The sequence below is a fragment of the Stomoxys calcitrans genome, chromosome 1 (genome assembly GCF_963082655.1).
Source record: "Stomoxys calcitrans chromosome 1, idStoCalc2.1, whole genome shotgun sequence".
Lineage (NCBI taxonomy): Eukaryota > Metazoa > Arthropoda > Insecta > Diptera > Muscidae > Stomoxys > Stomoxys calcitrans.
The window spans coordinates 116,595,970-117,172,685 of NC_081552.1; the positions used below are offsets into that span (position 1 = coordinate 116,595,970).

General features: G+C 39.0%; 6 protein-coding genes and 2 long non-coding RNA genes across 11 annotated transcripts; 3 read left to right on the forward strand and 5 right to left on the reverse strand.

Moving 5' to 3' along the window:
• Positions 1 to 9,121: 9,121 nt before the first annotated feature.
• LOC106091523 (cAMP-dependent protein kinase catalytic subunit 3) lies at positions 9,122 to 341,840 on the reverse strand. Its single transcript, XM_059361107.1, has 8 exons — positions 341,548 to 341,840; positions 277,691 to 278,206; positions 152,148 to 152,316; positions 138,715 to 138,824; positions 138,378 to 138,623; positions 138,048 to 138,229; positions 66,147 to 66,224; positions 9,122 to 9,401 (listed from the first exon to the last, which is right to left on the reverse strand). The coding sequence occupies exons 2-8, from the start codon at positions 278,148 to 278,150 to the stop codon at positions 9,276 to 9,278; spliced, it is 1,371 nt and encodes a 456-aa protein (XP_059217090.1). The 5' UTR covers positions 278,151 to 278,206; positions 341,548 to 341,840; the 3' UTR covers positions 9,122 to 9,275.
• On the forward strand, positions 65,842 to 66,503 carry LOC131994333 (uncharacterized). The gene is made up of 2 exons (XR_009396637.1): positions 65,842 to 66,067; positions 66,153 to 66,503. It is a non-coding gene; the product is annotated as an uncharacterized LOC131994333 (long non-coding RNA).
• A 20,374-nt stretch (positions 341,841 to 362,214) lies between the features above and the next one.
• Positions 362,215 to 362,646, reverse strand: LOC106094206 (uncharacterized). Its single transcript, XR_001222512.2, has 2 exons — positions 362,537 to 362,646; positions 362,215 to 362,289 (listed from the first exon to the last, which is right to left on the reverse strand). It is a non-coding gene; the product is annotated as an uncharacterized LOC106094206 (long non-coding RNA).
• LOC106094205 (group XIIB secretory phospholipase A2-like protein) lies at positions 362,603 to 382,056 on the forward strand. The gene is made up of 2 exons (XM_013261405.2): positions 362,603 to 362,963; positions 380,744 to 382,056. The coding sequence occupies exons 1-2, from the start codon at positions 362,606 to 362,608 to the stop codon at positions 381,190 to 381,192; spliced, it is 807 nt and encodes a 268-aa protein (XP_013116859.1). The 5' UTR covers positions 362,603 to 362,605; the 3' UTR covers positions 381,193 to 382,056.
• A 22,448-nt stretch (positions 382,057 to 404,504) lies between these two features.
• Positions 404,505 to 414,766, forward strand: LOC131996813 (keratin-3, type I cytoskeletal 51 kDa-like). Its single transcript, XM_059366804.1, has 3 exons — positions 404,505 to 404,594; positions 413,261 to 413,579; positions 414,687 to 414,766. Exons 1-3 carry the CDS (start codon positions 404,505 to 404,507, stop codon positions 414,764 to 414,766), a joined length of 489 nt encoding a protein of 162 aa, XP_059222787.1.
• Positions 414,767 to 423,722: 8,956 nt separating this feature from the next.
• LOC131994331 (loricrin-like) lies at positions 423,723 to 424,726 on the reverse strand. 2 transcript variants are annotated; one of them, XM_059361111.1, is made up of 2 exons: positions 424,328 to 424,726; positions 423,723 to 424,243 (listed from the first exon to the last, which is right to left on the reverse strand). In XM_059361111.1, exons 1-2 carry the CDS (start codon positions 424,683 to 424,685, stop codon positions 424,164 to 424,166), a joined length of 438 nt encoding a protein of 145 aa, XP_059217094.1. In that variant the 5' UTR covers positions 424,686 to 424,726; the 3' UTR covers positions 423,723 to 424,163. The 2 variants fall into 2 exon arrangements, with proteins under 2 accessions (XP_059217094.1, XP_059217095.1); XM_059361112.1 differs by having other exon boundaries at positions 423,723 to 424,269.
• Positions 424,727 to 425,273: 547 nt separating this feature from the next.
• LOC131994330 (loricrin-like) lies at positions 425,274 to 426,277 on the reverse strand. Of its 2 annotated transcripts, none has more exons than XM_059361109.1 (2): positions 425,879 to 426,277; positions 425,274 to 425,794 (listed from the first exon to the last, which is right to left on the reverse strand). In XM_059361109.1, exons 1-2 carry the CDS (start codon positions 426,234 to 426,236, stop codon positions 425,715 to 425,717), a joined length of 438 nt encoding a protein of 145 aa, XP_059217092.1. In that variant the 5' UTR covers positions 426,237 to 426,277; the 3' UTR covers positions 425,274 to 425,714. The 2 variants fall into 2 exon arrangements, with proteins under 2 accessions (XP_059217092.1, XP_059217093.1); XM_059361110.1 differs by having other exon boundaries at positions 425,274 to 425,820.
• A 547-nt stretch (positions 426,278 to 426,824) lies between these two features.
• On the reverse strand, positions 426,825 to 427,828 carry LOC106095093 (loricrin). 2 transcript variants are annotated; one of them, XM_013262340.2, is made up of 2 exons: positions 427,430 to 427,828; positions 426,825 to 427,345 (listed from the first exon to the last, which is right to left on the reverse strand). In XM_013262340.2, exons 1-2 carry the CDS (start codon positions 427,785 to 427,787, stop codon positions 427,266 to 427,268), a joined length of 438 nt encoding a protein of 145 aa, XP_013117794.1. In that variant the 5' UTR covers positions 427,788 to 427,828; the 3' UTR covers positions 426,825 to 427,265. The 2 variants fall into 2 exon arrangements, with proteins under 2 accessions (XP_013117794.1, XP_013117795.1); XM_013262341.2 differs by having other exon boundaries at positions 426,825 to 427,371.
• Between the last annotated feature and the right edge of the window lie 148,888 nt (positions 427,829 to 576,716).

Here is a 576,716-nt window from a genome sequence, read left to right on the forward strand (position 1 = left end):
GCCCTTCACAATCTAGTCGCCTACACTCATAGAAAAACTTTACTGAAAATAGCAAACACTGTCTGCTGAATATTAATAGTTAGTTTTGCTGCTATTGTAGCAGTAGTTCTGCTTTACAGCAGTAGTTCTGCAATTTCAGAGCAGCAGGCTTACTGCTGAAAAGTCAGTTGTTTGCTGAAAATAACTGCTGCTTAATTATGAAGGGGATGTTGAAGGAAAACATAAAATACAATGTAAATGTGTGTCTGAGGGGATGTTTCTAATCACCACTAAATGCATACTGTATACTATGTATGTATACTATACAAAAGGCCATGTCAGTCATGTACACACTAGTAGAGCATTAGCAAAAACATGCGAGCGAGCTTAGCTCCATTTCGAAATGTATACCAGTGGATGGATATTAATAATTATTTGTGGATAATATTCCACAAATTTAATTCATATCTTCCAACAACATTTCTAAAAAAAGATCTAATAAATGCCTAAAGTAACCGAAACATATAAAAGGCAAACATAAAATTTCAGCCAATTCGTATAAGAATTGTGCCCATTGGGGCTCACGAAGTAAAATAGAGAGAACGATTTATATGGGATCTGTATCGGGCTACAGACCGATGCAGACCATAATAAACACGTTTGTTGAAGGTCACGAGAGGATCCATCGTACAAAATTTCAGGCATATCGGATAATAATTGCGACCTCGAGGGGTCAAGAAGTCAATATCCCAGATCGGTTTATATGGCAGCTATATCAGGTTATGAACCGATTTGAACCTTATTTGACACAGTTGTTGAAAGTAAAAATAAAATACGTCATGCAAAATTTCAGCCAAATCGGATAGGAATTGCGCCCTCTAGAAGCTCAAGAAGTCAAATCCCCAGATCTGTTTATATGACAGCTATATCAGGTTATGGACCGATGTAAACAATACTTGGCACAGTTGTTGGATATCATAACGAAATACTTCGTGCAAAAATTCATTTGAATCGGATAAGAATTGTGCCCTCTAGAGGCTCAAGAAGTCAAGACCCAAGATCGGTTTATATGGCAGCTATATCAGGTTATGGACCGATTTAAACCATACTTAGCACAGTTGTTGGGTATCATAGCAAAACACGTCGTGCGAAATTTCATTCCAATCGGAAAAGAATTGCGCCCTCTAGAGGCTCAAGAAGTCAAGACCCAAGATCGGTTTATATGGCAGCTATATCAGGTTATGTACCGATTTGAACCATACTTGGCACAGTTGTTAGATATAATAACAAAACACGTCGTGCAAAATTTCATTTCAATCGGATAAGAATTGCGCACTCTAGAGGCTCAAGAAGTCAAGACCCAAGATCGGTTTATATGGCAGCTATATCAGGTTATGGACCGATTTGAACCATACTTGGCACAGTTGTTGGATATCATAACAAAACATGTCGTGCAAAATTTCATTCTGATCGGATAAGAATTGCGCACGCTAGAGGCTCAAGAAGTCAAGACCCAAGATCGGTTTATATGGCAGCTATATCAGGTTATGGACCGATTTGAATCATACTTGGCACAGTTGTTGGATATTATAACAAAACACGTCGTGCAAAATTTCATTCCAATCCGATAAGAATTGCGCAATCTAGAGGCTCAAGAAGTCAAGACCCAAGATCGGTTTACATGGCAGCTATATCAAAACATGGACCGATATGGCCCATTTACAATACCAACCGACCTACACTAATAAGAAGTATTTGTGCAAAATTTCAAGCGGCTAGCTTTACTCCTTCGGAAGTTAGCGTGCTTTCGACAGACAGACGGACGGACGGACGGACGGACGGACGGACGGACAGACAGACTCACGGACATGGCTAGATCGACATAAAATTTCACGACGATCAAGAATATATATACTTTATGGGGTCTCAGACGAATATTTCGAGTAGTTACAAACAGAATGACGAAATTAGTATACCCCCCTTCTTATGGTGGAGGGTATAAAAACAAGTAAGAGCGTGCTAAGTTCTCTTTTTAGGCTAACAAGGAATATTGAATAAGAACTGTTGTGCTATTGGAGCTATATCAAGTTATAGTCCGATTCGGACCATAAATGCTCAACATCGTAGAAGTCATTGTGTAATATTTCCGTCCATTCGGATAAGAATTGCGCCTTGTAGGGGCTCAAGAAGTAAAATCGGGAGATAGGTTTTTATTGGAGCTGTATCAAGCTCGATCGATGAACGATTCAGACCATATTAGACACGTATTTTGAAAGTCATGAGAGAAGCCGTCTGCCAAATCGGATGAGAATTGCGCCCTATAGAGGCTCAAGAAATCAAGATCCAAGATAGGTTTATATGAAGGCTAAACCAGATTATGAACCGATTTGAATCATACTTAGCACAGTTGTTGAAGAATTGCGCCTTCTAGAGGCTCAAGAAGTCAAAACCCAAGATCGGTTAATATGGCAGCTATATCAAAACATGGGCCGATTTGAACCATACTTAGCGCAGTTGTTGGAAGTGATAACAGAACACCACTTGCAACATTTAAGTCAAAACGAACGAGAACATTTCCTTCGAAAGTTAGCGTGCTTTCGACAAACAGACAGACAGACAGGGGGACTGACGGACATGGCTAGATCGACTTAAAATGACAAGACGATCAAGAATATATATACTTTATGGAGTCTCAGACGCATATTTCGAGGTGTTACAAACAGAATGACGAAATTAGTATACCCCCATCCTATGGCGGAGGGTATAAAAATAGAATGCGCAAATTGCTATACAAGAAATTGAACTTCAAATCCAACATTTTGGAAAGGGCAAGAGAACTATTGGCAAATGTTGGGGAGTTTGAACCGCGTGGCATACATTGGGTACATACTGCTGTGTTTAGACCTATAATATGGTGTTGTGGTTTGGTGGACTGCGCTTCAAAAGTTCACCTATTGTTCAGTAGTCAGCCGGATCCAAAGGATGGCTTATTTGCGTATTACGGCAGCACTGAGGACCACACCACCTGATGGACTGCATTTAATGCTACACCTAATGCCTCTGGTCATGTTGGCTAGACAAATTGCTTCAACCACTGCCGTGAGGTTAAGGGAGCTTTCTCTTGGTCATGCGGCGCCTACGGACACTGTGTTATCCTTTATACAATGTTTGACGTTTCAGGCAGTGTTGATTACACATTGCCTGGGCCGCTTTTTGATAAAAAGTGCTGTACCACTATCCTGTTAGAAATAATTGGAACTACAATATAAGTTATATAGACCTTTATACGGATGGTTCCAAACTAGCAGACCAAGTGGGCTTTGGGGTATACTCTGAAGAACTTGGTCCAGTCATATAGAGAAGATTACCCGACCACTGCAGTGTGTATCAAGCAGAGATCCTTGCAATTAAAGAAGTGGTGGAATGGCTACACCCAGAGGAATTTGTGTGCTGATATCAGCAAACACTGTCTGCTTATATTAAATTTAACTTTTGACAACAATTTAAATAACAATTGAGGCAATTGCTGATAATAATAAAAAATTGCCAACCTTTAGCCATAAATTTTTGTTTAAAAGCATTTATGTATATAATAGAATTTGTCAGAGAGCTGCAACGAGTATGATTGTGTAGCCTTGATCATCTGTTTTCAAAAACGAGTAAAAGCAAAAATGTGCACATGTGAAATTAGTTTATCAAATCGCTCGAAACGAAAATGGTGTGATTTGAAAACGAATTGATGAAAGCCCTAGGTTCCAATCGAACACCTCACATGCTTGTTTTGGTTAGGAGCCTTTGAATGATGAAGCTTGATGTGATTTGTTTAAAGCAGAAAAGAACAAGTCTGATTGGGATCAAGTTACATAATTACCCTTAGCTTCAAATAGTAAGAATAGATTTAGAAAACAAAAAAACCTTTTTTCATTTGGTTTTATGCCTTAATTCTGACATAAGGAATTTAATTCCATTAACCAAAATGATAAAATGCTCCATACAAAACTCCGACGTTTGTGTTGGCCAGAAAGTGTCTAGTTTCTACTGTCAACATTTTCAGTAACACTTTCAGAACATTCGTCCATTTTAAACAAAAAAAAAAATAGAATAATTAACAGTTGTTATTTTAAGTGCACGTGCACCGAGTTTAATGAATGTACGTTCACCAATCGATTGAAACGAACAAACTCGAGTGAAAACAAAAAGTTTGTTCATGTTCATTCTATTGCAGATAGCTTGTTACTGCATTATACCAGCGAGTACGAACATGCATGTTTGATCACCGAGTAAGTGATGCGAATGTTGGGTTCGAGCAAATACGAAAGCAATCACTCTCCGTTCATCCAACCAAACGAAAGCATCAACACAAATCGGTTCACTGAACAAGTGTGGTTGCAAATTTTGATACTCGTTGCAGTTCTCTGGTAGTTATTTTGTCTGCAGTTATTGAAATTCGATCAAAAATTTGCAAATTGTTGAAAATTGGAAACAATTATAAGTTATATGCTAGAATTAAAAGATAAGAAGAAAATTTTTATACATTATTAACCTTTTTTTAACTTCTTAAAATTTGAAAACCGCAAACATATTGCTGTTTAACAAAATACTACTGCTGTCCCATTTTTAACACACTTTCTCTTCCACAAATATCTTCTAAGACAGCCATTAAATCCCTGGAGAAACCGTTCTGGGTGCTGGGCCACAGAGATATCCCTAGGAATTGTAAGGCGGACGAGCTTGCGAGACTGTGGGTATGCCTCTAGCGACATGTAAGTTAAGTTTTCGGGACTAGACTTGAAGAGGCCCACCACTTTACTGTCGCTGGCTAGAACAGATGTCTCAGTCATTGTGTATATTATGTCACTGTCTGATCGGGAACCATGCTGACAGACTGAAGGTTGCAGGTAACGACTTTTACAGAAGCTGCGAGGTGAAAGAGAATACAGTCAGAAGGAGTTCCACATTAGGTTCTAATTTCTTTGAGAATAACTTAGCATTAGCAAGTTGTTGGGCTTTTTAAAGCGATCTGGACGGTTCAACGATAGGAACTAGGAAGCATCTTCCTTCTCCTGTTCCTGTGGTATCACAATGGGAGGTATGAAATTATGCCACAATGAAATAAGGCCCCAAATGGGAAATGAAATAAAGACCTAAAAAATGCGGCTCTGTTGCATAATGAAAAAAGACCCTAAGATTAAGAAGTAAAAACGTGCTTAGTTCGGCATGGACATATCAAATATACATTCCATCGCATTTGTCAAAGGATAATGGATAGGAATTGCTATGCTATTGGAGCTATACCAAGTTATGAACTGATTGGGGCCATACTTGGCTGTTAGAGACCAAAGTGGATGTCATTATGCTAAATTTCAGATAACTCGGATAATAATTGCGCCCTCTAGCTGCTCAAGAAGTCAAGATCCGAGATCGGTATATATGGGAGCTTTATCATGTAATGAACTGATTTGAACCATACATGGAAGTTTAAACAAAACACTTCACGCAACCTTTCAGCCAGATCGTATAATAATTTCGACCTCTAGCGGCTCAAGAAGTCAACATCCGAGATATGGGTCCTAAGTATCGTTGTCTTTGTTTCACGTATAAAAGTTTGGGCATTTATTTAATTTTTCGTATAGGGCTTTATTGCATTGGGACCTTATTTCATCTCGCCATCACTATGGCTTCACTACCTCGGGTATATATTTAAACTACCTATCATCATAATCCGTTGAAAAATTCATTATTTATGCACCCATACCAGCTATATCGAAATATGGTCCGATTTGGACCAAATTCGCTCGGACATAGAGTGGTTAAATAAATACAAGACACTGTTCAACTTTGGTTCAATATTGGTCTGTTTGGCAACTATATACAAATATAGACAGATCTGAACCTTATAGGCCACGGATTTCGAAAAGTAACTGTGTCAAATTTAATTGAAATCAGACAATATATACGCCTTTTACGGCCAAGACCTTAAATCGAGAGATAAATTTCAGCGAAATCAGAAAAATGCGCCTTTCATGGGCCCAAAACCTTAAATCGGCCGATCTGGGCTAAGTTAAAAAAAATGTAGAAGGTCTTTACACAACCCACTGTCCAAAATTTCAGCGAAATCGGTCAATAAAAACACTTTTTATGGGCCCAAGGCCTCAAATCGAGAGATATATCTATCTGGCAGTTATTCCAATTATGGGCTTAATTGAAGATGGTTACCGAGCAGCCTAGAATAGCTCACTGTCTCCAATTTCAGCAAAATCGGATAAAAAATGGCTTTTATGGGCCTAAGACCTTAAATCCGCAGATTGGTCTATATGGGGGCTATATCAAGATATGGTCCGATATGGCCCATCTTCGAACTTAACCTGCCTATAGGCAAAGAAAGTATCTGTTTTAACTCAATATCTCTATTTTTTAAGACAAACAGACAGACAATTGGAGGAACACGGTAGATCGTCTTATATTTTTACAACGATCAAGAATATATGAACATTATAGGGTCGGAAATGGATATTCCGATGTGTTGTAAACGGAATGACAAAATTAATTTACCCCCATCCTTCCGTGGTGGGTATAAAAATCCGATCGAATATTGTCCGGCTGCAAACCGTAGGTTGTTCAAAATATAAAAAAAAAACTTATACCTTATTTTTAAAATTTGAAAATATGTGTTTTGCTTTGTAATAGCATTTGACTGGTTTCCTAGATCGCCATTTCGATTGGCACCACACAAACTCATCGGTAGGTAGGATCTGCCAAAAGGTTTGTCTTCTATGCTGAAACTATGATCTTAAGGGTATTTTCCTTTTGTAGCGCAACAAGAAAGAAAACAACTCAAAATTGATAGAAAAAATATTCAGATTTAATTAATTTTTTAATTGAAAACTAGAAAATTTTCAATCACGGGTGTTAGGTTAGGTTTAAGTGGCAGTCTGCCATCAGACTCACTTAGACGTTTTCGTCCATTATGATACCACAGGAACAGAAGAAGGAAGATGCCTTCTAGTTCCTACCGTTGAACCATCCAGATCGCTTTAAAAAACCAAGTAACTTGCGAATGTTCACATCCGCTAAATCAGACAGGTTCTCAAAAAAATGAGAACCTAAAGTGGAATTCTTTCTTACTGCTAGTTCCTACCGTTGAACCATCCAGATCGCTTTAAAAAACCAAGTAACTTGCGAATGTTCACATCCGCTAAATCAGACAGGTTCTCAAAAAAATGAGAACCTAAAGTGGAATTCTTTCTTACTGCTAGTGCAAGACACACACACAGAAGGTGTTCTATAGTCTCTTCTTCCTCGATGTCTCTACAGTTTCTGCAAAAGTCGTTGCTGGCAACCTTCAGTCTGTCAGCATGTTTTTCGATTAGACGGTGACCTGTCATGACGAACACAATGATAGAGACGTCTGTTCTAGCCAATGACATAAAAGCAGTAGACCTCTTCAAGTCTAGAAGAAGCCACATAGTTTCGGAATGCTCATATGTGACCATGCTCACATGTGACCATCTATCATTCATTGCCCTTCGAGCCTGGTTATGAGAACTTAGCTTATAAGTCGCTAGAGGCATACCCATAGATTTCAGTGTTCCTGGAGTGTGTAAGATAGTTCCTAGTCTCGCAAGCTCATGCGCTTTACAATTCCCTGGGATATCTCTGTGGCCCTGCACCCAGAACAGGTGAATTTTGAACTGTTCCGCCATCTCGTTCAGAGATCTGCGACAGTCTAGGGTGGTTTTTGTGTTCAGAAATACGTTCTCCAGGGATTTAATGACTGCCTGGCTGTCTGAGAAGATATTTATGCCAATCGTCGTAATGACATTATATCATAGCCATTCCACCACATCCTTAATTGCAAAGATCTCTGCTTGATACACACTGCAGTGGTCGGGTAACCTCTTCGATATGACCAGTTCTAGATCTTTAGAGTACACCACAAAGCCCACCTGGTCGTTTAGTTTGGAACCATCCGTATAGAAGTCTATATAACTTCTGTTACCAGGGATATCGTAGTTCCAATCGGTTCTATCAGTAATAGTGGTCCAGTAATTCTTATCAAAGATTTGCTTAGGTAGGGTGTAATCCACACTGCCTGGAACATCGGATATTGTATTAAGTATAACACATTGTCCGTGGCCGCCACATGACCAATGAAAAGCTCCCTTAACCTCACGGCAGTGGTCGCTGCAATTTGCCACAATGTCCAGAGGCATAAGATGTAGTATTAAATTCAGTGCATCAGTGCGTCTGTGATGCACAAACAAGCCATACTTTGGATCCGGTTAAGTATTGAGCAGTAGGTGGACTTTTGAAGCGACGTCTGCAAAACCCCCAACTTTTTCCAATGGCTCTCTTGCAGGTGTATTGGGCTGGAGTTGACTTTCTTGGCCCATGCAAAATGTTGGATTTGAAGTATCTCTGCCCTAGGATATGTTTCTATCAACCTCTCAAGGGTCTTTAGCATAAAGGATGACAGACTAATAGGACGGAAATCTTTCGCCTTTGACCTTCGTGTCCCTCCATCCCACAGGTTTATATAACATTCTGATACAAGCAGAGTATATCTCCCTAAGCCAGGGAACCATTCTATCAGACACAGCTTGTAATTCAACTGGTGATGCATCATCAGGGCCTGGCAACATAAAGGAGTCGAAACTTCTTATCGCCAAAGGATTTTCGGCTCAGACCCAATTTCCCCAATGGAATCTGACGAATGCACATCAGTGACAACCTTTTCTGGCGCCACGTTGTCCGTTGGAGAATTTCACGGTTCTTATTGAAAATTGTCTCAGATTCAATTGAAAAGTTAATTGAATCAATTAAATTTTTGATTGTGAATGGCAAACATTTCGATCACGGCTGTAATGCAAAATTTATATTCATTAAAAAAAAGATTAAATCAATTAAATATTTACTTTTTAACGGTTTTACTTTCATTAAAAATTTTAATTAAATTTTTTTTGCGATATTTTTTCTGTGTACGTATATACAAACGATTTAAAGATTAATTTTTGCACTCCCATTTGTAGTCGTATGTCGCCAAAAAAAAAGAGGTATGGAAGAATAGATTGGTTAATTTAATATAAAGTGTAACTAATACTTACTTTTTATATGGTGATCAAGTGGAAGGAAAACTCATATGTTCATACAAATCAAAATTTCTGGAGTCTTATATTTTGTTTGTTATAGGCATCAAATTGTTTTTCATATACATATGTACGTTCAATCTTATACAACTAAATTAATAAATAATAATAAATTAATGGGAACTCTATTAAGCCTATGTCATTTAAAAATTAGAAATCTTTAAATAACTGAAAATCACTTTGGTCTACTGCCTGTGCTGGTTTCCAATCACTTTCTGGATAATCATCAAAATTGCTTGTATCCCCATCATACTGAACTTCAGGTATGATTGGCGCCTGCAAGAATAAAAGAATGCAAACGTAATGAAACAAACAAACATTTCAAACAGCAATAATAATAATTTTATGATGAATAATCGGAAAGAATAACAAAATTAGCATTATTCTTATACAACAAAAAGCCTTAAAGTTAACAAATAAATAGCTAAAAATAGCTAAAAATTTGGGAAAATATTATTAAAAAGAAACAAATAAGAGCGTACTAAGTTCGGCCGGGCCGAATCTTATATACCCTCCACCATGGATCGCATTTGTCGAGTTCTATGCGCGGTATCTTATTTTAGGCAAACAAGAAATATTGAATAAGAACTGTTATGCTATTGGAGCTATATAAAGTTATAGGCCGATTCGGACTATAAATGAATGCCGAACATTGTAGAAGTCATTGTGTAATATTTCATTTAATTCGGATAAGAATTTCGCCTTGTAGGGGCTCAAGAAGCAAAATCGTGAGATAGGTTTATATGGGAGCTGTATCAAGCTCGATCGATGATCGATTCAGACCATATTAGACACATATGTTGAAAGTCATGGGAGAAGCCGTTGTACAAAATTTCTGTCAAATCCAATAAGAATTGCGCCCTCTAGAGACTCAAGAAGTCAAAACCCAAGATCGTTTATATGGCAGCTAAAGGGTGATTTTTTTGAGGTTAGGATTTTCATGCATTAGTATTTGACAGATCACGTGGGATTTCAGACATGGTGTCAAAGAGAAAGATGCTCAGTATGCTTTGACATTTCAACATGAATAGACTTACTAACGAGCAACGCTTGAATTTTATTACCAAAATCAGTGTTCGGTTCGAAATGTGTTCATTCACCGTAACGTTGAATGACGAAATTAGTATACCCCCATCCTATGGTGGAGGTTATAAAAATAAGAGCGTGCTAAGTTCGGCCGGGCCGAATCTTATATATGGCTGGATCAACTTAAACGAGTATTTCAAAGTGTGCCAAACGGAAATTAGTATACCCCCATCATATAATGGAGTATATATAAAAAGTGAAATCCTAACAACCGAAAATTAGTATTCCCCTGTTTGCTCAACACACAAAAATGTGTACAGAATTAAATAAAAGCTTATATTTTATTTGCTTGCTTATGCTCAATTCACGCTATATAAGATTTGAACAAATTGACCATTGGCAATAGTTACTTAAGGTTGAGAGACGAAATGAAGTGGGAGTAACGCTGAATGGTATTTCGAATGATTCTGGGTTAGTGCTGAAGAAATAAAAAGTTAAAACGAAACCCATCATCAATTCTGGAAAAAGTTTACACATTATAACTTAGTATATTTTTGGGGTCATGGTTAACTTTTCTAGGTCCAAAGAAGTCATATGGGAATCAATGTTTATGTCATACTAGCTGAAACGGGCCCGCTCCGCTACGCCTTCTTTTATAAAGGGTGATTGTCATGAGCAATAGGAAAGTTTTTAAAAGAGTACGGTCCATATAATTTAATGTTTGAAGATTATTTCATGCAAATGTTGACCGTGACTGCGCCTCAAATGGTCCATCCGCTTAGTCCAATTTTGGCATATTCTTTCCAACTTTTCGGCCGATTGACCGGTCCCGAACGTCGAAAGTTGGATATCATCTCACAGTAGCGCTCATCATTCACAGTTACGTTACGATTCGCATCATCTTTGAAAAGGTACGGTCCAGTGATACCACCAGCCCATAAACCGCACCAAACTGTGACTTTTTATGGATACATTGGTAGCCCTTGCAATGCTTCTGGTTGATGTTCACTCCAAAATCGACAATTCTGCTTATTTATGTACCCATTGGGCCAAAAATGCACTTCGTCGTTCTATCGAAGAAGCGCGCGATGAACTTTCTTAACAGAGCATGCATTTTGATAATAAAATTCAATTCATATGCAAGCGTTGCTTGTTTGTAAGAAGATTAACGGTTAAATTATAGACAAAACTGAAGACGTTTGACGTAACGTGCGTGAGCTCTTTAAACTAGTGTTGCAAAAAAGATAAAAGCTGAAAATATACCCGTTATTATATAGAAGAAAATTATACTTTAAGTGTTAATTTTCGACAATTAAAGAGCTTTAGGTGCAATACCATTCTACGAAAATAGTATATGTATATCGCTAGACTGACAGTATAACAATATAATTGCCTTTATCTGAATCCAATATGATCTTTATTGGTCCATGAATTCGCTCGGAGGGTCATTTAAGTTTGGATGTTAGATGTACTCCATTATTAAGCTTTGTTTCATCCCGAAACGTGGTCTCGAAAGTGGGAATCAATTTCGTGCTCTAGTCCCGAATACCTTTCATTTTAGCCCAGTATTGTCACTGTCGGTATATATGCATGTACGATTAAGGGGTGTTTTGGGGGGTGGAATGATACTTAGCCCTGAAAAAAATATCAGCATCATGCTGTACTCACGAATGCCATTTATTTAAAACCCATATTGCCTTTGGGGAGTTTATGACACTTGACCCCAAAATTGGATATCATTTTTGTTTTTTAATCTCAAATTCCTTTCATTTGAGTCACATATTGCCATGGTCAGTAAATTTGTTCTCTTTGTTTTGAAGGAGGGGCGGTGCTAAATACTTGGTCCCACATTTGGATATCAAATTCGTATTCTTCTCCCAAATTCTTTTTGTTTGTAAATAATTCCTGCGCAGAAAATATGTAGACCTAAAATTAAAATTAAAAAAAAAACTTTTCGAACAAGGTGTTAATTGCTTTAATTGTGTTTGACATTGAAATCCGGTTTTTTTTGTATCATGTGGTAAGTGATTGGCAAGGAAGGCATACGTTGAACATATTTTTAATTGTACGAATTAAATTGTTATTTAAAAATACAGATTGTGAGGTATCTATTTCTGCGTTCTGGTGTGTCCTCTTTCATACATATGTAATGCGTAGAAGTGCGAATGAGCACATTATATGTCTAGTATCTATCAATGGCGTGGGTAGACAAAAAATATCAAGAAAATATTTAAGTGTAGGTTTTATTTATCTCTCAATAAAATATCATAAATTATTAAGTAAAATCAATATTTTTTTTAAAGTGTTATACTGAAATAGTCTACAGCAGAAAAAATTAGGATGTGAACAAACGAATTTGAGGACACGGAAAAAGGTAGACGAGATATTTATAAATATTATTTTATTTTATTATGCTATTATCCCTTAGAGACTATATCGGCTTGAAAAACGACGCTGATGACGGATGATAACAATTGCAGCATTCCTTTATGCGCACCTAGATTGGTATTGTGCGCAAAATGCTAAGATTGGTATTTACTACGATTCACTTTAATACCCATATGAATTATTTTGTTCGTTATACTTTTTACAGACGGTATCCATGACTATGAAGAGAACTCATACAGGGAAGATAATTTTTCCTCGTTTTTAGAAAATATGAATTAAGAAGTAAATATTTTAACGCATTACATTACATGTTTTAACAGCAATTTAATCCGCTAACATAGAAAGTTTTTTATTAATGCAAAAAATATCAATTATTTTTTTATGTTAAATTGGTTGAAATGTTTAATGTTCACATAAATTGGTTGATTGAGTTAATTGTCATAAATCCAAATTACAAAATTGTTAATTCGTTTATAGGTCCGATTTCAGCGAATTTTTTAATTGAATGTTAAAATTGATTGAACTTTCTTTTTCTGTTGTTGTTGTTTATTGTGTTCTATCTTTCGCCTGCTTGATTATGTTGAGTGTCAAGGCCCAGGAACTCTGTGTCTAAGACGGGGTACATCCACAGGGATCTGGGTCTGAGTCGAGTGAGTCTGGCCGGACAGTTAAACAGGTGACGTGTATCATGCGGTCCCTGGTCACAATCGGGACATACATCTTGCGCGTCGGCAGCTGGGGGAGGTCAATTTCTTCGGGTGCAATGGGAGGCGGTCGTTCTCCAAGGACTACATTCACCCGGTAGCCATTTACCGCATCTGCTACCGTGTCTGCATGAATGTTGTCTAGACCTGCTTGATATGCCGCTTGATCTAGAGGTTCTCTCTTGTAGCGCTGAACCACGCTCTAGATCACGTAGATCTACCTTAAGGCTGGATGGTCTCTGCGATAACAGCCCAAAAGGTATTGCTTAGACAGCATGTAGTTATGTCTTCGCACTGGTAGGATATTTGTCTCCTGATGGAGGTGGTCCACATGAGAACTGAGGAGACAGGCCGTCGCAGTTCGGAGGGCGGCATTCTGACAAATCCGAATATTATTCCACTGCGTGTCACAAAGTTGACTTGACCACACTGGCGCTGCATAAGTTACCACAGACCGGTCAATTGCTTTGCACGTGGTCAACAAGGTTTTTTTGTCTGCACCCCAAGTACTGCCATCAAGTGACTTGAGGACCTTGTTTCTACTTTTGACTTTATCGCAAATTGCTGTGGTATGTGGGGAGAATGAGTAAATGAGTAAGAGCTGTCAAATGTGGTTTTTGGGACACTTGATGGCCGGAATCATTTCTCTATCGACCATCACAGTCAGCTCAGTTTTCACCTCACGCGTAATTGTAGCGAGCAATGTGGCTGAAGATACGTGTACGTGTTCTTTTTCGGTGTGTTTGTGGGGTGTTTTGGGTAGGGGTGGTCATCCGGAAACTTGGTCCCGAAAGTGGATATCAATTTCGTGCTCTACTCCCTAAACTTTTCATTTGAGCCCTTCATTGCCATGGTCAGTAAATATGGCTCATTAAGGGGTGTTTTAAGGGTGGGGTGGTCCCCTAAACAAAAACTATGAACATCGAGCTCCACTCTCTTTGGGCCCTACCTAAATTGTCATGGTGGGCAAATAGTCCTATTTAGGGATTGTTAGGGTAGACAGTTGGTCCCGAATGTTGATGTCAGATTCGTGCTCTACCCTCAAATATCTTACGAATACCTTTCTTTGCAAAAATCAGCAAATATGTCCGGTTTGGGGTGGGCTTAAAAACTGTCGACATCGAGCTTCACTCTCCTAGGGCCTCAAATTGTGATGGAGAGCAAGTACGTCCTATTATGGATTGTTATGGGATGGGACAGTTGATCCCATATGTTGATATCACATTCGTGCTGTCCTTTTTATTTGAGGTCCGTATTACAATGGTCAGCAAAAAAAAAAAAAAAATAAATAAATATATATATATATATATATATATATATATATATATATATATATATATATATATATATATATATATATATATGTAGACTAGTTGAGCCCGACCCGCTCTGCTGCCCCCGATAATGTTATGTTGGCGAAAAGTACTCTTAATTTGGACATTTCAGCCTAATTTCAGTTGAAAATGTATTCCAATTTTTCTGTGGATATTTTTCTTCTCCTGTATACCTGTTATTGAAACCCTAATAAGTAAAAGTCCTGTTCAAGGGTGTGGTGGATCCCCAGAGACTTGGTCTCTAAAATGGAAGTCAATTTCATTCTCTATTCCGAAAGACCTTTCATTTAAGATCCATACTGCCATGGTCGGTAAATATGTCCGACTTGTGGGATTTTTTGGGGGTGGGGTGACCCACGAAACACTTAGTCTCACAATTGAATATCAGATTCGCTTTCTGCTCGCAAATATCTTAAATTTGATACCTATATTTTAGTGATTGGTCTATAAATCCGTTTGGCGGGTGTTGGGGGTGGGCGCCAGTCTATATATTTGGTGCGGTGGGGATAGTTTTTACTATTAAACCATATAAAACTTTTGAACAAAAAAGTGTTGCCCAGCAGCACGTCCTTTGGTCTTATCTATCAATGAGCTAAAAATGGTTGCAACCTTAATGTTAAGGTTTGCAACTCCTCCTATCACGCTGAACATCATAATTTTTGCGGTATGGCGGCCTACATGTTTTTGTGTCCCCACATATTAATTAAATCACACAGTGTCCTGTTAGGTCATTATGATTGATCGACTATTTTGGGGGAGGTGACCCTTATACCTCTAATTTAACCCCATATTATCATGATTGGTTTATACAGCCGTTTGGTGGAGGGTGTATTTATGAGGGTTGTGCGCCACACTTCATCTGACACTTGAGCACCTATTTGAATGACGCACTCTACTCAAAAATATCTAACATTTGTTTTAATTGGCCCCCCATTGTTTTAATTGGCCAAATAATCTATTGGAGGCGATTTTGGGGGTAAGGCGTCACCTAGATTCTTAGACACAAAGTTTAATGTCATATTCGTTATCAACTCACAAATACCTTTCATTTAGTCTTATATAGCGATGATCGAGTAAAATTCTCATTTGGGAGTTGATAGACTAAGACATAATTTTTTATGTCATATTCGTAATTTTCTCCTGAATACCTTTCATTTCAGTCCAATATTGATATATACATCCAATATGTTTGTTTGGGGAACTTTTGGGGTTGGAGTGGTCCCTAGGTTCCTTGGACCCAACTTTTAATAGCATATTCGTATCTACTCTCCTATACCTTTCATTTGATACCCATACTGTGCCCATCGGTCAACCTTGGGGTAAAGAGGGAGGGGTCCGCCTCCTTACAATATCAAAAAATTATATAGCCTATTCCTTTTTCCTGACCATTTTCGTAATCTACTCCCGAATACCTTTTATTCGAGTCCCATATGGTCATTATCGTCCAATATGCCTATTTGAGGGGGTTTTGAGGTCGGGGAAGCCCCCAATGTACTTGGAGCCAAATTTTAATATCAAATTTGTATTCTTCCCCCGAATACCTTTCATTTGAGTCCCATATTTAGAAACCCACAACCAAACAAACAAACAAACACAAATTCATTTTTATACCCACCACCGATGGATGGGGGTATATTCATTTTGTCATTCCGTTTGCAACACATCGAAATATCCATTTCCGACCCTATAAAGTATATATATTCTTGACCAGCGTAAAAAACTAAGACGATCTAGACATGTCCGTCCGTCTGTCTGTTGAAATCACGCTACAGTCTTCAAAAATAGAGATATTGAGCTGAAACTTTGCACAGATTCTTTTTTTTGTCCATAAGCAGGTTAAGTTCGAAGATGGGCTATATCCGACTATATCTTGATATAGCCCCCATATAGACCGATCCGCCGATATTGGGTCTTAGGCCAATAAAAGCCACATTTATTATCCGATTTTGCTGAAATTTGGGACAGTGAGTTGTCTTAGGCCCTTCGACATCCTCCGCCAATTTGGCTCAGATCGGTCCACATTTGGATATAGCTGCCATATAGACCGATCTTCCGATTTAGGGTCTTAGGCCCATAAAAGCCACTTTTATTATCGCATTTTGCTGAAATTTGGGACAACGTCCTTCGTCAATTTGGCTCAGATCGGTCCAGATTTGGATATAGCTGCCATATAGACCGATCCTCCGATTTAGGGTCATAGGCCCATAAAAGCCACATTTATTATCCGATTTTGCTGAAATTTGGGACAGTGAGTTGTGTTAGGCCCTTCGACATCCTCCGTCAATATGGCTCAGATCGGTTCAGATTTGGATATAGCTGCCATATAGACCGATCTCTCGGTTTTAGGTTTTTGGGCCATAAAAAGGCGCATTTATTGTCCAATGATGCCGAAATTTGGGACAAAGAGCTAAGTTAAGCCCCTCCACATATTTATGCAATTTGGTCTAGATCGATCAAGATTTGCATATAGCTGCCATATGGACCGATCTCTCGATTTAAAGTCTTGGCCCCATAAAAGGCGCTTTTTTAATCCGATTGCACTGAAATTTGACACACTGACTTATGTTAGGCTTATCGACATCCGTGTCGTATATAGTTCAGATCGGTTTATTTTTAGATATAGCTACTAAAAAGACCAATATTTTGTTATATACAATTGAACAATGACTTTTACTTATTAGTATTTGGTCCAAATCGGAACATATATTGATATAGCTGCTGTGGGGCATAAGGTATGAGTTTTGCACCGGATTTTGACGAAAGGTGGTTTACATATATATCCGAGGTGGTGGGTATCCAAAGTTCGGCCCGGCCGAACTTAACGCCTTTTTACTTGTTATATATATATACTAGCTGAGCCAGGCCCGCTCTGCTGCCCCCGATAATGCTATGTTAGAGAGGACTACTGTAAATTTGAAAATGTCTGCCTAATGTCAGTTGAAAAGAAACATTTTTTTTCTACTCTCAAGAACCTTCAATTTGTTTCCCATATTGTAGTGATTTATTTATAAATCCTTTCGGCTTTGGGGGTAGGCGGCAATCCTGGGCACCCCACCTCAGATTTTGATACCAAATATTTGTGGTAGGTTATTGTAAGTGTGCAAACTAAATTTCGCTTAAATTACCAAACCCATCTCCGAGATCTGGTGTTTTTTGAAAATTAGGGTAGGGGGAGGGTCGCCCCCCCCCCCCTTTTCATATCAAAAAAATAAGAATTATATTTTCACCACGGGTCCATAAAACCATCTGTGAAAATTTCAAGAAATTCGGTACAGCGGTTTTTGAGCCTATATGGAACACACAAACAAACAAATCGACAAACAATCAAAAATTATTTTTTATATATATGGGTAGCTCGGCCCGCATTGCTGTGCCTTCATTTTCACCACGCGGAAAATATGTTTCTTATTTTTAAATTTTGACAACATTTTAACTAACAACATTTTTCTGCAAATTTTTTTATCTATGGAAATTTTTTATATTTATATTTATCTATCAGTAGACGGGCCGTAGGCTCGAAATTAGGGCCTGAATCCGAGGATAGTCCACTGGCACTACAGGAGCGAGATTAGACCAATACTTACTTACGCCTCAGTAGTTTGGTGGACTGCTATCGAGAAAATCTGCCACATTAGGACCATACAACAGGTTCAGAGAACATATTGTCTTGGCATAGGCGGAGCGATGAGGACTACGCCCACTTGGGCACTGAAGACTATTCTAGATATCCGACTCATTGACATACAGATTAAGTGTGAGGCAGCCACTGTGGCTCTGAGACTTAAGGCGATGGAAGAATGGATTGAGGATGGGAGCGGCTCATACCATCGCGGTATAATCGACAAACAATCAAAAATTATTTTTTAAAATATATATGGGTAGCTCGGCCTGCATTGCTGTGCCTTCATTTTTACCACGCGGAAAATGTTTCTTATTTTTAAATTTTGACAACATTTTAACTAACAACATTTTTCTGCAAATTTTTTTATCTACAGAAATTTTTTATATTTATATTTATCTATCCGTAGACGGGCTGTAGGCTCGAAATGGGGCCTGAATCCGAGGATAGTCCACTGGCTCTACAGGAGCGAGATTAGACCAATACTTACTTACGCTTCAGTAGTTTGGTGGACTGCTATCGAGAAAATCTACAACATAAGGACCATACAGCTGGTTCAGAGAACATTTTGTCTTGGCATAGGCGGAGCGATGAGGACCACGCCCATCAGGGCACTGAAGACTATTCTAGATATCCGACTTATTGACATACAGATTAAGTGTGAGGCAGCCACTGCGGCTATGAGACTTAAGGCGATGGGAGAATGGATTGAGGATGGGAGCGGCTCATACCATCGCGGTATAATCGAGGCGACTATAGGAAACCTTGATTGGAAGAGGTTTCCGATCGGATACCTGAGATGTACCTTGAAGTCTAGTGCGAGGCACTGCTGCCATCGGCACAGTCTTGGATTGACGGAACCCTAGTATTGCCAACTGGAAGGTCATGTTACACGGATGGATCAAAGCTAGAGGACAGAGTGGGCTTGGGTGTTCTACATTGAGAAACCAGGGAGTGAGACCTATTTTAGACTGTCTGACCATAATAAAGTCCTGCAGGCGGAGATCCTGGCGATCACGGAATGCTTAAAGTGGTGTGGTGCTAACGCGAGAACGTCGAGTGTGAACATCTTTACCGACAGTAAAATTGCCATGAGGGCAATAACAACCAGGACGGTAAGGTCACGAACAGTCTTGCAGTGTAAGAAGGAGATTAACGCTTCTCTGAGGATGGCAAAATCCGCATCGTTTGGGTGCCGGGCCATAACGAAGAAAGGGGAAATGAAAGGGCAGACGATTTGGCGGTGAAGACCAGAGGACTGCCGTCAATAAACTTGGTTAACCAGAAGCCTTTCGGGTCGACGCAGCCCGAGTTAAGGGAGTGGGAGACGAATGCGCATGCAACATTGTGTAACAGCGAAACGGTTTGTAGGACGGCGAAAATCCTATGGGGGGATCCAGATCGTGAGGAAGACGAGGCTATTACTGAAAGGAAGCGAGAAGGAGGTCGGTATAGCTGTTGGTATCATAACGGGACATCGGTCGGTGTGGCAAGTGATAGCATGTGTAGGGTATGCGGGGAAGATGATGAAACATTGAAGCATTTCCTTCGTCATTGCCCAGCTTTCGCGTCTAACAGATACCGGTACTTAAGTGGAGGCACAATACCAGACATGATCCAACTAAGGGGAGTGGTATTGAAAACAATTAAGTATTTTGTAAGTAGTACGGAATTCCTAACTTAAAATTTTCTTTTTTAGAGGTTACTTTATAGTTTTTAGAGCGCACAACAAGCAGATTACTGGTTTAGATGTATGTACTTAGTGGCATGGGGGGATTAATATCTGCACCCTCTTTTTAACCTAACCTATTTTTTTCTATGGCAAAGATTTTCAATTAAATTACCTGAAGCGGTGGGAAATTAAAAAAAAAACAATATCTCAAACAACCGCAACAAAGTTCCTACATTTTATTTTTCTTTATTCAAAGAACCGATGCGTTGTTGTAATATCATCTAGCATGATAATTAAGTTTGACCACGTTGCCCTCTTTCTCTGTTCAAGTTGGCTTCTCCAATTGGATCAACAAAATCCAATCGAAGAAAGCCAGTGAATGGCGCTAATTTAAATGTTAGTGCTACTCGCTTGGAATGGATCATCATGTGGTGGTTGTCTATGAATAGTCATTCATAAGCAACCACCATACCATATGACTACCTATTATATATCCATCATATTATCTTTTTTAAATCAAATAAAATTGCCATATTAAACGATTTTCTGTGGCAAAGAACTAGTTTGCCAGTGTGGTGGCGATAGTTTTTACCATTTAACCATGTAAAACTTTTGAACAAAAAAAGTGTTGCCCAGCAACACGTCGTTTGATCTTGTCTATAGATGAGCTAAAAATGCAACTCCTGCTATCACGATAACGTCTTAATTTCGGGGCTATGGCGGCCTACATTTTTTTGTGTCCCCACACATTAATTAAATCGCGCAATGTCCTGTTAGGTCATTATAATTTATCGACTGTATTGGGGTGAGGTGGTCCGCTAGATATATGAGCAGAATAAAGAGCAAGATTCTCAGTTCACAACCTTATACCTTTAATTTAACCCCATATTGTCATGATTGTGCGGGTTGTGCGCCACAGCCCATCTGCCACTTGAGCACAAATTTGAATGACCCTCTCTACTCAAAAAAAAAAAAAAATATCACTTGATTCCCCATTGTTTTAATTGGTAAAATAATCTTTTGGAGGCGATTTTAGAAGGTAAAGTACCACCTAGATTCTTAGGCACAAAATTTAATGTCATATTTGTAATCTGCTTTCAAATGCCTTTCTCTTGAGTTGCGTCAAGCTATGATAGAATAATATTCCAATTTGGGTGATGGGGCGTCCATCAATTACTTGATCCTCATTTTCTATGTCATATTCGTAGTCTACTCACGAATACCTTTCATTTGAGTCCAATATGTCTGTTTGGAGCAGTTTTTTAGGGTAGGCCGGCCCTTTTGATATTTGAACCCAAGTTTTTATACCACATTCGTATTCTACTCTCCAATATCTTTCATTTGATACCCATATTGTCCCAATCGGTCCACTTTTAATTTTGGGTGGCGTTTTGGGGGTAACGGGGGAGGGTCCGCGCCCTTCTAACATCAACAAATTACATAGCGTATACATCCTTTCTGACCATATTCGTAATCTATTGTCATTATCGTCTAATAACCCTTTTTTTGGGGGGGGGTCTTTGGGATTAGTAAATTCGGATAAGAATTGGCCCTTGTTGGGCACAAGAAGCAAAATCAGGAGATCGGTTTATATGGGAGCTGTACCAAGCTTTAGATCGATTCAGATCTTATTGGACACGTATGTTGAAGGTCATGGGAAAAGCAGTTGTAAAAAAGTTCTGCCAATCGGATGAGAATTGCGCCCCTTATCCCTCCAAATTGGATGAGAATTGCGCCATACGTAGCACATATTCGTAATCTATTGTCATTATCGTCTAATAACCCTTTTTTTGGGGGGGGTCTTTGGGGTTAGTACATTCGGATAAGAATTCGCCCTTGTTGGGCACAAGAAGCAAAATCGGGAAATCGGTTTATATGGGAGCTGTACCGAGCTATAGATCGATTCAGATCTTATTGGACACGTATGTTGAATGTCATGGGAAAAGCAGTTGTAAAAAAGTTCTGCCAATCGGATGAGAATTGCGCCCCTTATCCCTCCAAATTGGATGAGAATTGCGCCATACTTAGCACAGTTTTTGGAAGTCATAACAAAACACATAATGCAAAATTTCACCCAAATCGGATGAGTATTGCGCCCTCAAGCGGCTTAAGAAGTCAAGATCCAAGATTATTAACCGATTTGAACCATACTTAGCACAGTTGTCGAAAACTATGACAAACCATGTGCAAAATTACACCCAAATCGGATAAGAATTGCGCCCTCAAAAAGCTGAAGAAGTCAAGACCCAAGATCGGTTTGTATGGCAGGTATATCAGGTTATGTACCGAATAAATTTTTTTTATTAATGCAAAAATATCAATTATATCCTTTTACAAAATTGGTAAAAATGTTATTTGAGAGAAGGAACAACCTTCAAATATATTGGTTTACTGAGTTAATAACTATTTTAGTTGGATTTTTGAGCATGTCATAGATCCAAATTACAAAATTGTTAATCAATAATACAAATTCGTTTATAATAATATTTACATGAATTAAAGCTATATAAATTGGATTGTATAACTTATTTTTTGTACATTGCAATGATGCACTAAATTTATATTGCTACTTATCTCTAAGTCAGTACTTAAGTCCTGGTTTGATCAACATAACTACTGCAGATGCACCGCAAGGAAGGCCGCAATGTTTATGACACATCATAAACCGAATAAATTTCATATCAATCTCTAAATTCCCTACGAGATTCTAAAAATCACCAAATATCGAAATACAATATCGATAAACACTTAAAACAATAACTACTGTCAATACATCAAAAACTCTTTCACCTCAAAATACAAACAATGTCTTAAGTGCACGATTAAAAAGAATCTCCTTGTTCGACTCGAGTTGTCTAACTGGTAAGAAGCTACTTGTCTAATAAGAAATCCAAGTTAACTCCAACAATACCAAAATACTTCTTTTGTTTATTTTCATATTCTACTAGCCGAATCGGGACCGCTCCACTGCGGCTTCTCTAATATTTTAAGGGTGGGGACACTTCTCCCTGAATGCGGAAAACGAATTCGTGCCATTGTAGCCTATGACGCTGAACGCGTTCGAATCCTGACGAGAACATCGGACAAAGCGGTGTTAATGTTGGCAAAATTTGCAAGTTATAATGCCATGTATGGACGCAAATTTTAATGTCATATTCGAAATCTATTCCCAAATACCTTCATTTCAGTCTCATATAGCCATGGTCGGCTAATATGCCCATTTGGGGGTGGGCTACCTCCCATTACTTGGACCTAATGTTTTATGCCATATATGTAATCTACTGCCTAATACTTTTCATTGGAGTCCCATGTTGACATGAACTTCGAATATATCTGTTTTATATCTGTTTAGAAGAGTTTTGAGGTGGGGGGGTCCTCTTGGGTACTTGGACCCAAATTTTAATACCATATTCGTTTTCTGGTCTCCAATACCTTTTATTTGTGCTGTGCCCATCTGGCCACTTTCGGATATGGGAGGGTCCGCCTCCATCCATTATCTAAAAATTATATAGCCTATGTTTCCTACCAGACAAATGTACACAATCTATGAAAATTTTAAGAAAATCGGTTCAGCCAAATATCATAGTTATAATGGCGTTTTTGAGGGGTGACCTAACCCCCAATATTTCGATCTGATTTTGGGTTGTGTTTTTGGCATAGGGGGAGGGTCCGTCCCCCTTCCGATACCGAAAAACTAAACAGCCTATGTTTCCTTGAAGACTAACATACACAATTTGCGAAAATGTCGAGAAAATCGGTTCTGCTGTTTTTCAGCATATACGGAACAAACAAACCGAGTCCCATATATCCATGATTGGCTAATGTGCCTATTTTAGGCGTTTTTTTCATTTGATAGCCATTTTGTCTTAATCGGTCCACTTTTGATTTCGGGTGGTGTTTTTGGGGTAACATGAGGGTCCGCCCTTCCGTTATCAATAAATTATAAAGCCTATTCCTACTTTCTGACTATATTCGTAATCTACTCCCGAATACTTTTCATTTGAGTTCATGATCGTGAAATAAACCTATATTAAGGGTTTTGGGGCTGGGGCGCCCAACCAGGTACTTGAACCCAACTTTTATTATGAAATTCGTACTCTTCTCTTGTATACCTTTCAATTGAATCCCATATTGTCCCGATCGGTCCACTTTTATTTTTGGGTAGTACTTTTGTGGTAAGGGGGAGGATCCGTCCCCCTCCCCTCCCTCCAAACAAACAAACATACAAACAAAACAAACAAACACAAATTGAATCCAAAGAGGGTGAGAAATTGAAGAGATGGTTTCTGCTTTGTCTTCCTCATACCGTAAAACAACTTGCGTTAAAGACACGACATTTTCCATGTATTCCAATTGGATTCAAATGGAGGGTTGCATCATTTTCGGGTTTTTTTGTTGTGATTCGGACATTTGTTCGAACATTTTTTCGTATTTGCTTTGTTTCTTTGCAACCGAAAGTTGGAATAAAAGGAAAAACGAAATATCGTAAGCAATTCAAACATGTTGTGTCTTTAAACTATGTCACTCGTCATCTCGAATTGGGCTTTAATGCCAACTCTTCTTCTTTCTTACGCTCTTTGATTGAATCTATCTATATATCTATAACAAGTAAAAGCGTCCTCCACCATGGATCGCATTTGTCGAGCTCTTTCCACGGAATCTCGTTTTAGGATAGGAATCTCGACAAAGGATAAAAGAATATTAAATATTGGAGAGCATAGTAGAAGTCATTTTGCAAAATATCAGCCTAATCTAGTGAGAATTGCGTACTTAAGAAGCTGAAGAAGAAAATAGGGAGATCGGTTTATGGGGGAGCTGTATTAGGCTATAAAACGATTCAAGCCATATTCGACACGTATGTTAAAGGTCATGGGAGTAGCCATTGTACAAAAGTTCAGCCAAATGAGATAATACTAACGACCTCTAGAGGCTCAAGAAGTCAATATCCCAGATCGGTTTATATGGCAGCTATATCAGGTTATGGACCGATTTGAACTATACTTGGCACAGTTGTTGAAGTCATAACAAAACACCTTATGCCAAATTTCAGCTAAATCGCATAATAATTGCGCCCTCCGACCCCAGATCGGTTTATATGGCAGCTATGTCAGGTTATTTACCGATTTAAACCATTCTCTATACAGTTGTTGGAAATCGTAACAAAACACGTCGTGCAAAATTTCAGCCAAATCGGACAGGAATTACTTCCTGTAGAGGCTCAAGAAATCAAGACCCCAAATCGGTTTATATGGCAGCTATATCAGGTTATGGACCGATTTGAACCATTCTAAATACAGTTGTTGGAAGTCATAACAAAACACGTCGTGCAAAATTTCAGCCAAATCGGATAGGAATTGCGCACTGCAGACGCTCAAGAAGTCAAGACCCCCAAATGGCTGATGAATATTGCTACAATGATGAATATTGCTACATTTTTTTTTCGGTGTATGGAATACATTTTTCTTTTATTCATGTTAAATTAAATTATTAAATTAATTATTAAATTATTATTAATTAAATTAATTAATTAATTAATTAAATTAATTATTAAATTATTATTATTAAATAGAAAAAAAGTTATTACATTTTTTTTTGGTAGCGGCTTTCATCAGCCACCCTGTAGGTTTATATGATAGCTATGTCAGGTTATAGACCGATTTCGCCCATACTCAGCACAGTTATTGGAAGTCATAATAAAACATCTCATGCAAAATGTCAGTCTAATCGGATAAGCGGCTCCAGCGGCTCAAGAAGTCAAGATCCCAGATCGGTTTATATGCAAGCTATATCAAAACGTGGACCGATATGGCCCGTTTACAATCCCAACCGACCTACACTAATAAGAAGTATGTGTGCAAAATTTCTGGCGGCTAGCTTTACTCCTTCGAAAGATAAAGTGCTTTCGACAGACAGACGGACGGACATGGCTAGTTCAACTTAAAATGTCACGACGATCAAGAATATATATATACTTTATGGGGTCTTAGACGAATATTTCGAGGAGTTACAAACAAAATGACGAAATTAGTATATCCCCATCCTATGGTGGAGGGTATAAAAATTAAATTTGTGTTTGTTTGTATGTTTGTTTGTTTGTCTGTTCCGTATAGACTCAAAAACGGCTGAACCGACTTTCATGAAATTTTCACAAATGGTAGAGTTTGGGCCCCCGGTGAAAAATGGATACAAAATTTTTTTTATATCCAAAGGGGGAGCGGACGCTCCCACATATCCCAATTTTCAAAAACGTCGGATCTCGGAAATGCGTGCACGGATTTAAGCGAAATCTTGTGTGCCACCGTATGATACCCTATAAACACGAAGTTTGTAAAAAACTTTTGTACCGATTGGGACAATATGGGTATCAAATGAAAGGTATTTAAGAGTAGAGTACGAATTAGGTATACAAATTTCACTCTTCTTTTTCGGGGGGTCCACCACCCCCAAAAAAGCTCCAAGAAGACACTTTCACCGCTTTGGGCTATATGGGTATCAAATGAAAGAATTTTAAGAGTAGAGTACGAACTTGACACTAAAATGTTACCCTAAGTGTGGGGGGCTCCCACTCCCAAAATCACTACCCAACAGGACACTTTAACCGCTTTGAGCAATATGGGTATCAAATGAAAGATATTTAAAAGTAGAATACAAATCTAACACAAACATTTATTTTTTGGTGTCTGAGGGCCCACCCCACCCCCAAAAACCTCACAGCAGGATAAATTTACCGATTGGAACAATATGGATATCAAATGAAAGATATTTAAAGGTAATGTCCAATGTTTATATAAAAATGTATTAATTGGTGTCTGAGGCTCCTCCCTACCCCCCAAAACAGCTCAACAGGACGTATTTACCGATTGGGACAATATGGGTATCAAACGAAAGATATTTGAAAGCTGAGTACATATCTGTCATAAGAATTTGATCCAAGGTGTCTATGGGGCCTCCCCAACCCCAAAATCCCTCAAAACGGCCATAAATGTCCAACGTCACAAAATGCGTATCGAATAAAAGTTTTTTGCGAATTGACTACGAATTTGGTATGCTCAATTAGGACAGAGTCTAAATACACTTCAATAGGCCTTGAAGTTCGATCGGGATAGTATGTCAATTAAAAGAAAGGTCTATGACAACATATTTCGAAACCAGTGTTGGTATAAGCATTGAAGTATCTGGATCACGTCCTACCGTTCCGCAGGACAGTAGATCGCGGCAATATAAGACTTAAATAAATTGTCGTTTGGTTCTTAGCGTCCGGGAGAGCGACCCTCTTCTCCCAAAAATGCAACACCAAACTGTCATGTAGGACCTCGACCTGATGTAGGTAGTATAGATATTGCGAAGATCAGAAGAGGTGAAATATTTCTTGCACCAGGTAGTATAGATATTGAGAAGATCAGAAGAGGTGAAATATTTCTTGCACCGCTTAAGAAAGCCCAAACACTTGAATGGTTCTTTCGACACTTCGAATACGTGTTTTGACCAACGGACATCACATTGTATCTTCATGCCCAGAACATCAAGAGCATCTGACTGCTCAATATCTATCGAAAGAGAAGGGAAAAGGACAGAGCCTTGTGGCACACCTGCGATCAATGTATACTCATCTGATGAGTATACATTGATCGACCATCTACAACAACTCGTATAGTGCGATCTCTGAGAAAGCTCGATATAAATCGAACGAAGTTATTACCGATTGCCTGTTATGGCGATAAATAATAGGTATTTGATAGTAGAAAACGAATTTGACATTCAATTTTGAGGCCAAATATTTGGGGGTCGTGTCACCCATAAACTCTCCCTAAACCAATGGAAATTGAGGTTCAAATTAAAGACATTTGAGAGTAGGGCACGATGTTGATATTTTTTCAGAGCTAAGTACGTGGGTGGCCGCCCCACTCTGCATACCCCTCAAACTAGACATATTGGTGGATTATGGCAAAAAGGGGCTCATATCTGTATCTGTTTCATGGCCAAGTGTTTCAGGGAGGCCTCACCTCATAAACTCCTTCTAAACCACACATATATACCGAATATAGCAATATGTAGCTCCACCGTGGCTTTAAGGAGGCAAAGAGTTTGGCTACTCCAATCCACCACCAAATCCAAGAGAATGAAGTAGATCTAACATCCAAACTTTAATGGGTGCCAGATCTCGGAGATGGATGGGGCGATTTAAGCGAAATTTAGTTTATTTATAATAACTGAAGGATACCATAAAGAAATTGGTATCCTTATTTAGGGTGGGATATCTAGGGCGCCGCCCCACCTCCAAAGCCACCAAACAAATGAAATATAAATCAATAACGGCAATATGGGACTCAAATGAAAGGTATTTGAGACCAAAGCACGAAACTGATATATAGGGATCCGCCTCACCCCCAAAAACACTCCATACCGGACATATTTACCGACCATAGCAATATAAGGCTCCAATGGGAGAAGAGCAACAATATAATATCTACATTGGCGCGAAAAAATCTGAAAGGAAAACAGGACTTATTTCCTGACGTGACCGTATAGGCTCAGATGAAATAAGAGAGTAAGTATAGAGTTTTATATATAAGATGATTTTGTTTTGGATTGACATTCTAATTCACGCGTTTCTCTGTAGTTGAAAGTTACTTATTGACTCCAGAAAATCGATCTCTCATCGGCTCATGGGAGATTCCTTGGTGAAGGTTGACACCGCTTCTAGAATATAAAGGGTGATTTTTTAAGAGCTATAGGAAAGTTTTTCAAAAATAAACACATAAAATTCAGAAAAATGAATGAAACCTTTTTCTGAATCGATAGTACGATCCATGTAATTAAAGTTGAACATTGTTTCATGCAAATGCTGACCATCCGCTTCGTCCAATTTTGGCATACTCTTCTCAACATTTCAGCCGTTATATCACGAAATAGACAATTCTGCTTATTTATGTACCCATTTAGCCAAAAATGACCAACAAATAAACAGGCCATTAAATGGAAGATGCGCGCGATGAACTTTCTTAACAGTGCACACATAGCATGATTAGCTATCGAGTGAATGTGGTCCTTGGAAAACGGCCGCCCCCCATTGCACCTGAAGAAAGTGACCTCCCCCGGCAAACCAGACCGTCCTGGTTCAAATACGATCCGTTAGATGTAGCCGCCTCAACTCCTACAGAGCAAGGATTGATACCGACGTGCAGGATGTATGTCCCGATTGTCAGCAGGAACCACAAGACACATGTCACCTGTTTAACTGACCAGTCAGACCCAGATCCCTCTGGACGCACCCATCTTAGTCGCAGACTTCCTGGATAGTCAACAGAATCAAGCAGACGAAAGATAGAACACAACACACTGCTACAACAACATGTCTGGAGGACATTTTGCTACAGAAAAGGCAACTAACAGATATACTTGAAAAAAGATTTTTTGTGCTGTTTAGTTAGTTGAGAGTAGAAAACTAATTTTATCATTGCTACTTTTAATTCGGTAGTGAAAGGGTTAAACTGCTCAAGAAGTGAAATTGGAATAAAGGTCTTTATGGGAGCTACATCGGGCGACGAAATTTTTATACCCTCCACCTCCCTATGGTGGAGGGTATAAAAAGTGGATATGGTCAGATCCAATTATATGTGGCATCAGATATAATTGGATCCGACAAATAGTTCTATATAGTTGGATCTAATTGCATCCTATTGGGTTGCCCAAAAAGTAATTGTCGGTAATATAGTAGTAATATAGTCGGCGTTGACAAATTTTTTCAACGGCTCGTGACCCTGTAATTGCATTCATTCTTCTGTCAGTTATCAGCTGTTACTTTTAGTTTGCTTTAGAAAAAAAGTGTGCGAAATTTTGTTTACATTTGTTTGTTTGGCGTCAATTTCAATATGGGTACCACATGTATTGAAAGAAATTCATTTAACAAACCGAATCAACGCTTGTGATATGCACCTTAAACGCAATGAATTCGATCCGTTTTTAAAACGAATCATAACTGGAGATGAAAAATGGATTGTTTACAACAACGTTAGTCGAAAACGATCATGGTCCAAGCATGGTGAACCAGCTCAAACCACTTCAAAGGCTGATATCCACCAAAAGAAGGTTATGCTGTCTGTTTGGTGGGATTGGAAGGGTGTGGTATATTTTGAGCTGCTTCCAAGGAACCAAACGATTAATTCGGATGTTTACTGTCAACAATTGGACAAATTGAATACAGCCATCAAGGAGAAGCAACCAGAATTGGTCAATCATAAAGGTGTCATATTCCACCAGGACAACGCTAGACCGCACACATCTTTGGTCACTCGCCAAAAACTGAGTGAGCTTGGCTGGGAACTTTTGATGCATCCACCATATAGCCCTGACCTTGCACCATCAGACTACCATTTATTTCGATCTTTGCAGAACTCCTTAAATTGTAAAACTTTCGGCAATGATGAGGCTATAAAATCGCACTTGGTTCAGTTTTTTGCAGATAAAGGCCAGAAGCTCTATGAGCGAGGAATACTAAATTTGCCAGGAAGATGGCAAAAGATTATCGAACAAAATGGCAGTTATATATTTGATTAAAGTTCATTCTTAGTTTTATTAAAAATGCATTTACTTTCTTTTAAAAAAATCCTCAATCACTTTTTAGGCAACCCAATATTAGATCTAATTGGATACTATTGCTTCTCGGATTTGTGCTTATAATGGGCGCGGCTAAAGGTAAACAAATACAATTGGTTTATTTTTAGAATAAACAGCATCGTCTTTTGCTCCTTATTTTTGCCTTCTCTTGCAATGTAGTTATAAATTTGAGTTTGAGTTGCACTCACACCCAACATATCGTTCATGTTTAGAGTATTGAGCCTATAAAAGGAGTATTTTTATCAGATTTCGATGAAATTTGAAATAGTGAGTTTTGGTAGACTTTGACACCTTTTTTGTTGAATGTGGTCCAAATCGGACCTGATTTGGATATAGTTGTCATATAGAACGATTTCCCGAAATGGAGTATTGAGTCCATAAAAGGAGCATTCTTCATCCGAATTCGATGAAATGTGAAACAGAGAGTTTTTGTTGACCCTACATTCCTATGTCGAATATGGTCTAGGTCGGACCATGTTTGGATATAGCTGCCATTTAGACCGATCTCCCAAAGTAGAGTATTGAGTCTATTAAAGGAGCATTTTTCATTCGATTTCGATAAATGTAAAACATATAGTTTTTGTAGACCTCTATACTCCTTTGTCGGAAGTGGTCCAGGTTAGACCCTATTTGAATAGTGTTACCATAGACCTATCTCTATTCTCTATGGGTAAATGCCTTTTGGGTATTACCCATAGCCCAGAGTGGCGATTGTAAATTTTAATTATTGGAAATTTCTCTACCATTCTCATTTGCCTTGTTCTCTTTAGACGTTTTCTATTATATAGTTAGCCTTATTGATGACATGCGTCATTGAAAAAAAATATCATTTGATCATGTAATAAAAAATTTATTAAAACTGTTAACAAATACCTGTGCTTGCTGTTCTGCAAAATTGTAATATTTTTGATATGGTAGTAGGAAGACCACAAATAGGAAATATTTAATTCCATTTTCATGTCGTAATTATTGGGTTGCCCAAAAAGTAATTGCGGATTTTTTAAAAGAAAGTAAATGCATTTTTAATAAAACTTAGAATGAACTTTAATCAAATATATTTTTTTTACACTTTTTTTCTAAAGCAAGCTAAAAGTAACAGCTGATAACTGACAGAAGAAAGAATGCAATTACAGAGTCACAAGCTGTGAAAAAATTTGTCAACACCGACTATATGAAAAATCCGCAATTACTTTTTGGGCAACCCAATAATTTTCCACCGGATGGCAAAATCGCGACAGACCATACGAACAAAATGCATAGTTCGTTCTATGCACTAACTTTTCATCGCAGAAGATGTATCCACAAGCAATCAACATATTTTTATACCCACTACCGATGGGGGTATATTCATTTTGATATTCCGTTTGCAACACATCGAAATATCCATTTCCGACCCTATAAAGTATATATATTCTTGATCAGCGTAAAAATCTAAGACGATCTCGCCATGTCCGCCCATCTGTTCGTCTGTCTATTTAAATCACGCTGCAGTTTTTGAAAATTGAGATATTGAGCAGAAACTTTCAACAGATTCTTTTTTTGTTCGAAGATGGGCTATATCCGACTATATCTTGATATAGCCCCCATATAGACCGATCCGCCGATTAAGGGTCTTAGGCCCATAAAAGCCACATTTATTATCCGATTTTGCTAAAATTTTGAGTTGTGTTAGGCCCTTCGACAATTGGCCTTCTTCAATTTGGACCCGATCGGTCTAGATTTGGATATAGCTGCCATAAAGACCGATCCACTGATTTAGGGTCTTATGCCCATAAAAGCCACATTTATTATCCGATTTTGCTAAAATTTGGGACAGTGAGTTGTATTATGACCTTCGAAATTTTTCTTCAATTTTGCCCAGATCGGTTCAGATTTGGATATAGCTGCCATATAGACCGATCTCTCGATTTAAGGTCTTGCGCCCATAAAAGGCGCATTTATCGTCCGTTTTTGCCCAAATTTGGGCAATGAGTTGCGTTAGGACCTTCAACATTCTTCCACAATTTGGCCCAGATCGGTCTAGATTTGGATATAACTGCCATCTGGACCGATCTCTCGATTTAAGGTCTTGCGCCCATAAAAGGCGCATTTATCGTCCGTTTTTGCCCAAATTTGGGACAGTGAGTTGTGTTAGGCTCTTCAACATTTTTCTGAAACTTGACCCAAATCGGTCTGGATTTCGATATAGCTCCCATATTTACCGATCTCTTGATTTAAAGTCTTGGTCCCATAAAAGGCGCATTTATAATAAAATTTCACTGAAATTTGACACAGTGGCTTATGTTATTATTTTGTGATATAGCTACTAAAAAGACCAATATTTTGTTATACACAATTGAACAATGACTTGTACTTATTATATTTGGTCCAATTCGGAACATATTTCGATATAGCTGCTGTAGAGCATTAGGTATGCCTTTTCCACCGAATTTAGACGAAAGGTGTTTTACATATACTCCGAGGTGGTGGGTATCCAAAGTTCGGCCCGGCCGAACTTAAGGCCTTTTTACTTGTTTTTATTTTCTTTTTATATAAAAATGTATGGTTGACTGCAGCATTTCTCCTTTGTTTATTTCTGTGTCATCTTATTCCATTCAATAATTTGAAAATACATAAAATGTTTATATTTCTCCAATATTTGCGATCATTCATCCACTCAGAGTGTGTGTCCAGTCTCCCACATTTTTTCAACATTTAGCTTCGCAACAATGGCGGTTTGACTGGATTTTCGTTTTTCTATATTGAGAAAAAGCATGCGTGGGTGGATGGATTCACGTATGCGATAAAAAAAATCGAAATAAAACATATAATGAGGAAAACACGTTTCAACCTATTGAGATACAAGAATATCTATAAACAGGGAAAAGAGCGCAAATATTTTTAAATTAGAAAATATTAATATGAAAATATGAAATAAAAACTGTCTTATAAACAAAATTTAATAATTTCTTGGAATCAATTTAAAAATGTTCAAGAATGAAGATTTGTCAAATGAAATGTTGGGTTGAGGCCACCATAGCGAAGAGGTTAGCATGTCCACCTATGTCGCTGAACGCCAGGGTTCGAATCCTTGAAAGACCATCAGCAAAAAATTTTTCAGCGGTGGTTTTCCCCTCCTTATGCTGGCTACATTTGTGAGGTCATATGCCATGTTAAAACTTCTCTCGCACTGAGGCTCGCCGTTCGGACTCGGCTATAAAAAGGAGGCCCCTTATCATTGAGCTTAAAACTTGAATCGGACTGAACTCATTGATATGTGCGAAGTTTGCCCCTGTTCCTTAGTGGAAAGTTCATTGGCAAAATTTCTTGTATTTGTATTGTATGTTGGGTTGAATTGCAGCTCATAGAAATTTACTGCAGAAAATACATAAAAATGTACACCCTGAGAGATATGCATTTATGCCCAAATTCTGTAAACATTCGTAAAATTGTGCGCATGTTACATTTTCTCGACAAAGGAGGCTAGGAGGCTAGTTCGCCAACACGTAAAATGATTGAAAATAAGTATGAAATGTTATAAAATTTAGAACCGTTTCAGCTAAAGGGCGGAAAATTTCGTTTGAGGTGCAATGAGGACCTTAATCTGAAAGAAAGTCCTTCTCAGTGTATTGCCAAAAGCTTATCATTTTAACTTCACCTTTAAAGTACTTTTCTACTTCCAGCGAATTAGGGCAATATATACGCCCTCATTTAGATCGGCCGAGACTCCAAGTCTGAGTCTCGACTCAAAAGTCAAATAAGGGGATTAGTTTGAATAGGGGCACATCCAAATACGAAATGTGTTGCTATACCCAAAATTTGGTAAGTACATGACATTACTTTTGGCATGAAAAATAATAGATAACACATTACCCTTTGATTTACTTGCTGCTAAAATATAACGAGTTAACAACAGGAATACCACCCGTGTCACCGGTAGTACAAATGTCACTACATACAACATTCGATGAAGTTCAAGAATGAGCACTTATTTGTTATAATAGAAAGAAATTATTATTATAACCTTGGTATTGATAAATATGACATTAAGAAACTGCGGGCAAAATTATATAATACCCATGAATGCTGTCCGTGACAAGGTTAAACTCAATGATAAGGACCGCCACTTTATTGGCGAGTCCGAATAGATTGCTGCATAGCGACACCACTTAGTAGCACCAATCCCATGGCAGCCGGTTGTACGTACCGGATTGACCCGATGGAGTTCTCCATCGGCAAGGGCTGCCGCCTCAGTATACAACACACTGCTACAACAACAACAACAAATTAGTAGCACTAGAAAGGAAATATTGAGGTGTTATTAATATTGGGTTGCCCAAAAAGTAATTGCGGATTGCTGAGAAAAAATTTGTCAACGCCGACTATATGAAAAATCCGCAATTACATTTTGGGCAACCCAATATAAAAAATATTTTTAACTTTTTCTACCTCCCCACAATTCCGTTGATTTTTTCGCATGCTGTATGACCTTTGTATTGTAAATCTTCTGATATACGCCCTGTACCACAAAACTAATAAAATCACTCCCATGTAATAGAATATTGTGTCCATAAATAGAATGTGTCAAACATAAACACAAGATCATGGCCATCTACGATGAAATAAAATTAAAGTTTGCTTTTGTGTTGTTAGCTAATTATCATTTTCAAACAATAGTAATGTGGATGAATTCGTAGAGCGTCTGCTTTGAAAACGGAAGGTTCTTAGTTCAACTCTCGGCTGCAATGAAGGTAAAGTTTTAATTTAATTTATAATCTGGATTATTCATATAAAATTTGTCTTCAAAGAAACTGAGCATTGAGAACGTGATGGTGGGGAAAGCAGCGTTCAACTTAGATAATAATATACATATGTAGCATTCTTTTTGGAAAACTTTTATGCTTAGGCATAAGTTCTTATTTTTGAACTATTAGCATGCTTGGGGCGAAGGACTTTCCTCCTAGAACATCGCCATGTAAAAGTAACTAGAAACAATGCCTCATAATAAGTACTTTTTAGTTTTTGAATGAGCTTACCTTTCTGGTTATTGGGTAATGAGAGTTTTAGCTGGGCATTTTCTGCTATAGATAAATTTCCTTTTGAATGATTAATTTCGTCATTCTGATTGTAACACCTTGAAATATTCGTCTAAGACCGCATAAAGTATATATATTCTTAATAGTCATGACATTTTAAGCCGATCTAGCCATATCAGTTCGTCCATCCGTCCGTCCATCTTTACGTCTTCGAAAGTAACGCACGCCCTTACTCGTCACTATAACAATTTACCGTTATTTACACCAATTCGGCCAATAAGATTTTATGAGCCACTTAAATTACCATTTGTCTACTGACTTCCAAGCTTCCTGATAAGATCATTGTTCCTACCATAACCATATTGAAGCCCATTCCATTTGAATCTGTTTCTGCGGATTCGTGTGCGTCATGCGGGTTCATTGTTATCTTATTCGACATCACTATACAGAGATGCTTGGTCAGAATTGTCATTGTGGGTTCCGGGATTATTTAATAGACTTATGCCTTTTTCTGTGGGTGAACTCGAGTTTATTTGGATTGATGTTTTTACCGTTTTCAGTATATTATAATTTTTATGCTACATATTTTATTTGTATGGTTTATAAATAAATAAATAAACAATGTTTTAAACGAAAAGTCCTTTAGTACTGAGCTTTTCATGCCTGATCTATTCTCGTTTTTATACCCTCCACCACGCAGTGTGATAGAATCGTAATAAATCTCCCATTTGAACACGGATAGAGATAACTCTTTACAATTTTAGACGCTGACTCTTGGCACGTCGGCATTTCCAAAAATAGTTCGGCCTCCCAAATCTTCATTTGTTCATGCTCCAAAATCCCTCCAAGAAGCCATTCTATATTCCGCTTTGATTTAGTTTTGGCAAAACAAGTAAAAAAGACACCAACTTTCAAACGAATAAAGCTAGCCTCTCGAATTTTTGCACAATTCCTGGGATTATATAACTTCCAATTTCTTTTGTTTAAATTGGACTATATCCAGATTTGATTTCTTGAACCACCAGAGCGCGATATTCTTATGAGATATATTTGAACAGATAGGTCTTTATCCTGTTAACCTACTTTATGCCATCTAAACCAATTTGATTCCTTGTACTCCTCGAGGCCGCAGTTCATGTCTAATTTGGCCGATGACTTCTGATATAACCTGCAATAACCTATGTCAAATATGATCCGAGTCGTTCCATATTAATTAATCCTAATTTTCTTATATATAAAATTTAATTTGTGTTTGTTTGTCGGTTTGTTTATTTGTTCCGCATAGACTCAAAAACGGCTGAACCGATTACCTTGAAATGTTCACAGATTGTGTAGATTGGTCTGGAAGGAAACATAGGCTATATAATATTTTGATATCGGGAGAGGGCCCCCCTTACCACAAAAGTACTACCTAAAAATAAAAGTGGACCGATCGGGACAATATGGGATTCAACTGAAAGGTATTCAAGAGAAGAGTACGAATTTCATAATAAAAGTTGGGCCCAAGTACCTGGGGGCCGCCCCAGCCCCAAACCCTTTAAAGAGGTTTATTTGACGATCATGACAATATGGGACTGTAATGAAAGGTATTCGGGAGTAGATTACGAATATGGTCAGGAAGTAGGAATAGGCTTTATAATTTATTGATAACGGAAGGGGCGGACCCTCCACCGTTAACCCAAAAACACCACCCAAAATCAAAAGTGGACCGATTAAGACAATATGGGTTTCAAATGAAAAGTATGCAGAAGTAGATAACGAATCTGGCATACAAATTCATGTCGAAGTATAGGGGGTCCCCCACCTCCACAAAAACGCCCAAAATGGGCACATTGGCCAATCACGGATATATGGGACTCGGTTTGTTTGTTCCGTATAGACTTGAAAACGGCAGAACCAATTATCTTAAAATTTTCGAATATTGTGTAGGTTGCTCTGGAAGGCAACATAGGCTATATAGACATAGACAGACATATTGGACGTTTATTTCAATATGAGGCTCAACTGAAAGGTATTCGGGAGTAGATTTCGAATCTGGCATACAAAATCAGATCAATGTATAGGGGTCATGCCACCCCTAAAAACCCCATTAGACCCATTATGACTATATGATACTTGGCTGAACCGATTTTCTTAAAATTTTCATAAATTGTGTACGTTTGTCTGGAAGGAAACATAGGCCATACAATATTTATACCCACCACCGAAGGATTTGGGTATATTCCATTTTATCATTCCATTTGCAACACATCGAAATATCTATTTCCGATCCCATAAAGTATATATATTCTTGATCAGCGTAAAAATCTAAGACGATCTAGACATGTCCGTCCGTCTGTCTGTTGAAATCACGCTATAGTCTTTAAAAATAGAGATATTGAGCTGAAACTTTGCACAGATTCTTTTTTTTTTTTTTTTTTTTGTCCATAAGCAGGTTAAGTTCGAAGATAAGCCATATCGGACTATATCTTGATATAGCCCCCATATAGGCCGATCCTCAGATTTAGGGTCTTAGGCCCATAAAAGCCACATTTATTATCCGATTATGCTGAAATTTGGGACAGTGAGTTGTGTTAGGCCCTTCGACATCCTTCGTCAATTTGGCACAGATTGGTCCAGAGTTGGATATAGCTGCCATATAGACCGATCCTCGGATTTAGAGTCTTAGGCCCATAAAAGCCACATTTATAATCCGATTTTGCTGAAATTTGGGACAGTGAGTTGTCTTAGGCATTTCGACATCCTTCGTTAATTTGATCGGATCAGATGTGGGTATAGCTATCATATAGACCGATCCCTCGATTTGAGGTTTTGGGCCCATAAAAAGCGCATTTATTGTCCGATGTCGCCGAAATTAGGGACAGTGAGTTATGTTAAGCCCCTTGATATAATTCTGCAATATGGCACAGATCGGTCTAGATTTAGATATAGCTGTCATATAGGCCGATCTCTCGGTTTTAGTTTTTGGGGCCATAAAAGGAGCATTTACTGTCTGATGTCGCCGAAATTTGGCACAGATCGGTCTAGATTTAGATATAGCTGTCATATAGGCCGATCTCTCGGTTTTAGTTTTTGGGGCCATAAAAGGAGCATTTACTGTCTGATGTCGCCGAAATTTGGGACAGTGAGTTGTGTTAGGACCTTCGAAGTCCTTCTTCAATTTGGCTCAGATCGGTTCAGATTTGGATATAGCTGCCATATAGACCGATCTCTCGATTTAAGGTTTTTATTGTCCGATGTTGCCGAAATTTGAGACAGAGAGTTAAGTTAAGCCCCTCCACATATTTCTGCAATTTGGTCTAGATCGATCAAGCTTTGCATATAGCTGCAATATAGACCGATATCTCGATTTAAAGCCTTGGCCCCAAAAAAGGCGCATTTATAATCCGATTTCACCAAAATTTGACACAGTGACTTATGTTAGGCTTTTCGACATTCTTGTCGTATATGATTCAGATCGGTTTATTTTTAGATATAGCTACTAAAAAGACCAATATTTTGTTATACACAATTAGACAATGACTTGTACTTATTTGTATTTGGTCCAAATCAGTACATATTTCGTTATAACTGCTATGGGTTATAAGGTATACAATTTTCACCGGATTTTGATGAAAGGAGGTTTACATATACACCCGAGGTGGTGGGTATCCAAAGTTCTCCCCGGCCAAATTTAACGCCTTTTTACTTGTTAGATATAGGGTGGAGGCGGACCCTCCCCCTTACCCCAAAAACGCCACCCATATCCGAAAAGGGTAGATGGGCACAATAAGGGTATCAAATGGAAGGTATTGGAGACCAGAAAACGAATATGGTATTAAAATTTTGGTCCAAGTATCACCAACCCCAAAACTCCTCCAAACAGATATATTCGAAGTTCATGTCAATATGGGACTCAAATGAAAAGTATTAGGCAGTAGATTACAAATATGGCATAAAACATTAGGTCCAAGTAATGGGAGTTCGCCCACTCCGAAATACCCCCAAATGGGCATATTAGAAGTCACCGTAGCGCAGAGGTTAGCATGTCCGCCTATGACGCTGAACTCCTGGGTTCGAATCCTGGCGAGACAATCAGAAAAAGTTTTCAGCGGTGGTTTTCCCCTCCTAATACTAGGGAGTAGATTGCGATTATGACATTAAAATTTGCGTTCAAGTCTAGGTGGCACTTTTCCTCCTAAAGATACGCCAAATGGGTGACCATTAACCCATTATGACAATATGGGACTCAAATGAAAGGTATTTGAAAGTAGCAAATGAATTTGATATCCAATTTTGGGGGCAAGTGTTTTGGGGTACGCCCAAAAGCATCCCCTAAACTGAACTTCATTTCCGTTGAGAATAAAGAACGAATTTGATATATTTTTTCAGCGCAAAGTGCCGGTGGCCTCCCCAGCCCCAAAACACCCTCTAAACTGCAATATGGGGCTCAATTTTAAGGGATTTGGAAGTGCAGCACGAATTTTATATCCATATTTAAGTCGAAATGTCTGAGGTGCCATCCCTCCCCTAATGAGAACATTACCCTAAGGAAGAACATTATCACCAGGAACCGAAAAGAGGCAAATTCTCACACATCAATGAGTGATTTCCGATTCAAGATTAAACTCAATGATAAGGGACCTTTTTTATAGCCGAGTCCGAACGGCGTCCCGCAGTGCGACACCTCTTTGGGGAAAATTTTTTAAATGACATGTGGGGATAAACACCGCTTTGTCCGATGTTCTCGCCAGGATTCGAACGCGTTCAGCATCATAGGCTAGAATGGCACAACTTCGATATCCGCATTCAGGGCGAAGTTTCCCCACCCAAAAAAGATATTAGAGAATTAAATAAGGCGCAGCGGAGTTGGCCCGGTTCAGCTAGTATTCCGATATAAACCGATCTCCCGATTTGACTTCTTGTGCCTAAAGAAGAACCAATTTTAATTCGATTTGATCTATATTTTAAACGATAATTTTACCATAACTCCGAAATAAATCTCTCAATTTTATTTATTAGCTGTTAACTTCTGCTATGATTTTAAACATGCATACAAAGTATGACCAAAACCTTATATAGCTTCTACTCAACGATTAAAATACTTGAAAATTGTGATCCATGGTGGAGGGTTAATAACATATAGATAGCTATATCTGATACGATTCCTGCTGATAGCAAACAAAACCTTACCAGCTGTTATTTAACTGAACTCAACTTGTATTATAGCGGCGCCTAAATATTTATCCTATCCTATCTCCTACCTTCAACATACGTGCCAAGTATGGTTTCCCGATTTTACTTCTTGAGCCCCTATAGGGCGCATTTTTTATCCGCGTGGAGCGGAGTGCAAGCGAAATTTTATGAACCCGGAGCGGTTTCCAATCCAAGACCCGCCCGGTCCCAAAAAATAAAGGTCTTTAAAATACATTTTGAGTTTCGTTAAATCGTTATCGAAAACATATTAAAGGACAGATTTGTACCAATTTTAAAAAGTTTCGTCTTGAAGTCAAAAAAAAGTGAAAACAAACTAAGTGCGGTAGGGCAGAATATTGTATGCCAAACTCCCATGATCGCATTTGTCAAGTTCTTTTTGTAAGTAGAAACTAAGAAGGATCAAGTAACAAACTCCATGGATTTTTATATCCACCGCCATTAGAAAGGAGGTATATTCATTTAGTCATTCCGTTTGCAACACATCGAAACACCTGTTTCCGACCCAGTGTGTCTGTCCGTTTGTGTGTTCGTCTGCTGTAATCACACTACAGCCTTCAAAATTTGAGATATTGAGCTAAAGATTAGCACAGATTCGTATTTTGTCTATACGCAGGTTAAGTTCTTAAACGAGCAAAATCGGATCATATTTCGATATAGCTCCCATATAGACCGAAATCCCGGTTTAGGGTCTTAAGCTCATAGAAACCGCATTAATTATTCGATTTCGTTGATATTATACACAGCGAGTTGCACTAAGGTCCACGATATCCGAACCGAAAATGGTCTACCGTATATCACCTGAGTTGTGGAAATTTCGTCCCATTGACATCCGCAACCAGTTAGGTCCAGATCGAACTATATTAAGATATAACTGCCATATGGACCGATCTGCCAAATAAGAGTCTTAAGCCCGTAAGAATCTAATTTGTTACCCGATTTCCCTAAAATTTGGAACGGTGAGTTACACTAGGCCCCTCGTTGTAAGTCCTGAACATAGTCCAGATCGGACCACATTTAGATATAGCTATATTATAGGCCAATCTGCCGAACTAAGCCCAACTTGTAACCCGATTTCGCTGCAATTTTATACAGTGAGTTGCACTGGGTCTCTTATTGTCCGAACTGAACGTGCAGATCAGACCAAATTTGGATATGGCTGCTATATAGACCAGTCTACCGGTTTAGGATCTTGAGTGTATAAAAATCCGTATTTCCTATTTCGCTGCAATTTAGAGCAGTGAGTTGGACTATATTTCACGTTGTCCGAACCAAGTTTGGACCAGCTCGGTCCATACCACCTGATATACGAACTGCGTATGGGTTATATCTGACCATGTTTAGATATAGCTGCCATATGGACCGAACTGCATATCAGGGATATAAAGCCATAAAATCATTATATATAATCTGATTTCCGTGAAGTGTTAAACTGTGGCATAAACACTTCTCGGTATCTGAACCGAATATGATCCAAATCGGCCCATACTTGGACATTGATATAGATATAGTAGATTTTTAATAAAATAGGATGATAAATATATCCAAATTTCGGCACGGCTGAACCCAATGCGTTTTTAGTTGTTTTTTTTTTTAATTTGGTTAGAAATTGCTTCCGGTTTATGCCTAAGAAGTAAAGTCGGATGATATTTTTGTATAGGAGCAATAGGCACGAATTCTGACCATACTTAACATGGATGTTGGAGGTTAAAGCAGCAATCACCGTGCACTATTTCGGTCAAATTAAATAATAATTGCTCCCTCTATACGGTTAGGAATTAAAATCGGGAGGCCGTATTAAACAGGAGTTGGAGGTTTTAAATTATGCAAAATTTAACCCAAATTGGATAAGAACACGCGTTCGTGAAGTTACTTATTTGAAGGCGAGTATATATTTGAGATTTCCCATTTTACTCTCCCATTTTAGCTGCAAATATATAAACAAATTCTCCTGATCTAGGCGCTTTTTGGATGATTGTGGTGTGTTGGTTATGAGATTTCTTCATCCGGAACATCTTACCACAAGAAGAAAAACGTTTTGGAATATGAGTGAGTTGTAAGGTCGATCAAATTAAATTGATTTTTTCAACAAGCTTCTTCAAAAGAATAATTTTTGACTGACATAAGCGACAGATACGGCTTGTTTGTGTGTTTTGTTAAATCACTTTTTACAAATTTAGCAACACCAGCTAGTCGTTTTTGTCAAATAGTGATTGTGGGTTGCCTACTACCTTTACATAGCTTGGTCGGATAAAAACGTAGTATGACGATATCAGCTGTTGGTAATGCCGCGCGTATATGGCGTGTTTACACGAAGCGTAGTACTGCATTATCGACACAAACTACCTACTAATTGTCGTTAACTATGAACATGAGCGAGGACATAACCCTAAGAAATAGTATTGAATCGCTGAAAGTAAGCAAGCTCTAGCAATCGGAAAAGGCAAAAGCCGATCTGTCAGCGAGGAGCCAAAAATATGAATGATTATGCTTTCAACTACAAAAAAATGTCGAAATCCTGAAAGGGCAAATTAATCAAAACGAATGTTCTGAATCATTTCAAACAGACGAAGTAGAACTAGAAAATGATGTTGGCCGCTCTGAGAATCACGAACAAAATAACGCCGAAAGCATTGTAACAACCCCAAATCCAACAAGTGCAAAAGAATAAACGACAAACAAATCAAATGCAAATAAGAGCAAGCTACAGTAAATGAATATTGGCTTAGAAAAAGCAATCCAGTCGGACAACAATTTCCAATATACAAACTGATTAATTCTAATTTACCTAAACTTTCTAAACCACCAGCAAATTTTGTGGATGAGGTTGGAAATATTCAAGTCCCAATGCGCACCAAATAAATAAGAAAAAAGTCTCTTCGTAATGATCAGATTAAAATATCATCAAAGACCAATGAAATATATAAAATATTGGGTTGTCCAAAAAGTAATTGCGGATTTTTTAAAAGAAAGTAAATGCATTTTTAATAAAACTTAGAATGAACTTTAATCAAATATACTTTTTTTTACACTTTTTTTCTAAAGCAAGCTAAAAGTTACAGCTGATAACTGGCAGAAGAATGAATGCAATTACAGAGCCACAAGCTGTGAAAAAATTTGTCAACGCCGACTATATGAAAAATCCGCAATTACTTTTTGGGTAACCCAATAGAATTCCTAAACACAAGACAAGTAGACATAATCCTAATTTGTGATACACACCTTACGCAAAAATCTAATTTTTAAATTCCACAATATGATTTTTATCACTTAAATCATCCTGAAGGCAAAGCAAGAGGAGGATGGGGGATCCTAACACGAAAAACGATAAAACATCTCCAAGGAACACATTTTACTTTTTACTGTCCCCTAAACACAACTTCAAAAAGATTTATACATTAGTTTCTTCTGATCACTTGGAAACAAATTCTTAGCTTGTGCTGACTGTAGTGCTAAACATCCATTATGGGACTCCCGACTTACATCTCCAAAGGGAAAACACCTATTTACGCCATCAAAGAATTAAACTTGAACGTTACATGTTCTGGAACCCCAACATATTGGCCCACTGATGTAAACAAAACCTCAGATCTAATTGATTTTTGTGTCTCAAAGGGTATCCCAGAAGGATCACAAAATTGCACAGCAATCTGCGAACTCTCTTCCGACCATTCCCTAGTTCTCCTTAATGTGTATTCCAAATATATAATACAGGACCAAAAACGTACATCACACAATAAGAAAATCAATTGGCACTATTTTCGGTATCTTTTAAGTACGAATCTAAGTGAGAACATTCCTCTTAAAACAGACGAATTAGTAGACCCAGTGGAACATCTAGTCCGCAATATACAACTAGCGTCATGGAATGCAACACCACAGAAAAGTTTCTCCATAAGTCAAACTACCCCAACAAATTTCTTTAAAAAAATTGCCATCACCCGAAAACCGAAGAAAACGTGGCAAGAAACACAATCTCCTGATCTCCAATCTCAAACAGCTTCTTCAGAATATACAAAATGAAATTTTTGAAAAAAATATTCAGGGCCTTGGCCGAAATAAGTCTACAGATTATTCTGTATGTGAAAACAAAATCTGTCAACAAATACCCAAAAATAAATCAGCCGATAAGAAAACCCGATAGTTCTTGGACAAAGATTAACTTAGAAAAAGCAACCACTTATTTGATGTATTTACCCCAAATACAAATGATGCTGTGCCAGAAAATATTCAGAAATTCTTAGATGAAACCCACTAACTTGATCTACCTATTACAAAATTTTCGAAAGCTGAAGTTATCAGCACACTTAAAGCAAATAAAGCACCTGGCACCAGTGACCTGTCATGACGGACACAATGACTGAGATGTCTGGTCTAGCCTCTGACAGCAAAGCAGTAGACCTCGTCAAGCCTAAATTAGGCCACATAAGCCGTTCTTTGGATCCGGTTGACTATTAAACAGTAGAAGGAGGAAGCACATTAAGGTTCTTACAACTGCTGTATAAACCCAGTGCATGACGCGCAATCTAAAGCCTTAACCTTTGCCAATGGCTATCTTGCAGGTGTATAGGACAAGAGTCGCCATTCTTGGCCATTTTAAAATGTTGGATTTGAAGTTCAATTTCTTGTCCAGCAAAACACCCAGTTATTTTGCGCTTTTATAAATGTAACATGCTATCCTCCAAAGGAGACAGGTGCCACTGTAGGTAACCGCAATAGCCACGTCATCAGCATATGCGACCACTTTTACACCTTTTTCTTCCAGAGAAAATAATATATTGTTAATGGCTATATTCCAAGTAGAGGAGACAATACACCTCCTTGCTCCTCTGCTGGCCCATATTTTTAGATCAACAGATCCCAACAGATATTATCTATTATCTGTTGTGACGTCTTCGCAGTGAAACGGAAACATTTTATGTGAACAACACGTTTGACCAACTAGTTTCTATACACTATCCAGAATATTCTGTTCACATAGGACATGGTCAAAGTAACACCACCGTGTAATGTCCTTTCATGTGCGTCTAAAATGATAAGCACTGATAATGAATTCGACTTTGCTAAAACTAGGGGATGCTTCACATTATATGGAAAATTGAGTTCTGGAGACGTCCATCCACTCGTATTATTCCAGTTCCACCAAAAAACTGCGTAGGCTTCAAAATAGGACTCTGTGCGATCACCCTTTGTGCAGATAGCCTTGGCAGCACCTCAGGGAAATCATTTTCCTTGGTTAGTCTTTCAAAGACCATTAAAGCCTCGTTAACATCCACAATTGATAGGGAACTAGTAATCCTCTCATCGGGATTCTTCGAATTGTGACAAAACCGAAAGCACAATGAAGTGACACGCAGCAAAGTATGCAATTTGGAGAATTTCGAAAGCAATTCAGGGTATGCTTTCTCAGTGACAACATCTGTTGCAATCTTTGCGACTCTCTCCTTCTCCTGTGCACAAATTCGATAGAGATTCAGGTCAAGAGGATTGTGGTCCGTAAAGAAAACGAGGCCCAAACCATCAAGTCCGGTCCGGATGTCGAAAAGCCGAACATAAGTCGCTGTGTCAAATTTCAGTGAAATCGGATTATAAATGCGCCTTTTTTTAATGTGGCCAAGACTTTAAATCGAGATATTGGTCTACATGGCAGCTATATCCAAATCTGAAACGATTTGGGCCAAGTTGCATAAACATGTCGAAAAGCCAAACACAAAGCACTGTCCCAAATTTCGGCGAAATCGGACAATAAATGCCTCTTTTATGGGCGCTAAACCTTAAATCGAGAGATCGGTCTATATGGCAGCTATATTCAAATCTGGACTGATGTGGGCAAAATTTAAGAAGGACGTCGAAGAGCCTAACCAAACTCACTGTGCCAAATTTCAGCGACATCGGACAATAAATGCGTCTTTTATGGCCCCAAAACCTAAAACCTAGATGTCGGTCTATATGGCAGCTATATCCAAATCTGGACCGATCTGTGCGATATTGCAGAAGTATGTCAAGGGGCTTAACTTACTCACTGTTCCAAATTTCGGCGACATCGGACAATAAATGAGCATTTTATGGGCCCAAAACCATAAATCAAGAAATCAGTTTAAATGCAGCTATATCTAAATCTGCAGCGATCTGGACCAAATTGAAGAAATATGTCAAAGGGCCTAACACAACTTATTTTCCCAAATTTCAGGAAAATCGGATAATGAATGTGGCTTTTATGGGCCTTACACCATAAATCGGAGGATCGATCTATATGGCAGCTATATCCAAATCTGGACCGATCTGAGCCAAATTAACGAAGAATGTCGACGGGCCTTACACAATCCACTGTCCCGAATTTCATCAAAATCGGATAATAAATGTGGCTTTTGTGGGCCTAAGACCATTAACCGGAGGATCGGTCTATATGGCAGCTATATCCAAATCTGGACCGATCTGAGCCAAATTGACGAAGGATATCGAAGGGCCTAACACAACTCACTGCCCCAAATGTCAACAAAATCGGATAATAAATGTGGCTTTTATGGGCCTAAGACCCTAAATCGGCGGATCGGTCTATATGGGGGCTATATCAAGATATAGTCCGATATAGCCCATCTTCGAACTTAACCTGCTTATGGGCAAAAAAAGAATCTGTGCAAAATTTCAGCTCAATATCTCTATTTTTAAAGACTGTAGCGTGATTTCAACAGACAGACGAACAGACGGACGGACATGTCTAGATCGTCTTAGATTTTTACGCTGATCAAGAATATATATACTTTATAGGGTCGGAAATGGATATTTCGATGTGTTGCAAACGGAATGACAAAATGAATATACCCCCATCCTTCGGTGGTGGGTATAAAAAAGCTCTTATTTAAGTGTGTACAAATCAAGCTGTACAGCAAATTTCGACATACTCTCGCTACCATTTCCAATACCAACGACTCTGCAATACAACCTTAGCTTCTCAAGACCTATAAATTGAAATGTGGAATGCGAAATCAAACTAAGCTGAGATCCAGGGTCTAGTTGCGCCGTCAACGAAAATTTACCACGATGTGTCACAACCCTAAGTCTTATCGTGTAAAGTAGAACAGGGTAAAATGTCAGCACTATGCACTATGCAAAATCACTTGGACAGGTGCATTACTCGTACCACCAGAAGGTCTAGCCCTATGTACAGGTCCGTCCGAATGCAGCACCGTTTGATGTAGCTGCTTGCATGTGATACAACGGAAAGGAGATATATAATTGTTGTGGTCATGTCCGACCCCAAAACAATTTTGGCAAGCGTTCCTCTTCGAGAGAAAATTAACCCTATCGCTCAAGGGCAACGCTAAAAATTAAAAACACTTTGCGAGACTGTGAGTTTTCTCGCAGAATGCGCAAACAATAGTTTTTGATTTGGAATCTTGTTCGAAGCTTTCCGCACCTGTGCATTAGATTTCGAATTATTATTTTTATACCCTCCACCATAAGATGGGGGGAATACTAATTTCGTCATTCTGTTTGTAACTACTCGAAATATTCGTCTGAGACCCCATAAAGTATATATATTTTTAATCGTCGCGAGATTTTATGTCTCGATATAGCTGCCATACAAACCGATCTTGGGTCTTGGCTTCTTGAGCCTCTAGAGTGCGCAATTCTTATCCGATTGGAATGAAATTTTGCACGACGTATTTCGTTATGATATCCAACAACTGTGCAAGTATGGTTCAAATCGGTCCATAACCTGATATAGCTTCCATATAAATCGATCTTGGGTCTTGACTTCTTGAGCCTCTAGAGTGCGCAATTCTTATCCGATTGGGATGAAATTTATCACGACGTGTTTCGATATTATAACCAACAACTGTGGCCAGTATGGTTCAAATCGGTCCATAACCTGATATAGCTGCCATATAAACCGATCTTGGGTCTTGACTTCTTGACTTCTTGAGCCTCTAGAGTGCGCAATTCTTATCCGATTGGAATGAAATTGTGCACGACGTGTTTTGCTATGACTTCCACCATCTGTGCTAAATTAGGTTAAAATCGGTCAATAACTTATATAGCTGCCATATAAACCGATCTGGGATCTTTACTTCTTAGGCCTCTGGAGTCCGCAATTCTTATCCGATTAGAATGAAATTGCACGACGTGTTTTGCTATGATATCCAACAACTGTGCCAAGTAGCGTTCAAATCGATTCATAACCTGATATAGCTGCCATATAAACAGATCTGGGGACTTGGCTTCTTGAGCTTCTAGAGGGCGCAATTCCTATCCGATTTGGTTGAAAATTTTCATGAAGTATTTTATTCTTACTTTCAACAACTGTGTCAAAGAAGGTTCAAATCGGTTCATAACCTTATATAGCTGCCTTATAAACCGATCTGGGATCATGACTTCTTGAGCCTCTAGAGGTCGCAATTATTATCCGATTTGCCTGAAATTTTGTACTACGGATCCTCTCATGACCATCAACATACGTGTTTATTATGCTCTGAATCGGTCGATAGCCCGATACAGCTCCCATATAAATCGATCCCTCTATTTTACTTCTCGAGCCCCAAAGGGCGCAATTCTTATTCGAATTGGCTGACATTTTACACAGATCTCCAACATATAATTTAATTGTGGTGCTAACCGCACCACATTTTGATATCGCTCTAACAACAGAGCAAATCTTTTTTTATATCCTTTTTTTGCCTAAGAAGAGATGCCGGGATAAGAACTCGACAAATGCGATCCATGGTGGAGGGTATATAAGATTCGGCCCGGCCGAACTTAGCACGCTTTTACTTGTTACTCTTAATAGGGTATTGTTAAGTAGATGGGAACTCATCGGTCATAGACTCCAGTGTTCGGAACGTTCTTTCCAAGAAAGAGAAGAGTTCAGAAATGAGGGGTGACTCCGTAGATAACTTCAAAGACGGCTCCCAATCCCCGCGGGATTGAAGATCCAGTTTCTGTACGAGCAAAGGGACGAGAACAGGATCCCACGTGCTGGCATCTATATTAAAATTCTGTAAAGAGGATAAACACTGTTAGAAATCAACTTTCCCACGAGCATACGCCTATTATGATACCTTGATTCTAGTATTTTCCACGCCAAGTCATAATTTGCCTCCCACCAAGGGTACTACGCAAATAAAAGAATTTCTGTATCTTATAATGGGATTCGTTTTGGTGAACAAGGCAAAAATATATGTCCCGGAAGAGGATCCATTCCATATATACCCCTGTGAATTTAGGCAGCGTGATCTTGGGAAGTTTCATTCAGAGCTACCGTGATGTAGCACAAATGTACTACACATATGCGACTGCACAACATTGTGATCCGCATTAGAGTCGCCGATGTATGGAACGTCATTAGAATCCAGAGATGTGTCGTGAATAAGCCTTACTACTGTGTCATGCTGTGCCTCGAACCGATTACAAATGCCATCAACTCTTTGGCCCAATGCATTCCCATAACCATGAGTTTTCTCGACAGGATTTTTGGCATCGAAACGACTTTCATATATAACTAATAAATAAATGCAACAAGTCACGTTGCTCCTTTATAAAAGTGGAGAGTACACCCATGGTTAATTTGCACGCTATTCCATTTATGTCCAAAGAACTTAATAAGCACTTTGCAAATAATTTTCGTTCAACAAAACACAATTAACTTATTCGTCCCGTTGAGGAAAATGCAAACGAAGCTTTTAAAAATTATGAAAAGTCTAATTAATTCGTTTAGCAAAAAATGGAATAAAACCCCGACTCGAGGTTCCCGGGTTTCGGCACCAATAAAATGTAGAGAAAAATCAAGAGAAACTCCCCTTCGTCTTTCAAAAGAAAAAAAGCACAAAAAATAATTTCTCATCAAAAAACAATGGAGTTGCAAATTTTATTCGGCTGTAAAAAAGGTTACAATGGATTAGCTTGAAAACTTAGGTGTTGCCTTCGCACAAAATTCAGGCTTAGGCACTTAAAACGATTTACTTTTAAGTATATATTATTTACAAAATACCTAAAATAGGTTAAAGTGTTATATTTATAAGTTCATAGCAAAATTTCTATATACCGATTATATGAATAACTAGCTTTGCTAGAAGCAACGAACGCCCACGCAATGTATATTCATCTAGCAAAATATGTGGTGGAAGGGAGAGACTATCTGTTTGGAATTTATTTGCATTCTATTCTGCTTACTGGCAATTCTTAACTCCCAAACCGCTTGGGATGCTGTGCTGTATATTATAGTCAAAGCATCCGATCGTAAACGATAAGGAGAGAGGGTGCGACGCACAAGCTGCCAAGGATTCAGGTAAGATTTAATCGGTAAAGGGGGAATCGTTATCACCGATGCAGATTAGCACGCAGAAAAGATCGACTGCGTATAGTGATGAGTATTTGAATAAATACACATAAATAATTAATAATTGCAATCAAATATAGATATTTCAAATTACTGATTATTTAACTAAAACATGATTATGGCTATAGTGATATTGATAATTATGGGAATAATAATGAATCATCTAATTATGATGATGATAAGTAAGTGATAATAGCTATGGTGATGTTAATGAGGTTGTGTTAGTTATGATGATGATAATGATGTTGTGTTCATGATGGAAATGATGATGTTAATTGTATGGCAAAAATTATAATAATGAAGTGACGATGTATGTGCTGGTAAATGGGATGAAACGTTGAAGGTAATATTGGGTTGGGAAAAATATGATTTTTGACAACACCCATTGTTTCTGCATAAGAACCAAATCCCATTGCCATCAGGAGGATCTTTAGTGCCGACAAAGCGGCCTTACAATGGTGGAAATTTATCTGCAGAAACCGCACCATAGTTAGGATTCAGAATTTCCACCACTGTTGCGGTAGCCTCGTCTTTCGAGTTCGACCGAAGTTCATCCTCACAAGATTCACATCCAGGAGCAGGTGAGAAAACAGTGGAACCACCATCGCCTGGCCAGATCTCACCAATCTTTTTTAGGGCGCAACGATGGTTAGGTTAGGTTAAGTGGCAGTCTGTCATTAGACTCACTTAGACGATTTCGTCCATTGTGATATCACAGGAACAGAAAAAGGAAGATGCCTTCTAGTTCTTACCGTTGAACCATCCAGATCGCTTTAACCATCCAGATCGCGAATGTTCACATCCGCTAAATCCGACAGGTTCTCAAAGAAATGACAACCTAATGTGGAACTCCTTTTGACTGTTAGCGCGGGACACATACACAGCAGGTGTTCTATAGTCTCTTCTTCTTTGATATCCTCACAGCTTCTGCAAAAGTCGTTGCTGGAAACCTTCAGCCTGTCAGCATGTTTTCCAATTAGATAGTGATCTGTCATGACCGACACAATGACTGAGACGTCTGTTCAAGCCAATGAAAGCAAAGCAGTAGAACTCTTCAAGTCTAAATTAGGCCACATAGTTTTGGAATGCTCACAGCCCCTTCTTTGTGATCATCTATCATTCGCTGTCCTTTGGGACTGGTCCTGAAAACTTAGATTACATGTCGCTAGAGGCATACGCACAGATTCCAGTATCCCTGGAATGTGTAGGATAGTTACTAGTCTCGTAAGCTCGTCCGCTTTACAATTCCCTGAGATATCTCTGTGGCCCGGCGCCCAGAACAGTTGAATTTTTAACTGTTCAGCCATCTCGTTGAGAGATCTGAGGCGATTTTTGTGTTCAGAAAAACGTTATTCAGGAATTTAATGGCTGCATGGCTGTCTGAGAAGATATTAATGCCAATCATCGTAATGTCATTATATCTTTGCCACACCCAATACTTCCTTAATTGCAAAGATCTCCGCTTGGTACATACTGCAGTGGTCGTTTAACCTTTTCGATTTTACCAGTTCTAGATCTTTAGAGTACACCACAAAGCCCACCTGGTTTTTTTAGTTTGAAACCATCCGTGTAGAAGTCTATGTAACTTCCGTTACCAGTGCTATCGTAGTTCTAATCGGTTGTATCATAGTGTTACAGTACTTTTTATCAACAAGTAAAAATGCGTTAAGTTCGGCCGGGCCGATCTTTGGATGCCCACCACATCGGGTATATATGTTAACCACATTTCACCAAAATCCGGTGAATATTGCATACGTTATGTCCCATTGCAGTTATATGGAAATATGTTCCGATTTGGACCAAATACTAATAAGTACAAGTTATTGTTCAATCGTGTACACCAAAATATTGGTCTTTTTAGTAGCTATATCTAAAAATAAACAGATCTGAACCATATACGACGCGGATGTCGAAATGCCTAATATAAATCACTATGTCAATTTCACTGAAATCGGATTATAAATGCGCCTTTTATGGGGCCAAGACTTTAAATCGAGATATCGATCTACATGGTAACTATATCCAAATCTGGACCGATTTTCTTCAATTTGCAGAAAAATGTCGAAGAGCCTAACACAACGCACTGTCCCAAATTTCGGCGAAATCGCACAATAAATGCGCCTTTTATGGGCCCAAAACCTTAAATCGAGAGATCGGTCTATATGGCAGCTATATCCAAAGCTGGACCGATCTGAGCCAAATTGAAGAAGGATGTTGAAGGGCCTAACATAACTCACTGTACCAAATTTTAGCAAAATCAGGTAATAAATGTGGCTTTTATGGGCCTAAGACCCTAAATCGGAGGATCGGTCTATATGGGGGCTATATTAAGATATAGTCCGATATAGCCCATCTTCGAACTTAACCTGCTTATGGACAAAAAAAGAATCTGTGCAAAATTTCAGGTCAATATTTTTATTTTAAAAGACTGTAGCGCGATTTCAACAGACTGACGGACGGACATGTCTAGATCGTCTTAGATTTTTACGCTGATCAAGAATATGTATACTTTATAGTGTCGGAAATGGATATTTCGATGTGTTGCAAACGGAATGACAAAATTAATATACCCCCATCCTTCAGTGGTGGGTATAAAAAGCGGCTCAGGTAGGGTGTAATCCACTCTGCCTGGAACATCGGATATTGTATCAAGGATAACACTGTGCCCGTAGTCGCAACATGACCAATGGGAAAGGTCTCTTAACCTCACGGCAGTGGTCGCTGCAATTTGTCTAGCCACAATGTCTAGAGGCATAAGATGTAGCATTAAATTCAGTGCATCAGATGGTGTCGTCCTCAGTGCGGCTGTAATGCACAAACACGCCATCCTTTGGATCTGGTTAAGTATTGAGCAGTTGAGTTGAGCAGTAAACCCCCAACTTTTGTCAATGGCTCTCTTGAAGGTGTATAGGGCAAGAGTTGCCTTTCTTGCCCTTTCCAAAATGTTGGATTTGAGGTTCAATTTCCTGTCCAGCAAAACACCCAGGTATTTTGCGCTTTCTGTAAATGGAACATTCTCTCCACCTAAGGAGACAGGTTCCACTGTATGCAACTTGTATCTCCTGCTAAAAGAACTACCTCTGTCTTGCACGGATTTATACCTACACCACTCGGTAGCCCTATTTTGCTGTTGCACGTAGAGCTTCCTGAGTTATATCTCTTAGAGTGCTGGGAAACTTCCCCTAACCGCAATAACCAAGTCATCAGCATACGCGACAACCTTTACGTCTTTTTCTCCCAGAGACAATAATATATTGGTAATGGCTATATTCCAAAGTAGAGGGGACAGTACACCTCCTAGAGTTGTTCCTCTGCTGACCCATCTTTTAAGATCCACAGATCTCAAGCCTGCCATAATGCATCTTTTAGTAAGTAAGTAAATAAACTTCCTTGCGGTAGAGTTTATGCCTAGAAACACCAACTCCTTCATGAATGTCGTCGGTTTTACATTATTGGAAGCACCTTCAATGTCAAGAAATGCTTCCATTGTAAAGGGTGATTTTTTTGAGGTTAGGATTTGCATGCATTAGTATTTGACAGATCACGTGGGATTTCAGACATGGTGTCAAAGAGAAAGATGCTCAGTATGCTTTGACATTTCATCATGAATAGACTTACTAACGAGCAACGCTTGCAAATCATTGAATTTTATTACCAAAATCAGTGTTCGGTTCGAAATGTGTTCATTCACCGTTCAGCGATAAGGCTCATTTCTGGTTGAATGGCTACGTAAATAAGCAAAATTGCCGCATTTGGAGTGAAGAGCAACCAGAAGCCGTTCAAGAACTGCCCATGCATCCCGAAAAATGCACTGTTTGGTGTGGTTTGTACGCTGGTGGAATCATTGGACCGTATTTTTTCAAAGATGCTGTTGGACGCAACGTTACGGTGAATGAACACATTTCGAACCGAACACTGATTTTGGTAATAAAATTCAATGATTTGCAAGCGTTGCTCGTTAGTAAGTCTATTCATGATGAAATGTCAAAGCATACTGAGGATCTTTCTCTTTGACACCATGTCTGAAATCCCACGTGATCTGTCAAATACTAATGCATGAAAATCCTAACCTCAAAAAAATCACCCTTTATATTCCTTGATAGCGAGAGAACCCTCTATGTAGTCGACTAGGTCGTGTAGGGCTGTTTCAGTGGATTCGCCTTAACTAAATACATGCTGCTGCCGCGACAGGCGATCTCCAGGGATCTTTGCCTTAAGATATGTTTCTATCAACGTCTCAAGAGTCTTCAGCATAAAGGATAATAGACTAATAGGACGAAAATCTTTCGCCTTCGTGTGGTAGGGTGTTCCTGCCTTCGGAATGAAAATGACCTTCGTGTCCCTCCATCCCAAAGAAGTATATGACATTCTGATACAAGCAGATTATATCTCCCTATGCCAGGGAACCAGTGTATCAGACACATTTTGTAATTCATCCGGTGATACATCATCAGAGTCTGGGGACTTAAAGGAGTCGAAACTTTTTATCGCCGAAAGGATTTTCGGCTCAGACACAATTTGTCTTATACCATCCGCAATGCATACCAGTGACAACCTTTTCTGGCGCTACGTTGTCCGTTGGAGAATTTCCAGGGAATTGTGTATTAATGAGTAGTTCAGTGTTTCCTCACTAGACATCCTCTGACTTCTGAATATATCCCACCGTAATAGGTCTCGAGGACAAAATCTTCCTTAGTCTAAAGGCCTCAGATGTATCCTCCACGGAGCTGCATAATTCTACCCAGGATTTTTTCTGAGCCTTTCTCAGCTCGCCCTTATATTGTCTTAGTTCAGCCTTATAGATGTCCCAATCGTGTGGTGCTTTTGAAGCTTTAGCTCTGGGGTCCACCATGGCCGTCGCTATTTACCCCTTGGCTTGGCACTAGGACATGCTGACACAAGCGAGTCATTCAGGGCCTTCGTGATCCGCTTAACCACTACGTGTATATCCTCCGTAGTTTCCAGAATTTGCGCCGAAATTTATCCCAATCCGTCTTCTGTTTAGCCGTGGGACCATTACTTCAGCATTTTCTCCAAGGCTAAAACTAATATAACGATGATCAGAGAAGCTGTGGTCATCCAACACCTCCAAGTCGCATATTCTTCCACTTATATCTTCCGATACAAAGGTCATATCTAGTACCTCCTACCTGTTCCTGATAATAAAGGTCAGTTAATTACCTTTATTACAAATCGCCAGATTGCAACTTATAATATATTCAATAAGCAGCTCACCCCTTTCGTTGACGTCCGAACTTCCCCATATCTGGTGATGTGCATAAGCATCAGCTTCAACCAGCAACTTAAGGTCTGAAGACGGCATCTCTGAATCGTGTGCCATATATAGGGAAGCCAGCCAGTAATGAGACTTGTTTATTTAAAGGCTGGCAACCCCACCGCTTCTATACACCTTTAGTTTCAACATGTTAAATCCGTAGGATGCAACCCCTTCCGAATTGTTGATGTTTGCGAGACAGCCGGAGTTAAGTACGAATACTGCATGTCTCCGGTCACCATCAGCCTCATCCAATCTACCAATCTTCCAGTCGGTGGTTGACAGATTGGGATTACTTTCCCTTAGCCTTCCAAGTATCGACTCAGGACCTGAAGGAATCTTTGGTACCCAAGCATGTCCAATTGGTCGGGAAGGAATATCTTCCTTCTTGACTAAATCTAGTGCTGCACCTGGCCAGATCTCACTAATATTTTTTAGCGCACAACGATACATTTCAATTGAGCGTTGATCGCCGAAGGCAATTAGTCTGTATCGGCCATGATACCAACCTGCATCGTCATAAATTGGTGTATTGGTTTGCTGGGGAAGGCCCAAGGCCCATGGCCTAAATTATAGGCATGCAGACTGGTACCAGGTGTCTTCGTCAAAAGCCTCTGCTGACCTGTCTTCAGGCGGCTAGTGGATCCTGGAGCAGCCGTTTCACCAGTCGAGGATTCAGTATAAATGTTATTTGAATTGAATTGAATAATAAATAAACAAAGAAACGTCATTTCGAAAAAATATTGAGTCATTTTTAAATTAAGCCATCTATGTATATGCTCTTTGATTAGTCGACAAAACCGAAATGAAACAAGTAAAAAGGCGTTAAGTTCGGCCGGGCCGAACTTTGGATACCCACCACCTCAGGTATATATGTAAACAACCTTTCATTCCGAATCTCGACCGATCTGGACCAAATTTACGAAGAAAGTCGAAGGGCTTTACACAACTCACTGTCCCAAATTTCATCAAAATCTGATACTAAATGTGGCTCTTTTGGGCCTAAGACCCTAAATCGGAAGATCGGTCTATATGGCAGCTATATCCAAATCTGGACCGATCTGGGCCAAATTGACGAAGGATGTCGGAGGGCCTAACACAACTCACTGTCCCAAATTTCAGCTAAATCGGATAATAAATGTGGCTTTTATGGGCCTAAGATCCTAAATCGGAGGATCGGTCTATATGGCAGCTATATCCAAATCTGGACCGATCTGGGCCAAATTGACAAAGAATGTCGGAGGGCCTAACACAACTCACTGTCCCAAATTTCAGCAAAATCGGATAATAAATGTGGCTTTTATGGGCCTAAGACCCTAAATCGGCGGATCGGTCTATATGGGGGCTATATCAAGATATAGTCCGATTTAGCCCATCTTCGAACTTAACCTGCTTATAGCCAAAAGAAGAATCTGTGCAAGGTTTCAGCTCAATATCTCTATTTTTGAAGACTGTAGCGTGATTTCAACAGACAGACGGGCGGACATGTCTAGATCGTCTTAGATTTTTACGCTGATCAAGAATATATATACTTTATAGGGTCGGAAATGGATATTTCGATGTGTTGCAGATGGAATGACAAAATGAATTTACCCCCATCCTTCGGTGGTGGGTATAAAAACGTTACAACATAGAAATTGAAAGAGTTAAAACGTACATTTATTAGGTACACAATTGAATGAAAAGTGAAAAGGATTCTCCAAAAAAACAAAATTTTAGCCGAAATTCAGTTTGATTATAAAGAAAACAAGTAAAAAGGCGTTAAGTTTGGCCGGGCCGAACTTTGGATACCCACCACCTCGGGTATATATGTAAACCAACTTTCATCAAAATTCGGTGAAAATTTCATACCTTATACTCATATACCTCATACCGATCTGAACTATATACGACATGGATGTCGAAAAGCCGAACATAAGTCACTGTGTCAAATTTCAGTGAAATCGGATTATAAATGCGCATTTTATGGGGCCAAGACTTTAAATCGAGATATCGGTCTACATGGCAGCTATATCCAAATCTGGACCGATTTGGGCCAAGTTGCATAAACATGTCGAAGAGTCTAACACAAAGCACTGTCCCAAATTTCGGCGAAATCGGACAATAAATGCCTTTTTTATGGGCCCTAAACCTTAAATCCAGAGTTCGGTCTATATGGCAGCTTTATTCAAATCTGGACCGATCTGGGCAAAATTGAAGAAGGACGTCGAAGAGCATAACCAAACTCACAGTCTCAAATTTCAGCGACATTGGACAATAAATGCGTCTTTTATGGCCCCAAAACCTTAAACCTAGATATCGGTTTATATGGCAGCTATATCAAAATCTGTACCGATCTGTGCGATATTGCAGAAGTATGTCAAGGGGCTTAACACAACTCACTGTCCCAAATTTCGGCGACATCGGACAATAAATGAGCATTTTATGGGCCTAAAACCATAAATCAAGAAATCGGTCTACATGGCAGCTATATCCAAATCTGAACCGATCTGAACCAAATTGAAGAAATATGTCAAAGCGCCTAACACAACTCACTGTCCCAAATTTCAGCAAAATCGGATAATGAATGTGGGTTTTATGGGCCTTACACCATAAATCGGAGGATCGATCTATATGGCAGCTATATCCAAATCTGGACCGATCTGAGCCAAATTAACGAAGGATGTCGATAGGCTTTACACAATTCACTGTCCCGAATTTCAGCGAAATCGGATAATAAATGTGGCTTTTATGGGCCTTAGACCCTAAATCGGAGGATCGGTCTATATGGCAGCTATATCCAAGTCTGGACCGATCTGAGCCAAATTGACGAAAAATGTCGAAGGGCCTAACACAACTCACTGTCTTAAATTTCAACAAAATCGGATAATAAATGTGGCTTTTGTGGGCCTAAGACCCTAAACCGGAGGATCGGTCTATATGGCAGCTATATCCAAATCTGAACCGATCTGGGCCAATTTAACGAAGGATGTCGATGGGCCTTACACAATTCACTGTCCCGAATTTCAGCGAAATCGGATAATAAATGTGGCTTTTATGGGCCTTAGACCCTAAATCGGAGGATCGGTCTATATGGCAGCTATATCCAAGTCTGGACTGATCTGAGCCAAATTGACGAAAAATGTCGAAGGGCCTAACACAACTCACTGTCTTAATTTTCAACAAAATCGGATAATAAATGTGGCTTTTATGGGCCTAAGACCCTAAATCGGCGGATCGGTCTATATGGGGGCTATATCAAGATATAGTCCGATATAGCCCATCTTCGAACTTAACCTGCTTATGGACAAAAAAAGAATCTGTGCAAAATTTCAGCTCAATATCTCTATTTTTATTGACTGTAGCGTGATTTCAACAGACAGACGGACGGACATGTCTAGATCGTCTTAGATTTTTACGCTGATAAAGAATATATATACTTTATAGGGTCGGAAATGGATATTTCGATGTGTTGCAAACGGAATGACAAAATGAATACACCCCCATCCTTCGGTGGTGGGTATTAAAACAAAACAAATTATTACAAACTAACGAATTGAAGGGCGGATCATTATTTTTTAGGCATTTTTGGTTTAAACCTGCTTTATGTACCGATGCAGCATCCAAAGCAGCGGTCATAACTGCTGATCCATTACTTGAGATGGAAAACTACTGGCCGTTCGTAGACATTAATTTTTGTACATGCACCCGGTTAAGCATACACGATCATTTTGGGATTGTACAACCAGCTCAGTCAGGAAATTTTTCTCGTAAGAAAACACAATGTTCCAAAATTCGCCACATTAGTGAAACTTGCATTTTTTTATCAACTCAGAACTCATGTATGGGCTAGAGCTTCAAAATCATCCCTGGAGCTACTGGACCGTGTACAGAGGACAGTGGGGTATCCAACTCAATGGCCTCCCTTCATCATCGTCGCGATGTGGAGTTAGTTTGGCTCTGTTCTATCGGTACTTTCATGGTGTGTGTTCGTCTGATATGCAATGTACTACACTTATAGGGGACATCCAATGCAATGTACCACACTTATAGGGGACATCCCCTGCGTCTTGGCTGACAGAAAAAAAAGTCAAGGCAAAAGGTAGTCATATTGAGCAAAAGTAAATGGATTAAGGAATTTAGATTATTTTAACACTTTTTTGTCTCTTGAATTAATAAAAATATTTGCACACAAAAAAGATATGGTCTTTTGAATGGGTAACACTTCATTTTATCCACCCTCTATTCTTGCACACTGTGGTTTGACTAGTGACTCTCCTCCTCAGTTGCGAAAAATGTGTAGAACTCATTGCAATTCATATTAATGTTTAATCTAATTATTAAATAAACCTATAGCAGATTTCTTTGGTAAATACATTACTTAAAATACTGAACACTTTTTCGTAAAGGCCATAGAAAATATAAAAACATAAAGCTTGATCTACACCTTTCTAAATAGTTGTTGGGTGTATGGAGCACCTTTGACAAAGGTGTTCATGAAGTTACATGGCGTATCAGAAATTGCGATGCACTATTCCAGTCAAAGTGCTTTAAAAACACTTACCGAACTATTTATAAGTTTTTTGCTGTGCTATTTTCAAATCGAACGCATTGAATTTAATTGATTTCGAACTGGAATATCATAAAAAAGATCAGTTTGAATAATTTTTGCAATTCGCTTTACCGCATTTTGAAGAAATACGACCATATTTTGTCGCTTAGCTGACCTTTAGGTAATGTTTCATAAACAGACTCAAAGACTCCTGTAGTCGCCATAAAACATGTCAGATTTTTGGAACTTCTGGTGGAAACGAGTACTATTTTGTCATATTTTTTTATTATAAGCAGAGTGCACTTGGGCAGACGAATCTGAACGACTGAACTTAACTACAAAACATATATTTGAGTGCAACAAGAAAAATGCGCAGCATTATGTGTATTTGATATGAGAGTTTTAAATTATAACTCTGAAACTTGGACTTTGAATTCGAATATTCCGAATTGGTTGTAGTGATCGTTTTCCTAACAGATAATTTCTGAGGAGAATAGGCCAGGAATGTCATCTTGTTACCGTCATCAAACAAAGAAAAAGTGCATATTTAGGATATCTAATATGAAATGATAAATACAAACGTATCCACCCAGTGAACCAAATTTCGGATGTCAGACATTTCTGTACAAATTCTGATCTCTTCCGACAAGTCCTTACCGAAATCGTTTCGAATTCTGTTTAAATTTCTGAGGGTTTTTTTCCGATAGTTCTAAAAGAGTACTGAACGATTTCTGAACGTCTTGTCGTAGGAGTTTTTTGAATTTTTCGTCCGACAGTGCTTGTCTGTGGGAAGTTTTTTTTCGATAGTTCTGAAAGAAATATGAACGATATCTTATCGTCTTGTCGTACATCTTGTTTTTTAATTTTTTCTTTTTCCGACACATCGGAAAGTCTTCTGAACGATTTCTGGACTCTTTGTCTGTAGGAAATTTTGTTCCGATAGTTCTGAAAGATTCTAAACGATGTCTGAACGTCCTGTCGTATTGTTTTTTTTTAAGTTTTCTTCCGACAGTTCGGTAGGAATTCCGAATGATGTCTGAACTCTGTGTCGGATGTTTTTGTCTTTTTGTGCTTGCTTTTTTACCTATTTCTTTGTTTGAACAGTTAGGAATTTTTGTTCCGACAGTTCTGATGGAACGAACTTTGAACTCTGTGTCGAATTTTTATTGTTCTATTTTTTTATTATTCCAGAACTCGGTCAGAAATCGATACGACGAGTTGGAAACAACATTCGAAGTCTAAAGGAATTCTAATGTACTTTCGGTCAGAAATCGATAAGACAAGTCGGAAAGCACATCCGTATTCATTGAGACTCAACATCAAAATTCGGTCAGAAGTCTTAACGACAACTCTAAATTTCCCTTCGAATTTCTCATAATTTTGGTTTGGGAAAACATCAGATTTCCTTCCGACATTTCGTTCCGAAGTCGTGTCAACAACTCCATACATTTTTCATTAAGAACTTGGACAGACTTCTGATCTAAATTCGGATGAATTTGACGAATTTTTGTCCATAATTCTGACCGAATTCTAAACGGGCAGAAACTTCTAAAGATGAACAAGTAAAAGCGTGCTAAGTTCGGCCGGGCCGAATCTTATATACCCTCCACCATGGATCGCATTTGTCGAGTTCTTTTCCCGGCATCTCTTCTTAGGCAAAAAAGGATATAAGAAAAGAGTTGCTCTGCTATTAAAACGATATCAATATATGGTCCGGTTCGGACCACAATTAAATTATATATTGGAGACCTGTGTAAAATTTCAGCCAATTCGTATAAGAATTGCGCCCATTGGGGCTCACGAAGTAAAATAGAGAGAACGATTTATATGGGATCTGTATCGGGCTATAGACCGATTCAGACCATAATAAACACGTTTGTTGATGGTCATGAGAGGATCCGTCGTACAAAATTTCAGGCATATCGGATAATAATTGCGACTTCTAGGGGTCAAGAAGTCAAGATCCCAGATCGGTTTATATGGCAGCTATATCAGGTTATGAACCGATTTGAACCTTATTTGACACAGTTGTTGAAAGTAAAAATAAAATACGTCATGCAAAATTTCAGCCAAATCGGATAGGAATTGCGCCCTGTAGAAGCTCAAGAAGTCAAATCCCCAGATCTGTTTATATGACAGCTATATCAGGTTATTGACCGATTTCAACTATATTTGGCACAGTTGTTGGATATCATAACGAAATACTTGGTGCCAAAAATTCATTCCAATCGGATAAGAATTGCGCACTCTAGAGGCTCAAGAAGTCAAGACCCAAGATCGGTTTATATGGCAGCTATATCAGGTTATGGACCGATTTAAACCATACTTGGCACAATTGTTGGGTATCATAACAAAACACGTCGTGCGAAATTCCATTTCAATCGGATAAGAATTGCGCACTCTAGAGGCTCAAGAAGTCAAGACCCAAGATCGCTTTATATGGCAGCTATATCAGGTTATGAACCGATTTGAACCATACTTGGCACAGTTGTTGGATATAATAACAAAACACGTCGTGCAAAATTTCATTTCAATCGGATAAGAATTGTGCCCTCTAGAGGGTCAAGAAGTCAAGACCCAAGATCGGTTTATATGGTAGCTATATCAGGTTATGGACCGATTTGAACCATACTTGGCACTGTTGTTGGATATAATAAGAAAACACGTCGTGCAAAATTTCATTCCAATCGGATAAGAATTGCGCACTCTAGAGGCTCAAGAAGTCAAGACCCAAGATCGGTTTATATGGCAGCTATATCAGGTTATGGACCGATTTGAACCATACTTGACACAGTTGTTGGATATCATAACAAAACACGTTGTGCAAAATTTCATTCTAATCGGATAAGAATTGCGCACGCTAGAGGCTCAAGAAGTCAAGACCCAAGATCGGTTTATATGGCAGCTATATCAGGTTATGGACCGATTTGAACCATACTTTGCACAGTTGTTGGATATCATAGCAAAACACGTCATGCAAAATTTCATTCCAATCGGATAAGAATTGCGCACTCTACAGGCTCAAGAAGTCAAGACCCAAGATCGGTTTATATGGCAGCTATATCAAAACATGGACCGATATGGCCCATTTACAATACCAACCGACCTACACTAATAAGAAGTATTTGTGCAAAATTTCAAGCGGCTAGCTTTACTCCTTCGGAAGTTAGCGTGCTTTCGACAGACAGACGGACGGACGGACGGACGGACGGACGGACAGACGGACGGACATGGCTAGATCGACATAAAATGTCACGACGATCAAGAATATATATACTTTATGGGGTCTCAGACGAATATTTCGAGTAGTTACAAACAGAATGACGAAATTAGTATACCCCCCATCTTATGGTGGAGGGTATAAAAAGGAAGACTACAAAGAGGGAGAAAGGAAACAATATGGCTAAATAACATACAAGACTGGACCAAATATTGCGATGAAGCAAACATCCCAGCTAACAGAATTTTTCGATTTCGGTCCGACAATCAGACGAATAATTCGATATCGGATCCAATGTCTTACCGACATCGTAACTAAAAACGAGAGAAGTAGTTGTCATGTTGTCGGAACGGCTGAGGTTAATCTGATATATTAATCGCCATATCAAACCGATATTTGATCGATGCCGGAGCGAAATTCCAGGGAAATTCGGATGGGAAATTTTACGTCGTATCGAATTGAGACCAAATTCGTAGACGATTTCGGACCGATTTCTTGACAACTGATCAACCGAAACAAAAATTCCATGGCAACATATAACGGCAGCACACGCAATTCCAAAAAAAACAAGTAAAAGCGTGCTAAGTTCGGCCGGGCCGAATCTTATATACCCTCCACCCTGGATCGCATTTGTCGAGTTCTTTTCCCGGCATCTCTTCTTAGGCAAAAAAGGATATAAGAAAAGATTTGCTCTACTATTAGAGCGATCTGAAGATATGGTCCGGTTTGGACCACAATTAAATTATGTGTTGGAGACCTGTGTAAAATGTCAGCCAATTCGAATAAGAATTGCGCCCTTTGGGGGCTCAATATATGGGAGCTGCAACGGGCTATAGACCGATTCAGACCATAATAAATACGTATGTTGATGAGGCAAATCGGATAATAATTGCGACCTCTAGAGGCTCAAGAAGATCCCAGATCCAGACCCCAGATCGGTTTATATGACAGCTATATCAGGTTATGAACCAATTTGAACCATACTTAGCACAGTTGTTAGATATCATGGCAAAACACGTCGTGCAAAAATTCATTCAAATCGGATAAGAATAGCGACCTCTAGAGGCTCAAGAAGTCAAGACCCAAGATCAGTTTATATGACAGCTATATAAGGTTATGGACCGATTTGAACCATACTTGACACAGTTTTTGGATATCATAACAAAACACGTTGTGCAAAATTTCATTCCAATCGGATAAGAATTGTGCACTCTAGAGGCTAAAGAAGTCAAGACCCAAGATCGGTTTGTATGGCAGCTATATCAGGTTATAGACCGATTTGAACCATACCTGACACAGTTGTTGGATATCATAACAAAACACGTCGTGCAAAATTTAATTCCAATCGGATAAGAATTGCGCACTCTAGAGGCTCAAGAAGTCAAGATCCCAGATCGGTTTATATGGCAGCTATATCAAAACATGGACCGATATGGCCCATTTACAATACCAACCGACCTACACTAATAAGAAGTATTTGTGCAAAATTTCAAGCGGCTAGCTTTACTCCTTCGGAAGTTAGCGTGCTTTCGACAGACAGACGGACGGACGGACAGACATGGCTAGATCGACATAAAATTTCACGACGATCAAGAATATATATACTTTATGGGGTCTCAGACGAATATTTCGAGTAGTTACAATCAGAATGACGAAATTAGTATACCCCCCATCTTATGGTGGAGGGTATAAAAAAACAAAAAAAGTACACACAATTCCACACACGTGGCAATGAAATGTTGCTATGCACAAATAAAAATGAACCAAACAAAACAGAATTATTTAAAATCAAAGTAGTACAATGGCATTGAACTTGAATTATCAATCAAAACCATATAATTCAATAATTTTTTTTACGTAATTTTGTGTTTTGAAAACCTGCTAAAATTGAAGTCATCCTACTTATCTGCAAAGAAACATTTTCGAACCAATTTTCGTTATGATCAAAAATGTTTAGAAAGTTTCCTTTTTAATTTCTTTCGCTATCGGTGGGTGTGTACCAAGATATTTTGGTAAATATGAGAAATATTTTAAATAAAGCAGAAAACTAATTTAAATTTTGTATTATTTTTTGTTTGTTGTATTTCATACCTTTAGCTTTTTGTTGTAGACGTCATCCCAGTTCAATTCCTTAAACCATCGATGCCTCTTAACGTCATCAGCCCCATTCTAAAAAAGATAAAATGAAAAAACAAAGATGATAATAATCTATATATGAACACACGGAATGCGAATACTAACAATATAAATAAATTTAGAACGCAAATGAAAAGAAAACATAATTCTATATTCAATGGCCGCAACAATAATTAATTTTCAGCTTGACATTCAGAAGTATATTGCAATGGTCAAACCTAATACAAGCAGATTAATTGGTCTGAGTTTTTTTTAATTCTTAGTAATTGTCAATTGTTAACATCATATAAATGAGCAATATTCTACACTTCATATTGATAGAAACTTGATTTATAATAGATTCAGTATGGTATAAACATACTGAATCTTTCGCCCATTGGTATTTGTTACCCATGTTACCATCCAACTTGCATTCACTTATTAAGTAAAAGGTGATTTATCAGAGCTATAGGAGAGTTTCTCACAAAAAAAAAAAAACTCATAAAATTCAGGAAAATGCATGAAATCTTTATTTGAATCGATAGTACGGTCCATATAATTTAATGTTTGAAGATTATTTCATGCGAACGTTGACCGTGACTGCACCTCAAATGGTCCATCCGCTTAGTCCAATTTTGGTATATTCTTTTCAACATTTCGGCCGGTATCTTACAAAAAATGCTTCAATGTAGTCTTCCAATGGGTCAATTAAGCGGGCTTGTCTGTATGGACATGAGCTTTAACATAGCTCACAAAAAATAGTCCAAGGGCGTTAAATCGCACTATCTAGACGGTCGATTGATCGGTCCCGAATGTGAAATAAAATGTTCACCGAACTCGCCTCTCAATAAGTCCATTGTTACGCGTGAAGTGTGGCATGTGGCACCGTCTTGTTGAAACCACATGTCATGCAAGTCAAGCTATTGCATTTTGGGCAAAAACAAGTTAAATATCATCTCATGGTAGCGCTGACCATTCACAGTTACGTTACGATTTGCACCATCTTTGTAGAAGTACGGTCCAATGATGCCACCAGTCCATAAACCGCACCAAACTGTGACTTTTTTGGATGCATTGGTAGATCTGGCTGATTTTCACTCCAAAATCGACAATTCTGCTTACATACGTACCGATTGGTCACACGCATTTTCATAATAAAATTCAATAATTTGGAAGCGTTGTTCGTTTCATGGTTAAATTATAGACCAAACTGAAGATGCTTGATAGTGAAACATTATTATTCCACGGCTCAAGTTTGAAGATTTCTGCAAGTGCTTATATACATATATAAATCACTTTCTGGTTAGATAAAGTTCCCTCTTTCTCACGTCAACACCTGCACAACGCCAACCGTTGGTATACCGGACTATATAATGATATAGCTGCTATATAGATCGATCATGCGGCTTATGATCTTGAGCTCATAAATGGTTAATTTTTTAATTTGCTGAAATTTGGTATAGTGAAAGAGTATGGTCAAGATCGGACAATATTTGGATACAGCTGCCATATAGACCGGTAACAAGATTTAAGCTCCAGGTCCCATAAAGGGCACACTTATGACAGTGTTTCGTTGAAGTTTGCGCCGAATAAGGTCAAGAGCGAACCAGATTTGGATATTGTTATCATATAGACCGTTTTGATGTGTTTAGTTTTTCCTGAGATTTCTCTCTAATGAAACTAAATGGTGCTCAATAACATATTGTAAGTATATAACATTTTCCCCCCACAAAATAGAACCTACCACCTCAGGTATATTTATCAACCACATTTCAACAAAATGCGGTGAAAATGCTATAGCAAAGTATGGTCCGATCTAGACCAAACACAGTACGAATGTCGAGGGTTAAAAGCAAGTTACACTTCCAAAATTCAACGAAATAGGGTAAAAATGAGCCATTTATAGGTGTTCACTAATAATGAACTGCTTGAGTAATTTTTTCATACTAATTTTATTTTAAAACATTTTCTATAAGTACAGCAAATGAAAATCTTTAAACTAGTCTAGAACGAGATACCAACGCGGTGTTATCTCGTTCCTCCTTATCTTCTAATTTTATGACTAACCTAAATGCACTTACGCACACTTATGGTTGCCACACGCACAAGCATTTAGGGTTATATCATGGGAGGGCCACTGAGGAGGTTGTCGCGATGGGCTACCACAAATGGGTTGAGGACCAACCCAGGGAAGACGGAGCTGGTGCTCTTCACGCTTAGATATAAGATACCGAGTACCTATACGAAGTACCTAGGCATAATCGTCGACTCGAAACTGTCCTGGAAGAGGAACACCGAGGAAAGAAGCCGTAAGCCATTGTGCGCTTTTTACTCCTGCAGGAGGATGTTTGGTAGGAAGTGGAGGTGACTCCCAAGATGATTTATTGGATGTAAACGGCCATGAGACCAGTACTGGCTTATGGAGTACTGGAATGGTGGAATGCCGTAGGGAAGAGGACGCGTCCGAGGGAGTTCGAGAAGGTCCAGAGACTGGCCTGCATCGGGATCACAGGGACAATGAGATCCGCACCGCAGGCAGGTTTGAAGGCGATGCTGAATATGCAGCCCATTGAGGCCTATATTTGGAACTGCGCCGCCAGGGTCGCGCTTAAGCTGAGGGAGCTTGGCATGCTGAGGGAGGATGGTTGCGGCCACAGTTCGATTCTGGGTGTTATGGATACGGGTGTAGACTGACTACCTGGCACCAGTGCCGACTGGAGTAAGCGATTCGATTTCCTGAGAGGGACAAATGGAGGGCGAATGGTTTACTTAAGGAGGATGAGACCTCGATCTACATAGATGGCTTCGAGATGGAGTCAGGGACTGGATTGGGGGTCTACTCTGATGCACTCAATATCAGTATGTCTCTGAGACTGGCGGACGGGTGCACGGTCTTCCAGGCAGAAGTCTGTGCCATTGCAGTGTCCGCAAGGGAAATTCTGGTAAGGGCCTTACCGCCCTCGAAACTCAGAATTTATGTTGAAAGTATGACGGCGTTCAAGGCCTTAGGGTCGAGGATGGTGAGGTCGAGATGCGTGGCCGATTGTTTGGAATCCCTGGATATGCTCCGGCCGTACGATGTGACGCTGACATGTATTTCTGAGCATGAGGGGATTCCAGGGAATGAGAGGGCGGACAAGAGCGCCAGGAGGGATTTGTCTGCGCCGGGCGGACCAGTCATCGGTCTTGACTTCGTGTCATTTGTCGAGCTACTGAACAGAGTAGGTAGGACACGGTGGACGGTTGCCGGACTGCGAAGGCGCTATGGCCAGTCATCGACCAGAGGAGGACGAGGGAGTTGCTGGCGTTCGATAAGAGATTGATGAGTACCTTGACAGGGGTCATAACCGGACTCTGTGCCATAGGCCGCATGGCGATACCGCACAATGACTTCTGTAGGAGTTGCCTCGATGAGGATTCAACCTAACCTAACCTTTTTTTGGTTTGATTTGATAAAGCTATTTCAGTATGAAGATTATTTAGGGGCTTCAGTTCGGGATAGTAAAATCGGGGTTTCTGGTTCCATAAAATCTTTAATTATACTCATTGTCAATTTTTTATTGCTTTATTATTAATACTTCTTTACCAACCACATTTATTTATAATGTAAATATGTCCAAGCGTATAATTTTATTTTATGAAAATTTTTAAATACAGTTACTTTAGAGATCAAATTTCATAAATATTTTCTAATAACGAAAATTAAAAAAAAAAACACTTTTATCTTTAGAAGAAGTTTCGTTGCACTTTGATCTTTTACTTAATTTTTGAAGAAATAAAGGGTTTTATGGAGATTTTGTGTTAAGAAATTTCGATGACATTTTGCATTTGTAAAAAATTTTGTCTTAAAAATTTTATTGAAATTTTGTGATAAAAATTTTATTGAAATTTTGTGCTAAAAATTTTATTGAAATTTTATGATAAAAATTTTATTGAAATTTTGTAATAAAAAAATAATAGAATTGTCTTAAAACAAAATTCCTTGAAACACTGATTTGAAAACATTCCTTGAAATTTATAAATATACTACCAGAGCCCCCTTTCTATGCCAAAGGTAGGCACTTAAACTACCTTAAACAGTTATTGTTAAGGCACGTTAAAAAACACTACCGCGAACGAAAGAAACGAAATTGTTTTATACTCTGCCCTCTCTCTGTTCATGTTGGTATCTGCAAATTAGCGCCATCTACTGGCTGTTTTCAATTAGATCAACCAAATTTAATTGAAAACAGCCAGTGGATGATGCTAATCTAAACGTTAGTGCTACTCGCTTGGAGTGGGTTAGCGCCTATAACATGGGTCATCATATGGTAGTTGTCAATAAATGACTTTAATACTACCTATTAAAAAGTCATAATTTTTTCTTTTTTTAAATCAAATAAAATTGCCATATTGAACGACTTTCGGTGGCAAAGAACTGATTTGCCAGTCTAAATATTTAATGCGGTGGCGATAATTCTTACTATTAAACCATGTAAATCTTTTGAACAAAAAAGAGTCGCCCAGCAGCACGTCGTTTGGTTTTGTCTATCGATGAGCTGGTTGCAACATTAACATTAAGGTTTGCAACTACTCCTATCACGCTGAAAGTAATAATTTTTGGGGTATGGCGGCCTACATATATTTGTGTCCTCACTCAATAACTAAATTATACAGTGTCCTGTTAGATCGTTATGATTGATCGACTGTTTTGGCGTGAGGTGGTCCGCTAGATATATGAGTAGTATAAAGATATCAGATTCACAGTCCAAAACTTGATACCTTTAATTTAGCAACATATTGTAATGATTGGTATGTACAGCCGTCTGGTGGAGGCCGTCTATATGAGGGTTGTGCGCAGCACCCCATCTACCACTTGAGCACAAATTTGAATGTCGCATTCTACTCAAAAAATCTATCACTTCATCCCCCTTTGTTTTAATGGGTCAAATAACCTAGTGGAGGGATTTTAGGAAGCACCACCTAGATTCTTGGACACAAAGTTTAATGTCATATTTGCAATCTGCTCCCAAATGCCTTTCTTTTGTGTTTCATCAAGTTATGATCGAGTGATATTCCCATTTCACGGCTTTATTGGGGATGGGCGACCATCAATTACTTTGACCCCATTTTTGATGTCATATTCGTAGTCTACTAGTGAATACCTTTGATTTGAGTCCCATATTGATATGTACGCCAAATATGTCTGTTTGGAGCAGTTTTTGGGGTTGGGCGGTTTAATACCATATTCGTAATCTACTCTCCGATACCTTTCATTTGATATCCATATTGTCCCGATTGGTCAATTTTTGGTTTTGGGTGGTGTTTTTGGCGTAACGGGGGAGCGTCCGCCGCCTTCCAATATCAACAAATTATATTGCCTATACCTCCTTCTTGACCATATTCGTAATCTTCTCCCGAATATCTTTCATTTGAGCCCCATATTGTCATTATCGTCCAATAAACCTATTTTGGGGTAGGGCACTTGGACCCAAGTAAAAAAGTCGTTCTCTACTCCTGAATAGCTTTCATTTGAGTGTCATATTATCACGATCGGCGAACTTTTATTTTTGGATCGTACTTTTGGCAATAAGGGGAAGGTCCGCCCCCTTCCGATATGAAAGGATTATATAAGTTATTGTTGCTTCCAGACCACTCCCCAAAATCTGTGAATTTTTCAAGAAAATCGGTTCAGCCGTTTTTGAGTCTTAAGGAACAAACAAACTTACATACCCACAAATAAACAAACAAATCGGTCAATAACCTAATATAGCTGCCATATAAACCGATCTGGGATCTTGACTTCTTGAGCCTCAAGAGGTCGCAATTATTATCCGATTTGCCTGAAATTTTGTACGACGAATCCTCACATGACCATCAACATACGCGTTTATTAGGTCTGAATCGGTCTATAGACTGATACAGCTCCCATATAAATCAATCTCTCTATTTTACTTCTTGAGCCCCCAAAGGGCGCAATTTTTATTCGAACTGGCTGACATTTTACACAGGAACCGGACCATATCTTGATATAGCTCTAATAGAAGAGCAAATCTTTTCTTTTATCATTTTTTTTGCCGAAGAAGGATGCAGGGAAAAGAACTCGACAAATGCGATCCATGGTGGAGGATATATAAGATTCGGCCCGGCCGAACTTAGCACGGTTTTACTTGTTATATATATACCAGATGAACTCAGCCCGCTTCACTGCAACTTCATTTACACCAAGCGAAACGTAAGTTTTTCGCTTAATTTTACAGATTTTATACTCACCACCATAGGATGTGGGTATACTAACCTAGTCATTCCGTTTGCAATACCTCGAAATATTGATCTATGACCCCATAAAGTATATATATTCTTGATCGTCTCGACATTCTGAGTCGATCTAGCCATATCCATCCGTCCGTCTGTCGAAATCACGATAGCGGTCGAACACGTTAAGCTAGCCACTTGAAATTTCACACAGATACCTAATATTGATGTAGGTCGTTGGGGATTGCAAATGGGCCATATCGGTTCAGATTTGGATACAGCTCCCATATAAACCGTTCTCCTGATTGGACCTGAGCCCTTGGAAGCCGTATTTATTGTCCGATTTGGCTGAAATTTTGCATGTGTTGTTCTGTTATGAGTTCCAACAACTGAGCCATATAAACCGATCTCCCGATTTGACTTCTTTTCATCCGATTTTGTTGAAGCTTTGCACATAGTGTTCTGTTATGACTTCCAACAACTGTGCCAAGTACGGTCTATAAACTGATATAGCTCCCATATAACCCGATCTCCTCTTTTGAATTCTTGAGCCCTGGAAGCTGCAGTTTTTGTCCCATTTTGTGAAATTTTGCACATAGGGTTCTGTTATAACTTACTACGTGTAAAGTATGGTCCAAATTGGTCAAGAACCTGATATTGCTCCCATATAAACCGGTCTCTCGATCATTGATATAAGATTCGCTGGCCACAACCTCATATAATAATTTTAATTCCATATTATCGTGATAGGTCTATACAGCCATTTTGGTGGCGGCGTCTATAGAATGCTTGTGCGGCACACCTCTTCTGCTACTTGAGCACAAATTAGCACTCCACTCACACTCGCTTGGTCCCCCATTGTCTTAGTATTACTATCTTGCTATTAAACCCTGTAAAACTTGTGCAAAAAAATGCTGCCTAGCAGCACGTCATTTGGTCTTGTCTATCGATGAGCTAAAAATGGTTGCAATCTTAACGTTAAGATTTGCAACTCCTCCTATCACGCTGAACGTCATAATTTTTGGGATATTCCTACATTTATTTGTGCCCCACACATTAATTAAATCACACAGTGTCCTGTAATGTCACAATGATTGATCGACTGTTTTGGGGTGAGGTGGTCCACTAGATATATGAGCTGAATAAAGATATCAGATCCGCAGTTCACAACTTGATACCTTTAATTTAACCACATATTGTCATGATTGGTGTATACAGCCGTCTGGTGGAGGCCGTCTATATGAGGGTTGGGCGCCACAAACCATCTGCCACTTGAGAAAAAAAAAATTGAATGTGGCACGCTACTCAAAAATATCTATCATTTGATCCCCATTGTTTTCATGGGTCAAATAACCTATTGGAGGAGGTTTTAGGAGGTAAAGCACCACCTACATTCTTGGCCACAAAGTTTAATGTCATACTCGTAATCTGCTCCCAAATGTTTTTCTTTTGAGTCTCATCAAGCTAAGATCGAGTAATATTTCCATTTGGCGGGCTTATCGGGGATGAGCGACCATCAATTACTTGGACCTCATTTTCTATATCATATTCGTAGTCTACTCCCGAATACCTTTTATATTGATATGTACGTCCAATATGTCTGTTTGGAGTAGTTTTTTAGGATTGGGCGATCCCTTAATAACAGATTCCTAATCTACTCTTCAATGCCTTTCATTTGATACCCATATTGTCCCGATTGGTCAACTTTTGGTTTTGGGTGGTGTTTTTGACGTAGTGGGGGAGGTTCCACCCCTTCCAATATCAACAAATTATATAGTCTATACCTCCTTCTTGACCATATTCATAACCGTCTCCCGAATAGCTTTCATTTGAGTCCCATTTTGTTAATATCGTCCAATAAACCTATTTTAGGGGTTTGGGGTGGGCGACCCCCCCAGTGATTTGGATCCAAAAGTTCTCTACTCCTGATTACCTTTTATTTGAGTCCCATATTGTCGCGATCAGCCAACTTTTTTTTTTGGATCGTACTTTTGGGAGTAAAGAGAAGGTTCCGCCCCCTTCCGATATGAAAAGATTATATAAGCTATTGTTGCTTCCAGATCTCTCGCCAAAATCTGAGAATATTTCTAGAAAACCGGTTCAGCCGTTTTTTTAATTTTATAAGGAACAAACAAACTTACGTACCCACAAATAAACAAACAAACAATTTAAAAACAACCAAACAAACGCAAATATATTTTACATTTATACAAGATGAACCCAGCCCGCTTTGCTGCCCCTTCATTGACACCAAGTGAAAAGTGTGTATCTCGTTCTTAGTCTATGAAAATTTTACATTTTTATTCTACATATTTTAGTACCATCCACCATAGGATGGGGGTATACTAATTTCGTCATTTCGTCTGCAACACCTTGAAATATTTGTCTTAGACCCCATAAATAAAGCATATATATTCTTGATAGTCATGATATTTTAAGTCGATCTAGCCATGTCCGTCCGCCTGCCGAACTTTCGAAGGAGTAAAGCTAGTTTCTTAAAGTTTTTCACAAATATTTCTTATTAGCGTAGATCGGTTGGGATTGTTAATGGGCCATATCGGTCCATGTTTTGATATAGCTGCCATATAAACCGATCTCCCGAATATGCTTCTTGAGCCCCTACAAGGCACAATTCTTATCCAAATGGACTGAAATATTACCCAATGACTTCTACGGACTATAATAATAATCAGACTATAACTTGATATATCTCCAATAGCATAACAATTGTTATCCATTATTCTTTGTTTGCTTAAAAAAAGATATCGCAGAAAGAACTCGATAGTATATACGATTCGGACCGGCAGAATTTAGCACGCTCTCACTTCTTTCTTCTACATTTTTTATTCTATAAGTTTTTCTTTACACATTTAATTTTTTATCTATGACAAAGACAGACTCTTAAATTATTCTAAACAATTATTGTTAAGGGTCGTCTCAGGGTAGGAACGTTAAAATATAATACCACCATCAACCTCAACTAAATTCCTATATATATTTTTCTTTATTCAGAAAATCATAGCTAGTCACCAACTTTGGTCACTCTGCCCTCTCCGTGTTCCTATTGGCGTTTCTATTCAGACCCAATCCTAAACAGCCAGTAGAGGGCGCTAAAGTAAATGTTAATGTTACTCGCCTGGAGTGGCTTAACGCCTATAACATTGATCATGATGTGGTAGTTGTCCTTAAATGACTATGTGACTACATATTAAATACGAGGGTTGCTTTTATGTTTCGGGTTTGGACAACCCTTGTGTTACAATCTGGCAACTGGCAGCTCTATCGTCAAGCGTGAAATTTTTGAGGTTATGCGTATTTCTGCAGTTTCAAATTGTGAACATTTTCGTGCGATTATTTTTTACAACCTTCGACGTGGATTAATTCAAAGACAGTGCATCGATGAACTTAGTTTAAATTTAAATCGCTCAAAAAGGCTCGTGTCGATTGGTCGAAAGAAATGATCTAAAAATACGAAACATCCCAATTTTTGAGCACTATAAACATCGATTTGATGAGTCATCCAACGTATAGTCCTGACTTGACACCGAATCACTTCTTTTTATTCTCGTACGTAAAAAATAAAATGAGAGGTCAACGTTCTTCGACACCTGAAGAAGCGGTTGATGCGTTCAGAACGCATGATTTGGAGATACCTCAGAGTGGCAAAAGTGCTTCAACAATTGGTTCAAACGCATGCAATAGTGTATAGATCTTAATGGGAAATATTTTGAAAAACAATAAAGGGATTTTCTATGATTAAAATTCGTTTTTTGTTTTCTCTAATCCCGAAATATAAAAGGCAACATTCGTATTCATCATGTTTTCTTTTTTTAATCAAATCAAATATCTATATAAAACGATTTTCTGGTCTTAACAACTAATTTACCAGTCTATGTATTTGGTAGCCACCTTTGCGGAGATGTGTTACGACCACCGCGTTCAAAATCTTGCGAAGACATTGGAATAAATTTTGTGATGGTGATCCCCACACACCAATTGTGTGGGGATTACCATGTAATACTATTGAACAATTTTGAATTGTTGCCAGCGGCACGTCGTCTGGACTTGTCTAGGAAAGATAGGTCCCTTATCGATGAACTTAATTTTTAATCCCATATTGTCGTGATGGCGGCATTGTGCGCCACAACTCTTCTGCCACTTGATCAAAAATTAGAATATCGCACACCACCCAAAAATATCTATCGCTTGGTCCCCCGCCGCCTTAATAGGTCAATTAACCTTTTTGAAATTTAATTGATACTTGGATACTCGGACACAAATTGTAATGTCATACCCGTAACCTACTCCCAAATGTCTATCATTTGATTCACACATAGCCATGATAGGCTAGTATTCGCATTTGAGGTACTTTTTGAAGATGGTACGACCCATAGGTTAGGTGTAAGTAGCAGTCTGCCATCAGACTCACTTAGACATTTTCGTCCATTGTGAGACCACAGGAACAGAAGAAGGAAGATGCCTTCTAGTTCCTATCGTTGAACCATCCAGATTGCTTTAAAAATCCCAATAACTTGCGAATGTTCATGTTTTCCGATTTGACCGTGACCTGTCATGACGGGCACAATGACTGAGACGTCTGTTCTAGCCAATGACAGCAAAGCGGTAGACCTCTTCAAGTCTAGATAAGGCCACATAGTTTTGGAATCCTCACAGCCCCCTCTTTGTGACCATCTATCATTCGTTGTCCTTCGGGCCTGGTCCTGAAAACTTAGCTTACATGTCGCTAGAGGCATATCCACAGATTCCAGTATCCCTGGAATGTGTGGGTAGTTCTTAGTCTCGCAAGCTCATCCGCTTTACGATTCCCTGAGATATCTCTGTGGTCCGGCACCCAGAACAGGTGAATTTTGAACTGTTCAGCCATCTCGTTGAGAGATCTGTGATCGTTGATACGTTCTCCAGCGATTTAATGTCTGCCTGGCTGTCTGAGGAGATATTTTTGCCAGTCGTCGTAATGACATTATATCTTATAGTCCGGTTTTTGTGTTCAAAAATACGTTCTCCAGGGATTTAATGTCTGCCTGGCTGTCTGAGGAGATATTTTTGCCAGTCGTCGTAATGACATTATATCTTAGCCATTCGACCCATATTTACTTGGACCTCATTTTTTTATGCCATATTCCTATTCTTCTCCCGAATACCTTTCATTTGAGTCCCATACTGTCCCGAAGGGGTAGGGTCGATATCAAAAAATTATATAGCTTTTGCTCCTCCCGGACCGCTCACACAACCTGTGACCCCAAAACCCCTTCAAATAGGCATATTGGACGATAATGACAATATGCCTATTTGAACTGACTGAAAGCTATTGGGGAGTAGATTACGAATATGGTCTAGAAGAAGCCATTATCTATATAATTTTTTGACATCGGAAGGGGCCGAACCCTCCCCCGTTACGCCAAAAACACCACCCAAAACCAAAAGTTGACCGATCTGAACAGTATTGGTATCAAAGGAAAGGTATTGGAAATTAGAAAACGAATATGGTATTAAAACTTGGGTCCAAATATTCAGGGAGCCACCCCATCCCTAAAACTCCCCCCAAACAGTACATTTCAATATGGGACTCAAATGAAAGGTATTTGGTAGTAGATTACGAGTATGACAATAAATTTGTGTCCATGTATTCAGGTAGCGTTTTAGCTCCTAAAAGCGCTTCAAATAGGTTAATTGGCCTATTAAGACGATGATGCTTTATTCTAATTTATGCTCAAGTGACAGAGTTGTGCCGCACAACCTTTCTATAGACGCCCCCACCAAATGAATGTATAAACTTATCTTATATATATCTTATCTTATATCTTTATTCTGGCAATATGTCTAGGAAATCAATTCACCCCAAAACAGTCGATCAATCATAATGACCCAACAGGATAGCGTGTGATTTAATTGATTTAGGTACAATGGACAATGTAGGCCGCCTTGCTCCAAAAATTAGGACGATTCGTTCGGTGTCGTAGGCGAAGATGCAACACTTAGCGCAACGATGGCCGCCACAGTAACAACAGGAATATATCTCACATATTAGATTTTCCGGTTCAAATTTTAGTTTATCGATAACGGAACTAAGTTTTCCAGACGATGTATGAGTGCACCGATTTAAGAGAAATGTTGTGTACTTTCTTATAGCATCCAAAAACAAAAAAATTTGGTATCCGAATTTCGGGTGGGGCACTTAGGGGGATCGACCCACTCCCATAACCCACCAAATATATATATATATATATATGTATAGACCAATCACGACAATATGGGACTCAAATGAAAGGTATTTAAAATAAGAAAACGTATCTGATATCCAATATGGAACCAAGTGTTTGGGGGGGGGGGGGGGGCATCCCAACCCACAGAACACTCCTAAATCGGACATACATATATACCGACCATAGCAATAAGATGCTCAAATGAATGTCATTTGGAAATAGGGCACAAAATTGATTTCCACTTTCGAGATCGTAGCAATATGGGGCTCAAATGAAAGGTCTATGAGAGCAGAGCACGAATCTGATATCAATATTCAGAATAAGTGTCTATGGGCCCATCGTACCCCCAAAGCACCCTCCAAATTGATTTTATAGTAGGACAGGAATTTGATATATATTTTCAGGACCAAGTCAATGAGTGTGTGGGGCATCCCCCAAACCGGACGTGTTTGCCGACTATAGAATTATAAGGGCTCAAATAAAAGATATTTGGGAGTAGAGCACGAATCTGGTATCAACCAACTGTCTACGGGACGTCCCAATTTGGGGCCCAAAGATCGTGGAGCTCGATGTTGACAGTTTTTATGGGATATTTGCTGACTCTTGCAATAAGGGGCTCAAATGAAAGGTATTTGGGAGTAGAACACGAATCTGACATCACCATTGGGGACCAATTGTCTATGGGGCGTCCCATCCCCATTAAAAATCCCTAAATAGGACAATTTGCTCACCATGACTATTTGGGGCTCAAAGAGAGTGGAGCTCGATGTTGATAGTGTTTTAGGGCTGGGGGACAACTCCACCCTGCAAACAACCATCAATCAGCCATATTTACCGACCATGGCAATGTGGGGCTCAAATGATAGATATTGGGGAGTAGAGCACAAAATTGATATTCACTTTCGGGACGAAGTTTCTAGGGGTCCACTCGTTCCCTAAAACACCCCACAAACAGGAATTATTTACTGACGATGGCAATATGGGGCTCAAGTAAATAGTACATGAGAGAAGAATACGTAAAGTGTTTGGGGGACGCCTCATCCCACAAACTCCCCTTAAACCAACGGCAATATGGGGTTTTTAAATAAAAGGTATTCGAGAGTAGAGCACGATGGTGATATTTTTTTCAGGGATTAGTATCTTGTGACCACACCACCCCTAAATTGGACAACATATACACCGACCATGGCAATATGGGGTTCAAAATCATATGGGATACAGATAATATGGGATACAGATAAAACCATTTATATTGTTATACTGTTAGTCAAGCGATATACATTTACTATTTTCATGGAATGGTATTTCACTTAAAGCACTTAAATTGTCAAAAATTAATACTTAAAGGATAATTTTTTCCCATATAATATAAAAGCAGGCGAGCTCTAACGTTGGCCAAACCCTTGTCTTGATTCCACGATATATGGCTTGATTCCAACTCTCCTTTTGTACAGCGGATTCATGTGATTTTCGGGCGTCCCCTCCCTCGCTATCCTTGCGGGTTCCAGTCTAGAACATTTCTCCCACATCATCGCGCGGTCGAAGAAGAAGTAAAGGGTGATTTTTTTGAGGTTAGGATTTTCATGCATTAGTATTTGACAGATCACGTGGGATTTCAGACATGGTGTCAAAGAGAAAGATGCTCAGTATGCTTTGACATTTCATCATGAATAGACTTACTAACGAGCAACGCTTGCAAATCATTGAATTTTATTACCAAAATCAGTGTTCGGTTCGAAATGTGTTCATTCACCGTAACGTTGCGTCCAACAGCATCTTTGAAAAAATACGGTCCAATGATTCCACCAGCGTACAAACCACACCAAACAGTGCATTTTTCGGGATGCATGGGCAGTTCTTGAACGGCTTCTGGTTGCTCTTCACTCCAAATGCGGCAATTTTGCTTATTTACGTAGCCATTCAACCAGAAATGAGCCTCATCGCTGAACGGTGAATGAACACATTTCGAACCGAACACTGATTTTGGTAATAAAATTCAATGATTTGCAAGCGTTGCTCGTTAGAAAGTCTATTCATGATGAAATGTCAAAGCATACTGAGCATCTTTCTCTTTGACACCATGTCTGAAATCCCACGTGATCTGTCAAATACTAATGCATGAAAATCCTAACCTCAAAAAAATCACCCTTTATAACCCAACCAAGTCAATTTTCTCCTCCGAATTCTACATCGACAGGGGAAATGTTTGTTTTATTTGGAATTCCTCATTGGTTTGGCTAGAAAATTCGAAGTATGGATTTTGAGGCAGTTGCTAGTGTCAAGCTCCAAGTTGTACAGCCAGATTTGATGTTCCTATCCTTATCAATTAGGTTTTTGCTATGTTTATATTCAGACCTATTTTTTTCTATTAAATGTATAGATAACAAATATGCATACAGACTACTATTTACATACATAAATCTTATAAATGTAATGTAAAATTTAAGAAGTATACATGGCGACTGTTTACTATTTTTAGAACTATTTGGAGCCATTTTATCCACATCGCTTCTTATCTCCGAACCAGTTTTTTGGGGCCATATCTGTACGGTGCTTATGTCAGACCATTAGTGTACTCTGCGTTTAAAATTTCACCGAATTTACTTGCTGGTAAAAACTTAACTTCTAGGGGCCGTAGAAGACAAATCGGAATATGGAATCATATCAGCTAATAGAACGGGTTAGAAAATACTAATCATGGATGTTGGAAGTCACAACAGTACACTCCATGCAAAATTTCACTCAAATCGGATAACAATTGCTGCTTCCAGGGACACAAGATGCCTTTACATGGGAACTATATCAGGTTAATGGCCGATTTGAACAATACTTGGCACCGTTATTAGAAGTCCTAAAAGAACTTTCCGTACAAAATGTCAGCCAAATGGGGCAACAACGGCGGCTTCCTTAGATGCTGAAGAAGTCAAATCGGGGGACTGGTTTATATGTGGCTATATCCAAATCTAAACCGATAAAGCCAAATCTGAATAGATAAGGCAATCACCAACGACCTACATCAACAAGAAGTCCCTGTGCAAAATTTTAAGTGTATATTCGTTCGACCGCTATTGTAATTTCCACCATCCTTTAAATTTTGTATTTTCAAATTAGGTTACGTTAGGTAAGGGTGAAAAGAGGGTGCAGATATTAATCCGCCCCATGCCACTATGGACATACACCTTAGCCAGTTATCGGCTTGTTGTGCGCTCTAAAAACTATAAAGTAACATCTAAAAAGAAAATTTCAAGTTAGGAATTCCGTGCTACTTACAAAATCCTTAACTGTTTTAAATACAACTCCCCTAAGCTGGTTCATGTCTTGTATTATGTCTCCGCCTAAGTGCCGGTATCTGTTAGACGCGAAAGCCGGCCAATGACAAAGGAAATGTTCCAACGTCTCATCATTTTTCCCGCATGCCCTACATATGATATCACTTGCCGCACCGATTTTACATAAGTCAGCTCGAAGTCCTATGTGTCCCGTTATGATTCCAATAGCTATACTGACCTGCTTATTATTGCCTTTAAGTAATAGCCTCGTCTTCTCATGACCTGGATTCCCCCATAGGATTTCCTTCCAAGTTTCCCATCGTCGCCTCGATTATACCGCGATGGTATGAGCTGCTGCCATCCTCAATGCATTCTCCCTTCGCCTTAAGTCTCATAGCCGCAGTGGCGGCCTCACACTTAATCTGTATGTCAATGGGTCGGATATGTAGAATAGTCTCCAATGCCCTAGTTGGCGTGGTCCTCATCGCTCCGCCTATGCCAAGACAACATGTTCTTTGAACCTGTTTTATGGTCCTTATGTTGCACTTTTCTCCATAGCAGTCCACCAAACTACTGCGGCGTAAGTAAGTATTGGTCTTATCTCGCTCCTGTAGAGCTAGTGGACTATCCTTGGATTCAGGCCCCATTTCGAGCCTACGGCCCGTATACATAGTGCCCAACATCTGTGAGCCTTCTTAGTACGGTCCTGAATGTGACACATCCAATTCAGTTTCCTGTCCAAGATCACACTTAAGTATTTGACCTTGTCAGATATCTAAATTGTCTTATTGAGAAAACGTGGTGCGTTAAATTGGCCCACCTTCGTTTTCCACGTGAACAGGCATATTTCAGTCTTCTCTGGGTTAACATTGAGACCTCTGGGTCTAGCCCAGTCATATGCCGTATGCAAGACCCTTTCGGCCCTTCTGCATAGCTCGTTCGGATCCATACCTCTTAGAAGTAATATAACATCGACTGTAGCAGACGGGTTCAAATCCCTCCTCAGTCAGCATCCGTAAAAGGTTATTTATGGTGGTCACCCATAGGAGTGGCGATAAAATGCCCCCCTGTAGCGTGCCCTGTGCCACTTTCTCCCTTATATTTATGCCATTGGACACACAATTTATCCACCTGTTGCTTAGCATATGGTTTATCCAGTCTCTAAGTACCGGGTCCACCCGGTACTGGTCTAAGGATTGGATCAGTGTGTCGGTCCACACATTGTTAAAATCCCCCTCGATGTCAATGCAAACCGCCAGGTTGTACGTTTTGGCTTCGAAGGATTTTTCTATTTTATGCACAACCTCGTGCAGGGCAGTCTCCACCGACATTCCCTTGACATAGGCATGCTGTTTGTATTTGAGCATTTCGGTGGATGTCCTATTATTTATCATGGTGTCCACAATACGTTCCATGGTTTTGAGTAGAAAGGACATAAGGCTTATGGGTCTGTAAGCTTTTGGTGTCGCATAACTTGCCTTGCCGGGCTTGGGTACAAACACCACCCTTGCCTCCTGCCAGGCTTTCGGAGTCTATGCAAGTCTTAGGCACGCTATGAAAATTTTGGCCAGATGAGTCTGCCTGTTTCTGTAGTAACGCCGGAAATATTCCATCAGGTCCGGGTGACTTAAATGGTAAAGGAATCCTCAAGGATTCCTTTACCATAAAGTCCGAAATTATAAACCTTCGATCAACGTCATTATTCAAGGATTCTGCTGTTTCCGTAAGGCCCGTCGTATCCTGTGGAAAATGGGTTTTCATCAATAGCCTCAACATGTCAAGTTTGTTTCAGTTTGGACATCGGTTTTTGAGAGAAACGTTTTTTATCTTGGCGGTGGTAATAACTCTATCGACCTGTTCACAGAGAAGGTTCCAGGAGGCACGTTTTACCTCTCTGCTAATCTTATTGTATTCCTTGAGCCGTGTGTAATACACATCCCAATAAACTTCCGCTTTTTTACGATTTTTTACGACGTGCTCTATTAAAAAGTCTGCGAACCTCTTTCCCAATATTGCGAATCTCCCGGTCATCCAGGGTTTTTCTTGGGCTGATTTCCTTTCCCGAAAAGGACGAAGGATCCCACCAGTGCAATCGTAATCCTGTTGACATTTTCGTCAATGTCTTCTATGCTTGGACAATCTGAATTATCTTGCCCAAGTCTTCTTCTGAATAGCCTTCCGAATTTTGTCCAGTTGGTCTTCAACTTATTCCGGAAGCTTATCGGATTCGGCGCTGGCCGTGCTATGCTAAACCTAATGTAGCGATGGTCAGAGAAAGAGTGTTCCATGGAGACCCTCCATTCCTGAACCTCATCGATTAGATTTTCCGAACATATCGTCACATCTAATACCTCCTCCCTAATTCTATTAACAAAGGTAGCGGTGTTACCAATATTAAATGTTATTAGGTCGTTAGCATTCAAGAACTTTGCCAGGGCTTGGCCCCGCTTATTAGTGTTGGTGCTACCCCACGAAATGTGGTGAGAGTTCGCATCGCACCCTATTAGCACCTCGTTTCCTGTCTGCTTTGCTTTCCTCACCAGCCGTTGCAGCTCCGACGTTGGTGGCGGTGTCGGAGAGTCGAAAGGCAGATAAAGTGATGCCAGGTATGCTCCACCGTCTCCCTGTCTCACCACTGTTGCATCCGACGTTGACAACTCTGGGCAAAATATATAATTAAAATTTTTATGATAAATAACGCAGGTCCTCGGACGAGTACCAGTGTTTGCATAGAATAATTGGTAGTTGATATGGTTCAGTCCAGAAAATTTGTCCCGGGTCATCCATGGCTCCTGAATTAAGGCGATGTGAATCTGGCCCTTGCTGATTTTCTCCATCAGAGCATGTGTAGTAGCATCGCTCCGGTGGAGGTTATTCTGGATTACCTCAATCATTGGTCCTCCAGTAAATGACCATCTTGGGAGTAGGTGATGATCTCATCGTCTACTCCCTGTTCTTTAGACTGCATTGACTTTCCTGTCACTGCACTGCCTCATGGCATCATCCGACTCTGTGTAAAGTCGGTAATGGTTCCATCGTCGGGTCCGTGTTCGTTAAGCTGTATTGGGTTTCCATTCCCTGTACTACATGATATTTCAATACTAGGATCTTTGCCTATCGTAGCCTTCCAAATCCAAAGTAAATGGGCTTCTTGGGAGTAGGTGATGGTACCATCATCGCCTCCCTGTTCGCTGCCTAATGTTTCAATATTAGGATCTTTACCTATCCCAGTATTCCGAATCATGAAGTAGGTGATGGGTCCGTCATCGGCTTCCTGTTTGTTAGGCTGTGTTGGGTCTCTCGCCACTGCACTGCCTGATATTTTAGTATTAGGATCTTTGCTTATCCTAGTCTTTCTAATATTGATAGATGACGTGATTGTCTCGTCGTCAGCCCCCTGTTCGTTGGGCGGTGTTAAGTCACCTGCCACTGGAGAGTTCTTTTCTCCTTCTCCTCCCTGTGGAAAACCTCCCACTTCTCTGCGACCAAACCTACGTTTTGCTTGCCCAAGTATCCCAACATGCGTTCCGTCGCAAATTTACAGCCCCATCCCTTGATGAACACCGTCACCTTTGTGAGCTGGGGGATATCCATCTTTCTCACCATGTCGAGCTTTGCGCCCTCCCAGGGAGCATGAATACCTCTGAAGAGCTGTTTGACGGTATCAATACATTCCGCCGACGCAAAACGCAGCGTAAAGATGTCCCCTCTATACTCGCAGCTCATCAATTGTATGGGTGGACCCTCTACAGAGTTCCACACATATTCGAAAATCCAACCGTTAACCAGATCCTCCACTTGGGACCGATGATCTGGTGGAATCCTACCGGATGCACAGCCGATATTGATGAGTGCATAAGTCAGCTATTCTCAGTTGTGCTTCCTCGCCACTCTGGCGTAAGAGGGCGGCTCCTTACCATTCTCAGCGACCATCTTCCCCTTCCGTGATAGCTGTGGACTCCTATTTGAAGGTACAGTCCTCCATGAAGCCTGGGGCCCGTTCGCGCTTCCTTCGTTCCTGTTCTGACTTTGTCTACCTCCACAGGACACTGTCTGGAGTCTCCATTGCGGGATGGCTAGCTTGGTTTTGCCAGAGTACTTGAAAGCGGGGAGCTCTTTTTCTTCTTCAGCATTTTAGCAGTGTTATGCTCTTCGGGAGATCTTATTCTTTTTGCAGCTGCCGTAGAAGTGCTTGGAATATCAGATCTATTTCATCTAGCATCCTGCACTTTCGTCCGATTGCGCTGCCGGTACATACTCCTCTGTCTCCTTCGTCGTGCACCGGATAGCTTTCTCGGTCTGCTTGTGTATATAATTTGTTTGCAATTGACAACTTGAGTACATAGAAAGCACACTTTTTATTTGATTTACTCAAAACTTTTCATGTATAGTTCCTTTATATATTCTCATGTCAAATATGGTCCGAATCAATTCACATCTTAAAAAAAAGCTCCCATGCCCCGATGTACTTTCCTGAGCTGAATAGGAAGCAATTCCTTGCCGTACACGGAAAAAATGTCCGTCCTAATTTTTAAGATAGTAGCCAAAGATAAGCAAATTTAAAGATGTCCAATTTTCCAACTATTTAACGAAACTTTTTTGTGAAAGATATTTTCCTTTATATTAAGGATTTCTAATTTTCATGGTAGGTTTATACATTCTTAGTTTTGTGTCTTTTTACTAAAGACAAAAATCTAAAATGAAAATCAAAATATCGTTGGAAGTTACGGATCTGACTTTGGGACAAGACAGTGTACCTTACAAAGAAAATATAGACTTAAATTTGACCTATTAAATATGGTGTTGACTTAAAAAAAAAAATTTCAAACAATGTGTTAATTGCTTTAATAATTTTTGACAGAATTTCCATTTTTTTTTGTTCTGTCAGTCAACACGCAGGGGATGTCCCATATGAATGCAGTGTATTGCGTTGGCGAAAGGAAATTAGGAATTGGAGGGGGGGAAAGGATGTAGTGCTTATTGACATTTGTCTTAAATCTTAGGATGTCAAAGTTGGTGGGAAAAACATTAGCCGGAAGTCGATTCCACATACGAACGGTTCGGGCGAAATAAGAATTCTCTCTATAAAGCATTGGCGGTCCGCTGGCCAATCAATTACAAACGGGTGTGAGTTCCTGGAATGTCTAGTATCCCTGACATACATCAGGAATAAGAAGACGAATATCAGAAGAACACGCACCATGAAAGTACCGATAGAACAGCGCCAAACAACCCACATTGCGACGATGATGAAGGGAGGCAATAGAGTGGGATACCCCACTGTCCCCAATCAACGCCATCGCTCTCCTCTGTACATGGCCCAGTAGCTCAAGGGATAATTTTGGTGCTCCAGCCCATACATGTGAGTTGTACTCCATTTTCGGCCTTATGAAAGTGTTGTTAGATGTTAAGAGGATCAGAGGGAGTGAAGTAATTCTTACACCGTTTAAGGATGCCTAAACACTTGAATACTTCTTTCGACACTTCAAATATTTTTTTGAGGTTAGGATTTTCATGCATTAGTATTTGACAGATCACGTGGGATTTCAGACATGGTGTCAAAGAGAAAGATGCTCAGTATGCTTTGACATTTCATCATGAATAGACTTACTAACGAGCAACGCTTGCAAATCATTGAATTTTATTACCAAAATCAGTGTTCGGTTCGAAATGTGTTCATTCACCGTTCAGCGATGAGGCTCATTTCTGGTTGAATGGCTACGTAAATAAGCAAAATTGCCGCATTTGGAGTGAAGAGCAACCAGAAGCCGTTCAAGAACTGCCCATGCATCCCGAAAAATGCACTGTTTGGTGTGGTTTGTACGCTGGTGGAATCATTGGACCGTATTTTTTCAAAGATGCTGTTGGACGCAACGTTACGTTACGTCGTTTGTGTAAAAACAAGCAGCACTGAATCTTCCGTGCATTGAAATATACTCAATTCAATTGACCCAATCAGAACTGGCCAGCAAATCATGGCAGAGTGTATCGTCCATAACACGCCTCTTGTCCTCAATCTCTCGAAGACTTGGCCTATGGTTGAATGAGTACGAATGACAGAGATTACTGTCATCCGCAATTGAGTAGATCGGATTCGATGTCTAACCCAACAGATGTTTGATGAAAATAATAAAAAGAGAAGGAGAAAGAACAAAGCCCTGGGGTACACCTGCGGTCAATTTATGCTCATTGGATGAGAACCCATCTATAACGACTAGAATAGTGCGATCTCTGAGAAAGCTCGAAATCGAACGAAGCCATTACCGACACCAAATGCGACAAGCTTAGATAGTAGTGCACCGTGCCAGACCCTATCAAATGTCTTGGAGATATCCAGAGCCACAACCCTACTCTCACCAAACTGTTGGATTGAGCGACTCCAACGTTCCGACAGAAGTGCCGTGAGGTCGGCCGTAGAGCGATTTCTGCGGAACCCATACTGTTGATCGCTAAAAAGGCCATTAGACTCTAAAAACCTCACAAAATGGTGATTAACCATGTTCTCCGTGACCTTAGAGAGAGCGGAGCATGTCCCAATTGGCCGATAATTCGCAGGGTTGTTTGCCTCACCCTTCTTGGGTATTGGCTGAACGTTCGCAACCTTCTAACGCGCCGGGAAGACTCCCGCACGGTGGGCAAGGTAGAAAAGGTTGCGTAATGGCCAGGCGAGCGTCGAAGAACACTTGCATAAGGCGAGTGTTGATATGTCATCCGGTTCCGGGGATTAGAAAACTCGACATGTGTTTGGAAAACAAGTCATACGTTGAATGAATGTTTAATTATGCGAATTAAATTGTTATTTAGTAGTTTAAATTGTGCAATTATCAAGGTAATATAGTGTTCGCTTTCATACATATGTAATGCGAAAAGAAGTGCCAATTAGTCAAATATGTGTCTCGCTTCTATCATATTGACCCGATGGAATCCTTCATCGGCAAGGGCTTTCGCCTCGGTGTACACACACTGCTACAACAACAGACACAAAGTAGAGTGGCTGTACAAAAAACAAGGAAGTGTAGTTTTTTATCTCTCCATAAAATATAAATTATTTAATTGATATTTTAAAGTAAAAAGAAAATATTGTAAAAAACGTTACGCAGAAATAGTGAAAAGCGGAAAAAATTAGGTTGCAAACAAATGGAATGGATAAATTCCAAACGCAACAAATTGGAGGAAATTGTAGAATGTAAACGTGGTATATATAACATATAAATATTATTAATTTAATCTTATTTTAATAGTATTTTAGAAATAGGAAAATGGTGATGAACGTTTGGGTGGATGAACGGAGAGTGATTGCTCTCGCATTTGTACCTACCGAACATTCAGTTCGAATCACTTAATAGGTAATCAAATATGAATGTTCGTACTCGCTCGTTTCATTCGGAAACAAGGGATAATCGAACAATCTTGAATTGAATGAATTTTTTGGAGCATTTTGGCCGAAATTATAAGATCTGACGGTCCAGGTATTGCATATGCCACCATTGGCATGTGGACGGACAATTATGTTAAGCGAAATTTTTTAGGCGTGACATTCCATCACCAAAAATACCATAAGATAATTGATTTGGTGTAAGGCATGAACTCAATAGAATTCGAGTTGTCCAGCAGCGTAAACATTATAAAGGAGCTTATATACATTGTTAATGAATTTGGTGTTCCAAATATCGGGGAAGTAAAATCTAGTTAATTTGATGACATTAAATGTCTAATGTCATTAATTTATTGAAGCGAAGGGCAATTTATGTAGGTTGATTCCAATCAGACCTGTTCATTTGCACTTTAAACAAACCAAATCAAATGCAACAAATAGAAAAATCGTATCAAACACGAGCCGTAAAATTGAGCGTCCCGTTCAGCAGAATCATTCACAGGCTTCTAACCAAAACAAGTCTGTGAGTTGTTTGATTGAAACCTAGTGCTTCAATCAATTCGTTTTCGTTGCATTTTGAGCGAGATGAATAGACTGGTTTGACTTGTGCATATGATTGATTTTACTCATTTTTCAAAGCAGATGATCAAGCTTACACAATCATACTCGTTGCAGCTCTCTGATACATATTTCATATTTTATACGCAATTTAATCCAATGTAATAAAAAGTTTTTTATTCATGTGAAATATATAAATTATTTATTTTTATTAAAACAGTAAAATAGTTGCTTAAAGGAAAGGACAACTTTCAAGTAATTGGCTTATGGATTTAATAAACTTTCAATTGTTAGTCAATAATACAAATTCCTTTATAGGACCGATTTCAGCAAATTTTTAAATTGAATGTACAAATTTCTTAATCGAACATAGATTTTATTTTTTTCTGTGAATTTAAGAAGCAAAATAGCCTTAGAAATAGGTGCGTAAATATAGGTTTAGTTTTGTTAGGTTAAGATGCTAAGTTAAAAAAAAAGAATTTTTGAAAAATTATTTATTGGACAATCATTTGTGAAGTTAAATAAGTATCAATCAGCGATCGATATTTGAAACGGATCGTAGAGTCCGTTAGTAAATAGGAAACTAAATTCAAAGATAGCATATTTATGTTAAAGTTTTGGTTATTTGGGTGGTTTTCACAGTTAAAATCCAATGAATAAAAAAGTCTTATATTTTCGGTTTACTTTTTTGTTTTTTGAAATATCCATTCGTAAAATTCTAAGATGATACAACGATGTCCGTGTGTCTGTCCGTCCGTACCCAATTTCGCTGAAATTTGGAACAATGAGTTGTTCTAAGCCCCCTCACATCAGACCCAAATATAAGTCAGGTCGAAATATATTTAAAAACAGCTGCCATGTAGACTGATCTGCCGATAAAGGGTCTGAAGCCCATAAAAGTTTTACTTATTACCCGATTTAGCTGAAATTTTAATAAGAGAATTGTTTTAAGCCTCCCGACATCCGACCCAAATATGAATCAGATCAGACTGTAAGACATAGCTGTCATAAAGACTGACCTTCCAATTTTGGGTCTTAATCAAATAAAAAACGGAATTATTGCCAGATTTCGCTGAAACGGTTACTTGTATATGAGTTCTCGGGACCTGAATAAAATATGATCGAGACCAGCTTTTATTTAGATATAGTAGTGGAGTTTTAATAAAATATGAAGATTATTATATCCTAAGTGGTGGGTATCCAATTTACACGTTTTTACTTTTTTTGTGTATGTTATCAAATTATTGTTCTTCTTTCTTTTTTTAATTTTTCTTATCGTCGTCCATATCGTATACTGAGGTTAGCATGTCCGCCTATGACACTGAACGCCTGATTTCGAATCCTGGCTATACCATCAAAAAATATTCATTGAGCTTAAACTGGTATCGGACTGCACTTATTGATATGTAAGAAGTTTGTCCCTGTTCCTTAATGGAGAACTTCCAGAGAACTTCACAAACTTGGCCCATGGTAGGGATCGGACAAATTACAAAATTACAAGTTCGGTAAATCTACATGTATTCTTAAAAACAACTGAGAATGTGTTAAGTTCGGCCGGGTCGAATCTAAGGAACCCAACAAAATGAATTTTGCTAATATTTACACAAACTTGATTTTATCATACCTACCAAATTTCTGGCAAACCAAGTAAAAATTAAAGCTTCCAGGAACGGAACACGGATAATCAATATACCGGCTATGTGAGATTTATATCAGGTTATAGACCGATTTGAACCGTACTAGGAACTGTTGTTGAAAGTCGTGGCAGGACACTACATGCAAAATGTAGGCCAAATCGGACAAAAATCGCGGCTTCCAAGGGCTCAAGATGTAAAATCGGGATATCATTTTAGATGGAAGCTAATCATCATGGTTATTGACAGATTTGGGCCGTACATAGCACAGTATTCGGAAGTCGTAACAGAAGACTACGTCCAAATTTTAGCCAAATATGACAACAATTAACGCTTTTAGAGGCTCCAGATGTCAAATCGGTAGATAGGTTTATATGGGAATTTTAAAAGGCGGACGGACAGGGCTAGATCGGCTCAGAAAATCGGGACGATCAAGAATATATATATTTATATATATATATACTTTATAGGATCAAAGGTCAATATTTCGAGGTATTCGTAACGGAATGACTAGATTAGTATATCCCCATCCTATGGTAGTGGGTATAAACAAATAAAAGCGCGATAAGTTCGGCCGGGCCGAATCTTGGGAACCCACCACCATGGATTCCGCTAAAATGTTAACAAAATAAATTAAGTTGTGGGCCATAATTTTATTCTATATTCCAAACTTCTGTCAAACCACCAAAAATTAAAGCTTCTAGGAACCGAATAAGGATGATCGAGAGACCGGTTTACATCGGCGCTATATCAGGTTAAAGGCAGATTTTGGCCGTATTTAGCACAGTTGTTGGAAGTCGTAACATAACACTACATGCAAAATTTAAGCCTACTCGGACAAAAAATGCGGCTTTTAAGAACTTAAGAAGTCAATTCGGGAGATCGATTTATATAGGAACTATATCAGGTTATAGACCGACTTGAACCGTAGTTGGCATAGTTGTAAGAAATCATAACAAAACATTACACGCAAAATGTCATCCAAATCGGTCAAATATTGCGGCTTATAAGGGCTCAAGAAGTCTAATCGGGCGATGGGTTTATATGGGAACTTTATCAGGTTATAAAGCGATTTGGACCGTTCTTGGCACAGTTATTGGAAGACATAATAAGAACACTATCAAGAACACTGCATGTACAATTTCAGGCAAATCGAACACAATTGGGCTCAAGAAGAAAATTCGGTTTAGTTCAGTATAAAAGGAATCAATATCAGGTTATGGACCGATTTGAACAGTATTTGGCAAATCGGTTGGAAGTCTTAACATAGTATTATGTTCAAAATGCAAAATTTCAGCTAAATCCGATAAAAGTTGCGGCTTCCAGGGGCTCAAGAAGACAAATCGGCAGATCGGTTTATATGGGAGCTATATCAGTTTATAGACCGATTCGGATGGTACTTTGCACAGTATTTGGAAGTCATAACGGAACACCACATGTAAAATTTCAGTCAAATCGGACAAAAATTGCGGATTCCAGGGGCTATATATATCTATATCTAAATCTGAACCGAAATGACACATTTGCAATCCCCAATGATCTACATCGATATTAAGAATCTGTGCAAAATTTCAAGCGGACGGACGATCATTGCTAGATCGCCTCAGAACGTCGAAACGATCAAGAATATATATACTTTATGACGTATTAGGCAAATATTTCGAGGTATTACAAACGGAATGACAATATTGGTATACCCCCATTCTATGGCGGTGGGTATAAAAATAAGTATAAATGATTTCTTGAGTACGCAACTCGTATCCGATTTGGCTAAAAATTTGCATGAAGTATTTTGTTATGACTTCCTACAACTAAGTTTAGTATGGTCTACATCGGCTAATAATTAAATATAGCTCCCATGTAAACCCATCTCCCGATTGTACTTCTTGAGACTCTAGAGGGCGCAATTTTTTTTTAACCTATTGCTTTTATTTATTTTAAAAATTGTGTAGAATGAGTTCTCCATGACCTTCAACATACGTGTCAAATGTGGTATGAATCAGTTTATAACCTGATAAAGTTCCCATATAAACCGATCTCCCGATTTTGCTTCTTGATGCCCCCATAGGGCGCATTTATTATCCAATTTGGCTTAAATTTTGTATATTGACTTTGACTAACATCCAAACCATGTAGGGTTCAAATCAGTTCTAACCTAATATAGTTCTAATAACAAAGCAATTTTTATCCAATATCCTATGTTTGCCTTTAAAGAGATACCGGGCAAAGAACCTGACAAATGCGATCCATTGTGGAGGGTATATAAGAGTTGACCCAGTCGCACTCACTTATATAAAATACTAGCTGACCCGGGCCGGCTTCGCTGCGCCTTCTTTTACTTTATATGGAATAAAAATTTCCTTGGGATATTATTTATTTCCGACAATTAAAGAGCTTTTAGTGAAATACCATGCTACGAAAATAGTATATCGCTTGAATAACAGTTTAAGATAAAAGTGCTTTTATCTGAATCCCATATGATCTTTATTGGTCAACGAATTTAAGTTTGGATGTAAGGTGTACTCCATTCTTAAAATACTTTATTTCAGCCCGTTATTCTCATGATATCAGATCCAGACACTTGGCCCTGAAAAAATATCAGCATCGTGCTCTTCTCTCAAATACCATTTATTAAAACCCCATATTGCCTTTGGTTTAAGAGGAGTTTACAGGATGAGGCGTCCCTCAAACACATGGACCCAAAATTGGTTACCAAATTCGTTTTCTAATCTCAAATACGTTTTATTTGAGCCACATATTGGCATGGTCGTAAAATTTTTACCCTTTGGGAGGGGATGTTTTGGGGAAGGGGTGATGCCCTAAATGGATATCAAATTCGTTTTCTACTCGCAAATACCTTTATTTGAGCCTCATATTGCGATGGTCACTCAAAAATTGCTGTTTGTGGGGTATTTTCGAAAAGGGGTAGACCCCCAGAAAGTTGGTCCCGAAAGTGGGTATCAATTCTTGCTTTACCCCCCAATACCTTTCATTTAAGCTCTTCAATGACATGGCCGGTAAATATGCCCGATTTAGAGGTGTTTAGAGGATTAGGTGGTTCCCCGAACACTAAGCCTGGAAAATATATCAGCAACGTGCTCTATTCTCATATATCTCTATATCATTTATTTGAATCCCATATTGCCATTGGCATCAAAATTGGATATCAAATTCGTTTTCAAATCTCATTTAAACTCCTTATTGCCAAAATCAGCAAATATGTCCGGTTTGGGGTATTGGCCCTAAAAACTATAAATATTTAGTTCCACTCTCTTTAAGACCCAAATTGTCTTAGTGAGCAAATATGTCCAATTTGGGGGTTGTTATGGTGGTGGGACGTCCCCTAGACAGTTGGTCCCTAATGTTGATATCAGATACGTGGTCTACTCCCAAATACCTTTAATTTGAGCCCCATATTTCCATAGTCGGCAAAAATGACGGCTTGCGGTGTTTGTGGCCTTGAAAATGTATATCGGATTCGTGCTCTAACTTAAAACCCCTCTTATTTGAGCCTCATATTGCAATAGTCCTATTTGGGTGGTAAAGGTGCCATACAGACCGATATCCCGATAACGGGTCTGAAGCGAATAAATGCGAACTTCGCTGAAATTTGAAACAGTAAGTAGTTTTAGGCCACCCGCTATCTGACCCAAATATGTTAAAGATCGGACTGTATTTAGATATAGCTGTCATATAGATCGATTCGCCGATTAAGGGTCTGAAGCTCATAAAATCTTACCCGATTTTGTTGAAATTTGAAATACAAAATTCAACAGTGACTTATATTTATTAGCCCACTCAATATTCGTATCGAATTTGAGTGCATAACTTATCCAATTTTCGCCGGATTGTGACGAAAGGGGGTTTTCATATATACCAGAGGTGGTGAGTATCCAAAGTTCGGCCCGGTCGAACTTAATGCCTTTTTTAGTTGTTGGTATTACGAAAAGCATGTATATATGACCTTTTGTGAGTTGAAGATATAAATCTTGAAAAAATATATTTTGCATACTTTTCTTTTCCTTTATTTCTTGCATTGAAATGTCTTTTATAGTTTTACACCGGTAATCACAGCACTTAATGCAGCTTTAAAGTAGGTTTATTTGAGAGTTTTATAAAGGAAATATGTCAAATAAACATACTTTAAAGCTCCCTTAAGTTTTGTGAAAACTGGTGTTAGAATTTTTGCCAATTATTTTTGATTTATTTCATTTATCACATATCAACACAACCACAGATTCCTCAGCACATCGCAACCTTCTAAACAAGGGTCAACATCATTTGTGATTTTCACTCACTTCAACATATTCTTTAAGCTATATACTCTATGTATGGATTAGCATAAAAACATGAAATGTTAAATACTATAAGTTGAGTTTTTTTAAATTATTGGAGAAGTCTTACCTCGCTTATTACTTAGGAAGTTCTATATCGATACCGATGGTGGGTGATTGGAAAGGGGTCCCCCAGGGGTCTATTACAGGCCCACTCCTTTAATTAATTCCGGACCAATTAGGTCACACATATGAAGACGCACTTTGTCAGATTTTTTATTCAAATGTCAGATTTTTTATTCAGGAGATACGGCCGTTCAAAGTTTACCTTATTTCGATTTTCAAAAAAAAAACATTTTTTAGATATTTTTGTCCAATTTTAAGTGTTATATCTCGAACACTAGTTAAGGGATTGCCATTTTTTATTATGTATATGGAAGAATATACTTAATAAGAGTAAAATTATCAAAAAAAAAAAAATAATAATAACTTGTTTGCGCTACTTCAGTTAATCACTATTTAAAAAGTACCCATTTGTTACTATTTTTCAACTTTTATGGAAATAACCCTCGCCATATTTTCAAAATACGTTCTTCGAATGCCCCTTCACATAATTCAATACAGTTTGGCTGCCCGCAGTTGCCCTAATTTTTTTAAGGGGCAAAAATGTAAAAGAGGCATGTTTTAATTCTTCGTATGGCGTACATTACGGGAAAACTACTACTATGTTATTGTTATTTAAGTTATATAACTTATAATTTTATACCCTCCACCATAGGATGGGGGGTATAATAATTTCGTCATTCTGTTTGTAACTACTCGAAATATTCGTCTGAGACCCCATAGAGTATATATATTCTTGATCGTCGTGACATTTTATGTCGATCTAGCCATGTCCGTCCGTCTGTCTGTCCGTCCGTCCGTCCGTCTGTCTGTCGAAAGCACGCTAACTTCCGAAGGAGTAAAGCTAGCCGCTTGAAATTTTGCACAAATACTTCTTATTAGTGTAGGTCGGTTGGTATTGTAAATGGGCCATATCGGTCCATGTTTTGATATAGCTGCCATATAAACCGATCTTGGGTCTTGATTTCTTGAGCCTCTAGAGTACGGAATTCTTATCCGATTTGATTGAAATTTTGCACGACGTGTTTTGTTATGATATCCAACAACTGTGCCAAGTATGGTTCAAATCGGTCCATAACCTAATATAGCTGCCATATAAACCGATCTGGGATCTTGACTTCTTGAGCCTCTAGAGGTCACAATTATTATCTGATTTGCCTGAAATTTTGTACGACGGTTTCTCTCATGACCATTAACATACGTCTCATGACCCATATAAATCGTGTGTGCCAAGTATGGTTCAAATCCGTCTATAACCTGATATAGCTGTCATATAAACCGATCTTGGGTCTTGACTTCTTGATCCTCTAGAGGGCGCAATTCTCATCCGATTTGATTGAAATTTTGCAAGTAGTGTTTTGGTATCACTTACAAGAACTGTGTCAAGTATGGTTCAAATCGGTTCATAACCTGATATAGCTGCCATATAAACCGATCTTGGGTCTTGATTTCTTGAGCCTCTAGAGTGCGCAATTCTTATCCGATTGGAATGAAATTTTGGCACGACGTGTTTTGTTATGATATTCAACAACTGTGCCGAATATGTTTCAAATCGGTCCATAACCTGATATAGCTGCCATATAAACCGATCTTGGGTCTTGAATTCTTGAGCCTCTGGAGGGCGCAATTCTTATCCGATTTAATTGAAATTTTGCACGACGTGTTTTGTTCTGATATCCAACAACTGTGCCAAGTATGGTTCAAGTCGGTCCATAGCCTAATATAGCTGCCATATAAACCGATCTTGGGTCTTGACTTCTTGAGCGTCTAGAGTGCGCAATTCTTTTCCGATTAGAATGAAATTTCGCACGACGTGTGTTGTTATGATATCCAACAACTGTGATAAGTATGGTTTAAATCGGTCCATAACCTGATTTAGCTGTCATATAAACCGATCTGGGATCTTGACTTCTTGAGCCTGTAGAGGTCACAATTATTATCTGATTTGCCTGAAATTTTGTACGACGGTTTCTCTCATGACCATTACATACGTCTCCTGACCCATATAAATTGATCTCTCTATTTTACTTTATGAGCCCCCAAAGGGCGCAATTCTTATTCGAATTGGCTGACATTTTACACGGGTCTCCAACATATAATTTATTTGTGGTCCAAACCGGACCATATCTTGATATCGCTCGAATAGCAGAGCAATCTTTTCTTATATCCTTTTTTGCCTAAGAAGAGATGCCGGGAAAATAACTCTACAAATGCGATCTATGGTGGAGGGTATATAAGATTCGGCCCGGCCGAACTTAGCACGCTTTTACTTGTTCATTCTGTAATGCTTTGGAAATTTCAGGTAAATGCCTCTATATATTCAACGGTTAGATCATATTCAGGTCATTGGTCCATGTCACTATGGACATACACCTAATCAGGTAGGTACCTAAAGTCACAATTAAACGAAGAATGTAGAGGTCATCCATAAAATAGGGTTTGATTAGTAGGTATACCTAGTTGATATTTTACTTCCGTTACAATTTATGGAATGAAGCTACGTCTTAAATCTGCTATTTACTTGTAAACCTATGCCGGCATTTCATCTTAATATCCTCCTACAGACTTAAGATGGACAAGAAGCTAACTAAAAAGTTATTAGGTGCGCACTTATTAAAAAGTACTTCATTTGCAGATCAATACCAAAAGGTATCTGTTACTGAATATTACACTGTCGGACAACTTAAAGTGCGGTTGTGTGCCCTTCTTCATCAATCTCAATATTTTTTATGTACGTCTATTATTTACTGTTTTTATTGTCCCGTTATTACAATATTAGAGTGCCTCAATTATATCCATAAACATTGGAAATGTTTAAACTCGTTCGTTCAGGTTTCTGATGTAAAAGTATTGTAGTGTATAAAAGTCTTTGCGACAAGATCGCAAAAATTGGATGAAATTGAAAGCTTTGAGTTCCAAGTATAAAATATCCGAATCTGGGTAAGAAAAATTATTGTTTTGTATAAAATAAGGAAGTCAAATAAAACTTTGAAAAAAAATATGTGGCAGAAAACGTATTACGACGAAAATAAATTCTTTTACGACAGCCAGAGATATAAAAGAGAAGCTAGAATTAAATTTTTTGACTCGAACTGTCCAAAGAAGACTTAATGAAAGGGGTTTAAAAGTGCCTTCGCTTATAAAAATCTCTCCTACGAGCAGCCAATAGAAAAAACGATTGGCTTTTGCAAAAAAGTATATATTGGGTTGCCCAAAAAGTAATTGCGGATTTTTTAAAAGAAAGTAAATGCATTTTTAATAAAACTTAGAATGAACTTTAATCAAATATACTTTTTTTACACTTTTTTTCTAAAGCAAGCTAAAAGTTACAGCTGATAACTGACAGAAGAAAGAATGTTATTACAGAGTCACAAGCTGTGAAACAATTTATCAACGCCGACTATATGAAAAATACGCAATTACTTTTTGGGCAACCCAATAAATATGCCTGAATCATTTTGGAATAAAGTTATTTGAAGAGACGAGTCAAAAATGAACTAAAAAATTGCAAAAATCGGAAAAGAGAGTGGTGTGAACCAATAAAAAGGTTAAAATTGAAAAACCTTATACTTACGGAAGCCTCATGGTGTGGGGATGTTTTTCCTCTTCACGAGTTGGTGGGCTCGTAAAAATTGACTCTAAAATGACTGCAGAGCACTATGTAAATATTTTGGAAGAAAATCCTTACAGCAATGCGGGGAAATGGGCTTGGGGGAGTTCATCTTTCAACAAGACAACGACACCAAGCACACGAGTAAGGTCGGTAAAAAATATGTTGAGGAAAATAACGTTGAAAAATTAGAATGGCCTGTTCAAAGTCCTGATCAAAACCCTATAATATCTTTGGGCTATCCTAGATAACAAAATCCCTACGGAACCCGGGTCAAATCTTCAAACATTTTGGGGAAAAAATTCAAAGTGAATGGAGGGCAATTCCAACAAATACTTTCGAGAACCTTGCTTTAAGTATGCTGAAAAGATTGGGAGAAACCATAAAAAACAAAGGTGGATCAACTTCGTACTAAATTTTAAAGATTCAGCATTTCTATAATATTTATTAGAGAAGTGTTACTTTATTTTGTCACTTGAAATTCCTTATGTGCCATATAGTTTCTATTATATTAAAAAATATCAAGTAAGAATTCAATGTTAAGTTCATTATACCCTACACCACCGAAGCCTATTGAAATCGGAAAGAATCGGTTCAGATTTAGATATAGCTCACGTATATATGTCCGTCAGATTTTGGGTAAATTGCAATAATGTTGTCATTTTTCAACCGTAGTTATTACAGTTTGAACATATTTTTGCTCGCCGAGGTCCATCAAAAATGGTTCAGAATTGGATATAGCTCCCACATTCTACTTATAGGGTAGGTGTAGAGTATTATACAGTCGGCACCGGCCGATTTTGGCCCTTCCTTACTGGTTTTTAGATAAAATATTAACCGAAATAAAAATAAGACTTTAATTTATAAACATTTGAAAACAACAAATATTGGGTTGCCCAAAAGGTAATTGCGAATTTTTTAAAAGAAAGTAAATGCATTTTTAATGAAACTTAGAATGAACTTTAATCAAATATATAACTGTCATTTTGTTCGATAACCTTTTGCCATCTTCCTGGCAAATTTAGTATTCCACGCTCATAGAACTTCTGGCCTTTATCTTCAAAAAACTGAACCAAGTGCGATTTTATAGCCTTATCATTGCCGAAAGTTTTACCATTTAAGGAGTTCTGCAAAGATCGAAATAAATGGTAGTCTGATGGTGCAAGGTCAGGGCTATATGGTGGATGCATTAAAAGTTCCCAGCCAAGCTCACTCAGTTTTTGGCGAGTGATCAAAGATGTGTGCGGTCTAGCGTTGTCCTGGTGGAATATGACACCTTTGCGATTGACCAATTCTGGTCGCTTCTCCTTGATGGCTGTATTCAATTTGTCCAATTGTTGACAGTTAACATCCGAATTAATCGTTTGGTTCCTTGGAAGCAGCTCAAAATATACCACACCCTTCCAATCCCACCAAACAGACAGCATAACCTTCTTTTGGTGGATATCAGCCTTTGAAGTGGTTTGAGCTGGTTCACCATGCTTGGACCATGATCGTTTTCGACAAACGTTGTTGTAAACAATCCATTTTTTATCTCCAGTTATGATTCGTTTTAAAAACGGATCGAATTCATTGCGTTTACGGTGCATATCACAAGCGTTGATTCGGTTTGTTAAATGAATTTCTTCCAATACATGTGGTACCCAAATATCAAGCTTTTTCACCAGTCCAAGACTTTTTATGTGATAATGAACGGTTGATTTGGTATATTTAACTTCTCTCCTATCTCACGCTCAGTTACATGACGATCCAATTCGATTAATGCTTTGATTTGGTCATCATCAACTTCATTTGGCCGACCTGAACGTGGCTCATCTTTAAGTGAATAATCTCCAGAACGGAATTTGCGAAACCAATTTTGACACTGTCTTCCTTTTAAGGCTTTATTACCATACACATCTCGTAACTTTTTAGCAACCTGCTCCGCGTTTTTTCTTTTACGGAAATAATAAAGTAAAATATGACGAAAATGCTCCTTTGTGGGCTCCATATTAAAATTGACGCCAAACAAACAAATGTAAACAAAATTTCGCGCACTTTTTTTCTAAAGCAAGCTAAAAGTAACAGCTGATAACTGACAGAAGAAAGAATGCAATTACAGAGTCACAAGCCGTTGAAAAAATTTGTCAACGCCGACTATATGAAAAATCCGCAATTACTTTTTGAGAAACCAATATATGTTTTAACCAAAAAAAATTAAAAAATATTTAAAACCGCACTTTATTTTGTCCGAAAGTGTATATAGTGCCAAATAAACATAATCTAAATAAACAAAATCTGCTGCCGATGCAAGCTCAAAGCGTTTAAAAGCGCCTCCAAACACATCCATTAAAAAGTATAGTATGGAATAAGCCTTGGATATTGAACAACAAACAAATAGGCAAGATTAAGGCTCCAGTAAACATTGGAAAAGGGTAAAATATTGAATGCTGCTACGAGTTCCAGCTGAGCATGGTTGACGGAAAAGTCTTAAACGGACTGACAGGACATTTTCAGGTCCAATTTGGAAAAAAATGTCAGAAGAACTTCGGTAACTTTGAACTATTCTAATTACAAGAAGAAGATACGGTGCATGAAGTTCTTGTTAAAGTTGGCGTATACCCTACCACAAAAAGAAGAAAACTTCGATGAAAATGCATCAACTAAGGATAAGGAAAATATCAGAAAGAAGCAAATACAGCATGATTTTTTAAACAACTTGAACTAAAAGTAGACTATCTCAAGTACGGATACAGAAACTCAAACGATGGATGGTGAATTTGCATGAAAAACTGCAACACTTTTAGCGGAAAATTATCCACAGAAGAAATTGACCCCAACAGTCCATCAAATATTGGCGCATGGCAAAGATGTAATTGGCTATCAGTCGTTGCCAATTGGGGAGTTTTCTAAAGAAGCACAGGAGTCTCTTAACAAATTCTATAAAATATATAGATTACAGAATACGTTTAAAGCATCACGAGTGAGGCAAAAAGAGGGCCTATACATCATTTTTACCGTATTTTCCACTTATTTCTTCAAAGCAGCATTATAGCTTTAAAATGATTAGTCTTTTAGACATAGATTCATATACGAATTCCGATGAAAATTTAGCAGAAATTTAAAAGAAAATTTTCTATTTTTTTTGTTTAATAATTTTAACACATTAAAGCTTAAAAAAAGGGGGAAAAACATGAAATTTTCAAAAATATTTTTTTAATCCACTTATTTGCCATTTTCCCACAAATTCTGACTTTGATGAGCGATAGCTAAGCACCCTTTTCATACATTCATTTCATTGCCTGAATAGTTATCTTTCATATGCCGTTTAAATCATTCAATTATCTTAATTGGTTCAAAAGATATCGTTGGACAAACCTATTCGAAACTTTGTGCCTTATGGCTAACACACCTACATACTCCACTGGCAAAGACTTACTTGGTGCCAGGTTTATTGTACGGTTGCGAACTGTTTGCTAATTGCGATTCGTTGAGTCGCCGTAAATTGAACGTAGTTTTTAAGAGCATAACACGTTATGTATATGGTTTAAGGAGGAGACTGAATATTGCACAGTTCTCCAGATCCCTTTATGGTTACAGTTTCGACTCTCTTCCTAAAATAAGAGCCTTACAGTTTTTTCACAAGACTATTATCAAAGGCAATCCGAAATATCTCTTTGACATACTTATGTTCACGAGATGCAATAGGGGAAGAAGAATTCTACATTTTAGGAGGAACGCTCTACCATTTGATTTGCAACGCAACAACAATGTATTTTAATTTAATAAACGACTTGAAGAATATTTTTGTTAAATGACCACGTTTTTTTTTTGTTAAATAATCATAGTATCTATGTTTTAAAATATGTATTTTCGTACTTCTTTCATTTCTTTATTATACCCTCCACCATAAGATGGGGGGTATACTAATTTCGTCATTCTGATTGTAACTACTCGAAATATTCGTCTGAGACCCCATAAAGTATATATATTCTTGATCGTCGTGAAATTTTATGTCGATCTAGCCATGTCCGTCCGTCCGTCCGTCCGTCTGTCTGTCGAAAGCACGCTAACTTCCGAAGGAGTAAAGCTAGCCGCTTGAAATTTTGCACAAATACTTCTTATTAGTGTAGGTCGGTTGGTATTGTAAATGGGCCATATCGGTCCATGTTTTGATATAGCTGCCATATAAACCGATCTTGGGTCTTGACTTCTTGAGCCTCTAGAGTGCGCAATTCTTATCCGATTTGATTGAAATTTTGCACGACGTGTTTTGTTATGATATCCAACAACTGTGTCAAGTATGGTTCAAATCGGTCTATAACCTGATATAGCTGCCATACAAACCGATCTGGGGTCTTGACTTCTTGAGCCTCTAGAGTGCACAATTCTTATCCGATTGGAATGAAATTTTGCACGACGTGTTTTGTTATGATATCCAACAACTGTGCCAAGTATGGTTTAAATCGGTTCATAACCTGATAAAGCTGCCATATAAACCGATCTGGGGTCTTGACTTCTTGAGCCTCTAGAGTGCGCAATTCTTATCCGATTGGAATTAAATTTTGCACGACGTGTTTTGTTATGATATCCAACAACTGTGTCAGGTATGGTTCAAATCGGTCTATAACCTGATATAGCTGCCATACAAACCGATCTTGGGTCTTGACTTCTTGAGCCTCTAGAGTGCACAATTCTTATCTGATTGGAATGAAATTTTGCACAACGTGTTTTGTTATGATATCCAAAAACTGTGTCAAGTATGGTTCAAATCGGTCCATAACCTTATATAGCTGTCATATAAACTGATCTTGGGTCTTGACTTCTTGAGCCTCTAGAGGTCGCTATTCTTATCCGATTTGAATGAATTTTTGCACGACGTGTTTTGCCATGATATCTAACAACTGTGCTAAGTATGGTTCAAATTGGTTCATAACCTGATATAGCTGTCATATAAACCGATCTGGGGTCTGGATCTGGGATCTTCTTGAGCCTCTAGAGGTCGCAATTATTATCCGATTTGCCTCATCAACATACGTATTTATTATGGTCTGAATCGGTCTATAGCCCGTTGCAGCTCCCATATATTGAGCCCCCAAAGGGCGCAATTCTTATTCGAATTGGCTGACATTTTACACAGGTCTCCAACACATAATTTAATTGTGGTCCAAACCGGACCATATCTTCAGATCGCTCTAATAGTAGAGCAAATCTTTTCTTATATCCTTTTTTGCCTAAGAAGAGATGCCGGGAAAAGAACTCGACAAATGCGATCCAGGGTGGAGGGTATATAAGATTCGGCCCGGCCGAACTTAGCACGCTTTTACTTGTTTTTTTTTCTTTTGATTATTAATCCTTTTTGGAATTTTGTAACTTGTTAAAATGTTTTTATTCTAAATAATTTATATTTTTGTTTAATAATTTATTATAAAGTGTTTATCCAAAATGATTTATTACAATATTCCATTTTTTTAGTTTTTCACCATTCTTCTTTTTTTAATTAACTATTCATCTTAATATGAGTAATCCTACATTTGTGTGTTAATGTAGGATTATTATGGTCTCGTTATACAGAAGAAATAAACAAATAAAATAAAATAAAAAAATATTTGTTTATGCGTCCGCTTCTAACAATTTGTCATATGACTGCCAACGAACGAATACAATCTGATGTGCCACGTTTTCTGGTATTTTGCGTTCGACTTGCCAGTGCCAAGACTACTGATAATTCATATTTTATGAAACGTAATTCAACTACTCGTATATAAATAAATACTCATGTACATTCTTTATTTAAGTACGTATATAGTATGTAATTGTTAATATACTGAAGTGAAAAGCCTATATAAGTACAACCTATGTGAACGGGAAATGCCTTGGGACTTCTCACAACCAAACAAACAATTTGATGTTTACTTGACATCGCATGTTCCGATCGTGTTATTTGAAGTAAAACAAAAGTTTTAGTTTTAATTGTCAAAATGTCATTGCAAATTAATAATGTGTCTCAATTGCCAGTGATTAAATAAATTTTTGGCCATCGATATCAATTTAAAATTATACTTTGAAATGCCTAATTGGGAATTATAGGTGGCCAATACAGAAATATTTATTTTTGAAATTTTTATTTTCAGTAATGACCTACTTTTTAAATAACCATATTATTTTTACATATTTAAGCATACTTTCTTAAAAGAGCAAAGCCAATTTGTAAATTACAACTTGCAGTTGGGAAAAGTCTAAATAAAACTTTTTAGCGCACCACCGTTGCGCAGAGGTTAGCAAGTCCATGTATGACGCTGAACGCCTGGATTCGAATCCTGGCGAGAACATCAGAACAACTTTTCAGCGGTGGTTATCCCCTCCTAATGCTGGCGACATTTGTGAAGTATTTTACCATGTAAAAACTTCTCCCCAATGAGGTGTCTTACTGCGGCGCGCCGTTCAGACTCGGCTATAAAACAGAGGCCACTTTATATTGAGCTTAAAACTTGAATTGGGCAGCACTCATTGATATGTGAGGAATTTGCCCCTGTTCCTTAATGGAATGTTCACTGGCCAATTTGTATTACAAGTCTGGGTTATATTTGTTGTGTTTTGGCGCAACTTATTTTTGTTGTAGCCACATGTCTACACATGTGGAGGTGGCGATGCTCGTCTAGCACCTATAACTGAGCAAGCTCTTTTCGGTCCAAAGGACCCCTCGGGAACAGGGTGGCCATTGGTTATTTAAAGGCGCCAATAACTAACCTTGTCATATCATATCATCATAGGAGCTCAGTATTTATGCAAGAGCCGGCACCGCTCGCAGCTGATTGTCCGCAACTGCAATTGCAGCTACTCCCTATGGAGCATTCCACTATCCGCAACCTGTGGACTCGCCCGGCAGCTCGCAGCTTAACTTCTCGTGATAACAATGAACACCACACAGGTCGGGGCTCAAAGATCAAACCTGTGTAGCGCTCATAGTTATCCCGTGCCGGGAATAAAATGTTTGTATACAGAAAAAAAAACTAAAAAATATTTTTTAATTAAAACTGCTTCAAACACTCAATCAATAACATCTGTCACAGTTTTTGAAAAAGGTGCTGGTAAAAATGCTCAATTACAAAAATTAATTTTTTAATTGATGCACGACTGAAACCATTTACGTAGTCAATTAATTTTCTATTGTTCAAAATTAATTAAATTCTGGTGGTAGGTATAATATACGAAGGGAAAAACGACCACACACAGAGAATTAAGTTTGCAAATATTAGCAAACACTGCCTGCTGATTTTAAATTCCAATTTTTCCACTGTTAAAGACAACCCTTCTCATAAATTTGAACAATAATTGAAGCTTTATTATTTTATGGACACCTTCTTGTTTAATGGCATAAATATGATTTTTGTAAATATTTTGTCCGCTGTTGTTTCAAATCGTTAAAATATTATCAAATTGTAGAAAGTAAGAACAAAATATACACAATATACCTCTTATACGAAAACACAAGATCCAATATAGCAATTTTTGAAGTATCAAGGCTAGTTTCAATTTGTGTTTGTTTGTGTGTTCCTTATAGACTCAAAAACTCAAAATTGGATATCAAATTCGTTTGCTAATCTCAAATACCTTTCATTTAAACCCTTTATTGCAAAAGTCATCATATATGTCCGGTTTAGGGTATGGGCCCTAAGAACTATCAATATCGGATCCACTCCCTTAAAGACCCAAAATAGTCATGGTAAGCAAATACGTCCTATTTGGACGTTGTTATGGGGGTGGGACTATCCTGGGCATTTGGTCCCGAATGTTGATATCAGATTCGTGATCTACTCCCAAATACCTTTCATTTGAGCCCAATATTTCCAAAGTCGGCAAACATGACCGGTTTCGGGGGTGTTTTGGGGGATGGGGCGGCCGTTCAGTGACTTGGTCCTGAAAATATATATCAGATTCGTGTTCTACTCTAAAATACTTCTTATTACAGCCCCATATTTGGAATGGTAAGCAAATACGTCCTATATGGGTGGCGTTATGAGGGTTGGGTGGCCCCATACACACTTTTCCCGAATATTGGTATCAGATTCATGCTTTACTTCCAAAGACCTTTCATTTGAGCCCGATATTGCTATTGTAGTAAATTTGTCCTCTTTGCGGGTTGGTTTTGGAAGGGGCGGCCCCCTATACACTTGGTCCCACATTTGGATATCAGATTCGTATTCTACGCTTAAATACCTTTTATATTATCATATCAGATTCGTATTCTACGCTTAAATACCTTTTATTTGAGCCCCATATTGCCATGATCAGTAAATAAGTCCTATTTGAGGGGTGTGTTGCGGAAGGGGTCCACTCCCAGAAACTTGGTCCCACATTTGGATACCAAATACGTATTATAATATATAAATAAATAAATACTCGCAAATACCTCTCATTTGAGCCCCATATTGCAAAGGTCGGTAAAGATGTCCGATTTATAGGTGTTTTGGGGGTTGGGGTGGTCCCCTTAACACTTAGTCCGAAAATTGAATATCAGATACGTTTTCTACTCTTAAATACCTTTCGTTGGAGTCCCATATTGTCATGATTGGTCTATATATATATATTTGGTACGTTTTGGGGGTAGGGCTGCCCCCCTAGGTACGCCATCCGAAATTTGGATACCAAATTTTAATTTTTAGGTAAATTTAAGAGGGCACACAAAATTTTGCTTTAATCGCACCACCCATCACCGAGATCTGGGGTTTTGGAAAATTAGGGTAAGGGGAGGGTCTGCCGCCCCTTCAGATATCAAAAAATTTAGTACCCTATTTTCGCCACGGGATCATAATGCACCATCTGTGAAAATTTCAAGAGAATCGGTTCAGCCGTTTTTGAGTCTATAAGGAACACACAAACAAACACAAATTGAAACTAGCCTTAATACTTCAAAAATTGCTATATTGGATCTTATGTTTTCGTATAAGAGGTATATTGTGTATATTTTGTTCTTACTTTCTACAATTTGATAATATTTTAACGATTTGAAACAACAGCGGACAAAATATTTACAAAAATCATATTTATGCCATTAAACAAGAAGGTGTCCATAAAATAATAAAGCTTCAATTATTGTTCAAATTTATGAGAAGGGTTGTCTTTAACAGTGGAAAAATTGGAATTTAAAATCAGCAGGCAGTGTTTGCTAATATTTGCAAACTTAATTCTCTGTGTGTGGTCGTTTTTCCCTTCGTATATTATACCTACCACCATAATTTAATTAATTTTGAACAATAGAAAATTAATTGACTACGTAAATAGTTTCAGTCGTGCATCAATTAAAAAATTGGTTGAATATTCATTTTTGTAATTGAGCATTTTTACCAGGACCTTTTTCAAAAACTGTTGTCAAATAGGACTTATTTACTGATCATGGCAATATGGGGCTCAAATAAAAGGTATTTAAGCGTAGAATACGAATCTGATATGATAATATAAAAGGTATTTAAGCGTAGAATACGAATCTGATATCCAAATGTGGGACCAAGTGTATAGGGGGCCGCCCCTTCCAAAACCAACCCGCAAAGAGGACAAATTTACTACAATAGCAATATGGGGCTCAAATGAAAGGTCTTTGGAAGTAAAGCATGAATCTGATACCAATATTCGGGAAAAGTGTGTATGGGGCCACCCAACCCTCATAACGCCACCCATATAGGACGTATTTGCTTACCATTCCAAATATGGGGCTGTAATAAGAAGTATTTTAGAGTAGAACACGAATCTGATATATATTTTCAGGACCAAGTCACTGAACGGCCGCCCCATCCCCCAAAACACCCCCGAAACCGGTCATGTTTGCCGACTTTGGAAATATTGGGCTCAAATGAAAGGTATTTGGGAGTAGATCACGAATCTGATATCAACATTCGGGACCAAATGCCCAGGATAGTCCCACCCCCATAACAACGCCCAAATAGGACGTATTTGCTTACCATGACTATTTTGGGTCTTTAAGGGAGTGGATCCGATATTGATAGTTCTTAGGGCCCATACCCTAAACCGGACATATATGATGACTTTTGCAATAAAGGGTTTAAATGAAAGGTATTTAAGATTAGCAAACGAATTTGATATCCAATTTTGAGGCCAATGGCAATATGGGGTTTAAATAAATGATATTTGAGAGTAGACCACGATGCTGATGTATTTTCTGGTCTATGAGTTTGAGAGACAACCCCACTCCCCAAAACACCCTAAATCGGCCATATTTACCAACCACGTCAATGTGGGGCTCAAATGAAAGGTATTGGGAGACTACCTCTTCCCTAAAACACCCCACAAACAACAATTGTTTACGAACCATCGCAATATGGGGCTCAAATAAAGGTATTTGGGAGTAGAATAGTGTATCTGGTATCCAAATGTGGGACCATGGGGCACCGCCCCTGCGCAAAACATCCCCCGAAAACACCCCTAAATCGGTCATTATGACAGTATCGAGCTGAAATAAAGACTTTTAATAATGAAGTATATCTAACACCCAAACGTTAATGACTCTTAACCCTGCGAGCAAATTCATTGACTAGTAAAGATCATATGGGATTCAGATAAAGGCATTTATATTGTTATCCTTTTGCGATATACATATATTATTTTCATAGCATGGTATTTCACTAAAAGCTCTTTAATTGTCGAAAATAAATATTCAAACTATAATTTTGTTCCAAATAAAGTAAAATAAGGCGCAGCGGAGCGGGCCCGGTTCAGCTAGTCATAAATAAAAATTATGTCTGTCCCATTTTAGAAGACTTTCTGTTGATAAAGCAAACACTTTTGCTGTTTTACTAACAAATTTCTATGAGTGCATATTACTCAATATAAGACCATGGAAGCATCATGACCAGTGCTGCGGAGTCTGACACTCGACTCACTTTTATACTCCACAACATAACACATCTGCAGTAATACAGTACATGGGTGGTGGGTGTCGGACTATATTTTGCCTATAGTGTTAAAATACCGTTTAAAAGGTATTCCAGTTTTCCTTTTCTGCGCAGAATTACTTTTCAGCGAAGATCGCCCCCCTGATTTGCATGAGATTGGCAACGAAATAATGACTACTAATATATGACTCCCTTTTGATATTTTGCTTTGTTTGGAATATTTGGCTGAAATAGAGCATATCCTGAATTGCAGCCCAATTAAGGTTCTTCTTCGTTTGAACAGATAGAAAGAGATCGTGATTGCTCTACACATTTTGTGAGAACATTTAAACCTTTGTATATAATATTCACTCGTAAAGTCAACAAGTAAAAGCGTGCTAAGTTCGGCCGGGCCGAATCTTATATACCCTCCACCATGGATCACATTTGTCGAGTTCTTCTCCCGGCATCTCTTCTTAGGCAAAAAAGGATATAAGAAAAGATTTCCTCTGCTATTAGAGCGATATCAAGATATGGTCCGGCTTGGACCACAATTAAATTATATGTTGGAGACCTGTGTAAAATGTAAGCTTATTCGAATAAGAATTGCGCCCTTTGGGGGCTCAAGAAGAAAAATAGAGAGATCGGTTTATATGGCAGCTATATCAGGTTATGAACCGATTTGAACCTTATTTGACACAGTTGTTGAAAGAAAATTTCAGCCAAATCGGATAGGAATTGCGCCCTCTAGAAGCTCAAGAAGTAAAGACCCCAGATCTGTTTATATGACAGCTATATCAGGTTATGAACCGATTTGAACCATACTTGGCAGAGTTGTTGGATATCATAATAAAATACTTCGTGCAAAAATTCATTCAAATCGGGTAAGAATTGCGCCCTCTAGAGGCTCAAGAAGTCAAGACCCAAGATCGGTTTATATGGCAGCTATATCAAAAGATGGACCGATTTGAACCATACTCGGCACAAATGTTGAATATCATAACAAAACACGTCGTGCAAAATTTCATTCCAAACGAATAAGAATTGCGCACTCTAGAGGCTCAAGAAGTCAAGACCCAAGATCGGTTTATATGGCAGCTATATCAGGTTATGGACCGATTTAAACCATACTAGGCACAGTTGTTGAATGTCATAACAAAACACGTCGTGCCAAATTTCATTCCAATCGGATAAGAATTGCGCACTCTAGAGGCTCAAGAAATCAAGACCCAAGATCGGTTTATATGGCAGTTATATCAAAACATGGACCGACATAGCCCATTTACAATACCAAGTATTTGTGCAAAATTTCAAGCGGCTAGCTTTACTCCGTCGGAAGTTAACGTGCTTTCGACAGACAGACGGACGGACAGACGGACGGACATGGCTAGATCGACATAAAATGTCGCGACGATCAAGAATATATATACTTTATGGGGTCTCAGACGAATATTTCGAGTAGTTACAAACAGAATTACGAAATTAGTATACCCCCCATCCTATGGTGGAGGGTATATAAAAAGACGAAACTATCTTTGCCAGAAATACGTTTGCACATTCCTGCAAATATTGGGTTGCCCAAAAAGTAATTGCGGATTTTTCATATAGTCGGCGTTGACGAATTTTTTCAACGGCTTGTGACTCTGTAATTGCATTCTTTCTTCTGTATGTTATCAGCTGTTAATTTTAGCTTGCTTTAGAAAAAAAGTGTAAAAAAGTATATTTGATTAAAGTTCATTTTAAGTTTTATTAAAAATGCATTTACTTTATTTTAAAAAATCCGCAGTTACTTTTTGGGCAACCCAATATATGCAGACCTAACTTATATTTAGCAAAAACAAACAGCATACTGTAAATACTCGAGTGAATGAGATTAAGAGAGATCATATAAATGACCATTTATTTAACATTATAATATTTTGTTGGTATGATTTCCTATAATGTTTAACTTTATTATACACTAGACCACTACTGTGGTACAGTATAACTTAGTGAATTAGTTTGCAACACCTTAAAGAAAGAGAGAGAGACCAATTGATAAGTATACCGATCGACTCAGAATCACTTTCTGATTCGATTTAGCTGATATAGCTACCATATAAACCGATCTGAGATCTTGACTTCTTAAGCCTCTAAAGGCCGCAATTCTTATCCGATTTTGCTGAAATTTTATACAACTGCTTTTCCCATGACCTTCAACATACATGTCCAATATGGTCATAATCGATCTATAGCCTGATACAGCTCCCATATAAACCATTCTACCGATTATACTTATTGAACCCTTACAAGGCGCAATTCTTATCCGAATGGACTGAAATATTGCCCAATGACTTCTACTATGGCCTTCAACATTCAATGCACTTATTGTCCGAATCGGCATAACAATTCTTATCCATTATTATTTGTAAGCCAAAAAGAGATACTGAACAAAGAACTCGTCAAATGCGATCCATGGTGGAAGATATATAAGATTCGGCCCTGCCGAACTTAGCACGCTCTTACTTGTTTTTCTCCATTTTAAGGACCGTTAGGTTGCCATAACAAAGATAAATGCTGCAAGATCCATTTCGACCACTCGGCCCTCTCTCTGTTCGTGTTGGCGTCTCCATTCAGTTGATCCCAAGGCAAACAGCCAATAGATGGTGCTAATTTAAATGGTAGTACTACTCGCTTGGAGTCGCCTTACGCCTATAACATTGATCATCATGTAGTATTTATCTATAAATGACTATATGACTACCTATTAAATAGTCTTCATACTTTAGCCTTTTTAAAACCAAATCTAATTGCGATTTTAAACGGTTTTCTGTGCTAAAGGACTAACTTGCCGGTCTATGTATTGGGTGGAGTGGCGACAGTTTTTAGTAAATAAACTATGAAAAAATTTTGAACGAAAAAGTGTTGTCCAGCAGCACGTCGCACAGTGGGAAGGAAAAAAGTGGAAATAAGTAGTAATAATAGGTTTTTTTCTTGCTGTAAAGTACTTAAAAAGCCCTACAAAAAACAGGCCTAAATGTGCGGGATATCTTTTATAGTGTCCAAGAAATTTGACTTGGTTTGAAGTTTTCGCAGAGGCTGTAGTCGAAATATGTCATAAAACATGAAGTATTTTATATAAATTCTTCATATAAACTGAATAACACCTCAGCTATTACCATGTTAAATTTTATGACGATATCTCTATCCGTTTCAAAATGGCAGACTTACTTCCATTTATTTTTTTCCTATTCCACTGTGCGACGCTTGTACTTGTCTTAGAAAAGGAGACGCTTATCGATAAGCTAAAAATGACGGCCACCTTGACGTAAAGGTTTGCATCTTCTCCTATCAATCTGAACGAATCGTCATCATTTTAGGGGTATGGCGGCCCACATCTATTTATGTCCCCTGTTAGATCATTATGATTGATCGACTGTTTTGGGATTAGGTGGTCCGCTATGTGGAGAATTAAGATATCAGGTTCGCAGTCCACAACCTTATACCTTTAATTTAGACCCATATTGTCATGATTGGTGTATACAGACGTGGTGGAGGGCGTCTATAGGAGGTATGTGCGCCACACCTCATCTGCTATTTGAGCACAAATTTGAATGACGTACTCCAGTCAAAAATAGCTATGATCCCATTATTCTAATGGGTCAAATAACCTATTGGAGGCGATTTTAGGAAGTAAAACACCATCTAGATACTTGGACACAAAGTTTGATGTCATATTCATAATCCGCTCCCAAATATCTTTCATTTTAGTCTTATTTACTTGGACTTAATTTTTTATGTCATATTCGTAGTCTACTCCCGAATACTTTTTGTTTAAGTCCCATATTGACATGTACGTCTAATATGTCAGTTGGGGGGGAGTTTTGAGGATGGGGTGGTCCCCTGGTTATGAGGACCTAATTTTAAGTACCATATTCGAATTCTTCTCATCAATACCTTTCATTTGATACCCATATTGTCCCGATCGGTCAACTTTTGGTTTTGGGTGGTGTTTTTGGGGTACCGGGGGTCGGTCCGCCCCCTTTCGATATCAACAAATTATATAGCCTATTGCTGTTTCCAGATCATATTCATAATCTATTCCGAATAGCTTTCAGTTGAGTCCCGTATTGTCATTATCGTACAATATGCCTATTTGAAAGGGTTTTGGGGTCGGGGCGGCCCACAGTTACTTGGACCCAATTTTTAGTAAGAAACTTGTTCTCTACTCCTGAATACCTTTCATTTGAGTCCCATTTGACTAATTTGGGGGAGGGTCCGCCCACCTTCTGATATGAAAAAATTTTATATCCTAGTCGGTTCAGCCATTTTTGAGTCTAAAAGGTACAAACAAACTACCTACCCACAAAAAAAGCAAACACAAATTCATTTTTATATTTATAGATGTTTCACTAGAATTTTAAATTGCATACAATGTTCCGTCTGGCGAGTAGCACGGTCGATGAACAAAAAAGCAAGCTTTTTACACTGAAAATGGTGAGATTAATTGGAACATTTATTTTTGGATTTTACAATAAACAAACCATTTATTATAGAAATGATTTCTTAAATCAATAACTGAATTATTTTTAAAAATCTTTCATAAATACAAGAGCTCCCATATATGTGTGAAGTGTGTAAGTGTATCTGTTCTAGAGAGAAGAATATGTGTTTCTTTTTATACCCACCACCATAGGATGGAGGTATACTTATCTAGTCATTCCGTTTGTAACACCACGTAATATTGATCTGCGACCCCATAAAGTATATATATTCTAGATCATCTCGACATTCTGAGTCGATCTAGTCATGTCCGTCCGTCTGTTGAAATCACGATAGCGGTCGAACGCGTAAAGCTAGCTGTTTGAAACTTTGCACAGATACTTCTTACTGATATTGGTCGTTGGTGATTGCAAATGGGCCATATCAGTTCAGATTTCGATATAGCCCCCATAAAAATAGATCCCTGGATTTGACTTCTTGAGCTCCTAGAAGCCTCAATTTTCATCAGATTTCGCTAAAATTGGAAAAAAGACTTGAGTTACGACTTCCGAAGTCCATTTATGATCCGAATCGGTCTATAAACAGATATAACCCCGATATAAACCGATCCCCAGATTTGACTTCTTGAGCCATTAGAAGCCTAAGTGTTCAACCGATTTGACTGAAATTTGGAACAAAGACTTGAGTTATGACTTCCAATATCCGTGCCAAGTATGATCCGAATTGGTCTATAAACAAAGATAGCCCCATCTAAACCGATCCTCGGGTTTGATTTCTTCAGCCCCTAGAAGCCTAAATTTTCCCCTGATTTGGCTGAAATTTAGCCAAAGAACCCATCTTATGACTTACAAAATCAGTGCTAAGTTGTGTCCGAATCGGTCAATATGGTATCTCGATGAACTTTTTGAGACCAAAATAATTTAAATACAAACTCAGTTAATAAGGGTACGCTTTTAGCGAAATACATGGTGGTGGGTACACAAATAGTGCTATTTAGCGATTGTTATGTGGGTGGGACGTGCCGTAGACAGTTGGTCCCGAATATTAATATCAGATTCGTGCTCTACTTGAAAAAATCTTTTATTTGAGCCTCATATTTCTATAGTCGGCAAACACGTCCGGTTTGGGGATGTTTAGTGACTTGGCCCTGAAATTATATATTAAATTCCTGTTCTATTCTAGAACACGTTTTTTTTTAGCCCCATATTGAAATGGTCAGCAAATACGTCCTATTTAGTGGGTGCTATGGGGGTAGGAAGGGCCCAAAGACACTTTTTCCGAATATTGATATCAGATTCGTGCTCTGCTCTCATAGACCTCTCATTTAAGCCCCATATTGCAGCACTCCCGACTGTGAGAATCAATTTCGTGTTCTGCTCCCAAATACCTTTCATTTGCCATGGTCGGTAAGTAAATTCGATTTAGGGATGCTTTGGGGATTGGGGTGGCCCCCCCAAACACATGGTTCCACAATTGGATATCAGATACTTTTTTTACTCTTAAAGGCCTTTCATTTGAGTCCCATATTGTCGTGATTAGTCTATATAGCGCCCCACCCGAAAATTGGCATACCAAATTTCTGTTTTTTGGATACTACACACAAAACACAACACAAATTGATTTTTTTATATATCAGAAGATAGCTGACCCCGGCCCGCTCCGCTGCACCTTTTTTACATCATATGAAGTATAACTTTATTTTAATTACACTTCTTTGCATTCACTAAGTTACATATATACTTTGCGGCCATGTTTTTGTGGAACTTTTAGCCTATTGTGTAAGCTTGTCCCAGAGCAGGAGGGTTTAAAAAAATTAAACCGAAAACAGTCAAAGTATTGTTCCTAAATTTTATTTATTCTTTTTTTCAGGTTGTCTTTGCTATTCAAATAGTAAATATCCCACAACAGATGTCGCTTAATTTGATGTTGGTGATGCTCGCTGTTGATTCCCATCACATTGTCATCATTTCGTCAATTTTTGAATTCAATCGAATTTCCACTTTTGTCGGCCTATATAATGTCATCGTTGCACATGGGTATCTTCAGCAATGACACTGAAGGCCTGGGCTCGAATTTTGGCATAAACATCAGAAAAAATATTCAGCTCTGGATATTCCTTCAATAGTTGCGACAACTATGAATAATTATCCATTTAAGACTTCAGTTACAAAGACTTCAGTTACAGTCCCAACTTATTTTGGATGGAAATCGAAACATTGATCTGAGACCCAATCAAATATATCTATTCTTGATCGTCTTGGCAAAGTTAGTTTGTAGCCGTTTAGTGGAGCGTAATTGTTTTTATTTCGCTCCTCAAAGAAAAAAATATTATATCCCTACCGAAAAAAATTTTAACGCCTTTTGAGTAGGCTAGAAAACTCTGGATGACCGGGGAAATACGCAATATTGGGAAAGAGGTCCGCAGAATTTTTAGCAGAGCACGTCGTCAAAAAAGGGGAAGTTTATTGGGATGTGTATTACACATGGCTCAAGGAATACAATCAGATTACCAGAGCTGCAAAACGTGCCTTCTGGAAACTTTTCTACGAACAGCTCGATAGCGTTAATGACGCCGCCAAGATAAAAAAGTTTCTCTCAAAAACCCATGTCCAAACAGAAACTTTAGTAGACGACATGGAAGTGAGAGCAGAGACAATGGAGGGCATGTTGAGGCTTTTGATGAAACCACATTTTCCAAAGGATACGACGGGACTCACGGAGACACCGGAATCTTGGAATAATAACGTTGATCAAAGGTTTATAATTTCGGAATTTATGGTGAAGGAATCTTTGGGGAGTTCAAACCATATAAGTCACCCGGACCTGATGGAATATTTCCGGCGTTACTACAGAAAGAGGCAGACTATATGGCGCCCCATCTGGCCAACATTTTCACAGCGTGCCTAGGACTTGCTAATACACCGAAAGCCTGGCAGGAGGCAAAGGTGGTGTTTGTACCAAAGCCCGGCATGGCAAGTTATGTAACACCAAAGTCCTACAGACCTATAAGCCTTACGTCCTTTCTATTCAAAACCATGGAACGTATTGTGGACACCATGATAAAGAATAGGACATCCAGCGAACTGCTTGAATACAAACAGCATTCCTATGTCAAGGGAAGGACGGTGGAGACTGCCCTGCACGCGGTTGTGCATAAAATAAAAGAATCCTTCGATGCCAAAACGTACACACTGGCGGTATGCATTGACATCGAGGGGGCTTTTAACAATGTGCGGACCGACACATTGATCCAATACTTAGACCAGTACCGGGTCCATCCTTAGAGACTGGATAAACTATATGCTAAGGAACAGGTGGATAAATTGTGTGTCCCATTGCAAAAATTTAAGGGAGAAAGTGGGCAAGGCACGCCTCAGGGTGGCATTTTATCGGCACTCCTATGGGTGGCCACCATAAATGACCTATTACGCATGCTGACTGAGGAGAGATTTGATCCAGTTGATGTTAATATACTTCTACGGGGTAAGGTCCAACTATGCAGAAGGGATCTTGCATATGGCACATGACTGGGCTAGACTCAGAGGTCTCAATGTTAACCCAGAGAAGACTGAAATATGCCTGTTGAAGTGAAAGACGAAGGTGGGCCAATTTAACGCATCCCGTTTCCTCAATAAGACGATATCGATATCTGACAAGGTCAAATACAATACTTAGGTGTGATCTTGGACAAAAAACTGAATTGGAAATGTCACATTCAGGAGCGTACTGAGAAGGCTCACAGATGTTGGGCACTTTGTAGGCTCGAAATGGGGCCTGAATCCGAGGATAGTCCACTGGCTCTACTGGAGCGTGATTAGACCAATACTTACATACGCCTCAGTGGCTTGGTGGACTGCTATGGAGAAAAAGTGCAACATAAGGACTATACAACAGGGTTAGAGAACATGTTGTCTTGACATAGGCGGAGCCCACACCCACTAGGGCACTGAGACTATTCTAGATATCCGACCTATTGACATACAGATTAAATGTGAGGCATCCACTGCGGCTATGAGACTTAAGGCGATGGGAGAATGGATTGAGAATGGGAGCAGGTCATACCATCGCGGTATAATCGAGGCGACTATAGGAAAAAATTGCCATATGGGCAATAACAACCAGAACGGTAAGGTCACGAACAGTCTTGCAGTGGAAGAAGGAGATTGACGCCTTCTCTGAGGCAAAATCCGCATCGTTTGGGTGTCGGGCCATAACGTACTAAGGGGAAATGAAAGGGTAGACGATTTGGCGGTGAAGGCCAGAGGACTGCCGTCAATAAACTTGGTTAACCCGAAGCCTTCCGGATCGACGCAATCAGATACAAGGGAGTGGGCAACGAATGCGCATGCATCATTGTGGAACAGCGAAACGATCGGTAGGATAGCAAAAATTCTATGGGGGGATCCAGATCGTGAGAAGACGAGGCTATTACTGAAAGGAAGTAAGAAGGAGGTCAGTATAGCTATTGGTATCATAACGGGACACAAAGGACTTTGAGCTGACTTATGTAAAATCGGTGCGGCAATTGGTAGCATGTGTAGGGCATGCGGGGAAGATGATGAGACGTTGGAACATTTCCTTTGCCATTGCCCAGCTTTCGCGTCTAACAGATACCGGTACTTAGGTAGAGACCCAATACCAGACATGAACCAACTTAGGAGAGTGGCATTGAAAACAATTAAGGATTTAAGCACGGAACTTAAGTTAAGGATTTATGCACGGAAGGATTTAAGAACGGATCTTAACTTAAAATTTTCTTTTTACAGGTTACTTTATAGTTATTAGAGCGCATGTTCATAGTGGCATGGGGCGGATTAATACCTGCACCCTCTTTTCAACCTAACCTAGCCTAACGTGAGCGTCTTGGCATTCTTATTAGTTTTTGCAATGTCCGTCTGTTGAAAGCACGCTCACATTCGAAGAATTAAATCTAGGTGCTTGAAATTTTACATAAATAGATCTTATTAGTGCAGGTCGATTGGGATTGAAAATGGGCCCAATCGGTCCTGGTTTTGGTATGGCTACCAATAAACCTATATCGGATCTTGAATTCTTGAGCCTCTAGAGGGTGCAATTCTAATCCGAGTAAGGTGAAATTTTGCACTAAGTGTTTTATTTTTACTTCTAAAAGTTCTGTCTATTATGGTCCAAATCTCTAGCGTTAGGATTTCATATCCGATTTGGCTAAAATTTTGCACCAAGTGTTTTATTTCGTCAAGTTTGGTTGAAATCGATTAATAACCTGATATAGCATCCATACATATCGGATCTAGAGGGCGCAATTCTTAATTGATTTGGAAAATTAGTTTTTCACCAAACGTTTGATTTTCAACAATTCTGCCAGGTGTGGTCCAAATTGGTTCAAAACTTAGAATAGCTCCCATTTGAACCATTTGAGCACAAATTTGAATAACGCACTCCACTCAAAAATAGCTATGACTTGATACCCCATTATTTTAATGGGTCATATAACCTATTGGAGGTGATTTTAAGAGATAAAACACCATCTAAGATACTTAGACACAAAGTTTAATGTCATATTCGTAATCTGCTCCTATATAACTTTCATTTGAGTCTCATATAGCTATGATCGAGTATTATTCCCATCTGGGGGATTTTTTGGGGGTGGGGCGACTGCCAATTACTTGGACCTCATTTTTTATGTCATATTCGTAATATACACCTGAATACCTTTCATTTGAGTCCCATATTGATATGTACGTCAAATATGTCTGATAGGGTGAGTTTTGAGGATGGTGTGGCCCCCTGGTTATTTGGACCCAATTTTTAATGCCTACTATTGGATTTGAGTGGTGTTTTTTGCGTAACGATATCAACAAATTACATAGCCTATTGTTCTTTCCGAATAGCTTTCAGTTGAGTCTCATATTTTCATTATCGTCCAAAATGTGTTTGTTTTGGGGTCGGGCAGCCACCTAGGTACTTGACTCCAACTTTAGATATCAAATTTCTATTCTACTCTACCGAAAACCTTTTATTTGGGTTTCAAATTGTCCTGATCGGTCCACTTTCATTTTTGGGTGGTTCTTTGGTGTAAGGGGGGTTAATAATTATATACCTTTTTGCTCCTTCCGGACCACTCCCACAATCTTTGGAAATTTCAAAGAAATCGGTTTAGCAGTTTTTGGTTCTATACAAATTTACATACCCACAAACAAACAAACACAAATTCATTTATATATATCGATAGCTGCGCCCGGTCCTCTTCGTTGCGCCTTCATTTACACCTCGAGAAAAATATGTTTCTTATTCTTACTCTAAAGTTTGACAACATTTAGACCAATAATATTTTTTTCCAAAATTCTTTTTGCTATTGAAATTTATTGTATTTATATCTATTTTTATCTATGGCAAAGATTGGCACGTGAGCAACTTAAAACACTTACTGTTAAGGCCCGTCTTAGGGTGGGGAAGTTAAAGAGGCCCGTCGTAGGGTGGGAAAGTTAAAAAGTAATACCTCAAGTAAATTCCTAAATTTTTAATTTTTTCTTTATTCAAAGTACTAATAGGTTGTCATAACAAAGATAAATTGTCAGATCAATTTTGAGCACTCTGCTCACTCTCTTTTCATGTTGGCTTCTACAAATCAAATTGAAAACAGGCCGATTGGAGTGGCCTAACGCCTATAACATTGATCGACATGTGGTAATTGTCTCTAAATGATTATTGAAAATTTAAAGAAACGTACAAACAAACACACACGTATATATATATATATATATATATATATATATATATATATATATATATATATATATATATATATATATATATATATATAAATATATATATATATATATATATATATATATATATGTATATATATATATATATATATATATATATATATATATATATATATATATATATATATATATATATATATATATATATTTATATATATATATATATATATATATATATATATATATATATATATATATATATATATATATATGTATATATAAATAGACTAGCTATGCCCGGCCCGCTCTCCTGCGCCCGATAATGATATGTTAGAGAGGAATACTTTCAATTTGGAAATTTCTGCCAAGTTTCAGTTAAAAATAAATTTCAAATTTCCTGTGGATTTCTACACTTAAATACCTCTTATTTAAAGCCCACATTGCAATTGTCAGTAAAAGTCCTTCTTGGGGTGTGGTTGACCTCCAAAGACTCGGTCCCAAAAGTGAAACTAAATTTCGTGATCTACTCCCAAGCTTTACCTTCCATTTAAGATCCATATTGCAATGGTCGGTAAATATGTCCGATTTGAGGGGTTTTTGGGGGTGGGGTGACCCACGAAACACTTTGTCCAACAATTGTATATCAGACTCGTTTTCTACTCTCAAATAGCTTTCATTTAATTCCCATTTTGTAGTTATTGGTTTAAAAATCCGTATTGGCGGATTTTGGGGATTGGGTGGAAAATCGGTTCAGCAGTTTTTGAGCCTATATGGAACACACAAACAAAGTAATCGACCAACAACCACATCGCTGCGCCTTCATTTTCACTACGCAAAAAATATTATTCTTACTCTAAACTTTTGACAACAATAAGATTTTTTTCTAATTTAACTAATAAGATTTTTTTCCAAAATTCTTTTTCTATAGAAATTTTTTGTATATATATCTATTTTTTTCTATGGCAAAGATTGCCACTTAAACTGCTTTAAACACCATCTTGGATGGGAAAGTTAAAAAATAATACTGCAAACAATTACAACGAAATTCCTATATTTTATGTTTCTTTATTCAAAGGACCGATAGGTTTTCATAACAAATGTAAATGCTGTATAATTAATCTTGACCACTCTGCCCTCTCTCTGTTCATGTTGGCTTCGCCAAATTAGCGCCATCTACTGGCTGAAATTTTAAAGTTAAACAATTCAAGAAATCTAATGTTGGTTTCGGAAATATTACATTTTTATGGTTTCGTTGGTTAAGTTAAGGGGTTCGATCGATGATGTGCAAGATCCTGGTAATACCCATCCCAACATTGTATTTAAGGCTACAGGAAGTCCGGAGTTGCTAGGTACTAGACCAGGTTGACTGACTTTTGAGTAAAGACCTGCGCCAAAAACCATTGCGGTGGGACCGCTTTTATGGAAGTGGGGGTCTGCCAATGCCATATTCGTAATCGTGGATATGATAGATGCTGACAGAGACTTCTTCGGAGTATCCATCGATATACGATTGTTGACCGTCATTATTGCTTCCAGTGATGTGTGTGGAATTTGTCGCGAACGGATTTTGACTGAGTATATCAATTCCTCACCAAGGGAAGTCTTAGTTAAATTGAGGTCTTCAACTAGTCGGTTAAAAATCTTGCTTATTGATGCACACTAATCTATTATTACCCTTGCGTGACGGCGTTTATTTCTGTTCAAGATTTCTACAGCAGCAGTCGGAAAAAGCGTTGTCGATGTTTGCATCCTAGTGATGAGAAGCAGAGTCCGGATGAATGATTATGGGCAAGGCAGTTTGGGCAGTAGTTGTTGGAAATTACTACTTGAAGACAGCTCTCTTTAGGAATTTTTGACAATAGCACAAACCATGGGATCCTTTGCATATCTTGCAAGAATATTTGAATTTGGTGTGGCGGGATTTAATAACTCTGATTTTTTCTGAAGGTATTCTAGAAGTATAAGGAGGTATTATATGAATTTAACAAGGAGGAAGAAGTACGATTTTTATAGTTGGGCGCGTGATTACTCCCTTAGCAGTCAAAATATCTGCAACTCTAACTAACTTGTCTTTTATTGGATATTCCTTCAATATTCTTCTCAATCTCCATTCGTTAGGAGGTAAACAGGCATCACGGATGACAACCATAGAGCTAACGTCAATATTCTTCTGAGGAGTTTGCCAATTCACACGTTTACACATCTCCTTAGAGATATTCATGTTTCCATCTGATGCTGAACTGTTGACTTAGAGCTTTCACTCTCCGCCATCGGTTAGTATTATTAGGTTGGTTTCGGTTTCAGACAACTCATATACTGTAGGCAGGCGACCACCTGTCAGCAAGTGCTCAGAAGTTAGGGCCAACATATCATTAGGATTTTCGGACAGAAGCGCCAACAAAGTTTCTGCCGTTATTGGAAAAAAATGCTTTAAGGCATCCCCTACGGGAAATGAAACGGTGAAATGCCGCTAAAAACGCCGGAGTAGAAAGAGTAGTGGTCACCTCCAAATGAATTGCTCGAGTCGCCAAGCAAAGGAAAATGCATACATATCCTTCTGTGTGTTCGTGATTAATCTACGTACGTAGTACGTTCAGGAGGGAGTGTGCACATTAATCATTTTTCTAATTTATGTTTCGAAATGAGGCAAATTTTGCAGTTATGGATAGTGGATTTCCTCAAGTTCTTTGCTCTGGGGACCCAATATTGGAGTCATAGCATACTAATCATAAGATTGTTTCCCCCAAGTAAGCAGCCTGGAGAAATTGTAAGGCAAAATAATCGGATACTGCTTACAGTATGTCAGACTTTCGGACTCAGCAATCCTACTACAGATCCTCATGAGTCCTTTAGCGTTAAAGAAATGATTAAGTTTCGAAAGTTAACTTGATCGATCGGTCGTAATTAACTCCTTCCTAGTGAGACTTCGATATTCATTTGGATACATCTGTCTCTATGCCAATATAATTAGACAATTCTTCGTATTCTCCATATCGTCTATTTGCAAATGAACAGAATTTGACAATCTATTTGCGATTTGAACTCTGGCAAGGAATCTATAGACGTATGACAATACTCGCACAGCTCTTCCGAAGTCGGAGAAACGAGAAAGCAAAACCTCATATTTGGAGAAGTAGGAGAAATTAGACAAAATCCTTCTTTCTGGAAAATAGTGTCATCAATAGAAATTAGAACAGAAATGGGCCATAAACTTGATGGATATCGCAGTCATGCTGGGCCTGACCACCACAACTCTTTCTGTGCTATTTCGTCAGGGTATGCATCTCACGAAGATATGTCAGCTGGATTTGATTTGGATTCAACATGAAACCAATTATCCACGCTTACAATTTCGGAAATCCTGGTGACATGATTGGACACGAAGGTCTTCCAAGAAAATGCTGGTTTTCTCAACCAAGCCAAGACAATTATGGAATCTGTCCAACTGATCATTCTAATGTTCGGAACGGGGAAGACTTCCATCAAGCTTTCTGAGCCTGGGGATTGAAATGGTCTTCAGAAAAGATACTCTAGATTTCGCCGTAAGCATATGGATATTAACATCTCCATTAGGCAGTGGAGATCGAAGATATATAGCCGCTGCATACGCCTTCTCAGATGCGTCGCAAAAGCCCTGCAACTGCACATCACATTTGGTTTTATACTAAACCCAACGAGGAATATGAATATTCTCAATCACACCTAAGAAAATCAGTCAGTTTGTTAATAAATCGACTTATGTCGGATTAACCCAGTCAATTTTGGTAGACCAAGTGTCTCGCATGAGAAGCTTTGCAAGTACAATCTACGGACATAACCAACCAGCGGGATCAAAAAGCTTGGATATCTCGGATAGAATGTGCTTTTTGGTAGTAATATCGGATGACTTGATAGCCTGTGCATGGAAATAAAAGAAATCATCCTTGGCGCTCCATCTCATCCCCAAGGTTTTAGCAATGCTGCTATTGTCGAACTGAAGGAAATCCTCGTTGAGCAAATATTCTTTAAGAATCGACTGAAGAAATTTCGCGGAATTGGACGTCCATTTCCGAAACGAAAATCCTGCGTATTCCAAAGCAGACGTCAATTGTCCTTGCACCTAAATTGCGGATGTAACATCGTGACATCCAGCCAGAACATCATCCACGTACATAGATGACATAAGGACATGATAGGCTAAGGGAAATTTGTCCCTTACATCAGACGCCAACTGTTGTAAGGTACGGAGCGCAGTTCAAACCAAAAGTAACAGTCTGTAATTCGTACTCGCGCAACTCCGTTTATGAATCTTCTCGATGAATGATTCTTTAGAATGGAGTGTGTTTCGAAGTAATGCATTCTGGTGATGCGTTTTTTCAATATCGCAATTGAAAACTATCTGTAGAAAAGCCACTAAAGGAGGAGACTGGTCAAATCGAGCTTCAAAGACGGGCCACAATAAAAGACGTCATTTATGCTGATTCCATTGGCAGTCGAATTTTACGGAGTTTGGTAGCATCGCTTTCAGGACGGATAATTGCATGGTAAGGCAGATAGTAGCCGTCACATTTTCTGATCGAGCTTCAAAGACGGGCCACAATAAAAGACGTCATTTATGCTGATTCCATTGGCAGTCGAATTTTACGGAGTTTGGTAGCATCGCTTTCAGGACGGATAATTGCATGGTAAGGCAGATAGTAGCCGTCACATTTTCTGAAAAATTATGCGGAACCTCATTCATATGACCTAGAAGCAAATACTCTCTGACAACTTTGCCATATTGGATCTTCATACCAGGAGATCGAAGAATACGATTCTCATTTTGAAAATAATGAGCCATTGCATTCTTCCTGGAATGACCCAAAAGTAATGTCTTCTGAAATTCCTCCTTGAACGGTAAGGCCACAATTTATCGTCCAGTAGGATCTCTGGTAGTTGTTTTTGTGAATAACATCTCACAAAATATGTCGGCTTCAGACATAAACTTCGTTTTAGGAAGGTCTTCCACCTCAAAAAAATTTCGCTATCTGCTCATCCAATGCAATTCCGTTGAAATAAGAAACGGATGTTAGAAAGGAGGCTATGTTCTCGGAGTGAATTGGGCCTGTCAAAATCCAACCGAACACCATCTCCTGTGCCTTAAGAGACCGGCAAACCAGCATCACCTGTGGGATCAAATCTGCATCGATCAAAATATCGATGTAAGATGTTTGGTAGAATTCGGGATCCGCCAAGCGAATATTTGGAATATGGGAAAACATAACGTCGTTAGCAGTAAATATGGGTAATGAAGAAGTGAGCTGAGGAAGTACAATCACCCATGTGTTTATATATACCTCCGAATTTATTGGCGAACTGATGCACAGATCGCAAATCGTCTGAGATCGTCCAAAAATGGATCCATTTAATCCCGAAATCTGTGCGGCTATTCGGCTGTCACCGAGCTGGAAAAGTAACCAAATAAAGGCAACTCATGTATTTACGTTTCCTGCTCTCCACTTCGCGGAGACAAAATCTCCTCAATATCAGAAAAATATACCCACACCAATCGAACAAAGTCTCCATTAGAAGACTTAAAAAAATTATTAACAAGGGTCAAAAAGGTTAAATATTTCTCCTCCACTCGTTCTATTTGATCAGTAACATCCACACCTTACAGTCTTCTTCGCGGATTTAGACTCCAGTAGGTTAAAATGAACATGCCAGAAATGTTTTATCAGACAAAGGATTGCGATTTCCTCAACATCATAACATACACAAATTCATCCGGAAAAAATGATCAATACACCAAAGTACCATAATATGATGTTGATGTAGAAATTCAAGAGCCTGAAACTAAAAACTTCGAGGCTAATCAATCTTTCCAACCAATTCGCAAAACACACTTTTACCGTTAAGAACTTTGAAACAATCTTGAAATGTGAATCCGCTATAAACTCCGGATTTGGTATAAAGTTCAGTGCAGGCAAAAATTGCAAGTGAAAACACACCGTTTACAGAGACCTTTTATATTGTCCTGAATTCCACGTTATCACCTAACGATTCGATAGGTTCGGAAAATTCGCATTCGAAAACTTAGGAAATGCCGGATTCATTCATTCATTCACATGTCAATCAAATCCTTAAAGATGTTTCGAGAATTCTGAATATTGCCGAGGTCTTCAAATGCCGTATTAACAGAATTCACCAAATATGAACTGCATTGGGATTGTTGTAAAAAAATAATCTTCCCGTATCTCTATGTCATTGAATGGGAAACTTTGCACAAATGACCGGTTCGGTTAAACTTTTCCCAAGTTTCTGTTCAACGAATCAGATTTTTTTCGTTCTCCTACACTATGTAGTAAACGGAATTCTGCCTTTTTTTTTTGTCGTAGCAACTTCGTTCTCAGAATTATCAATTAGTTTAAAACTTATCCAAATTCCGTGAGAGTTTTCTCGGGTGACAATACTTACATTAAACTTTGCTTCACTTTCTAATATTTACATCAAATTATACCCATCAATCAGCGTTTTATCCGCAATGCCTTGATTTAATAACTACAGTTCGACCACGTTGCTATTTTGGCGAATGAGTGTGTAGTAGGTGAAATAAGTGACCAATGGTAAACCCCGATGACATAAAGATGTTATAAATTCTTATTTTCCCTCTTGTTGTCTATGCAGAATTGAGAGGAGTCGACGAGAATAGTAAACATGTGTGCTCCACGCAAACCAAGTATTGGGAACTGGCATACGCTCTCTCTGGAGGAGAAGTTGTCGCTTGCTTGCTTAGAGTGCTGTGGTGTATACCATTTTTATACCCTCCACCATTAGATGGGGGGTATACTAATTTCGTCATTCTGATTGTAACTACTCGAAATATTCGTCTGAGACCCCATAAAGTATATATATTCTTGATCGTCGTGAAATTTTATGTCGATATAGCCATGTCCGTCCGTCTGTCCGTCCGTCCGTCCGTCTGTCTGTCGAAAGCACGCTAACTTCCGAAGGAGTAAAGCTAGCCGCTTGAAATTTTGCACATATACTTCTTATTAGTGTAGGTCGGTTGGTATTGTAAATGGGCCATATCGGTCCATGTTTTGATATAGCTGCCATATAAACCGATCTTGGGTCTTGACTTGTTGAGCCTCTAGAGTGCGCAATTCTTATCCGATTGGAATTAAATTTTGCACGACGTGTTTTGTTATGATATCCAACAACTGTGTCAAGTATGGTTCAAATCGGTCTATAACCTGATATAGCTGCCATACAAACCGATCTGGGGTCTTGACTTCTTGAGCCTCTAGAGTGCACAATTCTTATCCGATTGGAATGAAATTTTGCACGACGTGTTTTGCTATGATATCCAACAACTGTGCCAAGTATGGTTTAAATCGGTTCATAACCTGATATAGCTGCCATATAAACCGATCTGGGGTCTTGACTTCTTGAGCCTCTAGAGTGCGCAATTCTTATCCGATTGGAATTAAATTTTGCACGACGTGTTTTGTTATGATATCCAACAACTGTGTCAGGTATGGTTCAAATCGGTCTATAACCTGATATAGCTGCCATACAAACCGATCTTGGGTCTTGACTTCTTGAGCCTCTAGAGTGCACAATTCTTATCCGATTGGAATGAAATTTTGCACAACGTGTTTTGTTATGATATCCAAAAACTGTGTCAAGTATGGTTCAAATCGGTCCATAACCTTATATAGCTGTCATATAAACTGATCTTGGGTCTTGACTTCTTGAGCCTCTAGAGGTCGCTATTCTTATCCGATTTGAATGAATTTTTGCACGACGTGTTTTGCCATGATATCTAACAACTGTGCTAAGTATGGTTCAAATTGGTTCATAACCTGATATAGCTGTCATATAAACCGATCTGGGGTCTGGATCTGGGATCTTCTTGAGCCTCTAGAGGTCGCAATTATTATCCGATTTGCCTCATCAACATACGTATTTATTATGGTCTGAATCGGTCTATAGCCCGTTGCAGCTCCCATATATTGAGCCCCCAAAGGGCGCAATTCTTATTCGAATTGGCTGACATTTTACACAGGTCTCCAACACATAATTTAATTGTGGTCCAAACCGGATCATATCTTCAGATCGCTCTAATAGTAGAGCAAATCTTTTCTTATATCCTTTTTTGCCTAAGAAGAGATGCCGGGAAAAGAACTCGACAAATGCGATCCAGGGTGGAGGGTATATAAGATTCGGCCCGGCCGAACTTAGCACGCTTTTACTTGTTTAGACTCTTAATGTCATTTTGAGGGGAAATTCCATATAAGAGAACTATGTATCTGTAACTCTCTGACCTCTGTTACTCATGACGGTATCGCCTGATGTTGGGTCGTTTTCGCACAGAGAGTACAAAAGGTGTAAGTAAGGAATATGACACCAAATAAGAAGGGGATACTTACAATGAGAAATAAAGAAACGGAATCAGCAGTGCTGTGAGACAAAGATCGTCTATGTATTGGGTAGCCCAAAAAGTAATTGCGGATTTTTCATATAGTCGGCGTTGACAAATTTTTTCACAGCTTGTGACTCTGTAATTGGATTCTTTCTTCTGTCAGTTATCAGCTGTTACTTTTAGCTTGCTTTAGAAAAAAAGTGTAAAAAAGTATATTTGATTAAAGTTCATTTCAGTTCTTTTAAAAAATCCGCAATTACTTTTTGGGCAACCCAATAATATATGTGTAAGATCATACGTACATAAGCCACATATTTATATATGCTTTTCAACAAATAGTTATTTCTCGAGGAGAATTGGGAAATAAAAGAAGAAATAAAAGAGTGGGTACCCACAACTCTGTCTTTTCAAACAACAAAAAACCTTATTAGGTTTTGGCAGTCAATTAATTATTGCACATCCACAAGAGGGAAATAGAAAATGTTTCCTGCGTACTTTTATTTTATAAAATTTTGTTCTTTAGAACTTTCGTCTTCTTTATTTTTTAAGCAAAAATTTCGTGTGATTTTGCCATGCGCATTTGTGAAAATATTAACAGCATCTTCCTTCAACGAATTAAGTTTGGATTTCTTTCGGACAGCAAGACGTACCTTTTTCTGCTTTCGGAAATGGCTCAAAAGGGAATTTGCTGATGATTTCGATGACGTTCAACTTTTGGATATCTAAATCCGGTTCGATAGGACCATGTAATTATCCGTAGGATACTTTGTACAAATGCTGGCTGAAGAAGTTGGTTTCCCAAAGAAATTAACATCAGTTGTTCAAATCACATATTCTCCCAAATTCAAGTGTCGGAATATAAACGAAATTGTATGCAGAAAAGGAGGCGAATTACGCCTTAAATGACCAGATGATCACAAGGTTAATCTAAAAGCAAATATATGAACGAAAATTCAACTTTATTGGTTGGTAGCTGCAACACAAGTGTCAGGCCTCCTGGAATACTTCTTCACAGTAGCCATAAAACTAAACTTATCGAAACTTGAGATATGATTATCTCACACTAAAGTGACCTCTGAAGTTGAGGTTTAAAGCAGGGTTAGGAAATGTTTTGATATCAACAGTCATGATTGGTGTATAAAGCTGTTTGATGGAGGGCGCCCATATGAGGATTGTGCGCCATACTTCGTCGGCCACTTGAGCAAAACTTTAATGACGCACTCTACTCAAAAAAATTTATCACTTGATTCCCCACTGTTTTAATGGATCAAATAATCTATTGGAGGCGATTTTAGGAGGTAAAGCACTACCTAGATTCTTGGACACGAAGTTTAAAGTCATTCTCATAATCTGCTCTCAAATGCTTTTCATTTGAGTTTGGGGGGCTTATCGGGAATGGGGCGACCATCAATTACTTGAACCTCAATTTTTTATGTCATATTCGTAGTCTACTCCCGTAAACCTTTCATTTGAGTCCTATATTGATATGCACGCCCAATATGTCTGTTTGTACCAGGTTTTGAGGTTGGGTGACTCCTTGGATACTTGATCCTAAGTTATTATACCATATTCATATTCTACTCTCCAATATCTTTCATTTGATACCCATATTTTTCTTATCGGTTTTTTTGAGTTTGGTGGCGTATTTGGGGTAATTGGGCAGGCTCCGCCCCCTTCCAATATCAACAAATTATATAGCCCATACCTCCTTCCTGACCACATTCGTAATGTACTCCCGAGAACCTTTTATTCGAGCCCCATATTGTCATTATCGTCCAATAAACCTACTTAGAGGGTTTTTTGGTCGGGGCGGCCTCCGAGTTACTTGCACCCAATCTTTTATATGAAATTCGAACTCTACTCTTGTACACCTTTCATTTAAATTCCATATTGTCCCGATCTGTCCACTTTTATTTTTGTGTGATACTTTTGGTGCAAGGGGGAGGGTCCGGTGCGATTTCAAAAAATTATATAACCTATTGCTCCTTCCGGATCATTCCCCACAATCTGTGAAAATTTCAAAGAAATCGGTTTAGCATTGTTCTTTTTTTTAAAGCATATTATTACGTTTGACCTCACGTCGAGCGTTACTTTTACAGCGGGGATTCCTCTAAAGGGGCTGTTGGGCGCCAATAATGATTTGTATTTTCCTTTCTCAAACTAACTAAAGATTCCTTCTTAGATACTAACGGTTTTATTTAAAAACAAGTAAAAGCGTGCTAAGTTCGGCCGGGCCGAATCTTATATACCCTCCACCATGGATCGCATTTGTCGAGTTCTTTTCCCGGCATCTCCTCTTAGGCAAAAAAGGATATAAAAAAAGAGTTTCTCTGCTATTAAAACGATATAATGATATGGTCCGGTTCGGACCACAATTAAATTATATGTTGGAGACCTGTGTAAAATTTCAGCCAATTCGTATAAGAATTGCGCCCATTGGGGCTCACGAAGTAAAATAGAGAGAACGATTTATATGGGATCTGTATCGGGCTATAGACCGATTCAGACCATAATAAACACGTTTGTTGATGGTCATGAGAGGATCCGTCGTACAAAATTTCAGGCATATCGGATAATAATTGCGACCTCTAATGGTCAAGAAGTCAAGATCCCAGATCGGTTTATATAGCAGCTATATCAGGTTATGAACCGATTTGAACCTTATTTGACACAGTTGTTGAAAGTAAAAATAAAATACGTCATGCAAAATTTCAGCCAAATCGGATAGGAATTGCGCCCTCTAGAAGCTCAAGAAGTCAAATCCCCAGATCTGTTTATATGACAGCTATATCAGGTTATGGACCGATTTCAACCATACTTGGCATAGTTGTTGGATATCATAACGAAATACTTCGTGCAAAAATTCATTCAAATCGGATAAGAATTGTGCCCTCTAGAGGCTCAAGAAGTCAAGACCCAAGATCGGTTTATATGACAGCTATATCAGGTTATGGACCGATTTGAACCATACTTGGCACAGTTGTTGGATATAATAACAAAACACGTTGAGCAAAATTTCATTCCAATCGGATAAGAATTGCACACTCTAGAGGCTCAAGAAGTCAAGACCCAAGATCGGTTTATCTATATCAGGTTATGAACCGATTTGAACCTTACTTGGCACAGTTGTTGGATATAATAACAAAACACGTCGTGCAAAATTTCATTTCAATCGGATAAGAAGTGCGCACTCTAGAGGCTCAAGAAGTCAAGATCCAAGATCGGTTTATATGGCAGCTATATCGGGCTATGAACCGATTTGAAACTTATTTGACACAGTTGTTGAAAGTAAGAATAAAATACGTCATGCAAAATTTCAGCCAAATCGGATAGGAATTGCGCCCTCTAGAAGCTCAAGAAGTCAAGTCCCCTGATCTGTTTATATGATAGCTATATCAGGTTATGAACTGATTTGAACCTTACTTGACACAGTTGTTGGATATCATAACAAAACACGTTGAGCAAAATTTCATTCCAATCGGATAAGAATTGCACACTCTAGAGGCTCAAGAAGTCAAGACCCAAGATCGGTTTATATGACAGCTATATCAGGTTATGGACCGATTTGAACCATACTCAGAACAGTTGTTGGATATAATAACAAAAGATGTCGTACAAAATTTCATTCCAATCAGATAAGAATTGGGCACTCTAGAGGCTCAAGAAATCAAGACCCAAGATCGGTTTATATGGCAGCTATATCAGATTATGAGCCGATTTCAACCTTACATGGCACAGTTTTTGGATATCATAACACGTTGTGCAAAATTTCATTCCAATCGGATAAGAACTGCGCACTCTAGAGGCTCAAGAAGTCAAGACCCAAGATCGGTTTATATGACAGCTATATCAGGTTATGAACCGATTTGAACCCTAGTTGCCACAACTGTTGGATATAATAACAAAACACGTCGTACAAAATTTCATTCCAATCGGATAAAAATTGCGCACTCTAGAGGCTCAAGAAGTCAAGACCCAAGATCGGTTTATATGACAGCTATATCAGGTTATAGGTCGATTTGAACCATACATACAAGAGGGAAATAGAAAATGTTTCCTGCGTACTTTTATTTTATAAAATTTTGTTCTTTAGAACTTTCGTCTTCTTTATTTTTTAAGCAAAAATTTCGTGTGATTTTGCCATGCGCATTTGTGAAAATATTAACAGCATCTTCCTTCAACGAATTAAGTTTGGATTTCTTTCGGACAGCAAGACGTACCTTTTTCTGCTTTCGGAAATGGCTCAAAAGGGAATTTGCTGATGATTTCGATGACGTTCAACTTTTGGATATCTAAATCCGGTTCGATAGGACCATGTAATTATCCGTAGGATACTTTGTACAAATGCTGGCTGAAGAAGTTGGTTTCCCAAAGAAATTAACATCAGTTGTTCAAATCACATATTCTCCCAAATTCAAGTGTCGGAATATAAACGAAATTGTATGCAGAAAAGGAGGCGAATTACGCCTTAAATGACCAGATGATCACAAGGTTAATCTAAAAGCAAATATATGAACGAAAATTCAACTTTATTGGTTGGTAGCTGCAACACAAGTGTCAGGCCTCCTGGAATACTTCTTCACAGTAGCCATAAAACTAAACTTATCGAAACTTGAGATATGATTATCTCACACTAAAGTGACCTCTGAAGTTGAGGTTTAAAGCAGGGTTAGGAAATGTTTTGATATCAACAGTCATGATTGGTGTATAAAGCTGTTTGATGGAGGGCGCCCATATGAGGATTGTGCGCCATACTTCGTCGGCCACTTGAGCAAAACTTTAATGACGCACTCTACTCAAAAAAATTTATCACTTGATTCCCCACTGTTTTAATGGATCAAATAATCTATTGGAGGCGATTTTAGGAGGTAAAGCACTACCTAGATTCTTGGACACGAAGTTTAAAGTCATTCTCATAATCTGCTCTCAAATGCTTTTCATTTGAGTTTGGGGGGCTTATCGGGAATGGGGCGACCATCAATTACTTGAACCTCAATTTTTTATGTCATATTCGTAGTCTACTCCCGTAAACCTTTCATTTGAGTCCTATATTGATATGCACGCCCAATATGTCTGTTTGTACCAGGTTTTGAGGTTGGGTGACTCCTTGGATACTTGATCCTAAGTTATTATACCATATTCATATTCTACTCTCCAATATCTTTCATTTGATACCCATATTTTTCTTATCGGTTTTTTTGAGTTTGGTGGCGTATTTGGGGTAATTGGGCAGGCTCCGCCCCCCTTCCAATATCAACAAATTATATAGCCCATACCTCCTTCCTGACCACATTCGTAATGTACTCCCGAGAACCTTTTATTCGAGCCCCATATTGTCATTATCGTCCAATAAACCTACTTAAAGGGTTTTTTGGTCGGGGCGGCCTCCGAGTTACTTGCACCCAATCTTTTATATGAAATTCGAACTCTACTCTTGTACACCTTTCATTTAAATTCCATATTGTCCCGATCTGTCCACTTTTATTTTTGTGTGATACTTTTGGTGCAAGGGGGAGGGTCCGGTGCGATTTCAAAAAATTATATAACCTATTGCTCCTTCCGGATCATTCCCCACAATCTGTGAAAATTTCAAAGAAATCGGTTTAGCATTGTTCTTTTTTTAAAGCATATTATTACGTTTGACCTCACGTCGAGCGTTACTTTTACAGCGGGGATTCCTCTAAAGGGGCTGTTGGGCGCCAATAATGATTTGTATTTTCCTTTCTCAAACTAACTAAAGATTCCTTCTTAGATACTAACGGTTTTATTTAAAAACAAGTAAAAGCGTGCTAAGTTCGGCCGGGCCGAATCTTATATACCCTCCACCATGGATCGCATTTGTCGAGTTCTTTTCCCGGCATCTCTTCTTAGGCAAAAAAGGATATAAAAAAAGAGTTTCTCTGCTATTAAAACGATATAATGATATGGTCCGGTTCGGACCACAATTAAATTATATGTTGGAGACCTGTGTAAAATTTCAGCCAATTCGTATAAGAATTGCGCCCATTGGGGCTCACGAAGTAAAATAGAGAGAACGATTTATATGGGATCTGTATCGGGCTATAGACCGATTCAGACCATAATAAACACGTTTGTTGATGGTCATGAGAGGATCCGTCGTACAAAATTTCAGGCATATCGGATAATAATTGCGACCTCTAATGGTCAAGAAGTCAAGATCCCAGATCGGTTTATATAGCAGCTATATCAGGTTATGAACCGATTTGAACCTTATTTGACACAGTTGTTGAAAGTAAAAATAAAATACGTCATGCAAAATTTCAGCCAAATCGGATAGGAATTGCGCCCTCTAGAAGCTCAAGAAGTCAAATCCCCAGATCTGTTTATATGACAGCTATATCAGGTTATGGACCGATTTCAACCATACTTGGCATAGTTGTTGGATATCATAACGAAATACTTCGTGCAAAAATTCATTCAAATCGGATAAGAATTGTGCCCTCTAGAGGCTCAAGAAGTCAAGACCCAAGATCGGTTTATATGACAGCTATATCAGGTTATGGACCGATTTGAACCATACTTGGCACAGTTGTTGGATATAATAACAAAACACGTTGAGCAAAATTTCATTCCAATCGGATAAGAATTGCACACTCTAGAGGCTCAAGAAGTCAAGACCCAAGATCGGTTTATCTATATCAGGTTATGAACCGATTTGAACCTTACTTGGCACAGTTGTTGGATATAATAACAAAACACGTCGTGCAAAATTTCATTTCAATCGGATAAGAAGTGCGCACTCTAGAGGCTCAAGAAGTCAAGATCCAAGATCGGTTTATATGGCAGCTATATCGGGCTATGAACCGATTTGAAACTTATTTGACACAGTTGTTGAAAGTAAGAATAAAATACGTCATGCAAAATTTCAGCCAAATCGGATAGGAATTGCGCCCTCTAGAAGCTCAAGAAGTCAAGTCCCCTGATCTGTTTATATGATAGCTATATCAGGTTATGAACTGATTTGAACCTTACTTGACACAGTTGTTGGATATCATAACAAAACACGTTGAGCAAAATTTCATTCCAATCGGATAAGAATTGCACACTCTAGAGGCTCAAGAAGTCAAGACCCAAGATCGGTTTATATGACAGCTATATCAGGTTATGGACCGATTTGAACCATACTCAGAACAGTTGTTGGATATAATAACAAAAGATGTCGTACAAAATTTCATTCCAATCAGATAAGAATTGGGCACTCTAGAGGCTCAAGAAATCAAGACCCAAGATCGGTTTATATGGCAGCTATATCAGATTATGAGCCGATTTCAACCTTACATGGCACAGTTTTTGGATATCATAACACGTTGTGCAAAATTTCATTCCAATCGGATAAGAACTGCGCACTCTAGAGGCTCAAGAAGTCAAGACCCAAGATCGGTTTATATGACAGCTATATCAGGTTATGAACCGATTTGAACCCTAGTTGCCACAACTGTTGGATATAATAACAAAACACGTCGTACAAAATTTCATTCCAATCGGATAAAAATTGCGCACTCTAGAGGCTCAAGAAGTCAAGACCCAAGATCGGTTTATATGACAGCTATATCAGGTTATAGGTCGATTTGAACCATACTTGGCACAATTGTTGGATATCACAACAAAACACGTCGAGCAAAATTTCATTTCAATCGGATGGGAATTGCGTACTCTAGAGGCTCAAGAACTCAAGATCCAAGATCGGTTTATATGGCAGCTATATCAAAACATGGACCGATATGCCCCATTTACGATACCAACCGAACTATACTAATAAGAAGTATTTGTGCAAAATTTCAAGCGGCTACTTACTCCTTCGGAAGTTAGCGTGCTTTCGACAGACAGACGGACGGACATGGCTAGATCGACATAAAATGTCGCGACGATCAAGAATATATATACTTTATGGGGTCTCAGACGAATATTTCGAGTAGTTGCAAACAGAATGACGAAATTAGTATACCACCCATCCTATGGTGGAGGGTAAAAAAACATAAACAGATAAATAAATAAATGTAATAGCAAATTAACGGAAAATGTTTCATATGTAAACCAGAAACATTAGAATTCACGCCGTATTGTAAGCTCTGACTACATGATTGAAAAATAAATGTTTGTTTCCGTACTGACCTTCATGTTGCCCAAGCGCTTTGTACGATCATTTGTTAACAATTTCTTAACTAAGTCTTTTGCTGAGGGATCTATGTGACGAGGCCACTCTATTTTGCCACTCAGAATCTTTTCATAGATACCAAATGGATTTTCATCGTAGAATGGCGGGTAGCCGACGAGCATCTCATAAATCAGAATGCCTAAAAACACAATTATCAAAATAAACAAACGAAAAAGACGAAAAGAAAGGAAAAATGCATTAAAAATGGATTCATTTAAACTTTTTTATATATAAATAGAATAAATTCTTATTGAACACAAATTATCAGAAAGCATAGCACCACCTACCCAAAGCCCACCAATCCACAGCTTTGTTGTGTCCCTTGGACTGTATAATTTCAGGTGCCAAATATTCCGGTGTACCACACAGTGTCCAGGTACGATCTCTTAGCTTTTTGGCAAAACCAAAGTCTGTGATCTTCAGATGCCCATCACGATTAATGAGTAAATTTTCTGGCTTCAGATCTCTGTACACTATTTGCAATGAATGTAAATATTCTAAGGCCAACACTATTTCAGCTGCATAGAAGGTTGCTAAATATTTAGAAGAAACGAAAATAAAATGCATTTGTTTTGGTGTAATTTGAATGGCTCACACCCTATTTGGTGAGAATTGACGACTTACATGTGGGCCTATTAAATCTACCGGCATTTCTTAAATATGTGAAGAGTTCTCCACCACAAACGTACTCAAAAATCATATACAAACAGCAATAATCTTTGGTGGACCATTCTCTGAAAAATTAAGAAAAATAGTATGGGAGATTATTTTAAAAGTAAATCGGTATTTTTTTTTTTTTTGTTAAAATACAGACATACAAGTGCCTTTTGAAATATGCAAATGTCTATTTATCCATAATTTCAGCCTGAAGCCTGAAACTTCCATATACTCAAGTTATAGAATGAGCTTCCCAGTTCTATAATCAGCCATATTGCAGAATCGACTAATAAGGCATCATTCAAACGAGCACGCTCCGCTGCGTAAGGGTTAGGTTAGTGAGATACTATATTCGACTAAGATGGCAAATTTATATCGAAATATTAATCCGACAATGTCATAATCGATGTGTTCACAAATATTGAGGATATTGGACGAGGATCTCTGAAATTTTTTTTACTATATCATTTAGTCTACAAAATCTCTAATTGTTTTCGAAGCCACACCCTTAAGTTAGTTCATATCTAGTATTGTGTCACCTCTTAAGTGCCGATGTCTGTCTGACATAGGAAATGCTCCAACGTCTCACCATCTAACCCCCACACGCCCTTCACATGCTATCATTTGCCACACCGATTTTGCATAAGTGAGCTCGTAGTCCTATGTGTCATGGTATGAAAACGAAAGCTATACTGACCTCCTTCTTACTTCCATTCAGTAATAACTTCGTCTTCTGGATTTCCCTATAGGATTTTTGTCGTCCTATCGACCACTTCGCTTTTCCACAGTGTCTAATACGCCTTTGCAGCCCACGCCCTTAACTTTTACGGCGTCGACCCGAAAAGCTTCGGGCTAACGAAGTTTATTGATGGCAGTCCTCTGGCCTTCACTGCCAATTCGTCTGCTTTTTCATTTCCCCTTATTCCGCTATGGCCCGGCACCGTCTTGGTTGTTATTCCCCTGCTAGCCAATTTACTGTCCACAAAGATGTTCACACTCGACGTTCCCGCGTTAACACCACACCACCTCACACATTCCGTGATCGCTCGGATCTCTGCCAGCAGAACAGTATTATGGTCAGGCAATCTAAAACAGATCTCAATCACTGGGTTCTTAATGTGGAACCTCAGGCCCACTCTGTCCTCTAGCTTTGATCCATCCATGTTACATGATTTTCTAGATGAAAAATGTTCTCACTAGGTGCCACTTGTATCTTGTCAATGTTTTGTTTACCGGCCACTTCTTCGAGCCTTGGGAAAAATTGTCCTAAGTCGAATTTCCCATTGATAAATAAATCATTGATTAGTATATATGTTATTGAAACATAGGCCTTTTAACATCGTCCAGAAGTATTTTTATACCCTCCACCATAAGATGGGGGGTATACTAATTTCGTCATTCTGTTTGTAACTACTCGAAATATTCGTCTGAGACCCCATAAAGTATACATATTCTTGATCGTCGCGACATTTTATGTCGATCTAGCCATGTCCGTCCGTCCGTCCGTCCGTCCGTCCGTCTGTCTGTCGAAAGCACGCTAACTTCCGAAGGAGTAAAGCTAGCCATTTGAAATTTTGCACAAATACTTATTATTAGTGTAGGTCGGTTGGTATTGTAAATGGGCCATATCGCTCCATGTTTTGATATAGCTGCCATATAAACCGATCTTGGGTCTTGACTTATTGAGCCTCTAGAGTGCGCATTTCTTATCCCATTGGGATGAAATTTTGCACGACGTGTTTTCTTATGATATCCAACAACTGTGCCAAGTATGGTTTAAATCCGTTCATAACCTGATATAGCTGCCATATAAACCGATCTTGGGTCTTGACTTCTTGAGCCTCTAGCGTGCGCAATTCTTATCTGATTGGAATGGAATTTCGCACGACGTGTTTTGTTATGATACCCAACAAGTGTGCCAAGTATGGTTAGAATCCGCCCATAACCTGATATAGCTGCCATATAAACCGATCTTGGGTCTTGACTTCTTGAGCCTCTAGAGGGCACAATTCTTATCCGATTTGAATGAAATTTTGCATGACGTATTTTATTTTTACTTTCAATAACTGTATCAAATAAGGTTCAAATCGGTTCATAACCTGATATAGCTGCCATATAAACCGATCTGGGATCTTGACTTCTTGACCCCTAGAGGTCGCAATTATTATCCGATATGCCTGAAATTTTGTACGACGGATCCTCTCATGACCATCAACAAACGTGTTTATTATGGTCTGAATCGGACAATAGCCCGATACAGATCCTATATAAATCGTTCTCTCTATTTTACTTCGTGAGCCCCAATGGGCGCAATTCTTATACGAATTGGCTGAAATTTTACACAGGTCTCCAACATATAATTTAATTGTGGTCCGAACCGGACCATATCTTGATATCGTTTTAATAGCAGAGCAACTCTTTTCTTATATCCTTTTTGCCTAAGAAGAGATGCCGGAAAAAGGACACGACAAATGCGATCCATGGTGGAGGGTATATAGGATTCGGCCCGGCCGAACTTAGCACGCTTTTACTTGTTCAATTTATAATGTTTTCCGACGTCAGTATGGTTTAATGGTACATATATACAGGGCTTACTATCATTCGTTTGATGATGCTTATTCAAGACTTTCTGTACTGCTTTATTTACTCCTTTTTTATACCCTCCACCATAAGATGGGGGGTATACTAATTTCGTCATTCTGATTGTAACTACTCGAAATATTCGTCTGAGACCCCATAAAGTATATATATTCTTGATCGTCGTGAAATTTTATGTCGATCTAGCCATGTCCGTCCGTCTGTCCGTCCGTCCGTCCGTCTGTCCGTCCGTCCGTCCGACTGTCCGTCTGTCCGTCCGTCCGCCCGTCTGTCCGTCCGTCCGTCCGTCCGTCCGACTGTCCGTCCGTCTGTCTGTCCGTCCGTCCGTCTGTCCGTCCGTCCGTCTGTCTGTCGAAAGCACGCTAACTTCCGAAGGAGTAAAGCTAGTCGCTTGAAATTTTGCACAAATACTTCTTATTAGCGTAGGTCGGTTGGTATTGTAAATGGGCCATATCGGTCCATGTTTTGATATAGCTGCCATATAAACCGATCTTGAGTCTTGATTTCTTGAGCCTCTAGAGTGCGCAATTCTTATCCGATTGGGATGAAATTTTGCACGAAGTGTTTTGTTATGATATCCAACAACTGTGCCAAGTATGGTTCAAATCGGTCCATAACCAGATATAGCTGCCATATAAACCGATCTTGGGTCTTGACTTCTTGAGCCTCTAGAAGGCGCAATTCTTATCCGATTGGAATGAAATATTGCACAACGTGTTTCGTTATTATATCCAACAACTGTGCCAACTATGGTTCAAATTGGTTTATAACCTGATATAGCTGTCATATAAACCGATCTTTGGTCTTGACTTCTTGAGCCTCTAGAGTGCGCAATTCTTATCCGATTGGAATGAAATTTCGCAAGACGTGTTTTGTTACGATTTCCAACAACTGTGCCAAGTTTGGTTCAAATCGGTCCATAACCTGATATAGCTGCCATATAAACCGATCTTGGATTTTGACTTCTTGAGCTTCTAGAGGGCCCAATTCCTATCCGATTTGAATGAATTTTGGCACGTAGTATTTTGTTATGATATCCAACAACTGTGGCAAATATGGTTCAAATCGGTTCATAACCTGATATAGCTGTCATATAAACAGATCTGGGGAGTTGACTTCTTGAGCTTCTTAAGGGCGCAGTTCCTATTCGATTTGGCTGAAATTTCGCAAGACGTTTTTTATTGTTCCTTTCAACAACTATGTCAAATAAAGTACAAGTCGGTTCATAACCTGATATAGGTGCCATATAAACCGATCTGGGATCTTGACTTCTTGAGCCTCTAGAGGTCGCAATTATTATCCGATTTGCCTGAAATTGTGTACGACGGATTCTTTCATTACCATCAACATACGTGTTTATTATGGTCTGAATCGGTCCATAGCCCGATGCAGCTCCCATATAAATCGATCTCTCTATTTTACTTTTTGAGCTCACAAAGGGCGCAATTCTTATTCGTATTGGCTGACATTTTACACAGGTCTCCAACATATAATTTAATTGTGGTCCAAACCGGACCATATCTTGATATCGCTCTAATAGCAGTGCAAATCTTTTCTTATATCCTGTTTTGCCTAAGAAGAGATGCCGGGAAAAGAACTCGACAAATGCGATCCATGGTGGAGGGTATATAAGATTCGGCCCGGCCGAACTTAGCACGGTTTTACTTGTTATTCATAGATCTTGTAACTATCCTGAGAACACAATTTGTGTATATGTTCATGTCTTTAAAATTTTCAATTGTAATGCATGATAACACGTCAGCTATATAATTGTTCTTGCCCCTAAGATATTCTACAGTGAAGTCATACTCTTAACTTAACATACTTAAACTCATACTAGTTTCGAACTTGGTTTTTTCATAAGATAATGGTCTATGCTCACTTCGAACAATGAAATGTGTTCCGTAAACATATGGCCTTTAGCGAGTAATAGCCCAATGTATGGCTGTTAATTCTTGTTCGATGGTAGACTTGATGCTTCTTCCCTTTTTAAAGGTTTTTGAGGCATATGCTACATGTAGATGTTTTCCTTCTTACTCTTGTGTCAGCACAGCGCCACATGCATGTTCTCCCGAAATCAGGGATTGCAATAGTATGGGGCTCATCAGAGCCCTTTTAAGATATCTAAATACTTTGTCACAGTCTTCTGGCCATTCAAATGAAACACCTTTCTTCGATAATCTCGAAAGATGTCTTGAATATTCAGAAAAATTTGGTATGAACCTACGGTAATTGTTACAAAAAGCGATAAATCTTTTTGCGCTATCAGCATTCTTCGATGTAGGATAATTCTCTATTGATCTAAAATATCGTCTATTCTTGGAAGTGGGAATTTGTCACCTACCATTTTCCTATTTATTTGTCTATAGTCGATAACCAGTCTCCATCTCTTCTCGTTGGAATTTGGAAGGGATTTCTTTAGTACCAATAGTAATGGACAATTGTACTCTGAAGGTGAGGGTTTTACGAGTTTTCTGACCTGTTTTCTTATCTCTTCTTTGTGTATCCGGTATTCGGTAGTTTTTAATGTACACCGGCTCATTATCCTTAAGCCTTAATTTTTCCTCATAGAAATTGTTAGTTGTTATTGTTTCTGATTCTAACCTGAAAATATCAATGTACTCAGAACAAAGTGTTGTTAATGTTTCACTAAATTGTTTTGGAAAAATGTTATGCAATTATTTAATAATTTCTAATTTACTTTGACTTTTGTTTGTTTTATTTTCAATTATCTCAATCATTGACATCCTCTGTTAAAATTTCTTTATGTATGAGTGTTACTGTGTGGTTATTTGTGTTCAAGAATCGAATATATGCTCTGACAGATCGCACAAGAGTGTTCGCTATGAACACGCCTGGTTGTGGTTCATGATTTGGTATTAAAACCTCTTTATATTTAGTTGTGTAACTGGTCGTATGACTTCAGACCTTGCTGGTATAACCAACACTTCATTATATGTATTCGACATGGGTATTTCAATTTGCTTGTGAATATTGTGTGGGCGTATGATAGGGTAATCTTAATCTTCTTTGAAATCCAATAAATAATTGTATTTTTCATGAAATCCATACCAATGATTCCATCTCATGGTTTGGGAAATCAGTATTAACAACATGACAAATTTGTGGTATTTCATAGTTTTTGAATCTTAAGTGAAAATCTATTATTCCAAGTGTTTCAATTTTACCATGTCCTATTCCCCTGAGATTTGAAATATGCTTTCTGTCTATGTCATGATATGGTGCGTGGTTAGTTTTTGTAAGTGAAACCTCTGCTCCAGTGTCTACTAGCAGAGTTATTCATGTGTCTGTCTGTTTTATGTGCAAATATACAAATAATCTAAAATTAAGGCGGATAGTATACACTTTCGGGTTTTCCGAACTTGTATTGTCAAGATTCATTAGATTGACGTTTCTTTTTCTGTTATAGTTATTGCCATTATTGGGTCTGTTCCAACCTCGATCTCTGTTTTTCTGTCTGAAATTGTTATTGCTATTGTTGTACTGTGGTTATTGCTGCGGAAGTTTCTGAAATAAAGTACAGAGTTCTGTTGTCCCGTCGCCTCTGTACATCTGCTGTTGAATTTACTGACCACTTCGTTCATGGAGTTGAACTGACCTGCTTCCATGATAAGTTTAATCCTATCATTGGTGCAGTTCTTCGTGATTGCCTTGACAGCCACCCGAGTTGAATACTTGGATGCCATATCACTCGACACTCCTTCTGATATGTATGCTCCTTCAAACGACTTCATCAGGGCTTCGATTTCACCACAATAAGGTTCCAAGTGTTCCCTTTTAATTTTGTCTTTATTACAGATACCGCTATTGGCTCATGTGAATCTTTGATGGTATACACCAGTAATAATGCGTCAATGAAACAACGCAAGTTTTCTGGTTTCCCATCAAAGACGGGTAACAGTCTTGAAACGGTTTTCAAGAATTCAACTTTCGTCTGGCCCATTTTATAATCAGTTTCACCTTCTTCCGAATGCTTTTCGATAGGTTCAAGTATTCCAATCTCTCCCGTCTGGAATAAAATATCTATATCTATTTCCAGAGGGCTATCAATAGCATGGGGAACCTCCTGATCAATATGGTGCTTCGACAAAATCTTCGCCAATAGTAATGGACAATTGTACTCTGAAGGTGAGGGTTTTACGAGTTTTCTGACCTGTTTTCTTATCTCTTCTTTGTGTATCCGGTATTCGGTAGTTTTTAATGTACACCGGCTCATTATCCTTAAGCCTTAATTTTTCCTCATAGAAATTGTTAGTTGTTATTGTTTCTGATTCTAACCTGAAAATATCAATGTACTCAGAACAAAGTGTTGTTAATGTTTCACTAAATTGTTTTGGAAAAATGTTATGCAATTATTTAATAATTTCTAATTTACTTTGACTTTTGTTTGTTTTATTTTCAATTATCTCAATCATTGACATCCTCTGTTAAAATTTCTTTATGTATGAGTGTTACTGTGTGGTTATTTGTGTTCAAGAATCGAATATATGCTCTGACAGATCGCACAAGAGTGTTAGCTATGAACACGCCTGGTTGTGGTTCATGATTTGGTATTAAAACCTCTTTATATTTAATTGTGTAACTGGTCGTATGACTTCAGACCTTGCTGGTATAACCAACACTTCATTATATGTATTCGACATGGGTATTTCAATTTGCTTGTGAATATTGTGTGGGCGTATGATAGGGTAATCTTAATCTTCTTTGAAATCCAATAAATAATTGTATTTTTCATGAAATCCATACCAATGATTCCATCTCATGGTTTGGGAAATCGGTATTAACAACATGACAAATTTGTGGTATTTCATAGTTTTTGAATCTTAAGTGAAAATCTATTATTCCAAGTGTTTCAATTTTACCATGTCCTATTCCCCTGAGATTTGAAATATGCTTTCTGTCTATGTCATGATATGGTGCGTGGTTAGTTTTTGTAAGTGAAACCTCTGCTCCAGTGTCTACTAGCAGAGTTATTCATGTGTCTGTCTGTTTTATGTGCAAATATACAAATAATCTAAAATTAAGGCGGATAGTATACACTTTCGGGTTTTCCGAACTTGTATTGTCAAGATTCATTAGATTGACGTTTCTTTTTCTGTTATAGTTATTGCCATTATTGGGTCTGTTCCAACCTCGATCTCTGTTTTTCTGTCTGAAATTGTTATTGCTATTGTTGTACTGTGGTTATTGCTGCGGAAGTTTCTGAAATAAAGTACAGAGTTCTGTTGTCCCGTCGCCTCTGTACATCTGCTGTTGAATTTACTGACCACTTCGTTCATAGAGTTGAACTGACCTGCTTCCATGATAAGTTTAATCCTATCATTGGTGCAGTTCTTCGTGATTGCCTTGACAGCCACCCGAGTTGAATACTTGGATCCCATATCACTCGACACTCCTTCTGATATGTATGCTCCTTCAAACGACTTCATCAGGGCTTCGATTTCACCACAATAAGGTTCCAAGTGTTCCCTTTTAATTTTGTCTTTATTACAGATACCGCTATTGGCTCATGTGAATCTTTGATGGTATACACCAGTAATAATGCGTCAATGAAACAACGCAAGTTTTCTGGTTTCCCATCAAAGACGGGTAACAGTCTTGAAACGGTTTTCAAGAATTCAACTTTCGTCTGGCCCATTTTATAATCAGTTTCACCTTCTTCCGAATGCTTTTCGATAGGTTCAAGTATTCCAATCTCTCCCGTCTGGAATAAAACATCTATATCTATTTCCAGAGGGCTATCAATAGCATGGGGAACCTCCTGATCAATATGGTGCTTCGACAAAATCTTCGCCAATTGATCCCTTATAGTCCAGAATAATTCTAGGCAATATTTTCTGTGTTCCTCGACTAGCTTCCCTTTGTATTCGTATATTAACTTTCTAATATTCACGAACGAGCTCGCTAATATCCCTAGATGCTTCTTTGTCGTTTCTGGCCTATATCTGAATTTTTATACCCTCCACCATAGGATGAGGGTATACTTATTTCGTCATTCTGTTTGTAATACCTCGAAATATGTATTCTTGATAGTCATGTCATTTTAAGTCGATCTAGCCATGTCCGTCCGTCTGTCTGTCGAAAGCACGCTTACTTTCGAAGGAGTAAAGCCAGCAGCTTGAAATTTTGCATAAATACTTTTTATTAGTGTAGGTCGGTTGGGATTCTAAATAGGCCAAATCGGGATTGTAAATAGGCCAAAATGTTGTAATATAGCTGCGATATAAACCGATCTTGGGTTATGACTTCTTGAGCGTCTAGAAGGGCACATTTCTCGTCCGATTTGACTGAAATTTTGCAGGTAGTGTTTTGGTATCACTTCCAACAACTGTGTTAAGTATAATGCATCTTATATATAAAAACCAATTTGTGTTTGTTTGTTTGTTTGTATGTTTGTGTGTTCCTTATAGTCTCAGAAACGGCTGAACCGATTTTCTTGAAATTTTCACAGATGATGCATAATGATCCCGTGGTGAAAATAGGGTACTACATTTTTTGATATCTGAAGGGGGGCGGACCCTCCCCCTTACCCTAATTTTCAGAAACGCCAGATTTCGGAGATGGGTGGTGCGATTTAAGCGAAATTTTGTGTGCTCTCATATAGTACCCTAAAAATAAAAATTTGATGTCCAAATTTCGGATGTGGTACCTAGGGGGGCCGCCCCACCCTAAAACCTACCAAACATATATTTAGACCAATCACGACAATATGGGACTCAAATGAAAGGTATTTAGAATAAGAAAACGTATATGATATCCATATGTCGGACCAAGTGTTAGGGGGACCACCCCAACCCCCAAAACACCCCTAAATCGGACATATTTACCGACCATGGCAATATGGGCCTCAAATGAAAGGTATTTTCGAGTAGAATACGAATCTGATATCCAAATGTGGGACCACGTTTCTGGGGGTCCACTGCTTCCCCAAAACACCCCCAAACAGGACTTATTTACTGACCATGGGAATATGGGGCTTAAATAAAAGATATTTGAGTGTAGAATAGAATCTAATATCCAAATATGAGACCAAGTGTTTGGGGGGCCGCCTCTCCCCATAAATCTCCCCCAAAGGGGACACATTTACGACCATAGCCACATGGCGCTCAAATGAAAGGAATTTGGGAGTAAAGCACAAATCTGATATCAATATTCGGGAAAAGTTTCTATGGGGCCATCCCACCCCCACAACACTACCCAACCCCCAAAACACCCCTAAATCGGACATATACCAATCATGGCAATATGGGACTCAAATGAAAGGTATTTGCGAGTAGAATACGAATCTCATATCCAAATGTGGGACCACGTTTCTGGGGGGTGGGCCCCTTCCCCAAAACACCCCCCAAACAGGACTTATTTACTGACCATGGGAATATGGAGCTTAATTAAAAGGTTTTTGAGTGTAGAATTAGAATCTGATATCTAAATATGGGACCAAGTGTTTGGTGGGCCGCCTCTCCCCAAAAACATCCCCCAAAGGGGACAAATTTACGACCATAGCCATATGGGGCTCAAATGAAAGGTCTTTGGGAGTAAAGCACGAATCTGATATCAATATTTGGGAAAAGTGTCTATGGGGCAACCCCACCCCCACAACACCACCCAAATAGTAAGTATTTGCTGACTTTTTGAGGCCAATGGCAATATGAGGTTCAAATAAATGATATATAGATATATGAGAATAGAGAACGTTGCTGATATATTTTCCGGGCTTAGTGTTTGGGCGACCACCCCAATCCCCAAAACACCCCTAAATCGGGCATATTTACCGACCATGACAATGTGGAGCTTAAATGAAAGGTTTTGGGGTGTAGAGCAAGAATTGATACCCATTTTCGCGACCAATTTTCTGGGGGTCTACCCTTTCCCAAAATACCCCACAAACAGCAACTTTTGAGTGACCATGCCAATATGGGGCTCAAATAAAGGTATTTGGGAATAGAATACGAATTTTATATCCAAATGTAGGACCATGTATTTAGAGCATCAGCCCTTTCCCAAAACACCCCCAAAGGGAAAAAATTTTTCGGCCATGCCAATATGTGGCTCATATGAAACGTATTAGAAAACGAATTTGATAACCTCTTTTGGGGCCATGTGTTTGGGGGACGCCTCATCCTGTAAACTCCTCTTAAGCCAATGGCAAAATGGGGTTTAAATAAATGGTATTTGAGAGAAGAGCACGATGCTGAAATTTTTCCGGGCCATGTATCTGGGAGTACACCTTACATCCAAAATTAAATTCGTAGACCAATAAAGATCATATGGGATTCAGATAAACTGTTAGTCAAGCGATATACTATTATCGTAGCATGGTATTTCACTTAAAAAATCTTTAATTATTCAAAATAAATATTCCAAGGAAACTTTTGTTTCATATAAAATTAAAGAAGGCGCAGCGGAGCGGGCCGGGGTCAGCTAGTATGTCATATAAACCGATCTGGATCTTGACTGCTTGAGCCAATTGAGGGCGCAATACTCATCAGATTTGGCTGAAATTTTGAATGAGGTATCGGTACATAACCTGATACAGCTGCCATATAAACCGATCTGGGATCTCGACTTCTTGAGTCTCCAGAGGGCGCACTTCTCATCCGATTTAGCAGAAATTTTGTACAACGGCTTCTCTCATGACCTTCAACATACGTGTCTAATATGGTCTGAATCGATCAATAGCTTGATTCAGCTCCCATATAACCCTATCTCCCGATTTTGTTTCTTGAGCCCTTACAAGGCGCAATTTTTATCCGAGTGAACTGAAATATTACACAATGACTTCTACAATGTTCAGCATTCATTTATGGTCCGAATCGGATTATAACTTGATATAGCTCCAATAGCATAACTGTTCTTATTCAATATTCTTTGTTTGCCTAAAAAGAGATACCGCGCATAGAACTCGACAAATGCGATCAATGGTGGAGGGTATATAAGATTCGGCCCGGCCGAATTTAGCACGCTCTTACTTGTTTTTAACTGCTTTATTTATATATTGTATCATTAATTTTGTTGAAATATTGAAGTATTTTTACCAAATAAAAACTTGTTGAACTCATTGTACTTATCAATTTTCCAACCCATGTTTCATAAATATAAGACATTGTCTTTTGTATGGGTTTTACCATAATAAAATAACATTTTTGAACGCCAAAAAAACCTCGAATCTTTTTGATGAAGGTTACGATCGTGGACTTCTTCGACTAAGAGTCGTGGACAATGCCCCCGTAATCTTCTGGATGAGTGTTCCGCGAATCTTCCACACGATTTGCTAATGAGTACGTCAGAAGAGCCTTGGTAGATGCTAGAATTGCCTGGACGATTAACATATAAACCAAGTTAGAATTCCTTTTGGTATTGTGAAAGTTGTCCACTCAAAATAAAACATCGAATAACATAATTTAATACACTGATAGAAAAATGACGGCACTTTGCCAATTTTTTTCGCGTCATTGGAAACTTTGTTAATACCATTTGGTATCAATTCAATACTAGACAAACGAAGCTATTAAGAATTGACGGCGTTTCATAACATAATTCAATACACTGATAGAAAAATGAGGGTACTTTGCCAATGCCGTCCGGTATTATTTTGTTCGCGTCATTGGAAAATTTGTTTATGCCATTTGGTATCAATTCAATACCAGACAAACAAAGCTACTAAGAATTGTTGGCGTCACATTTGTATTCTTGTCATCGCGTCAGAATTATTGTTGAGCTTTGGCTTAATATATTGACGCCAATATAAAATATTTGTTAAACATATACGTGCATAAAAACCTGTTCAAATACTTGAAAGCGGTGAAAATGGAAAAGTAAAAATTCTAAGAACTTTCAACATCAAAAACATAATAGCCTCTTGTGTGGAAAACGATGCTGTGTTGGTGTATGCATATAAAAGCCAATTCTGGAAATCAATGGATATGGAATCAATTGCTGAATACAAAGAATTGTGGTTAGTCACGGTTTAACATTACTTTTTGTAATTATTAACATAAATAATAATATTATTTTCAATAGTTTTTTTTTTTGGTTCATTAGGGGGTGGAATAATCAATAACGGTTCGGTACTGAAACCAATAACGGTCTGGTGCTAAAACCAACAACAGATTAGTATAAAAACCTATATCAGTTCGGTAATAATACTTGTACCAAACGGTACTAATCATTTTAGGTTTCATTCATACCATCCGGTATTGTTTTTATACCATGTGGTGTTGCTTTACCATCAATACCGCATGGTACTGAAATGAGCACGTTTGGTATCAACTTTTCTCTGGGTGTATAAGCCCCAACCGCACCAGGCATGAAAATAAAAACAATCGCGAAAAGTTAACTCAGACAATTTACAAACAATTTTTCCGATAATAATCGTCGCGAAGAGTTAATAAAACTTCCGCACACGCAATGGATTGCCCAATGATATCGTAGAAGAGTGTTTCGCGACTCATACGGAAGAACAATTGCGTAAAAATCTTTTGTTCATCGCGGGGACGAAAGCTCCTTCAAAATTTTGAAAAATGTTTTTATGGCGTACATATCACACACACACCCATACCCATTGAGTGACAACAGTTGCATTCTTTTTGAGATTTAATAAAAAATATTAATTTTTGTATAGTAAAACATGCCAAAGCCATAGGATATACCACTCGAATGACGGAAAGCCATAAATCCAGATTTAATGAGCTGTATAAATATATTTTTAGGATGTCTATATATTGTGTTAGCAATTATTACCTTAAAACCAACCATTTCAATTTGCAAATTGGAATACTTACAAACTTATAACAAAAGGGTGTCTGATTTCACGCAATATGTTGCGTTCATTCTTCACATGCTCTATTTGTTTCAAACGAATAACATCGGACATGGCCAACAGTTTCATAGCACAGTATTTTCCGGATATTCGATCACGACAGAGGCACACACGACCAAATGTTCCAGTGCCTAGAAATAGAAAAAACCGAAAAAAATTAGCGAAACGTTTGCGGTGACAAATATACGCATGTACATATAAATAAATGTAGCGATGTGTGTTTTTTGTGTTTAATGAAATGTGGTGAGATTAGTGGTCAAAACATGCAAATTGCCACTCAATTGATTCACTTTCATCACCACACTGTACATCATTTAGAAGTAATATTTAAGGAAATCACAAGCCATGGGAAGTTTTCAAAGGAAATCATCAGACATCGGTTAATAGGTAATGGCTATCGGCAAAGCTAAACATACAGCAATGCCGCCAGACCTTTACCTTTGATTAAAAATTGTTGAGGTTGCTCATCAGCTTTCACTTCAGTTTGTAAATAATTTTCACACCACGATTTGATTTTTAAACAAGTAAAAGCGTGCTAAGTTCGGCCGGGCCGAATCTTATATACCCTCCACCCTGGATCGCATTTGTCGAGTTCTTTTCCCGGCATCTCTTCTTAGGCAAAAAAGGATATAAGAAAAGATTTGCTCTACTATTAGAGCGATCTGAAGATATGGTCCGGTTTGGACCACAATTAAATTATGTGTTGGAGACCTGTGTAAAATGTCAGCCAATTCGAATAAGAATTGCGCCCTTTGGGGGCTCAATATATGGGAGCTGCAACGGGCTATAGACCGATTCAGACCATAATAAATACGTATGTTGATGAGGCAAATCGGATAATAATTGCGACCTCTAGAGGCTCAAGAAGATCCCAGATCCAGACCCCAGATCGGTTTATATGACAGCTATATCAGGTTATGAACCAATTTGAACCATACTTAGCACAGTTGTTAGATATCATGGCAAAACACGTCGTGCAAAAATTCATTCAAATCGGATAAGAATAGCGACCTCTAGAGGCTCAAGAAGTCAAGACCCAAGATCAGTTTATATGACAGCTATATAAGGTTATGGACCGATTTGAACCATACTTGACACAGTTTTTGGATATCATAACAAAACACGTTGTGCAAAATTTCATTCCAATCGGATAAGAATTGTGCACTCTAGAGGCTCAAGAAGTCAAGACCCAAGATCGGTTTGTATGGCAGCTATATCAGGTTATAGACCGATTTGAACCATACCTGACACAGTTGTTGGATATCACAACAAAACACGTCGTGCAAAATTTAATTCCAATCGGATAAGAATTGCGCACTCTAGAGGCTCAAGAAGTCAAGACCCCAGATCGGTTTATATGGCAGCTATATCAGGTTATGAACCGATTTAAACCATACTTGGCACTGTTGTTGGATATCATAACAAAACACGTCGTGCAAAATTTCATTCCAATCGGATAAGAATTGTGCACTCTAGAGGCTCAAGAAGTCAAGACCCCAGATCGGTTTGTATGGCAGCTATATCAGGTTATAGACCGATTTGAACCATACTTGACACAGTTGTTGGATATCATAACAAAACACGTCGTGCAAAATTTAATTCCAATCGGATAAGAATTGCGCACTCTAGAGGCTCAAGAAGTCAAGACCCAAGATCGGTTTATATGGCAGCTATATCAAAACATGGACCGATATGGCCCATTTACAATACCAACCGACCTACACTAATAAGAAGTATTTGTACAAAATTTCAAGCGGCTAGCTTTACTCCTTCGGAAGTTAGCGTGCTTTCGACAGACAGACGGACGGACGGACAGACGGACGGACATGGCTAGATCGACATAAAATTTCACGACGATCAAGAATATATATACTTTATGGGGTCTCAGACGAATATTTCGAGTAGTTACAATCAGAATGACGAAATTAGTATACCCCCCATCTTATGGTGGAGGGTATAAAAAATAATTAAACAAATCGATTTTCCTACTTAAAACTACGTGCATATATTCAATTGATCGCTATTAAAATGCTCCTTTTTTGGTATGTTGGCTGTTGGGCCGATAGCTCGAAATCGGCCTGAATCCGAGGATAGTCCACTGGCTCTACTGGAGCGTGATTAGACCAATACTTACTTACGCCTCAGTAGTTTGGTGGACTGCTATGGGGAAAAAGTGCAACATAAGGACCATACAACAGGTTCAGAGAAAATGTTGTCTTGGCATAGGCGGAGCGATGAGGACCACGCCCACTAGGGCATTGGAGACTATTCTAGATATCCGACCCATTGACATACCGATTAAGTGTGAGGCAGCCACTGCGGCTATGAGACTTAAGGCGATGGAAGAATGGATTCAGAATGGGAGCAGCTCATGCCACCGCGGTATAATCGAGGCGACGATAGGAAACCTGGAAGGAAGGGAAGAGGTTTCCGATCGGATACCTGAGATGAACCTTGAAGTCGAGTGCGAGGCATTGCTGTCATCGGCACAGTCTTGGAAGATCATGTTACTTCTGCCATCTGGAAGATAATCGTACACGGATGGATCAAAGTTAGAGGACAGAGTGGGCCCTGGGGGTATACATTGAGATTGACTGACATCTGTTTCAGACAGCCTGACCATAATACGATCGTGCAAGCGGAGATCCGGGCGATCATGAAATGCGTGAAGTGGTGTGGTGCTAACGCTAAGACGTCGAGTGTGCACATCTTTACGGAGGAGGTCAGTATAGCTATTGATACCATAACGGGACACATAGAACTACGAGATCACTTATGTAAAATTGGTGCGGCAAGTGATAGCATGTGTACGGCATGCGGGGAAGATGATGAGACGTTGGAGCATTTCCTTTGTCATTGCCCGGTTTTCGCGTCTAACACATACCGGCACTTAAGTTGCGGCGGATTAATATCTGCACCCTCTTTTCAACCTAACCTAACCTTGTGTGTTTTTATTGGCTTGCCCAAAAAGTAGTTGCGGATTTTTAATAAAACTTAGAATGAACTTTAATCAAATATACTTTTTTTACACTTTTTTTCTAAAGCAAGCTAAAAGTAACAGCTGATAACTGACAGAAGAAAGAATGCAATTACAGAGTCACAAGCTGTGAAAAAATTTGGCAACGCCGACTATATGAAAAATCCGCAATTACTTTTTGGCCAATCCAATATGTTCGACTTGATATTTTCACTTTCAATCATGTTCCCCTTTCAATGCCGTTACGGGTAAATTTTGTATTATTTCCTCTGAGTCTCATACATGGGCACAATGTAAAATTTTTTAACTTTCTGGCCACTGAAGCCTCATTGGCGTTTGGCTATTGCACAGCAAATGCTCTTAACCTTGAACAGGCAACAATATGTTGGCTTATGTGCATATCAAGTGTGTCGTTGCTCTTTATGTATGAAGTTTATGGATCCAAATCGATGAATATAAATGTAAGTAATACTCGAAATAATTATAAACCAATCGAAAAACTACATCTGGCTGCCTTTCGAAACATTTTCAAAAATTTGTTTGGGATATTGGATTTTGCAACTAGCTTGTATAATTTAAAAGGATAGGTTAAACGTTTCGAAGGACTATATATAGTGACACACTTTTAAATCAGACTTGGGCAATTTTAGAACATTGTGATACTACAGTATTGTCAGACCAAATCCTCTCTATTGGCCCGTATCTTTAATAAGGAATGAAGTGCAGGGTATACTTCACCATTCAGGACATACCTTTATCCATCTACATAGTTCGATCTTAACAAAATCTTGCCGCAGAACTTTTCATTGGACGTCTCAATTTGTGAACAAAATTTCATCAACAATTTTGTTGTTATTAGATCAACGCAACTCAACACTCAAAGCTTAAAACTCATTCTGACAGTAATAAGTTTGACTCTGGGATGTAAAATTAATTTAAAGATCTCAATAATGTTTGAAGATATTTTGTGTTATTCCTCGTTTTATCAAAAAACAAGAAAGGGATGGCAGAAGTCAGGCGGAGCCAAAAAGCCCTACACCCACCCTTCAAGTATAAGCTGGGCGATATCATTAAATGAACGATATATGTAAATCTGAAGCCATTTTAGCATACGTTTCGGATTGGTAACAAACAATTCGTACTACATTTTTGAGCACAATAGTGGTGACCATGCCTTTATAAGTGAAAATCGGGCAATTTTCATATATATCTATATCTCTATCTGAACCGATTTTATGAAATTAACCTATTGTTTTAAGAGTCGTAAAAGAATTATATGTGCGAAAAAGCCATTATAAATTTTCAAGATGATTGGATGGAAACGGCGATCTGTACTTTTATTACAATTTCATATGGACAGACAAACGGACATTGCATAGATTGCGATTCTAAGTCAATCGATATACTTATCTACAGCTCTTCTTTCTCCTCCTGCCGGACGTTACAAATAAATGCCATAAATTATAATACCCTATATAACAGTTGTGGTGTAAGGTATAAAAGATGTAAAATAGAAAATATTTCATTTTCCTAAAAAATTCAAATTTAAAAAAAAATTCTCAAAAATGCGGTAAGTATATCAAAATATTTTATATTTTATCTTGCTTTTCTATTTTGCAAGCATGTAACATAAAATTTTTTAAAATTTCACACAATTTGCTAATTTTTTATCGAAGTTAAGTAACAGCAAACAAAATAACTACTACTATTATCTTTATGATATAACACAAAAAAATTTCGCCTAAAATTGGCAAACTTTTGTTTATTAACATACAGCAAATGCATATTTTTGTTAAAAAGTTCAACAATTTTCAATGGATTTAATTAAAAGTTTAAAATTTTTAATTTAATATCAGTTGGCAGTGTTTGCTGTTATCAGCAGACAAATTTTTCTGGGTGTACGAATGGCTGGATAAGGTAGCTTCTTTACAGAAAAATTCCACAAATTGAAATCATCTCTTCCAACAAAATTTCTAAAACAATCTTTAAAGTAATCAGGCAAACCAAACAAAAACAAGTAAAAGCGTGCTAAGTTCGGCCGGGCCGAATCTTATATACTCTCCACCATGGATCGCATTTGTCGAGTTCTTTTCCCGGCATCTCTTCTTAGGCAAAAAAAAAGGATATAAGAAAATATTTGCTCTGCTATTAGAGTGATATCAAGATATGGTCCGGTTTGGACCACAATTAAATTATATGTTGAAGACCTGTGTAAAATGTCAGCCAATTCGAATAAGGATAGCACCTATGGCTAAAGACCGATTCAGACCATATTAAACACGTATGTTGATGGTCATGAGAGAATCCGTCATACAAAATTTCAGGCAAATCGGATAATAATTGCGACCTCTAGAGGCTCAAGAAGTCAAGACCCCAGATCTGTTTATATGGCAGCTATATCAGGTTATGAACCGATTTGAACCTTATTTGAAACAGTTGTTGAAAGTAAGAATAAAATACGTCTTGCAAAATTGCAGCCAAATCGGATAGGAATTGCGCCCTCTAGAAGCTCAAGAAGTCAAGACCCAAGATCGGATTATATGACAGCTATATCAGGTTATGGATCGATTTGAAACATACTTGACACAGTTGTTTCATATCACAACAAAACACGTAGTGCAAAATTTCATTCCAATCGGATAAGAATTGCGCACTCTAGAGGCTCAAGAAGTCAAGACCCACGATCGGTTTATATGGCAGCTCTATAAGGTTATGTACCGATTTGAACCATACTTGGCACAGTTGTTGGATATCATAACAAAACACATCGTGCAAAATTTTATCCCAATCGGGTAAGAAGTGCGCACTCTAGAGGCTCAAAAATCAAGACCCAAGATCGGTTTATATGGCAGCTATATCAGGTTATGGGCCGATATGGCCCATTTACAATACCAACCGACCTACACTAATAAGAAGTATTTGTGCAAAATTTCAAGCGGCTATCTTTACTCCTTCGGAAGTTAGCGTGCTTTCGACAGACAGAGTTATGCGACCCAAAGGCCTACAGACCCATAAGCCCTATGTCCTTTCTACTCAAAACCATGGAACGTATTGTGGACAACATGATAAAGAGTATGATATCCAGCGAACTGCTCAAATACAAACAGCATGACTATGTCAAGGGAAGGCCCTGCCAAAACGTACACACTGGCGGTATGCATTGACATCGAGGGGGCTTTTAACAATGTGCAGAGCGACACACTGATCCAATCCTTAGACCAGTATCGGGTGGACCCGTTCCTTAGAGACTGCATTAACCATATGCTAAGGAACAGGTGGATAAATTGTATGTCCAATGGCATAAATATAAGGGAGAAAGTGGCACAGGGCACGCTACAGGGGGAATTTTATCGCCACTCCCATGGGTGACCACTATAAATGACTTATTACGGATGCTGACTGAGGAGGGATTATATTACTTTACTTAAGAGGTAAGGATCCGAAAGAGGTATGCAGAAGGGCCGAAAGGGTTTCGCATACGGCATATGACTGAGATCCAGAGGAAATATCCCTGTTCACGAGGAAGACGAAGGTGGCCCAATTAAGCGCACCACGTTTTCTCAATAAGACGATTTCGATATCTGGCAAGGTCAAATACTTAGGTGTGATTTTGGACAGGAAACTGAATTGAAAGTGCCACATTCAGGAACGTACTGAGAAGGCTCACAGAGGTTGGGCACTATGTAGACGGGCCGTAGGCTCAAAATGGGGCCTGAATCTGAGGATAGTCCACTGGCTTTACAGAAGCGTGATTAGACTAATACTTACTTACGCCTCAGTAGTTTGGTGGACTGCTATGGGGAGAAGGTGCAACATAAGGACCATACAACAAGTTCAGAGAACATGTTGTCTTGGCATAGGCGGAGCGATGAGGACCACGCCCACTAGGGCACTGGAGACTATTCTAGATATCCGACCCATTGACATACAGATTAAGTGTGAGACAGCCACTACGGCTATGAGACTTAAGGCGATGGGAGAATGGATTGAGGATGGGATCAGCTCATACCATCGCCGTATAATCGAGGCGACGATAGGAAACCTGGAAGTAAGTGGAGAGGTTTGCGATCGGATACCTGAGATGAACCTTGAGTAGAGTGCGACGCACTGCTGCCATCGGCACAGTCTTGGATTGAAGGAACTCTAGTATTGCCATCTAGAAGATCATGTTAACTCGAGGACATCGAGTCTGAACATCTTTACCGACAGTAAAATTGCCATAAGGGCCATAAGGGCAACCAGGACGGTAAGGTCACGAACAGTCTTGCAGTGTAAGAAGGAGATAAACGTCTTCTCTGAGGATGGCAAAATCTGCATCTTTGGGTGTCGGGCCATAACGGAGTAAGGGGAAATGAAAGGGCAAACCATTTGGCGGTGAAGCCCAGAGAACTGCCGTCAATAAACTTGGTTAACCCGAAGCCTTTCGGGTCGACGCAGTCCGAGTTAAGGGAGTGGGCGACGAATGCGCATGCAACATTGTGGAACAACGAAGCGGTAGGTAGGATGGCGAAAATCCTATGGGGGGATCCAGATCGTGAGAAGACGATGCTATTACTGAAAGGATGCAAGAAGGAGGTCAGTTTAGCTATAGGTATCATAACGGGACACATAGGACTACGAGCTCACTTATGTAAAATCTGTGCGGCAAGTGATAGTATGTGTAGGGCATGCGGGGAAGATGATGAGACGTTGGAGCATTTCCTTTGTCATTGCCCGGCTTTCGCGTCCAACAGATACCGGTACTTAGGTGGAGACACAATACCAGACATGAACCAACTTAGTAGCACGGAATTCCTAACTTAAAATTTTCTTTTTAGAGGTTATTTTATAGTTTTTAGAACGCACAACAAGCCGATTACTGGCTTAGGGGTATGTCCATAGTGGCATGGGGCGGATTAATATCTGCACCCTCTTTTCAACCTAACCTAATCTAACCTAATATCTGCTTTCCCATTTTCAGCAGACGAATACTGCTGTTTTACCAAAAATTTTGCAGTTTTGAACAACAAATTTGGTTGAGTGTAGCAGCTTTCTGAAGAGATTTCATGGAAATATACTTCAAGGCAATTTCGAAACATTTAAATGATTTGCGTAAACAAAACCAAAAAATCAAAATATTCAAAAGTGTGATGATGGCGTTCATAGATGGAGGCTCTAACGGTTGTTAGCAAATTTTCAGATTGTTTACTGTGGTTGTGGGAAAATTGACGCTTGTTAACATTTACAATGTACATGCGTAAAAGTCGGTGATTATCATAATTCTATAACAACAAATTGCATATGGCTCTATGTATTGTTTTACAAAACAAGTCCCAGCCCGTTTTAGCTACAGATGTTCAATACTAAAGATGTGTTTTCCGACTCTTTCTAAATGCGCAAAGTGCAAAGATTAGAAATAAACGAAGACAATTGAGAAAAGAGGACATTTTGAGAGTACTGTGAATGTGCAATGAAAGCGATTTAGCAATTTTTCAATCGATTGTGGTAATTTTTTTTACTTTGAAACATAAAATTATTTTTACAAAACACGTTTTAACTTTGTTGTTAGCTCTTTTTTTATACCCTACACCAGCAGGGTATTATAGATTTGTGCATTAGTTTGCAACGCTAAGAATGCGACGAGGTGGACCCATTGATAAGTATACCGATTGGCTTACAATCACTTCCTGATTCGATTCAGCTTTGTCCGTCTGTCCGACTGTCCGTCTGTCCATGTATTCTTGTAATCAAGGTATAGGTCGCATTTGTTGTCCGATTTTCACAAATTTTTGCATCTTTTTTTTGGTCCAAGGACGAACGCTATTAATTTTGAAAAAAAAGGTCCAGATTTAGATATAGCTCCCATTTATATCCTTCATACGATTTGCCCTTTTAAGCTGTAGAAACCACAATTTTGGTCCGATCTTTACCAAATTTAGTATGATATGTTTCGTGTGATGTCTTAATACGTGTGCAAAATTTGATCTTAATCGGTTCTGATTTAAATATAGCTCCCATATATAACTTTCATCAAATTTGACCTATAAAGGCTGTAGACGGCACAATTTTGGTCCGATCTTTACCAAATTTGTCACGAAGTGCTTTTTGTGACATCCCAATATGTGTGAAAAATTCTATCAGAATCGCATCAGATTTATATCCAATTCCAATTTTTGCCCATGAACGTTCCGCTAAGGAACAGGGGCAAACTTCTCACATATCAATGAGTGCAGTCCGATTCAAGTTTAAGCTCAATGATAAGGGGCCTGCCTTTTATAGGCGAGTCCGAACGGCGTGCCGCAGTATGACACCTCTTTGGAGAAAAGTTTTACATGGCATAGTACCTCACAAATGTTGCCTGCATTAGGAAGGGAAAACCACCGCTGAAAATTTTTTCTGATGGTCTCGCCAGGATTCGAACCCAGGCGTTCAGCGTCATAGGCGGACATGCTAAGCTCTGCGCTACGATGGCCTCCTATATATATATTTCATCTGATATGGTCTTTTGAGGCTGTAGAAGGCACAATTTTCGTCCGATCTTTACCAAATTGGTCAAATTTCATCAGAATCGGATCGGATTTATATATATCTCCCATGTATATCTTTCATCCGATATGCCCTTTTAAAGCTGTAGTAGTCACAATTTTGTTCCCATACTTTCAAAATTTTGCAGGAGATGTTTTATTTGATGTCGAACTACATGCGAAAAATGTCATCAAAATCGAATCAGATTTAGATCAGATTGTGGCTGTAGAAGCCACAATTTTCGTACTATTGTAAGAAAATCGTAGAATGTTCTAATCGATATTTCAATAGGTATCCAAATTAATGTCTGACTAAATTTGGATATGAGTGCTATAGATTAAAAATATTATGTAGACTCGGTGGTGTAGGGTATTATATAGTCGGCTCCGCCCGACTTTTGCCTTTCCTCACTGGTTTTAATTTAATTGTTTTTTTTTTTAAATATTCATGTTCACTCATTTCCTTTTTTTATACCCTCCACCATAAGATGGGGGGTATACTAATATCGTCATTCTGTTTGTAACTACTCGAAATATTCGTCTGAGACCCCATAAAGTATATATATTCTTGATCGTCGCGACATTTTATGTCGAACTAGCCATGTCCGTCCGTCTGTCCGTCCGTCCGCCCGTCCGTCCGTCTGTCTGTCGAAAGCACGCTAAGTTCCGAAGGAGTAAAGCTAGCCGCTTGAAATTTTGCACAAATACTTCTTATTAGTGTAGGTCGGCTGGTATTGTAAATGGGCCATATCGGTCCATGTTTTGATATAGCTGCCATATAAACCGATCTTGGGTCTTGACTTCTTGAGCCTGTAGAGTGCGCAATTCTTATCCGATTGGAATGAAATTTTGCACGACGTGTTTTGTTATGATATCCAACCACTGTGCCAAGTACGGTTTGAATCGGTCCATAACCTGATGTAGCTGCCATATAAACCGATCTGGGGTCTTGACTTCTTGAGCCTCTAGAGTGCGCAATTCTTATCCGATTGGAATGAAATTTTGCACAATATGTTTTGTTATGGTATCCAACAACCGTGCCAAGTATAGTTCAAATCGGTCCATAACCTGATATAGCTGCCATATAACCCGATCTTGGGTCTTGACTTCCTGAGCCTCTAGAGTGTGCAATTCTTGTCCGATTGGAACGAAATTTTGCACGACGTGTTTTGTCATTATATCCAACGACTGTGCTAAGTATGGTTCAAATCGGTCCATAACCTGATCTAGCTGCCATATAAACCGATCTTGGGTCTTGACTTCTTGAGCCTCTAGAGTGTGCAATTCTTGTCCGATTGGAATGAAATTTTGCACGACGTGTTTTGTTATAATATCCAACAACTGTGCTAAGTATGGTTTAAATCGGTCTATAAGCTGATATAGCTGTCATATAAACCGATCTTGGGTCTTGACTTCCTGAGCCTCTAGAGTGTGCAATTCTTGTCCGATTGGAACGAAATTTTGCACGACGTGTTTTGTCATTATATCCAACGACTGTGCTAAGTATGGTTCAAATCGGTCCATAACCTGATCTAGCTGCCATATAAACCGATCTTGGGTCTTGACTTCTTGAGCCTCTAGAGTGTGCAATTCTTGTCCGATTGGAATGAAATTTTGCACGACGTGTTTTGTTATAATATCCAACAACTGTGCTAAGTATGGTTTAAATCGGTCTATAAGCTGATATAGCTGTCATATAAACCGATTTTGGGTCTTGACTTCTTAAGCCTCTAGAGGGCGCAATTCTTATCCGATTTGAATGAATTTTGGCACGACGTGTTTTGTTATGATATCCAATAACTGTGCCAAGTATGGTTCAAATCGGTTCATAACCTAATATAGCTGTCATATAAACCGATCTGGGATCTTGACTTCTTGAGCCTCTAGAGGTCGCAATTATTATCCGATTTGACTGAAATTTTGTACGACGGATTCATTAATGACCATCAACATACGTATTTATGATGGTCTGAATCTGTCTATAGCCCGATACAGCTCCCATATAAATCGATCTCTCTATTTTACTTCTTGAGCCCCCAAAGGGCGCAATTCTTATTCGAATTGGCTGACATTTTACACAGGTCTCCAACATATAATTTAGTTGTGGTCCAAACCGGACCATATCTTGATATCGCTCTAATAGCAGAGCAAATCTTTTCTTATATCCTGTTTCGCCTAAGAAGAGATGCCGGGAAAAGAACTCGACAAATGCGATCCATGGTGGAGGGTATATAAGATTAGCACGCTTTTACTTGATTTTTCTTGAGTTGACTCTTACGGAAAAGAGAAAAGAAAACATTTCTAATCGTTACACCCAGATACTATTATTTTGGAAGAGGAAATGTTCATTTTAAGTACCCAGTAGTCTTTGGTTTAAGTGGCCAAATTGGTATTTCGGTACACATTTTAAGAAATAATACAAAACAATTATATACATATATAAATCCATGTGTTGGAAAATATATCTGTAGACACACCTGTTTATCGAAAAACATATAAAAGCGTGCTGAGTTTGGCCGGGGTGAATCTTATAAACCCTCCACCATGGATCGCATTTGTCAAGTTTTTTTTTCCTGATATCTCTTTATAGGATAACAAACGATAAAGGATAAGAATTGCTATGCTATTGGAGCAATACCAAGTTAAGAACCAATTTGGGGCCATACTTGGTTTAGCTGTTGGAGACCAAAGTAAAAGTCAGTGCGCAAAATTTCACCGAAATCGGATAAGAATTGCGCCCTGTAGTGGATAAAGAAATAAATTCGGGAGATCTGTTTATATGGAAGCAACATAACAGACAGGAGATACTAGATGTCCCCTTTGTATCGGAAGATATAAGCCGAAGGATATACGACTAGGAAGTGTTGAATGACCACAGCTTCTCTGATTATCATAATATTAGTTTCAGCCCTGGCGAAAATACTGCCGAATTGGTCCCTCGGCTAAACAGAAGAAAGGCGGATTGGAATACATTTTGGCTCACATTCTGCACGACTATCCCTTCTAGACAAGAAAAGGAAGTGTGAAAGCGGAGGACATAGACATAATGGTCAAGCGGATCTTGAAGGATCTGAATGACTCGCTTATGTTCGCATGTCCTAGTGCCAAGCCAATGGTCAAAGAGCGGCCAGCATGTTGGCCCCAGAACTGGTTGGTCTAAGGAAGGGCTACAGAAAACTCTTCAACGGGCGAAAGCCACAAGCGCACAACACGATTGGGACGTTTGAGAAAATATAAGGGCGAGCTGAGAAAGGCTCAGAACAAATCCTGGATGGAATTCGAAAGTTCCGTGGAGGATCTGAGGCCTCTAGGCTAAGGAAGATCCAATCATCGAGATCTATTACGTTGGGATACATTCAAAAGTCAGCGCATGGACAATGTCTAGTGAGGAAACTCTAGTACTATTCGTTAATACACATTTCCGGGAAATTCTCCAACGGACAACGTGGCGCCAGAAGAGATTGTCACTGGTATGCATTCGTCGGAGGTTAATGGGGGAAATGTGTCAGAGTGGGAAATTCTTAGGGCGATAAAATGATTCCTTTTAAGTCGCCAGGCCCTGATGATGTATCACCGGTTGAATTACCAGCTGTGTCCGACAGACTGGCTCCTTGGCTTAGAGAGATATACTCTGCTCCTATCAGCATGTCGTAGATACCAGTGGTATTGAGGAACACAAAGGTTATTTTCATTCAAAAAGCAGGAAAATAGTACCATACGATAGCGAAAGATTTTCGCTCTAGTAGTCCGTCATCCTAAAAACTCTTGAGAGGTTGATAGAAAAAGATCTTAGGGCAAAGGCCACTGGGGATCGCCTGTCTAGGCAACAAAATGCCTATAGTAAGAGCAAGTCCACTGAAACAGCCCTTCACGACCTAGTCGGCTACATAGAGGGTGCTCTCGCTGTCAAGGAATATGCAATGGTAGCACTTTTTGATATTGAAGGTGCTTTCAATAATGTAAACCGGCGTCATTCATGAATGAACTGTAGTTTCTAGACATCAACTCTACCGTAAGAAAGTTTATCAATAATTTACTTACTAAAAAGATGGGACAGTAGAGGAACATATCTCTACTATGGAATATAGACATTATCAATGTATTATTGTCTTTGACAGAAACAGGTGAACGTGGTCGCGTATGCTGATGACGTGGCAATTGCGGTTTGGGGAAAGTTTTTCAGCACACTAAGAGGTATACTTCAGGAATCTCTACATGCAACAGCTAAGAGGCTGCCGAAAGTGGTGTAGGCCTAAATCCTTGCAAGACAGAAGTAGTTATTTTTAGCAGGAGATACAAGTTACGTACAGTGATACCTGTCTCCTTGGGAGGTGAGAATGTTCTATTTAGGCGCAAAATACGTAGGTGTTTTGTTGGACGGGAAATTAGATTTTAAATAAGACGATTTCGATATCTGGCAAGGTCAAATACTTAGGTGTGATTTTGGACAGGAAACTGAATTGAAAGTGCCACATTCAGGAACGTACTGAGAAGGCCCACAGATGTTGGGCACTATGTAGATGGGCCATGGGTTCGAATGGGGCCTGAATCCGAGGATAGTATACTGGCTCTACAGGAGCGAGATTAGACTTACGCCTATGTAGTTTGGTGGACTGCTATGGGGAAAAAGTGCAACACAAGGACCATACAACAGGTTCAGAGAACATGTTGTCTTGGCATTCATAGGCGGAGCGATGAGGACCACGCCCACTAGGGTACTGGAGACTTTTCTAGATATCCGACCCATTGACATACAGATTGAGTGTGAGGCAGCTACTGCGACTATGAGACTTAAGGCGATGGGAGAATGGATTGAAGATGGAGCAGCTCATACCATCGCAGTATAATCGAGGCGACGATAGGAAACCTGGAAGGAAGGGAAGAGGTTTCCGACCGGATACCAGAGATGAACCTTGAAGTCAAGTGCGATGCACTGCTGCACAGTCATGGATTGACGGAGCCCATCTGGAAGATCATGTTTCACGGATGGATCAAAGCTAGAGGACAAAGTGGGCGTGGGGATTTACTTTAAGAACCCAGGGACTGAGATCTGTTTAGACTGCCTGACCATAATATGGTCCTGCAGGCGGAGATCCGGGCTATCACGGAATGCGTGAAGTGGTGTGGTACTAACGTGAGGACGTCGAGTGTGAACATCTTTACCGACAGTAAAATTGCCATAAGGGCTATAACAACCAGGACGGTAAGTTCACGAACAGTCTTGCAGTTTAAGAAGGAGATTAACGCCTTCTCTGAGGATGGCAAAATCCGCATCGTTTGGGTGTCGGGCCAAAACGAAGTAAGGGGAAATGAAAGGGTAGACGATTTGGCGGTGAAGGGCAGAGCACTGCCGTCAATAAACTTGGTTAACCCAAAGCCTTTTGGGTCGACGCAGTCCGAGTTAAGAGAGTGGGCGACGAATGCGCATGCAACATTGTGGAACAACGAAATGGTCGGTAGAACGGCGAAAATCCTATGGGGGGATCTAGATCGTGAGAAGACGAGGCTTTTACTGAAAGGATGCAAGAAGGAGGTCAGTATAGCTATTGGTATCATAACGGGAGACATAGAACTATGAGCTCACTTACGTAAATCGGTGCGGCAAGTAATAGCATGTGTAGGGCATGCGGGGAGATGATCAGACGTTGGAGCATTTAGTTTGCCATTGCCCGGCTTTCGCGTCTAGCAGACACCGGCACTTAGGCGGGGACATTATACCAGTCATGAACCATCATAGGGGCGTGACATGGAAGACAATTAAGGATTTTGTAAGTAGCGCGGAATTTCTAATATAGATTTTTTTCGATGTTACTTTTTATACCCACCACCGACGGATGGGGGTATATTCATTTTGTCATTCCGTTTGCAACACATCGAAATATCCATTTCCGGCCCTATAAAGTATATATATTCTTGACCAGCGTAAAAATCTAGGACGATCTAGACATGTCCGTCCGTCTGTCTGTTGAAATCACGCTACAGTCTTCAAAAATAGAGATATTGAGCTGAAACTTTGCACAGATTCTTTTTTTGTCCATAAGCAGGTTAAGTTTGAAGATGGGCTATATCCGACTATATCTTGATATAGCCCCCATATAGACCGATCCTCCGATTTAGGGTCTTAGGCCAATAAAAGCCACTTTTATTATCGCATTTTGCTGAAATTTTGGGACAGTGAGTTGTGTTAGGCCCTTCAACGTCCTTCGTCAATTTGGCCCAGATTGGTCCAGATTTTGATATAGCTGCCATATAGACCGATCCTCCGATTTAGGGTCATAGGCCCATAAAAGCCACATTTATTATCCGATTTCGCTGAAATTTGGGACAGTACGTTGTCTTAGGCCCTTCGACATATGGCTCAGATCGGTTCAGATTTGGATATAGCTGCCATATAGACCGATCCTCCAATTTAGGGTCTTAGGCCCATAAAAGCCACATTTATTATCCGATTTTGCTGAAATTTGGGACAGTGAGTTGTGTTAGGCCCTTCAACGTCCTTCGTCAATTTGGCCCAGATCGGTTCAGATTTTGATATAGCTGCCATATAGACCGATCCTCCGATTTAGGGTCATAGGCCCATAAAAGCCACATTTATTATCCGATTTCGCTGAAATTTGGGACAGTACGTTGTCTTAGGCCCTTCGATGGCTCAGATCGGTTCAGATTTGGATATAGCTGCCATATAGACCGATTTCTCGGTTTTAGGTTTTGGGGCCATAAAAGGCGCATTTATTGTCCGATGATTGGGACAAAGAGCTAAGTTACGCCCCTCCACATATTTCTGCAATTTGGTCTAGATCGATCAATATGGACCATATGGACCGATCTCTCGATTTAAAGTCTTGGCCCCATAAAAAGAATAATATCTGCACCCTCTTTTCAACTTAACCTAATCTATTTATTTGTTTTATTTTTATTTTTGTACCCACCCCTGAAGGATTCATTTTATCATTCCGTTTGCAACGCATCGAAATATCCATTTCCGACTCTATAAATTATATATATTCTTGATCGTCGTAAAAATCTAAGACAGTCTATAGCCCTCATATAGATCGATCTACCGATTTAAGGTCTTAGGCCCATAAAAGCCACATTTGTTATCCGATTTTGCTGATACTTGGGACAGTGAGTTGTGTGGGATCTTTGATATCATTATTTAATTTGGCCCAGATCGGTCCAGATTTGGATATAGCTGTTATATATGTAGGCCGATCTCTTGATTAAAGGTCTTGGTTTAATTAAAGGCGCATTCACTGTCCCATTTCGCCGAAATTCGGGACAGTGAGTTGTGTTAGAGGCCCACTCTGTCCTCAAGCTTTCATTTTTGCGTGTAACATGATCTTGTAGATGGCAATACTAGGGTTACGTCAATCCAAGGCTGTGGCTCGCACTCGACCTCAAGGATCAGCTCAGGTATTCGATCGGAAAACTATTCCCTTCCTTCCAGGCTTCCTATGGTCGCCTCGATTATACAACGATGGCACGAGCTGCTCCTATCCTCAATCTATTCTCCCATCGCCTTAAGCGTCATAGCCGCAGTGGCTGCCCCACACTTAATCTGTATGTCAATGGCAGACTTGACAACTCTGTAGAAAATGTATAATTTTTATGACAAATAGGTCCTCGGCGGAGTACCAGTGTTAGCATAGAATAATTGGTAGTTGATATGGTTTAGTCCAGAAACTTTGGACGACCCATGTCCCCTAAATTGAAGCAATATGAATCTTGCCCATGCTGATCTTCTCCAATAGAGCGTGTGTAGCAGTCTTGCTCCGGTGGAGGTTTATATGGATTACCTCAATCATTGGTCCTCCTGTAGATGGGCATCTTGGGAGTTGGCGATGATTTTATCGTTTGCTCCATATTCATTAGACTGTATTGACTTTCCTGTCACTGCACTGCCTGATGTCATCGTATTAGGTTCTTTGCCTATCCCAGTCTTCCGAATCTTTATAAAGTTGGTAATGGTTCCATCGTGGGGTCACTGTTCGTTGGGCTGCATTGAGTTTCCATCCCCTGTACTGCCTGATGTCTTAATACTAGGATCTCTGCCTATCTTAGTCTTCTAAATCTTAAGTAAATGGGCTTCTTGGGAGTAGGTGATGGTAACAACGTCGGTTCCCAGTTCGTTAGGCTGCATTAAGACTCCTGTCGCTGCGCTGGCTAACGTTTCAATATTAGGAACTTTTATACTAGTCTTCCGAATCTTAAAGTCGGTGATGGGTCCGTCGTCGGGTCCCTGTTTGTTAGGCTGTGTTGGGTCTCTTGCACTTTGCTTATCCTAGTCTTTCCAATATAGAGAGCGGAGGTGATTGTCTCGTCGTCAGTCCCCTGTTCGTAGGGCGGTATTAAGCCACATGCCACTGCGTGGCTTGATGTCTTAAAATGAGGATTCCTGCCTAACCTGGTCTTCCCAATCTTGAAAAAAACAGATTTGCCCCCGTAGTGCGCCATGCCCCTAGTCTTAGCCAAACTCGTCACGTATTCTTGATCAATGCTAACTACAAGGAGAGTCCCTTCCTCCTTCTCCTCCCCGTGGAAGACCTCAATCTATTCTGCGATCAAACCTTGGTTTTGCTTGCCCAAGAATCCCAACATGCGTTTCGTCGCAAATTTACTGCCCCATCCCTTGATGAACACCGTCGCGTTTTTTATCTGGGAGATGTCCATTTTTCTCACAAAGTCGAGCTTTGCGCCCTCCCAGGGAGCGTGGATACCGCTGACGAGCTGTTTGGCGGTATCAATACATTCCGCCGATACAAAACGCAGCGTAAAAATATCCCCTCTAAACTCCCAGCTCATCATTTGTATGTGTGGACCCTCTACAGAGTTCAACTCATATTCGAAAATCCGATCGTTAACCGGATCCTCCACTTGGGACCGATGATCTGGTGGAATCCTACCGGATGCCCTGTTAATATTGATGACTGCATAAGTCAGCTATTCTCAGTTGTGCTTCCTCGCCACTCTGGCGTAAGAGGGCGACTCCTTACGATGCTCAGCGACCATCTTCCCCTTCCGTGCTACGGTCTGACGCCACCACCGCAGCAGTTGGGTTTTTATAGTCCATTTCAGTCCTACTCCAAAAAAGGCTTTAAAATTTTTCGTAATAGGTAGTACCTATTCGGAGATACGGATATTTCTTCTTTGAGGAGCGAAATAAAAACACGTCCACTCCACTCAACGGCTACTACAAGATTCCAAACAAATAAATGGAATAATATATAATTATACGTCGAATTTGAAGGTAACTCTGCGAATGGAACAATTAGTAAAACAAAACATTTGTATTTAATACATTTAAACAACATTTGTATTTTAAATCATCTATAACAATACGATTGGTATAGTTGACCTCCCTATGAATTTGCGTTAATACTTTGATCCCAAAATACAAAGCCTTGCCATTTACTCATCAATCAGTTTGTGTGTTGTATGGCTGGTACTCGAATTGTTTATAAATTTTCTTTAAAACAAATACGAGCGTAAATGTTATTTTTATACCCACCACCATAGGATGGTGGACAAATGCGATCCATGATGAAGGGTATATAAGATTCAGCCCGGCCGAACTTAGCACGTTTTAAATTGCTTCTTCTAACATCCCCTTCATAATTAAGAAGCAGTTATTTTTAACAAACAACAGCAGTAAGCCTGCTACTCTGAAATTGCAATACTAATGCTGTAATAGCAGAACTACTGCTACATTAGCAGCAAAATTAACTACTAATATTCAGCAGACAGTGTTTTCTATTTTCAGCAAACTTGTTTCTATGAGTGATATATTCTGGATCGTCTCGATATTCTGAGACAACCTAGTAATGTCCGTCCGTCCGTCCCTCTTTCGAAATCACGATAGCGGGCGAACACGTAAAGCTAGCCGCTTACAATTTTGCACAGATACTTCTTCTTGGTGGAGGTCGTTGGGGATTGCAAATGAGCCATATCGGTTCAGTTTTGAATATATCCCCCATATGAACCGATCCCCGGATTTAGCTTCTTGAGCCCATAGAAGCCTCAATTTTCATCCGCTTTGGCTGAAATTAGTAAAAAAGACTTGTGTTTTGATTTCCAACATCCATGCCAAGTATGATCCAAATCGGTTTATAAACAGATATATCCCCCATATAAAACGATCCCCGGATTTTATTTCTTCAGCCCTTTGAAGCCTCAATTTTCATCCGATTTGGCTGAAATTTGGAAGAAAGGCTTGAGTAATGACTTCCAACATCCATGCCAAGTATGATCGAAATCGGTTTATAAACAGATATAGCTCCCATATAAACCGATCCCCGGTTTGACTTCTTCAGCCTTAAGACCCCTGAACCCGATTTGACTGAAATTAGGCCCAAAAACCTTTCTTACGACTTATAAGTTTTATCCAAATCGGTCAATATGGTGATATAGGCCCCCCTAAGTACCGTTGTTCCGTTATGGCTTCTTGAGATCAAAATAATTCAAATACAAACTCAGTTAATAAGTGTACATTTTTAGCGGAATCCATGGTGGTGGGTACCCAAGATTCGGCCCGGCCGAACTTAGCCCGCTTTTACTTCTTAAAGTTATATTTGTCTGCTGCGTATGACAAAATCAACACACGCATAGCGAAAATGTTCATAAACAAATCATAAACTCGGCAAGTTTATAGCGCTACTGTCCTATATGTAGAGAGTTGTCAAATTAGAGAAAGTATATTTATGAGATTTTAAAAATAGGCAAAATAAAATCGATTTTTTATGGCGACATGTGAACATTTCATACAAATCGAATATTGCGATATGTAGTTTTGCGATCTAAATGACGATACACTTAAAGAAATAAATAGGAAGAACAATCAAAACGTCTCATACACTTTAGAACAGAAAAAAAACTATAACATTTTACTTCAAATTTGATTCAAAATTTAGTATCAATCATAAAAACTCATAGATTTACTCATGAAAGCATTTGGTATGTCATCAACATTTCTATGTATATTTTCGTGAAAAGAAACGGCAGTTAATTGTTGTTTTGGTCTTGACGTTGTAGAGAAAACTTGTAGATATAGTTTTCCCATAATTAATTCAAAAGCGGACATTCACTTGGAATTATTTAATATAATTCATAGTAAATATGTTTTATCAATCTCTTGCAAACTGGCTGGCAAGTGCGTGTATTTACATGTGGTATTGTCTCGACGTTAATGAATTTTCTTTTAGTTTTGCTATTTAACAGGTTTTTCTACGTTCGTTTTTTTTTTTTCTTCTTTTGCAACACAGCGAGCAAGCACTACCAATTACGTCTGGATTTGGACAATTTTTCCACATCGATCGGCTTGTCACGACAAAACGTTTGTGCAAGCGTCAAAGCGAGTGTCTGGAAAACTGGTTGCTTGTTTGATTCATTATTTATTTTTTTTTTTAATTTGATGATCATAGCAGTTTTCTTTTCGCTTAACTTTCTCAAAAGCAGTAATTATTTAAACACTGGTGTAATTATTTACTAAGAGAGTGGCAGTTATTATTAGTGGCACTAATTGTTTCGTTTTTTTTTTAAGTAAGCATTAGGTAGACTGTACAGTAGAAGCCCGGACTTTATTATTATAGATTGAGAAAAAATCAGTGTAGCTATTGGTATCATAGCGGGACACATAGGACTACGAGCTCACTTAAGTAAATCGGTGCGACAAGTGATAGCATGTGCAGGGCATGCAGAGAAGATGATGAGACGTTGGAGCATTTCCATTATCATTACCTGGCTTTCGCGTCCAACAGATACCGGTACTTAGGTGGAGACACAATATCAGACAATATCCGGGCCGAATCTCATATACCCTCCTCCATGGATCGCATTTGTCGAGTTCTATGCGCGGCATCTCTTTTTAGGGAAACAAGGAATATTGAATAAGAACTGTTTTGCTATTGGAGCTATATCAAGTTATAGTCCGATTCGGACCATAAGTGAATGCTGAACATTGTAGAAGTCATTGTGTAATATTTCAGTTCATTCGGATAAGAATTGCGCCTTGTAATGGCTCAAAAAGCAAAATCTGAAGAAAGGTTTATACGGGAGCTGTATCAAGCTATTGATCGATTCAGACCATATTAGACACGTATGTTGAAGGTCATGAGAGAAGCCGTTGTACAAAATTTCTGCTAAATCGGATGAGAATTGCGCCCCCTAGACGCCCAAGAAGTCAAGATCCCAGATCGGTGTATATGGCAGCTATATCAGGTAATATGCCTATTTGTGCCATACTCAGCACAGTTATTGGAAGTCGTAACAAAACACCTCATGCAAAATTTCAAGCAAATCGGATGCGAATTGCGCGCTCTATTAGCTCAAGAAGTCAAGATCCAAGATCGATTTATATGACAGCTGTACCAGATTATGAACCGATTTGAACCATACTTAACACAGTTGTTGGAAGTGGTGAAAATAGGGTACTACATTTTTTAATATCCGAAGGGAACGGGGGGTTTGGGGCTAAAATAGAAGGCATTTGAGTGTAGTATACGAATATGATATCCAAATTTGGAACCAAGTGTTTTGGGGACCGCGCCTCCCCAAAAACACCCCCCAAAGAGGGGGGTGTTTTGGGGAGGCGAGCATAGCAATATGGGTCTCAAATGAAAGGTCTTTGGAAGTACCCACGAATCTGATATCAATATTCGGGAAAAAGTTTCAATAGGGCCAACCCACCCCATAACACCACCCAAATAGGAATATGGGGCTCAAGTAAGAGGTACTTTAGAACTCTAAAACTGATATATATTTACGAAGCTGATATATTTTTTCAAAGAAAGTCACTGAATGGCCGCCCCATCCCCCAAACACCCCCCAAACCGGACATGTTTGCAGACTATGCAAATATGGGGCGCAAATGAAAGGTATTTTGGAGTAGACTGATATCAAAATTTGGGACCAACTGTCTAGGCGACGACCCACACCCAAAACAACCCCAAAATAGCACGAATTTGCTCACCATGGCAATTTGGATCTTAAAGAGAGTGGAGCTCTCTACAAAGCGGACATATTTGCTGACTTTTGCAATAAGGGGTTTAAATGAAAGGTACTCGAGATTAGAAAACGAATTTGTTATCCAACTTGGCAATATGAGGGTAAAATAAATTATATTGAGAGAAGAGCACGATGCTGATTTATTTTCAGGGCTTAGTGTTTGGGGTACAACTCCACTCCCCAAAACACACCTAAATCGGACATATTTACCGACCAGGTCAATATTGGGCTTAAATGAAAAGTATTGGGAAGTAGAGCAAGAAATTGATACCCATTTTCGGAACAAATTTTTTGGGGGTCTACAATTATTTATCGTAAAATGGGGCTCAAGTAAAGGTATTTGGGAGTAGAACACGAATCTGTTATCAAAATGTGGGACCATGTATTTGGGGCACCGCCCCTTCCACAAGAGCTCAAATTTACCCACCAAATGAAAGGTATTTGAGATTAGAAAAATAATATAATAACCAATTTTAGGGCCAAGTGATTGGGAACCCCTCATCCCATAAACTTCCCTCTAACCAATGGTAATATGGTGTTTACATAAATGGTATTTGAGAGAAGAGCACGATGCGGATATTTTTTCAGGGCCAAGTGTCTGGGGACCAACTCATCCCGAAAACACCCATAAATCGGACATACATTTTTTCGGGTCAATGCAATATGGGACTCAAATAAAGGGTATTTGGCAGTAGATCTGGAAATTCATACCCACTTTCGGAACCACGTTTCTAGGAGTCGACACCACCCCCTAAACCCACCAACCGCCACCCTGGGAGCCTTCTTACTCCCATAATCCCCATGAGAATACCGGGTTCAAATAAAGTCCCTTAAGAATGGAGTACATCTAACATCCAAACTCAAATGACCCTAAACCCGTTGAGCGAATTCATAAATCAGTAAAGATCATATGGAATTCAGATAAAGGCATTTAAATTGTTTAACTGTTAGCCAATCGATATACATACAAATACTATATTTGTAGCATTTTATTTCACTAAAAGCTCTTTAATTGTCGACAATAATTATTTAAAGGATAATTTTGGAGCGGGTCCGATTCAGCTAGTATAATTATAAATACCAAAGTCACAAGGTAATTTTGTCATTTTAGTTTGTCATTCCGTTTGCAACACATCGAAATATCCATTTCCGAACCCATAAAGTATATATTTCTTGATTGTCGTAAAAATCAAAGACGATCAAGCCATGTCCGTCTGTCTGTTGAAATCACGCTACAAAAATTGCAAATTTTGGCCATGAACATTCCACTAACGAACAGAGGCAAACTTCTCATATATCAATGACTGCAGTCCGATTCCCTCCTTATTAAGCCGAGTCCGTGTGGCGTGCCGCAAAGGCAGGTTAAGTTCGATGATGGGCTATATCGGACCTTATCTTGATACACCCCCATATAGACCAATCTGCCGATTTAAGGTTTTAGGCCCATTTAAGGCACATTTATTATCCGATTTCGCTGAAATTTGAGACAGTGAGATCGGTCCAGATTTGGATATAACTGCTATATAGACCGATCACTCGTCATATGATCTTGGGTCCATAATAGGCGCATTTATCGTCCGATTTCGCTGAGTTGTGTTCGGTCTAATACGGCCCAGATCGGAACAAATTTGAATATCGCTCCATATATAACGATGTCCTGATTTAAAGTTATAGACCCATAAATGGTGAGTTTACTAATATATTTTGCTGAAACTAGGCACTGAGTTTCGCTAGGCCTTACGTCCTTTCTACTCAAACCATGGAACGTATTGTGGACACCATGATAAAGAGTATGTCATCCAGCGAGCTGCTCAAATACAAACTGCATGCCTATGTCAAGGGAAGGTCGGCGGGGACTGCCATGCACGAGGTTGTGCATAAAATAGAAGAACCCTTCGAGTCAAAACGTACACACTGTCGGTATGCATTGACATCGAGGGGGCTTTTAACAATGTGCGAAGCGAGACACTGATCCAATCCTTAGACCAGTACCGGGTGGACCCGGTCCGTAGAGACTGGATAAACCATATGCTAAGGAACAGGTGGATAAATTGTGTGTCCCATGGCATAAATATAAGGGAGAAAGTGGCACAGGGAACGCAACAGGGGGGCATTTTATCGACACTCCTATGGGTGACCACCATAAATGACCTATTACGGATGCTAACTGAGGAGGGATTTGAAACCGTCTGCTACAATGTTATAATACTTCTAAAGGGAAAGGATCCGAACCAGCTATGCAGAAGGGCCGAAAGTGTCTTGAATATGGTATGACTGGGCTAGATCCAGAGGTCTCAATGTTAACCCAGAGAATACTGAAATATGCCTGTTCACGAGATACACGAAGGTGGGCCAATTTAACCACCACGTTTCCTCAATAAGACGATTTCGATATCTGACAATGTCAAATACTTAGGTGTGATCTTGGTCAAAAAACTGAATTGGAAGTGTCACATTCAGGAGCGTACTGAGAAGGCCCACAAATGTTGGGCGCTATGTAGGCTCGAAATGGGGCCTGAATCCTACGATAGTCCACTGGCCCTACAGAAGCGAGATTAGACCATTACTTACTTACGCCGCAGTAGATTTGGTGGACTATGGAAAAAAAGTGCAACTTAAGGACCATACAACAGGACCGAATTTACTTCTTAAGCCCGAAATTTTTATCCGCTGTATTTTTAATCCGATTTCGTTGAAATAACAAACCGCGAGTTGTAACAAGGCTCCCAATATCCGATCCGAAAATGGTCCAAATCGGGCTATAACTAGATATAGCTGCCATACAGGCGACCTACCGATTTAAGGGCGCATTTGTCACTCGATTTTATTGAAATTTAGAACAGTGACATTCGGTGGACATCCTCAACGAGTTTGGTCCAGATCGAACTATACACCCAGAAAAAAAGTCTGCTGATATCAACAAGCACTGTCTGCTGATATTATATTAATAATTTAAAACTTTTTTATTAACCCATTTCAATAATTTTGAATTCCTTTACAACAATTGAGGCATTTGCTATATATAAGTAAAAAAATGTACCAATTTTTGGTCATTTACTTTTTGTTTAAAAGCATTAATATAATAGTAGTCTGCTGTTATTTTATTTCGACCAAAAATTTGCAAAATGTAAAAAATTAGAAAAAATTGTGCCTCATATGCTTGTTAAAAATAAGATGGAATATAAAATTGTTTAAAATATTTATGACATATTTGAGCTTTTTACAGCTGTCTCATTTTCAGCAGCCTTTCCGCTGTTACAGCAAAAATTTTTGCTGTTTTTACTAACAAATTTCATAAAATCCACATTTATAACTTGATTTTCGTGTAATTTTAAACTGTGACTTATATAAACTTGTCGGTACCTGAACAGAATATGATCCCAATCGGCTCATACTTGGACTTTAATATAGATAAAGTATGTTTATAATAAAATTGAATAACATATATGGTGGTGGAGCGTGGAGCGGAACGAAAAAAATGCTGGAGCGCAGCGGTAAAAAGGTACCCGCTCCGGATCCCTGCTTTGGACCTCTGTAATCATTGAATTTTATGCCCTCCACCATAGGACGGAGGTACACTATTTTCGACAATCCGTTTTTAGCACAGCGAAATACAGAAGCATTGTAAGAGCTACCAATGCATCCAGAAAAAGTCACAGTTTGGTGCGGTTTATTGGCTGGTGGCATCATTGGACCGTACTTCTTCAAAGATGATGCGAATCGTAATGTAACTGTGAATGGTAAGCGCTACCGTAAGATGATATCCAACTTTTTCTTGGCCAAAATGCAAGAGCTTGACTGCCACATGCCACGCTGCATGCATAACAATGAACTTATTGAAAGGCGAGTTCGGCAAAAATTTCATTTCACATTCGGGACCGGCCAATTGGCCGCCAAGATCGTGCGATTTAATGCCTTTAGACTATTTAGACTTTTTGTGGGGCTATGTTAAAGCTATATACAAATACATGTTGGAGTTATATACAAACAATATAATGACACATTGGAAGACAACATTGAAGCAATTATTCGTGAGATACCGGCGGAAATGTTGGAAAGAAAATGTTCAAACATTAAATTATTGGGTTGCCCAAAAAGTAATTGCGGATTTTGTAAAAGAAAGTAAATGCATTTTTAATAAAGCTCAGAACGAACTTTAATCAAATATACTTTTTCTACACTTTTTTTCTAAAGCAAGCTAAAAGTAACAGCTGATAACTGACAGAAGAAAGAATGCAATTACAGAGTCACAAGCTGTGAAAAAATTTGTCAACGCCGACTATATGAAAAATCCGCAATTACTTTTTGGGCAACCCAATATATGAACCGCACTATCGATTCAAAGATTTCATGCAATTTTAAATCACCCTTTATTATCCTAAGATCCCATAAAGTACATTTAATTTGTGATCGTTATGATATTTTAGGTCGATTCGGCCATTTCCGTCAGTCTTTCCATCCGTCCGTCTGTCTGCCGAAGCACGATAGCTTTCGCAGATGTAAAGCTAGGCGCTTACAATTTTGCACAAATACTTCCCATTAGTGTAGGTCGGTTGCGATTTTAAATGGTCCAAATCGGGCTATGTTTTGATATAGCTGTGAGCTTCTAGAGGTTATAATTCTTGTCTGATTTTTCTTAAATTTTGTACGTTCCATTTGTTATGACTTCCAGCATCTGTGCTAAGGATGGTTCGAGACTCTAGAAAGCGTAACTACCACTTGATTTGGTTGAAATTTTGCATATGGTGTTTTTGTATGACAACAACTGTGCAAAGTATGGTTCAAATCGGTTCATTAACTAATATAGCTGCCTTATGAACCGAGATTAGACTTTTTAAGTTTCTAGAGGGCACAACTTTTGTCCGATTTGGGCGAAATTTTGCCAGTGTAGTTTTGTTTTGACTTTCAATTACTGTGCCATGTATGCTCGAAATCGGCTCATTACCTGATACAGCTGACATACGCACCGATCTCCCAATTTAACGTTCTGAGCCTCAGAAGGGTGCAATTGATACTAGATTTGCCTAAAATGTTGGAGATGATATTTTTCTTCGACTTCTAACAGATATGACAAGTACGGTCCATATAGGTCCCCAACTTGATATAGCCCTTATTTATGGGAAAAGTCATTCAAAGAGATTGTCATTTGCGATTCATGGTGGAGGGAATATAAGATTCGGTCCGGACGAACTTAATGCGTTTTTATTTGTTTTTCTTTGCGTTTTGAGAAAGCTATAACACTTTTTCTTTCTGTAAATCATACTCTTCTCAAATCCCCACGTCATTTGTGCAAATAAAATATTCTTTCAATTATCGTATAATGCCTTCGATATTGTTCATATGTTGCAAGGAATGCTGTCTATAATTCATATGAAACATATTTGTGTATAAACAAAAAAAAATCAATCATATTGCAAAAAATTCCAGTGCTGATGAGTACCATCCGTAAGGGAAATTAGGCATTTAACACCTTCCATTTCTTGTTTCTTTTTTTTGTTTTGTTTTTTTTTTTTTTTTAATTGTGAAATATTCACAATCAAAATTTGTTTTTGACATGGCGTGACCGAGATTTCATGTTCTTCTCATTTTGGTGAAGTGAAAATTTGTTGGCATGTGTGATGCTTTTTTTATGCTTGACAAAAAATGTTTGTGACAATAAATTCGTTGTAGAAATCCACTAAGAATATACCATATATTCCTCACTAGATAATGCTTTGGACGTAGTTTAAGGGAGGCAGACTTTCATATGAATGCCAATAAAAAGTCTTCTAATCGCTATTTACGATAATTTGAGTGGCAAATGGGGAAGAGTTTGACGAAAGCGTTTGTTTTTTACTTCAAAACCAACATTAATAATTCACGGAAGAAAATCTCCTACCTTGTCCAAGTGAGTGAGGGCAGCGGCATTTTTGTTTGTTTTCATTTTAGCTTTTGGTTTCGTTCGATTAGCCACAAATAGCGTAGTCAAATTTTCCCGCCAAAAGAAATTCAAGCATAATGCTAGCGAGACAAACATACTATTACTATTACGATTGTTGGAATAGGTACTGGCAAATGTTGGTTTGCACTTTGGTAAATTAACGATTTGTGGTGGACGTCTGTCCAGTTTTTATACCCTCCCCCATAGGATGGGGGTATACTAATTTCGTCATTCTGTTTGTAACACCTCGAAATATGCGTCTGAGACCCCATAAAATTTATATATTCTTGATTGTCATGTCATTTTAAGTCGATCTAGCCATGTCCGTCCATCTGTCTGTCGAAAGCACGCTAACTTTCGAAGGAGCAAAGCTAGGCGCTTGAAATTTTGCACAAATACTTTTCATTAGTGTAGGTCGGTTCGGATTGTAAATGGGCCAAATCGGTCCATGTATTGATATAGATGCCATATAAACCGATCTTGGGTCTTGACTTCCTGAGCCTCCGAGAGGGCGCAATTGTTGTCAGATTTGACTGAAATTTTGCACGTGGTGTTTTGATTGATCATTTCCAACTCGTGTGGTAAGTATGGTTCAAATCGGTTTATGTTTTCATATAGCTGCCATATAAACCGATCTTGACTTCTTGATCCTCTATAGGGCGAAATTCTCGTCCGATTTGACTGAAATTTTGCACGTGGTATTTGGTATCACTTTCAATAACTGTTCTAAGTATGGCGCAAATCGGTACATAAGGGCGCAATTCTCATCCGATATGGCAGAAATTTTGTACAACGGCTTCTCTCATGACCTTCAACATTCGTGTCTAATATGATCTGAATCGATCTATAGCTTGATACAGCTCCCATGTAAACAGAGCTCCCGATTTTGCTTTCTCAGCCCCTACAAGGCGCAATTCTTATCCGAATGGACTGAAATACACAAAACACAATGACTTCAATTGTACAATGTTCAGCATTCAATTCATTAATGTTCCGAGTCGGACTATAACCTGATATAGCTCCAATAGCATGACAGTTCATATTCAATATTCTTTGTTTGCCTAAAAAGAGATACCGCACAAAGAACTCGACAAATGCGATCCATGGTGGAGGGTATAAAGGATTCGGCCCGGCCGAACTTAGCACGCTTTTACTTGTTTTTTTTTTTTTTTAATTCGATTTTTTCTCTTTTCCTCGACAGAGTAATAGTTTTAATAGAATTGAGTTGTTTTATCCTGGAGAGACCATCAGAAAAAATTTTCAACGGTTGTTTTCCCCTCCTAATGCTGGCAACATTTGTGTTGTGTCGCATTGCGGCACGCCGTTCGGACTCGGCTATAAAAAGGAAGCCCCTTATCATTGAGCTTAAACTTGAATCGGACAGCACTCATTGATTTGTGAGAAGTTTGCCCCTGTTCCTTAGTGGAATGTTCATGGGCAAAATTTGCATTTTTGAATTATTGTATATGCAAGAAAGAGATCGATCATTAACAATTGTTGGCATATTTGTTGGGAATATGTAATCTATTAGACTTGTTCAAGGTTAACTTGTTTGGGCTCCCGATGAATGTTCCAAGAATTTAATTAACCAATAGGATTCCTTTAACGGTTTGTGCACTGAACCTTTCAGTATCACTAGATTTCGTCAATTTTTTTTTTTCCTAGTTGGTGATATGACTTATTATTAATTAATTATTTCCATTTTTAAACATCATCTACATCAGATCGCTCCTGTGGTAAATTTTTATCAGTGAAGTTTTGTTAAGTGGTCAAAGGGCTTTTAACCGGCCAAACAGAACCTTTTAGGCCGTGGCTGATTCTTCAAATGTAAGAAATGTTTAAAGCAAAACGTTAATCAAACTTTAAGGGTAAATTTCTAGATGTGGTATCAATGAAATTCATATTTTAATAAAGGCCCTTATCCCTTATCGCGATTATTCAAAGAAAAACAATATTGGCTCCATCAGATTTAGTGGTGAAAGTTTTTAGTTTTTTGACTTGTGCGATACCACGATAGGCCCTCCCCGTTGCAAGAATTTTGTGGCAATCTCGTGAGGGATGATATAATATATTTTTGGGGCAATTTAACCAAGAAAAGTATTTTTTCTATTGTTTTGAATAATTACAGTTGGACCGGATGTTTGCCTTTACATCTTCCATAATTCGAGTGAAAGTTCAAAGAAGTACAAGACAAATCTTGACCTAGTATATAAAGTACTGGCTTACCTCTACTGGAAGACAATATTTAATTGTGATCATTATTCTCTAAGCCGACTGCGAACTGCAACACATATATTTGCAGCACCAACTCATCGACATAACCCCCCTATTTATGAATCCTTTCCTAGCATATGAATCCTTAGTTGATAAGAAATTAATTTTGAGCCAAAAAATATGTATTTTTCAATCTTATAGACCTCAAAATATCAAGTTTTGTCATATTTAGGATAATTCAATGAACTAAACATTTTGCATACTTGCTTACCATTTTTAGACCGTTGAGTTTTCCGTAACGTACTTTACCTTAATTGGCTATGACAGAAAATTTGTTCCACTAGCCGAACGTAGAATAGCGTTCCGAGCGCCTCGATCTTTTGCGCTCATTCTAAAATCTCTGATACCAAGCTTCGAAGTGTCTCCCACAACTTGATCTTTCCATCGGGCTTTTGGTTTTTCCGGTTTGCGTGTACCACCGTGCTTGCCTTCAAAAGACTTCTTTGCTGGAGCTTCTTCTTCCATTCTGACAACATGACCTAGCCAACGCAGCCGTTGTATTTTGATGCGAGTAACTATTCTATCGCCGTCATAGAGCTCGTGCTTCATAGGTCGCCTATATTCTCCATTAACACAAAGTGGTCCATATGTTTTACGAAGAATCTTTCTCTCAAATACTTCAAGCACTGCCTCATCTGCTTTCACAAGTACCCATGCCTCAGGACCATATAACAACACGGGTAGTATCAGTGTCTTGCATAGTGTAATCTTCGTCTGTCGAGAGGTGGCCTTGTTTCGAAACTGCTTAGCATCTGTTGCCAGTATTCGTTTCGGTTATGGCGGTGCCGAGGTAGATAAAGTTACTGACTATCTCAAAGTTGTGATTCCCAACTTTCTCCTTAATCTGCTCGGTTGTACAAGGGGTTTTGGGAGTTGAAACCATCCATTTCGTCTTATATCCATTTAATGCCAGTCTCATTTTTACAGACTTTTCGATTTTTTTGGACCTATGATGTCCATGTCGTTAGCATAGGCGAGTAGCATGTGTTCTCACATCTGCATCTCGTATAATTTTCTCCAGCAGGATATAAAACTTTTCCGTAAGCTGACATAATTAAAATTTGACGGATCACGTTTTGAATAAATATCCTATTAATTTAATTCGATAATTATGAACTATGCGCTCCCCAGATTTATTTTTATTAAGTAATCGTATTTTTTAAGACTTTGGCTTACATAGTGTCAATATTACGATTTTTTTTATATATAGATATTCAATCTATAATGGATTTCGAGACTCTTCTACCTTTACTTGGTGGTGATATAGAGATGAAGTAGATGTTGCATCAGGGGCACTAGATTCGTTTTAAGGCCACTAGTGCCATGGTAGGATAGGGTTTTGAGGCTAGGGTTCACATGACAGCAGGGAATCCAACTGTTTTGTTACCTATTGTTCTTTACTGTCAATTACAATACCAAATAAATGCGAGAGTTTCATTTTGATTTTGTTTGGTCCATTTAATTTTCAAAGTTTAGGTCTATCGTACTTTGGTTTATTGAGAGTCTATAATAAAATTTTGTTTGTGTCCAAGATTGTGGAACTCAGGTGAATGAGGAAGGTCCGAACCGCCCACCCGACTGCTTAGTTAGCCCCTTTAACGGCTCCCATTCATCCTAATTTATATAGAAATGTAATTTGGGATTGTATCAACATCTTTCACCACAGTCCACTTTGTCTAAAGGCCATTTTTACCGTACTTCTGGATTATAGAAATCTCTTAACGTCTTCTTAACAACAGCCCGAATCAATTATGAACATTACAGATTTTCATAGATTATGTTTATATATACAGATTTCTAAGAAAACCATCCATCTATTTCGAAAATTTTCTTTGTTTTGCTGTTAAATATTTAAATCACACAAAATTTAATAGATTAATAAACTTTCCTAAAAATTGTAATTACTAATTCGAAGAAAATCACTAAAATCGAACATATTCATCCAATCGTTGTCTATTCCCATAAAAGTACAATACAAATATTGAGGAATAAATTATATAAACAAGCCGTTTGAAAATCAAAACAATGACTAATGAACATGTATATTTTCAATTTGTGTGCAGAATAACTAATAAAATGATGTGTACTTTAGTATATCAAATTAGAAGTCAAGATGGCCTAGAACTCAACAAAATTTCAGAGTAGGGAAAACACATAAAACTGTTCATAGTTTAATTCCCTCCACCAAAGGATTGGGGTATACTAATTTTGTTATTCCGTTTGTGTCGCATCGAAATATTGATCTGAGCCCCAACAAAGCATATTCAGGGTGATTTTTTAGCTATTATCTTTTTGACAACACTGGTTTAAACAGTTTAGGCACGTTTCGTGTTTTGTTTCACTGTCAAACATCTTCAGTTTGGTCTATAATTTAGCCATATATTGTCTTACAGACCAACAATGCTTGCAAATTATTGAATTTTATTAGCAAAAAATGCGTGCTCTGTTAAGAAAGTTCTTCGCGCGCTTCTTCGACAAAGCTCATTTATGGCTCAATGGGCGCGTAAATAAGCAGAATTGTCGATTTTGGACTGAAGATCAGTCAGAAGCATGGCAAGAGCAACCAATGCATCCAGAAAAAGTCACAGTTTGGTACGGTTTATGGGCTGGGGGCATCATTGGACAGTACTTCTTCAAAAATGATGTGAATCGTAATGTTACTGTGAATGGTAAGCGCTACCGTAAGATGATATCCAACTTTTTCTTCGCCAAAATGCAAAAGCTTGACTAGCATGACATATGGTTTCAACAAGACGGTGCCACACAGCACGGGTAACAATGGACTTATTGAGAGGCGAGTTCGGTGAACATTTTATTTCACGTTCATCGTGTTATTTAACGCCTTTAGACTATTTTTTGTGTGCCTATATTAAAGCTCATGTCAATATTGACGCATTGGAAGACAACATTGAAGCATTTATTCATGAGATACTGGCCGAAATATTGGAAAGAGTATGCCAAAATTGGACTAAGCGGATGGACCATTTGAGACGCAGTCACAGTCAACATTTGCTTCACGCATTAAATTATATGGACCGTACTATCGATTCAAATAAAGATTTCATGCATTTTTATGAATTTTAAGTGTGTGTTTTTTTTTTGAAAAACTTTATTTTAGCTCTTAAAAAATCACCCGTGTTATTCTTAATCCTTCTGACCGTCCGTCTAACTGTATGTCTGTCGAAAGCACGCATTCTTTCGAACTAGTAAGCTAGGCGCTTGAAATTTCGCACAAATATTTCATTTAAGTGACCCATTTACAATCGCAAACGACCGAATTATAAATGGGTCATTTCGGTCCATATTTTGATATATCTGCTATATAAAACAATCTCAGTTCATGACTTCCTAAGCCCCTAGAGGGCGCAAATCTTATCCGATTTGGTTGAAACTTTGCATGAGAAGTTTTGCTTTGATTTTCCAGTAACAGTGCCAAAAATGGTCCAAAATGGTTCATAAAGCTGCCATGTAAACCGATTTCGGATCTTGATTACTTGACTCTAGAGGGCGCAATTCCGTCTATCTGTCGAAAGCATGCTTACTATTGAAGAAAGAAGGCTAGGCGCTTGAAATTTTGCACAAATACTTATTATTATTCTATGTCCGTTGGAATAGTAAATGGGCCACATAGATCCAAGTTTTGATGTAACTGCCATATAAACCAATCTCGGTTTTGACTTCTTGAGCCTCTAGAGGGCGTAATTCTTCTCCGCTTTGGTTGAAATTTTGCACAAGGTGTCTTGTTTTGATTTGACAAGTATGGTTGTAATCGGTTCATATCCTCATATAGCTACGATATAAACCGATCTTCAGATTGGATCTTCTTGAACCTCTTGAAGGCGCATATACCACCCGATTTGCTGAAAATTTGCACGTAAAATTATACTGTGGCTTCCAACAGCCGTGCCAAGTATATTCTAAATAGGTTTATAATCTGATATACCTCCCATATAAACCGATCAGTGGATTCAATTCTTGTGCCTCCAGGGGGCGAAATTGTTTGGCTTATAATTTGAAAGTGGTATTTTTGTATGACTTCTAATAGTCATGACAAGTACGGTCCATCTGTATTCGTAGATCTATCTGCTATATTTTTGAAAAAGTCGATCGAAAAACGTGTCAAATGCGTTTAGCGGTGGCGGGTCTATAAGATTCGGCCCAGCCGAACTCATAACACTTTGAATTGTTTTTTTTTTTAATTTTATTACGTCGATATTGCATATTTTCACTCTTTTGATTGAGGTATCTATGGACTCAAGATGTTCGATCTTTTTTTTGGTTTTAAAGTCAAATCGGTTACAATGGCCAAAGGTCAAAGCACCATATTGTGCCATATTTAAGTCAAATCTGATACAAATTGAAACCTTAGGGGCTCAAGAAGTCAAACCCGTGGATAGGGCTATATCCAAATTTGAACCGATATTGCCCATTTACAATCCCCAACGACCTACATCAATAAGAAGGTGGGTTATGTTTAAGTGGAAGTCTGCCATCAGAATCACGTAGACGTTTTCGTCAATTATGATACCACAGGAACATGAGAAGGAAGATACCTTCTAGTTCTTACCGTTGAACCATCCACATCGCTATAACAAGCCAGCAACAGTAAAGCGGTCACATAATTTTGGATGTGATATACGAACTTAAAACAAGTAAATAGGCGTTAAGTTCGGCCGGGCCGAACTTTGATTACCCACCACCCAAAAGCTTAAATCGAGAGATCGGTCTATATGGCAACTATTTTTTTAAATCTGGACCGATCTGGGCCGAATTAAAAAAGGATGTCGAAGGCCCTAACACAACTCACTATCCCAAATTTCAGCAAAATCGGATGATATATGTGGCTTTTATGGGCCTAAGACCCTAAATCGGCGGATCGGTCTATATGGGGGCTATATCAAGATATGGTCCGATATAGCCCATCTTCGAAATTAACCTGCTTATAGATCTGTGCAAAAGTTCAGCTCAATATCTCTATTTTTAAAGACTGTATCGTGATTTCAACAGACAGGCGGACATAGCTAGATCGTCTTAGATTTTTACGCTCATCAAGAATATATATACTTTATTGGGTCGAAAATGGATATTTCGAAGTGTTGCAAACGGAATGACAACATTAATATAGCCCCATCCTTCGGTGGTGGATAAAAAAATCGTCTAGACGTCTGATATATTTTGTCAAGGTGTAACTGTATCCCAAATTTCAAAGCTTTAGCTCAATCCGCAATGAAAGAACCATTTTATACGTTTAGAATCTAATTGTACGGATTTCAAAAAAATATTCCAGTCTTCCAATATATTCTGTCAAAGTTTAAATATATCCCAAAATTCAGAGCTCCGTAAGAATCCGTAAATAAAGTACCTCATGTTACCCGATGTGTCCTGTCAAAGTGTACCTGCATTCCAAAGAACAGAACTCTAGCTCTATCTGTAACGAAAGTACTATTCTGAACGTTGAAGTAACTTGAAGTATGTATTTCAAAGAAACAAAAACAATCTTCTAGGCGCTTAATATACACTGCCAAGGTGTACCCATGTTGATCGTTTTACCTAATACGGGAGGAAAGTAACATTTTATACGTTTTAATACCTCAATATGCAAAAAAAACTTATAGAAGCCCAATATACAATATATTGTCAAGGTGTAACTGTATTGAGGACTTAGGTCAATTCGTAAACAAAATACCATTTGGTACATGTATAAAAACGTAAAAATTTACGAATTTCAAACAAATCTGTATGTTGCCTGATATATACTATTAAAGTGTATCTGCATCCCATATTTCAGATCTTACTAAGAGTACGAGTTTTAAAAAAAATCTTGTAGCCGCCTGATATATACTGTCAATTTTGAAAGCTGTATCTCCATCTGCAAAGAAAGTACCATTTTGTATGTTTTAATACCTTAATGTACGAATTTTAAAAAATTCTTCTAGTCACCGGGTATATACTCTCAGGATGTACCTGTATCCCAAACTTTAGAGCTCTTGCTCAATCTGTAAAGAAAGTACCATTTTGTATGTTTTAGTATCTAAATGTACCAATTAAAATCAAATATGAGCTGTCAAGGTGTGCCTTTATTCCAAATTTCCGAATTGCAGCTCAAGCCATAAAGAAAGTACCAAGTAGTACCAATTACTACTTTTTTCTAAGATCATGATCGTTTTTAGCAATTTTTACAATTCCACCTTTTTCCATTCGTTGTAGACCAAAATAAACATTTTGTACTATTTCTTACTTTTTGGTACTTAAAAGTACGAATTTGTAAAACATCATTATACCCACCACCGAGTGATGGGGGTATATTCATTTTGTCATTCCGTTTGCAACACATCGAAATATCCATTTCCGACCCTATAAAGTATATATATCATCAGCGTGAAAATCTAAGACGATCTAGACATGTCCGTCCGTCTGTCAGTTGAAATCACGCTACAGTCTTTCAAAATAGAGATATTGAGCTGAAATTTTGCACAGGTTCTTTTTTGTCCATAAGCAGGTTAAGTTCGATGATGGGCTATATCGGACAATATTTTGATATAGCCCCCATATAGACCGATCCTCCAATTTAGGGTCTTAGGCCCATAAAAGCCACATTTATTTTCCGATTTCCCTGAAATTTGGGACAGTGAGGTGTGTTAGGCCTTTCGACATACTTCGTCAATTTTGGCCCAGATCGGTCCAGATTTGGATATAGCTGCCATATAGACCCATCCTCCGATTTAGCGTCTTAGGCCCATAAAAGCCACATTTATTATCCGATTTTGCTGAAATTTGGGACAGTGAATTGTGTTAGGCCCTTCGAAATTTTTCTTCAATTTGACCCTGATCGGTTCAGATTTGGATATATCTGCCATATAGACTGAACTCTCGATTTAAGGTTTTGGGCCCATGAAAGGCGCATTTATTGCCCGATGTCGCCGAAATTTGGGACAGTGAGTTAAGTTATGCCCCTTAACATACTTCTGCAATATGGCTTTTCGACATCTGTGTCGTATATGGTTCAGATCGGTTTATTTTTAGCTATAGCTACTAAAAAGACCAATATTTTTTTATACACAATTGAACAATGACTGTACTTATTAGTATTTGGTCCAAATCGGAACACAGTTCGATATAACTGCTATGGGACATAAGGTATGCAATTTTCACCGGATTTTGATGGAAGGTGGTTAACATATATACCCGAGGTGGTGAGTATCCAAAGTTCGGCCCGGCCGAACTTAGCGCCTTTTTACTTGTTTTATTTTCCAGTCGTACTTAAATGCCAAATTTCAGAGCTCACTATTTGGTACTTTTTAATACCTAAACGTTCGAATTATCTAACATTCATGATTCTAGCTTTAGCCGTTTGGGCTGGGGAGTGATCAGTCCGTCAGCTAATCAGTCAATCACACGTCTCTTTTATATATAGAGATTAATTTTTATACCCACCACCAAAGGATAGGGGTATATTCATTTTTCATTCGGTTTCCAACTTATCGGAATATACATTTCCGAACCTATAAAGTATATATATTCTTAATCGTGGTAAAAATCTAAGACCATCTAGCCATGTCCATCTGAATATCTGCCTGTCTGTTGAAACCACGGTACAGTCTTTAAATATAGTGATATTAAGCTGAAACCGATTTTTTCTTTGACCATAGGCGGGTTTAGTTCGAAGATGGGCTACATCGGACAAGGGATGCCAACTTAGTGCTTTTCGCGCTAAATTTGGTGCTTCTTAGGTTACCAAAAATCCGAAAATGTACCATCTAGTGCCAAACGAAGAAAATGACATTAATTGGACGCTCTTTGCATTTCTTGTAAGTGATTTGTACCCTTTTTTGTAAGTTTGAGCTTTTTGGTGTCAGTTTTTGTCACGGGGAGCATTTGTTAGCATATTTCATTCAACATGAATTTTCCCACAAACATTTCGTTAAGGAATAGTAGATATGTACTTCTCTCAAATCAATGAGTGGAGTCCGATTGTTTTAGCCAAAGATCAGCGATCACTTTCGCCTAGTCCAAACGACATCTATCTGAACATGAAATCGGTTTACACCAGAGGTGCAAAAAAAATGAAAATGAGATTGTATGTTGTTCGCTACTCTCTGTTTTTTTTTAATTCTCCCCACGATTGAAAATTTAATAATTTCACAGAACCAATAAAGATTTTTGTTAAGTAAACATAATATTAAGGAAATTAATATCTTTTTCCTACCTGTCTAGCGTTTAATCAGGCAAAAACTATAGTTTTTAAATTGAGAATAGAAAAATAATGCGTTCACCCATGTGTGTTGTTGTTGTAATAACAGTTTGTTGTATTCTAACTTTCGTCTGCTTGATTATATTGAGTGTTAAGATCCAGGAACTCTGTGACTAAGTTCTGTAAGAGTTGAGGCGGCTGCATCTGTCGGAATGTAATTGAGCCAGAACTACTCTAGTTTGCGGGGGAGGTCAATTTCTTCGGGTGCAATGGGAGGCGGTCGTTCTCCAAGGACGACATTCACCCGGTAGCTATTTACCGCATTTTCTACGGCGTCTGCATGAATGTTGGCTAGACACGCTTGATAAGCCGCTCGATCTAGAGACTATCTCTTGTAGCGCTGAACCTCACGCTCTAGCTCATGTAGATCTACCTTAAGGCTTCTGGGCGGTGGATATCAATCCATAAGATGATGATTTAGATGGTCTCTGCGATAGCAGCCCAAAAGGTATTGCTTAGATAGCATGTAGTTATGTCTTCGCACTGGTAGGATCTTTGTCTCCTGATGGAGGTGGTCCACATGAGAACTAGGAAGACAGCCCGTCGCACTTCGGAGGGCGGCATTCTGACAGAGATGAATATTATTCCACTGCGTCTCACAAAGTTGACGACCACAATGGCGCTGCATAACTTACCACATAACGGTCAATTGCTTTGTAGGTGGTCAACAAGGTTTCTTTGTCTGCACCCCAAGTGCTGCCAGCAAGTGACTTGAGGACCTTCTTTCTACTTTTGACTTTATCGCAAATTGCTGTGGCATGTGGGGAGAATGTGTAAGAGCTGTCTAATGTGACGCCAATTGTTTTGGGACACTTGATGGTCGGAATCATTTATCCATCGACCATCACAGTCAATTCAGTATTCACCTCACGCGTATTTGTAGTGAACAATGTGGCTGAAGATTTGGTTGCAGATATCTTCAGATTTCTTGCAGCGAAATATGAGGCAAGTTCGTTGAGGTAGACGTTCAACCTCATTAGTAGGCCTTCAAAGTTGGTCACTTCGGCCATACAAAATTTTGTTTGAGCTGGCAAAAGCGCATTTATGGTCAAATTTTTAAATTTTATTTGCTGGAAAGTGCTCAAAAAGCCCTACAAAAGCACGCTTAAATGTGCGGGATATCTTTTATAGGGTTCAAGAAAATTGACAAATTTTTTTTTTTAATTTTCCCTGAGTCCAGCCTCTTATTTTGTTGCATGTGAAGTCATGTCTGAACCGATTTTAAATTCTTTAACTGATTTTGAAAGCTGTTAAAATATACTTTAGTTTCTATGGAATATATACTAAAGTCCGATTCTTCAGTCAAAAGTTATGCGAGTTACAAAACAAAAAATGTGAAAAAAGTAAATGTTTGGAATTTTTTCGTAAAATGCGGTAATTTCATTATTTTCTCTTTGTACAGAAAAATATGCGTAATACTAAAGGGTGATTTTTTAGCTATTATGTTTTTGACAAAACTGGTTTAAACAGCTCACGCACGTTTCGTATTTTGTTTCAAACACCTTCATTTTGGTCCTTAATTTAACCATGAATCGTCTAACAAAATTAACAACGCTTGCAAATTATTGAATTTTATTAGTAATATTGCTTACAGTGCTGTAAAGAGGACTTAATGTAGATGCTTTTTAAGTATAATTGTTATAAATTGCGTTGAAAGTGTTTCTCGAGACCTATAAAAAGCATTATACAATATTTTTTGACAAATATCTCTAATTGTTATGGAGATATTTGACTTATAAAATTATTTTTACTGCGGCTGACCTAGTATTTTGTGAATTGCGAAGACATTTGGAAATGAAAAGATTTTGAAATAAATTTACAGATTTAGATTCCTTACAAAACTTACAATAATTTTGATGTACCATATTAGCATATCCAATTATTCGGTCAAAAGTTATGCGTGTAAGAAATAAAAAAAATGTGAAAATTAAATGGTGCTATGGGTGTTATTGTTGTTGTGTGCGTATTGTTTTGCATTTGCATTGGACAGGGAAAGCAGAGATTTTTCTATTACTTACCCGCATAACTTTTGACTGAATAATCGGATATGTAAATTAATTTTAAAATCTTTTCACGAAAGTCACAAAACACTAGGTCAACCTCGGTAAAAATAATTTTATAAGTCGAAGCATGCAGAGTACTGAATTAATAAAACTCATGAATGAGACAATGTCGAAATTACTAGATTGGAAACTAGCGAATCTCCCAAGAAAAGCCGATTTGTTGGAGATAAAGAACACAATCAAAGACGTACAGAGCGTAGTACAAAGATTAGGAGCCGAAAATGATAAGTTGGAGATATGCAATCTATTGAAATAATAAAACTCATGAATTGGACAATGTCGAAATTACTAGGTTCGAAACTAGAGAATCTCCCAACAATTGCAGATTTGCTGGAGGTAAAGATGGATTTGGAATGAAAAAAAAAAAAAACTGATATGTAACGGAACACAGGCGATAGATGTCCTAATATCTATTTACGGTAATGTTATACAGGACTTTGGCATGATATTAGGTTGCCCAAAAAGTAATTGCGGATTTTTTAAAAGAAAGTAAATGCATTTTTGATAAAACTTAGAATGAACTTTAATCAAATATACATTTTTTTTACACTTTTTTTCTAAAGCAAGCTAAAAGTAACAGCTGATAACTGACAGAAGAAAGAATGCAATTGCAGAGTCACAAGCTGTGAAAAAATTTGTCAATGCCGACTATATGAAAAATCCGCAATTACTTTTTGGGCAACCCTAGAATATGATAACATCTTGTCAAAGATAAATTCAAAAAACTATTATGAGATATACAGCTTAAATCTGATGAAGAAAAGAAAAAGTTGAAGAAGAAGACCAAAAAAGTGTCTAATAACAATTTTTTCTAAATATACTAGCATATAATATTCATAAGTTAGGTAACAAATATCTTCACCAAGAGTTTTACGCATTTTTAGAAAATTTTGATATATTAATCCTCTTAGAAACACTTGGTGGAAAAAAGTCTATGTCATTATGAGAAAAAATTTAAAAAAATTTGAATCCTACTGGAAAACAGCCACAAGAGTCAATAATCGAGGAAGTGCTATGGAGGCCACCGTAGCGCAGAGGTTAGTATGTCCTCCTATGACGCTGAACGCCTGGGTTCGAATCCTGGCGAGATATTAGAACAAATTTTCAGCTGTGGTTGTCCACTTCTAATACTGGCAACATTTGTGAGGTACTACGCCCTGTAAAACTTCTCTCCAAAGAGGTGTCGAACAGCGGCACGCCGTTCGGACTCGGCTATAAAAAGGAGACCCCTTATCATTGAGCTTAAAGTTGAACCGGACTGCACTCATTAATATGTGAGAAGTTTGTGTCCGTGTTCCTTAGTGGAATGTTCATGGGCAAAATTTGCATTTTTGATATTGGAGGTCAAGTCCGCGGAGTCAGGAAAAATCTAACAAAAAATGGATTAAGGCATAAATTAATTAAAAGAAATAGTATTGTTTTTATATACTGCGAAACAAAATTAACGAAATTTGAGATCATACCTGTATAGCTGAGGAATCTAAATGGAATATAAATGGTGATTTTGAAACTTAAAGAATGCTGCAGGGGCCAATGATGTTCAAAAAATTGTCATAGGTGATCACAACTCATGGAGAGCAACTCTAGAAGACCTAACAACTACCGATGTTGGAAGAACATCAAAAGATAAAGTAATAAATGCAAACGCTTTAGCAATACTAAATGACAGGACTCCGGGTGATGTAGACGGGAATTTCACGTTTGCAAATAAAAATGGCAGCTCGGTAATCGACTTCTGCGCAATGTCGTATGATATTTTAGATACGATACAGAGTTTTAATACTAACAATCAGATATGGTCCGACCACTTTCTATTATTTTTAGCACTGGAAATAAAGAGCAAATGTGTTAAAAAATCGGAAAAACGGAAATTTATCGAGAAATGCTAAGCAGTAGCATAGATCTCATAGACCCTAATGCATCTCTATATATGACCATATAAAGCTGATTATGCAATCTGACCAAAGAAAATGAGGTTTAAAAATAAATGTGTTGATGCCGATCAAAGCCGACCGAGAGAAATATGGTCAAAAGGAGACCTTACAAATGTTATGTAAACAATGACGAAATGATTACTATATTAAAATTGAGCGCAAATCAAATTACATTTCTGACAGCAAGTCATTGTTGGTCTTGGCGGTAGGGATAAGACAAAAGGAGAACCAAAGCATTTGTGAAATATGTGCTGAGCAACTAAAACAGTACTTTGATACAATTCCAAATCCAGATGTTAGTTTACCATTCATTTATTATGCAGCGAATGAAGTAAAAGATGAAAAATTGGATAGCGACTTTACACTGATAGAATTAAAGGAATAGCTCAACAAAGTCAAGGAAAACAAAGTCCGAGATGAATATAGAGTGCCGTATGAGCATTTTATACACGCGACGGACGACTTTCTGAGTGCATTGCATATTCAGCAAAATTTTAGACGGAATGGTTCCCCTGGAGTTATTTGTTCTATTTCCAAAAAAAAAGAAGACGCCAACCTACCAAACAATTATAGAGGCATTACGTTCATGAATTGTATTGCTAAACATATGATTGGCATGGTGAACTCCAGGGTAACAGAATGGGTAAAGCAGCGGCACCTTTTAAATAAATACCAACCCGGATTTAGGAAAGGTTACTCCACAGTCGACAATGTATTTAACTTGGTATTCATCTTCTTATATATAATAATCAATTTGTGTTTGTTTGTAGATTTGTTTGTTTGTATGTTTGTGTGTTCCTTATAGACTCAGAAACGGCTGAACCGATTTTCTTCAAATTTTCACAGATGGTGCATAATGACCCCGTGGTGAAAATAGGGTACTACATTTTTTTAAATCTGAAGGGGGGCGGACCCTCCCCCTTACCCTAATTTTCAGAAACGCCAGATCTCGGAGATGGGTGGTGCGATTTAAGCAAAATTTTGTGTGCTCTCATATAGTACCCTAAAAACAAAAATTTGGTATCCAAATTTCGGATGGGGTACCTAGGGGGGCTGCCCCACCCTAAAACCTACAAATCATATATTTAGACAAATCACGACAATATGGGACTCAAATGAAAGGTATTTAGGATAAGAAAACGTATCTGATGTCCAATTGTCGGACCAAGTGTTAGGGGGACCACCCCAAGCCCCAAAACACCCCTAAATCGGACATATTTACCGACCATGGCAATATGAGCCTCAAATGAAAGGTATTTGTGAGTAGAATACGAATTGGATATCCAAATGTGGGACCACGTTTCTGGGGGCCCACCCCTTCCCCAAAGCACCCCCAAACTGAACTTATTTACTGACCATGGGAATATGGGGCTTAAATAAAAGGTATTTGAATTGAGAATACGAATCTGATATCCAAATATGGGACCAAGTGTTTGGGGGCCGCTTCTCACCAAAAACATCCCCCAAAGGGGACAAATTTACGACCATAGCAATATGGGGCTCAAATGAAAGGTCTTTGGGAGTAAAGCACGACTTTGATATCAATATTCGGGAAAAGTGTCTATGGAGCCACGCCACCCCCACATCACCACCCAAATAGGAAGTATATTCTGACTATTGCAATATGAGGCTCTAATAATAGGGTTTTTAAAGTGGAGCAGGAATCCGATATATATTTTCAAGGCCAACCCGCCCATCCCCCAAAACACCACCCAAGCCGGTCATGTTTGCCGACTATGGAAATATGGGGCTCAAATTAAAGGTATGTGGGAGTAGACCCCGTATCTGATATCAACAATAGGGACCAACTGTCTAGCGGACGTCCCACCACCATAACAACTCCCAATTGGACGTATTTTCTCACCAAGACAATTTGGGTTCTAAAGAGAGCGGAGCTAAATATATATAGTTTTTAGGGCCAATACCCCAAACCGGAAATATTTGCTGGCTTTTGCAATGTTTAAATGAGATTAGAAAACGAATTTGATATCCAATTTTGAGGGCAATGGCAATATGGGGTTCAATTAAATAATCAATTAAAAAATCAATTTTTGTTTGTTTGTAGATATGTATGTTTATTTGTTTGTTTGTTTTGTTTGTTTGTATGTTTGTGTGTTTCTTATAGACTCAGAAACGGCTGAACCGATTTTCTTTAAATTTTCACAGATGGTGCATAATGACCCCGTGGTGAAAATAGGGTATTACATTTTTGGATATCTGAAGGGGGGCAGACCCTCCCCCTTGCCCTAATTTTCCGAAATGCCAGATCTCGGTGATGGGTGCGATTTAACCGAAAATTTGTGTGCTCTCTTAAAGTAGCCTACAAACAAAAATTTGGTATCCAAAATTCGGATGGGGTACCTAGGGGCCGCCCCACCCCCAAAACCTACCAAATATATATATATAGCCCAATAACGACAATATGGGACTCAAATGAAAGGTATTTAAGAGTAGAAAACGTATCTGATATCCAATTTTCGGACCAAGTGTTTGGGGGACCACCCCAATCCCCCAAAAAAAAACCCTAAATCGGGCATATATACCGACCATGTCAATGTGGAGCTAATATGAAAGGTTTTGGGGGGTAGAGCAAGAATTGATAAACACTTTCGGGATCAATTTTCTGGGGTCTACCCCTTTCCCAAAATACCCCCAAAGGGAAAAAATTTTTCGACCATGCCAATATGTGGCTCAAATGAAAGATATTTGAGATAAGAAAACTAATTTGATAACCTATTTTGGGGCCATGTGTTTGGGGGACGCCTATATGGGGGTTAAATAAATGGTATTTTAGAGAAGAGCACGATGCTGATATTTTTTCAGAGCCAAGTATCTGGGGGACCACCTCTCCCCCGAAAACACCACTAAATCAGACATCATGAGAATATCGGTCTGAAATGAAATATTTTAAGAATGGAGTACACCTTACATCCAAACTTAAATTCGTAGACCAATGAAGATCATGTGGGATTCAGATAAAGGAACTTATATTGTTAAACTGTTAGTCAAGTTAGCATGGAATTTCACTAAAAGATCTTTAATTGTCGAAAATAAATACTCCAAGAAAACTTTTGTTCCATATAAAGTGAAAGAAGGCGCAGCGGAGCAGGCCCGGGTCAGCTAGTTGTAAATATAAAACTAGATGAAAACAAGAAAGTCTATGAGTGCTTTGTTGATTTTGAGGCGGCGTTTGAGTATTTGATATACAAATTATATACCTTAGGTCTGCCGTCCAAAATTATACGTTTTATAGAAAAAGTAAATGAAGACACCAAATCAGCTGTATGGTCAGGAGCAGAACTTTCAGACCGTTTTAAAACAAGGACTGGTGTCAAACAAGTATGTTGGATGTCACCTATCCTATACGCCCTGTATCGAAACGATATGCACGAGTGCTTAGGGGGTGTGGCCTCAACATCGATGAAATAAATGACCGATTGTTAATGTACGCAGATGACATCGTTATCATTGCAGATGATCCTCAAGTTCAACAGGCAATGATAAACAACCTAGCTTCATATTGCAATATGTAGGGAAAGGAAGTAAACCATTGAAGTCAGAAGTGATGGTATTCCGCAATGGAAGAAGGTAAGCTACAAGTGAGAAATGGTTCTACAACGCAAAAGAGCTAAGATTTACAAATGAATAAAAATATTTGGGCATTACCCACACAAAAATATATTTTACAAAACACCTGAAGAATAAAAACAAGTAAAAAGGCGTTATGTTAGGCCGGGCCGAACTTTGGATACCCACCACCTTTCATCAAAATCCGGTGTAAATTGCATACCCTATATCCCATAGCAGTTATATCGAAATATGTTCGGATTTGGATCAAACACTAATCGGTACAAGTCATTGTTTAATTTTGTATAACAATATATTGGTATTTATAGTAGCTATATGGAAAAATAAACCGATCTGAAGCATATACGACACGGATGTCGAAAAGCCTATCATAAGTCACTGTGTCAAATTTCAGTGAAATCGGATTATAAATGCGCCTTTTATGGCTATATGGCAGCTATATCCGAATCTGGACCGATCTGGCCCAAATTAACGAAGGATGTCGAAGGGCCTAACACAACTCACTGTCCCAAATTTCAGCAAAATCGGATAATAAGTGTGGCTTTTATGGGCCTATGACCCTAAATCGGCGGATCGGTCTATATGAGGGCTATATCAAGTTATAGTCCGATATAGCCCATCTTCGAACTTAACCTTCTTATGGACAAAAAAAAACAGTGCAAAGTTTCAGCTCAGTATATGTATTTTTAAAGACTGTAGCGTGATTTCAACAGACAGACGGACGGACATGTCTAGATCGTTTTAGATTTTACGCTGATCAAGAATATATATACTTTATAGACAAAATGAATATACCCCATCCTTCGGTGGTGGGTATAAAAATCAATTTGTGTTTGTTTGTTTGTATGTTTGTTTGAGTGTTCCCTATAGACTCAATAACGGCTGAACCGATTTTCCTGAAAATTTCACTGATGGTGCATAGTGATCCCGTGGTGAAAATAGGTTACTACATTTTTTGATATCTGAAGGGGGGCGGACCGAAATTTTCAGAAACGCCAGATCACGGTGATGGGTGGTGCGATTTAAATTTGGGCGCTCTCTTATAGTAACCTAAAAATAAAAATTTGGTATCCAAATTTCGGATGGGGTACCTAGGGGGGCAGCCTCTCCCCCAAAACCTACCAAATATATATTTAGACCATTCATGGCAATATGGGACTCAAATGAAAGGTATTTAGGATAAGAAAACGTATCTGCTATCCAATTGTAGCACTAAGTGCTTGGGGGACCACCCTAACCCCCAAAACACCCCCAAATCGGACATAATTACCGACCTTGGCTATATGGGACTCAAATGAGAGGTATTTACAAGTAGAATACGAATTTGGCATCCAAATGTGGGACTAAGTTTCTGGGAATGCGCCCATCCGCAAAAACCCACCAAACAGGACTTATTTACTGATCATGGCAATATGGGGCTCAAATACAAGGTATTAGAGTATAAAATACGAATCTTATATCTAAATCTAAGACCAAGTGTTTTCCAAAAACAACCCCCACAAAGGACAAATTTACTACAATAGCAATATGGGGCTCTAATGAAAGGTATTTGGGAGTAAGGCACGAATCTGATATCAAAATCCGGGAAAAAGTGTGTATGGGGCCACCCCACCGCCATAACACTACCCATATACGACGTATTTGCTGATCATTCCAATATAGGGCTGTAATAAGAAGTATTTTTATATTTTCAGATATATTTTCAGATGCACGTCACTGAACGGCAGCCCTATCCCCCAAAACACCCCTGAAACCGGTCATGGAAATATGGGGCTCAAATGAAAGGCATTTGGGAGTAGACCACGAATCTGATATCAACATTCGGGACCAAATGCCTAGGGGGCATCCCACCCCCATAACAACGCCCAGATACAACGTATTTGCTCACCATGACAATTTTGGGTCTTAAATGGAGTGGAACTCGATATTGATAGTTTTGAGGCCCATACCCTAAACCGGACATATTTGCTGACTTTTGCAATAAGATTAGAAAAAAAAATTTGATATCCAATTTTGAGGCCAATGGCAATATGGGGTTCAAATAAATGATATTCGAGAGTAGAGCACGATGCTGATATATTTTCAGGCCCAAGTGTTTGGGGGACCACCCCACTCCCCAAAACACCCCTAAATCGGGCATATTTACCAACCACGTCAATGTGGGGCTCAAATAAAAGGCATTGGGAGTCTACCCCTTCACTAAAACACCCCACAAACAACTATTATTTACTGACCATTGCAATATGGGGCTCAAATAAAGGTATTTGGGAGTAGAATACGAATCTGATACCCAAATGTGGGACCATATATTTGGGGTACCGCCCCTTTCCCCAAACACCCCCCAATGTGTACAAATTTTGGGGCCAAATGTTTGAGGACGCCTCATCCCATAAACTACCCTTAAACCAATGGCAATATGGGGTTTAAATAAATGGTATTTGGGAGAAGAGCACGATGCTGATATTTTTTTCTGGGCCAAGAGTCTAAGGGACCACCATGACATCATGACAATATCGAGCTGAAATAAATACTTTTAATAATAGAGTATATCTAACACCCAAACGAGCGAATTCGTAGGCCAGTAAAGATCATATGGGATTCAGATAAAGGCATTTATATTGTTATGCCTTTTCGATATACATATATTATTTTCGTAGCATGGTATTTCAGTAAAAGCTCTTTAATTATCGAAAATAAATATTCAAAGGATAATTTTGTTCCATATAAAGTAAAAGAAGGCGCAGCGGAGCAGGCCCGGTTCAGCTATTATTTTATATATAAGATATATACTCTTGAAAAGGTCAGGCAATTATGTAAAAAAATTTATATGATTATAAAATCAAAACGAATAAAGATATCGTTTAAGTTTTACAACGTTTTGTAGATAAGTGTCCCCAAAAAAAATTAATAAAAATATTACCCACATTTCTTGACGAAAATACCCAAAATACCCAAAATCTCCATACTGGGGAAAGATGTTTGCAATCTTAGCATTTTTTTGTAAAATAGTCTTAAAGACCTCAAACCTTGGAAGCCGCAAACATTTTTTTTTTTTTGCATTCAATTAGGGTCAACTTGAGAACTCAAAGGGTTTTCCCGGTTTTTTTGTAAAATAATGCCAATATTGTACTTCACATATCTCCTACAAGAGTCAACAAATTTATAAAAATTTAACTTGAAACGTATCTGCATTGATTCCTCTTTACGGTACAGCAAGCAAAATTGATAGTATTAGGCCAAGTTTTCTGTATAAAGACAAAAGAATTAAATTACCTCATTTTTCGAAAAAATTACAAAAATATTACTTTTTCATATGTTTTGTTTTGTAACTCGCTTAACTTTTGACTGAAGAATCGAACCATAGTATATATCACGGAAAAACTATAGAATATTTTATCGGCCTTCCAAATCAGTTGAAGAATTTAAAATAGGTTCAGAAATGCCTTCACAAGCAACAAAATAAGAGAAAGGCTGAACACTCGGTCTTTTTTGGTCTGAATTTATTTAATGAAAATAAACAGAATCTTTATTTCAGTTTTGTCCGCCGTTTCGTTGGCTTTTATTCCAACATTGTCAAGAGTGTCTTTATTAGAAATTGTGGTTACAAAAAGAATGAAAAATTGTTGCGGAGTTGGTTCTATTTTAAAATATTGCACTTTGTGTTTGACTTACTTGAACTATTTTAGCATTTATTTATTCCTCATTGGTATTAAAAACTGGACTACACAACATATAATTAATACAATAAGTGATAAATAATAATTAAAAACAATTAAGTCACAGTTGAACTTAAGCTACTTTTATCAACGAACCGTTTTTACATTATCGCAATGGAATATTGGAGCTTCATATTGTCGTGTAATTTTCCAGTAAAAATTTGCCAGTAGTAATGACGCTCATGTTGGAAAAAAGCCAACGAAACGTCGAACAAAAATTAAGTAATGAAAGAAGCATCTTTACTTAATTTTTGTTCGACGTTTCGTTGGCTTTTTTCCAATATGAGCGTCTTTACTTCTGACCAAAAAAGCTCGAGAAAAACATCCTTAAATCGGTACAATTAATACCAAGTTATACTTGCTGTGTTTTATTTCAGTATCATATAACGATTAATCGCTTATTATTATCTGTAATCGTATGATATCGATAGCTTTACAGGACAATTTTGCACGGAAATTTTATCCAGAACATATGACTTGGACTGGATTAGATAACAATAAAACACAGCATACCCACCACCGAAGGATGGGGTATATTCATTTTGTTATTCCGTTTGCAACACATCGTAATATCCATTTCCGGCCCTATAAAGTATACAGCGGTCAAAAAAAGTATTCATCATTCAATGTTTTTTTTTTTAATAAGTCTACAAAAGACAATTGGAATAAAAACATATTAAACTAATGATGCAGTAGTGCTTGTGTGATATATATGTACACAATTTCATTGTTTTTAAAGAAAAAAATAGTATTTATTGGAACAAAAAGGGCCATTTTACAGCTGAACACAAAAAATTAAACAAAAAAAGTATTCATCATTGCAAAAAAACAAAAAAATAAATAACATAATTTAAAAAAATTAATACTTTGTTATTCGACCACCGCGTCTTATAACTTCTTTTAAACGGTTTGACATCGATTGGACTAATTTAGCGGTTATATTTTGGTCTATATTAGTCCATTCCTCCATTATCACCTCTTGCATTTCACTCTTGCTCGAAAAATTGCGCGTTCTCAATTTGCGTTCGAGATGTTCCCAAAGATGTTCAATTGGGTTCAAGTCGGGACTTTGAGGAGGAGTTTTAATGACTTTGGGGCAGTTATACAGCATCCACATCTTGGTATTTAAAGCAGAATGTTTGGGGTCATAATCTTGATAATATTGAAAGTTATTACCAAGCCCAAGTTTTACAGCACTATCTTTTAAATTCCTCTTTAAAATGTCAATGTAATACTTATGATCCATTGCTCCATTAATAATTTCAAGATTTCCCGCTCCTGAAGCCGCCATACACCCCCAAACCATTAAACCACCTCCACCATGTTTTACAGTAGCAACTGTGTTTCGTTCTTCAAGCTCTGTATTTGGTTTTCTGTACACTATGACCTTTCCATCGCACCCAAAAAGATTAAACTTGCTCTCGTCTGCAAAAATGACTGTTTTCCAAAATGATTCGGGCTGTTTTACATACATTTTTGCGAAGTTTAGCCTTTTCACTTGGTTTATTTTATTTATAAAGGGCTTCTTACGTGCAGTTCTTCCTCTGTAACTATGCCTTTTGAGTGTATTTCGAATTGTTTGTGTAGTAACTTCCTTCCCTAAATATTCCATAGTGTTTTTACGAAGAATGGTCGCATTTGTCTTCGGAGTTTTCTGAACTTGCCGCACTAGCCAACGCACATCTCCAACTGAAAGTGCTTTTGGTCGACCAGATCTTGGTTTATTGTCAACAGTTTTCGTTTCTGTCCACTTTCTGATGATGGATTGTATAGTAGATCGTGGTCTATTTAATATTTCACTGATAGTTTTTTGAGTTAAACCATTCCTGTGGTGTTTTATTATCAAAACTTTTACCTCATCAGAAACCTCGTTTTGCTTACGACCCATTTTGACAAAAACTATATTTTCAATGAAATTAAATATTTGCTGTCAAGGGCAAAGCCTCCTTTACTAAATAAAACAGAAAAGGGGGATTCCCAAATAATGTTTGAATTTGACTTTGATGATAGCACATCAATGATGAAAACTTTTTTTGTTCTGTTTTTGGTGTTATTATATAAAATTGCATTTTTTGCGCTAATTAAATTTATTTTTTAAATTTATTTTAAAACATATTACGAAAAATAAACTATTGCATAAAACTGCATTATTTGTTTACCTTAAATTTTCTTCAATTACCCAAAATAAGTGAATTTATTATCAATTTTGCTAATGATGAATACTTTTTTTGACCGCTGTATATATTATTGATCAGCAGAAAAATTTAAGACGATCTAGCCATGTCCGTCCGTCTGTATGTTCAAATCACGCTACAGTCTTTAAGAATAGAGATATTGAGCTGAAACTTTGCGCAGATTCTTTTTTTGTCCATAAGCAGGTTAAGTTCGAAGATGGGCTATATCGGTCTATATCCTCATATAGCCCCATATAGACCGATTCGCCGATTTAGTGTCTTAGGCCCCGAAAAGTCACATTTATTATCCCATTTTGCCGGAATTTGGGACAGTGAGTTGTGTTAGACCCTTCGACATTCTTCTTCAATTTGGCTCAGATTGGGACAAATTTGGATATAGCTGCCATATAGACCGATCTCTCGATTTAAGGTTTTTGGGCCCATAAAAGGCGCATTTATTGTCCGATTTCGACGAAATTTGGGACAATGAGTTGTGTTAGACTCTTCGACAGATTTAAATATATAGCTACTATATAGATCGATATCTCAATTTAAAGTCTTGGCCCCATAAAAGGCGCATTTATAATCCGATTTCACTAAAATTTGACACAGTGACTTATGATAGGCTTTTCGACATCCGTGTCGTATATGGTTCAGATCGGTTTATTTTTAGATATATCTACTATAAAGACTAATTTTTTTGTTATACACAATTGAACAATGACTTGTACCGATTAGTATTTGGTCCAAATCGGAACATATTTCGATATAGCTAACGTATGCATTTTTCACCGGATTTTGACGAAAGGCGGCCGGGCCGAACTTAACGCCTTATTACTTGTCTGTGTTTTATTTTAGCACTATATTGGCAAATCACGATGCATCGTTTATTATTTTCCGCTATTGCATGTTATTGATAACTTACCAGCACAACTTCGCACTGATATTTTATACACAACATCTGACTTGGACTGGATAGGAAACACAGCAATTGTGTCCCTGATTTCTACACAATACAGTGCAAGGCGCATGTAATCGACTGTTTTGCATGATATCGATAACAATCTATCCAGCCCAACTTGGCAATGTTTATCTTTCCTGGACACATGACATTGAATGAATAATGCTCAAAAACAGTCCCATTTCGCTGTCCATTTCATACAACTTCAAAAATTGTGTACAGTGTGTTCATGTGACAAACATCTTAATCGATTTGGCCGTCAGAAGAAGATATTTTTGTCGAAGAAAAAATATCAATTTTTTTTTTATAAAAAGACTTTCAAAATTGTAATTGGGGATTTTTATTGGGTATATTCACTTGTAATTGGGGATTTTTGGGGACAGAGGACGAAAAAATACTGGCAACCCTGCATTATAGCACTACTTCTTTACATACTCTCCCGACATTGATAGTAGAGACAGTAATAATGCTTGCCACAATAAACTTGTCAATCATCGTACAGGAAAATTCAAAACGTATTAGCTCTTTCACACGACGATCATCTGACAATTAACTAGACGAAATTCATTTAAATTTTGTTCTGTTCTGTTTGGGAGTACTAATAAATAATATTCCTTTTCTCGTCTGCCGAAACGAGAAAAATTAATTGCCGTCAGATCGTCTAGATTGAAATGCCTTCCATATGGCCGGCCATTGGTAAAATTTGAATTTTTCGTCGACACTCTCCTGATGTCAAAAAAGCCGCATTGATGCTACACTTTTCGACACAGTACGTCTACGACAAACGGCCATATGGGTCATTTTTTTGGGTGTCGGCTTATGTTCGTTGATCAGTTCCACAATAAAATGTCATATCTGCTCTTCTATGGTCTTTCGAGTGACGACGGCCACTGCAATGGCGTTGCTTACCACACATCAATGTTTGCTGAATATACACAAACCTCACTGGCCATGTACATTTCGAGCGTTTTTCTTATAAACCATATGCCACATATTAAAATATATTAAATTAAAATTCATCGGCAGCATCAACGACAGTAGGGAACAAAAACAAGTAAAAAGGCGTTAAGTTCGGCCGGACCGAACTTTGGATACCCACCACATCGGGTAAACCACCTTTCATCAAAATCCTGTGAAAATTGCATACCTTATGTCCCATAGCAGTTATATCGAAATATGTTCCGATTTGGCCCAAACACCAATAAGAACAAGTCATTGTTCAATTGTGTATAACAAAATATTGATCTTTTTAGTAGCTATATCTAAAAATAAACCGAAAGTCGAAAAGCCTATCATAAGTCACTATGTCAAATTTCAGTGAAATCGGTATCTCTGCGCCTTTTATGGGGCGAAGAGATATCGAGATATCGGTCTACAATGCAGCTATGTTCAAATCTGGACCGATCTGTGCCAAATTGAAGAAGAACGTCGAAGAGCCTAACACATTTCACTGTCTCAAATTTCAGCGACATTGGACAATAAATACAATATGGCAGCCGTATCCAAATCTGGACCGATCCGTGCCATATTGCAGAAGAATATCAAGGGGCTTAACTTATCTCCGATAATAAATGTGGCTTTTATCGGCCTAAGACCCTAAATCGGAGGATCGGTATATAGACAGCTCTATCCAAATCTGGACCGATCTGGGCCAAATTGATGAAGAATGTCGAGGGGCCTAAGACAACTCACTGTCCCAAATTTCACCAAAATCGGATGATAAATGTGGCTTTTATCGGCCTAAGACCCTAAATCGGAGGATCGGTATATGACAGCTCTATCCAAATCTGGACCGATCTGGGCCAAATTGACGAAGGATATCGAAGGGCCTAACACAACTCATTGTCCCAAATTTCAGCAAAATCGGATAATAAATGTGGCTTTTATGGGCCTAAGACCCTAAATCGGCCGATCGGTCTATATGGGGGCTATATCAAGATATAGCGCGATATAGCCCATCTTCGAACTTAACCTGCTTATGAACAAAAAAAGAATCTGTGCAAAATTTCAGCTCAATATCTCTATTTTTAAAGACTGTAGCGTGATTTCAACAGACAGACGGACGGACATGGCTAGACGGACAGACGGACGGACATGACATAGATTTTTCTGCTGATCAGGAATATATATACTTTATTGGGTCGGAAATGGATATTTCGAGGTGTTACAAACGGAATGACAAAATGAATATAACCTATTCTTCGGTGGTGGGTATAACAAGTAAAAGCGTGCCGGGCCGAATCTTTGGAACCCACCACCATGGATTCTGTTAAAAGTTTACGCAAAGGATTTGGTCTTTACGTGACACGATTGTTGGAAGTCGTAACAGAACACTACGTACACAATTTCAGCCCAATCGGATAAAAATTGAGGCTTCCAGGGGCTTGAGATGTCAATTTCGGAGATAGGTTTTTATAGGAGCTATATCAGACTAAACACCGATTTGGACCATATTTGTCACGATTGTTGGAAGTCAAAGCAGAACCCTACTTAAAAATGTTAGCTCAATTGGATAACAGCTGCGGCTTATAGGGGCTCAAGATGAGATCGCTTTATATGGGAGCTATATCAGGTTAAGGACCGATTCAGACCATACTTGCCACAATTGTTGGAAGTCGTAACGGAACATTATGTGCAGCCCAATCGGTTAATAATTGCAGCTTCTAGGAGCTCAAGAATTCAAGTCGGAGGACCACTTTATAATGGAGCCATTGTGGTCGCTACTAGGTGCAGGAACTAACCCATCGGCGGTGGCATGTGGTCATAAAGCCAGAGCTAATTTATGTACTGCTTGCCAAAACGCTGTTAATAGGCTGAACTAAATCTTTGAAATCCTTCAAAATGTGCCTGGTTTTGCGAATCAGTTTCAGTGTTTAGATTAAATTTTTCTTTGGGACTCATTTTAATTTGCACTCAAACTAGTTATTGTTAGTGTCGGTCAATTGGTTTAAAATAACTTTTATTTCCATAAAATTGTAGCAAACTTTGTTAAAAATAATTCGTACAAATATTTACGAAGATCTCTCTACATTCTGCTTAAATAATGTTGTCAAATTCTCCTTCGAATTTCATTAAAATCGATCGAAACCCCGTTTTTAATGGATAAGATATCCGGTAAAAATTACATCCAACTATTTCCGTATGCGTTTATAATTTGCATCATGTCTTTATGATTTCTACAGTTTTCCTAATTTATTGGAGATAAAATAAGAAAAGATCGTAGAACTAAAAATCAGTTATACGAAGATATATTTACATTAACGCAGTTGTAAATTTATTTCTTTCCTTGTCAATTTTATTGCAATTACTAACTGCACTTTGGTTTTTGGGGTGAAATTTCATTACGAAAATTCACCTCAAATTCTTAATCGTAATTTGACCCCAATTTAATATTGAGGCCCAAATTACATAAATTTTCGGAGTGCTTTTGCATACTTTGAGATCTTTGAGATACATTTGTTTTGTGGTCATTTTCACAATAACAAATAAACCCCAATTTAGGGTCTTTTGTCATTATTAACTTGGGGCACAATGGTTTGGGACCCACATTCATCGCGCCCGTTTTATACCTGCCACAGAAGAGTTGGGCATTTTGCCATTCCATTTGGAACACATCAAATTGTACATGTACCGCTAAAAAGTACTAGAAAGTCTTTATTTATATAGTATCTAGACTAGACATGTCCGTCCGTCTGCTTATTGAAATCATTCTATAGCTTTATATCGATCTCTCTATAAGAAGTCTTGAGTTCATTAATTCTTATTTTTGCACCGATTTTATTGTGCAAGCGTACCGAATTTGGATAAGGTGTTCTCCAGATTCAAATGTTTGAACCCAGAAATTCGCTTTTAGTACCCATATTTGCCTTACATTGAGTTGCATGGACCCAACATATGGACCAGTTCTGACCAGCTCCCACATAGCCCCGTTTTCCGACTATATGCATTGAACGCACAAGAGCCGCATTTCCTACCCAGAATTAACGAAATTTAAAAGAGATTTCTTGACACTCGCACCACTTACAGTCAATATCAGAACTTACGCCCCTTTTACTTGAAACAGTTTTTGGTCGTCGTCGAGGAAAGCGTTGTGCAAAATTTTGGCAAGAATGGTCAAACAGTGGGCTTGCAGTGGCTCTTGGGGTGAAAATCTATATACATAGCTATATCGAAATCTTGTCCGATTTCTAATATTGAGAGTCACCTGTAATATTGAGAGTCATAGGAAAATCCTTCCTGCAAAATTTCGAGGGAATCGGTTAAAAAATGAGCAATATTTCTCAAAAATCGGACGACCATATATATGGGAGCTATAACTCAATCTGAACCGATTTCAGCAAACTTCTCAGATACTGTGGTACTCGTCAAGGAATCGGTATCCATGAAAATTCCCAGTAATGTCAAGAGTCATTAGAAAATCCTTCCTGCAAAATTTCGAGAGAATCGGTTAAGAAATGAGCACTTAATTGCAATATTTCTCAAATCTGAACCGATTTTTTCCAATTTCCATAGGCTTCGTCTCTAGACCGAAAAATACGCCCATACCAAATTTGAAGACGATCGGATAAAAATTGCGACCTGTAGTTTGTACATAAATTAACATGGATAGACGGACATAGCTAAATCGAATCAGAAAGTGATTCTGAGTCGATCGGTATACTTATTAATGGGTCTATATCTCTTCCTTTTGGTTGTTACAAACTAATTCACTAAGTTATAATACCCCGTACCGCAGTAGTGGTGTAGGGTATAAAAATTGAAGTAGGCCAAAAACTGGGCAACAGTTTGTCTTAAGAGAATTTTTCATGGAAATTTTGTTTTAGAAAAAACATGTAAAAGAGTGCTAAGTTCGGCCGGGCCGAATCTTATTTACCCTCCAACATGGATCGCATTTGTCAAGTTTTTTGAATGACTTTCAATATATATATATATGCGCTACATTAATTTATTGGCCGATATGGACCGTACTTGCCATGGCTGTTGCAAGTAATAGAAAAATACCACCTCCAAAATTTTGGCAAATCGAGTAAAAATTGCGCCCTCCAGTGGCTCAGAGTGTCAAATTGGGAGATCGGTTTGTATGGCAGCTATACCCGGTTATCAACCGACTTAGACCATACTTGGCACAGTTGTTGGAAGTCATCAAAATGATATAATAATAATTGGATAAGAATTGCGCACTCTAGAAACTCAAGAAGTCTAATCGGGAGTTCAGTTTATATGGCAGCTATATCAGATTATTAACCGATTTGAACCTTACTTAGCAGTTGTTGTTGTTGGAAGTCATACTAAAACGACATATGTAAAATTTCAGCCCAATCGGATAAGAATTGCGCGCTCTAGAGGCTCAAGAAGTCAAGACCCAAGATCGGTTTATATGGCAGCTATATGAAAACATGGACCGATTTAGCCCATTTACAATCCCAATTGACCCACACAAAAATTAAGTATTTGTGCAAAATTTAAAGCGACTAGTTTTACTCCTCCGAAAGTTAGCGTGCTTTCGACAGACAAACGGACGGACATGGCTAGATCGACTTAAAAGGTCATGACGATCAGGAATATATACATTATGGGGTCTTAGCCTCACATTTCTAGGTGTTACGAACGGAATGACGATATTAGCCTCATCCTATGGTGGTTTAGAACAAATTTCATTTAAAGTTTGACGGATGGACACGAGAACGGACGGACATGGCTAAATCGACTTAGAATGTCAAGATGACCACATTTAAAGTTTGACGGATGGACACGAGAACGGACGGACATGGCTAAATCGACTTAGAATGTCAAGATGACCACAAAAAAAAAAAAAAAAAAAAAATATATATATATATATATATATATATATATATATATATATATATATATATATATATATATATATATATATATATATATATATATATATATATATATATATACATATATATATATATATATATATATATACATATATATATATATATATATATATATATATATACTTTATAGGGTCTCAAATCGTTATTCCGAGGTGTTACAAACGGAATGACTACATCAGTATACTCCCTATCCTATAGTGGTGGGCATAAAAATTGCCAAACCAGCACCACCTCTCGAAATACTAACTAACAGATGGAAATTGGCGAACTGCCCAATGTGTTGCCAGTCTGGCTGGCTAACGGAATAAGTAGATGCTTCTTGGAGGTACAGCAATCATGGGCGATTTCGGACAGTTTTCTGACGGATGTAAGTCCAACGAACATAGCTCGTACAAGTATGTACAAATCTCTCGAATGGAAATTTATATTTAAATAAAAATGACCTAAAAACGCATTTCAGAACATCAACATCAATAATAAAACGTATTTAAACGAAGACAAAAATATGACAACCGCACTCAGACGTCGCCACAGTGATGGTGGATCATTATCTTCGCCGTTCATTTTCAAAGATCTAACCAATAAGCTCACATAGATCATTGTCATGATTTTACAGCAGCGGGCAGCCGGAATTTTTGGCATTTTTTTACCATGTAAAATTGTGTAAACAGCAACAGTTTTGGGGGTCTATTTGATGTCTGAACAATACATTATTAGACAGTAATACTGCGAGTGCTCCAAAATGTGATAGATCCTTAAAATACTTCTTGTGATTTATGAATGTATAAAAGTAAATTTGAATATAAAATTGCAATTGAAACGTTTGAGATAACATAAAATTCAGAGTAAACGTGGATATCGAGAAGAGCGATGAAATATTGTTAGTAGATATTTCAATCTAAAACCAAGTCATCTAGTTACTGTCGAACACACAAAAATACATTTTTTACGATAGCAAAATAAAATATCTTATATCAATGAGTGTATTGCCATTAAAATTTTAGCTTAATGATGGCCCCAATATCGTTAATACACAAAAAATGGCTTTAAGTCTTATATTATACTAGCTGACCCGGGCCCGCTCCGCTGCGCCTTCTTTTACTTTGTATGGGACAAAACTTTCCTTCGAATATTTATTTTCGACAATTAAAGATCTTTTAGTGAAATACCATGCTAACTTGACTAACAGTTTAACAATATAAGTGTCTTTGTCTGAATCCCATATGATCTTTATTGCTCTACGAATTTACGTTTGGATGTAAGGTGTACTCCATTCTTAAAATACTTCATTTCAGACCGATATTCTCATGATGTCTGATTTAGTGGTGTTTTCGGGGGAGAGGTGGTCCCCCAGATACTTGGCCCTGAAAAAATATCAGCATCGTGCTCTTCTCTAAAATACCATTTATTTAAACTCCGTATTGCTATTGGCTTAAGAGGAGTTTACAGGATGAGGCGTCCCCCAAACACATGGTTATCAAATTCGTTTTCTAATCTCAAATACCTTTCATTTGAGCCACATATTGGCATGTTCGAAAAATTTTAACTCTTTGGGGAAGGGGTAATGCCCAAAATACATGGTCCTACATTTGGATATCAAATTCGTATTTTACTCCCAAATACCTTAATTTGAGCCCCATATTGCGATGGTCACTAAAAAATTGCTGTTTGTGGGGTATTTTGTGAAAGGGGTAGACCCCCAGAAAATTGGTCCCGAAAATGGGTATCAATTCTTGCTCTACCCCCCATTTTAGACCGATATTTAAGCCTCATATTGCAATAGTCAGAAAATACTTACTATTTGGGTAGTGTTAGGGGGGTGGGGTGGCCCCACAAACACTTTTCCCGAATATTGATATCAACTTCGTGCTTTGCTCCCAAATACCTTTCATTTGTGCCCTATATTGGAATTTTAGTGAGAGGCGGCCCCCAAATATTTGGTCCCATATTTGGATATCAGATTCGAATTCTACATTCAAATACCTTTTATTTAAGCCCCATATTCCCATGGTCAGTAAATAAGTCCTGTTTGGGGGGTGTTTTGGGAAAGGGGTGGACCCCCAGAAACGTGGTCCCACATTTGGATATCAGATTCATATTCTACTCGCAAATACCTTTCATTTGAGTCCCATATTGCCATGGTCGGTAAATATGTCCGATTTAGGGGTGTTTTGGGGTGGTCCCCCTAGCACTTGGTCCGTCAATTGGATATCAGACCAGTATTCTTACCCTAAATACCTTTCATTTGAATCCCATATTGTCGTGATTGGTGTAAATATATGTTTGGTAGGTTTTGGAGTGGGGCAGCCACCCTAGGTACCACATCCGAAATTTAGATACAAAATTTTTATTTTTAGGGTTCTATATGAGAGCACACAAAATTTCGCTTAAATCGCACCACCCATCTCCGAGATCTGGCGTTTCTGAAAATTAGGGTAAGGGGGAGGATCCGCCCCCTTCAGATATCAAAAAATGTAGTACCCTATTTTCACCATGGGCTCATTATGCACCATATGTGAAAATTTCAAGAAAATCGGTTCAGCCGTTTCTGAGTCTATAAGGAACACACAAAAATACAAACAAACACAAATTGATTTTTATACCCTCCACCATAAGATGGGGGGTATACTAATATCGTCATTCTGTTTGTAACTACTCGAAATATTCGTCTGAGACCCCATAAAGTATATATATTCTTGATCGTCATGACATTTTATTTCGATCTACCCATGTCCGTCCGTCCGTCCGTCCGTCCGTCCGTCCGTCCGTCTGTCGAAAGCATGCTAACTTCCGAAGGAGTAAAGCTAGCCGCTTGAAATTTTGCACAAATACTTCTTATTAGTGTAGGTCGGTTGGTATTGTAAATGGGCCATATCGGTCCATGTTTTGATATAGCTGCCATATAAACCGATCTTGGGTCTTGACTTCTTGAGCCTCTAGAGTGCGCAATTCTTATCCGATTGGAATGAAATTTTGCACGACGTGTTTTGTTATGATATCCAACAACTGTGCTAAGTATAGTTCAAATCGGTCCATAACCTGATATAGCTGCCATATAAACCGATCTTGGGTCTTGACTTCTTGAGCCTCTAGCGTGCGCAATTCTTATCCGATCAGAATGAAATTTTGCACGACGTGTTTTGCTATGATATTCAACAACTGTGCCAAGTAGAGTTCAAATCGGTCCATAACCTGATATAGCTGCCATATAAACCGATCTTGGGTCTTGACTTCTTGAGCCTCTAGCGTGCGCAATTCTTATCCGATCAGAATGAAATTTTGCACGACGTGTTTTGTTATGATATCCAACAACTGTTCCAAGTATAGTTCAAATCGGTCCATAACCTGATATAGCTGCCATATAAACCGATCTTGGGTCTTGACTTCTTGAGCCTCTAGCGTGCGCAATTCTTATCCGATCAGAATGAAATTTTGCACGACGTGTTTTATTATTATATCCAACAACTGTGCCAAGTATAGTTCAAATCGGTCCATAACCTGATATAGCTGCCATATAAACCGATCTTGGGTCTTGACTTCTTGAGCCTCTAGAGGGCGCAATTCTTATCCGAATGGAATGAATTTTTGCACGAAGTATTTCATTATGATATCCAACAACTGTGCCGAGTATGGTTCAAATCGGTTCATAACCTGATATAGCTGTCATATAAACAGATCTCGGGATTTGACTTCTTGTGCTTCTAGAGGGCGCAATTCCTATCCGATCTGGCTGAAATTTTGCATGACGTATTTTATTTTTACTTTCAACAACTGTGTCAAATAAGGTTCAAATCGGTTCATAACCTGATATAGTTGCTATATAAACCGATCTGGGATCTTGACTTCTTGACCCCTAGAAGTCGCAATTATTATCCGATATGCCTGAAATTTTGTACGAAGGATCCTCTCATGACCATCAACAAACGTGTTTATTATGGTCTGAATCGGTCTATAGCCCGATACAGATCCCATAAAAATCGTTCTCTCTATTTTACTTCGTGAGCCCCAATGGGCGCAATTCTTATACGAATTGGCTGAAATTTGACACAGGTCTCCAACATATAATTTAATTGTGGTCCGAGCCGGACCATATCTTGATATCGTTTTAATAGCAGAGCAACTCTTTTCTTATATCCTTTTTTGCCTAAGAAGAGATGCCGGGAAAAGAACTCGACAAATGCGATCCATGGTGGAGGGTATATAAGATTCGGCCCGGCCGAACTTAGCACGCTTTAACTTATTATATATAAGATATTGATAGAACCGGTATTCCTGTTAATAGAACTAATACAGACTTCTATACTGATGGTTCCAAACTAGCCGACCAGATTGACTTTGGGGTGTATGCGCTCTGAAGTAGAGGAGTACCTGTGAGTCGTGAGTAGTCATGTTACGCGTGAATCACGCGTAAGTCACGTGATTCGCGAGTGAGATCCAAATCTAAAAACGTGATCTTGATTGAATCACGACTCACAACCCCAATCACAATGAGAAAATCACGAACCACTAGATATCGCGACTCATCAGAAGAAAGCCATAACTTAGGGTTGGTATTCTATTCTGCTCTCGGAAAAGTTGCTCAAATTTTTAATTGTTTCGCGAGATTTGACAGCCATCAAATGTTTTTGTTTCCATACCATAGGATGGGGGGTATACTTATCTAGTCAATCTGTTTGTAACACCTCGAAATATTGATCTGCAGCCCCATAAAGTATATATAATCTTGATCGTCTTGACATTCAAAGTCCATTTAGCCATGTCCGTCCGTCCTCTGTGGAAATCACGAAAGCTGTCGAGAGCTAGCTGTACGAAATTTTGCACATATACTTCTTATTGATGTAGTCTGTTGGGGATTACAAATGGACCATATCGGTTCAGACTTGGATATAACTCACATATAAAGTGTTCTTTTGACTTGACTTCTAGAATGCCTGGCGGCCCATTGGTGGGCCTTCAAAGTTGGTCACCTCGGCCCAACAAAATTTTGTTCGAGCTGTCAAAAGCGCATTTATGGTCCAACTTGAAAATGTTTTAATTTGCTGGAAATTGCTCGAAAACCCCTACAAAAGCATGTTTTTATAGTGTTCAAGAAATTCAATTAACAACATTTATTTTTAATTATTATTTTGTTACTTGTGAAGGCATTTCTCAACCGATTTTAAATGTTTTGACTGACTAAAATTTACTAATATAATTTTGTCGTGATATATTTTAAGTCTGATCCTTTAGTCAAAAGTTATGCGAGTTACAAATAGAAATATTCGAAAAAATAAAATTTTTTGCATTATTTTGTCAATAAAGTCATTTTCATTGTTTCATCTCTATAAAGAAAATTTGACCTAACACTTTCAATTTTCCTAATTGTACTGTAAAGAGGATTTAATGTAGATGCGTTTTAAATACAATTTTTGTAAATTGTGTTGACTCTAGTAGTAGCTATGAGGAATACAATATTGGCATTTTTTTACGAAAAAATTGGAAAAACCCTTCGTGCTCACAAGACGCAAGGCTGGAACTCCCACTTTGATAATATAATTTTGTTACCCCAAGTGTTACCTAGTTACATGCAAACTTTTTTTGTGCCATCCAAGGGTTGAGCCATTTTACTGAAAAATGCCAATTTTGCAATCATATTTCCCCAGTATGGGGATTTTGGGTATTTTCATCAATAAATGTGATCAAAATTTATATAAATTATATTGTAATTGTACTAAAAAACGACGTCTTTATTGTTTTCAGATTTATGATAATCTCGATTTGAATTATAATCCAGCCAAAATTTTGTATTTTGATTTCAGTTTCGACATTGTGTTGTAAAGCAAGACCTTCTTAAAAATATATACTTTTTAAATGAAATATTTTATAATATGGGCAAAAATGTCTGCCCAATGTGGACATCTCGGTTATTTTCCTATACATTCTCGCCAAATCATGCATACGGAAGACTTAAAAGTTGTGAAAATCAGTGTAATTTTTGAATGAATTGACATATCTTTATGAAATTTCAAATGTATAGAGTGGAGATATTTGTTAGACGATATGCTAAATTTTAGGTTCCCAGAAAGCCTGGGTCCTATTCGTGGTCTCTCTGATTAAGTCATTCCCCACCAATTTTTGTTTGCGCTGCGAAATGTTCATTTGTGGTTCGATTTATAAAATGTCTTTACTTGTTGGAAAGTCCAAATAGCTCTAATTTTTGTCGAGATATTAAACTTGTAATTTGCGAAGAGCTTTGAGAACCGATATCTTTTGATTGAAGAGACGGATATTGAAAAATAATATAGCAGAACTATAGTTAGCAATATAAAAAAGTAATTAGATTGAACAAGTAAAAGCGTGATAAGTTCGGCCGGGCCGATTCTTATATACCCAAAATTTCAAAAATCGGACCAGAATTGCGCCCTCTAGAGAGCCAAGAAGTCAAGATCCAAGATCGGTTTATATGACAGCTATATCAGGTTATAGACCGGTTTGAACCATACTTGGCACAATTGTTGGATACCATAACAAAACACGTCGTGCAAAATTTCATTCCATTCGGATAAGAATTACGCACTCTAGAGGCTCAAGAAGTCAAAACCCATGATCGGTTTATATGGCAGCTATATCAAAGCATGGACCGATATGGCCCATTTACAATACCAACCGACCTACACTAATAAGAAGTCTTTGTGCAAAATTTCAAGCGACTGGCTTTACTCCTTCGGAAGTTAGCGTGCTTTCGACAGACAGACGGACGGGGGGACGGACATGGCTTGATGGACTTAAAATGTCATGACGATCAAGAATATATATACTTTATGAGGTTTGGATGGTGGAGGGTATAAAAACAGTTCACAAAGGTCGTCGCAAATTACAAAAGACGAGGTCAGCCTCGGTAAAAAATCAAAAAAATTATTTTACAAGTCTTATATCTCCACAACAATAAGAGATATTTGGACTAGAAAATCATATAGGGTATGAGCACTTTCCAGCAAATGAAAATTTTGAAAATCGGACCATAGATGCGTTTTTGACAGCCCAAACTAATTTTGGTAGGGCATTGGTGTCCAACTTGGAAGGTCCACCAATGGGCCCTGAGCCTTCTAGGGCCCTTAAACTGCACATCAACTAGTTAACACATCAGCTATAACCATCTAAAAATTTCGTGATTATATTCCACTAATTTTTTCCCCATTTCTGTGGATGTTCGCAAAAAAATATTCGCTTCATGGAAACATATTTTTTCAACCGTGATTCGCAAGTTTTTGTGAGTCGTGCGTGAGTAAAGTGTTTGTCCCGTGAGCGTGCGTGAACCTGAGTCGACAAAAAAACGGCTTGCGTGAATAATTTTTTTGTCTCGTGATCGTGAGTGAAATATCTCTCACGTGCACATCTCCACACTGAAAAACTCATATCGGTCATATCGAGAAGGATACCCGACCACTGCAGTGTGTATCAAGAGGAGATCCTTGCGATTAAAGAAATGTTAGAATGGCTAAAATATAATGTCAAAATGACGATCGACATAAATATCTTTTCGGAGAAAGAATTTGTGAATTCAAAAAGCGCCCTCGACTGTCACAGATTTCTCAACGAGATGGCTGAGCAGTTCAAAATTCACCTGTAAAGGTATTCTGTAAACGGTTTTAAAGAAAATCGTTCAGTTAAAAAGCGAAAAAATAAAAATCATTATTTACCGCGGCTTTTGATTATTTTTCTCTTGTTTTTCGTAAAATTTTCGGATACATATGCACAATCAATTGATAAGCACGGTAGCGTGCTTTTCGTAATGTGAAAATTTTCGCAAAAGTTGTATACGAATAAATGCCATTTATAGCACTTTTCCTTGATAATTGTATACATTTTACTTAAATTTTTGATGTTTTCAAATAATTTAAGTAGAATTTCAGGCTAGAAAAGAATTATTATTAATTTGTGTCGATATCCCAAGGAATTGTTGAGCAGACGAGCTAGCGAGACTATGAACTACATTACACATTCCAGGGCAACTGGAATTGTGGGTATGCCTCTAGTGACTTGTAAGCTTGGTCTTCAGGATTAGGCCCGAGGGCCAATGAATGGCAGATGTTCACAAAGGGGGATTATGAACACTCCTAAACTATGTGGCCTAATGCACATTCCCGCTCTGCTGTCGCTGGGTGGAGCAGACATCTCAGTCATTGTGCCCGCCATGCCAGCTCACTGTCTGATCGGAAAACATGCTGACTTCTACAGAACCTGTAAGGTCATCGAGAAAGAAGGGACTATAGAACATCTGCTTTATGTGTGTCCGCACTGGCAGTCAGAAGAAGTTTTACTTCATGATCTCATTTCTTTGAGAACTTGTCTGATTTAACCTATGTGAACATTTTCAAGTTGTTGGACTTTTTATAGCAATCTGGATGGTTCAACGTTAGGAACCAGAAGGCATCTTCCTTCTCCTGTTCCTGTGTTATCACAATGGATGAAAGCGTGTAAGTGAGTCTGATAGCAGACTGGCACTTTATCCTGTGATGGGCGAACATTTTTTGCTACTCTTTGAAGCGAATCAGTTCTGGCCAGACCACAAATTTAAAAAGAGTTATAAAGCGTTGTTACCCGAATAAAAAAAACTGATATGATCAGATCCAATCATATCTGGCATTAGATATAATTGGATCCGAAAAATGGTTATATATAATTGGATCTAGATGTATCAAATTAGATCTAAATGGATACAATTTGATACAACTATTGTAGATACAATTGTATTTCGAATTTGTCCGAGATATAAACAGCTCCAATTATATATATTAATAATCTAATTGGATCTTAAATTAAAAAAAAATGGTTGTCTTTATTTTTTTTTTTTTTTGTTTATTATACCCTCCACCATAGGATGGGGGTATACTAATTTCGTCATTCTGTTTGTAACTACTCGAAATATTCGTCTGAGACCCCATAAAGTATATATATTCTTGATCGTCGCGATATTTTATGTCGATCTAGCCATGTCCGTCCGTCTGTCCGTCCGTCCGTCCGTCCGTCCGTCTGTCTGTCTGTCGAAAGCACGCTAACTTCCGAAGGAGTAAAGCTAGCCGCTTGAAATTTTGCACAAATACTTCTTATTAGTGTAGGTCGGTTGGTATTGTAAATGGGCCATATCGGTCCATGTTTTGATATAGCTGCCATATAAACCGATCTTGGGTCTTGACTTCTTGAGCCTCTAGAGTGTGCAATTCTTATCCGATTGGGATGAAATTTTGCAAGACGTATTTTGCTATGATATCCAATAACTGTGCCAAGTATGGTTCACATCGGTCCATAACCTGATATAGCTGCCATATAAACCGATCTTGAGACTTGACTTCTTGAGCCTCTAGAGTGCGCAATTCTTATCCGATTGGAATGAAATTTTGCACATAGTGTTTTAGTATCACTACCAACAACTGTGCTAAGTATGGTTCATATCGGTCCATAACCTGATATAGCTGCCATATAAACCGATCTTGAGACTTGACTTCTTGAGCCTCTAGAGTGCGCAATTCTTATCCGATTGGAATGAAATTTTGCACGACATGTTTTGTTATGATATCCAACAACTGTGCCAAGTATGGTTTACATCGGTCTATAACCTGATATAGCTGCCATATAAACCGATCTTGGGTCTTGACTTCTTGAGCCTCTAGAGTGCGCAATTCTTATCCGATTGGGATGAAATTTTGCACGACGTGTTTTGCAATGATATCCAATAACTGTGCCAAGTATGGTTCACATCGGTCCATAACCTGATGTAGCTGCCATAAAAACCGATCTTGGGTCTTGACTTCTTGGGCCTCTAGAGAGCGCAATTCTTATCCGATTTGCCTGAAATTTTGTACGACGGATCCTCTCATGACCATCAACATACGTGTTTATTAGGGTCAGAATCGGTCTATAGCCCGATACAGCTCCCATATATTTTACTTTTTGAGGCCCCAACATATAATTTAATTGTGGTCTAAACCGGATCATATCTTGATATCGCTCTAATAGCAGAGCAAATCTTTTTTTATATCATTTTTTGCCTAAGAAGAGATGCCGGGAAAAGAACTGACAAATGCGCTCCATGGTGGAGGGTATATAAGATTCGGCCCGGCCGAACTTAGCACGCTTTTACTTGTTTTACATTTAAATGTTGTTGTATTTTATTTAACTCACATTTTTTACTAGTGCTACCTTTACTTTTTCCGCCAGTGCGGTTTGAACATGGGATAATGTTCGTGGCTAAAGGTAAACAAATGCAATTGTCTATTTTTAGAACTAACAGCATCGTCGATACTCCTTATTTTTTGCCTACTCTTGGAAAGTATTGTATAATGAATTTCAGCTTACTTTTACTCTTTATGTTTGGTAAAGTATTTAGCCCATAAAAGGAGCATTTTTTATTAGATTTCGATGAAATTTGGAACAGTGAGTTTAGGTAGACCCCCACACCTTTTTCTTGAATATAGTCCAGATCGGACCATATATGGATATAGCTGCCATATAGACCGATCACCCGAAATAAAGTATTGGGTCCATAAAAGGACCATTTTTCATCCCATTTCGATAAAATTTGAAACAGTGAGTGAACGTCAGGCCATAGATTTCGCAATGGGCAACATCTGCTGGGAAAAAAATATTGGACGGGAAACAATGAACAACTTAAATTGGCGGAATGTGCAAATGTAATTGAAAATATTGTTAATATTTTACATTCTGTTTATCACATATTACCAATTCATAATTGCACCAATCGCATGCTTTGAAAAAATTACAAAATATCTAAGAGAATTGAAAACTTTGTTAGTGTTTGAATATATTATTTGCTATGTAATTTAAAATGAAATATAAGCATTTCTACGTTAAAACCCTGAAAGAAGAAAATTCAGTCATTTGTAGCGCAATATTACATAGGTATAAAAATATCTACGGCCAGATATAATTACATTCAAGGCCAAATATAGTTATATATATCATATCTCGCTGACTATAGTTATATATAGCAGATATAATTATATCTGGTCCCATATCCAATTATATCTACTATCAGATATAGTTACAAAGGGTGCTTTGTTAAAGAGCCATAGGAAAATTTTTCAAAAGAAAAAAATACTTAAAATTCAGATAAATTCATGAAACCTTTAGATAAATCGATAGTACGGTCCATATTATTTAATGTTTGAGGATTATTTCATGCAAATTTTGACCGTGACTGCGCCTCATATGGTCCACCTGCCTATTCCAGTTTTGGCATACTCTTTCCAACATTTCGGCAGGTATATCACGAAACAATGCTTCAATGTTGTTTTCCAATGCGTCAATTAAAGCGGCCATGTCTGTATAGACATGAGCTTTAACATAGCCCCACAAAAAATAGTCTAAAGGCGTTAAATTGTACAATCTAGGCGGTCAATTGACCGGTCCTAACCATTCCATAGATACGAATCGTATCGTCTTTAAACAAGTACGGCCCAATGATGCCACCAGCCCATAAACCGCGCCAAACTGTGACTTTTTCTGGATAGATTGGTAGGTCCTTTAGCTTCTGGTTGAATTTCACTCCAAAATCGACAATTCTGCTTATTTAGGTACCCGTTGAGCCAAAAAAAGAACTACGTCGCTAAACACAATTTTTCGACAAAAAAGTGGGTCTTCGACCAACTTTCCAAAAGCCCATTGACCAAAAATTCTCCGTTACGGTAGGTCGTTCGGCTTCAATTATTGCACCAGCTGTATTTTGAAGGGCTTCACACCTAAATCCTTCCCCAAAATTGTGCACGTTGTTCAGTAACAGATTTCAATTGCTGCGAATGCAAATCGATAATTGATGGTCACCATTAACACTGGCCGATACATCTGCGATATTTTCTTCAGTTCGCACTCTACGTAATCGTCTTGGTGGTTCAATGTCCAACTATGTAAATTTGGTGCGAAATTTAATCACAATAGCCCGAATAGCCGCTTCAGTAGGTCGCTTAAACTGACCATAAAATGAAAGAAGAGCGCGATGAACTTTCGTAAAAAACCACGCATTTTGATAATAAAATTCAATCATTTTCATGTTTTAATTTTAGACCAAACTGAAAATGTTTGATAGTGAAGAGAAACACGAAACATGCGTGAACAGTTTAAACCAGTGTTGCCGAAAAGATAATAGCTAAAAAATTCCCCTTTATATGGCATCAGATATCTTATATAACACAAGTAAAAGCGTGCTAAGTTCGGCCGGGCCGAATCTTATATGCCCTCCACCATGGATCGCATTTGTCGAGTTGTTTTCCCGGCATCTCCTCTTGGGCTAAAAAGGATATAAGAAAAGAGTTGCTCTGCTATTAAAACGATATGAAGATATGGTCCGGTTCGGACCGCAATTAAATTATATGCTGGAGACCTGTGTAAAATTTCAGCCAATTCGTATAAGAATTGCGCCCATTGGGGCTCACGAAGTAAAATAGAGAGAACGATTTATATGGGATCTGGTTCGGGCTATAGACCGATTCAGAACATAATAAACACGTTTGTTGATGGTCATGAGAGGATCCGTCGTACAAAATTTCAGGCATATCGGATAATAATTGCGCACTCTAGAGGCTCAAGAAGTCAAGATCCCAGATCAGTTTATATGGCAGCTATATCAGGTTATGAACCGATTTGAGCCTTATTTGACACAGTTGTTGAAAGTAAAAATAAAATACGTCATGCAAAATTTCAGCCAAATCGGATAGGAATTGCGCCCTCTAGAAGCTCAAGAAGTCAAATCCCCAGATCTGTTTATATGACAGCTATATCAGGTTATGGACCGATTTCAACCATACTTGGCACAGTTGTTGGATATCATAACAAAACACGCCGTGCAAAATTTCATTCTGATCGGAAAAGAATTGCGCACTCTAGAGGCTCAAGAAGTCAAAACCCAAGATCGGTTTATATGGCAGCTATATCAGGTTATGGACCGATTTGAACCATACTTGGCACAGTTGTTGAATATCATAAGAAAACACGTCGTGCAAAATTTCATTCTGATCGGATAAGAATTGCGCAAGCTAGAGACTCAAGAAGTCAATACCCCAGATCGGTTTATATGGCAGCTATATCAGGTTATGGACCGATTTAAACCATACTTGGCACAGTTGTTGGATATCATGACAAAACACGTCGTGCTAAATTTCATTCTGATCGGATAAGAATTGCGCACGCTAGAGGCTCAAGAAGTCAAGACCCAAGATCGGTTTATATGGCAGCTATATCAGGTTATGGACCGATTTGAACCATACTTGGCACAGTTGTTGAATATCAAAAGAAAACACGTCGTGCAAAATTTCATTCCAATCGGATAAGAATTGCGCACTCTAGAGGCTCAAGAAGTCAAGACCCAAGATCGGTTTATATGGCAGCTATATCAAAACATGGACCGATATGGCCCATTTACAATACCAACCGACCTACACTAATAAGAAGTATTTGTGCAAAATTTCAAGCGGCTAGCTTTACTCCTTCGGAAGTTAGCGCGCTTTCGACAGACAGACGGACAGATGACGGACATGGCTAGATCGACATAAAATGTCGCGACGATCAAGAATAAATATACTTTATGGGGTCTCAGACGAATATTTCGAGTAGTTACAAACAGAATGACGAAATTAGTATACCCCCCATCTTATGGTGGAGGGTATAAAAATCAATTTGTGTTTGTTTGTATTTTTGTCTGTTTGTTTGTTTGTTTCTTTCTATCTTTTTTGTATGTTTGTGTGTTCCTTATAGACTCAGAAACGGCTGAACCGATTTTCTTGAAATTTTCACAGATGGTGCATAATGATCCCGTGGTGAAAATAGGGTACTAAATTTTTTGATATCTGAAGGGGGGGCGGACCCTCCCCCTTACCCTAATTTTCAGTAACGCCAGATCTCGGAGATGGGTGGTGCGATTTAAGCGAAATTTCGTGTGCTCTCATATAGTCCCCTAAAACTAAAAATTTGGTATCCAAATTTCGAATGGGGTACCTAGGACCGCCGCCCAAACCTAAAACCTACCAAAGATATATTTACACAAATCACGACAATATGGGACTCAAATAAAAGGTATTTAAGATTAGAAAACGTAACTGATATTCAATTGTCGAACCAAGTGTTAAAGAGACCACCCCAACCTCCAAAACACCCTTAAATCGGGCATTTTTACCGACCATGTCAATATGCAGCTTAAAGAAAGGTATTGGGGGGTAGAGCAAGAATTGATACCCACTTTCGGGACCAATTTCGGGCTGAAATAAAGTATTTTAAGAATGAAGTACACCTTACATCCAAACTTAAATTTGTAGACCAATAAAGATCATATGGGCTTCAGATAAAGGCACTTATATTGTTAAACTGTTTGTCGAGCGATATACTATTTTCGTGGCATGTTAATTTACTAAAAGCTCTTTAATTGTCGAAAATAAATATTCCACGGAAACTTTTGTTCCATACAAAGTAAAAGAAGGCGCAGCGGAGCGGGCCCGGTTAGCTAGTAATTATATATAATTGGATATGGGATCCAATTGGATCCAATTAGATCCAAATTCTTCTTATCCCAGACATATTTGAATCTGACCATATCAATTTTTTTTACTCGGACAGATGTTTTGTAATTTTATTTTTGCTACAAAACTTGTTTTAATATTAACTTATATTTTAATTTTATTTGTTTAAAACGAACATTAAGGCCAAGCAAACGGAATTATGGAGATATAGCTAAGAAAACAATAGAATTCTGTTAAATAGGGCAAAAATTTAAACTCCTTGAGGGCGTAGAAGACTAATCGGAATATGGAATCTATATCAGATTATAGACCGATTTGGAAAATACTTATCATGCATGTTGATCATAGAAACAAACTCCGTGCAACATTTCACCCAAATTGGGTAGCAATTGCGGCTTGCAGGGACTTAAGATACCAAATCGGGAGATCAGTTTATATGGGATCTAAGTTAGGTTAGGTTTAAGTGGCAGTCTGCCGTCCATTGTGATACCATAGGAACAGAAGAAGTTCCTACATTTGAACCATCCAGATCGCTTTAAAAATGCCAATAACTTGCGAAAGTTCACATCCGCTAGATCAGACAGGTTCTCGGAGAAATGAGAATCTAAAGTGGAACTCCTTCTACCTGATAGTGCGGGGTACACACACAGAAGGTGTTCTATAGTCTCTTCTTCCTCGATGTCCCTACAGCTTCTGCAAAAGTCGTTGCTGGCAACCTTCAGTCTGTCAGCATTAGACAGTGACCTGTCATGACGGACACAATGATTGAAACGTCTGTTCTAGCCAATAACAATGAGCAAAGCAGTACATCTCTTCAAATCTAGATTAGACCGCATAGTTTTGGAATGCTCACAGCCCCCTCTTTGTGACCATCTATCATTTGATGCCCTTCGAGCCTGGTCCTGAAAACTTAGCTTACATGTCGCTAGAGGCATACCCACAGATTCCAGTGTCCCTGGAATGTGTGAGGTAGTTCATAGTCTTGCAAGCTGGTTCGCTTTAGAATTCCCTGGGATATCTTTGTAGCCCGGGACCCAGAACAGGTGAATTTTGAACTGTTCAGTCATCTCGTTGAGAGATCTGCGACAGTCGAGGGCGGTTTTTGTGTTCAGAAATATGTTCTCCAGGGATTTAATGACTGCCTGGCTGTCTGCTTGATACACACTGCAGAGGTAGGGTAACCTCTTCGATACGACCAGTTCTAGATCTTTAGAGTACACCCCAAAGCTCACCTGGTCGATTAGTTTGGAACCATCCGTATAGAAGTCTATGTAACTTCTGTTACCAGGGATATCGTAGTTCCAATCGGTTCTATCAGGAAAAGTGGTACAGTACTTTTTATCAAAAAGCGGCTGTGGTAGGGTGTAATCCATACTGCCTGGAACATCGGATATTGTATTAAGTATAACACATTGTCCGTGGCCGCCACATGACCAATGAGAGAGCTCCCTTAACCTCACGGCAATGGTCGCTGCAATTTGGGTAGCCACAATGTCCAGAGGCATAAGATATAGCATTAAATTCAGTGCATCAGTGCGGCTGTGATGCACAAACAAGCCATCCTTTGGATCCGGTTAAGTATTGAGCAGTAGGTGGACTTTTGAAGCGACGTCTGCAGTATATACGCAATGCATGACACGCGGTCTAAACCCCCAACTTTTTCCAATGGCTCTCTTGCAGGTGTATTGGGCTGGAGTTGCCTTTATTGGCCCATGCAAAATGTTAGATTTGAAGTATCTCTGCCCTAGGATATGTTTCTATGAACCTCTCAAGAGTCTTCAGCATAAAGGATGACAGACTAATATGACGAAAATCTTTCGCCTTCGTGTGGTAGGGTGTTCCTGCTTTCGGAATGAAAATGACCTTCGTGTCCTTCCATCCCACAGGTTTATATGACATTCTGATTCAAGCATAATATATTTTCCTAAGTCAGGAAACCAGTCTATCAGACACAGCTTGTAATTTAACCGGCGATACATCATCAGGGTCTAGTGACTTAAAGAAGTCGAAACTTATTATCGCCCAAAGGATTTTCGGCTCAAACACAATTTCCCTAATGGCCTCCAACGAATGCATATCAGTGACAACCTCTTCTGGCGCCACGTTGTTCTTTGGAGAATTTCCCGGGAAATGTGTATCAACGAGTAGTTCTAGTGTTTCCTCATACATTCTCTGACTTCTGGATATTCCCCACCGTAATAGGTCTCGAGGACAGAATCTTCCTTAGCCTAGAGGCCCCAGATGTATCCTCCACGGAGCCGCAGAATTCTACCCAGGATTTGTTCTGAGCCTTTCTCAGCTCGCCCTTATATTTTCCTAGCTCAGCCTTATAGATGTCCCAATAGTTTGTTGCTCTTGTGGTTTTTGGTCTGTTGAAGAGTTTTCTGCAGTCCTTCGTTAGACCAACCAGCTCTGAGGTCCACCATGGTGGTCGCTGTTCGCCCCTTGGCTTGGCACTAGTGCATGCTGACGCAAGCGAGTAATTCAGGGCCTTCGTGATCCGCTTGACCACTATGTCTATATCCTCTGTAGTTTCCACTTCCTTTTCTGGTCTAGAAGGGATAGACGTGTAGAATTTCTGCCGAAATTTATCCCAATCCGCCTTTCTTCTGTTTAGCCGTGGAACCACTACTTCAGTATTTTCTCCAAGGATAAAACTAATATAACGATTATCAGAGAAGCTGTGGTCATCCAACACTTCCTAGTAAGTGGAAGAATACACTTATATCTTCCGATATAAAAGTAATAACTAGTACCTCCTGCCTGTTCATGGTACTAAAGGCCAGTTTATTACCTTTATTACAAATCGCCAGATTCCAACTTCTAATATATTCGATAAGCAGCTCACCCCTTTCGTTGACATCCGAACTTCACAATATCTGGTGATGTGCATTAGCATCACTTCCTACAATGAGGCTCTTCTTCCCTACAGAAGCAGCTTCAACCAGCGACTTAAGGTTTGAAGGCGGCATCTCTGAATCGTGTGCCATATATAGGGAAGCCAGCCAGTAATGAGACTTATTTATTTCAAGGCTGGCTACTACTAAATCTTCAGTGCTTAGCGACGGAAGAAGAAAAACATTAAGACTATCCTTTGCAAGAATACAGGCTCTGTGTCTCCCATTCCCCGTATCCTTGAGAAGTGTAAATCCCGGAATTCTTAATCCACGTGCCATTCCTCCACACACCAATGGTTCCTGGATAAGAACCACGTCAAATACCCCTGCCATCAGGAGGACCTTTAGTGCCGCCGAAGCGGCCTTACAATGGTGGAGATTTATCTGTAGAAACCGGACCATAGTCAGGATTCAGAACTTCCACCACTGTTGTGTTAGCGTCGTCTTCTGACTCCACCAGGAGTTCATCCTCACAAGATTCGTTAGAACTTGTCATGATGAGCTTCCGTACGCATCTAGGGGCAGGTGAGAAAGCTGTGAAACCACTCTTCCTCAGGACTCTGGGCACTTGCGGTGTGGACGATTTCTCCTTAGATTCTTCACTAACTGCTGTTGTCGTTGTTTTTGAGTTCCGTGCTTCCCCGCTGGCGCACAATTTGAGCCCATTCCAACTATGTGACCCAACCACACACGGCTTGTTGGGTCCCGTTTCGATGCCATCCCCTTCTGTCACGATTGTGGCAGGGGGAATTTTCAGTCTCCTGCAATCCGCCAGACTTTAGCGATGTGGTCGATAGCTGGATCGTCTGAGTGGTCTCCTGATTCCCCAACCCCACCGCTTCTATAGATCTTCAGTTTCAACTTGTTGAATCCGAAGGATACAAGCCCTTCAGACTTGTTGAGGTCTGCGAGACATATGGGAGCTATATCAGGTTAATAACAGATTTGGACGGCACTTGGCCGGTTATTACAAGTCATTAAAGAACATTCCGTGCAAAGTTTCAGCCAATTCGGACAACAACGGCGGCTTCTGGAGGCTCCAGAAGTCAAATCCGGAGATCTGTTTATATGGGGCTATATCCAAATCTAAAACAATAAGACCCTAATCTGAACACATAAGACAAACCCCAGCTGCCTACATCAACAAGAAGTCGCTGCACAAAATTTCAAGCAGATAGCTCTATTCCTTCGACCGCTATCGTGATTTCCACCATCCTATGCCCACCGCCATAGGATGGTGGAAATCACATAAATAAATATGAATAAAATATTTACTTCAACAAATAAATTATATATTTTCATAGTAAGTTAACTTTGTTTTTGGATTAGAAATGTAAATAAATATGTCAAATGTGTTGACAGTATTAGAGTTTTCGAAATGTATGTTGTGAGACCTTATCCGCTCACACCCGTAGGTATTAATTTCATTAGCATTTAATGTCCCGCCGCCAAAGGATGGAGGAATATTTATTTTGTCATTCCGTTTGCAACACATGGAAATATCCATTTCCGACCCTATAAAGTATATATATTCTTGATCAGCATAAAAATCTAAAACGATCTAGCTATGTCCGTCCGTCCGGCTATTGAAATCACGCTGGAGTCCTTTAAAATAGAGATATTGAGCTGAAACTTTGCACAGATTCTTTTTTTTCCGTAAGCAGGTTAAGTTCGAAGATGACCTTTATTGGACTATATCTTGATATAGCCCCTACATAGACCGATCCGCCGATTTAGGGTCTTAGGCCAATAAAAGCCACATTATCCGATTTTGCTGAAATTTGCGACAGTGAGTTGTGCTAGGTCCTTCGACATATTTCTTCAATTTGGCCCCGATCGGTCCAGATTTGGATATATTTAAGGTCTGGCGCCAATAAAAGGCGCATTTATTGTCAGATTTTGCTGAAATTTGGGACAGTAAGATGTGTTAGGCCCTTCGAAATCCTTCGTTAATTTGGCCCAGGTCGGTTCAGATTTGGATATAGCTGCCATATAGACCGATCCTCTGATTTAGGATCTTAGGCCCATAAAAGCCACATTTATTATCAGATTTTGCTGAAATTTAGGACAGTGAGTTGTGTTAGGCCTTTCGACATCCTTCCTCAATTTAGTCTAGATCGGTTCATATTTGAATATAAAAAGCGCATTTATTGTTATTACGAATTTCGTCTTCCGTTTGTTACACCTCGAAGCATGCGTCTAATACCCCATAAAGTATATGTATTCTTGATCGACATGGCATTTTAAGTCGATTTAGCCATGTCCGTCTGTCGAAAGCACGCTAACTTTCGAAGGAGTAAAGCTAGACGTTTGGAATTTTGCACAAATATATCTTATTAGTGTAGGTCGGTTGGGATTGTAAATGGGCCAAATCGGTCCAATTTTTTACAATATATAGCTACCATATTAACCGATCTTGGATCTTGACTTCCTGAGCATCTAGAGGGCGCAATTCTAATCTGATTTAGCTGAAATTTTGTAGAAAAATGTGAAATTTTGCATTAAGAGTTTTGTTATGACTTCCAACAACTGCGCTAAATATCAAAATCTTCGTGAGTCCCGTCGTACCTGTGGAAAATGGGTTTTCATCAAAAGCTTCAACATGTCCTCCATTGTTTCTGCTCTCACTCCCATGTCGTCCACTAACGTTTCAGATTGGACATGGGAATTTGAGAGAAACTTGTTTATCTTGGCGGTGTCATTAACGCTATCGACCTGTTCGCAGAAAAGATTCCAGGAGGCACGTTTTGCCGCTCTGGTAATCTTATTGTATTCCTTGAGCCGCGTGTAATACATATCTCAATAAACTTTCGCTTTTTTACGACGTGCTCTGTTAAAAAGTCTGCGGACCTCTTTTCTAATAATTGCGAATCTCCCCGGTCACCCAGGGTTTTTCTTGGGCTGATCTCCTTTCCCGAAAAGACGTTATCCTTTGATATTTTCTTCAATGTCTTCTATGCTTGGGCAATCTAAATTATCTTGCCCAAGTCTTCTTCTGAGTAGCCTTCCGAATTTTGTCCCGTTGGTTTTCAACTTATTCCGGAAGCTTATCAGATTCGCCGCTGGCCGTGCTATTCTAAACCTAATGTAGCGATTCGTTGGGCGGTGTTGAGTCACCTGCCACTGCACGGCCTGATGTCTCAAAATGGGAGATTCTGCCTATCCTAGTCTTCCCAATCTTGAAAAAGCTGTGCTCCCGTAGTGCGCCTTGGCTAAACTCGTCGCGGAGACTTGATCAATGCCAACCACAAGGAAAGTTCCTTCCTCCTTCTCCTCCCTGTGAAAGATTTCCCACTTATCTGCGACCAGACCTTGGATTTGCTTGCCGAAGAATCCCAACATGCATTCCGTCGCAAATTTACTTCCCCATCCCTTGATGAAGACAGTCGCCTTTGTGGGGGATATCCATCTTTCTCACCAATTCGAGCTTTGCGCCGTCCCAGGGAGCGTGAATATCTCTGACGAGCTGTTTGACGGTATCAATACATTCCGCCGACGCAAAACGCAGCGTAAAGATGTCCCCTCTATGTCCGCAGCTCATCATTTGTATGGGTGGACCTTCCACACATGTTCGAAAATCCGATCGTTAACCAGATCTTCCACTTGGCACCGAAGATCATCTCCGTTGTGCTTCCTTGCCACTCTGGCGTAAGAGGGCGGCTGCTTACTATTCTCAGCGACCATCTTTCCTTCTGTGATGGCTGTGGCCTCAGTTTGAAAGTCACAGTCCTCCATGAAGACTAAGGGGCCGTGCGCGCTTCCTTCGTTCCTGTTCCGACTTTGTCTACCTCAGCAGGACACTGTCTACAGTCTCCATTGCGGGATGGCTGGTTTTCCCAGAGTACTTGAAAGTGGGGTGCTCTTTTCCTCAACATTTTATCAGTGTTATGCTCTTTGGGAGAGCTGATTCTTTTTCGAGCTTCGGTAGAAGTGCTACATACTCCCATGTCTCCTTCGTCGTGCACCGGATCGCTTTTCTGGTCTGCTTGTGACCTTAGCAAAGCCATCGCTCACTTCTGCCGTCATCCCGATGCCCTCATCCCTCGATTCGTCTGCGATGACTGATTCATTGACACCGTCGCTGTCTGTCTGAATGTAGTAGCTATTGAGATACGGATATATGTATATATATATATATATATATATATTTTTTTTTTTTTTTTTATTCCCACCACCGAAGGATGGGGGTATATTCATTTTGTCATTCCGTTTGCACCACATCGAAATATCCATTTCCGACCCTATAAAGTATATATATTCTTGATCAGCGTAAAAATCTAAGACGATCCGATCTAGACATGTCCGTCCGTCTGTCTGTTGAAATTACGCTACAGTCTTCAAAAATAGAGATATTGCGCTGAAATTTTGCACAGAGTATTTCTTTGTCCATAAGCAGGTTAAGTTCGAAGATGAGCTATATCGGACTATATCTTGATATAGCCCCCATATAGACCGATCCGCCGATTTGGGGTCTTTGGCCCATAAAAGCCACATTTATTATCCGATTTTACTGACAGTGACTTGTGTTAGACCCTTCGACACCCTGCGTTAATTTGGCCCAGATCGGTCCAGATTTGGATATAGCTGCCATATAGACCGATCCTCAGATTTAGAATCTTGGGCCCATAAAAGCCACATTTATTATCCGATTTTGATGAAATTTGGGACAGTGAGTTGTGTTAGGCTCCTCGAGATCCTTCGTCAATTTTGCTCAGATCGGTACAGATTTGGATATAGCTGCCATATAGACCGATCTCTCGATTTAAGGGTTTTTGCCCATAAAAGCCACATTTATTATCCGATGTCGCCGAAATTTGGGACAGTGAGTTATATTTTGCCCTTCGACATCCTTCGTCAATTTGGCTCAGACCGGTCCTGATTTGGATATAGCTGTCATATAGACCAATCCTTCGATTGAGGGTCTTAGGCCCATACAAGACGCATTTATTGTCCGATGTCGCCGAAATTTGGGACATTGAGTTAGGTTAAATCCCATGACATAGTTCTACATTATGGCACAGATTTGGATATAGCTGCCAATAGACCGATCTCTCGGATTTAGGTTTTGGGGCCAGAAAAAGCGCATTTATTGTCCGATGTCGCCGCAATTTGGGACAGTGAGTTGTGTTGGGCCCTTCGACATCCTTTTACAATTTCACTCAGATCGATCATGATTTGGATATAGCTGCCATATAGACCGATATCTCGATTTAAAGTATTGGTCCCAAAAAAGACGCATTTATAATCCGATTTAACTGAAATTTGACACATTGACTTATGTTAGGCTTTTCGACATCCATGTTGTATATGGTTCAGATCGGTTTATTTTTAGATATAGCTACTAAAAAGTAGCTATACATAATTGAACATTGACTTGTACTTATTAGTATTTGGTCCAAATCGGATCATATTTCGATATGACTGCTATTGGACAAAAGGTATGCAAATTTCCCTGGATTTTGATGAAAAGTGCTTTACATGTATACCCGAGGTGGTGGGTATCCAAAGTTCGGCCCGGCCGAACTTAACGCCTTTTTACTTGTTTTTTTTGAGGAGCGAAATAAAAACATTTGCTTCACTCAACTGCTACAATAACAACTGCTCTAAATCTGGTTCAAATCTGTCCATAACCAGATATAGCTGCCATATAAACTGATCTGGGATCTTGACTTCTTAAGCCTCTAGAGGCCGCAATTCTTGTCCGATTGTACAATTTGTTTTCCCATGACCTTCAATATACATGTCCAATATGGTCTTAATCGATCTATAGCCTGATACAGCTCCCATATTAACCGATCTCCTGAATATGCTTTTTGAGCCCCTACAAAGCGCAATTCTTAACCGAATGGACTGAAATATTACCCAATGATTTCTAATATGGTCGTCAACATTCAATTCACTTGTGGCCCTAATCAGCATAACAATTCTAATCCATTATTCTTGTTTGCCTAAAAAGAGATACCGCGCAAAGAACTCGACAAATGCGATCTATGGTGGAGGGTACATAAAAATCGGCCCGGCCGAACTTAGCACGCTCTTAATTGTTATAAAATAAAACCAATCTACACAATATGGCTAATACTGGACAGCAAACGACCCACAATAAGAAATATCTATGGAAAATTTCATGAAGATATCCTTATTCGTTCCGACGCCATCGTGATTTCATCTATCTGTTGAACGGACGGACGGATATGGCTGGATTAACTTCGAATACTCAGACGATTGAGAACGCACCCCTACTTCCGAGCCCAGGAACGAGATTCTTTTTCGAGGCGAAGGCTCCTCTATTCCCTAGCGACCCAATATGCCCTCTCGGTGAGGACGTGCTCCCTATTGTTGTCGTTTGCGCTACCCAGGGATTACCGCGTGGATGCGGCAATAATATTTAAATGCCCCTAGGAGTATATTTACTTTGAGCTCCATTTACACGATGTGATGTTCTCATACTCATCATCACTCTCCTCCTCCTCTTCTTTCTTAATTTTGGATAAAAATAAAAAATTGGAAAAAAGAGCGTTGGTGAATGTTATTTATTTGCTTTTTGCGTTTTCGTAATCTACTCCTTAATACCTTTAATTTGGTACCCATATTTCCAAAATCCTTATGTTCCCGTGGGTCCTTCCCAGGTCCACGCTACTTTCGAAGGAGTAAAGCTACGTATTCGAAATTTTCCACTATTGAAATTGTTTATTATTGTAGGTCGATTGGGATTGTAAATGGTCCATATCGATCCATGTTTTGATATACAATAGCTGCCATATAAACCTATCTTCGATCTTGACTTATTGAGATTCTAGACGACGCAATTCTTATTAGATTTGGCCTAAAGACTTAAAAGCCTTACGCCCTTTCTACTCAATACCATGGAACGTATTATAGATACCATGATAAATAATAAGACATCCAGCAAACTGCTTGTGGTTATAGCGGAGTAAGGAGAAATGAAAGAGCAGACAATTTGACAGTGAAGGCCAGAGTGTTGCCGTCAATAAACTTGGTTAAGGGCGTCGTCGATGAGCACGTAACATTGGGAAACAGCGAAAAAGTTGGTAGGATAACGAAAATCCTACATGGAGATCCGGGTCGTGCAAAGACGAGGCTTTTACTGAAAGGAAGTAAAAGGGAGGTCAGTATAGCTTTTTGTATCATAATAGGATACATAGAACTGTGAGCTCACTTATGCAAAATCGGTGCGGTAAGTAATATCATGTGGGGAAGATGATGGGACATTGGAGCATTTCCTATTGCATTGCCTGGTTTTCGCGACTAACAGACACCGATACTTAGGTTGGGACACAGTATCAGACATAAACAAATGGCATGGTTTGGTATGGAAAACAATTAGGGATTTTGTAGGTTAGGTTAGGTTAGGTAAGAGTGGCAGTCTTTTACAGACTCATTTAGACAATTTTAAGTCCATTGTGATACCACAGTAGCGACAGACCAAGGCTTCTGACGGGAATCGAACCGATGACCCCCTGCACTGGTAATCCAAGCACGCTACCAACTCGGCTACCGGGGCGACCGGGAATTTTGTAAGTAGCACTAAATTCCTTACTTAGATTTTCTTTTACGAGGTTACTTTTTAGTATTTAGAGCGCACAACAAACTGATTACTGGCTTAGGTATATATCCATAGTGGTATGGGACGGACTAATATACCCACCATCTTCTCAACCTGCCACATATAATACATTCGATATGCAGCTCACGCCTTTCGTTGATATCCGAACTTCCCCACATCTGGTGATGTGCATTAGCATCACTTACTACAATGAGGCTCTTTTTCCCTGCGTAAGAGGCTTCAACCAGCAACTTATGGCTTGAAGGTGGCATCTCTGGAAGGAAAGCCGGCCAGTAATGAGACTTATTTATTTTAATGCTGGCTTCAGTGCTTAGCGACGGAAAAAGAAAAACAAGTTAAAGCGTGCTAAGTTCGGCCGGGCCGAATCTTATATACCCTCCACCATGGATCGCATTTGTCGAGTTCTTTTCCCGGCATCTCTTCTTAGGCAAAAAAGAATATAAGAAAAGAGTTGCTCTGCTATTAAAACGATATCAAGATATGGTCCGGCTCGGACCACAATTAAATTATATGTTGGAGACCTGTGTCAAATTTCAGCCAATTCGTATAAGAATTGCGCCCATTGGGACTCACGAAGTAAAATAGAGAGAACGATTTTTATGGGATCTGTATCGGGCTATAGACCGATTCAGACCATAATAAACACGTTTGTTGATGGTCATGAGAGGATCCGTCGTACAAAATTTCAGGCATATCGGATAATAATTGCGACTTCTAGGGGTCAAGAAGTCAAGATCCCAGATCGGTTTATATAGCAACTATATCAGGTTATGAACCGATTTGAACCTTATTTGACACAGTTGTTGAAAGTAAAAATAAAATACGTCATGCAAAATTTCAGCCAAATCGGATAGGAATTGCGCCCTCTAGAAGCACAAGAAGTCAAATCCCCAGATTTGTTTATATGACAGCTATATCAGGTTATGAACCGATTTCAACCATACTCGGCACAGTTGTTGGATATCATAATAAAATACTTCGTGCAAAAATTCATTCCAATCGGATAAGAATTGCGCACTCTAGAGGCTCAAGAAGTCAAGACCTAAGATCGGTTTATATGGCAGCTATATCAGGTTATGGACCGATTTAAACCATACTAGGCACAGTTGTTGGGTATCATAACAAAACACGTCGTGCAAAATTCCATTCCATTCGGATAAGAATTGCGCCCTCTAGAGGCTCAAGAAGGCAAGACCCAAGATCGGTTTATATGGCAGCTATATCAGGTTATGGACCGATTTGAACCATACTTGGCACAGTTGTTGGATATCATAACAAAACACGTCGTGCAAAATTTCATTCTGATCGGATAAGAATTGCGCACGCTAGAGGCTCAAGAAGTCAAGACCCAAGATCGGTTTATATGGCAGCTATATCAAAACATGGACCGATATGGCCCATTTACAATACCATCCGACCTACACTAATAAAAAGTATTTGTGCAAAATTTCAAGCGGCTAGCTATACTCCTTCGGAAGTTAGCGTGCTTTCGACAGACAGACGGACGGACGGACATGGCTAGATCGACATAAAATGTCATGACGATCAAGAATATATATATTTTATGGGGTCTCAGACGAATATTTCGAGTAGTTACAAACAGAATGACGAAATTAGTATACCCCCCATTTTATGGTGGAGGGTATAAAAATATTTAGACTACTCTTTGATAGACCTTAGGCTCTGTGTCTCCCATTACTCGTACCCTTGAGTAATTTAAATCGAAGAACCATTCGTCCACACACTCATGGCTCCTGGATAAGAACCACGTCAAATCCTCCTGCCATCAGAAGTACCTTTAGGGTCGTCGAAGCGCCCTTACAATGGCGAATCTCACAAGATTCGTTATATTGTGTCAAGATAAGTTTCTGGAACCACTCTCCCTCAGCACACGGGACACTTGCGGTGAGGACGATTCTTTACTAGATGCTTCACTAACTGCTGCTGTCGAAGTACATTTTGAGTTCCGTCCTCCCGGCTGGCGTACTCCTTGAGCCCAATACAACTGGATGACCCTCCTACACAGGGCTTTTTGAGTACCGTTTCGGTGCCATCCCCTCCTGTCTTAATTGTGGCAGAGGGATTTTCAGTCTTTTGCAATCCGCCAGACTTTAGCGATGTGGTCTATAGTTCCTCAGACAATTGTTCAGCAACAACTGCTGAGACGTCTCCTGATAGAAAAAAACCTCATTAAAATTATGTCTTTAGAGAAAATTGCATTGATGTTTTGTCTTTTGTCTTTGGAAAATTTTTATGAAAATATCGGTAGAATTTTGTCTTTAAAAATATTTTTGAAATAATGTCTTAAAAAATGTCCTTGAAATTTTGTGTTTAGAATTTTTTTATTAAAAATATATTGTTTCTGAAATTTTTTTTAACCTGGTCTGCGTAGAATTTTGAACAGTTTAAAAGTCCATACTCGGAAACGTAGTACGAAATAATTTTTAAGTACTTTAAACTTTTTTAATATTATAAACTCAAGTAAATCTGGACCAAATGACCCATTTGCAACAGCCAGCGACCCAAATCAATAAGAAGTATCGAACGCTATCGTGATTTCGATCATCTGTTGAACGGAAGGACGAATATGGGTAGACAAAATTAAGCGACTAACGACGAAGAACATAGAACTGCATTAAAAAAATTCTAACTCGCGCTAGGAAATAGGAGACCTATTACGGTGGGGTATATTCAGAAGTCAGAGAATGTATGGACAATGTTTAGTGAGGAAACACTAGAACGGACAACGTGGCACTAGAAGAGGTTGTCACTGGTATGTATTCGTCGGAAGCCATTAGGAAATTGTATCTGGGCCGAAAATCCTTTGGGCGATAAGAAGTTTGGACTTATTTATGTCGATAGGCCCTGATGATGTACCAACGGTTGAATTACAAGCTGTGTATAATAGATTGGTTCCCTGGCTAAGAGATTTATACTCTGCTTGTATCAGAATGTCATATACATGTGGCATGGAGGGACACGAAGGTCATTTTCATTCTGAAGGCAGGAACACCCTACCACACGAAGGAGAAAGATTTTCGTCCTAGTAGTCTGTCATCTTTTATGCTCTTGAGAGATTGATAGAAACATATCTTAGGGTAAAGATCCCTGGAGATCACCTGTCACGGCAGCAGCATGCACATAGTCAAGGCAAATTCACTGAAACAGCCCTTTACGACCTAGTCGGCTACATAGAGGGTTCTCTCGCTGTCAAGGAATATACAATGGTAGCATTTCTTGACATTGAAGGTGCTTTCAATAATGTAAAACCGACGTTAATCATGAAGGAGTTGGAGTTTCTAGATATCAACTCTACCGCAAGAAAGTTTATTAATAACTTACTTACTAAAAAATACATTACGGGAGGCTTGGGATCTGTGGATCTAAATAGATGGGTCAGCAGAAGAACTCCTCAAGTAGATGTACTGTCTCCTCTACTTTGGAATATAGTCATTAACAATATATTGTTGTCTCTGGAAGACAGGCGTAAAAGTGGTCGGGTATGCTGATGACGTGTCAATTGCGGTTAGGGGAAGGTTTCCCAGCACTCTAAGAGATATACTTCAGGAAGAGAATCCGTGCAGGACAGAAGTAGTTAGTTTTAGCAGAAATACAAGTTGCCTACAGTGGAGCCTGTCTCCTTGGGTGGAGAGAATGTTCCATTTAAAGGGAGCGCAAAATACCTGGGTGTTTTGCTGGACAGGAAAATGAACTTCAAATCCAATTTTTTGGAGAGGGCAAGAAAGGCAACTCTTGCCCTATAAACCTGCAAGAGAGCCATTGGCAAAAGTTGGGGATTTAAACCACATATCACGAATTGGGTATATACTGCAGTTGTCAGACCTTTACAGCTATATGGTGTTGTGGTCTGGTGGACGGCGCTTCAAAAGTCCACCTACTGCTCAATAACAGGATCCAAAGGGTGGCTTGTTTGTGCATCACAGCCGCACTGAGGACGACACCATCCGATGCATTGAATTTACTGCTACATCTTATGCCTCTGGACATTGTGGCTACCCAAATTGCAAGAACCACTTCCGTGAGGTTCAGGGAGCTTTCTCATTGGTCATGTGGCGGCCACGGACAATGTGTTATACTTAATACAATATCCGATGTTCCAGGCAGTATGGATTACACCCTACCTGAGCCGCTTTTTGATAAAAAGTACTGTACCACTATCCTTGGAGAAGGTATTTCTGAACACAAAAACCGCCCTCGACTGTCGCAGATCTTCAACGCCCTTTGGGGGCTTAAAAAGTAAAATAGAGAGATCGATTTATATGAGAGCTGTATCAGGCTATAGACCGATTCAGACCATAATAAACACGTATGTTGATGGTCAAGAGAGGATCCGCCGTACAAAATTTCAGGCAAATCGGATAATAATTGCGACCTCTAGAGGCTCATTCAAATCGGAACCATACCTGGCACAGTTGTTGGATATCATAACAAAACACTTCGTGTAAAATTTTATTCCAATCGGATAAGAATTGCGCCTTCTAGAGGCTCAAGAAGTCAAGACCCAAGATTGGTTTATATGGCACCTATATTGAAACATGGACCGATATGACCCATTTACAATACCAACCGACCTACACTAATAAGAAGTATTTGTGCAAAATTTCAAGCGGCTAGCTTTACTCCTTCGGAAGATAGCGTGCTTTCGACAGACAGACGGACGGACGGACAGACGCACGGACGGACAGGCGGACGGACATGGCTAGATCGACATAAAATGTCGCGACGATCAAGAATATACATACTTTATGTGGTCTCAAACGAATATTTGGAGTAGTTACAAACAGAATATCGAAATTAGTATACCCATCATATGGTGGAGGGTAAAAAAAAAATTAAATATATAAATACTTTTGCCAGCAGGTACGGTGTTATGACAAAGTCATTAATATCCACTGTTCTTCGATTAATGGCCAGAAATATCAAAAAAAATAATTTTTTTGTTATAAAAGTGTAGTGGCTTGGGAAACGACTATTTATGTGGCACCCGTTGATATAAGCACTTTATTGAACAGCAAGAAAACAGTTGGTAGGTCGAGTCCGGTACAAACTCGGGTAAAACTGAAATTTTAAGCAGTTTTGTACGTTTGACTTCCTGCTCATGTAAAACCACAATTATTGTCCGCTTAAATGTTGTATGGGTTCCTAAACCCCAATTTGCGATCGTAACCCGTAAAAACCCTTAATTATAAGCCAATCATGCTTTAACTTTCTTAATAATCATCACATTTAAAGGTTGGTACTCTTGTTTTTTTGCCCATGAACAACTATTGGGTTGCCCAAAAAGTAATTGCGGATTTTTTAAAAGAAAGTAAATGCATTTTTAATAAAACTTACAATGAACTTTAATCAAATATACTTTTTATACCCACCACCGAAGGATGGGGGTATATTCATTTTGTCATTCCGTTTGCAACACATCGAAATATCCATTTCCGACCCTATAAAGTATATATATTCTTGATCAGCGTGAAAATCTAAGACGATCTAGACATGTCCGTCCGTCTGTCCGTCTGTCTGTTGAAATCACGCTACAGTCTTTAAAAATTGAGATATTGAGCTGAAATTTTGCACAGATTCTTTTTTTATCCATAAGCAGGTTAAGTTCGAAGATGGGCTATATCGGACTATATCTTGATATAGCTCCCATATAGACCGATCCGCCGATTTAGGGTCTTAGGCCCATAAAAGCCACATTTATTATCCGATTTTGCTGAAATTTGGGACAGTGAGTTACGTTGGGCCCTTAGACATCCTTCGTCAATTTGGCTCAGATCGGTCCAAATTTGGATATAGCTGCCATATAGACCGATCCTCCGATTTAGGGTCTTAGGCCCATAAAAGCCCCATTTATTATCCGATTTTGCTGAAATTTGGGACAGTGAGTTGCGTTGAGCCCTCCGACATCCTTCGTTAATTTGGCCCAGATCGGTCCAAATTTGGATATAGCTGCCATATAGACCGATCCTCCGATTTATGGTCTTACGCCCATAAAAGCCACATTTATTATCCGATTTTGCTGAAATTTGGGACAGTGAGTTGCGTTGAGCACTTCGAAATTCTTCGTCAATTTGGCCCAGATCGGTCCAAAATTGGATATAGCTGCCATATAGACCGATCCTCCGATTTATGGTCTTAGGCCCATAAAAGCCACATTTATTATCCGATTTTGCTGAAATTTGGGACAATGATTTGCCTTAGGCCCTTCGATATCTTTCTTCTATTTGCCTGATTGGTTCAGATTTGGATATAGCTGCCATATAGACCGATCTCTCGATTTAAAGTTTTGGGCTCATAAAAAGCGCATTTATTGTCCGATGTCGCCGAAATTCGGGACAATGACTTGTGTTGGGCCCTTCGATATTTGTCTTCAATTTGGCTCAGATCGGTCCAGATTTGGATATAGCTGCCTTATAGACCGATCTCTCGGTTGAACAATGACTTGTACTTATAAGCATTTGGTCTAAATCGGATGATATCTATAGAGCTGCTATGGGGCTTAAGGTATGCATTTTTCACTGGATTTTGACGAAATGTGGTTCACATATATACCCGAGGTGGTGGGTATCCAAAGTTCGGCCCGGCCGAACTTAACGCCTTCTTACTTGTTGATAACTGACAGAAGAAAGAATGCAATTACAGTGTCACAAGCTGTGAAAAAATTTGTCAACGCCGACTATATGAAAAATCCGCAATTACTTGACCCTCCCCTTACCCTAATTTTCAGAAACGCCAGATCTCGGAGATGGATGGTGCGCACCTAAAAATAAAAATTTGGTATCCAAATTTCGGATGGGGTACCTAGGGGGGCTGCCCCACCCTAAAACCTACCAAATATATATTTACACCAATCACGACAATATGGGACTCAAATGAAAGGTATATAGGATATCCAATCGTCGGACCAAGTGCTAGGGGGACCACCCCAAGCCCCAAAACAACTCTAAATCGGACATATTTACCGACCATGGCCATATGCCACTCAAATGAAAGGTATTTGCAAGTAAAATCTGAATGTGATATCCAAATGTGAGACCACGTTTCTGGGGTCCACCCCTTCCCCAAAACACCTCCCAAACAGGACTTATTTACTGACCATGGGAAAATGGGGCTTAAATAAAAGGTATTTGTTGTTGTTGTTGTTGTTGTAGCAGTTTATTGTGTACTATCTTTCGTCTGCTTGATTCCGTTGAGTGTCAAGACCCAGGAACTCCGCGACTAAGATGGGGTGCGTCCACAGGGATCTGGGTCTGAGTCGAGTGGGTCTGGCCGGGCAGTTAAACAGGTGACGTGTTTCGTGCGGTCCCTGGTTACAATCGGGACGTACATCTTGCACGTCGGCATCAATCCTAGCTCTGTGGGAATTGAGGCGGCTGCATCTGCCGGAACGTAATTGAGCCAGAACCACTCTGGTTTGCCGGGGGAGGTCGATTTCTTCGGGTGCAATGAGTGGCGGTCGTTCTCCAAGGACTACATTCACCCGGTAGCCAATTAATGCATCGCTACTGTGTCTGCATGAATGTTGTTCAGACCCGCTTGATATGCCGCTTGATCTAGAGGTTCTCTCTTGTAGCGCTGAACCTCACGCTCTAGATCGTGTAGATCTACCTTAAGGCTTCTGGGCGGTGGGTATCTATCTACAAGATGATGATTTGGATGATTTCTGCGATAACAGCCCAAAAGGTATTGCTTAGACAGCATGTAGTTATGTCTTCGCACTGGTAGGATCTTTGTCTCCTGATGGAGGTGGTCCACATAAGAACTGAGGAGACAGCCCGTCGCAGTTCGGAGGGCGGCATTCTGACAGATCTGAATATTATTCCACTGCGTGTCACAAAGTTGACGTGACCACACTGGCGCTGCATAGCTTACCACAGACCGGCCAATTGCTTTGTACGTGGTCAACAAGGTTTCTTTGTCTGCACCCCAAGTGCTGCCAGCGAGTGACTTGAGGACCTTGTTTCTACTTTTGACTTTATTGCAGATTGCTGTGGCATGTGGGGAGAAAGTGTAGGAGCTGTCAAATGTGACGCCAAGTATTTTGGGACACTTGATGGTCGGAATCATTTCTCCATCGACCATCACAGTCAGCTCAGTATTCACCTCACGCGTATTTGTAGTGAACAGTGTGGCTGAAGATTTGGTGGCGGATATCTTCAGATTTCTTGCAGCGAAATATGAGGCAAGCTCGTTGAGGTAGACGTTCAACCTATCGCAGATGTCATCAATGGGTGGGGGGCCTGATGCCATGATCGTACAATCGTCCGCATATGATACGATCTCTATGCCGTCTGGAGGAGGTGGGATGGAGGATAGGTAGAGGTTAAACAGAGCCGGAGATATCACCCCACCTTGGGGAAGTCCCTGTTTCACTCTATGGTGTTTTGAATTCCCCTAAATTCCACAAATGACTGGCGGCCACACAGATAATTCGCGACCCAACGTTTCAGGCCTGGCTGGAGCGACGTGTTGGCGATGTCCTCAAATAATTTGGCATGGCTGACCGTGTCGAATGCCTTCGATAGGTCCAATGCCACGAGGACCGTCCTATCACATGGCCTGGGTTGATTAAAGCCACGGCAAATGTGTGTGGTGATGGCATGCAAAGCTGTTGTTGTGCTGTGCAGTCTCCGAAATCCGTGTTGATGCTCGGCGAATGGAAATTCTCCTACGAGGCTCGGGAGGAGTAATGCCTCAAGCGTCTTAGCCACTGGTGAGAGAAGGGAGATCGGTCTGTACGACTCCCCAAACTCGGGTCTTTTCCAGGCTTCAGTAGCGGGATCACTCTGCCCATTTTCCAGACATCGGGAACTATAAGAGTGTTCAATGACAGGTTAAGGACAGTGGAAAGGTACTCAACTCCAGGTAAATCCAGATTCTTCAGCATCAATGTAGAGATTCCGTCGGGGCCCAACGCCTTGGAAGATTTGGCGCCACGGATGACATTCGTAACTTCGCCCACGGTAAATTGTGACGACTGTTCATCGGCTCGGAGACCACGAATACGGCGAATGGCTCTCCTCCTTGCCCTGTCTCTCTCGGGATGCACAATAAATTGACGGTTGAACAACCTGGCGCATCTCTTCGGATCAGTCACGGTTGTCTCGCCAAAAGTGACTGAGGTCCTGTCGTCCCGTCTACAGGGGTTCGAGAGAGACTTAACAGTGGCCCACAGTTTGCCTGCACCGGTGCCTAAGTTACATTGCTCCAAGTGTTCCAGCCACAAATTCCGCTTATGTTCGTTGACTACCCTGTTTATTTCCAGATTCAGCTCGCTGATTCTGGGGTTAGCGGGGTCCATAGCACGAATCCCATCACGCTCGTCTGCGAGTACCATTGCTTGCGCCGGGAAATTGGGTCGCACTTGCGGTATTCGACCGGCTGGTATAAAGCGAGCGGCTGCTGCGTTGATGATGTCTTTCTTCCCGGATTTCTTCCCGGCCACAAGCACATCAGAGGGGGGTGGCAGTTCATTGAAGCGGCGATTGGTATACTCTCTGAAGCCAGTCCAATTGGCCTTCTTGTAATTATTTTACGTGTTGTAAAAGGTATTTGAATGTAGAATACGAATCTGATATCCAAGTAAGCGACCAAGTGTTTTGGGGGCCGCCTCTCACCAAAAACATCCCCCAAAGGGGGGAGTCTAGAGACTCAAGAAGTCAAGACCCAAGATCGGTTTATATGACAGCTATATCAGGTTATGGACCGATTTGAACCATACTTGGCACAATTGTTGGATATCCAATCGGATAAGAATTGCGCCCTCTAGAGGCTCAAGAAATCAAGACCCAAGATCGGTTTATATGGCAGCTATATTAGGTTATGAACCGTTGTGAACCATACTTGGCGCAGTTGTTGGATATCATAACAAAACACGTCGTTCTAAATTTCATTCCAATCGGATAAGAATTGCGCACTCTAGATGCTCAAGAAGTCAAGACCCAAGATCGGTTTATATGGCAGCTATATCAAAACATGAACTGATATGACCCATTTACAATACCAACCGACCTACACTAATAAGAAGTATTTGTGCAAAATTTCAAGCGGCTAGCTTTACTCCTTCGGAAGTTAGCGTGCTTTCGACAGATAAACGGATGGACGGACGGACATGGTTAGATCGACATAAAATGTCGAGACGATCAAGAATATATATACTTTATGGGGTCTCAGAAGAATATTTCGAGTAGTTACAAACAGAATGACGAAAATAAGTATACCCTTCCTATGGTGGAGGGTATAAAAAAGTGTTACACTAGTGTTCCACTTGGTGGCCACCGTAACGCAGAGGTTAACATGTCCGCCTATGACGCAGAACGCCTGGGTTTAAATCCTGGCGAGACCATCAGAAAAAAATTTCAGTGGTGGTTTTCCGCTTCTAATGCTTGCAATTTTTGTGAGGTACAATGCCATGTACAAACTTCTCTCCAAAGAGATGTCGCACTGCGGCATGCCGTTCGGACTCGGCATTAAAAAAGGAGACCTCTCATCATTGATCTTAAACTTGAATCGAACTTCACTCATTGATAGTTTGCCCTGTTCCTTAGTGGAATGTTCATGGGCAAAATTTACTAATTGCGTATAATAAAAATCTTACCTGCTTGAAAAGATTTCCCAAATTGGGAAGTTTTCGAATTTTTTTGTCAACATTTTGGGAATTTCACTGGCCAATTTTCACCACAGTTATTCCTTTGTACCCCTTAAGAAAATCTTTATTCATTATCATTATTTATATTACAATGGCATTTCCATGGGAAAAATAAACATGATGTATGAATATGAAAAAAAGGATAACAATATCAAGATTTTCTTGAAAGAAAGTAAAAAAATCCAAAAGTTGTAAATTTTGTAAAATTTTGTTAAAAGCTTAAGCCTTGTAAAATGTTTCTTTCGAAAAAATCTTCATGAAAATGTTAACTTCAAAGACATTTTTAATAATATTTTCTTTAAAAAATCTGAAACATTTTTTCTTTAAGAAAAAAAAATATTTTATATTTTGGTCTACAGAAAATTTCATTCAGATTTTGTTTTTAGAAAAAAATTGAATGGAAAATTTGTTTCAAAAAAAAATTCATTGAAAACTTTTGATTAAAATTTTATCATAAGTTTATAAAGTTAAAATCGAGATTAATACTATTTCTTAAGATTTTTATACCCTCCACCATAAGATGGGGGGTATATTAATTCCGTCATTCTGTTTGTAACTACTCGAAATATTCGTCTGAGACCCCATAAAGTATATATATTCTTGATCGTCGCGAAATTTTATGTCGATCTAGCCATGTCCGTCCGTCCGTCTGTCTGTCGAAAACACGCTAACTTCCGAAGGAGTAAAGCTAGTCGCTTGAAATTTTGCACAAATACTTCTTATTAGTGCAGGTCGGTTGGTATTGAAAATGGGCCATATCGGTCCATGTTTTGATATAGCTGCCATATAAACCGATCTTGGGTCTTGACTTCTTGAGCATCTAGAGTGCGCAATTCTTATCCGATTGGAATGAAATTTAGCACGACGTGTTTTATTATGATATCCAACAAATGTGCCAGGTATGGTTCAAATCGGTCCATAACATGATATAGCTGCCATATAAACCGATCTTGGGTCTTGACTTCTTGAGCCTCTAGAGTGCGTAATTCTTATCCGATTGGAATGAAATTTTGCACGCAGTATTTTATTATACTGCTCCTTCTAGACCATATTCGTAATCTACTGCCGAATAGCATTCAGTTGAGTCTCATATTGTCATTATTGTCCAATATGCCTATTTGATGGGGTTTGGGGCAGCCCCCTGGGTATTTGGACCTAATTTTTTGATTTCAAATTTGTATTCTACTCCCGAATATCTTTCATTTGAGTCTCGATCGGTCCACTTTTCTTTTTGGAAGTTACTTTTGGGGTAAGGGGAAGGGTCCGCCCCCCTTGCGATATCAAAAAATTATTGCTCCTTCCGGACCACTCCCCACAATCTGTGAAAATTTTAAAGAAATCGGTTTAGCCGTACGGAACAAACAAATCTACAAACCCACAAACAAACAAGCAAACACAAAATGATTTTTATATGATTAGATAGAATAGATTTCTACATTTCGTATTTATAAATTTATATATTGTATAATTCCATAAATTTTTTTTATGCCCCATCTTTGTTTTTGTTGATTTTTTCTGTTACTTCCATAAATGTCATTGATACACCTCCGACGAATATTCGCCATAAATTAACTTCCATAACCCCTGAAGAACACATATTGTATCCAATTTATGAGAAATGCGGATGAATACCTTGTATTTTTCAAATAAAAAATAATTTTTTTTAAATTTGTGTTTCCAAATCAACGGTTAAACTTCTGTTTTTTTTTTTTGTTTTGACATTTCTATAAATTTCGTCGAAAACTGGTAAACACACCGAGAAAAGCATTGATATTTCCCGCGAAATTATTGCCATTTAAACACAGACTGTGGTGTGAAGACAGTTTTTAATGAATGACTCCTGGCGATTGATGCCAACTGCCGTCATAAATTTTACAATATGCACTTTTTATTAACTTTTACCACAAGCATTTTATTCCACGCTTATGAGAACATTTTATTTTCGCGGTCGAAATACATAAAGTTGTTTATTCGAAGAGGATTTCTTGACCCGAATATTTATGTTTTCATGATGTTCTGTTTACGTCTCATTTTTTCGATGTTCTTTTAATTGGAGAACTTGTACATTTTGCGATAACGTCGAATTTAAAAATCATATTCCCAATTTTTGTTTGCTTGAACTCGTCCGTGATATGTTGTATGTTTATTCAATATTCATTGAATCGATCGAATTTTATAAAGTGTTTTAAGCAATTGTATGATCCTATTTAAATTGGAAAGCAGGGGACGGACTGACCAAAAACATTTCCTTCGTAAGCCTCCAGAAAGTTGAACAGTGTAAATTTGCAATTGACAATTTTTTCGCCAAAAAAAAATTGGAAACCCCATCTAGTTCTGAAAATCCAATGATAAAACCGTCATATCAAACATACACAGAAAAAATGAAAATCTAGATTTAATTAAGAAATTTGTATATTCAATTAAAAACTTTGCTAAAATGAAACCTATAAAGCAATTTGTGTTCAACGATTTCGCATTTATGACGAGCTATTCAGCTCAATTCAATTAAAAATCAATAAAAAATTATTGGAATTCTTTTATTCTTTCAAAAAAAAAACTTTTAACGTAGTTAATTGGAGCAGATTATGTTAGGTTGAAAAGAGACTGCACATTAATCTGCTCCATGTTAATATGGACATACACCCAAGCCAGTAATCGGCGTATTGTACACTCTAAATCTTCGAAGAAGAAAATCTAATTTGCGAATTCCGTGCGACTTAATTATTTTCCATACAACGCCCCCAAGTTGATTAATGTCTGGTATTGTGTCCCATCTAAGTACCGGTGTCTTTATGCCACGAAAGCCGGCCAATGTCATAGGAAATGCTCCAACGCCTCCTCATCTTTCCCACATGCCCAGAACAAGCTATCATTTGAAGCAACGATTTTGCATAAGTGAGTTCGTTGTTCTATGTGTCCCGTCATGACACCAACTGGTCCTCTCAGGATCCGGATCACCCCATAGGATTTTCGCCGTCCGACCGACTGTTTCGCTGTTCCACAATGTTGCATGCGCATTCGTCGCCCACTCCCTTAACTCGAACTGCGTCGACCCGAAAGGCTTCGGGCTACCAAGTTCATCGATGGTAGTTCTCTGGCCTTCACTGCCAAATCGTCTGCCATTTCATTCCCCCCTTACTCCGATATGGTCTGGCACCCAAACGATACGGATTGTGCCATCCTCAGAGAGGGCGTTAATAACCTTCTTACACAGCAAGACTGTTCGTGACCTTACTGTCATGGTTGCTATTGCTCTTATGGCCAGTTTACTGTCCGTAAAGATGTTCACACTCGACGTCCTCGCGTTAGCACCACACCACTTCACTCATTCCGCGACCGCCCGGATCTCCGCCTGCAGCACCGTATTATGGTGAGGCAGTCTAAAATAGATCTCAGTCCCTGGGTTCTCAATGTAAACCCCCAGGCCCACTCTGTCTTCTATTGTAGCTTTAATCCATCCGTGTAACATGATCTTCCACATGGCAATACTAGGGTTCCGTCAATCCAAGACTGGGCCTCTAGCAGCAGTGCCTCGCACTCGCACTCGACTTCAAGGTTCATCTCAGGTATCCGACCGGAAACCTCTTCCCTTTCTTCCGGGTTTCCTATCGTCGCTTCGATTATACCGCGATGGTATAGGCTGTTCCCATTCGAAATCGTTTTATTGAGGAAACGTGTTGCGTCAAATGGGCCCACTTTCGTCTTTCTTGTGAACAGGCGTATTTCTGTCTTCTCTGGGTTAACATGGAGACTCCTGGGTCTAGCCTAGTCATATGCCACATACAAGACCCTTTCGACCGTTCTGCATAGCTGGTTGGGATCCTTACCCTTAAGAAGTATTATCACGTCGTCTGCGTAGCAGACGGGTTCAAATCCCTCCTCAGTCAGTATCCGAAATAGGTTATTTGAGGTAGTCACCCAAAGGAGTGGCGATAAAATGCCCCGCTGTGGCGTACCTTGCTCCACTTTCTCCTTATATATATGTCATGGGACCCGCACTTGTTCTTTAGCATATGGTTTATCCAGTCTCTAAGGACCCGGTCCACCCGGTACTGGTCTAAGGATTAGATCAGTGTATCGGTCCGCACATTTTTAAACACAACCTTGATGTCAATACAAACCGCCAATCTGTACGTCTTGGCATCGAAGAATTCTTCTATTTTATACACAACCTCATGCAGGGTAGTTTTCGCTGAACTTCCCTTGACATAGGCATGAAGTGTGTATTCAAGCAGTTCGCTGGATGTCCTACCCTTTACCCACAATGCGTTTCATGATTTCGAGTAAGGCCTTTGGTGTCGCATAAAGACGTAAGGCCTTTGGTGTCGCATAACTTGCCAGCATTAGGATCTTTATCCATCCTAGTCTTTCTAATCTCTAGAAAGTCGTTGATGGTTCCGTCGTCGAGTACCCGTTCCTTAGGCTGTTTGGGTCTCTCGCTCCTGCACTGTCTTATTATTTTAGTATTAGAATCTTTAATTATCCTAGTCTTCCCTATATTGGGAGAGTCAGTGATAATCTCGTCGTAGGGCCACTGCCTTTTAGGCATAATTAAGTGTCCCGCCACTACACCGCCTGAAGGCTCAATGTGAGGATATTTGCTTATCCTTGTCTTCCCAAACTTGAAAATGAAGGCCATGGCCCCGAAGTACGCCATGCCTTTAGTCTTAGCCAAACTTGTCACGGAGACTTGATCAATGCCCACCACAAGGAGAATTCCCCCCTCCTTCTCCTCCCTGTGGAAAACCTGCCATATCTCCACGACCAACTCTTGATTTTGCTTGTTGACGATTTCCATCATGCGCTCCGTAGCGATTTCGCCATCCACATCCTTAATGAAGACCATCGCCTTTATGAGATGTGGAATGTCTATCGTTCTCACAAGGTCGAGCTTTGCGTCCAGGTAGCTTGGATACATCCAACGTGCTTTTTGACGGTACCAATATATTCCGCTGACGCAAAGCGTACCGTTAAGATGTCCCTTCTATACTCACAGCTCATAAATCGTATGGGTGGGCCTCCTTCAGAGTTCAATATGTGTTCGTTAACAGGATCGTTTACCAAATGCCTCACCTGGGACCGACGATCCGGTAGAATTCTACCGGATGCACAGCCGATATCGATGACTGCATAAGTCATCTCATCTCCGTTGTGCTTTCTTGCCACTCCGGCGTACGATGGCGGCTCCTTACCATTCTCAGCTACCATCTTCCCCTTCCGTAATGGTTGTGGCCTCCTTTTGGAAGTCACAGTCCTCCATGAAGACTCAGAGGCCGTGTGCGCTTCCTTCGATCCTGTTCCGACTTTGTCTACCTCTGCAGGACACTGTCTGGAGTCTCCATTGCGGGAAGGCTGGCTTGGTCTTCCCAGAGAACTTGAAAGCGGGGAGCTCTTTTTCTTCTTCAGCATTTTGGCAGTGTTATACTCTTCGGGAGATCTGATTCTCTTTCTAGCTTCCGTAGAAGTGCCTGGAATGTCAGTTCTATCTCTTCCAGCATCCTGCACTTTCACCCGATTGCGTTGCCGGTACATACTCCTCTGTCTCCTTCGTCGTGCTCCGGATCGCTTTCCCGGTCTGCTTGTGAGCTTAGTATAGTCGTCGCTCACCTCTGCCGTCATCCCGCTGCTCTCATCTCTCGATTCGGGGCGATGACTGTTTGAATCCGAGTCGGAACCTTTATTTAAAGGCTGGGGACGAGCTATGCATCCCTCCGGTTTATCCGTCTCTTTCTCATTAATAAGTCTGATGATTAGTTTAGATTAGACGCCACCACCGCACCTGTTGGGTCTTTGGAGTTCATTTTGAGCCTAATTCAAAAAGACTTTAAAATTTTTTTCGTTATAGGTAGTACCTATTCGGAGATACGGATATTTTTCTTTAAGGAGCGAAAGGAAAATACCTTCGCTCCACTCAATGGCTACTTTTATAGTCTGACCTTTTATTTCCAACCCTATAAAGTACATATATTCTTCATCGTCGTAAAAATCTAAGACGATCTAGCCATGTCCGTCCGTCTGCCTGTCGTTCTGTTGAAATCACGCTATAGTCTTTCAAAATTGAGATATTGAGCTGAAACAGTTTCTTACTTTGTTAGTTAGATTTCTTCTTTATTTACAGGATATTTCAGTTTTTCAATTTCGTTTTACATATATTCCCTTAAAATACATAACATTATTGAAGAAAAGAAGAATATATTTAATGACATTGGTTATAACAACCGTCGGTCATAATTTGATTATTTAAATTCAGAAGATACACTTAGTTACATTTATTTGTAAGAAAATTTCTATATTTTAAAGCTGATTCCAAACATTTAACAAGTATTTTCCAGTCGCCATTCAATATATATATATCATTTCGTAACGCTGGACAGCTTCCCAAAAAATGGAATACGGTTTCTTCCTCATCCAAGTTGCGTAGAGTACGCCCTTTTTTTCTTTCTTCTGCGTTGAATTTTGTAGAGCTCAGGTTTATTAAACCACATCTTGCCTTCAATATCCAGCTTATTTGCTTCAAGAATTGGTAAAATATTATTTTGCTCTCGTACAATCTAAATATTTGTACACCCTGAATAGACTTCGCGATTTTCGTCTTAAATTGATCCGAAAAATTTGCAAATTTATACCTTGTTTAAGGTTCAAACCAAAAAACTCCTATTCGTTGATCTGTGCTGTATTAGGCCAAGTAACTCTCATGTTTTGGCCCAATGCTTTCAGATCTTTAACCCAAAATACAATTTCCCGGGGCATTATCATTGTCAAAATTTTTTGAAGACGCTGGTCTTCATATGGAAATACAACTTTTTTGATATATTCTAAGTGGAGTCCCAGGAAATACAAATTACTTTTTTCAATATCGATTTCCAGCATAAGTGCATAGTTTGGTGTAAAACTTGGCAGGGTTCAAACCTTCTTCAAAAAATGTCGCTCCAAATTGTCCACTTACTCGAAATTGCAGAAGCCCCATACTTGAGCTGCATATGATTGTATTGCACGGCATCAAGCATTTTGTGTATGATTTTATTGCACGTATACCGTGCTCCACGTACCGTTCTGCACGTATACCGTGCAATAAAATCATACACTTTCCATTTTATTTGTAGGTTAATTTCCTTGTTTCCAAACAGGTCTGCCCAAGTGGCGCTTACTGCAGTTTTTGATTGTCTTATTTTTTCCACAAGTTTACTAAATTTCATTTTAGGAGTAAGAGTAACACCCAAATAGTTGTACTCATTAGAGATCTTGATCGAGCTTTCTTTATAGGTCCATTGTTCATTTCTACATTACTGTCCTCCATTTCTGAATACCATAATCTCCGATTTATCCATATTTACTGTCAAATTCCACATATCGCAGTAACATTCAAGTTTTTATACCCTCCACCATAAGATGGGGGGTATACTAATTTCGTCATTCTGTTTGTAACTACTCGAAATATTCGTCTGAGACCCCATAAAGTATAAATATTCTTGATCGTCGCGAAATTTTATGTCGATCTAGCCATGTCCGTCCGTCCGTCTGTCTGTCGAAAGCACGCGAAAGGAGTAAAGCTAGCCACTTGAAATTTTGCACAAATACTTCTTATTGGTGTAAGTAGGTTTGTATTGTAAATGGGCCATATCGGTCCATGTTTTGATATAGCTGCCATATAAACCGATCTTGGGTCTTGACTTCTTGAGCCTCTAGAGTGCGCCATTCTATTGGAATGAAATTTTGCACGACGTGTTTTGTTATGATATCCAACAACTGTGCCAAGTATGGTTCAAATCGGTCCATAACCTCATATAGCTGTCATATAAACCGATCTTGGGTCTTGACTTTTTGAGACTCTATAGGACGCAATTCTTATCCGATTGGAATGAAATTTTGTACAACGGATCCTCTCATGACCATCAACATACGTGTTTATTGTGGTCTGAATCGGTCTATAGCCCGATACAGCTCCCATATAAATCGATCTCTCTATTTTACTTCTTGAGCCCCCAAAGGGCGCAATTCTTATTCTCCAACATATAATATAATTGTGGTCCAAACCGGACCATATCTTGATATCGCTCTAAAAGCAGAGCAAATCTTTTCTTATATCCTTTTTTGGATAAGAAGAGATGCCGGGAAAAGAACTCGACAAATGCGATCCTTGTTTATACACAGTACCAACATTATCTACGATGATTGCTATGTCATCTGCATATGATAGAAGCCGATGGTTTTGGCTATGGATATAGATGCCCCCTTCTAAGTACTCATGTAAATCATTAATATAAAGGACAAAGCGGATTGGGGAAAGCAAGCAAACGTTCTACGCGAGAGTTAGATTCAAAGTAATCGGAAATTTCTTCACCAGTCCATATGGCATATTGTGTGGTATACGTTTTACGGACTTATATGATACACTAATCAGGTGCAATTTAAAGATGAGAGATTTTCTGCATATGTTGTGGAAGGCAGCTTTAAGTCTACAAAGAAGACATAAGACCTTTTGCGTTGTTTTTGTCGAATACTAACAATTGAAGCCAACTTGTAGATATTATCTACTATAGAATATCCCTTTCTGAATCCCGCCTGGTATTCTGTGACGATATTGTGGAAGCCTATTCAATACGATATTCTCTCGTTTAGAATTCCCATCATTATATTTGTTAAGCATTTCTTAAAAGCAATGCCCATACAATTTTGTGGCTGCGTTATGTCCCCCTTCTTAAATATCGGGAATATAATAGACTTTGAGAATTTGCTGCCAATCTCATAAGTGTTTAAGATGTTATTATAGTTTCTCAATAGTTGACAGAGAAAATCGTCTGTGGCATTGACAATATGCTCATAAGGGATGCCATCTTCTTTGGGAGCTTTATTCAGTTTCATTTTTTCAAGAACATATTTTAATTCAGTTGTAGTGATATCACTATCTAGAAGTGGGTCGCTGTAGAAGTTGGGGCATGACTTTAGACCGTCAGCGTATTTCTTTTTGTTTGATTTACATATGATTTTGTAATGTTTTATGGCTTCAAGTATTTCTTCTTTGACTCATATGTGCTTTCAGTTTTGAATTTTTTCAGTAGGCTGAACATTTTATTCCTTGCATTATGACATTGAAAATTATAATATTTTTTCTGGACTCAAACATGATTTTTTTGTTTATGTGTTTTTTGGGATGAGTCCAATATGATGTTTATCTTATCATCCAGGGTAGATTATTATTATCCAACAGTACATGACCAAATTTTGACATTTGGTACCTCTGCTGCTCCGATTCAGTCCAGTGAAGTTTTGGTAATAATGTAAGCCCTTTTTATACCCTCCACCATAAGATGGGGGGTATACTAATTTTGTCATTCTGATTGTAACTACTCGAAATATTCGTCTGAGACCCCATAAAGTATATATATTCTTGATCGTCGTGAAATTTTATGTCGATCTAGCCATGTCCATCCGTCTGTCCGTCCGTCCGTCTGTCTGTTGAAAGCTCGCTAACTTCCGAAGGAGTAAAGCTAGCCGCTTGAAATTTTGCACAAATACTTCTTATTAGTGTAGGTCGGTTGGTATTGTAAATGGGCCATATCGGTCCATGTTTTGATATAGCTGCCATGTAAACCGATCTTGGGTCTTGACTTCTTGAGCATCTAAAGTGCGCATTTCTTATCCTATTGGGATGAAATTTTGCACGACGTGTTTTGTTACGATATCCAACAACTGTGCCAAATATGGTTCAAATCGGTTCATAACCTGATATAGCTGTCATATACACAAATCTGGGGACTTGACTTCTTGAGCTTCTTGAGGGCGCAGTTCCTATCCGATTTGAATGAATTTTGGCACGTAGTATTTTGTTATGATATCCAACAACTGTGCCAAGTATGGTTCAAATCGGTTTATAACCAGATATAGCTGCCATATAAACCGATTTCAGGTTTTGACTTCTTGAGCCTCTAGAAGGCGCAATTCTTATCCGATTGGAATGAAATTTTGCACGACGTGTTTCGTTATTATATCCAACAACTGTGCTAAGTATGGTTCAAATCGGTCCATAACCTGATATAGCTGTCATATAAACCGATCTTGGGTCTTGACTTCTTGAGCCTCTAGAGGGCGCAATTCCTATCCGATTTGAATGAATTTTGGCACGTAGTATTTTGTTATGATATCCAACAACTGTGCCAAATATGGTTCAAATCGGTTCATAACCTGATATAGCTGTCATATAAACAAATCTGGGGACTTGACTTCTTGAGCTTCTTGAGGGCGCAGTTCCTATCCGATTTGGTTGAAATTTAGCAAGACGTTTTTTATTGTTCCTTTCAACAACTATGTCAAATAAAGTACAAGTCGGTTCATAACCTGATATAGGTGCCATATAAACCGATATGGGGTCTGACTTCTTGAGCCTCTAGAGGTCGCAATTATTATCCGATTTGCCTGAAATTTTGTACGACAGATTCTTTCATGACCATAAACATACGTGTTTATTATGGTCTGAATCGGTCCATAGCCCGATGCAGCTCCCATATAAATCTCTATTTTACTTTTTGAGCTCACAAAGAGCGCAATTCTTATTCGAATAGGCTGGCATTTTACACAGGTCTCCAACATATAATTTAATTGTGGTCCAAACCGGACCATATCTTGGTATCGCTCTAATAGCAGAGCAAATCTTTTCTTATATCCTGTTTTGCCTAAGAAGAGATGCCGGGAAAAGAACTCGACAAATGCGATCCATGGTGGAGGGTATATAAGATTCGGCCCGGCCGAACTTAGCACGCTTTTACTTGTTTGGGTTATGTTCGTTTGGTATTTTAAATAACACATTAATTGACAATTGATCTGACCATGTTCTATCATCGACTCGAAATTCCCTCATGAAGTTCACTATTTCCTGAGAGATCGCACAGAAATCATTTACGGAGTCTCCTGTAGGAACTGTGAATGTAAAAGATCCTTCTTCATCTCCTTGGGTTCTGCCATTCAAGATAAGTAGATTATTGTTGGTACACAGTTCTACAATAATAACTTTCTGTGATTATTATTCATGGGATGATCTTTTGATTTTCTAGTTTCCATGTCCGCTACGAAGAGCTCCTCCTAAATTTCATTATTCTCCTATCCTTGCATTTAAATCGCCCCTAATAATGGGTTTTACGAGAGTTTTTTCTTCAAAAACCTTATTACTTTTGCGGAATTCTTCTGCCTAGCTAGCTGGTCTTGTGTAAAGGGCAATTAGCGTGAATATGGTTTGTTTTTTAGTAAAACAAGTAAAAAGGTGTTAAGGTCGGCCGGACCGAACTTTGAATACCGACCACCTCGGGTATATATGAAAACCACCTTCCATCAAAATCCGGTGAAAATTGCATACCTTATGTCCCATAGCAGTTCTATCGAAATATGTTAGTATTTGGACCAAATACTAATAAGTAGAAGTCATTGTTCAATTGTGTATAATAAAATATTGGCCTTTTTAAGAGCTGTATCTAAAAATAAACTGATCTGAACCATATACGACACAGATGTCGAAAAGCCTAACCTAAGTCACTGTGTCAAACTTCAGTAAAATCGGATTATAAATGCGCCTTTAATGGGGCCAAGACTTTAAATCGAGCGATCGGTCTACATGGCAGCTATATTCAAATCTCCAGCGATCTGTACCATATTGCAGAAGTATGTCAAGGGGCGTAACTTAACTCACTTTCCCAAATTTCGGCAAAATCAGACAATAAATGCGCATTTCGTAGGCCCAAAACCTTAAATCGAGGGATCGGTCTATATGGCAGCTATATCCAATTCTGAAGCCATTGTTCAATTGTGTATAATAAAATATTGGTCTTTTTAGTAGCTGTATCTAAAAATAAACCGATCTGAACCATATACGACACAGATGTCGAAAAGCCTAACCTAAGTCACTGTGTCAAACTTCAGTAAAATCGGATTATAAATGCGCCTTTAATTGGGCCAAGTCTTTAAATCGAGCGATCGATCTACATGGCAGCTATATTCAAATCTCCAGCGATCTGTACCATATTGCAGAAGTATGTCAAGGGGCATAACTTAACTCACTTTCCCAAATTTCGGCAAAATCAGACAATAAATGCGCATTTCATAGGCCCAAAACCTTAAATCGAGGGATCGGTCTATATGGCAGCTATATCCAATTCTGAACCGATCTAGACCAAATTGACGAAGGATGTCGATGGGCCTAACATAACTCACTGTCCCAAAATTCAGCAAAATCGGATAATAAATGTGGCTTTTAAGCGCCTAAAACCCTAAATCGAAGGATCGGTCTATATGGCAGCAATATCCAAATCTGGACCGATCTGGGCCAAATTGACGAAGGATATCGAAGGGCCTAACAAAACTTACTGTCCCAAATTTAAGCAAAATCGGATAAAAAAATGTGGATTTTATGGGCCTAAGACCCTAAATCGGAGGATGGGTCTATATGGCAGCTATATCCAAATCTGGACCGATTTGAGCCAAATTGACGAAGGATATCGAAGGGCCTAACACAACTCACTGTCTTAAATTTCAACAAAATCGGATAATAAATGTGGCTTTTATGGGCCTAAGACCCGATCGGTCTATATGGGGCTATATCAAGATATAGTCCGATATAGCCCATCTTCGAACTTAACCTGCTTATGGGCAAAGTTACGGTTAGGTTGAAAAGAGGGTGCAGATATTAATCTGCCCCATGCCACTATGGACATACACCTAAGCCAGTAATCGGCTTGTTGTGCGCTCTAAAAATTATAAAGTAACCTCGAAAAAAAATTTAAGTGAAGAATTCCGCGCTACTTACAAAATCCTTAATTGTTCTGCATACCAATCCGCAAAGTTTGCTCATGTCTGGTATCGTGTCCCCACCTAAGTAACGGTGTCTGTTAGCCGCGAAAGCCGGGTAATAGCAAAGGAAATGCTCCAATGTCTCATCATCTTCGCCACATGCCCTACAAATGTGTTAGACCATTCGACATCCTTCTATAGTTTGGCCCAGATCGGTCCAGGTTTGGATATAGCTGCCATATAGACTGATCTCTCGATTTAAGGTATTGGACCCAAAAAAAACTAATTTATTGTCCGGTTTCGCTGAATTTTGGGACAGTGAGCCGTATTACGCCACTTCGACATCTTCTTCAATTTGGCCCAGATCGGTCCAGATTTGGATATAGCTGCCATATAGTTCGACATCTCGATAAAAGGGCTTTGCCCCATAAAGGCGAATTTTTTGTCCAATTTCGCTGAAATTTAGGACAGTGAGTTATGTAAGGCCCCTCGATATCCTTCTTGAAGATGGTCCAAATTTGGATATAGCTGCCATATAGACAGATCTCTCGATTTAAGGTCTTGGTCCCATAAAAGGCGCATTGACTATCCGATTTCGCTGAAATTCGACACAGTGACTAATGGTAGGCTTTTCGACATCCTTGTCCTATATGGTTCAGACCGGTCTATATTTGGATATAGCTGGCAAAAAGGCAGCTATATTGAAACTAATATTATAACAAAAATTGAACAGTGACTTGTATTTGTTATACCACTCAATGTCCATGCCGAATTTGGTCCAAAACGGATCATATTTGGCTATAGCTGCAATGGGTGCATAAATAATGAATTTTCACCGGATTACGACGAAAGGTAATTTACATATATACCCTAGGAGGGTGTCCAAAACTCGGCCCGGCCAAACTTTATACCCTTTTATTTGTTTTAATTGGATCATTAAAATTATTAGTTAAAAATTGCAATTATTTTCGAATTGCGTAAAAGAATTAAATAGAAAAAATTTCCACCACTACTGTCGTACAGGGTATTGTAACTTAGTGCATTTGTTTGTAACACCCTGAAGGAAGAGAGATAGATAAGTATAGCGATCGACTCAGAATCACTTTCTGATTCGATTTAGCAAAATCCGTCTGTCTGTCTGTCCGTCTGTTCATGTTAATTTGTGTACAAAGTACAGGACTCAGTTCTCGCCCGATGCCCAAAAAGTAATTGCGGATTTTTTAAAAGAAATTAAATGCATTTTTAATACCACTTAGAATGAACTTTAATCAAATATATTTTTTTTTACACTTTTTTTCTAAAGCAAGCTAAAAGGAACAGCTGATAACTGACAGAAGAAAGAATGCAATTACAGAGTCACAAGCTGTGAAAAAATTTGTCAACGCCGACTATAGAAAAATCCGCAATTACTTTTAGACAACCCAATAACTTCTAGAGCCACAACAAGCCCATTTATTGAACAATCTTGCCAAAATTTTGCCCAACGCTTTCCTCGACGACTACCACAATATCTGAGAAGTTCGCTCAAAACCGGTTCAGATTAAGATATAGCTCCCATATATATGTTCCCCAGATTTTGGGTAATTTGCAATGATGTTGTCATTTGTCAACCGTAGTTATTACAGTTAGAACATATCCGCCGAGGTCTATCAAAATTAGCTCAGAATTGGATAAAGCTTCTACATTGTACTTATAAGATAGGTGTAAGGTATTATAAAATCGGCACCGCCCAACTTTTGCCCTTTTTTACTGGTTGTGATTGAAGCACTTATTATTTTTCAATAATTAATTGGATCAATAAATTATGTATAGTAAATGACTTAAAATTTGAGATTTCAGACAGTCGTTGTGCCAATCACGTATGCACATTTGTATCACGATGGTGCTTGATGATGATAATCTAACCAATCATTAAAACGCGTCTACCAGCGTTGCGATATCTGTTTCCTGATTCGTCTACAAACTGGCAATTTCTTTTATCCAGAGCACATTTAAACAATTACTCCTGTATAGGTAGCATTCTCGTGGTGATAAAAGTTCGACTCCCTTATGGGATAATTAATAAATCCAAAAGAATAGATTTTTTCACTTAACCGGCTATAAAAGCCAAACAAATAAACAGATTTCTTAATATTCTTATAGTAAACACTCCCAGGTTATTCCACATGGTCAAACTGAGCTGATTGATTGCATGATAGAATAATATGTCGTGGAATTTGCAATAGAATTAGTGTTTTTTTCGCTCCATAATCGTAAAATTAAAAAAGTCCAACATTTTTCGCAATAGTCGAGTGTCACGAATATCACAAGAAGTAGGGATAATCCTAAACATTGAATTTCAAAAACTTTAATCAAATGTGTGTAAGACGATTTCGAAGAAAAATTGTTGATCTTTGGCATTTTCTGGAATTCGGTTAAATAAAAATACTATCCTAATTTCATTGTATTTAAAACTTCGGCCCAACCAAAATAAATTAATTTTTTTTTCTCTTGGGCTTAAAATGTGCGCTTAGTGCCTTAGGTTAAGTTAGGTTGAAGTGGCAATCTGCCATCAGACTCACTTAGACGATTTCGTCCATTGTGATACCACAGGAACAGAAGAAGGAAGATGCCTTCTAGTTCCTACCTTTTAACCATCCAGAACGCTTTAAAAAGCCCAATAACTTGCGAATGTTTACATCCTCTAAATCAGACAGGTTCTCAAAGAAATGAGAACCTAAAGTGGAACTCCTTCTAACTGCTAGTGCGGGACACACATGCAGAAAGTGTTCTATAGTCTCTTCTTTCTCGATGTTCCTACAGCTTCTGCAAAAGTTGTTGCTGGTAACCTTCAGTCTGTCAGCATGTTTTCCAATTTGAGAGTGATCTGTCATGACGGACACAATGATTGAGACGCCTATTCTAGCCAATGACAGCAAATCAGTAGACCTCTTCAAATCTAGATTAGGCCACATAGTTTTGGAATGCTCACAGCCCCCTCTTTGTGACCATCCTTCGTTGCCCTTCGGGCCTGGTCCTGACAACTTAGCTTACATGTCGCTAGAGGCATACACACAGATTCCAGTGTCCCTGGAGTGTGTAAGGTAGTTCCAAATCTCGCAAGCTCGTCCGCTTTAGAATTCCCTGGGATATATCTGTGGCCCAGCACCCAGAACAGGTGAATTTTGAACTGTTCAGCCATCTCGTTGAGAGATCTGCGACAGTCGAGGGCGGTTTTTGTGTTCAGAAATACGTTCTCCAGGTATTTAATGGCTGACTGACTGACTGGCTGTCTGAGAAGATATTTATGCCAATCGTCGTAATAACGTTATATCTTAGCCATTCCACCACTTCCTTAATTGCAAGGATCTCCGCTTGATACACACTGCAATGGTCGGGTAACCTTTTCGAAATGACCAGTTATAGATCTTTAGAGTACACCCCAACGCCCACCTGGTTGTTTAGTTTGGAACCATCCGTATAGAAGTCTATGTAACTTCTGTTACCAGGGATATCGTAGTTCCAATCGGTTCTATCAGGAATAGTGGTACAGTACTTTTTATCAAAAAGCGGCTGTGGTAGGGTGTAATCCATACTGCCTGGAACATCGGATATTGTATTAAGTATAACACATTGTCGCCACATGACCAATGAGAAAGCTTCCTTAACCTCACGGCAGTGGTCGCTGCAATTTGGGTAGCCACAATGTCCAGAGGCATAAGATGTAGCATTAAATTATATGCATCAGATGGTGTTGTCCTCAGTGCGGCTGTGATGCACAAACAAGCCATCCTTTGGATCCGGTAAGGTATTGAGCAGTAGGTGGATTTTTGATGCGCCGTCCACCAGACCACAGCACCATACAGGGTGGCTGATGAATATTGCTACAATGATGAATATTGCTACATTTTTTTTTCGGTGTATGGAATACATTTTTCTTTTATTCATGTTAAATTAAATTATTAAATTAATTATTAAATTATTATTAATTAAATTAATTAATTAATTAATTAAATTAATTATTAAATTATTATTATTAAATAGAAAAAAAGTTATTACATTTTTTTTTGGTAGCGGCTTTCATCAGCCACCCTGTATAACATAATAGGTCTGACAAATGAAGTATATACCCAATGCATGACACGCGGTTTAAATTCCCAACTTTTGCCAATGGCGTCTTGCAGGTGTATAGGACAAGAGTGGCCTTTCTTGTCCTTTCCAATGTTGGATTTTAAGTTCAATTTCCAGTACAGCAAAACACCCAGGTATTTTGCGCTTTCTGTAAATAGGACATTCTTTCCACCCAAGGAGTAGGCAACTTGTATCTCCTGCTGAAAAGCACTACTTCTGTCTTGCACGGATTTATATCCAGACCACTTTCGGTAGCCCACTTTGCTGTTGCACGTAGAGCTTCCTGAAGTATATCTCTTAGAATGCTGCAATTGCTACGTCATCAGCATACGCGACCTCTTTTACGCCTTTTTCTTCCAGAGACAATAATATTGGGTTGCCAAAAAAGTAATTGCGGATTTTTCATATAGTCGGCGTTGACAAATTTTTTCACAGCTTGTGACTCTGTAATTGCATTCTTTCTTCTGTCATTTATCAGCTTTCTTTTAGCTTGCTTTATAAAAAAAGTGTAAAAAAGTATATTTGATTAAAGTTCATTCTAAGTTTTATTAAAAATGCATTTACTTTCTTTTAAAAAATCCGCGATTACTTTTTTGCCAACCCAATATATTGTTAATGGCTATATTCCAAAGTAGAGTAGATAGTACACCTTCTTGCGAAGTTCCTCTGCTGACCCATCTATTTAGATCCACAGATCCCAAGACTGCCGTAATGCATCTTTTAGTAAATAAGTTATTAATAAACTTTCTTGCGGTAGAGTTGATGTCTAGAAACTTCAACTCCTTCATGATTGACGTCGGTTTTACATTATTGAAAGCACCTTCAATGTCAAGAAATGCTACCATTGTATATTCCTTGACAGCGAGAGAACCCTCTATGTAGCCGACTAGGTCGTGAAGGGCTGTTTCAGTGGATTTGTCTTTACTATATGCATGCTGCTGCCGTGATAGGCGATCTCCAGGGATCTTTGCTCTAGGATATGTTTCCATCAACCTCTCAAGAGTCCTCAGCATAAAGGATGAGAGACTCATAGGACGAAAATATTTCGCTTTCGTGTGGTAGGGTGTTCCTGCTTTCGGAATGAAAATGACCTTCGTGTCCCTCCATCCCACAGGTATATATGACATTCTGATTCAAGCAGAGTATATTTTCCTAAGCCAGGGAATCAGGGGAATCAATCCGCCTTTCTTCTGTTTAGCCGAGGGACCACTACTTCAGTATTTTCTCCAAGGTTAAAACTAATATAACAATGATCAGAGAAGCTGTGGTCATCCGACACTTCCCAGTCGCATATTCTTCCACTTACATCTTCTGATACAAAGGTAATACCTGGTACCTTCTGCCTGTTCTTGCTAAAAAAAGGTCGGTTTATCCCCTTTATTACAAATCGCCAGATTGCAATTTATAATATATTCAATAAGAAGCTCACATCTTTCGTTGACATCCGAACTTCCCCATATCTGGTGATGTGCATTAGCATCACTTCCTACAATGAGACTTTTCTTCCCTACAAAAACAGCTTCAACCAGCGACTTAAGGTTTGAAGGCGGCATCGCTGAATCGTGTGCCATATATAGGGAAGCAGCCAGTAATGAGACTTATTTCTTTCAAGGCTGGCTACTACTTAATCTTCAGTGGTTAACGACGGAAAAAGCAATATGTTAGTGCCTTGGGCAATACATATTTCTTTACGATTCTTGAATATGGTTTCACCAAAGAAATCAAGTACCGTATTTCCTTTGTAGAAAAATTAAGTCGTTAAAGTTCAGTGTCAGAATATAGATTCGGATTTCTAGTTTATCAATATATTCGGGTTAGACTTTCTCTTTAGGGCGGATGGCGTATTTAATACAATGTCCTTCTCCCGAAATTGATTTTCATTTTAACAAATATACCAAAACGTCAATTTATTTTAGAAGAAAAATTTCACTGAATCAATGAGTTCTTAATTAAAATTCGGCTTGGCTGAATCTTATATACCTTCCACCAAGGATGCCATTTGTTATGTAATTTGTACTAATATATTCCCAACAGTTCAAATTAAGAGATCGATTTGTATAGTTTGGAAATACTAACAGAAGCCTTTATGCACAGTTTTACCAAAATCGGATAAGATTTACGCCGTCTAGGGGCTGATAAAGTCTATTTGCAGATTGGTTAGAGGCATTTGCAACCTAACTGATCCACATCAAAAAGTGTTTATGTTTATGCAAAATTAAAGCTGCTAGCTTTACTCGATGAACAGTTAGTGTGATTTCAACAGATAGATGGTGATCGTTAATCCCATGGCGATCTAGAATCTCACATGGCGATCTTTGACCAATATTTGGATATGTATCCCATGATGGAGCTATTAATACCACACTTATTAATTAATGCCCATTTACAATCCCAACCGACCTACAATAATAAAAAGTATTCGTGCAAAATTTCAAGCGGCTAGCTTTACTCTTTCGAAAGTTAGCGTGCTTTCGATAGACAGACGGACGGACATGGCTAGATCGACTTAAAATGACATGACGATCAAGAATATACATACTTTATGGGGTTTCAGACGCATATTTCGAGGTGTTACAAACAAAATTACGAAATTAGTTTACCCCCATCCTATGGTGGAGGGTATAAAAATTTACTTATATTTATAATCTTAACTTCTAGTTCTCATGCGTGCATCTGGGCAAAAAATATACTCCACATTGTTGGCATACACAACCTGCCAATGCCTTTCGGTTGAATGCAGTCTTATTTTAAAAAATTAAGATAGTGCAGCCGCACAGGCATTTTTTCGTTTTCATTTATTATTTGTAGGATTCGTATCCCTCTTCTTTAATTTATGCCCCTTTTTGTTATTATCGGGTTATATGTCCGTTTGGTGGGAATTGAAGGAGATGCGAGCGCTAGAAACTTTATTTTATATAGCCATTTCAGCCTTTCCCTTGAGATTGTTAGCCCGAAATTTCGATTTCAAATTCTTACTCTATTCTCAAATACCTTGAAATTGTGTTCCATATGTTCATAGTAAGCCTACATGTCCGTTGGTACCTTTTTATGTAAAACTCTCTGAAAATTTATGTCAGATTCATATTTTTATGTCAGATTCGTATTTTTATGTCAGATTCGTTCTGTTTTCCATTCGAGACCCCATATTACCAGATCGCGCTGCATGCCGATTTGGGTTGTTCTGTGACAGGGAAATCCCCTCACACAACCCCCTTCATATATTGAAATATAAAGTGCATTATTTTCATCACATGATCATTTTAAACTATCTGAATATTGCAAGGTGAATCTAAGTCTATACGAACATTGGAACATATGGGACCCATCGCATAATGTAAGCAAAAATACGGCACCCTCTTTCCTTTACTTGTTTAATTCTCCGCCCACTATTTTATTCATTAAGCGCATAGTGTGGCCGCAAAATTAGTTTCCTTGACTTCGTTTAATGTTTATTTCAATGTTTAAATAAGTGCGTTGCCAAAGTTATATTTAAACGTTGCCAACATATTATACAGCAAACGTCATTTCCCATAGCAGCAGCTTGAGCTACTGACTGACATTCATGCCAAGGAACACCAATTGGGGCCATACGAATCACACCACCAAACACCTGCACCCCAATAGTGACCTCTTTAAGCATAGTCTTTCTCTCTTCTCTCACACATACCTCGCACTCTCACCACTTATACTCCCCACTATGGCTTTGCATTCACACAAACAACGGATGCTTAAGTAAACGACACCCACAAATTGTTTCGTTTCTGCTTCTTCTTCTTTTATTGAAAATTAATTCCTCATTGATTTTCTTTTCGGAAAATCTGAAAAAATATCTTTCGATCGATGCCCATTTCGTTAAAATCCATTCAGCTGTTTGGCCGTAATATGTACCACAAGCTCGCTCATATAAAACACATCTATTGCATATGACCTGCAATTATAACATTGTTTGTGTAGTTGTGCAGTCTCGCAAAACTAATACGCCAAAGCCATGCCTTAAGGAATTGGCTGACCTACACGCGAAGTAGGGCCACGCACATAACACACCGTTTGTATTGGGGTCTTTATGTAAAAATCTCTTTTGGCTGATATCTTCATGGAATCCTCCATTACCTTGTCCTAGTTAGTGTCTTGCGCAAAAGTATGTGTATAGACAAGCAATTTGCATTGCTTACATGAAAATGTTTACAACTCTTGCCCATGGGGTGTTTTCACACCTCACGACCTCATGTCTGGAAATGATCATGCATTTATTCTTGGAACAAGAGCGTGCTGCGAGGAGACCGTATATGCGGCTGACTCATCGTTCTGATGTAATTTGTAGGCAAAAATTGCGAAAACAACTGTCGAAATATCAAAACATGTTTATGTTGTTTCTATTTGTTTTTCTCGTTTTCAATTCAACATTTTTATCATGATTTCGAAGAAAATTCGAAAGGACGGTAATACAAATATACAATGGCAATATGCAAGACCATTTAATCATTTTCTACGGCAAACAAGTGAATAAAACCCAAATGTAAACAAAAACCGGTGAAGAACTTCCCTGTGGCACACGGCAATTAGACAAAAGGGCGGGTAAAAATTAATTGTTCTGAAAAATACAAAACAAGGATTTTTTTTTACTAAAAACAAAATGCCAAACTTGTTAAACAACAAAAATCATTTAAGGCAAATTAAAATTATGTCATTCCGTCCGTAACGAGAGATTCAGAGCGGGTACGGTTTTTCCTCTCCAGCTCAGGAAATGTTGTTCGCACCGGGATTCTTTTTCGCTCCGCTCCCCCATTTATAGTCCGATTTCGCCGAAATTTGACACAGTGACTTTCGTTATATGTGTCCTATATGGTTCAGATTAGTCTATATATAGCTTCTAAAAAGACCAATATTGAAACAAAAATTGAACAGTGACTTGTATTTATAAGACCACTCAATTTCCGTGCCGAATTTGGTCCAAATCGGACCATATTTGGATGTAGCCGTAATGGGTGCATAAATAATTCATTTTTTACTAGATTATGACGAAAGGTGGTTTACATGTACCCGAGGTGCGCTTTGTGTCCTGGGCGTTATTAACGGTCACCTATTCTAGCCATTCCGTTTGTAACACCTGTCCTCGTGTCTGTCCGTCTGTGAAAATAACGATAGGGGTCGAACGCGTAGAGCAACGAACACTTGTTATTGGAAAGATACTTCTTATCGATGTAGGACGTTGGGGATTGCAAATGGGCCATATAGTTTCTGATTTGGATATAGCTCCCATATAAAATGGTCCATTTACTTGACTTCTTAAGTTCCTCAAAGCTTTAATTATTAACCGATTGAGCTGAACTTTTGCACATAGTGTTCCGTTACGACTTCCAACAATAGTGCCAAGTACAGTCTGAATTGGTCTATAACTTGGTTAGTTCACATCAGGGCCGTAGCCAGGGGGCCAAAATGATTTTGTCTAAGGAAAAATTTAAAATTAAATTTATTCTAAACAAAAAGTCTACAAAAACAACATTTTGCTGAGGCCAACATTCTCTAATGTCAAAACTTCATCGAGGGCCGGACCACCAGAAATAATTTTTTAAAGAAAAAATTTCCTTAAATTTTTTCAGAGTCAACATTTTACTATTTTCTTTTTCGAAGAAATTTTTTTAAATAAAATTTTCAACAAATTTTTTCTATGGACAAGACAAAATTTTAGTGAATTTTTTTAAAAACTACATTTCAGCGAAAAAATCTCTAAAAACAACCTTACCTCGAAATTATTTTCTAAAGCCATTTTTAAAGCCAATATTTCAATTAAAATTTGCATCTCAATATTTGATGGCCATATAGCGAAGAAGTAGGATTATTGCCATTAATTTTTTTTTTTTTTTAATATAGAAACCATCAAATGCAACGAGCCATTAAACCGGATTCCAGAAATCTCACTCCTAAGAATTTTATGAAGTTTTTTCGTTTGATATTTGCTGAACTTCGACAAGCCAGTTTTCCCCCAAAACATGAGGGGAAAAATTCTTGTAACTGGTTTCAGTCGTCCACTTTACGCCAATCAAATTTCTTTCCGATACCTCTTTGTTAAACCGAGCTAGAATTTTCTAAGGCAGCTCTATTCTTGCGTATTATTCGTCGTTATTTTTTTTACAGACCGAATCGCAATGTAATTTTTTCAAAAGATAAGATTTTTGTGATTGCTTTAAACGAAAAATTATTAAAAGTTTCTTTAGGCCAAAATTTTTATGGAATTTTCTTGCCAAACAAGTTTTTTATAAAAATGGTTGCGAAATAAAACATTACATAAAACTTTTTCTAAGATATAATTCTATAAGAATTTTCCTTTAATTGAAATTTTATCTGTAGAAAAAAAATTATTTGAAAATGTCATAAAATTAGATATTTTGTTTGTTAGTCTGAACATTTTTTCCAAAGAATAATTAGTAATATTTAATTATAAATTATTTGAATTACAGCAGCAATGAAATGAAAAAAAAAACAAGTAAAAGCGTGCTAAGTTCGGCCAGGCCGAATCTTATGTACCCTCCACCATGGATCGCATTTGTCGAGTTCTTTTCCCGGCATCTCCTCTTAGGCAAAAAAGGATATAAGAAACATGTAAAAGCGTGCTAAGTTCGGCCGGGCCGAATCTTACATACCCTCCACCATGGATCGCATTTGCCGAGTTCTTCTCCCGGCATCTCTTCTTAGGCAAAAAAAGGATATAAGAAAAGATTTGCTCTGCTATTTTTATATTATTACATGTTGGAAACCTACCCTTCCTAAAAATTTGTCAATATTTATTTTTTGATATATGTATTTAACAATTATGGTTGCTTAATGTTTTCAGTTTGTTTGCGTAAAATTTTATAGAAATGAAAGTCATTTCAAAGCAAAGAGGAAAAATGAGGGCAAAAGAAAAAATTTCGTCAAAATACTGAAGCTGATTCGCCGCCAAAACTTTCACTATAAAACTTAGATATTCAACAATTACACTTTGAAGGCTTTGAAAAATTACGATCGGCCTATATATAGTGCGTTGGCAAACAGTACAAAATTTTTCTCTGACTTTATGGCCAATGTTACCGCTGATGGGTTAGTTCCTGCAGCCAATAGCGGCCCCAATTTTCAAAAAACAAATTAGAAGTATCATTACCAATTTCACAGTAACAAAAGAATTTTGGCAATTTTCGATTTTGAATAAAATCCAGGCTACGTCCCTGGCTACCATATTAACCAATCTCCCGAAATAAAAAACTAAAGCCCCTTAAAGCCGCAATTGTTATCCGATTGAGCTGACAATTGCACACAGGGTTCTGCTATGACTTCCAACAGTCGTCAAATGGTCCAAATCGATGTATTCCCTGATGTAGCTCCTTTATAAAACAATCTCCTGATTTGACATATCAAGTCCCTAGAAACCTTAATATGAAGGGGCTGACATTTTGTTGGTTGCTAGTGTAATGCAATGCAACATAGAAAATTGCAAAACAAAAGCAGATGGATTTGAAGCCGCAATGATAGCCAGGGAAGCAATATCACCCGAAATAATTAATAATTTAATTCCTCTACTCCTATAAGATGCGCTCGTGCTATCCAGAATAAAGAATTCACAACGAAATATTGATTTATATTTGTGACTTAACATGTTTTCTGCATTTTAACATTTTTACTAAATTAAAAATTTCTTAAGTTTGTGTTTTTCAATAACAAAGGGTTACATAAATAAAAACTATAATAAAAAAACATTTTGATAACTTTGTTTTCTTAAAAAAATTATTATTTAAAAAATGTACTGAGGGGGTGATTATGTCTTGGCCGATACTTTATATACCGTGTTGAGTCTCAGATGAATTCTTCGATGTGTTACAAACGGAATGACAAAATTAGTAGACTCCCAATCCTATGGTTGAGGGTATAAGAACTGTGAGTTCTATCTTACACTCAGAGAAATTTTGTTGGTAAAATCAGCAAAAATATTTGATGTAACAACGGAAAATCCCTGAAAACTAGAGAACAGCAAACAATTTTTGCTCTTTTCAAATGGTACAACATTAAACGTAGTGATTAATATTTTCATTATACACTATTTTACTATTTAATGTTGTTATATCCACCACAATAGCATGGAGAGTATACTAACCTAATCATTCCGCTTGTGACACCTCGAAATATTGATCTGCGTCCCCATAACGAATACATATTTTTGACCGTCTGGACATTTCTAGTCGATCTAGCCATGTCCGTCTGTCGAAATCACGATAGCGGTCGAACGCATAAAGTTAGCCGCTTGAAATTTTACACAGATACATCTTTTTGATGTAGGTCCTTGGGGATTGCAAATGGGGCATATAAACCGATTTCTCGATTATCCTGGTTCGTTTGCCAGAAGTTTTAATTTTTGCTTGGTTTGGCAGAAATTTGGTACATGGAATAAACTTATGTCTTTCAACTAATTTTATTATTCCCTACACCACCACTGAGGTACAGGGTATTATAACTTAGTGCATTTATTTGTAACACCCAGAAGGAAGAGAGATAGACCTATTGATAGGTATACCGATCGACTCAGAATCCCTTTCGGATTTGATTCATACTTCGATTGGTAATGGCATCTTTTTTGGCCAAGAACGAAGCCTATTGAAATTTGACCAAAAATCGTCCGTTATGTGGCCATATGTTAATCGATATTTGGCAGGAGAGATTTTCTCTTGACTCTTGACTTTTGAATTTCATAGAAATCGATTTAGAATTAGATGTAGCTGCCATATATGTATATCGCCCGATTTTCACTTCTAATGCCACTGAAAGCTCATTTTTTGTCCAATCTTCCCAAAATTTTGCACAAAGCTTTCCTCAACAAGGGTAGGTGTAGGGCATTATACAGTCGGCACCGCCCGACTTTTGCCGTTCGTTTCAGGTTTTGTGCTAATTTTCTGCAGGATCCATGGTGATGGGTTTCAAAGATTCGGCCCGGCCAAACTTAGCAGTCTTTAATAGTTTTTAATTATTTCAAACAACAGCAGAAAACAAGTAAAAGCGTGCTAAGTTCGGCCGGGCCGAATCTTATATACCCTCCACCATGGATCGCATTTGTCGAGTTCTTTTCCCGGCATTTCTTCTTAGGCAAAAAAGGATATAAGAAAAGAGTTGCTCTGCTATTAAAACGATATCAAGATATGGTCCGGTTCGGACCATTGGGGCTCACAAAGTAAAATAGAGAGAACGATTTATATGGGATCTGTATCGGGTTATAGACCGATTCAGACCATAATAAACACGTTTGTTGATGGTCATGAGAGGATCCATCGTACAAAATTTCAGGCATATCGGATAATAATTGCGACCTCTAGGGGTCAAGAAGTCAAGATCCCAGATCGGTTTATATGGCAGCTATATCAGGTTATGAACCGATTTGAACCTTATTTGACACAGTTGTTGAAAGTAAAAATAAAATACGTCATGCAAAATTTTAGCCAAATCGGATAGGAATTGCGCCCTCTAGAAGCTCAAGAAGTCAAATCCCCAGATCTGTTTATATGACAGCTATATCAGGTTATGGGCCGATTTCAATTATACTTGGCACAGTGTTTGGATATCATAACGAAATACTTCGTGCAAAAATTCATTCAAATCGGATAAGAATTGTGCCCTCTAGAGGGTCAAGAAGTCAAGACCCAAGATCGGTTTATATGGTAGCTATATCAGGTTATGGACCGATTAGAACCATACTTGGCACAGTTGTTGGATATCATAACAAAACACGTCGTGCGAAATTCCATTCCAATCGGATAAGAATTGCGCACTCTAGAGGCTCAAGAAGTCAAGACCCAAGATCGGTTTATATGGTAGCTATATCAGGTTATGGACCGATTTGAACCATACTTGGCACTGTTGTTGGATATAATAAGAAAACACGTCGTGCAAAATTTCATTTCAATCGGATAAGAATTGCGCACTCTAGAGGCTCAAGAAGTCAAGACCCAAGATCGGTTTATATGGCAGCTATATCAGGTTATGGACCGATTTGAACCATACTTGGCACAGTTGTTGGATATCATAACAAAACACGTTGTGCAAAATTTCATTCTGATCGGATAAGAATTGCGCACGCTAGAGGCTCAAGAAGTCAAGACCCAAGATCGGTTTATATGGCAGCTATATCAGGTTATGGACCGATTTGAACCATACTTGGCACAGTTGTTGGATATCATAGCAAAACACGTCGTGCAAAATTTCGTTCCAATCGGATAAGAATTGCGCACTCTACAGGCTCAAGAAGTCAAGACCCAAGATCGGTTTATATGGCAGCTATATCAAAACATGGACCGATATGGCCCATTTACAATACCAACCGACCTACACTAATAAGAAGTATTTGTGCAAAATTTCAAGCGGCTAGCTTTACTCCTTCGGAAGTTAGCGTGCTTTCGACAGACAGACGGACGGACGGACGGACGGACGGACAGACGGACGGACATGGCTAGATCGACATAAAATGTCACGACGATCAAGAATATATATACTTTATGGTGTCTCAGACGAATATTTCGAGTAGTTACAAACAGAATGACGAAATTAGTATACCCCCCATCTTATGGTGGAGGGTATAAAAATATAACCTAAACACATATTTGTCTTTTAAACCAAAATACACGCCTAAGAGTGACACAAATTGGCATTAATAAGTGTGTTCGTGTGCTCAAAATTTTGTACAAATTTTAATTTTGAAGACACATTTGTACTACATGCTTGAGAACAGAGCGATTGCGGTAACATAAAACCTGAGAGTTGTGTTAAACCTCCCGTCACTCATTCTTAATGCGGTCCTAATTGACCTATATATTTTAATAAAGCTGACAAATGACAGCTGTCATTTATGAAAAGGTATGTGGACTTAAGGCCTAGTTATGATCTCGTAAACATACCGTAAATGTAGGAAAACGTGTCAGCTGCTTTGTTTTGCTTTATGAAAACACATGCAAAGGATTACGGAACGTCTGTCGACCGTAACCAGAAAGTGGAATTCAATAAAAACAAAAATTTTACTTTCCGTTTTCGTGTCGGCTGATACAATTCGAAGTTTGAAGAAATTTCAAAATTCCAAAAATGTATGTTTAAATAACTGTTATTCTCCTATTCTACGATTTCTGCGTGGAATTTATTGTTCATAATTAAGGTTGAATGGATAGCGCACCGTGAAAAGGTGACCATGTGTTTGGTGGCCTTCTAGGTCGGCCCGGCACGAAATAATTATAAGCACCACATCTGTTGAAACTCTGAACTTCAATTTGTTTGGTGTTTATCGTCAATACAAGAAGCTCAGGTTGCGGTTAGTGGAATGCTTCATATACGGAGTAGCTGCAATTGCAGTCGCGAACTATAAGCGATATCGAAGAGAGAGTTTCAGTGAGAGGGCGAGCGGCAACGGCTCTTGCTTAAATACTGAGTGCCTCTGATACTCGTTGTGACAAGGCGATCTATTGGCGTCTTTTAATAACCAATGGACATAACGTTTCCGCGGCGATCGGTCCTATGGGCCGAAACGAGCTTGACGAGAATCGCTACCTCCACATATAGATGTGGCTACAATATCAGCAACAACAACTGAGTGTAAATCCCTTCCCAGAATTTCTTTAGCATCTATCGTTATAGCACATAGCTCTCCCTGAAATGTTGTGTGTGTTGTAGTATAGCCCCAATCCAGTCCGTCTCATGAGGGAGGGCCTCAGTCTGCCCACCGCATCCATAGTGTCCAGAAGGGAACCATGGCCATATTTTGTTTTCCCGTGCGGCTCAGGACGGTGACTGTCGATCCATATCCTCGTTGTTAAATGCCTTCTCAATATTCGAGAAGGCCGTCATCGCGTACTCCTTCAGATGGAGAGACGTCTCAACTTATCACATCACTGCGTGGAGGGCCGTCGTCTCAAACCTGACTGAAGTTCTTCGACATCAGACCCTCTCTCACCTCCAAGTTTTTTTTGTTAAAGAAATTGTTTTGTTTGAAATGTCAAATGCTATGTTTTGTAATAAGCATAATTGCCTCTTTACATTTACGATACATTTGTTTTACATTTACACTACATTTACGCTATTGTACATGTTATATATAAACTAATTATAATCCAATTTACGGTACGCTCAGTAATTTTATTCCCACCACCGACGGATGGGGGTATATTCATTTTGTCATTCCGTTTGCAATACATCGAAATATCCATTTCCGACCCTATAAAGTATATATATTCTTGATCAGCGTAAAAATCTAAGACGATCTAGACATGTCCGTCCGTCTGTTGAAATCACGCTACAGTCTTCAAAAATAGAGATATTGAGCTGAAACTTTGCACAGATTCTTTTTTTGTCCATAAGCAGGTTAAGTTCGAAGATGGGCTATATCGGATAATATCTTGATATAGCCCCCATATAGACCGATCCGCCGATTTAGGGTCTTAGGCCAATAAAAGCCACATTTATTATCCGATTTTGCTGAAATTTGGGACAGTACGTTGCTTTAGGCCCTTCGACATCCTCCGTCAATATGGCTCAGATCGGTTCAAATTTGGATATAGCTCCCATATAGACCGATCCTCCGATTTGGGGTCTTAGGCCCATAAAAGCCACTTTTATTATCCGATTTTGCTGAAATTTGGAAAAGGGAGTTGTGTTAGGCCCTTCAACATCTTTCGTCAATTTGGCTCAGATCGGTTCAAATTTGGATATAGCTGCCATATAGACCGATCCTCTGATTTAGGGTCTTAGGCTCATAAAAGCCACTTTTATTATCCAATTTTGCTGAAATTTGGAAAAGGGAGTTGTCTTAGGCCCTTCGACTTCCTTCGTCAATATGGCTCAGATCGGTTCAGATTTGGATATAGCTGCCATATAGACCGATCCTTCGATTTAGGATCTTAGGCCCATAAAAGCCACATTTATTATCCGATTTTGCGGAAATTTGGGGCAGTGAGTTGTGTTAGGCCCTTCAATATCTTCTGTCAATCTGGCTCAGATCGGTCTAGATTTAGATATAGCTGCCATATAGACCGATCTCTCGGTTTTAGGTTTTGGGGCCATAAAAAGCGCATTTGTTGTCCGATGATGCCGAAATTTGGGAAAAAGAGCTAAGATAAGCCCCTCCGCATATTTCTGCAATTTGGTCTAGATCGATCAAGATTTGCATATAGCTGCCATATAGACCGATCTCTCGATTTGAAGTCTTGGCCCCATAAAAGGCGCTTTTTTAATCCGATTGCACTGAAATTTGACACATTGACTTATGTTAGTCTTTTCGACATCCGTGTCGTATACAGTTCACATCGGTTTATTTTAAGATATAGCTACTAAAAAGACCAATATTTTGTTATATACAATTGAACAATGACTATTATTGTATTACTATTTGGTCCAAATCGTAACATATATTGATATAGCTGCTATGGGGCATAAGTTATGAGTTTTGCACCGGATTTTGACGAAAGGTGGTTTACATATATATCCGAGGTGGTGGGTATCCAAAGTTCGGCCCGGCCGAACTTAACGCCTTTTTACTTGTTTATATTAATGTGTACACAGAAAAACATGAAGCATGAATTTCTCAGATTTAATTTCCCTGTAATTTTCCTTATTGATTGTCTCCGGTACAGGGAAAATTAATTTTTTGAAATGCATTTGCTAACCTACAGTTGCAATTAAAATTTTCCATCACAATTTGTTAGTATATATCAATTAAATTAAGGAAATTGCCATGTTCCACTTACCCACGGTTTTAATAATTTGATAGTCATCCAGACTGTATTTCCTTACACCTTTGGCTGTTTCCACACTGCTATTATCCTCTGTGCTGTCGTCTTCTTCATCATCCGTTTCATTGCCGTCATCGTCTTCATCTTGCTCCTCTTCTTCATCATTATCATCCTCCTCTTCGTTATCATTCTCTTCTTCATCGCCATCTATGTCTTCATAATTGTTTTCTCCACGCGAGCTGTGGTGTTTTGAATCCTCCTCCTCTTCGGCCTCTTCACTGTAGTCGGATTCAAAAGGATCTGATGATTCACTGCTGGCCGTTGTTGCACTGCGACCACTTCCATATCCTTTGGCCACACCAGCACATTGGCGACCTAGTTTCAATGGCACTGAGTCCCCAGCGACAGAGTTGACTTTGGAATTTGTAGTAGGGCCCATTTTTGTCGATACGCGGGAACAAGTGGCTGCTGACATTGATAGTTGACGTCCTTTATTGCCAGGCAATCAGAGTCGTCGCAAAATTTATTTGTCTGAAGTCATACAAAAGAGGGAAAAAGAGGGATATATTAAAGATGTTGTAATTTGTGTGAATACACCGTAGAGTGAGTGTTCTTTTGTCCGATTTATCTTGTCTTATGTGTTATCGATTTTCTTTTTTGAATTTGACAGGGGTTTTTCTAGCAATTGCCTATCTGTCTGTATGCTGTCTATCTGTGTGTGTGTGTGTGTGTCAATATTTATGCATCATTCTTCATTATGTTCTAGATTTGTGTACAGAGGACATATTTCCTATCCTTTGTAACTTGACACTTTTATGGCAACAGCACACATCCACCGTTTACATAGTTTAAATTTATTCTTGCTTTACCCTTCCTGGACACACATACGAGTATTAACACACTATTGCATGATAAAATTCTAATTAATCCAGTGGACTTTTAAGTGTCTTTTCAATCAAGTGATATGAACAATTGGGTTGGATTGTTAAGTCATTCATTCCCCTTTTGTTTTGGTATTTGAAACTATGATGCATAGTTTACTTTGCTTTTGTTTTTCTTACATAACACATTATTGCCAACTTGGTCTATATCTACAGTGGATTGGTAGGAAATTATATCCAAGTGCATACGTTGGTTGGAGTGGTGGTTTTACCTTGGCGACATTTGTGTACTGAAAAAAAAGTTGGCCGAAAATTTAAGATTTTTCAAAGAATCAAAACTTTACAATTAAGATGTTATCTTTAAATTAAATTTTCTATTTGCTAGCGGACATGACCATCCGTTTCAAATTTTGATCGCTGATTGATTCTTAATTCATAGAAAACTATTGTTTTCTGAAAAATTATTATTCTAAACATAGACCCTTAATTAAAAAAAAAAAAATGACGCCTCTATTTGTAAGGCTATTCTGCGTCTTTAATTTGGGTACATTTTTGCAAATGCAAATTTTGCCCACGAAAATTTCACTAAGGAACAGAGGCACACTTCTCACATATCAATGAGTGCAGTCCGATTCAAGTATTAACCTCAATGATAAGGGCCTCCTTTTTATAGCCGAGTCCGAACGGCGTGCCGCAGTGCGACACCTCTTTGGAGAGAAGTTTTACATGGTATAGTACCTCACAAATGTTGCCAGCATTAGGAGGGGAAAACCAACTCTGAAAATTTTTTCTGATGATCTCGCCAGGTTTCGAAACCAAGCGTTCAGCGTCATAGGAGGACATGTTAACCTCTGCGCTACGGTGGCCCCCTTTCAACGATATTTTGACTTTCATGTTAGATTTTTGTCTTTAATAACAAGATCCAAAGTTAGGGATTTATTAACCCACCATTTAAAATAAAAAATCCTTAATATGGAGGAAAATATTTTCCACCAAAGAGAATTTTTCCTTAAAAAGTTGAAAAATTTACCATCTTTATATTAAATTTGCTAATCTTTGGCTCGAATCTTTAAAATTAGGACAAACATTTTTTCAATGTGAAGTTTTCAGCCGTGTAATCAACTACACCTAGAGAAATTAGACCTTACCCACACATTTTATGGTGACGCACAGTGGGATGGGTAAAAAATAAGTGGAAATAAGTCTGCCGTTTTGGAACGCATAGAGATATTCTCATGAAATTTTACATGGTTATGGCTGAGGTATTATCCAGTTTATATGCAAAATTTCAGAGCCCCAGAAATTCGAGCTGTCAAAAGCACATAAATGGTCCGATTTTCAAATAAAAGTGTGGGATGTCTTTTATACTGTCCAAGAAATTTGACTAACATTTTTTTTTTTAATTTTCGCAGAGACTGCTCTCTTTTTTTTTTTATTGATGGTGAAAGCATTTCTGAACCGATTTCAAATTTTTTAACTGAGTTGGAAAGCTAATAAAATTAAATATTTGTATTTGTCGCGCTATATGCTAAGGTCCGATTCTTCAGTCATAAGAATAGTTCGGCCGGGCCGAACTTTGGATACCCACCACCTTGGATATATATGTAAACTCCCTTTCGTCATAATCCAGTGACAAATGGATACCTTATGCACCCAAATTCGGAACGGACATTGGTCTAATAAATATAATTCACTGTTCAATTCAATTTTAGAGCAAAATATTGGCCTTTTTGGCAGCTATCTCGAAATATAAACCGATCTGAACTGTATGGGACACGGATATTTGGGCAGATGCCGGGGGGGGGGGGGGGGGGGGGGGGGGACTTGATAAAGCTTTTATCAGCTTCAAACCCTTAATCGGCATTTCCTTCTAATGAAAGCTGTATCTAAATATAGTTCGATCTTTACCATATTTGGGTAAGATGGCGGGTAGCTTAAAAAAACTCACTGATTCAAATTTTCTCGAAATCGGGCCTTTGTAGGCAGTTTGGTCTATATGACAGCTATATATGGGCCTCAGACCCCATCGGCAGATCGGTCTATATATGACCGCTATATCCAAATATGGTCCAATCGTGAGATCGGTCTATATGGCAGCTATATCTTAATATACTCAAAACTGAACCATATTTGGGTCGAATGTTGAAAGGCCTAAAACTACTCACTGTTTTAAATTTCAGCGAAATTGGGTAATAAATAAAGCTTTTATGGGCTTCAGACCCTTTATCGATAGATCGGTCTATATAGTAGCTATACCCAAATATGGTCCGATTTGACCCGTTCAAAAACATAACCAGCGTGCATCAAAAAGACGTAACTGTGCCAAATTTCAGCTTAATATCTCAATTTTTTAAGGCGGTAGAGTGACTACAACAGACGGACGGACAGACGGACAGGCACACGGACATCGTTAAACCTTTGTACCTACTTTGTAGGGTCGGAAATTGATTTGATTTTGTCTCTATACAGAAAACTTGGCCCGGCACTATCAATTTTTCTTACTGTGCTGTAAAGAAGACTTAATGTAGATGCGTTTTAAGTTTAATTTTTCTAAAGTGTGTTAACTCTAATAGAGGAAGAGGAAGTGAAGTACATTACTGGCATTTTTTAACAAAAAAAACTGTGAAAACCCTTCGAGTTTTAAAAACACAAAGCTAAGACCCCAAACTTTATAACATACTAGCTGACCCGGGCCCGCTCCGTGGTGCCTTCTTTTACTTTATATGGAACAAAAGTTTCTTTGGAATATTTATTTTCGACAATTAAAGAGCTTTTAGAGAAATACCATGCTACGAAAATAGTATATCGCTTGCCTAACAGTGTAACAATAAAAGTACCTTTATTTGAATCCCATATGATCTTTATTGGTCTGCGAATTTAAATTTGGATGTAAGGTGTGCTCCATTCTTAAAATACTTTAGTTCATCCCGATATTCTCATGTTTTCTCTGATTTAGGGGTGTTTTCGGGGGTGAGGTGGTTCCCCAGACACTTGGCCCTAAAAAATCTCAGCATCGTGCTCTTCTTTCAAATACCATTTATTTAAACCCCATATTGCCATTGGTTTAGGGGAGTTTACACGATGAGGCGTCCCCCTAACACATGGCCCCAAAATAGGTTACAAAATTCGTTTTCTAACCTCAAATACCCTTCATTTAAGCCACATATTGGCATGGTCGAAAAATTTTTACCCTTTGAGGGGTGTTTTAGGGAAGGGGTGATGCCTTAAATACAAGGTCCTACATTTGGATATCAAATTCGTATTCTAATTCCAAATACCTTTATTTGAGCCCCATATTGCGACGGTCACTAAAAAATTTGGGAAAGAGGAGAAAATTGGTCCTGAAAGTGTTTATCAATTCTTCCTCTATCCCACAATACCTTTCATTTAAGCTCCACATTGACATGGTCGGAAAATATGCCCGATTTAGGGGTGTTTTGGGGATTGGGGTGGTCCCCCAAACACTAAGCCCGGAAAATATATCAGCAACGTGCTCTATTCTTATATATCTATATATCATCTATTTGAACCCCATATTGCTATTGGCCTTAAAATTGGATATCAAATTCGTTTTCTAATATCATTTAAACTGCTTATTGCATAAGTCAGCAAATATGTCCGGTTTGGGGTATTGGCCCTAAAAGCTATACATATTTAGTTCCACTTTCTTAAAGACCAAAATGGTCTAGAAGAAAAAAATGCAATTACATGCGTATTTATATTCGCAAAAATAGTGGCTCCCAGCCATAAGATCGAATTATTAAATTAAAAGACATATAACAATGAAACTCGATTAAATAATTTGTTATTTTTTTCATTTAATTTAATTGGGAACTATATGGTCAATAAGTAGTGAACCGTTAAGTGATGTAGACGTGCTTTCATTTCGCTCCCCAAAGAAAAATATCCGAATTTCGGAATAGGTACTACCTATTACGAAAAAATTGTAAATAATTTTTGGAGGAGGCTCAAAATGAACTCCAAAGACCCAACAACTGTGATGTTGGCGTCAGACCGCAGCATGTCAACCTCCCCTCCTATAGGTGTGGGTGCCTTGGCACCTGTAGTCGAGAGTAATGCTTCGATCGCACAACTAGCCGTCAGACAAATAAATGAGGAAGAGACGGATAAACCAGAGGAATGCACAGTTCGTCCCCAGCCTTTAAATATAAATGGTGTTTCCGACTCGGATCCAGAGAGCGACAGTGAAAGTAAATCAGTCATCGCAGCCGAATCGCGAGATGAGGGCAGCGGGATAACGGCAGAGGTGAGCGATGGCTTTACTAAGCTCACAAGCGGACCGGGAAAGCGATCCGGAGCACTACGAAGGAGACAGAGGAGTTTGTACCGACTGACATTCCAGGCACTTCAACGGAAGCTGGAAAAAGAATCAGATCTCCCGAAGAGCATAACACTGCCAAAATGTTGAAGAATAAAAAGAGCTCCCCGCTTTCAAGTACTCTGGGAAGACCACGCCAGCCAACGATCGGGTTATCGAACATGGACAGGGAGCCGACGACGAGATTATCACCGACTCTCTCATTATTGGGAAAACTAGTAAAAGTAAAGACCGTAATACAAAAAAATCAGGCAGTGGTGGGGCGAGAGACCCAACACAATATTTTTTGAAAATCCAATCGATGAGATTCAGGATTGGAGGCTCTCTATGGACTATCGCTACACTATGTTTAGAATAGCGCGGCCAGCGCCGAATCCGATAAGCTTCCGTAATAATTTGAAAACCAACTGGCCAAAATTCGGAAGATTACTCAGAAGAAGGCTTGGGCAACATAATTCAGATTGTCCAAGCATAGTAGACATTGACGACAATGTCAAAAAAATTACGACTGCACTAGTGGAATCTTTCGATGATAGTTGTCCTCTTTGAGAAAGGAAATCAGCCCAAGAAAAAATCTCTAAATGACCGTGGAGATTCGCAACATTGGGAAAGAGATCCGCAGACTTTATAACAGAGCTCGGCGTAAAAAATCGGAAAATTACTGGGATGTGCACTACACAAGGCTCAAGGAATATAATAGGATTACCGAACAGGTCGGTAGCATTAATGACGCCGATGAAAAAAAGATTCTCTTAAAAACCCATGTCCAAACTGAAACATTAGTAGACAACATGGGAGTGAGAACAGAGACAACGGAGGACATTTTAAGGCTTTTGATGCAAACGCATTTTCCACTGGATACGAAGGGACTCACGGAGACACCGGAATCTTGGAATAATGACGTTGATCGAAGGCTTATCATAACAGAATTTATGGTGAAGGAATCCTTGACGAGCTTCAAACAATTTAAGTCACCCGGACCTGATGAAATTTTTCCGGCGTTACTACAGAAGGAGGCGGACTATCTGACGCCCCATCTGGCCTGTGTTTTCACAGCGTGCCTAAGACTTGCATATACTCCGAAAGCCTGGCAAGAGGGAAGGGTGGTGTTTATACCCAAGCCCGGCAAGGCAAGTTATGCCTACAGGCCTACAGACCCATAAGCCTTACGTCCTTTCTACTCAAAACCTTGGAACGTATTGTGGCTGGGCTAGACACAGGAGTATGGAGACTACTAACCCAGAGAAGACAGAAATATGCTTGTTCACGAGGAAGACGAAAGTGGGCCAATTTGACGCGCCACGTTTCCTCAATAAAACGATTTCGATATCTCACGAGGTCAAATACTTAGGAGTGAACTTGGATAGGAAACTGAATTGGAAGTGTCACATTCAGAAGCGTACTGAGAAGGCTCACAGATGTTGGGCACTATGTAGACGGACCGTAGGCTCAAAATAGGGCCTGAATTCTAGGATAGTCCACTGGCTCTACAGGAGCGTGATTAGACCAATTCTTACTTACGTCTCAGTAGTTTGGTGGACTGCTATGGAGAAAAAGTGCAACATAAGGGCCATACAACAGGTTCAGAGAAAATGTTGTCTTGGCAAAGGCGGAGCGATGAGGACCATCCCCACTAGGGCACTGGAGACTATTCTAGATATCCGACCCATTGACATACAGATTAAGTGTAAGACAGCCACTGCGATGGAAGAATGGATTGAGGATGGGAGCAGCTCATACCACCACTGTACAATCGAGGCGACGATAGGAAGCATGAAAGGAAGGGAAGAGGTTTCCGATCGGATACCTGAGATGACACTTGAGGTCGAGTGCGAGGCACTGCTGCCAGCGGCACAGTCTTGGACTGATTGAACCCTAGTATTGCCGTCTAAAAGATCATGTTACGTGGATGGATCAAATCTAGAGGAAAGAAAGGGCCTTGGAGTCTACTTTGAGAACCCAGGGACTGAGATCTGTTTTAGACTGCCTGGCCATAATACGGTTCTGCAGGCAGAGATCCGGGCGATCAAGGAATGCGTGAGAGGGTGTGGTACTAACGCGAGGACGTCGAGTGTGAATAACTTTACGGATAGTAAAAATACCATAAGGGTAATAACAACTAGGACGGTGAGGTCACGAACAGTCTTGGAATGTAAGAAGGAGATTAACGCCTTCTCTGAGGATGGCACAATCCACATCCTTTGGATGCCGGGCCATAACGAAGTAAGGGGGAATGAAATGGCAGACAATTTGGCAGTGAAGGCCAGAGAACTGAGGTCAATAAACTTGGTTAACCAGAAGCCTTTCGGGTCGACGCAGTCCTATTCAAGGCAGTGGGCGACAAACGCAAACATGTAACACTGTGGAACAGCGAAACGATCGGTAGGACGGCGAAAATCCTATGGGGTGATTAGGATCGTGAGAGGACTAGGCTATTACTGAAAAGAAGTAAGAAGGAGGTCAGTATAGCTTTTGGTGTTATAACGGGACATACGAAGTCACTTTTTAGTTTTTAGAGCGCACAACAAGCCGATTACTGGCTTGGCTGTATGTCTATAGTGGCATGGGGCAGATTAATATCTTACAATGTGAGGACGTATAAGTTGGGGATTTCTGTTAGTCCTACTGAACACAAAACTTGTTTCTTAACAGTGGAGGCAAACCAGTTTTTTCTTATATATAAAAATAAATTTGTGTTTGTTTGTGTGTTCCTTATAGACTCAAAAACAGCTGAACCGATTTTCTTGAAATTTTCACAGATGGTGCATAATAATTCCGTTGTGAAAGTAGGGTCCGTTGTGAAAGTAGGGTCCGTTGTGAAGATAGGCTATTTGAGATTAAAAAACTAATTTGATATCCAATTTTGAGGCCAATGGCAATATGGGGTTCAAATAAATCATATTTGAGAGTAGAGCACGATGCTGATATATTTTTAGGGCTAAGTATTTGGGGGACCACCCACTTCCCAAAACACCCCTAAATCGGGCATATTTACCAACCACGTCAATGTGGGGCTAAAATGAAAGGTATTGGGGGCATATCCCTTCCCAACAAGAGAGCGATCCTGATACTTTTTCTGGGCCAAGAGTCTAAGGGACCACCTCACCCCCCGAAAACCCCCCCTTAAATCGGACATCATGGCAGTATCGAGCTGAAATAAAGACTTTTAATAATGGAGTATATCTAACACCCAAACGTTCATGACCCTAAACCCTCCGAGCTAATTCGTAGGCCAGTAAAGATCATATGGAATTCAGATAAAGCCATTTATATTGTTATGCTTTTGCGATATACATATATTATTTTCGTAGCATGGCATTTCACTAAAAGCTCTTTAATTGTCGATAATAAATATTCCAAGGAAACTTTGTTCCATATAAAGTTAAAGAAGGCGCAGCGGAGCAGGCCCGGGTCAGCTAGTAATTGTATAAAACAAAATTAGAAGTCGAATATCAACCAAAAACTCAAATGGTAACCCCATTAAAAGGGAAACGTGGTCATACCGACATAGTCCCTACACGTATCTGACTAGCGAATGCAAAGTTCGACTAAACTGCGAAAAACTTGATGCGAAGGGCATAAGTAGACCACTATTCTTCTCACTACGTGACGAGAGAAATGTGCATTCGTGGTGTAAAGTCTACGTAGCATATGAATGATCCTGCAACTAACAGAACTAAAATGCGCTAAAAAACCAGTTTATTGTCAAGTATAATTCCTAGGCATCTCATCTCATCTCCTCTACTTTTTCAATTCAATTTTCTCATAAAACACCGGCGTAGTTATAATACTATTAAAAAAGTATAAAATGAAACGTGAAATATAAGGCAGTACAATTTTAATAAGTTTAATTAACATTCAAAAGAAAATCCAGTAGTTCCCACGATATTAACGCCAGCTCTACTGCCTCCAACGTCAGCTCTACTGCCTCCAACGTCAGCTCTTCCACTAACAAGGTGATTCCTAAAATACTCAGGACTAACTTCCGGTGAAGACGTGTCTTTAAAACATCCGCAGTTACGCAAAGTCTTCCAGATCTGACTGTTGCCAATGTTCCTAAAACTTCGAGAATAATAACTGCTTTTGGCCCTACGCTTTACCGACTTAGATTAATTCCTATGGCGACGGTATCTGAGTAAATTTTCTTTAGTAGGTGATTACGATAAAATAACCTCCTTTGAAATCAACCTAGGATCCTTTACATCTACAATACGCCGTCAGAGAAGAGGGACAAAAGAATGAAGTCTGTTGAAAAGATCATTGACAATGCCAAGTTGCAAGTTCAAATTCGATGTGGCATAAAGCGACTCCGAGTTATACGATGCTTAGTAGTTCATAAAACCATTCCAATCTATGTTTCTATAATCTTGAAATTCGGTATATCTGTCAGAATAATCGACATTAAATTCATATGCCCCAAACATTAAAGCATGGTGACAAACTGATGCGCATTGACCCTATGATGGAAATCGAAGTTTGGTCAGATCACTAAGTAGAAAAAGGTCAATAAGAAAACACGATTTATGAGCAACGTCATAATGCGTTGGTAAAGAATTATGCGAAACAGTAAGGCCTAGGCTACGGCAAAAATTTCTCAAAACGTGCGACTTGAAACCATTGAACAAATTATAATTAAAATCCCATACGGCTATTATATTCGAGTATCTCGCAAACAAGACATCAATATTACTATGTGCAAGATATACGACACCAAATAGCATTTTAGAAGTGCCAACCCTTAGCTTCACAAACAAGGACTCACATTCACCACAATTAAGACTTAAAGACCTACACCGCCACCTCTGGTCAATGGGCGATCATTGCGCACAAAAGAAAAGCCATTAATGACAACGAATCTATTAGAAAGACTTGATTTAAGGAAAGATTCCGAAACGGCCAAGACGTCAATACCGCTGTTAATTGGAATATTACTAATTTCATCTAAGGTTCCTGTAGTTAGAAGGACAAATGTTTTGGCAATTGCCAAGCGTAAGATACTGTTTGTGGTTTTCAATTTTCTTACAAAAAAAGACGAGTCGCTAATCAATGAACCATGATTAACTTCAAAATTCATAACTTTGTGTACATAGAGCGGGAACCATATTAAAGCTTTATATACATGTGTATAGTATTGGGTTGCCCGAAAAGTAATTGCGGATTTTTTAAAAGAAAGTAAATGCATTTTTAATAAAACTTAGAATGAACTTTAATCAAATATACTTTTTTCACTTGTTTTCTAAAGCAAGCTAAAAGTAACAGCTGATAACTGACAGAAGAAAGAATGCAATTACAGAGTCACAAGCTGTGAAAAAATTTGTCAACGCCGACTATATGAAAAATCCGCAATTACTTTTTGGGCAACCCAATATAAATAATAACTCAAACATTTATACATATGGATTTTAAATTATTTCAAGGCACATATATGAAACAAAAACAAGTAAAAGCGTGCTAAGTTCGGCCGGGACGAATCTTTGGAACCCACCACCATGGATTCTGCGAAAATATGAGAGCTTTATCTGGTTATAGACTGATTTGGACCACACCTGGCACAGTTGATGAGAGTCATAACAAAACACTATGTGCAAAATCTCAACCAAATCGAACAAAAATTGCGGCTTCCAGGGGCTCAAGAAGTCAAACCGGGAGATCGGTTTATATGGGAGCTATATCTAAATCTTAACCGATATGGCCCATTTGCAATCCCCGACGACGTACATCAATAGTAAGTATCTGTGCAACATCGATGAGTGTCAAACGGACTTTAGTAATATCAGAATGAATCAACCGGTACTTAGTAATCTTCTTTTCTTTCATAGTACGTCGACATAAAGCATTAAAACGATTTCCGCTGGTCGTTTAAATAGACCCGATTAACAATATCGCCACCAATAACATCACTAACCTTGAGTATGAGTTGAGTATGAGTCATTATGGCGTCACGCAAAAAAAATTAATTAAACTTGACTGACGCCTATAGGTGTAAAAAAAGTGTTCAAATCACCCTTCTCAATTGGGACATCGAAAACAGCACCAATCGCAACAATGCGGTCAACGACGTTTACCAAACCAACAGGAAGACCAACAATTTTTATGTCAGACCTGTTTAGTTTTCTGCGTAATTAATTATTTTCAGCTTCAAATGCAGCCACAATTTTTTTTCACACGAAACGTCAAATTTCGTAATGTTATATTTGCACTGAATAACTTCATTGCGGAGATCTGTGATAGCGGTAGAAAAAATTCTTTTTAATTTCTAATCGGCTTCCATAGAAATGAAAATTCTGTCGATTTTGGTATGAAGTGCAACATCACCAGTGGCTTCATTGTTCTCAAGGTTATAAGGTACAGCACATCAGTGCACTTGAAATATATTGATGACGATTCCCTTAAGACGAAATACTGCTTATCAGAAATATCCGCACGATCAAAATGAAACCAAAGAGAACTCACCAGGCACTGCACCAAACCCTTTTTGTTTACAGTTTTATCACACGAAGGGATTTGGTCTGTGGGGCCATAATTTCAAACGAAGCAGAAGCATGTGCCATTAAAACAAGTAAAAGCGTGCTAAATTCAGCCGGGCCGATTCTTATATACCCTCCACCATGGATCGCATTTGTCAAGTTCTTTGAATGAGTTTTTTCAATTTTAAAAACACCAGTCATAGAAAAACACCACCTGCAAAATTTCAGGCAAATCGAGTAACAATTGCACCTTCCAGAGTCTCAAAAAGTCAAACTGGGAGATCGGTTTATATGACAGCTATATAGTATATATTCCGATTTAGACCATATTTGGAACAGTTGTTGGAAGTCATACCAAAACGACATATCCCAAATTTCAACCGTATTGGATAAGAGTTGCGCCCTCTAGAAGCCCAAGAAGTCTAATCGGGAGGTCGTTTTATATGGTCCCTATATCAGGATAGGGACTGATTTAGACCATACTTGAAACAGTTGTTGGAAGTCAAAATAAAACACTTCACGCAAAATTAGGGCCAAATCGGATAAGAATTGCGTCCTCTAGAAACTCAAGAAGTCAAGACCCAAGATCGGCTTACATGGCAGCTATATCGGGTTAGACAAAAAAATCATTTTCTTAATATTTTATGACCATTTAGCGAAAAAAGCTGGATTTAATGATTTTTGGCATAAAATCGCACCTGCTGTCGAAAGAATTAGGATTATTGTCAAAAATGTATACTTTTTAATAGAGAAACCATCAAATACAACAAGACATTAAAAATGATTCCAGAAATCTCACTCCTAAGAATTTTGAGAAATTTTTTTCGTTTGAGTTTTGGAATATATAAAATTGCCGACTTTCCACAAGCCAATTTTCCCCCAAAACATGACGGGAAAATTTGTTTGTAAGTGGTTTCATTCGTCCACTTTACGCCAATCCAAATTTCGTTACTATACCTCTTTCCTAATTCGAGCTAGAATTTTTCTAAGGCAACTCTATTCTCAGGTATTGTTCGTCGTTAATGGGTTAATGCAATTTCTTTTAAATACCAAATCGCAATGTAAATGTTTCAAAAGATTAAATTTTTGTGATTGTTTTAAAAGAAAAGTTATAAAAAGTTTCTTGAAAAAAAATTTCATAGAAATTGTTTAGATACACAAACATTTAACAAAAATTTTTCTAAGACATAATTCTATATGAATTTTCTCTAAATTCTCGTTTTATTATTTTAATTGAAATTTTATCTGTGACAAAAAAAAAATATTTAAAAAACGTCTTTTTATGAAATGTTTTGCTTGCTAGTCTGAACAACTTTTCCAAAGAATAATTGCAGTTTTTGTTCATGAACATTCTCACATATCAATGAGTGCAGTTCGATTCAACTTTAAGCTCAATAATAAGGGGCCTCCTTATTATACCTCTTTTGGAGAGAAGTTTTTACATGGCATAGTACCTCATAAATGTTGCTCGATTTAGAAGGGAAAAACTACAGCTGAAAATGCTTTCTGATAGTCTCGCCAGGATTCGAACTCCGGCGTTCAACGTCATAGGCGGACTTGCCAACCTCTACGCTACGGTGGCCTCAAAAGAATAATTAGTAATATTTAGTTATAAATTATGTGAATTACATCAGCAATGAAATGCAAAATTTTAAAAACTCGATAATTTACAATTTAAAATAATTACTTCAATTAAACCATTTCTTTTTTTTTCTTGGCGAGTCAAAAGGTAGATATTTAGTTTTTGTTTCACAGTTAAAAATATTAATTTTCACGTTGAAACACGACCATGATAACCACCTTAAGTAAGGAAATGCGTTAACATACTATTAGTCAGCAGACTTTTATCTATGAGAACAAGTTTTATATTACACCTATGTTTGCCACTAGGTCATTTGACTTCAATTAGTGGGCAACTGCAATGACGTAGAAATCTCTTCGTGTTTCTGATTTTTAGTTCCACCACCTTTTCTTATTATACCCTCCACCATAAGATGGGGGGTATACTAATTTCGTCATTCTGATTGTAACTACTCGAAATATTCGTCTGGTATTGGTATTTTATCCAACAACTGTGCCAAGTATGGTTCAAATCGGTTCATAACCTGATATAGCTGCCATATAAACCGATCTGGGGTCTTGACTTCTTGAGCCTCTAGAGTGCGCAATTCTTATCCGATTGGAATGAAATTTGGCGCGACGTGTTTTGTTACGATATCCAACAACTGTGCCAAGTATGGTTCAAATCGGTCCATAACCTTATATAGCTGTCATATAAACCGATCTTGGGTCTTGACTTCTTAAGCCTCTAGAGGGCGCAATTCTTATCCAATTTGAATGAATTTTGGCACGTAGTATTTTGTTATGATATCCAACAACTGTGCCAAATATGGTTCAAATCGGTTCATAAGCTGATATAGCTGTCATATAAACAGATCTGGGGACTTGACTTCTTGAGGTTCTAGAGGGCTCAATTTCTATCCGATTTGGCTGCAATTTCGCAAGGCGTTTTTTATTGTTACTTTCAACAACTATGTCAAATAAAGTACAAGTCGGTTCATAACCTGATTTAGCTGCCATGTAAACAGATCTGGGATCTTGTCTTCTTGAGCCTCTAGAGGTCGCAATTATTATCCGATTTGCCTGCAATTTTGTACGACGGATTCTCTCATGGCCATTAACATACGTGTTTATTATGGTCTGAATCGGTCTATAGGCCGATACAGCTCCCATATAAATCAATCTCTCTATTTTACTTCTTGAGCCCACAAAGGGCGCAATTCTTATTTGAATTGGCTGACATTTTACACAGGTCTCCAACATATAATTTAATTGTGGTCCAAACCGGACCATATCTTGATATCACTCTAATAGCAGAGCAAATATTTTCTTAAATCCTTTTTTTTTTGCCTAAGAAGAGATGCCGGGAAAAGAACTCGACAAATGCGATCCATGGTGGAGGGTATATAAGATTCGGCCCGGCCGAACTTAGCACGCTTTTACTTGTTTTATCTTCAACATGATGGCAACTATAAGCGTATTTGACAATAGTTAGATGCAATTTTTACCGAACATCTTTTCCATCAAAAACGCATTTTCGATTGATTTAAATTAAGTTCGAAGAAGAAATTAGCGACATCATTTAAGCAGAATGTAGATGGTTCTTCGTAAAAATTGATCAAAAAAAATTTTTTTTTTTTGAAATATGTAACAATTATAGTTGCCTAATGTTTTCAGTTTGTTTGCGTACAATTTTATGAAAATAAAAGTCATTTACAACACAAACAATAATCTGTTGAACTCATAAAACTAGTTTGAGAGCAAATTCAATTCAAATTTAAATGAGCGCAAAAGAAGAAATCCGGGCTATGTCCTGATGGCAACCATATCAGGTTTTGAACCGATACCAAAACGTTATGTTGAAAATTTCAACCAAATTGGTTAAGAATTGCGTCCTTTCCAAGCAAAAAAAGTCAAATTGGAAGATCGGTATATATAGCAGCATAATCAGGTTACGGATTGATTTCGACCATACTTGGCACAGTTTTTCAAAGTCATGCCAAAACGATATGTGCTGAAGAATTCTAATCGGGAGATCGGTTTATATGGCAGCTATATCAGGTTATGAACCGATTTGAACCATACTGTTGTGCCACTATTGTTGGCTGTCATACCAAAACACCATGTGCAAAATTTCGGCAAAATCGAATATGAATGGCGCCCTCTAGAAGCTCAAGAAGTCAAATCAGGAGTTCGGTTTATATGGCAGCTATATCAGAACATGGACCAATTTGGCCCATTTATAATCCCAACCGACCTACTCTAATAAGAAGTATTTGTGCAAAATTTCAACTCCTTCGAAAGTTTGCGTGCATTCGACAAAGAGACGGGCGGATGGGCGTGGGTAAATCGACTTAAATATGACATTTAAGTCGATCAAGAATATATATATACTTTATAAGACCCCAAAAAGGTTTTATATTCTTGAGAGACGAATGTTTCTTCGAGGTGTTACAAACGGAATGAAGAAATTAGTATATCCCCCATACTACACAGGAAAAATTAAAAACTTGGTTCAATTAAAAAATTTGTACATTCAATTAAAAATTAAGCTGAAATCGGACCTCTGCATTGTCGTGGATATACCGCCAGTAAAAAGTATAGTGAAAAAAAAAACATTTTATATATATGTTAAAGTAAATCCACGATAGCACGAATGAAGGAATACTGCATTTGCTATCTTCCGTCGTCGTTTTCCAAGCCAATATAGTCTCAATAGGGATAATAACATATTAAAATAAAGTAATATTTATAAATACCACATCATTCTATTCCATGTCTTCAATTTTGTTTCGTTTGGAGTGTACCTACGCATTTCATTTGTTCACATTCTAATTTTTTCTGTTTACCACTATTTCAGCATAACACTTTTTAAAATAAATTGTTTTTACTTAACAATGATTATTTAATAAATTATTTTATTTTATTGAGAGATAAATAAAAACCACACTTTCTATTTTCCTTGATGTTTTTTTGTCTAGCCACGCGACTATTTATCTGTATGTGCAAGTAACTAGACACATATTTGGCTCATTCGCTCTTCTTCGCATTACATATGTGTGAAAGAGGACACAACAAAACGCAGAAATAGAGACTGACAATTTGTATTATTAAAAAACAATTTAATTCATTCAATCAAAAGTATGTTTAACGTATGCCTTCTTTACCAATCACTTGCCATGATACAAATAAAATTGGATTTCAATGTCAAAGTAAATAAAGCAATTAAAACCTCGTTTAAAAATTTTTTTTTATGTCGATACCATGTTTAATCGGTCCAAATTAGGTCTATATATTTTCTGTGTATGGTGAAGGGTATAGAAACAAAAAAACAAGTGTATGTTCATAAACCTGCTGTAACTTGGCTATATGTCGTAAGACCAAATTTTTTCCGGAACATGAAAGAGATATTATACACTTTAGAATTGTGCATTATTTTTTGTTATAGCTTGAAATTTAAATTTTGAATTAAATGGCACGCCTGTGGAAATTGTGGCGACATTACTTGGTAGAGATGTTTTAACATGGCAGGATACCTCAAAAATGTAGCCAGCATTAGTAAGAGGATAACCACCACTGAAAAATTTTCTGTTGTTCACCTCCGGATTTGAACCCAGGCGTTCGGCCTCATGGGCGGACATGCTAACCTCTGTGCCCCGGTGGTCTCCAATGTTAATCTGGCTTAGCTTGAATTCGGAAAGTAGAGTATGTCGCTCAAATAGAGTAGATAATGACGCTCAAATAGTCTTTTGAATGGATATAAACAAATAACCGGGTTTGATTTCTTTAAGATAACACAGATATAAGCTAAGACTATTTATGTAATCTGCTATGGTGGGGGTACTATTTATATGTCTGCTAATGAATAAAGATTGGCCTATTTTATTTAAAGAAGTAAAATCGAAAGACTGACAGCTATCTTTCGATTTTACTTCTTGAGAATCCAAATAACGCCATTCTTTGCATGACGACTTTTGTCATGACTTCTAACATCTATGCCAAGTATGTTTCCAATGCGTCCATAACCTGTTGTAGCTCACCTATATATCGATCCCCAAATTTGTTTGAAGGAGTATTTGGGCAGCGCCATTATGTATTATGATGCAAATACATACGTTCACAACCTAGTAGTATAGCCCCCATATAAACCCATATTCGGGTTTGATTTTTGACCATCTACACATGGTCCCAAAATATGATAAACGTTTTCAATGTCGAATTCTACAATGACCTTCAATTAAGTCTCTTTGCTTCTACCTACAGAAAGAAATCGTCCAGAGAACTTGGTAAAGGCGCTATTACACGGCGCTAAAGGCGCTATTACACGGTATGTAGATGTCTTATGACATGTCACTTGTTGTATTCATGTGTAATTGAAAATCGTTGTCAAAATTGTCAATTTGCATACGATTCATCATTTTTGCTTCACACCTGATGTTATTTTCATATGACATAACCTAAAAATTTGAGCAAAATCTGGTTTTATTGTTAAATTTGTGAGAAAGCTGATTAAATCATAAATTTGTGAAAACACTTTAGTTTTATAACAAAAACAGCTGATTTCTTTATGTTTTTGTTAGAAGGAATAGAGGACGCTCTAATCGAAAAAAAATTACATGTGCTTTTTTGAAAAGTGATTTTCATATGTTAGTTTCGATTGTATCACACGACGAGTACAACTCAAAATGTGTTAAATTTTACATGTCGCACTGTCGTGTGATAGAGCCTTAAAGGATGGATACGTTTCGGCCCGATCAAACTCAATGCATTTTTACTAGTTTTGGTTTATTCACATTACTATCCACTGTGCTGGCTAAGGACTGAGGGTAATGTACACTTGAGCACATCTCCAAATGGGTAAATTGCATCCTAGATTCAATTACAAGATAATGTAGGGGAGCTTGTTGTGTTGAATATGAACATAGCATAGATGATGGCTATTTTATTCACTTGCTCGAAGACTCAATAATGCATTGCGCCCAATGGTTTAGGTCAAGTGGCCAGCACTCTGCTGAATAATTTTTATTTCACTCTGAATCTTGTTGCTGCATATTCAATTGCATTTTCACAACAGCAGTGCTCATACACAAGCAAAGGCATTTCAAAAGCCATTCATCCACTCAATGGCATTTAATAAATGAATTAAGTCCACAGGGAGATAATTACAAAAATCCTCCAAAAGTGGAAAAATATATTTGAAACAAGTAAAAGTGTGCTAAGTTCGGCCGGGCCGAATCTTATATACCCTCCACCATGGATCGAATTTGTCGAGCTCTTTCCACAGTATCTCTTTTTAGGCAAACAAAGGATAAACGAAAAGAATTGCTGTTATTGGAACAATATTAAGCTATGGTTCATTTCGGACCATAATTGAATTGAATATTGGAGACCATAGTAGAAGTCATTGTGTAAAATTTCAGCCAAATCTAGTAAGAATTGTGCACTTTAGGGGCTGAAGAAGTAAAATAGGGAGATCGGTTTTTAGGGGAGCTGTATTAGGCTATAAACCGATTAATACCATATTCGACACGTATGTTAAAGGTCATGAGAGAAGCCATTGTACAAAATTTCAGGCTCAAGAAGCCAAGACCAAAGATCGGTTTATATGGCAGCTATACCCGGATATGAAACGATTTGGAACATACTTAGCACATCAGCTGAAATTCATAACAAAACACCTCATGCAAAATTTCAGCTAAATCGGATAATAGTTGTGCCCTCTAGTGGCTCAAGAAGTCAATAACCCAGATCGGTTTATATGGCAACTATATCAGGTTATGGACCGATTTCAACTATTCAAATCGGATAATAATTGCGCCCTCTAGTGGCTCAAGAAGTTAAGACCCCAGATAGGTTTATATGACAGCTATATCAGGTTATGGACCGATTTGAACCATCCTCAGCACAGTTGTTGGAAGTCTAAATAAAGCACCTCATGCTAAATTTCACCTCATGCCAAATCGGATAAGAATTGTGCCCTCTAGCGGCTCAAGAAGTCAAGATCCCAGATCGGTTTATATGGCAGCTATATCAAAACGTGGTCCGATATAGCCCATTTATAATCCCAATCGATGTACACTAATAAGAAGTCTTTGTGCAAAACTTCAAGCGGGTGGCTTTACTCCTTCGAAAGTTAGCGTGCTTTCGACAGACAGACGGACGGGCGGACGGACATGGCTAGATGGACTTAAAATGTCATGACAATCAAGAATATATATACTTTATGGGGTCTTAGACGAATGTTTCGAGGAGTTGCAAACAGAATATCGAAATTAGCATTTCCCTAATCCTATGGTGGAGGGTATAAAAATGTATAAGCACCATATAATTTTTGTTGGTACATACAAATATTTTTATGTGGGAAAATTAAGGGCTGCGGAGTCTAGCAATTTTAACTCGACGAATAAGCTATATTCGTCCGTCTGTCTGTATATATTTTTGTCCATGTTAATTTGTGTGCAAAGTACAGGTCGTAATTTTCATCCTATCGTCATCCTATCAAATGTAGTAAGACATCTTTTTGTAGACAAAGCCTATTAAAATTGGAAGAAATCGGTTCAGATTTGGACATACCTCCCATATATATGTTCGTCCGATTTGGAATAATACTGCAATAATATCGTCATTTGTCAACCGAATCTCACGAAATTTTTCGCGAAGGTTTCTTTTATGTTGCTCTTTCTGGGAGATTTTATTGCGAAGATAGGGAAGGAAGCCATATTTGGTTCAGCAGTCGGAAAATTTAGCCTTCATGAGATAACGTTCGATAATGGGTTGAGGCTAATAGATTTCACCGCGGCAAAAAACATGGTAGTTAACAGCACCAGATTTCAACATTCACAAAGCCAAATGGCAGTCACCCGATCAAAACACGAGAAATTACATTGATATCGTTGTGATAGATGGAAGGCATTTCCATTCGGCGTGTTAGATGTACGATCGATCTGTGAAGCAAATATAGAATCATTACCTTGTTGCAACAAAGGTTCGCAACCGTTTGAGTATGGCTACAAAAGAACGATCGGACACTGCACGGATGCTAGACACTGAAAAGCTGCAAACACAACTGATGACAACGGCAAACTTGACTGACCCACTCGACTGTCCCAACTGCTTGATGAAAGCACTCCTTGTCCCGATGTTATAACGGCGTAGTGGCAATTCATTGCCCACTCAATAGAAAATGCCTCAAAATTCGTGCATGGGTAGCGGAAGCCTGCGCCTAGAAACCAATGTTACGACCAAGAGTGTCGAGATTCTACTGAAGCCAAGAATGCGGCATACAGAGGCACATCCTCCTGCAGAGACTGCAGGGTAACTGACACAGATAACGTGCTGAGGATATAGAATGAACATTTTACCCAGCTGCTAGTGTTCGACGATGGTGGCGAAGAGGATACCGCAGAACCAATCCGTGATGATGGTATAGAATGTTAACCTCCTAGTCAGAATGAGGTCCAAGTAGCTGTGACCCGACTGAAGAACAACAAAGCAGCAGCCGACGGGTTGCCCGCTGAACTCTTTAAGACCGGAGGCGACACGCTCATAAGGCGAGTGCATCAGCTAGTCTGCGTGATCTGGCTAGAAGAATGTCAATGTGACTTTAGACCTAGTAAATCCACCCTAGACCAGATATTCACACTGCGCCAAATTCTGGAAAAGACCCGAGAGGGACAAATCAGAACCCTCCATCTCTTTGTTAACTACAAAGCCGCTTTCGATAGTCCTATACGTTCAAAGGAATTTGAAGCCATGTCTGAGTTTGGTATCCCTGCAAAATTAATAAGACACACTTGCAGATACACGTACCTCAGTAAGAATAGTTAAGAATATTTCCGAACCATTCAATACCAAACGAGGTTTCAGGCAAGGGGACAGCTTATCGTATGATCTCTTTAATATGCTGCTGGAGAAGATTATACGAGATATAAATGTGAATAAATATGACATACTACTCACAAGACAACGCATACTTCCCGGTCACGGGAAGTAATAACTGCAGCTTTTGAAAGAAGTAAATGAAGATAATACAAAATAGATGATATCAACTCGCAAAACGCCTTGTACAACTGAGCTAATAAAGAAACTGGAGAAAATTGGGAACCACGCCTTTGAGATAGTCAGCAACTTTATCTACCGTAGCACCGCCAGACACGATTTTTTCGCTGCAATAGTTTTTTTATTTTTTATACCCTCCACCATAGGATGGGGGGTATACTAATTTCGTCATTCTGTTTGTAACTACTCCAAATATTCGTCTGAGACCCCATAAAGTATATATATTCTTGATCGTCGCGACATTTTATGTCGATCTAGGCATGTCCGTCCGTCCGTCTGTCTGTCGAAACCACGCTAACTTCCGAAGGGGTAAAGATAGCCGCTTGAAATTTTGCACAAATACTTCTTATTAGTGTAGGTCGGTTGGTAGTATAAATGGGCCATATCGGTCCATGTTTTGATATAGCAGCCATATAAACCGATATTGGGTCTTGACTTTTTTACAGGGGTACCGCTACACAGGTCCCCAACATATAATTTAATTGTGGTCCAAACCGGACCATATCTTGATATCGCTCTAATAGCAGATCAAATCTTTTCTTATATCCTTTTTTGCCTGAGAAGAGATGCCGGGAAAAGAACTCGACAAATGCGATCCATGGTGGAAGGTATATAAGATTCGGCCCGGCCGAACTTAGCACGCTCTTACTTGTTTTTTTTTTTTAATTTATGTGTCGTGATGTCCAGTCTTTTAATAAAGTAAGAGAATAATACAAATGCAAACATTAAAAAAATATAAAAGCAACAAAACAGAACAAAATAATTTAAATGCGTCTCTTGTTAATAGATTTCACTTAATAAGCCCTTGAAAAAGATGGAAAAAAGCCGACGAAACGTCAAGAAAAGGATGAAACAAACTTGTTTTATTTGCAATTTGAAACATATTGACCCTAACAACCCGTAAGAATCACGTAAGAGATTATAAAACAACAGTGGTTACTAACAAAAATAATTGAAATTACAATCGGAGGGTGAACCGAATGAAAAATACGTACAACAACATCGTACTTTGGATTCTAGAGACAAGAGCATCGCAAAATGAAGAACTTTTTCCAACACTTCAAACTCAAATACAACAACGAAATATCAAGTAAACTGAAGCAATACTGCAGAACGATAAATAAACTAGCCAAATAAACAGAAAGATTGAAATTTCTCCTTAAATGTAAACAACAAGGCATAACACCAACACACATTAAAAATTCGACTAGACATATTTCTAACTGATTCAGATCAGCACAGACGAAGCAACAGGCTGAGAGAATACACCAAAAATTTCACACCAAATTACTTTACGTAGAAATAAGGGAGAGTCATATCACCATCAGAGCAGTAAAGAAAGAGATTGACAACATTGAGGGAGAAATCAAAAATACACTGAACGAAACGGAACTATGCAAATAAACAAGAGCAATGGACTAGATATAGCAATATCAAATCTAAGGTAGGACAGACACACAATTGCAAAATCGAGAAACTGAAAGCAGAGAAGTTTTTGATATTCGGGTTTAAACTTAACGAGGACTGGTTTATGAACTAGGCAAATATAGAATTTAATATATACAACAGATGGATCCTATCATTGGGAAAAAAATCGCTCTCCCTGTTTGCAAAAACATTTTCGCCCCAGCTCCACTGATTGCAGACATTGAACAATGGATAAAGACGATAAAAGAGGACACCGGGCAAAATGGACAAATAGGATTTCGGACTTTAGAACTAATTAAAAAAACACTGAATAAGAAAAGTTCATACTAGGAATTTACGAAGATATCAGAAAATTTATCAAAGAGCACAAGGACCTTAAAGGTAATAAAACAGTAGTATTGTACAAAGAAAATTACAACAACAAAATGAGAAAACTGTTAGAGGACAAGAACACGTACAAGACTGTAAGGGAGGATCCTACAATGAAATTAGTAAGAACGAACGAATAAGATAGCCGCTTGAAATTTTGCACAAATACTTCTTATTAGTGTAGGTCGGTTGGTAGTATAAATGGACCATATCGGTCCATGTTTTGATATAGCAGCCATATAAACCGATATTGGGTCTTGACTTTTTTACAGGGGTACCGCAACACAGGTCCCCAACATATAATTTAATTGTGGTCCAAACCGGACCATATCTTGATATCGCTCTAATAGCAGATCAAATCTTTTCTTATATCCTTTTTTGCCTGAGAAGAGATGCCGGGAAAAGAACTCGACAAATGCGATCCATGGTGGAAGGTATATAAGATTCGGCCCGGCCGAACTTAGCACGCTCTTACTTGTTTTTTTTTTTAATTTATGTGTCGTGATGTCCAGTCTTTTAATAAAGTAAGAGAATAATACAAATGCAAACATTAAAAAAATATAAAAGCAACAAAACAGAACAAAATAATTTAAATGCGTCTCTTGTTAATAGATTTCACTTAATAAGCCCTTGAAAAAGATGGAAAAAAGCCGACGAAACGTCAAGAAAAGGATGAAACAAACTTGTTTTATTTGCAATTTGAAACATATTGACCCTAACAACCCGTAAGAATCACGTAAGAGATTATAAAACAACAGTGGTTACTAACAAAAATAATTGAAATTACAATCGGAGGGTGAACCGAATGAAAAATACGTACAACAACATCGTACTTTGGATTCTAGAGACAAGAGCATCGCAAAATGAAGAACTTTTTCCAACACTTCAAACTCAAATACAACAACGAAATATCAAGTAAACTGAAGCAATACTGCAGAACGATAAATAAACTAGCCAAATAAACAGAAAGATTGAAATTTCTCCTTAAATGTAAACAACAAGGCATAACACCAACACACATTAAAAATTCGACTAGACATATTTCTAACTGATTCAGATCAGCACAGACGAAGCAACAGGCTGAGAGAATACACCAAAAATTTCACACCAAATTACTTTACGTAGAAATAAGGGAGAGTCATATCACCATCAGAGCAGTAAAGAAAGAGATTGACAACATTGAGGGAGAAATCAAAAATACACTGAACGAAACGGAACTATGCAAATAAACAAGAGCAATGGACTAGATATAGCAATATCAAATCTAAGGTAGGACAGACACACAATTGCAAAATCGAGAAACTGGAAGCAGAGAAGTTTTTGATATTCGGGTTTAAACTTAACGAGGACTGGTTTATGAACTAGGCAAATATAGAATTTAATATATACAACAGATGGATCCTATCATTGGGAAAAAAATCGCTCTCCCTGTTTGCAAAAACATTTTCGCCCCAGCTCCACTGATTGCAGACATTGAACAATGGATAAAGACGATAAAAGAGGACACCGGGCAAAATGGACAAATAGGATTTCGGACTTTAGAACTAATTAAAAAAACACTGAATAAGAAAAGTTCATACTAGGAATTTACGAAGATATCAGAAAATTTATCAAAGAGCACAAGGACCTTAAAGGTAATAAAACAGTAGTATTGTACAAAGAAAATTACAACAACAAAATGAGAAAACTGTTAGAGGACAAGAACACGTACAAGACTGTAAGGGAGGATCCTACAATGAAATTAGTAAGAACGAACGAATAAGAATAATAATATAACAAAATGGGAAAGATCGAAGTTAGTTTGCAATTCAGTCTTGGCTCCACAACTTTATGGTCTGCCGAAAATACATAAGAACAATGTACCTCTAAGACCTATGTCTTCTTAACGAAAGTGCCGTGCTACAATTTATCGAAATTCGTCGGCAATATATTAAAAACACTAACATATTCATTATACAACGTCAAAAATTCAACGGAGGTAAGATAAAGAATAAGGAACATGATATTGGAAAATAACGATATACTTGTATCATTTGACGGGGTATCATTATTTACATATATACCAACAATTTGGTTACAAAAAACAACATGAGTAAATAGGAACATCCCAATGAACACACTAAGATGACGAAACAGAGGTTCCTCAAAATCTTGCAATTCTGTCGTAGAATAGAAAACAACTATTTTAAACACGAGGAGAAGATTTACCATCAAACATATGATATGCCAATGGGCAACCCCCTCTCACCGACTATAGCTAACATTGTGTTAGACACACTTTTGGACGAAGTGTTGGGAGAACTAAGAAGCCAAGGTATAGAAATCAAGTTTTTAACAAAATACGTGGACGACCTCTTGGGAATAATCAAAAAACAGGACGAGCAGGAAATAGTAAGGCTACTTAACACATATCACACGAGAATTCAATTTACATTGCAAAGAGAAGTAGATGGCGAAATACCATTCTTGGATATGAAGATTATAAGAAAGCAGAACAAAATAGTTACAGACTGGTACACGAAGGCCGCGGCGTCTGGACGAATGATGAGCTACAACTCAACACAACCTAAAAGGATGAAAACAAATATGACATCTAACTTTATCAAAAAAGTTATAGAGCTTAGTAACGAGCAATACACTACACGCAATATAGCAAAAATAGTAACCATATTAAAATTAAACAATTTTCCACTTTCACTTATAAAGACTCTTATTCAGAATGTAATTCATTCCAAACAATACAAATATGAAAAATCATCGGAAAATACTTATTTTCACAGTGTACCATATATTCCCAAATTAACAGAGAACAATGCTTGGGCACCAAACAGAGAAAATGAAAAAACAACAATCGCATACAAATCAAACCAGACACTACAAAAGCTGTTCACAACAAAAACTACCAAAGCAGACAAACTCCAACTAGACAATGTAGTTTACGAATTGACGTGCACGGCGAAGAAGGGGAACAATGCAATTTGTGCTATGTGGGCACCACTCGACAAAGACTGAAGATACGAATGGCAGAAAACGAAGCAGAAAGGCCGAGAGCGCACAGCTTTATCACAACATATTAAAGAGACGGGACACAACATTGACTTTAAAGTTGTCAGAATTTTTGACAGAGAGAAGATTGAAAATAAGAGGTATACTCTTGAAAGTTTACGTATTCAACAAAGGATAGAGACGTCGATGAACACAAAAGAGAACAAAGATAATACAAAGCTAGTATTCCGTTGCGATAGTTTAAAGTATAAACATAGTTCTGTGATATTAGTTTTTAATTTTTCGCTGCAATATTTTACATTTTATTTATTTTTTCTATTTACTATAAATGTGTCGTAATGTCCAGTTTTTTAATAAATTAAGAGAATAATGCAAATGTAAACATATATAAGTAAAAACTATAAACATAACAAAATAGAACAAAATATTTTAGATGCGTCTCTTGTTAATAGATTTCACTAAATAAACTCTTGAGAAAGTCAGAAAGCCGACGAAACGTCAAGAAAAGGATGAAATAAATTTATTTTATTTGCATTTTGAAACATATTGACCATTACAACCCGCAAGAATCACGTAAGAGATTGTGAAACGAATGACACCAGTTTTGAAACAAAGCGAAGAATAAAAGATGCTACTTTAGATTAAGTCAGCAGTTTAGAAAAAAAGGCCACCTCTCGACAGACAAAGATCACACTATACAAGATACTGATACTACCCGTGTTGTTATATGCTTCCGAGACATGTGTACTTGTGAAAGCAGACGAGGCAGTGTTTGGAACAGAGGCGTAGCCACGGGAGGCCATCGGGCCTGTGTCCCACACAAAATGATTTTGTCTAAAGAAAAAATTTAAATTAAATTTATTCTAAACAAAAAATTTTAGTAAAATTTTTAAAATGACAAATTTTTTATATTTACAATATTCTACAAAGACAACATTTAGCTGAGGCTAACACTAAGAGAAATTTTTTTTTTTAATTTTTAAAATTTTTACCTTTTATTTTCTAAGTCCCTACAACAATAAAATCTTTTCCTAATATGTCATGATCACTTAGCGAAGAAAGCAGGATTTAATGATTTTGGGCTAAAATAGCACCTGCTGTCAAGAGAAGTTGGTTTATTGCCATACATTTATTTTTTTAACTAACCAATTTTTTCGTTTGATTTTTGGGATATAAAAAATAGCCAACTTTCGACTAGCCAATTTTCTCCCAAAACATGATGGAAAAATTGTTGTGACTGGTTTCAGTCGAGTTGGAATTTTGTAAGGCAGCTCTATTCTAGGGAATTTGTAGTCGATAAGGGGTTAATGCAATTTTTTAAAGAACGAATCCCAATGTAATTTTCTCAAAGGATAAGATTTTTGTAATTATTTTTAACAAAAAGTTATTAAAAGTTTCGTTCTGCCAAAATTTTATTAAATAAAAATTGTTCCGAAAGGCAACCTTTAAAAAAAATCTAAGACATAATTCCATATGAATTTTTTTTGAATTCTCGTACTCTATTAATTAAATTGAGCCGTTGTCTTGTTTAGCACTCCAAGTGTCGTCCTTACATTGTAGACACGTCTTGCTCGGTATATTTGGTATAAGTACGACGTTCCAACGTATGGCCCTTCCAGCCTCCAAACCTAATATGACCTATGAGTTATTCTAACCAAATAATGGTGTGTGTTGTGATCTCTGGCTTTACTTTTCCATTGCAAAAATCTCCGTTCATTGAGCTCTTCTCAAAAGAGAAACAAAACGAAAAATTTTCAAATTATATAACCTTTCCTTAATAGACAAAAAAAAATTGAAAAAATTAGTAATATTTAATAATAAATTATTGAATTACATCAGCAATGAAATGAATAATTTTAAGGACTCGGAAACATAATTTTAAATAAAAGCTGATAGTGATTAGCTTCGCATCAATTGCCTTAAATACTGTAATGTAATTATGGAATTCCAAGAAAAAAATCGAAGGGTTTTATTTTAAATACTCATTTAAACGTGTAAATAAATCTAGGTGATTATTTTGGGACAAAGGACGAAAATTTTTGAAGAAATTCGTTAGTTCTGTTGGTTTTGACCGTAGATTTGAGCACTGTGAAATATTATTTAAAACATTTTAAAATTTACTTATTGAATTTTTGATTTCTTCCAAGAAAATCTTTTTGCAATGAAGAAATTATGCGAATAATGATTTCCTTATGTGTTATATAGGAAAATCTTTAATGAAATACGACGAGTCAAATTGCATGTTTACAAAAAGGTGGGTATTAAGTTTTTATTTCACAGTGAAATATCCATGTTTTACACGGTTACCTTTTTGAGAAAATTCAAAAATATTACAGATAACATAAGTACATTTATTAAAATTTTATCATAAATAATGGGAACGCCCAAATGAATCAGGAACTCATTTTGCTTCAAAATCTACTATCTTCAAACAGTAATCGCAAAAACTTTTAATTTCTACTGTGAAACACGAACCTAATACCCACCTTAAGTGGGGAAATGTGGTAAAATAATTTTAGTCAGCAGACTTTTACGAGTGTCTATAAAAGCAAGTTTTATATTACACTTACGTTTGCCGCTAGGTCATTTGCCATCGATTAGTGGGCAAAGAAAGGAAAAGTTTACAACCGAAAGAACGTAGAAATCTCTTCGTGTTTTTGATTTTTAGTTCTACCGCTTTTTCTTATTTTATCTCCAATAAATTAGGAAAACTTTAGGACTTCGTAACGTCCTAAAGACATTGTGGAAAGTAAAAGCACATACAACAATAATTGGGTGCAATTTTTACCAAATAGCTTTTCCATTAAGAAAAGATTTTCGATCGATTTTAATTAAGTTCGAAGAAGAAATAAGCGACATCATATAAGCAGCATGTAGATGGTTCGTAAAAATGGGTTATGATTTATGTTTTGAAATATTTAACAATTATTGTGGCTTAATGTTTTCAGTTTGTTTGCGTAAAATGTTATGGAAATTAAATGTCATTTAAAACCAATAGACCGACACAAACAATAACCTGTTGAAATAATGAAACTAGTTTTAGGGAAAAATAAGCGCAAATGAAAAAATTTCATCAAAATACTGAAGCTGATTCCCCGAAACTTCCCTATAAAACTAAGATATTCGCAAAGACAACCACACTTTGACGGCTTTGAAAGATTAGGATCGGCCTTAAAATAGTGTCAGATGTCACCGCCGATTGGGCAATCAGATGTCACCGCCGATTGGGCAGTTCCTGAACCCAACAGCGACCACAATTGTCAAAATAAATGTTTGAGTTATCTTTTTGGCAATTTTGCAAATGCAAATTTTGCCAATGAACATTCCACTAAGGAACAGGGGCAAACTTCTCACATATCAATGAGTGCAGGCCGATTCAAGTTTTAAGCTCAATGGTAAGGGTCCTCCTTTTTATAGCCGAGTCCGAACGGCGTGGCGCAGTGCGACACCTCTTTGGAGAGAAGTTTTACATGGCATGGTACCTCACAAATATTGCCAGCATTAGGAGGGGAAAACCACTGTTGAAAATTATTTCTGGTCTCGCCAGGATTCGAACCCAGGCGTTCAGCGTCATAGGCGGACATGCTAACCTCTGCACTACGGTGGCCTTTGGTAATTTTCAGTTTTGAAAAATTGTGGGTAGAAATTGGTAGAAATCGGTTCGGATTCAGATATAGCTCCCTTATAAGTGTATTGTTTGATTTTCCCTTCCGGAGCTGTAGCTAGTGCATTTATCAGCCGATCTTCTAAAAATTTTACAGCACGCTTTCTTCTAAAGGGTAATTTTTTACCTATTATCCTTTTGGGAACACTGGTTTAATCAGCTCACGCATGTTTCATGTTTTGTTTCACTCTCAAACATCATCAGTTTTGTCTACAATTTAACCATGAATCGTCTTACAAACGAATAAGGCGTGCAAATTGTTGAATTTAATTACCAAAACGCGTGTTCGCGCAGTCCTTTACGACAAAGCTCATTTTTGGCTCAATGGATATGTAACCAAGCAGAATTGTCGATTTCGAAGTGAACATCAGCCATAAGCTTGCAAGAGCTACCAATGCATCCAGAAACAGTCAAAGTTTGGTGCTGGTGGCATCATTGGACCGTACTTCTTCAAAGATTATGCGAATCGTAACGTAACTGTGAATGGTGAGCGCTACCGTGAGATGATATCCAACTTTTTCTTGTCCAAAATGCAGGAGCTTGACTTGCGCGACATGTGGTTTCAACAAGACGGTGCCACATGCCACACAGCACGCATAACAATGGACTTATTGAGAGGCGAGTTCGCTGAACATTTTATTTCACGTTCGTGACCGGCCAATTGGGCTTTAGACTATTTTTTGTGGGGCTATGTAAATGCTCATCTCTATACAGATAACCCCGCTTCAATTGACGCATTGGAAGACAACATTGAAGCATTTATTCGTGAGATACTGGCCGAAATGTGAGAAAGAGTGTGCCAAAATTGCACTAAGCGGATGGTTACGGTTAACATTTGCATGAAATAATGTTCAAATACCAAATTGTATAAACCGTATCGATTGAAATGAATTTTTCTGAATTTTATGTGTTTTTTTTTACATTCCTATAGCTCTTAAAAAGTCACTCTTGTCGGACCAAATGTTTGGGGGACCAACCCAACCTCCCAAAATACCCCTAAATCGGATTTATTTAACGAACATGGCAGTATGTTACTCAAATGAAAGGTATTTGAGAGTAGAAAACGAATCTGATATTTAAATGTGGGACCAACTGTTTGGGGGGTCGCCCTCCGCGAAAAACTCCCCCCAAAGAGGACTACCATAGCAATATGGGGCTCACATTAAAGGTCTTTGGAAGTAGAGCACGAGTCTGATATCAATATTCGGGAAAAAGTGTCTATGGGACCACCCACACCGAAAACATCACCCAAATGGGACGTATTGCTGACCGTTGCAATATGGGGATCAGATACGACTTATTTTATAGTGGAACACGAATCCCCCTCAAACCGGACATGTCTGACGTGTTTGGAAATATGGGGCTCAAATAAAGGTATTTGGGAGTAGAATACGAATCTGATATCCAAATGTGGGACCATGCATTTGGGGCACCTCCCCTTTCCCAAAACGATGCTGATATTTTTTCCAGGCTAAGTGTATACCTCACACCCGAAAACACCCCTAAATCGAACATACATATTTCCCGATATGGGGCTCAATGAAAGGTATTTGGAAGTAAAGCACGCATTTCATACACAACCCCCTAAACCCATCAACCACCATCCTGGGGTCTTCCCACTCTCAAAATCCCCATGAGAGTATCGGGCCCAACTAATGTCTCTTAAGAATGGAGTGCATCCAAACTTAAATGGCCCTTAACCCTCCGAGCGACTTCATAGCTCAATAAAGATCATATGAGATTTAGATTAAGGCATTTGTATTTATATCCTGTGAGTCAAGAGATATACATATACTATTTTCGTAACATAGTAATTCACCAAAATGTCTTTAATTGTCGAAAATAAATATTCGAAAGATAATTTTATTCCATATATTGTAAAAGAAGGGGCAGAGGAGCGGGCCCGGTTCAACTAGTACTCTATATACATTATAAAGAATACGGCCTTATTCACAAAACATAATGAAGCCTTAAAATAGGTTTATTTGACAGCTTTATAAAGGAAATCTGTCAAAGAAACATATTTCAAATCTACATTAAGTTTTGTGAATACGCCCGATAGTGTGAAGAAACTTTTTAATTTGTCTATTTATTTTTCAACAGTAAAGATTTCCTTTATTAACGGTTTCACAATTACTATTGCAGATGGAATATATTCTAATAACCTATGCGATTGGAGGGGGAAACTAACTTCGCCATTCAGTTTGTAACGCCGTGAAATATTGACCCAAGATTCACTATTGACAGTCACAGTCAATGTTGCTTTGTTTGCATATCCGCCTGCTCTTTAAAGAGGAAAGGGCGGTATGCACCTCAAACGAAATTTTCATTGCCATGAGAAATGCATTGACTTATCCTAAGCGAAATTTTTGGTTTTCTTTGTGTTACAGGGTGGCATTGAAAGCACTGGATATTTTTTATGATTTCATTGCAAGAAAACTATTACTTTTATGATCTTGTGCCCCACATATTGGACTTATTTCTACAAAATAAGGACTTGGACTTATTTCTACAAAATACGGACTTGGACTTATTTCTACAAAATAAGTTGATAAATGCGTACTTTGTCATCAAAAAAGTTGCAGTTTGGCCAAAACAATGTATATTTTTTCTTGAGATCTAGGCCTAGGAGAAGCCCTAAATCGTACTTCAAAGACCCAACAGCTGCAGTGGTGGTATCAGGCCGTAGCATGCTGTCTGCTACTGAGACCTCGACGGGTGAAGCGGCTGCGCCTGGCAGCCGGCTAGCCGACAGATGACTGGTCTGCAGGGCCCTTTAACCTAGGCATCTATTTAGTTCCAGTCTTGAGGACAAGGCCGAACCTTTTTATCTTCGCATGTCCATAATTTGCCTATGCCATTGGCCTTTTTTCTAATACGCTCTTTGAGCGCTTGGAATAATAAAGACCGCTGTTGCTGACAGGTTTATTGAGAGGTGTGAATGGTTGTATTGGGTTTAAGGTGTACGCCAGCGGGAAAGGACAGAACTCGAAAGGTATTGCGACGGAAGCCAGTGCGCTGAGGAAGAGTGTTTCCACTGCTTTCTCAACTGCCCTTAATGCATAAGGAAACTCGTCATGATGAAATTGAACGATCATGAACTCCTGACGGAAATTCTGAACCCTGACTATGGTCCTGTTTCTACAGATAAATCACCACCATTGTAATTCCGCTTCGGTGGAACTTAAGTTCCATCTGATGGCAGGAAGATTGGACGTGGTTCTTATTCAGGACAATTCCTGGGTTTAAACTACTCAAGGGTATGGGGAATGGGAGACACAGTGCAAAGAGTTGTCTGAATATTCTTGTCCGAATGTTTTTGAAAGAATATTTTGTGGTTGTTGTTGTTGCAGTGTGTTGTGTTCTATCCTTCGTTTGCTTGTATCTGTTGAGTATCCAGATCCAGGAACTCTGCGACTACGTTGGGGTGCGTCCAGAGGGATCTGGTTCTGAGACGAGTGGGTATGACAGGGCAGACTAGGGTGACGTGTGGTCCCTGGTCACAGTCGGGACATACATCTTGCACGTTGGCATCAATTCTTGCTCTGTAAGAATTGAGGTGGCTGCATCTGCCGGATCGAAAGTGAGCCAGAACTACTCTGGTTTGTCGGAGGAGGTCAAATTCTTCAGCTGCAATGGGGGGCGGTCGTTCTCCAAGGACCACATTAACCCGGAAGCTATTCACCGCATCTGCTATCGTGTCTGCATAAATGTTGTCTAGGTCCGCTTGATATACCACTTGATCCAGTGATTCTCTCTTGTAGCGCTGAACCTCACGCTCTAGATCATGTAGATCTGCCTTAAGGCTTCTAGGCGGTGATGATTTGAGCTGCGATAACAGCTCAGAATGTATTGCTTAGGTAATGCTTCGCATGGGTAGGATCTTTATCTCCTGATGGAGGTGGTCCACGTGAGAACTGAGGAGACAGACCGTCGCAGTTCGGAGGGCGGCATTCTGACAGATATGAATATTATTCCAGTGCGTGTCATAAAATTGACGAGACCACACTGGCCCTGCATACCTTACCACAGACCGGCCAATTGCTTTGTACATGGTCAACAAGGGTTATTTTTCTGCACCCAAGTGCTGCCGGCAAGGGACTTGAGGACCTTGTTTAAACTTTTGACTTTATCGTAAATTGCTGTGGCATGTGGGAAGAGTTTGTAAGAGCTGTCAAATGTGACGCCAAGTTTTTTTTTTGACACTTGAAGGACGGAATTGTCACTCCGTCGACCATCACTTTGCGCTCCCTATGCACCTCACCTCATGTAGTGAACAATGTGGCCAAAGATTTGGCGGCAGATATTTTCAGATTTCTCGCAGCAAAATAAGAGACAAGTTCGTTGAGGTAAACGTTTAAGCTATCGCAGATGTGATCAATGGGTGTATCGTTCGCATATGATACAATCTCTATGCCGTCTGGCGGGGGTTGAATTGAGGATAGCTAGAGATTAAACAGTGCCGAAGATATACCCCGCCTTGGGTGATATCTCACTCTACGGTGTTTCGATTTCTTATCCCTAAATTCCACAAATAACTGGCGACCACACATATAATTCGCGACCCAGTGTTTCAGGTCTGGCTGAAATAGTTTGGCATGGCAGACCGTGTCGAATGCCTCCGATAGGTACAGTGCCACGAGGACCGTCCTATCACATGGTCTGGGCTGATTAAGGCCACGGCAAATGTGTGCGGTGATGGCATGCAGAGAAGTTGTTGTGATATGCAGCCTTCAAAATCCTTGCTGATGCTCGGCGAATGGAAATTCTCCAACAATGTTTGGAAGGAGTAGTCCCTCAGTGTCTTGGCTAATGGTGAGTAAGAAGATCGGTCTGTACGACTCCCGCTTACCCGGATCCTTTCCAGGCTTCAGTAGCGTGATCAGTCTTCCCATCTTCGAGACAACATTTTGGAAAGGGCAAGAAAGGCTCTTGCCCTATATACCTGTAAGGAGCCATTTGCAAAAGATGGGGGTTTAAACCGTGTGTCTCGCAGTGAGTACATACGGCATTTGTCAGACCTATAATGCTATATAGTGTTGTAGTCTGGGGCGCTTCAAAAGTCCACAACTGTTCAATGAGGACGACACCATATTTAAAGTTTTTGCTACATTCAAGACTCTGGGCATTATCACTAGACAAATTGCTGATACTGCTGTGAGGCTATAGAAGCTTTCTCTTTGGGGGCTACGGACACTGTGTTATCCTTGATACAATGCTCGATGTTCCGGCCAGGAGGAAAAAATTTCAATAAAATTTTTCCAAAGACAAAATTTCAAAACAAAAATTTCACTGAAAACAAAATTTCATAGAATTTCAATTTTTATACCCACCACCGAAGGATGGGGGTATATTCATTTTGTCATTCCGTTTGCAACACATCGAAATATCCATTTCCGACCCTATAAAGTATATATATTCTTGATCAGCGTAAAAATCTAAGACGATCTAGCCATGTCCGTCCGTATGTCCGTCTGTCTGTTGAAATCACGCTACAGTCTTTAAAAATAGAGATATTGAGCTGAAATTTTGCACAGATTCTTTTTTTGTCCATAAGTAGGTTAAGTTGGAAGATGGGCTATATCGGACTATATCTTGATATAGCCCCCATATAGACCGATCCGCCGATTTAGGGTCTTAGGCCCATAAAAGCCACATTTATTATCCGATTTTGTTGAAATTTGGGACAGTGAGTTGTGTTAGGCCCTTCGACATCCTTTGTCAATTTGGCTCAGATCGTCCAGATTTGGATATAGCTGCCTTATAGACCGATCCTCCGATTTAGGGTCTAAGGCCCATAAAGTCCAGATTTGGATATAGCTGCCATATAGATCGATCCTCCGATTTATGGTGTAAGGCCCATAATAGCCACATTCATTATCCGATTTTGCTGAAATTTGGGACAGTGAGATATGATAGGCCCTTTGAAATATTTCTTCAATTTGGTCCTGATCGGTTTTAATTTGGATATAGCTGCCATATAGACCGATTTCTTGATTTATGGGTTTGGGCAGATAAAATGCTCATTTATTGCCCGATGTCCCCGAAATTTGGAACAGTGAGTTAAGTTAAGCCCCTTGACATACTTCTGCAATATCGCACAGATCGGTCCAGATTTGGATATAGCTGCCATATAGACCGATATCTAGGTTTTAGGTTTTGGGGCCATAAAAGACGCATTTATTGTCCAATGTCGCTGAAATTTGAGACAGTAAGTTTGGTTAGGCTCTTCGACGTCCTTCTTCAATTTTGCCCAGATCGGTCCAGATTTGAAAATAGCTGCCATATAGACCGATCTCTGGATTTAAGGTTTAGGGACCATAAAAGAGGCATTTATTGTCCGATTTCGCCGAAATTTGGGACAGTGCTTAGAGTTAGGCCCTTCGACATGTATATGCAAGTTGGCCCAAATCGGTCCAGATTTGGGTATAGCTGTCATGTAGACCGATATCTCGATTTAAAGTCTTGGCCCCATAAAATTCGCATTTATATCTGCTTATAACGGCTTTTCGACATCCGTGTCGTATATAGTTTAGATCGGTATGAGGTATACGAGTATAAGGTATGAAATTTTCACCGAATTTTGATGAAAGGTGGTTTACATATATACCCGAGGTGGTGGGTATCCAAAGTTCGGCCCGGCCGAACTTAACGCCTTTTTACTTGTTTAAAGACAAAATTTGTCCAGGCGGCTTCCTCGAATTTATTTTTATACCCTCCACCATAAGATGGGGGGTATACTAATTTCGTCATTCTGATTGTAACTACTCGAAATATTCGTCTGAGACCCCATAAAGTATATATATTCTTGATCGTCGTGAAATTTTATGTCGATCTAGCTATGTCCGTCCGTCTGTCCGTCCGTCCGTCCGTCTGTCTGTCGAAAGCACGCTAACTTCCGAAGGAGTAAAGCTAGCCGCTTGAAATTTTGCACAAATACTTCTTATTAGTGTAGGTCGGTTGGTATTGTAAATGGGCCATATCGGTCCATGTTTTGATATAGCTGCCATATAAACCGATCTTGGGTCTTGATTTCTTGAGCCTCTAGAGTGCGCAATTCTTATCCGATTGGAATTAAATTTTGCACGACGTGTTTTGTTATGATATCCAACAACTGTGTCAAGTATGGTTCAAATCGGTCTATAACCTGATATAGCTGCCATACAAACCGATCTGGGGTGTTGACTTCTTGAGCCTCTAGAGTGCACAATTCTTATCCGATTGGAATGAAATTTTGCACGACGTGTTTTGTTATGATATCCAACAACTGTGCCAAGTATGGTTTAAATCGGTTCATAACCTGATATAGCTGCCATATAAACCGATCTGGGGTCTTGACTTCTTGAGCCTCTAGAGTGCGCAATTCTTATCCGATTGGAATGAAATTTTGCACGACGTGTTTTGTTATGATATCCAACAACTGTGTCAGGTATGGTTCAAATCGGTCTATAACCTGATATAGCTGCCATACAAACCGATCTTGGGTCTTGACTTCTTGAGCCTCTAGAGTGCACAATTCTTATCCGATTGGAATGAAATTTTGCACAACGTGTTTTGTTATGATATCCAAAAACTGTGTCAAGTATGGTTCAAATCGGTCCATAACCTTATATAGCTGTCATATAAACTGATCTTGGGTCTTGACTTCTTGAGCCTCTAGAGGTCGCTATTCTTATCCGATTTGAATGAATTTTTGCACGACGTGTTTTGCCATGATATCTAACAACTGTGCTAAGTATGGTTCAAATTGGTTCATAACCTGATATAGCTGTCATATAAACCGATCTGGGGTCTGGATCTGGGGTCTTCTTGAGCCTCTAGAGGTCGCAATTATTATTCGATTTGCCTCATCAACATACGTATTTATTATGGTCTGAATCGGTCTATAGCCCGTTGCAGCTCCCATATATTGAGCCCCCAAAGGGCGCAATTCTTATTCGAATTGGCTGACATTTTACACAGGTCTCCAACACATAATTTAATTGTTGTCCAAACCGGACCATATCTTCAGATCGCTCTAATAGTAGAGCAAATCTTTTCTTATATCCTTTTTTGCCTAAGAAGAGATGCCGGGAAAAGAACTCGACAAATGCGATCCAGGGTGGAGGGTATATAAGATTCGGCCCGGCCGAACTTAGCACGCTTTTACTTGTTGAAAGGTAAAATAGTAATGAAAAGTCTGTCGTTTTTTAAAGACAAAATTTAAATGACATATTTTCTTAAAACAAATTTTAAATTTTTTGAAAAACAAAATCGCAATGAAAACATACATAACTTTAAATGAAATTTTTTCTTAAGGCAAAATTGTAATAACATTTTTTTTAACTCGTCATTTTTTATAGGCAAAATTTTAATTAAAAGATATCTAAAGATAATATATTGTCCGATCCATCTCAAAATTATTATTTTAAAGACGCCATCTAAGTATAAAATTGTGCACATGTTTGAACCCTCTAAAAATAACTTTTCCAACGACAACATTTTATACTAAATCCTTTTTTGTAGAAAAAGTAAAAAAAAAATTAAGAACAAATTTCAACCAAGAGTTTGTCTTAAGAAAACGTATGATAAAATTGTATTCAAAGTTTGTAAAAAGAATTTTCTTAAAACAATTTGTTAAAAAAATTGGTTTTCAAAACACAAATGTTTTCTAAAAACAATATTATTAATGAAATTATCTGTAAAGACCATATTGTCATACATATATATTCTATAAGCTAATATTTTCACAAACTTTTCTCTATAGACTTAATATATATAAACATATTTTTTATACCCTCCACCATAGGATGGGGGTATTCTAATTTCGTCATTCCCTTTGTAACACCTCGAAATATTCATCTAAGACCCCATTAAGTATAGATATTCTTGATCATCATGACATTTTAAGTCAAGTCCGTAAAGCTAGGCTCTTGAAATTTTGCACAAATACTTTTTATTAGTGTAGGTCGGTTGGGATTGTAAATGAGCCAAATCAGTTCATGTTTTGATATAGGTGCCATATAAACCGATCTTCGGTCTTGACTTCTTGAGATTCTAGAGGGCGCAATTCTTATGCGATTTGGCTGAAATTCAGCTTGAAGTGCTCTTGTATGACTCATAAGTATAGTCTAAATCAGTCCATAAACTGATATAGCCGCCATATAAACCGATCTCGGTCTATAAAATCGGTCTATAACCCGATATAGCTGCCATACACACCGATCTTGGGGCTTGATTTCTTGAACTTCTAGAGAGCGCAATTCTTATCCGATTTGGCCGAAATTTTACATGAAGTGTTTAATTTTGACTTCCAACAACTGTGCCAAGAATGGTTTAAATCAGTCCATATCTTGATATAGACGACGTATATACCGATCTCCCGATTAGACTTCTTGGGATTCTAGAGGGCGCAACTCTTATCCAATACGGTTGAAATTTGGCATATGTCGTTTTGGTTTGACTTCCAACAACTGTTCCAAGTATGGTCTAAATCAGTATATAACCCGATATAGCTGCCACATAAACCGATCTCCCAGTTTGATTTTTTGAGCCTCTGGAGGGCGCAATTATTACTCGATTTGACGGAAATTTTGGAGGTGGTGTTTTTCTATGACTGGTGTGTTTCTATTTGAAGAAACAAAAAATCATTCAAAGAACTTTACAAATGCGATCCATGGTGGAGGGTATATAAGATTCGGCCCGGCCGAACTTAGCACGTTTTTACTTGTTTTATTTTTATGCATAAAATAAATGCACATGAAGGCTAATTTTATTTAAAAATTAACAATTTCACGAATAATGATTTTCTTTACGGGTACGTAAGAAAAACTGTGGTGAAAATTGACCAGTCAAATTCCCAAAATATTGACAAAAAATTTCGAAAACTTCTTAAATTGGGAAATGTTTTCAAACAGGTGAGATTTATATTATACACAATTAGTCAGCATCCATCTAAAATGATTTTCGATCGATTTAAATGAAGTCTGTAGAAAAATTTGAGGACATCGTTTGAGCAGAATGTAGTTGATTTTTTATAACAATTGGTCAAAATGTATTTTCATCAAATGCATCTAAAAATGGCATTTGTTTAATGTTTTCAGTTTGTGTATAGTAGTAGTATTTTATGCAAATATACATTTAAAACCGATTGTCGAATCGGGGGCAATATCCCGTTGAAATTATTTAACCAATTTAGACATTTGTGTTCGTTTGTCCAAAAAAAGTTAACCCACCATCAGGTGTAGTTATCGTTTGTAATGGTGTTGCCTACAGAGAGTGGAAAAATGTTGGTGGAGTGGAATTTCATAGGCACCTACACAAAAATAACGGCGTTGGCTAACTATTATAGATGACAAAATTTGTTAAATGTTTGGAAGAAAGCGACAAAATATTAAAAAGAAATATATAAAAATGGACTAAGTAAGCAGTTTAGAAACAAGGCCACCTCTCGACAGACGAAGACTACACTTTACAAGACACTGATACTACCTGTGCTGTTATATGGTTCTGAAGCATGGGTACTTGTGAAAGCAGATGAGGCAGTGCTTGGAGTATTTGAGAGAAAGATTCTTCGTAAAATATATGGACCAGTTTGCGTTAACGGAGAATATAGGCGACGTATGAGCCACGAGCTGTATGAGCTGTATGACAACGATAGCATAGTTACACGCATCAAAATACAACGGCTGCGTTGGCTAGGTCATGTTGTCAGAATGGATGAAGAAGCTCCAGCAAAGAAGTCTTTTGAAGGCAAACAAACAAACAAAAGCCCGATGGAAAGATCAAGTTGTGGGAGACACCTCGAAACTTGGTGTCAGAGATTTTAGAATGAGCGCAGAAGATCGAGGCGCTTGGAACGATATTCTACGTTCGGGTAGTGGAAGAAATATTCTGTAATAGCCAAGTAAAGTAAAGTATATAAAAATAGAAACAAAATGCATTGCTAGAAAGTTCTTCATCCGATGCCGGGGATCCGATTTGTACCACATTAGTTGGTCGAAATGAAAACATATGAACATGTTCAAATGCAAATGCATAAAGTGTAACACTATGAGAGGGTTGCAATATTTTTATCAATTTTACAGGTACTGGAGGATTTTGAAAATTTTTCGATTTCGAACCATAGTGGGGAACCACCAAGCGGAGATCCTTGCAATAAAGGATTTGGTGGAATGTCTAAGATATATGCTTTCATAGGGATAGAATCGAATAATATGCCACATGAGTAGGGATAGAAATAACTCTTTGCAATAATAAATGGTTGGAGCTGAGGTCGAGATCATGCGCAAAATTTCAAGGCCCTAGGTCGTCCGGACGCTTCATACGAGAGCCCTAAAATTAGTCAGCTCGACATTTTGAGATTTTGTTCGGGCTGCAAAATCTTCATTTGTGGTCCGATTTCCAAAATTGGATTATCGTTGGATAAGCGCTACAAAAAAGTCTGCTTGAAATATACAATATTTCCACTGGTTTCGGGAATATACAGCTTTTAATTTTTAGATCTAAGAAAAACCCGGATAAAAATATCTAATGATTCTTTTTGAATTTCGTAGACAAAAGAGTTCTTAAAAAACCGAAAATAAATTCTACGCGAATTTTTTACAAAAATTTCCAATCATCACTCTGGGAAAAAATCATATCAAAATTGGCATTTTTTAGTAAATTTGGTGTAGAGGCTTCAAATATTGTTTGGTGCAAAAAAAATTGTAACAAATAAAAGTCAAATATTCCCGAAACCAGTAGAGATATTGTATACCTTTTTGTTGCAAAAAGGAATTTTGGAAATCGGACCACAAATGAAGATTTGGTAGCTCGAACAATTTTTCAAAACACAGAGGTGACTAACTTTAGGACCCTGGCAGGAGACACCACCTATGGCCTTGAAAATTTGCCCATGATCTCGAACACCTCAGCTCCAACCATTTCAAAGAGTTATCTCTATCCTTTCTCAAATGGCATATTTTTTAATAGTTTTTTACGATTTTATTCCACTGTACATCATTATGAAAGTACATCTTAGCCATTTCACCACTAAGTGGCCTAATCTAGACTTGAAGAGGTCTACCTCGTTGCTGTTGGTTGCTAGGACAAACGTCTTAGCCATTGTGTCCGTCAAGACAAGTGACTGTCTAGTAACGACTTTTGCAGAAGCTGTGAGATCGTCAAGGAAGAAGAAACTATAGGGTCGGAGATAAATACATATTTCAATGGATTGTAAACGGAAAACAAAATTTATACACCTATATACCTCCTATGATAATAGATTTAAATGAAGAACTAGAAAAAAACATTCACTATCATTTATTCACTCGTAGCATGTTCATCCAAGCATGTTTTGTTTGCATGTTTGCTTGTTTTTTTTTTTTGTTTGTGGATTTGTAAATTTGTTTGTCCGTATAGACTTAAAAACGGCAAAACCGATTTCTTTGAAATTTCGATTGGGACAATATGGAACTTAAATGAAAGGTATTCAAGAGTAAAGTACGAACTCCGTATTAAAAATTGGGTCCAAGTAATTGAGGGTCCGCCACGACCCCAAAACCCACCATAATGGGTTTATTGGGCGATAATGACAATATGTGATTCAAATAAAAGGTTTTCGAGAGTAGATAACGAATATGGTCCGGAAGGAGCATTAGGCTATATAATTTTTTGATATCGCAAGGGAGGCGGATCCTCCTCCTTACCCCAAAAGTACAACCCCGAAATAAGTGGACTGATCGCGACCATATGGGACTTAAATAAAAGGTATTCAAGAGTAGAATACGAACTCCATATTAAAAATAGGGTCCAAGTAATTGGGGGCCGCTTCGAACCCAAGACCCCCCAAATAAGTTTATTGGACGATAATGACAATATGGGGCTCGAATGAAAGGTATTCGAATATGGTCAGGAAGGAGGTATAGGCTATGTAATTTGTTGACGTAGGAAAGGCGACACCCAAAATCAAAAGTTGGCCGATAGAGACAATATGGGTATAAAATGAAAGATATTGGAGAGTAGAAAGCGAATGTGGTATAAAAACTTGGGTTCAAGTATCCAAGGGGTCGCCCAACCCTAAAAACTGCTCCAAATAGAAATATTGGACGTATATATCAATATAGGACTCAAATGAAAAGTGTTCGGGAGTAGACTACGAATTTGACATATAAAACGAGGTCCAACCCCCAAACACCTCTAAATCGGACAAGTAATTGATGGTCGCTCCATCCCCGGTAAGCTCCCCAAATGGGAATATTACTCGATCAAAGCTTGATGAAAGGCATTTGAGAGCAGATTACGAATATGATATTGAACTTTGTGTCTAAGAATCTAGGTTGTGCTTTACCTCCTATAATCGCCTCCAATAGGTTATTTGACCTATTAAACAATGGGAAATCAAATGATAGATTTTTTAGAGTGCGTCATTCAAAGTTGTGCCCAAGTGACTGGTGGGGTGTGGCGCACAAACCTCATAAAGACGCCCTCCACCTAACGGTATGTACACCAATCATGACAATATGGGGTTAAATTTGAGGTATAAGGTTGTGAACTGCGAATCTGATATCTTTATTCTGCTCATATATTTAGCGGACCACCTCATCCCAAAACAGTCGATCAGTTATAATGACCTAACGGGACACTGCGTGATTTAATTAATGTGTAGGGACATAAATACATGTAGGCCGCCATAGCCCCGAAATTATAACGTTCAGCGTGATAGAAGGAGTTGCAAACCTTAACGTTAAGGTTGCAACCATTTTTAGCTCATCGATAGACAAGACCAAACTACGTGTTGCTGCACAACACTTTTTTGTTCGAAAGTTTTACATGGTTTAATAGTCAGAACTATCGCCGCCACACCAAATATTTAGACTGCCAAATTAGTTCTTTTCCACAGAAAATCGTTTAATATGGCAATTTGATTTGACTTAAAAAATTCTAAATGATGACGATTTAATAGTGGTAGTCATTCAAAGACAACCACCACATGATGATCCACTTTAAGCGAGTAGCACTAAAATTTAAATTAGCGCCATCTGGCAGTCTTAAATTGGATTTACTTGATCCAATTGGATTTAGTTGATCCAATTGAAAACAGCCAGAAAATGGCTGTAATTGGGAGAAGCCAACATGGAATGAGAGAGGGCAGAGTGATAAAAATTAATCATCCAGCATGTATATTTATTATGACATCCTATCGGTCCTTTGAATAAAGAAAAATAAAATATAGGAATTTCGTTGCTGCCATAAAACTTCTCAAATAGGACATATTTACCGACCATGGCAATATGGGATTTAAATAAAAGCTATTTGAGTGTAGAAAAATCCATAAGAAAATTGGAATACAATTTCAACTACAATTACACAGAAATGTTCAAATTTAGAGTACTTCTCTCCAACTTAGCATAATCGGCCGCAGCAGAGCGGGCCGGGCTCAGCTAGTCATATATATGAACATCAATTTGTGTTTGTTTGTAGGTGAAAATAGGGTACTACATTTTCTGATATCAGAAGGGGGAGCGGACCCTCCCCCTTAACATAATTTTCAGAAACGCCATATATCGGAGATGGGTGGTGCGATTTAAGCGAAATTTTGTGTGCTCTCTTATAGTAACCTACAAACAAAAATTTGGTATTCAAATTTTGGATGGGGTACCTAAGGGGGCAGCCCCACCCCAAAACCTACCAAATATATATATACACCAATCACGGCAATATGGGACTCAAGTTAGATATCACGTATGTGATATCCAATTGTCGGACCAAGTGTTTTGGAGACCACTCCAACCCCCAAACACCTCTAAATCGGACATATTTACCGACCATGGCAATATGGGGCTCAAACGAAAGGTATTTTCGGGTAAACTAAGAATCTGATATCCAAATTTGGGACAGAGTTTCTGGGGGTCCACCCCTTTCCCAAAACAACCCTCAAACAGGACTTATTTACTGACCATGGCAATATGGGATTTAAATAAAAGCTATTTGAGTGTAGAATACGAATATGATATCCAGATGTGGGACCAAGTGTTGACGCCGCCCATCCCCGAGAACATCCCCCAAAGAAAGCAATTTACAATATGGGGCTGAAATGAAAGGTCTTTGAAAGCAAAGCGCGAATCTGATATCAATGTTCGGAAAAGTGTCTATGGGGCCACTCCACCCCCATAACACCACCCAAATAGGAAGTATTTGCTGACCATTGCAATGTGAGGCTCAAGTAAGAGGTATTTTAGAGTAAAACATGAATCTGATACACATTTTCAAAGCCAAGTCAATGAGTGGCCGCCCCATCCCCCAAAACACCTCCCAAACCGAAAATGTTTGCCGACTATGGAAAAATGGAGCTCAAATGAAAGGTGTTTGGGAGTAGACCACGAATCTGACAACAACATTCGGGACCAACTGTCTAGGGGATGTCCCACCACCATAAGAACCCCCAAGTAGGACGTATTTGCTCACCAAGATAATTTGGGTCTTCAAAACCCAAATGGAGCTCGATATTCATAGTTTTTTGTGCCCTACCCCAAACCGTAAATATATTTGCTGGCTTTTTCAATAAGGGGTTTAAGTGAATGGTATTTGAGATTAGAAAACTAATTTGATATCCAATTTTGAGGCCAATGGCAATATGGGGTTCGAATATATGTGCCCCTAAATCGGGCATATTTACCGACCATGCCAATGTGGGGCTTTTTTTACTGACCATCACAATATGGAGCTCAAATAAAAGTATTTCGGAGTGGAATACGAATTTGATATCCAAATGTAGGACCATGTATTTAAGGCATCACCCCTTCCCCATTTTTCGACCATGCCAATATGTGGCTCAAATGAAAGGTATTTGAGATTAGAAAACGCATTCAATAACCAATTTTAGAGCCATGTGTTTGGTGGACGCCTCATCCTGTAAACTCCTCTCAAAACCAATTGCAATATGGGGTTTAAATAAATAGTATTTGAGAGACACATAAGTCAGACATCATGGGAATATCGGGTTGAAATAAAGTATTTTAAGAATGGAGTACACCTTACATCCAACCTTAAATTCGTAGACCAATAAAGATCATATGGGATTCAGATAAAGGCACTTATATTGTTAAACTGTTTGTCAAGCGATATACTATTTTCGTAGCATGGTATTTCACTAAAAGCTCTTAAATTGTCGAAAATAAATATTCCAAGAAAAATTTTGTTCCCTATAAAGTAAAAGAAGGCGCAGCGGAGCGGGCCCGTACTCGTACCAAGTTCCAGCTCAATTGCTCAGTTTTAAAGACTAGCGTAATTATAGCAGTTTGGGGGAAATCGGTTAAGTTTTACAACGATCAAGAATATATATACTTTATAGGGTCGACGATGAATATTTCAATGTATTGTAAATGGAAAACGAAATTTATACACCTCCATCCTATGATGATGGATATAAAATGAAAAACTAAAAAAAAAACTTTCACTATCATTCATTCACTCGTAGTATGTTCATCCAATCATTGTTTATGGTATATACATATGTATTTATAGGCTATAACGTCAGCATTTCCAAATATAGAAGATTTCGTGATAGTGATGGTTAAACAGGGTCCGAATATCTTCAACATTCGCCCATCACACATTTTTTTAACAATTTTATAAAATACGAAAAGTCCAATTCAATAAATTTCCACAATATTAAGTATATTTTTTTCCAAATGAGTAAAAAAAATCGAATTCAAAACACAACGAGCAACCATAAGAAAACAGGAGGAAAGAAACATAATAATTATGAGATAAAAGTAAATAACATCGCCATGAAATATTTGGATTCTGAATTTTTGAACACGGCCAAAGCAAACAGGGAGGCCGTACAAACAGAGACGACCTTTACATACATAGATGTGTTAAACGAAAAAGAAGTGTATGCAAAAAATTCATTTACTTTCGAAAATAATGTGAAAGCGGGGAGCAGTCTAATATTTTCGCATTGGATATTGATCGCTGTAACATTCTCATCACGAAATATGACTAACTTACTGAGACGGCCATAACAGGCTTCATGATTACAAAGCTGAACAAAAGGGCTTCCATAGCCTAATGAAATAGATTACTCTTACCGCTTTGGTCTTGTACGCTTCTTCTCATATTTCAAATACCAAGCTTTTCCTTTCCTTGACCTTTCCTTAGAACCTTCGATATTGACATTCTGGCTAAACCTTCTTCCATTCTCCCAACATGACCTAGCCAACGTATGCGCTAATACTATGCTCTTTAACATGGTTCCTACGACAACGATAATATACGTTAACGCAAAATAGGCCATACATTTTTGGAAAGATGTCCTCGCGTCAGTACCTTATAAGGCGGGCTTGTGAGTCTAGTAGAAAGTTGTTAGTAAGTTGGGTTTAGCTGGCGATGTTTGTGGGTTCGATGGCTTAGAAAGAATTTGGAAAATTTCATGGTCATATATTGATTAATAAAAACACTTATAAGAAAGTGTTAAATTTCTTTGATAATTTTTGGCATTGATATTCTATTTTCCATTGATCCACAATGACGTATGTTTAACAAATTTTTGGTTGTTCGAATTAAATGTTTTATTTAAAGCCTAGAACTGACCTTATTCGCAGGGAAAATGTCTATTACATTATTGCAAAATCCGATGAACTTTATTCTTTGCCCGAACACAAACAAACGTCAAACAACAACACACAACAAAGACAACATCATTGAAACAGATTTGATTGGTGCCCATTTCGGAAGCTTTTAATTACATTGGCATTAATTAAAGCAAAATTTGTATTGGCGCAGCGACATGTCGCTAATATTTGGCTTATGGAACTCAGTACTACTTCTACAGAATATGTTCGCATTTTTTTCGTCACAATTTTTTTATAATGCGTTTTGAAAGTTGTTCGGCCGAAAAATCGAAGTCAGTACTAGGTTTCATATCATAAGCGGTATATTTTTCTTTCTTCAATAACAAAGCTAATAATGTGTCCGAACAGAAGCTGTAATGAGCCAAACATGTGATGTGTGCGTAACTACTGAATGCAAAAACAAAATTTTGTGCATCCTTGTAGACGAAAATTCTTGTATCAAAAAAAAAAAAACACTAAGAAATGGAAAATGTGATTTTACGATCATTTTGAAATACAATCCATTTACAGTGGAGGTCTGTGCCATTACATTAGCCGCCAAAGAATTTCTGGTAAGAGATCTACCGCCCAGAAACTCAGGATTTATGTGGACAGTATGGCCGTGCTCAAGGCCTTGGGTTCGAGGGCGGAGAGGTCGAGGTGTGTGGCGAATTGTTTGGAATCTGGATAGACTCCGGGCCTTGACGCTGATATGGTTCCCGGACATAAAGGATTCCGGGAAATAAAGGCGTGTAAGAATACGCCAGTTGGGGTTCGTCTGCGGCGGGTGAACCAGTCAGCGGTCTTGGCTACGTGCAATTTGTCGAGCTACTGAACATAATAGAAGAGACGGACAGAGCGGGATCGGTGGCGAGATGGGACTCAGGTGGTGGTTGCCGGACCGCTATGGTGCTCTGGCTTGTCATCGACCGGAGGAGGACGAAGGAGTTACTGGTATTCGATTAAAGATTGCTGAGCACATTGACAGGGATCATAACCGGAAACTATGCCATAGGCCACTGCGCATTGAAATTCCGCACAATAACATCTGGAGGAGTTGTCTTGATAAGGATGTGAAGGAGACTATCGAGCACTTGCTCTGTCCATGCCCGGGTCTGCAGGGACACAGAGTATCCTTTCTGGAGAGGCGATCTTGCGTACGTACCCCTAGGAGGTCCCCTGAGATTAGTGGACGGGACCTGATGGTTCTGACGAGGTACATACGTACTTACATGAGGGATAGACGTTTCACCCCCCGCTTAGATTCTACATTTTACCTGTTTCTTTTTTCGTGTATAGCCTCTGGATGTGGTCCGAGGTCTCACATCTTCTTTCTCATCTCTTTCTTTCTAGGACATCACAATGGGCTACACAGGCCTCCGAGTGAACTTACCTATCGTGAACAACCCATTCAACCTAATCTAACCTACATTATTAATTGGAGGAGTGCAAACAGAATTTGGGGCCATAAAAGGCGCATTTATTGTCCGATTTCGCCGAAATTTGTCCGATATCGCTGAAATTTGAGACAGTTAGTTGTGTTAGACTCTTCGACATTTTTCTGCAACTTGGCCCAAATGGGTACAGATTTGGATATAGCTGCCATGTAGACCGATATCTCGATTTAAAGTCTTATATTAGGCTTTTCGATATTCGTGTCGTATATGGTTCAGATCGGTTTATTTTTAGATATAGCTACTAAATAGACCAATATTTTGTTATACGTAATTGAACAATAACTTGTACTTATTAGTATTTGGGCCATATCGGAAAATATTTCGATATAACTGCTATGGGGCATAAGGTATGCAATTTTCATCGGATTTTGATGAAAGGTGATTTACGTATATTTCCGAGGTGGTGGGTATCCAAAGTTCGGCCCGGCCGAACTAAACGCCTTTTTACTTGTTTTTATACCCTCCACCATAAGATGGGGGGTATACTAATATCGTCATTCTGTTTGTAACTACTCGAAATATTCGTCGGAGACCCTATAAAGTATATATATTCTTGCTCGTCGCGACATTTTATGTCGATGTAGCCATGTCCGTCCGTCCGTCTGTCCGTCCGTCCGTCTGTCCGTCCGTCCGTCTGTCCGTCTGTCGAAAGCACGCTAACTTCCGAAGGAGTAAAGCTAGCCGCTTGAAATTTTGCACAAATACTTCTTATTAGTGTAGGTCGGTCGTTATTGTAAATGGGCCATATCGGTCCATGTTTTAATATAACATATAAACCGATCTTGGGTCTTGACTTCTTGAGCCTCTAGAGAGAGCAATTCTTATCCGATTGGGATGAAATTTTGCACGACGTGTTTTGTTATGATATCCAACAACTGTGCCAAGTATGGTTCAAATCGGTCCATAACCGATATAGCTGCCATATAATCCGATCTTGGGTCTTGACTTCTTGAGCCTCTAGAGTGCGCAATTCTTATCGGATTGGAATGAAATTTTGCACTACGCGTTTTTTTAAGATATTCTGTAACTGTGCCAAGTATGGTTCAAATCGGTTCATAATCCGATATAGCTGTTATAAAAACCGATCTAGGGTCTTGACTTCTTGAGCCTCTAGAGTGCGCAATTCTTATCGGATTGGAATGAAATTTTGCACTACGTGTTTTGTTATGATATCCAACAACTGTGAGAAGTATGGTTTGAATCGGCCAATAACCTGATATAGCTGCCATATAAACCGATCTTGGGTCTTGACTTTTTGAGCCTCTAGAGTGCGCAATTCTTATCGGATTGGAATGAAATTTTGCACTACGTGTTTTTTTATGATATTCTATAACTGTGCCAAGTATGGTTCAAATCGGTCCATAACCCGATATAGCTGTCATATAAACCGATCTTGGGTCTTGACTTCTTGAGCCTCTAGAGAGCGCAATTCTTACCCGATTGGAATGAAAATTTGCACGACGTGTTTTGTTATGATATCCAACAACTGTGGCAAATATGGTTTAAATCGGTTCATAACCTGATATAGCTGTCATATAAACAAATCTGGGGACTTGACTTCTTGAGCTTCTAGAGGCCTCAATTCCTATCCGATTTGGCTGAAATTTTGCAAGACGTATTTTATTCTTACTTTCAATAACTGTGTGAAATAAGGTTCAAATCGGTTCATAACCTGATATAGCTGCCATATAAACCGATCTGGGATCTTGACTTCTTGAGCCTCTAGAGGTCGCTATTATTATCCGATTTGCTTGAAATTTTGTGCGACGGATTCTCTAATGACCATCAACATACGTGTTTATTATGGTCTGAATCGGTTTATAGCCCAATACAGCTCCCATATAAATCGATCTCTCTATTTTACTTCTTGAGCCGCCAAAAGGCGCAATTCTTATTCGAATTGGCTGACATTTTACACAGGTCTCCATTATATAATTTAATTGTGGTTCAAACCGGACCCTATCTTGATATCGCTCTAATAGCAGAGCAAATCTTTTCTTATATTCTGTTTTGCCTAAGAAGAGATGCCGGGAAAAGAACTCGACAAATGCGATCCATGGTGGAGGGTATATAAGATTCGGCCCGGCCGAACTTAGCACGCTTTTACTTGTACTTATTATACCCTCCACCATAGGATGGGGGGTATACTAATTTCGTCATTCTGTTTGTAACTTCTCGAAATTTTCGTCTGAGACCGCATAAAGTATATATATTCTTGATGGTCGCGGCAATTTATGTCGATCTAGCCATTTCCGTCCGTCCGTCCGTCTGTCTGTCGAAAGCACGCTAACTTTCGAAGGAGTAAAGCTAGCCGCTTGAAATTTTACACAAATACTTCTTATTAGTGTAGGCCGGTTGGTATTGTAAATGGGCCATATCGGTCCATGTTTTGATATAGCTGCCATATAAACCGATCTTGGGTCTTGACTTCTTGAGCCTCTAGAGTGCGCAATTCGTATCCGATTTGAATGAATTTTTGCACGACGTGTTTTGTTATGATATCCAACAAGTGTGCCAGGTATTGTTCAAATCGGTTCTTAACCTGATATAGCTGCCATATCAACCGATCTTTGATCTTGACTTCTTGAGCCTCTAGAGGTCGCAATTATTATCTGATTTGCCTGAAATTTTGTACTTCGGATCCTCTCACGACCATCAACATACGTGTTTATTATGATCTGAATCGGTATATAGCCCGATATAGCTCCCATATAAATCGATCTCTCAATTTTACTTCTTGAGCCCCCAAAGGGCGCAATTCTTTTTCGAATTGGCTGATATTTTACACAGGTCTCCAAAATGTAATTTAATTGTGGTCCAAACCGGACCATATCTTGATATCGCTCTAATAGCAGAGCAAATTTTTTCTTATATCCTTTTTTGCCTAAGAAGAGATGCCGGGAAAAGAACTCGAAAAAAGCGATCCATGGTGGAGGGTATGTAAGATTCGGCCCGGCCGAACTTAGCTCGCTTTTACTTGTTCTTATTGTACCTGTACAATCTTATATATAAAATTCAATTTGCGTTTGTTTGTTTGTATGTTTGTTTGTTTGTTTGCTTGTTTGTTTGTCGGTTTGTTTGTTTGTTCCGTATATACTCAAAACGGCTAAACCGATTACCTTGAAATTTTCACAGATTGTATGGTTTGGTCTGGAAGGAAACATAGGCTGTATAATTTTTTGATATTGGGAGGGGGCGGACCCTCCCCCTTACCCCAAAAGTACTACCCAAAATAAAAGTGGGCCGATCAGGCATTCAAATGAAAGGTATTTAAGAGTAGAGTACGAATTTCATAACAAAAGTTGGGTCTAAGTACCTTGGGGACCGCCCCAGCCTCAAAAACCCATAAAATAAGTTTATTTGACGAAGATATTCGGAAGTAGATTTCGAATCTGGTATACAAAACCAGATCGAAGTATAGGGGGTCACGCCATCCCTCAAAAACGCCATTAGACCCATTATGACTATATGTTACTTGGCTGAACCGATTTTCTTAAAATTTTCATAGATTGTAAAGGTTTATCTGGAAGGAAACATAGGCTATGTAAGTTTTAGCTGCCGGGTGGAGGCGGACCCTCCCCCTTACCCCAAAAACTCCCCCATATCCCAAAGTAGTCCGATGGGCACAATAAGGGTATCAAAAGGAATTGGAGACCAGAAAACGAATATGGTATTAAGATTTGGGTTCGAGTACCCAGCGGGCTCCCAACTCCAAACTCCTCTAAACAGATATATTCGAAGTTCATGTCAATATGGGACTCAAATAAAAAGTATTAGGCAATAGATTACAAATATGGCTTAAAAAGTTAGGTCCAAGTAATGGGAGGTCGCCAACCCCAAATACCCCCATATTGGCATATTAGCCGACCATGGCTATATGGGACTCAAATGAAAGGTATTAGGGAGTAGATTACGAATATGACATTAAAATTTGCGTTGCACCACGAATTTGATATCCATATTTGAGTCAAAATGTCTGAGGTGCCATCGCTCCCTTAATGAGAACATTACCATGGCATATTAGCCGACCATGGCATATGGGACTCAAATGAAAGGTATTAGGGAGTAGATTACGAATATGACATTAAAATTTGCGTTGCACAACGAATTTGATATCCATATTTGAGTCAAAATGTCTGAGGTGCCATCGCTCCCTTAATGAGAACATTACCCTAAGGAAGAACATTACCACCAGTAACCGAGAAGGGGCAAATTCTCACACATCCATGAGTCCGAATGGCGTCCCGCAGTTCGACACCTCTTTGGAGAAAATTTTTTAAATGACCATTGTACCTCGCAAATGTCTCCAACATTAAGAGCGGATAAACACCGCTTTGTCCGATGCTCTCGCCGGGATTCGAACGCGTTCAGCGTCATAGGCCACAATGGCACGAATTCGATATCCGCATTCATGGCGAAGTGTCTCCACCCTAAAAAGATATTAGAGAGTTAAAGAAGCCGAAGGATAAGGGTATATTCATTTTGTCATTCCGTTTGCAATATCGAAACAGTTATTTCCGACACTTTAGTATGTACGTAATATATATTCTTGATCTTGAAACCCAACTATGTCGGTTGTGCTGGACATTCGTACTGAGTATGGTCAAGAGCATGCTACATTTAGATATATAGCTGTCATATAAGATGAAAATTGTGACAATGGGCTGTGTTAAGCTCTTCGACATTCGTGTTTAATATGGTCCACATTGATCCACATCTAGAAAAAAAGTGTAAAAAAAGTATATTTGATTAAAGTTTGATTAAACGACAATTTCATTGTCATTTTCCTTTATAAAATATCGTAAATTTCTTCAGATTACAATAGCCACTCTTCCAAGCTTTCAACTAACCAGAAGTAGTTTGAAGGAAACTACTTACCCCTTAATATGGTCTAAACATACCCATATTTGACACAAAATTGAAAGAGTCTACCAGAACTCACTGTGCCAAACTTCATCGAAATCGGGTGAAAACTGAGCAATTTATTGCCTCAAGACTTTAAGTCGGGAGATCGGTCTATAAAGTGGCCATATATATCTAAAGTTCGATTTTATGAGAACTGGAAATCAGTTTTACATACGAAAAATAAGAAATTATAAAACAAGTAAAAGCGTGCTAAGTTCGCCCGGGCCGAATCTTATATACCCTCCACCATGGACCGCATATGTCGATTTCTTTTCCCGGCATCTCTTCTTAGGCAAAAAAAGGATAAAAGAAAAGATTTTCTCTGCTATTAGAGCGATATCAAGATAGGTCCGGTTCGGACAAAATTTAAATTATTTGTTGTAAAATGTCAGCCAATTCGAATAAGAATTGCTCCCTTTGCGGGCTCAAGAAGTAAAATAGAGAGATCGATTTATATGGACCGATTCATACCATAATAAACACGTTTGTTGATGGCCATGAGAGGATCCGTCGTACAAAATTTCAGGCAAATCGGATAATAATTGCGACCTCTAAAGACTCAAGAAGGCAAGATCCCAGATAGGTTTATATGGCAGCTATATCAGGTTATGAACCGTTTTGAACCTTATTTGGCGCAGTTATTGAAAGTCATAATAAAATACGTCAAGCAAAATTTCAGCCAAATCGGATAGGAATTGCGCCCTCTAGAAACTCAAGAATTCAAGTCCCCAAATCGGTTTATATGACAGCTATATCAGGTTATGAACCGATTTCAACCATACTTGGCGCAGTTGTTGGATATCATAACAAAACACGCCATGCAAAATTTCATTCCAATCGGATAAGATTTGCGCCCGATTCAAGAAGTCAAGACCCAAGATCGGTTTATATGGCAGCTATATCAAAACATGGACCGATATGGCCCATTTACAATACCAACCGACCTACACTAATAAAAAGCATTTGTGCAAAATTCCAAGCGCCTAGCTTTACTCCTTCGAAAGTTAGCATGCCGCAGTGAAACACCTCTTTGAAGAGAAATTTTAACATGGCATAGTACATCAGAAATGTCACCAGCATTAGGAAGATATAACTACCGCCGAAATTTTGTCTGATGGTCTCGCCAGGATTTGAACCCAGGCGATCAGCATCCTAGGTGAACATGTTAACCTCTGCGCTACGGTGCCCTCCAAATACCAGGATAAATTTTCTACGACTTTTCATGCATTTATTGGCGGTTCATTGCAACTTCACAAGAAGGCACCTTAAAATAAAGTAAACAAGTGAAAGGGTGCTAAGTTCGGCGGGTCGAATCGTATATACCATGGTTCGCATTTGTCGAGTTGTTTGCCCGGTATTCCTTTTTAGGCAAACAAAGGATAATGAATAAGATTTGCTATGATATTGGAGCTATATCAAGTTTCTGATTCGAACCATAATTCAATTGAATGTTGGAGACCATAGTAGAAGTCATTGTATACAACTTCAGCCAATTCGCATAAGAATTGCTCAAGAAATATAATCGGTGAATCCGTTTATATGGGACAAGTTTATATTGATAAGTATGTTGAAGATCCTGGGAGAAACTATTGTACGAATTTTCAGCCAAATCGGATAAGAATTGCGGCCTCCAGAGGCTTAAGAAGATAATCCGGAGATCGGTTTTTATAGGAGCTGTATCAGGTTATAAACCAATTAAGACCATACTTGGCAGTTGTTGCGAGACCAAACCAAAAACACTTTACGCAAAATGTCTGCTAAATCGGATAATAATTAAGCCCTCCAGAGGCTCAAGAAGTCAGGATCCCAGATAGGTTTATGTGGCAGCTATATTCAAGCGTGGACCGATTTGTCCTATTTACAATGCCAACCGACCTACACTAATATGAAGTATTTCTGAAAAATTTTAAGCGCCTAGCTTTACTCCTTCGAATGTAAGCGTGTTTTCGACAGATAGACGGACGGACAGGGTTGGATCGACCTAAAATGTCATGAAGATCAAGAACACACATATATGTACTTTATGGGGTCTTAGACGAATATTTCGAGGTGTTACAAACAAACTGAAATGATGAAATTAGTATAACCCCATCTTATTGTGGAAGGTATAAAAATCGGTCCATTCTATTTACAAAAATTTAAAAAGTTTAGCTGCAAGGAAAAAAACAGCCTTTTCTCGCACTCGTACAGCCTTATCTGTTCACCATATAAAATTTCTTCCATTCCCCTTTTTGTGATCTTAATTTTTAAACAAACCAATCAATCAACCATCGCCATTATTTTGTTGTTTTTAATTAAAATATTTATGTTATTATCTTTGAATAATCTTTTTAAAAAATATGAAATGCCAAGTATGTTAAATCACCTATTGCTCTCATGGAAATTAATTATAATTAAGTTATGACTGCTGCAAAATCATACAAACGGCATTTGTTCTATTTGTAACACAAATGAACCCGAAAATACTTTTCACTCTATTGGTATCTGTCGTATTTCCAAGGAATTTAGAAAAATCCACTTCAATAAATTTACGCTTACTGAAAATGAAACATTCTCATATTAAATGGCACGAATTTTTCAGCACTATGTTTATAATTGTAAAGCTGTATTAAATATAGAAATTTAATATTATATTATGTATTGTTGACCTTTTTGATTATAATTTCGTAGATAGTTTGGCTTGAGGTCATGTACAATTATTAAAAACAGGTGTCGGTGTTTTTTTTTATTAATTGTTTTATTTTAAATTTTTCCAATATTTCGATTACCGCCGGTAATCTTTATCAGGGAATGGATAACTAAAAAGATTATAGTAACATAAAAACAGCACAGAAACAAAATATGAATTTGATTAAGAAATTACATTTTAAAACAAGTGAACTTATTTCTTACACCACACAAGAATGACTGAAGCTTTTTGTCTATTGCTTATATTTTTGTATTAAGTTTCTATATGTTGGTGCACAGTGGTCTGCATCGGTTTTGTAGTTCATACGTTCGGCAATTGGGATGTTAATTATGTGTAGCATTTCTAATGTGTATCTTCTTTTGTAGTTAGGTTCTTGGGCTAATATCTTGACGTCCTTGAAATTTGGTACATGTCCTAGAGTTGCACAGTGGGCATATATTGGACTTGTCCCCATCGTAGCTTATCTTGTATACCACGATCGACTTTTCCTCTTTCCTTATCCTGGTTTTAGTCTTGCTAAATAGGTTGTTGACGGTATTGCCGCTTTTTAGTGCCAGTTGGTATGAGTCTTTGTTGTAAATGTTGGAATTACCAAATCTCTCCGAAAAGCCTGAAATATATGTTGTCCTTTTATAAATTCTTGGTGTAAGTTCCTTCGTATCCTTGTCCTTTTTATACCCACCACCGAAGGATGGGGGTATATTCATTTTGTCATTCCGTTTGCAACACATCGAAATATCCATTTCCGACCCTATAAAGTATATATATTCTTGATCAGCGTAAAAATCTAAGACGATCTAGGCATGTCCGTCCGTCTGTCCGTCTGTCTGTTGAAATCACGCTACAGTCTTTAAAAATTGAGATATTGAGCTGAAATTTTGCACAGATTCTTTTTTTGTCCATAAGCAGGTTAAGTTCGAAGATGTGCTATATCGGACTATATCTTGATATAGCCCCCATATAGACCGATCCAACGATTTAGGGTCTTAGGGACATAAAAGCCACATTTATTATCCGATTTTGCTGAAATTCGGGACAGTGAGTTTTGTTAGGCCCTTCGACATCCTTCGTCAATTTGGCTCAGATCGGTCCAGATTTGGATATAGCTGCAATATAGACCGACCCTCCGATTTAGGGTCTAAGGGCCATAAAAGCCACATCTTTTATCCGATTCCACTGAAATTCGGGACAGTAAGTTGTGTTAGACCCTTCGACATCCTTTGTCAATTTGGCCCAGATCGGTTCAGATTTGGATATAGCTGCCATATAGACCGATCCTCCGATTTATGGTCTAAGGCCCATAAAAGCCACATTTATTACCCGATTTTGCTGAAATATGGGACAGTGAGTTTTGTTAGGCCCTTCGACATCCTTCGTCAATTTGGCTTAGATCGGTTCAGATTTGGATATAGCTGCCATATAGACCGACCCTCCGATTTAAGGTCTAAGGGCCATAAAAGCCACATCTTTTATCCGATTCCACTGAAATTCGGGACAGTGAGTTGTGTTAGGCCCTTCGACATCCTTTGTCAATTTGGCCCAGATCGGTTCAGATTTGGATATAGCTGCCATATAGACCGATCCTCCGATTTATGGTGTTAGGCCCATAAAAGCCACATTTATTACCCGATTTTGCTGAAATTTGGGACAGTGAGTTGCGTTAGGCCCCTCGACATCTTTCTTCAATTTGGCCCAGATCGGTCCAGATTTGGATATAGCTGCTATATAGACCGATTTCTTGATTTAAGGTTTTGGGCCCATAAAATGCTCATTTATTGTCCATGTCGCCGAAATTTGGGACAGTGAGTTAAGTTAAGCTCCTTGACATACATCTGCAATATCGCACAGATCGGTCCAAATTTAGATATAGCTGCCATATAGACCGATGTCTAGGTTTTAGGTTTTGGGGCCATAAAGACGCATTTATTGTCCGATGTCGCTGAAATTTGAGACAGTGAGTTTAGTTAGGCTCTTCGACGTCCTTCTTCAATTTTGCCCAGATCGATCCAGATTTGAATATAGCTGCCATGTAGACCGATCTCTCGATTTAAAGTCTTTGCCCCATAAAAAGCGCATTTGTAATCCAATTTCACTGAAATTTTACATAGTAACTTATGTTAGGCTTTTCAACATCCGTGTCGTATATGGTTCAGATCGGTTAATTTTTAGATATAGCTACTGTACTTATTAGTATTTGGTCCAAATCGGAACATGTTTTGATATAACTGATATGGGTCATAAGGTATGAAATTTTCACCGAATTTTGATGAAAGGTGGTTTACATATATACCCGAGGTGGTGGGTATCCAAAGTTCGGCCCGGCCGAACTTAACGCCTTTTTACTTGTTATTCTTCACGTGTTTTATTAGATCCGTTATCGTTTTTCTTGGGAAATCATTTTGCTTAGTATGTTTCGAATTCTCTTCTCATTTTCGATGTGGAAGGATTTGTCGCTTATTTTGAAAACCCTATCGATAAAATTTATGGCAGTGTTGATTTTAATCCTCCTTGGATGCTTCGAATAGAAGTTCCTTCCCGATGCTGTTTGTTGAATGAGCCTTCCCGATGCTGTTTCTTTTTGGTACCAATCGATCTTCAATCTGTTGCCTTTCCTATGGACTTTGTTTCGCATTTCATTGTAAATTAGATCTGTTTATTGAATGAATTCAATATTCGGAGTGTGTTTTCTACTTCATTCTTGGCGATTATGCAAAATATGTCATCTACATGTTTGGTCAAAAATCGCGGTTTGCTCGTCAGTTTATCAATAAAAATTTAAGATAAAACAATTAATAAAAAAACACCGACATCTGTTTTTAATAGTTGACCTGACCTCAAGCCGACCTATCCACGAAATTATAGAAATTTAATATCAAATGAATTTAAATATTAATATGATGTATGAGACAAATTCTATATAATTAGTTTTTGTTATGGAAAAATAGATTATGAAATAAGTACTAAGTATTTATGTTCTGATATACATAATTGTTAACTTTTCAATCTATTAATAAATAATAAAGTTGTGCTTGTTATATTGTACAGTAACCAATAAATCTTTTACTGTTTTATTTTTATACCCTCCACCATAAGATGGGGGGTATACTAATTTCGTCATTATGTTTGTAACTACTCCAAATATTCGTCTGAGACCCCATAAATTATATATATTCTTGATCGTCGCGACATTTTATGTCGATCTAGCCATGTCCGTCCGTCTGTCCGTCTGTCTGTCGAAAGCACGCTAACTTCCGAAGGAGTAAAGCTAGCCTCTTGAAATTATTATCCGATTTGCCTGAAATTTTGTATGACGGATCCTCTCATGACCATCAAAATACGTGTTTATTATGATCTGAATCGGTCTATAGCCCGATACAGCTCCCATATAAATCAATCTCTCTATATTACTTCTTGAGCCCCTCAAAGGGCGCAATTCTTATTCGAATTGGCTGACATTTTACACAGGTCTCCAACATGTAATTGTAATTGCAGAGCAAATCTTTTCTTATATCCTTTTTTGCCTAAGAAAAGATGCCGGGAGAAGAACTCGGCAAATGCGATCCATGGTGGAGGGTATGTAAGATTCGGCCCGGCCGAACTTAGCACGCTTTTTAAATATTTGTTTTCTTGACTTCACCTTAACATTTGTCTTCACGACTATGCAAAAATAATAAAACTGTTAGTCATACACTAAAGAGAAGAATGATACGATTGCCAGTAAGTTGAATGGTTGGGCGTAATATAAGAAAAATTCCACCGGACAAGAAAAGGTGATTCAACTACTCATATTAGAATACTAGCCGAACCGGGCCCGCTGGGTACTTCGACTCAAATTTTAATACCATGTTCGTAGTGTACTCCCAAATACCTTTAATGTGATACCCATATTGTTCCGATCGGTCCACTTCCGATTTTGGGTGGTGTTTTTGGGGTACGTATATAGCCTTTTGCTTAAACAAACAAACCGACCACCACCACCACCATGGGATGGGGGTATACTAATCTAGTCATTCCGTTCGTAACATCGCGAAATATTGATCTAGGACCCCAAAAAGTATATATATTTTTGATCGTCTCGACATCCTGAGTCGATCTACCCATGTCCGTCCGTCTGTCGAAATCACGATAGCGGTCGAACGCATACATTAACTTCTTGAGCCTCTATTTTTTTTTTTTTTTTTGATTTGGCTAAAATTTGGAACAAAAACTTGAGCTACGACTTCCAACATCTATGCCAAGTATGATCCGATTCGATCTATAAACAGAGTTAGCCCCCATGTAAACCGATCCCCGGATTTGAATTCTTGATCCCTTAGGAGCCTTAATTTTCATCCAATGTGGCTGAAATTTGGAACAAAGAATTGAGTTATGACTTCCAACATCCATGCCAAGTATAATCCGAATCAGTCTATGAACTGATATAGCTCCCATATAAACTGATCCACGGATTTGACTTCTTCAGCCCTTAGTAGCCTAAATTTTCGCCTGATTTGGCTGAAATTTGGCCCAAAAACCTATCTTACGACTTACAAGTTTTATCCGACAATACAAACACAGTTAATAAGGGTACATTTTTAGCGGAATCAATGGTGTTTGGTACTCAAGATTCGACCCGGCCGAGCTTAGCACGCTTTTACTTGTTATATATAAGATAAAAACATCATCATTCTTGAAATTTTGGAAGAGAAAAAATAAAACAGATTTATTTACATACAATCTAAAGTCGAAACGGATAATATTTTGGCAAAAACTGTAAATAGATCGGATGTGATGTTCAAAAGGACAGCCAACTGAACCCATAATCTATCGTAATCCATAGCTAGACAAGACCAGAGCATACCAAACCTGTTGAATAACAAAATATTTTACTCGACGATGGAGAACAATGGAAAGGAATAAATAGAAAACCATTAACTGACAGCATATTTACCAAAGAGGGTGAGAAATAGCAGAGAGGGTTTCTGCTTTGTCTTCCCCATACCGTAAAATAACTCGCGTTAAAGACACAACATTTTCCATGTATTCCAATTGGATTCACATTGAAGGTTGCAACATTTTCGGTTTTTATACCCTCCACCATAAGATGGGGGGTATACTAATTTCGTCATTCTGTTTGTAACTACTCGAAATATTCGTCTGAGACCCCATAAAGTATATATATTCTTGATCGTCGTGAAATTTTATGTCGATCTAGCCATGTCCGTCCGTCTGTCCGTCCGTCCGTCCGTCCGTCTGTCGAAAGCACGCTAACTTCCGAAGGAGTAAAGCTAGGCGCTTGAAATTTTGCACAAATACTTTTTATTAGTGTAGGTCGGTTGGTATTGTAAATGGGCCATATCGGTCCATGTTTTGATATAGCTGCCATATAAACCGATCTTGGGTCTTGACTTCTTGAGCCTCTAGAGTGCGCAATTCTTATCCGATTAGGATGAAATTTTGCACGATGTGTTTTGTTATGACATCCAACAACTGTGCCAAGTATGGTTCAAATCGGTCCATAACCTGATATAGCTGCCATATAAACCGATCTTGGGTCTTGACTTCTTGAGCCTCTAGAGTGCGCAATTCTTATCCGATTGGAATGAAATTTTGCACGACGTGTTTTGTTATGACATCCAACAACTGTGCCAAGTATGGTTCAAATCGGTCCATAACCTGATATAGCTGTCATATAAACCGATCTTGGGTCTTGACTTCTTGAGCCTCTAGAGGGCGCAATTATTATCCGATTTGCCTGAAATTTTGTACGACGGATTCTCTCATGACCATTAACATACGTGTTTATTATGGTCTGAATCGGTTTATAGCCTGATATAGCTCCCATATAAATCGATCTCTCTATTTTACTTCTTGAGCCCACAAAGGGCGCAATTCTTATTCGAATTGGCTGACATTTTACACAGGTCTCCAACATATAATTTAATTGTGGTCCAAACCGGACCATATCTTGATATCGCTCTAATAGCAGAGCAAATCTTTTCTTATATCCTTTTTTTGCCTAAGAAGAGATGCCGGGAAAAGAACTCGACATATGCGATCCATGGTGGAGGGTATATAAGATTCGGCCCGGCCGAACTTAGCACGCTTTTACTTGTTTTTTTTTGTTTTGATTCAGGCATTTGTTCGAACGAAAGTTGGAATAAAAGGAAAAAAACGAAATATCGTAAGAAATTCAAACATGTTGTGTCTTTAAACTTTGTCACTCGTCATCTCGAATTGGGCTCTATGCCAACTCTTCTTCTTTTTTACGCTCTTTCATATTTACTCGAGAAAAACAAACAAATATTACACTTATAATGTTTGAAACCTTTTGCAGTTACAGATCTCCCTTCCATAATGCGGTATTTAAGAATTATCTTTGTTAACAAATGTAAAGAATGTCATATGATGATTTGTACTTGATAACCCATTTTTTGCGAGCCACCCTTAAATATTATATTTAAAAGTCAAAGTGTTTCGTGTTACCTATAGACTCAAAAACGGCTAGACCTATTTTCATGAAATTTTTACAGAATGTGGAGCTTGGCACCCGATGAAAATAGAGCGATACTTTTGTTGGTATTCCGAAGGTTGCGGGCACTCCCCTAACCCAAATTTTCAAAAACGCTATATCTTGACAATTGGTGCACCGATTAAAGCGAAATTTTGTTTGCACCTTTAGGTAACCCAAAAACTGGAAATTGTTATAAATCTTTGGGTTTAACAACCCTAGGCGATTGCCTTACCCACAAAACCCCTCGAATTGACTTGTAACATGATCAGGCCCATATGGTCAAATGAAAGGTATGGTCAAATGAAAAGTAGAGTACGAGTCCTCCTATCACCCCAAAAATAAAAAACCTTATGCAACGATCCAAATGCGTCTCACAAAAATTATGTGTGCACAAATTGGCTAGAAATTCATGCAATGTCATGACAATCGAATATGTAAACTTATTAGGGCTAAGATGAAAAAGTCGAGATTTTACAATTGAAGGGACGAAGTTAGTTAGTATATAGATTTTACTCATATAAAAGGTTTAGCGTAGAATTGTTATCCACGATGTATTATAGATAAGAAATCAACAACGAATTGCTTGAGGAACTCTGGTAGTTAGACGTTCGTATTTGCGGTCTGTTGGCAACGGTATCAAACAACTGATCTCGAATTTCCGGTTTGTTGCAAAATATTCAGTTTGCAAGAATCAACGACGAATGAACACTCAAAACAAAAGAAAAACACAGAAAAAGCCAATACCAACACAAAGTATTTGCCAAAGGTTCTATTACAGCAAGCAAACTTTCCGTCCAGACGTTTATTCTATTGGCTTTCATTCAGTAGCAACGCTTCTTTGGTGCATAACTTTCATTCGCTGTTGCAACATTTGCGCCTGGATTTCTTTATGCAACTCTAGTGCAAATACACAAATTGACCAGAACAAACACAGTCACGAATTCACTGTCATTTGTCAACACTACACTGCACTCACTCACACTTTCTTCACCTTCAACTCACAATCAAAAGTTCACCAAAACTTGTTTTGAGGATGTCTCTTTTGAGATTTTTATTGTTTTAACAATTATTTTTTGTTTCTTAATTTTAAAGCCCACACACTTTTCTCAACTTTTTGAACAACAGCAAAATGTGCAAATTGGAAAATTTTTTTTTATATATAAATTTTCGTTTTTTTTTTTGGTCTTAGGGTTATTTTGAATTTTTCTCGAATTTAACTTTCCGTTATGTGCGACCGTGCGATTCCACGTTCTAAATGAAACTGAAACGTAAAAATATGAAAAAGTGCGACCACAACGAATGCCGTCGTCGTCGCCGCATCGAATAAGCGTTGGCCAAATGTGTTTGGCGCTTATTTGCTGCTCCCTCGGTCTGTTGCTATTTGTTGTATGATTGGGCCGGTCGGTTGTTGCTCGCCGCTAGTTGTGTCCGTCGATTGCTGCTGCAGCTGCCACAATCGTTGTTTCTGCTATATTACCAAAAGCTTTTTAAGTTGGACAACATGTTCATTACCACCAAAGTATATGAACAATTACAATTTTTATATATAAAATTCAATTTGTGTTTGTTTGAATGTTTGTTTGTCGGATTGTTTGTTTGTTCCGTATAGACTCAAAAACGGCTGAACAGATTACCCTGAAATTTTCACAGATTGTGAAGATTGGTCTGGAAGGAAACATAGGCTATATAGTTTTTTGATATCGGGAGGGGGACGGACCCTCCTTCTTATGCCAAAAACACAGCCCAAAATCAAAAGTATCAAATGAAAGGCATTGGAGAGTAGAATACAAATATGGTATTAAAATTTGAGTCTAAGTACCCATCGGGCCGCTCCATCCCCAAAACTCCCCCAAGCAGACATATTGGACGTTCATTTCAATGTGGGGCTCAAATGAAAGGTATTCGGGTATTAAAATTTGGATCCAAGTACCCAGCGGGCCCCCCAACCCCAAAACTCCTCTAAACAGATATATTCGAAGTTAATGTCAATATGGGACTCAAATGAAAAGTATTAGGCAGTAGATTACGAATATGACATATTGGCGCTTTTCCTTCCAAAGATACGTCAAATGGGTTATTTGACCCATTATGTCAACATGGGACTCAAATGAAAGGTATTTGAGAGTAGAAAACGAATCAATTTGTGAGCAAAGTGTTTTGGACTACGCCCTAAGGCACCCCCTAAAGTGAACTTCATTTCCGTTGGGAATAAAGAACGAATTTGATGTCTATTTTCAGTGCAAAGTGCCGGTGGCCGCCCCAGCCCCAAAACAGCCTCCAAACGGTTCATACTTACCGGCCATGACTATATGAAGCTCAAATTAAAGGAATTTGGAAGTGCACCACGAATTTGATATCCATATTTTAGTCAAAATATCTGAGGTGTCATCGCTCCCTTAATGAGAACATTACCCTAAGGAAGAACATTACCACCAGGAACCGAGAAGGGGCAAATTCTCACACATCCATGAGTGCTTTCCGATTCAAGTTTAAACTCAATGATAAGGGACCTTATTCATAGCCGAGTCCGAACGGCGTCCCGCAGTGCGACACCGCTTTGGGGAAAATTTTAATTTTTTTAATGACCATGCAGGCATTGTACCTCCCAAATTTCGCCAACATTAACAGGGGATAAACACCGCTTTGTCCGATGTTCTCGCCAGGATTCGAACGCGTTTAGCGTCATAGGCTACAATGGCACGAATTCGATATCCGCATTGAGGGCGAAGTATCCCCGACCTAAAAAATATTAGGGAGTTAACGAGGCGTAGCGGAGTGGGCAGGTTCGGCTAGTTGTTAATAAAATAGGTTTTTTTATTGCAAAATTTTCCTCAAATTTTTTTTCCAGAAGTAACAAATTTTGAACTATTTATTTTGTTTCTATAGGGCAATTTTTTGAATAGAATAAGATCTTTATATTTTACCATAATAGGGGGTGATATTTATGAGGCAAACAAGGAGTTAATATTGAAATACGTGTATACAAATAAACTACTCTGTAATTTGTGTTTTTTTACAGCATATAACAATAACGAATCATATTAAGCTTTTAAAATTTAATTAAATTAAAAGTTTAATCTACGTGAACCTTATTGAAATCACGTTTTTATTTTTCAAAAAAAAAATTGAAACCCAAAATTTCATCAAAGTCAGCCAAAAAGCAAGCATTTTGTGTAGTTTTATAAAAAGCCCACATGTTGGACCAAAGGCCATATATGAACTCTCTTTGTTCTTTCATGTCCTTTTTAGTCTCACTACACATGTATTTGAATAAAAAAAAAATAAAATAAAACTTGAAAAGAAAATCTTCGATCATTGAGCGCGTCTCGAAAGAGAAAGAAACAAAAATTGAAAAATAAAAGTATTTATTAAAAAAAAAACAGCTCATTTCTCTCAAATTGCATCAAGGTGGCATCTTTATGTATATGTTTCTGAAAGCTCTTGTAAATACACTATGTTATATAACTTGTTTTAAAGTATGTAATTTATTAAAGCAAAGTAGAGCAAATAATTCGGCATGTAAAAGGAAGAACATTTGTAAAAAACAATTCAAATTCAAACTACCCCTGACAGGTAATTTGTTATCAAAATTAGATTTTTACTTTTGGCCAAAAAAATGGCTCATTGGAACCATAGTGCAATGTCAGGTAGGCTAGCCACTCTTCTATTAGAATTGACAAAGTAAAAAATAATTCTTGGAGTCAACATTGAGATTAGCTCTCCTAGGATCGAAATATTTTCCATAGCATTGATTAGAGAACCTTGATAATGTTGGAGTTATATTTCTTAAATGTATTCACAAGACCAAGATGGACAGCATGGTACAATTAAGAGGCAGGGTTATTAGCACAACAACAAAACGCTACCCCCAAAGCAACTATCTTGAGTGGCAAATGCCGTAAATTGAAATGTCAACGTGGTTTTAGAAATAAATTTTGTTTTACAACACATCTTCTTCAAATGTGATTTATTTTTGTATTTTCATCATTACGACATTGTTTTGTGGCTTATATGTGGAATATTGGATCAAATAGAACATCCCCTCGAGATTTTAGAAAAAAATCACAGCTGTGTTATCAAGCCTTTGACATTTAGATTTACTACAAAATCAAAACGAAAATAAAAAAACATTGTACTCAACTGCTCGCATGACTTCACCTTATAAGTACATCCTGGGTGGACAGGTGGTAGAGTCACTCATACGCGTAAATGGCACGGATAATGAGAAGCACGTACACTAAAAAAAAATTATTCTTATATAGAAGATTTTACTCGTAATAGCGATTTAGTCCTAAATGCTCCTTATGGTTACGACTTGATGCATGTTTTAAAGATTACGTCTAAAACACAAAGATTTATTGACCTTAGAAATAGTATGTTTAATCTTTAAAATCTCGTCCTTAGCATAAGGATGCATATCTTTAAGCTAAGTTTGAGTTGCGTTATATTGCAGTATAGTAACTTTAAGTTAAAGAAATTACATAACAATTGACGGAAACCACACCACAGTTAGAATTTTTTTGCAACTTTATTTTTAAGAATAAAAAAACACTTAAACAAAAGTCAAGTTTTTATTATATTGTAAGATATCGTCCTTATTATGGGGCATATTTCCATATTTATTAAATTATGCGATCTAAATTAATAAATATGGCAATTGAGAGTCCAATCCCAATATTTATCAAAATACGGAGATAGGTTTCCATAACTTCTATATCAAAAATTTTACCTATGTGGTCCATGTTCGAGAAGAATTATTAAATTCTCTTTGCCATTCAAAAAATTCTCATTGAAAAATGGGACTATAATGCATGACTTGGTTTGACATAAAAAATTGTTAATTGCGGATTTTGTTGCCAAATTTTTCTGATATATATAAATCCTTTATATATATAAATCCTTTATATATTTATAAACCCACCCGCCGGCATTTGGTTGGGTATTGGTGGGCACAGTGTACCCTAAGTACCAACCGAATTGCATAAAAGTTTAGGCTTCTAGGAGCTTAAGAAGTTAAAATGTAGAGTGTTATCGAAACCTAAGCGACTCTCACCAATTATAAAGGGTGATTTGTGTGTGATTGTGATAGGGAAGGAAGACATTTTTGGTCCAACTGTCAGAAAGTTTAGCCCCCATGAGATAACGTCCAGTAATGGGTTGAGGCTGATAGATTTCGCCGCGACAAAAGCATGGTAGTTAGTAGCACCAGATTTCAACATAAAAATATTCACAAAGCCACATGGCTATCAAAACACGAGGAACCAAATTGATCACGTTGTGTTAGATGGAAGGCATTCATCCAGCGTGTTAGATGTACGATCGATCCGTGGAGCGAGTGTAGATTCGGACCTTTACCTTGTTGCAGCAAAGGGTAGCACCCGTTTTAACATGGCGAGGAAAGTTAGATCTGACACTGCACGGAAGCTGTATGAATCAGCTTATCTGCGCAATCTGGCTAGAAGAACGCATACCCGATGATTGGAACCTCAGCATACTATGTCCCGTGCACAAGAAAGGAGACAAGACGGAATGTGCCAACTACAGAGGAATTAGTCTCCTCCCCATCGCATACAAGATATTCTCGAGCGTACTGTGTGTAAGATTGAAACCTGAAGTCAATGAGATAATTGGGCCCTATCAATGCGGCTTTAGACCTGGTAAATCCACCCTGGACCAGATATTCACACTGCGCCAAATCCTGGAAAAGACCCGAGAAGGACAAATCATCACCTACCATCTTTTTGTTGACTACAAAGTCGCCTTCGATACCCCTTTACGTTCAAAGGTAGTTAAAGCCATGTCTGAGTTTGGTATCCCTGCAAAATAAATAAGACTCTGCAGGATGACACTTGCTGATACGCGTTCCTCAGTAAGAGTAGGAAAGAACCTCTCCGAACCATTGAGTGTGATCAGTGTGATCTCTTTAATATCCTGCTGGAGAAGGTTATACGAGATGCAGATGTGAATAGATATGGCACACTAATCACAAGAGAACACATGATAATCGCCAATGCCGACGACATCGACATCATAGGTCGGTCACCGGAAGTAGTAACAGCTGCCGAGCATATAAAGAAAATGGAGAAAGTTGGGAACCACATCTTTGAGACAGTCAGTAACTTTGTTTACCTCAGCACCGCCGTAACCGAAAAGAATGACACCAGTTTTGAGATTAAGCGAAGAATAATACTGGTAAACTGGTGCTACTTTGGACTAAGTAATCAGTTTAGAAACAAGGCCACCTCTCGACAGATGAAGATTACACTATACAAGACACTGATAATACCAGTGTTGTTATATGGTTCTGAGTCATAGGTACTTGTGAAAGCAGATGAGGCAGTGCTTGGAGTATTTGAGAGAAGGATTCTTCATAAAATATATGGACCAGATAAAGCACGAAATGTATGACGACGATAGCATAGTTAAACGCATCAAAATACAACAGCTGCGTTGGCTAGGTCATGTTGTAAGAATGGATGAAAAAGTTCCAGCAAAGAAGTCTTTTGAAAGCAAACACGGTGGTACACGCAAACCGGAAAAACCAAAAGCCTCTCAAGTTGTGGGAGACACTTCGAAGTTTGGTATCAGAGATTTTAGAATGAGCGCAAAAGATCGAGGCGCTTGGAACGCTATTCTACGTTCGGCTAGTGGAACAAATTTTCTGTCATAGCCAATTAATGTAAAGTAAGTTAAAGTAAGATTTGTGTGACACGATACATCTGTCATGTCGCTGCATGAAGCCCAAAAATACATTGATTGACGTTCAATCGTCGAATGTGGTGAATCAAATTAGACAAATTGGTAACATTCGGAAGACACTGAGAAGAGTGCTAAGGCATCATGTCTTGTGTTTTGGTGTCTTAGCCAATTTCATATACTAATAAATAGTTGGAAATATGCCATATCAAAGAGTAAACATTTTTAAAATAGACTTTTTGTGATAGTTTTATTAAAAATAGAAGATTTTTAAAGTGTTAGGACGCCTTTGCCAATTTTCTTCAAACGTTTATTTGACGCCATAACATATCAGGTAAATTATATTCTTTGGTTTTTTTTATAAGCCTCCAATGTCAATTTTAAGCCGTAGAATACCAGGTAAAAACATCATTTGGTTTTTTATACCCTACACCGCTACTGTGGTACAGGGTATTATAACTTAGTGAATTTGTAAACGTAGATCAGCTTGATGACAAGATGGCAAATTGAACCATATGATTTGTGGTTGTTGTACAAATGAGACCACGTTTAATTGTTTCGCCATGGTACATTTCATAGAAATCGGTTCAGATACAGCTCCCATTTATATGTTCGTGCTATTTGGAATAGTATTGCAATAATTTGGTCATTTGTTAACCGATTCACACGTAAATCGCCACAAAGGATTCTCTTATGACTCCCAGTATTGCTATTGAATTTAATAGAAATCGATTCAGATTTAGATATAGCTCCCATATATATGCATCTCCCGATTTTTACTTTTAAGGCCTTAGCTAACTCATCAATCGATCCTCTCAAAAATTTGCACTACGACCTTATCTAGGCTCCTACAATATGTACGGTTTTTGGTCGAAGTTCTACATATCAAATTTAAGAAGAAAATAAATTTCGACGACTTAGCCTGCATATCCAATGTGGTGTAGGGAATCAAGAGGTCGGCTTCGCCCGACTTTAGCCAGTCCTTTCTTGTTATACCCTCCACCATAGGATGGGGGGAATACTAATTTTGTCATTCTGTTTGTAACTACTCGAAATATTCGTCTGAGACCCCATAAAGTATATAAGCTGCCCAAAAAGTAATTGCGGATTTTTTAAAAGAAAGTAAATGCATTTTTAATAATACTTAGAATGAACTTTAATCAAATATACTTTTTTTACACTTTTTTTCTAAAGCAAGCTAAAAGTAACAGCTGATAACTGACAGAAGAAAGAATGCAATTACAGAGTCACAAGCTGTGAAAAAATTTGTCAACGCCGACTATATGAAAAATCCGAAAATACTTTCTGGGCAACCCAATATATTCTTGATCGTCGTGACGTTTTATGTCGATCTAGCCATGTCCGTCCGTGTGTCTGTCGAAAACACGCTAACTTCCGAAGGAGTAAAGCTAGGCGCTTCAAATTTTGCACAAATATTTCTTATTAGTATAGGTCGGTTGGTACTGTAAATGGGCTTAATCGGTCCATGTTTTGATATAGCTGCCATATAAATAATATCCAACAACTGTGCCAAGCATGGTTCAAATCGGTCTATAACCTGATATAGCTGCCATATAAACCGATCTTGGGTCTTGACTTCTTGAGCCTCTAGAGTGCGCAATTCTTATTCGATTGGAATGAAATTTTGCACGACGTGTTTTGTTTTGATGTCCAACAACTGTGCCAAGTATGGTTCAAATCGGTTCATAACCTGATATAGCTGTCATATAAACCGATCTTGGGTCTTGATTTCTTGAGCCTCTAGAGGGCGCAATTCTTATCCGATTTGAATGAATTTTTGCACGAAGTATTTTGTTATGATATCCAACAACTGTGCTAAGTATGGTTCATATCGGTTCATAACCTGATATAGCTGTCATATAAACAGATCTGGGGACTTGACTTCTTGAGCTTCTAGAGGGCGCATTTCCTATCTGATTTGGCTGAAATTTTTTATATTTTTTTTATTCTTACTTTCAACAACTGTGTCAAATAAGGTTAAAATCGGTTCATAACCTGATATAGCTGCCATATAAACCGATCTGGGATCTTGACTTCTTGTTTTTTTTTTTTCAATTCACTCAAATGCTTCTGATCACATAATAAACAAAATTGATATTTGCAAGCCTTTGATGGGAAAGTAGTTCAACCAGAAAAAAATTAACGGCGCTGATTATGTCTCATTAATACTAGCGACATTTTTAAGATCAGTCATGTCAAGCTTCTGTACATTTTGGTTTCGCTCAACGGCACACTATTGACCTAAAAATTGGAAGCTGACAGCATTCATTGAAATTAGAGAGAAATCTCGTATTCTAATGAGATGTTCATCAGAAAATTTACAATTTACAAGAACTTTTACAGTTGTTGTTCATAAACATTTCATTAAGGAACAGTGGGGAGGTTTTTCTCATATCAATGAGTTCTATCCGATACAAGCTTAAGCTCAATGATAAGAGACCTTCTTTTTATTAGCGAGTCCGAACGTCTTGCCGCAGACCAATAACACTTTAGTAGATAAGGCAAATACCTTACTAGTGTCGCCAGCAGCAAGAGGTTCTCGGCAGGATTTTTTAACCCTGGCTTTCAACGTTAAAGACGGACATGCTTACCTCTGTGCAACGGTGGCCCCAATATTTAAAAAGTATTATTTTATAAATAAAGTAAATAAAAAATAATATAAACAAATATAAAATATATATAAACAATTCAGTTTTAATATAATAATTTTTACAACATAATTTAATTCACTAAAAATACTTAATCGTTTGCCATTATACGCTTATTCGTCGTTACAAATAACTCGGAGCGAAAAATTAATAAAGTACCTATTACGGTCAAAAGCAAAATAAAACGTTTTGGCTCAAAATTGGCGAACGAATCTGAAATTATTCCAAATATTATATTAATGGAAAGTAATTAAACGACAATTAACAGTGCTTTTAGTTTTTCTGAAAAATTTTTGATGTAGTAGTTTCTTAAGAAATGCTTATTTTTCGTTTTAAAAATTCAAACTTTTATATAAAAAGAGTTTCACAATAAATTTGTTTAACTTTAATATTATAAAAAAAAAAAAATACATTTTATGTAGCGATAAAACCCACACTTTTAATTTTCTTGAATTTTTTTTGTCTAGCCACGCCACTTTGCGTCTGTATGTGATAGAAGCTAGACATATATTTAACTTATTTGCATTTCTTACATATGTATGTATCTGTGAAAGAGAACAAAATATTAAATAACAATTTAATTCGTACAATTAACAATATATTCAATTGCCTTATTTACCAATCACTTGGCGTGATACAAAAAATATCGATATTCTACATATATCAAAAGTAATTAAAGCAATTATCACCTTGTTTTATAAGTCAATACCATATTTAATCGGTCAAATTCAGGTCTATATTTTACTTACCCCAGCTCCGTCTTACTAGGCAACCTCTAAGCTTGTGCAATATATATATATATATATATATATATATATATATATATATATATATATATGTATATATATATATATATATATATATATATATATATATATATATATATATATATACATATTTATATATATATATATATATATATATATATATATATATATATATATATATATATATATATATATATATATATATATATATATATATATATATATATATATATGTATATATATATATATATATATACCTATATATACGTGTTTAGCCACGTTCCTTTGTATGTGTATATTATAGAAGCGAAACATATATTTGTCTCAGTTTCACTTCTTTTCGCATTACATATGTGTGAGAGGGAACACAATATAATCTCGTACAATTTATACTATTTCTTCTTTACTTTACTTCATTGCGACAGAAAGTTTGTCCGTTCTTCTGTGCTTCTCCTATAATTTACCACTTCACCTTTCCATCGGGCTATTGGTCGTCCCGGTTTGTATGGACCACCGCGATTACCTTTAAAAGACTTCTTTGCTGGAGCTTCTGTATCCATTCTAACAGCATGACCTAGCCAACGCAACCGTTGTATTTTGAAACGTGTAACTATGCTATCGTCGTCATACAGCTCATGATTCATATGACGCCTATATTCTCCATTTACGCAAACTGGTTCATATATTTTACGAAGAATCTTCCTCTCAAACACTCCAAGCACTTCCTCGTCTGCTTTCACAAGTACCCATGCATTGGAACCATATAACAACACGGGTAGGTAGTATCAGTGTCTTGTATAGTACAATCTTCGTCTGTCGAGCGGTGGTCTTTTTTTAACCATTTATATTATCAAATAACAATTTATGACTTGTGTACCAATCACTTGCCGTGATACAAAAGAAAATCGAATTTCTATGTAAAAATTATTAAAACAATTGATAGGTTTTTTATAGGTCAATGCCATATTTAATCGGTCAAATTTACCAGAGACCAGGATTTAGCTGGTTTTCAATTGAATGTAGGACTTTTTACTTTTAGGATGGGTGTTAAGTTCCTGTTTCACAGTGAAATACCCATGTTTTTCACTATTACTTTTTTGAAAAATGCAACAAATCTGAAAACACAATAATTGTATTAAAATATCACTACGACTTTAGTGAATGATTAGTTTAGAATGATTAGCAAGTTTTCTGGTTCAAAATCTATTATCTAAAAAAAGTAATCTAAAAGAATATCGATTTTCACTGTGAAACACCAACTTAATACCCACCTTTAAGCTTTAAATATTGGGTTGCCCAAAAAGTAATTGCGGATTTTTCATATAGTCGGCGTTGACAAATTTTTTCACAGCTTGTGACTCTGTAATTGCATTCTTTCATCTGTCAGTTATCAGCTGCTACTTTTAGTTTGCTTAGAAAAAAAGTGTAAAAAAAGTATATTTGATTAAAGTTCATTCTAAGTTTTATTAAAAATACATTTACTTTCTTTTAAAAAATCCGCAATTACTTTTTGAGCAACCCAATAATATTCACAATACATTCTTTAACTTTGTTTTTTACGTTGATCCATGATTATGGTACCGTAATCAGCCGAGTACAATTTTCTCTCGCGAAGTGCACTATCTGTCCACGAGTTTTGGTTGTGTGTTTCTATTGTAAAGGGTGATTTTTTTGAGGTTAGGATTTTCATGCATTAGTATTTGACAGATGACGTGGGATTTCAGACATGGTGTCAAAGAGAAAGATGCTCAGTATGCTTTGACATTTCATCATGAATAGACTTACTAACGAGCAACGCTTGCAAATCATTGAATTTTATTACCAAAATCAGTGTTCGGTTCGAAATGTGTTCATTCACCGTAACGTTGCGTCCAACAGCATCTTTGAAAAAATACGGTCCAATGATTCCACCAGCGTACAAACCACACCAAACAGTGCATTTTTCGGGATGCATGGGCAGTTCTTGAACGGCTTCTGGTTGCTCTTCACTCCAAATGCGGCAATTTTGCTTATTTACGTAGCCATTCAACCAGAAATGAGCCTCATCGCTGAACAAAATTTGTCAAAATTTGAACACATTTCGAACCGAACACTGATTTTGGTAATAAAATTCAATGATTTGCAAGCGTTGCTCGTTAGTAAGTCTATTCATGATGAAATGTCAAAGCATACTGAGCATCTTTCTCTTTGACACCATGTCTGAAATCCCACGTGATCTGTCAAATACTAATGCATGAAAATCCTAACCTCAAAAAAATCACCCTTTAGTTAAGATCCATAACACACACAAACAACGAAAAATGGCGCGAACTAGTAGCATACACAAAATCAGAGTTGAACTGATCACTGATATTGACACATAGTACACTCAATATTTTGTTGTTGGGCAACTGCCACTACCTGTAAATGAATATATTTTGTGTTGATCAACACTAAAGTTGGAGTTACATACTATGTGCGCGCATTAAAAATGCAAGCCTGCAAACAAATCCCACAAAAGCGACGCTCAAAATTTAATGCGCGCTCTTAGGTTTAGGCCTAAACCAAATAAGCGCGTTAAGGGGCGACGAGTTAAAAATTCTACTTTTGCAACACAACGTTCAAAAGGTCGTTTCGGCCTTTACAGTCATCCAAAATAAACAAATATCAACAAAACGAAAAAAAATTATACTTTTGGATATTGTCGGCAGCAGACCGTAGCGTAATCAGTTTCTATGTTTCAAAAAAGCCCCTTTTTATACCCTCCACCATAGGATGTGGGTATACTAATTCTGTTTGTAACTCCTCGCAATATTCGTCAAAGACCCCATAAAGTATATATATTCATGATCGTCATGACGTTTTAAGCCGATCTAGTCTTGTCCGTCCGTCCGTCTGTCTGTCGGAAGCACGCTAACTTTCGAAGGAGTAAATCTAGCCGCTTGAAATTTTACACAAATACTTCTTATAAGTGTAGGTCGGTTGGGATTGTAAATGGGCTATATCGGTCCACGTTTTGATATAGCTGCCATATAAACCGATCTTGGATCTTGACTTCTTGAGCCGCTAGAGGGCACAATTCTCTTATCCGAAATTGGCTGAAATTTTGCCTGAGGTGTTTTATTATGACTTCCAACAACTGTGTTAAGAATGGTTCAAATCGGTTCCTAACCTGATATAGCTGCCATATAAACCGATCTGGGATCTTGACTTCTTGAGCCACTAGAGGGCATAATTATTATCCGATTTTGCTGAAATTTTGCATGTGGTGTATTGTTATGACTTTCAGCTGATGTGCTAAGTATGGTTCAAATCGTTCCAAAGCTGCCATATAAACCGATCTGCGGTCTTGACTTCTTGAGCCTGAAATTTGGAACAATGGCTTCTCTCATGACCTTTAAAATAGGTGTCGAATATGGTATGAATCGGTTTATAGCCTAATGCAGCTCTCCTACAAACCGATATCCCTATTTTACTTCTACAGCCCCTAAAGTGCGCAATTCTAACTAGATTTAGCTAAAATTTTACACAATGACTTATACTATGGTCTCCAAAATTCAATTCAATGAAACGCCCATCCCGAGGCAAGCACGGATGTACTTACGCCGGAGCTTATGGCACCCCCCGTCGGAAATATTCTGTTTCTTCAACAAATCTCACGAGACCTACCAGAGGTACGTTCGCAAGTTCACACAGATCACAGAGGAAACGGCTCTCCAGAAATGATAGCCTACGTCCCTGCAGACCCGGACATGAACACATCAAATGCTATATAGTCCCCTCTTCGAGGCAACTCCTACAGAAGTCATTGTGCGGTATTCCCATGCGCGCCGCCATGCGGCCTAATGCACAGTATACGGTTATAACCGCCAGCAACTCCCTCGTCCTCCTCCGGTCGATAGCCAGCCAGAGCGCCTTTGCCGGACTGCAACCATCCAGCGAGTCCCACCTTGCCACCGACGCCGTCCTGGCCATCCCATTTACTATCTTCAGTAGCTCAACAAATGGCACGTAGGCAAGTACAGCATTCGCCCTTCATTCATCCCTCCCAGGAAATCGAATCGCGAATGTCATCACTCCAGTCGGCACCGGTGCCAGGTAGTCGGATATCCTCCGCACTTATAACACCCAGAATCGAACTGTGGCCGCAACCATCCTCCTTCAGCATGCTGAGCTCCCTCAACCTAAGCGCAACCCTGGGCGCAGTTCCGAATTCCAGCATCGCCTCCAGGCCTACCTGAAGTGCGGATCTCTGTGACCCCGACGCATGCCAGTCTTTGGACCTTCATGAACTACCTCGCACGCGTCCTCTTCTCTACGGCATTCCAAGATGCCAGTGCTCCATAGGTCAAAGAATCGGCGAAAACAACCCTCCTGGTCACCCGCCTTTTGAACACACTATCTCCCAGGTTCGTATAAATTATCCTGCCATAAAGCTTATTATTGGTCCCATCTCCACATTATTGGAAGCCCCCTCAATATCCAAGGCCGCCAAAGTGTATTCCTTCTGTCGGAGAGACTTCTCGACCTCCTGTACCACCTGGTGAAGGGCCGTCTCCACCAACCTGCCTTTAAGGTATGCGTGTTGTGCCCCACTGAAGTTTTCCGGCATCAGTCTCCCTCTCAGCTTCATGTCAATCAGTCCTTTCAGTGTTTCCAGCAAAAACAGACAAATAGGCCTATAATCCTTCGTCATATTGTGCTTTATTCCAGCCTTGTGGATAAAGACGCCCTCGCGCGTCGCGATACTCGTCCCAGTCCTCAGCCGTGGCTCTTGGCCTTATTGAAAAGCCTTCTGCTCTCCCTCCCGAGCACCTTCAGCTCCGGTGAACACCATGAATAGCGTTTTTTTGCGTGGCGATACTCTTTCGGAACATGCCTTTAAAAATGTCTCGTTTAGGCATCCCGTGACAACATCGACTGCTGCATCCAGTTCCTTTGTGTCCTCCACAGGCCTTAGGGGCCCCAATTTATGCATCTGTCCCTTTCGTCGCTAAGCACGGAAGATTTAGTAGTAGCCAGCCTTAAAATAAGCAATAAGCTGCCCTTTATATGGCACACGATTCAGAGATGCCGCCTTCAAACCTAATTTGCTGGTTTAAGCCGCTTCTGTAGGGAAGAAGAGCCTCATTGTAGGAAGTGATGGTTATGTACATCACCAGATATGGAAGAATGTCAACGAAAGGGGTGAGCTGTTTATCGAATATATTATAAGTTGCAATCTGGCGATTTGTAATAAAGGGGATACGCCGATATTACGAAGAACAGGCAGGAGGTACTAAGGTAAGATATGCGACTGGGATGTGTTGGATGACCACAGCTGCTCTGGTCATCGTAACGAGGACACTGTGTTATCCTTGGTACAATAACCGATGTTCCAGGCAGTGTAGATTAGACACTACCTGAACCGCTTTTTGATTAAAAGTACTGTACCACTATTCCTGATAGAACCGATTGGAACTACGATATCCCTGGTAACAGAAGTTACATACACTTCTATACGGATGATTCCAAACTAAACGACCAGGTGGGCTTTGGGGTGTACTCTAAAGATCTAGAACTGGCCGTATCGAAAAGGGTGCCCGACTACTGCAGTGTGTTTAAAGCTGGGTGCCGGGCCAGAGAGATATCCCAGGATATTGTAAAGCGGACGAGCTTGCGAGACTAGGAACTACCCTACACATTCCAAGGATACTGGAGTCTGTGGGTATGCCTCTAGCGACATGTAAGCTAAGTTTTCAGAACCAGACCCGAAGGACAATGAATGATAGATGGTCACAAAGAGGGGGCTGTGAGCATTCCAAAACTATGTGGCCTAATCTAGACCTGAAGAGATTTACCGCTTTGTTGTCAATCGCCAGAATCTAAGTCGAAGTCATTGCGTCCGTCATGGCAGGTCACTGTCTAATCGGAAAACATGCTGGCATTCTGAAGCTTGCCAGCAACGACTTTTGCAGGAGCTGTGAGGACATTAAAGAAGAAGAGACTATAGAACTCCATGTGTGTGTGTGTCCCGCACTAGCAGTCAAAAGGAGTTCCACTTTAGGTTCTCATTTCTTTGAGAACCTGTATGATTTAGCGGATGTGAACATTCGCAAGTTATTGGGCTTTTTTAAGCGATCTGAATGGTTCAACGATAGAAACTAGAAGGCATCTTCCTTCTTCTGTTCCTGTGGTATCACAGTGGACTAAAACGTCAAAGTGAACCTGATGGCAGACTGTCACTTAAACCTAACCTAACCTAAGTTTTCAATCTAAGCATATTGCAGCCTAAACTGTTTGCGGCGTGTCGTTCCGTCCATTCACACGTTTTGCGTAAAATGTAATCGGTCTTGAAATAATGCATACAATCGGATATTGTACGGCTGAAGACCGTAGGGCAATCTGTTTATATTACAAATAGAAAAAGTTAGGGAGAAAATGGGTTTTTGCTTTGTAATGGCATTTGACTGGTTTCTTAGATATCGATTTCTTTGGGTACCACCAAATCCGTCAGTAGAATCTGTCAAAAAAGATATGTCTTCTAGTTAGAAATGTTTCTCAGAGTTCATAATTTTTTTTTCTTATTTTTTAATTTTCTGCATTCCATTAATAGATGTGTTCGGAAACTCTAAAATTTTTGCAAATTTTTACTGGAAGTTGTTCGCATACTTTATTTGCCAGCAGAAGCGAGCGCGCGAGACAGCAAATGTTGACAGTTAGAAAATAGAGAACCTGCAAATTTCTACTGGGACTTTTTTTGCCAGCAGAAATTTGCAACTTTGAACAGATGTTTTGTAAAGGTCAGCTGTTTTTAGAAAAGCAGCCGTTACATGGAAATACAAAAGTTAACGCCAAAATGGATCAAAAAGGCAGAAGTAAGTAAAAAATAGAAATATTGTTTATTGGTTATTATTGCATTTGTTTGGTTTTTATTTACTTTTAATGAAGAAGGCAGTAGCTAGTGTTCAGGTACAGAAAACTCGACAAAGAAGTTGTCACTTTACCTCAAGTTGGTTGTTCTATATAAGAAGGTAGTGCAAAATTTGCGGAATTATTTGGAAAATCTTGAAAAATTAAAACATTGTATCCTTCCAGACACCAAGAAAAAAAAACAATTATTGGTTTCTTAACTGTTTTGTTGGAATCATCCTCATCGGGGAGTTACGATGAAGCCAACATCGTTCCTTTGAATTTGTTAAGGAGGGAAGATGCTGCCATGGAATTGAGTTGGGTCTAGCTGGGCAGTTAAACAAGTGACGCACAGTGGGATTAGAATAAAATAGTGCAAATTTGTCTGCCAATTGTGAACGGATACAGATATCTTCAATGATAACAAAGTGTTCGTATCCGCCACATGGCCCTTAGCCTCACGTCAGTGGTTGTAGCAATTTGTCTAGCCACAATATCCAGAAGCATTAGATGGTTAGTCCAAGGTTTCTTTGTCAGCACAACAAGTGTACTTTTGTATACGGTGATGGAATGTAAGGCCGTTGTAGTATGGAAATTGTCCAACAAGTCTTGTCTTGGCTACTGATGGGAGAAGGGAGATCGATCTGTACGACTCCCCTTGCTCGTGTCCTTTCCAGGTTTCAGCAGCGGGATCAGACTGCCCATCTTCCAAAACATCGGATACTATAACAGTGTTGAGGACAGTTGTTGAGCAGGTAATCGACTCCAGGCAGATCCAGATTCTTCAGCATCAGTGTAGAGATTCTGTCTGGAACCAGCGTCTTGCGCGACTTAGCGCCATGGATGACATTCGTAGCTTCGTGCACGGTTGTTGTAGCAGTGTGTTGTACAGTGAAAGAATCCATCGGGCCTATGCGGTACATACAACCGGCTAATAGACGCCCGCTTAATAAGCATTTTTTATCTATAGAAACTAAACCAGAAAATCTATTAAGCGGCAAATAAAACAAGCCCTTGTTATTAATTTCTTTTTTTAGTTTGACAGTTTTTGTGTTTCTTCATTTCCTTTGTTTTTCCCTCTTATGGCTGGTAATATGTTCGTTTTTCACCATTGAAAACCCATTTTTTCGCGATTACTTTTTTGAAACACCACACAAATTAGGGAATGTCCTACTGAATGATTTGCTTTAAAATAAGTTATCTAAAAAAAGTAATTCAGCCTTTCGGGCGGAATGCTATCAAATTCCATATAAAAACAACGTCGGCGAAACGGCTAAAAATAGGCGGAATAGTAGTTCTCTGCTTATAGTGAAGAAGATGGAGACAATCCCATGGCAGCCGGGATTGTCATAGGAGAGGCACATCCCGGAGTGCCTTCTCCGTACGCTTCTGGTCCGTGCCGGGATTGAAAAGAACCCCGGACCCTGGTTCTGTTCGGTTTGCCAGAACCGCCTTCATCATTGGTCGGTGTCGGTGAGGTGTAACCGGTGCTTGGAGTGGGTACATTTCCGTTCTTGCTCTGGCCTAACTTCGCTACGGGAGTATAGTCATACTGGCTATGTCGCTAGGTGCTGTGCAAACATAGCCAACAGTGGGTCACAAGCGTCGCCTTCGGCGTCCTCGCCGTCGGACTATGTGACCCCCCCGACCTCTCCCGTACGACAATTTATGCAACGACAGCACCCTAGTCCTACTATTGCCAGGCCAGTGGCGGGAAGTGTATCGTTCTTGCAGTTAAACTGCAACGGACTGCGTGGCAAGATTGATGAGATTGTAGATTTTATGAGGCGGAAGAGCATATCGGTCGCAGCGATCCAGGAGACAAAGCTGAATAACACCTGCAGCTTGCACAATTGTCACGGCTACAATGTGCTACGTAAGGATCGCTCAAGGAATGGAGGTGGGGGATTGGCCTTCGTTATACACCATTCCGTGCAGTATAGACCTATCTCGCCTGCGCTTGACGCTAGTGACCCATACATGGAATGTATGGGGGTAGCAGTCAGGTCTGGTACTGCCGAGATAGAGATATACAACGTGTATATACCGCCGGTTGGTAGCTGTGTCCTGATTAATGGCCAGGCCTACAACCCCGACATAAGTGGGTTGCTATCTGGCCATAGTCGTCTGGTTCTGGGGGATTTTAATGCACATCACACGTCATGGCATTCTCCCCTAGGTAACGACCAGCGTGGCATAGCTTTGGCAGAGCAGATAGATAGCTCCACGTTTTGCACGGTGAATGAGGATGCCCCCACTAGGATTACGAGGAGGTGCAGCAGCTCGCCAGACATCTCGATTGCATCCCCTGATCTCCTGAGTGACGTATCCTGGCAAGCCGTCATCTCTTTGGGGTCAGACCACCTCCTCATAATCCTCACCATCGACTCCGGACGTTCATCAATTATCAATTATAAGAAGGCCAATTGGACTGGCTTCAGAGAGTATACCAATCGCCGCTTCAATGAACTGCCACCCCCAGAATCAGCGAGCTGAATCTGGAAATAAACAGGGTAGTCAACGAACATAAGCGGAATTTGTGGCTGGAACACTTGGAGCAATGTAACTTAGGCACCGGTGCAGGCAAACTGTGGGCCACTGTTAATTCTCTCTCGAACCCCAGTAGACGGGACGACAGGACCTCAGTCACTTTTGGCGAGATAACCGTGACTGATCCGAAGAGATGCGCCAGGTTGTTCAACCGTCAATTTATTGTGCATCCCGAGAGAGATAGTGCAAGCAGGAGAGCCATTCGCCGTATTCGAGGTCTCCGAGCCGATGAACAGCCATCACAATTTACCGTGGGCGATGTTACGAATATCATCCGTGGCTCCAAATCTTCCAAGGTGTTGGGCCCCGACGGAATCTCTACATTGATGCTGAAGAATCTGGATTCACCTGGAGTTGAGTACCTTACCACTGTCCTTAACCTGTCATTGAACACTCTTATAGTTCCCGATGTCTGGAAAATGGGCAGAGTGATCCCGCTACTGAAGCCTGGAAAAGAACCGAGTTTGGGGGAGTCGTACAGACCGATCTCCCTTCTCTCACCAGTGGCAAAGACGCTTGAGGCATAACTCCTCCCGAGCCTCGTAGGAGAATTTCCATTCGACGAGCATCAACATGGATTTCGGAGACTGCACAGCACAACAACAGCTTTGCATGCCATCACCACACACATTTGCCGTGGCTTCAATCAACCCAGGCCATGTGATAGGACGGTCCTCGTGCCACTGGAGCTATCGAAGGCATTCGACACGGTCAGCCATGCCAAATTATTTGAGGACATCGCCAACACGTCCCTCCAGCCAGGTCTGAAACGTTGGGTCGCGAATTATCTGTGTGGCCGCCAGTCAGTTGTGGAATTTAGGGATAAGAAGTCGAAACACCGTAGAGTGAAACAGCGAGTTCCCCAAGGTGGGGTGATATCTTCGGCTCTGTTTAACCTCTACCTATCCTCCATTCCACCCCCTCCAGACGGCATAGAGATCGTATCATATGCGGACGATTGTACGATCATGGCATCAGGCCCCCCACCCATTGATGACATCTGCGATAGGTTGAACGTCTACCTCAACGAGCTTGCCTCATATTTCGCTGCAAGAAATCTGAAGATATCCGCCACCAAATCTTCAGCCACACTGTTCACTACAAATACGCGTGAGGTGAATTCTGAGCTGACTGTGATGGTCGATGGAGAAATGATTCCGACCATCAAGTGTCTCAAAATACTTGGCGTCACATTTGACAGCTCTTACACATTCTCCCCACATGCCACAGCAATCTGCAATAAAGTCAAAAGTAGAAACAAGGTCCTCAAGTCACTCGCTGGCTGCACCTGGGGTGCAGACAAAGAAACCTTGTTGACCACGTACAAAGCAATTGGCCGGTCTGTGGTAAGTTATGCAGCGCCAGTGTGGTCTCGTCAACTTTGTGACACGCAGTGGAATAATATTCAGATCTTTCAGAATGCCGCCCTCCGAACTGCGACGGGCTGTCTCCTCAGTTCTCATGTGGACCACCTCTATCAGGAGACAAAGATCCTACCAGTGCGAAGACATAACTACATGCTGTCTAAGCAATACCTTTTGGGCTGTTATCGCAGAAATCATCCAAATCATCATCTTGTGGATAGATACCCACCGCCCAGAAGATTTAAGGTAGATCTACACGATCTAGAGCGTGTGGTTCAGCGTTACAAGAGAGAACCTCTAGATCAAGCGGCATATCAAGCAGGTCAGAACAACATTCATGCAGACACGGTAGCAGACGCGTTAATTGGCTACCGGGTGAATGTAGTCCTTGGAGAACGACCGCCACCCATTGCACCCGAAGAAATCGACCTCCCCCGGCAAACTAGAGTAGTTCTGGCTCAATTACGTTCCGGCAGATGCAGCCGCCTCAATTCCCACAAAGCTAGGATTGATGCCGACGTGCAAGATGTATGTCCCGATTGTAACCAGGGACCGCACGATACACGTCACCTGTTTAACTGCCCGGCCAGACCCACTCGACTCAGACCCAGATCCCTGTGGACGCACCCCATCTTAGTCGCCGAGTTCCTGGGTCTTGACACTAAACAAAATCAAGCAGACGAAAGATAGTACACAATAAACTGCTACAACAACAACAAGATGGAGAAAACTATTATAGTGGCAACACTTCAAACTATTGCCGGCATCATTTTTGTTTGTTTTATTGGTTTCAATGGTTCATTTATCTGCAAAAAAATAAATTAAACAGAGAAAACAATAAGTGCTGATAAAAAACATATTTTGGTAAGGAAAAAAAAACATTTGATTGATGTCAAATTTCGCTCGCGAAGCAATATAAAATTTCAGCGGCCATTCCGAAAGCAGAATTGAATACCAACCCTTAACGTTAGTCTTTCTTGAAAATAACGGACAAATGCGAAAGCTTTCTACCAAGCTGTAAGTGTATAACAGTACCATGTATTCGATACTCACCACTAGTGGCGACATTGTGGTGTTATTTATTTTCCGCTCAGCTGTTTTGCTGGTAAAAACAAACCCCAAATGTCAGTCATACATTGCCAGTCAATTGCAACGAAAGTAAAAAAATTGTCCCAAGCTAGAAGAAAAAAAAAACAACAATACCAAAAGGCGAAACATAACAAACTAGCAGAGATGAATTTTTCATACATGAAAATAGCGATTTACGTGTTAACGTTCATAACATACGCGTACTCCGGCTATGGATCCAGTACCATTGCGCACTTACGTGATGCCATCATTGCGGCTGAGGCTATATTTGGAGATGTCTTCTCAAATCTCATCACCCTAAGCAAAAAGTTCCGCACCGTTCACGAGGTATTTGATGCGGCGGTAGAGGAAACTTGTGTTTTCAAGTGCCCCACAGAGCAAGGAGCGGCAGGTATGTGATACCATGGATGCAATTACGTAAAAATCCTCAATTTTTTGTGCAATTTCCCATGTTAACCCGCGTATCCAGTCAGAGCGTTGCACGTCCACATCTGCAGAGACAATGTACGTCATTTGTTTATACTTTCGTTTTGTTGTTGCCTTAATTACATACGTGACCATATGCCTCAATTGTTTTAAAACCAGCTGTTAGTCAATTCCATAATTTTAGCACAAATTTTTCCAATAAAAAGCTTTTTCTTGCCGTCAACGCAAAGCTTTAGCCCAACTTAGTTAAGATGCGCAAAGTTAATCTATATGCAACCGAAACGCCAAAAATAATTTCATAGGTTTTGTCTGCTCAGACCGATGGGAAGAACAAGAAGAAATATACGTGTGTTATCCCAATTGGATATCGTGGCTTCCACTCTGTTGTACGTGAATAAATTACTTTCGTGCGCATTGTCTGTCTTTTACAAAAGATGTCGCTAACATTTCAATTTGATTTGGACTTTTGTAAGAGAAAAATGTTTTTTGAATGTGATGTTGATATTGCAAATTGCAAATTTTGCCCATGAGCAATCCACTAATGAACAGGGACAAACATCTCACATATCAATGACTGCAGTCCGATTTAAGTTTTAAGCTCAATGATAAGGGACCTTTTTATAGCCGAGTCCAAACGGCGTGCCGCATATCTTTGGAGAGAAGTTTTACTTGGCATAAATGTTGCCAGCATTAGGAGGGGAAAACACCGCTGAAAATTTTTTCTGTTGGTCTCGCCAGGATTCGAACCCAGGCGTTCAGCGTCATAGGCGGACATGCTAACCTCTGGGCTACGGTAGCCTCCGATGTTGATATTAGCTGTGTTTAATTTTAGTACTATAAAGTGCAGTACAATGAAATTTGTATGAAAATTACATCTATCCAGTGCAGGCTTATGTAGAACAGCTATCGTCAGGATTGCCATGATGTTTTTCACAAATAAGCAGAAATCCTCTATTGTGAATGGCAAAAAAATTATTAAAACCTATAATTGATAAAATTACGTACGCAAATCTCAATACATTTTATTTGTCTTCTAAGCCCAAACACGCTTTGCAAATTTTATTTATAAATTTTACATTTATTTACACTTTTTACCTCGTATTGTTTTGACAGGTTGGAATATGGAGTTACCACTTCATGACAAACATACAGACTTGCACTGAAACCTTTTTTTGCATTTTATTTTTGCCCTTCTAATTGCTGTGTTTTAGGTGCTCGTGTACTCAAAAATTTGCTCAAACTGTTATTAAAAGTCGTTCGTGTATTTTATTTGCCAGCAGAAGATAGTGGGAAAGTGCGTGAGAGCGAGCAAAATGTTGAGGGTTTGATAATTAAGAGCTTGTAAATTTCTACAGGAGGTTTTTTTCCCAGCAAAAATTTTTAGAATAGATCAGCTGTTTCGTGAAAATCAGCTGATTAATTAAAATAAATAGCAAAAGAGCGTAAAGTATGTTCTTAATCTCCTGCAAATTTTTACTGGAAAAGTAAGCTGCAATGCTGCAAATTTCTGTTGGGAAAATACCTCCAGTAGAAATTTGCAAGCTCTCAATTACCAACTCTCAAAACTTTGCTCGCTCTCACGCACTCTCCCGCAATCTTCTGCTGGCAAAATTTTGAGAGGTTGGTAATTGAGAGCTTATTCGGATTAAGGTGCAACCTGTTTTCAACAGCATATTCGTTAATATTGCATAAGCCGGGATTTAGCTTCTCTATTCCATAGCACAATTCAGTCTTTGAATAACTCAAATAATTCTGTACATCATCTGCATAGATCTGAATATTTGCGTATTTAAATCCCGATGGCAGTTCATTTACATATATATCAAAGAGAAGCAGTCCCAAGATCCAAGATCCTTGTGGAACATCATGAGTAGTATGCATTGGTATGAAGACACAACAAACTGTACCCGATCTCGCAGATAAGTAGATATGAGTGTGATTGCAGTATGCGAGGAATAGAAATCAAATGCTTTTGAGTAATCCAGTAAAACATGGCATGAAATCATTCCCTCGACTGTATTTCCGCGGTTTCATCGATCAGTGCAGTTATATAGCTATGCTTTGGTCGAAAACCAGACTGTCTACTTAAAAGCATATTGTGTGAATTTAAATATTCATGCATTTGCAGATGGACTATTCGTTCAAAGACCTTGGATAGGAATGAGTTTTGTTGATATTTGTTTTAAGACTCAGGAATTGGAATAGTTTTGGCATATTTCCAATTTCTAGGGCAATTGGCTCGTTGTTGGACTTGCATAAAAAATGTGCGTAGCAAATGGATATATGCCATTTAAAATACCTTGAGTGTATGGTATCGGATCCCACTGCATCCGACTTTACAGACAAGCAACATTTTGCTACATCACTGGGGAGGACACATGAAAATTCGAATGGGGAGACCTGAGGATATTTATATGCAAGTCGCTGGATTTTCTAGGTTAGTTGTAGTTGTAGCCACATTTTAATGTGGAGGTGGTGTTCCTCGTCAAGCTCCTGTAGGTGAGCAAGCTCGTTCCAGTCCAAAAGAACTATTTCCGCGGTAACAGGGTGACCATTGGTTTTTTAAAAGCGCCATTAACTCGCCTTGTCATATCGAGCATCACAGGCACTCAGTATGTGTGCAAGAACCGGTGGCATCCGATCTCTTAATGGGACTCGCGGCTCAATACCACTGATTGTCGGCGACTGCCGTTGCAGCTACTCCGTAAGGAACAATCCACTACCCGTTACCTGTGGATACGCCCGGTAGCTCGCAGCTAAACTTGAAGCGTGACAGCAATGAACACCACACAGATCGGTCCTCAATGTTCCGGTGTGATGCTCACAGCTATCCCGTGCCTGGGATATCAATGTTAGTGATAATCAATTATGAATGTTGCGTATTTAGACTGGATGACGTTATTATAAAGGATTCATAAATTTTTGTCGGGAACACCAATAATTATAAGTGGATTTGGAGTTTTGTCGCCGTATCCTATTTCCTGTATAATTTTCGACTCCGTTTTCGAATTGGTAGCATCCCGAAATCTATTGCGTAGTAGACTCTTATAGCCTGTTTGTCGATGGCGAACGCAAGCGTTCATTAAGCCTGCAAACGAAAAAAAAACTGATTTGGGTTTGTGTATCTCATTTTAAACGAAGAATTTATGGAACGACAAGCCGAACAACAATATAAAAATTCCCATACAAAAATGGGTTCGTGTATATCGTAACAGTTGTCAACAATGCGAAGCAAATGTCAAAACCAGTCACTAGATAATTTGCTTTCGAGCGAGAATTTTTGAGCAAAAATGAAAAGCAAAAACCAATTGATATTACAAAGTTATACATATATTATCATATACGATCCTAAGATGCCCACCACGGATTCTATGATAAAAATTGAGGGCCAAAGCACGTTGTCTATAACAATTTACGTATATCTCTTGGGTACTTCCGCAAATTTGGACACACATTAGAGCTTCTAGTAGCTCCAAAAGTAAAAATTGTTCCTTGTGCCTCGAGGTTGTTGTTGTTGTAGCTATATGTCTGTATGTGGAGATGGCGATCATCGTCAGGCTCCATAGATGAGCAAGCTCGTTTCGGGATCGCCGCGGGAACAAGATGGTCATTGGTTATTTAACGGCGCCAAAAACACATCTTGTCATATCGAGCATCATTGGCTCTCAGTATTTATGCAAGAGCGGTGCCGTCCGGCTTGTCACTGAGACTCTTCATTTGATTCCGCTGATTGTCCGCGACTGTAGTAGCAGCTACTCCGTAGAAGCACTCCACTATCCGCAACCGGTTGACTCGCCCAGCAGCTCGCTACTTGTGACAATGATGAATAATACTCAGTTTGGAGCTCACAGTTCCAGCCTGCGTGGTGCTAATGGTTATCCAAGTAGTTATAGAATGTTGGGCTCTCTCCCCCGCCTAAAAAAGTAAACGCCAACGGATGAGTCCATTTTTATACCCTCCACCATAAGATGGGGGGTATACTAATTTCGTCATTCTGTTTGTAACTACTCCAAATATTCGTCTGAGACCCCATAAAGTATATATATTCTTGATCGTCGCGACATTTTATGTCGATCTAGCCATGTCCGTCCGTCCGTCTGTCTGTCGAAAGCACGATAACTTCCGAAGGCGTAAAGCTAGCCGCTCGAAATTTTGCACAAATATTTTTTATTAGTGTAGGTCGGTTGGTATTGTAAATGGGCCATATCGGTCCATGTTTTGATATAGCTGCCATATAAACCGATCTTGGGTCTTGCATTCTTGAGCCTCTGGAGGGCGCAATTCTTATCCAATTTGACTGAAATTTTGCACGACGTGTTTTGTTATGATATCCAACAACTGTGCTAAGTATGATTCAAATCGGTTCATAACCTGATATAGCTGCCATATAAACCGATCTGGGATCTTGATTTCTTGAGCCTCTAGAGGTCGCAATTATTATCCGATTTGCCTGAAATTTTGTACGACGGATCCTTTCATGACCATCAAAATACGTGTTTATTATGGTATGAATCGGTCTATAGCCCGATACAGCTCCCATATAAATCGATCTCTCTCAATCGATCTCAATTCTTATTCGAATTGGCTGACAGGTCTCCAACATATAATTTAATTGTGGTCTAAACCGGATCATATCTTGATATCGCTCTAATAGTAGAGCAAATCTTTTCTTATATCATTTCTTTGTCTAAGAAGAGATGCCGGGGAAAAAAATAACCCTTCGGCAATCCCAATTACGTATGTGTAGGCGAAAAATTTATTTCGACATACGCAAACCGAAAAAGATTCGTTTCGAGAGATTGTTGTTTGTTCGACTAGATTATTGTTCGACATTCACAAAACTTCTCTACCGCGTTGTTGACTTCAGCCCTTAGTAAGCAAAATTATTCGTGGAAGCGAGGAAAATTTTAAACAGTTTACGTCTTTTGAGAGCAATATCTCTTTTATTTATCAACTCGTGTATTGCAGGGTCAAACCAGATAATATTTCGTCCATTTCTCACCCGCCCCTATTTTCCGTTTTCAAGTTGTTCATCAGCTGACCGCTTGATGCAAATTTCGTTCCAATTTATTTCGTATTACTATGTTCAGCCCAAGACTGATTTGAGTAAACGAAAAACAAGTCATTCGAAACATGTGAGCCCAAATAAATGCCTAAATTGTGCTAAATAAACACAGCCCTGAATAATTTCAAAATAAAAATAAAACTCAAATTTTTCCAAAATTAATTAATAAAATAAACAAAATTTTTACAGATAATGGCTGGTACTATGTTCGTCTTTCACCGTTGAAACCCCATGTTTTTCATTATTACTTTTTGAAACAAGACAAAAATAATAATGATAAAATAACAATTTTATTAAATGTTTACCATAAGTTATAAGGGAATGGCCTACCTAATGAAATCAGCAAGTTTATTTGCTTCAAAATCCATTATCTATTGGGTTGCCCAAAAAGTTATTGCGGATATTTTAAAAGAAAGTAAATGCATTTTTGATAAAACTTAGAATGAACTTTAATCAAATATACATTTTTTACACTTTTTTTCTAAAGCAAGCTAAAAGTAACAGCTGATTGCTGACAGAGTCACAAGCTGTGAAAAAATTTGTCAACGCCGACTATATGAAAAATCCGCAATTACTTTTTGGGCAACCAATAAAAAAAGTAATCGGTGAAAATATCGCGAAAAGCGAATATAGTACCAGTCTTAAAGCAAGAAAAAATAAATCTTAAGCTGCCATTACACGATCACACATGTCATATGCAATTTCAAAAATAACAACTCTGAAAGTTGTACACATCGTGTGATACGTACGAAAAATTTAATATGACGAGTGAATATTAGAATAAATATGCAACTTTTTCGATTAAATCAAGCTTTTATTTGATCGAATATAAATGTAGACACATTTCTATATAAAAAAAAAAAATTTACAATACGTTTGAGAATACATGCCGATTAGTGCGTGCTCTATTCGTATATGAAGTACATAAGACAAGTCTGATCATGTAATAGAAGCTTTAACAATAGTGCACCATAACATTTATGTTGGAGTGTCAAAAAAACCAATTCCAAAAATATCTCAATTAGTTAGAGACCGTTAACACTAGTTGAGGTGTTTCTCAATACGAGTCAATGGAGACAGCTATGGCTTTTTGCTTTATCTGTAAAATTTTATTGGTTTTGTTTCCTTTTTTTTGGAAAAAATTAAATTTTTATTTTTGACATTATTCAATGCTTAAAACAGCATTTGCACCAAAAACTGTATTCACAAACCGTTAATAGCCTATTATGGGTTTAATAAAGCTTAATTCAGTAAGCATATACTATTGAAGGCTCTGACTTTTTTTGATCAATTAATAACCTCACTTCAAACCCATGGCAGCCAGTTGTCCGTACCGGATCGACCCAATGTAGGAATACCAAGTTGGAACGTAAAGTCTACTTTAAGCCTTTTTTTTTTGCAAAAACTCGACATTATCAAAAAACCGACTTTTGCAAGAAGTAGATGTTTTGACTCTGTGAAAAAATTACTAAATTTTCTAAATAAGATACGTCTCTATTTCATTCAAGTTTTCGTAAACTTTTGCCATCAAGATATAATAATTTCTTTGCATTTTCATAAAAGGGGATGTATAAAGAATAGTTCTAAATGCAAAATTGCCAATAGGGATATTTTTATTTTATTTAATAGATTTCAAAAATGCTCACATTCCATCTTATTTTTCCTGATCTCTCACTGAGACTCTCCGCTCGATAACGCTGATTGTCCGCAACTGCCATTGCAGCTAAGCTTCTCGTAACAGCAATGAACACCGCAAACATCGGACCTCCAGCATGTGTGGTACTCGCACCTATCCCGTGCGGGGTTATCGGGTGTTTTCAAAGACCATTTTTCAAAATTGTCGAATTTTGTTGCCTCGTCACTATTAAACATGAGTCTATCTATTCTTAATTCCATCTAGACTCCACTGAATTCGGTGCAAAAATCTCTATTTGTGAATTGTGGTCTTATATGGGAGCTACTATAAAACATTCGTCGATGGAATATACTTTCATCGGGCTTGTAAAATTTTAGACAAATTGGAACAAATATTTGGGTTTGGAGGTACGTTAGTGTGTAAACTACCCCTAAAATTCAACCGATATATTCGTAGTTTAAAGGCTAAAGATGTTTAATCTGGAGATCGATCTATATGGGAGCTATATTAAAATATCGACTGGGATGAGTATATTATAACAAAATTTTCCAAATTTAAGCTAAATCGTACATTAAATTTGCCTTTTAGGAGTCGAAGATTTCAAATCTGGAGTCCAGTCTATGCGGGGGCAATGAAAAGATAAAATCCTATTCGGCCGATCTTCGAACATAAACGGATAATGGATAAAAATACATTTGTGCCAAAATTCAGCTTCCACAAACATAACACTATTAGGATGAATCGACAGCATCCCAGCCCTACTATTGCCAGGCCTGTGCCGGGAAGTGTATCGTTCTTGCAGTTAAACTGCAACGGACTGCGTGGCAAGATCAATGAGATCGTAGACTTTATGAGTCGGAAGAGCATATTGGTCGCAGCGATCCAGGAGACAAAGCTAACCAACACCTGCAGCTTGCACAGTTGTCACGGTTACAATGTGATACGTAAGGATCGCTCGCTCAAGGAATGGAGGTGGGGGATTGGCCTTCGTTATACACCATTCCGTGCAGTATAGACATATCTCGCCTGCGCTTGACGCTAGTGACCCCTACATGGAATGTATGGGGGTAGCAGTCAGGTCTGGTACTGCCGAGATAGAGATATACAACGTGTATATACCGCCGGTTGGTAGCTGTGTCCCGATTAATGAACAGGCTTACAACCCCGACATAAGTGGGTTGCTATCAGGCCATAATCGAGGAGGTGCAGCAACTCGTCAGACATCTCAATTGCATCTCCTGATCTCCTGAGTGACGTATCCTGGCAATCCGTCATCTCTTTGGGGTCGGACCACCTCCCCATAATTCTCACCATCGACCGACCACCCGACTTCATAACCTCTGAGCGCCGGACGTTTATCAATTATAAGAAGGCCGATTGGACTGGCTTCAGAGAGTATACCAATCGCCGCTTCAGTGAACTGCCACCCCCCTCTGATGTGCTTGTGGCCGAGAGAAAATTCCGAGACATCATTAACGCAGCAGCCGCTCGCTTTATACCAGCCGGTCGAATACCGCAAGTGCGACCCAATTTCCCGGCGCAAGTAGTGGTACCCGCAGACGAGCGTGATGAGATTCGTGCTATGGACCCCGCTAACCCCAGAATCAGCGAGCTGAATCTGGAAATAAACAGTCAACGAACATAAGCTGAATTTGTGGCTGGAACACTTGGAGCAATGTAACTTAGACACCGGTGTAGGCAAACTGTGGGCCACTGTTAAGTCACTCTTGAACCCTGGTAGACGGGACGACAGGACCTCAGTCGCTTTTGGCGAGATAACCGTGACTGATCCAAAGAGATGCGCCAGGTTGTTCAACCGTCAATTTATTGTGCATCCCGAGAGAGACAGGGCAAGGAGGAGAGCCATTCGCCGTATTCGTGGTCTCCGAGCCGATGAACAGCCATCACAATTTACCGTGGGCGAAGTTACGAATGTCATCCGTGGCGCCAAATCCTCCAAGGCGTTGAGCCCCGACGGAATCTTTACATTGATGCTGAAGAATCTGGATTCACCTGGAGTTGAGTACCTTAACACTGTCCTCAACCTGTCATTGAACACTCTTATAGTTCCCGATGTCTGGAAAATGGGCAGAGTGATCCCGCTACTGAAGCCTGGAAAAGACCCGAGTTTGGGGAAGTCGTACAGACCGATCTCCCTTCTCTCACCAGTGGCAAGGACGCTTGAGGCATTACTCCTCCCGAGCCTCGTAGGAGAATTTCCATTCGCCGAGCATCAACATGGATTTCCGAAACTGCACAGCACAACAACAGCCTTGCATGCCATCACCACACACATTTGCCGTGGCTTCAATCAACCCATAGGACGGTCCTCGTGGCACTGGATCTATCGAAGGCATTCGACGGGTCGCGAATTATCTGTGTGGTCGCCAGTCATTTGTGGAATTTAGGGATAAGAAGTCGAAACACCGTAGAGTGAAACAGGGAGTTCCCCAAGGTGGGGTGATATCTCCGGCACTGTTTAACCTCTACCTATCCTCCATTCCACCCCCTCCAGACGGCATAGAGATCGTATCATATGCGGACGATTGTACGATCATGGCATCAGGCCCCCCACCCATTGATGACATCTGCGATAGGTTGAACGTCTACCTCAACGAGCTTGCCTCATATTTCGCTGCAAGAAATCTGAAGATATCCGCCACCAAATCTTCAGCCACACTGTTCACTACAAATACGCGTGAGGTAAATACTGAGCTGACTGTGATGGTCGATGGAGAAATGATTCCGACCATCAAGTGTCCCAAAATACTTGGCGTCACATTTGACAGCTCTTACACATTCTCCCCACATGTCACAGCAATCTGCAATAAAAGTAGAAACAAGGTCCTCAAGTCACTCGCTGGCTGCACTTGGGGGCAGACAAAGAAACCTTGTTGACCACGTACAAAGCAATTGGCCGGTCTGTGGTAAGTTATGCAGCGCCAGCGTGGTCTCGTCAACTTTGTGACACGCAGTGGAATAATATTCAGATCTGTCAGACGGGCTGTCTCCTCAATTCTCATGTGGACCACCTCCATCAGGAGACTAAGATCGTACCAGTGCGAAGACATAACTACATGCTGTCTAAGCAATACCTTTTGGGCTGTTATCGCAGAAACCATCCAAATCATCATCTTGTGGATATATACCCACCGCCCAGAAGCCTTAAGGTAGATCTACACGATCAAGAGCGTGAGGTTCAGCGCTACAAGAGAGAACCTCTAGATCAAGCGGCATATCAAGCGGGTCTGAACTACATTCATGCAGACACGGTAGCAGACGCGTTAATTGGCTACCGGGTGAATGTAGTCCTTGGAGAACGACCGCCACCCATTGCACCCGAAGAAATCGACCTCCCCCGGCAAACCAGAGTAGTTCTGGCTCAATTACGTTCCGGCAGATGCAGCCGCCTCAATTCCCACAGAGCTAGGATTGATGCCGACGTGCAAGATGTGTATCCTGATTGTAGCCAGGGACCGCACGATACACGTCACCTGTTTAACTGCCCGGCCAGACCCACTCGACTCAGACCCAGATCCCTGTGGACGCACCCCATCTTAGTCGCAGAGTTCCTGGGTCTTGACACTCAACAGAATCAAGCAGACGAAAGATGGAACACAATAAACTGCTACAACAACAATATGAATCTACAATCCCATGTTGTTGTTGTTGTTGTGGACACATTTTCATGTGGAGGTGGCGATCCTCATCAAGCATCTGTAGGTGGGCAAGCTCGCGCGGAAACAGAGTGGCCATTGGTTATTTAAAGGCGCCAATAACTCGCCTTGTCATATTGAGTATCATAGGCACTCAGTATTTGTGCAAGAGCCGGTGCCGCCCTCTCACTGAGTCGCTCGATACCGTTTTTTTCCGCGACTGCAATTGCAGCTACTCCGCATGGGGCATTCCATTATCCGCAACCTGCGCACGCGCCCGGTACCTCGCAGCTAAACTTCTCGTGACATCAATGAAGACCACGCAGATCGGACATCAATGTTCCAGCCTGTGTGGTGCTCCCAGCTATCCCATGGCAGCCAATTGTACGCATGGAATCTTCATTGGCAAGGGCTACCGTCTCAGTGTACGTTCATACACTTTTCGACATAGGAGAGGCATATCTCGGAGTGCCTTCTGCGCGTTTCTGGTCCGTGCCGGGATTGAAAAGAACCCCAGACCCTAGTTCTGTTCGGTTTGCCAGAACCGAAGAGAACTAGGATCGCTTAGGAATGAAGGTGGGGGATTGGCCTTCGTGATACACCATCCCGTGCAATATAGACTCATCCACATTTTATGGCATTCTACCGTAGGTAACGACCAGCATGGCATAGCTTTGGCAGAGCAGATTGTAGGCTCCACATTTTGCACGTCGAATGAGGATGCCCCCACTAGTATTACGAGGCGGTGCAACAGCTCTTTGGGGTCAGACCACTTCCCCATAATTCTCACCATCGACCAACCAACCGACTTCATAACCTCTGAGCGCCGGACGTTTATCAATCAGAAGAAGGCCGATTGGGCCGGCTTCAGAGAGTACACCAATCGCCGATTCAGTGTACTGCACCCCCTTGAATGTGCTACTTGCCGAGAGGCAATTCCGATACATCATTAGCGTTTAACAATGTAGTCCCCCTCCAGTTCTTACACTGGGTGAGGTCACCCTTTTTTGGGATTGTGACCATGATCCCCTTCTTTCGTTCAGTGGGGATAGCTTTTCTATCCCAGGCTTCCCTGATTATTGGGCTATTGGGTGTACCCCATACCGCACCAAAAGTCGGCAAAAAGTCGTGGGTTTTAGTTCGACAGTAGCAAATGTTTGAAGAGAAAAGTTCACCAGTTGCCACCACCATGTGGTGCATTGCGTTCTTCGTGTTATCATGGACGATGAGCTCTATGGATCGACTAGATCACCAAATTTCGAGCACTTCTTAGTGCAGGAATTGATGAGCAATTATGGTGAATTGAAAGCAGCCTTCGGAAATGGTAAAACTCAGACTAGGCAAACAGGCGGCTGGAGAGACGACATGACGTTTCTCTTCCACCTCACCCGTTTCTTCTGTCATTTCACTGAGAGGAGGGAATTCCTTTTTGTAAAGTTTAACCAGCTACCAAACATCTGAAATGCACGCTGGAACTCTCGTGCCATTCCAGCTCTTGCGTTTATTCTGATGCCTGAAACCCAGAACAGGGACCTGATTCTCGCATCCGCAATCGACTTATTACGATCGTGTTTCGCATTTTTATACCCTCCACCATAGGAGGGGGGTATACTAATTTCGTCATTCTGTTTGTAACTCCTCGAAATATTCGCCTAAGACCCCATAAAGTATATATTGGGTTGCCCAAAAAGTAATTGCGGATTTTTTAAAAGAAAGTAAATGCATTTTTAATAAAACTTAGAATGAACTTTAATCAAATATACTTTTTTACACTTTTCTTCTAAAGCAAGCTAAAAGTAACAGCTGATAACTGACAGAAAAAAGAGTGCAATTACAGAGTCACAAGCTGTGAAAAAATTTGTCAACGCCGACTATATGAAAAATCCGCAATTACTTTTTAAATGGGCTATATCTGTCCATGTTTTGATATAGCTGCCATATAAACCGATCTTGGGTCTTGAGCCTCTAGAGGGCACATTTCTCACCTGATTTGACTGAAATTTTGCACGTGGTGTTTTGGTATCACTTCCAACAACTGTGCTTAGTATGGTGTTAATCGGTGCATAACCTGATATAGCTGCCATATAAACCGATCTGAGGTATTGACTTCTACTGCTTAAGGGGCAAAATTCTTATCCGATTTGGCTGTAATTTTGCACGTGGAGTTTTGGTATTACTTCCAACAATTGTGCTAAGTATGACTCAAATCGGTTTAAAAAACTCGTATAGCTGCCATATAAACGGATCTTGACAAATCCGAATCTTCGAACAAAAACTCCCTCGATAACGGATGCGAGAATTAGGCCCCATGTTGTGGAAATCTGTTCATTCATTTCTTACTCATAGCTGATCATTGGTTCAGTAGTCAATTGTTTCACTTTGAAGATTTTGAAGAACTTTCTTTTGCTTGAAAACACACTGGAAAAAGATGAATGTCCAACCAACATTGCCCGGAGCAACCAGTACTTTGAGCGTGCGATCAACGTTATGCAAGACTTATATAGCTCCTGCCGCAACAAGGACTACCTCCAATAAGAACGTCGATATTTAACTTCCATGAATGGTAGATGAAGTTACATATATGTGCCTCTAAAGCTGTGTTCAATTATATAACTGTTTATAGTGACTTCAAACAATTGCCTAAATTGCCGAAATAAAAATTTTAAAGTCATTTTGTGTGTGATGTTTTTATACCCACCACCGAAGGATGGGGGTATATTCATTTTATCATTTCGTTTGCAACACATCGAAGTATCCATTTCCGACCCCATCTTATATATAAAAATCAATTTGTGTTTGTTTGTAGGTCTGTTTGTTTGTTTATGTGTTCCTTATAGACTCAGAAACGGCTGAACCGATTTTCATGAAATTTTCACAGATGCATAATGACGTGGTGAAAATAGGGTACTACAATTTTTGATATCTGAAGGGGGGACGGACCCTCCCCCTTACCCTAATTTTCAGAAACGCCAGATCTCGGAGATGGGTGGTGCGATTTAAGCGAAATTTTGTGTACTCCCATATAGTATCCTTAAAATAAAAATTTGGTATCCAAATTTTGGATGGGGTACCTAGGGGGGCCGCCCCACCCTAAAACCTACAAAACATATATTTACACTAATCACGACAATATGGGACTCAAATGAAAGGTATTTAGGATAAGAAATCGTATCTGATATCCAACTGTCGAACCAAGTGCTAGGGGGACCACCCCAACTCCCAAAACACCCCTAAATCGGACATACTTACCGACCATGGCAATATGGGACTCAAATGAAAGGTCTTTGGGAGTAAAGCACAAATCTGATATTAATATTCGGAAAAGTCTCTATGGGGCCAGCCCACTCCCACAGCACCACCCAACCCCCAAAACACCCCTAAATCATACATATTTACCGATCATGGCAATATGGAACTCAAATGAAAGGTATTTGCGAGTAGAATATGATTCTGATATCCAAACGTGGGACCACGTTTCTGGGGTTTCACCCCTTCCCCAAAACACCCCCCAAACAAAGACTCAAATAAAAGGTATCTGCGAGTCGAATACGAATCTGATATCCAAATGTGGGACCACGATTCTGGGGGTCCAGCCCTTCCCCAAAACACCCCCCAAACAGAACTTATTTACTGACCATGGAAATATGGGGCTTAAATAAAAGGTATTTGAGTGTAGAATTAGAATCTGATATCCAAATATGGGACCAAGTGTTTGGGGGCCCCCTCTCCCCAAAACATCCCCCAAAGGGGACAAACTTACGACCAAAGTCATATGGGGCTCAAATGAAAGGTCTTTGGGAGTAAAGCACGAATCTGATATCAATATTTGGGAAAAATTTGAAATAGTAAGAATTTGCTGACTTTTGCAATATGAGGCTCAAATAAGAGGGTTTTTAGAGTGGAACACGAATCCGATATATATTTTCAAGGCCAACTCACTGAGTGGCCGCCCATCCCCCAAGCCGGTCATGTTTGCCGACTATGGAAATATAGGGCTCAAATTAAAGGTATTTGGGAGTAGACCGCGTATCTGATATCAACATTAGGGACCAACTGTGTAGGGGACGTCCCACCACCATAACAACCCCCCAAATAGGACATATTTGCTCACCAAGACTATTTGGGTCGTAAAGAGAGTGGAACTAAATATTTATAGTTTTTTGGGCCAATACCCCAAACCGGACATTTTTGCTGACTTTTGCAATAAGGAGTTTAAATGAGATTTAAAAAAGAATTTTGTATCCAATTTTGAGGCCAATGGCAATATATTGCTGATATATTTTTCGGGCTCAGTGTTTGGGCGACCACCCCAATCCCTAAAACACCCCTAAATCGGGCATACTTACCGACCATGTTAATGTGGAGCTTAAATGAACGGTATTGGGGGGTAGAGCAAGAATTGATACCCACTTTCGGGAATTTTTTAGTGACCATCGCAAAACGGGGCTCAAATAAAGGTATTTGGGAGTAGAATACGAATTTGATATCCAAATTTAGGACCATGTATTTAGGGCATCACCCCTTCCACAAAACACTCCGCAAAGGGTAAAAATTTTTCGACCATGCTAATATGTGGTATTTAAGATTAGAAAACGAATTTGATAACCTATTTTGGGCCATATGTTTGGGGGACGCCTCATCGTGTAAACTCCCTTAAACCAATGGCAATATGGGGTTTAAATAAATGGTATTTGCGACAAGAGCACGATGCTGATATTTTTCAGGGACAAGTGCCTGAGGACCAAATCACCCCCGAAAACACCCCTAAATCAGATATCATGAGAGTAGCGGGCAGAAATAAAGTATTTTAAGAATGGAATACACCTTACATCCAAACTTAAATTCGTAGACCAATATGGGTTTCGGACAAAGGCACTTATATTGTTAAACAATTAGTCAAACGATATATTATATTCGTAGCATGATATTTCACTAAAAGCTCTTTAATTGTCGAAAATAAATATTCCAAGGAAACTTTTGTTCCATATAAAGTAAAAGAAGGCGTAGCGGAGCGGGCCTGGGTCAGCTAGTAAAGTATATATATTCTTTATCAGCGTAAAAATCTAAGACGATCTAGCCATGCACAGATTCTTTTTTTATCCATAAGCAGGTTAAGTTCGAAGATGGGCTATATCGGACTATATCTTGATATAGCTGCCACATAGACTGAATTGATACCAACTTTCGGACCAATTTTCTGGGGGTCTATCCCTTTCCCAAAATACCCCACAAACAGCAATTTTTTAGTGACCATCGCAATATAGGGCTCAAATAAAGGTATTTGGAAAAAGAATAGAATTTGATATCCAAATGTAGGACCATGTATTTAGGGCATCACCCGTTCCCCAAAACACCCCCCAAAGGGTAAACATTTGTCTACCATGCCAATATGTGGCTCAAATGAAAGGTATTTGGGATAAGAAAACGAATTTGATAACCTTTTTTGGGGCCGTGTGTTTGAGGGACGCCTCAGCGTGTAAATTCGCCTAACCTAATGGCAATATGGGGTTTAAATAAATGGTATTTAAAAGTAGAGCACGATGCTGATATTTTTTCAAGGCCATGGGTCTGGGGGACCACCCCACCCCCGAAAACACCGTTAAATCAGATATCATGAGAATATCGGACTGAAATGAAGTATTTTAAGAACGGAGTACACCTTACATTCAAACTTTAATTCGTAGACCAAGATGAACCATATGGGATTCAGATAAAGGCACTTTTATTATTAAACTGTTAGTCAAGCGATATAATTTTTTCGTTGCATGGTATTTAACTAAAAGCTCTTTAATTGTCGAAAATAAATATTACAAGGAAACTTTTGTTCCATATAAAGTAAAAGAGTGCGCTGCGGAGAGAGCCCGGTCTTAGTCAGCTAGTCTTATATATAAAATTCAATTTGTGTTTGTTTGTTTGTTACGTATAGACTCAAAAACGGCTGAACCGATTACCTTGGTCTTGGTTGGTCTGGGAGGAAACATAGGCTTTTTAATTTTTCGGTATCGGAAGGGGGACGGACCCTTCCTCTTATGGCAAAAACACAACCCAAAATAAAAAGTGGACCGATCGGGACAATATAGGTATCAAATGAAAGGTATTGGAGAGTAGAATACAAATATAGTATTAAAATTTGAGTCTGGCCGACCCAACCCCAAAACACCCCCACCAAACGGACATATTGAACGTTCATTTCAATACGGAGCTCAAATGAAAGGTATTCGGGGTTATATTTCGAATCTGGCATACAAAATCAAATCGAAGTATAGGGGGTCACGCCACCCCGCAAAAAAGTCATTAGACCCATTATGACTATATCATACTTGGCTGAACCGATTTTCTTAAAAGTTTCATAGATTGTGTACGTTTGTCTGGAAGGAAACATAGGCTATATAATTTTTAGATATCAGGTGGAAGCGGACCCTCCCTCTTACCCCAAAAACGCCACCCATATCCGAAAGTGGTCCGATGGGTACAATAAGGGTATCAAATGAAAGGTATTGGAGACCAGGAAACGAATGTGGTATTGAAATTTGGTCCAAGTACACAGCAACCCCCCCCCCCCCCCCCCCAACACCAAAACTCTCTAAACAGATATATTCGAAGATCATGTCAATATGGGACTCAAATGAAAAGTATTAGGCAGTAGATTACAGATATGGCATAAAACATTTGGTACAAGTAATGGGAGGTCGCCCAACGCAAATACGCCCAAATGGGCATATTAGCCGACCATGGCTATATGGGACTTAAATGGAAGGTATTAGGGAGAAGATTACGAATATGCCATTAAAGTTTGCGTTCATGTCTAGGTGGAGGTTTTCCTCCTAAAGATACGTCAAATGGGTTATTTGGCCCATTATGGCATTAAAGGACTCAAATGAAAGGTACTTGCGAGTAGAAAACGAATTTGATATCCAATTTTGGAGCGAAGTGTTTTGTGGTACACCCTAAAGCACCGATTTTCCGATCCAAGTTTAAACTCAATGATAAGGGACTTTTTTTTATAGCGACACCTCTTTGGGGAACATTTTTTAAATGACCATGCATGACATTGTATCTCACAATTTCGCCAACATTAAGAGGGAATAAACACCGCTTTTCCGATGTTCTCGCCAGGATTCGAACGCGTTCAGCATCAAAGACTACAATGGCATGAATTCTATATCCACATTCAGGGCGTAGTGTCCCCACCCTAAAAAAATTTTAGAGAGTTAAAGAAGGCGCAGCGAAGCGGGCCCGATTCGGCTAGTACATATATATTTATGTTTGTTTTCCACAAAAATTAAACTAAGAATGTATAAACTTTTTGATACATTTGATACTTCCGCATTTTTGTTAAATATAAGCATGCATTTATATCTTATTCTTCAACATATTTTCAATTTCAGATATACGACCAATTCAAAATAAACTATATACTCCCACCTCCGATGGATGTGGTTCCTTGGGTCTACGCATTAGCACGGAGTATTTGCCAGCGGTAGAAATGGAAACATGCTGTAATGCTCATGATATTTGCTACGACACCTGCAATAGTGACAAAGAACTCTGTGATCTCGATTTTAAGCGTTGCCTTTACAAACACTGCGATACTTATGACAAGTCTTTAGCTGGAGATCTGATGATAAAAGGTTGTAAGGCTGCAGCAAAGATGCTTTTTACAGGCACTATTACTCTCGGTTGTAAATCCTACCTGGATTCACAAAAACGCACCTGTTATTGTGCGCCACCTAAACCGCAGCGAGACGAGAAGCCTTACTACAAAAATAGCAACGGTGAAAAGTATTACAAGGGCAAGAAACCAAAGTATGGCTGGAAGGATCCTAACGATATGTAGTGTCAATGTAATTGGCATATGCACCAAAGACATCGCTTTATGATATAGTATTTTCTGTGTTTCTATTCCACTAAATGTTTTATTGTAAATATAGAGGAATCGGATTGACGTATCAACACCAATGTAAACAAGTAATAGTTTTAAGCACTTACCATAAACATAGATAAAAAACAGACTATGCAAATTGTAAAAATTAAAACTTTAAAGAACACTCACGCTCAAAACCGCGTGGATTCATACCATTCATTGGTTCATATCATTTAAGTGCTTTAAGTATGGTAGAAAAGCTTCGGTCATTAAGCTCGTCTCACAGTGGTTGGTGTGTTTCAAAAGATAAATAAACGAAAAATTGTGAATAATAGATCTTCGCCCCAAAAAGTAAAAAAAACTTGAAATTAAAAATTCGGCAGAGCCGGGCAGGACTCTGATCTGGACACTCAGAGCAACAGGGAAAGCCGTTGCCGTTGCCTATCGCCTGAAGCCACAAATAAAACTTTCAAAAGATGTACTAATGATATGTGTATACCATGGAGGCAATTGTAGTTACATGGAAAATAAATCCATCATTGGAACGAAAACACATGCGGTGGAAAAGAACAGTTAGTGTGAAATGTGTTGGTTAGTGCTGTACTTACATCGTTGACACGTTTTTGCTGTATATTCGATAGAAGCATGACCTACCAATGAATGGCCCTTGAATCCTCCACACCTAATATGGTTAAATAAGTTCCCCAACCAAGGACGAAACGCGTCTCTAAGTGGTTGATGTGCTGTGATCTCTGCCTTTCCTTATCCATTGCAAACAAATCTTCGATTTTTAAGTCTTGGAAGAATAAACGAATAAACGAAAAGTTATGGAATGAATTATTTTCATCCTGGTGGGCAAGATAACTTGAAAATAAAAATGCGGCAGACCCCGCTCGAAATTCGAACTGAACACCCGAGCAACCGCGAGAACTATTTGGACCTTGAAGCCTCCACCCCTAATGTGGTTGACTAAGTACCCTATTCAAGGTCAAAATGTATCCCATAGTGGTTGATGTGTTGTGATCTCGAAAGAGAAATCAACGATCCCATGGCAGCCGGTAGTACGTTCCGGATTGGCCTCGTGGAGTTTTTTATCGGCAAGGACTGCCCGGGCCCCTCGAAATTATTTTTTCTAAAGACAAAATTTCAAATGAATTTTTTGAGATTTTTGGCATTTTATATGAAGACCAAATTAAAATATTTTTAATGGCAAAATTTTCTAGAGGCATTATTTTAATAAAATTTTGAAAAGTTTAAATTTTTTAATGATGAAATTATAAACAAATTTTTCTGTAGAAAAAAAAGTTCTTCTAAAGGCACAACTTCTATGAAAAATTAAAATTTTGCACAGGCCCGGTTCCCACTAAATTGTATTTTCTATCGACATAATTGTGATGATTTTTCTAAAAACATTTTAATGAAATTTTTTTGCTTTTTGTGCGCTCTAAATGCAAAAAAAGTTACCTCGAAAAAGAAAATCTAAGTTAAGAATTCCGTGCTAACTACAAAATCCATGTTTTCCATGCCACGTCCCCATATTGGTTCATGTCTGGTATTGTGTCCCCACCTAGGTACCGGTATCTGTTAGACGCGAAAGCCGGGCACTGACAAAAGAAATGCTCCAACGTCTCATCATGCCCTACACATGCTATCACTTGCCGCACCGATTTTACATTAGTGGGCTCGTAGTCCTATGTGTCCCGTTATGATACCAATAGCTACACTGACCTTCTTACGTCCTTTCTGTAATAGCCTCGTCTTCTCACGATCTGGATCCCCCCATAGGATTTTCGCCGACCTACTGAACGTTTCGCTGTTCCACAGGTTTGCATGCGCATTCGTGGTCCACGTCCTTAACTCGGACTGTGCCGGCCAGAAAGGCTTTAAGTTAACCAAGTTTATTGGCGCCAGTCCTCCCACCAAATCGTCTCTCCTTTCATACCCCTTTGCTCCGTTATGGCCCGACACCAAAACGATGCGGATTTTGACATCCTCAAAGAAGTTGTTAACTTATTTCTTACACTGTAAGACTGTTCGTGACCTTACCGTCCTTGGGCCGAATTACCGCATACATGATCGAGTACGCTTTTGTATCGAATGAGATTTCGTCACGCATCGAATGGATGTTTTACCGCACTCGAAATTTTTCAAATGGGTACCGATATTTTTTTGCACCAGAGTTGAGTTGAACATATGTTTGTGGCAAATCAAAACAACGCAAATACACAAATCACAATTAACATCTATCAGGCTTTTGTTAAAAAATATGAACTTATTGAAATTTTCGGAAACAAACGTTAATTTTTAAATAAAACAGCATTGTTTCATTGCTTTTGTTGTGCTTGTCGTCCTCTGACTTTAAAGAGGACAATAACTTTGTGCGTATTCGCAGCCGAATAAAGCGTACTTTAATAATCTAAATGAAACATTTATATTAATAATAACAAGTGCATGTTATTTAGATTTACCGGGTAGCTAACAAACGACCACATCTTTGTGTGTGGAAATATTTTTTTTTGATTCAAAGTACGAATGTAATCTGCCGGTATGTTGGCCAATCCCGCACAATGGTTTTGAGTAGAAAGTACTTTAGGCTTATAGGTTTGTAGGCCTTTGGTGTCGCATAACTTGCCTTGCCGGGCTTGGGTATAAATACCATCCTTGCCTCATGCCAGGCTTTCGGAGTATATGCAAGTCCCAGGCGTGCTGTGAAACTATTGGCCAGGTGGGGCGCCAGATAGTCTGCTTCCTTCTGTAGTAACGCCGTAAATATTCCATCAGGTCCAGGAGACTTAAATGGTTTGAAGCTCCTAAAGGATTCGATCAACATCATTTTTCCAAGATTCCGGTGTCTCCGTGAGTCCCGTTGTATCCTGTGGAAAATGCGTTTTCATCAAAGCCTCAACATGTCCTTCGTTTCAGTTTGGATATGGGTTCTTGAGAGAAACTTTTTTATTTGGCGGCGTTAACGCTATCGACCTGATCGCAGAAAAGCTTCCAGGAGGTACGTTTGGCCGCTCTGGTAATCTTCAGGATTCACTAATAGAAGGTTAGGTCACATGCAAAAACACAAAGTGGATAGGCCCCATAAACATCATTAAGGATGTCAAATCTGACGATTGAAAATGTCATCATATAGGAGAAAACGTAAACAAAGAATGAATGTAAAAAGAGAACAAGTTGATATCCTCAATGCCAAGTACTGCCAAATATTAAAAAAAAAGTATATCGGCTGATCGCTTGGCTTAACCTTATTCAGTGAATCCTGGGTAATCTTATTGTATTCCTTGAGCTATGTGTAATACACTTCCCAATAAACTTCCGCTCAAAAACGGCTGAACCGATTACCTCGAAATTTTCACAGATTGTGTAGGTTGGTCTGGAAGGAAACATAGGCTATATAATTTTTTGATATCGGGAGGGGCGGACCCTCCCCCTTACCTTAAAAGTACTACCCAAAAATAAAAGTGGACCGATCGGGACAATATGGGATTCAAATGAAAGGTATTCAAGAGTAGAGTACGAATTTCCAAGTACCTGGGGGCCTTTTAAGCCTCATTAGTTTTTCCCTCATTTTATTAAACAATTCGACTTAAAAATGTTCCATTTTATATAGAGTAGAATACCAATCCTAAGTCGTGATTTTCTCGTGAGTCGTGATTAGCGCTGTGAGTCGTAATACACGCTCACTCACGAAGAATTTTAACTCACTCACGATCAGGTGATTAGATTTGGATCTCACTAACGAATCATGTGACTCATGCGTGACACGACTACTCACGTGCACAGCTCTATTGTGTAGCCAACTCCAAACAATTCTTTGTGTTGCTTTTGAAAGCACAGGTTTTTGACGTGATACACAACCGGTCCTATACAGAATATTTTGAACAGTATGGGCATTTAATTTTTTATTTTTACATTCGCACACACACAACTTAACTGCCGAAATTTGTGGAATTTGGGACATTCTGACCAAAATGAAGCGTCCTTTTCTGGACAATTACAAATAAGATCTTATAATCTCGGCCTTATGCCAAAAGTTTTACTGTTTATGTTATTATGTATGATTCTGTACACATGAATGTGGTTTTCCGACAATTCTTTTCAATTTCACGTGTAAAATTTACGAATCTATATACATCTTATATATAACAAGTAAAAGCGTGCTAAGTTCGGCCGGGCCGAATCTTATATACCCTCCACCATGGATCGCATTTGTCGAGTTCTTTTCCCGGCATCTCTTCTTAGGCAAAAAAGGATATAAGAAAAGAGTTGCTCTGCTATTAAAACGATATCAAGATATGGTCCGGTTCGGACCACAATTAAATTATATGTTGGAGACCTGTGTAAAATTTCAGCCAATTCGTATAAGAATTGCGCCCATTGGGGCTTACGAAGTAAAATAGAGAGAACGATTTATATGGGATCTGTTTCGGGCTATAGACCGATTCAGACCATAATAAACACGTTTGTTGATGGTCATGAGAGGATCCGTCGTACAAAATTTCAGGCATATCAGAAAATAATTGCGACCTATAGGGGTCAAGAAGTCAAGATCCAAGATCGGTTTATATGGCAGCTATATCAGGTTATGAACCGATTTGAACCTTATTTGACACAGTTGTTGAAAGTAAAAATAAAATACGTCATGCAAAATTTCAGCCAAATCGGATAGGAATTGCGCCCTCTAGAAGCTCAAGAAGTCAAATCCCCAGATCTGTTTATATCACAGCTATATGAGGTTATGGACCGATTTCAACCATACTTGGCACAGTTGTTGGGTATCATAACAAAACACGTCGTGCGAAATTCCATTCCATTCGGATAAGAATTGCGCCCTCTAGAGGCTCAAGAAGTCAAGACCCAAGATCGGTTTATATGGCAGCTATATCAGGTTATGGGCCGATTCGAACCATACTTGGCACAGTTGTTGGATATCATAACAAAACACGTCGTGCAAAATTTCATTCTGATCGGATAAGAATTGCGCACTCTAGAGGCTCAAGAAGTCAAGACCCAAGATCGGTTTATATGGCAGCTATATCGGGTTATGGACGGATTTAAACCATACTAGGCACAGTTGTTGGGTATCATAACAAAACACGTCGTGCGAAATTCGATTCCATTCGGATAAGAATTGCGCCCTCTAGAGGCTCAAGAAGTCAAGACCCAAGATCGGTTTATATGGCAGCTATATCAGGTTATGGGCCGATTTGAACCATACTTGGCACAGTTGTTGGATATCATAACAAAACACGTCGTGCAAAATTTCATTCTGATCGGATAAGAATTGCGCACTCTAGAGGCTCAAGAAGTCAAAACCCAAGATCGGTTTATATGGCAGCTATATCGGGTTATGGACCGATTTAAACCATACTAGGCACAGTTGTTGGGTATCATAACAAAACACGTCGTGCGAAATTCCATTCCATTCGGATAAGAATTGCGCCCTCTAGAGGCTCAAGAAGTCAAGACCCAAGATCGGTTTATATGGCAGCTATATCAGGTTATGGGCCGATTCGAACCATACTTGGCACAGTTGTTGGATATCATAACAAAACACGTCGTGCAAAATTTCATTCTGATCGGATAAGAATTGCGCACTCTAGAGGCTCAAGAAGTCAAGACCCAAGATCGGTTTATATGGCAGCTATATCGGGTTATGGACGGATTTAAACCATACTAGGCACAGTTGTTGGGTATCATAACAAAACACGTCGTGCGAAATTCGATTCCATTCGGATAAGAATTGCGCCCTCTAGAGGCTCAAGAAGTCAAGACCCAAGATCGGTTTATATGGCAGCTATATCAAAACATGGACCGATATAGCCCATTTACAATACCAACCGATCTACACTAATAAGAAGTATTTGTGCAAAATTTCAAGCGGCTAGCTATACTCCTTCGGAAGTTAGCGTGCTTTCGACAGACAGACGGACGGACGGACGGACAGACTGACGGACATGGCTAGATCGACATAAAATGTCACGACGATTAAGAATATATATACTTTATGGGGTCTCAGACGAATATTTCGAGTAGTTACAAACAGAATGACGAAATTAGTATACCCCCCATCTTATGGTGGAGGGTATAAAAATCAATTTGTGTTTGTTTGTATGTTTGTGTGTTCCTCATAGACTCAGAAACGGCTGAACCGTTTTTCTTGAAATTTTCACAGATGTTGCATAATGATCCCGTGGTGAAAATGGGGTACTAGATTTTTTGATATCTGAAGGGGGGCGGACCCTCCCCCTTACCCTAATATTCAGAAACGCCAGATCTCGGAGATTGGTGGTGCGATTTATGGAAATATCGGGCTCAAATTAAAGGTATTTGGGAGTAGACCACGTATCTGATATCAAAATTAGGGACCAACTGTCTAGAGGACGTCCCACCACCATAACAACTACCAAATAGGACGTATTTGCTCACCAAGACAATATTGGTCTTAAAGAAAGTGGAACTGAATATTTAATATATACCCCACAAGCAGCAATTTTTTAGTGACCATCGCAAAATGGGCTCAAATAAACGTATTTGGGAGTAGAATACGAATTTGATATTCAAATTTAGGACCATGTATTGATTTAGGGCATCACCCTTCTCCAAAACACCCCGAAAAGGGTAAACATTTTTCGACCATGCCAATATGTGGTATTTAAGATTAGAAAACGAATTTGATAACCTATTTTGGGCCATGTGTTTGGGGGACGCCTCATCGTGTAAACTCCCTTAAACCAATGGCAATATGGGGTTGAAATAAATGGTATTTGCGACAAGAGCATGATGCTGATATTTTTTCAAGGCCAAGTGCCTGGGGGACCACCTCACCCCCGAAAACACCCCTAAATCAGATATCATGAGGGTATGGGGCTGAAATAAAGTATTTTAAGAATGGAGTACACCTTACATCCAAACTTAAATTCGTAGACCAATAACGATAATATGGATTTCGGACGAAGGCACTTATATTGTTAAACAATTAGTCAAGCGATATACTATATTCGTAGCATGATATTTCATTAAAAGCTCTCTAATTGTCGAAAATAAATATTCCAAGGAAACTTTTGTTCCATATAAAGTAAAAGATGGCACAGCGGAGCGGGCCCGGGTCAGCTAGTATGTATATATAAATGAATTTGTGTTTCTTTGTATGCTTGTTTGTTTGTGGGTTTGTAAATTTTGTAGGGTGGCGGACCCTCCCCCTTACCCTAAAAATACGACCCCAAAACAAAAGTGAACCGATCGGAACAATATGGGATTTAAATGAAAGGTATTCAGGAGTAGACTACGAATTTAATATTAAAAAAAAATGGATCCAAGTTACTGGGGGCCGCCCCGACCCCAAAACCCCCTAAAATAGGTTTATTGGACGATAATGGCAATATGGGACTCGAATGAAAGGTATTCGGAAGCGGACTCTCCCCCGTTACCCCAAAAACACCACTTCAAATCAAAAGTGGACCGACGAGGACAATATGGGTATCAAATAAAAGGTATTGGGGAGTAGAATACAAATTTTAGTATTAAAAATTCGGATCAAGTATGCGATGTGTCGTCCAACCCCAAAAACTCCCCCAAACAAACATATTGGACGTAAACATCAATATGGGGATAGACTACGAATATGACATAAAAAGAGAGCTCCAAGTATTTGGGGGTCGCCCCACCCCAAATGCGAATATAATTCGGTCATAGCTAGATGATGACATTAAACTTTGTGTCCAAGAATCTAGGCGGTGCTTTACCTCCTAAAGCCGCCTCCAATAGTTTATTTGACCATTAAAACAATGGGGATCAAGTGATAAATCTTTTTAACTGGAGTGCGTCATTCAAATTTGTGCTCAAGTGGCAAATGGAGTGAAGCGCCCTCCACCAAACGGCTGTATACACCAATAATGGCAATATGGGGTTAAAGTCAAAGTATAAGGTTGTGGACTTCGAATATGATATCTTTATTTAGCTCATATCCATAGCGGACCACCTCACCCCAAAACAGTTGATCAATTATACCCCCCAAGTACTGACGTTCAGTGTGATAGCAGCAGTTGCAAAACCTTAACGTCAAGGTGGCCGCCATTTGTAGCTCATCGACAAGGAGCCTTCTTTTCCGAGAAAACTCCAAACAAGGTGCTGCCGGGCAAAACTATCATTTTCAAATGTTTTACATGGTTTAATTACTAAGAACTGTCGCCAACGCACCTAATACAAAGACCGGCAAATTAGTTCTTTACCACTGAGAATCGTTTAATATGGCATTTGATAAAAAGCCTAAATTATGACTATTCAACAGGTAGCCATATAGTAAGTTATAGACAACTAACACATAATGATCAATGTTATAGGCGCTAAGCCGCTCCAATCGAATGGCAGCATAGACTAAGGAAATCTATGTACTCATAACAATATGTTCAAAAAAGCTTTATCAGATGGGAGAAATGTCAAATTCTCAGTTGTTTATGTGATTGCACAAGGATCCGAGGCGACATGGAACGGAGAACTTTTATTTTGTTAACAACCTTTCCTTTATCGATGGCAGCACTTACATTAAAATAAACGCCATTTATTCTCTTCTGCAAATGAATCAACTGAATGGAGACGCCACCATGAACAGAGAGAGGGCAGAGTGGTAAAAATTGATCATGCAGCATTTATCTTTGTTATGGCAACCTATCGGTCAGTAAAATAAAAGAAAAATAAAGTATAGGAATTTCGTTGCTGTTGTTTGCTGTATTATTTTTTAAATTTCCCACCATAAGACGGGCTTTAACTATAAGTGTTTCAGGTAGTTTAAGTGGCTATCTTTGCCATAGATACAAATTTATTTAGTAGAGTGCGAATATCCAAGTTTGTGTTAACTGTTAGAGGGGAAGGCTCAGAGCTATTGGAGAGTAGGTGACGTTACAGAGGTGAAATTGTTCTACGTCTTGAAAGCGAAAGCTCAGTGGAGCAGGTTTGATTGGAAATTTAGCTCAAAGATAAGAAGCCTTCCTTTTATAGTCGAGCCCAAGTGGCGTTCCGATGAGCGCACATTTTTTTCGTTTTGTCACTCGATTCGTTTGTCAAGTCATTGAAAACAGCTTATTTTATAAAGGGGAAATAGCTTGGCGAACGAATCGAGTGACAACAAGTAAAAGCGTGAAAAGTTGGGCCGGGCCGAATCTTACATACCCATTTGTCATACATCTCATGTGTCATTTTTTTGCCCGATATCTCTTTATAGACAAACAAAGCATAATGGATACAAATTGCAAAGCTTTTGGAGCTTTTTCAGGTTATCGACCGATTCGGTCCATTCTAGGTTTGGCTGTTGGAGACCATAGTAGATGTCATTGTGCAAAATGTCAGCCAACATTGGATAAGAATTGAGCCCTATAGTGGCTTAAGAATTAAAATCGGGAGATCGGTTCATATGGGAGCTATATCAGAATATGTACCCATTCAGACCATATTTGGCACGTATGTTATATACGGAAGGTCATAGGAGAAGTCGTTTAAATAATGTTTAGCCAATTCGCATAAGAATTGCGCACTCTAAAGGCTCAAAGAGTCAAATTAGGAAATCGGTTAATATGGGAGCTATATTAAATTTTAAACAGGTTTGAACCATACTAAGCATAGATGTTGGAAGTCATAACAAATTATCTTATACAAAATTTGAGACAAAGCGGAAACGAATTGCGGCGTTTAGGGGCTCAAGAGGTCAAAATCCAAAATCAGTTTATATGGCAGCTATATCAAAACAACGACCAATATGAGTCATTTAAAATCTTAGCTAACCTACACTATTAGGAAGTATTTGTGCAAAATTTCATGCGCCTGGCTTTATCTCTTCGAAAGTTAGCGTGCTTTCGACAGATGGATGGACCGACATGTCTAAATCGACTTAGAATGTCAAGAAGATCAAAAATATACATATATACTTTGCTGGGTCTCAAATGAAAATTTCTATGCTTTACAAACGGAATGACGAAATAAGTTAATGATGGTTAATACAAAGAAAAAACAAATTAAGTGGTCTAAGCCGTTAGTTTTTCTACAGAAGTCTTAAATGGATAATGGTGTTTGTCGTAACTATTATTGAAGGAATATCCAGTGCTCAAATTGTTCCTGATATTTTTGGCATGGGTAAGCCGAAGATGCGTACCTATGCGCAACGGTGACATTAGATAGGCCGACAAAAGTGGAAATTCGATTGAATTTAAAAATAGACAAAATGATTACAATGTGATGGGAACCAACAGTGAGCATCACCAACAACAAATTCAGCGCCATCTATTGGGAGATAGAAATTATTAAAATAGCCAAGCAAACCCGAACAAAGAAAAAGAGAGCGAGAGGTACAGAAGAGTGTGTTCAAAGTTGATCATATGATTTTCACTATTGTTTTGACAAGTTGTCTATCCTTCGAATAAATAAAATAAAGGAACTAACCTTTGACTGTTTTCGGGACAAGCTTCCACAATAGTCTAAAGTTTCTATAAAAACATGGCCGCAAAATACATACACATAGTCCATAAAGTCTGCGTTCTTGTGACAATTTCTTTTTTAATGATTAAAAAACAACATTAAAAAATAAATAAAGTTCAGTTTTGTTGTATATGTTGTTTCTTTATATTTCTTAAATTAGAAAACAAAAACAAAAATACAAGTTTGCTTTTGCTTTTTTGTTCTAACGGTACTTTTGTCTCATAAGAAGATATTATGGCAACCAAAAAGTCTGCGTTCACTTTGTTTACTTCGAAAGTACCGTTACTTTTAATGATGCTTGTTCTTATTTTTGATCAGTTTCAGTTCATTATCATAACAAGTGATAGTTACACGTGTTTTTTTTTTAAATTAATAAATTTGGAAACATGGAAACTAAAGGAAAGGAAATATGCATATCGGAAAGAAAAATAATTATTGAATTGTGGAAAGAAGGACAAAGCTTAAGAAATATTGGTGGAACAGTTGGAAGAACGTATTCTTCTGTCCAGTGCGTAATTAATAATTACAAAGAAACCGGCATTATAATTTAAAACCTCGGCCTTGGCGTCCAAAAAAAATTATCCGTTAGAGAAGAGCGCAAAGTGATTAATATCGCAAGCAACAACCCTCGTATAACATCAACCAAAATTGTTAAAAATATTAAAAGAATGTTTAAAAAAAGCATCTGTGCCGAAACTGCCAGAAAAATATTACATAGAGCTGGATTTCTTGGAAGTGTTGCTCGAAGAAAGCCGTATATTTCAGTCATAAACAGCCAAAAGTGGATTGCATTCGCTAATACTTTCATCAATAAGCCTCCTGAATTCTGGAAACAAATTATTTTCTCCGACGAGAGCAAATTATGTATTTTTGGCATTAAAAAAAATTAAAAATTTAGTTGGAACGGTGAAGCACCACCACCGGAGTTATGGTGTGGGGGTGTATGGCTGCTAGTGGAGTAGGTCAATTAGAATTTATTGAGTCCAAAATGGATAAATGGGGTTATCTTAATATTTTGAAAAAAAAAAATAGAACCAAGTGCTGCTAAACTAGGGTTTGGTTTGGTTCCAACAAGATAACGATCCAAAGCATACATCGGAGGTTGTTAGGCTTTGGCTTCTATATAACACTCCAAAGCAGCTTAAAACACCACCCCAATCATCAGATCTCTACCCCTCTACAAACGATCATATTCATAACTTTTCTTTCATTAAGAATCTTCATAATATTTATGATTTTTTCATTAATATAATAAACTTTTCATAATATTAATGAACAATTATGAAGGAAAATTCTCTCTGTGTACATGGTAGTAAATACGCGTACTACCATGTACACATGTACACAAAACTAACTAAACAAAAGAATTTGTTAAAAATCCACGAAATTTCAATTATTTTGTCTATCATGTCTCTACAAACCTACTTCAACAAATATAGTCTTCAATTAATTTGAGAATTTAAAGTTTCACATTCAAATTCTTTAGTTGGTTTTTTCTTAGAGTTATTTTTTTTTTTGTGCAAAATCAACAAGAAGTGAAATAATTTTGAGTTATTCGCTGCAATTTTTTCAGTAATTAACTTGGTATTTATATGTGGGAAACCCTACCAAAATTTGAGGCCAACCTACCAACCCAGCAAGAGAATAAGAACCTACCAAAAACGCCAACACTGACTGCGTATGCACAATGAATGAGTTTTGAATGAATTGTGGACAATTTTTTGTTTTAAAACTTTAGATTATTTTTACAAAACACTTTTTAACTTTATTGTTAGCTTCTTTTTGTTGTATTTTTTTCGTATGCAGTTTTTATGTCCACCCAATTCCATTTGCTCCTCTTTTAGGTGGCTCTTAAGAATGAAACAAAAGAAAACGTCGAATTTTTAATCGTTGTTCGTGGTTGCCATTTGTTTGAGAGAGTGAAAGTTCATCTATAATAATCTATGACTATAATGCACACACACAACCAAAACTTGTTGACAGATAGTGAGAAAGAATTGTACTCAGCTGTTTTCCGTACACTACCTGGCTTAATATGGCTTGGTATGTATGCACCTGCGTATTTCTTCCGCCACCAAGGATATGAATTGATTCCGATGCGAGTCTTAAACCTGAGTGAAGTTACGAACCATAACTCGCAAGATAGCAGTAATACAGGGTGACATTAACACAAAAAACTCAGCATATACGGAGATTATCAACCATTTAAAGCTACTGTTGCCAGAATATTAACCTGTGAACAAACTGATTCCATTCTGGAAGCCGAAAATTCACTTCGTTCAAAAAAGTGCGTATACCAAATTTAAGGGGAGATCAACACCTTTAATTTGATGTACCACACATACTCCAGAACTGTTTTTCTAGACAATTATAAATTAATTATTCCATAGATCATATCTTGCCATCCGCTCTGTGCTGCTACCGCTGGTACTCTGGACTTCACCTTAAATTCAAGATTGGTATGATTGTTTCAATTTTTTGAGAAAGGCTCTGGGGTAACTTGGGGATTTTGCAAGCAAAGACACGGTTCTGATTAGTTCAAAAAAAATCAGGCTTATCTTGGTCTTTATTAATGTCAAAGGTGGACACAAACCTCCCCGCGGTGTCACCTTTAACATCTGTTAGAGGTAGTGAGCTAAAATGTGGCACGAGTTCACCTATAGAACGATAAAAAGATAGGTTGGGGCGTCGGGTAAGTAGCACATCACCCGGAAAATTAAAAAAAAAACAAGTCAAAGCGTGCTTAGTTCGGCCGGGCCGAATCTTACATACCCTTCACCATGGATCGCATTTGTCGAGTTCCTTTCCCGGCATCTCTTCTTAGGCAAAAAAGGATATAAGAAAAGATTTGCTCTGCTATTGGAGCGATATCAAGATATGGTCCGGTTTGGACCACAATTAAATTACATGTTGGAAAACTGTATAAAATGTCAGCCAATTCGAATAAGAATTGCGCCCTTTGGAGGCTCAAGAAGTAAAATAGAGAGATCGATTTATATGGGAGCTGTATCGGGCTATAGACCGATTCAGATCATAATAAACACATATGTTGATGGGCATGAGAGGATCCGTCGTACAAAATTTCAGGCAAATCGGATAATAATTGCGACCTCTAGAGGCTCAAGAAGTCAAGATCCCAGATCGGTTTATATGACAGCTATATCAGGTTATGAACCGAATTGAACCACACTTGGCACAGTTGTTGGATATCATAACAAAACACCTCGTGCAAAAATGCATTCAAATCGGATAAGAATTGCGCCCTCTAGAGGCTCAAGAAGTCAAGACCCAAGATCGGTTTATAAGACAGCTATATCGGGTTATGGACCGATTTAAACCATACTTGGCACAGTTATTGGATATCATAACAAAACACGTCGTGCAAAATTTCATTCCAATCGGATAAGAATTGCCCACTCTAGAGGCTCAAGAAGTCAAGACCCAAGATCGGTTTATATGGCAGCTATATGAAAACAAGGACCGATACGGCCCATTTACAATACCCACCGACCTACACTAATAAGAAGTATTTGTGCAAAATTTCAAGCGGCTAGCTTTACTCCTTCGGAAGTTAGCGAGCTTTCGACAGACAGACGGACGGGCGGACGGACATGGCTAGATCGACATAAAATGTCGCGACGATCAAGAATATATATACTTTATGGGGTCTCAGACGAATATTTCGAGTAGTTACAATCAGAATGACGAAATTAGTACACCCCCCATCTTATGGTGCAGGGTATAAAAATACTTTGGAAAAGCAAAGAAGGAAAAACAAGTAAAAACGTGCTAAGTTCGGCCGGGCCGAATCTTATATACCCTCCACCATGGATCGCATTTGTCGAGTTCTTTTCCCGGCATCTCTTCTTAGGCAGAAAAGGATATAAGAAAAGATTTGCTCTGCTATTAGACCGATAACAAGATATGGTCCGGTTTGGACCACAATTAAATTATATGTGGGAGACCTGTGTAAAATGTCAGCCAATTCGAATAAGAATTGCGCCCATTGGGGCTCACGAAGTAAAATAGAGAGAACGATTTATATGGGATCTCTATCGGGCTATGGACCGATTCAGACCATAATAAACACGTTTGTTGATGGTCATGAGAGGATCCGTCGTACAAAATTTCAGGCATATCGAATAATAATTGCGACCTCTAGGGGTCAAGAAGTCAAGACCCAAGATCGGTTTATATGGCAGCTATATCAGATTATGAACCGATTTGAACCTTATTTGACACAGTTGTTGATAGTAAAAATAAAATACGTTATGCAAAATATCAGCCTAATCGGATAGGAATTGCGCCCTCTAGAAGCTCAAGAAGCCAAATTCCCAGATCGGTTTATATGACAGCTATATCAGGTTATGGACCGATTTCAACCATACTTCGCACAGTTGTTGGATATCATAACGAAATACTTCGTGCAAAAATTCATTCAAATCGGATAAGAATTGTGCCCTCTAGAGGCTCAAGAAGTCAAGACCCAAGATCGGTTTATATGGTAGCTACATCAGGTTATGGACCGATTTGAACCATACTTGGCACAGTTGTTGAATATAATAACAAAACACGTCGTGCAAAATTTCATTTCAACCGGATAAGAATTGCGCACTCTAGAGGCTCAAGAAGTCAAGACCCAAGATCGGTTTATATGGCAGCTATATTAGGTTATGGACCGATTTGAACTATACTTGGCACAGTTGTTGGATATCATAGTAAAACACGTTGTACAAAATTCCATTCCAATCGGATAAGAATTGCGCCCTATAGAGGCTCAAGAAGTCAAGACCCAAGATCGGTTTATATGGCAGCTATATCAGGTTAAGGACCGATTTGAACCATACTTGGCACAGTAGTTGGATATCATAACAAAACACGTCGTGCAAAATGTCATTCTGATCGGATAAGAATTGCGCACGCTAGAGGCTCAAGAAGTCAAGACCCAAGATCGGTTTATATCGCAGCTATATTAGGTTATGAACCGATTTGAACTATACTTGGCACAGTTGTTGGATATCATATCAAAACACGTCGTGCAAAATTTCATTCCAATCGGATAAGAATTGCGCACTCTAGAGGCTCAAGAAGTCAAGACCTAAGATCGGTTTATATGGCAGCTATATCAAAACATGGACCGATATGGCCCATTTACAATACCAACCGACCTACACTAATGAGAAGTATGTGTGCAAAATTTCAAGCGGCTAGCTTTACTCCTTCGGAAGTTAGCGAGCTTTCGACAGACAGACGGACGGGCGGACGGACATGGCTAGATCGACATAAAATGTCGCGACGATCAAGAATATATATACTTTATGGGGTCTCAGACGAATATTTCGAGTAGTTACAATCAGAATGACGAAATTAGTATACCCCCCATCTTATGGTGCAGGGTATAAAAATACTTTGGAAAAGCAAAGAAGGAAAAACAAGTAAAAACGTGCTAAGTTCGGCCGGGCCGAATCTTATATACCCTCCACCATGGATCGCATTTGTCGAGTTCTTTTCCCGGCATCTCTTCTTAGGCAGAAAAGGATATAAGAAAAGATTTGCTCTGCTATTAGACCGATAACAAGATATGGTCCGGTTTGGACCACAATTAAATTATATGTGGGAGACCTGTGTAAAATGTCAGCCAATTCGAATAAGAATTGCGCCCATTGGGGCTCACGAAGTAAAATAGAGAGAACGATTTATATGGGATCTCTATCGGGCTATGGACCGATTCAGACCATAATAAACACGTTTGTTGATGGTCATGAGAGGATCCGTCGTACAAAATTTCAGGCATATCGAATAATAATTGCGACCTCTAGGGGTCAAGAAGTCAAGACCCAAGATCGGTTTATATGGCAGCTATATCAGATTATGAACCGATTTGAACCTTATTTGACACAGTTGTTGATAGTAAAAATAAAATACGTTATGCAAAATATCAGCCTAATCGGATAGGAATTGCGCCCTCTAGAAGCTCAAGAAGCCAAATTCCCAGATCGGTTTATATGACAGCTATATCAGGTTATGGACCGATTTCAACCATACTTCGCACAGTTGTTGGATATCATAACGAAATACTTCGTGCAAAAATTCATTCAAATCGGATAAGAATTGTGCCCTCTAGAGGCTCAAGAAGTCAAGACCCAAGATCGGTTTATATGGTAGCTACATCAGGTTATGGACCGATTTGAACCATACTTGGCACAGTTGTTGAATATAATAACAAAACACGTCGTGCAAAATTTCATTTCAATCGGATAAGAATTGCGCACTCTAGAGGCTCAAGAAGTCAAGACCCAAGATCGGTTTATATGGCAGCTATATTAGGTTATGGACCGATTTGAACCATACTTGGCACAGTTGTTGGATATCATAACAAAACACGTCGTGCAAAATGTCATTCTGATCGGATAAGAATTGCGCACGCTAGAGGCTGAAGAAGTCAAGACCCAAGATCGGTTTATATCGCAGCTATATTAGGTTATGAACCGATTTGAACTATACTTGGCACAGTTGTTGGATATCATATCAAAACACGTCGTGCAAAATTTCATTCCAATCGGATAAGAATTGCGCACTCTAGAGGCTCAAGAAGTCAAGACCTAAGATCGGTTTATATGGCAGCTATATCAAAACATGGACCGATATGGCCCATTTACAATACCAACCGACCTACACTAATGAGAAGTATTTGTGCAAAATTTCAAGCGGCTAGCTTTACTCCTTCGGAAGTTAGCGTGCTTTCGACAGACAGACGGACGGGCGGACGGACAGACGGACGGACATGGCTAGATCGACATAAAATGTCGCGACCATCAAGAATATATATACTTTATGGGGTCTCAGACGAATATTTCGAGTAGTTACAAACAGAATGACGAAATTAGTATGCCCCCCATCTTATGGTGGAGGGTATAAAAAGACTTTACTTACTTTAATTGGCTTCGACAGAATATTTGTTCCACTAGCCGAACGTAGAATAGCGTTCCAAGCGCCTCAATCTTCTGCGCTCATTCTTAAATCTCTGACACCAAGTTTCGAGGTATCTCCCAGAATTTGATCTTTCCATCGGGCTTTTGGTCTTCCCGGTTTGCGTGTACCACCGTGTTTGCCTTCAAAAGACTTCTTTGCTGGAGCTTCTTCATCCATTCTGACAACATGACCTAGCCAACGCAGCCGTTGTATTTTGATGCGTTTAACTATGCTATCGTCGTCATACAGCTAATACAGCTCGTGGTTCATACGTCGCCTATATTCTCCGTTAACGCAAACTGGTCCATATATTTTATGAAGAATCTTTCTCTCAAATACTCCAAGTACTGCCTCATCTGCTTTCACAAGTACCCATGCTTCAGAACCATATAATAGCACGGGTAGTATCAGCGTCTTGTATAGTGTAATCTTCATCTGTAGAGAGGTGGCCTTGTTTCTAAACTGCTTACTTAGTCCAAAGTAGAATCTGTTAGCCAGTATTATTCTTCGCTTTATCTCAAAACTGTCATTGTCATTCGTTTCGGTTGCGGCGGTGCCGAGGTAGATAAAGTTACTGACTGTCTCAAAGTTGTGGTTCCCAACTTTCTCCATTTTCTTTATCTGCTCGGTTGTGCAAGGCTGTTTGGGAGCTGAAACCATCTATTTCGTCTTATCTCCATTTACTGCCAGACCCATTTTCACTGACTCTCTTTCGATTCTTTCAAAGGCTGCAGTTACTACTTCCGGTGACCGACCTTTGGTATCGATGTCGTCGGCATAGGCAAGTAGCGTGTGTTCTCTTGTGATTAGTGTTCCATATCTATTCACATCTGCATCTCGTATAGTCTTCTTCAGCAGGATGCTAAAGAGATCACACGATAGGCTGTCTCCTTGTCTGAAACCTCGTTTGGTATTAAATGGTTCGGAGAGATTCTTTCCCATTCTTACTAAGGAACGCGTACCAGCAAGCGCCATCCTGCAGAGTCTTATTAATTTTGCAGGGATACCAAACTCAGACATGGCTTGAGATGGTAGGTGTTGATTTATCCTTCTCGGGTCTTTTCCAGGATTTGGTGCAGTGTGAATATCTGGTATAGGTTGGATTTACCAGGTCTAAAGCCGCATTGATAGGGCCCAATTATCTCATTGACTTTAGGGTTTAATCTTTCACACAGTACGCTCGAGAGTATCTTGTATGCGACGGGGAGGAGATTTATTCCTCTGTAGTTGGCACATTCCATCTTGTCTCCTTTCTTGTGTACGATGATGCTGAGGTTCCAATCATCGAGTATGCGTTCTTCTAGCCAGATTGCGCAGATAAGCTGATGCATACGCCTTATCAGCGTGTCGCCTCCGGTCTTAAATAGTTCTGCGGCTCCTTCTGCCTTGTTGTTCTTTAGTCGGGTCACTGCTACTTGGACCTCATTCGGACTAGGAGGTAAACATTCTATGCCATCATCAGGGATTGGTTCTGTGGTGTCCTCTTCGCCGCCAACGTTGGACACTAGTAGTTGGGTAAAATGTTCTTTCCATATCCTCAGCATGTTATCTGTGTCAGTTACCAGATTTCCTTCTTTGTCTCTGTAGGAGGATGTGCCTGCACCAAAGCCATCGTTTTGATGTTCAATTCTTTGGTAGAATTTCCGGACTTCATTCTGACTCCTGTACATCTCAATTTGCTCACACTCACGTCTTTCCATTTCATTTTGCTTTCTGTGGAATAGACGTTTCTCCTCTCTCCTTTTCTCCCGATACCTCTCCATCATCTAGTAGCATCTCGACACTCTTGGTCCTACCATGGGTTTCTTGGTAGCTTCCGGTACCCAAGTACGGATTTCGCGGCACTTTCCATAGTTTGGTTTCTCGTGTTTTGATCGTGTGACAGCCATTTGGCTTTGTGAATATTTTTATGTTGAAATCTGGTGCTACTAACTACCATGTTTTTTGCCGCGGCGAAATCTATCAGTCTCAACCCATTACAGGACGTTTTCTCGTGGAGGCTAAACTTTCCGACTTTGGACCAAAGATGTCTTCCTTCCCTATTTTCGCATTAAAATCTCCCAGAACGGTTTTAATATCATGGGCAGGGCAGTGGTCATATTCTCTCTCTAGCGTTAGTAGAAAATATCCTTGGTCTGCTCGTCTTTGTCTTCCGTCGGGGCATGGGCACAAATAAGACTGATGTTGAAGAATTTGGCTTTTATGCGGATTGTGGCTAGCCTCTCATCCACCAGAGTAAAGCTGGAGACAAGTTGTTTCAGTCTCCGACTAACCGCAAATCCACAACCAAATTCAGGCATGAATTTGAAAGTGTTATGGCAGCTATAGTATAGCTTGGCACCGTTTGGTGTTGTAGTGACGCCATTCCCAGTCCATCGAACTTCCTGCAAGGCGGTAATATCTGCCTTGTACTTCTCTAAAACACCCGCCAGCGCGTATACTGCACCTTCTCTAAAAAGAGTGCGGACATTCCAGGTGAAGATCCGCAAATCGTCGTCCTATTTTCGTTTGCGTGGGTCGTCAACGTTGGGGGGTCCGTTTTTACTATTCCTTTGTTTCTCATAGTAGTTCTCAGTTTTCCGGGGGCGGGTTACTGGCCCAGCGCCCCAACCGCATGGGTTTTGTGGGATTGCACACGTATCCCTCTTGGTGGCGAGCCACTTGCTGCAAGATCCGACGCCAGCCGCCCAAACCTGGGAACACACGCTGATGTTGGCCATTGGTTATTTGAAGGCGCCAATAACTCGCCTTGTCATCTCGAGTATCATTGGCACTCAGTATTTAATTAAGAGCCAGTGCCACCTGACTCCTCACTGAGACTCTCCTCTCGAAAATCGCTGACTTCCCGCGGCCGCATTTGCAGCTACTCCGCATTAAAACGGAGCTTTCCACCATCCGCAACCTGTGGACGCGCCCGGTAGATTTCAGTTATGCTTCCCGTGATAACGATGGACACCACGAAAGTCGGAGCTCAAAGTTCCAGCCTGTGTGGTGCTCATAGTCGTCCCGTATCGGTCAGGTTAAAAAGACTGTGCGAATATTTATCTGTCCCATGCCACTATGGACATACATCTAAGCCAGTAATTGGCTTGTTATGCGCTGTAGTAAAAAACTAACCTCGAAAAAAATCTAATTTGGGAATTCCATGCTACTTACAAAATCCTTAATTGTTTTCCAAGCCATGCCCCTAAGTTGGTTAATGTCTGGTATTGTGTCCCCACCTAAGTGCCGGTATGTGTTGGCCGCGAAAGTCGAGCAATGACATAGGAAAGGCTCCAACGTCACATCATCTTTCCCGCATGCCCTATACATGCTATCACTTGACGCACCGATTTACATAAGTGAGCTCGTAGTCCTAGTATAACATCTTAGTGTGGCGATAAAAGTACGATCTTACACTGCACGGAAGTTGGACGTCGAAAAGCTGCAAGCACAACAGGCGGCCCGGCTTACACCACTCGGCTGACCCAATTGCTTGAAGAAAGCACTCCCTGTCCTTAGGGTTGCCTTTTATATTTTGGGATTAGAGAACACATAAACAAATATTAACTATCGCCTGAACCAATTGTCGAATCACTTTTGCCACTCTGATTGAGGTATATCGAAACATGCATTCTGAACGCATCAACCGCTTCTTCATGTATCGAAAAACGTTGACCTCTCATTATATTTTTTACGTACGGAAATAAAAAGAAGTCATTCTGTGCCAAGTCAGGACTATACGGCGGATGGCTCATCAAATCGATGTTCTGAGTGTTCCAAAATGCAGTTGTTTCGTATTTTGAGAGCATTTCTTTCGACCAAACGGCACGAGCCTTTTTTGGGCGATTGAAAAATTGTGTGGGATCTAACGCGAACACATTTTTTGACGGTCAAATGTTCATGCAATATTGAACATAGGCTGGACCCACTAATGCCTAAGATTGTTTCAATCTCACGATAGACCACATGACGATTTTGCAATATCAGATGGCGCACAGCATCAATGGTTTTTGGAACAACAACTGATTTTGGACGACCTTCGCGAAATTCGCCTTGGAGTGAACTACGATCTCGGTTGAATTCACTATACCATCGATAAACACTGGTTCTTTATGGAGCTTCATCGCCAAAAATTGAATTAAGTTCATCGATGCACTGTTGTTGAGTTAATCCACGTCGAAAGTTGTAAAAAATAATCGCATGAACATGTTCACGATTTAATTCCAATTTTTGGGCGGGATGAATCTATTAAGTTACTGTAAACAACACAAATAGCGCTTGTATGTCAAAACGTTTTAAGTACGTATAACCTCAAAAATGTCAAGCTTTACGATAGAGCTGTCAGTTGACAGATTACAACACAAGGGTTGTCCAATCCTGAAATATAAAAGGCAACCCTCGTATATCAGCGCAATGGTAAACCATTGCCCATATTTGGGTACCAAAAGTCTCCCCCAAGTAACCCATGGTACAACCTGAGTGCCAAAAAGCTACTGAAGCCAAGAATGCGGCAAATAGGGTAACATTACAGGCGGTAAAAACGCGCCAGATGAAGGAGAGGTATAGGGAGAAAGGAAAAACGTCCCTTCTGCAAAAAGAAGAAGGAAATGGAAAGACGTGAGTGTGAGCGGATTGAGATGTTCAGGAGCCAGAGTGAAGTCCGAAAATTCTACCAACGAATTAAGCATCCAACCGATGGTTTTAGTACAGGCACATCCTCCTGCAGAGACAAAGAAGGAACCCTGGTAACTGATACAGATTGTGTGCGGAGGATATGGAGAGAACACATTTCCCAGCGGCTGTAACTGATGATGGACCGCAGAACAAATCCCTGATGATGGTATAGAATGTGAACCACCTAGTCAAAACGCGGTCCGCGTAGCAGTAACCCGGGTGTAAAACATTAAGGCAGCAGGAGCCGATGGGTTGTCGGCTGAACTGTTTAAGACCGGAGGCCACACGCTTATACGCATATGCATTAGCTCGTCTACGCAATTTAGCTAGAAGAACGCATATCCGAGGCCAGAGGTTAGCGTATTACGCTGAACGCCTGGTTTCGAATCCTGGCGAGAACATCATGAAAATTTTTAGCGGCGGTTATTCCCCTTCTAAGGCTGACGACATTTGGGTGGTACTATACCATTTGGTATGGCAGCCATGTAAAAACTTCGCCACAAAGAAGTGTTGCACTGTGGCACGTCGTTTGGAATCGGCTATAAAAAGAAGGCCCTTATCATTGAGCTTAAACTTGAATCGGACAGCACTCATTGATATGTGAGAAGTTTGTCCCTGCTCCTTAATGGTATGTTCATGGGCAAATTTACATTTTTAACGCATACCCGATGATTGGAACCTCAGCATACAATGTCGCGTACACAAGAAAGGGGACAAGATGGTAAGTGCCAGCAACAGAGGAATGAGTCTCATCCCCATCGCTTACAAGATACTATCGGGGGTACTTTGTGAATGATTAAAGTCTAAAATCAACGAAATAATGGGGCCCTAACAGTGTGGCTTTAGTCCTGGTAAATCCATCATAGACCAGATATTAGCACTGCGCCAAATCGTGAAAAAGGTCCGAGAAGGACAAATCAACACCTACCATCTTTTCCTTTTTAGTTGACTATACGTTCAATATTTCAAGCCATGTCAGAGTTTGGTATTCCTGCAAACCTGATACGACTTTGCAGGATGACGCTTGCTGATTAACGCTCATCAGTTAAAATAGGAAAGAACCTCTCCGAACCGTTCAATACCAAACGAGGTTATAGACAAAGAAACCGCCTATTGTGTGATCTTTAATATCCTGCTGGAGAAGATTATACGAGATGCAGGTGTGAATATGCACAAGAGAACATATGCTACTTGCCTATGCCATCGATATTATAGGTTCGCCACAGGAAGAAGCAATCACAACCTTTGAAAGTATCGAAAGAGAACCAACGAAAGTGGGTTTGGCAGTTAACAGAGATAAGACAAAGTGGATGATATCAACTCCCACGAATGCAACGTGTTCTTTGGTTCAGACATGTTGTCAGAATGGATGAAGAAGCTCAAACAAAGCAGTCTTTTGAAGGCGACCATAAAAGGAAACGCAAAAGGGAAAGACCAAAACTCCGATGGAATGACCAAGTGGAAAGTGACATCTCGAAACTGGGGGGTGTCAGAAATTTGAGAATAAGCGCAGAAGATCTAGGCGCTTGGGCATCTATTCTACGTTCCGCTAGAGGAACACATTTTCTTTCATGACCAATTTAAGTAAGTAAAGTAAGGCTCTGGCCAGTGTGATTCGTATCGGTGCAAGAAGATGGGTTCGTAAAACCACATCGATAGTTGATCCGGTGTAATTCCTTCAAATATAAAGTCTGCCGGATTGTCCTTTGTTCCGTGTTTATCCAGTACAGAGTGATCTTCGAATCTGACCAGTTAACTGTCCTTGACTCTTCGTAGCCTAATTCTGTTCCGACATTTGCAGTCAGTTTTGCTCCTGATCCGGCAGCACACAGTTCTAGCCATGGCAAGGTAATCTCTGAAGCATCCACAAATGTGGATTTCGACCGTAGTCGGTTTTTCCCGTCGAACATATACCTGGGTAACTCGAAGTTGTTCAAAAGTTTCAGACTCTCACGGGACGATAGCCAATATGATGTCATCTCCGACGATAGCTCGTCATCTCACGCGATGTTCTGTTCCCATATTTGTTGAATAAATTTCTTATGGATCGAACAATCGTGCCAAGTCAGATGTAACCTTCCGCTTGGTAATAACTTTATATACATTTACACCGCTTTTCAAACAAACAAACAAAATCAATTTGCTTGAGGACGCCATGGCAAACCCAAAACCTTGGTTGACGAATCGTCGAATTTTAGGTCCATTTCCATATATTATGGATGGGCTCCAGTCAGAATCTTCAAGTGGTTTTCACACCATTTTCGCAATTTAAAACCTGCTTGCAACAATTAACTGCACAGCTGCTTCTGCATTTCTATTGCTTTTGATATACTGTCAGATCGTCACATGCCATCGTCCACGTAGAAATTCTTTTGATGTGCTGGTGCACATGATGAAGATTTGTGTAAATTAGTGTCTGATATTCGTTTGAGGGATCTTGTAGCGAGATAGAGTGTTGCCTTAAGTTCTGAATATGTATAAAATTTTCCTTTTCTTTAGCTTAGTCTGCTTAGAATGTAAAAAAAACTTAGCTCGCCGGATAGGGGAGGGTCCTTTGACCTTGCTGAAAGAGCTACTGAGACAACAATAAGAACTAAAAATATGCACATCCTAAGACTTTAAAACAAATGAACATAAAAGGGATCTGAAACTGTGGCAATAAAATTTAAGAATAATATTTAGCTTGTTCTATGAGGACGAAAGATGTTGTTATCGCCCAGGACACTTTACAAACGATAACCCACCCTCTTCTCTTAATGAATTTCGTGTCCGTTGAATGCTAATATCCATTTCCCTAAATCGGTCTATAACCACGAAATTACTTTACCACATTACCATTTATCTTGCAAAGCACCATTCCCATATCGGAAAATATTTATCTCATGTTTCAATTCATTATTATTTTATTAAAAAAATCAAGTATAACTTTTAAATCTATTGCTAATTTAAGCTTAGAAAATATAAATCGACCGTATACTTCTGTATACGAAATAATAAGAAACTAACATCAAATTTGGCTCATTCGAAGGTTCCTCTAAGTACAAAAAAAAAAAAACGAAAACATAAAGGCTTGACTTACGTTTTTAGATCCTCATATTAGGATAACGATAATCTGTAATAAATGGAAATTGTTGGACCAAAAATGTTTCCACAGCCGTAGTATTCTGCAATGATGCATTGAGCTCAATCCATATCTATTCTGCAATATATTCCAAATTAAAAATATCATTAAAATATTCCAACAGAATCAATCATCGTTTAGAATTAACAAGAGAAAATAAATACTTAACTAACATGCCCCCATAATCCAAACAGATTTTTGGGCTATATAAAGAATTTACATAGCAAATTCTCTCAAGCACATTATGTTGTTATTCTTTTTATCTTTTTTTTGTAATTAGGAATAATGGCTTATGCCATTAAAATTAAAACTGTTAGACTACGAATAAAAAAAAAAACAATGCAATAAAAAAAGCTTTATGTTAAATACTTCATTATTCTATGTTATTAACATTACTTAAGCAAAAGTGAGTGACTTAACAGGGCTGCTCTCAATCTTTTAGTCCGGAAGTGTGAGGAACTATCAAATTGCAAAGATCCATAGGCCTGCAATTGTCATGGGTTTGTTGTTGATGAGAAAAAAACTTGTATGCGGGGGGATCATAAAAAGTCGTTGCTTGTTGTTTTAACGCAGTGTTTTTTTTTTCTTGTCTCCGCTTTAGGCAAGACAAAATTCGAAATTCGGTGTGGAGTGGAATGTTATGACTTTTATGATTTTTCTGGACATATGCTTCTTTGCGACCCTTTTTACCATGTGTTGCTATGCTATATTTTTTTATAAAGCGTAAGATCACAAAACACTTTTTCGTAATCCATACGCGGCCGCAAAGTCAAAGTTGATTTAAATGATTGCAAATTTTTTCTGGTGTCTTGGCGTAATTTCTTTCCACAGATTGTAGTAACTCTCGGTCATCTATTTTAAAGCTTCAATCCACATTCATCACAGTACCGGTTAAATTAATTTAGTTAGCCAAAGATAATAATCTTTGGCTAACTGCCCATTTGTACCAAAAAAGTCTATTAGCAAAGATACACTTATTCTTCACAATTTCTCTGTAAAAAAAAAATACCTTTACACCTTCCTCACTAGTCGTGTAGATCGGGTAAATTTTAAACACTTTAAAAGATATTTCAGAGCGATCAACTGATTATTCCAAATTAATATTTTTTTTCAATTCCAAAACTTTATGGTATAATTGACTGGCAGCGGAGGTGCACGTTTACTTCGAGGTCGAGGAAAGGAAAAAAAGAATCGAAGCACGCTCATTGGCATAATCGAATACACATGGACATATTTCTGTTCCCATTTGAAATTAAATCATGCCACTCTTGCTCAATCAACCACCTGTGGTTGCTGACGAAGTCGTTAGTTTTAAATTTAAAATGTACCATCTCTCGTAGGATATTTGTATAAAAAAAATAAGTGTATCTTAGGCCAAATTTTAAATAAAATAAATCCTTAATATTTTGGAGAAGTAAAAAAGAAAAATCTTACAAACAAAAAAACTGCAACAAGAGAGCACATGTCGTGCCGTATGTTAACGTGTTCAACATCTGGTGCTCGAGTTCCTAGTTCGGGGAATTTTTTCCATAGGATCAGCTGATACTTGTGATCCCTTTTGTCGACCAGGACTGTACATCTTCTCAATGCCTGTCGTGATCACAAATCTGACAATCTGAACCACAGCAACATTCAAAAGAAATCTCCTTGAACCTTCGGACCTGATTGTAGAACATCGTTAAGCGATCATCCTGATGGCGATTTACAGGATGTATCTAACGCGACCCTCAGCTTTATCGTGCTGCTATCTGGTCGTAGGAAACAGTGGTGGGGAATATAGTAATGGCTGCCGCGCACCTTGCTTGATTGTATTATTGTCATGTGTCCCAGATCTTCATTCACCTTTATGAACTTAACATGTTGCTCTCGATGAATAGCATGCTTCACTAATCGGCACTTCAATGAAAATAATCTGGACGTAGTGATATTGAGCGACACGGATATTTCTGAATAATCGGCATATGGCAATCGTACTACAAATCGGCCTCCTTCATTGACGTTGCGTGTTGGTTGAAATGGTAGCGTCAACTTCTGAGTCTCAAACACATCATCTTGTTCCCAAAACCTCTTTAATAAGTCCTCCAAAATCCGCTCACTTTCTCCAATAACTGCACGGTTGCGAAATCTGCCTGGATCCTTCCACTAGCAATCCATCCTAGTTTCGAGTTGTTTCAGTATAGGGATCTCCTTGGACATTAGAATTTCTTGTGACAATATCAGGTCGAAGTAAAACTCTGCTCCAACCAACCCGTGTTATAGAACTAAGGATCTGCTAACGATATATTTTGTGGAATCGGCCGTGATGATTATTGCGGTGGAACTATGGTTGGCAACGCAAAAGTTTCTAGGAATTTTACCTGTTAGTGACTTAAGCTCCACGCTGATCAGTTTTTGACTGTCAAAAAGTCGTATACTTGTATAAAACGTAAAAAGTATTGAACGTTTCGACGTTATATCATTGTTTTAGATTTGTTTTTAGTGCTATTTTCCAAAATTTAAAATATAAAAAATTCCGAAGCAGTTTGACCACGTTAAGATATTCACAAATACCCCCAGCATATATTAATAATGTTAAGGGTGTGAGGTTATTGTTATTTTGAACCTGGAAAGGATGAGATTGAAATACAAAGTACAATACTGATATTGGAAAATTTGACATCCAAAGAAAGCTCCAAGCGAGAAGAATCCGTTTCAAAGCTTCATTTGTACTGCTGTGAATTGACATACAATTTTGGCAAAAAAAAATTGAAAGGCGTTTTTTGGGCATTTCTAGTAAATATTAAAACAGAAAAATGGTTTTCAAAAGAAAGCCCTAAGGGAGCAAAATTCCTTAAAGTAACAAAATTTACTGAAATTGTTATAGAAATAGAGATATTTTGTTTTTAAGGTTGGTCATACGAACCGCAGTTTGAACATTTCTGGAAAGAATTTTTTCAAAATTTTGGCATGTATGGAAAGGTAAGGGGGAGTACATGTAATCAGCTTTTCGTTAGATGAAACATATACCCACAAAATAGGGGCCTACATTTGTATAAACTTTGTGGGCCACATTTCGGACATTTCTCAAATGGATGCACTAAGTGAGCAGAATCCGCCAATGTACTGATGTTGTTTGAACTCGTTATAGAAATCGAGATATTTAAATTTTTTTGTATGGACATCCGAACCTCAGGTTGTACATCTCTGGAAGGACTTAGCCAAAAAAATTTGAATGTTTGGAAAGGTTTTCTGAAGTTGAAACACACACCCACAAAATGGAGGCCTACATTTGCCTTAACTTTGAGACCAACTGTAGCGGATTCTCCTCTTTTTAGGTTCTCTTTTGATATAAAATTTTCCAAAAACGCTCAAAATTCCCTGAGATGTATTAATTTTAATTTCGTGTTTCAATCTTGCCCGTTCTGATTGGAGCAGGTCTAAAACTAGTTTAAAAGTAAGGTTACGTTTTATATGTTTTTGTTACAACCAGGGCTCCAACTCCAGGCTAATTGCTCGACTCCCACTTCGGAGTCGACTCCGGGCACTTAAAAATGGTATATTTCATACCCACCACTGAAGAATGGGGGTGATATCCAACCTAAGCAATATGGGTATCAAATAAAAGTTATTATCGAGTAGATAACGAAAATGTAAGAACAAAAATAACAATTAAAAACGCGTTAAGTTCGGCCGGGCCGAACTTTGGATACCCACCACCTCGGTTATATATACCAAAATCCGGTGAAAATTGCATACCTTATGTCCCATAGCAGTTATATCGAAATATGTTCCGATTTGGACGAAATACTAATAAGTACAGTAGCTATATCTAAGCTCGGACAATATCTGCTTTAATTTTCTTTCGTAGGATGTGATTGAATCCAGGTCAAGCATAAACTCTTCTTTTATTTTGCACGTCTCATCCATCCTTAGCCTTTTTACATTTTGAATTTCCAGGCTGTCAAGTTACTTTTCGAAGTTGTCGGAAGAAGTGTATATATTCTTGATCAGCGGAAAAATCTAAGACGATCTTACCATGTCCGTCCATCTGTTTGTTGAAATCACGCTACAGGCTCTAAAAATATAATTATTGAGTTCAAACTTTGCACAGAAATATCCATTTCCGACCCTGTAAAGTATATATATTCTTGATCAGCATAGAAATCTGAGACGATCTAGCCATGTCCGTCCGTCTGTCTGTTGAAATCACGATACAGTTTTTAAAATTAGAGATATTGAGTTGAAACTTTGCACAGATTCTTTTTCTTTTGTCCATAAGCATGTTAAGTTCGAAGATGGGCTGTATCGGACTATATCTTGATATAGCCACCATATTGACCGATCCGCCGATTTAGGGTCTTAGGGCTATAAAAGCCACATTTATTATCCGATTTTGCTGAAATTTGGGACAGTAAGTTGTGTTAGGCCAGTCGATATTCTTCTTCAATTTGGATATAGCTGTCATATACACCAATCTTGGAGTTGAGGTAATTTTTTCGACTACGACTCCAGGCAAAATTGCTAGACTCCGACTCCAAGACTTTGACCGACTCCGCAGCCCTGGTTACAACTACAGAAAATATGATTATATAGGAGCATGGTACTACCTTTAAGCTTTCCAAACATATAATTTTTTTTCTTACCAGAGATGTCTAAACTGAGATTCGCATGCTCTTTTAGAAAAATTGAAAAATCTCGATTTCTGTAACGAGTTCAGTCAACATCAATACATTGACGGATTCTGCTCCCTTGGGGCTTTGATTTGAAGGCCTGTGGCCAGCAAAGTTTATGCAAATGTAGGCCTCCACTTTGTGGGTGTGTGTTTCAACTACAGAAAAGCTGACCGTATGGTGGAATGGTGGAACTTTCAAAACATATAAAGCCTCTGCGGCACGCCGTTCGGACTCGGCTATAAAAAGAAGGCCCCATATCATTGAGCTTAAACTTTAATCGGACTGCACTCACTGATAGGTGGGAAGTTTGCCCCTGTTCCTTAGTGGAATGTTCATGGGCAAAATTTGCATTTTGCATTAGCTCTCCATACATGCCAAAACTTTGAAAAAATTCCTTTCCTTAATAAAACCAAGTTGAAATTTTCTATTGGGATATCTGAACTAAATTTCAGCACATTGTGAACATAGTTATAAGGAAAATTCCTATGGGTTTTAATACCAATTTTATACAAATTTGTCGTATGATAACTTTTAATTTTTAACATATAAATTTAGAAAATATTAATGTATTTCTTAAAAATTATTCTCTTTTTCCTGTATTATGAAAATTATTTTCAACGTATGAGGTGTAAGCAGAATAAATAAAAGTTAGATTTTATTTGTGTTACGTAGAAGAAATAATAGTTCCCTGGAATACTTTACTCAATGCTTATACATTGTGTAATAAATTATAGTAAAATAAGAAAAAATTTATCATTTTATTTGGATTTAAATTTTTTACATTTATTTAATTTGCGCTTAGTCAAGAAGTAAAATTAAACAATGGTCATTAATTTATAATTTTAGTCAAACAAAAAGTTCAAATTTGATCGCTTTATAACAGTTTACTTTCACTTTCAAGATGTACTTATAAATAAATTATCTACAAATACAGCAAATTTTGCCCATGAACATTCCACTAAGGAACAGGAGCAAACTTCTCACCTATCAGTGAGTGCAGTTCGATTCAAGTTTAAGCCCAATGATAAGGGGCCTTCTTTTTTATAGCCAAGTCCGAACGGCGTGCCGCTGTGCGACACCTCTTTGGAGAGAAATTTAACATGACATGGTACCTCACAAATGTTGCCAGCATTAGGAGGGGAAAACCACCGCTGAAATTTTTTTCTGATGGTCTTGCCAGGATTCGAACACAGGCGTTTAGCGTCATAGCGCCTAAATATTTAGATAAATAAATTATCTAAAAAATGTATTTACTTTAAAGATGAGTTAATAAACGTAATCTTTGAAGTGTTTTTACCATTCTTTAAGCCATTTCGGATATGTATCTGCTGCTTAACCCCACGGTTACGTGTGGTTTTGATTACATTTACTGGAGTTAGGATGTTTTGAATTAAATGTCTAAAATAAAGTAAAACAAGTAAACGCGTGCTAAGTTCGCCCGGGCCGAATCTTGGGAACCCACCATCATAGATTCTGCTAAAAATTTATACATAAAAAATTTAAGTGAAGGGCATAATTTTATTGTACATACCAAATTTCTGTCAAACCAGCAAAAATTAGCTCCTAGGAATGGAACTAGGATGATGAAGATACTAGTTATATGAAAGCTATATCAGGTTATAGACTGATTTGGACCATATTTGGCACAGTTATTGGAAGTTGTAACAGAACCCTGCATGCAGAATTTCAGCCAAATCGAACAAAAATTGCGGCTTGTAAGGGCTCAAGAAGTTAAATCGGGAGATTGGTTTGAATGGGAGCTATATCAGGTTATAGACCGATTTGGACCGTATTAAGCACAGTTGTTGAAAGTCATAACAGAACTCTACATGCTCAATTTCAACCAAATCCGACAAAGTTGCGGCTCGTAGGGCCTTTATCGGACAAAAATTGCGACTTGTAAGGGCTCAAGAAGTTTAATCGGAAGATCGGTATATATGGGAGCTATTTCAGGTTATAAATCGACTTGGACCAACTGGAAGTCATAACAGAACACTACGTGCTAAATTTTAGCCAAATCGGAGAAAAATTGGGGCTTCCTGGGGCTCAAGAATTCGAATCGGAAGATCGGTTTATATAAGAGCCAAATCTAAATCTTAACCGATATGGCCCATTTGCTATCCCCAACGACCTGCATCAATATAAAGTATCTGTGCAAAATTTCAAGCTGCCAGCTTTGCGGGTTCGACCGCTGTCGTGTCAGTATTGTGGCTGTGGTATGGGATATTATCCATATCCCTACTATGGCGGTGGTGGCGGAGGAGGATGTGGTGGGTACCCTATGCCCTGCTACTATCAACCCTACCCTGTGTACAATAACCCATGCTACACAAGCGTCTGTTGTGGATGTGGTGGCGGAGCTGGCTATGGAATAGGTGGTGGGATGGGCGGTGTCATGGGTAGTGGCCCGGATGGCGGTATGGGAGGTGGTGTAGGTGGCTATCCGTACTACACTAGTGGATATCGTTACTACGGAAACACCTTGAGTAAGTTTCATTTGACTATTTCAAACGATTGCTCCTTTTATTTTTATACCCTCCACCATAAGATGGGGGGTATACTAATTTCGTCATTCTGTTTGTAACTACTCGAAATATTCGTCTGAGACCCCATAAAGTATATATATTCTTGATCGTCGTGACATTTTATGTCGATCTAGCCATGTCCGTCCGTCTGTCCGTCCGTCCGTCTGTCTGTCGAAAGCACGCTAACTTCCGAAGGAGTATAGCTAGCCGCTTGAAATTTTGCACAAATACTTCTTATTAGTGTAGGTCGGTTGGTATTGTAAATGGGCCATATCGGTCCATGTTTTGATATAGCTGCCATATAAACCGATCTTGGGTCTTGACTTCTTGAGCCTCTAGCGTGCGCAATTCTTATCCGATCAGAATGAAATTTTGCACGACGTGTTTTGTTATGATATCCAACAACTGTGCCAAGTATGGTTCAAATCGGTCCATAACCTGATATAGCTGTCATATATACAGATCTGGGGAATTGACTTCTTGATCTTCTAGAGGGCGCAATTCTTATCCGATTTGGCTGAAATTTTGCATGACGTATTTTATTTTTACTTTCAACAACTGTGTCAAATAAGGTTCAAATCGGTTCATAACCTGATATAGCTGCCATATAAACCGATCTGGGATCTTGACTTCTTGACCCCTAGAAGTCGCAATTATTATCCGATATGCCTGAAATTTTGTACGACGGATCCTCTCATGACCATCAACAAACGTGTTTATTATGGTCTGAATCGGTCTATAGCCCGATACAGATCCCATAAAAATCGTTCTCTCTATTTTACTTCGTGAGCCCCAATGGGCGCAATTCTTATACGAATTGGCTGAAATTTTACACAGGTCTCCAACATATAATTTAATTGTGGTCCGAACGGGACCATATCTTGATATCGTTTTAATAGCAGAGCAACTCTTTTCTTATATCCTTTTTTGCCTAAGAAGAGATGCCGGGAAAAGAACTCGACAAATGCGATCCATGGTGGAGGGTATATAAGATTCGGCCCGGCCGAACTTAGCACGCTTTTACTTGTTTCTTCTAATTTAGTGTTTTGGACATGTTACTTTTTATAGGTGGTACATTGTATGCTGCTTCCAATGTCCTGAATTATGCAACTTCTACCGCCTCCACTGCTGGAGGATACTTCGGTTAAAGCTGTCTATAAACTTAGAAATTTCTCATACCACACATTCAAATGCCATCATTTCTCGTTATACATTTTTTATAGCTGTGATTTTAAGTACATCAACACTTTCGTGCTACCAATCCTCGACTATGGTTTGGTCCACCGAATACATCAAACACCATCATATTTCATCCATAATTAACCAATTTCTTGAATAAATACAAGTAAATGGTGATACATAGTTAAATTAGTTAGAACCAACAAATTTGCCCATGAACACTCCATTAAGGAACAGGCGCAAACTTCTGACATATCAATGAGTGCTGTCCGATTCAAGCTCAAACTCAATGATAACGGGCCTCCTTTTTATAGCCGAGTCCGAACGACGTGCCGCAGTGCGAGACCCCTTTGGGGAGAAGTTTTCAAAATTTCAACTAAATTAGTTATAAAGGAAAATATTATAAGTATAATAAGACAAATAAAAAAAATAAATAAATAATTTTTTTAATAAAAGATATATTCTAATATATAATTTACAAATTAACTATCACTGTGTTAAAAATATATGGATTGCTATACCTCATCGTAGTTCAAACATCTCTCAAACTTTTGATATTTTATTAAAACTATTTGCTACGATAGTAGAGAAGGGATATGCAATATAGAGGTTAATCCGAATATTTCATAACCCCCTTCATAGCATACATATGCTAACATCCCGGCTTATGGATAAGCGAAAGCTAAGTGAGTACACTGTGAAAGTGTACAAAGTGTACTGACACCGAAAGGTAACCAACAAAATGGGAAAAATTCCCGCTTCTGGATATTTTTCTGAATTCTTGGCTTACGATTACATACTAGTAATCGTGTCATTTTAGGTGTTAATGTATTCGGCAATATTACTGAAAAGACTGCGAGCAGTATTTTTAATTTTAAGCAGGAAGCTTCACTCCTTTGAATTATGCATTGCATTCGTAAGACGATCAGGTAGACGTATATCTCTAAATTATAGAAGAATTTTGTGGCGAACCCGGATAAGGGCGAACACTAAAAATACATCAATTTGGTTTTACTTATCACATTTCAGTTATCGTAGTTCGGATAAGTGAAATTAGTTTTCAGCTATGCGATATAAGCCTAAATTCAAGAAAATTTTCAAGTTAAGCTACAAATATATATGAAATGACTTTAGTTAAAAAATAGCAATGCTCAATAAAACCCATTTAATGTCTGATAAAATAATTAGCGATATATCAAAACATTTTTTTATTTTTATTGGCGACGCGAATTTGAAATTTCCGATAATTTCCTATAGAAATAGAAAAACTTTTTCAGTTTAGCGGTATTTTCAGTTAAGCGATGTCAATTGCATTGAAGCGATGTCAATTGCATTGAATAACACCAAATATGACTGGTTCTTTCCTTCAAGTTTCACTTAAGCCGGATTTTCACTTAAACGTATTACAGTTATGCGGTTTCGATACACATACTTAACAGGCTCTTAAATATTAATTTCGCGGTTTTTTGGCAAAGTTTATATGCGTCAATTCTATGATGGACAAAAACTAAAAATATTCTTGTTTTAGTATGAGCAAACTCTTTCCGATATTTTACTAATAGAGGCTTATGTTGAAATGATTGTGTATGGAAATAATTGTAAAATAAATTAAACACAGTGATTAAGGGGTTTTCTACTATAAAAGAGCTGTTTTTATTGGTGTGTGATTTTGCAACAAATCCCCTGATAATTACTTTGAAGACAAAGGATAAATGAATGATTTGGAGGCGTCGCTTTTATACCGGAAGTATTTCTTTACATCCGAACTAAGCGAACAAGCTCCAAAAAAGAGGTGTAGAAAGAGAAAGTGTTCTTAAGAAATCTTGCTACAGTCCGGCTGAGCGAATCCCCCTACGGCTGGTTAGAATCCCTCCTACGATCCGGGCTAGCGCACAAGTTTCATGGCAGGTTGTAGGAAAACTATAATAGCGACTCTTTCTATTTATTTCATACAATATATATTCATCATATTTTCCAATAACTCAGTTACAATATTAATGGAATGTTGGTGGGCAAATTTGCAAAAACAAATTCGAAAAAAGAGATGCAATAAAACAATTCAGGGTTGAACGAGGCCTGAAACAACCCAAATTTCGCATTTTGGTCCGTTGTACAGTGGTAGAAAATCGAAAAAAAACTATTACTTCATTCTGAAGTGTTATCAATATCATGTGCAAAATTTCATGGCTCTACACTGGAAAAAAGGGTATCGTATTATGTAGTAAAAAATTTACCCAAAATTGGTATAAAATTGTATTACGCTTTATGAAAATTTTCTCTTTTGTAATGAAATTTTGCTAACCTACGGAAACATATCCTATTTTCAAAGAAATTTCCTCAACATTTTATAACTAGTTTAAAAGTCTTAAATTAAAAAATACTTGCGGAAGGGAAAATCACACCCTTAATTGTTATCTGTGACATACCAAAAATAAATTTTATATGGAATACATTTTTTTTAGCAATTTTTTACTCTAAACATATTACCATATATTTTGAGGACATGTCCACCACGTTGTAAAACTAAGATTAGTATACAACATTTTAGTTAGTAGGGAATGAAATGTGGCATACATGATCCTAAAAAAATATGTAAATACACTTTAAAGACATTTTCACTAACTTCTTGTAGAAGATATAGTCCTTTACAAAACAATCAGCATGTTTTGTTAAGACTTTTTCATAAATTTGCATTAACGAATCTAATTTCGTTTTTTACGCCATTTTTTCTTCTCTAATGCGTTGTTTATGGTGATCGCAATTATTCTTATTTAATATTTTTTAACAGATTTCAGCAATATAGATGACAACTTCTTGTCAAAAAATTTGTCTATTGCTTTGAATGTGTATGTGTGGATATGTTTTGTCTGCCTTTGTATGGGTTAGTATATTTCCGCAGGGGTCGCGGTTCGTGGTTTTTCCTTAAAATTTAATTTCGGGCAAATGTGAAATTAAGTATGAGTATGTGTGAGCGCTTGTTATGTGCACAAAATCATCGTAACGGAAAGGTTAGGATTTTTTGTGTGTTTTTGTTGTTGGACAATCGTGCGTGTCGCTCAGCAGAAATTAATAAAATAATTCAATGTCTTTTCGAATAATTCACCATAAAAACCAAAGCAGACTGCTACAACAATCTATTAATTTTCCTTCTACATCTTTAATTGCTTACTTGGCCCACTTTTCACAAAAGGGTCATTTATTGTTTTATTTTTTGTGTTCATCTATAACATTTAGCCACATTTTTTCCGTTGCTCGCTTTCGAACCACATTACTCAAATAACAAGCCAAACTGTCTGCCAAATAACGAAACAAACATCTGCTAAGCGACACGCACGATTGTCCAACAACAAAAACACACAAAAAATTCTAACCTTTCCGTTACGATGATTTTGTGCACATAACGAGCGCTCACACATACTCATACCTAATTTCACATTTGCCCGAAATTAAATTTTAAGGAAAAACCACGAACCGCGACCCCTGCGGAAATATACTAACCCATACAAAGGCAGACAAAACATATCCACACATACACATTCAAAGCAATACACAAATTTTTTGACAAGAAGTTGTCATCTATTTTGCTGAAATCTGTTAAAAAATATTAAATAAGAATAATTGCGATCACCATAAACAATGCAATACAGAAGAAACAAGTAAAAGCGTGCTAAGTTCGGCCGGGCCGAATCTTATATACCCTCCACCATGGATCGCATTTGTCGAGTTCTTTTCCCGGCATCTCTTCTTAGGCAAAAAAGGATATAAGAAAAGAGTTGCTCTGCTATTAAAACGATATCAAGATATGGTCCGGTTCGGACCACAATTAAATTATATGTTGGAGACCTGTGTAAAATTTCAGCCAATTCGTATAAGAATTGCGCCCATTGGGGCTCACGAAGTAAAATAGAGAGAACGATTTTTATGGGATCTGTATCGGGCTATAGACCGATTCAGACCATAATAAACACGTTTGTTGATGGTCATGAGAGGATCCGTCGTACAAAATTTCAGGCATATCGGATAATAATTGCGACTTCTATAGGTCAAGAAGTCAAGATCCCAGATCGGTTTATATGGCAGCTATATCAGGTTATGAACCGATTTGAACCTTATTTGACACAGTTGTTGAAAGTAAAAATAAAATACGTCATGCAAAATTTCAGCCAAATCGGATAGGAATTGCGCCCTCTAGAAGCTCAAGAAGTCAAATCCCCAGATCTGTTTATATGACAGCTATATCAGGTTATGGACCGATTTCAACCATACTTGGCACAGTTGTTGGATATCATAATGAAATACTTCGTGCAAAAATTCATTTCAATCGGATAAGAATTGCGCACTCTAGAGGCTCAAGAAGTCAAGACCCAAGATCGGTTTATATGGCAGCTATATCAGGTTATGGACCGATTTAAACCATACTAGGCACAGTTGTTGGGTATCATAACAAAACACGTCGTGCAAAAATTCATTCCAATCGGATAAGAATTGCGCCCTCTAGAGGCTCAAGAATCAAGACCCAAGATCGGTTTATATGGCAGCTATATCAGGTTATTGACCGATTTAAACCATACTAGGCACAGTTGTTGGGTATCACAACAAAACACGTCGTGCGAAATTCCATTCCATTCGGATAAGAATTGCGCCCTCTAGAGGCTCAAGAAGTCAAGACCCAAGATCGGTTTATATGGCAGCTATATCAGGTTATGGGCCGATTTGAACCATACTTGGCACAGTTGTTGGATATCATAACAAAACACGTCGTGCAAAATTTCATTCTGATCGGATAAGAATTGCGCACGCTAGAGGCTCAAGAAGTCAAGACCCAAGATCGGTTTATATGGCAGCTATATCAAAACATGGACCGATACGGCCCATTTACAATACCAACCGACCTACGCTAATAAGGAGTATTTGTGCAAAATTTCAAGCGACTAGCTATACTCCTTCGGAAGTTAGCGTGCTTTCGACAGACAGACGGACGGACGGACATGGCTAGATCGACATAAAATGTCACGACGATCAAGAATATATATACTTTATGGGGTCTCAGACGAATATTTCGAGTAGTTACAAACAGAATGACGAAATTAGTATACCCCCCATCTTATGGTGGAGGATATAAAAATGCCGTAAAAAACGAAATTAGATTCGTTAATGCAAATTTATGAAAAAGTCTTAACAAAACATGCTGATTGTTTTGTAAAGGACTATATCTTCTACAAGAAGTTAGTGAAAATGTCTTTAAAGTGTATTTACATATTTTAGGATCACGTATGCCATATTTCATTCCCTACTAACTAAAATGTTGTATACTAATCTTAGTTTCACAACGTGGTGGACATGTCCTCAAAATATATGGTAATATGTTTCAGTAAAATATTGCAAAAAAAAATGTATTCCATATAAAATTTATTTTTGGTATGTCACAGATAACAATTAAGGGTGTGATTTTCCCTTCCGCAAGTATTTTTATACCCTCCACCATAAGATGGGGGGTATACTAATTTCGTCATTCTGATTGTAACTACTCGAAATATTCGTCTTAGACCCCATAAAGTACATATATTCTTGATCGTCGTGAAATTTTATGTCGATCTAGCCATGTCCGTCCGTCTGTCCGTCCGTCCGTCTGTCTGTCGAAAGCACGCTAACTTCCGAAGGAGTAAAGCTAGCCGCTTGAAATTTTGCACAAATACTTCTTATTAGTGTAGGTCGGTTGGTATTGTAAATGGGCCATATCGGTCTATGTTTTGATATAGCTGCCATATAAACCGATCTTGGGTCTTGACTTCTTGAGCGTCTAGAGTGCGCAATTCTCATCCGATTGGGATGAAATTTTGCACGAAGTGTTTTGTTATGATATCCAACAACTGTGCCAAGTATGGTTCAAATCGGTCCTTAACCTGATATAGCTGCCATATAAACCGATCTTGGGTCTTGACTTCTTGAGCCTCTAGAGTGCGCAATTCTTATCCGATTGGAATGAAATTTTGCACGACGTGTTTCGTTATTATATCCAACAACTGCGCCAAGTATGGTTCAAATCGGTTCATAACCTGATATAGCTGCCATATAAACCGATCTTGGGTCTTGACTTCTTGAGCCTCTAGAGTGCGCAATTCTTATCCGATTGGGATGAAATTTTGCACGACGTGTTTTGATATGATACCCAACAACTGTGAGAAGCATGGTTCAAATCGGTCCTTAACCTGATATAGCTGCCATATAAACCGATCTTGGGTCTTGACTTCTTGAGCCTCTAAAGGGGCGCAATTCTTATCCAATTTGAATGAATTTTGGCACGTAGTATTTTGTTATGATATTCAACAACTGTGCAAAATATGGTTCAAATCGGTTCATAACCTGATATAGCTGTCATATAAACCGATCTGGGGTCTAGACTTCTTGAGCCTCTAGAGTGCGGAATTCTTATCCGATTGGAATGAAATTTTTCACGACGTGTTTCGTTATTATATCCAAAAACTGTGCCAAGTATGGTTCAAATCGGTCCATAACCTGAAATAGCTGCCATATAAACCGATCTGGGATCTTGACTTCTTGAGCCTCTAGAGGTCGCAATTATTATCCGATTTGCCTGAAATTTTGTACGACGGATTCTCTCATGACCATTAACATACGTGTTTGGTATGGTCTGAATTGGTCTATAGCCCGATACAGCTCCCATATAAATCTATCTCTCTATTTTACTTCTTGAGCCCACAAAGAGCGCAATTCTTATTCGAATTGGCTAACATTTAACACAAGTCTCCAACATAAATATAATTTAATTGTGGTCCAAACCGGACCATATCTTAATATCGCTCTAATAGTAGAGAAAATCTTTTCTTATATCCTTTTTTTTGCCTAAGAAGAGATGCCGGGAAAAGAACTCGACAAATGCGATGGAGGGTGGAGGGTATATAAGATTCGGCCCGGCCGAACTTAGCACGCTTTTACTTGTTTAATTTAAGACTTTTAAACTAGTTATAAAATGTTGAGGAAATTTCTTTGAAAATAGGATATGTTACCGTAGGTTAGCAAAATTTCATTACAAAAGAGAAAATTTTCATAAAGCGTAATACAATTTTATACCAATTTTGGGTAAATTTTTTACTACATAATACGATACCCTTTTTTCCAGTGTAAAGCCTTGAAATTTTGCACATGATATTGATAACACTTCAGATTGAAGTACTAGTTTTTTTTCGATTTTCTACCACTGTACAACGGACCAAAATGCGAAATTTGGGTTGTTTCAGGCCTCGTTCAACCCTGAATTGTTTTATTGCATCTCTTTTTTCGAATTTGTTTTTGCAAATTTGCCCACCAACATTCCATTAATATTGTAACTGAGTTATTGGAAAATATGATGAATATATATTGTATGAAATAAATAGAAAGAGTCGCTATTATAGTTTTCCTACAACCTGCCATGAAACTTGTGCGCTAGCCCGGATCGTAGGAGGGATTCTAACCAGCCGTAGGGGGATTCGCTCAGCCGAACTGTAGCAAGATTTCTTAAGAACACTTTCTCTTTCTACACATCTTTTTTGGAGCTTGTTCGCTTAGTTCGGATGTAAAGAAATACTTCCGGTATAAAAGCGACGCCTCCAAATCATTCATTTATCCTTTGTCTTCAAAGTAATTATCAGGGGATTTGTTGCAAAATCACACACCAATAAAAACAGCTCTTTTATAGTAGAAAACCCCTTAATCACTGTGTTTAATTTATTTTACAATTATTTCCATACACAATCATTTCAACATAAGCCTCTATTAGTAAAATATCGGAAAGAGTTTGCTCATACTAAAACAAGAATATTTTTAGTTTTTGTCCATCATAGAATTGACGCATATAAACTTTGCCAAAAAACCGCGAAATTAATATTTAAGAGCTTGTTAAGTATGTGTATCGAAACCGCATAACTGTAAAACGTTTTAGTGAAAATCCGGCTTAAGTGAAACTTGAAGGAAAGAACCAGTCATATTTGGTGTTATTCAATGCAATTGACATCGCTTCAATGCAATTGACATCGCTTAACTGAAAATACCGCTAAACTGAAAAAGTTTTTCTATTTCTATAGGAAATTATCGGAAATTTCAAATTCGCGTCGCCAATAAAAATAAAAAAATGTTTTGATATATCGCTAATTATTTTATCAGACATTAAAAGGGTTTTATTGAGCATTGCTATTTTTTAACTAAAGTCATTTCATATATATTTGTAGCTTAATTTGAAAATTTTCTTGAATTTAGGCTTATATCGCATAGCTGAAAACTAATTTCACTTATCCGAACTACGATAACTGAAATGTGATAAGTAAAACCAAATTGATGTATTTTTAGTGTTCGCCCTTATCCGGGTTCGTCACAAAATTCTTCTATAATTTAGAGATATACGTCTACCTGATCGTCTTACGAATGCAATGCATAATTCAAAGGAGTGAAGCTTCCTGCTTAAAATTAAAAATACTGCTCGCAGTCTTTTCAGTAATATTGCCGAATACATTAACACCTAAAATGACACTATTACTAGTATGTAATCGTAAGCCAAGAATTCAGAAAAATATCCAGAAGCGGGAATTTTTCCCATTTTGTTGGTTACCTTTCGGTGTCAGTACACTTTGTACACTTTCACAGTGTACTCACTTAGCTTTCGCTTATCCATAAGCCGGGATGTTAGCATATGTATGCTATGAAGGGGGTTATGAAATATTCGGATTAACCTCTATATTGCATATCCCTTCTCTACTATCGTAGCAAATAGTTTTAATAAAATATCAAAAGTTTGAGAGATGTTTGAACTACGATGAGGTATAGCAATCCATATATTTTTAACACAGTGATAGTTAATTTGTAAATTATATATTAGAATATATCTTTTATTAAAAAAATTATTTATTTATTTTTTTTATTTGTCTTATTATACTTATAATATTTTCCTTTATAACTAATTTAGTTGAAATTTTGAAAACTTCTCCCCAAAGGGGTCTCGCACTGCGGCACGTCGTTCGGACTCGGCTATAAAAAGGAGGCCCGTTATCATTGAGTTTGAGCTTGAATCGGACAGCACTCATTGATATGTCAGAAGTTTGCGCCTGTTCCTTAATGGAGTGTTCATGGGAAAATTTGTTGGTTCTAACTAATTTAACTATGTATCACCATTTACTTGTATTTATTTAAGAAATTGGTTAATTATGGATGAAATATGATGGTGTTTGATGCATTCGGTGGACGAAACCATAATCGAGGATTGGTAGCACGAAAGTGTTGATGTACTTAAAATCACAGCTATAAAAAATGTATAACGAGAAATGATGGCATTTGAATGTGTGGTATGAGAAATTTCTAAGTTTATAGACAGCTTTAACCGAAGTATCCTCCAGCAGTGGAGGCGGTAGAAGTTGCATAATTCAGGACATTGGAAGCAGCATACAATGTACCACCTATAAAAAGTAACATGTCCAAAACACTAAATTAGAAGAAAAAATAAAAGGAGCAATCGTTTGAAATAGTCAAATGAAACTTACTCAAGGTGTTTCCGTAGTAAGGATATCCACTAGTGTAGTACGGATAGCCACCTACACCACCTCCCATACCGCCATCCGGGCCACTACCCATGACACCGCCCATCCCACCACCTATTCCATAGCCAGCTCCGCCACCACATCCACAACAGACGCTTGTGTAGCATGGGTTATTGTACACAGGGTAGGGTTGATAGTAGCAGGGCATAGGGTACCCACCACATCCTCCTCCGCCACCACCGCCATAGTAGGGATATGGATAATATCCCATACCACCGCCACCATACTGACCCACAGAGGAACGGCTGATCACCACCAAAAGGCCACATACGACGTAGAAATTATACTTGACAATGGCCATTGTTTTAACGACTTTTAAAATTTTTGTTGTTATTTGCTCTAGCTGGTTTCAACTGAACTGCTGCTTTAGCTCACATCGCACCCTTTTATAGCGGGAAATTCCACTAGAAAACTCTGGTGATTGACTTGTGGTGCCTCATCATGATGTCATTATAATCGAATGCTTTTCAATGTCAACGGTCATTGAATTCTTTTTTAGTATGTAATCGTAAGCCAAGAATTCAGAAAAATATCCAGAAGCGGGAATTTTTCCCATTTTGTTGGTTACCTTTCGGTGTCAGTACACTTTGTACACTTTCACAGTGTACTCACTTAGCTTTCGCTTATCCATAAGCCGGGATGTTAGCATATGTATGCTATGAAGGGGGTTATGAAATATTCGGATTAACCTCTATATTGCATATCCCTTCTCTACTATCGTAGCAAATAGTTTTAATAAAATATCAAAAGTTTGAGAGATGTTTGAACTACGATGAGGTATAGCAATCCATATATTTTTAACACAGTGATAGTTAATTTGTAAATTATATATTAGAATATATATTTTATTAAAAAAATTATTTATTTATTTTTTTTTATTTGTCTTATTATACTTATAATATTTTCCTTTATAACTAATTTAGTTGAAATTTTGAAAACTTCTCCCCAAAGGGGTCTCGCACTGCGGCACGTCGTTCGGACTCGGCTATAAAAAGGAGGCCCGTTATCATTGAGTTTGAGCTTGAATCGGACAGCACTCATTGATATGTCAGAAGTTTGCGCCTGTTCCTTAATGGAGTGTTCATGGGAAAATTTGTTGGTTCTAACTAATTTAACTATGTATCACCATTTACTTGTATTTATTTAAGAAATTGGTTAATTATGGATGAAATATGATGGTGTTTGATGCATTCGGTGGACGAAACCATAATCGAGGATTGGTAGCACGAAAGTGTTGATGTACTTAAAATCACAGCTATAAAAAATGTATAACGAGAAATGATGGCATTTGAATGTGTGGTATGAGAAATTTCTAAGTTTATAGACAGCTTTAACCGAAGTATCCTCCAGCAGTGGAGGCGGTAGAAGTTGCATAATTCAGGACATTGGAAGCAGCATACAATGTACCACCTATAAAAAGTAACATGTCCAAAACACTAAATTAGAAGAAAAAATAAAAGGAGCAATCGTTTGAAATAGTCAAATGAAACTTACTCAAGGTGTTTCCGTAGTAAGGATATCCACTAGTGTAGTACGGATAGCCACCTACACCACCTCCCATACCGCCATCCGGGCCACTACCCATGACACCGCCCATCCCACCACCTATTCCATAGCCAGCTCCGCCACCACATCCACAACAGACGCTTGTGTAGCATGGGTTATTGTACACAGGGTAGGGTTGATAGTAGCAGGGCATAGGGTACCCACCACATCCTCCTCCGCCACCACCGCCATAGTAGGGATATGGATAATATCCCATACCACCGCCACCATACTGACCCACAGAGGAACGGCTGATCACCACCAAAAGGCCACATACGACGTAGAAATTATACTTGACAATGGCCATTGTTTTAACGACTTTTAAAATTTTTGTTGTTATTTGCTCTAGCTGGTTTCAACTGAACTGCTGCTTTAGCTCACATCGCACCCTTTTATAGCGGGAAATTCCACTAGAAAACTCTGGTGATTGACTTGTGGTGCCTCATCATGATGTCATTATAATCGAATGCTTTTCAATGTCAACGGTCATTGAATTCTTTTTTAGTATGTAATCGTAAGCCAAGAATTCAGAAAAATATCCAGAAGCGGGAATTTTTCCCATTTTGTTGGTTACCTTTCGGTGTCAGTACACTTTGTACACTTTCACAGTGTACTCACTTAGCTTTCGCTTATCCATAAGCCGGGATGTTAGCATATGTATGCTATGAAGGGGGTTATGAAATATTCGGATTAACCTCTATATTGCATATCCCTTCTCTACTATCGTAGCAAATAGTTTTAATAAAATATCAAAAGTTTGAGAGATGTTTGAACTACGATGAGGTATAGCAATCCATATATTTTTAACACAGTGATAGTTAATTTGTAAATTATATATTAGAATATATCTTTTATTAAAAAATTTATTTATTTATTTTTTTTTATTTGTCTTATTATACTTATAATATTTTCCTTTATAACTAATTTAGTTGAAATTTTGAAAACTTCTCCCCAAAGGGGTCTCGCACTGCGGCACGTCGTTCGGACTCGGCTATAAAAAGGAGGCCCGTTATCATTGAGTTTGAGCTTGAATCGGACAGCACTCATTGATATGTCAGAAGTTTGCGCCTGTTCCTTAATGGAGTGTTCATGGGAAAATTTGTTGGTTCTAACTAATTTAACTATGTATCACCATTTACTTGTATTTATTTAAGAAATTGGTTAATTATGGATGAAATATGATGGTGTTTGATGCATTCGGTGGACGAAACCATAATCGAGGATTGGTAGCACGAAAGTGTTGATGTACTTAAAATCACAGCTATAAAAAATGTATAACGAGAAATGATGGCATTTGAATGTGTGGTATGAGAAATTTCTAAGTTTATAGACAGCTTTAACCGAAGTATCCTCCAGCAGTGGAGGCGGTAGAAGTTGCATAATTCAGGACATTGGAAGCAGCATACAATGTACCACCTATAAAAAGTAACATGTCCAAAACACTAAATTAGAAGAAAAAATAAAAGGAGCAATCGTTTGAAATAGTCAAATGAAACTTACTCAAGGTGTTTCCGTAGTAAGGATATCCACTAGTGTAGTACGGATAGCCACCTACACCACCTCCCATACCGCCATCCGGGCCACTACCCATGACACCGCCCATCCCACCACCTATTCCATAGCCAGCTCCGCCACCACATCCACAACAGACGCTTGTGTAGCATGGGTTATTGTACACAGGGTAGGGTTGATAGTAGCAGGGCATAGGGTACCCACCACATCCTCCTCCGCCACCACCGCCATAGTAGGGATATGGATAATATCCCATACCACCGCCACCATACTGACCCACAGAGGAACGGCTGATCACCACCAAAAGGCCACATACGACGTAGAAATTATACTTGACAATGGCCATTGTTTTAACGACTTTTAAAATTTTTGTTGTTATTTGCTCTAGCTGGTTTCAACTGAACTGCTGCTTTAGCTCACATCGCACCCTTTTATAGCGGGAAATTCCACTAGAAAACTCTGGTGATTGACTTGTGGTGCCTCATCATGATGTCATTATAATCGAATGCTTTTCAATGTCAACGGTCATTGAATTCTTTTTTAGTGGTTAATTATGCATCGATAACAATCTGAACTTTAATACAAAAATATTAAACACATCTTTTCGAAATAAAATAGTCGAAAACGAAAGTGCTCGGCACTTATGAAGAATTCTTTTTTAGTGGTTAATTATGCATCGATAACAATCTGAACTTTAATACAAAAATATTAAACACATCTTTTCGAAATAAAATAGTCGAAAACGAAAGTGCTCGGCACTTATGAAGAATTCTTTTTTAGTGGCTAATTATGCATCGATAACAATCTGAACTTTAATACAAAAATATTAAACACATCTTTTCGAAATAAAATAGTCGAAAACGAAAGTGCTCGGCACTTATGATTTGATTTTGATTCTGAAAAAATGTTACACTGATGTTGCACTACACGGGACAGTCATTTCGACCAAATAACACGGTAAATTCGCATCCTCGTCTTCGGATGAAGATCTTGGTAGCAATACATCTAATACGATGTGAGCTAAATAAAACGCGTTAATTTTGTCCATATTTATTTATTTCTTTTTATATATTTTGCCTCTTTTTTCCAAACATTCAACTCTTTTGTCTTCTTCTTCTGTTCAAACAAAATTTTCTTGATTGATAGCCGCTGATTTTAAATGCATTCGACATTCTCCGCCGTAGACTTGGCACGGTGTAAGAAATGCAAAATTTTTCCACTCTCTGTAGGCAACACCATTACAATCCTATGGCAGCCGGTTGTACGCACCGGATTGACCCGGTGAATTCCTTCATCGGCAAGGGCTGCCGCCTCAGTGTACCACACACTGCTACTACAACAACAACAACACCAATACAAACGAACACTACCACTGGGTGTAGTGAGGTTAAATTTTTTTGGACAAACGTAAACAAAATTTCGATTTCAGTGCAACATGTCCAACATGTGCAAAAAGTGTAGCATACACTTTTTTGCACAACCGAAATCACCATAATAGGTAGGAAAATTGTGAGCACACCAAAACATCGATGGACACGCATAATATCTAAAGGCTGGTACTATATTCGTTTTTCACAGTTGAAACACACACATTTTTCCGGTAACTTTTTTGAAAGACTATAAAAATCTTAATGAAAACATAATACTTTTATGAAGATTTTTTATAAGTAATGAGGGAATATCCTACTGAAGGAAATCAGGAAGTTTTTTTGCTTCAAAATCTATTACCTAAAAAAGTAATCACAAAACATTAATCACCTCCATAAGAGTCAAAACGGATAAACGTATTATAGGGGGTTTTTTAACTTTTTTAATTGGAACCGACAAAGCAATTGCTAAAATAGGGAATTTCCAGATCCCTCATTTGTGCTTGTGTTTTTTTTATACCCACCACCGAAGGATGGGGGTATATTCATTTTGTCATTCCGTTTGCAACACATCGAAATATCCATTTCCGACCCTATAAAGTATATATATTCTTGATCAGCGTAAAAATCTAAGACGATCTAGGCATGTCCGTCCGTCTGTCCGTCTGTCTGTTGAAATCACGCTACAGTCTTTAAAAATTGAGATATTGAGCTGAAATTTTGCACAGATTCTTTTTTTGTCCATAAGCAGGTTAAGTTCGAAGATGGGCTATATCGGACTATATCTTGATATAGCCCCCATATAGACCGATCCACCGATTTAGGGTCTTAGGGACATAAAAGCCACATTTATTATCCGATTTTGCTGAAATTCGGGACAGTGAGTTTTGTTAGGCCCTTCGACATCCTTCGTCAATTTGGCTCAGATCGGTCCAGATTTGGATATAGCTGCCATATAGACCGACCCTCCGATTTAGGGTCTTAGGCCCATAAAAGCCACATCTTTTATCCGATTCCACTGAAATTCGGGACAGTGAGTTGTGTTAGGCCCTTCGACATCCTTTGTCAATTTGGCCCAGATCGGTTCAGATTTGGATATAGCTGCCATATAGACCGATCCTCCGATTTATGGTCTAAGGCCCATAAAAGCCACATTTATTACCCGATTTTGCTGAAATTTGGGACAGTGAGTTTTGTTAGGCCCTTCGACATCCTTCGTCAATTTGGCTCAGATCGGTTCAGATTTGGATATAGCTGCCATATAGACCGACCCTCCGATTTAAGGTCTAAGGGCCATAAAAGCCACATCTTTTATCCGATTCCACTGAAATTCGGGACAGTGAGTTGTGTTAGGCCCTTCGACATCCTTTGTCAATTTGGCCCAGATCGGTTCAGATTTGGATATAGCTGCCATATAGACCGATCCTCCGATTTATGGTGTTAGGCCCATAAAAGCCACATTTATTACCCGATTTTGCTGAAATTTGGGACAGTGAGTTGCGTTAGGCCCCTCGACATCTTTCTTCAATTTGGCCCAGATCGATCCAAATTTAGATATAGCTGCCATATAGACCGATGTCTAGGTTTTAGGTTTTGGGGCCATAAAGACGCATTTATTGTCTGATGTCGCTGAAATTTGAGACAGTGAGTTTAGTTAGGCTCTTCGACGTCCTTCTTCAATTTTGCCCAGATCGATCCAGATTTGAATATAGCTGCCGTGTAGACCGATCTCTCGATTTAAAGTCTTTGCCCCATAAAAAGCGCATTTGTAATCCAATTTCACTGAAATTTTACATAGTAACTTATGTTAGGCTTTTCAACGTCCGTGTCGTATATGGTTCAGATCGGTTAATTTTTAGATATAGCTACTGTACTTATTAGTATTTGGTCCAAATCGGAACATGTTTTGATATAACTGATATGGGTCATAAGGTATGAAATTTTCACCGAATTTTGATGAAAGGTGGTTTACATATATACCCGAGGTGGTGGGTATCCAAAGTTCGGCCCGGCCGAACTTAACGCCTTTTTACTTGTTTTATTTAATTTGCCCCATAGCCAATTTGCTAAAAAATACCGATTTGGAAAAATTCGGGGAGAATTTATTTTGTTTTTTAATGACACTTTAATCTGGAAAATTATTAAGATATTTCTATTCGTTTTATTTCTTAAAAATTTTTATATTTTAACTTTCGTTATCAAAAAAATTTAATCAATGAGAAAAGTGTAAAATGGACGAATGTGAAAACCCAATAAAAGGGGCCCTATTGATTTTATAATTAACTAGCTGAACCGAGCCCGCTGGGCTGCGCCTTCTTATACTTTATATGGAACAAAATTGTCCTTTAAATATTTATTTTCGACAACTAAAGAAATTTTAGTGAAATAAAATGTTGCAAAAATAGTATTTGTATGTATATCGCATGGCTAGCAGTTAAATAATTTCAATGCCTGTATCTGAATCCCTTATGATCTTTACTCATTTATGAATTCGCTCAACGGATTTAGGATCATTTGAGTTTTGATGTTAGATGTACTCCATTCTCAAGGGACTTTATTTGAGACCGATATTCTCATGGGGATTATGGGAGTAAGAAGGTTCCCAGGGTGGCGGTTGGTGGGTTCAGGGGGTGGTGTGGACCCCCAGAAACATGGTTCCGAAAGTGGGTATAAATTTCGTGATCTGATCTCAAATACCTTTTATTTGAGTCCCATATTGCCTTGACCCGGAAATATGTATGTCCGATTAATGGGTGTTTTCAGGGTGAGTTGGTCCACAGATACTTGGCCCTGAAAAAATATCCGCATCGTGCTATTCTCTCAAAAACCATTTATGTTGACTCTATATTGCCATTGGTTAGAGATGAGGCGTACCCAATCATTTGGCCCCAAAATTGGTATATTCGTTTTCGAATCTCAAATACCTTTCAATTGGTCGGTAAACTTGTATTCTTGTGGAAAGGGCGGTACCCCAAATATATGGTCCCACATTTGGATATCGGATTCGTATTCTACTCCCAAATACCTTTACTTGAGCCCCATATTACGATGGTCAATATATAATTGTAGACCCCAAGAAAATTTGTCCCAAAAATGGATATCAATTTCGTGATCTACTCCCCAATACATTTCATTAAAACCCACATTGACCTGGTCGGTATATATGTCTGATTAAGGTGTGTTTTGGGGAGTGTAGTTGTCCCTCAAACACTTAGCCCTGAAAATAAATCAGCATCGTGCTCCACTCCCAATATCATTTATTTGAACCCCATATTGCCAAGCTGGATATAAAATTCGTTATCCAATCTCAAATAACTTTCATTTAAACCCCTATTGCAAAAGTCAGCAAATATGTCCGCTTTGTGGAGAGCTCCACTCTCTTTAAGACCCAAATTGCCATGGTGAGCAAATTCGTCCTATTTGGGGATTGTTTTGGGGGTGGGACGTCCTCTAGACAGTTGGTCCCGAATGTTGATGTCAGGTCTACTCCAAAATACCTTTCATTAGCGCCCCATATTTGCATAGTCGGCAAATATGTATGACCCCGATAGAAACTTTTTCCCGAATATTGATATCAGATTTGTGGGGTACTTCCAAGGACCTTTCGTCATTGGGTGACATAATGATTTTTCCAATGTATTGTTATTCTTGGTACCTTCTACACGGAAGGAGACAGATTTCTGTCTTTCGGAAGTAAAGTACCAAAAAGTACGAAATATTGCATGTTTGTTGAGACCAAACGTAAAGGTCTAGGGTGATGATTGGGGGGGGGGGGGGGGGGATCCCCCTTACACTTATTTTCAAAAACTTCAGATCTCGGAGATGAGTGGTGCGATTTGAGCGAAATTTTGTGATCCATTGTATATTGCCTTCTTGTACATACATGTAAAATTTCCATCTGTAAAAAAGTACCAACTGTCACAAAAATGTTGGGATTGTGAATAGATTATAAAGTCACCCATCATATTTTTGCAAGATGTTGTTGTTTTTGTATTAATGTGTTGTACACTGAGACGGCAGCTCTAGCGGATGAAGTACTTTATTGGGTCAATCCGATACTTTCAACAGGCCGTCATGGGATTGATATTTTTGCTAGTTGTACCTGCATGCCAAATTTCAGACCTCTAGCTCCATCTGTTATGAAAGTAAACAAGTAAAAGCGTGCTAAGTTCGGCCGGGCCGAATCTTATATACCCTCCACCATGGATCGCAATTGTCGAGTTCTTTTCCCGGCATCTCTTCTTAGGCAAAAAAGGATATAAGAAAAGAGTTGCTCTGCTATTAAAACGATATCAAGATATGGTCCGGTTCGGACCACAATTAAATTATATGTTGGAGACCTGTGTAAAATTTCAGCCAATTCGTATAAGATAATAAACACGTTTGTTGATGGTTATGAGAGGATCCATCGTACAAAATTTCAGGCATATCGGATAATATTTGCGACCTCTAGGGGTCAAGAAGTCAAGATCCCAGATCGGTTTATATGGCAGCTATATCAGGTTATGAACCGATTTGAACCTTATTTGACACAGTTATTGAGAGTAAAAATAAAATACATCATGCAAAATTTCAGCCAAATCGGATAGGAATTGCGCCCTCCAGAAGCTCAAGAAGTCAAATCCCCAGATCTGTTTATATGACAGCTATATCAGGTTATGAACCGATTTGCACCATACTTGGCACAGTTGTTGGGTATCATAACGAAATACTTAGTGCAAAAATTCATTCAAATCGGATAAGAATTGTGCCCTCTAGAGGGTCAAGAAGTCAAGACCCAAGATCGGTTTATATGGTAGCTATATCAGGTTATGGACCGATTTGAACCATACTTAGCACAATTGTTGAATATCATAACAAAATACTACGTGCCAAAATTCATTCAAATTGGATAAGAATTGCGCCCCTTTAGAGGCTCAAGAAGTCAAGACCCAAGATCGGTTTATATGGTAGCTATATCAGGTTATGGACCGATTTGAACCATACTTAGCACAATTGTTGGGTATCATAACAAAACACGTCGTGCGAAATTCCATTCCAATCAGATAAGAATTGCGCCCTCTAGAGGGTCAAGAAGTCAAGACCCAAGATCGGTTTGTATGGCAGCTATATCAGGTTATAGACCGATTTGAACCATACTTGGCACAGTTGTTGGATATCATAAGAAAACACGTCGTGCAAAATTTCATCCCAATCGGATAAGAAATGCGCACTCTAGAGGCTCAATAAGTCAAGACCCAAGATCGGTTTATATGGCAGCTATATCAAAACATGGACCGATATGGCCCATTTACAATACCAACCGACCTACACTAATAAGAAGTATTTGTGCAAAATTTCAAGCGGCTAGCTTTACTCCTTCGAAAGTTAGCGTGCTTTCGACAGACAGACGGACGGACGGACGGACGGACGGACGGACGGACGGACGGACGGACGGACAGACGGACGGACGCACGGACGGACAGACGGACGGACATGGCTAGATCGACACAAAATTTCACGACGATCAAAAATATATATACTTTATGGGGTCTCAGACGAATATTTCGAGTAGTTACAAACAGAATGACGAAATTAGTATACCCCCCATCTTATGGTGGAGGGTATAAAAATGGTACCAAAATGTGCGAATGGTGAATAGATCAGTTAGCCACCCATCACCCATAATTTAAAGCACAAAATGGTACCAATTTTGATACCAAAATGATAATTTAGTCATCTATCATTTATTTCTTACATGCCAAATTTCGGACCTCTAGCTCCATCTATAAAGTATGTACCAAATAGTACCAATTTTTTATCAAAATTTTCGAATTGTGGAAAAATCATTTAGTCGCCCATCTTATATTTCAGACCTTAAGCTCAATCTGCATAGAAAGTACCAAATGGTACTAAAATTGGTACCTAAGTGTACGAGTTTTAAAAAGATCAAAGTCACCCATCATACTTTTCATAGTTGTACCTGAATGCCAAATTTCAGACCTCGTGCTCCTTCTGTGAAGAAAGTAACAAAAGGTACCAATGTGTGCGAACATTGAATAGATCAGTAAGCCACCCATCATAAATTTCCTAGTTGTACCTATATACCATCTGCACCAAAATGTACGAATTTTTAATAGAAGATTTAGATACCCATCATATATTTCTTAGTTGTACCTTCATGCCAAATTTCAGACCTCAAACTCCATCTGAACTGAAAGTACAGAATGGTACCAATTTTGGTGCCAAAATGTTCGAATAGTGAAATCAGTAAGTAGCCCATCATATATTTCTAAGTTTTACCTACATGCGAAATTTCATACCTCTAGCTCAATCTGCACGGAAAGTACCAAATGGTACCAACATTGGTACCTAAATGTACGATTTGTAAAAAGATCATAGTCACTCATTATATTTTCCCTAGTTGTACCTGAAAGCCAAATTTCAGACCTCTAGCTACATTTGTTAAGAAAGTACAAAATGGTACCAATTTTGGTACCAAAATGTACGAATTTTGAATAGATCATTTTGTCACTCATTACATATTTCCTAGTTGTTGTTGTTGTTGTTGTAGCAGTTTATTGTGTACTATCTTTCGTCTGCTTGATTCTGTTGAGTGTCAAGACCCAGGAACTCCGCGACTAAGATGGGGTGCGTCCACAGGGATCTGGGTCTGAGTCGAGTGGGTCTGGCCGGGCAGTTAAACAGGTGACTTGTATCGTGCGGTCCCTGGTTACAATCGGGACATACATCTTGCACGTCGGCATCAATCCTAGCTCTGTGGGAATTGAGTCGGCTGCATCTGCCGGAACGTAATTGAGCCAGAACCAATCTGGTTTGCCGGGGGAGGTCGATTTCTTCGGGTGCAATGGGTGGCGGTCGTTCTCCAAGGACTACATTCACCCGGTAGCCAATTAACGCGTCTGCTACCGTGTCTGCATGAATGTTGTTCAGACCCGCTTGATATGCCGCTTGATCTAGAGGTTCTCTCTTGTAGCGCTGGACCTCACGCTCTAGATCGTGTAGATCAACCTTAAGGCTTCTGGGCGGTGGGTATCTATCCACAAGATGATGATTTGGATGATTTCTGCGATAACAGCCCAGAAGGTATTGCTTAGACAGCATGTAGTTATGTCTTCGCACTGGTAGGATCTTCGTCTCCTGATGGAGGTGGTCCACATGAGAACTAAGGAGACAGCCCGTCGCAGTTCGGAGGGCGGCATTCTGACAGATCTGAATATTATTCCACTGCGTGTCACAAAGTTGACGTGACCACACTGGCGCTGCATAACTTACCACAGACCGGCCAATTGCTTTGTACGTGGTCAACAAGGTTTCTTTGTCTGCACCCCAAGTGCTGCCAGCGAGTGACTTGAGGACCTTGTTTCTACTTTTGACTTTATTGCAGATTGCTGTGGCATGTGGGGAGAAAGTGTAGGAGCTGTCAAATGTGACGCCAAGTATTTTGGGACACTTGATGGTCGGAATCATTTCTCCATCACAGTCAGCTCAGAATTCACCTCACGCGTATTTGTAGTGAACAGTGTGGCTGAAGATTTGGTGGCGGATATCTTCAGATTTCTTGCAGCGAAATATGAGGCAAGCTCGTTGAGGTAGACGTTCAACCTATCGCAGATGTCATCAATGGGTGGGGGGCCTGATGCCATGATCGTACAGTCGTCCGCATATGATACGATCTCTATGCCGTCTGGAGGAGGTGGGATAGAGGATAGGTAGAGGTTAAACAGAGCCGGAGATATGACCCCACCTTGGGGAACTCCCTGTTTCACTCTACGGTGTTTTGACTTCTTATCCCTAAATTCCACAAATGACTGGCGGCCACACAGATAATTCGCGACCCAACGTTTCAGGCCTGGCTGGAGGGACGTGTTAGCGATGTCCTCAAATAATTTGGCATGGCTGACCGTGTCGAATGCCTTCGATAGGTCCAGTGCCACGAGGACCGTCCTATCACATGGCCTGGGTTGATTGAAGCCACGGCAAATGTGTGTGGTGATGGCATGCAAAGCTGTTGTTGTGCTGTGCAGTCTCCGAAATCCGTGTTGATGCTCGGCGAATGGAAATTCTCCTACGAGGCTCGGGAGGAGTAATGCCTCAAGCGTCTTAGCCACTGGTGAGAGAAGGGAGATCGGCCTGTACGACTCCCCCAAACTCGGGTCCTTACCAGGCTTCAGTAGCGGGATCACTCTGCCCATTTTCCAGACATCGGGAACTATAAGAGTGTTCAATGACAGGTTAAGGACAGTGGTAAGGTACTCAACTCCAGGTAAATCCAGATTCTTCAGCATCAATGTAGAGATTCCGTCGGGGCCCAACGCCTTGGAAGGTTTGGCGCCACGGATGACATTCGTAACTTCGCCCACGGTAAATTGTGATGGCTGTTCATCGGCTCGTAGACCACGAATACGGCGAATGGCTCTCCTCCTTGCCCTGTCTCTCTCGGGATGCACAATAAATTGGCGGTTGAACAACCTGGCGCATCTCTTCGGATCAGTCACGGTTAACTCGCCAAAAGTGACTGAGGTCCTGTCGTCCCGTCTACCGGGGTTCGAGAGAGATTTAACAGTGGCCCACAATTTGCCTGCACCGGTGCCTTAGTTACATTGCTCCAAGTGTTCCAGCCACAAATTCCGCTTATGTTCGTTGACTACCCTGTTTATTTCCAGATTCAGCTCGCTGATTCTGGGGTTAGCGGGGTCCATAGCACGAATCCCATCACGCTCGTCTGCGAGTACCACTGCTTGCGCCGGGAAATTGGGTCGCACTTGCGGTATTCGACCGGCTGGTATAAAGCGAGCGGCTGCTGCGTTGATGATGACTCGGAATTTCCTCTCGGCCACAAGCACATCAGAGGGGGGTGGCAGTTCATTGAAGCGGCGATTGGTATACTCTCTGAAGCCAGTCCAATTGGCCTTCTTGTAATTGATGAACGTGCGGCGCTCAGAGGTTATGAAGTCGGGTGGTCGGTCGATGGAGAGGATTATGGGGAGGTGGTCTGACCCCAAAGAGATGACGGCTTGCCAGGATACGTCACTCAGGAGATCAGGGGATGCGATTGAGATGTGAGCTGCTGCACCTCCTCGTAATCCTAGTGGGGGCATCCTCATTCACCGTGCAAAACGTGGAGCTATCTATCTGCTCTGTCAAAGCTATGCCACGCTGGTCGTTACCTAGGGGAGAATGCCATGACGAGTGATGTGCATTAAAATCCCCCAGAACCAGACGACTATGGCCAGATAGCAACCCACTAATGTCGGGGCTGTAGGCCTGGCCATTAATCGGGACACAGCTACCAACCGGCGGTATATACACGTTGTATATCTCTATCTCGGCAGTACCAGACCTGACTGCTACCCCCATACATTCCATGTATGGGTCACTAGCGTCAAGCGCAGGCGAGATAGGTCTATACTGCACGGAATGGTGTATAACGAAGGCCAGCCCCCCACCTCCATTCCTTGAGCGATCCTAAGTAGCACATTGTAGCCGTGACAACTGTGCAAGTTGCAGGTGTTAGTCAGCTTTGTCTCCTGGATCGCTGCGACCGATATGCTCTTCCGACTCATAAAATCTACAATCTCATCAATCTTGCCTCGCAGTCCATTGCAGTTTAACTGCAAGAACGATACATTTCCCGACACTGGCCTGGCAATAGTAGGGCTAGGGTGCTGTCGTTGCATAAATTGCCGTACGGGAGAGGTCGGGGGGGTCACATAGTCCGACGACGAGGACGCCGAAGGCGACGGCGGCGACGCTTGTGACCCACTGCTGGCTATGTTCGCACAGCACCTAGCGACATAGCCAGTATGACTATACTCCCGTAGCGAGGTTAGGCCAGAGCAAGAACGGAAATGTACCCACTCCAAGCACCGGTTACACCTCACCGACACTGACCGATGATGAAGGCGGTTCTGGCAAACGGAACAGAATCAGGGTCCGGGGTTCTTTTCAATCCCGGCACGGACCAGAAGCATACGGAGAAGGCACTCCGGGATGTGCCTCTCCCATGACGAAAAAAGACGAACACGTACACTGAGGCGGCAGCCCTTGCCGATGAAGATTCCATCGGGTCAATCCGGTGCGTACAACCGGCTGCCATGGGATTGTTTCATATTTCCTAGTTGTACCTACCTGTTTCAGACCTGTAGCTCACCCTGTAAAGAATGTATCAAATGGCACCAATTGCGTTACTTGACGTACGTTTTCTGCCGTTATCGGTACTATTTTTATACCCTCCACCATAAGATGGGGGGTATACTAATTTCGTCATTCTGTTTGTAACTACTCGAAATATTCGTCTGAGACCCCATAATGTATATATTTTCTTGATCGTCGTGGCATTTTATGTCGATCTAGCTATGTCCGTCCGTCCGTCCGTCTGTCTGTCGAAAGCACGCTAACTTCCGAAGGAGTAAAGCTAGCCACTTGAAATTTTGCACAAATACTTCTTATTAGTGTAGGTTGATTGGTATTGTAAATGGACCATATCGGTTCATGTTTTGATATAGCTGCCATACAAACCGATCTTGGGTCTTGAATTTTTGAGCCTCTAGAGTGCGCAATTCTTATCCGATTGGAATGAAATTTTGCACGACGTGTTTTGCTATGATATCCAAAAACGGTGCAAAGTATAGTTCAAATCGGTCAATAACCTGATATAGCTGCCATATAAACCGATCTTGGGTCTTGACTTCTTGAGCCTCTAGCGTGCGCAATTCTTATCCGATCAGAATGAAATTTTGCACGACATGTTTTGTTATGATATCCAACAACTGTGCTAAGTATGGTTCAAATCGGTCCATAACCTGATATAGCTGCGATATAAACCGATCTGGGGTCTTGACTTCTTGAGCCTCTAGAGTGCGCAATTCTTATCCGATTGAAATGAAATTTTGCACGACGTGTTTTGTTATTATATCCAACAACTGCGCCAAGTATAGTACAAATCGGTTCATAACCTGATATAGCTGCCATATAAACCGATCTTGGGTCTTGACTTCTTGAGCCTCTAGAGTGCGCAATTCTTATCCGATTGGAATGGAATTTCACACGACGTGTTTTGTTATGATACCCAACAACTGTGCCAAGTATGGTTTAAATCGGTCCATAACCTGATATAGCTGCCATATAAACCGATCTTGGGTCTTGACTTCTTGAGCCTCTAGAGGGCACAATTCTTATCCGATTTGAATGAATTTTTGCACGAAGTATTTCGTTATGATATCCAACAACTATGCCAAGTATGGTTGAATCGGTCCATAACCTGATATAGCTGTCATATAAACAGATCTGGGGATTTGACTTCTTGAGCTTCTAGAGGGCGCAATTCCTATCGGATTTGGCTGAAATTTTGCATGACGTATTTTATTTTTACTTTCAACAACTGTGTCATATAAGGTTCAAATCGGTTCATAACCTGATATAGCTGCCATATAAACCGATCTGGGATCTTGACTTCTTGACCCCTAGAGGTCTCAATTATTATTCGATATGACTGAAATTTTGTACGACGGATCCTCTCATGACCATCAACAAACGTGTTTATTATGGTCTGAATCGGTCTATAGCCCGATGCAGATCCTATATAAATCGTTCTCTCTATTTTACTTCGTGAGCCCCAATGGGCGCAATTCTTATACGAATTGGCGGAAATTTTACACAGGTCTCCAACATATAATTTAATTGTGGTCCGAACCGGACCATATCTTGATATCGTTTCATTAGCAGAGCAACTCTTTTCTTATATCCTTTTTTTTGCCTAAGAAGAGATGCCGGGAAAAGAACTCGACAAATGCGATCCATGGTGGAGGGTATATTAGATTCGGCCCGGCCGAACTTAGCACGCTTTTACTTGTTTCTTTTACGAATGTACAAATTTCCAAAATCTCTTTCAGTCACCCAAGTAAGTTTTTAAATAATTTCGAAAATTCAGAGCACTAGCACTAGACCAATTGCGATACTAAAGTACTATTTCTACCACTTCCGGTACGATTTCCAAATTTTTCTTTACGATAACTTATTTTTTCGAAGCGCTCTTAAATTTGAGCAGAAGAACATAATTCTAGCCTTTTCAGTTCACGCTGGGCCAATATGTACCATTTCTCCTTTTTAGTACCAAACGTACGTATATCACCAAATTCAGTCTTAAACCGTGCCTATAACTCAAGACCAATATTCATGCAAAATTTGGACTGGGCGATGATCAGTCAGTCACTCAACTCTTAAGAGATATAGGAAAGTTAAAAAACACATAAAATGCAGAAAAAAACATGAAATCTTTATTTGAATCGATATTACGTTCCATATAATTTAATGTTTGAAGATTATTTCATGCAAATGTTGACCGTGATTGCGCCTCAAATGGTCCAACCGCTTATTCCAATTTTGGCAAACTCATTCCAACATTTTGGCCGGTATCTCTCTTATAAATGCGTCAAAGATGTCTTTCTATGCGTCAATTGAAGTGGGCTTGACTGTATAAACTTGAGCTTTAACATATCCACACAAAAAATAGTCTAAAGGCGTTAAAACGCACGATCTAGGCGTCTAATTGACGGGTACCGAACGTGTTATAAAATGTTCAATGAACTCTTCATGCATAGCACTCACCACTCATAGATACGTAACGATTCGCAATATCTTTGAAAAAGTACGGTCCAATGATGCCACCAGCCCATAAACCGCATCAAACTGTGACTTTTTCTGGATACATTGGTAGCTCTTGCAATGCTTCTTGCTGATCGTCACTCCAAAATCGACAATTCTGCTTAGCTACTTACCCATTGAGCCAAAAATGAGCTTCGTTGCTCAATCGAAGAAGTGTTTTCTTAACAGAGACGCATTTTGATAATCAAATTCAATAATTTGCAAGCGTTGTTCGTTTGTAGGACGATTCATAGTTAAACTGAAGATGCTTGACAGTGAAACAAAACACGAAACGTGCGTGAGCTCTTTAAACCAGTGTTGCAAAAAAGATAATAGCAAAAAAATCACCCTTTATATGAATATAACAAGTAAAAGCGTGCTAAGTTCGGCCGGGCCGAATCTTATATACCCTCCACCATGGATCGCATTTGTAGAGTTCTTTTCCCGTCATCTCTTGTTAGGCAAGAAAAGGATATAAGAAAAGATTTGCTCTACTATTAGAGCGATATTAAAATGTGGTTCGTTTGGACCACAATTAAATTATATGTTGGAGACCTGTGTAAAATGTCAGCCAATTCGAATAAGAATTGCGCCCTTTGGGGCTCAAGAAGTAAAAAACGGAGATCGATTCATATGGGAGCTGTATCGGGCTATAGACCGATTCAGACCATAATAAACCATATGTGTATGGTCATGAGAGGATCCGTCGTACAAAATTTCAGGCAAATCGGATAATAATTGCGACCTCTAGAGGCTCACGAAGTCAAGACCCCAGATCGGTTTATATGGCAGCTATATCAGGTTATGAACCGATTTGAACCATACTTGGCACAGTTGTTGGGTATCATAACAAAACACGTCGTGCGAAATTTCATTCCAATCGGATAAGAATTGCGCCCTCTAGAGGCTCAAGAATTCAAGACCCAAGATCGGTTTATATGGCAGCTATAACAGGTTATGAACCGATTTGAACCATACTCGGCACAGTTGTTGGATATCATAACAAAACACGTCGTGCAAAATTTCATTCCAATCGGATAAGAATTGCGCACTCTAGAGGCTCAAGAAGTCAAGACCCCAGATGGGTTTATATGGCAGCTATATCAGGTTATGAACCGATTTGAACCATACTTGGCACAGTTGTTGGGTATCATAACAAAATACTTCGCGCAAAAATTCATTCAAATCGGATACGAATTGCGCCCTCTGGAAGCTCAAGAAGTCAAGACCCAAGATCGGTTCATATGACAGCTATATCAGGTTATAGGCCGATTTAAACCATACTTGGCACAGTTGTTGGAATTCATAGCAAAACACGTCGTGCAAAATTTCATTCCAATCGGATAAGAATTGCGACCTCTAGAGGCTCAAGAAGTCAAGACCCAAGATCGGTTTATATGGCAGCTATATCAGGTTATGGGCCGATTTGAACCATACTTGGCACAGTTATTGGATATCATAACAAAACACGTCGTGCAAAATTTCATTCCAATCATATAAGAATTGCGCACTCTAGAGGCTCAAGAAGTCAAGACCCAAGATCGGTTTATATGGCAGCTATATCAGGTTATGGGCCGATTTGAACCATACTTGGCACAGTTATTGGATATCATAACAAAACACGTCGTGCAAAATTTCATCGCAATCGGATAAGAAATGCGCACTCTAGAGGCTCAAGAAGTCAAGACCCAAGATCGGTTTATATGGCAGCTATATCAGGTTAAGGACCGATTTGAACCATGCTTCTCACAGTTGTTGGGTATCATATCAAAACACGTCGTGCAAAATTTCATCCCAATCGGATAAGAATTGCGCACTCTAGAGGCTCAAGAAGTCAAGACCCAAGATGGGTTTATATGGCAGCTATATCAAAACATAGACCGATATGGCCCATTTACATTACCAACCGACCTACACTAATAAGAAGTATTTGTGCAAAATTTCAAGTGGATAGCTTTACTCCTTCGGAAGTTAGCGTGCTTTCGACAGACAGACGGACGGACGGACGGACGGACAGACGGACGGACATGGCTAGATCGACATAAAATTTCACGACGATCAAGAATATATATACTTTATGGGGTCTCAGACGAATATTTCGAGTAGTTACAATCAGAATGACGAAATTAGTATACCTTATGGTGGAGGGTATAAAAATAGTAGTAGTAGTAGTGTCTGGTATTGTGTCTCCACCTAAGTGCCGGTTTCTGTTAGACACGAAGGCCGGGCAATGACAAAGGAATTGCTCCAATGTTTCATCATCTTCCCCGCATGCCCTACACAAGCTATCACATACCGCACCGATTTTGCATAAGTGAGGTCATAGTCCTATGTGTCTCGTTATGATAGCAAAAGCTATACTGACCTCCTTCTTACTTCTTTTTAGTAATAGCCTCGTTCTCTCATGATCCGGATCACCCCATAGGATTTTTGCCGTCCTACCGACTGTTTCGCTATTCCACAGTGTTACATGGGCGTTCGTCGCCCATGTCCTTAACTCGTAATGCGTCGACCCGAAAGGCTTCGGGTTAACCAAGTTTATTGACAGCGGTCCTCTGGCCTTTACTGCCAAATCATCTCCCCATTCATTTCCCCTTACTCCGTTATGGTCTGGCATCCAAACGATATGAATTGTGTTGTCCTCAGAGAAGGCGTTAATCTCCTTATTTTACTGCAAGACTGTTCGTGACTTTATCGTTTTAGTTGTTATTGCTCTGTGGCCATTTTACTGTCCGTTAAGATATTTACACTCGACGTCCTCGCGTTAGCACCACACCACCTCACGCATTCCGTTGTCGCCCGGATCTCCACCTCAGGACCGTATTATGAACAGGCAGTCAAAAACAGATCTAAGTCCCTGGGTTCTCAATGTAGACCTCAGTCCTACTTGGCCCTCTAGCTATGATCCATCCATGTAACATGATCTTCCAGATGGCAATACTAGAGTTCTGTCAGTCCAAGAACGTGCATTGCACTCGACCTCAAGGTTCATCTCAGGCATCCGATCGGAAACCTCTTCCCTTCCTTCCAGGTTTCCTATCGTCGCCTCGATTATACCGCGATGGTTTGAGCTGCTTCCATTCTCCAATCATTACTCTCCCATCGCTTTAAGCCTCATATCCACAGTGGCTGTCTCACACTTAATCTGTATGTCAATGGGTCGGATATCAACAATAGTTTCCAGTGGCCTAGTGGGCGTGGTTCAGATCCTTACCCCTAAGAAGTGCCGGGCTTAGAGCAAATTGTCTCCTGCCAGCCTTTTGGAGTATATGCAAGTCCATGGCACGCTATGAAAATAAAGGCCTGATGAGGCGCCAGATAGTCGACTGCCTTTTGTATTGGGTTGCCCAAAAAGTAATTTCGGATTTTTTAAAAGAAAGTAAATGCATTTTTAATAAAAATTAGAATGAACTTAAACAAATATACTTTTTTACACTTTTTTTCTAAAGCAAGCTAAAAGTAACAGCTGATAACTGACAGAAGAAAGAATGCAAGTCACAAGCTGTGAAAAAATTTGTCAACGCCGGCAACCCAATAGTAACGCCGGAAATACTCCATCAGATTCAAATGCAAATTTGGTCATTAACATTCCATTTTGGAACAGGGGAAAATTTCTCACTTGTCAATGAGTGCAGTCCAATTCAAGTTAAAGCTCAATGATAAGGGGCCTCCTTTTTATAGCCTAGTCCGAACGCCGTGACGTAGTGCGACACCTCTTTTGAGGAGAAGTTTTAACATGGCATGGTACCTCACAAAATGTCGCCAGCGTCATTCCAACAGGTTCGGGTTTGAAGCTCCTCAAGGCTTCCTTCACTATAAATTCTATAGCGATAAGCCTTCTATCAACCTCATTATTCCAAGATTACGAGGTCTCCGTAACGTATCCTGTGGAAAATGCGTTTTCACCAAAAGCTTCAACATGCCCTCCGTAGTCTCTGCTCTCACTCCCTTGTCGTCTTCTAAAGTTTCAGTTTGTACATGGGGTTTTTGAGAGAAACTTTCGACCTGTTCTAAGAAAAGCTTCCAGGAGGCTTGATTTGACGCTCTGGTAATCCTATTGTATTCCTTGAGCCGTGTGTAATACACATCCCAGTTAACTTCCGTTTTTTACGGCGTGTTATGTTGTTAAGTTCGCGGACCTCTTTCCCAATGTTACTAATCGCCCCGGTCAACCAGGGTTTTGCTTGATGTGATTTCCTTTCTCGAAGAGGACAACTATCTTAGATTGTCCCTATGCTTGGACAATCTAGTTATCTTGCACAAGACTCTTTCTGAGTAGTCTTCCGAATTGTTTCCAATTAGTTTTCAACTTATTCCGCAAGCCTGTCGAATTGAATGCTATTTCAAAACTAATGTAGCGATGGTCTGAGAAGAAACGCTCTACGGAGACCCTCCAATCCTGAACCTCATCAAATAGATTTTCCGAACATATTGTGAGTTCTAAAACCTCCTCCTTAATCCCATTAACAAATGAAGCGGTGTTACCAATATTTATTGTTATTAGGTTGTTAGTATTCAAGATTTCGGCCAGGGCTTGGCGCCGCTTATATATGTGCGTACTACCCCACGAAATGTGGTGAGAGTTCGCATCGCACCCTATTCCTCATTTCCTTGCAGCTCCGACGTGGTTGGCGATGTCGGAGAGTCGAAAGTAATGCCAGGAATGCTCCACCGTCTCCCTGAATCATCACTGTTGCGTCCTACGTTGACAACTCTGGGGGAAATAGGTTAGGTAAGGTTGAAAAGAGGTTGCAGATATTAGTCCGCCCCATGCCACTATGTCCATACACCTAAGCCAGTAATCAGCTTGTTGTGCGCTCTAAAAACTATAAGGTAACCTCCAAAAAGCAAATTTTAAGTTAAGAATCTCGTGCTTCATACAAAATCCTTAATTGTTTTCAATACCACTCCCCTACGTTGGTTCATGTCTGGTATTGTGTCCCCACCTAAGTGCCGGTATCTATAAGACGCGAAAGCCGGGCAATGACATAGGAAATGCTGCAACGTCTCATCATCTTTCCCGCATGCTCTACACATACATAAGTGAGCTCGTAGTCCTATGTGTCCCGTTATGATACCAATAGCCTCGTCTTCCCACGATCTGGATCCTCCCATAGGATTTTCGCCGTCCTACCGACCGTTTCGGTGTTCCGCAATGTTGCATGCGCATCGGTGTTCCGCAATTTTTCATTCGTCGCCCACTCCCTTAATTTAAACTGCGTCGACCCGAAAGGCTTCGGGTTAACCAAGTTTATTGACGGCAGTCCTCTTGCCTTCACCGCCAAATCGTCTGCCCTTTCATTCCGCCTTACTCTTTTATGGCCCGGCATCCATACGATGCGGATTTTGCCATCCTCAGAGAAGGCGTTAATCACCTTTTTACACTGCAAGACTGTTCGTGACCTTACAGTCCTGGTTGTTATTGCCCTTATGGCAATTTTAGTGTCGGTAAAGATGTTTATACTCGACGTACTTGCGTTAACACCACACCACTTCACGCATTCCGTGATCGCCCGATTCTCCGCCTGCAGGACCGTATTATGGTCAGGCAGTCTAAAACAGATCACAGTCAACGGGTTCTCAATACAGACCCCCAGTACCACTCTGTCCTCCAGCTTTTATCCATCCGTGTAACATGATCTTCCAGATGGGTTCCGTCAATCCAAGACTGTGCCGATGGCAGCAATCCCTCGCGCTCGACTTCAATGTTCATCTCAAAATATAGAATTAAAATTTTTATGTCAAATAACGCAGGTCTACGGCCGAGTACCAGTGTTAGCATAGAATAATTAGTAGTTGATACTTTGATCCGGGTCGTCTATGGTTCCGGAATTAAGGCAATATGAATCTTGCCCTTGCTGATCTTCTCTCAGTCTGCGGTCTGCCCCCGATGGTACATCCAATGTCAATGTATAACTGTATCGCAATATTAAGAGCTTTAGCCTTATCCGTAAACAAAGAAACACTTTGTAAGTTTTAGTGCCCAATGCACGAATTTCAAAAAAAAGAAACATAAATACGTAATAGTACCTAAAGTCGTACTAAATGTACCTTTTCCCATATTCTGTACGTCTTTTTATACCCTCCACCATAAGATGGGGGGTACACTAATTTCGTCATTCTGTTTGTAACTACTCGAAATATTCGTCTGAGACCCCATAAAGTATATATATTCTTGATCGTCGTGACATTTTATGTCGATCTAGCCATGTCCGTCCGCCCGTCCGTCTGTTTGTCGAAAGCACGCTAACTTCCGAAGGAGTATAGCTAGCCGGTTGAAATTTTCCACAAATACTTCTTATTAGTGTAGGTCGGTTGGTATTGTAAATGGGCCATATCGGTCCATGTTTTGATATAGCTGCCATATAAACCGATCTTGGGTCTTGACTTCTTGAGCCTCTAGAGTGCGCATTTCTTATCCGATTGCGATGAAATTTTGCACGACGTGTTTTGTTATGATATCCAACAACTGTGCCAAGTATGGTTGAAATCGGTTCATAACCTGATATAGCTGCCATATAAACCGATCTTGGGTCTTGACTTCTTGAGCCTCTAGAGTGCGCCATTCTTATCTGATTGGAATGAAATTTTGCACGACGTGTTTTGTTATGATATCCAATAACTGTGCCAAGTATGGTTCAAATCGGCCCATAACCTGATATAGCTGCCATATAAACCGATCTTGGGTCTTGACTTCTTGAGCCTCTAGCGTGCGCAATTCTTATCCGATCAGAATGAAATTTTGCACGACGTGTTTTGTTATGATATCCAACAACTGTGCCAAGTATGGTTCAAATCGGCCCATAACCTGATATAGCTGCCATATAAACCCATCTTGGGTCTTGACTTCTTGAGCCTCTAGAGGGCGCAATTCTTATCCGAATGGAATGGAATTTCGCACGACGTGTTTCGTTATGATACCCAACAACTGTGCCTAGTATGGTTTAAATCGGTCCATAACCTGATATAGCTGCCATATAAACCGATCTTGGGTCTTGACTTCTTGAGCCTCTAGCGTGCGCAATTCTTATCCGATTGGAATGAATTTTTGCACGAAGTATTTCATTATGATATCCAACAACTGTGCCAAGTATGGTTGAAATCGGTCCATAACCTGATATAGCTGTCATATAAACAGATCTGGGGATTTGACTTCTTGAGCTTCTAGAGGGCGCAATTCCTATCCGATTTGGCTGAAATTTTGCATGACGTATTTTATTTTTACTTTCAACAACTGTGTCAAATAAGGTTCAAATCGGTTCATAAACTGATATAGCTGCCATATAAACCGATCTGGGATCTTGACTTCTTGACCCCTAGAAGTCGCAATTATTATCCGATGTGCCTGAAATTTTGTACGACGGATCTTCTCATGACCATCAACAAACGTGTTTATTATGGTCTGAATCGGTCTATAGCCCGATACAGATCCCGTAAAAATCGTTCTCTCTATTTTACTTCGTGAGCCCCAATGGGCGCATTTCTTATACGAATTGGCTGAAATTTTACACAGGTCTCCAACATATAATTTAATTGTGGTCCGAACGGGACCATATCTTGATATCGTTTTAATAGCAGAGCAACTCTTTTCTTATATCCTTTTTTGCCTAAGAAGAGATGCTGGGAAAAGAACTCGACAAATGCCGGCCGAACTTAGCACGCTTTTACTTGTTTTTATTGGTTCAGATCCTATTTTTGCCATTGTCAACTAAGATATGCCATCATTATACTATTTATTACCAAAAGATACGAATTGCAGAAAACTCTTGTAGTGCTCAATATATATATATATATATATATATATATATATATATATATATATATATATATATATATATATATGTATATATATATATATATATATATATATACTGACATGGAGTAACGGTATCCTGATTGTGAGAGCTTTGGTCCAATTCGTAAAGAAAGTACCAATTTGAACGTTTTAGTACCTAAATGTACGAATTTGGAAAAAATCTCGTAGCCGTCAAATAGATACTGCCAAGTGTAACTGTATCCCAATGCTGAGAGCTTAAGCTCTTAAAATCCAAGATACCCCTTTCGTGCAAAAATGGTTTAAAAATCGGAATTTTTTTAGTAAATTTGCTGTGGAGGCTACATATATTGTGCAAAAAATGTTTTGTATGGGTTTGGGGGTCATATCGAATAAGAAACAAGTAAGAGCGTGCCAAGTTCGGCCGGGCCGAATCTTGGAATGCGCGGTATCTCTTTTTGTAGGCAAACAAAAAATATTGAATAAGAACTGTTATGCTATTGGAGCTATATCAAGTTATATAGATTCATTGTGTAATATTTCAGTTCATTCGGATAAGAATTGCGCCTTGTAGGGGCTCAAGAAGCAAAATCGGTTTATATAGGAGCTGTAACAATGTATTGATTGATTCAGACCATAACGAACACGTATGTTGAAGGTCATGAGAGAAGCCGTTGTACCTCTAGAGGCTCAATATCCCAGAGGCTCAATATCCCAGATCGGTTTATATGGCAGCTATATAAGTTTATATACCGATTTGGGCCATACCTAGCACAGTTATTGGAATTCATAACAAAACACCTAATGCAAAATTTCAGCCAAATCGGGTAAATTGCGCACTCTATTGGCTCAAGAAGTCAATATCCAAGATCGGTTTATATGACAGCTATACCAGATTATGAACCGATTGAAATCATACTTAGCACAGTTGTTGGAAGTGCTACCAAAGAACACGTTCAAAATTTCAGTCAAATCGGACAAGAATTGCGGCCTCTAGAGGCTCAAGAAGTCAAGACCCAAAATCGGTTTATATGGCAGCTATATCAAAACATGGATCGATTTCAACCATACTTAGCGAACGAGAATTGTGTCCTCTAGAGGCTCAAGAAGTCAAGACCCAATTTATTAATAAAAAATTGCCGATTTTGAATTATATATAGCGCCCGTTTAAATTGACAGACCTTATTCAAATTTCACTTAAAAAGCATCTACAATATGTCTTCTTCACAAGCAATAAAGAAAAAATTAACGTATTTAAACAATTTTTTTCAATAAAGGCTAATCAATGAAAATACTTTTTTCGAATAAACTTCTTTCACATTTTTGACTTCCTAACTGTATAACTTTTAACTGGAAAATCAGATGTGAATTCTTTTTGCGGCAAATTTTGTAAAATAAAATCGTTGTAATTTGTAAAATAAAAATCCAACCTCAAGCGCACTATGTAGCACCTCTTGACAGAACATTTGTGCCGCATAATAGATTCCAACCGCCTCGATCTTCTGTGCTCCTTCTCCAATTTCTGACATCTAGTCTTTTTTCATTTGATCTTCCCATCGGACTTTTGGTCGTCTTTCTCTTTTACGTATTTCACAATGTTAACCTTTAAAGGACTTCTACGCTGGAGCCTTTTCATTCATTCAGACCACATGACCTAGCCAACGCAATTGCTGTATTCTGATACGGTAAACTATGCTTATATACAGCTCATCCAAATCGTGGTTCATGCGAGTACGATATTCTCCATCAATGCCGACTGGTTCATCAATTTTATGATGAAACTTTCTTTTAAACACTCGTCGGCTGTCACAATTACCCATGCTTCGGAACCGTACAACAACACGGGTAGTATCAGTGTCTTATATAGTGCAATTTTTATCTATCGTGAGAGGAGGGGGAGAGAGGTGATTTTGTTGCTGAATTGCTTGCTGAATCCAAAGTAGCCTATGTTAGCCAACATTGTCTTCGTTTTATTTTAAAACAGGTGTCATTCGTTTCGTTCACGGCAGTGCCGTAGTTAAAATTTAGGTGGTGCATGAGGTCTTTTGTAGGTAGTGTGCCATATTTAGACACGTCTGCACCTCGTATAAATTTCTCCAGTAGGATATTAAAAAGATCAAATGATGACCTGTTCCCTGCCTGAAACCTTGTTTGATATTGAATGGTTTGGAGAGATTCTTTCGTTTCTTACGGAGGAACATGTATCAGCAAGCGTCATCCAGTATACTCAGAGAAATTTGTTGGTAAAAACAGTTATAATGTTGGCTGTAACAGCAGAAAGTCCGCTGAAAATCGGAGAGCAGTAATTTGTAGCTAAACTAGCAAAAATTTGCTGCTGATTTCAACGAAATTATATAACAGCAGACAAAATAACTACTTCTATTATATTTAAACTTCTAAACAAAAATTTAAACCTTTGGCAAATTTTTGTTACTTATATATAGCAAATGCTTCAATAATATTTAAGAAGTTCAAAAATTTTTAATGGATTTATTGAAAAGTTTAAATTTTTTGATCAAATGTCAGCAGACAGTGTTTGCTTATAACAGCAGACTAATTTTTTTGGGTGCAGTTTTGTTTTGCAGGGGTACCAAACTTAGATCTGACTTGAAATGTCGTTGAAAGATAAACAAGTAAAAGCGTGCTAAGTTCGGCCGGGCAGAATCTTATATATCCTCCACCACGGATCGCATTTGTCGTTTTCTTTTCCCGGCATCTCTTCTTAGGCAAAACAAGTAAAAGCGTGCTAAGTTCGGCCGGGCCGAATCTTATATACCCTCCACCAGGGATCGCATTTGTCGAGTTTTTTTCCCGGCATCTCTTCTTAGGCAAAAACAAGGATATAATAAAAGATTTGCTCTGCTATTAGAGCGATATCAAGATATGGTCCGGTTTGGACCACAATTAAATTATATGTTGGAGACGTGTGTAAAATTTCAGCCAATTCGAATAAGAATTGCGCCCTTTGTGGACTCAAGAAGTAAAATAGAGAGATCGATTTTTATGGGAACTGTATCGGGCTATAGACCGATTCAGACCATAATAACCACGTATGTTGATTGTCATGACATGATCCGTCGTACAAAATTTCAGGCAAATCGGATAATAATTGAGACCTCTAGAGGCTCAAGAAGTCAAGATCGCAGATCTGTTTATATGGCAGGTTATGAACCGATTTGAACCTTATTTGACACAATTGTTGAAAGTAAGAATAAAATACTTCATGAAAAATTTCAGCTAAATCGGATAGGAATTGCGCCCTCTAGAAGCTCAAGAATCAAGTCCCCAGATCTGTTTATATGACAGCTATATCAGGTTATGAACCGATTTGAACCACACTTGGCACAGTTGTTGGATATCATAACAAAACACCTCGTGCAAAAATGCATTCAAATCGGATAAGAATTGCGCCCTCTAGAGGCTCAAGAAGTCAAGACCCAAGATCGGTTTATATGACAGCTATATCAGGTTATGGACAGATTTGAACCATACTTGGCACAGTTGTTGGATATCATAACAAAACACGTCGTGCAAAGTTTCATTCTAATCGGATAAGAATTGCACACTCTAGAGGCTCAAGAAGTCAAGACCCAAGATCGGTTTATATGGCAGCTATATCCAAACATTGACCGATATGGCCCATTTACAATACCAACCGACCTACACTAATAAGAAGTATTTGTGCAAAATTTCAAGCGGCTAGCTATACTCCTTCGGAAGTTAGCGTACTTTCGACAGACAGACGGACGGACATGGTTAGATCGACATAAAATATTACGACGATCAAGAATATATACACTTTATGGGGTCTCAGACGAATATTTCGAGTAGTTATAAACAGAATGACGAAATTAGTATACCCCCCATCTTATGGTGGAGGGTATAAAAAGGATAAAAGAAAAGATTTGCTCTGCTATTAGAGCGATATCAATTAATATGGGAGCTATATGAGGCTATAGACCGATTCAGACCATAATATACACAACAAAATTTCACGCAAATCGGATAACAATTGCGACCTCTTGAGGCTCAAGAAGTCAAGAATCCAGATCGTTTTATATGGCAGCCATTTCAGGTTATGAACCGATTTGAATATTATTTAGCACAGTTGTTGAAAGTCATAATAAAATACGTCATGGAAAATTTCAGCCAAATCGGATAGGAATTGCGCCCTCTAGAAGCCAAGTCCTCAGATCGGTTTATATGACAGTTATATCAGGATATGAACCGATTTGAACCATACTTTGGCACATTTGTTGGATATCATAACAAAATTCTTCGTGCAAAATTTCATTCAAATCGGATAAGAATTGCGCCCTCTAGTGGATTAAGAAGTCAAGATGGACTGTGACTTCCAAAAGGATGCCACAGCCATAACGGAAGGGGAAGATGGTCGCTGAGAAAGGTCAGGAGCCGCCCTCTTCACCGAAGTGGCAAGGAAGGACAACAGAGATGAGATGACTTATGCAGTCATCAATATCGGCTGTGCTTCCGGTAGGAAGCAGTTGAACACTGAAGGTGGTCCACCCATGCGAATTATGATCTAAATAGTATAGAGGGGACATCTTAACGCTGCATTTTGCGTCAGCGGAGTGTATTGATACCGTCAAAAAGCTCATTGGAAATATCCACACTCCCTGGGAGACTTCAAAGCTCGACCTTGTGAGAAAGATGGACACCCCACAGCTCACAAAGGCGACGGTCTACATCAAGGATGTGGGTGGCGAAATCGCGACGGAACGTATGATGGAAGAAGTGAACAAGCATAACTAAGAGTTGGCCGTGGTGAAATGACAGGTTTTCTACATGGAGGAGAAGGAGGAAGGAACTCCCCTTGTGGTTGGCATTGATAAAGTCTCCGTGACAAGTTTGGTTAAGACTAAAGGCATGGCGTACTGCGGAGCCATCACCGTCTTTTTCAAGATTGGAAAGACTAGGATAGGTAAATGCCCCCATATTGAGCCATCAGGCCATGCATTGGCGGGACACTCAATACCACCTATCGAGCAGGGGGCCGACGACTAGACAATCACCGACTTTCTCAATATTGAGAAGACTAATATAAGCAAAGCTCCTAAGACTTAAACACCAAGCTGTGCATGGGCGAGAGACCCAACACTACTCCCAAGAAGCCCATTTACTTAAGATTTGGAAGTCTAGTATAGGTAAGGATCCTAATAATGTAACATCAGCCAGTGCAGGGACGGTAAACTCAATACAGCCTAACGAACAGGGACCCGATGAAGAAACCATTACCGACTTTCTCATAAGGTAGTGAAGTGATGGGAAACTCAATGCAGCCTAAATAGACCAAGTCCCAAGAAGTCCATCTAATGGAGGACCAATGATCCATCCATGTAATCCTCCACCGGAGTAACGAGGTTTATATGGAGAAAATCAGCAAGGGCAAGGACAAGGACCAATGATCCATCCATATAATCCTCCACCGGAGCAAGGAGGTTTATATGGAGAAAATCAGCAAGGGCAAGATTCATATTGCCTTAATTCAGGAACCATAGACGACCCGGAACAAAGTATTGGGTTGCCCAAAAAATGTCAACGGCTTGTGACTCTGTAATTGCATTCATTCTTCTGTCAGTTATCAGCTGTTACTTTTAGCTTGCATTAGAAAAAAGTGCGCGAAATTTTGTTAACATTTGTTTGTTTGGCGTCAATTTTAATATGGGTACCACATGTATTGAAAGAAATTCATTTAACAAACCGAATCAACGCTTGTGATATGCACCTTAACGCAATGAATTCGATCCGTTTTCAAAACGAATCATAACTGGAGATGAAAATGGATTGTTTACAACAACGTTAGTCGAAAACGATCATGGTCCAAGCATGGTGAACCAGCTCAAACCACTTCAAAGACTGATTCCACCAAAAGAAGGTTATGCTGTCTGTTTGGTGGGATTGGAAGGGTGTGGTATATTTTAAGCTGCTTTCAAGGAACCAAACGATTAATTCGGATGTTTACTGTCAACAATTGGACAAATTGAATAAAGCCATCAAGGAGAAGCGACCAGAATGGGCAATCGTAAAGGTGTCATATTCCACCAGGACAACGCTAGACCGCACACATCTTTGGTCACTCGCCAAAAACTGAGTGAGCTTGGCTGGGAACTTTTGATGCATCCACCATATAGCCCTGACCTTGCACCATCAGACTACCATTTATTTCGATCTTTGCAGAACTCCTTAAATTGTAAAACTTTCGGCAATGATGAGGCTATAAAATCGCACTTGGTTCAGTTTTTTGCAGATAAAGGCCAGAAGTTCTATGAGCGTGGAATACTAAATTTGCCAGGAAGATGGCAAAAGGTTATCGAACAAAATGGCAATTATATTGTATATTTGATTTAAGTTCATTCTAAGTTTTATTAAAAATGCATTTACTTTCTTTTAAAAAATCCGCAATTACTTTTTAGGCAACCCAATATCAACTACTAATTATTCTATGCTAACACTGGTACTCGGCCGAGGACCTGCGTTATTTGACATAAAAATTTAAATTCTATATTTTGAGATGAACATTGAAGTCGAGCGCGAGGCACTGCTGCCATCGGCACAGTCTTGGATTGACGGAACCCATCTGGAAGATCATGTTACACGGATGGATAAAAGCTGGAGGACAGAGTGGTACTGGGGGTCTACATTGAGAACCCGTTGACTGAGATCTGTTTTAGACTGCCTGACCATAATACGGTCCTGTAGGCGGAGTGCGTGAAGTGGTGTGGTGTTAACGCGAGGACGTCGAGTATAAACATCTTTACCGACACTAAAATAGCCATAAGGGCAATAACAACCAGGACTGTAAGGTCACAAACAATCTTGCAGTGTAAAAAGGTGATGAACGCCTTCTCTGAGGATGGCAAAATCTGCATCGTATGGATGCCGGGCCATAAAAGAGTAAGGCGAAATAAAAAGGCAGACGATTTGGCGGTAAAGGCCAGAGGACTGCCGACGCCCTCTCCCTTAATTCGACGCAGTTCTCGGCTTTCGCGTCTAACAGATACCGGCACTTAGGTGGGGACACAATACCAGATATGAACCAACGTAGGGGAGTTGTATTGAAAACAATTAAGGATTTTGTATGTAGCACGGAATTCCAAACTTAAAATTAGCTTTTTGGAGGTTACCTTATTTTAGAGCGCACAATAAGCTGATTACTGGCTTAGGTTTATGTCCATAGTGGCATGGGCAGGACTAATATCTCCAACCTCTTTTCAACCTTACCTAACCTATTTCCCACAGAGTTGTCAACGTAGGATGCAACAGTGATGATTCAGGGAGACGGTGGAGCATTCCTGGCATTACTTTATCTTCCTTTCGACTCTCCGACATCGCCAACCACGTCGGAGCTGCAAGGAAATGAGGAATAGGGTGCGATGCGAACTCTCACCACATTTCGTGGGGTAGTGCGCACATAAATAAGCGGCGCCAAGCCCTGGCCGAAATCTTGAATACTAACAACCTAAAAACAATAAATATTGGTAACACCACTTTATTTGTTAATTGGATTAAGGAGGAGGTTTTAAAAGTCACAATATGTTCGGAAAATCTATTTGATGAGGTTCAGGATTGGAGGGTCTCCATGGAGCGTTTTTTATCAGACCATCGCTACATTAGTTTTGAAATAGCACGGCCAGCGCCGAATTCGATAAGCATGCGGAATAAGTTGGAAACTAACTGGAAAAAATTCGGAAGACTACTCGGAAAGAGTCTAGTGCAAGATAATTTAGATTTTCGAAGCATAGGGGTCTTTTGAAAATAGTTGTCCTCTTCGAGATAGGAAATCACATCAAGCAAAACCCTGGTTGACCGGGGAGATTAGTAACATTGGGAAAGAGGTCCGCAGACTTAACAACATAACACGTCGTAAAAAAACGGAAGTTAACTGGGATGTGTATTACACACGGCTCAAGGAATACAATAGGATTACCAGAGCGTCAAAACGTGACTCCTGGCAGCTTTTCTTAGAACAGGTCGAAAGCGTCAATGACGCCGCCAATATGAAAGAGTTTCTCTCAAAAACCCCATGTACAAACTGAAACTTTAGAAGACGACAAGGGAGTGAGAGCAGAGACTACGGAGGGCATGTTGAAGCTTTTGGTGAAAACGCATTTTCCACAGGATATGATACGGAGACCTCGTAATCTTGGAATAATGAGGTTGATCGAAGGCTTATCGCTACGGAATTTATAGTGAAGGAAGCCTTGAGGAGCTTCAAACCCGAACTTGTTGGAATGACGCTGAACGCCTGGGTTTGAACCCTGGCGAGACCATCATAAAATTTTCAGCGGTGATTATCCCATCCTAATGCTGGCGACATTTGTGAGGTACCATGCCATGTTAAAACTTCTCCTCAAAAGAGGTGTCGCACTGCGTCACGGCGTTCGGACTCGGCTATAAAAATGAGGCCCCTTATCATTGAGCTTTAACTTGAATCGGACTGCACTCATTGACAAGTGAGAAATTTGCCCCTGTTCCAAAATGGAATGTTAATGGCCAAATTTGCATTTGAATCTGATGGAGTATTTCCGGCGTTACTACAAAAGGCAGTCGCCTATCTGTCGCCTCATCTGGCCTTTATTTTCATAGCGTGCCTTGGGCTTGCATATACTCCAAAAGGCTGGCAGGAGGCAATTTGCTCTTTTTACCCAAGCCCGGCAAGGCAAGTAATGCGACACCAAAGGCCTACAGACCTATAAACCATGGAACGTATTGTGGATACAATGATAAAGAGTAGGACATACAGCGAAATGCTCAAGTACAAACAGCATGCCTACGTCAAGGGAAGGTCGGTGGAGACTGCGCTGTACGAAGTTGTGCAAAACGTTCACATTGACGGTTTGCATTGACATCGAGGAGGCGTTTAACAATGTGCGGACCGACACATTGATCCAATCGTTGGACCAGTACCGGGTGGACTGGGTCCTTAGAGACTGGATAAACCATATGCTAAGGAACAGGTGGGTAAATTGCGGGTGCTATGACATAAATATAATGGATAAGGTGGCACAGGGTATGCCACGGGGGTACTTTATCATCCACTTCTTTGTGTGGACACCATAAATAAACCCGTCTTCTATACATACGATGTTATTATACTTTTTAGGGGTAAGGATCTGAACCAGCTATGCTGAAGGGCCGAAAGGGTACTGCAGATGGCATATGACTGGTCTAGACCCAAGGTTCTTAATATCAACCCAGGGATTTGAACCCGTCTTCTACATATACGATGTTATAATACTTTTTAGGGGTAAGGATCTGAATCAGCTATGCTGAAGGGCCGAAAGGGTACTGCAGATGGCATATAACTGGTCTAGACCCAGGGTTCTTAATATCAACCCAGGGATGACTGGAATATGCCTGTTCACGAGGAAGACGAAGGTGGCACAATATGATGCGCCACGTTTCCTCAAAAAAACGATTTCGATATCTGACAAGATCAAATACTTATGAGTGATTTTGAATAGGAAGCTAATTTGGAAGTGTCACATTCAGGAGCGTACTGAGAAGGCTCACATATGTTGGGCGCTATGTAGACGGGCCATATTCTCGAAATGGGGCCTGAATCCGAGGATAGTCCACTGGCTCTACAGGAGCGTGATTAGACCAATATTTACTTACGCCTCAGTAGTTTGGTGGACTGCTATGGAGAAAAATTGCAACATAAGGATCATACAACAGGTTTAGGGAGCAAGTTGTCTTGGCATAGGCGGAGTGATGAGGACCACTCCCACTAGGCCACTGAAACTATTGTATATATCCGACCCATTGACATACAGATTAAGTGTGAGACAGCCACTCTGGATATGAGGCTTAAAGCGATGGGACAGTGGATTGAATGATTGGAGAATGGGAGCAGCTCATACCATCGCGGTATAATCGAGGCGACGATAAGAAACCTGAAAGGAAGGGAAGAGGTTTCCGATCGGATGCCTGAGATGAACCTTGAGGTCGAGTGCAATGCAGTGCTGCCAGCGACACGTTCTTGGACTGACAGAACCCTAGTATTGCCATCTGGAAGATCATGTTACATGGATGGACCAAAGCTAGAGGGCAGAGTAGGACTGGGGTCTACATTGAGAACCCAGGGACTTAGATCTGTTTTCGACTTCCTGTTCATAATACGGTCCTGCAGGCGGAGATCCGGGCGACAACGGAATGCGTGAGGTGGTGTGGTGCTAACGCGAGGACGTCGAGTGTGAATATCTTAACGGACAGTAAAATGGCCACAGAGCAATAACAACTAAAACGATAAAGTCACGAACAGTCTTGCAGTAAAATAAGGAGATTAACGCCTTCTCTGAGGACAACACAATTCATATCGTTTGGATGCCAGACCATAACGGAGTAAGGGGAAATGAAAGGGGAGATGATTTGGCAGTAAAGGCCAGAGGACCACTGTCAATAAACTTGGTTAACCCGAAGCCTTTCGGGTCGACGCATTACGAGTTAAGGACATGGGCGACGAACGCCCATGTAACACTGTGGAATAGCGAAATAGTCGGTAGGATGGCTAAAATCCTATGGGGTGATCCGGATCATGAGAGAACGAGGCAATTACTGAAAAGAAGTAAGAAGGAGATCGGTATAGTTTTTGCTATCATAACGGGAACATAGGACTATGACCTCACTTATACAAAATCGATGCGTCAAATGATAGCATGTCTAGGGCATGCGGGAAACATGATGAGACGTTGGAGTATTTCCTATGTCATTGCCCGGCTTTCTCGGCTAAAACTTATCGGTGCTTAGTCGGGGACAAATTATTAAACAAATTATTAGCACCAACTTAGGAGCGTGGTAAGAAAAGCAATTGAGTATTTTGTAAGTAGCACGGAATTCCTGTCTTAAAATTTTCTTCTATTTTGTTAAATATTTACAGCTTGGAAAGCATCTAAGGAGGAACCGTCCACATCGTGAATGTCTTAAAGAAAAGTGTTGCTATTGTTTGTAAGAAAATTCATCATAACCAGATAAAACGAATTTTGTAAGGATGAAATCCTGTTGGACACAGACGATGAGGCTAACGAAACAGTGCGGAAAATCTGAAACCTGGCCATGGTCCCTTTTCTGCAGATAAGTCTCCATCATTGAAAAGCAGCTTTAAAAGTGATTTTCATGACAAAAGGATTTACGTTGCTCTTATGAAAAACTAAAATGAATTTAAACAAATAAATGGTGCGGGTAATAGGGAAGTGCAGATTCAAATAAAAGATGTGAGCTCCTTGTCGAATATATTACATGTTGCAATCTGTCACCTTGTGTAGAATATATCAAAGGCCTCTATGTTGGCCAAGATGTTCCACACCAATTACATTCAGAAGTCTTGGATACACATATTCCGGGGAACTCTTCAACGAACAAAGAAGGATTGGAAAAGCTTGTCGCAGATTTGGTGAGTCAAGAATAATTTGGGCGATCAAAAGTTGGATCGATCAATACTGGATGGTATGGATGAAACATAAAATGATTAGTACCGTTTGGTACTAGCCTTATTACCGAATTGGTATTGGTTTTAATACCAATCTGTTATTGGTTTTAGCACCAGATCGTTATTGGTTTTAGTACGAAACCATTATTGATTCTTTCACCCTTTCATGAAACAAAAATATATATTCTTGATCGTTGCGACATTTTATGTCGATCTAGCCATGTCCGTCCGTCTGTCCGTCCGTCCGTCCGTCCGTCCGTCTGTCTGTCGAAAGCACGCTAACTTCCGAAGGAGTAAAGCTATCCACTTGAAATTTTGCACAAATACTTCTTATTAGTGTAGGTCGGTTGGTAATGTAAATGGGCCATATCGGTCCATGTTTTGATATAGCTGCCATATAAACCGATCTTGGGTCTTGACTTCTTGAGCCTCTAGAGTGCGCAATTCTTATCCGATTGGAATGAAATTTTGCACGACGTGTTTAATTATGATATCCAACAACTGTGCCAAGTATGGTTCAAATCGATCCATAACCTGATATAGCTGCCATATAAACCGATCTTGGGTCTTGACTTCTTGAGCCTCTAGAGTGCGCAATTCTTATCCGATTGGAATGAAATTTTGCACGACGTGTTTTGTTATGATATCCAACAACTGATTATGATCTGAATCGGTCTGTAGTCCGATAATGCTCCCATATAAATCGATCTCTAGTTTACTTCTTGATCCCCCAAAGTGCGCAATTCTTATTCGAATTGGCTGACATTTTACACAGGTCTCCAACATGTAATTTAATTGTGGTCCAAGCCGGACCATATCTTGATATCGCTCTAATAGCAGAGCAAATCTTTTCTTATATCCTTTTTTGCCTAAGAAGAGATGCCGGAAAAAAATCTCGACAAATGCGATCCATGGTGGAGGGTATGTAAGATTCGGCCCGGCCGAACTTAACACGCTTTTACTTGTTTAATATAATTTTATTTCGATTATTTATGTTAATAATTATAAAAAGTAATGTTACACCGTGACCAACCTCAATTATTTGTATTTCGCAATTGATTCCCAGAAGTGGTTTTCATATGAATACACCAACACAGCATCGTTTTCCATACAAAAGACTACCAAGTTTTTGATCTAGAATGTTCTTAGAATTTGTACTCTTTATATTTTCATGGCTTTCGTGTATTTGAGCAGGTTTTTACGCACTCAAATTGTATTAAAACATTTCATTTATTTGTTTAGTGATATTTTATAATGGCGTAAACATTTTAAGTACAAAGCTCAACAACACTTCTGGCGCGATGACAAGAATAAGAATGCGACGCTGTCAATTCTTAACAGTCTCCCTTGTCTGATATTGAATTGATACCAAATCGTATTAAAAATCTTTGCCAATGCAGCGAACAAAATAATACTAGGCGATATTGCCTAGTATTAGGCAACGAGCACTGAGCGCCACATTGCAACACCTACTCTTACTCGTTGCTTTTCAATAGCAATTCGTTTCTGGATTACGTCTAGCCACATCATCTTTGATTGATAATAGCCACATCATCTTTGATTGATAGTTGATAATTATTATTTACGATAATAATTAATTAAACCCGTTGTTACTGACAAGAACCAGCAACTAAAACCATCCTGTGTTTTTTATACCCTCCACCATAGGATAGGTGGTATAGTAATTCCTCATTCCGTTTGTAACACCTCGAAATATGCATCTAAGACCCCATTAAGTACATATATTCGTGATCGATTTGACATTTTAAATCGATCTAGCAATGCCCGTCCGTCCGTCAAAAGCACGCTAACTTTCGAAGGAGTAAAGCTAGGTGCTTGAAATTTTGCACAAATACTTTTTATTAGTGTAGGTCGATTGGGATTGTAAATGGCCATATAAACCGATCTTGGATCTTTACTTCTTGATCTTCTAGAGAGCGGAATTCTTATCCGATTTGGCCGAAATATTGTATGAAGTGTCTTATTTTGATTTCCAATAACTGTGTCAAGTATGGTCTAAATCAGTCCATGTCCTGATATAGCCGCCATATAAAGCGATCTCCCGATGGGACTTCTTGGGCTTCTAAAGGGCGCAATTTTTATCCAATACGGTTGAAATTTTGCATATATCGTTTTAGTATGACTTCCAACAACCGTTCAAAGTATGATCTAAATCGGTATATAACCTGATATAGCTGCCATATAAACCAACTTCCCAGTATGACTTTTTGAGCCTCTGGAGGGCTCAATTATTACTCGATTAGCCTGAAATTTTGGAGGTGGTGTTTTTTAGTGATTGGTGTTTTTCTATTTGAAAAAGTCATTGAAAGAACTTGACAAATGCGATCTATGGTGGAGGGTATATAAGATTCGGCCCGGCCGAACTTAGCACGCTTTTACTTCTTCTCTTCTATTGCCATTTGGTCACGAGCGAACCCGATAGTTTATTGTTTTCACCAATTAAAATGTTTTTTTTTATTTTCTTCTATTGTCATAGAAGCTCATCATACCACTCACGATTATCAAACCATCATCATCACCTCTCATCTTTTCATGCATATTCGCTAGTGTTTTGCTTCGAATGGTAAAACCTTTTAAATAAAATCCATAACCTTTGCTCGTCATACAATACGCGGCTCTTTGTTGTTGTTATTTTTGCCCTCGAGATCAGTGCATACAAAGTGACAATTCCTTATGTTGTTGTTGTTGCAGTTTATTGTGTTCTATCTTTCGTCTGCTTGATTCTGTCGAGTGTCAAGACTCAGGAACTCTGCGACTAAGATGGGGTGCGTCCACAGGGAACTGAGTCACAGTCGCGTGGGTCTGGCCGGACAGTTAAACAGGTGACGTGTATCGTGCGGTCGCTGGTTACAATCGGGACATACATCTTGCACGTCGGCATCAATCCTAGCTCTGAAGGAATTGAGGCGGCTGCATCTGCCGGAACGTAATTGAGCCAGAACAACTCTGATTTGCCGGGGGAGGTCGATTTCTTCAGGTGCAATGGGTGGCGGTCGTTTTCCAAGGACAACATTCACCCGGTAGCCTTTTACCGCAACTGCTACCGTGTCTGCAAGAATGTTATTTATACCTTTTTGATATGCCGCTTGATCTAGAGGTTCTCTCTTGCAGCGCTGAACCTCACGCTCTAGATCATGTATATCTACCTTAAGGCTTCTGGGCTTCATCCACAAGATGATGATTTTGATGGTCTCTGCGATAATAGCCCAAAAGGTATTGCTTAGACAGCATGTAGTTATGTCTTTGCACTGGTAGGGTCTTTGTCTCCTGATGGAGGTGGTCCACATGAGAACTGAGGAGACAGCCCGTCGCAGTTCGGAGGGCGGCATTCCGACATATCTGAATATTATTCCACTGCGTGCCACAAAGTTGATGAGACCACACTGGTGCTGCATAACTTACCACAGACCGGCCAATTGCTTTGTACGTGGTCAACAAGGTTTCTTGCTCTGCACCTCAAGTGCTGCCAGCAAGTGACTTGAGGACCTTGTTTCTACTTTTGACTTTATCGCAGATTGCTGTCGCAGTGGGGAGAATGTGTAAGAGCTGTCAAATGTGACACCAAGTATTTTGGGACACTTGATGGTCAGAATAATTTCTCCATCGACCATTACAGTCAGCTCAGAGGCAAGCTCGTTGAGGAAGACGTTCAACCTATCGCAGATGTCATCAATGGGTGGGGGACCTGATGCCATGATCGTACAATCGTCCGCATATGATACGATCTCTATGCCGTCTGGAGGGGGTGGAATGGAGGATAGGTAGAGGTTAAACAGTGCCGGAGATGTCACACCACCTTGGGGAACTCCCTGTTTCACTCTACGGTGCTTCGACTTTTTATCCCTAAATTCCACAAATGACTGGCGACCACACAGATAATTCGCGACCCAGGCCTGGCTGGAGGGACGTGTTGCCGATGTCCTCAAATAATATGGCTTGGTTGACCGTGTCGAATGCCTTCGATAGGTCCAGTGCCACGAGGACCGTCCTATCACATTGCCTGGGCTGATTGAAGCCACGGCAAATGTTCGGCGAATGGAAATTCTACTTCTAGGGAGATCGGTCTGTACGACTCCCCCAACTCGAGTCTTTTTCACGCTTCAGTAGCTATACTAGGAACTATAAGAGTGTTCAAAGATAGGTTGAGGACAGTTGTAAGGTACTCAACTCCAGGCAAATCCAGATTCTTCAACATCAATGTAGAGATTCCGTCGGGGTCCAACGCCTTAGATGATTTGGCGCCACGGATGACATTCGTAACTTCGCCCACGGTAAATTGTGATGGCTGTTCATTGTCTCGGAGACCACGAATACGGCGAATGGCTCTCCTCCTTGCCCTGTCTCTCTCGGGATGTACAATAAATTGACGGTTGAACAACCTACGGATCAGTCACGGTTATTTCGCCAAAAGTGACTGAGGTCCTGTCGTTCGGGAGTGACTTAACAGTAGACCACAGTTTGCCTACACTGGTGCCTAAGTTACATTGCTCCAAGTGTTCCAGGCACAAATTCCGCTTATGTTCGTTGACTACCCTGTTTATTTCCAGATTCAGCTCGCTGATTCTGGTGTTAGCAGGTTCCCATCACGCTCGTCTGCGAGTATCACTGCCTGAGCCGGGAAATTGGGCCGCACTTGGGGTATTCGACCGGCTGGTATAAAGCGAGCGGCTCGAAATTTCCGGCCACGGCACATCCGAGGGGGGGTGGGTGTTCACTGAAGCGGCGATTGGTATACTCTCTGAAGCCAGCCCAATAGGCCTTTTTATGATTGATAAACGTCCGGCGCTCAGAGGTTATGAAATCGGGTGGTCGGTCGATGGTGAGAATTATGGGGAGGTGGTCTGACCCCAAAGAGATGACGGCTTGCCAGGATACGTCACTCAGGAGATCAGGGGATGCAATGGAGATGTCTGGCGAGCTGCTGCACCTCCTCGCAATCCTAGTGGGGGCATCAATCTGCTCTACCAAAGCTTTGCCACGCTGGTCGTTACCTAGGGGAGAATGCCATGACGTGTGATGCGTATTAAAGTCCCCTAAAACCAGACTAGATTATGGCCAGATAGCAACCCACTTATGTCGGGGTTGTAAGCCTGGCCACTGATCGGGACACAGCTACCAACCAGCGGTTGGTAACTGTGTTCCATGCATTCCATGTAGGGGTCGCTAGCGCTATGCGCAGGCGAGATAGGTCTATATTGCACGGAATGGTTCTTGAGCGATCCTTACGTAGCTCATTGTAACCGTGACAATTGTGCAAGCTGCAGGTGTTGGTCAGCTTTGTCTCCTGGATCGCTGCGACCAATATGCTCTTCCGACTCATAAAGTCCACAATCTCATCGATCTTGCCACGAATTCCGTTGCAGTTTAACTGCAAAAACGATACACTTCCCGTCACTGGCCCTATGATTTGTGGTTGTTGTAAAAATGAGATCACCCTTAATTGTTTCGCCATGACGGACACTCAACTCCTACGCATAAACCACTGTTGTCATTGTTGTTACTGCTGTTCCTGTTGGATGGTAGTCCACTGTTCTCACATCGAACATTTGTGCGCACACGAAAAGGGTAACTAAATTGGAATTATAGAAATTGTTGAAATGAAATATACATACATTTTAATATATTTTCGTGCATTTTCTCAAAGTCGTGCGCGAATTGGAAATTAAGAGTATAACCTTGTTGCACCTTACAGTCGGTCCACGTTATATCGCATAATATTAAACTATTATTTTACGAATATATTATGATATACATATTTTTAATTGAATTGTTTGTATAATTTTTTGAGTTGGTTGTTTGGTATTTACATTTCCAGTATTTTGCTTGTGTGCATCTTACCGTCCATGAACACTACACTCGGCAACGTAAAAAAGTTAGTAAATTTTGATAATTCCTTTCGTTTTCATAGTTTAAACATTTCTCTTTGATAGAGTTTCGAAATAATTGGACACTTTCGATGTTTTTCTTTTGATTTTTGTATTTTCCGATACACTTAGTTAAATTTGTTGGTACTTTTGTTCACTGTGAAAAAAAATTTTATATTATTTTAATTTTTTCTACTTGTGCTTCAGATTTTTCTGCATTTTTCACTGCTAAAAAATATTCGAATAACTTGAAGTTTTTTGAAAATTTATCGTTGTTTTCGGAGTTTTTGTTTTGTTTCTTTAAAACTTTCAACTAATATTCTAATAGTTTTTTGACTATTTGCTGATTTTTTGGTTGTTTTATCCAAATTTGTTGAAACCTTTTTGCATTTTCGTGCATTTTACAACAATCCTTGTAGACTTGTAGCGATTTTTAGCTTCTTGGTTGAATTTTGCTATCGAAATGCCTTTCACTCCCCTTGATTTGTTCATAAGAGCCACTGATGCTCTTGACAAATTCAACGCAAACTACGCTTCTCGATGGAACGAAGATCTTGACGTTTATTTTTTGGACATTCAGGGTGTCAAAGCTAAGGAACTTTGGAACTTTTCTGAATCACCTTCTGATAAGTGAAAGTGCTTCTGCGGATGACATCACGTCCGTAAACAGTAAGTATGATGTCGCCTACAAGGCATATGTTCAGGCCATGTCGACTATAAACGGAAAAGTGGATCAACTTCGATCAAGGCCGAAGTCGCATTCACCGCTCAATCAATCATTTAATCAGACCATCACACCACGTGCAAATTCCTCGCATAGAGAGGACGCGGTTTTTGGATTTGACGTTTCATAGCTTTTCGAATATTTCTATGGTCTCTCTGAATGATAACGATACACATAGCATCAATCTTCCACCTTACGATATTGATGTTTTAAATGGCGATATTCTTTCTTGGCCAACGTTCAGGGATTTTTTTCGGCCGTTTACATTAATAACTCCCATCTTAGTGATATTGAGAAATTGTGCCATTTACTAAAGAAGACTAGTGGCGATGCAAGAGAAATTGTTCCCAAATTTCTTCTTATGCATAAGAGTTTCAGCTTTGCTTGGAAATCTTTAAAAGAGACCTACGACATCGTTCGTATAGTGGTTAACAACCAACTTAAGGCTTTGTTGGATCTTCCCGTGCCAGTTTGAAGACTTTACAACGAGGAATAAATGGTTGTATTTCTGCTGTGCGTTGATGACGTTGCCACTGACAATTGGGATGTGATTATGGTTGTACTTTGCTTGCTTCCTAAATATACAGTTACGCTGTGGAAACAAAGTGTCAAGGATAAGTCTAAGAAAGTAAGCTCACATTTTACGAATGCTGCACCCTCTCGATCATCACAATCGTATTCTGATAAATCTTGCATATTTTGTCCCAACCAAGTTCACCATTTACGCAGTTGCCCAGAATTTTGAAAACGCTCATCAGCAGATCGGTACTCGCTTGCGAAACGACACACGAGTTTAGATGTCAGGCATTGTACCAGCTCCTACAGTTGAGCAAAATGTAATAAACGTCATCATACCTTGCTGCATCATGATTCGCCTCAGAATACTGCTTCTAGTAATGGCGCAACATCGAATCGCATGCGACCGTAGTTCCTCAATTTATTCAATCAACTACTTCTGATTCAAATCTTCCGTCCACACCTTCTGGTGTGGCTTTGAATAGACAGGTATTTCATACCTCACAGAACAGAACAGTTCTCTTGGGTACGGTATCCAGCTCGTTCACTAATAGATATTGCTTCAGAAGCATCATTTATAACCGAAAGATTACAGCAGCGACGACAACGGTACTAACTTCGTTGGGGCTTCAAGAATTTAAATCCGCTATAAATGAAAGTCGTAAAAGCGTATGTTCTCAATTCCATTATCAGTAACTTACGTGCAAATTTATTCCAGCTGGAGGACCACACATGGGTGGGCTCTGGGAAGGTGCGGTTAAGAGCTTTAAGCTGCATTTTAGAAAACAAGCGATTAACTTTTAGTATACTTTCGAAGAGTTCTCTACGGTTCTTTCTCGAATTGAGGCGTGCTTAAATTCTCGGCCGCTTTGCCCAATGAGTGACAACCCAGGAAATCCCGCAGCGTTAACACCGGGTCATTTTCGAGTAGAGTCTCCAATTCTTGCTCCTCCAGAGCCATTAATAGAGGAGTCATATTCGCGTCGACGACGTGCAAACGGAAAACGGATATTGTTGGATGACCGGTAATTAAATTGGTCATTCTGACCAATTAAAAAATTGTTAATTCTTCTATCTTCGCGGCATCTCTATCTTTACGCAGAATGGAAAACATCAGTATGATTGCCGCAGCTCTTCCTGAATTTGAGGATAACGTCCCCATGTCGGATCAGGAAAGAGAGGTCGAAACTCATAATGCTCCGATTAATGATTCACCACCAAAACCGGAGAACGAACCATCGTTTGCAACGACATCCACTCAAAGCGGCACTGCTCCGATACAGGAGACTACAGCCCCGAATGAAAAACAATCAATACATAAGTCCGGGAAATCCAAACCTGATTCTCCCTCCAGGGAGATTGTCCCATCAGGTTCTGGAGGGAAACCTATTGGCTCAAATCATGCGGCAACACCAGGTTCGATGGTTGCACTACAAAACATGGGCTTGAATAGAAAAAAGAAGGCGGACAAATGTATTGTGTGCCATAAATTACATCCTTTGAGCATTTTTGAGGTATGTCGCTTAACAAAAAGATACGAACTCTTCTTTCTCACCACTGTTGCTCAAACTGCCTAGGAGCATCACACTCCTTCAGAGAGTGTCCGAGCCAACATATGTGCAAAGAGTGTAACGACAAGCACCATACGCTCATACACCCTTATGAATCACGGGAAGAATCGAGAAAGCACCTTTTGCCTCGTCCATCTACCGCATCGCGTCTGTCCGATTGCATGTCCGTTCGATTCCTCGTATAATCTCACACCCATGCTGGCCATCCAGCGCATTGTTACGGTGGGCCAACTATTGTGCTGCATATGATGCTGGGTGAAAGGCGCGTTCCTGTACGTGACCTTTTAGATCCCAGTGCGAATAATAGCCGCAAATGTCGGACATAAATCGACTCGCTACGTCTTTCTACTAGTAATGTGGGCACGGGCCATTATTGTCCTCTCACAGTGGAATCCATCCACGATAGGTCTCAACGACTGTTGCTGTCCGCTCGGGTCTCGAATCTGGACCATATAATAACTCCGTCGTCATCGGCTTCGGAGACAATAAAGGACCACTACGGGGAAATCAGTTTGGCCAGAGCTGGCCATATTGGTGTGGTACTTGGCCCAGACGTCTATCCTAAGATCATGAAAACGCAGATATATTCGAGGTCTGAGTTTCCTAGGGCCCAACATACAATATTTGGTTGGGTCGTTTCGGGTGCATGTCCCATGTAAGCCTTACGGTGTCACGCGACCTGAACAGTACCACTAAACCTTTACCTACTAACATTTGTGTTTGAGAGGATCTTCCACCACTCTCGTTTTACGAGCGCCAATTTTTGTTCTATAGAATTAAGTATTTGTTGTTTGAAAACATGAATTAAAAATACAAGTAATGAACTTTTATTATAGACTAGCTGAACAGGGCCGGCTCCGCTGCGCCATCTTTTACTTTATATGGAACAAAATTATACTTTGAATATTTATTTTCGACAATTAAAGAGCTTTTGGTGAATACCATGCTACGAAAATGGTATATGAATATCGCTTGGCTAACAGTATAACAATATAAATGCCTTTATCGGAATCCCATATGATCTTTATTGGAACACAAATTCGCCCGGAGTGTTTAATACCATTCTAAAAAGACTTTATTTCTGCCCGATATTCACATTACGATTTAGGAGTGTTTCGGGTGAGGTGGTCCCCTCGACAATTGGCCCAGAATAAAATATCAGCCCAGAAAAAATATCTTGTATCAAATACCTTCTATTTAAACCCCATATTGCCATTGGTTTAAGTAGAGTTTATAGGATGAGGTGTCCCCAAAGACTTGGCCCCAAAATTGGTAATCAAATTAGTTTTCTAATCTCAAATACATTACCCTTTGGGGGAAAATTTTTACCCTTTGGGGGGTTTCTCTGGGAAGAGCGGTGCCCCAAATACATGGTCGCACATTTGGATAATCATATTCTACTCCCAAATATCTATATTTGAGCCTCATATTGGGATGATCATTAAATAATTGCTGTTTGTGGTCTATTTTGGGAAAGGGGTACACCCCCAGATAATTCTCCCCGAAAATCAATTTTTTGCTCTACCCCCAATACCTTTCATATTAGCCCCACATTGACGTAGTAAATATGCCCGATTTAGGAGTGTTTTGGGGAGTGGGATGATCCCCCAAACACCAAGACCTGAAAATATATCAGCATCGTGCTCTATTCTCATGTATCTATATACCATTTATTTGAACCCCATATTGGCATTGGCCTCGAAATAAGATTTCAAATTTGTTTTCTAATCTCAAATACCTTTCATTTAACCCCCTTATTGCAAAAGTCAGCAAATATGTCCGGTTTGGGGTATGGGCCCCAAAACAATCAATATCGAGCTCCACTGTCTTGAAGACCCAAATTGTCTTGGTGAGCAAATACGTCCTATTTGGGGGTTGTTATATGGTAGGACGTCCCCTAGACAGTTGGTCCCGAATGTTGATATCAGATTCGTGGTCTACTCTCAAATACCTTTCATTTGAGCTCCATATGGAAACATGACCGGTTTCGGGGTGTTTTGGGGGATGAGGCGGCAACTTATTGACTTGGCCTTAAAAAATTAAATCATACTCATGTTCTTTTTTAAAATACCTCTTATTTGAGCCCCATATTACAATGATCAGCAAATACTTCCTATTTGGGTGGTGTTATGGGGGTGGGTTGGCCTTTCCCGAACTTTGATATGAAATTCGTGCTATACACTCAAAGACCTTTCATGTGAGCCCCATATTGCTGTGGTCGTAAATTTGTCCTCTTTGGGAATGTTTTTGGGGAGGGACGGCTTCCCAAACACTTGGTCCCACATTTGGATATCAGATTCGTATTCTACACTTAAATAGCTTTTATTTCAGCCCCATATTGGCATGGTCAGTAAATAAGTCATGTTTGGGGGTGTTTTGGGGAAGGGGTGGACCCTCAAAAACTTGGTCCCTCATTTGGATATCAAATTCGTATTCTTCTCCTAAATACCTTTCATTTGAGTCCCATATTGCCATGGTGGGTAAATATGGCCGATTTTGAGGTGTTTTGGGGGTTGGGGTGGTCCCCCAAACACTTGGCCCGGCAATTGGATGTCAGATACGTTTTTTAATCTTAAATACCTTTCATTTGCATCCCATATTGTTATTATTGGTCTATAAATATATTTGGTGAGTTTGGTGGTGGGGCGGCCCCCTAGGTACCCCATCCGAAATTTACCAAACTTTTGTTTTTAGATTACTATAAGAGGGCACACAAAATTTCGCTTAAATCGCATCACCCATCTCCGAGATCTGGCGCTTCTGAAAGTTAGGGAAAGGGGGAGGGGTGTCGCACTGCGGGACGCCGTTCGGACTCGGCTGGGTACTTGGACCCAAATTCTGGTCCCCAATACCTTTCATTTGATACCTTTATTGTGCCCATCTGATCACTGACAGACAAACATAACCAATCTATGAAAGTTTTAAGAAAACCGGTTCAGCCTAGTATCATATGGTTATAATGAGTCTAATGGCGTTTTTGAGGAGTGGCGTGACCCCCTATTCTTCGACCTGATTTTGTATGACAGATTCAAAATATACACCCGAATACCTTTCATTTGAGCTCCATATTGAAATGAACGTCCAATATGTCTGTTTGGTCGAGTTTTGGGGTTGGGGCAGGCCGATGGGTACTTACACTCAAATTTTAATACCATATTCGTATTCTAGTCCCCAATACCTTTCATTTGATACCGTTATTGTCCCGATCGGTCCACTTTTGATTTTGGGTTGTGTTTTTGGCATAAGGGGGAGGGTCCGTCCCCCTCCCGTCACCGAAAAATTAAGTAGCCTATGTTTCCTTCCAGACCTACACAATATGCCAAAATTTCGAGAAAATCGAAATATTGGCATATTGTGTAGGTCCGTGGAGGGTCCGCCCCCTTCCGTTATCAATAAATTATAAAGCCTATTCCTACTTCCTGACCATATTCGTAATCTACTTCTTCTTTAAATCAAATCAAATTTCCTTATTAAACGATTCTCAGAGGTAAATACTAATTTGCCGGTCTTTATATTAGGTGCGGTGGCGACAGTTCTTAGCAATTAAACCAAGTAAAACTTTTGAACATGAAAGTGTTGCCCAGCAGCACGTTGTTTCCACTTTTCTAGGAAAAGAAGGCTCCTTGTCGATGGGCTAAAAATGGCTGCCACTTGACATTAAGGTTTGCAAGTGCTCCTATCACACTGAACGTCATAACGTTGGGGGTATGTCGGCAGTGTCCTGTTGGACATTATAATTGATCAACTGTTTTGGGGTGAGGTGGTCCGCTATGGATATGAGCAGAATAAAGATATCATATTCGCAGTCCACAACCTTATACTTTGAATTGAACCCCATATTGTCATAATTGGTGTATACAGCCGTTAAGTGGGGGGCGCCTCACTCGAATAAACTATTGGAGGCGACTTTAGGAGGTAAGGCACCACCCAGATTCTTTGACAGAAAGTTTAATGTCATATTCGTAATTTGTTACCAAATACCTTTTATTTGAAGCTCATCTAGCTACGATCGAATTATATTCCCATATGAGGGTGGGGAAACCCCCAATTACGTGGACCTCATTTTTTATGTCATATTCATAGTCTAGTCCCGAATACCTTTCATTGAGTCCCATATTGATATTTATCCAATATGTTTGTTTTAGGGGATTTTTTGGGGTTGGACGAACCCTCGCATACTTGATCCCAATTTTAAATACCATATTCGTATTCCCCATGCGGTTGGGGCGCTGGGCCAGTAACCCGCCCCCGGAAAACTGAGAACTACTATGAGAAACAAAGGAATAGTAAAAACGGACCCCCCAACGTTGACGACCCGCGCAAACGAAAAAAGGACCATGATTTGCGGATCTGCACCTGGAATGTCCGCACTCTTTTTAGAGAAGGTGCAGTATACGCGCTGGCGGATGTTTTAGAGAAGTTTAAGGCAGATATTACCACCTTACAGGAAGTTCGATGGACTGGGAATGGCGTCACTACAACACCAAACGGTGACAAACTATACTATAGCTGCCATAACACTTTCAAATTCATGCCTGAATTTGGTTGTGGATTTCTGGTTAGCCGGAGACTGAAACAACTTGTATCCAGCTTTACTCCGGTGGATGAGAGGCTAGCCACAATTCGCATAAAAGGCAAATTCTTGAACATCAGCCTTATTTGTGCGCATGCCCCGACGGAAGACAAAGACGAGCAGACCAAGGATATTTTCTACGAACGCCTAGAGAGAGAATATGACCGCTGCCCTGCCCATGATATTAAAACCGTTCTGGGAGTTTTTAATGCGAAAATAGGGAAGAAAGACATCTTTGGTCCAACAGTCGGAAAGTTTAGCCTCCACGTCCAGTAATGGGTTGAGGCTGATAGATTTATCCGCGGCAAAAAACATTATAGTTACTAGCACCAGATTCCAACATAAAAATATTCACAAAGCCACATAGCTGTCACCCGATCAAAACACGAGAAACCAATTTGATCACGTTGTGATAGATGCAAGGCATTCATCCAGCGTGTTAGATGAACGATCGATCCGGGGAGCGAATATAGATTCGGATCATTACCTCGTTGCAGCAAAGGTTCGCACCCGTTTGAACATGGCGAGGAAAGTACGATCGGACACTGCACGGAAGCTGGACATTGAAAAGCTGCAAACACAACAAATGGCAGCGGCATACTCCACTCGACTGACCCAACTGCTTGATGGAAGCACTCCTTGTTTCGATGATATAATGGCGCAGTGGCAAACTGCCATGGAAAATGCCGCGAAATCCGTACTTGGGTACCGGAAGCTACCAAGAAACCCATGGTACGGCCAAAAGTGTCGAGAAGCCAAGAATGCGGCATATAGAGCAACCCTGCAATCAGTAGCAACGCGCCAGATGATGGAGAGGTATCGGGAGAAAAGGAGAGAGAAGAAACGTCTACTCCGCAGAAAGAATAAAGAAATGGAAAGACGTGAGTGTGAGCAAAATGAGATGTACAGGAGTCAGAATGAAGTCCGGAAATTCTACCAAAGAATTAAACATCAAACCGATGGCTTTGGTGCAGGCACATCCTTCTGCAGAGACAAAGAAGGAAATCTGGTAACTGACACAGATAACATGCTGAGGATATGGAAAGAACATTTTACCCAACTGCTAGTGTCCGATGTTGGCGGCGAAGAGGATCCCGCAGAACCAATCCCTGATGATGGTATAGAATGTTTACCTCCTAGTCAGAATGAGGTCCAAGTAGCATTGACCCGACTAAAGAACAACAAGGCAGCAGGAGCCTACGGGTTACCCGCTGAACGATTTAAGACCGGAGGCGACACGCTGATAAGGCGTATGCATCAGCTTATCTGCGCAATCTGGGTAGAAGAACGCATACCCGATGATTGGAACCTCAGCATCATCGTACACAAGAAAGGAGACAAGATGGAATGTGCCAAGTACAGATGAATAAGTCTTCTCCCCATCGCATACAAGATACTCTCGAGCGTACTGTGTGAAAGATTGAAACCTAAAGTCAGTTAGATAATTGGGCCCTATCAATGCGGCTTTAGACCTGGTAAATCCACCCTAGACCAGATATTCACACTGCGCCAAATCCTGGAAAAGACCCGAGAAGGACAAATCAACACCTACCATCTCTTCGTTGACTACAAAGCCGCCTTCAATACTCCTTTACGTTCAAAGGTATTTCAAGCCATGTCTGAGTTTGGTATCCCTGTAAAATTAATAAGACTCTGCAGGATGACCATTTAACACCAAACGAGTTTTCAGACAAGAAGACAGCTTATCGTGTGATCTCTTTAATATCCTGCTGGAGAAGACTATACGAGATGCAGATGTGAAAAGATATGGCACACTAATCACAAGAGAACACATGCTACTCCTATGCCGACGACATCGATATCATAGGTCGGTCACCGGAAGTAGTAACTGCAGCCTTTGAAAGAATCGAAAGAAAGTCAGTGAAAATGGGTCTGGCAGTAAATGGAGATAAAACGATAAAACAAACAGCCTTGCACAACCGAGCAGATAAAGAAAATGGAGAAAGTTGGGACAGTCAGTAACTTTATCTACCTCGGCACTTCCGTAACCGAAGCGAATGACACCAGTTTTGAGATTAGGCGAAGAATAATAGTGGCAAACCGATGCTACTTTGGACTAAGTAAGCAGTTGAGAAACAAGGCCACCTATCGACAGACGAAGATTACACTATACAAGACACTGATACTACTCGTGCTGTGGTTCTGGTTCTGAAGCATGTGTACTTGTGAAAGCAGATGAGGCAGTACTTGGAGTATTTGAGAGAAAGATTCTTCGTAAAATATATGGACCAGTTTGCCTTAATGGAGAATATAGGCGACGTATAAACCACGAGCTGTATGAGCTGTATGACGACGATAGCATAGTTACACGCATCAAAATACAACGGCTGCGTTGGCTAGGTCATGTTGTCAGAATGGATGAAGAAGCTCCAGCAAAGAAATCTTTTGATGGCAAACACGGTGGTTCACGCAAACCGGGAAGACCATTTTAGAATGAGCGCAGAAGATCGAGGCGCTTGGAACGCTATTCTATGTTCGGCTAGTGGAACAAATATTCTGTCGTAGCCAATTAAAGAAAGAAGATATTCGTATTCTTCTCCCCAATACCTTTCATTTGATACCCATATTGTCCCTATCGGTCCACTTTTAATTTTAAGTTGTGTTTTTGGCGTTACAGGGGAGGGTCAGCCCTCTACCAATATCAACAAACTTAAAAGCCTTTTCCTCCTTCCTGACCATTTTCATAATCTAATCTCGAATACCTTTCATTCGAGTCCCATATTGTGATTATCGTCCAATAAACCTATTTTAATGGGTTTGGGGTCGGGGCGGCCCCAAGTTACTTGGATCCAATTTTTAATATGAAATTCGTAGTCTACTTCTGAATACCTATCATTTGAGTCCCACATTTTCCCAATCGGTTTACTTTTATTTTGGGGTCGTACTTTTAGAAGGGTCCGTCCCCTACCGATATCAATAAATTATATAGCCTATTGCTCCTTCCGGACCACTCCCCACAATCTGTGAAAATTTGGAAGAAATCGGTTCAGCCGTTTTTGAGTCTATACGAAACAAACAAATCCACAAACAAACAAACATTGAAACAAACAAACACAAATTCATTTTTATACCCTCCACCATAAGATGGGGGGTATACTAATTTCGTCATTCTGTTTGTAACTACTCGAAATATTCGTCTGAGACCCCATAAAGTATATATATTCTTGATCGTCGTGACATTTTATGTCGATCTAGCCATGTCCGTCCGTCTGTCCGTCCGTCCGTCCGTCTGTCTGTCGAAAGCACGCTAACTTCCGAAGGAGTAAAGCTAGCCGCTTGAAATTTTGCATAAATACTTCTTATTAGTGTAGGTCGGTTGGTATTGTAAATGGGCCATATCGGTCCATGTTTTGATATAGCTGCCATATAAACCGATCTTGGGTCTTGACTTCTTGAGCCTTTAGAGGGCGCAATTCTTATCCGATTTGAATGAATTTTCGCACGACGTGTTTTGTTATGATATTCAACAACCGTGCCAAGTATGGTTCAAATCGGTCCATAACCTGATATAGCAGCCATATAAACCGATCTTGGGTCTTGACTTCTTGAGCCTTTAGCGTGCGCAATTCTTATCCGATCAGAATGAAATTTTGCACGACGTGTTTCGTTATGATATCCAACAACTGTGCTAAGTATGGTTCAAATCGGTCCATAACCTGATATGGCTGCCATATAAACCGATCTTTGGTCTTGACTTCTTGAGCCTCTAGAGTGCGCAATTCTTATCCGATTGGAATGAAATTTTGCACGACGTGTTTGGTTACTATACCCAACAACTGTGCTATGTATGGTTTAAATCGGTCCATAACCTGATATAGCTGCCATATAAACCGATCTTGGGTCTTGACTTCTTGAGCCTTATCCGAATGGAATGGAATTTCGCACGACGTGTTTTGTTATGATACTCAACAACTGTGCCAAGTATGGTTGAAATCGGTCCATAACCTGATATAGCTGGCATATAAACAGATCTGGGGATTTGACTTCTTGAGCTTCTAGAGGGCGCAATTCCTATCCGATTTGGCTGAAATTTTGCATGACGTATTTTATTTTTACTTTCAACAACTGTGTCAAATAAGGTTCAAAGCGGTTCATAACCTGATATAGCTGCCATATTATCCGATATGCCTAAAATTTTGTACGACGGATCGTCTCATGACCATCAACAAACGTGTTTATTATGGTCTGAATCGGATCCGATACAGATCCCATAAAAATCGTTCTCTCTATTTTACTTCGTGAGCCCCAATGGGCGCAATTCTTATACGAATTGACTGAAATTTTACACAGGTCTCCAACATATAATTTAATTGTGGTCCGAACCGGACCATATCGATAAGAAGAAGAGATGCCAGGAAAAGAACTCGACAAATGCGATCCATGGTGGAGGGTATATAAGATTCGGCCCGGCCGAACTTAGCACGCTTTTACTTGTTATATATATACTAGCTGAGCCCGGCCCGCTCTGCTGTGCCCGATTAAGCTATGTTGAAGAGTAGTACTCTAAATTTGAAAATTTCTGCGTAATTGCAGTTGAAAATGTATTCCAAGTTTCCTATGGATTTTTCTACACTCAAGTACCTCTTATTTAAACCCCACATTGTAATGGTCAGCAAAAGTCCTTCTTGGGGTGTGGTGGACCCACAGACACTTGTTGCCAAAAGTGAAAGTCAATTTCGTGCTCTATTCCCAAAGACCTTTCATTTAAGATCCATATTGCCATGGTCGGTAAATATGTCTGATTTGAGGGGTTTTTATAGTGGTGGGGTGACCCACGAAATACTTAGTTCCGCAATTGGATATCAGATTCATTTTCTACTCACAAATACCTTTAATTTGAGTCCCATATTGTAGTGGTTGATCTATAAATCCGTTTGCCGGGATTTGGGGTGGGCGGCTCTCCTATGCATTTCACCCCAGACTCTTCCTATATTCCTATATTTTATTTTTATGTCCACCACCGAAGGATGGGGGTATATTAGTTTTGTCATTCCGTTTGCAACACATCGAAATATCCATTTCCGACCCTATAAAGTATATATATTCTTGATCAGCATAAAAATCTAAGACGATCTAGACATGTCCGTCCGTCTGTCCGTCTGTCTGTTGAAATCACGCTACAGTCTTTAAAAAGGGGGATATTGAGCCGAAACTTTGCACAGATTCTTTTTTTGTCCATAAGCAGGTTAAGTTCGAAGATGGGCTATATCGGACTTTATCTTGATATAGCCCCCATATAGACCGATCCGCCGATTTAGGGTCTTAGGCCCATAAAAGCCACATTTATTATCCGATTTTGCTGAAATTTGGGACAGTGAGTTGTGTTAGGCCTTTCGATATCCTTCGTCAATTTGGCTCAGATCGGTAAAGATTTGGATATAGCTGCCATATAGACCGATCCTCCGATTTAGGGTCTAAGGCCCATGAAAGCCACATTTATTATCCGATTTTGCTGAAATTTTGGACAGTAAGTTGTGTTAGGCCCTTCGACATCCTTCGTCAATTTGGGTCAGATCGGTCCAGATTTGGATATAGCTGCCATATAGACCGATATCTAGGTTTTAGGTTTTGGGGCCATAAAAGATGCATTAAGTATCCGATGTCGCTGAAATTTGAGACAGTGACTTATGATAGCCTTTCGACATCCGTGTCGAATATGGTTCAGATCTGTTTATTTTTAGATATAGCTACTGTACTTATTAGTATTTGGTCCAAATCGGAACATATTTTGATATAACTGAAATGGGGCATAAGGTTTGAAAGTTTCACCGAATTTTGATGAAAGGTGGTTTACATATATACCCGAGGTGGTGGGTATCCAAAGTTCGGCCCGGCCAAACTTAACGGCCGTTTACTTGTTTATTTTATTTAAAATTTTCAAGCGCTTGCTGTGAACAAATAAAAATATGGATCAAAATTCGATTTAAACTTTTTGACAAAAAATTGGGTGTTTGGGACCACTGTGCTTAGTGGATGCATTAAAGGCGGTTCTCCTGCGAAATTGCCAGATGTGTTTATACGCACAAATTGGGGAAGCAATCATTGCCACACCGAGCTTAATTAGTTAATGATGAAATGGTGAATGAATTCCAAATGAGTGAGCCAAATCTTTACAAATTCTCATGTGGTCTCTTTTACTCAAACTTTTGAGTGTTGTTCAATGTCACGTATACTTGATTTATGGCAATGACCAACTGTAACGTATACGCTCATGTATAGACCATTCATAATGTGCATACGTCATGCGCTCCACGTAAATTACTTTGCTGAGAATCCTATTTCGAGAGAGAGGTTCACAGCAAAGACAAGACGAGAGTTTGTGTACACTTCGAGCACATGGAATGATGCTGTGCATGGCGCAAATGCTAATGTGGTTTTTTATACCCCGTTACTGATGCATACACCCCGCTGCGATGATGACGCTTGACATATGCAAATAATCTCTAAACGCAAAATACCAATTCAAATGCACACTTAAGTACATAAAGTTGAACCCCAAAGGGAGAAACAAAAAGAGGTTTATCACGTTTTTCTCTCTCGCCATCTCTCTTTTTCGTCTCACATGATATATATTCACATTTTTCATTGAAGACACCGGAAAATTTGACGAAATGCAAAAAGGATGAAAAGAAGTATTGCAAAAACATAACATGTCGAGGGATGTCAGGTTGGTTGCTTATTTGCGCCGCTCGGAATAACAATGCCCATGGGTTTGGGGAGGAGGACAATTGCTTGTTCATGTGCAACGAAAAAGGTTGAAAAGAAAACTGAAATGCTTTCATTTCTGCACATTTTTCAAATGCAATTAACTGGAAATCGATTTTTTTAACGAATTTGTAGAGTACAGTCTATTTAGAAATTCAGTATATTTTTATTTCCACCGTTGGCTAATGCCGTTGGACCTCTAAAATGTTGCATGCCTAAAAGAAGCTTCTACAGTGTCCCCTAAATAGGAATATTCACATTAATCAAGCTCATTCAATGAATTAACCACATCATTACAGTTTACTCTTGCCACAGAAAATTGCAACCAACCGTGGCAACCGCAATGCTTTACATTCTACACCCCGATATGTCCGCTTTGGCTGCGTATTGGTGGAGCATGGGTGCGTTTGTCGGCTAGCAGCCTAAACAGTTTACCATCAAACAATTAAATGTTAAAAAAGTCGCACTCGATAAACTTTTAACAGACTGTGCAGATAAACTTCTAGCGTACATTGCAAACAACATCAATAGACCACAACAGAGATTGTTTGTTTGGGGCGCAATCAGTGTATGCTGCAATTTAAGATTTTCTATGTATTCCAAATGGTTTCTTGACATGTTTAGATTTCTTTTTTATACCCACCACCGAAAAATGGGGGTATATTCATTTTGTCATTCCGTTTGCTACACATCGAAATATCCACTTCCGACCCTATAAAGTATATATATTCTTGATCAGCGTAAAAATCTAAGACTATCTAGCCACGTCCGTCCGTCTGTCCGTCTGTTTGTTGAAATCACGCTACAGTCTTTAAAATAAGAGATATTGAACTGAAACTTTGCAGAGATTCTTTTTTTTGTCCACAAGCAGGTTAAGTTCGAAGATGGGCTATATCGGACTATATCTTGATATTGCCCCCTCCCTAAATCTCCCGATTTAGGGTCTTAGGCCCATAAAAGCCACATTTATTGTCCGATTTCGCTGAAATTTGGGACAGTGAGTTGTGTTTGGTCCTTCGACATCCTTCTTTAATTTGGCTCCGGCCGGTCTGAATTTGGATATAGCTGCCATATAGACCGATCCGCCTATTTGGGGTCTTAGTCCCATAAAAGCCAGATTTATTATCCGATTTTGCTGAAATTTGGGATCGTGGGTTGTGTTAGACCCTTTGACAGCCTTCTTCCATTTGGTCCAGATTGGGTAGATTTGGATATAGCTGCCATATAGATCGATCTCTCGATTTAAGGTTTTGGGCCATTAAAAGGTGCATTTATTGTTCGATGTTTGGGACTGTGAGCTAAGTCAAGCCCGGTCTAGATTTGGATATTGCTGCCATATAGACCGATTTCTCGATTTTAGGTTTTGGGCCCATAAAAGGCGCATTTATTGTCGGATGTCGCCGAAATTTGGGACAGTGAGTTGTGTTAGGCCCTTCGACATCTTTATTCAATTTGGTCTATACCGATCCAGATTTGAATATAGCTGCCATATAGACCGATCTCTCGATTTAAGGTTTTGGGGCCATAGAAGGCGCATTTATTGCCGAAATTTGGCACAGTGAGTTGTGTTAGGCTCTTCGACATTTTTCTGCAACTTGGCCCAAATCGGTCCAGATTTGGATATAGCTGCCATATGGTCCAATATCTCGATTCAAAGTCTTGTCCCCATAAAAGGCGCATGTATAATCCGATTTCACTGAAATTTAACACAGTGAGTGTTAGGCTTTTCGACATTCGTGTCGTATACGGTTAGATCGGTTTATTTTTAGATATAGCTCTACTAAAAAGACCAATATTTTGTTATACACAATTAATCAATGACTTGTACTTATTAGTATTTGGTCCAAATCGGAACATATTTTGATATAGCTGCTATGGGGCATAAGGTATGCATTCTTCACCGGATTTTAACGAAAGGTGGTTTACATATATACCGGAGGTGGTGGATATCCAAAGTTCGGCCCAGCTGAACTTAACGCATTTTTACTTGTTGCATAATACATTTCAGGATATTCCAAAAAGATTGCAAGTTTTAGGAATATATTACCACATATAATTGCTCCATGAATCGTGGTTGAATTTATGTTATCAATGGTCCAAATCGGTTCATAATTTGATAAAGCCCATATAAACCCGTGCTCAATTATTAACCGATTTGGCTGAAATTTTAAACGTGTATCGAGCCACAGTGGACGGTATATAAGATTCGAGCCGACCAAACTTAGGGGCTTTTACTTGTTCTAACTCATTGCTTTCGAGTAGACGGATACGATGATTCGCTGTAGGATTATTAATGCGGACTTGGGAGACGGTGTTGTTAGAAAGCGCTTGACAAGGGGAACGCCTCAAGGAGGGGTGTTCTCGCCAAATATCTGCAACATAGTGATACACGAAGTCTTATTGGTTCTCAACAGAGATGGCGTGAGAGCAATCGCATGTGCAGACCTCACGACGTCGTCCTTCTGATTTTTTTCGACGATCAGCGTGATTATTGAAAGGACACTGTGGAGTTTATGGAGATTGGCTACGAGAAATGGGTTGAGGACTAACCCAAGGAAGGCGCAGTTGTCAAAGCAGACGAAATAAATCGGCTTAGTTCTCGATTCCAATCTTTCTTAGAAAGGAATGCGGAGCAAAGGCGCCGATGTGCACCTTTTACACCTGGATGTTAGGTATGAAATGAGTAGTTAGCCCGGAAATGATATTAGGTTAGGTTAGGCAATGCTGAATATACCACTCGTTGAGGTCTATATTCGGGGCTGCTCCGCTAACGTCACCCTCAGGGCGAATAAAGAAAATGTTGAAATAAGCATGCAGCGGGTAGGCTGAAAAGTGTCTCAAAATGGTTATCGTCGAGACCGATTCGAGAGAAGATTTTCACGATTAACTTTCCCAGAAGGAAGGGGGTCTTCAGTGACGGCTCCTGGATGGAGTCAGGGACGGGATTGGAGGTCTACTGCCAATCGAGTGAAAGGTCTTGCAGCCGGGGGTTTGTGCCATTACGCTGGCCGCAATGGAAATCCGAAGTATACACTGGCTACCTTCGAAATTCAGGACATATGTGGACTTATGATCCGGGTCTACAAGGACACAGGCTTGCCATCCCAGGGAGGCGGTTTTTCTCAAATCTCGGCAATCTTGCTGATGTGTCTCTGGGGTGAGGGACGCGATAAAATCCTAAATATCAATGGTTGATACTCGGCGATTGGATACTTGAGTGAGTGTTGGCCGACGCTCCGGAAAAGCATTTGTGTGGTGGCGAGACGGCTTATCCATCACGTTCTTGCTATTCCATTCTTATACCTTTTATTTGTCGTCATTTCCAGGTCTCCCTTTGTGTTTAACCATTATATTTTTAAAATTATCTTCTTTTTTTCTTACCAGGGTGTCACAATTAATCGGACTGGCCGCCTTGGCTACCCTTCCAACCTAAACCTTCCATTTGTTGCCACTTTCTCTGTAGTATATATTTATGATGACGATAACTATAACTCAAACTGAACCGATTTTCTTCTTCTTTGTTTCTTGCACACGTCTTCGTCTTGGCATTTTGCAAGATTTTGACGGCTTAACCTCAACTCATATCACCAGGTTGTTTTATTTTTCGATCCTTTTAGGTTAAGTTGAAACGAGGGTGCGGATATTAATCCGTCCCATGCCACTATGAACATACACCTAAGCAGGTTATCGGCTTATTATGCGCTCTAAATACCAAATAGTATCCTCGAAAAAGAAAATCAAAGTTAGAAATTCCGCGCTACTTACAAAACCCTCAATTGTTTTCCATATCAAGTACAGGTATCTGTTAGCCGCGAAAGCCGGGCCATGACATAGGAAATGCTCAAACGGCTCATCATCTTCTCCACATGCCGTACACATCCTATAGCTGCGCACCGGTTTTGCACAAGTGTGCTCGTAGTCCTATATGTCCCGTTATGATACCGAAAGGTATACTGACCTCCTGCTAAATTCTTCTCTCGATCCGGATTTTCCATAGGATTTTCATCGTCCAACCGCCTGTTTCACAGTGTAACAGGTTCGTTCGTCACCCACGGCATTAGGTTAGGTTAGATTTAAAAGATAGTGCGGATATTAATCCCCCATGCCACTATGAACATACACCTAAGTCATTAATCGGCTTGTTGTGGGCTCTAAATACTAAAAAGCGACCTCGAATAAAGAAAATGTACGTAAGGAATTCCGTGCTAGTTACAAAATCCTTAATGGTTTCTATACCACGCCTTTAACTTGGTTCATCTCTGGTATTGTGTCCCCACCTAAGTACCGGAGTCTGGTAGCCGCGAAAGCCGGGCAGTGACATACGGCTCATCATCTTCCCCACATGCCCTACACGTACTATCATTTGCCGCACCGAATTTGCATAAGTTAGCTCATAGTCCTATGTGTCCCGTTATTATACCAATAGCTATGCTGGTTTAGGTGTATGTCCATAGTGACATGGGGTGGATTAATATCCCCAAATTATATAAATAAATTATTACATATAATTTCTGCTTTTTATTATGATTGGCTGTGTAATATAGAAAAATTTGTTTCTTGAATCTATACAGAAAAAACAAGGTGTTAATTGCTTTAATTATTTTTGACACAGAAATTCGATTTTTTTTTGTATTATGGCAAGTGATTGGTAAAGAAGGCATACACTGAACATATTTTGAATAGTACTGATTAAATTGTATTTAATAATATAAATTGTGGATTGACCAATATTATATTGTGTTCCCTTCCCGCACATGTACACGAAAAGAAGTGCGAATGAGTCAAATATATGTCTAGCTTCTATCACATACAAACACAAAGTAGCGTGGTTGGTCAAGAAAATTAAAAGTGTGGTCTTTACTTCTACAGGGTGGCTGATGAAAGCCGCTACCAAAAAAAAATGTAATAACTTTTTTTCTATTTAATAATAATAATTTAATAATTAATTTAATTAATTAATTAATTAATTTAATTAATAATAATTTAATAATTAATTTAATAATTTAATTTAACATGAATAAAAGAAAAATGTATTCCATACACCGAAAAAAAAATGTAGCAATATTCATCATTGTAGCAATATTCATCAGCCACCCTGTATATAAAATATTATATTATTATATTTTTTAAGTTAAACAATTTTATTGTGAAAAATGTTGCGTTGATATAGTGTAATGAAGAACAACTAAAAGCATGCTAAGTTCGGCCGGGCCGAATCTTATATACCCTCCACCATGGATCGCATTTGTCGAGTTCTTTTCCCGGCATCTCTTCTTAGGCAAAAAAAAAGGATATAAGAAAAGATTTGCTCTGCTATTAGAGCGATATCAAGTTATGCTCCGGTTTGGACCACAATTAAATTATATGTTGACCTGTGTAAAATGTCAGCCAATTCGAATTAGAATTGGGCCCCTTGGGGGCTCAGGAAGTAAAATACAGAGATCAATTTATATGGGAGCTGTATCGGGCTATAGACCGATTCAGACCATAGTAAACAAGTATGTTGATGGTCATAAGAGAATCCGTCGTACAAAACTTCAGGCAAATCGGATAATAATTGCGACCTCTAGGGGCTCAAGAAGTCAAGATCCAAGATCGGTTTATATAACAGCTATATGCGGTTATGAACCGATTTGAACCTTATTTGACATAGTTGTTGAAAGTAAGAAAAAATACGTCTTGCTAAATTTCAGCCAAATCGGATAGGAATTGCGCCCTCTAGAAGCTCAAGAAGTCAAGACCCAAGATCGGTTTATATGGCAGCTATATCATGTTATGAACCGATTTGAACTATTATTGGCACAGTTGTTGGATATCATAACAAAACACGTCGTGCAAAATTTCATTCCAATCGGATAAGAATTGCGCACTCTAGAGGCTCAAGAAGTCAAGACCCAAGATCGATTTATATGGCAGCTATATCAAAACATGGACCGATATGGCCCATTTACAATACCAACCGACCTAATAAGAAGTATTTGTGCAAAATTTCAAGCGGCTAGCTTTACTCCTTCGGAAGTTAGCGTGCTTTCGACAGACAGACGGACGGACATGGCTAGATCGACATAAAATGTCACGACAATCAAGAATATACATACTTTATGGGGTCTCAGACGAATATTTCGAGTAGTTACAAACAGAATGACGAAATTAGTATACCCTCCATCCTATGGTGGAGGGTATAAAAATGTCGGATGTTTACGAATAGAATGCCAAATGCAACACACTGGATGACATTGTAGAATGTAGACGTTGAATGTGATTTAGATTTCGTGGTGTTGCAGGCAAAATGCTATGATTGGTATTTTTTACGATTCATTTTATATAAATATGTACTAGCTGACCCGGGCCCGCTCCGCTGCGCCTTCTTTTACTTTATATGGAACAAAAGTTTCCTTGGAATATTTATTTTCGACAATTAAAAATCTTTTAGTGAAATACCATTACTAACAGTTTAACAATATAAGTGCCTTATAAGTGTCTGAATCCCATATGATCTTTATTGATCTACGAATTTAAGTTTGGATGTAAGGTGTACTCCATTCTTAAAATACTTCATTTCAGCCCAATATTCTCATGATGTCTGATTTAGTGGTGTTTTCGGGGTAGTGGTGGTCCCCCAGATACTTGGCCCTGAAAAAAATATCAGCATCATGCTCTTCTCGCAAATACCATTTATTTGAACCCCATATTGCCATTGGCTTAAGAGGAGTTTACAGGATGAGGCGTCCCCCAAAATAGGCTATAAAATTCGTTTTCTAATCTCAAATACCTCTCATTTGAGCCACATATTGGCATGGTCGAAAAATGTTTCCCTTTGGGGCTTGTTTTGGGGAAGGGGTGATGCCCTAAATACATGATCCTACATTTGGATATCAAATTCGTATTCTACTTCCAAATACCTTTATTTGAGCCCCATATTGCGATGGTCAGTAAAAAATTGCGGTTTGTGGGGTATTTTGGGAAAGGGGTAGACCCCCAGAGAATTCGTCCCGAAGATGGGTATCAATTCTTGCTCTACCCCCCAATACCTTTCATTTAAGCTGCACATTGACATTGTGGGTAAATATGGCCGGTTTAGGGGTGTTTTGGGGATTGGGGTGGTCCCCCAAACACTAAGCCCGGAAAATATATCAGCAACGTGCTCTATTCTCATATATCTATATATCATTTATTTGAACCCTATATTGCCATTGGCCTCTAAATTGGATATCAAATTCGTTTTCTAATCTCATTTAAACTCCATATTGCGAAAGTCAGCAAATATTCCCGGTTTGGGGTATTGGCCCTTAAAACTATGAATATTTAGTGAGCAAATACGTCCTATTGGGGGGTTGTTATGGTGGTTGCACGTCCGCTAGACAGTTGGCCCCGAATGTTGATATCAGATACATGGTCTACCACCACATACCTTCAATTTGAGTCCCATATTGCCATGGTCGGTAATTATGTCCGATTTAGGGGTGTTTTGGAGGTTGGGGTGGTCCCCGTATCATTTGGTCCGACAATTGGATATCAGATACGTTTTCTTATCCTAAATACCTTTCATTTGAGTCCCATATTGTCGTGATTGGCCTAAATATATGTTTGGAAGGTTTGGGGTGGGGCGGACCCCCTAGGTACCCCATCCGAAATTTGGACACCAAATTTTTATTTTTAGGGTACTATATGAGAGCACACAAAATTTCGCTTAAATCGCACCACCCATCTCCGAGATCAGGCGTTTCTGAAAATTAAAGTAAGGGGGAGGGTCCCCCCTTCAGAAATCAAAAAAATGTATGCACCATCTGTGAAAATTTCAAGAAAATCGGTTAAGCCGTTTCTAAGTCTATGAGGAACACAGAAACATACAAACAAACAAACACAAATTGATTTTTATATATACATAAAGAGAATGTATATAAATTATATTGTTTATGATACTCTTTACTGACGGTGTCGCTGAAAACGAAGAGACGCTCAAAGTGGAATCGGCAATTTTTCGTTTTTTTAGAACCCTGGGACCATTAGGAAAAAAAAATATATATTTTTTTAAGCATTATATTTCATGTTTTATTCGCAATTTAATCCAATGAAATAAAAAGTTTTTTTTTATTTATGTTAAAAATATCAATTATTTATTTTTATTAAAACGACTGTAAAAGTGTTATTTAAAACAAAAAGCAAATTCGAAATTAATGGTTTATTGGGTTTACAACCAATTTAATTGGATATTTGAGCTTTTCATAGATCCAAATTGCAAAATTGTTAGTCAAAAATACAATTCCTTTATAGGTCCGATTTCAGCAAATTTTTTAATTGAATGTATTAATTTCTTAATTGAACATAGTTTTTGTTTGTTTTAGTGTATAAGTATTGCTAATGTAAATGTAAATTATTAGGGCGCTGATTTCAGAGATGGATGGTACATATAAAAAAAGTGGGTTTACGAAGATTTTCGATGGTGAGATATCTGTGTTATGCTCCTTCCTCTTGCAGATCTGGCGAAAATCGGTCTATACTTACTTATATATGTTGGATTATGATTAGAAATAACAAAGACTTATATATTAAGTACTTTTTAAGTACCCATATATATAGCGTTATTAAATGTAGTCTGGATCTTTCTTTTGTCAGTTGGTATGCAGCCCGTGAAAATTTCTGCGGCATAAAGAGGCGTCGGCAGAACATAGTCTTTAACAAGAAGTATACGGATTTGCAAAGCTGTAAAATGTTTTGCAAAGGTGCCGCAAGTGAAAGATATATAATCGGACCAGTTGAAATGTTTATTGAATATTACACCATGACTCTTTGCTTTATCAACAATTTCAATCGTTGTTGTTCCCAGGCGCAGGCAAACGTCAACTCTGATGTCAGTATTTCTATTGCGAATTATAATCGCCTTTCACTTGCTGGGATTTGGAAACAACCCGTTTTTAGTAGCCCACATCTAAATTCTGGAAAGATCAGCATTAATATTCTACACACAGGTTTGAATAGAGCTCAACCAACGCGATAAGTTTAACTGCACTTCGTCGGCATACATTTGAACGTTGGCAAATTTGACCAGATCTGGTTGTTGTTATTGTAGCACCATTTTCATGTGGAGGTGGCGATCATCGTCAAGCTCCTGTAGGTGTGTATGCTCGTTCCGGTCCAAAGGACCAATCACAGTGTGAACGGGGTGGCCATTGGTTATTTCAAGGCACCAATAACTCGCCTTATCATAGCGAGCATCATAGGCACTCAGTATTTGTGCAAGAGCCGGTGCAGCCCGCTCTCTCACTGAGACTCTCCGCTCGATAACACATATTGTCGTATATTGAGTAGAGAAGAGGTCCTAGAATGGAGCCCCTCGTTGTACTAGCAGTAAAAATGATTCATGAATTCTATCGGAGGTATATTGCGATCGTCGGGTTGGATATGATGATAAAAGCCGTGTGGCAAAAAATGAAGGTTTTTCCTTAGTTTGGCGCTGAGTGTTGAGTAATGGACACAGTCGAATGCTTTTGAGTGGTCAAGCAGAAGCAGGAAAACAATTCCGCTGTTATCAAGCCCTGCACGTATTGTCTCAACTTCATCAGTGAGGGCAGTGAGACAGCTGTGGTTTGGTCTAAGGCCAGATTGTTGGGAAGTTAAAAGATTGTTTTCAGATATATAGTTCTGAATTTGAATACGCAGGAGTCTCTCGAAAACTTTAGACAAATACGGCAGTATCGAAATTGGTCTATATTCGCCATTGCTTTTGGGTATTGGAATGACTTTAGCAATTTTCCATGCCATTGGATAGGAACTGGTCATAATATCGGTGTTAAAAATATGTGCAATATATTGTAATATGTATGACAGAATAAGTTTTGTTAACTTGGGGTTATGATACCGAAAGCTATACTGACCTCCTTATTACTTCCTTTCAGTAATAGCCTCGTCTTCTCACGATCCGGATCTCCCAATAGGATATTCGTCGTCCTACCGACCACCCCCCTTACTTCAGAGTGCGTCGACACGAAAGACTTCGAGTTAAGCAAGTTTATTGACGGCATTCCTCTGTCCCTCACTGCCCCCTTACTCCGCTATGGCCCGGCTCTCAATTGATATAGATCGTGCCATCCTCAGAGAAAGCGTTAATCTCTTTCTTACACTCAAATGCTGTTCGTGACCTTACCGTCCTTGTTGTAAATGCACTGATTTCTTGTTTGTTGTCCGTAAAGATGTTCACACATGTTGTCCGTAAAGATGTTCACACATCCTAGCTTTAACACCACACTAACGCCTGCAGGACCGTATTATGTTCAGGCAGTCGAATACAGATTTTAGTGCCTGGATTCTCACTGTTGACCAGGTGTATTACTAGTGTATTACTCAAACAATAGTAATTTGGATGAATGCGTAGAGCATCTGCATTGAAAACGAAAGGTTCTTGGTTTTTGGCTCTCGGCTGCGATGAAGGTAAGGTTTTAATTTCATTTATAATTTGAATTATTCGTATAAAATTTGTCTTTTTCATAGAAACTGAACATTGAGAACGTGGTGGTAGGGAAAGGCGCGGATATGTTTGAGTCTAAGAAGTTATTTTTTAGCAACGTTCAACTTAGATAATATTTTGACAACTTGTATGCTTAGGCATAAGTACTTATTTTTAAACTATCGGTATGCTTGTACGGAAGGACTTTCCTCATAGGACATCGCCATGTAAGAGTAATTAGAAACGATGCCTAAAAATAAGTAGTTATTAATTTTTGAATGAGCTTACCTTTATGGTTATTTGGTAATGAGAGTTTTTGCTGGGATGTGCAATAAATAGTCACGTAATACTTTATTTTTAACAGAGAATATAGCACTACTTGAAAATCGACTTTTTATTTATGCCTATTGTATGGCGAGACTTCATGCTTAAAAGAAGTGAAGAAAGCACCGTACAACTTTCTTTTTTACCAATGAAAATCATTTGAAATTTAGTAATAAAAATTTCCACATTGGCTTTAATATAATGAGGTGGTTTGATATCAAAACAAGTTAAATTAGCACTTAAAACTTTTCTCAATACCTCTACTTTGAGAAAATGAAAAGAAAAGATAATACCTTCATGGCCAAAGTTTGAATAAACTTGAAGGAAATGGGAGTATGGTTTGGAAAAATTTGCCACATTGTTGATAAAACAGATTCACTAAATTATAATACCCTGTACCACACTAGTGGTGTAGGCTATAAAAAACAAGTAAAAGCGTGCTAAACTCGGCCGGGCCGAATGTTGAACTGAATATTGGAGACCATAGTAGAAGTCATTGTGTAAAATGTTAGCCAAATCGAACAAGAATTGCGCTCTTGAGGGGATTAAGAAGTAAAATAGGGAGATCGGTTTATGGGGGAGCTGTATCAGGTCTGAGAAGGTCTTGGGAGAAGCCGTTGTACAAATTTTCAGGCAATAGTTACGTCCTCTAGAGGCTCAAGAAGTTAAGTTCCCAGATCGGTTTTATATGGCAGCTGCATCAGGTTATAGACCGATTTCAACCATACTTAGCACAGTTGTTGGAAGTTATAACGAAACACGTCATGTAAAATTTCAGCCTAATCGAATAAGAATTGCGCCCTCTAGTGGCTCAAGAAGTCAAGATCCAAGCTTGGTTGGTCTTGAGATAAGGGGGGTGGTTTGATTTTAAAATGAGTCAATTTGATATTTTAAAATTTAACTATTTATACCTCATTAATGGTATACGATGGCATTGTACATTCATTTTTATACCCACCACCGAATGATGGGGGTATATTCATTTTGTCATTCCATAAGTATATATATTCTTGATCAGCGTAAAAGTCTAAGACTATTTAGCCATGTCCGTCCGTCTGTCTGTTGAAATCACGCTACAGTCTTCAAAAAAAGAGATATTGAGCTGAAATTTTGCACAGGTTCTTTTTTCTCCATAAGCAGGTTAAGTTCGAAGATGAGCTATATCGGACTATATCTTGATATAGCCCCCATATAGACCGATCCTCAGATTTAGGATCTTAGGCCCCTTAAAGCCACATTTATTATCCGATTTTGCTGAAATTTGGGACAGTGAGTTGCGTTAGGCCCTTCGACATCCTCCGTCAATTTCGCCTAGATCGTTCCAGATTTGGATATAGCTGCCATATAGACCGATCCTCCGATTTAGGGTCTTAGGCCCATAAAAGCCACATTTATTATCCAATTTTACTGAAATTTAAGACAGTGAGTTGTGTTAGGCCCCTCGACATCCTTCGTCAATTTGGTCCAGATTTGGATATAGCTGCCATATAGACCGATCCTCCGATTTAGGGTCTTAGGCCCATAAAAACCACATTTATCATCCGATGTTGTTGAAATTTGGGACAGTGAGTTAAGTTAGTCTCCTCGACATCCTTCGTCAATTTGGCCCAGATTGGTCCAAACTTGGATATAGCTGCCATATAGACCGATCTCTCGGTTTTAGGTTTTGGGGCCAGAAAAAGCGCATTTATTGTCCGATGTTGCCGCAATTTGGGACAGTGAGTTGTGTCGGGCCCTTCGACATCCTTTTTCAATTTCACTCAGATCGATCAATATTTGGATATAGCTGCCATATAGAGCGATATCTCGATTTAAAGTCTTGGTCCCAAAAAAGACGCATTTATAATCCGATTTAACTGAAATTTGACACATTGACTTATGTTAGGCTTTTCGACATCCATGTTGTATATGGTTCAGATCAGTTTATTTTTAGATATAGCTACTAAAAAGACCAATATTTTGTTATACATAATTGAGCATTGACTTGTACTTATTAGTATTTGGTCCAAATCGGAACATATTTCGATATAACTGCTATGGGACAAAAGGTATGCAAATTTCACTGGATTTTGATGAAAAGTGCTTCACATAGATACCAGAGGTGGTGGGTATCCAAAGTTCGGCCCGGCCAAACTTAACGCCTTTTTACTTGTTTTTTATATCTCGTCAAGCTCTTTCTCCAAAGTCTTAAATTATACCAATCGGTGTAATCGATCAAAAGTCATAGCCCCTTTAACGTCGCACAGTGGGCCAAATGGCAAAAAAATTGGAAATAAGTCTACAACTTTTTATCTGTTGATTTTAGCCATACAAAATGTTCTAGACATTTGTAGAGGAGGACATAGGCTTTCAGAAAAGTGCTGTTGTTGGTCCATATCTTTAATACAGGGTGAGCTACAGGGTGTGAAAGTTGACCACTTTTGACTTCTCCAAGCTTCTGGGGGCCATAACTTTTGATCTACTCAACCGATTTACATGATTTAGGACTCTAGAGAAAGAGCTTGACAAGATCTAAAAAACTTATGCATAAAGTACCATGCCATCGTGTACTGTTAAGGAGTTATGAATTGTTTAATTTTAAAATATGAAAATTTGGCCTTGGTTTTTTTCAGTGTTTTTTAAATAACTCCGTCAATTTTAAAGCTATAAACTTCATACTTCACACAAATTATGCCAGCATATGTGTGCATAAAATACAAAAGGAATCACGTGAATATCTTTGGCGGTTTAAAAATGGCATCGTTTTCAATATGAAAAATATTTTTTTTGTCAAAAAATTGCAAAATTTTTCAAAAAAGATACTCCCATTTCCTTTAAGTTTTCGCAAACTTTGGCCATCAAAGCATTATCATTTCTTTCCATTTTCACAAAGTCGAGGTATTAAGAAAAGTTTTAAGTGCTAATTTGGCTAATTTCGATATCAAACAACACCGTTATCTTAAGACCAAAATGGCCAATTTTTTTACTAAACTTCAAAAGTTTCTCACTGGAAAAAAAGTTCCACGGGGATTTTTTCGCTTTTTTTGAACTTAAATGAAAGCTTAAAATGTTCCCAACATTTTAAGGTATGTCTCGCCATATCCTAGCCATAAATGAGATCGTAGCGATCAAAATACTGAAAAAAGTCAATTTTCAAGTAGTGCTATATTCATTGCTAAAAAACAAGTATTACGTCACATTTTATTGCAAAGATGTTAAATAAACTTTTATTTGGTAACACTTCTTCTACAAAACACAAAAAGAATCATGGAAATATCTCTATTCTATTCCATTTTATGGAACCGGCAATAAAAAAGTCAATTTTTCAAAAAAGTCGAATTTCCCAAATTTTGTTTTTGTTGTCCTAATTGCACATGACACACTATAGCCATATTTACGCAACATACCTTATCGTAAAGGAAATTTTCATACCTTTCCAACGATGTATAAAACATTTCTCAACTCGGATTCTATCTACTCTAAAATTCATTTACACTTCATTAAACTCTATATAAAAATGTCTATTTGTGAAATGGAACCTTATATGGGGCCTACACTAAAACATTGATAGATTTGCCCAGGGTTTACAATACAAATGTGTTAGAATAAAAAAAGGTCTCCTGCCAAAGTTTAAAAAAATTGGAATAAAAATATGTGTTTTAGAGCGAAAACACTTCGCATCGGCGTGCGTTTATATGTATATTAGCTACTCCCAAAATAAAAAAGCATTTTAGTTTTGTATTATTTGATTTTATTCTCTACCAAATAATCTAAGGTATCAAAATTTAAAAGCTCTTTAATTTGAATGGCATCGGGATCGTCCTTATCTATATCGTCACATATTTTTGGTAGCCATTTAGTTCTGATGCTGTATAGTACCGGATCAGACGATAACAATAAATATTGAAGTAAATCATAATTTTGGTTAAATTTGGTGCTCTTTCGGGTATTGAAAAGCCGGAACTGTTTAACATCTCTATTACGGGATTCCTGAGCTTCTTCTGTAAGTTCTCCTAACGGAAGTATGTTGTATTCCACAATTTCCTTGCCATGATGTAAGACTTTATGTACTGTCGGTGTTAAAGCTTTCCACGAATATAAATCAGATAAAATGTTTTTTGTGTCATTACTATAAGCTTCAAATTTGGTTGAATTTATCATCTTTTTGCTATTGATTACAGCCAAAATCACTTTGAATCGTCTTAGCAAGTGTTCATCAAGACCGGTTATTTTAGATGTCGATACGGGGTCCTCAAAAAACCGCCTTGCCGAGTTGCCATCATTTGTGCTTCCGTATCCGTAAAGAGGTTTATCTATTATAAGTCCCTTTTGTTTAAACTCCAACTGGATTCGATTCTTCTCTTCCTGCCTCATTTTGTGAAGATCTTGGTTGTTTCTAGCAGAGACATCGCGGTTTCCAGGGCTAGTCCGATATTTAAGGTCATACGATAAATGCAAACAATACTCCATGAATCGAATTCTACAGTGCAGGGGCGAAATACCGAAATTGAGCGCATTTTCGTTTACTAAATTTTCATCAGACTTGTCCTCGAATTGCCCATTCTTCTTGCCACAAATATTGCATCTCCAATTGGACATAACGCCAGTTAATGCGTTTGCCACCTTTCCATCGATCATAGTGAGTTGTAGTTGAAACGAAACTTTTATATTTCTTCCCAATTGGTTTATAACAATCATGGGTAATGCAGCAATTTCTTCCTTTATTTCGTTCACCAAAGATCGTGTTGTGTTCCGGTCTTCCTTTGTATACTCAAACCGAATTGGGCGACATAAATATTTTGACCCAGGTGTTCTATTTATCCATATATCTTGAAATGCATTTTCTTTCGATGATGAAGATTGGTCCTTGTACAATCTCATTCTCAATGGTACTAATGATGCCATGAAAATTGATGCGAAGTTGGTATCTATTTCTGTTTGTTGCTTATATTCGGAAAATCCAGATGATCCATCACAACCCCATTTGCTGATCAAAACCACTTCGGAATTATTACATGTGTTCAACTGTTCTTCAGTAAAATTAGAAATAATTCTAACAGCTGTATTTTCAACAAGATCAGCAAGTTTCACTCTTGCTTTTAATTCGTCCACGTATATATTTGATGGCACCATTTTCGTCCTGGTGTTGTACAATTTATGTTTTGAGGGTAAACAACCCCATCCTTTTTCACGAAGAGCCTTCCTCATTGTTGAGTATTTGTTTCTTGAGAGGCCTAGGTTCAAAATCAGGGCCAGTGCATCTTCCTCCGTGAATTCTGTAGTCGATTTTGGAGTTGGAATACTTTCTACCATTCTCTTTACCCTTTTCGGAGATGCTAATGGTAAAACATCGACAATTCGTCCAACATTTTTTGGTTGTGTTTTTAACAATGCTGTTTTGAACGTATCTTTTATTAAATTTGGCGGATGTGCCGCCAATAGTTCCTCTTGTTTTTTCTTTTTGGTTTTCTCCGTAACTTCGTCGTATGCTTTGCTAGGCCGGCCGGGAATCAGCGGTTTAATTTCAATAAGTAGATCCGATTTCAGCCACTTCTCATACATTTTGAAAAACTTGATTTTTGCGAATGAACATTCTGGCAACCTTCTCTCAAATGATTTGTAGAATTTTTCAAGTTTGTCTAAAGCGTCTTTATTTAGCCTTATTCCATATATGTGGTCCAAAGTGTAAACAAGTTCCTTAAATGACTCCGTGTATGATTTGGAATCATTTTTGATGTCCCATACAATTTTCGAAAGAGTGGAATACTTCAGTATGACTTCCATAACTTATAAATGTCCTTTACGCCTCTACAAAATATAATGAAGAAAATTTGGATTTTGTTCAAATATTTATGCAATATATTCACAATTAATGACCCATTTCAGGTATCAGACGCAATCGTAAAAAGGGGTCCAAAGTGCCTCTTTTTACTTACTCTTCTATAATTATTTACCTGGACTCGAATTTGGTTAAAAAAAATGACAATGAATTTTTTATGGGTAGGTTTTTTCACATTCATTGATACGGTGGATTTCCTGGGAATTCGACATAGCGAAACAGGTAACATTTGTCTGCATCAAATCTTAACACAAATATATATATATATGCAGGTATATTTCTAGGTTAATTTTTATTCAAAAATCATCAGCTTACATTAAAAATAGATGTAGGTACTATACAAACGCACGCCGATGCGAAGTGTTTTCGCTCTAAAACACATATTTTTATTCCAATTTTTTTAAACTTTGGCAGGAGACCTTTTTTTATTCTAACACATTTGTATTGTAAACCCTGGGCAAATCTATCAATGTTTTAGTGTAGGCCCCATATAAGGTTCCATTTCACAAATAGACATTTTTATATAGAGTTTAATGAAGTGTAAATGAATTTTAGAGTAGATAGAATCCGAGTTGAGAAATGTTTTATACATCGTTGGAAAGGTATGAAAATTTCCTTTACGATAAGGTATGTTGCGTAAATATGGCTATAGTGTGTCATGTGCAATTAGGACAACAAAAACAAAATTTGGGAAATTCGACTTTTTTGAAAAATTGACTTTTTTATTGCCGGTTCCATAAAATGGAATAGAATAGAGATATTTCCATGATTCTTTTTGTGTTTTGTAGAAGAAGTGTTACCAAATAAAAGTTTATTTAACATCTTTGCAATAAAATGTGACGTAATACTTGTTTTTTAGCAATGAATATAGCACTACTTGAAAATTGACTTTTTTCAGTATTTTGATCGCTACGATCTCATTTATGGCTAGGATATGGCGAGACATACCTTAAAATGTTGGGAACATTTTAAGCTTTCATTTAAGTTCAAAAAAAGCGAAAAAATCCCCGTGGAACTTTTTTTCCAGTGAGAAACTTTTGAAGTTTAGTAAAAAAATTGGCCATTTTGGTCTTAAGATAACGGTGTTGTTTGATATCGAAATTAGCCAAATTAGCACTTAAAACTTTTCTTAATACCTCGACTTTGTGAAAATGGAAAGAAATGATAATGCTTTGATGGCCAAAGTTTGCGAAAACTTAAAGGAAATGGGAGTATCTTTTTTGAAAAATTTTGCAATTTTTTGACAAAAAAAATATTTTTCATATTGAAAACGATGCCATTTTTAAACCGCCAAAGATATTCACGTGATTCCTTTTGTATTTTATGCACACATATGCTGGCATAATTTGTGTGAAGTATGAAGTTTATAGCTTTAAAATTGACGGAGTTATTTAAAAAACACTGAAAAAAACCAAGGCCAAATTTTCATATTTTAAAATTAAACAATTCATAACTCCTTAACAGTACACGATGGCATGGTACTTTATGCATAAGTTTTTTAGATCTTGTCAAGCTCTTTCTCTAGAGTCCTAAATCATGTAAATCGGTTGAGTAGATCAAAAGTTATGGCCCCCAGAAGCTTGGAGAAGTCAAAAGTGGTCAACTTTCACACCCTGTAGCTCACCCTGTATTAAAGATATGGACCAACAACAGCACTTTTCTGAAAGCCTATGTCCTCCTCTACAAATGTCTAGAACATTTTGTATGGCTAAAATCAACAGATAAAAAGTTGTAGACTTATTTCCAATTTTTTTGCCATTTGGCCCACTGTGCGTCGGAGAAGGGGAAAGTGGTCAACTTTGACACCCTGTATTTCACCCAGTATTAAAGATATAGGCCCACAATATCCACCAGCCAGCCTATGTCCTCCTCTACATGTCTACAACATTTTTAACCTCAGATCAACAGGTAAAAATTTTTGGATTTATTTTTCGCCGCTTTGCCCACTGCACGTCGTATACTTTGGAAATTGCGTTTTCTTTCCACTTACTTCGCCATGGATTCATATCCGAATGAGAATGTTGTCACATTCGGCGTAAGGCGAAAACGGAATTAGCGAGTTAAGCTTTGTTTTGGAGCGTTCGTTGAAAATTGCAACACGCAAAAGTTAACCAATTTTCAACTATGACCATTGAAATCAAGTGTCATTCTGTGTTGCCATACGTGAAGCAGTGTGTTCAGGCGTCAAAGTTAAAAATTGTTTAACTTTTGTGTGTTGCTTTTGCGGGATTTGTTTTCAACGCAACGCTCAAAAACAAAGCTCAACTCATTCTGTTTTGGCCTTTAATATCCTTCGTTATTGCAACGTTTTGGTACCGTTCTAATATAAATTTTACTTACTTACTTACTTTAATTGGCAATGACAGAATATTTGTTCCACTAGCCGAACGTAGAATAGCGTTCCAAGCGCCTCGATCTTCTGCGCTCATTCTAAAATCTTTGACACCAAGTTTCGAGGTGTCTCCCTCAACTTGATCTTTCAATCGGGCTTTTGGTCTTCCCGGTTTGCGTGTACCACCGTGTTTGCCTTGAAAAGACTTCTTTGCTGGGGCTTCTTCATCCATTCTGACAACATGACCTAGAAAACGCAGCCGTTGTATTTTAATGCGTGTAACTATGCTATCGTCGTCATACAGCTCATACAGCTCGTGGTTTATACGTCGCCTTTATTCTCCATTAACGCAAACTGGTCCATATATTTAACGAAGAATCTTTCTCTCAAATACTCAAAGTACAGCCTCATCTGCTTTCACAAGTACCCATGCTTCAGAACCATATAACAGCACGAGTAGTATCAGTGTCTTGTATAGTGTAATCTTCGTCTGTCGATAGGTCGCCTTGTTTTTCAACTGCTTACTTAGTCCAAAGTAGCATCTGTTTGTCAGTATTATTCTTCGCTTAATCTTAAAATTGGTGTCATTCGTTTCGGTTACGGCGGTGCCGAGGTAGATAAAGTTACTGACTGTCTCAAAGCTGTAGTTCCCAACTTTCTCCATTTCCTTATCTGCTCGGTTGTGCAAGGCTGTTTGGGAGCTGAACCATCCATTTCGTCTTATCTCCATTAACTGCCAGACCCATTTTCACTGACTCTCTTTCGATTCTTTCAAAGGCTGCAGTTACTACTTCCGGTGACCGACCTACGATATCGATGTCGTCGGCATAGGAGTAGCACGTGTTTTCTTGTGATTAGTGTGCCATATCTTTTCACATCTGCATCTCGTATAATCTTCTCCAGCAGGATATTAAAGAGATCACACGATAGGCTGTCCCCTAGTCTGAAACCTCGTTTGGTATCAAATGGTTCGGAGAGATTCATTCCTATTCTTACTGAGGAACGCGTATCAGCAAGTGTGATCCTGCAGAGTCTTATTAATTTTGCAGGGATCCCAAACTCAGACATGGCTTGAAATACCTTTGAACGTAAAGGAGTATCAAAGGCGACTTTGTAGTCAACAAAGAGGTGGTAGTTGTTGATTTGTCCTTCTCGGGTCTTTTCCAGGATTTGGCGCAGTGTGAATATCTGGTCTAGGGTGGATTTACCAGGTCTAAAGCCGCATTGATAGGGCCCAATTATCTCTTTGACTCTAGGTTTTAATCTTTCACACAGTACGCTAAGATTATCTTGTATGCGATGGGGAGGAGACTTATTTCTCTGTAGTTGGCACATTCCATCTTGTCTCCTTTCTTGTGTACGGGACATAGTATGCTGAGGTTCCAATCATCGGGTATGCGTTCTTTTACCCAGATAAGCGCGTGTCGCCTCCGCTCTTTAATAGTTCAGCGGGTAACCTGTCGGCTCCTGCTGCCTTGTTGTTCTTTAGTCGGGTCACTGCTACTTGGACCTCATTTTGACAAGGAGCCAAACATTCTATGCCATCATCAGGGATTCGTTCTGCGGTATCCTCTTCGCCGGACACTAGCAGTTAGGTAAAATGTTCATTCCATATCCTCAGCATGTTATCTGTGTCAGTTACCAGATTTCCTTCTTCGTCTCTGCAGGAGGATGTGCCTGCACCAAATCCATCGGTTTGATGTTTAATTCTTTCCTCATCTTATGCGTTGCTACTGATTGCAGGGTTGCTCTATATGCCGCATTCTTCAGTAGCGTCTCGACATTCTTGGTCGTACCATGGGTTTCTTGAAGGAGGCTTCCGGTACCCAAGTAAGGATTTCGCGGCATTTTCCATGGAGTTTGCAATAGGTTGCCACTGCGCCATTATATCATCGGAGCAAGGAGTGCTTTCATCAAGCAGTTGGGTCAGTCGAGTGGAGCATGCCGCTGCCATTTGTTGTGTTTGCAGCTTTTCAAAGTCCAGCTTCAGTGCAGCTTTGCTGCAATAAGGTAATGATCCGAATCTTTGTTCGCTCCACGGATCGATCGTACATCTAACACGCTGCCTTCCATCTATCACAACGTGATCAATTTGGTTTTTCGTGTTTTGATCGGGTGACAGCCATGTGGCTTTGTAAATATTTTTATGTTGGAATCTGGTGCTACTAACTACCATGTTTTTTGCCGCGGCGAAATCTATCAGACTCAACCTATTACTGGACGTTATCTCGTGGAGGCTAAACTTTCCGACTGTTGGACCAAAAATGTCTTCCTTCCCTAATTTCGCATTAAAATCTCCCAGAACGGTTTTAATATCATGGGCGTGGCAGCGGTCATATTCTCTCTCTAGGCGCTCGTAGAAAATATCCTTGGTCTGCTTGTCTTTGTCTTCCGTCGGGGCATGGGCACAAATAAGGTTGATGTTGAAGAATGTGGCTTTTATGCGGATTGTGGTTAGCCTCTCATCCACTGGAGTAAAGCTGGAGACAAGGTGTTTCAGTCTCCGACTAACCACAAATCCACAGCCAAATTCATGCCTCGTGTTATGGCAGCTATAGTACAGTTCGTCACCGTTTGGTGTTGTAGTGACGCCATTCCCAGTCCATGGCACTTCCTGTAAGGCGGTAATATCTGCCTTGTAATACTCTAATACATCCGCCAGCGCGTATACTGCACCTTCTCTATAAAGAGTGCGAACATTCCAGGTGCAGACGCCGATGTTGGCCATTGGTTATTTGAAGGCGCCAATAACTCGCCGTGTCATCTCGAATATCAGATTTTACTTCTGCTTAATTGTCTAGAGCAAAATACGGAAAATTAGTTTAAATATTCAGACGTTTTCATTTAAGCGAAGTTGAAATCATTGAAATGAGTCTTTTTCAACATAATTTTTGTTTCAATTAACCGACTTTTTTAATTAAATAGCGTTCAATTTACCGGATTCGACGGTACACATTTGTCAATATTTCGGTAACACAATGAAATTTTACACATTCATCGGCAAAAATCTTTCCTTCGTCGTGCACCGGATCGCTTTGAGCTTAGCAAAGCCATCGCTCACTTCTGCCGTCATCGCGATGCCCTCATCTACCAATCCGATTGCGATGAATGTTTCATTGACACCGTCGCTGTCTGATTCCGAGTCAGAAACACAACCTTTACTTATAGGCTGGGGACGAAATGTGCATCGCTCTGGTTTATCCGTCTCTTCCTCAGTAATTAGCCTGACGACTAGTTGCGCGCTTGAAGCATTACTCTGGACTGCAGGTGCCAAGGCACCCACACATATAGGAGGGGAGGACAACACGCTACGCCACCGCAGCTGTTGAGTCTTTGAAGTACATATCTAGCCTACTCCAAAAGGCTTTAAAATTTTTTCATAATAGGTAGTACCTATTCCGAGATACCGATCAATATTTTTTTATACCCTCCACCATAAGATGGGGGGTATACTAATTTCGTCATTCTGTTTGTAACTACTCGAAATATTCGTCTGAGACCCCATAAAGTATATATATTCTTGATCGTCGTGAAATTTTATGTCGATCTAGCCATGTCCGTCCGTCCGTCTGTCTGTCGAAAGCACGCTAACTTTCGAAGGAGTAAAGCTAGCCGCTTGAAATTTTGCACAAATACTTCTTATTAGTGTAGGTCGGTTGGTATTGTAAATGTCCAACAACTGTGCCAAGTATGGTTCAAATCGGTCAATAACCTGATATAGCTGCCATATAAACCGATCTTGGGTCTTGACTTTTTGAGCCTCTAGCGTGCGCAATTCTTATCCGATTGGGATGAAATTTTGCACGAAGTGTTTTGTTATGATATTCAACAACAGTGCCAAGTATGGTTCAAATCGGTCCATAACCTGATATAGCTACCATATAAACCGATCTAGGGTCTTGACTTCTTGACCCTCTAGAGGGCGCAATTCTTATCTGATTGGAATGGAATTTCGCACGACGTGTTTTGTTATGATACCCAACAACTGTGCCAAGTATGGTTCAAATCGGTCCATAACCTGATATAGCTACCATATAAACCGATCTTGGGTCTTGACTTCTTGACCCTCTAGAGGGCACAATTCTTATCCGATTTGAATGAATTTTTGCACGAAGTATTTCGTTATGATATCCAACAACTGTGCCAAGTATGGTGCAAATCGGTTCATAACCTGATATAGCTGTCATATAAACAGATCTGGGGATTTGACTTCTTGAGCTTCTGGAGGGCGCAATTCCTATCCGATTTGGCTGAAATTTTGCATGATGTATTTTATTTTTACTTTCAACATCTGTGTCAAATAAGGTTCAAATCGGTTCATAACCTGATATAGCTGCCATATAAACCGATCTGGGATCTTGACTTCTTGACCCCTAGAGGTCGCAAATATTATCCGATATGCCTGAAATTTTGTACGATGGATCCTCTCATGACCATCAACAAACGTGTTTATTATCTTATACGAATTGGCTGAAATTTTACACAGGTCTCCAACATATAATTTAATTGTGGTCCGAACCGGACCATATCTTGATATCGTTTTAATAGCAGAGCAACTCTTTTCTTATATCCTTTTTTGCCTAAGAAGAGATGCCGGGAAAAGAACTCGACAATTGCGATCCATGGTGGAGGGTATATAAGATTCGGCCCGGCCGAACTTAGCACGCTTTTACTTGTTTTTATTTGAGGAGCAAAATTAAAACACGTCCGCTCCACTCAACGGCTAACTTAACAACTATATAATCGGTTAAAAAATGGATGACTTGTGCAATTTTTTGTGTTTTAACTTTTTGGTTTTTTATTAAAAAATATTTTGTAGTTCTGTGTTTTTTATAAACTTTGCTGTAAGTATTGGGCCAGCGGTAGTTAGAAATCATACTGATTTTATATTTTTCCTATATAACGTTGTTCAATTTTAAATATTTTCTGGTGAAATCTTTCACCTTGCTCATCACGCAGCTGTCCTAAACTTAATTTAAATCTTCCCAAATGATTACGCAGATAGTGCAATTTTATTGACATTGCTTACTATCTGCTCATAATTTTGACTTTTTGTGTTTGCAAGAAAATTTTTGCACATTAAAATAAACCGTTCCATGCCTTTTTTTTCTTTAAGCTGCATTTGTTTTATGAATTTGTCATTTTTTACCAATTTCTGTATACCTGTTGATAAAGATACCTGTTGATTTAAAATCAAATTGCTTCTTAGTCATGTTTTATATAGCATAATATATGTTTTACCTTCTTTTTGTTTTCCGCTCGTAACTCGTGGAAAAACGTGTTCAAGGTATTCAAATGTGGCTCCATTTTTATCAAGTACTTTTACGAATTGCTTTATTAAGCCCATTTTATGTGTAATACCTCCGTTACACAAATGATGTGTTTTGGATTGACTAAAGGACTATGCTATTTTTTCACCACCAGTTTCCCGTCCCTTTGTATGTAATGTTCAGAAGAGTCTCGGGTGTCCCATTTACAAAAATAGCAAGAATACTTTGTGTTACCACCTTGGAAGCCATTCAAAATTTTTAAGTACTTTCAACTCCACTTATGTGTAGTGTACCTTAAAACATTTAGTATTGGAGACATACTGTCATATGATTCTTTGATGTTTGTAGCGTAAGCCAATGGTACTTAAGAAGGCGATCCTTCATTATGCAAAAACATTGTTTTCAGACCTGGAAATAGAAGATATACATATATAAATAAAATATAGGAAACTATATAAAATGTTCATATTACGTTTTGTTGAACTGTCGATAAATAATCGCCAATCTTCTGGAAGATGGCTTTATCCATGTTGTTCAAACAATAAGTTCACATCGTTGTCAGTAGGCCAAATTAATATTTGCATTGCTTTCGTTGAAAAGTCATCCAAACCGATGGTATATACCATTTTCCATTTACTAAGGGATCATTAAAATATTCTTCATAAAGAGAAATAATATGTTTCTCTACCGACGCATCTATTTTATGTAGTATATCCCAAAAAGTAATTGCGGATTTTTCATATAGTCGGCGTTGACAAATTTTTTCGCAGCTTGTGACTCTGTAATTGCATTCTTTCTTCTGTCAGTTATCAGCTGTTACTTTTAGCTTGATTTAGAAAAAAAGTGTAAAAAAAGTATATTTGATTAAAGTTCATTCTAAGTTTTATTAAAAATGCATTTACTTTCTTTTAAAAAATCTGCAATTACTTTTTGGGCAACCCAATACAACAAAAGCTGTTTTTTTTTACTACACCTTTTTATGTAATTTGATAATTTTTTAGATCTTTGGTACATTTTAATAATAAGACTTTCTATTACTTCACTTTTTGCACCAAAATCACTCCGATGTTTATTGTTCATTTACAAAATAATGTAATGTACCATTTTCGCAATTACAAGTTTGGTTCCATTACATATCCTTTATCTATTTAACCCATTAACGATTACCTGTTTAACCCATAACAACCAAGGCCATTAAAAATGAGAAATTTTTTACTTCATTTATAAGGATCATTAAAAACAAACAGCTAACGTGCTTAAAATGACAGTTCTTTTACACTGAATGCTTGGTACCTTTGTAGCCTCTACATATTTAACCCATTAAAATCTACATAATTGACCCATAAAAAATCCAAGCCATAAAAATGTTTTAATTCTTTAATTTTACTGAATGAAATACTTTCTGAACTATTCCCTTCACTGTACTCAAGCAGGTTGGTGGGTGTTAAAAAAATGTGCATGTTTTCATTCATGCATAAGTCATATATTTTAAGAATATTCTAAATAAAGAAAAAAAAAACAAATACAAACAAAACAAATTTTGTCCATGAACATTCCACTAAGGAACAGGGGCAAACTTCTCACATATCAATGAGTGCAGTCCGATTTAAGTTTAAGCTCAATGATAAGGGGCCTCCTTTTTATAGCCGAGTCCGAACGGCGAGCCGTAGTGCGACACCTCTTTGAAGAGAAGTTTAACATGGCATAGTACCTCACAAATGTCGCCAGCATTAGGAGGGAAAAACCACCGGTGAAAATTTTTTCTGATGGACTCGCCAGGATTCGAACCCAGGCGTTCAGCGTCGTAGGCGGACATGCTAACCTCTGCGCTACGGTGGCCTCCTATATTCTAAATAAAGAAAAAAAGTTAAAACACAAACAATTGCTCTGGTTACTTGGACCCTATGTTTCATTCCAGACAAACAAGCTTCCTAAAGTATATATCTTAAAGTGCTGGCAAACTTTCCCCTAACCGCAATAGCTACGTCATCAGCGTACGTGACCACTTTTACGCCTTTTTCCTTCAGAGACAATAATATGTTTGTATGGGCTATATTCCAAAATAGAGGAGACAGCACACCTCCTTGAGTTGTTCCTCTGCCCACTCATCCAAAGTCTGCCGTATTGCATCTTTTAGTAAGTAAGTATGTTTTTATTAAACTTTCTTACGGTAGAGTTGATGCCCAGAAACTCCAACTTCTTCATGATTGACGTCGGTTTTACAATATTGAAAGCACCTTCAATGTTAAGAAATGCTGCCATTGTATATTCCTTGACAGCGAGAGAACTCTCTATGTAGCCTGCATTAACTACATGCGTGCTGCTGCCGCCACAGGTGATCTCCTGGGATCTTTACCCTAGGATAGGTTTCTATCAACCTCTCAAGGGTCTTCAGCATAAAAGATGACAGACTAATAGGAAGAAAATCTTTCGCCTTCGTGTGGTATGCATTCGTCGGAGGTTATTAGGGAAATTGTGTCTGAGCCGAAAATCCTTTGGGCAATAAGAAGTTTCGACTCCATTAAGTCGCCAGGAGTCGAAACTTCTTATTGCCCAAAGGATTTTCGGCTCAGACACAATTTCCCTAATAACCTCCGACGAATGCATACCAGTGACAACCTCTTCTGGCGCCACATTGTCTGTTGGAAAATTTCCCGGGAAATGTGTATCAACGAGTAGTTCTGGTATTTCCTCACTAGACATTGTCCATACATTCCCCACCGTAATAGGTCTCGAGGACAGAATCTCCCTTATCCTAAAGCCCTCAGATGTATCCTCCACTGAACTACAGAATTCTACCCAGGATTTGTTCTGAGCCTTTCTCAACTCGCCCTTATATTTTCTTAGCTCAGCCTTATAGATGTCCCAATCGTGTGGTGCTCTTTTGGCATTTGCTCTGTTGAAGAGTTTTCTGCAGTCCTTTCTTAGACCAACCAGCTCTGGGGTCATGGCGATCGCTGTTTGCCCCTTGGCTTGGCACTAGGGCATGCTGCCACAAGCGAGTCATTCAGGGCCTTCGTGATCCGCTTGACCACTAAGTCTATATCCTCCGTAGTTTCCACTTCCTTTTCTAGTCTAGAAGAATTTGTGCCGAAATTTATCCCAATCCGCCTTTCTTCTGTTTAGCCGAGGGACCAATACTTCAGTATTTTCACCAAAGCTAAAACTAATATAACGATGATCAGAGAAGCTGTGGTCATCCAACACTACCCAGTCCCATATTCTTCCACTTTAACTTCCGATACAAAGGTAATATCTGGTACCTCCTGCCTGTTCCTGGTAATAAAGGTCGGTTTATCCGCTTCATTACAAATCGCCAGATTGCAACTTATAATATACAAGCTGAACCGGGCCCGCTCCGTTGCACCTTCTTTTATTATACTTTGAATATTTATTTTTGACAATAAAAGACCTTTTAGTGAAATACCATGCTACGAAAATAGTATGTGTATATCGCTTGTGTAGCAGAATAACAAAATAAATGCCTTTATCTGAATTCCATATGATTTTTATTGGTCTATGAATCATTCATTTAAGTTTGGATGTTAGATGTACCCCATTCTCAAAGGACTTTATTTGAGCCCGATATTCTCATATGGGTTTTGGTAGTGGGAGGGACCCAGGGTGGTGATTGTTAGGTTAAGGTGGTTTGGTGCTCTACTCCCAAATACCTTTCATTTGAGCCCCATATTGTCATGATCGTTAAATATGTATGTCCAATTTAGTGGTGTTTTGGAGGGTGTCGTGGTCCCCCAGACACTTAGCCCTGAAAAGATATCAGCATCGTGCTCTACTCTCAAATACTATATTTTTTGAACCCCATATTGCCATTGGTCTCATGGGAGTTAAGGGGATGAGGCGTTCCCCAAACACTTGGCCCCAAAATTGGTTATCAAATTCGGTTTCTTATCTCAATTACCTTTCATTTGAGCCACATATTGCCATGGTCGATAAATTTGTACTATTTGGGGGGGTGTTTTGTAGAAGGGGCGGTTCCCCAAATATATGGTCCCACATTTGGATATCAGATTCGTATTACACTCCTTAATACTTATATTTGAGCCCCATATTGCGATGGTCCCAAAATAATTGCTGTTTGTGGGTGTTTTGGGGAAGGGGTAGACACCCATAAAATTTGTCCTAAAAGTAGGAATCAATTTCGTGTTCTACTTCCCAATGCCTTTCATTAGAGCCCCACATTGATATGGTCGGTAAATATGGCGGATTTAGGGGTGTTTTGGTGATTTGGGTGGTAGCCCAAACACTTTGCTTTGAAAATATATTGGCATCTTGCCCCCTCTTAAATATCATTTATTTGAACCCTCTATTGCCATTGGGCTTAAAATTGGATATCAAATCCGTTTGCTAATCTGAAATACCTTTTTAGCCCTTATTGCAAAAGTCAACAAATATGTCCGGTTTGGGATATGTGCCCTAAAAATTTTCATTATCGAGCTCCACTGTCTTAAAGACAAAAATTGTCTTGGTAAGCAAATACTTCCTATTTGGGGGTTTTTATGGTGGTGAGACATCCCCCTGAAAGTTGGTCCCGAATTTTCATATCAGATTCGTGGTCTACTCAGAAATACATTTGATTTGAGACCCATATTTCCATAGACGCAAACATGTTATGTTTGGGGGTGTTTTGGCGGATGGGGCGGCCATTCAGTGACTTGGCTTTGAAAATATCTGTCAGATTCGTGTTCTACTTCAAAATACCTCTTGATTGAGCCCCATATTGCAATTGTCAGCAAATACGTCCTATTTAGGTGGTGTTGTGTGGGTGGGGTGGCCATATAGATACTTTTACCGAATATTTATATCAAATTTGTGCTTTACTCCCAAATACCTTTCATTTGAGCCCCATATTACTATGGTCGTAAATTTATCCTGTTTGGGTGTGCTTTTGGGAAGGGGCGGCCTCCCAAACACTTGGCACATTTGAATACCAAATTTGTATTCATGGTCAGTAAATAAGTCCTTTTTGGGGGTGCTTTATGGAAGGGATGAACCCCCAGAAAGTTGGCCCACATTTGGACATCAGATTCGTATTCTACTCCCAAATACCTTCTATTTGAGTCCCATATTACCATGGTTGGTAAATATGTCCGATTTAGGGGTGTTTTGGGGGTTGAGGTGGTCCCCCAAAAACTTGGTCCCACATTTGGGTATCAGATTCGTATTCTACTCAAAAATACCTTTCATTTTAATCTCATATTGTCGTGATTGATCTATAAATATATTTGGGAGGTTTTGGGGTTGGGCGGCCCCCCTAGGTACCCCATCCAAAATATGGATACAAAATTTTTGGTTTTAGGAAACTAAAAGTGAGCACACAAAACTTCGCTAAAATCGCACCACCCATCCATTATATATTGGGTTGCCCAAAAAGTAATTGCGGATTTTTTAAAAGAAAGTAAATGCATTTTTAATAAAACTTAGAATGAGCTTTAATCAAATATACTTTTTTTACACTTTTTTTCCAAAGCAAGCTAAAAGTAACAAGAAGATTCAATAAGCAGCGCACCCCTTTCATTGACATCCGAACTTCCCAATATCTGGTGATGTGCATTAGCATCACTTCCTACAATGAGGCTTTTCTTCCCTACAGAAGCAGCATTCACCAGCGACTTAAGGTTTGAAGGCGGCATCTCTGAATCGTGTGCCATATATAGGGAAGCCAGCCAGTATTGAGACTTGTTTATTTCAAGGCTGGCTTCTACTTAATCTTCAGTGCTTAGCGACGGAAGAAGAAAAACATTTGGACTACCCTTTGCAAGAATACAGGCTCTGTGTCTCCCATTCCCCGTAGAGAAGTTTAAATCCCGGAATTTTTAGCCCATGAACCATTCCTCCACACACCCATGGTTCCTGGATAAGAACTACGTCAAATCCCCAAGTCATCAGGAGGACCTTTAGTGCCGTCGAAGTGGCCTAACAATGGTGGAGATTTATCTGCAGAAACCGGACCATAGCTGGGATTCAGAACTTCCACCACTGTTGTGTTAGCCTCGTCTTCTGATTCCACCAGGAGTTAGAACTTGTTATGATGAGCTTTCGTACGCATCCACGGGCAGGTGAGAAAGCTGTGGAACCACTCTTCCTCAGGACACTGGGCACTTTCGGTGTGGACGATTCCTCCTTAGGTGCTTCATTAGCTGCTGCTGTCGAAGTACTTTTTGAGTTCCGTGCTTCCCCGCTGGCGCACACCTTGAGCCCAGTCCAACTGGATGACCCAACCACACAGGGCTTGTCTGGTCCCGTTTCGATGCCATCCCCTCCTGTCTCGGATGCGGCAGAGGAATTTTTAGTCTCCTGCAATCTGCCAGACTTTAGCGATGTGGTCGATAGTTCCTCAGGCAAGTGTTCAGCAAAATCTGCTGAGTCGTCTCCAGATTCCCCAACCGCACCGCTTCTATAGACCTTTAGTTTCAACTTGTTGATTCCGTAGGATACAACTCCTTCCGACTTGTTGAGGTCTGCGAGACAGCCGTAGTTAAGTACGAATACAGGTTTCAGTAGCAGACAACATGCTACTGCCTGATACCACCACCGCAACTGTTGGGTCATTGGAGTCCATTCTAAGCCTAATCCCGTACTCTAGCTCTAGCCGCTCCACTGGAAACAGAGGCAGATCATCAACCGCCTAATGGATACTTCTATCGCATTTATCCTTGAGTTACTTAAATTGTTCTTCCAAAAATAATGACCTATTACGAGCTACAGGAAAATTCTTGTGGAACGAAATAACAAAACGTCCGCTCCCCTCAACGGTTCAAACAAGAATCCAAACTGAACGTAAAAGGAAATTTTGCAATAAGTTTTTACGGTTGTAAAAAATTCATATATTTTATTCCATCAATTATATTGAGTTCAGTTAAAAATATTATACACGAGGGTTCATCATACGAACAGAAAGAAAGAATAATTAAGTTCAGGATGAACCATAAGGATGTTCACATGATATCATTATTTTTATACCCTCCACCATAAGATGGGGGGTATACTAATTTCGTCATTCTGTTTGTAACTACTCGAAATATTCGTCTGAGACCCCATAAAGTATATATAATCTTGATCGTCGTGACATTTTATGTCGCTCTAGCCATGTCCGTCCGTCTGTCCGTCCGTCCGTCCGTCCGTCTGTCTGTCGAAAGCACGCTAACTTCCGAAGGAGTATAGCTAGCCGCTTGAAATTTTGCACAAATACTTCTTATTAGTGTAGGTCGGTTGGTATTGTAAATGGGCCATATCGGTCCATGTTTTGATATAGCTGCCATATAAACCGATGTTGGGTCTTGACTTCTTGAGCCTCTAGAGTGCGCAATTCTTATCCGATTGGAATGAAATTTTGCACGACGTGTTTTGTTATGATATCCAATAACTGTGCCAAGTATAGTTCAAATCGGTCCATAACCTGATATAGCTGCCATATAAACCGATCTTGGGTCTTGACTTCTTGAGCCTCTAGCGTGCACAATTCTTATCCGATCAGAATGAAATTTTGCACGACGTGTTTTGTTATGATATCCAACAACTGTGCCAAGTACGGTTCAAATCGGTTCATAACCTGATATAGCTGCCATATAAACCGATTTTGGGTCTTGACTTCTTGAGCCTCTAGCGTGCGCAATTCTTATCCGATCAGAATGAAATTTTGCACGACGTGTTTTGTTATGATATCCAACAACTGTGCCAAGTATGGTTGAAATCGGTCCATAACCTGATATAGCTGCCATATAAACCGATTTTGGGTCTTGACTTCTTGAGCCTCTAGCGTGCGCAATTCTTATCTGAATGGAATGGAATTTCGCACGACGTGTTTCGTTATGATACCCAACAACTGTACCAAGTATGGTTTAAATCGGTCCATAACCTGATATAGCTGCCATATAAACCGAACTTGGGTCTTGACTTCTTGAGCCTCTAGAGTGCGCAATTCTTATCCGATTGGAATGAATTTTTGCACGAAGTATTTCATTATGATATCCAACAACTGTGCTAAGTATGGTTGAAAACGGTCCATAACCTGATATAGCTGTCATATAAACAGATCTGGGGATTTGACTTCTTGAGCTTCTAGAGGGCGCAATTCCTATCCGATTTGGCTGAAATTTTGCATGACGTATTTTATTTTTACTTTCAACAACTGTGTCAAATAAGGTTCAAATCGGTTCATAACCTGATATAGCTGCCATATAAACCGATCTGGGATCTTGACTTCTTGACCCCTAGAAGTCGCAATTATTATCCGATATGCCTGAAATTTAGTACGACGGATCCTCTCATGACCATCAACAAACATGTTTATTATGGTCTGAATCGGTCTATAGCCCGATACAGATCCCATAAAAATCGTTCCCTCTATTTTACTTCGTGAGCCCCAATGGGCGCAATTCTTATACGAATTGGCTGAAATTTTACACAGGTCTCCAACATTTAATTTAATTGTGGTCCGAACGGGACCATATCTTGATATCGTTTTAATAGCAGAGCAACTCTTTTCTTATATCCTTTTTTGCCTAAGAAGAGATGCCGGGAAAAGAACTCGACAAATGCGATCCATGGTGGAGGGTATATAAGATTCGGCCCGGCCGAACTTAGCACGCTTTTACTTGTTTAAATCAACATGGAATAAAAATGTCTTTATCGCTATATGAAGGTCAGCTTCATTCAAAAATTGTTTATTTAAACTCAACCATGGATTAATTTTTTTTGAGTGTATGCGGTAATTCGTTCCAATTTGTTTTCAGTTTTGCATTACATTGTGTTTGTTTATGTCATTTGGTTTATGGTATTCAACTTTGTTCAAGTTCATGGCAACCGATTCTACTATTGATCGCAATTGAAGATATTTGTTGACATTGCTTCTTCCCAGTCTGATGATTCACAAAGTGGAAATAGAAAACAAACTAAACGTTTTCACTTTCGCTGAGTTTTCGCTTCATAGCTAATATTTGAAACTAATTGGGCATGATATAACTAAAAAAACAAATGTTTTGTTTTAAAGAAAGCAAAAAAAAAAAAAATAATAATAATTATTGTTTTTCGTGAATTTAAACGGGTGAAATATAAGCAGAGGTGTAATGCAAATGAGTTCTCATTTGAACTAGCAATATAAGGAATTTGGCAAATTTGATTTTACGGAAAGTTTAAGATTTATTAATTTGATATAGATTTATAAACTTAAAACCTTACTTCCTTTTTACTCAAGATATGGTTGTATTGGACATCTTGATAAGCAATGGATATCCGAGGAACTTCTCCAATAAAAGCAAGGGCGACGCACAGTGGGAAGAATTCAAAAAAACTAGTAAAAAATATGTCGGATGTGATTGGGTAGAGATATCACCTTGAATGGTTTTTGGAATGGTTAGAGCTGTTGTGTAAGCGAGACCATGTGCAAAATTGTAAGACCCTATGTTGTCCTGGCGCCTTTTGGCAGGCCAATAAAGTTACTCACCTCCGTATTTCGAAAAATTGATCGGACTGCCAAATCTTAATTTGTGGTTCGATTATTTACAATAATCTCCACTGAGGTCTAAAATATTTCCACTGGTTTTGGGGATATAGGAGTTTTAATTTTTATTTTTTGAAATTTTTCTAAGAATGGCTTCGTATTTTGCAACCTTCCCCCTTACCAACATATTCAAAAACGCCGGATCTCGGAGATAGGTGCACCGATTTAAGCGAAATTTTGTATGATATCCCAAAAACCACGAAATTTGTATAAAATTTTGTGGCCAAATAATTTGGGGGATGTCTCATCCCAAAATCCGCCCGAACGGACATGTTTACTGATTGGGATAATATGGGTATTCAAGAGTGGAATAAGAATCTGATATTAACATTTATTTCTTGATGTCTGAGGCATCACCATACCCCCAAAACGTCTCAATAGGACATATTTACCGATTGGGACAATATGGGTATCAACTGAAAGGTATTTAAGAGTAGAGAAAGAATCTGATACAAAAATTTATTCCTTGGTGTCTGAAGCGTCGCCCCACCACAAAACCCCTCAACAGGTCATATTGGTTTCAATATGGGTTTCAAATGAAAGGTATTTGGAAATTTAGTACACAGCTGTTATAAGAATTTGGTCCAAGGTGTCTACTGGACCTACCCGACCTCAAAAACCCCCAAAACGGGCGTGAATGGGTATTACATGAAAGTTTCTTGGGAGTTGACTACGAATCTGGTATACACATTTGGCAGAGTCTGGGAACGGCCCACCCACAAAATACCCTTCAATAGGACATGTAGTTCGATCGGGATAATATAGCATCGAATCAAATGTTGAGATAATGATCCAAGTATCTGGGTCTCGTCCTACCGTTCAGCAGGACATGTAGGCCGCAACTATAAAGGACTCAAATAAACGGTTTTTTGGGTCTTAGCGTGGAGGAATCGACCCTCTGCTCCCAATATAAACAATACCAAACTGTCATGTAGGACGACTGCGAACATATTGTACACAAATGAAAGATCGTGTTAGAGAGCAATCCCCCTCCCCCCATCCTATTCAAAAAAAAAAAAGGAATTAACAATAATATTTGAAGACCGCTCAGGACAGAACAGACCCGTAGCCCCGAATGTTTTGATCACCAGCTTAGAAATGCTTAAGAAAAATCCATTTTATGGTGTAGCGAAGTGCACCGGGCTAGCTAGTCTTATATAAAAAAATAAATTTTCACAGATTGTGCATAATGATCCCGTGTTGAAAATAGAGTACTATATTTTTTGATATCCGAAGAGCGCGGACTCTCCCCTTACCCTTGTTTTCAGAAACTCCAGATCTCGGAGATGAGTGGTGCGATTTAAGCGATATTTCGTGTGCTCTCTTACCCACTTACTTTAGTTAGCTATGTCAGAATATTTGTTGCACTAGCCGAACGTAGAATAGCCGAACAGATCAATAATAACAAACCAAACCATAATAATAACAATATATAAAAAACGCGAAAAACAAAAAAAAAAAATGAAACATACCCATTTTAATTGGAAACTATGTTTTCTAGATGACGATATAAATTCTACTGCTGAAATGATTGAGAAGATAATTTTAAATGGAATGAGAACATTTACTCCTGTTAAGACTATAACGGCTAAATCAGACATGCAGAGATACTGTCAGATCGAAAGAGGTGGCATTCAGGAACTGGCGCTTGGATAAAAATGCCAATACTGAATTGCTGCGCAAGCAGGCAAGATCTTCGTGTGCCAATGTGCTTAGTCGCGAAAGATTTCTTTACGAACAGCGTCTGCGTGCTAAGGTTCTTGCTTCAACGAGAGGAAGTAAGAGCTTTTGGTCGTTCGTGAAAAGAGTAAAGGGTAGTTCTTCATCTATTCCAACTTTTGTTAAGGATGATCAAACGTTCACTGACCCGGTTGATAAGGCTAACCTGTTGGCTGTTATATTTGCAGGGAACTCTTCCCTGCCGGATAGCAATCAACCACTCCCCTCAATCGAGAATGTATCTGGCATCATGCCCCAAATATATTTTCGAACTCGTGGAGTAAAAAAGTTCTTGAGAATCTAGACGTAAATAAATCTCCGGGCCCGGATGGAATAACAACATTGACGACGATCGCTTGTCTATTACACAATCTTTTCAACCTACCGTGCGGAAGTCTTCCCGGCGCGTTGGAAGGTTGCGAACGGTCAGCCAATACCCAAGAGGGGTAAGGCAAACAACCCTGCTAATTATGGGCCAATTACGATATGCTCCGCTCTCTCCAAGGTCATGGAGAGCATGGTTAATCGCAATCTTGTGAGGTATTTAGGGTCTAATGGCCTTCTTAGCGACCAACAGTATGGGTTCCGCAGAAATCGCTCTACGGGCGACCTCATGGCACTTCTGTCAGAACGTTGGAGTCGTTCAATCCACCAGTTTGGTGAGGGTAAGGTTGTGGCTCCGAATATTTCCAAGGCATTTGATAAGGTCTGGCACGGTGCACTACTATCTAAGCTTGTCGCATTTCGTGTCGGTAATGGCTTCGTTCGATTTATTTCGAACTTTCTCAGAGATCGCACTATTCGAGTCGTTATAGATGGGTTCTCATCCAATGAGCACAAACTGACCGCAGGTGTACCCCAGGGCTCTGTTCTTTCTCCTTTTCCTTCTCTTTTCCTTATTTTCATAAACGATCCGTTGGGTCAGACGTCGAATCCGATCTACTCATTTGCGGATGACAGTAATCTTTGTCATTCGTACTCATTCGACCATAGGCCAAGTCTTCGATAGATTGAGGACAAGAAGCGGGTTATGGACGATACAGTCTACCAGGATTTGCTGTCCATTTCTGAGTGGGGTTTAATGAATCGAGTAGATTTTGATGCACGGAAGACTCAGTGCTGCTTTCATAAAACCGAAAATGGGCTGGAGCTTCAAAATCATCCCTGGAGCAACTGGACCGTGTACAGAGGAGAGCGATGGCGTTGATTGGGGACAGTGGGGTATCCTGTAAGGATGAATGTCATGTATACTAGACATTCCAGGAACTCAAACCCGCTTGGAATTGATTGGCCAGCGGACCGCACAAAGCATTGTAGAGAGAATTCTTGTTTCGCCCGAAATGTTCGTATGTGGAATTGACTTCCGGCTAATGTTTTTCCCGCCCACTTTGATATCCAAAGATTTAAGACAAATGTCAATAAGCACTACATCCTTTTCTACATCTCGCCAAGCAATGCATTCATAGGGGACATCCCATACGTGTTGGCTGACAGAAAAAAAATATGAAAGGTATTTTCGAATAGAATACGAATCTAAATTTGGGGGACATCCCAAACCCCCAAAACAACCCTAAATCAGTCTTATTTACCGACCATGGCAATATGGGACACAACTGAAAGGTATTTACAAGTAGAATACGAATATGATATCTTAAAACACTCCCAAACAGTACTTTTTTACTGACCATCGCAATATGGGGCTCAAATAGAATGTATAAGAAGAATACGAATTTCATATCTAAATGTGGAACTAAGTGTTTTGGGGACCTCCACTCCCCAAAAACACATCCCAAAGACCATACATTTACGAGCATAGCAATATGGGGCTCAAATGAAAGGTCCTTGGAGGTACCCCACGATTCGTGAAAAGTTCCTATGGGGCCAACCCACACCATAAAACCACCCAAATAGGAAGTATTTGCTGACTATTGCAATATGGGGCTCAAGTAAGAGGTACTTTAGTACTCTAAAGCTGATATATATTTACGAAGCTGATATATATTTTTAGAGAAAGTCACTGAATGGATTAATACTGGCAAACAGATCCTGCTTTGGGCTAAGTAAGCAGTTTAGAAACAAGGCCACCTCTCGACAGACAAAGATTTCGCTATACAAGACACTGATACTGCCCGTGCTGTTGTATGGTTCTGAAGCATGGGTACTTGTGAAAGCAGATGAGGCAGTGCTTGGAGTATTTGAGAGAAAGATTCTTCATAAAATGTATGGACCAGTTTGCGTTAATGGAGAATATAGGCGACGTATGAACCACGAGCTGTTTGACGACGATAGCATAGTTACACGCGTCAAAATACAACGGCTGCGTTGGCTAGGTCATGTTGTCAGAATGGATGAAGAAGCTCCAGCAAAGAAGTCTTTTGAAGGCAAACACGGTGGTACACGCAAAACGGGAAGACCAAAAGCCCAATTGAAAGATCAAGTTGAGGGAGACACCTCGAAACTTGGTGTCAGAGATTTTAGAATGAGCGCAGAAGATCGAGGCGATTACACAATCGGTATTCTATGTTCGGCTAGTGGAACAAATATTCTGTCATAGCCAATTAAAGTGAAGTAAGTAAGTATGAGGTGACGCCTCCCTGAAACTCTTGGCCATGAATCAAATACAGATGTGAGCCCCTTTTTGCCATAATCCACAAATATGTCTAGTTTGAGGGGTATGCAGGGTGGAGCGGCTACCAACGTACATAGCCCTGAAAGAATATCACCATCATGCTCTACTCTCAAATTTCTTTAATTTGAACCCCAATTCCTATTGGTTTAGAGGGAGTTTATGGGGTGACACGACCCCCAAACATTTGACCTCAAAATTGGATATCAAATTCGTTTTCTACTATCATATGCCTATTATTTATCGCCATAGTAGGCAATCATGACCGGTTTGTCAGCATCGTGCTAGAGGACGGGTTTGTTTGAGCCCCCTAATGTCACGCATTTTGAAGGAGGCTTTCAAAATATTCAGGCCTATGGGTTTCGTTCAGATTTACACAACTTAATTTTTTGTATTGGTTATCTACATTCAAAATCTGATTTCAAAGCGACCACTTGGGATACCACATTCTTAAAGATTCGCAGGTCCCCCTGTGTCCATCCCAATTTGAGGGTAAAAAGTGTACTCTACTACCAAAGACCTTTTATTTCTGTCTCATTCTATCCTGATCGGCCTTCATATACTATTTCATATAATATTTATATATTATTTTTAATTCTTTTTTTTTGGGTAGGATAGGGGGAAGGGGATTGCCCTCTGACACGTCCTTTCATTTGAGTACGATATATTCTCGGTCATCCTACATGACAGTTTGGCGTTGCATTTATTGGGAGGAGAGGGTCGCTCTCCCGGACGCTAAGAACCAAACGACAATTTATTTGAGTTTTTTATTATCGCGATCTACTGTCCTGCGGAACGTTAGGACGTGACCCAGTTACTTGAATCCTTATACCAACATTAATTTCGAAATATATTGTCATAAACCTTTCTTTTAATTGACAAACTATCCCGATCGAACTACACGTCCTATTGAAGGGTATTTAGACTCTGTCCTATTTGCGCATACCAAATTCATAGTCAATTCGCAAAGCACTTTTATTCAATACACCGTAGACACCTTGGACCAAATTCTTATGACAGATGTGTACTCAGCTTCCAAATATCTTTCGTTTGATACCCATATTGTCCCAATCGGTAAATATGTCCTGTTGACCGGTTTTGGGGAGTGGGGAGGCGCCTCAGACACCAAGGAATACATTTTTATATCAGCATTGGACACTAACTTTAAATATCTTTCATTTGATATCTATATTGTGCCAATCGGTAAATTTGTCCAAAAAATAAATTTTTGTGTCAGATTTTTTTATTTTTATACCATCCACCATAAGATGGGGGGTATACTAATTTCGTCATTCTGTTTGTAACTACTCGAAATATTCGTCTGAGACCCCATAAGTATATATATTCTTGATCGTCGTGACATTTTATGTCGATCTAGCCATGTCCGTCCGTCTGTCCGTCCGTCCGTCTGTCTGTCGAAAGCACGCTAACTTCCGAAGGAGTATAGCTAGCCGCTTGAAATTTTGCACAAATACTTCTTATTAGTGTAGGTCGGTTGGTATTGTAAATGGGCCATATCGGTCCATGTTTTGATATAGCTGCCATATAAACCGATGTTGGGTCTTGACTTCTTGAGCCTCTAGAGTGCGCAATTCTTATCCGATTGGAATGAAATTTTGCACGACGTGTTTTGTTATGATATCCAACAACTGTGCCAAGTATAGTTCAAATCGGTTCATAACCTGATATAGCTGCCATATAAACCGATCTTGGGTCTTGACTTCTTGAGCCTCTAGCGTGCGCAATTCTTATCCGATCAGAATGAAATTTTGCACGACGTGTTTTGTTATGATATCCAACAACTGTGCCAAGTATGGTTCAAATCGGCCCATAACCTGATATAGCTGCCATATAAACCGATCTTGTGTCTTGACTTCTTGAGCCTCTAGAGGGCGCAATTCTTATCCGAATGGAATGGAATTTCGCACGACGTGTTTCGTTATGATACCCAACAACTGTACCTAGTATGGTTTAAATCGGTCCATAACCTGATATAGCTGTCATATAAACAGATCTGGGGATTTGACTTCTTGAGCTTCTAGAGGGCGCAATTCTTATCCGAATGGAATGAATTTTTGCACGAAGTATTTCATTATGATATCCAACAACTGTGACAAGTATTGGCTGAAATTTTGCATGACGTATTTTATTTTTACTTTCAACAACTGTGTCAAATAAGGTTCAAATCGGTTCATAACCTGATATAGCTGCCATATAAACCGATCTGGGATCTTGACTTCTTGACCCCCAGAAGTCGCAATTATTATCCGATATGCCTGAAATTTTTTACGACGGATCCTCTCATGACCATCAACAAACGTGTTTATTATGGTCTGAATCGGTCTATAGCCCGATACAGATCCCATAAAAATCGTTCTCTCTATTTTACTTCGTGAGCCCCAATGGGCGCAATTCTTATACGAATTGGCTGAAATTTTACACAGGTCTCCAACATTTAATTTAATTGTGGTCCGAACGGGACCATATCTTGATATCGTTTTAATAGCAGAGCAACTCTTTTCTTATATCCTTTTTTGCCTAAGAAGAGATGCTGGGAAAAGAACTCGACAAATGCGATCCATGGTGGAGGGTATATAAGATTCGGCCCGGCCGAACTTAGCACGCTTTTACTTGTTTATTCTAAATTTAAATATCTTTCATTTGATACCTATATTGCTCAAAGCGGTTAAAGTGTCCTATTGGGTGGTGATTTTGGGGGTGGGGGTCCCCCACACTTAGGGTAACATTTTAATGCCAAGTTCCTACTCTACTCTTAAATATCTTTCATTTGATACCCGTATTGTCCCAATCGGCACACATGTCCGTTCGGGTGGGTTTTGGGATGGTGCGTCCCCCAGGTTATTTGACCCTAACATTTTTTACCAACTTCGTGTTTTTAGGGTATCATACGGAGGAATACAAAATTTCGCTTAAATCGGTGCACGCATCTCCGAGATCTGACGTTTTTGAAAATTGGGATAAGCGGACGCTCCCCCTTCAGATATCAAAAAATTTAGCATCCTATTTTCACCGGGGGCCCAAACTCTACCATTTGTGAAAATTTCATGAAAATCGGTTTGGCCGTTTTTGAGTCTATACGGAACAGACAAACAAACCAACAAAGCGCAACAATTTCATTTTTATATAATAGATGTAGCGAAAACTCAACGGAAGTGAAACCGTTTAGTTTGTTTTCTATTTCCACTTTGTGAATAGGTCATCAGACTGGGAAGGAGCAATGCCAACAAATATCTTCAATTTTGATCAATAGAAGAATCGGTTGCCATGAACTTGAACAATGTTAAATACCATAAACCAAATGACATAAACAAACACAGTGTAATTGCCGCATACACTCAAAAAAAGTGAACTCATAGTTGAAGATAAAAAAAAAACATTTTTGAATAAAGTTGAACTTCATATAGCGATAAAGACATTTCTAATCTTTTTTTCGTCCATGTAGATCTAAAAAATAAAGATACCATATGAACTTTCTTATAGTTCAACCTGAATTAAATTTTTCCTGTATTATATTTTTAACTGAACTCAAAATAATTGATGGAATAAAATGTTTGAATTTTTTACTCTGTGTTAATACAACCGTGCAAGCTAATTGCAAAATTGTTGTTTCTTTTTCGTTCCGTTCTAATTAATGTCCATTAAATTATCATTCAATTGTAGATATACTAAATATCTTTTGTTTTTTCTTTCTTAATATATTTCACGTTTACACGTTGCTATTATACATTTCACATATATAATCTATCAAAAGAAAAATGTCCATAAATTGAGTTTTCAATGGCTTTCGAAAAATTATGAATTGTAAATAAATCGCAAATCGCTTTATAGGTGTTATAGAATGTTGAACAAGAAATTAAAGTGTAGGTATAGATACAATTACATAGATTTATTTTTTATTTATTTGTCTATGGAAATGGTTTCCTTAAAGACTAACAAAAAAAATCCTAAACTACTTTAATTTAAAATAAATTCAATAATTTATATTATACATTAATTTCCATATGTTTTCAATAACTGCTTGAACGAATCCCCAGATGCATAAAATCAACCACGAAAGATCTATTTAAGACATTAAAATTCTGCAAAGCGCCAACAAGTGGTCTAGTAATTACATAATTTTGCCGATAATGTTCTATAGCAAACATATTGAAACCCCGAAGGTTCTGGTAAGGAGTATTGATCGATAATCTTGGCAAAATATTGGGACAATCTATTTTATTATTTATTAAATCATAAATATACATCAGGGAATGTAATTTGCGTCTTTTCTCCAATGTATTAAAACTAATGAGCAAACGTCTGGACTAATAAGTAGGGATAGGGCGAATCAAATGTTTAGAATATAATGCCATTTTTAAGAACTTCTTTTGATTTCTTTCATTTCGATAAATATTCATTGCAGAATAAGGACTCCAAATCATAGCAAAGGACTCCAAAGAGCTTTCATCGTATAAGGATCATAAAAATCCTTGCAATGACGACTGATAAATGCTAAAATAGAATAAGCCTTAGGAATTAGCTTATCTATGTGCGGAGTAGAACTTAATATATATTCCATCCTAAATCTTCAATTTCACTCATCCTCTGTAAAGATTATGAGTTTTACTGGAAAAATCAATTGAACTGGATTGCGTACTCTAAAACATGAGAAGTGAAAACATTTATCTAAATTCAGTTGAAGACATTTGTTCTTGCACCATTCTGTTAGTCTATGCAAATCGGATTGGAGCATGATTTTTTTAAACAAACGTGAAACACCAGAATCCAAAAAGTATGGACTCTATTCTTTCGAACCAATTCGAAATACACATTTCCTTCGATGAAGATATGACGTCAACCATTTGCAAAAATTAGAATGAAATCCAAAAGCATATAACTTATTCAACATAATTGTGTGAGATATTTTATGAAACGCCTTTGAAAAATCCGTATAAATGGTTTCCATCTGACAACCACACATATAGAAAAAAGTTTGCTGAAAATAGCAAACACTGTCTGCTGAATATTAGTAGTTAATTTTGCTGCTCGAAGGCAGAGGTTAACATGTCCGCCTATGGCGCTGAACGCCTGGATTCAAATCCTGGCGAGACCATCAGAAAAAATTTTCAGCGGTGGGAAACCCTCCTAATGCTGGCAACATTTGTGAGGTAGTTTGCCATGTAAAACTTCTTTTCAAAGTGGTGTCGCGCTGCGGCACGCCGTTTGGAGTCGGCCATAAAAAGGAGGCCCCTTATCATTGAGCTTAAACTTGAATCGGACTGCACTCTTAGATATGTAAGAAGTTTGCCCCTATTTCGTAGTGGAATGTTCATGGGCAAAGTTTGCTATTTTGCTGCTTTTGTAGCAGAGCAACAGGCTTACTGCTGAAATGTTTGTTGTTTGCTGAAAATGACTGCTGCTTATTTATGAAGGGAATGTTAGAAACAAGTAAAAGCTTGCTAAGTTCGGCCGGGCCGAATCTTATATACCCTCCACCATGGAGCGCATTTGTCGAGTTCTTTTCCCGGCATCTCTTCTTAGGCAAAAAATGATATAAGAAAAGATTTGCTCTGCTATTAGAGCGATATATATGATCCGGTTTAGACGACAATTAAATTATATGTTGGAGGCCTGTGTAAAATGTCAGCCAATTCGAATAAGAATTGCGCCCTTTGGGGGCTCAAAAAGTAAAATAGAGAGATCGATTTATATGGTCATGACAGGATCCGTCGCACAAAATTTCAGGCAAATCGGATAAGAATTGCGCTCTCTGGAGGCTCAAGAAATCAAGACCCAAGATCGCTTTATATGGCAGCTATATCAGGTTATGGACCGATTTGAACCATACTTGGCACAGTTGTTAGAAGTGATACTAAAACACTACGTGCAAAATTTCATTCCAATCGGATAAGAATTGCGCCCTATAGAGGCTCAAGAAGTCAAGACCCAAGATCGGTTTATATGGCAGCTATTTCAACCATACTTGGCACAGTTGTTAGATATCATAATAAAACACGTCGTGCAAAATTTCACCCCAATCAGATAAGAATTGCACGCTCTAGAGGCTCAAGATGTCAAGACCCAAGATCGGTTTATATGACAGCTATATCAGGTTATGGACCGATTAGAACCATACTTGGCACAGTTGTTGGATATCATAACAAAACACGTCGCGCAAATTTCATTCCAATCGGATAAGAATTGCGCACTCTAGAGGCTCAAGAAGTCAAGACCCAAGATCGATTTATATGGCAGCTATATCAAAACATGGACCGATATGGCCCATTTACAATACCAACCGACCTACACTAATAAGAAGTATTTGTGCTTAATTTCAAGAGGCTAGCTTTACTCCTTCGGAAGTTAGCGTGCTTTCGACAGACAGACGGACGGACGGATGGACGGACAGACGGACGGACGGACGGATGGACGGACGGACAGACGGACGGACGGACGGAAATGGCTAGATCGACATAAAATTTCGCGACGATCAAGAATATATATACTTTATGGGGTCTCAGACGAATATTTCGAGTAGTTACAAACAGAATGACGAAATTAGTATACCCCCCATCCTATGGTGGAGGGTATAAAAAAGCGAGCTAGCTCAGCCACATTTTGAACTGTATACCAATGGATGGATCAGTTAGCTTCTTTACAGTAATATTCCACAAATTAAAATTATCTCTTTCAATAAAATTACTAAAAAAATTCTAAAAAATGCCTAAAGTAATCAAAACAAGTAACACGCAACCATAAAAAGTAGCATACACATTTTTTTCAGCAGACTTGTGCATTCAAAACAGCAGATATTGTTAGTTGAAGAAATGTTTGCTAATACAGAGGCCCGATATTTGCTGAAACAGCAGTAATGTCCATTTTTTATTTCCAGCTGACAAAAACTGCTGTTTTAGCGAACATTTTTGCTGTGTTGAATATTTGGTTGAGTTCACAAGCACAAGACGATAAGCAGTAATCTGTAAACACAAATAAATTTGTCGAAGTTAATCTTCCTTTATGAGAACCGTGTTGCTGTGGAAGCAAGACAGACTTAACCGAAAAGCTCTGTTTACCTGAACAATCGGTACGAAGTGACAAATTATTTTCGCTAACTCTTAATGATTGGCTCAATAAATGTAAATTTCCAATAGTCAGCAAACCCTCCATCGCGTAAAGATTTATTAAAAATGATTTAAAACGGCAAAGATATTGGGAAACAACATTGTTCGAATGAATGTAAACAAAGTCCATCTACACCCATAGTTTTTGAGCCTTTTCTTTCATTAATAGTGTCAATAAGGTCATCACCGGATATTACAAATTCACCAAAATTAATTGATGTCTTCTCATTATTTAAACATTTTCGAGCAGCTAGGAAGGTGTCTGGACTTTCAAAACTCGATTTAAAATACGAAGCAAATAATTCCGCAATATCAGTCGAGTTTCCCGCAACCCGATGCTCATAAAACATAGTTTAGGAATATCCAACGACCTTTTCTTCGTTCTAATATATTTCCAGGATTGTCCTTAATTTGACCTTCAATTCGAAGCATATATTGTTTGTAAAGAAATTTGTTTATTTAAATGTATTTATTTATTTATTAAAATTTATTTATTAAAATTTATTTATTAAAATTTATTTATTTATTTTATTGTTTGTAAAGAAATTGAATTCCTTCAGACAAAGCCGACATGTGTCGAATTCTGCAGAACTAGGTGTTGCCATACGATTCATCATTTTTGCTTTCACACCTGTATGTTATTTTCGTATAATATAACCTAAAAATTTGAGCAAAATCTTATTTTTTTTGTGCGCAATACTTGTTAAAGTTGTGAGAAAGTTGGTTAAAACATAAATTTGTGAAAACAATTTAATTTGGAGATGCTCTCATTCAACTGACAACAAAAACAGCTGATTTCTTTATGTTTTTGTCTGAAGGAATAGAGCATGCTTTAATCGAAAATCGTTTGTATCACACGACATGTAAAACTCAACATGTGCTAAATTTGACTTGTCATAAGACAACTACATGCCGTGTACTAGAGCCTTTAACTGTCACAATCTTCTGTCATACCACGGATGACTTTTTGACTGTCCACCTTTGGTCGGAAAAGGTTGTACGCATATTGCATTGAAAGTTTGGAGAAAGATGTCATAGCAAATAGTCACGTCATTCGAATCTTTAACAGCCTCCCAATCAACATTCAATAGGGTTGAGCTTAATGCATCAAAGTTACAATTATAGCAATGAAATAATTCAAGAGAAGAAGTACTATGGTGAAAATTTTAAATCTTTCTGTATAAATATTAACCAAAATATAAACATCAAAATTCCTTTGTGATGAAAACATGAACCAATCTTCGCATTTAGAACGCATTCCGCTAGCATTTTGATGGACAGATTTCAAACCGCATGTCGAATTCATGCACTGGGCAATGCAGCTGCTGATTTAAATATCTATTGGCCACATTGAAGATTGCATTACAGCTTTATAGAAGCAAGAGGTAACACCAACATTGAAATTTACATACTTCAGTGTTTTCACATCCACCTCGTTTTTTGCCAGCAGGTTGCATTCAATATGTTGTCTGCTAATTTCTGCAGTCTCTTCTATATGCGCAATGCTATGCTCTGCGGTAACACTTGTTTGAAACGATGAAATCTGTACAAACTTTTTTCCACAGGTAAATCAATCGTGTCATTTTCTCCCACAGCAATACCACGATTCCTTTTCTTTTTGTTTTGAACAGCAGTCCAATTGTCGTCATGCGTGTTCGACCGAATCTCTGACGGCGCAGTAGGATAGGACAAGAAAGAAGAGCCATCACACTCACGTTGTTGTGGTTCAAGATTGGTTCAGTTGAGAAATCTGCATTCATGTTGAGAGCATAAGAAAAGCTCGCAGCATCATAATGAATAAAATGCTTTTTATACCCTCCACCATAGGATGGGGGTATACTAATTTCGTCATTCTCTTTGTAACTTCTCAAAATATTCGACTAAGACCCCATAAAATACATATATTCTTGTTCGTCGTGACATTTTAAGTCGATTTAGCCATGTCCGTCTGTCTGTCGAAGTTAGCGTGCTTCCTTCGAAGTTAGCGTGCTTCCTTCGAAGTTAGCGTGCTTTCAAGCCAGCAGCATGAAATTTTGCGCAAATACTTCTTATTTGTGTAGGTCGGTCGGGATTGTAAATGGGCTATATCGGTCTTCTTCCATGACCTCCAACATACGTTCAAATACGGTCTGAATCGGTCTTTAGCCAGATACAGGTCCCATATAAACCGATCTCTCTATTTTACTTCTTGAGCCCCTAAAAGGCAAAATTCTTATTCGATTTGGATGAAATTTTACACATAGACTTCTACAACTGGTCTACAACATTCAATTCAATTAGCACAATTCTTTTCTTTTATCCTTTGTTTGTCTAAAAAGAGATACCGGGAAAGAACTCGACAAATGCGATCCATGGTGGAGGGTATATAAGATTCGGCCCGGCCGAACATAGCACGCTTTTACTTGATCTCTTTATTTTGATGCTCAAGGACTTTCACCAGATCATCGAACTTCTTCTTTAAACCATTTTTTATCCTTTGTTTGTCTAAAGCTGCTTAAGTGCTCTTTCTTTAACCTCCTTCATGTCTTGTTTGTCTAAAGCTGCTTAAGTGCTCTTTCTTTAACCTCCTTCATGTCTTGTGGCAAAGAAGAAAGCAAAGGAAACATTCCCTCCGAAATATGTAAACAATCGTCGCAGTTACAAACTATGTTTTTATTGGTTTTTATTAATATCTACTTTACCGCTGTTATCTAGTTATTCCGTTTGTTACACCTCGAAATATTCGTCTAAGACCCCCTTAAGTATATATATTCCGTCCGTCTGTCGAAATCGCGATGGCGGTCGAAAGCGTAAAGCTAGCCGATTGAAATATCGGTTCAGATTTAGATATAGCTCCTATATAAACCGATCTCCCGATTTGACTTCTTGAGCCCCTGGAAGTCAATATTTTTGTCCGATTTGGCTGAAATTTTGCGCATTGTGTTCTGTTATGACTTCGAACAACTGTGCCAAATACGGTTCGAATCGGTTTATAACCTAATATACCTTGTATATAAACCGATATCCCTATTTGACTTCTTGAACCCTTACAAGCAGCAAATTTTGTTCGATTTGGCTAAAATCTTGAATATGGTTTTCTGTTACGACTTCCAACTACTGTGCCAAATACGGTCTAAATCTGTCTAGAACCTGATATTGCTCTCATGTTAACCGATCTCTTGATCATCCTTGTTCGGATCGTACTCTTTAATTCTTGCTGATTTGACAGAAGTTTGATATGTAGAATAAGGGTATATGTTTAAGGGCATAATTTTATTCTACATACCAAACTTCTGCCAAACCAGCTAGATTAGGATTAATGGTCATTTAAGTTTGGATTTTAGATGTACTCCATTAGTAAAATACTTTATTTCAGCCCAATATTCTCATGACGTCCGATTTAGGGGCTCTACTCTCAAACATCATCGTTGAGTGGCAGGAGCTTTATGGTATGTCTTGCGTGGATGAATAGACTGCATTTCTTCAACGTAATGTGAAAATTTTTCGACAAATGTGTTCCGATGAAGACCCGAACTAATTTTTTGAATGGGAATCAGTGGTTTGATAATGATATTAAAGTATTGATACGTAAAAGAGGTTGGGCGTACTCTCGATGGAAGCGTTTTAGAAAACCTGAACTCTTTAATGAATACCAGCGTGCGAGGAATCAAACCACTTCATGTGCAAAGGCGAAGAAAATAGCTTACTTTAGTCGAACATTTCAAGAGGCATTGAACACGACAGATACTTGGAGACATATTAAGTCAGTTGAAATAGGAAGTGATAATGCATCAATTGGAGTTTCTTAAACATATCTTTTCCTGAGTCAAACGTACATTTCTACGACAGTGAATTTAGTAACATAAACCATAGTGGAACAATACCTCACCAGACCTACGTTTTGATATTGAGCGTTTTGAACAAAGCGATATCGTTAGCGCTGTAGAATCGATTAAGTCTAATGCCATTGGTTCTGATGGTATTGACCCAAGATTTTTGATTTTTGAAAGTAGTTGAAGATGTAAGGAGTGATATTGACAGCGATAAAGTTAACTTTCTTGTTCTTTTGTATCATTCGAAGGCATTTGATTCCGTTGATCCCAATATACTTTGCCTTAAACTGAAACATTTTTTGTTTCATTGTCTCTCAAGTCGAGCTTAATGACCAAGCGAATGCAACATCCAAAGGAGAGATTGATAATTGAGTCTTGAAGAAAAGAAATTCCCAGTTCCTCAGACAAGGCAGGACACATGTCACCCCACTGGTGGAAGCGTTTCGATAATTGGGTTTCATTTTCTCATCGGCACCATCGTGAACTACGTCCCTTCGTCTGACCGGCCTACAGTTCACAGCCTTTTGTTCGTAGTACTTATAGTTGAGATCATAAGCACAAATCCTATGTGAAATCTCAACTACTACTACCAGACTGTTCGCTGTAAACTTTTTCGCTGAGCAATATCTTTTCAAAAAACCTTCTCAACGTGGCAAGTTCCGCCTGCCGACGTCAACATGACCACCACACATGTGGTGGATTTTGTTTATTTAAATTTTCTGAAAGAACAACGGATCTTATATTTTCCTCTCTTTCGAATAGAAGCCAATCGGTATGTGCTGATAGCCGGTGTTCTAGTTATATATATCTACCACAATTCATATGTATGCTCTTCTCCGGAGATGCTGATCGATGGCGTACTTCGCCTTAATAGTGACTTGGATAGGATAAACACATTGGCAAACGCCAACGGACTACTTTATAATCCAACAAAGTCAAAGTGCCTTGTGATTGGTAGGAATCGGGTGACAATGCCGCCCAATCTTGATGTGGCAATTGCTGGAGCCTTAATTGAGATTGTTCCATCTGCAAAAACCTTGGTTTGGAGTTTGATGATAGACATATCAGAACGACAGCGGGCAGGACCTACGGCGTTTTACGAAACTTATATATGAGTCGACAGAATACCCCTTTGTCAATAAGAATGTCAGAAAAGTTTATGGTGTGGCTCATTAAACTTGTTCCTTAAGATACCCTCGTTGCAAACGATCTACAAGACAATTTATACCAATGAACCGTTTTATCTGGCTTCTGTATTGCGTTTTGCCAACTCTACAAGAGGTTAACAAGTAATACAAATACGTCATCAATATCGTGTATCTGAACAACAGTTATATGTTAATGCTATACGTCTCTGGAATAATCTTCCCAATAGTATTTAAATGGTAAGTAATGAACGACAGTTCAAATCTTTGATTTATAATCATTTTAATCAATTATTTGTTTTTTTATACCCTCCACCATAAGATGGGGGGTACACTAATTTCGTCATTCTGTTTGTAACTACTCGAAATATTCGTCTGAGACCCCATAAAGTATATATTCTTGATCGTCGTGACATTTTATGTCGATCTAGCCATGTCCGTCCGTCCGTCTGTCTGTCGAAAGCACGCTAACTTCCGAAGGAGTATAGCTAGCCGCTTGAAATTTTGCACAAATACTTCTTATTTGTGTAGGTCGGTTGGTATTGTAAATGGGCCATATCGGTCCATGTTTTGATATAGCTGCCATATAAACCGATCTTGGGTCTTGACTTCTTGAGCCTCTAGAGTGCGCAATTCTTATCCGATTGGAATGAAATTTTGCACGACGTATTTTGTTATGATATCCAACAACTGTGCCAAGTATAGTTCAAATCGGTCCATAACCTGATATAGCTGCCATATAAACCGATCTTGGGTCTTGACTTCTTGAGCCTTTAGCGTGCGCAATTCTTATCCGATCAGAATGAAATTTTTCACGACGTGTTTTGTTATGATATCCAATAACTGTGCCTAGTATGGTTTAAATCGGTTCATAACCTGATATAGCTGCCATATAAACCGATCTTGGGTCTTGACTTCTTGAGCCTCTAGAGGGCGCAATTCTTATCCGAATGGAATGGAATTTCGCACGACGTGTTTTGTTATGATACCCAATAACTGTGCCTAGTATGGTTTAAATCGGTTCATAACCTGATATAGCTGCCATATAAACCGATCTTGGGTCTTGACTTCTTGAGCCCCTAGAGGGCGCAATTCTTATCCGATTTGAATGAATTTTTGCACGAAGTATTTTGTTATGATATCCAACAACAACAACAGGATACGAAGGGACTCACGGAGACAACGGAATCTTGGAATAATGACGTTAATCGAAGGTTTATAATAACGGAATTTATGGTGAAGAAGTCCTTGAGGAGCTTCAAACCATTAAAGTCACCCGGACCTGATGGAATATTTCCGGCGTTACTACAGAAAAAGGCAGACAATCTGGCGCCTTATCTGGCCAAAATTTTCACAGCATGCCTAGGACTTTCATATGCTCCGAAAGCCTGGCAGAAGGCAAGGTTGGTATTTATACCTAAGCCCGGCAAGGCAAGTTATGCAACACCAAAGGCCCACAGACCCATAAGCCATACGTCCTTTCTACATAAAACCATGGAACGCATTGTGGACACCATGATAAAGAGTAGGACATCCAGCGAACTGCTCAAATACAAACAGCATGCCTATGACAAGGGAAGGTCGGTGGAGACTGCCTTGCACGAGGTTGTGTATAAAATAAAAGAATCCTTCGATGCCAAAAGGTACACACTGGCGGTATGCATTGACAACGAGGGGGCTTTTAACAATGCGCGGAGCGACATACTGATCCAATCCTTAGACCAGTACCTGGTGGACCCGGTCCTTAGAGACTGGATAAACCATATGCTAAGGAACAGGTGGGTAAATTGTGTGTCCAATGGCACGCCACATGGGGGCATTTTTTCGCCACTCTTATGGGTGACCACCATAAATTACTTATTACGGATGCTGACTGAGGATGGATTTTAACCCGTCTGCTACGAAGACGATGTTATAATACTTCTAAGAGGTAAGAATCCGAACGAGCTATGCAGAAGGGCCGGAAGGGTTCGGGCTAGACCCAGAGGTGTCAATGTTAATCCAGAGAAGACTGAAATATGCTCGTTCATGAAGGTGGGCGAATTTAACGCTCAACGTTTCCTCAATAAGACGATTTCGATATCTGACGAGGTCAAATACTTAGGTGTGCTCTTGGACAGGAAATTGAATTGGAAGCGTCACATACAGGAGCGTACTGAAAAGGCTCACAGATGTTGGGCACTATGTAGATGGGCCATAGGCATGAAATGGAGCCTGAATCCTAGGATAGTCCACTGGCTCTACAGGAGCGTGATTAGAACAATAATTACTTACGCCTCAGTAGTTTGGTGGACTGCTATGGAGAAAAAGTGTACCATAAGGACCATACAACAGGTTCAGAGAACATGTTGTCTTGGCATAGACGGAGCGATGAGAACCACGTCCTGGAGACTATTCTAGTTATCCGTCGCATTGAAATACAGATTAAGTGTGAGGCAGCCACTGCGGCTATTAGACTTAAGGCGATGGGAGAATGGATTGAGGATGGGAGCAGCTCATACCATCGCGGTAAAATCGAGGCGTCTATAGGAAACCTGGAAGGAAGTGGAGAGGTTTCCGATCGGATATCTGAATTAAACCTTGAAGTCGAGTGCGACGCACTGCTGCCATCGGCACAGTCTTGAATCGACGGAACCCTAGTATTGCATGGCATTATAAAGGGTGATTTTTTTGAGGTTATGATTTTCATGCATTAGTATTTTACAGATCACGTGGGATTTCAGACATGGTGTCAAAGAGAAAGATGCTCAGTATGCTTTGACATTTCATCATGAATAGACTTACTAACGAGCAACGCTTGCAAATCATTGAATTTTATTACCAAAATCAGTGTTCGGTTCGAAATGTGTTCAAATTTTGACAAATTTTGTTCAGCGATGAGGCTCATTTCTGGTTGAATGGCTACGTAAATAAGCAAAATTGCCGCATTTGGAGTGAAGAGCAACCAGAAGCCGTTCAAGAACTGCCCATGCATCCCGAAAAATGCACTGTTTGGTGTGGTTTGTACGCTGGTGGAATCATTGGACCGTATTTTTTCAAAGATGCTGTTGGACGCAACGTTACGGTGAATGAACACATTTCGAACCGAACACTGATTTTGGTAATAAAATTCAATGATTTGCAAGCGTTGCTCGTTAGTAAGTCTATTCATGATGAAATGTCAAAGCATACTGAGCATCTTTCTCTTTGACACCATGTCTGAAATCCCACGTGATCTGTCAAATACTAATGCATGAAAATCCTAACCTCAAAAAAATCACCCTTTACCTTGCAAATGTCGCCAACATTAAGAGGGGATAAACACCGATGTTCTCGCCAGGAATCGAACGCGTTTAGCGTCATAGGTTACAATGGCACGAATTCGTTATCCACATTCAGGACGAAGTGTCCCCAACCTAAAAAGATATTAGAGAGTTGAAGAAGGCGCAGCAGAGCGGGCCGTTTCGGCTAATGAATCTATATAAAATAATAATAAATATTAAACTTTCCGGAAAACCAAATTTTCCAAATTCCTTATATTGCTAATTCAAATGAGGAATTCGTTATTCACGGAAAGCAGTCATTATTAATTTGTTTTTATTTTTTTCTTTAATACAAAACAGCCGGTTTATATATCGTATGCATGCACGATTAATTTGAAATATTAGTAATGAAGCGAAAACTTAGTGAAAGTGATAACGTTTAGTTTGTTTTCTATTTCCGCTTTGTGAAAGGGTCATCAGACTTGGAAAGAGTAATGCCAGAAAATATCTTCAATTGTGATCAGTAGCCGAATGGGTTGCCATGAACTTGAACAATGTTGAATGCCATAAACCAAATGACATAAACAAATACAATGGAATGCAAAACTGAAAAGCAAAATGGGACCGAATTACCGCACACAATCTAAAAAAATTAACCCATGGTTGAGTTTAAATAAACAGTTTTTGAATAAAGTTGAGCTTCATATAGCGATAAAGACATTTTTATTGCATGTTGATCTAAAAAAATAATAATATCATATGAACTTCCTTATGGATCAACCTGAACTAAATTATTCTCTCTTTCAGTGCGTGTAGAATATTTTTTACTGAACTCAAAATAATTAATGGATTAAAATGTTTGAGTTTATGCCTGCCACCATAGGTTGGAGGTATACTAATCTAGTGACTCCGTTTGTAACACCTTGAAATATTCGTCTAAACCCCATAAAGTATATATATATTCGTGATCGCCTCAAGGTTCTGAAGCGATCTAGCCATGTACGTCCATCCGTCTTTCAAAATCGCGATAGCGGTCGAACGCGTAAAGCTAGCCGCTTGAAATTTTGCACAGATCCTTATAATTGATGTAGGTCATTGGGATTGCAACTGGGCCATATCGGTTCAGATTTAGACATAGCTCCCATATAAACCGATCTCCCGAGTTGACTTCTTGAGCCTCTGGAAGCCGTAAGTTTTGCCCGACTTGGCTGAAATTTTGCATGTATTGGGTTGCCCAAAAAGTTATTGCAGATTTTTCATATAGTCGGCGTTGACAAATTTTTTCACAGCTTGTGACTCTGTAATTCCATTCTTTCTTCTGTCAGTTATCAGCTGTTACTTTTGAGCTTGTGTAAAAAAAGTGTAAAAAAAGTATATTTGATTTAAGTTCATTCTAAGTTTTATTAAAAATGCATTTACTTTCTTTTAAAAAATCCGCAATTACTTTTTGGGCAACCAATTGAGATTTTCACAGATGGTGCATAATGACCCCGTGGTGAAAATAGGGTACTAAATTTTTTGATATCTGAAGGGGGAAGGAGGATTGGTGGTGCGATTTAAGCGAAATTTTGTTTGCTCTCATATACTACCCTAAAAATAAAAATTTGATATCCAAATTTTGAATGGGGTACCTAGGGGGACTGCCCCACCCTAAAATCTACCAAACATATATTTAGGCCAAGTACGACAATATGGGACTCAAATGAAAGGTATTTAGGCTACGAAACGTATCTGATATCCAATTGTCGGACCAAGTGCTAGAGGGACCACCCCAAGCCCCAAAACACCCCTAAATCGGACTTATTTACTGACCATGGGAATATGGGGCTTAAATAAAAGGTAATTGAATGTAGAATACGAATGTGATATTCAAATATGGGACCAAGTGTTTGGGGAGCCACCTCTCACCAAAAACATCCCCCAAAGGATACAAATTTACGACCATAGCAATATGGGGCTCAAATGAAAAGTCTTAAGGAGTAAAGCACGACTTTGATATCAATATTCGGGAAAAGTATCTATGGGGCCACCCCACCCCCACAATACCACCCAAATAGTAAGCGTTTGCTGACTATTGCAATATGAGACTCAAAACCCTCTTTTTAAAGTGGAACACGAATCCGATATATTTTCAAGGCCAACTCACTGAGTGGCAGCTTATCGCCCAAAACACCACCGAAGCCGGTCATGTTTGCCGAATATGGAAATATGGGACTCAAATTAAAGGTATTTGGAAGTAGACCACGTATCTGATATCATTATTAAGGACCAACTGTCTAGGGGACGTCCCACCGCCATAACAATCCCCAAGTAGAACGTATTTGCTCACCAAGACAATTTGGGTCTTAAAGATAGTGGAACTAAGTATTTATAGTTTTTAGGGCCAATACCCCAAACCGGACATATTTGCTAACTTTTGCAATAAGCAGTTTAAATGATATTAGAAAACGAATTTGATATCCAATTTTGAGGCTAATGTCAATATGGGGTTCAAATAAATGATATATAGATATATGAGAATAGAGCACGTTGTTGATATATTTTCCGGGCTTAGTGTTTGGGTTACCAGACCAATCCTCAAAACACCCCTAAATCGGGCATATTTACCGAGCATGTCAATGTGGAGCTTAAATGAAAGGTATTGGGGGGTAAAGCAAGAATTGATACCTATTTTCGGGACCAATTTTCTGGGGGTCTACCCCTTTCCTAAAATAAACCACAAACAGCAATTTAGTGACCATCGCAATATAGGGCTCAAATAAAGGTATTTGGGAGTAGAATACGAATTTGATGTCCAAATATAGGACCATGTCTTTAGGGCATCACCCTTTTCCCAAAACACCCCCAAAGGGAAGAAAATTTTCGACTATGCCAATATGTGGCTCAAATGAAAGGTATTTGAGATTAGAAAACGAATTTGATAACCTATTTCGGGGCCATGTGTTTGCGGGACGCCTCATCCTGTAAACTCCTCTTAAGCCATTGGCAATATGGGGTTTAAATAAATGGTATTTGAGAGAAGAGCATGATGCTGATAATTTTTCAGGGCCAAGTATCTGGGGGACCACCTCTCCCCCGAAAACACCACTAAATCAGACATCATGAGAATATCGGGCTGAAATGAAGTATTTAAAGAATGGAGTACACCTTACATCCAAACTTAAATTCTTTGACCAATAAAGATCATGTGTTGTTAAACTGTCAGTCATGGTATTTCACTAAAAGATTTTTAATTGTCGAAAATAAATATTCCAAGGAAACTTTTGTTCCATATAAAGTAAAAGAAGGCGCAGCGGAGCGGGCCCGGGTCAGCTAGTATAAGAATAAAAATAAATAAATAAATGAGTCTTAACATTCATCAACTTAATGCAGTAAGATGTTTAAAAAGTCTGGTTTTAAATGTTTCCGAGTTACTGAGTAATTACAGATCGTTAGGAAGTTCGTTCCAGAGACGTACAGCGAATATGAACATATGCCATTCAGAAACTAGCCATACATTTTGGGAATGATTGTTTTACCTCTAATAGATCTGGCGAAATCAATAAATCCATACAGATATTGTGGTGCCTGCTAGTAGATCAGTTTATGCATGAAAGTAAGCGATCTCAGGTACAACAAGTGCTGTAAGAAGAGGCCATATAGGGATAAAGAGTATTCAGAGATGGAATCGCGCCGTCTCATGATTAAGCAGACGTATGTTTTCAGCGATCTCATCCCTCGGACTGCCGATATATATTTGTACATCGACAGCGCACATATGTACCTCACAATAAGACAATTGACTCGCCAAGTCGTTACTGTACAATGAAAAGAGAAGAGGACCCAGAATTGATCCCTGAGGAACAACACCTTTTAAAACAAGCAGAGGCGACGTTACAGAAGACTTATAACTGACGGACTGAGTGCGGTGTGACAGGTACGACAAAATAAGACGAACGGGCGTAGAAGAAAAATTGTAAAGATGTCTCATTTTATCACATAACAAGGAATGATCCACAGTGTCAAATGCTTTAGAATGGTCAAGAAGAACAAGGAAATTTATCTTGTCACTCTCCAAATTGACCCTGATCCTCTCAGTGACCTCTGCCAAGGCAGTTACGTAGCTGTGGTTAGGTCGAAACCCGGACTGTCTCACATATAACAAGGAGTTCTCGTTGACAAAAGACGACATTTGGAAATACAACAATTTCTCAAAGACCTTTGACAAGTAACAAAGAATCGTAATTGGTCTATATTCCTTGGAATTCTTAGGCAGGGGGATGACTTTGACATGTTTCCACGCTAATGGAAAGTAACTCGTGGTCAAAATCCTATTGAAAACATAGGTTACATGAGGAATAATAAGGGGGAGCAAAAGTCTTACAAATCTAGGATCAATGCCATCAGATCCGACAGCGTTAGACTTTAGAGTCGGGACACACTCAAGGACATCGGCGGGACCAATACAGCTGAAGCCAAAACCAGAGTCGTCATCGAGAGAGGGGGAGATATTGAAGCCATAGAAATTGGTATCAACTTGGATCTGTGGTATCTTTAGTATCTTTCCCAATTCCTATGTCTCGAATAACCTTCCACGTTCTGTTGGAGCCTATTGCAGAAGTAAATCATCTGTAATAGTAGTCTTTCTTCGCTATCTTAATCAACTTATTGACGAGGTCTCTAAGCGATAGGCATCATGTAACTCAGGCGTCCTGAAACGTCTCCACCTGCGATGCGACATATTCCTCTCGTAAATAGCCGATCGAATACCCCGTGAGAACCACGGTTTCGATCTGGAGGACACGTCTCTAGTCTTGAGTGGAACCGTAAGTTCCTGTAGGTCACGGTTATTCCTCTGTAGAAAGCCAGTTTGTTCATCGATAGTTTCCATACGAAATATCAGATCCCAGTCGATGAGCACTGCACTCGAAAGCAAAAAATAATGGTCCCGACCATAATCTCAAAAAATCTCTATATGAATAAGTTTCCCTAGTCTTGGTGAGCTCAAATTCATAACATAAAAAGATCAAGTCATGGTTCGAAAAACATGAGGCTGACAGTTGGTCGTATAGGAGGACTTTAGAAGTGTCACTAACAAAGTACAGATCGAGAAGCGTGCTGGAGGATGCGGAAAAAACGCGCGGTAATTGTTGAAGACATTTCAAACGTCAAGCCCGTGTCCTGTAAAACGTTAGAGTTGAAGTCCCCAGTAACAACAATGTCTGAGTAAGCAAGCGATAGAGGTTCAAGGACAGAGAAAAATCTCGCGTATCCGTACGGTTGTTCGGTCTATAAACGCACCCACTAGGAACTTGTTTTCGGCAGCAGACACCTCAACAAATACATACTCTATTGGGCCACCTGGGTTAGACTTTATATATAACTGAGTATTTAGGTAGTTTCTCACATACAGAGCGGTGCCGCCCCGACGACGTAATCTATCAGCTCTGTGCACATTATATCCTAAAAGATCAATAAACGCATTGGGTGTTGATTGATTCAGCCACGTCTCCGATATACACAATATATCAATGTCAGACTTCTCAAAAATCATCTTGAATTCGTCAAGCTTGTTATTCAGGCTTTGGGTATTAATATGACAGAAGGGGGACGGACCCTCCTCCTTATGCCAAAAACACAACCCAAAATCTAAAGTGAACCGATTGAGACAATATAGGTATCAAATTAAAGGTATTGGAGAGTAGAATACGAAATTGATACTAAAATTTGAGTCTAAATACCTATCGGTCCCTTATGTTGCCTAGACCGCATCCTGATCATATTCGACGTTGCATCTCTAGTATTAGTTGTAGCAGTCATATTTAAGGAAGTAAAAAGATTTAATTAAATCCTCAGCAACTCGGAAGATGATAAATTTTATGAATGAAGATAAATTAATTTGGATGAGTGAAAAGATACTATAATAAAAATGTAAGAAATGCATGGCAAAAGAAGTAAATATGGGATAACATAAATGACATGAGATTAGTTGTAGTGTATGAGATGATGTTAGTAGTAGGATTTTGTGTGTGGTTAGTATGACGAAACCCATTTAAAGCGTCAGAATTTTCAATGCATACTGGAACGTCGCTGGGATCACGCTTCACATACACTAGTCATTTGAAAGTATAAGCTGAGTGTAAAAGTTTCTTTCTTTTTAGGAAGAGGGCATCTTGTAAGATTCTATAGTTTGCATTCGAAATGTTTTCATATATATAGAACTGACAAGTTGAGTCAAATCCAATCATGTTGGGAGGTAAGGGTGTATTATTTCTCTTCCGAAATTCAGATAGTCCTTTCAAAAGGAAGTTTTTCTCATACGGAGACATCAATGTAGCAATAATTACTCCATCCGGTGAATTTCTTTCTTTAGTGTTGTTTCTGTTTCTTAGCCGGTGTATAGATTTGAGTTTTGGAGTCGGAATAGTACAGCTTGTGCAAATTTTTGCGAAAATGTTGTTTAGGATTTCATTTTCATTGAAAGGGATTCCATTTATACGAAGATCTGCAGTAATTTTCTTGATGTAAGACTTGGAGTTTGATCTCTTTTAATTCCAGTTTTGAGAACATCGATTTCACATACTGCAATCTCTAGTTTCGTGATTCTATCACTGACATCAACAATGTCTGCACGTAACTTGCATAATCTTTTGTCCAGTTCATTAAAGCTTCGGTTTTCAGATTCTTTTAACAATGATTTCATACGATCTTCGATTCTTTCGCTTAGCTTCTCAAAACGGTCATCCAATATCTGCATCAAGCGAAGTGGAGAGTCAGAGCCTTGGTGTCTTTGTGATATTACCAACCAATGTGCGGTGTAAACCGCTATCACGGTTCCTCTTGACTGCCTTGGAACCCATGCCGATGCTTTCATTAGGGTCGAGGGGCCGTGCAAAATCGGCTGGATTCGAAGATTGGGATGGCATTTTTGGGGTATTCATCTTTCTTTTTTTCTCGGTGTTCAGGAAGTAGGAATAGGCTTTATGAATTATTGATAACGGAAGAGGGCGGACCCTAAACCACTACCCCATAAACACCACCCAAAATCAAAAGTGGATCAATAAGTACAATATGGGTATCAAATGAAACGTATGCGGGAGTAGATAACGAATCGGGCATACAAATTATGTCGAAGTATAGGGGGTCGCCGCACCTCCACAAAAACGCCCAAAATGGTCACATTAGCCAATCACGGATATATGGGACTCGGTTTGTTTTTTCAGTATAGACTGAAACATTTTTCGAAATTTTGGCATATTGTGTAGGTTGGTCTGGAAAGAAATATAGGCTATTTAATTTTTCGGTATCGGAAGGGGGACGGACGCTCCCCTTATGCCAAAAACACAACCCAAAATCTAAAGTGAACCGATTGGGACAATAAAGGTATCAAATTAAAGGTATTGGAGAGTAGAATACGAAATTGATACTAAAATTTGAGTCTAAATACCTATCGGGCCGCCGTTGGACGTTCATTTCAATATGGTTCTCAAATGAATGGTATTCGAGAGTAGATTTCGAATCTGGCATACAAAATCAGATCGAAGTATAGGGTGCCACGCCACTCTTTACAAATGCCATTAGACCCATTATATGATACTTGGCTGAACCGATTTTCTTAAAATTTTCATAGATTGTGTACGTTTATCTGGGAGGAAACATAGGCTATATAATTTTTAGATATCGGGTGGAGGCGGACCCTCCCATATCCAAGAGTGGTCAAATGGGCACAATAAGGGTATCAAATGAAAGGTATTGGAGATTAAAACCAAATATGGTATTAAAATTTGAGTCCATGTACGCGGAGGTCCCTCCCCTTTCTACAAAAATTATCTCTGATGTGAAACAATTCTCTTTTGGGGTTGAACAAGTCAAGCCTTCTTACTGACCGTCTAGTGTGATTTCTAGGAGGAAACTTAACTCAAATAAAATTTAGTTACAGTTTAGTATAGATTATCCGTGAATGACTTAAGTGGAATTAATAACGAAAATTACATATTTTTTAGGTAGAGAAGAAAAACACAAACGGATTTAACGACTTTGCGTTAAGTAAATTCGAAATACACTCCACCATAGGATGGGGATATACTAATTTCGTCATTCTGTTTGTAACTACCCAAAATATTCGTCTGAGCCCCCATAAGGTATATATATTCCTGATCGTCGTGATATTTTATGTCGATCTAGCCATGTCCGTCCGTCCGTCTGTCTGTCGAAAGCACGCTAACTTTCGAAGGAGTAAAGCTAGCCGCTTGAAATTTTGCACAAATACTTCTCATTAGTGTAGGTCGGTTGGGATTGTAAATGGACCATATCGGTCTATGTTTTGATATAGCTGCCATATAAACCGATCTTGGGTCTTGACTTCTTGAACGTCTAGAGTGCGCAATTCTAATCACTTGAAATGAAATTTTGCACGAAGTATTTTGTTGTGATATCTAATAACTATACCAAGTATGGTTCAAATTGGTTCATAACCTGATATAGCTGCCATATAAACCCAGATCGGTTTTAGGTTTTTGGGCCATAAAAGGCGCATTTATTTTCCGATGTCGCCGAAACTCGGGACAGCGAATTAAGTTAAGCCCATTGACATACTTGTGCAATATGGCACAGATCGGTCCAGACTTGAATATAGCTGTTATATAAACCGATCTCTCGATTTAAGGTTTTGGGTCCTTTTAAGGACGCCTTTTAAGGCGCATTTATAATCCGATGTCACTGAAATTTGACACAGTGACTTATGATAGGCTTTTCGACATCCGTGTCGTATATGGTTCAGATCGGTTTATTTTTAGATACAGCTGCAAAAAAGACCAATATTTTGTTATACACAATTGAACAATGACTTGTACTTACTGGTCCAAATCGGAACATATTTCGATATAACTGCTATGGGACATAAGGTATGCAATTTTCACAGGATTTTGATGAAAGGTAGTTTACATATATACCCGAGGTGGTGGGTATCCAAAGTTCGGCCCGGCCAATCTTAACGCCTTTTTACTTGTCATACCCTGCACCATAGGATGGGGGGTATACTAATTTCGTCATTCTGTTTGTAATTACTCGAAATATTCGTCTGAGACCCCATAAAGTATATATATTCTTGATTGTCGCGACATTTCATGTCGATCTAGCCATGTCCGTCCGTCCGTCTGTCTGTCTGCCGAAAGCACGCTAACTTCCGAAGGAGTAAAGCTAGCCGCTTGAAATTTTACACAAATACTTCTTATTAGTGTAGGTCGGTTGGTATTGTAAATAGGCCATATCGTTCCATGTTTTGATATAGCTGCCATATAAACCGATCTTCGGTTTTGAGTGCTCTAGAGTGCGCAATTCTTATCCGATTGGAATGATTTTTTACGACGTGTTTTGTTATGATATCCAACAACCATGCCAAGTATGATTCAAATCGGTGCATAACCTGATATAGCTGCCATATAAACCGATCTTGGGTCTTGACTTCTTCAGCTTTTAGGGAGCGCAATTCTTATCCGATTGGAATGACATTTTGCACAACGTATTTTGTTATGATATCCAACAACTGTACCAAGTACGGTTCAAATCGGTCCTTAACCTGATATAACTGCCATATAAGCCGATCTTGGGATTTGACTTCTTGAGCCTCTAGAGGTCGCAATTCTTATCCGATTGGAATGAAATTTTGCACGTGGTATTTTATTATGATATCCAACAACTGTGCCAAGTATGGTTCAAATCGGTCAATATAGCTGCCTATAAACCGATATAGCTGCCATAAAAACCGATCTAGGATCTTGACTTTTTGAGCCTCTAGAGGTCGTAATTATTATCCGATTTGCCTGAAATTTTGTACGACGGATCCTCTCATGACCATCAACATACGTGTTCATTATGGTCTAAATCTATAGTCCGATACAGCTCCCATATAAATCGATCTCTCTATTTTACTTCTTGAGCCCCCAAAGGGCGCAATTCTTATTCGAATTGGCTGACATTTTACACACGTCTCCAACATATAATTTAATTGTGGTCCAAACCGGACCATATCTTGATATCGCTCTAATAGCAGAGCAAATCTTTTCTTATATCCTTTTTATCCCTAAGAAGAGATGCCGGGATAAAAACTTGACAAATGCGATCCATGGTGGAGGGTATATAAGATTCGGCCCGGCCGAACCTAGCACGCTTATACTTGTTTTTCATTTCACAAATAAATTTTTTTTGGAAGTTTGTAGGCATTCATAAAAACATCAAATTTAAATTTAATAAGTTTTTCGCCTTCACATTAAATTAGGCATTTTGGTCAGCTAGGCAAAATATGTGCAATTAATTTTTGAAATCACAAAAGCTGGAACGGGATTTTCTTTTCTTTTAATAAAGAAAAATTATATACAACTGTCTGATAAAATTAAACAAAACCAGTAAGGAAGGACAAAAGTCGGGCGGTGCCGACTGTTTAATACCCTACACCTACCCTATAAGTACAATGTGGGAGCTATATCCAATTCTGAACCAATTCTGATGGACATCGGCGAGCAAATATATTCAAACTGTAATATTTGAATCTGATGAACATATATAGATAGGAGATATATCTAATTCGGAACGGATTTCGAGAAAACTTCCCAGATAACGTATTAGTTGTCGAGGAAAGCGTTGTGCAAAATTTTGCCAAGATTGGTCAAACAATGCGCTTGCAGTAGCTCTTGGGGTGAAAATTAGTCGTTATACATGTATGGCAGCTATATCTAAATCTGGGCCGATTTCTATGAAATTCACCAGTAATATCGAGAGTCATAAGAAAATCCTTCCTGCAAAATTTCGAAAGAGTCCATTTAAAACTGAGCACTTTCTTGCAATAGTTCGCTATATCTAAATCTGAACTGGTTTCGAGCAAACTTCTCACATACTGTGACAGTCGTCGAGCAAAGCGTTGTACGAAGTTTTTGGAAGATTGATCAATAAATACGCTTGCAGTGGCTCTAGGAGTGAAAATCGGGCGATATATGTATATGAGAGCTATATCTAAATCATAGAAATATCCTTCCTGCCAAAATTCGAGAGAATCGGTTATAAAATTACCATTTTATTGCATTATTATTGCTGAAAATCAGACGAACCTATATATGGGAGCTATATCCAAATCTGAACCCATTTTTTCCAATTTCAATAGGCTTCGTCTCTAGCCCGAAAAACATGTCTGTTCCAAATTTTAAGACGATCGGATGAAAACTGGGACCTGCATATGTACACAAATTAACATGGACAGATGGACAGACGGACATAGCTAAATCGAATCAGAAAGTGATTCTGAGTCGATCGGTATACTTATCAATGGGTCTATCTCTCTTTCTTTTGGGTATTACAAACAAATTCACGAAGTTATAATACCCTGTACCACAGTAGTGGTGTAGGGTAAAATTAATACATTTGTAAAAGCGCCAAAATTTGGGAAAATTAGTTATGTAAGGCCCTTCGACATCCCTATCCAATTTGGCTCAGATCGGTCCAGATTTGGATATAGCTGCCATATAGACCGATCTCTCGATTTAAGGTTTTGGGCCCATAAAAGGCGCATTTATTGTCCGATGTCGAAAAAATTTAGGACCGTGAATTAAATTTAGTCTCTCGACATACTTCTGCAATATGGCACAGATCGGTCCAGATTTGGATATACCTGCCATATAGACCGATCTCTCGATTTAAGGTTTTGGGCCAATAAAAGGCGCGTTTATTGACCGATTTTGCCAAAATTTAGGATAGTAAGTTGTGTTAGACCCTTAGGGATCCTTCTTCAATTTGGCCCAGATCAGTTAAGATTTGAATATAGCTGCCATATAGACCGATCTCTCGGTTTAAGTTTTTGGGCCCATGAAAGGCGCATTTATTGTCCGAATTCGCCAAAATTTGGGAAAATGAGTTGTGTAGGGCCCTTCGACATCCTTCTCCAATATGCCCCAAATCGGCTCAGATTTGGATATTGCTGCCATATATATCGATATCTCGATTTAAAGTCTTGGCCCCATAAAAAATTTGACACAGTGACTTATCGTATTGTATATGGTTCAGATTGGTCTTTATTTGGATATGGCTACCAAATTTTGTTTAACAAAATTGAACAATGACTTGTACTTAGTAGACCACACAAGATCTGTGTCGAATTTGGACCAGATCGGACCATATTTAGATATAGCTTATATGGTTGCATAGATTATGCATTTTTTGCCGGATTATGACGAAAGGTGGTGTACATATATATCCGAGGGAGTGGGTATTCAAAGTTCGGCCCGGCCTAACCTAACGCCTTTTTATACCCTCCACCATAGGATGGGGGGTATACTAATTTCGTTATTCTGTTTGTAACTACTCGAAATATTCGTCTGAGACCGCATAAAGTATATATATTCTTGATCGTCGCGACATTTTATGTCGATCTAGCTATGTCCGTCCGTCTGTCTGCCGAAAGCACACTAACTTCCAAAGGATTAAAGCTAGCCGCTTGAAATTTTACACAAATACTTCTTATTAGTGTAGGTCGGTTGGTATTGTAAATGGGCCATATCGGTCCATGTTTTGATATAGCTGCCATATAAACCGATCTTGGGTCTTGACTACTTGAGCCTCTAGAGTGCGCAATTCTTATCCGATTGGAATGAAATTTTGCACGACGACTTGGTTTGTTATGATATCCAACAACTGTGTCAAGTATGGTTCAAATCGGTTTATAACCTGATCTAGCTGTCATATTAACCGATCTTGGGTTTTGACTTCTTTAGCCTCTAGAGGGCGTAATTCTTATCCGACGTATTTTGTTATGATATTCAACAACTGTGCCAAGTATGGTTCAAATCGGTTCATAACCTGATATAGCTGTTATATAAACAGATCTGGGGACTTGACTTCTTGAGCTTCTAGAGGGCGCCATTCCTATCCGATTTGGCTGAAATTTTCCATGACGTATTTTATTCTTACTTTCAACAACTGTGTCAAATAAGGTTCAAATCGGTTCATAACCTGATATAGCTGTCATATAAACCGATCTGGGATCTTGACTTCTTTAGTCTCTAGAGGTCGCAATTATTATCCGATTTGCCTGAAATTTTTACGACGGATTCTCTTATGACCATCAACATACGTGTTTACTATGGTCTGAATCGGTCTCTCTATTTTACTTCTTGAGCACCCAGAGGGCGCAATTCTTATTCGAATTGGCAGACATTTTACACAGGTCTCCAACATATAATTTAATTGTGGTCCAAACCGGACCATATCTTGATATCGCTCTAATAGCAGAGCAAATCTTTTCCTATATCCTGTTCTGCCTAAGAAGAGATGCCGGGAAAAGAACTCGACAAATGCGATCCATGGTGGAGGGTATATAAGATTCTGCCCGGCCGAACTTAGCACGCTTTTACTTGTTACTTGTAAATGTTGAGGTTAAATTCTACCTAGAAATCGCAGCAGTCTTAATTTCAAACTGAGTGGTTTTCTTTTAAGAATATGGATATGTTTGTATACTAATATCGTCATTCTGTTGGTAACACCTCGAAACATGCATCTATGACCCCATAAAGTATTTATATTCTTTATCGTCATGATATTTTAAGTCGATCTAGCCATGTCCGTCTGTCCGTCTGCCTGTCGAAAGCAAGCTAACTTTCGAAGAAGTAAAGTTAGGCGCTTGAAATTTTACACAAATACTTCTTATTAGTGTAGGTCGGTTGGTATTGTAAATGGTCCATATCGGTTCATGTTTTGATATAGCTGCCATAAAAAACGATCTTGGGTCTTGTTTTCTTGAGCCTCTAGAGTGACCAATTATCGTTCGATTTGACTGAAATTTTGCACGTGGGGTTTTGATATCAGTTCCAACAAATGTACTTAGTATTGTCATAATCAGTGCATAACTTGATATAGCTGGAATATAAACCGATCATAGGCCTTGACTTCTTCAGCTTATAGAGGACGCAATTCCTATCCAATATGGCTGTAATTTCGCACGTGTTGTTTTGTTATCACTTCCAACAACTGTGCCAAGCATGGTTTAAATCGGTTCATAACCTGATATAGGTGCCGTATAAACCGATCATGGGTCTTGACTTCTTCAGCTTTTAAAGGGCGCAATTCTTATCCGATTTGGCTGTAATTTTGAATGTGGTATTTTTGGTATCACTTCCAACAACTGTGCTTAATATGGTTTAAATCGGTTCATAACCTGGTATAGCCGCCATAGAAACCGATCTGGGTTTTTGACTTCTTGAGCCTCTAGAGGGCGCAACTCTCATCCGATTTGGTTGAAATTTTGCTCGTGGTGTTTGGTATATCTTCCAAGAACTGTGCATAATATGGCACAAATCGGTATATCACCTGATATAGCTGCCATATAAACCGATCATGGGTCTTGACTTCTTCAGCCTCTAGAGGGCGCAATTCTCATCAAATTGGCAGAAACTTTGTACAACGACTTCTCCCTTGAACCTTTCCAATATAGTCTGAATGGATCTTTAGTTTGATACAGCTCCCAAAAAAAAACGGACTCCCGATTTTGCTTCTTGAGCCCTTACAAGGCGCAATTCTTATCTGAATGGGCTGAAATAATACACAATGGAGTCTACAATGTTCAGCATTCAATTCATTTATTTGCCTAAAAAGAGATACCGCGCAAAGAACTCGACAAATGCTTTCCATGGTGGAGGGTATATAAGATTCGGCCCGGCCGTACTTAGCACGCCCTCACAAAAAGGACAAAATCTTAAAGTTTTAGTAAACTTTTTTTGAGTGTAGACCACTATGACATTTTAAATCGATCTAGCCATATTTGCTAGTTCTCCTTCAGCCTGTTTGTGAAAATCTAGCTAACTGTGTAAGTCGAATCGGATTTTAAATGTACCAAATCGGTACATGTTTTGATATATCTGCCATGTAAGGCGATCTTCCGATTTGATTTCTTGTGCATCTAGGTGCAATTTTTAATCTTTTTGACTCAAATTTGGAATGTGTTGTTCTGTTATGATATTCATCTTCGAATATATCTCTCATAAAAGTCGTTCTTTTTCTTCTTTGATTTTTAGAAGACGATCTGGGTACAATTCTATCCGTCTTAAAAAAATTCCAAGTACACCCTGTGGGTGGGATTAAAAAAAACGTATAACTTTAGAAATGCGTTTCATGATGGGAGCCATATGAGGCAATACCCCGTTTAAGACCATACTTGACACAGATATCGGATAATAAATGTGATTTTGACAACATTTGTCATGGAAGTTGGAAGCCATATTTGCAAAATTTATCGAATAATATTTGCGTCCTCCACTGGCACAAGAGATCAAATCAGCGGATCGGTTTATATCGGAGACATATTTAAACATGGGCCAATTTGACCCATAAACAAACTGAACCGACCTACAACTAATAAAAAGAACTGCCGCCAAATTTCAGGCTATTAGGTCTATTCCTTCAAAAGACAGAGTGCTTCTGACGAATTTTTATGGTTCTAAATCAAAATCTATTACAAATGAAACGGCGAAGACATAAATATCACCAGTAAGGCCTAAAGTCCTATTTAATTTTTAAACCCGTCCAGTGTAAATACTACATCTCACAGATGCAAAAGGTATATGTAAAACAACCTTGTCCGAAATAAATGTTGTAATTGTGAATGTTGTTAATAGTTTCTTTTTGCTGTGTACGTGTGTGTGCGTTTCATATGGATGTAGTTGCAGATACTGTAATGGATACTGCTGCAATGTAAGGATGTTCCGTTTTCTTATTTCTTTTGTGCTATTTGCAATCATCTCAAAGAAGTGAATTTCCAAGAACATTGACATACACTCATACAGGCATTCACGTTCATGTTGTTGTGTATTATTATTTTTTTTTTTGGGACATGTATGCTATGTTAATAAAGGGTGATTTTTTTGAGGTTAGGATTTTCATGCATTAGTATTTGACAGATCACGTGGGATTTCAGACATGGTGTCAAAGAGAAAGATGCTCAGTATGCTTTGACATTTCATCATGAATAGACTTACTAACGAGCAACGCTTGCAAATCATTGAATTTTATTACCAAAATCAGTGTTCGGTTCGAAATGTGTTCATTCACCGTAACGTTGCGTCCAACAGCATCTTTGAAAAAATACGGTCCAATGATTCCACCAGCGTACAAACCACACCAAACAGTGCATTTTTCGGGATGCATGGGCAGTTCTTGAACGGCTTCTGGTTGCTCTTCACTCCAAATGCGGCAATTTTGCTTATTTACGTAGCCATTCAACCAGAAATGAGCCTCATCGCTGAACAAAATTTGTCAAAATTTGAACACATTTCGAACCGAACACTGATTTTGGTAATAAAATTCAATGATTTGCAAGCGTTGCTCGTTAGTAAGTCTATTCATGATGAAATGTCAAAGCATACTGAGCATCTTTCTCTTTGACACCATGTCTGAAATCCCACGTGATCTGTCAAATACTAATGCATGAAAATCCTAACCTCAAAAAAATCACCCTTTATGTAAGAGCTTGTTGCTTTGAAAAGGTCAAAGTAATATTTTGCAATAAGCAAAGGCTAGAAGTTGCTGAAAAGTTAAGATATGAAGGAAAAATGTAAAAATGGGCTAAGTTCGGCCGGGCCATACTTTGGGAATACACCACCATGGATTCTGGTTAAACTTTTGCCTAATTACACTAAAAAAAAGTGACCCAGTGGTTGAGTTAAAAAAAATACTTTCGAATAAAGTTGAACTTCATATAGCGCTAATGACATTTTCCTTCGTCTTTAGTTAATGTAGATCCAAACCATAATTACTTCAAATAAATTTCGTTATGGTTCAACGTTAAATAAATGGAACTAAATTATTCTCGTCTCAGTGCATATAATGAACAATCGTGATAGATATTTTGAACTGAAATCAACACAATTGATGGAATAAAATATTCGAAATATTTCATGTGTGGTAATACATCTGAACAAAATCTCGGCTTCTATTCCGTTCAGATTCAACCAATGCGCATGAAAAACATCTTTTAATTGAGGATACATTATTTATATTAATCCTTTTTTTTATTATATTGATATATTTCAAACTTACACGTTGCGAACATTAATTTCGTATATATAAACTATTTAAATTAAAGCGTTCACACATTTAGATTTCAATGGCTTTGGAAAAATTCCCAAATAAGTCGCATAAGAGTAAGCACCATATTTTCCAAGAAGTTCCGTTACGCCATATACACAATATTTAGTAGACTGTTAAAAATGTAATGAAAGTGTTCAGTATAGATACGTAGTTTTATTTGCATTCTAATACTTACAATCAAAGGTGTATGTCCGTCTGTAATTAGTAGTATAAATCCTTTGCGTTAAAATATTTCATCGCTGCAAAAATTGTAGATCGCATTTCAATTTTAACATTTCCTGCAAACATAGTTAAAGAAAGATCAGTAAAACAAGAGAATAATTTTTTTTTGGTTTTTTAATTGACAATGCTTACCCAAATTTCAAGACGTTCTATGCTGTATATTCGGCCTATTCGATTCGGAAGCGATTAGAACTAATTTCTACTATAACACTGCAGCATATTAAATATCTTCCTGTAATTATATTCTGAGACAAGAATGGAAAACATTATTTGAACAGGAAGAAGAGATGGATATCGTGACTCACCAAATTTTCTTTGGTAATTTTATTTTCATTTCATATTTTGCATTTTTTCACAACCGTCCACGACCTTTCTTGGAAAATGCGTGTGTGTGTTGCTGACGCCTTTTTGTCAGATAAACTGAGGGAAATTTAAAAGTCGGATTTTCCTTTTTAAGTAAGAATTTGTGTCAGTAAGAAACCTTTAAAGGGTTCGAAGGACATTTTATTTAGAGTTTCTAACATGGATCTATTTATCCTATACAAAGCGAAGTCACAAATCAAACGTTTTCGTACTATGATATTCTAAGTTTTTAATCATGTAATTATTGTATGACTGCCAAACAACGTGTTTAAAAAACACCTTTATAATTGCATTAAAGCTCTTTTTGGTATTACTCAGAATAATGGATTCAATCATCTCTGTTACAAAATCTGTCAACCTTAGTTTATTTTAAACAAAATTTTAAGTTAAAACTTGCAATTGAATTAAATTTATTCAATTATACTCAAATTTGAGAAATTCGTTAACTATTTTGAACAAATGTTTATTCAAATTAAAGAATATAGGTTGATAGAAAGCGTTGAACTCAAAATAACATGTTTATATTGGGTAAAAAAAAACGTAGTTTGCTATAGGATTATTTAGCTTGTTGAAAAGAAACTTGGTTAAGTAAAATGACTTCCCAAAACCCAAGTTAATGAACTATTTGCCACTAATTACAGATGAGTAAAACTTACTAAAAAATTGCATTTTTTTTTTATTTCAATCAAAATTTTACCAAATAAGATTAAAATTTACTAACTAAGCACCATTTTGCTGACTGTTGCTTCAAGGGTCTCAGGAAAGCATGTCAGTATATCGATTTATGTAGTGGTTATACCTATTCATGGACTTAAATGGGCGTGAGAAAACTAAGGCTAAAGAAATATATCATTTCAGGCAAATCGGATAATAATTGCGACCTCTAGAGGCTCAAGAAGTCAAGATCCCAGATCGGTTTATATGGCAGCTATATCAGGTTTTGAACCGATTTAAACCTTTTTTGACACAGTTGTTGAAAGTAAGAATAAAATACGTCATGCAAAATTTCAGCCAAATCGGATAAGAATTTCGCCCTCTAGAAGCTCAAGAAGTCAAGTCGGATCTGTTTATATGAAATATCAGGTTATGAACCGATTTAAACCATACTTGGCAAAGTTGTTGGATACCATAACAAAACACGTCATGCGAAATTCCATTGCAATCGGATAAGAATTGCGCACTCTAGAGGCTCAAGAAGTCAAGACCCAAGATCGGTTTATATGGCATCTATATCAAAATGTTGACCGATATGGCCCATTTACAATGCCAACCGACCTACACTAATAAGAAGTATTTGTGCAAAATTTCAAGCGGCTAGCTATACTCTTTCGGAAGTTACCGTGCTTTCGACAGACAGACGGACGGACAAGGCTATATCGACATAAAATGTCGCGACAATCAAGTATATATATACATTATGGGGTCTCAGACGAATATTTCGAGTAGTTACAAACAGAATGGCGAATGACGTTTCAAGTTCGAATCGCACAATAAAACCAGTTAGGAAAGGCCAAAGTCGGACGGAACCGATTATCAAATACAGTACTGCAAATACGACTTATATTAATAGAGACCCACCCTTCTTAAATAAAATAAAACCGCGTTTTCTTAAATAAGTTGGGCGCTAAGATTGAATTGTATAGGTAAATTAATAAGGAAAGGGTAAAGTCGGGCGAATGTCAATGTACGTCAAGTAACTTCAGTTGTATTAATGACAAGTAAAAGCGTGCTAAGTTCGGCCGTGCCGAATCTTATATACCCTCCACCATGGAACGCATTTGTCGAGTTCTTTTTCCGGCATCTCTTTTTAGGCAAAAAAGGATGTAAGAAAAGATTTGCTCTGCTATTAGAGCGATATAAAGATATGGTCCGGTTTGGATCACAATTAAATTATATGTTGGAGACCTGTGTAAAATGTCAGCCAATTCGAATAAGAATTGCGCCCTTTGGGGGCTCAAGAAGTAAAATAGAGAGATCGATTTATATGGGAGCTTAATCGGGCTATAGACCGATTCAGACCATAATAAACGTATGTTGATGGTCATGAGAGGATCCGTCGTACAAAATTTCAGGCAAATCGGATAATAATTGCGACCTCTAGAGGCTCAAGAAGTCAAGATCCCAGATCGGTTTATATGGCAGCTGTATCATGTTATGAACCGATTTGAACCTTATTTGACACAGTTGTTGAAAGTAAGAATAAAATACGTCATGGAAAATTTCAACCAAATCGGATAGGAATTGGGCCCTCTAGAAGCTCAAGAAGTCAAATCCCCAGATCTGTTTATATGACAGCTATATTAGGTTATCGACCGATTTGAACCATACTTGGCACAGTTGTTGGATATCATAACAAAACACGTCGTGCAAAATTTCATTCCAATCGGATAAGAATTGCGCATTCTAGAGACTCAAGAAGTCAAGACCCAAGATCGGTTTATATGGTAGCTATATCAAAACATGGATCGATATGGCCCATTTGCAATACCAACCGACCTACACTTAAAAAAAGTATTTGTGCAAAATTTCAAGCGGCTAGCTTTACTCCTTCGGAAGTTAGCTTGCTTTCGGCAGACAGACGGACGGATGGATATGGCTAGATCGACACAAAATGTCGCGACGATCAAGAATATATATACTTTATGTGGTCTCAGACGAATATTTCGAGTAGTTACAAACAGAATGACGAAATTAGTATACCCCCCATCTTATGGTGGAGGGTATAAAAACTGGGCGGTATATTTATATGGGAACTATATCCAAACCTAAGCTGATTAAAATTCAGATCGGTCTAAAATTTAAGATAAGCCGATTTTACAACTGAAAATGGGCGAATTAAGTACCTAGATCATATATCTTAAATCTGAACCATTGACCCGGAGCGGGTACATTTTTTCTGCTCCAGCAAAGATGTTTCCGCTCCGCTCCGACTCCGGCTCCTTTGCTTTTATATTGACTATTTATTTTAAAATTTTCTTCTAATACACACTGCGCCCTATGAAGTTATATATTAATTTTTTCATTATGTTCACAACATCAAGCAATATTCAACTCCTATTGTATTATATATATTCTTGGTCGCCTATATTGGGCTGTATCCTTATAAAGCATATATAAATACCGAACTCCTGAATTGATTTCTTGAGCCTTTAAAGGGAACAATTCTTATCCGATTTGGCTGAAATTTTGCAAACCAACTCCTTTTATGACCTCCTATTTATTTAATATTTTTAATATTTTTGAGAATATATCAGCCGTTCCATAACATTATATAGCCCCCATATAAACCGATCTCTCGATTGTACTTCTTGAGCCCTGCAATTCTTATCTTTGGGAGAAATTTTGCATAATTTCTCCTAACTCCACCAACTCCCGTATAATCCGAACCCCTGATTTTATGCCCTAAGCGTCTCGAGGGCTCAATTTTTATTTGATTTGACCAAAATTTTGCACTGTGATCACTCCTATAACCTCCCAGATCAATACTATGTATGGTCTGAATCCGTGTCTATTGCTCCTATATAAACAGATCATCCGGCTTTACTTCTGGAGCATACCCCGTAAAAAATCCTAACCAAATTAGAAAAAACAAGTAAAAGCGTGCTAAGTTCGGCCGGGCCGAATCTTATATACCCTCCACCATGGATCGGATTTGTCGAGTTCTTTTCCCGGCATCTCTTCTTAGGCAAAAAAGGATATAAGAAAAGAGTTGCTCTGCTATTAAAACGATATCAAGATATGGTCCGGTTCGGACCACAATTAAATTATATGTTGGAGACCTGTGTAAAATTTCAGCCAATTCGTATAAGAATTGCGCCCATTGGGGCTCACGAAGAGAGAACGATTGTTATGGGATCTGTATCCGGCTATAGACCGATTCAGACCATAATTAACACGTTTGTTGATGGTCATGAGAGGATCCGTCGTACAAAATTTCAGGCATATCGGATAATAATTGCGACTTCTAGGGGTCAAGAAGTCAAGATCCCAGATCGGTTTATATGGCAGCTATATCAGGTTATGAACCGATTTGAACCTTATTTGACACAGTTGTTGAAAGTAAAAATAAAATACGTCATGCAAAATTTCAGCCAAATCGGATAGGAATTGCGCCCTCTAGAAGCTCAAGAGGTCAAATCCCCAGATCTGTTTATATGACAGCTATATCAGGTTATAGACCGATTTCAACCATACTTGGCACAGTTGTTGGGCATCATAACAAAACACGTCGTGCGAAATTCCATTCCATTCGGATAAGAATTGCGCCCTCTAGAGGCTCAAGAAGTCAAGACCCAAGATCGGTTTATATGGCAGCTATATCAGGTTAAGGACCGATTTGAACCATACTAGGCACAGTTGTTGGATATCATAACAAAACACGTCGTGCAAAATTTCATTCTGATCGGATAAGAATTGCGCACGCTAGAGGCTCAAGAAGTCAAGACCCAAAATCGGTTTATATGGCAGCTATATCAGGTTATGGACCGATTTGAACCATACTTGGCACAGTTGTTGGATATCATAACAAAACACGTCGTGCAAAATTTCATTCTGATCGGATAAGAATTGCGCACGCTAAAGGCTCAAGAAGTCAAGACCCAAGATCGGTTTATATGGCAGCTATATCAGGTTATGGACCGATTTGAACTATACTTGGCACAGTTGTTGGATATCATAACAAAATACGTCGTGCAAAATTTCATTCCAATCGGATAAGAATTGCGCACTCTAGAGGCTCAAGAAGTCAAGACCCAAGATCGGTTTATATGGCAGCTATATCAAAACATGGACCGATGTAGCCCATTTACAATACCAACCGACCTACACTAATAAGAAGTATTTGTGCAAAATTTCAAGCCGCTAGCTATACTCCTTCGGAAGTTAGCGTGCTTTCGACAGACAGACGGACGGACGGACGGACAGACGGACGGACATGGCTAGATCGACATAAAATGTCACGACGATCAAGAATATATATACTTTATGGGGTCTCAGACGAATATTTCGAGTAGTTACAAACAGAATGACGCAATTAGTATACCCCCCATCTTATGGTGGAGGGTATAAAAACAAGTAAAAACTCATTTAGTCATTCAGGAGGGTAGGATATTAAGCCATTAAATTTTCATTTATAACCAGATTTATAAATGAAAATTTAATGGCTTAATATCCCAGATCTGCAGATCGGTCCATATGGCAGCTGTATCTAAAAATGGTCTGATATCGACCATACGCAGTTCGGATATCAGGTGGAATAGTACAACTCTATGTTGCGAATTTATATCAAAGTATAGTCCGATCTGGACCCTAAACTGCAATCTGGACTCTAAATTGCAAGATCGGTCTAAATAGCAGCTATATCCAAATTTGGTTCGGTCTGGACTATGGTCAATTCTAGAAGTCGTGTGTAAGTCATTGTTCCAAATGGACTCTTTTGGGTTAAAGGTCCTTAATTGGCAAATCGGTCCATATGGCAGCTATATCTTATTGTAATATAATATAGTTCGACCTGTACCAAATTGGTTGTGGATGTCACTGTTCTAAATTTCAACAAAATCGGTTAATAAACGCACACTTAAATCGGTAGGTCGGTCTATATGGCAGGTATATCTAATTGTGGCCCGATATAGAAAATTTTTGGTTCGAACAATCGGATAATAACCTAGTAGCGGAAAGAGGCGAAATACATGCATATGGCAAAAGGTTTACTTTAACTTAACAACAAAACTGTAGTAGACAACATACTCCTTTATTGCAGTTTGCAGGCGAAGGTGCATGCAATACGGCAAGGGTAAAAATGCTCATATACATTCCGACTCCATTTCTACCGCAAACCCAAGTTCGATTCCCGCGGCCGACAATTTTTTTCTGTTTTATTTATTTTTTTGTTAGAAGACTTTTAAACCATATTAGGTGTGATGGCTTCAAGGGTCGTGCGTTGGTATGTTGTATTTGAATTGTATTAATTGCGAAAACGCATCTATGATACAATTACCACATTAACCAAGCTCGACAACCCTGCTTATTAGCTGTACTTTTTCCAATGCATTTATTTTTGTGTAATGGCAGACATTCGTCTGTGGTAAATTACACTTCTTCCGTTCCACATATGATTTTGTTCATCTGCTGGAAGTTGTATTGAAAGCTTCGAACGTTAAGACAACGGCAATAGCTCACGTTGTTGCTCCGTGTGCCCAGGTTCGAATCCTGGCCGATCTATACCGAATTTTTCATTTTCAAGTTTTTTACCTGTTGGGGCGAGATCATTAATTTTTTTTTAAAGTAATTAAGTTTTATTATACCCTCCACCATAAGATGGGTGGGTATACTAATTTCGTCATTCTGTTTGTAACTACTCGAAATATTCGTCTGAGACCCCATAAAGTATATATATTCTTGATCGTCATGACATTTTATGTCGATCTAGCCATGTCCGTCCGTCCGTCTGTCTGTCCGTCCGTCCGTCTGTCTGTCGAAAGCACGCTAACTTCCGAAGGAGTATAGCTAGCCGCTTGAAATTTTGCACAAATACTTCTTAATAGTGTAGGTCGGTTGGTATTGTAAATGGGCCATATCGGTCCATGTTTTGATATAGCTGCCATATAAACCGATCTTGGGTCTTGACTTCTTGAGCCTCTAGAGTGCGCAATTCTTATCCGATCAGAATGAAATTTTTCACGACGTGTTTTGTTATGATATCCAACAACTGTGCCAAGTATAGTTCAAATCGGTCCTTAACCTGATATAGCTGCCATATAAACCGATCTTTGGTCTTGACTTTTTGAGCCTCTAGCGTGCGCAATTCTTATCCGATCAGAATGAAATTTTGCACGACGTGTTTTGTTATGATATCCAACAACTGTGCCAAGTATAGTTCAAATCGGTCCATAACCTGATATAACTGCCATATAAACCGATCATGGGTCTTGATTCTTGAGCCTCTAGAGGGCGCAATTCTTATCCGAATGGAATGGAATTTCGCACGACGTGTTTTGTTATGATACCCAACAACTGTGCTTAGTATGGTTTAAATCGGTCCATAACCTGTTATAGCTGCCATATAAACCGATCTGGGGTCTTGACTTCTTGAGCCTCTAGAGTGCGCAATTCTTATCCGATTGGAATGAATTTTTGCACGACGTGTTTTGCTATGATATCCAACAACTGTGCCAAGTATGGTTCAAATCCAAATCCGGTCCATAACCTGATATAGCTGTCATATAAACAGATCTGGGGATTTGACTTCTTGAGCTTCTAGAGGGCGCAATTCCTATCCGATTTGGCTGAAATTTTGCATGACGTATTTTATTTTTACTTTCAACAACTGTGTCAAATAAGGTTCAAATCGGTTCATAACCTGATATAGCTGCCATATAAACCGATCTGGGATCTTGACTTCTTGTCCCCTAGAAGTCGCAATTATTATCCGATATGCCTGAAATTTTGTACGACGGATCCTCTCATGACCATCAACAAACGTGTTTATTATGTTCTGAATCGGTCTATAGCCCGATACAGATCCCATATAAATCGTTCTCTCTATTTTACTTCGTGAGCCCCAATGGGCGCAATTCTTATACGAATTGGCTGAAATTTTACACAGGTCTCCAACATATAATTTAATTGTGGTCCGAACCGGACTATATCTTGATATCGTTTTAATAGCAGAGCAACTCTTTTCTTATATCCTTTTTTGCCTAAGAAGAGATGCCGGGAAAAGAACTCGACAAATGCGATCCATGGTGGAGGGTATATAAGATTCGGCCCGGCCGAACTTAACACGCTTTTACTTGTTATACCCTCCACCATAAGATGGGGGGTATACTAATTTCGTCATTCTGTTTGTAACTACTCGAAATATTCGTCTGAGACCCCATAAAGTATATATATTTCTGATCGTCGTGACATTTTATGTCGATCTAGCCTTGTCCGTCCGTCTGTCTGTCGAAAGCACGCTAACTTCCGAAGGAGTATAGCTAGCTGCTTGAAAATTTGCACAAATACTTATTATTAGTGTAGGTCGGTTGGTATTGTAAATGGGCTACATCGGTCCATGTTTTGATATAGCTGCCATATAAACCGATCTTGGGTCTTGAATTCTTGAGCCTCTAGAGTGCGCAATTCTTATCCGATTGGAAAGAAATTTTGCACGACGTATTTTGTTATGATGTCGAACAACTGTGCCAAGTATAGTTCAAATCGGTCCTTAACCTGATATAGCTGCCACATAAACCGATCTTGGGTCTAGAATTCTTGAGCCTTTAGCGTGCGCAATTCTTATCCGATCAGAATGAAATTTTTCACGACGTGTTTTGTTATGATATCCAACAACTGTGCTAAGTATGGTTGAAATCGGTCCATAACCTGATATAGCTGCCATATAAACCGATTTTGGGTCTTGACTTCTTGAGCCTCTAGCGTGCGCAATTCTTATCCGATCAGAATGAAATTTTGTACGACGGATCCCCTCATGACCATCAACAAACGTGTTTATTATGGTCTGAATCGGCCTATAGCCCGATACAGATCCCATAACAATCGTTCTCTCTATTTTACTTCGTGAGCCCCAATGGGCGCAATTCTTATACGAATTGGCTGAAATTTTACACAGGTCTCTAACATATAATTTAATTGTGGTCCGAACCGGACCATATCTTGATATCGTTTTAATAGCAGAGCAACTCTTTTCTTATATCCTTTTTTTGCCTAAGAAGAGATGCCGGGAAAAGAACTCGACAAATGCGATCCATGCTGGAGGGTATATAAGATTCGGCCCGGCCGAACTTAGCACGCTTTTAGTTGTTTTTTCTTTAATGTTAGATAATTCGGCGCAATTTATTTATTTATTTCTCATTGAACAATTTTAATAAAAGTGATTTCTACACTTTTTATACCCACCACCCAAGGATGGGGGCATATTCAATTTGTCATTCCGTTTGCAACACATCGAAATACCCATTTCCGACTCTATAAAGTATATATATTTTTGATCGGTGTAAAAATCTAAGACGATCTAGACATGTCCGCCCGTCTGTCTGTTGAAATCATGCTACATTCTTTAAAAATAGACATATTGAGCTGAAATTTTGCACAGAATTTCTTTTTCTCCATAAGCAGGTTAAGTTCGAAGATGGGCTATATTGGTCTATTTCTTGATATAACCCCCATATAGACCGATCGGCCGATTTAGGGTCTCTGGCCCATAAAAGCCACATTTATTATCCGATTTTGCTGAAATTTAAGGCAGTGAGTAATGTTAGGCCCTTCGACATCCTTCGTCAATTTGGCTCAGATTGGTCCAGATTTGGATATAGAGCGATCCTCCGATTTAGGGTCTTAGGCCCATAAAAGCCACATTTATTATCCGATTTTGCTGAAATTTGGGACAGTGAGTAGTCTCAGGCCATTCGACATCTTTCTTCAATTTGGGCCCATAAAAGGCGTATTTATTGTCCGATGTCGCAGAAATTTGAGACAGTGAGTTGTGTTAGGCTCTTCGACGTCCTTTATCAATTTGGCCCAGATCAGTCCAGATTTGGATATAGCTGCCATATAGACCGATCATTTGGTTTTAGGTTTTGGGTCCTTAAAAGGCGCATTTATAAACCGATGTCACTGAAATTGGACACAGTGACTTATATTAGGCTTTTCGACATCCGTGTCGTATATGGTTCAGATCGGTTTATTTTTAGATATATCTACTAAAAAGACCAATATATTGTTATACACAATTGAACAATGACTTGTACATATTAGTATTTGGTCCAAATCGGAACATATGGGACATAAGGTATGCAATTTTCACAGGATTTTGATGAAAGGTGGTTTACATATATACCTGAGGTGGTGGGTATCCAAAGATCGGCCCTGCCGAACTTAACGCCGTTTTACTTGCTAAAATTTTTGTTTGTTTGTTTTTATACCCTCCACCATAAGATGGGGGGTATACTAATTTCATCATTCTGATTGTAACTACTCGAAATATTCGTCTGAGACCCCATAAAGTATATATATTCTTGATCGTCGTGACATTTTATGTCGATCTAGCCATGTCCGTCTGTCCGTCCGTCTGTCTGTCGAAAGCACGCTAACTTCCGAAGGAGTAAAGCTAGCCGCTTGAAATTTTGCACAAATACTTCTTATTAGTGTAGGTCGGTTGGTATTGTAAATGGGCCATATCGGTTCATGTTTTGATATAGCTGCCATATAAACCGATCTTGGGTCTTGACTTCTTGAGCCTCTAGAGTGTGCAATTCTTATCCGATTGGGATGAAATTTTGCACGATGTGTTTTGTTATGACATCCAACAACTGTGCTAAGTATGGTTCAAATCGGTTTATAACCTGATATAGCTGCCATATAATCCGATCTTGGGTCTTGACTTCTTGAGCCTCTAGAGTGTGCAATTCTTATCCGATTGGAATGAAATTTTGCACGACGTGTTTTGTTATTATATCCAACAACTGTGCCAAGTATGGTTCAAATCGCTCTATAACCTAATATAGCTGCCATATACACCGATCTGGGGTTTTGACTTCTTGAGCCTCTAGAGGGCGCAATTCTTATCCAATTTGAATGAATTTTGGCACGTAGTATTTTGTTATGATATCCAACAACTGTGCCAAATATGGTTTAAATCGGTTCATAACCTAATATAGCTGCCATATAAACCGATCTGGGATCTTGACTTCTTGAGCCTCTAGAGGTCGCAATTATTATCCGATTTGCCTGAAATTTTGTACGACGGATTCTCTCATGACCATTAACATACGTGTATATTATGGTCTGAATCGGTATATAGCCCGATACAGCTCCCATATAAATCGATCTCTCTATTTTACTTCTTGAGCCCACAAAGGGCGCAATTCTTATTCGAATTGGCTGACATTTTACACAGGTCTCCAACATATAATTTAATTGTGGTCCAAACCGGACCATATCTTGATATCGCTCTAATAGCAGAGCAAATCTTTTCTTATATCCTTTTTTTGCCTAAGAAGAGTTGCCGGGAAAAGAACTCGACAAATGCGACCCATGGTGGAGGGTATATAAGATTCGGCCCGGCCGAACTTAGCACGCTTTTACTTGTTATACCCTCCACCATAAGACGGGGGTATACTGATTTCATCATTCTGATTGTAACTACTCGAAATATTAGTCTGAGACCCCATAAAGTATATATATTCTTGATCGTCGTGACATTTTATGTCGATCTAGCCATGTCCGTCCGTCTGTCCGTCCGTCCGTCGAAAGCACGCTAACTTCCGAAGGAGTAAAGCTAGCCGCTTGAAACTTTGCACAAATACTTCTTATTAGTGTAGGTCGGTTGGTATTGTAAATGGGCCCTATCGGTCCATGTTTTGATATAGCTGCCATATAAACCGATCTTGGGTCTTGACTTCTTGAGCCTCTAGAGTGTGCAATTCTTATCCGATTGGGATGAAATTTTGCACGATGTGTTTTGTTATGACATCCAACAACTGTGCCAAGTATGGTTCAAATCGCTTTATAACCTGATATAGCTGCCATATAATCCGATCTTGGGTCTTGACTTCTTGAGCCTCTAGAGTGTGCAATTCTTATCCGATTGGAATGAAATTTTGCACGACGTGTTTTGTTATTATATCCAACAACTGTGCCAAGTATGGTTCAAATCGCTCTATAACCTAATATAGCTGCCATATACACCGATCTGGGGTTTTGACTTCTTGAGCCTCTAGAGGGCGCAATTCTTATCCAATTTGAATGAATTTTGGCACGTAGTATTTTGTTATGATATCCAACAACTGTGCCAAATATGGTTTAAATCGGTTCATAACCTAATATAGCTGCCATATAAACCGATCTGGGATCTTGACTTCTTGAGCCTCTAGAGGTCGCAATTATTATCCGATTTGCCTGAAATTTTGTACGACGGATTCTCTCATGACCATTAACATACGTGTATATTATGGTCTGAATCGGTATATAGCCCGATACAGCTCCCATATAAATCGATCTCTCTATTTTACTTCCTGAGCCCACAAAGGGCGCAATTCTTATTCGAATTGGCTGACATTTTACACAGGTCTCCAACATATAATTTAATTGTGGTCCAAACCGGACCATATCTTGATATCGCTCTAATAGCAGAGCAAATCTTTTCTTATATCCTTGTTTTGCCTAAGAAGAGTTGCCGGGAAAAGAACTCGACAAATGCGACCCATAGTGGAATGTATATAAGATTCGGCCCGGCCGAACTTAGCACGCTTTTACTTGTTATACCCTCCACCATAAGATGGGGGGTATACTAATTTCGCCATTCTGTTTGTAACTATTCGAAATAATCGTCTGAGACCCCATAAAGTATATATATTCTTGATCGTCGTGACATTTTATGTCGATCTAGCCATGTCCGTCCGTCTGTCCGTCCGTCCGTCTGTCTGTCGAAAGCACGCTAACTTCCGAATGAGTAAAGCTGGCCGCTTGAAATTTTGCACAAATACTTCTTATTAGTGTAGGTCGGTTGGCATTGTAAATGGGCCAATTCGGTCTATGTTTTGAAATAGCTGTCATATGAACCGATCTTGGGTCTTGATTTCTTGAGCCTCTAGAGGGCGCAACTCTTATCCGAATGGAATGGAATTTCGCACGACGTTTTTTGTTATGATACCCAACAACTGTGCCAAGTATGGTTGAAATCGGTCCATAACCTGATATAGCTGTCATATAAACAGATCTGGGGATTTGACTTCTTGAGCTTCTAGAGGGCGCAATTCCTATCCGATTTGGCTGAAATTTTGCATGACGTATTTTATTTTTACTTTCAACAACTGTGTCAAATAAGGTTCAAATCGGTTCATAACCTGATATAGCTGCCATATAAACCGATCTGGGATCTTGACCTAGAAGTCGCAATTATTATCCGATATGCCTGCAGTTTTGTACGACGGATCCTCTCATGATCCTCTCATCAACAAACGTGTTTATTATGGTCTGAATCGGTCTATAGCCCGATACAGATCCCATAACAATCGTTCTCTCTATTTTACTTCGTGAGCCCCAATGGGCGCAATTCTTATACGAATTAGCTGAAATTTTGCACAGGTCTCCAACATATAATTTAATTGTGGTCCGAACCGGACCATATCTTGATATCGTTTTAATAGCAGAGCAACTCTTTTCTTATATCCTTTTTTGCCTAAGAAGAGATGCCGGGAAAAGAACTCGACAAATGCGATCCATGGTGGAGGGTATATAAGATTCAGCCCGGCCGAACTTAGCACGCTTTAACTTGTTATACCCTCCACCATAAGATGGGGGGTATACTAATTTCGTCATTCTGTTTGTAACTACTCGAAATATTCGTTTGAGACCCCATAAAGTATATATATTCTTGATCGTCGTGACATTTTATGTCGATCTAGCCATGTCCGTCCGTCTGTCCGTCCGTCCGTCCGTCCGTCTGTCTGTCGAAAGCACGCTAACTTCTGAAAGAGTAAAGCTAGCCGCTTGAAATTTTGCACAAATACTTCTTATTAGTGTAGGTCGGTTGGTATTGTAAATGGGCCATATCGGTCCATGTTTTGATATAGCTGTCATATAAACCGATCTTGGGTCTTGACTTCTTGAGCCTCTAGAGTGCGCAATTCTTACTCGATTGGAATGAAATTTTGCACGACGTGTTTTGCTATGATATCCAACAACTGTGCCAAGTATGGTTTAAATCGGTTCCTAACCTGATATAGCTGCCATATAAACCGATCTTAGGTCTTGACTTCTTGAGTCTCTAGCGTGCGCAATTCTTATGCGATCTGGATGAAATTTTGCACGACGTGTTTTCTTATGATATCCAACAACTGTGCCAAGTATGGTTCAAATCGGTCCATAACCTGATATAGCTGCCATATGAACCGATCTGTGGTCTTGATTTCTTGAGCCTCTAGAGGGCACAATTCTTATCCGATTTGTATGAAGTTTTGCACGAAGTATTTCGATATGATATCCAACAACTGTGCCAAGTATGGTTGAAATCGGTCTATAACCTGATATAGCTGTCATATAAACAGATCTGGGGATTTGATTTCTTGAGCTTCTAGAGGGCGCAATTCCTATCCGATTTGGCTGAAATTTTGCATGACGTATTTTATTTTTACTTTCAACAACTGTGTCAAATAAGGTTCAAATCGGTTCATAACCTGATATAGCTGTCATATAAACCGATCTGGGATCTTGACCCCTAGAGGTCGCAATTATTATCCGATTTGCCTGAAATTTTGTACGATGGATCCTCTCATGACCATCAACAAACGTGTTTATTATGGTCTGAATCGGTCTATAGCCCGATACAGATCCCATATAAATCGTTCTCTCTATTTTACTTCGTGAGCCCCAATGGGCGCAATTCTTATACGAATTGGCTGAAATTTTACACAGGTCTCCAACATATAATATAATTGTGGTCCGAACCGGACCATATCTTGATATCGTTTTAATAGCAGAGCAACTCTTTTCTTATATCCTTTTTTGCCTAAGAAGAGATGCCGGGAAAAGAACTCGACAAATGCGATCCATGGTGGAGGGTATATAAGATTCGGCCCGGCCGAACTTAGCACGCTTTTACTTGTTTTTTATTAATTTTCATTTCTATGTCATTGTCAAAATATATAAAAGAATAGCGTGACTAACTGACTGATCGTCGTCCAGCCCAAACGGGTAAAGGTAGAATCATGAAATCTTGCATAAATGTTGGTATTGGATCATAGGCACGGAAAAAGACGGGATTTTGTGAAATTCATACGTTTAGGTACTAAAAATAATTTAAAATTGTGTGTTTTTACCCAGCACGAACAAATAGGTCTAGAATTATGATTTTGGGCTTAAATTAAAGAACGTCTCGAAAATATAGGATTTGGTGGGAAACATTTTCCAAGATAGTACAGGTAGTGGCAGTTAGTGCCGCAATTGGTACTATTTGGTACTTTCTTTGTAAATTGAGTTAGAGCTTCGAATTTTGGAACTTAGGTACACCATAGTAAAATTAATTGGATGGCAAGAAGAGTTTTTGGAAATTTGTACATTTAAATACTAAAAAAAGTACCAAAAAATGTACGAAATGGGTGAGCTTTGTACAGGGCGGATGAAAATTGGAAAGTAGTACTGGAGGTCTGTAATTTGGCATGTAGGTACAACTAGGAAAAATATGAAGGGTGACAAAATGATCTATTCAAAATTCATAAATTTTGGTACCAAAATTGGTACTATACGGTACTTTCTTTATAGATGTAGCAACAGGTCCGAAATTTGGCATGTAGATACAACGATGAAAAATACGATGGATTGCTATATTTTGGTACCATTTGCTTATTTCTTTACAGATGGAGCTAGGATTCTGAAATTTGGCATGTAGGTACAACGAGGAAAAAAATCGTACATTGTTATAGCAGAAAGTGTAAAATAATACACAAGAGCTCATCTCTGCATGCAGCGAACGGGAGCAGCTAGAATTAAGCAATTTGACAAACATTATCGCAGTCTTTACCAAAATACAACATATGGAAGAAGAAGATATTTTTTTGTTCGTTCATTTAAGTACTCAAGCGTGCGAAATAGTACATTCTTTACGGAGTAAGATAAAGCTCTCAAAATTGAGATACATCTTAACCTTGACGGCAAGTTTTGGGCGATCAGAAGATTTTTTTTTTCAAAATCGTACATTTAGGTACTAAAACATACAAAATGGTACTTTCTCTACAAATTGACCTAGAGCACTCAAAATTGGAATTGGGTTAACTTTAACATTAAATATAGGGCGACTGGAAGATTTGTTCTTAATTCGTGCCTTTAGGTACTAAAACATACAAAATTGTACTTTTTTTACAAAGTGATCTTAAGCTCTCAAAATTGGGATATAGCTATACCTTGACGAAGCGGACCGCCGGGATGCTAGTTGTAACTAAATACATCAGTGAAAATAGCAATTATAATGTTTGTTTGGTTGTTTATTTGTTTCTTCATCTAAGTCTACAGAGTTTAGCTCCATAAAAATTCAACGTTGTTCGTTTTAGTACATAAATATACGAATATCACAAATATCTTCTAGTCACTCAACACATACTGCCAAAGTGTAACTGTATTCCGAGTTTCAGAGCACCAGCTCAATACATAAGAAAAGTGCCATTTTGTACGTTTTAGTACCTAAATGTAAATATTAAAAAAAATCTTTTAGTTGCCTTTACTGGCAAGGTATAACTGCATTTCAAATTTTAGAGCTTTAGCCCAATGTGCAAAAGAATACCATTTTCTACGTTGTAGAAATTAATTGAAAGAATTTCAAAAAAATCTTCTATTTTGAACGTTTAGGTACCTATATGTACGAGTTTCAAAAAGTCTTCTAGTCACCCAATATATGCTTTAAAGGTACCAATTACACCACAATTAGTAAGTTTTCTTCAACTTCTGGTACGATTTGTTACGACATATCGTATATTTGTCAGGACTGATAATTCATATCAAGTTGCTTAATTCTAGCTGTCCCCACAAGGGTGCAAGGCCCTAGCGGAGTAAGGAGGATTAATTTGCAAACGATTTGGCAGTGAAGGCCAGAGGACTGCCGTCAATTAACTTGGTAAACACGATGCCTTTCGTGTCGACTCAGGACACATAGGACTACGAGCTCACTTATGCAAAATCGGTACGGCAAGTGATAGCGTGTGTAAAGCATGTGTGGCAGATGATGAAACTTTGGAGCATTTCCTATGTATGTTATTGATCCGCTTCCGCTGCTTACAGACACCGGCACTTGGGTGAGGACACAATACCAGACATAAACCGATTTTTTATTATTTTTTAAAAAGTCGCTTAATTATTGATAAAAATTACTAAACCGTTAAATATATTTGCTTACTAATGCTATATTCTTAAAAAAAAAAACTTGCAAAGTATACTCATCCTTTTAGAACTGTCGCAGGACCTATCCTACGGTGTTAGAATGATGGCAATTCGTTACCTCGAGCGACAAGAGTGATAGGTTTTTTCCATGTAAGAAGGCGAGAACTGGGACCGGTCCCTATCACCAGAGGACCTGTCCCGTGACAGGTTTGGGACCTATCCCATTTCCCTTAGGGGCACAACAAGCCAATAACTGGCTTAGGTGTATGTCCATAGTGGCAGGGGGCAGATGAATATCCGCATCCTCTTGTCAACCTAATCTAGTCACCTATCATATTTTTCGTAGTTGTACCTACATGCCAAATTTCAGACCTGTAGCTTATTCTATAAAGAAAGTAACAAATGGTACCAATTTTGGTACCAAACTGTTAAAATTTTAAAGAGATTATTTAGACATCTAACATATTTTGCCTACTTGTACCTAAATACCAAATTTCAGACCTCCAGCTCAATCTGCAAAGAAAGTACCAAATGGTACCAATTTTGGTACCAAAATTTTCGAGTTGTGAAAAGATCATTTTGCCACCCATTATATATTTCCTAGTTGTACCTACATGCAAATTTTAGACTTCTAACTCCATCTGTAAAGAAAGTACCAAATGCGGTACTTAACGTACATTTTCTCCTATTACCAGTACTATTTTTCCATTACTATTTTTCATCCTCATAATTTTGTAGCAGAGGTCTTTTAAGACAAATTTCTAAATTCGTAAATTGTTGGTATTTTTTTTAGTACCTAAAAGTACAAATTTCCAAAAACTCTTCTAATCTTCCAATTAAGTTTGCCATGGTGTATTTAAGTTTCAAAATTAAGAGCTCTTACTCAGTTACAAAGAATGTACCAAATTGTACTTAACGCAGCACTAAAAGTACTTTTTCTCCCATTTCCAGTACTATTTTGGAAATTTTTTTTTCACTAATCCAATTTTTCAAGAACTTCTTAATTTGAGCCCTAAATTATTCTCACTTTCCGTTCACACTGCACAAACATGCACCATTTCGTAATATATTGGTACTATTTAGTACCTTAACGAACGAATATCGCCAAATCTTACACCGCGTGTACGACCTAAGACCACCATTCGTGTAAAATTTAATAATTCTAGCTTAAGAGTTGTAGGCTGGTCAGTGTTTAGTCAGTCAGTAAATCACGCGAAACTTTAATATATAGAGTAGAAAAGAATGTTAAAATTAATGTGCATTGGATCATTTTGAGCTGAAATTGAGGCATGTTTACTGCCCTATTGTAAGAAATGAAGGAGCAGTAAGTATCGCATCTTTTGGAGCCGATAAACAGGCATATTAAAACAACAATTTTGAGAAGTTGTGCGGGTAGGTGTAAGAGCATTTTCGCTCAAGGGAAAAAAGTCGAAAATATGTGTTATAGCATGCATATTTTGAGAAGTTGTGACTGATGGTGGATTGACTCCTAAAAGAGGTATATTTATATGCCTATATGTTGGGAGCGATATATGATTCCGCCACTGGGAAATGCTTCTTTTATGGGCTTAAGACCCTAAACCAGGAAATCGGTTTATATTGCTGCTATATATAAAAATATTCTCGGATTTTGCTCTTTTAAGAATTTAACCTGCGTATAGACAAAATACGAATCCGTGCCAAACTTTAGCTCAATATCTCAATTTTTGAAGGCTGTAGCGCGATTACAACAGACAGACAGACATCGTTAAATCATCTTAGAATTTTACGACGATCTATTGGGTTGCCCAAAAAGTAATTGCGGATTTTTAAAAGAAAGTAAATGCATTTTTAATAAAACTTAGAATGAACTTTAATCAAATATACTTTTTTTACACTTTTTTCTAAAGCAAGCTAAAAGTAACAGCTGATAACTGACAGAAGAAAGAATGCAATTACAGAGTCACAAGCTGTGAAAAAATTTGTCAACGCCGACTATATGAAAAATCCGCAATTACTTTTTGGGCAACCCAATAGAATATATAAACTTATTAGGGTCGAAAGGGCGCCTCGGTAGCCGAGTTGGTAGCGTGCTTGGATTACAAGTGCAGGGGTCGTGGGTTCGATTCCCGCCAGAAGCCTTGGTCTGTCGCTACTGTGGTATCACAATGGACTTGAAAATTGTCTAAGTGAGTCTGTAAAGGTTAAATTCGCCAAAATAACAAGTTCGTAGACCAAAATAATGTGCATAATAAAGCTTCGCTCCGGGTTCAAAAAATTTCCCTACCGCTCCGGCAAAAAAAGGTCAGCTCCGCGCCACGCTCCACTCCGAATCCTAGATCTGAATCGATTTTGATGTAACTTGAAAAATGAATGAAAATCTAATCCGATTTTAATGCCAAACCTAGTGCAGATCGATTGAATTTAAAGTCACTACGTACAAATCGGGCGTTACATAAATGCGGTAGCTATATTTAAATATTAACCGAGTTTAATAAAATTTTGCAAACAAACCATTGCCAATTTTTTGCAGATAGGTTGAAAATTTTAGTTACTACGGCCTTTTAAGTGCAAATAGGGTGATACAGGTAAATGGGAGCTATATCTAAATCTGAAACTATTTTTACCACAAACAACAGCGTTCGTCCCTGGACCAAAAAAAGAGAGAACAAGTAAAAGCATGCTAAGTTCGCATTTGTCGAGTTCTTTTCCTGGCATCTCTTCTTAGGCAAAAAAAGGAAATAAGAAAAGATTTGCTCTGCTATTAGAGCGAAATCAAGATATGGTCCGGTTTGGACCACAATTAAATTATATGTTGGAGACCTGTATTAAATGTCAGCCAATTCGAATAAGAATTGCCAATCGGATAAGAATTGCACACTCTAGAGGCTCAAGAAGTCAAGACCCAAGATCGGTTTATATATCAGATTATAGACCGATTTGAACAATACTTGGCACAGTTGTTGGATATCATAACAAAACATGTCGTGCAAAATTTCATTCCAATCGGATAGGAATTGCGCCCTCTAGAAGCTCAAGAAGTCAAGTCTCCAGATCTGTTTATATAACAGCTATATCAGGTTAAGGACCGATTTGAACTATACTTGGCACAGTTGTTGGATATCATAACTAAACACGTCGTGCAAAATTTCATTCCAATCGGATAGGAATTGCGCCCTCTAGAGGCTCAAGAAGTCAAGTCCCCAGATCTGTTTATATGACAGCTATATCAGGTTAAGGACCGATTTGAACCATACTTGGCACAGTTGTTGGATATAATAACAAAACACGTCGTGCAAAATTTCATTCGAATCGGATAAGAATTGCGCACCTTAGAGGCTCAAGAAATCAAGACCCAAGATCGGTTCATATGACAGCTATTTCAAAACATAGACCGAATTGGCCCATTTACAATACCAACCGACCTACACTAATAAGAAGTATTTGTGCAAAATTTCAAGCGGCCAGCTTTACTCATTCGGAAGTTAGCGTGCTTTCGACAGACAGACGGACAGACGGGCGGACATGGCTAGATCGACATAAAATCACGCGACGATGAAGAATATATATACTTTCTGGGGTCTCAGACGAATATTTCGAGTAGTTACAAACAGAATGACGAAATTAGTATATCCTATGGTGGAGGGTATAAAAAGCGCAAAATTCCCCAGCAAAAAATTGTTCCTGCGTTGGAAGCAATACGAAAATATTCCAGCATACCAATGCGCATTTTGAATGCTCAATAAGTATGCATGAAACTATAATGTAATGTATCTTTTTCGGTCTTCCAACTTCTGCAAAAGTCGTTATTTACAATCTTCAGCCTGTTAGTATGTTTTTTAGATCAGGCACTGACCTGTCATGATGGTCACAATAACTGACACGTCTGTTCTACCCAGCGGCAGCAGAGCGGTAGACCTCTTCAAGTCTAGATTAGGTCACATAATTTTCGAGTGTTCACAACCCCCCTTTATGACCATCTGTCATTCGTTGCCTTTCGGGTCTGATCTGAAGATCTAGTTGACATGTCGCTAGAGGCATACCAACCGATTCCACTTTCCCTGGAATGTGTAAGGCAGTTCCTAGTCTCGCAAGCTCGCCTGCTCAAAATTCCCGGGGATATCTCTGTGCCCGGCATCCAGAACAGGTGAATTTTGAACTGCTTAGCCATCTCGTGAGAGATCTGCGACAGTTAAGGGCTGTTTTCGAATTTAGAAATACATTCTACAATCGTCGTTATGACATTATATCTCATTTAATATGCTACGCCACGTGTCTGACCCTATCAGTTCCCAATTGCGACATTACACTATTAATATATTTAGCTTCCCTATTTAGATAAAACAAGTAAAAGCGTGCTAAGTTCGGCCGGGCCGAATCTTATATACCCTCCACCATGGATCGCATTTGTCGAGTTGTTTAACCGGCATCTCTTCTTAGGCTAAAAAGGATATAAGAAAAGAGTTGCTCTGCTATTATCATAGATATCAAGATATGGTCCGGTTCGGACCACAATTAAATTATATGTTGGAGACCTGTGTAAAATTTCAGCCAATTCGTATAAGAATTCCGCCCATTGGGGCTCACGAAGTAAAATAGAGAGAACGATTTATATGGGATCTGTATCGGGCTATAGACCGATTCAGAACATAATAAACACGTTTGTTGATGGTCATGAGAGGATCCGTCGTACAAAATTTCAGGCATATCGGATAATAATTGCGACCTCTAGGGATCAAGAAGTCAAGATCCCAGATCGGTTTATATGGCAGCTATATCAGGTTATGAACCGATTTGAACCTTATTTGACACAGTTGTTGAAAGTAAAAATAAAATACGTCATGCAAAATTTTAGCCAAATCGGATAGGAATTGCGCCCTCTAGAAGCTCAAGAAGCTCAAGAAGTCAAATCCCTAGATCTGTTTATATGACAGCTATATCAGGTTATGGACCGATTTCAACCGTACTTGGCACAGTTGTTGGATATGATGACGAAATACTTCGTGCAAAAACTCATTCGAATCGGATAAGAACTTTGCCCTCTAGAGGCTCAAGAAATCAAGACCCAAGATCGGTTTATATCGCAGCTATATCAGGTTATGAACCGATTTGAACCATACTTGGCACAGTTGTTGGATATCATAAGAAAACACGTCGGGCAAAATTTCATTCCAATCGGATAAGAATTGCGCACTTTAGAGGCTCAAGAAGTCAAGACCCAAGATCGGTTTATATGGCAGCTATATCAAAACATGGACCGATATGGCCCATTTACAATACCAACCGACCTACACTAATAAGAAGTATTTGTGCAAAATTTCAAGCGGCTAGCTTTATTCCTTCGGAAGTTAGCGTGCTTTCGACAGACAGACGGACGGACGGACGGACAGACGGACGGACATGGCTAGATCGATATAAAATGTCGCGACGATCAAGAATATATATACTTTATGGGGTCTCAGACGAATATTTCGAGTAGTTACAAACAGAATGACGAAATTAGTATACCTGCCATCTTATGGTGGAGGGTATAAAAAAGTTAGTATCTATGTGGAATAAATCTGCGGATTGCAATCGAAACAATAACACCAGAAACTTGCCCCAAACCAAAATAAATAACGCATTCCGCCGAGCTATATAAACTACTAGCTGGCCAGGTGCGCTTCGCTACAACATGGCCTTTTGATAATTGATTTTTCTCAAGACCCGTAGCCCATCAGGTCTTCACACTAATTAATTTTTTTTTTTGTATTGGTTATCTACTTTCGAAGACATATTTCAAAGCTACCACTTGGGCACATTTTTAAGACCCGAAGGTCCTTCCTGTGTCTATTCTATTTTGAGGGCCAAAAGTGTACTCTACTACCAATGACCTTTTATTGCTGCCATATTTTATCCTCAGCAGCCTTCAAATATTATTTTTAATTCCTTTTTGTTTTGGGTGGGATGGGGGGAGGGGGATTGCCTTCTGACACGTTCTTTCATTTGTGTACCATATATTCTCAGTCGTCCTACATGACAGTTTGGTGTTGTTTATATTGGGAGGAGAGAGTCAACCTGACGCTAAGACCCAATAGACAATTTATTTGAGTTCTTTATTGTTGCGGTCTACATGTCCTGCTGAACGGTAGGACGTGACCCAGCTACTTAGATACTTATATAAACATTAGATTCGATCCCATATTATCCAGATCGAACTACACGTCCTATTGAAGGGTATTTTGTGGCTGGACCGGTCCCAGACTCTCCCAAATGTGTATACCAGAGTCGTAGTCAACTCCCAAAGAAATTTCATTTAATACACATTTTGTGACTTTCGACATTCATGCCCGTTTTGGAAGTTTTTAAAGTTGTGTAGGCCCCGTGGACACCAAAGCCCCGCACAAAGCCATTCATTGGTAACTGTTTTTGCTGAACTCGTGAACACTGAACCCACATGATGTAAAGGGTGATTTTTTTGAGGTTAGGATTTTCATGCATTAGTATTTGACAGATCACGTGGGATTTCAGACATGGTGTCAAAGAGAAAGATGCTCAGTATGCTTTGACATTTCATCATGAATAGACTTACTAACGAGCAACGCTTGCAAATCATTGAATTTTATTACCAAAATCAGTGTTCGGTTCGAAATGTGTTCAAAATTTGACAAATTTTGTTCAGCGATGAGGCTCATTTCTGGTTGAATGGCTACGTAAATAAGCAAAATTGCCGCATTTGGAGTGAAGAGCAACCAGAAGCCGTTCAAGAACTGCCCATGCATCCCGAAAAACGCACTGTTTGGTGTGGTTTGTACGCTGGTGGAATCATTGGACCGTATTTTTTCAAAGATACTGTTGGACGCACGTTACGGTGAATGAACACATTTCGAACCGAACACTGATTTTGGTAATAAAATTCAATGATTTGCAAGCGTTGCTCGTTAGTAAGTCTATTCATGATGAAATGTCAAAGCATACTGAGCATCTTTCTCTTTGACACCATGTCTGAAATCGCACGTGATCTGTCAAATACTAATGCATGAAAATCCTAACCTCAAAAAATCACCCTTTATTTCAAGACTACTGAAGTGCGATACATTGAAGACAGAATAAAACGAACAAGTTGCTGTTGAGTACTTGGGAGTATTTTTTTCTGTACTTGGGAGTATTTTTATCTCGAATACATAGCCGCTACAGTGAGTAATGGGAAATTACTCGCACACAAATTGTTTACAAACTATTTGTTTTCTCTTATAAAAAAACTAGGTTTGTGTGTGTACGTGTCTTTACACACACAATCAACTTGGTTGCCAAATCAACCAAGTTGCCTTCGTGCGAATTTCCTACTACGAAAGCAGACAAGAAAAATAGTCTTTATCTGAAGCAAAATGTACCCGTTTATATGCATTGTACAACGTGCACTCAATGAAATCCGAATCAATATTTCGTAGGGGTAGGGAGACCCCTCAGACGCTAAGAGATAAATTTTTGTGTCAGATTTGTTCTCTCCTTTTTAATACCTTTCATTTGACACCCATATTGACCAAAACGGTAAAGTATCCTGTTGGGGGCTTTTTGGGAGTGAGGGACCCCGAACACTTAGGGTGAAATTTGTATACCAAGTTCGTACTCTACTTTTAAATACCTTTCATATGATACCCATATGGTCCCAATCGGTAAAAATGTCCGTTCGGGTGGGTTTAGGGATGGGGCGTCCCCCCAGGATATTTGATCCCAAAATTGTATACCAATTTCTACAAATTTTTATACCCTCCACCATAAGATGGGGGGTATACTAATTTCGTCATTCTGTTTGTAACTACTCGAAATATTCGTCTGAGACCCCATAAAGTATATATATTCTTGATCGTCGCGACATTTTATGTCGATCTGGCCATGTCCGTCCGTCTGTCCGTCCGTCCGTCCGTCCGTCCGTCCGTCCGTCCGTCTGTCTGTCGAAAGCACGCTAACTTTCGAAGGAGTAAAGCTAGCTGCTTGAAATTTTGCACACATACTTCTTATTATTGTAGGTCGGTTGGTATTGTAAATGGGCCATATCGGTCCATGTTTTGATATAGCTGCCATATAAACCGATCTAGGGTCTTGACTTCTTGAGCCTCTAGAGTGCGCAATTCTTATCCGATTGGGATGAAATTT

What these genes read in the sequence shown, in the direction of transcription:
- LOC106091523 (XM_059361107.1), bottom strand. Translation starts at nt 278,150, where the DNA reads ATGTCAGCAGCCACTTGTTCCCGCGTATCGACAAAAATGGGCCCTACT. An exon ending in TAGATTTAATAGGCCCACAT is followed by an intron (nt 138,624 to 138,714) that starts GTAAGTCGTCAA and finishes CTAAATATTTAG; the next exon opens with CAACCTTCTATGCAGCTGAA. An exon ending in AGCGCTTGGGCAACATGAAG is followed by an intron (nt 66,225 to 138,047) that starts GTCAGTACGGAA and finishes TATCTTTTTTAG; the next exon opens with AATGGGGCTGATGACGTTAA.
- LOC106094205 (XM_013261405.2), top strand. Translation starts at nt 362,606, where the DNA reads ATGTCAGTCATACATTGCCAGTCAATTGCAACGAAAGTAAAAAAATTG. An exon ending in CACAGAGCAAGGAGCGGCAG is followed by an intron (nt 362,964 to 380,743) that starts GTATGTGATACC and finishes TTTCAATTTCAG; the next exon opens with ATATACGACCAATTCAAAAT.
- LOC131996813 (XM_059366804.1), top strand. Translation starts at nt 404,505, where the DNA reads ATGCTACTTGCCTATGCCATCGATATTATAGGTTCGCCACAGGAAGAA. An exon ending in TCGAAAGAGAACCAACGAAA is followed by an intron (nt 404,595 to 413,260) that starts GTGGGTTTGGCA and finishes CAAAATTTCAAG; the next exon opens with CTGCCAGCTTTGCGGGTTCG. An exon ending in TTACTACGGAAACACCTTGA is followed by an intron (nt 413,580 to 414,686) that starts GTAAGTTTCATT and finishes TACTTTTTATAG; the next exon opens with GTGGTACATTGTATGCTGCT.
- LOC131994331 (XM_059361111.1), bottom strand. Translation starts at nt 424,685, where the DNA reads ATGGCCATTGTCAAGTATAATTTCTACGTCGTATGTGGCCTTTTGGTG. An exon ending in TTACTACGGAAACACCTTGA is followed by an intron (nt 424,244 to 424,327) that starts GTAAGTTTCATT and finishes TACTTTTTATAG; the next exon opens with GTGGTACATTGTATGCTGCT.
- LOC131994330 (XM_059361109.1), bottom strand. Translation starts at nt 426,236, where the DNA reads ATGGCCATTGTCAAGTATAATTTCTACGTCGTATGTGGCCTTTTGGTG. An exon ending in TTACTACGGAAACACCTTGA is followed by an intron (nt 425,795 to 425,878) that starts GTAAGTTTCATT and finishes TACTTTTTATAG; the next exon opens with GTGGTACATTGTATGCTGCT.
- LOC106095093 (XM_013262340.2), bottom strand. Translation starts at nt 427,787, where the DNA reads ATGGCCATTGTCAAGTATAATTTCTACGTCGTATGTGGCCTTTTGGTG. An exon ending in TTACTACGGAAACACCTTGA is followed by an intron (nt 427,346 to 427,429) that starts GTAAGTTTCATT and finishes TACTTTTTATAG; the next exon opens with GTGGTACATTGTATGCTGCT.